Source organism: Bombina bombina, chromosome 5, assembly GCF_027579735.1.
Source record: "Bombina bombina isolate aBomBom1 chromosome 5, aBomBom1.pri, whole genome shotgun sequence".
NCBI classification, from domain to species: Eukaryota; Metazoa; Chordata; class Amphibia; order Anura; family Bombinatoridae; genus Bombina; species Bombina bombina.
Window position 1 is genome coordinate 431,824,022 of NC_069503.1, and position 576,716 is coordinate 432,400,737.

General features: G+C 38.3%; 2 protein-coding genes across 4 annotated transcripts in view; one reads left to right on the top strand and one right to left on the bottom strand.

Moving 5' to 3' along the window:
• Window positions 1-134,444: 134,444 nt before the first annotated feature.
• LOC128660438 (collagen alpha-1(VI) chain-like) lies at window positions 134,445-438,184 on the bottom strand. Of its 3 annotated transcripts, XR_008402529.1 has the most exons (31): window positions 438,157-438,178; window positions 436,292-436,339; window positions 398,130-398,247; window positions 376,967-377,096; window positions 330,119-330,319; window positions 317,338-317,497; window positions 312,793-312,903; window positions 300,428-300,448; window positions 300,321-300,341; window positions 300,177-300,221; window positions 299,394-299,447; window positions 299,211-299,255; window positions 290,501-290,527; window positions 280,715-280,741; window positions 280,582-280,626; window positions 228,215-228,268; window positions 209,062-209,124; window positions 207,653-207,715; window positions 206,952-207,005; window positions 204,613-204,648; window positions 190,349-190,411; window positions 188,172-188,234; window positions 188,031-188,093; window positions 187,241-187,303; window positions 181,348-181,398; window positions 174,687-174,722; window positions 172,990-173,052; window positions 169,147-169,212; window positions 166,459-166,494; window positions 135,944-136,077; window positions 134,445-134,551 (listed from the first exon to the last, which is right to left on the bottom strand). XR_008402529.1 is itself a non-coding variant. In XM_053714284.1 (30 exons), exons 3-30 carry the CDS (start codon window positions 398,215-398,217, stop codon window positions 160,324-160,326), a joined length of 1,929 nt encoding a protein of 642 aa, XP_053570259.1. In that variant the 5' UTR covers window positions 398,218-398,247; window positions 436,292-436,339; window positions 438,157-438,184; the 3' UTR covers window positions 160,309-160,323. The 3 variants fall into 3 exon arrangements, 2 of the variants coding, with proteins under 2 accessions (XP_053570259.1, XP_053570260.1); XM_053714284.1 differs by lacking the exons at window positions 134,445-134,551; window positions 135,944-136,077 and adding an exon at window positions 160,309-160,503 and having other exon boundaries at window positions 438,157-438,184; XM_053714285.1 differs by lacking the exons at window positions 134,445-134,551; window positions 135,944-136,077; window positions 438,157-438,178 and adding an exon at window positions 160,309-160,503 and having other exon boundaries at window positions 398,130-398,244; window positions 436,292-436,320.
• Window positions 438,185-562,161: 123,977 nt separating this feature from the next.
• LOC128660439 (collagen alpha-6(VI) chain-like) overlaps window positions 562,162-576,716 on the top strand; it is a 534,497-nt gene continuing 519,942 nt past the window's right edge. Inside the window, exons 1-2 of the mRNA XM_053714286.1 lie at window positions 562,162-562,237; window positions 562,686-562,784. The gene's annotated coding sequence lies outside the window, so the exon portion shown is untranslated. The remainder of the gene's footprint in view (window positions 562,238-562,685; window positions 562,785-576,716) is intronic.

Sequence of the window (576,716 nt, forward strand, 5' to 3'; positions counted from 1 at the left end):
AAGCAGATATAGGTGCTTAAAAGGCTTTGAAATTCAATAGCTTCAAGTTCACATGACCTAGGATGTTCAAATCAGTAAAGTATCCTTCAGATGGATGGGCCACACATTGCACAGCCTTTAGTTTTGATTACAACTGATGCACATTTTATTAATAAGCAGATATAGGTGCTAAAAAGGCTTTGAAATTCAATAGCTTCAAAGTCACATGACCTAGATACTTCTAATCAAAATTGTATCTTTCAGATGGATGGGACACACATTGCACAGCCTTTAGAATTACAAAAAACTGATACACATTTTATTAATAAGCTAATATAGGTGCTAAAAAGGCTTTGAAATTCAATAGCTTCAAAGTCACATGACCTAGATAGTTCAAATCAAATCTGTATCTTTCAGATGGATGGGACACACATTGCACAGCCTTTAGAATTACAAAAAACTGATGCACATTTTATTAATAAGCAGATATAGGTGCTAAAAAGGCTTTGAAATTCAATAGCGTCAAGGTCACATGACCTAGGATGTTCAAATCAGTCCATATCCTTCAGATGGATGGGCCACACATTGCACAGCCTTTAGTTTAGAATAAAACTGATGCACATTGTATTAATAAGCAGATATAGGTGCTAAAAAGGCTTTGAAATTCAATAGCTTCAAGTTCACATGACCTAGGATGTTCAAATCAGTAAAGTATCCTTCAGATGGATGGGCCACACATTGCACAGCCTTTAGTTTTGATTACAACTGATGCACATTTTATTAATAAGCAGATATAGGTGCTAAAAAGGCTTTGCAATTCAATAGCTTCAAAGTCACATGACCTAGATACTTCTAATCAAAATTGTATCCTTCAGATGAATTGGACACACATTACACAGCCTTTAGAATTACAAAAAACTGATACACATGTTATTAATAAGCAAATATAGGTGCTAAAAAGGCTTTGAAATTCAATAGCTTCAAAGTCACATGACCTAGATAGTTCAGATCAAATCTGTATTTTTCAGATGGATGGGCCACACATTGCTCAGCCTTTAGAATTACAAAAAACTGATACACATTTTATTAATAAGCAGATATAGGTGCTAAAAAGGCTTTGAAATTCAATAGCTTCAAAGTCACATGACCTAGATAGTTCTAATCAATATTGTATCCTTCAGATGGATGGGACACACATTGCACAGCCTTTAGAATTATAAAAAACTGATACACATGTTATTAATAAGCTAATATAGGTGCTAAAAAGGCTTTGAAATTCAATAGCTTCAAAGTCACATGACCTAGATAGTTCAAATCAAATCTGTATTTTTCAGATGGATGGGACACACATTGCACAGCCTTTAGAATTACAAAAAACTGATTCACATTTTATTAATAAGCAGATATAGGTGCTAAAAAGGCTTTGAAATTCAATAGCTTCAAAGTCACATGACTTAGATAGTTCTAATCAAAATTGTATCCTTCAGATGGATAGGACACACATTGCACAGCCTTTAGAATTACAAAAAACTGATACACATGTCATTAATAAGCTAATATAGGTGCTAAAAAGGCTTTGAAATTCAATAGCTTCAAAGTCACATGACCTAGATAGTTCAAATCAAATCTGTATTTTTCAGATGGATGGGACACACATTGCACAGCCTTTAGAATTACAAAAAAACTGATGCACATTTTATTAATAAGCAGATATAGGTGCTAAAAAGGCTTTGAAATTCAATAGCTTCAAGGTCACATGACCTAGGATGTTCAAATCAGTACAATATCCTTCAGATGGATGGGCCACACATTGCACAGCCTTTAGTTTTGATTACAACTGATGCACATTCTATTAATAAGATGATATACGTGCTAAAAAGGCTTTGAAATTCAATAGCTTCAAAGTGACATGACCTAGATAGTTCTAATCAAAATTGTATCCTTCAGATGAATTGGACACACATTGCACAGCTTTTAGAATTACAAAAAACTGATACACATGTTATTAATAAGCTAATATAGGTGCTAAAAAGGCTTTGAAATTCAATAGCTTCAAAGTCACATGACCTAGTTTGGTCAAATCAGTATCCTTCAGATGGATGGGACACACATTGCAGAGCCTTTAGAATTACAAAAAACTGATGCACATTTTATTAATAAGCAGATATAGGTGCTAAAAAGGCTTTGAAATTCAATAGCTTCAAGTTCACATGACCTAGGATGTTCAAATCAGTACAGTATCCTTCAGATGAATTGGACACACATTGCACAGCCTTTAGAATTACAAAAAACTGATACACATGTTATTACAACTGATGCACATTCTATTAATAAGCTGATATAGGTGCTAAAAATGCTTTGAAATTCAATAGCTTCAAAGTGACATGACCTAGATAGTTCTAATTAAAATTCTATCATTCAGATGAATTGGACACACATTGCACAGCCTTTAGAATTAAAAAAACTGATACACATGTTATTAATAAGCTAATATAGGTGCTAAAAAGGCTTTGAAATTCAATAGCTTCAAAGTCACATGACCTAGTTTGGTCAAATCAGTACAGTATCCTTCAGATGGATGGGACACACATTGCACAGCCTTTAGAATTACAAAAAACTGAGGCACATTCTATTAATAAGCTGATATAGGTGCTAAAAAGGCTTTGAAATTCAATAGCTTCAAAGTCACATGACCTAGATAGTTCTAATCAAAATTGTATCCTTCAGATGAATTGGACACACATTGCACAGCCTATAGAATTACAAAAAACTGATACACATGTTATTAATAAGCTAATATAGGTGCTAAAAAGTCTTTGAAATTCAATAGCTTCAAAGTCACATGACCTAGATAGTTCAAATCAAATCTTTATTTTTCAGATGGATGGGACAAACATTGCACAGCCTTTAGAATTACAAAAAAACTGATGCACATTTTATTAATAAGCAGATATAGGTGCTAAAAAGGCTTTGAAATTCAATAGCTTCAAAGTCACATGACTTAGATAGTTCTAATCAAAATTGTATCCTTCAGATGGATGGGACACACATTGCACAGGCTTTAGAATTACAAAAAACTGATACACATGTTATTAATAAGCTAATATAGGTGCTAAAAAGGCTTTGAAATTCAATAGCTTCAAAGTCACATGACCTAGATAGTTCAAATCAAATCTGTATTTTTCAGATGGATGGGACACACATTGCACAGCCTTTAGAATTACAAAAAACTGATGCACTTTTTATTAATAAGCAGATATAGGTGCTAAAAAGGCTTTGAAATTCAATAGCTTCAAGGTCACATGACCTAGGATGTTCAAATCAGTACAGTATCCTTCAGATGGATGGTCCACACATTGCACAGCCTTTAGTTTTCATTACAACTGATGCACATTTTATCAATAGGCTGATATAGGTGCTAAAAAGGCTTTGAAATTCAATAGCTTCAAAGTCACATGACCTAGATAATTCTAATCAAAATTGTATCCTTCAGATGGATGGGACACACATTGCACAGACTTTAGAATTACAAAAAACTGATACACATTTTATTAATAAGCTGATATAGGTGCTAAAAAGGCTTTGAAATTCAATAGCTTCAAAGTCACATGACCTAGGTTGGTCAAATCAGTACAGTATCCTTCAGATGGATGGGATACACATTGCACAGCCTTTAGAATTACAAAAAACTGATACACATTTTATTAATTAGCTAATATAGGTGCTAAAAAGGCTTTGAAATTCAATAGCTTCAATGTCACATGACCTAGATAGTTCAAATCAAATCTGTATCTTTCAGATGGATGGGACACACATTGCACAGCCTTTAGAATTACAAAAAACTGATGCACGTTTTATTAATAAGCTGATATAGGTGCTAAAAAGGCTTTGAAATTCAATAGCTTCAAAGTCACATGACCTAGATAGTTCAAATCAAATCTGTATCTTTCAGATGGATGGGACACACATTGCACAGCCTTTAGAATTACAAAAAACTGATGCACGTTTTATTAATAAGCAGATATATGTGCTAAAAAGGCTTTGAAATTCAATAGCTTCAAAGTCACATGACCTAGATTGGTCAAATCAGTACAGTATCCTTCAGATGGATGGGATACACATTGCACAGTCTTTAGAATTACAAAAAACTGATGCACATTTTATTAATAAGCAGATATATGTGCTATAAAGGCTTTGAAATTCAATAGCTTCAAGTTCACATGACCTAGAATGTTCAAATCAGTACAGTATCCTTCAGATGGATGGGCTACACATTGCACAGCCTTTAGTTTTGATTACAACTGATGCACATTTTATTAATAAGCAGATATAGGTGCTAAAAAGACTTTGAAATTCAATAGCTTCAAGGTCACATGACCTAGGATGTTCAAATCAGTACAGTATCCTTCAGATGGATGGGCCACACATTGCACAACCTTTAGTTTTGATTACAACTGATGCACATTTTATTAATAAGCTGATATAGGTGCTAAAAAGGCTTTGAAATTCAATAGCTTCAAAGTCACATGACCTAGATACTTCTAATCAAAATTGTATCCTTCAGATGAATTGGACACACATTGCACAGCCTTTAGAATTACAAAAAAATTGATACACATTTTATTAATAAGCTAATATAGGTGCTAAAAAGGCTTTGAAATTCAATAGCTTCAAAGTCACATGACCTAGATAGTTCAAATAAAATCTGTATTTTTCTGATGGATGGGACACACATTGCACAGCCTTTAGAATTACACAAAACTGATGCACATTTTATTAATAAGCAGATATAGGTGCTAAAAAGGCTTTGAAATTCAATAGCTTCAAGGTCACATGACCTAAGATGTTCAAATCAGTACAGTATCCTTCAGATGGATGGGCCACACATTGCACACCCTTTAGTTTTGATTACAACTGATGCACATTTTATTGATAAGCAGATATAGGTGCTAAAAATGCTTTGAAATTCAATAGCTTCAAAGTCACATGACCTAGATAGTTCTAATCAAAATTGTATCCTTCAGATGGATGAGACACACATTGCACAGACTTTAGAATTACAAAAAAACTGATACACATTTTATTAATAAGCTAATATAGGTGCTAAAAAGGCTTTGAAATTCAATAGCTTCAAAGTCACATGACCTAGATAGATCTAATCAAAATTGTATCCTTCAGATGGATTGGACACACAGTGCACAGCCTTTAGAATTACAAAAAACTGATGCACATTTTTATTAATAAGCAGATATAGGTGCTAAAAAGGCTTTGAAATTCAATAGCTTCATGGTCACATGACCTAGGTTGTTCAAATCCATGTACTATTCTTCTGAGGGATGGGCCACACATTGCACAGGCTTTAGTTTTGCAAAAAACTGATGCACATTTTATTACCAAGCTGATTTAGGTGTTAAAAAGGTTTTGAAATTCAATAGCTTCAAAGTCACATGACCTAGGTTGGTTAAATAACAATTTGATAATTTTGAGGAATGGGCCACACATTGCACAATTTTTAGTTTAGCAAAAAAATAATGCACATTTTATTAATAAGCTGATATAGGTGCTAAAAAGGCTTTGAAATTCAATAGCTTCAAGGTCACATGACCTAGGTTGGTCGAATCAGTACAGTATCCTTCAGATGGATGAGCCACACATTGCACAGCCTGTAGTTTTGAACAAAACTGATGCACATTTTATTAATAAGCTGATATAGGTGCTAAAAAGGCTTTGAAAATCAATAGCTTCAAGGTCACATGACCTAGGTTGGTCAAATCAGTACAGTATCCTTTAGATGGATGGGCCACACATTGCACAGCCTCTAGTTTTGAATAAAACTGATGCACATTTTATTAATAAGCTGATATAGGTGCTAAAAAGGCTTTGAAATTCAATAGCTTCAAGGTCACGTGACCTAGGTTGGTCAAATAACAATTTGGGGCGCAATCCGATATATGACGCAGGTTTCGGCGCAAGCGTGGAAACCTGCGCCGCCCGTAGTTTCACCTCGCACATCGAGCTATCACATATACGGCGCCGTGCCATTTCTAAAGTGCCGTAAGTCAGACAAACTAGCGATATTCCAGAAATAAGTACAAATTTCTGCAGTCGCCAGTGACTTACGGCACTTTAGAAACTGCCGCCACCAAAAAACTAACTAAAGTATAAAATCTCCCGTTACTGTCTAACACGCCTCCCAAAAATAGCCTGACATGTATACCCCTATATCCGCAATCCCCCCTCTCACTCCTAACAATAAATGTATTATCCCCTAAACTGCCGCTCCCAGACCCCGCTGCTACCTATTTTATATGTAATACCCCCTAATCTGACCTCCCTACACTGCCACCACCTATATTATATGTATTACCCCCTAATCTGAGCCCCCTACACTGCCGCCACCTATATTAACTATATTACCCCCTAAACCTAAGTCGAACCCTAACACCCCCTAACTTAATTATTTTTTAAATAAATCTAAATAATTTTAATATTATTAACTAAATTATTCCTATTTAAAACTAAATACTTACCTATAAAATAAACCCTAAGATAGCTACAATACAATTAATAATTACATTGTAGCTATTTTAGGGTTTATATTTATTTTACAGGTAACTTTGTATTTATTTTAACTAGGTACAATAGCTATTAAATAGTTAATAACTATTTAATAGCTACCTAGTTAAAATAATTACAAAATTACCTGTAAAATAAATCCTAACCTAAGTTACCATTACACCTATCACTACACTATCAATAAATTAATTAATTAAATAAACTACAATTATCTAAACTAAAATACAATTAAATACACTAAACTATATTACAAAAAACAAACAAAAACTAAATTACAAAAAATAAAAAAATATTACAAAAATTTTAGGCTAATTACACCTAATCTAAGCCCCCTAATAAAATAAAAAAGCCCCCCAAAATAATAAAATTTCCCTACCCTAAACTAAATTACAAAAGTAATCAGCTCTATTAACAGCCCTTTAAAGGGCCTTTTGCGGGGCATTGCCCCAAAGTAATCAGCTCTTTTACCTGTAAAAAAAAGCACAATCCCCCCATTACAACCCACCACCCACACACCCCTACTCTAAAACCCACCCGATCCCCCCTTAAAAAAACCTAAGTCTAACCCCCAAGTGGTCCTTACCTGTCCTGAAGACCGGCGGAGAAGGTCCTGTTCCAGGCGGTGACGTCTTCTGTCAAGCGGCGACCTCTTCTTCGTCCAGATGGACGGTCTTCAGCTCCACGGCCATCGGTCTTCAACTCCTCCGCTCCGCGCCGGCTGGGTCCTGGAAGAAGAAGAGGTCGCCTCCGGGAACAGGACCTTCTCCGCCGGTCTTCAGGACAGGTAAGGAGCACTTGGGGGTTAAACTTAGTTTTTTTTTAAGGGGGGATTGGGTGGGTTAGAATAGGGGTATGTGGGTGGTGGGTTTTTAATGGGGGGGTGTTGTTTTTTTACAGGCAAAAGAGCTGATTTCTTTGGGGCATGCCCCACAAAAGGACCTTTTAAGGGCTGGCAATAGAGCTGTTATCTTTTGTAATTTAGATTAGGGTAGGGAAATGTTTTTATTTTGGGGGCTTTGTTATTTTATTAGGGGGCTTAGAATAGGTGTAATTAGCTTAAAATTCTTGTAATCTTTTTTTTTATTTTTTGTAATTTAGTGTTTTGTTTTGTTTTTGTAATTTAGTTTAGTGTATTTAATTGTAGTTTAGTTTAGATATTTGTAGTTTATTTAATTTATTGATAGTGTAGGTGTATTTGTAACTTAGGTTAGGATTTATTTTACAGGTAAATTGGTAATTATTTTAACTAGGTAGCTATTAAATAGTTATTAACTATTTAATAGCTATTGTACCTAGTTAAAATAAATACCAAGTTACCTGTAAAATAAATATAAACCCTAAAATAGCTACAATGTAATTATTAATTACATTGTAGCTATCTTAGGGTTTATTTTATAGGTAAGTATTTAGATTTAAATAGGAATATTTTAATTAATAATATTAATATTAATTAGATTTATTTTAATAAGAATTTAGTTAGGGATGTTAGAGATAGACAGGGTTATTATATATAATATAATAACGATATTAACTATATTAACCCTAATATAATTAGGGTTAATATAGTTAAAGGGACAGTATACTGTAAAATAGTTTTTCCCTTGATGTGTTTACAATTGCTTTTTTTACCAACTGCAGAGTAAAAAATGTATGAAAATTAGCTTTTTAAGGTTTATTTCTGTATATTAAAGCTCTGATTTTGTGTTTTGAAGCCACAGCCTAATAAAATAGGTTGAGCTTGTAGGTATAATCAGATCTCATTACTGTATCACACTGTGCACATATACCTGCTTCTTTATCTTATATCTGTCCTTAAAACAATCACCAATACTTTGAGAGAACAATGGAAAATCAACATTTTATTACCTTATCTCTGCTTTATCACACTGGGAGTGTAATTTCTTCTGCTGGCTGTGTTTACAAAGCTCATCTATAGCTGGTATGCGCGGCCACAAACTTTCAGAATAGGTGGGGATACCACATGCTAAATTAACAATTTCAAATGCCAATATAAGGGTAAAGGAGCTACTTGTAAACAATTTAATACACTCCAGCAGGTAAAGTGGACCATTGGGAACAAATTAAAGGGGAGAACATTTTTGAGTAAACTGTCCCTTTAATATATATAATATAATAACTATATTAACCATAATATAATTAAGGGGGATTAGATTAGGGGTTAATCTATTTAATATAGGTGGCGGCGGTGTAGGGGGATTAGATTAGGGGGTAATACATTTATTATAGGTGGCGGCGGTATAGGCGGATTTAGATTAGATGCAAAAGAGCTGATTACTTTGTGACAATGCCCCACAAAAAGCCATTTTAAGGGCTGGTAAAAGAGCTGATTTCTTTGGGGCATGACCCGCAAAAAGCCCTTTTAAGGGCTGGCAATAGAGCTGTTACTTTGGGGCAATGTCACGCAAAAGGCCCTTTTAAGGGCTGGTAATAGAGGTGATTATTTTAGGGGGATTAGATTAGGGGTTAATGTATTTAATATAGCTGGCGGCGGTGTAGGGGGATTAGATTAGGGGTTAATACATTTAATATAGCTGGCGGCGGTGTAGGAGCTCATATTAGGGGGTAGTTTAATGTAGCTGGTGGCGGGGTAGGAGCTCACATTAGGGGGTAGTTTAATGTAGCTAGCGGGGGATTATGGGGCTCACATTAGGGGTAGTTTAATGTAGCTGGCGGCGGTGTAAGGGGCTCACATTAGGAGGTAGGTAATATAGATGGCGGCGGTGTAAGGGGCTCACATTAGGGGGTAGGTAATATAGATGGCGGCGGTGTAGGAGCTCACATTAGGGGGTAATATAGATAAAATAGGTAGCGGCGGTGTAGGGGGCTCACATTAGGGGGTAATATAGATAAAATAGGCAGTGGCGGTGTAGGGGGCTCACATTAGGGGGTAATATAGATAATGTAGGTGGCGGTGGGTCCGGGAGTGGCGGTTTAGGGGTTAATAACTTTATTAGGTGCGGCGGGGTCCGGGAGCGGCGGATAGGGGTTAATACATTTATTATTATTATTAGGAGAGTGAGGGGGGATAGCGGAAAGAGGGTTAGACGTGTCGGGCTATGTTTAGGAGGCGTGTTAGACAGTACGGGTGATTTAATAACTTAGTCAGGTTTTTTATGCAGCAGCAGTTTCTAAAAGGCCGTAAGTCACTGGCGACTCCAGAAATTTGTACTTACGCAGATTTCTGGACACCGCTGGTTTGTGAGACTTACTAAATTCAATAGCTTCAAATTCACATGACCTAGATAGTTCAAATCAAAATTGTATCCTTCAGATGGATGGGACACACATTGCACTTTAGCCTCTGACCGCGCCGTATATGGGATAGCTCGAGTTGCAAGCTGAAACTACGGGCGGTACAGGTTTCCACGCTTGCGCCGAAACCTGCGCCGTATATCGGATCACGTCCACAATGTGCATCAGTTTTATTCAAAACTAGAGGCTGTGCAATGTGTGGCTCATCCATCTGAAGGATACTGTACTGATTTGAACATCCTAGGTCATGTGACCTTGAAGCTATCGAATTTCAAAGCCTTTTTAGCACCTATATCAGCTTATTAATAAAATGTGCATTATTTTTTTGCTAAACTAAAAATTGTGCAATGTGTGGCCCATCCCTCAAAAGGATCAAATTGTTATTTAACCAACTTAGGTCATGTGACTTTGAAGCTATTGAATTTCAAAGCCTTTTTAGCACCTATATTAGCTTATTAATAAAATGTGTATCCATTTTTTGTAATTCTAAAGGCTGTGCAATGTGTGTCCAAATCATCTGAAGGATACAATTTTGATTAGAAGTATCTAGGTCATGTGACTTTGAAGCTATTGAATTTCAAAGCCTTTTTAGCACCTATATCAGCTGATTAATAAAATGTGCATCAGTTGTAATCAAAACTAAAGGCTGTGCAATGTGTGGCCCATCCATCTGAAGGATACTGTACTGATTTGAACATCATAGGTCATGTGACCTTAAAGCTATTGAATTTCAAAGCCTTTTTAGCACCTATATCTGCTTATTAATAAAATGTGCATCAGTTTTTTGTAATTCTAAAGGCTGTGCAATGTGTGTCCCATCCATCTTAAAGATACAGATTTGATTTGAACTATCTAGGTCATGTGACTTTGAAGCTATTGAATTTCAAAGCCTTTTTAGCACCTATATTAGCTTATTAATAAAATGTGTATCCATTTTTTGTAATTCTAATCAAAACTAAAGGCTGTGCAATGTGTGGCCCATCCATCTGAAGGCTACTGTACTGATTTGAACATCCTAGGTCATATGACTTTGAAGCTATTGAATTTCAAAGCCTTTTTAGCACCTATATTAGCTTATTAATAAAATGTGTATCCATTTTTTGTAATTCTAATAAAAACTAAAGGCTGTGCAATGTGTGGCCCATCCATCTGAAGGCTACTGTACTGATTTGAACATCCTAGGTCATGTGACATTGAAGCTATTGAATTTCAAAGCCTTTTTAGCACCTATATCAGCTTATCAATAAAATGTGCATCAGTTGTAATCAAAACTAAAGGCTGTGCAATGTGTGGCCCATCCTTCTGAAGGATACTGTACTGATTTGAACATCATAGGTCATGTGACCTTGAAGCTATTGAATTTCAAAGCCTTTTTAGCACCTATATCTGCTTATTAATAAAATGTGCATCAGTTTTTTGTAATTCTAAAGGCTGTGCAATGTGTGTCCCATCCATCTGAAGGATACTGTACTGAATTGACCAAACTAGGTCATGTGAATTTGAAGCTATTGAATTTCAAAGCCTTTTTAGCACCTATATTAGCTTATTAATAAAATGTGTATCAGTTTTTTGTAATTCTAAAGTCTGTGTAATGTGTGTCCCATCCATCTGAAGGATACAATTTTGATTAGAACTATCTAGGTCATGTGACTTTGAAGCTATTGAATTTCAAAGCCTTTTTAGCACCTATATTAGCTTATTAATAAAATGTGTATTAGTTTTTTGTAATTCTAAAGTCTGTGTAATGTGTGTCTCATCCATCTGAAGGATACAATTTTGATTAGAATTATCTAGGTCATGTGACGTTGAAGCTATTGAATTTCAAAGCCTTTTTAGCACATATATCTGCTTATTAATAAAATGTGCATCAGTTGTAATCAAAACTAAAGGCTGTGCAATGTGTGACCCATCCATCTGAAGGATACTGTACTGATTTGAACATCCTAGGTCATGTGACCTTGAAGCTATTGAATTTCAAAGCCTTTTTAGCACCTATATCTGCTTATTAATAAAATGTGCATCAGTTTTTTGTAATTCTAAAGGCTGTGCAATGTGTCCCATCCATCTGAAAAATACAGATTTGAATTGAACTATCTAGGTCATGTGACTTTGAAGCTATTGAATTTCAAAGCCTTTTTAGCACCTATATTAGCTTATTAATAAAATGTGTATCCATTTTTTGTAATTCTAAAGGCTGTGCAATGTGTGTCCAAATCATCTGAAGGATACAATTTTGATTAGAAGTATCTAGGTCATGTGACTTTGAAGCTATTGAATTTCAAAGCCTTTTTAGCACCTATATCAGCTGATTAATAAAATGTGCATCAGTTGTAATCAAAACTAAAGGCTGTGCAATGTGTGGCCCATCCATCTGAAGGATACTGTACTGATTTGAACATCATAGGTCATGTGACCTTAAAGCTATTGAATTTCAAAGCCTTTTTAGCACCTATATCTGCTTATTAATAAAATGTGCATCAGTTTTTTGTAATTCTAAAGGCTGTGCAATGTGTGTCCCATCCATCTTAAAGATACAGATTTGATTTGAACTATCTAGGTCATGTGACTTTGAAGCTATTGAATTTCAAAGCCTTTTTAGCACCTATATTAGCTTATTAATAAAATGTGTATCCATTTTTTGTAATTCTAAAGGCTGTGCAATGTGTGTCCAAATCATCTGAAGGATACAATTTTGATTAGAAGTATCTAGGTCATGTGACTTTGAAGCTATTGAATTTCAAAGCCTTTTTAGCACCTATATCAGCTTATCAATAAAATGTGCATCAGTTGTAATCAAAACTAAAGGCTGTGCAATGTGTGGCCCATCCATCTGAAGAATACTGTACTGATTTGAACATCATAGGTCATGTGACCTTGAAGCTATTGAATTTCAAAGCCTTTTTAGCACCTATATCTGCTTATTAATAAAATGTGCATCAGTTTTTTGTAATTCTAAAGGCTGTGCAATGTGTGTCCCATCCATCTTAAAGATACAGATTTGATTTGAACTATCTAGGTCATGTGACTTTGAAGCTATTGAATTTCAAAGCCTTTTAATCACCTATATTAGCTTATTAATAAAATGTGTATCCATTTTTTGTAATTCTAAAGGCTGTGCAATGTGTGTCCAATTCATCTGAAGGATACAATTTTGATTAGAAGTATCTAGGTCATGTGACTTTGAAGCTATTGAATTTCAAAGCCTTTTTAGCACCTATATCAGCTTATCAATAAAATGTGCATCAGTTGTAATCAAAACTAAAGGCTGTGCAATGTGTGGCCCATCCTTCTGAAGGATACTGTACTGATTTGAACATCATAGGTCATGTGACCTTGAAGCTATTGAATTTCAAAGCCTTTTTAGCACCTATATCTGCTTATTAATAAAATGTGCATCAGTTTTTTGTAATTCTAAAGGCTGTGCAATGTGTGTCCCATCCATCTGAAAGATACAGATTTGATTTGAACTATCTAGGTCATGTGACTTTGAAGCTATTGAATTTCAAAGCCTTTTTAGCACCTATATTAGCTTATTAATAAAATGTGTATCCATTTTTTGTAATTCTAATCAAAACTAAAGGCTGTGCAATGTGTGGCCCATCCATCTGAAGGCTACTGTACTGATTTGAACATCCTAGGTCATGTGACTTTGAAGCTATTGAATTTCAAAGCCTTTTTAGCACCTATATTAGCTTATTAATAAAATGTGTATCCATTTTTTGTAATTCTAATAAAAACTAAAGGCTGTGCAATGTGTGGCCCATCCATCTGAAGGCTACTGTACTGATTTGAACATCCTAGGTCATGTGACATTGAAGCTATTGAATTTCAAAGCCTTTTTAGCACCTATATCAGCTTATCAATAAAATGTGCATCAGTTGTAATCAAAACTAAAGGCTGTGCAATGTGTGGCCCATCCTTCTGAAGGATACTGTACTGATTTGAACATCATAGGTCATGTGACCTTGAAGCTATTGAATTTCAAAGCCTTTTTAGCACCTATATCTGCTTATTAATAAAATGTGCATCAGTTTTTTGTAATTCTAAAGGCTGTGCAATGTGTGTCCCATCCATCTGAAGGATACTGTACTGAATTGACCAAACTAGGTCATGTGAATTTGAAGCTATTGAATTTCAAAGCCTTTTTAGCACCTATATTAGCTTATTAATAAAATGTGTATCAGTTTTTTGTAATTCTAAAGTCTGTGTAATGTGTGTCCCATCCATCTGAAGGATACAATTTTGATTAGAACTATCTAGGTCATGTGACTTTGAAGCTATTGAATTTCAAAGCCTTTTTAGCACCTATATTAGCTTATTAATAAAATGTGTATTAGTTTTTTGTAATTCTAAAGTCTGTGTAATGTGTGTCTCATCCATCTGAAGGATACAATTTTGATTAGAATTATCTAGGTCATGTGACGTTGAAGCTATTGAATTTCAAAGCCTTTTTAGCACATATATCTGCTTATTAATAAAATGTGCATCAGTTGTAATCAAAACTAAAGGCTGTGCAATGTGTGACCCATCCATCTGAAGGATACTGTACTGATTTGAACATCCTAGGTCATGTGACCTTGAAGCTATTGAATTTCAAAGCCTTTTTAGCACCTATATCTGCTTATTAATAAAATGTGCATCAGTTTTTTGTAATTCTAAAGGCTGTGCAATGTGTGTCCCATCCATCTGAAAAATACAGATTTGAATTGAACTATCTAGGTCATGTGACTTTGAAGCTATTGAATTTCAAAGCCTTTTTAGCACCTATATTAGCTTATTAATAAAATGTGTATCCATTTTTTGTAATTCTAAAGGCTGTGCAATGTGTGTCCAAATCATCTGAAGGATACAATTTTGATTAGAAGTATCTAGGTCATGTGACTTTGAAGCTATTGAATTTCAAAGCCTTTTTAGCACCTATATCAGCTGATTAATAAAATGTGCATCAGTTGTAATCAAAACTAAAGGCTGTGCAATGTGTGGCCCATCCATCTGAAGGATACTGTACTGATTTGAACATCATAGGTCATGTGACCTTAAAGCTATTGAATTTCAAAGCCTTTTTAGCACCTATATCTGCTTATTAATAAAATGTGCATCAGTTTTTTGTAATTCTAAAGGCTGTGCAATGTGTGTCCCATCCATCTTAAAGATACAGATTTGATTTGAACTATCTAGGTCATGTGACTTTGAAGCTATTGAATTTCAAAGCCTTTTTAGCACCTATATTAGCTTATTAATAAAATGTGTATCCATTTTTTGTAATTCTAAAGGCTGTGCAATGTGTATCCCATCCATCTGAAGGATACTGTACTGATTTGACCAACCTAGGTCATGTGACTTTGAAGCTATTGAATTTCAAAGCCTTTTTAGCACCTATATCAGCTTATCAATAAAATGTGCATCAGTTGTAATCAAAACTAAAGGCTGTGCAATGTGTGGCCCATCCATCTGAAGAATACTGTACTGATTTGAACATCATAGGTCATGTGACCTTGAAGCTATTGAATTTCAAAGCCTTTTTAGCACCTATATCTGCTTATTAATAAAATGTGCATCAGTTTTTTGTAATTCTAAAGGCTGTGCAATGTGTGTCCCATCCATCTTAAAGATACAGATTTGATTTGAACTATCTAGGTCATGTGACTTTGAAGCTATTGAATTTCAAAGCCTTTTAATCACCTATATTAGCTTATTAATAAAATGTGTATCCATTTTTTGTAATTCTAAAGGCTGTGCAATGTGTGTCCAATTCATCTGAAGGATACAATTTTGATTAGAAGTATCTAGGTCATGTGACTTTGAAGCTATTGAATTTCAAAGCCTTTTTAGCACCTATATCAGCTTATCAATAAAATGTGCATCAGTTGTAATCAAAACTAAAGGCTGTGCAATGTGTGGCCCATCCATCTGAAGGATACTTTACTGATTTGAACATCATAGGTCATGTGACCTTGAAGCTATTGAATTTCAAAGCCTTTTTAGCACCTATATCTGCTTATTAATAAAATGTGCATCAGTTTTTTGTAATTCTAAAGGCTGTGCAATGTGTGTTCCATCCATCTGAAAGATACAGATTTGATTTGAACTATCTAGGTCATGTGACTTTGAAGCTATTGAATTTCAAAGCCTTTTTAGCACCTATATTAGCTTATTAATAAAATGTGCATCATTTTTTTGATAAACTAAATGCTGTGCAATGTGTGGCCAGCTCTCTAAAACATACTACATTAATTTGAAGTTTCTAGGTCATGTGATCAGGGAGCTTTTGAATTTATAAACTGTGCCCAAAAATGTAGTGATGCGCTTTGTTGACGGTCCCTTGCAACTTCCATTGACTGTGCAGATATTGTACACAATCTTGAGAATAAAATATGGTGCCATTGTTTATTTTTTGTGGGAGTCAGGAAAATAAGACCTGTGCAGTGTTGTACACATTTTTTCTTTCAAAACTAGACTAACACAAGGTTTCTAGCTGTTATCGTTGAGGTGCTATTGAGCTTTGAATGTTCGAAAATCTGTCAAATATCGAACATCAAACCAACTTTACCACTGTTTCTCTGTGAACTAGGGGAGTAGTATGTTGGGATTTGGTTGGTAAATCTAAATATGGGTTTTCAGATAAGAGCAACCAATAATACAGATCTGTTTGTGTTTCCAGGAACAATAAGGGGAACCATATTTTGTAAAATTAGCCAAGTCTAAACATTTTTAAAACAAATTAACATCCTTTTTTCTGCAATTATTTTTCAGTAGCCAAATTCCACCCACCATTTGCCTTGGAGGAGCCAAGCTGGGCTTTAGTCAGCAGACTACTAGGCTAGCCACAGTCATAAGGTTAGTATAAAATGCATTAGGGACATATGTAGCAGAGTTATAGCCTTGATAAGTTAGCAGGGTGCATTTCAAGTTTTGAGTATTAGAAATCAGAAACAGAAGTACATTAAAAAGTTGTTTAAAATTGTATTCTCTATCTGAATCTTGAAATCATTTTTGTGCGTTTCATGTCCCTTTAAAGCAGCCCTTCCAGTACCAACTGCACAGGTACACACTGCTGACACACAGCGCAGCCTTAAAGGTGCAAACTCATCAAACGCTCACGCAGTCTTAAAGGGATACTAAACCCACATTTTTTTCTTTAATGATTCAGATAGTGGATGCAATTTTAAACAACTTTCTAATTTACATACATTAAAAGAGAGACGCTCTAATTCTGGGAACGAACAATAGCATAATAGCTTGTTCTATGACTAGTTACTACCCAAGAAGCAGCCTCTTTTTGCTCAACATGTGCCTTTCACAGAGAAGAACTTCCCTGAAGCATATCAGTCTGATCCTAACTTCACAGTACAGTCCAGCCCCGAAATACCAGGCAATCCCTCTCTGAGACGTGGACCCGTTGCTCAGTGTGCCTAGAGAAATTTGGCTGCACCTCACTGACGAGGCCCACAATAGGCTGAAATGTATTTCTGGGGTTTTGCTGTTTCTCTCGTTCAGAGAGAGATTGCCTGGTATTTCGGGGCTAAACTGTACTGTTAAGTCAGGATCAGACTGATATGCTTCAGGAAAGTTCTTCTCTGTGAAAGGCACATGTTGAGCAAAAAGAGGCAGCTTCTTGGGTGGTAACTAGCCATAGAGCAAGCTATTACGCTATTGTTCGTTCCCAGGTTGAACGCTTCTCTCTTTTTACTTATGCAAACTTTCTAATTTACTCCTATTAGCAATTTTTCTTCCTTCTCTTGCTATCTTTATTTAAAAAGCAGGAATGTGAAGCTTAGAAGCCAGCCCATTTTAGGTTCAGAACCGTGGATAACGCTTGCTTATTGGTGGCTACTTTAAGCCAACAATAAGCAAGAGTAACCCAGGTCCAAAAATAGGATGGCTTCTAAGCTTCACATTCCTGCTTTTTAAATTAAGAACGCAAGAGAACGAACAGGCACACGCAATCCATATAACCTTTAAAAGGACAACTAACATCACATACAGTCTTAAAGGGACAGATCACAGTATATGCACACACACACAACCTTGCATGTCCCCAAAGTCTTAACGGAACAGGCACATACAATAAAAAAAGCCTTAAAGGGATGCTCAGTCTTAAAAGGACAGACGGACACTTACAAAACGCAAGTACAACTCACTGTACAGTCACAGTCTTAAAAGGACAAGCACATACTCACCACACAGCCTTTAAAGGGACTACTTACAACACACACTCATAGTCTTAATGTGACAGGTCACAGTATGTGCACACACACACAACCTTGCATGCTCCCAAAGTCTTAAAGGGACAGACAATGCACACAGTCATTAAAGGCACACTCAGTCTTAAAGGTGCAGGCCCACAGACACAATGCACACAGCCTTTAATTAAACAAACATGCCATTTTTCTCTGCACGTCCATTGAAGCATAACTAAATATTCAATCTCAGTGTATCATCATTTTAAATGCTGAAGTTGATCAGAAAGCCAGTGGGGCTTCTATCATGTCAGCATGGATTCATATTCAGCCATAACCAGATGATGCAAGCACCTTAGGCTCTCTGTCTAAGTGCTGTGTTTAAAATGCTAGTGCACATGCATATTGCAAAAATGCTTCTATTTAAAACAGAAATGCATCCATGTCCATTACAATTTTGACTGAAATGTCCCTTTCAAGCAAAAGATCACAGTATGTGCACACACACTACCTTGTACAATCCCAAAGTCTTAAAGGAAGAGACAATACATACAGCCTTTAAAAGCATAATCAGTCTTAAAGGGACAGGCGCACACACATAATGCACACAGCCTTTAAAGGGACAACTTACACCACACACACAGTCTTAACAAGATCGGTCACATTATATGCAAACACACAACCTTGCACACTCTCAAAGTCATAAAGGGACAGGCACATACAATGTACAATGCGTCTTAAAGAGACACTCAGTCTTCAATGGACAGAGGTGCACACTCACACAATGCACACACCTTTTAAAGGGTAGCTTACCATGTACAGAATCTTAATGGTGCAGGCACACAAATACTCAAGGCACACATCCTTAAAAGAACAGCTGACACCATGCACAGTCTTTAAGGAATTTGCACACCATTTTATAAGCGCACAGGGGCGCACAGGCACACCCACAATGCACGCAGCCTTTAAATAAACCACACACAGCCTTAAAGAACAGCACACATCATTCATACACAGCCTCACATGACTTAAAGGAATGTTTCATGGTACACTCACCCTTAAAGAGACTACCCAAGGTATTCATACACAGTCTTAAAGAGATAGCTTATGGCATTCACACCCAACTGTAAGCTGTCCCTTTAATAAGTCTCTGTGTGTGATTGCCACTTTAAGTAGGCACTTTAAGGCTGTGTGTATATGTGTTTGTGTATTATGAGTTGTTCTTTTAAGACCTAGGGCCTAATGATGAAAAGCTTGCTGGCATGGAGAGAAATGTTTTTTTTAGCAATATATTGTAATGTAGGTGTCTCTCCTTCAGATGCAGGATCCTGCCTAGATGATTCAGATAGAGCATGCCGTTTTAAGCAACTTTCTAATTTACTCCTATTATCATTTTTTCTTTGTTCTCTTGGTATCTTTATTTGAAAAAGCAGAATTGTAAACTTAGGAGCCGGCCCATTTTTGTTTCAGAACATGGGTCTGCTCTTGCTGATTGGTGGCTACATTTAGCACCAATCATCAAGCGCTACCCAGGTTCTGAACTAAAAATGGGCTGGCTCCTAAGCTTATATTCCTGCTTTTTAGATAAAGATAAAAAGAAAAATAAGAAAATTGATAATAGGAGCAAATTAGAAAGTTGCTTAAAATTGCATGCTCTACCTGAATCATGAAAGAAACATTTTGGATTTCATATCCCTTTAAGTCTCTGCGTACAATGTACAGTAAACAGTTACAAATATATAAAAAAATGCAGAAATGTATACAAATATGTAGGCTGATGGTTTCATTCAATGTATCGTAGGTGAGCAGAGCCCATGTGTAAGTACTGACTGGGGAAAGTCTATTGAGAAATAAACACTATAATAAAAAATCATGTAAGCAGAAAGGGCGAGTGCGCAGCTAGTATGCATTGTTGTCAGCAGTACAGATTCTGACTGGCTGCGCGGCTCGGCTTAAAGATAAAGGAAAAAGTTATTCTGCTGCTGTGTGGCTGTCGCCTAAGGTAACCATCCACACGGGGGATAAGTACAATGTAATGGTAGCATAATATAGCAGTTTCCTTATTAGATTGTATTACACCACATAACCAAGGGGTTAATTACAATCTATTATTTTATAACAATCTGCATAACGGCTGCAGAGGAACTATTTTTAATGTTAACAAGATCACAAGGAGAATTATTTTTTTTAACATTATCAGTTTTTGCAAAAAATGTCCTGTTTGTTCTAATCACCATCCAAATTCTCATTATTAATCAACAGATTTTCAGAGCCATTTTTTGCATAATGTAAATATGCAGTGCGTCTACATGACACAACTATGGCAAACAAAATGAAACACCACATTGCTTCTTTGCATTTTCCTGAGACTGCACTCACTACATTTATGCAGTAATAGCATTGGGTTGGTACGAGTCACCAAGGTGCTTAATTAACACGAGGTAACTCATATTTACACCCCACATTTTTACATCATAGTCACAGTTGACTTAATATGAGCATAAATATTAGGCATGAGTAGAGTTTATTCTGCATTTGATGGCCACAGGCAGTGACAAACGGTTATGTTTGGTGACGGATTTATTTGTGTAATAGTACGACACACATATCTGGATTAGCACAGATATTTGTGTGTTGTACTATTACACAACCAAATCCGGCCCGAAAATAGATAAATGCAACTGCCTGTGCCCATATTCAGCATTTGTTTAATAACCAAATGCGAATAATTAAATTCTACCCATGCCTAATAAATATATACACCACTTTAGCCAGATGCTTGATTAAAGGGACAGTAAAGTCATAATTATACATTTTTAAATAGAACATAAAATTGTAAACAACTTTCCAATTTGCTACTATTATTTAATTTGCTTCCTTCTCTTGTTATCCTTTGCTGAAAGGTTTATCTAGGTAAGCCCAGGAGCAGCAAAGAACCTAGGTTCTAGCTGCTGATTGGTGGCTGGATATATATACCGATTGTCATTGGCTCACCCATGTGTTCAGTTAGAAACCAGTAGTGCATCGCTGCTCCTTCAACAAATGATACCAAGAGAATGAAACAAATATGATAATAGAAGTAAACTGGAAAGTTGTTTAAAATTGTATGTATTTTGATTTGACTGTCCCTTTAAGAGAAGTGCTTTATAAATTTGCTCTACAGTGACATCTTGTGGCTCCTGCATAGTTGAAAAAAGAAAAAAGATTTCCAGGTCATCTTACATCTAACCTGGTCATTAAATGTAATTATCTTGGGAAACAAGAGATTAGCAGACGTAAGAATAGCACATCTTCATCCCAGTAACCCTTTCTGATTTCTTCCTTGCTTGCAAATATTTTTATGCTGAACAATCTGAGGTATTTCCTTTATTTTCATTTATTACTAAAAAGTGACATTTTCACCCATGTTTTTTGCACAAGGACGGCACTTACCCATACAAAATTATTTAAATTGTAATAATAGAATATTATAAAATATTCTGTATGTTTATTATATAGTTATAATTAGAAAGCACGTAATGCAACTACTTCTGAATGTGTTTGCGTGTAATACACGCGCTGAAAGGAGATAGATCTTAGGGGGTTTTGCTGACTTCATTAAAACATGCATGTAAATCAGTTCCCATAATTTCACTGATTTATACATGTAGGTAAAAAGGAAAAAAAGGTTGGTACTCCAGGGTGTTTTTTTTTCTCAATACCAAAATGGCACAATTTGTTATTAAGGAAAATATATTTCCCCTATTAGTTCTATCTTCAATGGAGAAATGTAATCTTTTGATTTCTGTCAGCTATTACCTGACTGACTATTGAGTATGGTTTCTTATATCAGCCCTTCTTAAACTGTGGGTCACGACCCCATATGGGGTCACGTAACCCTAATGTGGGGGTCGCGGGCTGTGTGTTTTAAAAAAAAAATATTTGTTTCCCTTTCAGGCATGTTTTCTGTAAGGTGCGTGGCAGCGCGGCCACGCACTTTCCCTCCCGCTATAGGCCAGGCAGAATGTCAGGGTTTGCAACACCAGAGGGATGGGGAAAGTGAAAGTGAGGCCCTGTGCTATGGGCAGAGACCGTTGCTATTACTGTACAGGCTGCGTACTGGACCAGATATGGTTGCCTGGGTTGCACTTAGGATAGTGATGTGAAAAGGCTGACTGCAATGTCACTTGTAGGCATGACTAGGCCTTGCATTTGCTTCTGATCGGCTTAGTGGGGACTGTAAATTGACTGAGTGTGGCATTTTTTAGTGTTAGCTATGCCTAGACCCTTTTCAGAATCCATTAAGAAGAGGGCATGCAGGTACCTGCTGCAGAGGTACATGGGACACTTCTTGCAGGAGAAGCTGAGTTTGGAGCAGCTCACACTGGACTTGTATCAAGGGACTGGCTCCCTGTCAAAGGTCCCCCTGGATAAATGGGTATGTAGTTCTCATAGATGTTTGCATTAAAGCACTTGCAGTATTTCTTTAATAGACCTGGTGTTTTATAATATATTACAAGATCTCTTTAATCGGCCAGGTTCTGAGCCAGACATTGGCAGACTATGTTATGTGCCTGACGCTCATGTGCTAGGTGCTGGATGATGGTTTGTCTGACAGTGCCAGATCCCTATTTCTAAAGTTGGCTGACTGCTTGCCAGGTGCTGGCTGAACATGCTGGCTGACGGATGGGGGGTATAAGTATGGGAGGGAGGGTATGAGAATGGAAGGGGGGTATGAATATGAAGGGGGAGTATATAAGGAGCAGGGGAGTGAGCATGGAAGGGGCAGTAAGCATGGAAAGGGGGAAGTATGAGCATGGAAAGGGAGAGTATGAGTATGGAAGGGGGAGTATGAGTATGGAAGGGGGTATGAATATGAAGGGAGTATGAAAGGTGCAGGGGAGTGAGCATGGAAGGGGGGAGTATGAGTGTGAAAGAGGAGTGAGCATGGAAGGGGCAGTGAGCATGGAAGGGGGGATTATGAGTGTGAAAGAGGAGTGAGCATGGAAGAGGCAGTGAGCATGGAAGAGGGGAGTATGAGCATTGAAGGGGGGGAGTATAAGTGTGAACAGGGAATATGAAGGTGCAGGGGAGTGAGCATGGAAGGGGCAGTGAGCATGGAATAGGGGAGTATGAGTGTGAAAGAGGAGTGAGCATGGAAGGGGCAGTGAGCATGGAAGAGGGGAGTATGAGCATTGAAGGGGGGGAGTATAAGTGTGAACAGGGAATATGAAGTGGCAGGGGAGTGAGCATGGAAGGGGGGAGTATGGAAGGGGCATGGGGTGAGCATGGAGGGGGGGGAGTATGAGTATGAAGGGGCGAGTATGAGTATGATTTATTATCAGTAAATGTTTTATTTGTATACCTATTTTATATACCCGGGGTCACGTACAAATTTCTTGCGCGAAAAGGGGTCGCAAGTGGAAAAAGTTTAAGAAGCTCTGTCTTATATGGCCCCTGAAAACAGAATAACAAACTTAATGATCGTTTAAAGGACAAACTTGTGTTTCGGGATCTTCCGGAATCCCTAGAAGACCTAATAATCTCTGCATCAGACTTGATGCCAGATATAGTGAACAACAACAAGAAAGGGACAGAAACCGAAAACCTATGTCCAGGACGTCTTTCCGTCTTGCTCCCCGCTTCTCCAATCCTGTTTCTGGAACAAGTAGAACTTATAGAAGTTGCTACTATTAAATTGACAGAGACTAAACGCCTTATAAGATGGACTCTTGGTCTGCGTTTATATTGTGGCTTAAAAGGCCATTTGTTTAGAGCGTGTCCTACTAGACCAGTAAAAGCCAGGGCTTAACTCCTGTTCGAGGGACTGAGTTAAGCCAAAAAGAACTCCCTTTCCTCACTAATAAACTCATTGTACCTGTAACCATCCATCTGGGAAATCACAAAATGAATTCCAGAGGCCTTATTGGTTCAGGGGCAGGCTGTGTTTTCATTGATTCCTCGTTTGCATCATCCCAAGGTATACCTCTCCGTTCCAAAGTCCATTCTGTCAAATTTACTACTATCAGCGGTGATCCGTTGGGCTCCTGACTCATTTCATTCTCCACTAAACCCTTAAGTTTCTCTGTAGGAGTATTGCACACCAAATTGATTAGCTTTGATTTGTTATCAGCTCCACAGTTTCCCATAATCATTGGCCTTCCCTGGCTTCAGTTACACAACCCAGCATTCTCTTGTACTCAAGGTGAACTTTCTTCCTGGGGCTCCACTTGTTTTGACCACTGCCTGCAATGTCCTACCTAACCACCTGTTACCACAGACGCTGCATTAAACATACCTGAATCATTGCCAGTACCTTACCAGGGATACTTAGATGTGTTTTCTAAAAAGGAGGCTGAACGCCTTCCCCCCACATCAAGCCTTCAATTGTCCTATAGACCTTCTTCCTGGGGCACCTTTACCCCGTAGAAAGACCTACCCTCTGTCTAGACCAGAAAATCTTGCCTTGTAGGAATACATCAATGTAACACATGCCTTCCTGATTTCACTGTCCCTTTTAAGACTGCCTTCCCTGCTACTGACAATCATACTGTTTGGGCAGTATCTGCATTCAACTTACCTGCCAAATAATTAATCATTCATGCACCTGATTCCCTCAGCCTCTTTTTAAATCTTCTCAGGCCTAATGTGCATTGCATTAGCTTTAAAGTTTTGTTCCAGAATAACAGAGGGCTGTGACTGTTCCAGCATGGATTTTACCAGCATATTCAAACTACAGCCTTTCCTTTTAGCTATGCTTAAAATCATCTAATTGCAAGTATCCATATAAATCTATTTTGTTTCCTGGATACTGCTACTTAAATTCTGAACTTATTCTAAATTACATGTATGCATTTGGTTATAATCACTATCTGATTACTACAATAGCATCTTACTCAGAACTTTGTAACTATTTTCTGCTACAAGTTGTCATAGCTGAAATATCCTGCTCCAAATAAGTTAATATATTCAGAACTCTGCATCTATGTGTTCAGTTAAACAACTTTCCTGTGATTCTCCAATATATGCACATACAGTATTTAATGCCTTATACTTGCAACTTGTCTATCACCTGTGCTGCTCTGCTTATTACTGACAAGCTATGTACTGTGAACCTGCAACAAACCTTTGCATCTATGAGTCAATCTTATTCCTGTTTACTCTGAAGCCTGAACATCTTACATTGCTATATTTTTCACTCTTGAATCCTGCAGCTACTCCTATTAACTATGTCACAGTATCAATTTATGTTTCCATTGAAGCCAGAATATATTGTATACATATGTTTCACTCTCCATTAATTCTACAATAACTTCTTGCAACTATGAAACACAGAATATCATCTATCCACGTCCAGGATACTTTTCCCCGGTCAGTGGTCGGTGTCTCCAATTCCTTACCACTGCCCAGAGGGTCTGTGTCCTGAGCGCATATACACCGGAACATGACAATCAAGGACAATCTGGCTAGATGTTTCATACGTCCCTCTTCTTCCCCAGTTGGTGCTGGATTCTTTTTTGTGGAAAAGGACGGTGGCCTTCGTTCCTGTTTAGACTATAGGGGTTTGAACCAGATAACAGTCAAAAATAGTTATCCCTTTCCGCTTATTCCAGAGCTTTTTACCTTCAAGGTGCTTCTATATTCACCAAATTGGAACTGCAGGGTGCATATAATCTCATCAGAATACGCAAAGGAAATGAATGGAAGACAGCTTTCAATACTCAATTCGGACATTACGAATATCTGGTATCTGCAACACCCCCACAGTATTCCAACATTTTGTGAACGAAATATTTTGTAACTACTTAAACAATTTAGTTATCATCTATCTGGATGACATCCTCATCTTCTCCCAGTCTCTTCAGGATCACATATTACATGTCATAATGTTTTTTCAACGGCTCAGAGATAATCACCTGTTCGCCAAAATAGAGAAATGTTCTTTTCATCAGGATTATGTTCCCTTCTTAGGCTACATAATTTCCAAGTCTGGTTTTGAAATGGATGCCACTAAACTATCAGCTATTATCGAATGGCCCAGGCCAACCTCCCTTAAAGCACTCCAAAGGTTCCTCAGTTTCGCTAATTACTATCAGAAGTTTATAAAAGGTTTCGCCACTATTTCTTTACCTCTTACTTCCTTAAAGGGCCATAATACCCAAATGTTTAAATACTTGAAAGTGATGCAGTATAGCTGTAAAAAGCTGACTAGAAAATATCACCTGAATATCTCTATGTAAAAAAGAAAGCTATTTTACCTCAAAAGTTTCTCTGTATCCACATCCCATTGTAAAGGACTTCTAAGCAGCAAATCAGTATGTCTGTCCTGGGACAGCGGAAGGAGTGAGCTTTCGTGCACACTCATCATATTTCCCTATTCAATGTAAGGAAGTTTACAATGAAATCTCATGAGAGTTAAGTGAAATCTCATGAGATCACAGTAAAAGAGTTCATGACCTCCGCACTGTTGATGCTGATTGGCTGCTGTTCATTTCTTAATTATTTTTTTTTTTACCTGCAGCTGGGCTGCAGCTGAGTATAACTTTTTACACAGAATTTACTCTGCTGAGCTGAGGAAATTTTACATAGAGATGCTCAGGTGATATTTTCCTGTCAGCTTTTTAGAGTTATACGGCATCAGTTTCCAGTGCTTTAGTATATTAGTATTATGTCCCTTTAACTAAAAAAGGACAGAACTGTAAAGACTGGCCTGCTGTATCCATTGAGGCCGTTGACACTCTCAAAGCAGAATTCTCTTCTGCTCCTATCCTATGACATCCCAAACCTGACCTTCAATTTATCTTGGAGGTCGATGCATCCTCTGTAGCCACAGGAGCGGTTCTTTCTCAACATAACCCTGAATCTGGTAAGATCCATCCTGTGGGTTTCTTCTCTAAAAGATTCACTCCATCTGAGTTAATTTACGATGTAGGAAATAAGGAGTTGTTAGCTATTAAGATGGCTTTGGACGAGTGGGGGCATTGGTTAGAAAAATAATTTCAGGATAGGAAAAAGGAAGGGGGATAAGAAGGGATTAATGAGCACTCATTCCTAATACATTATTGTAAATATGCTGTATGGAATCAGATATATGATATGTGAATTATAGTTTAAAAACAAACTTTATTCATTATGTTTTAAAAATGGAGGTGAGAACCTTGTCACCAATAACTACCACCACCTATAAAAAACTCAAAATACTGAACTAAAAACAGAACCGCTGTGGCCTACCCCCCTGTGTTCCTGGCTGATAGCTGGAATTGTCAGCTTCAGATGCCAGGGGTAGCTGAACACAACGTTCTGGGATAAAATAAAGAGAACTGAATCAAAATATTATTGCACAAAGCGTTTCGGACGTTACACCTTGGCCTTTCTCAATGTGGTTCAAGTGATTTTTGACAAGCCGAATGCCGGAGACTTGCCTCTTTTTAAACTCATTGCCAATTTTTGGCCAATAGAAAGTCATTTTCTATATACGCCTCCATACTAGCCAATCATTGCCATTATTCTCCACTAACGTGTCATTCAACCTAAGTACTGAGTGATTGGATCACGTAGCAGTCCTCTGCAGCCAATCAAACTCAGCTATGTGACACACACCTTTACGCTGACCCGTTGCAATTGGCCACAGCCCTCTTCACACTGCTTCTCAGGAAATGCGTGTATTTGTTATGACAGTTATAGGCCAATGAGTTAGAGGATTATTAAAAGATCCAAATATGGATAATGTAATACCAACGAGACAATGTAATGTATACTTTTCAACAGTGAAAATGAAGGTGAAAAAAGTTTATGCGTATATATTTATAATGCTATTGCACATTATTGTTGGGGGATCTGATATATATACATTGTTTCTATTAACCCTCTATTTTATGTGCTGCATTAAATTTGACAAATAGATCCTTAAACTATTAACCAACTCTGGGTGCACATCTATGTATGGGTTTCTTGCAGATATTATGTGTTCCAATGCAGATATATACATAGATGTTTACTGCCTTATGATTCAGGTATAAATTGATAATATCTACATTAATTTCCACTTAAGCATATAATTATTTTTAAAACTTCTATGCCCTTAGAATAATTTATATACCTCTTATGTGCTATTTATATTAGCTGTGTATTCAATCCTACATCAGGTTTAGATAAAATAGCTATTAAATAGGCTATACACCATTAGTACCCGGATATCTCATAAGAAAACCCAAAAGTTATTGTTTTCATTCATGCCATGGGGCATGACAGTGTTCAATCTAAAAATCCATCTGGCTTTTTTTTTTTAATAAAGCCTGTTCAATGTCTCCCCCTCTAATACCAGGTCTCAAGGTTTCCAGTACCCAACATTTGAAGTGTTGCCAGACATTTTTTACTATACCATGATGGCAACACTAATGCCTTTAAATGTTGGGGACTGGAAACCTTGAGACCTGGTATTAGAGGGGGAATACACAGCTAATATAAATAGCACATAAGAGGTATATAAATTATTTTAAGGGCATAGAATTTTTAAAAATAATTATATGCCTAAGTGGAAATGAATGTAGATATTATCAATTTATAAGGCAGTAAACATCTGTGTATATATCTGCTTTGGAACACATAATATCTGCAAGAAACCCATACTTAGATGTGCACCCAGAGTGGGTGAATAGTCTAAGGCCCATATTTATCAAGCTCCATACGGAGCTTGAAGGGCCGTGTTTCTGGCAAGTCTTCAGACTCGCCAGAAACAGCAGTTATGAAGCAGCGGTCTAAAGAACGCTGCTCCATAACCCTGTCCGCCTGCTCTGAGCAGGCGGACAGACATCGCCGGAAATCAACCCGATCGAATACGATCGGGTTGATTGACACCTCCCTGCTGGCGGCCGATTGGCCGCGAGTCTGCAGGGGGCGGCGTTGCACCAGCAGCTCTTGTGAGCTGCTGGTGCAATGTTAAATGCGGAGAGCGTATTGCTCTCCGCATTTAGCGAGGTCTTGCGGACCTGATCCGCAGTGTCGGATCAGGTCCGCAAGACCTTTGATAAATTGGGGCCTAAGGGTCTATTTGTCAAATTTAATGCAGCACATAAAATAGAGGGTTAATAGAAACAAAGTATATATATCAGATACATGTGCAACAATAATGTGCAACAGCATTATAAATATATACGCATAGACTTTTTTCACCTTAACTTTTAACTTTGTGGAATAGTATACATTACATTGTCTCATTTGTATTAAATTATCCATATTTGGATCTAAATATACTCAGGCAAATATCCGTAATACAATGTAAAACAGTGAATGGTTAAATCTCATGATGTGCATGTCTAAAAACCTTTGTTATTGTGTCATACTTTTAATAATCCTCTTTAACTCATTGGCCTATAACTGTCATAACAAATACACGCATTCCCTGAGAAGCAGTGTGAAGAGGGCAGCAGCCAATCGCAACTGGTCAGCGTAAAGGTGTGTGTCATATAGCTGAGTTTGATTGGCTGCAGAGGACTGCTACGTGATCCAATCACTCAGTACTTATGTTGAATGACACGTTAGTGGAGGATAATGGCAATGATTGGCTAGTATGGAGGTGAATATAGAAAATGATTTTCTATTTGCCAAATATCGTTAATAATGAGTTTAAGAAGAGGCGAGTCTCCGGCATTTGGCTTGTCAAAAATCACTTGAACCACATTGAGAAAGGCTGAGGTGCAACGGCCGAAACGCGTTTGTGCAATAATATTGAGATTCAGTTTTCTTTATTTTATCCAAGAACGTTGTGTTCAGCTACCCCTAGCACCTGAAGCCAACGATTACAGCTATCTGCCAGGAACACAGGGGGGTAGCCCACAGTGGTTCTGGTTTTAGTTCAGTTTTTTTTAATTTTGTATAGGTGATGGTAGTTATTGGTGACAAGGTTCTCACCTCCATTTTTAAAACATAATGAATAAAGTTTGTTTTTAAACTATAATTCACATATCATATAGCTGATTCAATACAGCATATTTACAATAATGTATTATGAATGAGTGCTCATTAATCCCTTCTTATCCCCCTTCCTTTTCTCTGTCCTGAAATTATTTAGTTATATTTAAAGGGCAGCACCGAGGTTATCAAACCTTAATTTCCTATAGCAACTTGATCACAATCCCAATATTTACTTTCTCTTTTTTTGTAAGGCATTGGTTAGAAGGAACGACTCAACCCTTTTTGATTCTGACTGATCACAAAAATTTGCTCTACCTCCAAACTGCTAAATGTCTAAACTCCCTCCAGGCCAGGTGGTCACTGTATTTTTCCAGATTTCACTATGTCCTTTCCTACATCCCTGGTACAAAAAATATCAAAGCTGATGCTCTTTCCAGACAGCTTCTACCAGTTGATTCAATACAACATGAATCAGGTACCATCCTTCATCCTCATAAGATAATAGCTCAATTCTCAGACTGTACTCTCCAAGAGTTACAGAAGGCTCAAGTACTTCTTCCCTCCACTTGTAAACCAGCCACTGGCCTCCTCTTTGTTCCTGAACGTCTCCACTTTAAACTGCTGAATTGGGCACATAATGTCCTTTCTGGACATCCAGGAATCTACAATACCTTGTGGAAATTGAGATGACATTTCTGGTGGCCTTCTTTAGCAAAGGATGTTAAGGAGTATGTGTCTGCCTTTACAGTTTGTGCTTCCAATAAAGCATCTCATCACCTTCCTACTGGTCTGCTTCAACCTTTTTCCATTCCTCATCAACCCTTAACCTAATGAGGCCCCTGTATGCACAAGTTTGTTTGTGGGGTGAAACATGTGTTGGCATGATTTGCACTTCTTTTACCTTCACTGTTGGAGCTGTAATAGTGTTGGTTTTCTACTGAGGACTTTCCGTACTTTCCGCTGCATTAAAAAAGAAGAACTGTTTCTTTAAGAAGGTTTGGTACAAGGTATGAAATATCTGCGGTGCCGAGGTATGGCCCCTAGATGCACAAAATAATGTATGGGGCTCTAGAAAGGATAAGTTTAATCTACTGACCAAAGATTACCTTCATATTGACTCTCCCTGAGGTGGCAAGTGTAATTTGCGATAATTGGATACTCTGACATTGTACAGAAAAAAAAAATCGTGCTTTGGAAACAATTGTGGTGTTTTTCAACCACTGGACTATGCCGGTCTACCCTGAGGCTACTCGCTCCTGAAAGTTTGTGGATGATAATTACTTTAAAACGGACAACCAATCAGCATCTGGGAGTTGTTTGTCTTCACCAATAACAAGCTCTCTACAGCACAATGTCTTTCCATCTACTTACCCAAGGCTAGCCCATCCTCCTCTGTGATGTCACAGTATTATGTGATTCGACCTCACCGGGAGTAGTGTCTCTCTGACAGAAATCCTGGACGTATGGGATACGTGAGTAATTGACCTAATGTGCAGCTGCTGGCTGAGGTCGTTAGCTGTCCAGGACTTGAACTCTGAGACTTTGTTAGTCATTTGGGATGCGCACAGCACCTGATTTGCCATAGTTTGGTCTGTTGGTCAGACTATTTACACTTTTCTGTACATAGTAAATGCATGTATTGAGTATGTGTTTGCAAGATTTATAGTGACAGCGATTATGTTATGTCCTCTATTTTAAACAGGTTATATGTCTGGTGAATGTATGCTCACAGGAGTTTGCATGTGTCTAAGGATAAATAAAAGGTGTTTTTGATTCAATTTTATGAGTGCTGTATATCCTCTTTCAAAGAATAGTAATGTATGTCCTTTGACTTTCTCTTGTAATTTTTATTTCATTCATTTTTTGAGGTTTGCACCGTAAATTAATTTTGAAATAGTAGTATTTACACCTCTCTCCCCTCCCCATATTTATATATTTGATTCCAGAAAAAGGATATCTCCTCCTCCTCTGGTGATTGATGGACAACCAGAGTTTGAGGTAAGCCATATCTTGGATTCCAGGCTTCGTGGCAAGAACTTGTATTATCTCATCCATTGGAAAGGCTATCCCATCACCGAGAGGTCCTGGGAACTGGTCCCACCCAGGTCCATGCTCCTGCATTGGTTAGGGACTTCAATATGGCTCAACCGTCCAAACCTGGTCCTGTTCCCCAGTGGGGACATTGAGGAGGGGGCACTGTCACGATTCACCACTTTCAACCATGCTGCTGCAGCTCTCAGATCTGTTTTCCTACTTCCTGTGTCATGTTGCCTAGCAACTTGATGCAGTCTCTCTGTGCTGGCCCGTTCTGATGATGTCAGGTGGGTCTTTAAATTTCCTGCATCTTAGATACTCACTGCCCGTTTGTTGGATTCATCTGTATCCTGGGTATGTTCTATGTTATCTTGTGCCTGCCTGAACTGTAATTTGACCTCTGCTTTGTCTGACAATTCTTTAGATTCACCTGTGCCTGCCTGAATTATAACTTGACCTCTGCTTTGCCTGACAACTCCTTTGGATTAACCTGTGCCTGCCTGAACTGTAATTTGACCTCTGCTTTGCCTGACAATTCTTTTGGATTAACCCGTGCCTGCCTGAATTGTATCTGACCTCTGCTTTGTTTATACAACACTTTTGGATTTATATATTGCTGCCTGAATATATTACTGATCTCTGCTTACCTGATCATTCTCCTGGACACTCCTTTACCTACCTTTAAGCCAACCTGACCTTGGCTCTGCATCCAGTATGCAGCTCCTCTTTGTAAGTAATTTATTCTTTTTATCCTGCACTATTCACAGAGCAGAATATGTTCTATTTATTCATAAATACATATTTCTATATTTATCTGATGGTATTTTGGTACAATATATATCTATACATGATTATATATACATACATACACACACGCGCGCACACACACACACACACATATATATATATATATATATATATATATATATATATATATATATATATATAGAGAGAGAGAGAGGAATATCTATTTATAAATACATAGAACATATTTTGCTATGTGCATAACATTGGAATGTGAAATAATTACAGTAAATACACAGCATTAAATATAGATATTGCATAAATATGCTTTTTCATGTTTTCATCTACTTGATTGTAAAGGGCTCCAATGCACTTATATACTGTATATATATTTCTATATATGTATACATATGTATTTATGTGTATACATGTCTGTAAATACTTAATGCGGTAAGTATTCTAGCGTATTCTAGCTATTGTACTCACATATTTACTTTCAACTTGTAATACAGGCGATAAACACGACGCGTGCAAACACCAGGGATAAACCCCTTTTCGCTTACAGGTAACTATTATCGTGCCACTCGTAATCTAGCCCTTGAATGGACACTAAACCCAATTTTTTTCTTTCATGATTCAGATAGAGCATGCAATTTTAAGCAACTTTCTAATTTACTCATATCAATTTTTCTTCGTTCTCTTTGTATATTTATTGGAAAAAGCAGGAATGTAAGCTTACCAGCTGGCCCATCTTTGGTTCAGCACCTGGGTAGCGCTTGCTGATTGGTGGCTAAATTAGCGTGAGCGATAAGAGGTTTATTGCGGCTGTTTGTGCATGTTGGGTTTTCCGCTGGTATTACAAGTTGAAAGTAAATGCAATCGCTTGAGCACAATCGCAATTTACACTATTGATTACCCGGTTCTCAAATCTCTGGTTAATTGTTTCGCAAAACAAAAAACTCTCACAAAACACATCAGTTACACTCATAATAACACTATCTAATACAATTATTTAAAAAAAATAATTGCATACAAAAGGACTCAAAGATAACAGGTCTCAGGTGTTTAGAAAAAAAAACGCAGGCTAAGGGCTTTAACATAAAGATATATACTTTTACATGTCTAAAGTATATGTATGTATGTATGTGTGTGTGTGTGTGTGTGTGTGTATATATATATATATATATATATATGTGTGTGTGTGTGTACATATGTATTTAAATGTGTTTATCTGTATGTACAGACATATATACACATATAAACACATACATACATATGTATACATATATAGACATATATAAGTGCATTGGAACCCCTTTGCAGTTAAGTAGGAGAAAACATATAAAAACTAAATTTATGCTTATCTGATACATTTCTTTCTTTCTGGGCATGGAGAGTCCACAATTTAATTCCAATTACTAGTGGGATATTCAACTGCTGGCCAGCAGGAGGAGGCAAAGAGCACCCCAGCAAAGCTGTTAAGTGTAACTTCCCTTACCCTTAATCCCCAGTCATTTAGCTGAAGGAAAATGGAAAAGAAGAAACACAGGGGTATAGAGGTGCCTGAGGTTTACTCAAAAAAACCTGACAAATTTTAAAAATACAAAGAGGTCAGGGTCATGGACTCTCTATGCCCAGAAAGAAATTTATCAGGTAAGGATACATTTTGTTTTCTTTCCTATGGCATGGAGAGTCCACAACTTAATTCCAATTACTAGTGGGAACCAATACCTAAGCTAGAGGACACAGAATGAAAAGGGAGGGAGAACAAGGCAGGCAGACCTAAACAGAAGGCACCACCTCTTGAAGAACCTCAGCCGAGGCAAAAGGATCAAATTTGTAGAATTTGGAAAAAGTATGCAAGGAGGACCATGTTGCCGCCTTGCAAATCTGCTCCACAGAAGCTTCATTTTTTGAAAGCCCATGATGAGGAAACAGCCCTAGCTGAATGAGCCGCAATTCTCCCAGGAGGCTGCTGACCAACTGTCTCATAAGCTAAATGGATAACACTTCTTAACCAGAGTGAAAGAGTAGTAGAAGTGGCCTTCTGACCTTTACGCTTGCCAGAGAAAACCACAAACATGGCAGAAGATTGCCGAAAGTCTTTAGTAGCTTGAAAGTAAAATTTTAGAGCATGCACAACATGCAGGTTATGCAAAAGACGTTCCTTATGGGAAGAAGGATTGGGAGAAAAGGAAGGAACAACAATTTCCTTATTAATGTTTCGATCTGACACAACCTTAGGGTGAAGCCCTAACTTAGTACGAAGGACCGCCTTATCTGCATGAAAAATAAGGTACAGGGAATCACATTGCAGAGCCGAAAGCTCAGACACTCTGCGAGCAGAAGAAATAGCAAGAAGAAACAAAACCTTCCAAGATAACAATTTAATATCAACAGAATGCATCGTCTCAAACGGAGCCTGCTGCAAAACTTTAAGAACAAGGTTAAGACTCCAAGGAGGAGCAACAGGTTTAAACACAGGTACTGATTATAACCAGGGCCTGAACAAAAGCTTGAACATCTGGCAAATCCGCCAGGCGTTTGTGCAAAAGAATAGACAGTGCAGATATCTGACCCTTTAGAGTACTAACTGACAACACTTTCTCCAGACCATCCCGAAGAAAGGATAGAATCTGGGGAATCCTCACCCAGCTCCAGGAAAAATCCTTAGATTCTCACCAATAAAGGTATTTACGCCATACGTTATGGTAAATCCTGCGAGTAATAGGTTTACGAGCCTGGAGCATCAATGACCGGCTCAGAAAAAACACGCTTAGACAAAACTAGGCGTTCAATCTCCAAGCAGTCAGTTTCAGAGAATTGAGATTTGGATAGAGGAATGGACCCTGAATTTGAAGGTCCTTCCTCAGATGTAACCTCCAAGGTGGAAGAGAATACATCCTCACCAGATCCGCAAACCAGATCCTGCGAGGCCATGCAGGAGCTATTAGAATTACAGATGCTCTCTCCTGTTTGATACGAGCAATGACTCGTGGAAGGAGAGCACACAGAGAAAACAGGTATGCCAGGGAGAAGATCTAAGGAACCGCTAGCGCGTCTATCAGAGTGGCCTGAGGATCTCTTGACCTTGAACCGTATTTTGGAAGCTTGGCGTTTTGACGAGACGCCATCAAATCCAACTCCGGAACCCCCCACCTGAGGGATATCATTAAGAACACGTCCGGATGGAGAGCCCACTCCCCAGGATGACAAGTCTGTCTGCTCAGAAAATCCGCCTTCCAGTTTTCCACTCCTGGAATGTGGATGGCAGAAAGGAGACAATCGTGAACTTCTGCCCACTGCAGAATGTGAGTCCCCTCTTTCATGGCCAAGGAACTCAGAGTTCCTCCCTGGTGGTTGATGTAAGCTAATCAGCTGATGTTGTGCGACTGGAATATGATAAATCGGACTAAAGACAATTGAGGCCAAATTGTCAAGGCATTGAAGATTGCTCTTAACTCCAAGATGTTTATGGGAAGAGAAGACTCCTCCCGAGACCACAGGCCCTGAGCTTTTAGAGAGCCCCAAACTGCTCCCCAGCCTAACAGGCTGGCATCCGTAGTCACAATCACCCAGGAAGGTCTCAGGAAGCAAGTTCCTTGAGACAGATGTTCCTGTGAAATCCACCATGAAAAAGAGTCTCTTTTTAGGGGATCTAGATCTAAACTCTGCAATAAATCTGAATGTCTCCGTTCCATTGACTGAGCATGCAAAGTTGCAGAGGTCGCAGATAGAACCGAGCAAAAGGAATGATGTCCATGGAAGCAACCATCAGACCTATCACCTCCATGCATTGAGCCACTGATGGACGAATAGCAGACTAAAGAGAAAGGCAAGTTGTCTGGATTTTCTGACATCCGTCAGGAAAATCTTCATGGACAGGGAATCTATGATTGTCCCTAGGAAACACACTCTTATAGCTGGAACTAGAGAACTCTTTTCCAGATTCACTTTCTCTGTATGAGATCTTGCTAGTTGAAAAGATGACGCCTGAACCAAGATGTCGTCTAGATAAGGAGCCACTGCAATTCCCTGGGATCTGACCACCGCCAATAGAGCCCCCAGAACCTTTGTGAATATTCTGGGAACCGTGGCAAGGCCAAATAGAAGTGCAACAAACTGGAAATGCTTGTCCAGAAAGGCAAACCTTAGAAGTTGGTGATGATACTTGTCAATGGGAACATGTAGATACGCATCCTTCAGGTCTATGATCGTCATGAACTGACCTTTCTGAACCAACGGCAGAATGGAATGAATAGTTTCCATCTTGAAAGGCGGAACCCTGAGGAATTTGTTGAGGCACTTTAAGTCTAGTATGGGATGGAAAGTTCCCTCCTTTTTGGGAACCACAAAGAGATTTGAATAGAAACCTTGTCCCTGTTCCTCTAGAGGAACTGGAACAATAACTCCCAGGGAGAAAAGGTCCTTTACGCAGTTTAAGAAGGCCTTCCTCTTTACTTAGTTTGTGGATAGTCTTGATAGGAGAAATCTGCCCCTTGGCGGGCAAGACTTGAATCCTATTCTGTAACCCTGGGATACTATGTCCACAGCCCACGGATCTGGGACATTGCGTACCCAAGCATGTCAAATAATAGAAAGCCTGCCCCCCACTTGATCCAATATTGGATTGGTGGTCCCTTCATGCTGATTTAGAGTCAGCGGAAGGCTTTTTGTTTTGCTTCCCCTTATTTCAAGGCTGACTAGACCGCCAAGAGGTCTTGGCTTACTCTGGTTTGGAAGAAGTGGAGGAAGATTTTGGTACTTTAAAGTTACAAAAGGAGAAAAAATTAGAATTATGGCAACCCTCAAGTCTATTCTTCTTGTCCTGAGGAAGGAAGGAACCCTTTCCACCTGTAATTTCAGATATAATCTCCGCCAGACCAGGCCCAAATAAAGTCTTACCCTTATAAGGCAAAGACAAAAGCTTGGCCTTTGAACTTACATCAGCCAACCATGATTTAACCACAGAGCTCTGCGAGCTAGAACAGTGAAGCTAGACATCTTAGCTCCCAGTCTAATTACCTGCATGTTAGCATCGTCAAGAGCTTTGATCTTATCTTGGATCTCCTCTATCATAGTCTCTTTAGATATCAGATCAGACAAGTCATTGCACCAGTAAGATGCTACTCCCACAACCGTAGCAATACTTGTTCTAGTTCTTTTAGCTAGAGTAGAGATAGCTCCTTCTACTTTAGGCACAGTGCACCATGAGTCATGAATTGAGTCAGCTACAGGAAACATATTTTTAAAGCCAGGGGAAGGGGAAAAAGGAACCCCTGGCTTATCCCATTTCTGACATCTGGGAGAGGTTGACCTGCACATATTTAGAGTGGTCAGAAAGTTTACTAGCATAAATATGTCTAGATTTCCTCTTACGCTTACCCGAAGAAGGAAAAGCAGATAAAGCTGCAGACACCGCAGAGGTTATCTGAGCAGCAAAATCTCCTTGCAAATAAACACCCCAGGAGTTTGAGAGGAACCGCGGGGCACTACATGTGAAACCATTAAGGCTTGGGACGTTTGAGGAGAAAGCTGTGGCATATCTTGAATGGCATTATCCTGAGAGACAATTGGCTCAGAAGGGAGTCATTTATCTTTAAATTTGGAGTCTTAATTAAATATGAGGAACAAAATTGCATAGGCAAAACAATTTGGGCCTCTAAACATAATAAACATTTATCTAGAGAAACAGAATCTTGGTCAGTGTCCATAGCTTAAATGGTCCCCAATAATAAGTTAAAAATAAAAAGGAACTGTTATGTCACTTTAAGAAAAAAAGAGAAAACCTCAAACAACGTGCAAAGTATGCTAAACCAATCCAAATCAAGTCCCTTACACCTCTATACCTCAGACTAGCTGAGGAGATTTTACCGCACCGGGACCAGAGTTTACACTAGTGAAGAAGACTCTCACATGCTGCAGATCCTCTGTCAGGGATGGCTGCCAGCCCTGGAAAGCTGTGATCCGGAGCGATAAACAATTAGTATAACCCCAACATGCAATCTTTTAAAAAGCAGAGTTTTAAAATGCATGCACTGGCTATTCACTCTGCTCTCAATGATATACAAGCGGAAGAGCAAAGGTCACGTGATCGGACTTAGAAAAGAAACTGCACCACTGTAAAAGCGAGCGTTTCTGTCCTACAGATAAAACACTAATGACAGAGCTTAAAACACCTCCTATCGTAGTCTCAGTTCTCTGCACTATTAGCCGAATCTAATTAAAAAAGTTCTCACACTCCATAGTGACATTGTACTAAAGACCCTAATTAATCCTTCAGCCAGTCTCTCTAATAAAAAAGGGGGAAAATTAACCCCTTAATGTTTCATTAAATCAGTGATTGCCAGACTGCCCAACTTTAAACCCCAAAGTTCATAACATGTCCCATATGATGATCCACTAGAGGAATTAATCTCCAAAGTGCTATCCTTCAGTACCTAGAAGGCAAATGCACTTACCTGTGGATCCAGCTGCAGGGCAGGGACAGCTTCTTAGGTGTGATAGTCTCTCCACTCTTTATCAGGTACCTGAAGAAAAAGAAAGAACAGAGTAACCAACCCTGGCTTTCTATGAAGGGGTAGCAATAATGTTAGAAATAAAGCAAATACCACCTTGCTGCTTTCTAACTGCTAATAGCCACCATTACTCTTACTAAAGAGATTGACATGGACACAGCATAGCATAGAAAAGTACCCATAAAAAGATTAAATATCTTCAGACACCATCTTTGCACATCCTCCATTGACAAAGGCAAAGGGAATGACTGGGGATTATGGGTAAGGGAAGTTGCACTTAACAGATTTGCTGGGATGCTCCTTGCCTCCTCCTGCTGGTCAGGAGTTGAATATCCCACTAGTAATTTAAATGAAGTTGTGGACTCTCCATGCAATAGGAAAGAAAATATATTTATGCAAAATTAATTTTAAATAAAGTGTTATACTGTGTATTTACTGTAAATATTATAATACTAATGTTCTGCACATAACAGAATATGTTTAAAGTATTTTTAAATAGATATTCCTATATACAGGCGAAAAATTAGAATATTGTGCAAAAGTTAATTTATTTCACTAATGCAACTTAAAAGGTGAAACTAATATATGAGATAGACTCATTACGTGCAAAACAAGATTGTTTAAGCTGTGATTTGTCATAATTGTGATGATTATGGCTTACAGCTAATAAATACCCCAAATCCAAAATCTCATAACATTAATAGAAGTTATGTGGAAGGGAAAAGTGTGGAAGAAAAAGGTGCACAAGCAGCAGGGATGACTGCAGCCTGGAGAGGATTGTCAGGAAAAGGCCATTCAAAAGTGTTGGGGGCTTTCACAAGGAGAGGACTGAGGCTGGAGTCAGTGCATCAAGAGCCACCACACACAGACGGATCTTGGACATGGGCTTCAAATGTCGTATTCCTCTTGTCAAGCCACTCCTGAACAACAAACAACGTCAGAAGCGTCTTACCTGGGCTAAAGAAAAACAGACCTGGTCTGTTGCTCAGTGGTCCAAAGTCCTCTTTTCTGATGAGAGCAAATTTTGCATCTCATTTGGAAACCAAGGACCCAGAGTATGGAGGAAGAATGGAGAGGCACACACTGCAAGATGCTTGAAGTCCAGTGTGAAGTTTCCACAGTCTGTGTGAATTTGGGGAGCCATGTCATCTGCTGGTTTTGGTCCACTGTGCTTCATTAAGTCCAGGGTCAACGCAGCCGTCTACCAGGAGATTTTGGAGCACTTCATGCTTCCTTCCGCAGACGAGCTCTATGTGGATGCTGACTTCATTTTTCAGCAGGACTTAGCACCTGCCCACACTGCCAAAAGCACCAACACCTGGTTCAATGACCGTGGGATTACTGTGCTTGATTGGCCAGCAAACTTGCCTGACCTGAACCCCATAGAGAATTTATGGTGCATTGCCAAGAGAAAGATTAGAGACACGAGACCGAACAATGCAGAAGAGCTGAAGGCCGCTATTGAAGCATCCTGGTCTTCCATAACACCTCAGCAGTGCCACAGGCTGATAGCTTCCATGCCACACTGCTTTGAGGCAGTAATTGCTGCAAAAGGAACCCAAACCAAGTACTGAGTACATACAGTATGCATGATTATACTTTACAGAGGTCCGATATTGTTCTATGTACAATCCTTATTTTATTGATTGCATGCAATATTCTAATTTTCTGAGATTGTGGATTTGGGGTTTTCATGAGCTGTAAGCCATAATCATCACAAATATGACAAATCACGGCTTGAACTACCTTGCTTTGCATGTAATGAGTCTATCTCATATATTAGTTTCACCTTTTAAGTTGCATTAGTGAAATAAATGAACTTTTGCACAATATTCTAATTTTTCGAGTTTCACCTGTATTTCTGTATATATCTATACCTAAATTTAATATTTATATAGTTATATATTTTCTAGAGTACAGCCAATAGGATTTTTTCAACCTTAATTCCGATTGGCTGATAGAATTCTATCAGCCAATCGGAATCAAAGGGACGCCATCTTGGATGATGTCATTTAAAGGAACCTTCATTCGTCGGTAGTCGTCGTCAGAAGAGGATGCTCCGTGTCGGATGTCTTGAAGATGGAGCCGCTCCGCGCCGGATGAATGAAGATAGAAGATGCCGTCTGGATGAAGACTTCTGCGGGCTTGGATGAAGACTTTGGCTGCTTTGTTGAGGACTTCTCCCGGCTTCTTGGAGGATGGATGTCTGATCTTCAAAACTGTAAGTAAATCTTCTGGGGTTAGTGTTAGGATTTTTTAAGGGTTTATTGGGTGGGTTTTAGTTTTAAATTAGGACTTGGGCTGCAATAGAGCTAAATGCCCTTTTAAGGGCAATGCCCATCCAAATGCCCCTTTTCAGGGCAATGGGGAGCTTAGGTTTTTTTATTTAGCTTTTTATTTGGGGGGTTGGTTGTGTGGGTGGTGGGTTTTACTGTTGGGGGGTATTTGTATTTTTTTTACAGGTAAAAGAGCTGATTACGTAGGGGCAATGCCCCGCAAAAGGCCCTTTTAAGGGCTATTTGTAGTTTATTGTAGGCTAGGGTTTTTTTTATTTTGGGGGGGCTTTTTTATTTTCTTAGGGCCCTTAGATTAGGTGTAATTAGTTTAAAGCTTTGATAATTTCTTTTCTCCTACATTGGTGTATCCGGTCCACGGCTTCATCCTTACTTGTGGGATATTCTCAATCCCTACAGGAAGTGGCAAAGAGAGCACACAGCAGAGCTGTCCATATAGCTCCCCTCAGTCTCCGCCCCCCAGTCATTCTCTTTGCCGCTCTAACTAGTAGCATCTCCACGGGGTTGGTAAAGAGTATGTGGTGTTAGTTGTAGTTTTTTATTTCTTCTATCAAGAGTTTGTTATTTTAAAATAGTGCCGGCTTGTACTATTTACTCTGAAGCAGAAAGTGATGAAGATTTCTGCTGAGAGGAATATGATTTTAGTACCAGTAACTAAAATCCATTGCTGTTCCCACTCAGGACTGTTGAATACCAGAGAACATCAGTTGGGGGGAACAGTTTGCAGGCTTAACTGCTTCAGGTATGATCAGTCATTTTTCTAACAAGACCATGTAATGCTAAAAGACTGTCAGAAATTCCCTCAGGGATAGGTAAGCCATTTTTCTTAGACTCTGTATAAAATGATGGCTTATATTAAAGGGCTCTATGCTGGTTGACACTATTGTGGGCTTAATCGATTGCTTTTTAGCATGTTTTCACTATAAATAAGGTGTTTTTTCAGACTTTAAAACACTTATGGGGTTTAATTTGCGCCTGGCACTTATTTGGACACCTAATCTAGTCAGAAAGGCCCCTCCACTCTGGAATGAAGAGGGAGGAGGCCTCATTTTCGCGCCTTAATTCTCAGTTATTTTGACTAGGCAGTTCATGCAGCTTCACGTGGGGAGTCCAGAGGCATCAGAAAGGACTTCAGAGAGGCTTATTTCCTACTTAAATAATCCCTAAGGAAGGTAAAAGCCACAGTAGAGGCTGTGGCATTGTACTGTAGTGTTTTTAACCGGTTAACTGCTGTTATTAGCTCCGGTTTGGGCATTAAGGGGTTAATTGGTTTGAAAATTTGTGTGCAATCTTTTCAAAGCATTAAGACACTGTGGTGAAAATTTCATTAAAATCGGATGTTTATTTGATGGTTTTTTGATGTTTCAGTAATAAAGTGTGCACTTTTATTATTTAAAGACACAGTAACGTTTTTGTCAAAAATAATTTTTATTGCATTGAAGTTCTGTTAAGTCTGTCAAACATGTCTGACCTTTCAGATAGCCTATGTTCTGTATGTTCAAAGGCCAAGGTGGTTCCCCCATTAAATTTATGTGTGAAGTGTGCCATAGCGTCCAAACAGCTTAAGGACCGTACAATCACGCTTAAAGATATAGCCCAAGATGATTCTTTAGCTGAAGGTAGTGAGGATAGCCCGCTATCCCCTCCTTCTGTGTCAACACCAGCTATGCCCGCGCAAGCTATGCCCAGTACATCTAGTGCAACAATTACTATTACTATGCAACAGTTAGCAGCAGTAATGGATAATTCTCTCGCAGCATTTTTATCCAAACTGCCAGCTTTTCCAAGGAAGCGTGATTGCTCAGTTTTAAATACAGAAAAAACTACTAAAAACTGGAAACTCTGTGACAGTGTGTCACAGATAACCTATAGGAGGCGCTATTTAACAGATGGTGTGGGTGACCCTAGTGTAAATATTTATAAAAAACCCATAAAAAGTTATGGTGAGAGCAAAACTAAAATACAGGATTAATAAATAAATTATTATAAATAAAATAAAATGCAGACTTAATTAAAAGAATTATTATGATTAATATAAAAAAGTATATATGTGTATATACACACGTTGCACTGGGTGGTGTCCAGTATAGACGGTGTAAATGTACAGTCCCAAAAAAAGTCCGTATGAGAAAGGAATAAATGAAGAAGGCAGCTCTCGGTCTTCACTTCACAAGTGATGTAATTTCTTAGATGGACAACTGTAAAAAACAGAAACAGAGGCGCCACATGTGTAGATCAATGGATACCACAAACACCAAACTGGACAAGATACAGGGTACTCACAAACATGAAGGCACTCTCGTGTGCCTATTAGAGGCAGGCTGGTATTCTTAACAGCAAACCAGCTGGCTGTGTGAACGAATCCCTGTCGTGGTGTCCTGAAGCAGTGGATCTCCTTAAGTCTACTTGGGGATCTGTCCCTTTAGTAGCTATGGACACCTGTGTGATTAGCTTGTAAAAAGGTGTATGTGTATCTATAGGAACAATGTTGAAGAAGCTGCACATAAATAATTATTCAAATGGCACTTGAATGCCATTTGAATAATTATTTATGTGCAGCTTCTTCAACATTGTTCCTATAGATACACAGAATTCACGCCCTGTTGGCTAATTCTTTCATTACAGATGCCGCTTTGCAGTTAGCTAAATTAGTGGTGAAAAATTCTGGTTTCGCAATCGTGGCGCGCAGAGCGCTTTGGTTAAAATCTTGGTCGGCGGATGTGTCGTCCAAAACAAAATTGCTTAATATTCCTTTCAAGGGTAAGACCCTATTCGGGCCGGAGTTGAAAGAAATTATTTCAGATATCACTGGGGGAAAGGGCCATGCCCTTCCACAGGATAGACCTTTCAAAGCTAAAAATAAGTCTAATTTTCGTTCCTTTCGCAATTTCAGGAACGGACCGGCTTCTACCTCTACAGCCACTAGGCAAGAGGGTAACGCATCCCAGCCCAAACCAGCATGGAAACCATTGCAAGGCTGGAACAAGGGTAAACAGGCCGAGAAGCCTGCTGCTGCTACCAAGACAGCATGAAGGGGTAGCCCCCCTTCTCTCTTTGCTCAGGCTTGGGCAAGAGATGTTCCGGACCCCTGGGCACTAGAAATTGTCTCTCAGGGGTACCTTCTAGAATTCAAGGAGCTTCCTCCAAGGGGAAGGTTCCACATGTCTCGCTTATCTTTAGACCAGACAGGCATTCTTACATTGCGTAGAAGACCTGTTAAAAATGGGAGTGATACACCCAGTTCCAACAGCAGAACAAGGACTGGGATTTTACTCAAACCTGTTTGTAGTTCCCAAAAAGGAAGGAACTTTCAGGCCAATTCTGGATTTAAAAATCCTAAACAAATTCCTCAGAGTTCCATCATTCAAAATGGAAACCATTTGGACAATTTTACCAATGATCCAGGAGGGTCAATATGACTACCGTGGAATTAAAAATAGACTCGGTAGAAATGAAAATCTTTCTGACAGAGGTCAGGAAGTTAAAACTTTTGAACAATTGTCGAGTTCTTCAATCCATTCCTCAATCCTCCATAGCTCAGTGCATGGAGGTAATAGGTCTAATTGTTGCGGCAATGGACGTGGTTCCCTTTGCTCAAATTCATTTAAGACCATTGCAACTGTGCATGCTCAAACAGTGGAATGGGGATTATGCAGATTTGTCTCCCCAGATACAAATGGACCAGAAAACCAGAGACTCACTCCTCTGGTGGTTGTCTCAGGATCACCTGTCTCAGGGAATGAGTTTCCGCAGACCGGAGTGGACCATTGTCACGACCGACGCCAGCCTCTTAGGCTGGGGTGCGGTCTGGGAGTCCCTGAAAGCTCAGGGTCTATGGTCTCGGGAAGAATCTCTTCTCCCGATAAACATTTTAGAATTGAGAGCGATATTCAATGCGCTCCAGGCATGGCCTCAACTAGCGGAGGCCAAATTCATCAGATTTCAGTCGGACAACATGACGACTGTAGCGTACATCAATCATCAGGGGGGAACAAAGAGTTCCCTGGCGATGAGGGAGGTATCCAAGATCATCAAATGGGCAGAGGATCACTCCTGCCATCTATCAGCAATTCACATCCCAGGAGTGGACAACTGGGAAGCGGATTATCTGAGTCGTCAGACTTTCCATCCAGGGGAGTGAGAACTTCACCCGGAGGTTTTTGCCCAGTTAACTCAACTATGGGGCATTCCAGATCTGGATCTGATGGCGTCACGTCAGAACTCCAAAGTTCCACGTTACGGGTCCAGGTCCAGGGATCCCAAGGCGACATTGGTAGATGCCTTAGTAGCGCCTTGGTCGTTCAATCTAGCTTGTGTCTTTCCACCGTTTCCTCTTCTCCCCCGGCTAGTAGCCAGGATCAAACAGGAGAAGGCTTCGGTAATTCTGATAGCTCCTGCGTGGCCATGCAGGACTTGGTATGCAGACCTGGTGAATATGTCATCGGCTCCACCATGGAAGCTACCTTTGAGGCAGGACCTTCTAATTCAAGGTCCATTCGAACATCCAAACCTAGTTTCTCTGCAACTGACTGCTTGGAGATTGAACGCTTGATTCTAGCTAAGCGTGGGTTTTCGGAATCAGTTATAAATACTCTGATCCAGGCTAGAAAGCCTGTCACCAGGAAAATTTACCATAAGATATGGCGGAAATATCTTTGCTGGTGCGAATCCAAGGGTTACTCATGGAGTAAGATTAGGATTCCAAGGATACTATCTTTTCTCCAAGAAGGATTGGAGAAAGGTCTGTCAGCTAGTTCCTTAAAAGGACAGATATCTGCTCTGTCTGTTTTGTTACACAAGCGTCTGGCAGCCATGCCAGATGTTCAGGCGTTTGTACAGGCTTTAGTCAGAATCAAGCCTGTCTACAGACCTGTGGCTCCTCCATGGAGTCTAAATTTAGTTCTTCAAGGGGTTCCGTTTGAACCTCTACATTCCATAGATATTAAGTTACTATCTTGGAAAGTTTTGTTTTTGGTAGCTATTTCTTCTGCTAGAAGAGTTTCTGAATTGTCTGCTTTGCAGTGTAATTCACCCTATCTGGTGTTTCATACAGATAAGTTCGTTTTACGTACCAAACCTGGTTTTCTTCCAAAAGTGGTTTCCAATAAGAATATTAACCAGGAAATAGTTGTTCCTTCTCTGTGTCCTAATCCAGTTTCTAGCAAGGAACGTCTGTTACACAACCTTGATGTGGTTCGTGCTTTGAAGTTTTATCTAAAAGCAACTAAAGACTTCAGACAAACATCGTCCTTGTTTGTCGTCTATTCTGGCAAGAGGAGAGGTCAAAAGGCGACTGCGACCTCTCTGTCTTTCTGGCTGAAAAGCATCATCCGGTTGGCTTATGAGACTGCTGGAAGGCAGCCTCCTGAACGAATTACAGCTCACTCTACTAGAGCTGTGGCTTCCACATGGGCTTTCAAGAATGAGGCTTCTGTTAAACAGATCTGTAAGGCAGCGACTTGGTCTTCACTGCATACATTTGCCAAATTTTACAAATTCGATACTTTTGCTTCTTCGGAGGCTATTTTTGACAGAAAGGTTTTACAAGCAGTGGTGCCTTCCGTTTAGGTTACCTGACTTGTTCCCTCCCTTCATCCGTGTCCTAAAGCTTTGGTATTGGTTCCCACAAGTAAGGATGAAGCCGTGGACCGGATACACCAATGTAGGAGAAAACAGAATTTATGTTTACCTGATAAATTTCTTTCTCCTACGGTGTATCCGGTCCATGGCCCACCCTGGCATTTGGTCAGGTTTAAATTTATTTTTGTAAACTACAGTCACCACTGCACCCTATGGTTCTCCTTTTCTTTCATGTAATTAGCAAGAGTCCATGAGCTAGTGACGTATGGGATATACATTCCTACCAGGAGGGGCAAAGTTTCCCAAACCTCAAAATGCCTACAAATACACCCCTCACCACACCCACAATTCAGTTTTACAAACTTTGCCTCCGATGGAGGTGGTGAAGTAAGTTTGTGCTAGATTCTACGTTGATATGCGCTCCGCAGCAAGTTGGAGCCCGGTTTTCCTCTCAGCGTGCAGTGAATGTCAGAGGGATGTGAGGAGTATTGCCTATTTGAATGCAGTGATCTCCTTCTAAGGGGTCTATTTCATAGGTTCTCTGTTATCGGTCGTAGAGATTCATCTCTTACCTCCCTTTTCAGATCGACGATATACTCTTATATATACCATTACCTCTGCTGATTCTCGTTTCAGTACTGGTTTGGCTATCTACTATATGTAGATGAGTGTCCTGGGGTAAGTAAATCTTATTTTTTGTGACACTCCTAGCTATGGTTGGGCACTTTGTTTATAAAGTTCTAAATATATGTATTCAAACATTTATTTGCCTTGACTCAGAATGTTCAACTTTCCTTATTTTTCAGACAGTCAGTTTCATATTTGGGATAATGCATTTTAATTTAACTTTTTTTCTTACCTTAAATTTGACTTTTTCCCTGTGGGCTGTTAGGCTCGCGGGGGCTGAAAATGCTTCATTTTATTGCGTCATTCTTGGCGCGGACTTTTTTGGCGCAAAAATTCTATTTCCGTTTCCGGCGTCATACGTGTCGCCGGAAGTTGCGTCATTTTTTTGACGTTATTTTGCGCCAAAAATGTCGGCGTTCCGGATGTGGCGTCATTTTTGGCGCCAAAAAGCATTTAGGCGCCAAATAATGTGGGCGTCTTATTTGGCGCGAAAAAATATGGGCGTCACTCTTTGTCTCCACATTATTTAAGTCTCATTTTTTATTGCTTCTGGTTGCTAGAAGCTTGTTCTTTGGCATTTTTTCCCATTCCTGAAACTGTCATTTAAGGAATTTGATCAATTTTGCTTTATATATATGTTGTTTTTTCTCTTACATATTGCAAGATGTCTCACGTTGCATCTGAGTCAGAAGATACTACAGGAAAATCGCTGTCAAGTGCTGAATCTACCAAAGCTAAGTGTATCTGCTGTAAACTTTTGGTAGCTATTTCTCCAGCTGTTGTTTGTATTGATTGTCATGACAAACTTGTTAAAGCAGATAATATTTCCTTTAGTAAAGTACCATTGCCTGTTGCAGTTCCTTCAACATCTAAGGTGCAGAATGTTCCTGATAATATAAGAGATTTTGTTTCTGAATCCATAAAGAAGGCTATGTCTGTTATTTCTCCTTCTAGTAAACATAAAAAATCTTTTAAAACTTCTCTCCCTACAGATGAATTTTTAACTGAACATCATCATTCTGATTCTGATGATTCCTCTGGTTCAGAGGATTCTGTCTCAGAGGTTGATGCTGATAAATCTTCATATTTATTTAAAATGCAATTTATTAGTTCTTTGCTTAAAGAAGTCCTAATTGCTTTAGAAATAGAGGATTCTGGTCCTCTTGATACTAAATCTAAACGTTTAAATAAGGTTTTTAAAACTCCTGTAGTTATTCCAGAAGTTTTTCCTGTCCCTGATGCTATTTCTGCAGTAATTTCCAAAGAATGGGATAATTTGGGTAATTCATTTACTCCTTCTAAACGTTTTAAGCAATTATATCCTGTGCCGCCTGACAGATTAGAATTTTGGGACAAGATCCCTAAAGTTGATGGGGCTATTTCTACCCTTGCTAAACGTACTACTATTCCTACGTCAGATGGTACTTCGTTTAAGGATCCTCTAGATAGGAAAATGGAGTCCTTTCTAAGAAAAGCTTATCTGTGTTCAGGTAATCTTCTTAGACCTGCTATATCTTTGGCTGATGTTGCTGCAGCTTCAACTTTTTGGTTGGAAACTTTAGCGCAACAAGTAACACATTGTGATTCTCATGATATTATTATTCTTCTTCAGCATGCTAATAATTTTATCTGTGATGCCATTTTTGATATTATCAGAGTTGATGTCAGGTTTATGTCTCTAGCTATTTTAGCTAGAAGAGCTTTATGGCTTAAAACTTGGAATGCTGATATGGCTTCTAAATCAACTTTACTTTCCATTTCTTTCCAGGGTAACAAATTATTTGGTTCTCAGTTGGATTCCATTATTTCAACTGTTACTGGTGGGAAAGGAACTTTTTTACCACAGGATAAAAAATCTAAAGGTAAAAACAGGGCTAATAATCGTTTTCGTTCCTTTCGTTTCAACAAAGAACAAAAGCCTGATCCTTCATCCTCAGGAGCAGTTTCAGTTTGGAGACCATCTCCAGTCTGGAATAAATCCAAGCCAGCTAGAAAGGCAAAGCCTGCTTCTAAGTCCACATGAAGGTGCGGCCCTCATTCCAGCTCAGCTGGTAGGGGGCAGGTTACGTTTTTTCAAGGAAATTTGGATCAATTCTGTTCACAATCTTTGGATTCAGAGCATTGTTTCAGAAGGGTACAGAATTGGTTTCAAGTTGAGACCTCCTGCAAAGAGATTTTTTCTTTCCCGTGTCCCAGCAAATCCAGTAAAAGCTCAAGCATTTCTGAAATGTGTTTCAGATCTAGAGTTGACTGGAGTAATTATGCCAGTTCCAGAACAGGGGATGGGGTTTTATTCAAATCTCTTCATTGTACCAAAGAAGGAGAATTCCTTCAGACCAGTTCTGGATCTAAAAATATTGAATCGTTATGTAAGGATACCAACGTTCAAGATGGTAACTGTAAGGACTATCTTACCTTTTGTTCAGCAAGGGAATTATATGTCCACAATAGATTTACAGGATGCATATCTGCATATTCCGATTCATCCAGATCACTATCAGTTTCTGAGATTCTCTTTCCTAGACAAGCATTACCAGTTTGTGGCTCTGCCGTTTGGCCTAGCTACAGCTCCAAGAATTTTTACAAAGGTTCTCGGTGCCCTGCTGTCTGTAATCAGAGAACAGGGTATTGTGGTATTTCCTTATTTGGACGATATCTTGGTACTTGCTCAGTCTTTACATTTAGCAGAATCTCATACGAATCGACTTGTGTTGTTTCTTCAAGATCATGGTTGGAGGATCAATTTACCAAAAAGTTCTTTGATTCCTCAGACAAAGGTAACCTTTCTGGGTTTCCAGATGGATTCAGTGTCCATGACTCTGTCTTTAACAGACAAGAGACGTTTAAAATTGATTACAGCTTGTCGAAACCTTCAGTCACAATCATTCCCTTCGGTAGCCTTATGCATGGAAATTCTAGGTCTTATGACTGCTGCATCGGACGCGATCCCCTTTGCTCGTTTTCACATGCGACCTCTTCAGCTCTGTATGCTGAAGCAATGGTGCAAGGATTACACGAAGATATCTCAATTAATATCTTTAAAACCGATTGTTCGACACTCTCTAACATGGTGGACAGATCACCATCGTTTAATTCAGGGGGCTTCTTTTGTGCTTCCGACCTGGACTGTAATTTCAACAGATGCAAGTCTCACAGGTTGGGGAGCTGTGTGGGGATCTCTGACGGCACAAGGAGTTTGGGAATCTCAGGAGGTGAGATTACCGATCAATATTTTGGAACTCCGTGCAATTTTCAGAGCTCTTCAGTTTTGGCCTCTTCTGAAGAGAGAATCGTTCATTTGTTTTCAGACAGACAATGTCACAACTGTGGCATACATCAATCATCAAGGAGGGACTCACAGTCCTCTGGCTATGAAAGAAGTATCTCGAATTTTGGTTTGGGCGGAATCCAGCTCCTGTCTAATCTCTGCGGTTCATATTCCAGGTGTAGACAATTGGGAAGCGGATTATCTCAGTCACCAAACGTTGCATCCGGGCGAATGGTCTCTTCACCCAGAGGTATTTCTTCAGATTGTTCAAATGTGGGAACTTCCAGAAATAGATCTGATGGCGTCCCATCTAAACAAGAAACTTCCCAGGTATCTGTCCAGATCCCGGGATCCTCAGGCGGAGGCAGTGGATGCATTATCACTTCCTTGGAAGTATCATCCTGCCTATATCTTTCCGCCTCTAGTTCTTCTTCCAAGAGTAATCTCCAAGATTCTGAAGGAATGCTCGTTTGTTCTGCTGGTAGCTCCGGCATGGCCTCACAGGTTTTGGTATGCGGATCTTGTCCGGATGGCCTCTTGCCAACCGTGGACTCTTCCGTTAAGACCAGACCTTCTGTCACAAGGTCCTTTTTTCCATCAGGATCTGAAATCCTTAAATTTAAAGGTATGGAGATTGAACGCTTGATTCTTCGTCAAAGAGGTTTCTCTGACTCTGTGATTAATACTATGTTACAGGCTCGTAAATCTGTATCTCGAGAGATATATTATAGAGTCTGGAAGACTTATATTTCTTGGTGTCTTTCTCATCATTTTTCCTGGCATTCTTTTAGAATACCGAGAATTTTACTGTTCCTTCAGGATGGTTTAGATAAGGGTTTGTCCGCAAGTTCTTTAAAAGGACAAATCTCTGCTCTTTCTGTTCTTTTTCACAGAAAGATTGCTATTCTTCCTGATATTCATTGTTTTGTACAAGCTTTGGTTCGTATAAAACCTGTCATTAAGTCAATTTCTCCTCCTTGGAGTTTGAATTTGGTTCTGGGAGCTCTTCAAGCTCCTCCGTTTGAACCTATGCATTCATTGGACATTAAATTACTTTCTTGGAAAGTTTTGTTCCTTTTGGCCATCTCTTCTGCCAGAAGAGTTTCGGAATTATCTGCTCTTTCTTGTGAGTCTCCTTTTCTGATTTTTCATCAGGATAAGGCGGTGTTGCGAACTTCTTTTGAATTTTTACCTAAAGTTGTGAATTCCAACATTATTAGTAGAGAAATTGTGGTTCCTTCATTATGTCCTAATCCTAAGAATTCTAAGGAGAAATTGTTGCATTCTTTGGATGTTGTTAGAGCTTTGAAATATTATGTTGAAGCTACGAAATCTTTTCGTAAGACTTTTAGTCTATTTGTTATCTTTTCCGGTTCTAGAAAAGGCCAGAAAGCTTCTGCCATTTCTTTGGCATCTTGGTTGAAATCTTTAATTCATCTTGCCTATGTTGAGTCGGGTAAAACTCCGCCTCAGAGAATTACAGCTCATTCTACTAGGTCAGTTTCTACTTCCTGGGCGTTTAGGAATGAAGCTTCGGTTGACCAGATCTGCAAAGCAGCAACTTGGTCCTCTTTGCATACTTTTACTAAATTCTACCATTTTGATGTATTTTCTTCTTCTGAAGCAGTTTTTGGTAGAAAAGTACTTCAGGCAGCGGTTTCAGTTTGAATCTTCTGCTTATGTTTTTCGTTAAACTTTATTTTGGGTGTGGATTATTTTCAGCAGGAATTGGCTGTCTTTATTTTATCCCTCCCTCTCTAGTGACTCTTGTGTGGAAAGATCCACTTCTTGGGTAGTCATTATCCCATACGTCACTAGCTCATGGACTCTTGCTAATTACATGAAAGAAAACATAATTTATGTAAGAACTTACCTGATAAATTCATTTCTTTCATATTAGCAAGAGTCCATGAGGCCCGCCCTTTTTTTTGTGGTGGTTATGATTTTGTATAAAGCACAATTATTCCAATTCCTTATTTTATATGCTTTCGCACTTTTTTTCTTATCACCCCACTTCTTGGCTATTCGTTAAACTGAATTGTGGGTGTGGTGAGGGGTGTATTTGTAGGCATTTTGAGGTTTGGGAAACTTTGCCCCTCCTGGTAGGAATGTATATCCCATACGTCACTAGCTCATGGACTCTTGCTAATATGAAAGAAATGAATTTATCAGGTAAGTTCTTACATAAATTATGTTTTTCTCCTAACCGTTGGTCGAATGACTGGGGGGCGGAGCCTGAGGGGAGCTATATGGACAGCTCTGCTGTGTGCTCTCTTTGCCACTTCCTGTAGGGATTGAGAATATCCCACAAGTAAGGATGAAGCCGTGGACCGGATACACCGTAGGAGAAAGAAATTTATCAGGTAAACATAAATTCTGTTTTTTATTTTTTGTAACTTAGTTGTTAGTTTTTGGTAACTTAGTAATTTTTTAGTGTAGATTTAAATTAATTGAGTAGGGTTAGGTGTTTAAATATATAATATAGGAGAAATAAAAAACAGAGGGGCGCCTCATGTGTGGTATAGTCTGATTGAAGACATAAGAAAAAGCAACAGAATAGCCAAATGAGTACTCACATACTCCACGAGCACACTCATGTGCTGGTAGGGGCAGGCTGTAGATTTAGATGGGTGTGACAGCTCACCCTTTCAAGGATACTTCCAATACTGTAGTTCTGCAACAGGTGTAAAACAAATAGAGAGCACTATATGTGCAGACCATTAAGGATGATACATAGAAATGTGCTTTATAGTATAAAGTGGGTACTCACATACTCCCAAAGCACACCAATGTGCTGGTAGATACAGGCTGCAGATTCAGGCAGGTGTGGCAGCTCACCCAAACAAACGATCTTTTGGTATTGATGCAGTGAAAACAAAGGCAGGTTTAATGCTTCTCAGTAGCTGTGCACTTAGTAGTGATTGCAGGCATATGGTAGGAAATGAGATCCACTCCAAAAGTAAAAATTTGCAAATATTTATTAAAAACAAAAATTTAAAAACAACACCAGGGTTGTTATACAAAGTGGATTACAGGGTCACCCAGTTGGCCCCAATGATTGCAACGCGTTTCTCGGTTGGCAAACCGTTTCATCAGGCATATCATAATCATTCCTACCTCTGCCTTTTATACCCTACAAACAAACAATTGTGTCCATTCTAAGAGGTGTGTTCCTAATTGATTCTCACCTGTGTGAGCTATCAGGTGTCTCTGAGGCTAATTGGTTGTTCACTAGAAAAAATATACTTTGCAACTAAAAAATTGACTTTGCAAAATAAAAAATTGAAATGTTCACCCTTTTGTGTATACCAAATTGTGCATTAATGTGTTACATGTAGAAGAAAAGAAAGAAAGAAACAATGTGTAGTAAAATAATAAATATATTCCAGTTATGTTACCAATCAATAATATGGCAATCCCTTTTCTGCTAATGCACACTGAAAAATTGCAAAGGGCAGCTGCATAAAAGGCTGCTGTCTATGTGTGTTTTTTTGGCATTTTTATTTCAATAACAAACTGAATATAAACTTCTTAGTATGTTATAATATTCACCCTTTTGTGTATACCAAGTTGTGCATTCATGTGTTACATATAGAAGAAAAGAAAGAAAGAAAAAATGAGTAGTGAAATAATAAATATATTCCAGTTATGTTACCAATCAATAATATGGCGGTCCATTTTCTGCTAAAGCACACAGAAAAATCGCAAATGGCAGCTGCATAAAAGGCTGCTGTCTATATGTGTTTTTTTGGCATTTTTATTTCAATAACAAACTGAATATAAACTTCTTAGTATGTTATAATATTCACCCTTTTGTGTATACCAAGTTGTGCATTCATGTGTTACATGTAGAAGAAAAGAAAGAAAGAAAAAATGTGTAGTAAAATAATAAATATATTCCAGTTATGTTACCAATCAATAATATGGCAATCCCTTTTCAGCTAATGCACACAGAAAAATCGCAAAGGGCAGCTGCATAAAAGGCTGCTGTCTATATGTGTTTTTTTTTGGCATTTTTATTTCAATAACAAACTGAATATAAACTGCTTAGTATGTTATAATATTTTTAGTAGGTTGGACAGCAAATGACCAATCTTGTCCTATTGTGGGATATAGAATGTGAGCAGTTTAGTCAGAAGTCTTTAAATAGTCACTTGTGCAGCAGTGTGAAAGGAAAAAAAAAAAAAAAAAAAAAAATTATTAAAAAATGTGGAAGTGGAACTGTGATAATACTGTAAGTAGTGTCTTCTGTAGAGTCAGTGCCCTAAAAAGGTGACATTAATATTAATATATGACCATTGATATGGGCCTAAAAGAAAAAAAATAAAATAAATGGAAAGAAAAAAGAAATAAGAGCAAATCCTACGTGTGTGTGTGTGTATATATGTGCTTAACATAGCCAATTTTGCTCAGAACTGCAAAAAAACACAGTTCTACACTACACTACATTCTTTTGAAGATTATAGAATGTAGTGTAATGTAAGTTATGATTACAAAGGCCCTAATGGAGGGTCACTAATATATTAAGACTACTTGATGGATAGAGAATGGTGCTATTTGGATCTAAGGGTGGATAATGTTACGACCCATACTCTTAAGGATAAGATAAGGGGGGATGATATATGACCGGATAGCTGGATAATAGAAGATGGTGGTGCCTTCTAAAAGGCCGCCAAATCTAATACTTCGTTAAGGCCAGAGGGAAACAAAGACTGGAACTTGAAGATCCAGTATGTCTCCCTCTGGCGCAAACGAGTATATCTATTGGTTCCCATTTTGGAAGGGATGAATTCCAGTGGAGTGATGCAAAAAGTATGATGGTGTCCTTGATGCTGAACAGTGCTGTGGCGCGATATGCTATGTTTAAGTGATTGTTTTTTGATGTTTCTTAAATGCTCACTCCATCTGGTACGTATCCTCCTGCAAGTGCGGCCCAAATATTGCAGGCCACATCTGCAGGTGAGGACATAGATAACATACTCAGTACTACAATCAATTCTATTTTTAATGGGAAATATTTCTCCTGTTGTGTGACATTTGACAGAGGTGTGTCCATGAGTAATGAAGCTGCACATATGGCATCTTGACTTATTGCATCTATAAGCTCCTGGTTTTGCTTTCCTATCAATATATGATGTACCATTGTGTATATGGTTTCTTTTAGATATTACTATTTTACTTGGTGCCAGTTTTTGCTTGAGAGTTGGTGCTCTTCGAAACACTACTCGTGGGGTATTTTTGATATTATTCTTTAGAATGGGGTCTTTGAGAAGTATTGGCCAATGTTTATTTAAAGTTTTTTTAATAAGACTATGTTTGGAGTTAAATTGGGTAATAAAAAGAGGGTCTTTAAGGTGAGTATTATCTCGTTTAGAGGGGTCTTCCAATTTTGCAGAGAGGATAGTGCTTCTGTCCTCATTTTTTGCTCTTAAGAAGCTATCTTCTATTAATGTAATAGGATAACCCTTTTCTTTAAACCTATTATAAAGGACTGCTGATTGTTGTTCATAGAGGGTGAGCGTACTACAGTTTCTTCTTATACGTCTAAATTGACTATAGGGGATGTTGGTCTTCCAGCTATTAAGATGATTGCTTGCAAAATGTAAAAAATTATTGCTATCTACTTCTTTAAAATAGGTGGAAGACACAACATCCCCCATCTCATTCCATCCTAGACAGATGTCCAAAAACTCAATCTGTTCCATCTGTAGGTTGTGTGAAAATGATAAACCCAAATTATTGGAATTTAAATGATTAATGAAAAGGATGGCCTCATCTCTTGTTCCCTCCCAGATGAAGATGAGGTCGTCTATATACCGGCCATAGAATACCAGGTTTGCCTCCCAGTTTGTGTTATAGATGTATTGTTCCTCAAACATACCCATGAAGAGGTTGGCAAAACTGGGGGCAAACCTGGTACCCATGGCCGTACCCTTGACTTGTAGATAGTAATCATCGAGAAATTGAAAGTAATTGTGTTTTAAAATATGTGTTATGCAAATAAGAATGAACTCTTGTTGTGGGAGGGGAAGATAGATGTCATTATCTAGATAACTTCGTATAGCATTTAATCCTAATGTATGGTCAATGTTGGAGTACAGTGCCCCAACATCACAGGTGAGCCAGAATGATGTTTTACCTCTTTTGACATTCTGTAATTTATTAAGTAGATCTGTTGTGTCTTTTATATAAGAAGACAACTTAGTTACATACTTTTGTAATAATAAATCAATATATTCTGATAGTCGATCAGTAAGACTATTGATCCCTGAAATTATAGGTCTACCTGGGGGTTGGGTCTGATTTTTATGGATTTTAGGTAAGTGATAGTAAAACGGGATGCTGGGATGATCTGGTAAGAGGTATTGTTTCTCTTTTTTGTTTAGAATTCCTTTGTGGAAACCATCTAATATTAAATTTTTAAGAGTTATACTAAATTTTGTTGTTGGATCATTATCTAATTTTTTATAGTATTCGGTGTCTAATACTATATGTTTAGCTTCGGCAATATAATCCGGATAGTCCTGTAGTACTATTCCTCCGCCTTTGTCTGCTTGGCGTATGATCAAGTTTTTATTAGCCATTAAATTGTTTAAAGCTTTTTGTTCATTAGGCCACATTCTGATGTGTTGTGAATTAGTTCTATTTTGTTTTAGATTTCTGTTTCTTGTCTGGAATAATTTATTAAAATCATCTAACACTAACTGCTGGAAGAGATCTATGTAAGACCCCTCTTCCCTAGGAGGATTGAATGTAGATGGTGGTGCAAGATTGGTGTGTGTAATCTGTTCAAATAGGTCATTTGTTAGATCTGAAGGATCTGCATAGATGGTTTGAGTTAGGTTTCTAGGATTCATTTCGTCTGTTAGTATCGGCGTACCATCTAATTTGTGTTTTCTTAGTTGTTTGACAGCAAAATATCTTTGTAGAGAAAGCTTTCTAGTAAAAGAGTTAATATCTACAAACAAATTAAATATGTTGGGTTGATTGGGGGGACAGAATGACAAACCTCTACCTAAAATTCTAATTTCATCATCTGACAATGTGTGAGATGAGAGATTAAAAATCCCTTCTTTTAGTTTCTGTAGTTTTGTTTTTTTGAGGGTGTTCCCTCTCCCTCTCCTCCCTCGTTTGGAAATGACCTTTTTTTGTGGTTTGTTTGTACTTTCGTTTTGTCCCACAGAGGGGCCAGTGGTCTCTCCCCTAAAAAATGGTTACCAGCTGAGGTGGATGGTCTTTCTTGTCGTATATGGGACTGGTCAGTTTGTCTATTAGTTGGATTATCGTTGTCATTAGATAATACATGAAATCTGTTTTGTATAGGGGTTTCATAATAAACTGGGGAAGTCTCAGTGTGTCTTTTATTGTGTTCCCACTGATTGTCATTATCTTGTCCAAAATTGGTTCTGGTAGGGTGTCTATTGTGATATTCTGAATGTTGGTATTCGTTTTGTCTGGTTGATGGTGTATGATATGTCCCATTATTATGGTTATAATTATGTGACATTCTATTTTCATGTTGGTGAGTTCTTGTTTTCCAGTGTTGTTGTACTGTCTGTTTATTGTAATGTGTATTATTAGAGAGATATTCCTGTTGTCCCCAATTATTATTTCTATGGCCAGGACTATCATTGTTCCCATAGTGATTTGGTGTCTGATATCTGTTACAGTTTTGTCTATTCGGAAAATATTGATTCTGATGGGAATTACCTAAATTCTTAGGGGTCCAATTCTGACCATTGGTCATTTGGTTTTTTCTCCTGTTGTTTTTTTTCTGTACTATTTTCCAATCAGAATCCTTATTATCCGTAGTTACTATGTCATTTTTCTTATTGTATGTATACACAATACCTTTATTGTAATCTTCCTCGTCTCTGGCTAGTTTGGAATTTTTCCTCTCAATCAGTTCCCTCTGGTAGTCATCAGATGATTTTATCGTTTGACTGTTGAGTCTAGAGTATTCAGAATGTCCCTTTAATTTATCAAGCTCATTTTGGACTTTTTCAATTTCTTTAGCTGTGTCATCTACCAATTGTTGTCTGTGACTAATCAGAAGGTCAATGAGTTGAAAGGAACAATTATCCAAAATAGAGAACCATTTACTTAAAAGTGTGTCATCATTCTTAAAGGAACAATTTTTGAACACCCTTAAGCCTCTAGGGATCTGTTTCTTATCTTTGTATTTTTTAAGGGTATCTAAGTCCCACCAATGTCTATTCTCGGTTTTTAGTAACCCTTCTAATGTTGAAAAAAGACCTTCTATAGAGGTGTCTGTAGATGGTAAATCAGAAGTCTGATTGTAGCTGTTTTCCTGAGATGTCCTTCTAGTGGACCTTTCTAGTACTGATAACATAATGGAAGAAAAATGCAACTCCCCTCTATATCTAAATGAGACACAACAAAAAATCTAATACGTGATAAAATCACAGTGGAGGGGGCGCAGAATGGTATACAATTCAGATGGTAGTTATTGATAACCCTTAAAGACAATTTGAAACTTAAACAAACTAATGTTATCTTATGAGGTGAAAAATATATCAATATAAGGTTATATAAATCCCTTTTGGAGTAAACAGGAAAGAAAATGTCTCTTTTTACAAATAAGTTGATAGCTGAGCGGCGGCTGCCTCCTCTCAACCGGATGATCCAGGCAAGAACTAGGAGAAATAAAAAACAGAGGGGCGCCTCATGTGTGGTATAGTCTGATTGAAGACATAAGAAAAAGCAACAGAATAGCCAAATGAGTACTCACATACTCCACGAGCACACTCATGTGCTGGTAGGGGCAGGCTGTAGATTTAGATGGGTGTGACAGCTCACCCTTTCAAGGATACTTCCAATACTGTAGTTCTGCAACAGGTGTAAAACAAATAGAGAGCACTATATGTGCAGACCATTAAGGATGATACATAGAAATGTGCTTTATAGTATAAAGTGGGTACTCACATACTCCCAAAGCACACCAATGTGCTGGTAGATACAGGCTGCAGATTCAGGCAGGTGTGGCAGCTCACCCAAACAAACGATCTTTTGGTATTGATGCAGTGAAAACAAAGGCAGGTTTAATGCTTCTCAGTAGCTGTGCACTTAATAGTGATTGCAGGCAGATGGTAGGAAATGAGATCCACTCCAAAAGTAAAAATTTGCAAATATTTATTAAAAACAAAAATTTAAAAACAACACCAGGGTTGTTATACAAAGTGGATTACAGGGTCACCCAGTTGGCCCCAATGATTGCAACGCGTTTCTCGGTTGGCAAACCGTTTCATCAGGCATATCATAATCATTCCTACCTCTGCCTTTTATACCCTACAAACAAACAATTGTGTCCATTCTAAGAGGTGTGTTCCTAATTGATTCTCACCTGTGTGAGCTATCAGGTGTCTCTGAGGCTAATTGGTTGTTCACTAGAAAAAATATACTTTGCAACTAAAAAATTGACTTTGCAAAATAAAAAATTGAAATGTTCACCCTTTTGTGTATACCAAATTGTGCATTAATGTGTTACATGTAGAAGAAAAGAAAGAAAGAAACAATGTGTAGTAAAATAATAAATATATTCCAGTTATGTTACCAATCAATAATATGGCGGTCCCTTTTCTGCTAATGCACACTGAAAAATTGCAAAGGGCAGCTGCATAAAAGGCTGCTGTCTATATGTGTTTTTTTGGCATTTTTATTTCAATAACAAACTGAATATAAACTTCTTAGTATGTTATAATATTCACCCTTTTGTGTATACCAAGTTGTGCATTCATGTGTTACATATAGAAGAAAAGAAAGAAAGAAAAAATGTGTAGTAAAATAATAAATATATTCCAGTTATGTTACCAATCAATAATATGGCAATCCCTTTTCAGCTAATGCACACAGAAAAATCGCAAAGGGCAGCTGCATAAAAGGCTGCTGTCTATATGTGTTTTTTTTGGCATTTTTATTTCAATAACAAACTGAATATAAACTGCTTAGTATGTTATAATATTTTTAGTAGGTTGGACAGCAAATGACCAATCTTGTCCTATTGTGGGATATAGAATGTGAGCAGTTTAGTCAGAACTGGAATATATTTATTAACATAACTGGAATATATTTATTATTTCACTACTCATTTTTTCTTTCTTTCTTTTCTTCTATATGTAACACATGAATGCACAACTTGGTATACACAAAAGGGTGAATATTATAACATACTAAGAAGTTTATATTCAGTTTGTTATTGAAATAAAAATGCCAAAAAAACACATATAGACAGCAGCCTTTTATGCAGCTGCCCTTTGCAATTTTTCAGTGTGCATTAGCAGAAAAGGGATTGCCATATTATTGATTGGTAACATAACTGGAATATATTTATTATTTTACTACACATTGTTTCTTTCTTTCTTTTCTTCTACATGTAACACATTAATGCACAATTTGGTATACACAAAAGGGTGAACATTTCAATTTTTTATTTTGCAAAGTCAATTTTTTAGTTGCAAAGTATATTTTTTCTAGTGAACAACCAATTAGCCTCAGAGACACCTGATAGCTCACACAGGTGAGAATCAATTAGGAACACACCTCTTAGAATGGACACAATTGTTTGTTTGTAGGGTATAAAAGGCAGAGGTAGGAATGATTATGATATGCCTGATGAAACGGTTTGCCAACCGAGAAACGCGTTGCAATCATTGGGGCCAACTGGGTGACCCTGTAATCCACTTTGTATAACAACCCTGGTGTTGTTTTTAAATTTTTGTTTTTAATAAATATTTGCAAATTTTTACTTTTGGAGTGGATCTCATTTCCTACCATCTGCCTGCAATCACTATTAAGTGCACAGCTACTGAGAAGCATTAAACCTGCCTTTGTTTTCACTGCATCAATACCAAAAGATCGTTTGTTTGGGTGAGCTGCCACACCTGCCTGAATCTGCAGCCTGTATCTACCAGCACATTGGTGTGCTTTGGGAGTATGTGAGTACCCACTTTATACTATAAAGCACATTTTTATGTATCATCCTTAATGGTCTGCACATATAGTGCTCTCTGTTTGTTTTACACCTGTTGCAGAACTACAGTATTGGAAGTATCCTTGAACGGGTGAGCTGTCACACCCATCTAAATCTACAGCCTGCCCCTACCAGCACATGAGTGTGCTCGTGGAGTATGTGAGTACTCATTTGGCTATTCTGTTGCTTTTTCTTATGTCTTCAATCAGACTATACCACACATGAGGCGCCCCTCTGTTTTTTATTTCTCCTAGTTCTTGCCTGGATCATCCGGTTGAGAGGAGGCAGCCGCCGCTCAGCTATCAACTTATTTGTAAAAAGAGACATTTTCTTTCCTGTTTACTCCAAAAGGGATTTATATAACCTTATATTGATATATTTTTCACCTCATAAGATAACATTAGTTTGTTTAAGTTTCAAATTGTCTTTAAGGGTTATCAATAACTACCATCTGAATTGTATACCATTCTGCGCCCCCTCCACTGTGATTTTATCACGTATTAGATTAAATATATAATATAGTTATTTTAATTTGTAGTTTTATGTAATTTTAGTATAAAAGTTAGGTTAGATTAATTATTAATTTAAGATAGTTTAATGTAATTTTATTATAATAGGGTAGGTTAATTAGTAGTTTAATATAGTTTAATTTAAATCTAAAGGTAAGTTTAAATTTATTATAAGATAGGGATGAGTTAATATTTAATATAAAGTTAGCGAGTTGTTAGGTTTAGGGGTTAATAGGTTAATTTAGTTTATGGCGATGTGGGGGGCTGGCGGTTTAGGGGTTATTACATTTATTTAGTTGCGGTGGGCTCCGGGAGCGGCAGGATAGGGGTTAATAACTTTATGTAGGTGGCGGCGGTGTAGGGGCGGCAGATTAGGGGTTAATAAGTATAATGTAGGTGGCGTGGGCTCTAGGAGTGGAGGAATAGGGGTTAATAAGTTTATTAGAGTGGCAGTGGGCTCCGGGAGCAGCGGTTTAGGGGTTAATAAATTTATTTAGTTGCGACAGGGTCCGGGAGCGGCGGTATAGGGGTTAAACAGTTTAGTATAGTGTGGGTGTTTAGTGACAGTATACAAATATAGCTGTAATAAAGCCGAAGAGCAGCGAGATCGATGACTGTTAGTTAAGAACAGTCCGCTTCTCATCGCCCCGTACTTGGTGCGCGGCTTTTTGACAGCTTTTTTGGTAACTATGGAGAGCGTATTCAGGTCTGCGGCCGCGATGTTAGACGATGTTAGGCGAGCGTATTGGTGCCGGCGAATGCAGCACAGTTGATGGCTTGATAAGTAGGCCTCATGGTCTCCACAACTATTCACAATATTAAATAGTAAACTGTAAAGTGGCATAAGAACCTTGCTATTTCTGCTACTAATACCTCTCCCAATGCAACCAAGTATTCTACTGGTCATACTGGCTTCATTACTGCATTGTTTACCAGATTTTTTATCATTTAAAGTAACAATAATCAAGTCCTGCTCCTCTTTAGTTACCACTGAGACTGCAACTGTCTTTTGAGTTTTTGGATCCTATATACATCAGTTTGGTAATATTAAGTTGTAGATCCATTTATTTTCTCAGTTCTCCAGTTTTTAATATCACTGGTCATTTGATCCATTCTTTCTGGACCATCAACTCTGTTGCAAAGTTGTAAATCATCAGCAAACAAGCACATCTTCCCCTGAAGCCCATTAACAATATCACTGATGAACAGGTTAAACAAAACAGGCCCAATGATTGACCCTTGGGGAACATCGCTTGCAGCTGACTTCTCATTTAAATGTACTTCAATTAATTGAAACCCTATGTCGTCTATCCTTAAGCCAGAATTCTACCCACTTAATCTTAGCATCTACTCTAAGGCAATATATTTTGTAAAAAAGTTTGTTGTGTGAGACAGTGACCAATGCTTTTCTAAAGTCTAGATACGCTACATCCACGGCTTGTTCCTGGTCTATTAATTTAGTTATATGGTCAAATAAAAGTATATCTGATTCCCTTATATGTTCTATGTGGTGCCTTCTTATCTTTATAGTTTGAAGCTATATAGAAGCTTATACTTATGTTTCAATTAATAGAATTTTAAAAAATGTGTTCATCATCATTTGTCATGATATTGAAAAATATATTCCACTATAGTATGAAATGGTTGGATATCCTTTAGCTGAAGCAACATAACAGTTTATTGTCTTTGTAAATTCCTTTGAAAAACGTAATTACATTTCAAGCATTAAAATACTTTATAAAATATGGCTACCTCCACTCAAATATGCACCAGCCTATTATGTGCAGGGTACATACACAAACGTGCATATCTACTCAATAGTTTGAAATAGATACCAACAAAGGCTCCCTGGACAGTGGAAATACTATTTATAACTGAATTTTATAACAATGTGATATTAATAAAAAAAATAATTGCATTCTATTTTTACTAAAAAAGCCATTATCAGCTTGTGATTTTTACTAGGAGGCTTTGCAATATGACTCTCTTTGACAGATCTCTGTATTGTGGAACTCGTAACAATCTGTTTTCTATGTTGGGGAAGTTGAAGTTCTTTTCCTTGCCACTTAACAACTGACAAATACCAAGTTCATTGAAGTTACCCACAGTTATTGCAAACAATTCTGTTTTAGAATCTAAAGCTGCTGCTGCTTGAGATGCAATTTGTTTTTGGGCAGCTCCTGAAGATCTCCCATCTGAGAATATAACAATCTTTCTTTTGATTCTAGGTCGCCCATTGTTCTTTAAAAAGTTAATGAGATACTTTAATGCAGCAGGCAAATCCGTGGACTCGTCCATATACAAGATCCCTGACAAACGAGATACAGCATCATTTATGTTGTCAGTGAAAGGGACCTCAAGCTTCTGCAGGTTGTTACTGCTGTACTGAATCACGGACAACCTCAGCATATTATTAATGTTCATTTTTTCAGAGAGGATAAGTTCAGTTGTTTTCTTAATGAATTCCTTAACTTTCTCAAAGTTTTCATAACCAACGCTGCTTGAACCATCCATAAGGAACACAATGTCTGTAGGTTCATCAAACTCAACTGCAAAAACAAATATATAGATATATATTCAAAGATGGAATATACAGGTGCTAAATTATCCCTACTTAAATGGATATAAAATACGTATACATTTTAGGAGAATATCTTAAAATAATTTTTGAACTTATGATCATGTCTATAAACAATGATCTTTGAATTACAGAACAGACAGAACACAGCTATTATCGAACATTGTGTGCAACATTCCAGGAAAGAAATAGGTTTTTCTTTCATACAGGTGGGGAGAGTCCACCATCCATTACTCATGGGAATTACCTTCCCTACCACTTGGAGGAGGCAAAGATTCCCAAGCCCTAAGGGCTTTATATAACCCCTCCCACCTCACACAACCACATTTATTTTCTTCCGCTGGAGGTGGTTGAAGAATAAAGATATGCATAAGTTTCTTCAGAGAGATGGGTTTTCAGTGTATTTTGAGGCCCATTTTCCCATCAGTGTGCAGTGCTTGCCAGGGATGTATTTTGGGTATTGGATTATTTTAATCACCTCATGGAAATTTCTTCATAAACTTTCCATAATAATTTGTAGGAGTTATATGTTGTCTCCCTTTATGGATCTGCAATATACTCCTATTCCATAACCTCTACTGATATGTTTTACTACTGGTTTGGCTGTCTGCTACTTAGATGTTGGACTAGTGTCTACTGGTAAGTATTATTTTTTATTGTTATCTAAGACACTCTATGTCTATTTTATGGGCAACTGTGTTATAGTTAGATATAAATTATCCTTTATATATGGCCCTAGAACAAAATCATTCTTGCTATTCCCCTTATAGTTAGTTTGCATGCAGCAGTTTTTTGGATGCCTACTTTTGATTTTCACTCTTTGGCCTTTGCGTCCACGTGCGTCCGGTTTGCATCCATTGGGTTTAGGGCACGCTTCATAGTTTTCTTAGGGATATTTTTCGCTGTCACTCTTTGGTTAGCGCACACTTGTCAGTTTTGCACACTGTGGGTTAGCGCATTCTCCATAATTTCTATTAGCAGTATTTTTCGCTGTCTCTAGTTGAGTTAGTGCATGCTTGTCTGTTATGTACACGTCTGCTTTTTACGTAACTTTTTCCCTTTTAACAGTCTATTGTTTTTCTGCGCGTTCGTCTTAGTCGGATCGGATGTTGTATGCCTTCTGTCTCTTTCTTGACAGTTCCATTTTGCACGCATTAGTACTTAAGCTGCTTAGGAGGGGTAGCTTTTTCCATCCCTCAAGAGCTTATTTTAAAGGGGTTATAGTACTTTATGCATTATTTTATGCTATGATGGAGCCTTCTGATTCTGTTCCTACTTCTTAACCAGAAACTGAGTCCCCTGATCACCTTTCTACCAATAGGTGTGCTTACTGTAAGAAAGCAGAAGTACCTTCCTCAGCTCATTTATGTGATGTATAAGTTTGTTAATGCAATCAGACCAATCTTATGTTGTTTCTGTGGGTAATAATGCTCCTTCTGTTTCTTCATTACAGGAGTAAGCTGAGGAACTTTCAACTAAATTGAGAATGTTAATTACAGCAGCAGTATCTGAAGCTATGGCTGCAAACCAGCGTTTAAGGTCAGTACAGGTTTCTCCTTCTACTAGTACTATGTGCCCTGGGGCTAGGGGTACTGCTATGTTTTCAGAAGGTGAAGTTTATTCTGCTTATGAGGAATCGTCATCTGATGTTTAGCCTCATATTTCCTCTTGTTTGTTTTAAGTTGAACATTTGTTCTCTTTATCATGAGGTCTTAATTACTTAAGGGATTAAAAATCCTAAAGCTTCTGATGACAAACCTTGTAATCATTTAAATTCAGTTTTTAAGACTTGTTAAACTTCCTGAAGTTTTTCCTATTCCTGATGCTGTCTCTGACATGATTTGTAAGGAATGGTCTAAGCCTGGAAATTAATTTATCCCTTCTGCAGGGTTTAATAAACTATATCATTTGCCAACTTCTTATATTGAATTATGGGAAACAGTTCCTCAGGTTGATGGGGCTATTTCCACTTTGGCTAAGTGTACTACTATTCTTTTGGAAGATAGTACTTATTTTAAAGATCCTCTAGACAGAAAGTTAGTCTTTTCATAGAAAGGCTTTTTTACAAGCAGGTTACTTACTTAGGCTAGTAATTTATATAGCTGATGTGACTGCTGCTTCAATTTATTGGTTATCCAGTTTTTCTGAACAACGTTTTGAGGATCCTGTTTGTGACAATCTTTTAAGTTTAATTAAGAATGCTAATTCTTTTATTTTTTAATGCTGTTTTTGATATAATGAAAACTAATGTCAAAAGTATGTCTTTGGCAGTTCTTGGCAGGAGAGCTTTATGGCTTAAATCCTGGTCTGCTGATATGATGTCTAAATCTAGATTGTTATTTCTTTCCTTTCAGGGTAAGAAATTGTTTGGTTTAGATTTTGATTTTATTATTTCTACTGTTACTAGGGGTAAAGGGGCCTTTCTACCTCAGGATAAATAATATAAGGGTAAATATAAGGCCTTTAATTATTTATGTTCCTTTTGCCAAAATAAGGAACAAATGAGTGAAGTTTCCTCTCGTAAAAAACAAAGTTCTTCAGGTTCAGTTTGGAGACTGAGGGGAAGATTTATCATAGTGCGAGCGGACATGATATGATGTAGCGTATCATGTCCGCTGCACATCGATAAATGCCAACAGCATACGCTGTCAGCATTTATCATTGCACCAGCAGTTCTTGTGAACTGCTGGTGCAATGCCACCCCCTGTAGATTAGCCGCTAGCAGGGGGTGTCAATCAACCTGATCGTATTCGATAGGGTTGATTTCTGTCCACGGCCTCAGTGCAGGCGGACAAGTTAATGAGCAGTGGTCTTTAGACCGCTGCTTCATAACTTCTAATTCCGGCAAGCCATTCAGAGCTTGATAATTCGGCCCCTATGTCTAAGCAGGTTAAGAAAACTACTGCTACTAAAAATGCATGAAGGTGCGGCCCCAATCCAGTATTTCTGGTAGGGGGCAGATTAAGTCTCCTTTTTAGAGGCTTAGTTTCAGTCAGTACTAATTATCTGGCTTCTGCTCAAGTTTCTTTAGGAACATCAGATAGAATTCAGAAAAGAGACTCTTGGAGAGAAGTTTCTTCTATTCTATGTGTGTCACGCCACGCCGTTGCTAGGGGTGCGGCATCTTCCCCATGCTTGTTGCCGTTGCCTAGGGCTGTGTCGGCTCCTGATGTGTCGGCTCCTGATGCTGGCCGGTCCTGTGGCGCCAATCCTCTGGCTATTTAAACAGGCAGCAGATGATCTGTCACTGCCCAAGTATAGTTACTACTTCTTGTACTCCTGGGAGTGACAGATCGTCTGCTGAACTGATCTTTTGTTGCTGAATCCTTGCCTGTCTTACTACGCTACTTGGTTAACCCCTAAACTGCTGCACTGATACTTTGTTGCTGAAACCTTGCCTGTCTTACTATGCTACCTGGTTAACCCCTAAACTGCTGGACTGATACTTTGTTGCTGAAACTTTGCCTGTCTTACTACTCTAACTGGTTAACCCCTTATCTCCTGGACTGATCCTTGTTACTGAACCCTGCCTGTCTCACTACGCTACTTGGTTACTCCCTAACTTGCTGGACTGACTCCTTGTTGTTGAACCCTGCCTGTCTCACTTCGCCACCGTGTTAACCCCTTGATTACTGGCTTGACTCTGTTGCCGGATCCTGTCTGCCTATTTGCCTTGTGCTGTCCAGCCTGTGGTGAGTGCCGCTCTCCTTATTTGCCTGATACTCTCTGCTCTGGGTTATTCCCTATCTTTCTGGCCGGGATAACAAGACTACTGGCCGAGTTCGGTCTGATAGAGGAGTATCCCACGAGTCTTACATTATTCTTGGGCCATGGAACCAGAGGAGGTGGCACGAGCTGTTTATCTCCAAGGACAGATGTTTGGAACCCATACTACACAACTTCAGAATATGGATTCCAAGCTGGAGGCTATTACCGCTCAACTCTCCTTACTAGTCACATCAAGGAATACTGCTCCTGTTGTTTCACCGCCAGTCCCTGCTCCCAGTACTGTGGCTTCTCCCTCTGCTTCTGGAAGCATACCCCGGATTCCTTTGCCTGACAAGTATGAAGGTACTATGAAATGCAGGGGTTTCCTTAACCAATGTAGGCTGCACTTCCGTAATGATCCTCACACCTTTCAGTCTCCCCAGTCAAGGGTCACCTTTATCATTTCCTTGCTGAAAGACAAGGCCCTAGTCTGGGTCTATCCTCTTCTGTAACAGGACTCTCCTCTCCTGCATGATGCTGATGATTTTGTTTCTGCTTTTTCTGCTGTGTTTGGGGCTTCTGGTCGTACGTCTGCTGCAAAATATTCCCTCCTGTATCTTCGCCAGGGAAACAGAACCGTGGCTCAATTTGCAGTTGAGTTTCGCACCATGGCACTTGAAACCACTTGGGATGGCAGTGCTTTCAAGGCGGCCTTTAGGAGGGGTCTGCATGAATGCATCAAAGATGAACTCACTTATCGTGATATCTCTTCTTCTTTGGATGACTTTATAGCACTTTGTATCAGCCTGAGAGAGACCGAACTAGGAGGGTCCTCCCTTCCCGCCCCCTGTTCATCCAGTTCTGGCAACATCCTCTACCCCTTCAGCAGCTCCAGTTGCCTCAGTGGAGGAACCCATGGATCTCTCCTCCTTCAAACCTTCAGAGTCCGAAAGACAGAGAAGAATGAGACTGAGACTATGCTTTTATTGTGGCTCTAACTCCCACCAACTAAAGGACTGTGACATTCGGCAGGGAAAAGCCAATGCTTAGAGGATAACACAGGGGTACCTCTAAGCATGATCTCTACCAAACCCCCTCACTCCTCTCGGATCCTGGTACCTGTTACCCTTACCTTCCTTCAGAATACTGTCCACACTCAAGCCTTCATCGATTCAGGAGCAGCTGGCAACTTCCTGGATCACTGTTTTATGATGCAAGCTGGTCTACCTCTTCTACAGAAAAGACATTGTCTCAAGATAACTACCCTGGATGGCACTCCCCTTGGTTCTGGTTTGATCCATTTTGAGTCAGCACCCCTGACCCTGACCATCAATGTTCTTCATACCGAACAGCTCCAGTTCGAGGTCATTCATTCCCCAGCTCAGCCTGTCATCCTTGGTCTACCTTGGCTTCGCTTACATAATCCACAGTTCGACTGGGCTGAGGGACAACTGGCTTCTTGGGGTGCCTCCTGTTTCCACTCCTGCCTTGCTAAAGTTACTCCTCTGCTCCGCATTCCCATAGCCAGCATCCAGACTCCCTCCATCCTTCCTTCAGTATATGCAGACTTTGTTGATGTGTTTGAGAAAAAAGCAGCCAATGTGCTGCCACCCCACCGTCCCTATGACTGTAAGATCGACCTCCTTCCCGGAGCCCCACTTCCTAAAGGCAGGACGTATCCACTCTCCAAGGCAGAAACCAAATCCATGGAGGAGTACATTCAAGAAAACCTAGCCAAAGGTTTCATTCGCCCTTCTTCCTCTCCTTCTGGGGCTGGTTTCTTTTTTGTTGGCAAGAAGGATGGTGGGCTTAGACCCTGCATAGCCTACAGGGCCTTGAACAACATAACCATCAAGAATCGCTATCCCATACCACTGATCACTGAACTGTATGACTCACTCCAGGATGCTCGCTTCATCACTAAATTCGACTTACGTGGAGCATATCATTTGATTCGTATCTCTCCAGGCCACGAATGGAAGACCGCCTTCAACACAAGATCAGGCATTACGAATACCTTGTAATGCCCTTTGGGTTGTGTAATGCCCCTGCAGTCTTCCAGGCATTTGTCAACGACGTCTTCCGTGACCTCCTCAATCGTACTGTCATCGTTTACCTGGATGATATCCTTGTTTTCTCTTCCACTTTACAGGAGCATCACAGGCATGTGAGACAGGTGCTTCTTCGTCTCAGGGATAACTCTTTGTAGCCAAGATAGTGTGAGTTTGAACAAGTCCGGATCCAATTCCTTGGATATGTCATCTCGAAGGAGGGTTTTGCCATGGATCCTGCTAAACTCACCGCTGTACTAGAATGGCCTCAACCTACTTCTTTAAAGGAATTACAGAGGTTCTTCGGGTTCTCCAATTATTACCGCAAGTTCATAAAGAACTTTTCTCAAACAGTTGCTCCTCTCACTGAATTGACTAGACGGAACAAGGACTGTAAACATTGGCCTCTTGCGGCCATAAATGCCTTTTCTTGTCTGAAAAAGGCTTTCTGTTCAGCTCCTGTGCTCCGCCATCCTGACCCTAACCTACAGTTCACCTTAGAGGTTGATGCCTCCGAGATAGGGGCTGGAGCAGTTCTTACCCAAAGTGACCCTCTGACTTCCAAATCACACCCTGTAGCCTTCTTTTCTAAACGTTTCACTCCTGCTGAGAGGAACTATTATGTAGGTAATCGTGAACTCTTAGCCATTAAAATGGCCTTAACTGAATGGCGGCACTGGCTAGAGGGCACCGTCAACCCTATCCAGATCCTCACCGACCATAAGAATCTGACTTACTTAGAAACTGCTCATCGACTCAATCCTCGTCAGGCCAGGTGGGCCTTGTTCTTTTCCCGTTTTCACTTTGTGGTTTCCTACCTTCCTGGAACTAAGAACAAGAAGGCGGACGCCCTTTTTCGTCAGTTCCCTCACTCAAGTGATTTCTCTGAAGCTCCTATTGAACACATCATACCCCCCTCCTGTGTGATCACTCAACTCAATACCACTCTTCTGCAAAGATTACAATGTGCTCCGTCTAATAAACCTCCTGGTGCCCCCATGACCTCTGATATCCGCTTTGTACCTCGGAACCTCCGTATCCCTCTGCTAGCCTGGGCTCATGATGGCAAACTCTCAGGACATCCTGGTTCGACTAGGACCTTTCAAGCGTCTTTGCCAACTATGAAGTCTGACGCTCAGGACTATGTGAAAGCCTGCACAATTTGTGCTGCCAACAAGGCTCCCCGATCCTTGCCTCCTGGTCTGCTCCAACCATTGTCCATTCCCAAACGACCCTGGACACACATAACGATGGACTTCATTGTTGATCTTCCCTCTTCCGACCACCTTACTGTTATCTGGGTTGTGGTGGATCGCTTCTCCAGACTGGCTCACTTCGTACCCCTAGCCAAACTACCTTCTGCTCAGGAATTGTCGTCCCTTTTTCTCTTGCATGTGGTACGACTTCATGGCATTCCTGTGAATATCGTCTCCGACAGGGGTTCACAGTTCATCTCTGCCTTCTGGAAAGCCTTTTGTAAGTTAATTGGAACCACTGTATCCTTGTCGTCTGGCTACCATCCTCAGACCAATGGACTAACTGAGAGAGCAAACCAGGATCTTGAAGCCTACCTCAGAGCCTTTGTCAACACTTGCCCTACCAACTGGTCTGCATTACTACCCTTAGCTGAGCTGACAAGAAACACCCATTGGCACTCATCTCTTCAGTGCTCTCCATTCCAAGCTGCAGCAAGTTATCAACCTCATATATTCCCTCTTTCAGCTCGGTCCACTGGGGTACCTGCCGCAGACCGTCATGTCACTGATCTCACCACTCATTGGCAGCGGATTCGCTCTCAGCTCCGTTCAGCTGTCTCTAGATGTAAGAGGTTTGCTGATCATCACAGGGCTTCTGTACGTGCCATTCCAGTGGGTGAACATGTTTGGGTCTCCACTCGACATATCCTTCTACGTCAACCCTGTCACAAATTGGGGCCTAGGTTTATCGGTCCTTACAAGGTCCTAAAAAGACTGTCTCCTGTTGCCTACAAAGTGGCCTTGCCAAGAACCCTAGGCATACATCCAGTCTTCCACATCTCACTACTCAAGCCATACATCAAGAATAGATATTCCCAGCCTCAAACTCCTCCTCCGCTCTTTATCATGGTAACCCCCGAATATGAAGTGGCTAAGATTCTGGACTCCAGATACAGGCGCAGACAATTGCAGTTTCTGATACATTGGAAGGGTTACTCTGTTGCAGACCGTTCCTGGGTTCCTGCCCGTGATGTGCATGCTCCATCTCTGGTCACGCCGCGGGGCGCAGCGTCTTCCCCATGCTCGTTGCCTAGGGATATGTCGGCTCTGGATGCATGCGGCGCTGACATCATCGCCGCACACTCCTGATGCTGGCCGGTCCTGTGGCGCCAATCCTCTGCCTATTTAAATGGGCATCAGACGATCTGTCACTGCCCAAGTATAGTTACTACTTCTTGTACTCCTGGGAGTGACAGATCGTCTGCTGAACTGATATTTTGTTGCTAAATCCTTGCCTGTCTTACTACGCTACTTGGTTAACCCCTAAACTGCTGAACTGATACTTTGTTGCTGAAACCTTGCCTGTATTACTACGCTACTTGGTTAACCCCTAAACTGCTGGACTGATACTTTGTTTCTAAAACCTTGCCTGTCGTACTACTCTAACTGGTTAACCCCTTATCTCCTGGACTGATCCTTGTTACTGAACCCTGCCTGTCTCACTATGCTACTTGGTTAGTCCCTAACTTGCTGGACTGACTCCTTGTTGCTGAACCCTGCTTGTCTCACTTCACCACCTGGTTAACCCCTTGATTACTGGCCTGACTTTCTGTTGCCGGATCCTGTCTGCCTATTTGCCTTGTGCTGTCCAGCCTGTGGTGAGTGCCGCTCTCCTCATTTGCCTGATACTCTCTGCTCTGGGTTATTCCCTATCTTTCCGGCTCGACGCAGAGATAACAAGACTACTGGCCGAGTTCGGTCTGATAGAGGAGTATCCCACGAGTCTTACAATGTGCTAAGTTTTCTTTTATAGGTTCAAGTTCTGTTCCAGTCTTTCCTGAAACTGGGAATCAAGATTTTGCTTCTAAAGATCTTGTCAATTGTATGGAGGTTTCTAAGAGTACAATGGGTCTGATTTCCTTGGGAGGCGAGGTTTCCAAGGTAGATTCTGAGGCCTCTAGTTATCAAGCCGTCAACCTCAAATACGCTGGAATTCCGCAGCGTATTTGTGGCGAGGCTGATTCGCCTAAGTTATCAAGCCCTGCTGCCCGGCAAAAGTAGAATTTTGTGACGTAAGCTTCGATCCACCGGACTCCGTCCGACACAGATCGATTCTTACGTCACTCCAGATGTTCCAAACACAAGTTTGGCACAATCTGACTACTTTTGCTAGTTTTCAAAAAACTAGCAGGTACGCTCGGCACTTTTCCGGCCCAGCGTACCTGGTTTTCAAACCGCCGCCCTGGGGGCGGCGGATCCCATAGGAATCAATGGGAGTCTGACCATAGCGAAAGTTCATGTTCGCTGCTGCCCGACATCCCATTGATTCCTATGGGAGATGTCTGCACCTAACATGTACCCCGAGTCTAAACACCCCTAATCTGTCCCCCCCCTACACCGCCGCAACTAAATACATTTATTACCCCCTAAACCGCCGCTCCCGGACCCGCCGCAACCTACATTATACATATTAACCCCTAATCTGCCGCCCCCTACACTGCCACAACTAAATAAAGTTATTCCCCCCTAAACCGCCGCTCCCGGACCCCACCGCAACTATAATAAATATGTTAACCCCTAAACCGCCGCTCCCGGACCCCGCTACCACCTACATAATACCTATTAACCCCTATCCTGCCCCCCCTACACCGCCGCCACCTATAATACATTTATTAACCCCTATCCTGCCCCCCTACACCGCCGCCACCTATAATACATTTATTAACCCCTATCCTGCCCCCCTACACCGCCGCCACCTATAATACATTTATTAACCCCTATCCTGCCCCCCTACACCGCCGCCACCTATAATACATTTATTAACCCCTATCCTGCCCCCCCCTACACCGCCGCCACCTATAATACATTTATTAACCCCTATCCTGCCCCCCCTACACCGCCGCCACTATAATAAAATTAATAACCCCTTAACCTAAGTCTAACCCTAACCCTAACACCCCCTAACTTAAATATTAATTAAATACATCTAAATATTATAACTCTTATTAACTAAATTAATCCTATTTAAAACTAAATACTTGTAAATACCTGTAAAATAAACCCTAATATAGCTACAATATAAATAATAATTATATTGTAGCTATCTTAGGATTTATTTTTATTTTACAGGCAAATTTCAATTTATTTTAACTAGGTACAATAGCTATTAAATAGTTATTAACTATTTAATAGCTACCTAGTTAAAATAAAGAGAAATTTACCTGTAAAATAAAAACTAACCTAAGTTACAATTACACCTAACGCTACACTATCATAAAATAATTTATTCCTATTTAAAACTAAATACTTACCTGTAAAATAAACCCTAAGATAGCTACAATGTAATTAATAATTACATTGTACCTATTTTAGGATTTATATTTATTTTACAGGGAACGTTGTATTTATTTTAGCTAGTTAGAATAGTTATTAAATAGTTATTAACTATTTAATAACTACCTAGCTAAAAGAAATACAAAATTACCTGTAAAATAAATCCTAACCTAAGTTAAAATTAAACCTAACACTACACTATCATTAAATTAATTAAATAAATTACCTACAAATACCTACATTTAAATACAATTAAATAAACTAACTAAAGTACAAAAAATAAAAATAAACTAAGTTACAAAAAATAAAAAAAATAAGTGACGTCATCCAAGATGGCGTCCCTCGAATTCCGATTGGCTGATAGGATTCTATCAGTCAATCGGAATTAAGGTAGGAAAAATCTGATTAGCTGATTTAATCAGCCAATCAAATTGAGCTTGCATTCTATTGGCTGTTCCGATCAGCCAATAGAATGCGAGCTCAATCTGATTGGCTGATTGGATCAGCCAATCGGATTGAACTTCAATCTGATTGGCTGATTAAATCAGCCAATCAGATTTTTCCTACCTTAATTCCAGCCAATCGGAAATTCGAGGGATGCCATCTTGGATGACATCACTTAAAGGAACCGTCATTTGTCGGGAAGTCGTCGGTGGAAGAAGATGGCTCCGCGTCGACTCGTCTGAAGATGGCTCCGCTCCGGATGGATGAAGATTGAAGACGCCGCCTGGATGATGACTTCAATCGGATGGAAGACTTCTTCAGCGCCCCTTGGATGATGACTTCAATCGGATGGAAGACTTCTTCAGCGCCCCTTGGATGATGACTTCAATCGGATGGAAGACTTCTTTAGCGCCCCTTGGATGATGACTTCAATCGGATGGAAGACTTCTTTAGCGCCCCTTGGATGATGACTTCAATCAGATGGAAGACTTCTTCAGCGCCCCTTGGATAATGACTTCGGCCGCTGCGGATGTCCTCTTCTGTTCCATCGGTGGTCGGCTGGCTGAAGATGGCTAAAGGTAGGATGATCTTCAGGGGGGGTAGTGTTAGGTTTATTTAAGGGGGTTTAGGTTAGAGTAGGGGTATGTGGGTGGTGGGTTTTAATGTCGGGGGGGGTTGTATTTTTATTTTACAGGCAAAAGAGCTGATTTCTTTGGGGCATGCCCCGCAAAAGGCCCTTTTAAGGGCTGGTAAGGTAATAGAGCTGTTAACTTTTTAATGTAGAATAGGGTAGGGCATTTTTTTTATTTTGGGGGGCTTTGTTATTTTATTAGGGGGCTTAGATTAGGTGTAAGTAGCTTAAAATTGTTGTAATATTTTTGAAATGTTTGTAACTTATTTTTTTTATTTTTTGTAACTTAGTTTTTTTATTTTTTGTACTTTAGTTAGTTTATTTAATTGTATTTAATTGTAGGTATTTGTAGGTAATTTATTTAATTAATTTAATGATAGTGTAGTGTTGGTTTAATTGTAACTTAGGTTAGGATTTATGTTACAGGTAATTTTGTATTTCTTTTAGCTAGGTAGTTATTAAATAGTTAATAACTATTTAATAACTATTCTAACTAGCTAAAATAAATACAAGGTTACCTGTAAAATAAATATAAATCCTAAAATAGCTACAATGTAATTATTAATTACATGGTAGCTATCTTAGGGTTTATTTTACAGGTAAGTATTTAGTTTTAAATAGGAATAATTTATTTAATGATAGTGTAGTGATAGGTGTAATTGTAACTTAGGTTAGTTTTTATTTTACAGGTAAAGTTCTCTTTATTTTAACTAGGTAGCTATTAAATAGTTAATAACTATTTAATAGCTATTGTACCTAGTTAAAATAAATTGAAATTTGCCTGTAAAATAAAAATAAATCCTAAGATAGCTACAATATAATTATTATTTATATTGTAGCTATATTAGGGTTAATTTTAAAGGTAAGTATTTAGTTTTAAATAGGATTAATTTAGTTAATAAGAGTTATAATATTTAGATGTATTTAATTAATATTTAAGTTAGGGGGGTGTTAGGGTTAGGGTTAGACTTAGGTTTAGGGGTTAATAATTTTATTATAGGTGGCGACGGTGTAGGGGGGGCAGATTAGGGGTTAATAAGTTTAATATAGGTGGCGACGGTGTAGGGGGGGCAGATTAGGGGTTAATAAGTTTAATATAGGTGGCGACGGTGTAGGGGGGGGCAGATTAGGGGTTAATAAGTTTAATATAGGTGGCGGCAGGGTCCGGGAGCGGCGGATTAGGGGTTAAACAATTTATTTAGTTGCAGCGGGGTCCGGGATCGGCAGGATAGGGGTTAATAAATTTATTATAGGTGGCGGCGGTATAGGGGGGGCAGGATAGGGGTTACTAGGTATAATGTAGGTGGCGGTGGGCTCCGGGAGCGGCGGTTTAGGGGTTAATACATTTATTATAGTTGCGGCGGGTTCTAGGAGCGACGGTTTAGGGGTTAATAACTTTATTTAGTTGCGGGGGGCTCCGGGGGCACCGGTATAGGGGGTAGAACAGTGTAGTTTAGTGTGGGTGCTTAGTGACAGCTTATCAATAAAGCTGGGAAAAAGCCGAAGAGCAGCGAGATCGGATGAGTGATAACTATCACAGTCCGCTGCTCATCGCCCCGTACTTGGTGCGCGGCTTTTTAACAGCTTTATTGATAATTTTGGCGATCGTATTCAGGTCCGCGGCGGCTATGGTAGGCGAGCTTAGGCGGGTGTATTGGGGCTGGCGATGGCAGGTAAGTAGACACGTTGATAACTAGAGGCCCAAGTCTCTGTGCCACCTTCAAGGCTCTTTAGGTTTAGCCTCAGTTGAAAAAGAAAGTTTATTTTCCTCTTGCAGTAAGACAGGGTCACAGTAGTGACTTATGTCATCCATCTAAGGGGAAATCTTAGTATTCTGGTGACAAGGGTAATGTTTTGAATCCCTTCCTAGCTGAAGAACAATTGTTGTCTAGCTTTGGTAATCTTCATTCCAGAGATGATCATCTCAGTAATTAATTTTTACAGCGCTCAGTTTTCTCACCTAGACGAGTGGTTTTTACTTGTGTTCAAACAGGTATTGAACAAACTTATCAGGCGCTTGGTAAGGTTCAGGGTTCCTTACATAGTATTAGTAGTTGTTCTACTACTTCTCTTGTTGTTTGCTGTGTATCTGTTGGTATGTCTACTCAGAATAGTTTTCAAACCGAGCCTAGGAAGAACATAAATGATCTCGGTAATCCTACTGTGGTTTTACAGGCTTTGGTATCCAAATCTAGTACAGAGGTTCAGTTGCCTTCTCTTTTCTCTGTCACTGGGGCAAGGCCTTCTATTCATAAATTTGATTTCCATTTTGTTCGCAAGTGTCTAAACTTTATAGCATGGAAATTGAACGTTTAGGTCTAAGGCACAGGGGTTTCTCTGATTCCGTGATTGAAACCTTAATTCAGGCTTTTCTTGGCATTCTTTTAGTATTTCTAGGATTCTACAGGTTTTTACAGGATGGTTTGGATAAGGGTTTAACTGCCAATTCCCTGAAAGGATAGATTTCTGCTCTTTCAGCTTTGTTTCATAGGAAAATTGCTAATCTTCCTGATATTCATGGTTTTGTCCAGGCTTTGGTTTGTTTCAAACCTGTCATTAAGCCAATTTCTCCTCCTTGGAATCTTAACTTAGTATTAAGAGTTTGAAAAGCTCCTCTCGGACCTATGCATAAGATTGTCATTAAGCTACTTTCTTGGAAAGTGGTTTTTTTTTTTAATTTTAGCTATTTCATCTGCAAGAGTTTCTGAATTATCTGCTTTTTCTTCTTATCCTCCTCATCTGATTTTTCATCAGGTTAAGTCAGTCTTAAGAAATACTTTTGATTTTTTGCTAAAGGTTATTTTTTCTTCTTACCTCAGCAGATAAACTGTTGTTCCTTCTTTGTGACCTAATCCCAAGCCTGCTTCAGAAAGATCTTTGCATAATTTGGATGTTGTTAGGGCATTAAAGTATTAAACTGACACTACTAAGGCCTTTAGACAAACTTATAGTTTGTTCATTAATTTTTTCTGGCTCTAAGAAAGGACAGAAGGCTTCTGTCATTTCTTTGGCTTCTTGGTTGAAACTTTTGATTCACAGGGCTTATTTGGAGGCAGGTCAGCCTTTACCGCAACAGATTACTGCTCATTCTACCAGGTTGGTTGCCACTTCATGGGCTTTTAAGAATGAGGCCTCAGTTGATCAAATTTGTAAAGCAGCTACTTGATCTTCTTTGCATACTTTTATGAAATTCTACCATTTTTATGTTTTTGCTTCCTCTAATGCAGCTTTTGTTAGAAAGGTGCTTCAAGCAGTAGTTTCAGTTTGATTTTTGCCTGTTTAATTTTTTTAAGTGCTTTTGAAAAATACCATTTTTTTTATTGGAGTTGTGGATTTATTCTCTCAGTTAAAAAGATGTTTTTATAAATTCCTCCCTTTATGTTATTACTCGTGGACTCCACAGCTTGGGTATTTGTTCCCATGAGTAATGGATTGTGAACTCTCATCACCAGTATGAAAGAAAACATAATTTATGACTACCTGATTAATTCATTTATTTCATGGTGGTGAAAGTCCACAAGACCCCACCCTTTATTTTTTAAGGGTTTTGTTATTTATTAAGCATATCTTTTTCCCTGCTCTATTTTTTGGCTCTTGCTCTTTTTATTGCCTCACTTGTGTTTGGGTACCTACCCACACCCATAATTTTTATAATCAACTTGAATAAATGTAAATGGATGAAACAAAGACATCTATAGAGCAAGATTGAATAACATGAAAAATAACTGGGAGAAATTTCACTAAGGTAAGTTCTTGTCTAAGGCCACCTCACCTAAAACTTTACACTCAGTGCTCTATGTTCATTTGTTTCTGCAAGATAGCTTGTCAAAGACCTCACTAGACAGTATTTACTGAATTCATTAAGAAAATAGGCAGAACCAGGAAGTTTCTACAATCTACAAGATCGACCTAAAAGAAACAAGGTCTCTAGAAGTCAGAATCTCACATGAGCTGTAAGGTTTAACAAGACAGCACTGTTAAAATCTCTGTTATTAAAAAATACAAATATAGTATAGTTGTGGATATATAGCTTTCTGCCATTTGGAGCTATAGAGAATATGGCAGCATGAATTGTGGCTCTGCTCCAGCCTGTAAAAAAGCTTGTAAGAAAGAAGACTATGACCCTTGCCAGCATGGACTCCTCATGCTGTAAGAGACTGACCACTTCCTGAACTCTTTCAGAGCTACCTGTGGCCAGATGCATCCCTACAAGAAGCACTGGGGTGACAATTTAATATACTTTTAAAATGTTGATTTTGTTTGCAGATATTTTGCAAGTTAATTGTGGATATTTACTATTAAGGTGGATATTAAGAATGTGGCAGGATATTTCCAGTTGATTATTCACAAGTTTATTTAACTTCCCCCCCCCCCTCATACTAATGGCCCAATTATGAAAAACTTGCTGTAATAGAGAGAAATCACCCCAAAAAAATACCATTATATTGTAAAGTATGTTTCTCTCCTTCACATCCAGAACACTGCACAGAGAGATAAACAGCTCTCAGGGTATAATTTGCCTTTCTAAAATTCTTTGAGGGACCTTGTAGAACTTATGAGACCTCTTAGATAATCTCACCAGCCCAGAGAGCTTTAGGGAATTGGGTCCTATGTTTTGTTGAACTTAGATACTATATAAAACAATTGAATTAAACAGTACTATTTATTGAGTTTAACTATCTAATTAAGAATATATTTCATGTTATATTGTAGAAGGTTTTCATAAAAAAAGTAAAAAAAAAAATGTAAACAAAAAAGTTGTCTTACCTTGACAGGTGAAATCTGGACACCGTGAATCTGAAAATAAAAAAATAGAAAACCATAAACAAAACAGCGTAAAATCTATATGAAAACAGTCATATTTCAATTAATTTCATAGTATTTGAAGGATTTATGATGTATTGGCCCATTCTAGTAGTTCTCTTACACCTGTTTACATATTAATTGTATCGCTAACTCCTTTTTTCAAAACGACTAATCTCCAACGACCCATGTACAGAATGACGGTTCTCAAGTGATTATCCATCTCCCCTATAGATGTATCTCTCTAGACTTTACTTATCTGTAAATATATCTCTGTATATTATGAAGCCCTCACCTTTACAAATGTAATTAGTGACGTTTTCAAAGACTGATTCTTCCAGTAGCTCATGGTATTCAGTTAGCAACATGTACATTCCTTGAGTCCTGGTGCCATGACAGGTGATATCCTGCAGCCCCTTCGCATGTGGAGTCTTTTTGTATATGTCGCCTATACCAATTCCAATGACCTTTTTGCAAAAGTGAAATAGTTTATTGTAATTATGAATAATCTTTAACCTTTTTATTGTTATTTTTGCTTACATTGCTTATTAAAAATGATCTAAAACAAACTGCAAATATCAAGAATATATCCATAAATTAATTTAATATTACTCTTTGTAGCATATGGAGATCAGTAGAACAGATTATAGATGATAATTCATTTATTTTCTAAATCTATACCATTAAGAGCTGGCATATACAGATATATATTTAATTTAATATGAATACAGGCATAAATAGTACTAAATAACTTTTTTTAAAGGGACACTGTACTCAAATATTCTACTCAAATATTCTATCATTCTAATTTCAATTTAAATAGTTTACATGTTTTCAAGAAAAAAATGTTTAAATGCTGGTCTTTTAAACAGATAATGGTTTTTCTTAGCATGATTTCCTTTAACCTCTACACTTTTGAGCCATTTCACATCCCTGTTTTGAGCTGTTCGGGAGCTTTTTTTATTCGGAGCTTACATACTGGAAGCCATTTTTCAGTGAGACCAAGCAGATTCAAACTATATCATTATTTTAGGTATATAGCATGACATGTAGTCACCAAAATTGTGTGTGTGTGTGTGTGGGGGGGGTTAATTAAAAAATGAATAAGAATAATTTTTAGTCAGTAGCATGTAAGTTTTCTTAATATATCTAAATGGAGAATAATTTGACATTTTCTATAGAGATAAGCAATTGAAAATAAAAAAAAAGAAAGAAAAATAAGCATTGATGCTGCATCCTGCAGCTGTGGGGGTGTTTCTATCTTAATCCAGACAGGGTTTTTTGGAGACCTCTTGCACTTTTGATGTAAACGTAGGGGATCACCCTGTCCACCTATACACCTGGTCAAATACATTTCCAGTTAGATAAACACTGTGACCACAGGGCTCACCTGACAATAATGCCCTCAACAGTACCTAACTTTCAAAGTTATATAAAAAAAGGACATTTGGCTATATTTATATAACTTTAACCTTCACTTAGATGCTTCCATGAGCACATTTTATTTATGTCAGGTGATCATCTATATATATATATATTGGACAAGAAGAGAAAATACAAAGGCGCAATATAGGGGCAACAAAAGTATATATACTGAGTCGCAGGCTCCCTTTTAGCAAGTAAATAGAAATATTAGCTGCTATTCCTTTGAAGAGGGTATATTAAAAAATAAACTATTCCCCAAAAAATACCTTCTATGAGATATGTAACTGAAAGAGGACAAGAAGGAACTATATAGCGCTATTTCTATCTATTGTCAGCGATATTCTAATAATAAATGGATATGTACTGATTTATATATCTTAAAAAATATTTGATACTAATAGATGCTGTTATTAAATGGTAAAGGCAATCATTATTCAAAGCAAAATTAATATAAAATATATATATAATGTATGTAAGTCCATAAATCACAAATATGAAGAATGCATAAAATGCCAGAACGAAACTACTTCTGAAATTCCTACTTACAGAAAAAAAAACTCAATCATATGAGGTAAGGTAGTAACACTGCAGAGGAGCGCTTTTACTGTTCACTGATCAGTGCAGTATCTGAAGTTTTTGTGCTTTCCCTGACCTTGTTGAAAACAAGGTCAGGGAAAGCAAAAAAACTTTGGATACTGCACTGATCAGTTTAACTTGAATCTGTGTATTTTCCAGTTCTGAGAATTAGAAGTGCACACTGCAGACTTCCTGGGCGTGATCCGATATACGGTCGCAGGTTTCGGCGCAAGCGTGGGAACCTGCGCCACCCGTAATTTCACCTCGCACATTGGGGTATTACATATACCCCGCCAGCAGTTCCTAAAGTGCCGTAAGTCTGATAAACTAGCGATGTCCAAAAATGAGCGTAAATACAAATTTCTGGAGTCGCTAGTAATTTACGGCACTTTAGAAACTTTACTTTACTAAGAAAAGTAAAGGAAATATCAAATTTCCTGTAAAAGTCTAACCTGCCTCCCAAAAATAGCCGACACGTAAAAACCCCTATATGCGCAATCCCCCCTCTCACTACTACTAATAAATATATTAACCCCTAGAACGACAATCCCCACAACACAATAAGCCTAATTATTAACCCCTAAACCGCCATAGCCCACACCGCAAGTAATAACTAAATTATTAACCCCTAAGCCATAGCCCACACCGCAATAAACCTATTCTAGTGTTAACCCCTAAACCACCGTAGCCTACATAGACTATTAAATGTATTAACTCCTAATCTGCTGCCGCCAACGTCGCCACCACTATAATAAAGTTATTAACCCTTAAACCTAAGCCTAACCCTAATACCCCCCCCCAACTTAAATATTATTTAAATAAATCTAAATCAATTTACTATTATTAACTAAATTATTCCTATTTAAAACTAAGTACTTACCTATAAAATAAATAGTTATTAACTATTTAATAGCTACCTAGTTAAAATAATTACAAATTTACCTGTAAAATAAAACCTAACCTAAGTTACAATTACACCTAACAATACACTATCATTAAATTAATTAAATAAATTAACTACAATTACCTAAAATTAAATACAATAAAATAAACTATAGTACAAAAACAAACAAACACTAAATTACAGAAAATAAAAAAATTACAAGAAGTTTAAACTAATTACACCTCATCTAAGCCCCCTAATAAAATAAAAAAGCCCCCCAAAATAATAAAATGCCCTACCCTATACTAAATTACATTGCCCCAAAGTAATCAGCTCTTTTACCTGTAAAAAAAGAAATAACCCCCCCAACATTACAACCCACCACCCAAACCCAACCTTACTCTAAAACCCACCCAATCCCCCCTTAAAAAAACCTAACACTACCCCATTGAAGATCACTCTACCTTGAGCCGTCTTCACCCAGCCGGGCAGAAGTCTTCATCCAATCCGGGCACAAGTGGTCCTCCAGCCGGGCAGAAGTCTTCATCCGATCCAGGCGGAAGTCTTCATCCAAGCGGCATCTTCTATCTTCTTGCATCCAACGAGGAGCGAGTCCATCTTGAAGACATCCGGCGCGGAGCATCCTTCCTGGCCGACGGACTAACGACGAATGAAGGTTCCTTTAAATGACGTCATCCAAGATGGCGTCCCTTGAATTCCGATTGGCTGATAGGATTCTATCAGCCAATCGGAATTAAGGTAGGAAAAATCCTATTGGCTGATGCAATCAGCCAATCGGATTTAAGTTCGATCAGATTGGCTGATCCAATCAGCCAATAGAATAGAATCCGATTGGCTGATCTTCAATGGTAGGGTGATCTTCAATGGGGTAGTGTTAGTTTTTTTAAGGGGGTATTGGGTGGGTTTTAGAGTAAGGTTGGGTGTGGGTGGTGGGTTATAATGTTGGGGGGGTGTATTTCCTTTTTTACAGGTAAAAGAGCTGATTATTTTGGGGGGCTTTTTTATTTTATTAGGGGGCTTAGATTAGGTGTAATTAGTTTAAACTTCTTGTAATTATTTTTTATTTTCTGTAATTTAGTGTTTGTTTTTTTTGTACTATAGTTTATTTTATTTTATTGTATTTAATTTTAGGTAATTGTAGTTCATTTATTTAATTAATTTAATGATAGTGTAGAGTTAGGTGTAATTGTAACTTAGGTTTTATTTTACAGGTAAATTTGTAATTATTTAACTAGGTAGCTATTAAATAGTTAATAACTATTTAATAGCTATTGTACCTAGTTAAAATAAATACAAAGTTGCCTGTAAAATAAAAATAAATCCTAAAATAGCTACAATGTAATTATTAATTATATTGTAGCTATCTTAGGGTTTAGTTTATAGGTAAGGATTTAGTTTTAAATAGGAATAATTTAGTTAATAATAGTAATATTATTTAGATTTATTTAAATAATTTTTAAGTTAGGGGGGTGTTAGGGTTAGACTTAGGTTTAGGGGTTAATAACTTTATTATAGTGGTGGCGATGTTGGCGGCCGCAGATTAGGGGTTAATACATTTAATAGGCTATGTGGGCTACGGCGGTTTAGGGGTTAATACTAGAATAGGTTAATTGCTGTGTGGGCTATGGCGGTTTAGGGGTTAATACTAGAATAGGTTTATTGCAGTGTGGGCTATGTCGGTTTCGGGGTTAATACAGTTTATTAGTTATTGCAGTGGGGGATTGCGGTTGACAGGTAGATAGACATTGCGCATGCGTTAGGTGTTAGTTTATTTTTGCAGGCATTTTAGGGAGTTACGGTGCTCCCATACTCAGCGCAAGGCCTGCCACGCCTGCTTTTTATGGCGAGGTAAAAATGGAATAAGATTTCTCTATTTTCGCCACATAAGGCCTTGCGCTGGATATTGGATACCGATTTATGACGCAGTCCCATGTTAGCTTATGGGAGTAAAAATTGCGAGCGACGGGTGAAATATACGTGCCACATTTATATGCGGCGCTGTATATAGGATACCAAAAAAAAGTCGCCGGCTTTTGCGGGCGACGCTCTATATGTAATGGAGGCCCATAAGCCTAACTCTGCTATTTATCTGCCTCTAATTGGCCTCAGAAAAGCTGATTAACCTTTACTAACAAAATTAATGTGGATAGTTTTATCTACTAGTAACAAGTCCGGATTAGCTTCTCCAAACAAGATGTTCCTATCAACTCCTGTGAGAGAACCTTTGAAGATTACCATACTACCAGAGAGCACATATCAGAAATCTCAGAGAGACATATCAGGAGGTTTACTATACAATCTATTTGGGACAAGGGTAATTCTACACTCACCCTGAATGAAAGTTCTGGCGGCACAAAGGGGATAGGAACTACAAGATATAGTCTGATCCTAACAGTGCACAGTAAAAGTGCTCCCCTGTACTCATATGATTGAAGTTTTTTTCTGTAAGTAGGAATTTCAGAAATTGTTTCATTCTGGAATATTATGCATTCTTCATATTTGTGATTTAAGGACTTACATACATTATATATATTTTATATTAATTTTGCTTTGAATAATTATTGCATTTACCATTTAATAACGGCATCTATTAGTTTTATATAGGAAACCTATCTCATCCAATGCAATTCTTCATGCCCGTAGCAATCACCCGCCCCATACGGGCTTTGGGATTGCAAAGGGGCAATTCATTCGCATTAAGCGTAATTGCTCCAACAATTCTGATTTTGAAAGAGAAAGTAACGAACTAAAAACACTTTTAAAGGATAGAGGTTATAAAAATAAAGTCATAGAAAGAGCTTATCTTGAAGTGACTAGGATGCCACGGAGGGAAATTTTACTAGAAACAGGACCAAACAAGGATCGTAATAGATTTGACCCTTCTAAACCTGTGTTTAAAACTACATACAGTTCCCAATACAGGGAAATTTGTGATATAGTGACTAAACATCTACCGATCCTAACAGCGGAAGATGCACTCAAAAATTATGTGTCGAACGGTTGCCAATTTGTGGGAAAAAGGGGCTGCACTTTGGGCAATACCCTATCCCCGAGCATGCTGAAATCTGAACCTAAAAATAATAGTTGGCTTACCATAAAAGGACATTACAAATGTAATTTTTCTAATTGTATAGCCTGTAGCCATAGTCTAACCTCTCGTACATTCCAATCTAAGACTACACAAAGGGTTTATAACCTTTTGGATCTTACGAATTGTAGAACTACACATATTGTGTACCTGATAGAGTGCACCCTATGTCAGAAACAGTATGTGGGGTGCTCAACAAGGGAGGCCAGATCACGCATAAGAGAACACCTAAATAACATAGAGAACAAGAATGAGTGCTCTGATCTGGCACGCCACTTTATACAGGTAAACAACCAAAATGTAAATAGTTTTAAATGGCAGGTTATAGAATGGATTAGACCCCTAGTAAGAGGTGGAGATAGAGCAAACAGATTGCAATACAGGGAAGCTTTCTGGATCTTCCAATTAAAGACCAGAAGACCATATGGTTTTAACATTGAAGGAGACATCATTAATTTTTGGCAGAGGTATTAAATAGGACTCAAATTGGATTATTCTTTTCCTTTTTTCTTTTTCCGTTTATATTCACTTGATGTTTGATGCCAGTGCAGCACATCAAATGAATATAAAACATCTATCATCCAGAGTAGCATATATTTAAAACCTTGTTCTATACCGATAAACAAGAAATGAGAGGGAGCGTTCGATTTTTATGTAGCCACATCATGGTCCTAAAACTAGCTTTATCAAATATGAGACAGCAGAACATTGAATGTGGGGGAATAAAATTTGATCCCTTAATTAAAATAAACTATACATAATAAATATGCTACCACATGCTAACTTTAATTTTACTTAAACCATTACTAAACAGAAATGTTAACTTTATTAATGCACCTCTCAAATAATTTTAGGTATATACATGCAAAGGTTCTCTCTTGAAGTGTCAATGGAGGGGTTAACTCTAAGAAATTATCCAGTCATCTTTGATTAGTTAATTGGCTTGGGGCTATATTAGCCAGGGCAGAGTTCCTAAACATTGTGTCTATGAGTAAGGCTAAGATGTACAGCCGAAACGCGTAAGACAGCAGCTGGGTCTTTTGCTTTTAAATGTTTTTTTAACGCTCATGTAATTCTAAATAAAGTATGTGTTTTTTTATGTCTGGAGGCTGGCCGGAGTCTTTTTCCTGGTTTTTCTAGGCATCTATTAGTATCGAACATTTTTTATGATATATAAATCAGTACATATCCATTTATTATTAGAATATTGCTGACAAGAGATAGAAATAGCGCTATATAGTTCCTTCTTGTCCTCTTTCAGTTCTATATTAATATATATGTACTGTATGTGTGTAAAATAAACGTTTTTTGCAAGCTGGCGACTCCCAAGACCCCTTGTTTTAAAAAACAGAAACCTCTCTCTCTCACACTCTCTCTCTCTCTCTCTCTTACAACAAATCACTTGCACTGGAGCATTGGCATGTTTTGGCCAGGGGACCAGTACAACTCACACTTATTTTGGACAAGTTTCACTGTATATTGATAACACTTAACATTTACACACTAATAAGCACAACACTCTGCAATAAATAATAATAAAATACATCTATACACACCTAGTCTGCCTCTATTGTGAACCAGCGCTGAATAAAACCTTCAATCTCAACTGACTTAAGACCCACAAAACCCACAACACAGACCTTTTGAAAGGGGGAAAAATAAGACTCTTTAAAAAAATAAAAATAAATATATATATATATATATATATATATATATATATATATATATATGAAAAATGGTGGAGTGGTGCACCAGCTCAAATAATAAGCACAACACTCTGCAATAAATAATAATAAAATACATCTATACACACCTAGTCTGCCTCTATTGTGAACCAGCGCTGAATAAAACCTTCAATCTCAACTGACTTAAGACCCACAAAACCCACAACACAGACCTTTTGAAAGGGGGAAAAATAAGACTCTTTAAAAAAATAAAAATAAATATATATATATATATATATATATATATATGAAAAATGGTGGAGTGGTGCACCAGCTCAAATCCAAAACTAATGGTCAAATGTTTAACTCTAGATATCCAAAGTAATGTATCCAGGGGTGCTAGGGGGCATAGTAATATTAAATATAAAAATATACTGAAAAAAGGGGATAGAAAATGTCAAAGAGGGGAAAAAGTATGCCCTGTGACAGCATTAGCCATCAAAAGGAAAAATGCAAAGGGGATGAATCCATCGGCGCTGGGTGTAAGAACCACTGGTCTAAGGGATGCAGGCCCCTCTCCCATAAACATCAAAATGCTAATAGATCAATTACAAAAGAACACTTACGGCTAGATTACGAGTTTTGCGCTAGGCTTAAAAAGCAGCGTTGGCCGGTCCCAACGCTGCTTTTTAACGCCCGCTGGTATTACGAGCCTTGCAGGTACAGGTGTACCGCTCACTTTTTTGGCCAGACTCGGAAATACCGCAAATCCACTTACGTCAATTGCGTATCCTATATTTTCAATGGGACTTGCATAGCGCCGGTCTTATGAGTCTGCCAAAAAGTGAGCTGTAGACCCTCTCCTGTCAAGCCTGATACCGCATTTTAAAGTCAGTAGTTAAGAGTTTTACACTACAATGCCGTAGTATAAAACTCTTAACTAAAGTGCTAAAAAGTACACTAACACAAATAAACTACCTATTAACCCCTAAACCGAGGCCCCCCCCCCCCACATCGCAAACACTAAAATAACATTTTAACCCCTAATCTGCCGAACCGGACATCGCCGCCACTATAATAAATATATTAACCCCTAAACTGCCGCACTCCCGCATCGCAAACACTAGATACATTTTATTAACCTCTAATCTGCCGTTCCTAACATCGCCGCAACCTACCTACATTTATTAACCCCTAATCTGCCGCCCCCAACGTCGCCGCCACTATATTAAATTTATTAACCCCTAAATCTAAGTCTAACCCTAACACCCCCTAACTTAAATATAATTTAAATAAATCAAGATAAAATTACTATTATTACCTAAATAATTCCTATTTAAAACTAAATACTTACCTATAAAATAAACCCTAAGCTAGCTACAATATAACTAATAGTTACATTGTATCTATCTTAGGGTTTATTTTTATTTTACAGGCAAGTTTGTATTTATTTTAACTAGGTAGAATAATTACTAAATAGTTATTAACTATTTAATAACTACCTAGTTAAAATAAATACAAAAGTACCTGTAAAATAAAACCTAACTTAAGTTACAATTACACCTAACACTACACTACAATTAAATACAATTAAATAAAATTATCTAAAGTACAACCCCCCCACTAAATTACAGAAAATAATAAACAAATTACAAGAATTTTAAACTAATTACACCTAATCTAAGCCCCCAAAATAAAAAAGACCTACCCTACACTAAATTACAAATAGCCCTTAAAAGGGCCTTTTTGTGGGGCATTGCCCCAAAGTAATCAGCTCTTTTACCTGTAAAAAAAAGTACAAATCCCCTCCCCAACATTAAAACCCACCACCCACACAACCAACCCTACTCTAAAACCCACCCAATACCCCCTTAAAAGAACCTAACACTATCCCCTTAAAGATCACCTTACCGGGAGACGTCTTCACCCAACCAGGCCAAAGTCCTCAACGAAGCCAGGAGAAGTCTTCATCCAAGCCGGGCGAAGTGGTCCTCCAGATGGGCAGAAGTCTTCATCCAGATGGCATCTTCTATCTTCATCCATCCGGCGCGGAGCGGGTCCATCTTCAAGACATCCGACGCAGAGCATCCTCTTCCTTCCGACGGCTAACACTGTATGAAGGTTCCTTGAATGACGTCCCTTCAATCAGCCAATCGAAATTAAGGTAGAAAAAATCCTATTGGCTGATGCAATCAGCCAATAGGATTGAAGTTCAATCCTATTGGCTGATCCAATCTAATGACGTCATTTAAAGGAACCTTCATTCAGTGTTAGTCGTCGGAAGAAGAGGATGCTCCGCGTTGGATGTCTTGAAGATGGACCCGCTCCGTGCCGGATGGATGAAGATAGAAGATGCCATCTGGATGAAGACTTCTGCCCGTCTGGAGGACCACCTCGTCCGGCTTGGATGAAGACTTCTCCCGGCTTCGTTGAGGACTTTATTAAAAAACTAGTTTTTTTTAAGGGGGTATTGGGTGGGTTTTAGAGTAGGGTTAGTTGTGTGGGTGGTGGGTTTTAATGTTGGGGGGGATTTGTAATTTTTTTTACAGGTAAAAGAGCTGATTACTTTGGGGCAATGCCCCGCAAAAGGCCCTATTAAGGGCTATTTGTAATTTAGTGTAGGGTAGGGCTATTTTTTATTTTGGGGGGGCTTTTTATTTTGTTAGGGGGATTAGATTAGGTGTAATTAGCTTAAAATTCTTGTAATTTGTTTATTATTTTCTGTAATTTAGTGTTTGTTTTTGTACTTTAGATAATTTTATTTAATTGTATTTAATTTATTTATTTAATTATAGTGTAGTGTTAGGTGTAATTGTAACTTAGGTTTTATTTTACAGGTTCTTTTGTATTTATTTTAACTAGGTAGTTATTAAATAGTTAATAACTATTTAGTAACTATTCTACCTAGTTAAAATAAATACAAACTTGCCTGTAAAATAAAAATAAACCCTAAGATAGATACAATGTAACTATTAGTTATATTGTAGCTATTTTAGGGTTTATTTTATAGGTAAGTATTTAGTTTTAAATAGGAATTATTTAGTTAATGATAGTTATATTTATTTAGATTTATTTTAATTATCTTTAAGTTAGGGGGTGTTAGGGTTAGGGTTAGACTTAGATTTAGGGGTTAATATGTTAATGATAGTTGCAGCAACGTTGGTGCGGCAGATTAGGGGTTAATAAATGTAGGTAGGTGTTGGCGATGTTAGGGATGGAAGATTAGGGGTTAATAATATTTGCGATGTGGGAGTGTGGCGGTTTAGGGGTTAATATATTTATTATAGTGGCGGCTGTGTCCGAAGCGGCAGATTAGGGGTTAATAATATAATGTAGGTGTCGGCAATGTCGGGGGCGGCAGATTAGGGGTTAATAAGTGTAAGATTAGGGGTGTTTAGACTCGAGGTTCATGTTGGGGTGTTAGGTGTAGACATAAATGTATTTTCCCCATAGGAATCAATGGGGCTGCGTTATGAGCTTTACGCTGCTTTTTTGCAGGTGTTAGGTTTTTTCAGCCGACTTTCCCCCATTGATTCCTATGGGGAAATCTTGCACGAGCATGGTTAGCCAGCTCACCGCTAACGTAAGCAGCGCTGGTATTGAGGTGAGATGTGGGGCTAAATTTTGCTCTACGCTCACTTTTTTGCAGTTAACTCCGGGTTTGTAAAAACCTGTAATACCAGCGATGTCTGTAAGTGAGCGGTGAGCATAAACTGCTCGTTAGCACCGCACCCCTGTTAACGCAAAACTCGTAATCTACCCGTTAGTTTATTAAACAGTTACTTATATAGTATAAAATGAGTCATAAAATGCCTAAGTCTAAAAACAGTACTTATCTACCAATGGCCATTGGGGAGAGAACATAGTCCTCTTTCTAAAGTATGAGCTCATATAAAAATGGTAAAAAAAATGGTCAAGAAAAAAAGAGAGTTAAGAAATGTCCTATTTTCTTAGTATTCACAACTGGACACACATGTGCTCATGCAATAATCCTATGTTTAAAAATTAACAACAACTTAAAACCACACACATAGATATCCAAACAGGGAGCAAAGGTACATGTCAGTGGCAATGTAGTCTGAAGAGATGTTAGTGGCTAAATAGCAATTCATGCAGCACATATAAACAACACATATAGGCAGAGAAGCGGTAAAGCAGCATGTGGATGTAGCCGTGTGTCTATATATCAGGTGTAGATCCCCAGCAAATAGCCACAAGATACTCATCAACAGGGTACAACCTACTGAGGGATATACCCTTAGATCTCACCCCTCCTCGTCGTAATTTAGTTTCCCTCATGCAGCAATTATGATGATCCGGAAACGGCTCTCTGTATAGTAGATGCCTGAAATCTGCTTCCCTTATGTGTTTTCTGTGTGCTCTGGAACGTGCTGTATCTTTGACTAACCCTTTGGCATTTTTTTACTCATTTTATACTATATACTCTCACCGCTCACTTACCTGCAGCACTGGTATTACGGGTTTTTACAAACCCGGCATTAAAATGCAAGAAGTGAGCGTAGAGCAAAATTTTGCTACTTATCGCACTCCAATACCAGCGCTGCTTAAGTCAGCGGTGGACTGGTTATACCTGCTCGTGCATGATTTCCCCATAGACATCAATGGGGAGAGCTGGCTAAAAAAAAATCTAACACCTGCAAGAAAGCAGCTTAAAACTCAGTAACGCAGCCCCATTGATTCCTATGGGGAAACTAAAGTTATGTTTACACCTAACACCCTAACATGAACTTACACTTATTAACCTCTAATCTGCCGCCCCCGACATCGCCAACACCTACATTATACTTATTAACCCTTAATCTGCCACTCCGGACATCGCCACCACCTACATTATATTTATTAACCCCTAATCTTCTGCCCCCAACATCGCCGACACCTACATTATATTTATTAACCCCTAATCTGCCGCCCCCAATGTCGCCGCAACCTACCTACACCTATTAACCCCTACAGATCTTTAAACTAATTATACCTGATCTAATAGCCCCAACTTCGCCGCCACTATATTAAATGTATTAACCCCTAAATCTAAGTCTAACCCTAACCCTAACACCCCCTAACTTAAATATAATTTTAATAAATCAAAAAAAAAATTCTATAATTAACTAAATTATTCCTATTTAAAACTAAATACTTACCTATAAAATAAACCCTAAGCTAGCTACAATATAACTAATAGTTACATTGTAGCTAGCTTAGGGTTTATTTTTATTTTAAAGGCAAGTTTGTATATATTTTAACTAGGCAGAATAGTTACTAAATAGTTATTAACTATTTAATAACTACCTAGCTAAAATAAATACAAATTGACCTGTAAAATAAAACCTAACCTAAGTTACAATAACACCTAACACAACACTACAATTAAATAATTTCACTAAATTAAATACAATTAAATAAATTAAATTAGCTAAATCACACACCCCCCCCCCACTAAATTACAGATCTTTAAACTAATTACACCTAATCTATCAAAATAAAAAAAATCCCCCCCCCAAAAAAAAAAAAAATCCCTAGCCTAAACTTGCCCCAAAGTAATCAGCTCTTTTACCTGTAAAAAAAAAATACAAACAACCCCCCCAACAGTAAAACCCACCACCCACACAACCAACCCCCAAATAAAATACTAACTAAAAAAAACTAAGCTCCCAATTGCCCTGAAAAGGGCATTTGGATGGGTATTGCCCTTAAAAGGGCATTTAGCTCTTTTGCAGGCCCAAAGCCCTAACCTGAATTTCAATCCTATTGGCTGATCCAATCAGCCAATAGCATTGAGCTTGCATTCTATTGGCTGATTAGAACAGCCAGTAGAATGCCAGCTCAATCCTATTGGCTGATTGCATCAGCCAATAGGTTTTTTCTACCTTAATTCCGATTGGCTGATAGAATTCTATCAGCCAATCGGAATCTAAGGGACGCCATTTTGGATGACGTCACTTAAAGAGATATTCATTGCGAAGAAGCCGTCGTTTGAAGAGGATGCTCCGCGTCAGATGTCTTGAAGATGGACCCGCTCTGCGCCGGAAGGATGAACATAGAAGATGCCGTCTGGATGAAGATTTCTTCCCGTCTGGAGGACCACTTCTGCCAACTTCGTTGAGGACACCTTGCCGCTTGGATGAAGACTTCTCCCGGTAAGTGAATCTTCGGGGGTTAGTGTTAGGATTTTTTTAAGGGTGTATTGGGTGGGTTTATTTTTTAGGTTAGGGCTTTGGGCCTGCAAAAGAGCTAAATGCCCTTTTAAGGTCAATGCCCATCCAAATGCCCTTTTCAGGGCAATGGGGAGCTTAGGTTTTTTTAGTTAGTATTTTATTTAGGGGATTAGTTGTGTGAGTGGTGGGTTTTACTGTTGGGGGGGTTGTTTGTATTTTTTTTACAGGTAAAAGAGCTGATTACTTTGGGGCAATGTCCCGCAAAAAGGCCCTTTTAAGGGCTATTTGTAATTTAGTGTAGGGTAGGGCTTTTTTTTATTTTGGGGGGCTTAGATTAGGTGTAATTAGTTTAAAATTCTTGTAATTTGTTTATTATTTTCTGTAATTTAGTGTGTGTGTGTGTGTGTGTAGGGGGGGGGGGGCGTTCCGAGGACTGGATTCTGATTTGAGAGAATCGTGCATTTTTCTGAAAAAGTGAAGAGTACTAATACTTTTGTCCATACATGTGTGTATATATGTGTGTATATATATATATATATATATATATATATACACACACAGTATATGTATATATATATATATATATATATATATATGTATATATATTTATACTATATATATATATAAATAATAGCCTTGGGTGCAGCAAAGTACCAGTATATACTTAGAGAAAAAGCGCACCCCGAAAACGTTCACAATAAAGTGACCACGTTGTTTGTTGAAAGACCTTTGGAGTGAGCTTTTTTTCTAATATATATATATATATATATATATATATATTTTTTTTTTAAGAGTCTTAGTTTTTTTTCCTCCTAATACAAATTATTTGAAAGAGCAGCCAGTTGCCTTTCAAATGGTCTGTGTTTTGGGTTTTGTGGGCCTTAAGTCAGTTGAGATTGAAGGTTTTATTCAGGGCTGGTGCACAATAGAGGCAGACTAGGTGTGTATAGATGTCTTGCATTATTATATATTGCAGAGTGTTGTGCTTATTAGTGTGTAAATGTTAAGTGTCATCAATATACAGTGAAACTTGTCCAAAATAAGTGTGAGTTTTACTGGTGTAAGGCTTGAAAAATGTATACTATGGAGAAATATACCAAGATTCACAACTTCTAAGTTCAGGCTTGCAACCACAAATTTAAGAAGCAGTCTATGCTTCTTATCCTATGTGGCAGAGATAAATCACATAAAACTCACTTGTTCTGGGTGTTTAACAGGCCAAGCTCTTACTCAGTCTGTTGCCCAAGAGCAAAGGCAGGATTGAACAACAGAGCTGTTCTGCAGTTTTAAATTGTGCCAAGTAGCAATTGTAGGTGGACAGGTTATCTGCTTCAGAACTTTTCTGCCTACAGCTTTATACATTTTCCTGGTAGACATACTAGTATCAGTCTAGGTATAATGGTGAAAAAGAGAAGAGATCACCCTGCCTCCGGGTTCATGTGTTTTATATAATGTCATCACTTTTTCAGGAAAGGTTAGTGTACATCATACTCAACTATTTTCTGTCTTCCTACGCTATCGATACCCATGGCAATCTGGTTTTACCCTACTCCTCTTCTCTGAAACAGCACTTACAAATGCATCTAATGACCTTAGCATTGCTGAAACCAAAGGCCACTTCTCTATATGTGTCTTGATTAGGGTTGCTACCTTGACAATGTTCTATTGGACACATGGGGGCCGAATAATCAAGCTCCGAATGGAGCTTGATGCCCCTGTTTCCTCGCAAACCTTCAGGCTCACCGGAAACAGCAGTTATGAAGACCGCTGCTCCATAACTGGTCTGCCTGCTCTGAGGCTGTGGAAATCAATCCGCCCGATCCTATACGATTGGGCTGATTGACACCCCCTGCTAGCGTCCGATTGGCTGTGAATCTGCAGGGGGCGGTATAAGTTCACCAGAACTGCTTGTGCAATGATAAATACCAACAGCGTATGCTGTCAGCATTTATTGATGTGCAGCAGACATGATACGCTACATCCAATCATGCCCGCTCGCACTTTAATAAATGGGTCCAATGGTATATTCTGAGCAGGGAAGAACATGAACAGTGCAGTGCAGCATTCATCATCTTCCTCCCAGCATACCCTGCTCTGCAGCATGTATATCTTATATATGTCAAGGTAAACATGGCCGTGGTTGCAACGCTACCTTAAAATCCTTAGCTTTTTGGTCTTTGTGCTGCAGGCTCATTTCTCTAAGCAGCTCAATAAAGTATTCTTGCATAGGATTCAGTATTATTATCTAGGTTGATGAAACCTACATCTAAAAACTAGACCTGTCACTTTCTGTGTTGTGCCATGTGAGCAAATGTTTATCTTCCATCACCACATGAATGGTAGTCCATCACTATTAACAAAAAGCACCAATACATAGAATATTGTATAAGTACATGTGAGATATTTGTATATCAATGGTATGGGAGCTGTTACACTGGTATAATGCAGCATTCTTGTATAGTTAAATACTGTACCTATATGATTTAACTTTATTTTTCTAAAATATTCGGGAAAAAAAGGACATAAGTAATAGAGCTGTCAACTTTAAAAAAATATGTTATCTTTTTCACACACTTTGCCTTTATTTTATAAAAAAATATATATATTAAAAGAAATACTGTTAGATGCAAATACATTGCAGGTGCAGCTGTGTACATGTGTCAGTGGTAATTATTTAAGGCCACTGCTATTTTTATAATAGCAAAAAGAAAATAAATTGCAGATCTAGCATTTGTTCTCAATCTCAAAAACATTTACTTGATATATCTTTTAAAGTAAAATGTATCCAAAATAATAAAAAGTGTGACTAAAGAAGAAGTTGCCTGGTATGTTAATCTGTTACAAGGTAACGGAATTTATTTTAATTACAGGGTGTTTCCAAGACAAATAGGTTAATTTAATTTTGTATCTAAACCATATGGCCTACATTACAAGTAGAGTGTAAATATATTAACGCTATTGTGTGCTACCACTGCTCAAATTAAATCAATTGTGCTTTTATTTTTGGACTTATATTACAAATTCAAAGTAATATGTTCTAGATCAAGCAAACGTCTAGGGCTCTACTAACATTTGGATGTTGGGTATCACAAGTGCGCTAAATCTCTCACATAGATTTACAGGGAGTGCAGAATTATTAGGCAAATGAGTATTTTGACCACATCATCCTCTTTATGCATGTTGTCTTACTCCAAGCTGTATAGGCTCGAAAGCCTACTACCAATTAAGCATATTAGGTGATGTGCATCTCTGTAATGAGAAGGGGTGTGGTCTAATGACATCAACACCCTATATCAGGTGTGCATAATTATTAGGCAACTTCCTTTCCTTTGGCAAAATGGGTCGAAAGAAGGACTTGACAGGCTCAGAAAAGTAAAAAATAGTGAGATATCTTGCAGAGGGATGCAGCACTCTTAAAATTGCAAAGCTTCTGAAGCGTGATCATCGAACAATCAAGCGTTTCATTCAAAATAGTCAACAGGGTCGCAAGAAGTGTGTGGAAAAACCAAGGCGCAAAATAACTGCCCATGAACTGAGAAAAGTCAAGCGTGCAGCTGCCAAGATGCCACTTGCCACCAGTTTGGCCATATTTCAGAGCTGCAACATCACTGGAGTGCCCAAAAGCACAAGGTGTGCAATACTCAGAGACATGGCCAAGGTAAGAAAGGCTGAAAGACGACCACCACTGAACAAGACACACAAGCTGAAACGTCAAGACTGGGCCAAGAAATATCTCAAGACTGATTTTTCTAAGGTTTTATGGACTGATGAAATGAGAGTGAGTCTTGATGGGCCAGATGGATGGGCCCGTGGCTGGATTGGTAAAGGGCAGAGAGCTCCAGTCCGACTCAGACGCCAGCAAGGTGGAGGTGGAGTACTGGTTTGGGCTGGTATCATCAAAGATGAGCTTGTGGGGCCTTTTCGGGTTGAGGATGGAGTCAAGCTCAACTCCCAGTCCTACTGCCAGTTTCTGGAAGACACCTTCTTCAAGCAGTGGTACAGGAAGAAGTCTGCATCCTTCAAGAAAAACATGATTTTCATGCAGGACAATGCTCTATCACACGCGTCCAAGTACTCCACAGCGTGGCTGGCAAGAAAGGGTATAGAAGAAGAAAATCTAATGACATGGCCTCCTTGTTCACCTGATCTGAACCCCATTGAGAACCTGTGGTGCATCATCAAATGTGAGATTTACAAGGAGGAAAAACAGTACACCTCTCTGAACAGTGTCTGGGAGGCTGTGGTTGCTGCTGCACGCAATGTTGATGGTGAACAGATCAAAACACTGACAGAATCCATGGATGGCAGGCTTTTGAGTGTCCTTGCAAAGAAAGGTGGCTATATTGGTCACTGATTTGTTTTTGTTTTGTTTTTGAATGTCAGAAATGTATATTTGTGAATGTTGAGATGTTATATTGGTTTCACTGGTAAAAATAAATAATTGAAATGGGTATATATTTGTTTTTTGTTAAGTTGCCTAATAATTATGCACAGTAATAGTCACCTGTACACACAGATATCCCCCTAAAATAGCTATAACGAAAACAACCTAAAAACTACTTCCAAAACTATTCAGCTTTGATATTAATGAGTTTTTTGGGTTCATTGAGAACATGGTTGTTGTTCAATAATAAAATTAATCCTCAAAAATACAACTTGCCTAATAATTCTGCACTCCCTGTATATGGGGGTGTGCTGGAAAATGCATCTTTGCTATCTCAAGAGCGCTAATCCAAAGACGCGGTAAGCATAAGGTGCAAACCGAAGGTCAAATAGTTCTTCACTAATATTTAAACTATGCTTAAAGGGATATTAAACCCATTTTTTTTCTTTCATAATTCAGATAGAGCATGCAATTTTTTTTTTTTTGGTTAAGCACCCTGGGTAGCGTTTGCTGATTGGTGGCTACATGGGCAGGATCCTAAGTTTACATTCCTGCTTTTTCAAATAAAGATACCAAGAGAACAATAAAATTAAAAATGATAATAGGAGCAAAATAGAAAATTGCTTAAAAATGCATGCTCTATGTAAATCATGATAGAAAAAAATGGGTTTAATATCCCTTTTAAATACATGTTTTAACAGTGATTTAAAGCAAAATGGTATAGTTGGCCTGGGAAGGGCTCAATATATATATACACATATACATATGTGAAATACTTTATTTTAATATATTACACATGTAAACAACAATACTAGATAGTGGGCACCCTCCAATAATAAATACAATATTGAATACAATGAGGCCTACTTATCAAGCTGTCAACTTTCTTGCATTCAACGGCACCAATACGCTCGCCTGACATCGCCTAACATCGCGGCCGCGGACCTGAATACGCTCTCCATATTTATATAAAAAGCTGTCAAAAAGCCGCGCACCAAGTACGGGGCGATGAGCAGCGGACTGTTGTTAACTAACAGTCATCGATCTCGCTGCTATTCGGCTTTTTCCCAGCTTTATTTATACCCTGTCACTAAACACCGCCACTATACTAAAATGTTTAACCCCTATCCCGTCGCTCCTGGACCCCGCCGCTACTGAATAAAGTTATTAACCCCTATCCCGCCGCTCCCAGAGTCCAGCGCAACTCTAATAAACTTATTAACCCCTATTCCGCCGCTCACCAACACCGATGCAACTAACTAAATGTATTAAACCCTATCCCTGTGCTCCCGGAGCCCACCGCAACTAAATAAATGTATTAACCCCTAAACCCCTGGCCTTTCACATCACTACCACTTACTAAACCTATTAACCCCTAAACCGCCAGCCCCCCACATCGCCATAAACTAAATTAACCTATTAACCCCTAAACCTAACAACCCGCTAACTGTACATTAAAATTACATCATCCCTATCTGATAATAAATTAAAAATTACCTTTAGAATTAAATTAAACTATATTAAACTATTAATTAACCTACCCTGTTATACTAAAATTACAATAAATTATTAATTAATCTACCCTAACTATTATACTAAAATACATTAAACTACAAATTAAATGAAATATATTATATAGTTATAAACCTAACCCTACTCAAATAATTTAAATCTACTAATAAAAATTACAAAGTTACAAAAAACTAACAACTAAGTTACACAAAATAAATAAACACTAACGGCTAGATTACGAGTTTTTGTCGGTAATGGTGTGCGGTGCTAATGAGCCTTTTTTTCTCACCGCTCACTTAAGACAACGCTGGTATCACAAGTTTTCTGCAAGCTGGCGTTGGCCTCAAAAAAGTGAGCGTAGAGCAGAATTTAGCTCCACATCTCACCTCAATACCAGCGTTGCTTAAGTCAGCGGTAAGCTGGCTGAACGTGCTTGTGCACGATTTCCCCATAGGAAACAATGGGGCAGAATCGGCTGAAAAAAAACCTAACACCTGCAAAAAAGCAGCGTTCAGCTCCTAACGCAGCCCCATTGTTTCCTATGGGGAAAGGAATTTTATGTCTAAACCTAACACCCTAACATGAACCCCGAGTCTAAACACCCCTAATCTTACACTTATTAACCCCTAATCTGCCACCCCCGACATCGCCGACACCTGCATTATATTATTAACCCCTAATCTTCCGCTCCGGACACCGTCGCCACCTACATTATACTTATGAACCCCTAATCTGCTGCTCCAACATCGCCGACATCTACATTATATTTATTAACCCCTAATCTGATGCCCCCCACATCGCCAAACCCTACATTTTATTTATTAACCCCTAATCTGCCCCCCCAATGTCGCCGCAACTATATTAAATGTATTAACCCCTAATCTGCCGCCGCCAACGTCGCCGCCACTATAATAAATTTATTAACCCCTAAACCTAAGTCTAACCCTAAACCTAACACCCCCCCTAACTTAAATATAATTTAAATACATCTAATTAAATTTACTATCATTAACTAAATTATTCCTATTTAAAACTAAATACTTACCTGTAAAATAAACCCTAAGATAGCTACAATATAACTAATAGTTACATTGTAGCCATTTTAGGATACATTTTTATTTTACAGGCAACTTTGTATTTATTTTAACTAGGTAGAATAGTTATTAAATAGTTATTGACTATTTAATAGCTACCTAGTTAAAATAAGTACAAATGTACCTGTAAAATAAATCCTAACCTAAATTACAATTACACCTAACACTACACTCATTAAATTAATTACATAAATTACATACAATTAAATACAATTAAATTAAATAAACTAAAGTAAGAAAAACAACAAACACTAAATTACAGAAAATAAAAAAATAATTACAAGTTTTTTAAACTAATTACACCTACTCTTATCCCCCTAATAAAATAAAAAAGCCCCTCAAAATAATAAAATTCCCTACCCTATACTAAATTACAAATTTCCCTTAAAAGGGCCTTTTGCGGGGCATTGCCCCAAAGTAATCAGCTCTTTTACCTGTAAAAAAAAAAACAATACTCCCCCAACATTAAAACCCACCACCCACACACCCAACCCTACTCTAAAACCCACCCAATCCCCCCTTAATAAAACCTAACACTACCCCCTTGAAGATCTCCCTACCTTGAGACGTCTTCACCCAGCCGGGGACAAGTGGACCTCCAGAGGGGCAGAAGTCTTCATCCGATCCGGCCAGAAGAGGACATCCAGACTGGCAGAAGTCTTCATCCAGGCGGCATCTTCTATCTTCTTCCATCCGGAGCGGAGCGGATCCATCTTGAAGACATCCGACGCGGAGCATCCTCTTCCATCCGACGGCGACTGAAGAATGAAGGTTCCTTTAAGTGACGTCATCCAAGATGGCGTCCCTTTAATTCCGATTGGCTGATAGAATCCTATCAGTCAATCGGAATTAAGGTAGGAAAAATCCTATTGGCTGATTTAATCAGCCAATAGAATTGAAGTTCAATCCTATTGGCTGATCCAATCAGCCAATAGGATTGAGCTCACATTCTATTGGCTGTTCCAATCAGCCAAGAGAATGCAAGCTCAATTCTATTGGCTGATTGCATCAGCCAATAGGATTTTTCCTACCTTAATTCTGATTGGCTGATAGGATTCTATCAGCCAATCGGAATTGAAGGGACACCATCTTGGATGACATCACTTAAAGGAACCTTCATTCTTCAGTCGCCGTCGGATGGATGAGGATGCTCCGCGTCGGATGTCTTCAAGATGGACCCGCTCTGCTCCAGATGGAAGAAGATAGAAGATGCCGCCTGGATGAAGACTTCTGCCGGTCTGGATGTCCTCTTCTGGCCAGATCGGATGAAGAATTCTGCCCCTCTGGAGGTCCACTTGTACCCAGCTGGGTGAAGACGTCTCAAGGTAGGGAGATCTTCAAGGGGGTAGTGTTAGGTTTTATTAAGGGGAGATTGGGTGGGTTTTAGAGTAGGGTTGGGTGTGTGGGTGGTGGGTTCTAATGTTGGGGGGGTATTGTTTTTTTTTTTTTACAGGTAAAAGAGCTGATTACTTTGGGGAAATGCCCTGCAAAAGTAATTGTAATTTAGGTTAGGATTTATTGTACAGGTACATTTGTTTTTATTTTAACTAGGTAGCTATTAAATAGTTAATAACTATTTAATAACTATTGTAACTAGTTAAAATAAATGCAAAGTTGCCTGTAAAATAAATATAAATCCTAAGATGGCTACAATGTAACTATTAGTTATATTGTAGATAGCTTAGCATTTATTTTACAGGTAAGTATTTAGTTTTAAATAGGAATAATTTAATTAATTATAGAAATTTATTTAGATGTATTTAAATGAAATTTAAGTTAGGGGGTGTTAGACTTAGGGTTAGATTTAGGGGTTAATACATTTAATATAGTAGCGGCGACGTTGGGGGCAGCAGATTAGGGGTTAATAAATGTAGGTAGGTGGCGGCGATGTTAGGGCCGGCAGATTAGGGGTTAATAAAATTTAACTAGTGTTTGCGAGGTGGGAGTGCAGCGGTTTAGGGGTTAATATATTTAATAAAGTGGCGGCGATGTCCGGTCGGCAGATTAGGGGTTAAAACATTTATTTAAGTGTTTGAGATGTGCGGGGGCCTCGGTTTAGGGGTTAATAGGTAGTTTATGGGTGTTAGTGTACTTTTTAGCACTTTAGTTAAGAGTTTTATATTACGGCGTTAGCCCATAAAACTCTTAACTAATGACTTTTAAATGCGGTAGGAGTCTGGACAGGAGAGGCTGTACCGCTCACTTTTTCCTGCAATCGTAATACCAGCGTTACGCAAATCCCATTAAAAAGATAGGATACGCAATTGACGTAAGGGGATTTGCGGTATGCGAAAATCGCAGAAAAAAAGTGAGCGGTACACCTGTACCTGCCAGACTCGTAATACCAGCGGGCGTTAAAAAGCAGCGTTGGGACCCCTCAATGCTGCTTTTTAAGGCTAACGCAAGACTCGTAATCTAGGCGTAAGTTACACAAAATAAAAATTAAATGATCAAATATTTAAACTAATTACACCTAATCTAAGAGTCCTATGAAAATAAAAAAGCCCCCCAAAATAACCCCCCCCAGCATATAATAGACTACAAATGGCCCTTAAAAGGGCCTTTTGCTGGGCATTGCCCCAAAGAAATCAGCTCTTTTACCTGTAAATAAAAATACAAATACCCCCCAACAGTAAAACCCACCACCCACACAACTAACCCCCAAATAAAATTCTATCTAAAAAAACCTAAGCTACCCATTGCCCTGAAAAGGGCATTTGTATGGGCATTGCCTTTAAAAGGGCATTTAGCTCTTTATATCGCTGTAGCGATCATGTCCCCAGACATCGATAAATGCAGACAGCATATGCTGTCGGCATTTATCATTGCACAAGCAGTTCTGGTGAACTGCTTGTGCAATGGCGCCCCCTGCAGATTCATGGCCAATCGGCCGCTAGCAAGAGGCGTCAATCAACCCGATCGTATTCCATCAGGCAGACTGCTGTCCGCCGCCTCAGAAGAGGCGTACGACTTAAGGACTCAGGAGCAGCGGTCTTAAGACTGGCGCGGAAATGGGTATACGGCCCCATTCAGGCCGTGATAAATCAGCCCCTCTATCTGAATAATGAAAGAAAACATTTGCTTTCAGGATCCCTTTAAAGGGACAGTGAATTCCAAAATAAATTTTTTTTGTTGTTGTTTTTTTTTGTTTCAAAAGAGCTTTATTAGGTAAATCACAGGTATACAATAGTCACATTAACACGTACGTTTCATCAGAGAATTCTCTTGCCATTGTGTATTCCTGTGTAGACATATTTACAATGCTCTCTTTTTCTTTTTAAGTTTATACAATTTTTTTTACTATTTCCACAAAATAAAGTTTTCAAGTACTTTTGTTTTCATAAATAAAGTATTTAACAATATAAACAATATTAACTTAGCTACGGTCTCAGTTGACTTACTCATAAAAACCTTTGAGGAGAGGATAAAGAGACTTAAGAGACCCAGAGGGGTGAGAAGAAGCCAGAGAGTATGGGGTGGGGGAAAAGAAGGATAGATAGAGAGAGAAGACAAACAAAGAGAAAAAAAGGGGGGGGGGGGCTCATATTATATGGTACCATTCCAGATAGCCAGGATCATCTCATGTACGTCTAGTTGATCTATTTTAAGGTAGTGATATCTCTCAAGAGCAATAAGTTCCGAAACTTCCCTCCTCCACTCCTCTACTGTTGGAACTGTTTGGGTTTTCCATTTTTTAGGGATAAGTTTTTTTGCTCCTGTGATCATGATCAACAGGAGGGCTAGTTTAGCTGGTTCTTTGATTATAGGCAGAGAGCAAAACAGGATGCTCCCTAGAGAGTTGAGTAAGTTAATGTTCAATAAACTTGATATGATGGAGAAGATGTTTGCCCAGTAGGTACTTAGCTTAGGGCATGACCACCATATGTGAGAAAGAGAACCCTCTCCTCCACAACCCCTCCAGCAGTTGTTACTCAAAGTTGGAAATATCTTGTGGAGTCTGACAGGCGTGAGATACCACCTGCTTGTGAGTTTGAAGTGTGTTTCTTGTATGTTTGAGGAAACAGAAGAGCGCTTTGCTAGTTCAAAAGCTTTCAGCCATGCGTCTATCCCGATTTCTTGGGGTAACTCTTTATTCCAAGCGAAAGTATACGAGGGAAGGGAAGCCCTATCCTCAGAGGAAGTCATTTTATATAAAAGGGATATAAGATGCCTGGGTGTTTTCGGGAGGATGCAGAGTTCCTCAAAAGGTGTGAGTCCTCGACCCAACTCGGACCTGTTTTTATGATGGGAGATATAATGGAGCAGTTGGTTCAAGTTGAGCCAAGAAGAAAAGATTTCCCTATGGGTCTCGGCCAATTGGGCCTGTGTTTTAGTGATGTTATTTTCCTTAAGGAATTGCATGGATCCTACCCTTAGGCTATAAAGTTGGTTGCTGCGGGACCCTAATTTCCAATATGGGAGATCAGGGTTTTCAATTATCGGAGTGAGAGGAGAATGCCTAGACGATATATGAGTGCTAGTTGCCTGTGTTTTATCCCATTCTGTTAAAGTTTCTGTCGTTATAATGTACCTGTGTAGGTGTTTCGGTCTACGTGCTGGGGGTAACCATGCTAGAGTGCCCATGTTGTTTAGTGTACATATTTGTCTGTCTAGTTGCAGCCATGCTTTGTCTGAATTGTTGTGTGACCACTCTGTTACTCTTTGTAGAAAGATCGCTCTTCTATATGCAGTTAAGTTTGGTAATCCAAGCCCCCCTCTGTCCCTTGGCATGTACATTGTTTTCTTCGGGACCCTAGGTCTAGTGTTTGCCCAAATGTAACGCTCTATTATGGATTGCAACTGTTTAATGTATCCCTCCTGTAGAGGAATAGGTAGTGCCTGCAGAAAGTAAAGAATTCTAGGGAGGATATTCATCTTAAATACCCCTATCCTCCCCAACCAGGAAAGAGGTTTGTTCTTCCATCTAGATAGGTCCCTGACAATATCGTTTTTTAAGGGGATGTAGTTGTATTTAAAGAGATCTTGTACACATGGTGTTAAGTGTATTCCTAGGTACTTGAGTTTCTGCTGAGCTAGCGGTATATGATATGTTTCGTGTAGAGAGGTTATGTGGTGTAGGGGGGTGTTGATGTTCATTAACTCAGATTTATTTAAGTTGAGGAGGAAATTGGATACGGCACCATAAGAATCTAGTTCCTTCAGCAGTTCTGGTACCGAGGTCTCGGCTTTGGTTAGTGTGAAGAGCACGTCATCTGCGTACAACGCTTGTTTACTCTCTAAATTTCCCACTTTGATACCTGTAATTTTATCGTTTGACCTGATTTTATGAGCTAGGACCTCTATAGAGATAGCAAACAATAAGGGTGATAGTGGACAGCCCTGCCTTGTCCCGTTGCTGATGTGAAATGTGTCAGAGAGCGTCCCGTTAACCCGAACCCTCGCATTCGGAGCCGAATATAATGCCATTGTCCTATTTAAGAAGGCTTGTGGTATTCCCATTTCCCTCATTGCCCTCTGCAAGAAAGGCCAACCCACCCTATCGAAGGCCTTCTCCGCGTCTGTTGTGAACAGGACCATAGGGGTACCCGTTACCTTCGCATGATTAATTAATTAGATGACTTTGGTGATATTGTCTCTCGCCTCTCTGCCGGGGATAAATCCCACTTGGTCCCTATCAATCAAGTCTGGGAGAATTTTGTTTAGTCTGTTTGCTAAGATCTTGGCCAGAATTTTCATGTCTGTATTGATTAATGAGATGGGCCGAAAATTACCTGGGTTTGTGGCCTGTCTCCCTGGTTTGGTTAAAACTGTTATGTGAGCTTCTAATAGTGTTCTGGTCAATACAAGGTCTTCTTTAAGTTTATTGAATAGCTGCAGCATGTGTGGGGCTAGTACTCCCTCGCATCTTTTAAAATAAGCGGAAGTAAGTCCATCTGGGCCGGGACTCTTCCCAGATGGGATATCTTTTATGGCTTGTTGGAGTTCCTCTATAGATATATTGGCAGATAAAGAGTCAGCTGTTTGTTTGTCAACTGAGGGGAGATGCACATTTTGGAAGTATTGATCTAAACTATTTTCGGAAGTAGGGATGTCTCGTGAATCCCGGCTCCCTAGATTGTAGAGTTTGTTATAGTAATTTCGGAAAGTATTAGCGATCATAGGATTATCTTTCACCGTTTTACCCTCTGGGGTAACTAATGAATGCACGTAGGTGCTCAGTTGCTTCCTTTTTAAATTTCTGGCTAGGATTTTGCCTGGTTTGTTTCCTCCTTCGTAATAATATTGCTTAAGATATAGCGCCTTGCGCTGATATATTTCTGTCAAGTGGTGCTTAAGCGATAGTCTATTGTCTGTAAGGTCGGAAAAGATTTGCTCGTTGGAGGGGTCTTGTTTGTGGGCTGTCTCTAGTGAGCTAATTGTTTGTAAGAGTTTAGTATGTTTGTCCCTAGATAGTCGGTTCAGTTTAGATTTTTGTTTTATTAGTATACCTCTGATCACAGATTTGTGTGCCTCCCATTCTAATTGGCGAGAGGAGGAAGTTTGGAGGTTTAGAGTGAAATAGTTGGTGATTTCTTTTTGGACTAAGTCAAGGAATAGTGTGTCATTCAATAAAGAGTCCTCCAGTCTCCACACTTTGTGAGAAACTGGAATATTAGGCTAGAGTACTCTGCAAGTCACTGGGGTGTGATCCGACCAAGTTATGGAGTCGATGGTACAGTCCCCTGTGATGGAAAGGCCTTGCGAGTCAGTGTATATGTGGTCGATCCGTGTGTAGCAGTTGTGAGGATTAGAATAAAAGGTATAATCCCTGTCTGAGGGGTGTAGAGTCCTCCATATGTCATGGAGTGTGAGGTTATGAAGTATGTTTTTGATCGCTCTTAATTTTCTAGCTGTTATACATGAAGTCCCTCTTGAGGAATCTATTTGAGGTTCTAAAGCGAGATTGAAATCTCCTGCTAAGAAAACTATGCCTTGTGAGTGGTCTAGGATTAAATTGGCTATTTTTAAAAAAAATCTGATTTGTGTTTGATTTGGGGCATAAACGTTAATAATTGTAATTGAATGGCCATACAAGAGGCCCTTCAACAAAATGTATCTGCCTGTAGCGTCTCTTTAGATGTGGAGAATTTGTATGGGTAGAGATCTGTGAAATAGGACACCTACTCCGGCTCTCTTATTGGGGCCAGAGGCAAAATATGTGGTGGGGTACTGTTTATTATACCATTTAGGTTCTTTACCCTTTTGAAAGTGGGTTTCCTGGATCATGAGTATATGGCTTTTAATTTTATTCAATTCTCGGAAGGCTATAGACCTCTTCCCAGGCTTATTTAGTCCCTTAGCATTAATTGTGGTAATCTGTAATGTATGGTCTTGGAATTTACTGAACCTAGGCTGCATGTTGGTACAGGGGACAAAAAAAAAAACAAAAAAAAAAAAAAAGGGTTTGAGAAGAGATGAGGTAATAGGTAACAAGGAAGAGAAGAGAGGTGAGAGAGAAAAAAGGCTAAGATGCAGTGGATGAATTGAGGAGTAATAGGGTATAGATAGAGAGGCTAAGGCTTCTTCACTCTAGCTTAGACTGAATAGGTTTAACTTTGTAAGTTTTCAAAGCTTATTGAAGTAGTTCAACAACTTTTTAACGGAGCGTAAGTCTGAAAGAGTAAATAATGTAGCCTCTATAGCTAATTCAACAAATATGTCAATTTATAACAAAAACAATAACAATTGGGGGTAGTACACCAATGCACAGCAAACAATACACATTATTATATCTTAAGTTGCAAAGCAAAAACCCTCTTGTTTATAGGGTGAAGAGGTAGGCCGGAGGGAGGCAGGGAGGAATATAAAGGTGGAAGAACAACGGGCCGCTAGAGGAGGGGAAGTAAAAGAGAAGGTAGTGTGAGGAGTCGTGAAGGAGGGGAAGAAAGAAAGGAGAGGAGGAAAAGGGGGAAGAAAGGAGGAAAGAGGGGTGGGAGGGAGGAAACTCCATAGAAGAAAAAAAAAAAGAAAGGGGGGGGGAGAGAAAAAGAGAATATGAAGCTAGGCGGTGTTTAGTGAACAACGCATATCTGGATTAGTTAATAGCTGATTACACTGCACAACCTCAATGTGGATGCATCCAGAGCATCCCTATAGCTATAGCATATTTCCGGATGAACAATCATTTTCCTTATTAACCCAACCCTCCCCTCGACATTTGGAGTTTGCATTTATATAAGAATATACATGACATCTTGGACTTTAATACGGTAATGAGACCTCAGAGATTCTGGGGGAAGGGGGTAGATAATGAGAAGGGAGAAGGTTGTAGGAGTGTATAGTAGGATAGGGGAAGAGGAGTAAGAGGAGTAAGGGAGGAAAGAAAAAAAGGGAGGGTGGGGGTGGGGGAGGAGATGGGTGAGGAGGGAGGAGGGGGAAGGGTTAACAGGGGAAAAGGGGGTAAGTGGATAGGAGGGATATAGGAAGGGAGGAGGAAATAAAGGGGAAGGAGAGGAGGGGGAAGAAGGGAAGGAAAGGGAATAGGGGGAATAAGGGGGGAAAGGGGGAAGAAGGAAAGGGAGGGGGAGGGAGATAGAGAAAAGGGGAGAAGAAAAGAGAATGAGGGAGGATGAGATAAGAAAGAGTGGAAAGTGGAGGGGGAACCATAAGGGGAAAGGGGGAAGTGAGAAGGGAGGGAATGGGGGAGGGAAGGAAGGGGGAGGGAGGGAGGGGAAAGGGGGAAGGGAAAAGGGGGGGAGGGGAAGGGAAGTGAGGGGGGAGGGGGATGAAGAGAAAAGGAAGATGGAAGGGAGGGGAAAAGGGAGGAAAAAGGGGGGAAGGGAAGAAACATGTGCAGCTGGAGAATAGGAAAAGGGAGGGGATCATGTAATAATTGTTAGGCTTCACATTGCAATAGTTGAACAAAAATTAATAACAGTGATAACAATATGTTAAGAGATAGAAAAAAACAATTTTGATATAAGGTGATTAGCAGTGGGACATCATCTTGGATACAACATAGTCCATCAGTAAATCTGCTCGTCCCTCCTAAAGGAGGTAGGAGCAGCAGCAACCTCTTAAAGTGTGAGATATATAAAGGATATGTTTAAGTATGATTTATATAAGCATGTCTCTATTTAGTCCTGTATGTAATGTGAGGTATTATTGTGAGAAATAAAATAAACAGTTTCTTATGAAGCAATGTGTCCCAACTGAATCAGACTCAAGCTATCTGTATACACATTCTCCAACTCATAGGTACAAAAACAGAACTTAACTACTCATCTGAGGTGGATTTATCCATGGGCATGACGGATCTGGATGTTTCTCCTCTTGGTTATGATGTGGAGCTATATCAATGCTCCCCGACAGGTCCAGCTCCTTGTAGAATAGTTGGGGGTTAGTACCCGGCCTGTAAATATCTGCTTTGTTATTATGAGTCACGATGATGGATACTGGGAAGCCCCAGCGGTACTGTATTTTGTTCTTGCGGAGGTGAGAGGTTATATGCGAGAGTTCCCAGCGTTTCTGTAATGTGACCGGAGACAGAACTGTGAAAATCTGGATTTCCTCCCCCAAATGTAGAATGGGGTATTTTGCTGTTGCGCTTTTGAGGATATCTTCTTTATCTTTGAAATTTAAAAATTTCACTATGATATCTCTGGGTGGAGCCTTTGGGGGTGGCTTGGGCCGAAGAGCCCTGTGGGCCCTTTCAATTGGTATTTTATTAGCTGTAGGAGCATCTTTTATCACCCTAAAGAGAGCCTGCAAATATCCCTCTATTGCGGGGAGGTGGACTGACTCCGAAATACCCCTAAACCTGAGGTTGTTGCGTCTGCAACGATTGTCCAAGTCCTCCATTTTGTCTGTTAAATAAAAGATTTGTTCTGATTGACTCCGCAAATCTTCCGTGTTGTGATGGAACTATGCTGTTCCTCCATCTTCAGAAATCTGTGGTCTAGGGCACTTATATCTTTTCTCAGGTCTCCAAAAAGTGATCTCATTTCCTTGAGTACTCCCTGTATGTCTTCTTTTGAAGACAGGTGTTGTATATCCATTCTTGTAATATAAGATGTCTGATAGGCGTCAGCTTGATTGCCCTGGGCTGGTGTGATATCTTGCTTGCTAGCCATGATTTCTCTGCTAGTATCTGACTTGTATTCGACAGGTTTAAGATATTGGTTAAGGGAGTTAGTAGGCCCAGATTTCCCTGACTACCTCTATCTCTTGCAAGGCATCACATATAGCAGAAGCACTTGGGAAGAGCAATAAAGTGTTTTGCTTAAAGTTGTGTACTGTTTCTGCTGTGTATTATTTCCAGGGAGAGGAAAGAAAAAAAAAAAAAAGATGATATATTTCAGTTCCCTTTTGTTAAAAAACTTGAGGTGGCACTGATAAAGATATAAAATGACTGAGTGCCTTTGATTCTAAAAGGGAGATTGTAGACTGCTCAGCAAAGTTGGAACTCAGGAGCCCACGTGTATGTACAGTCTGAGATGCGGTTCCCTTAACTGTTTTGAGGCCTAGCGGGTCCACCCTGTCTCTTTAGCCTGATCCGGATCTGTATGTGTACTTTGAGGCAGCTGGGCCGGTTATAGGGGCTTTGTGAGTGTTTTCCCCTTAATCGCAGACCCCTAGACCCTCTCTGAAAGCCAGTCAGCAGGGTGTTTTATTATTGGGATGTGGAGCTGTATTTACCTCATGTGCGCTCCCTCTTCAGTTAAGGTGCGGTCGCGAGTGACCCCCTGCTGGATGTGCTCAATCTGACTCTCTGATCCCGGTAGCTTCCAGTCCAGAGGAAAAGTGGATCCGGTCTACAGATGATCCTGTCGTGGTCTTTGTGAGGTGCGTTGATCTCAGGCAAACAGCTGCGCCCTTCCCCGCTTGCGGCCTCCGGGGTGTGCAGGAGATGAGTGATCACCTAATACATATAAGTCGCGCCCCCACTTTTTTAAGACTCGGGTGTTATGCCCTGGTCTCCTCTCGGTCCGGCTCTTGTTTTAAATAGTGGTAGCTAGGGTTTTTACGATGGTTAGGCAGTTTTTGCTGGCAAAGGAGATAGGAGCCCTTTCAGTGTGCGGCCATCTCCCTGCGTGGCCCGGCTCTGCCCCCCCCCCCCAAAATAAACTTTTATTCAAATAGGGCATGTCATTTTTAACAACTTTCCAATTTACTTTTAACACCAATTTTGCTTTGTTCTCCTGGTATTCTTAGTTGAAAGCTGAACCTAGGTAGGCTCACATGCTAATTTCTTAGACCTTGAAAGGCCGCCTCTTATGTGAATGCATTTTGACAGTTTTTCACTACTAGAGGGCATACGTTCATGTGTGTCATATAGATAACATTGAGCTCACGCACGTGAAGTTACCTATTAGGAGTAAGCACTGATTGGCTAAAATGCAAGTCTGTCAAAAAGCTGAATTAAGGGGGCAGTGTGCAGATGCTTAGATATAAGGTAATCGCAGAGGTAAAAAGTGTATTATAGCTGTATTGGTTATGCAAAACTGGGGAATGGGAAATAAAGGGGTTATCTATCTTTTTAAACAACAAAAATTCTGTTGTTGACTGACCCTTTAAGTATTTGGGTTTCTTTTAAATGATTATTTACAAGAATTTTTTTAGTGTGCGCTTTGACAAGGATTGACATTATACTGGTTACTGAAAACAAAGCAAATTATCAAAAATAAAAACACATTTATGTTTATTAGATGTTTGCTCATTTTTTATGTTAAAATTGTTTTGCTATCAGAATTGTTAAATACCAGTTCACTCTGTCCCCACCTATCTTTAGCACATTTTAGTTTATGCAGCTGTTTCCCAGGTGTGCATGTGAAGTCATTAAAGGTATGAGATTAAGGCTTCGCTTGCTAAATTTGAGCTGAATATACATTTTATAACAGCATATTTGAGCCTAATTTATTACATTTTTTGTTGAGGCTTTTTAGACCATTAGTGGAAAAATATCTCAAACAGGCTGCATTTGTAAGATTTAGAAAAATGTTGCAGTAGTACATATTTCCAGATAGACTTAACCATTTAAATGTATAAGGGAGCCTATTATGGCTTACCCTTGTAGCATCCACCAAAATACTGGGGACCAGCCAGAATACTCAAAATATAAAACTAACTTTCAGGTGGGTATAGAACTCCTTCCCAACTTTCGATCTACCATTTTTCTGGTCTTTTCCTTGCATCAAGCAGGCACATGCATTATTTTATTGGATTTATGATCAGGCTGAAAAGGCAAGTGCTTTAATTTGGAAGCAAATGTAGGCATCTGGATCACTACATAGCAGGAAATAGTGCTGCCCTCTAGTGCTCCGATAACATTATTTTTAACATTTCTTTTTTGGCCACCAGTGTTGCAAGTAATTGTAATCTGATTATTTTAGCTACGGTATTTTCTAGTTTTATATCTTTAAATAAACGACTTTACTTTTTATATTCTGTATTACCTTGAAAGGTTTGGATCACTCTGCTATGTCTGGTGCCACTCTTCAGAACCTGTGTGACAGGATTTTTTTGTTTGTTTGTTTCAAGGTCCACATTGTGTAATGTCATTCTTTATAATTAAAACAATGAGTAGCAAAACAAAGTGCAGTCCCCAGCTGAACAGCATTTGTCATTAGCTTTGCCATTCTTGAAGTGTTTGAAGTAGATGCTTTACTCTGGGTTACATTTCATCCATTTCCTCTCATACCATGAGCTTTTAAAAAACTTGGTTATTGATTAATTTTAATATGGATATTCTGGTTTATCTCTGCTCAGTTTTAGAATGGGGTTAAGGTTTGGTCTCACACGTCTTTATCTCATCCGGATGTAAAAGTACAGATCTGAGCTGACATTAAAGAAAAAGTCCAGATCTTGGTCTGTCACTAATTATGCCTCATTTTTAGGCATCAGGTTTTCTACTGTTTAATAATTTCATATATGTTATGACAGGTCCTCCAGAGATCATACACTACACACACAATAGCAAGGGCACTATAAAGGCAAGCTCCTCTAATATGTTTATTTTATAAGATACTTTATATATCAGTATCAATTATTATTCCCTCGTAAGGAGTGGTGCTAGCATTTGGTTTGAAACTCTGTAAACAAATGGGATTGGATTCCCTGGAAAGAAATGCTTGTATAGCACTCTTTGCCCAAACTGATCATAGAGGCAATTTTTTTTAAAATTTAAAATGTAACTTTTTTTGAACACTTAAAAGATGGGTGAACACAAACAATTTAAAATTACTCTATCCTGAGTTGCTAGGATATAAGAGTAAACAATGAGACCCGCTTGATACTGGTTGGCCTTTATCACATGAAAATCATATCAGGATTCACTAATAGTTAGTAAACAATCTCCACTTATTGGGGTAGCAAGTAACAGGTAGGCTATGCGTGTTAATTATATCTTATCAGCCTCTAGTATGTTAGAATTATATCATATTTTCCCTTCCTTTGTATAGAGTTAAATTATTCTTAATTAATACTCCCTAAGTACAAGGAAGGATAGTTGATACACATAAACCAACCAAAGGTAAATTGGGTTTATATCTACTTGGGATGGGTGAGGATAATCATATAAAAATAATTTGATATTGTATTTAGTTGTATGGTCCACTATTCGTCTTGCTGTTTATTACTAAACAGTAATAAGTATTAGGTAACACCGCAATTAGTTTACATATATTTCATTAGGTTTAACAATAATGCAGCTGATTCTACGTTTTTTACCCCCCTGTGTAATTCAGTTGCATTAATGTTGCACTTATTTCTTGATATATTGTGTATACATTGGTAGGTTGTAAATACTTGTACTGCAGAGTAGCGCTTTATTTGAGCGATAAATGCATATGAATAAGTTTGACAGTTGTGAGGCGTTGTGGTTAACAATCACTGGTATCAATGTGGTTGTACTTTATTTCTTGTTGCATATTGTATATATTGGTGTCACTATTGTCGTACTCTATTCCTGATATATTGTGTATACATTTACTGATTGTAAATACTAGTGCTACGGGTTGGCGCTTGTTTGATACATTTTGGTAAGTAGACAATTATTTGATCTTGCAATTAACACTTGCTGGTATCGATATACCTTGCATATACCTGGGGCGTGATCCGATATACGGCGCAGGTTTCAGCGCAAACGTGGAAACCTGCGCCGCCCGTAGTTTGACCTCGCACATTGAGTAATCACATATACGGCGCCAGCAGTTGCTAAAGTGCCGTAAGTCGGACAAACTAGCGATGTCGAGAAATAAGCGTAAGTACAAATTTCTGGAGTCGCCAGTGACTTACGGCACTTTAGAAACTGCCGCCGCCTATAAAAACTAACTAAAGTATAAAATATCCCGTAACTGTCTAACACGCCTCCCAAAAATAGCTATTGGCTATTCAAATCAGCCAATAGAATTACAGTAGCTCTCATCCGATTGGCTGATTTGAATTTGAAGGCTCAAATCAGCCAATAGGAATTCAAGGGACGCCATTTTTAATCGCGTACCTTGAATTCCTATTCAGTGTACAGCGGAGATCGTATGAAGAGGATCCTCCATGCTCCATGGCTCCGGTCTTCAGTTCCAGCGTCGCCGATCTTCAGTTCCAGCATCGCCGGTCTTCAGTTCCAGAGTGGACGGTCTTCAGCTCTGCGGTCATCGGTCTTCAACTCCTCCGCTCCGCGCCGGCTGGTTCCTGGAAGAAGAAGAGGTCGCCGCTTGGAAGAAGACTTCTCCGCCTGGAACAGGACCTTCTCCGCCGGTCTTCAGGAGAGGTAAGGACCACTTGGGGGTTAGACTTAGGTTTTTTTAAGGGGGGATCGGGTGGGTTTTAGAGTAGGGGTGTGTGGGTGGTGGGTTGTAATGGGGGGGTTGTTCTTTTTTTTACAAGTAAAAGAGCCCCGCAAAAGGCCCTTTTAAAGGGACACTCAGGTTTTATTAAATTTTCATGATTCAGATACAGCATGTAATTTTAAACAACTTTCCAATTTACTTCCATTAAAAAAATGCGCAGAGTCTTTTATATTTTCACTTTTTGAGTCACCAGCTCCTACTGAGCATGTGCAAGAACTCACAGACTATACGTATATGCATTTGTGATTGGCTGATTGTTGTCACATGGTACAGGGGGAGTGGAAATTTACATAACTTTGAAATGTATTATAAAAGAATCTACTACTTATTTGAAAATCAGAGTAAATGCTTTTGTATTGTCTTGTTATCTTGCATTTGTTGATTATGCAAATCTACTGTGTTTACTGGTCCTTTAAGGGCTGGTAATAGAGCTGATTACTTTTGTAATTTAGTTTAGGGTAGGGAAATTTTATTATTTTGGGGGCTTAGATTAGGTGTAATTAGCTTAAAATTCTTGTAATCTTTTTTTATTTTTTGTAATTTAGAGTTTTGTTTTTTTTGTAATATAGTTTAGTGTATTTAATTGTATTTTAGTTGAGATAATTGTAGTTTATTTAATTAATTTATTGATAGTGAAGTGTTAGGTGTAATGGTAACTTAGGTTAGGATTTATTTTACAGGTAATTTGGTAATTATTTTAACTAGGTAGCTATTAAATAGTTATTAACTATTTAATAGCTATTGTACCTAGTTAACCCCTTAATGACCGGACCATTTTTCAATTTTCTTACCCTTAATGACAATGGCTATTTTTACATTTCTGTGGTGTTTGTGTTCAGCTGTAATTTTCCTCTTACTCATTTACTGTACCCACACATATTATATACCGTTTTTCTCGCCATTAAATGGACTTTCTAAAGATACCATTATTTTCATTATATCTTATAATTTACTATAAAATTTTTTATAAAATATGAGGAAAAAATGGAAAAAACACACTTTTTCTAACTTTGACCCCCAAAATCTGTTACACATCTACAACCACTAAAAAACACCTATGCTAAATAGTTTCTAAATTTTGTCCTGAGTTTAGAAATACCCAATGTTTACATGTTCTTTGCTTTTTTTGTAAGTTATAGGGCCATAAATACAAGTAGCACTTCGCTATTTCCAAACCACTTTTTTTTCAAAATTAGCGCTAGTTACATTGGAACACTGATATCTGTAAGGAATACCTGAATATCCATTGACATGTATATATTTTTTTAGAAGACATCCCAAAGTATTGATCTAGGCCCATTTTGGTATATTTCATGCCACCGTTTCACCGCCAAATGCGATCAAATTAAAAAAAATGTTCACTTTTTCACACATTTTGTCACAAACTTTAGGTTTCCCACTGAAATTATTTACAAACAGCTTCTGCAATTATGGCACAAATGGTTGTAAATGCTTCTCTGGGATCGCCTTTGTTCAGAAATAGCAGACTTATATGGCTTTGGGGTTGCTTTTTGGTAATTAGAAGGCCGCTAAATGCCGCTGCGCACCACACGTGTTTTATGCCCAGCAGTGAAGGGGTTAATTAGGGAGCATGTAGGGAGCTTGTAGGGTTAATTTTAGCTTTAGTTTAGTGTAGTAGACAACTCCAAGTATTGATCTAGGCCAATTTTGGTATATTTCATGCCACCATTTCACCGCCAAATGCGAGCAAATAAAAAAAACCTTTAAATTTTTCACAATTTTAGGTTTCTCACTGAAATTATTTACAAACAGTTTGTGCAATTATGGCACAAATGGTTGTAAAAGCTTCTCTGGGATCCCCTTTGTTCAGAAATAGCAGACATATATGGCTTTGGCGTTGCTTTTTGTTAATTAGAAGGCCGCTAAATGCTGCTGCGCACAACACGTGAATTATGCCCAGCAGTGAAGGAGTTAATTAGGTAGCTTGTAGGGCGCTGGCAGGGTTAATTTTAGCTTTAGTGTAGAGATCAGCCTCCCACCTGACACATCCCACCCCCTGATCCCTCCCAAACAGCTCTCTTCCCTCCCCCACCCCACAATTGTCCCCGCCATCTTAAGTACTGGCAGAAAGTCTGCCAGTACTAAATAAAAGGAGTTTTTTTTATTTTATTTTTTTTAAAAATGTATTCTGCTGTAATGGAGCCCTGCCTTAGCCCCCAACCTCCCTGATCCCCCACCAAACAGCTCTATAACCCTCCCTGCTACTTAATTGCCGCCATCTTGGGTACTGGCAGCTGTCTGCCAGTACCCAATTTGCCCCCAAAAATATTTATAAATTTTGCCCCCAAAAATATTTATAAATTTTGCCCCCAAAAATATTTATAAACTTTTCTGTAGTGTAGCAGCCCCCCCTCAATACCCCCAACCCCCCCCCCCAGATCCTTTTATATATATATATATTTTTTTTTTATGTTTTGAACTTTTTTTTTTCATTGGTGTCAGTGGCTAATATGCGCGCGCGCCCCACGTGCACGCGCGCGGGCCCCACGTGCACGCGCGCCCCCCACGTGCACACGTGCGCGCCCCACGTGCACGCGCGCGCCCGCACGCTGCCGCCTCTTTGCTTCCCTTCCCCCCGGAACACTGCACCATTGATACCGGTGCAGAGAGGGCCACAGAGTGGCTCTCTCTGCATCGGAGGCTTGTTAAAAGGTATTGCAGGATGCCTCCATATCGAGGCATCACTGCAATACCCTGAGAGCTGCTGGAAGCAATTGCGATCGCTTCCAGCACTCTCTTAAACAACTGACGTACCAGGTACGTCCATTGTCACTAACTGCTAGTTTTTGCAGGACGTACCTGGTACGTCAGTGGTCATTAAGGGGTTAAAATAAAAACAAATTTACCTGTAAAATAAATATAAACCCTAAAATAGCTACAATGTAATTATTAATTATATTGTAGCTATCTTATGGTTTATTTTATAGGTATTTAGTTTTAAATAGAAATTATTTAGTGAATACTATTAATATTATTTAGATTTATTTAAATAATAATTAATTTAGGGGGTGTTAGGGTTAGACTTAGGTTTAGGAGGTAATATAGTTAATATAGGTGGCGGCGGTGTAGGGGGATCATATTAGGTGTTAATAGAGTTAATGTAGGTGGCGGCGGTGTAGGGGGATCATATTAGGGGTTAATAGAGTTAATGTAGGTGGCGGCGGTGTAGGGGGATCAGATTAGGGGGTAATACATATAATATAGGTGGCGGCGGTGTAGGGGGGTCAGATTAGGGGTTAATATAGTTATTATAGGTGGCGGCAGTGTAGGGGGGTCAGATTAGGGGTTAATAAATTGAAGATAGGTGGCGGCGGTGTAGGGGGTCAGATTAGGGGGTAATACATATAATATAGGTGGCGGCGGGGTCCGGGAGCGACGGTTTAGAGGTTAAATACTTTATTAGATATGTCAGTGGGGGATTGCGGTTGACAGGTAGACATTGTGCATGCGTTAGGTGTTAGGTTCTATTTTGCAGGCAGTTTAGGGAGTTACGGGGCTCCAATACTCAGCGTAAGGCTTACTACGCCTGCATTTTGTGGCGAGGTGAAAATGGAGTAAGATTTCTCAATTTTTGCCACGTAAGTCCTTACGCTGTATATTGGATACCAAACTGCGCAGGTTTGGTATATCACTCTATGGGCCAAGAAACTACGGCCGAAGGATGAAATATACGAGCGTAACTTCTAGGTTACGCCGTATATAGGATACCAAACCAGTGCAATATTTGGTGTCGCCGTCTTTTGCGGGCGACGCTGCATATCGGATCGGGCCCCTGCTGTGTTATATGTAATTGCGCTCCACCGTTCACTTACTTTACATTATAAGATAACTTGTGTATGTTTAAAATACCGTTTATACAAACATGGTGATTCAAACATGGTGATTCAATATTATGTAGGAGATATATATTTAACTATTCACATTCATGTCATTACTGGTATTTGGGTATGCAGTGTATTGGTATTAAATTAACTAAGTACTTGTGCAGTTATTGTTACCACATATTAATCTAAGTGGTTGGATCCTTCTATGTAACACTCCAAACCGGAGGTTCTGCGATAGATATAACTGTTAACGCTTCACTAAATCAGTGGTTCCACCCCAATGCAAGGAGACTGATTCTCTTATATAACGTAAATTATCATTATAGTTCATTTTCCATTCAACTTGGATAGATTAGTTAAAAATACAACAACATATGGGACCCCATCGTTGTTGTATTTTTAACCAGGGGGGTTGTGTGGGACGATGGTGTCCCATATGTTGTTGTATTTTTAACTAATCTATCCGAGTTGAATGGAAAATGAACTATAATGATAATTTACGATATATAAGAGAATCAGTCTCCTTGCATTAGGGTGGAACCACTGATTTAGTGAAGCGTTAACAGTTATATCTATCGCAGAACCTCCGGTTTGGAGTGTTACATAGAAGGAGGGTATAGAAGAATCCAACCACTTAGATTAATATGTGGTAACAATAATTGCACAAGTACTTAGTTAATTTAATACCAATACACTGCATACCCAAATACCGGTAATGACATGAATGTGAATAGTTAAATATATATCTCCTACATAATATTGAATCACCATGTTTGTATAAACTGTATTTTAAACATACACAAGTTATCTTATAATGTAAAGTAAGTGAACGGTGGAGCGCAATTACATTTAACACAGCAGGTATATGCAAGCTTTCAACATTGACGAGATTAATCAGAAATCAGTTGTTCACATCGAATGAAACTCTGCTATATAGATTGTACAATCCATTATTCTCTATACTAGTAGGTTAATTGTCCAATAGTACCCTGCAGGACAAGTATTTGCAACCTACTAAATACAAGAATGGGGATATTGTTTACTATCGATATTAGCAATTGTTAATTGCAAGATCCAATAATTGTCTACTCACCAAAAGGACAAGTATTTGCAACTTACTAAATACAAGAATGGGGATATTGTTTACTATCGACACCAGCAATTGTTAATTGCAAGATCAAATAATTGTCTACTTACCAAAATGTATCAAACAAGCGCCAACCCGTAGCACTAGTATTTACAATTAGTAAATGTATACACATTATATCAGGAATAGAGTACGACAATAGTGACACCAATATATACAATATGCAACAAGAAATAAAGTGCAACCACATTGATACCAGTGATTGTTAACCACAACGTCTAACAACTGTCAAACTTATTCATATGCATTTACCGCTCAAATAAAGCGCTACTCCGTAGTACAAGTATTTACAACCTACCAATGTATACACAATATATCAAGAAATAAGTGCAACATTAATGCAACTGAATTACACAGGGGGAGAAAAAAAACGTAGAATCAGCTGCATCATTGTTAAACCCAATGAAATATATGTAAACTAATTGCGGTGTTACCTAATACTTATTACTGTTTAGTAATAAACAGCAAGACGAATAGTGGACCATACAACTAAATATAATATCAAATTATTTTTATATGATTATCCTCACCCATCCCAAGTAGATATAAACCCAATTTACCTTTAGTTGGTTTATGTGTATCAATTATCCTTCCTTGTACTTAGGGAGTATTCATTAAGAATAATTTAACTCTATACAACACAAAGGAAGGGAAAAACAGAATTTATGCTTACCTGATAAATTACTTTCTCCAACGGTGTGTCCGGTCCACGGCGTCATCCTTACTTGTGGGATATTCTCTTCTCCAACAGGAAATGGCAAAGAGTCCCAGCAAAGCTGGTCACATGGTCCCTCCTAGGCTCCGCCCACCCCAGTCATTCGACCGACGGACAGGAGGAATATATATAGGAGAAACCATATGGTACCGTGGTGACTGTAGTTAGAGAAAATAATTCATCAAACCTGATTAAAAAACCAGGGCGGGCCGTGGACCGGACACACCGTTGGAGAAAGTAATTTATCAGGTAAGCATAAATTCTGTTTTCTCCAACATTGGTGTGTCCGGTCCACGGCGTCATCCTTACTTGTGGGAACCAATACCAAAGCTTTAGGACACGGATGAAGGGAGGGAGCAAATCAGGTTACCTAAAGGGAAGGCACCACAGCTTGCAAAACCTTTCTCCCAAAAATAGCCCCCGAAGAAGCAAAAGTATCAAATTTATAAAATTTGGCAAAAGTGTGCAGTGAAGACCAAGTCGCTGCCTTACATATCTGGTCAACAGAAGCCTCATTCTTGAAGGCCCATGTGGAAGCCACAGCCCTAGTGGAGTGAGCTGTGATTCTTTCAGGAGGCTGCCGTCCGGCAGTCTCATAAGCCAATCGGATAATGCTTTTAAGCCAAAAGGAAAGAGAGGTAGAAGTCGCTTTTTGACCTCTCCTTTTACCAGAATAAACAACAAACAAGGAAGATGTTTGTCTGAAATCTTTAGTAGCCTCTAAATAGAACTTTAGAGCACGGAAAACGTCCAAATTGTGTAACAAACTTTCCTTCTTTGAAACTGGATTCGGACACAAAGAAGGTACAACTATCTCCTGGTTAATATTTTTGTTAGAAACAACTTTAGGAAGAAAACCAGGCTTAGTACGTAAAACCACCTTATCTGCATGGAACACCAGATAAGGAGGAGAACACTGCAGAGCAGATAACTCTGAAACTCTTCTAGCAGAAGAAATTGCAACCAAAAACAAAACTTTCCAAGATAGTAACTTAATAGCTATGGAATGTAAAGGTTCAAACGGAACCCCTTGAAGAACTGAAAGAACTAGATTAAGACTCCAGGGAGGAGTCAAAGGTCTGTAAACAGGCTTGATCCTAACCAGAGCCTGAACAAATGCTTGAACATCTGGCACAGCTGCCAGTCTTTTGTGTAGTAAGACAGATAAAGCAGAGATCTGTCCCTTTAAAGAACTTGCAGATAATCCTTTCTCCAAACCTTCTTGTAGAAAGGAGAGAATCTTAGGAATTTTTATCTTATTCCATGGGAATCCTTTGGATTCACACCAACAGATATATTTTTTCCATATTTTATGGTAAATCTTTCTAGTTACAGGTTTTCTGGCCTGAACCAGAGTATCTATCACAGAATCTGAAAACCCACGCTTTGATAGAATCAAGCGTTCAATCTCCAATCCGTCAGTTGGAGGGAAACCAGATTTGGATGTTCGAATGGACCCTGAACAAGAAGGTCCTGTCTCAAAGGTAGCTTCCATGGTGGAGCCGATGACATATTCACCAGGTCTGCATACCAAGTCCTGCGTGGCCACGCAGGAGCTATCAAGATCACCTGAGGCCCTCTCCTGATTGATCCTGGCTACCAGCCTGGGAATGAGAGGAAACGGTGGGAATACGTAAGCTAGGTTGAAAGTCCAAGGTGCTACTAGTGCATCTACTAGAGTCGCCTTGGGATCCCTGGATCTGGACCCGTAGCAAGGAACCTTGAAGTTCTGACGAGACGCCATCAGATCCATGTCTGGAATGCCCCATAATTGAGTTATTTGGGCAAAGATTTCCGGATGGAGTTCCCACTCCCCCGGATGAAATGTCTGACGACTCAGAAAATCCGCTTCCCAATTTTCCACTCCTGGGATGTGGATCGCAGACAAGTGGCAGGAGTGATCCTCCGCCCATTGAATTATTTTGGTCACTTCTTTCATCGCCAGGGAACTCTTTGTTCCCCCCTGATGATTGATATATGCAATCATCATGTTGTCTGATTGGAACCTTATGAATTTGGCCTTTGCTAGTTGAGGCCAAGCTCTGAGAGCATTGAATATCGCTCTCAGTTCCAGAATGTTTATCGGGAGAAGAGACTCTTCCCGAGACCATAGACCCTGAGCTTTCAGGGATTCCCAGACCGCACCCCAGCCCACTAGACTGGCGTCGGTCGTGACAATGACCCACTCTGGCCTGCGGAAGCTCATTCCCTGGGACAGATGGTCCAGGATCAGCCACCAACGGAGTGAATCTCTGGTCTTTTGATCTACTTGAATCATTGGAGACAAGTCTGTATAATCCCCATTCCACTGTTTGAGCATGCACAGTTGTAATGGTCTTAGATGAATTCGTGCAAAAGGAACTATGTCCATTGTTGCAACCATCAATCCTACTACTTCCATGCACTGCGCTATGGAAGGACGAGGAACAGAATGAAGCACTTGACAAGAGCTTAGAAGTTTTGATTTTCTGACCTCTGTCAGAAAAATCCTCATTTCTAAGGAATCTATTATTGTTCCCAAGAAGGTAACTCTTGTTGACGGGGACAGAGAACTCTTTTCTTTGTTCACCTTCCATCCGTGAGATGTGAGAAAGGCTAGAACGATGTCCGTATGAGCCTTTGCTTTTGACAGGGACGACGCTTGTATTAGAATGTCGTCCAAGTAAGGTACTACTGCAATGCCCCTTGGTCTTAGAACCGCTAGAAGGGACCCTAGCACCTTTGTGAAAATCCTTGGAGCAGTGACTAATCCGAATGGGAGAGCCACAAACTGGTAATGTTTGTCCAGAAAAGCGAACCTTAGGAACTGATGATGTTCTATGTGGATAGGAATATGTAGGTACGCATCCTTTAGGTCAACGGTAGTCATAAATTGACTTTCCTGGATGGTAGGTAGAATCGTTCGAATAGTTTCCATTTTGAACGATGGTACCCTGAGAAATTTGTTTAGGATCTTCAAATCCAAAATTGGTCTGAACGTTCCCTCTTTTTTTGGGAACTACGAACAGATTGGAATAAAATCCCATTCCTTGTTCCTTTATTGGAACTGGTTGTATCACTCCCATCTTTAACAGGTCTTCTACACAATGTAAGAATGCCTGTCTCTTTATTTGGTTTGAGGATAAGTGAGACTTGTGGAACCTTCCCCTTGGGGGTAGTTCCTTGAATTCCAGGAGATAACCTTAAGAAACTATTTCTAGCGCCCAAGGATCCTGAACATCTCTTGCCCAAGCCTGTGCAAAGAGAGAGAGTCTGCCCCCCACCAGATCCGGTCCCGGATCGGGGGCTACTCCTTCATGCTGTTTTGTTAGCAGTGGCAGGCTTCTTGGCCTGCTTACCCTTGTTCCAGCCTTGCATTGGTTTCCAGGCTGGTTTGGGTTGTGAGGCATTACCCTCTTGTTTAGAGGATGCAGAATTAGAGACTGGTCCATTTCTGCGAAAGGGACGAAAATTAGGCTTATTTTTAGCCTTAAAAGACCTATCCTGTGGAAGGGCGTGGCCCTTTCCCCCAGTGATGTCTGAAATAATCTCTTTCAAATCAGGTCCAAATAAAGTTGTACCTTTGAAAGGGATGTTAAGCAATTTTGTCTTGGATGACACATCCGCTGACCAAGACTTTAGCCAAAGCGCTCTGCGCGCCACGATAGCAAACCCTGAATTTTTTGCCGCTAATCTTGCTAATTGCAAAGCGGCATCTAAAATAAAAGAGTTAGCCAATTTAAGTGCGTGAACTCTGTCCATAACCTCCTCATATGGAGTTTCTCTACTGAGCGACTTTTCTAGTTCCTCGAACCAGAACCACGCTGCTGTAGTGACAGGAACAATGCATGAAAATGGTTGTAGAAGGTAGCCTTGCTGTACAAAAATCTTTTTAAGCAAACCTTCCAATTTTTTTATCCATAGGATCTTTGAAAGCACAACTATCTTCAATAGGAATAGTAGTGCGTTTGTTTAGAGTAGAAACTGCCCCCTCGACCTTGGGGACTGTCTGCCATAAGTCCTTTCTGGGGTCACCATAGGAAATAATTTCTTAAATATAGGGGGAGGAACAAAAGGTATGCCGGGTTTTTCCCACTCCTTATTTACTATGTCCGCCACCCGCTTGGGTATAGGAAAAGCGTCGGGGGGCACCGGAACCTCTAGGAACCTGTCCATCTTGCATAATTTCTCTGGAATGACCAAATTGTCACAATCATCCAGAGTAGATAACACCTCCTTAAGCAGTGCACGGTGTCATGAGATGCAGGACATATGCAGGACACAGCAATGATGGTACAACTCTATTTTATTACAGAGCATAGCAATACACATCCAGACAGGTTGATTGTACTAAACTAACTGCGACACAGACACCGGACCTAAGCCCCGCCCACATGCTAGTGACATCACATCCTGCTATCATCACATCTTCCCCTTTTTCAAAGGCAAAGCATACATTCGCATATATTAAATAACAAGGTACACCAACAGGGTATACAACAACATTTTGTTTTAGAACATTATAAGAACAGATGGATTAGAAAACATGAACAAATAAATTACATCCTGACTTGGACATCGGGGTAGACTACCCTAGTCCACAGTGACCATGGGATTATTCTGCCCATACTTCCGGTCACTGTTCTAGCTAAAGTCAGTCCCTGTATCGGGCCGGAAGCCTCACCACTCTTCCGCTTGATGTAACTTTGCATGAACTGTCCTCTGATACAGAAGATGGTGAACAAGAGTCTGCTGGAGGCAAAGATATATCCCCGCTATGATCTTGCTGAGGGGAAGGCACCTCTCTTAGAACAGGAGATCCCACCGGCGGTGGTACTGAGGTATCCGGTTCCAGACTCTCAGGTACAGGCTGAAGATGTCTTCGGTTACGGCGTGTAACCGTCCCTCCCTCTGTAAGGACTGTGTAAGACCTTGGTTCTGGAGAGCGGCCCACTACCGTAGCAGGCGTCTTCCATTTCTTCTCATCATCCAGTTTAATTCTGACACTTTGGCCCGCTTTCAGTTCCTGTAAAGGCCTGACAGAATGTCTCCTGTCGTAGAAGAAACGATAACCCTTTTTGGCCTCTTCATCCCTCCTAAGGACTTCGTCCCGAGGAACAGGGCCAGGCGGCTTGAAGACACCCACTGAGGGTAAAGTGGTGCGAATCTGGCGTCCTAGCATCAGCTGTGCCGGGCTAAACCCGGTGGCTTGAATGGGCGTCGCCCTGTATGACAAGAGGGCTAGGTACGGTTCAGATTGCTTTAGGATGAATTTTGTTGTTTGAACTGCCCTTTCAGCCATTCCGTTGGCCTGCGGATAATGTGGACTTGACGTGGAATGTACAAAATCATATTCCCTGCTGAAAGCACTGAACTCTGTAGAAGCAAACTGCATGCCATTATCACTCACCAGCTCCATTGGAATGCCCCAGCGGGCGAACAAGCTCTTCAGGCGAATGATAACGGCCTGACTTGTGATATCATTCAGGGGTGCTATTTCCAAATACCTGGAATAGTAGTCGATAACAACAAGAAACTTTTTTCCGTGCAGTTCGCACAAATCAGCAGCTATTTTCTGCCACGGCCCCGCAGGCAGCGGAGTAGACATTAAGGGCTCCCTTCTCTGAGTAGGCCGGCGTTCCCGGCAAAAGGCACATTTAGACACGTGATTTGCAATGTCGGAGCTGATCCCAGGCCACCACACAGCTGTAGCTGCTCTTTCTCTGCACTTTGTAATGCCTAAGTGGCCATCGTGAATCCTGTTTAACATCTCCTTCCTCATGCTGACAGGAATTACAATACGGTCTTGGAACAGCACCAACCCCTCCAGCTCCGTGAGCTGTGACCTCTCTGGCTGGTAAGCATTTAAAGACATCCAGGCTGCCCGGCTCTCGGGCCAGCCATCTCTTATGTACCTTATAACTTCTTGCAGATCTGTGTCCAAATATGTCTCTTTCTTTATCTCTTCCAGTTTCCTTGAAGAAATGGACTTAGAGGCCAGAACTGAATCAACATACACTTTTACATCCGACTCTGTGGAGGATTCTTCAGCAGCAGCCAGCGGGAGCCTGGACAGTGTATCTGCCACAACCAGCTGCTTCCCCGGCACATGCACTGCCTGAACACTGAACCTGAGTAGTCTCATTAAAAGTTTCTGGCATCTCAAGGGTGTTTTGTCGATGTCATAAGAATTGATAAGAGGGACTAGCGGTTTGTGGTCAGTTTCCAGACTAAATTTCTCCAAACCCACTAGATAACGCTGAAAGCGCTCACAGGCCCAAACTGCAGCCAGGCACTCTTTCTCAATTTGAGCGTATTTTGACTCCGCAGCCGTCAGTGTGCGGGAACAGTAGGCGATGGGCTGTAGTTTGTTGTCATTCAGTTGCAGGAGTGCAGCCCCCAACCCATAACTGCTTGCATCAGCACTAACCACAGTCTTTTTTGAAGGGTCGTAGAACCCCAGCACTGGGGCAGACCCCAGCAGGGACTTAGCATGCAGGAACGCTTTTTCTTGTGAGGGTCCCCAGACCCAGGCAACATCTTTCTTAAGCAACTCTGTGATAGGGTGCAAAACTGTAGATAAATCTGGAAGAAACTTGCCCACATAATTTACAAGGCCCAATATCTGTCTCAGCTCATGTACATCCGAAGGGCTTTTCATCTGTTCGATAGCCCGAATTTTCTCGGGGTCCGGCTTGATGCCATCCCCGTTGATGATATGCCCAAAGTAGCATAATTCAGTTTTCCTAAAATGACATTTTTCTTTATTCAGCTTCAGCCCAGACTCTTTGATAGCCTGCAGCACACAACTCAAACGCTGATCATGCTCCTCCACTGTAGACCCATACACTAGAATGTCATCCATGACGACTGCTGTGCCCACGTGGCCACTCAGGAGAGAACTCATTTCCCTCTGAAAGATCTCAGGAGCGGAGGATATCCCAAAAGGAAGTCTGCAGAAACAGAACCGACCTACCGGAGTGATAAAGGTAGTCAGTTTGCGGCACTTTGGATCCAGGGGGATCTGCCAAAAGCCGCTAGAAGCGTCTAATGTGGAAAAGAACTTCGCCCCAGCCAACTTCGGGGCTATATCTTCCAGTGTCGGCAGCACAAATCTCTCCCTCTTCACTGCCTCATTCAACCTTTTCAGGTCCACACAGATGCGCACCTTTCCATTTTTCTTTGCAACTGGAACAATGGGGGCACACCAATCAGTTGCTTCAACAACCTCTTCAATAACCCCCATAGACTTCATGCGCATGAGCTCTTTCTCCACTTGAGGCATGAGCGGGAACGGAATTCTACGAGGAGTAGAAATACTGTACGGGACTGCGTCACTTTTAAGTGCTATACGGACAGGTTTGCAGCTCAGTAGGCCCAACTCGCCAAACATATCTTCAGAGATCTCATTCACTCTGGCCACGAGGCCCAAGTCACAGGCTGCTTTTCTGCTCAATAAACTGTTAACACACTGACCTCGGATCACATGCACCCACATGGTGAACTTCCTTTGTTTGTACTCACAGCTGGCAAGAAATTTCCCCACACAATCAATGCGGCCACCAGGACTATGAACATTTGTAGTAACCTTCGCCAGCTGGGGCTGTCGAGGCAGTTTCATAAATTCAGCAAAAGACATTACAGTGATATCAGCTCCTGTGTCAATCTTAAAATCAACCTTGGCTCCCATTACAGTAAAGGTAACTTTCCAATCTTCCTCTGAGCTTGTCCGTTCCACAACAGACCCCACAAAAGACACTTCCTGACCCTCCTGGTCACTGTCCACTTGCATCTCCTTAATGTATTCAGTTTTACACACCACTTCAAAATGGCCTATTCTGTTACATTTTCTGCATCTTTTATCTCTGGCCGGGCATATAGCACTCTGATCATGAGCCCGGTAGCACCGTGTGCATCGGCCATGTTGCGCCCATCCACTTCTAGGCCTTTCCAGTACTTTAGATCTACCGCTCACACTGTGCCTTTCACTAGTAATTTTCCTAGACTGTTGCACTTCATCCACAATACTCTCAGACCTCAGATCAGCACTTTGCTTTTTCACCAGTTCACTCTGGCGGGCCATCCTAATAGCCCCGTCTAACGTTAAATCAGGCTCTAACTGCAGCTTCAGGGAGACTTCAGCATCTGCAATTCCAATAACTATTCTGTCTCTGATTTGCTCTTCTTTAGCAACACCAAACTCACAGAATTCAGCTAATTCATACAGGCTGCGCACAAATGACTCCACAGATTCTCCCACACGCTGATTACGTTTGTGAAAACAAGCTCTCTCATGAATCACATTTCTTTTGGGCACAAAGTGGGCACTGAGTTTATCCATAACTATATCAAAGTTAACTTCGTCCCCTTCTTGGAAAGTAAAAGCATTGAACACTGGCTCTACATCTTTCCCCATAGAATATAAAAGAGAATTAACTTGTACTTCACCACTCTCCTTGTTCAGTTTGGATGCAATCCTGAAGCGCTGAAACCGCTGACGCCATGTGGGCCAAGCTGCAGGCTGAGAAAAGTCAAAAGGCTCAGGTGGGGTAAACTTTGACATCGTCATCATCAGAAACAGAAGCGTAGTCCAGAACTTCTGACACCATGTCATGAGATGCAGGACATATGCAGGACACAGCAATGATGGTACAACTCTATTTTATTACAGAGCATAGCAATACACATCCAGACAGGTTGATTGTACTAAACTAACTGCGACACAGACACCGGACCTAAGCCCCGCCCACATGCTAGTGACATCACATCCTGCTATCATCACACACGGAGATGTTCTAATTTAAATTTAAATGTCACAACATCAGGTTCAGCTTGATGAGAAATTTTTCCTGAATCTGAAATTTCTCCATCAGACAAAACCTCCCTCATGGCCCCTTCAGATTGGTGTGAGGGTATGACAGAACAATTATCATCAGCGTCCTCTTGCTCTTCAGTGTTTAAAACAGAGCAATCGCGCTTTCTCTGATAAGTAGGCATTTAGGATAAAAGATTTGCTATGGAGTTATCCATTACAGACGTTAATTGTTGCATGGTAATAAGTATTGGCGCACTAGATGTACTAGGGGCCTCCTGCATGGGCAAAACTGGTGTAGACACAGTAGGAGATGATGTAGTATCATGTTTACTCCCCTCATTTGAGGAATCATCTTGGGCAATATCATTATCTGTGGCAGTACTGTCCTTACTTTGTTTGGACGCTATGGCACAATTATCACATAAATTTAAATGGGGAGACACATTGGCTTTCATACATATAGTACATAGCTTATCTGAAGGTACAGACATGTTAAACAGGCTTAAACTTGTCAACAAAGCACAAAAAACGTTTTAAAATAAAACCGTTACTGTCACTTTAAATTTCAAACAGAAAACACTTTATTACTGAATATGTGAAAAAGTATGAAGGAATTGTTCAAAAATTACCAAAATTTCACCACAGTGTCTTAAAGCCTTAAAAGTATTGCACACCAAATTTCAGAGCTTTAACCCTTAAAATAACGGAACCGGAGCCGTTTTTCAATTTAACCCCTATACAGTCCCAGCTATAGTCTTTGCTAAGACCCAACCAAGCCCTGAGGGGAATACGATACCAAATGACGCCTTCTAAAAGCTAAAAGATTCTTAGATCCTCACACATGCATCTGCATGCCCTGCTCTCAAAAAACAACTGCGCATTAATGGCGCGAAAATGAGGCTCAGTCTATAACTAGAAAGGCCCCCTGACTGAAAAAGGTGTCCAATACAGTGCCTGCCATTTTATAAGCGTTCCCCAAGATTATAAATGTCAAATGTTAGCCTAAATCTGAATAATATGCACAAATAAAGCAATCGATTTAGCCCATAAAAATGTCTGCCAGTTTTTTAGCCCATAATAAGCCCTTTATTCTGTTTGTTTGACTAAGAAAATGGCTTACCGGTCCCCATGAGGGGAAATGACAGCCTTCCAGCATTACACAGTCTTGTTAGAAATATGGCTAGTCATACCTTAAGCAGAAAAGTCTGCTAACTGTTTCCCCCAACTGAAGTTACTTCATCTCAACAGTCCTATGTGGAAACAGCAATCGATTTTAGTTACTGTCTGCTAAAATCATCTTCCTCTTACAAACAGAAATCTTCATCCTTTTCTGTTTCAGAGTAAATAGTACATACCAGCACTATTTTAAAATAACAAACACTTGATAGAAGAATAAAAACTACATTTAAACACCAAAAAAAAAAACTCTTAACCATCTCCGTGGAGATGTTGCCTGTGCAACGGCAAAGAGAATGACTGGGGTGGGCGGAGCCTAGGAGGGACCATGTGACCAGCTTTGCTGGGACTCTTTGCCATTTCCTGTTGGGGAAGAGAATATCCCACAAGTAAGGATGACGCCGTGGACCGGAAACACCAATGTTGGAGAAATATGATATAATTCTAACACACTAGAGGCTGATAAGATATAATTAACACGCATAGCCTACCTGTTACTTGCTACCCCAATAAGTGGAGATTGTTTACTAACTATTAGTGAATCCTGATATGATTTTCATGTGATAAAGGCCAACCAGTATCAAGCAGGTCTCATTGTTTACTCTTTTAAAATGTTTGTGTTCACCCATCTTTTAAGTGCTCAATAAAAGATACATTTTAAATACAAAAAAATGTTTTGCCTCTATGATCAGTCTGGGCAAAGAGTGCTATACAAGCATTTCTTTCCAGGGAATCCAATCCCATTTGTTTACAGACCTCCAGAGATCATGTCTGCAACATACCTTCATATTTGGAATTGTGCACAGGGAAGCCAGAGATTTGCGATCCCGTGTATCAGACCTTCCATCGGTCAGCACCACAGCCACTTTATGGGTAAGTATGGACTCCTCCAATGTTTGTTTGGCGAAATCTAATGCCTCACCAGTGTATGTCCCACCCGCCATCCAATTCATCTTCTTTACAGCACTAAAAATAAGGTAATATTAAGATATTTTTTAAAAGCGAAACTAAAATAAATCCAGAAATTGTTCATGTTTGATTGCTGTGAAGTATTCGTCAGTTTAAGTATGTTAATTACAAAGTGATTCAAAATGATGAGATTATTAACTGTTAACTTATGAATTAATATTATTGGTTAATTTGAAAAAACAAACAAACTGCATTCAAACATATTAGGCAGTCATGTTAATTGTGCAAGCTAAACTGAATTCCATGGGGCATATTTATCAAACTCTGTATGGAGCTTGAGGCCCCTTGTTTCAGTTCAGCCTTCAGGCTCACCGGAAACAGAAGTTATGAAGCAGCGGTCTAAAGACCGCTGCTCCATAACTTGTCCGCCTGCTCTGAGGCGGCGGACAGAAAGCAACCCGATCGAATACGAACGGGTTGATCGACACCCCCTGCTAGTGGCCGATTGGCTGCGAATCTGCAGGGGGCGGCATTGCACCAGCAGTTCACAAAAACTGCTGTTGCAATGATAAATGCCGACAGCGTATGCTGTCGGCATTTATCTATGTGTAGCGATGTGCAGCGGCCATGATACGCTGCTTCGTATCATGTCCGATCGCACATTGATACATATGCCCCCATGACACAACAATATCAGAGATCTGTGAATGTGCACCATTTCTGTCACATTGTACATTAATACCTAAATTCCAAGATGGCAGCACCCAGTATGAAGGTAAATAGATTCACTAACCAGCACTTGGGAAGTACTACAATAAGAGAATGACTTTGAAGAGAGCTGCAGGCACAGGAGGAAAAAACAGTAGTGTGGTGAATAGTAACCATACTACTGTAGGTGGACAAAACAGTTAAATGTTCCTTTAAGGCAATTTGGAAATCTAGGTTACATATTTTGCTCTTTGGTCTCTCAACGGAGTGTGGGACAAAGCACAATGTTTCACAAACAAGAGAGGTTTAATGTTGTTTAAGATCTACAAACCTCACCTCTTAAACTGAGCCAGAGTTTTAATGTTTGGGTCATCCATAGAAAGCAGTTCCTGTTTCCCTCCATGGCTGTATTGAATGATAGCCACACGTGTGCCAACCATTTCCTTATTTGGGTGATTTAATAAAAACAAAATTAAAAAACAAAACAAAAAAACCCCACAGAAATAAATAACATACCTGCAGGTGTATGAACAAGGAAAAGCTGTAAGTCTGATTACATAACAAGGAGCACTAAGCACTTCCTAAAAGAGAGATCTCAAAATTTTCTAAGCAGGAATAGCTTTAGCAATAAATCTGGCACTAGACAATCCATGTTTCAACAAATATCTTCACAATAAGTGAAAGCATATGGTTAGGTTATCAATAAGTGCACTGTATTATGTGTCAGCAAACTTGTAGGGGTAGAATTCACTGCATCACTGCTATAAGTTCCAGACAAAGAAAAACAGTAAAAAGGGGCATTGAGGGGGAAACTACTCTAAATTGATGCATTATAGTTTACATTTTTTTTTTTAACTTGGTAGTATTCATAGTATTTTTAATGTAAAAAAGAGTTGCTAAGATCCATTGAACACCATAGTAAATATTAAGGTGAACTTGGACAGTTGTAGGAACTAAAATCAAGTTTATTTAGATAGGTAGAAATCAGATAAACTTAGTTACTTTTGATCAAGACAATGAACTGAAACTCTTAATTGTGTGCTAGAAGAAATGTGTATTTCATTGCTGGTTCTATAACATAATTCACTATGACTTTTTCAGTGAAAGAAAATGATGTAAAAGTGACCATATAAAAAAAAAATATGACAAGTATCTTCTTTTCCTGGCATTGGTGGACATCTAGTGGCTAAAGGCAGTACTGGTTGCTTGTCTCAGAAGCCAACATACAGTAAATTGCTTATAATACACATTTTAAATGTGATTGATTAGAACAGGAGGGAAAAGATGGCTGATTGGATGCATCTGGTTGGTATATATTTGAATGTACATGATTGCAAATGGCATATGATGGATGCCTGGAAATAAATGTTAATGTTTGCTGTCCTTTCTGGGAGGCTGGAGGAAGTTTCACTTTATCATGCAACTTAAATATTTATTTCATTAAAATGTATGTTTAGGCACCCCATCATATGTAATTTGTACTCATGTACATTCAAATATATTCCAGCCAGATGAATCCAATCAGCCATCCTTTCCCTCCTGTTCTAACCAATCAAATTTAAAATGTGTATTATAAGCAATTTACTGTGTGTTGGCTTCCGAGACAAGCAAGCAGTACCACCTTTAGCCACTAGATGTCCACCAATGCCATGAAAAGAAGATACTTGTCACTTGAACATTATTCTCTTTCTCTGAAGTAGTCATAGTGAATTTCATTTTTACCTCAACCCATTTCATTCTAATACTCATATTTTAAATGCTTCTTTTAAACAGTGTTATTAAACCACCAAACAGATTTTATTTTGCATATTATGGTTATATAATATGGATATTACCTTATTTCCACCTTTCTTGGTGATCTTGCTAATCACACGAATAATAAATTCCTTCTCCAGAGTGAAGTTCTGAAGCCCAACGCTTTCTGAACTGTCCAGGACAAAGAACAGCATTACCGGGCCACATGGACACTCTAAAAGGGAAATGAACAGTTACGTATCCAAGAAGAAAATTATAATAGAGAACCGGTGTATTGTCACCACACAACTAACTGCTGTAATCTGCTTGAAACCTCAATAACGTAAGGCCCAAACCATTGTAAAGTGCACACCATGCCTTTATATTATATTCAGTAATCGTAACACTTGAGAGTTCTCAGTGAAATAGTTATGCTTAGCTTATTATTAAAAAAGGCCATTAAACACCTCTTTTATTTGTGTAAAAAAATGTGCTTGACCCAAGCTCCCTTGAAAGGCCAAAAAGCAAAATCTGTAACTTGCAAATGCTGCAAATCAAATGGCTGGTTTAAGATATTATACATGTTTTGTTTTGCATATATTCAAACACTAGCACTTAACACTTAAAGGGCCACTAAACCCAAAATCTTTCTTTCATGATCCAGATAGAACATACAAATTTAAACAACATTATAATTTACTTCTATTATTTATTTTGCTTCATTTTTTAGATATCCTTATTTGAAGAAAAAGCAATGCACATGGGTGAGCCAATCACATGAGGCTTCTATGTGCAGCAACCAATCAGCAGCTACTGAGCATATCTAGATATGCTTTTCAGCAATGAATATCAAGAGAATAAAACAAATTAGATAATAGAAGTAAATTAGAAAGATGTTTAAAAATGCATTCTCTTTCTAAATCATGAAAGAAAAAATGTGGGTATCATGGCCCTTTAATTCACCTCTTGTAATATGTACGATAATAGCGCAGCCTGCTGTCCATTCAAAGTACAGGGCTTGCTAAAAAAAAGTCAATATTCTCTGGTAACCCTTTTACCCCCATTCACTTGTAATAACAGATTATGCACTATTCTTAGCACATGGTCACGATAAGGATAATGGACCCTGCACTTTAGGTTGTGCTTTACTTGTAATCTGTATATTTGCGCCACTTTTGTAAACGTTGACATTAAATTCCTGTCATATACATTTATAATGACTTGATTACACAACTATTTTTATTTTCTTCCTTTTTTCACCTTTGTGTCCTTTTACTGGACAGAAATATAAAAAATATAATGCATGAGTGATTGGGCTATTGAAATTTGACTGCTTGTTTTTCTGCAGCATACACACATATGCTGTGAAAGCTTGTGCATCAGTATTCAAACACAGCACCACAGAGAGTCAGCACAAATGACATATTCACAGAGCAATATACACCACCTCTAGCTTTTTGAGCAGGCATAGGAGTAGATTTATAACAGGTCGAGCAGACATGATTCGATGTAGCGAATCATGTCCACTCGACCTCGCTAAATGCCGATAACATTACACAAGCATTTCTTGTGAAATGCTTGTGTAATGCCCCCCCTGCACACTCATGGCCAATCGTCCGCTAGCAGGGGGTGTCAATCATCCCGATCGGATCAGATCGAGATGATTTACGTGGCGGAGAAGTTAAGGAGCAGCTTAATTTCCATTTCAGGCAAGTCTGAAACAAAAAGTCTTAATCTACCCCATAGTGTTTGAATACACGTGCATGGCCATCACAGAATATGTGTGTATGCCACTGAAAAACAGTAATCATTTTTACTAAAAGCATTTTTGCTAACTGAAGTATATTGCAAAAATGCTTCTATTTCAAATTGAAATGCGCCCATGCACATTTCAATTTGACCTTTATATCCTAAATGGCTTCACAAACCAGAACTGAAAAACATCTGAGGCAAACATCAGTGTAAGTATGATATAAAGCTATTTTACATCATTTAGACCACCAACACACATGTTTTTGTAGTATCAATAAACACATCTTAAAGGGACATGAAACCCAAATTTTCTTTTATGATTTAGGTAGAACATACAATATTAAACAACTTTCCAGTTTACTTCTATTATCAAATTTGTTTCATTCTCTTGGCATCATTTGTTGAAGGAGCAGCAATGCACTACTGGTTTCTAACTAAACACATGGGTGAGCTAATGACAATTGGTATATGAATGCAGCCACCAATCAGCAGCTAGAACCTAGTTTCTTTGCTGCTCCTGAACTTACCTTGATAAACCTTTCAGAAAAGGATAACAAGAGAAGGAAGCACATTAAATAATAGAATAATATAATTGTATGCTCTGTCTAAATCATGACTGTCTAATTATGACTTTACTGTACCTTTAAGAAAAAGATAATTGGTTGTTTAATGCTGTAAGGGAAAGCTATGCAAATAAATTCTAGTTTGTTATTTTGACTGATAACTGTTCAGCAAGTGTTTGAGATTGTTGAAATACAAATATTTTTAAGGGTTAAAACATATAGGACTAGGTTACAAGTGGCCCGCTATTTTATGCTCCCACTCGAGTGTAAACATCGCTAGAAGTTATCTTTTTGCAAGTTGTATTACAAGTTGAAAGTAAAACTTTTGCATGTGAGCGAAATTCGACACTCTCTAACCAAAGGATTTTGGATTTCGTGACTAAATTATCCTCCCCATAGACATCAAGGGCGCGATCCAATATACGGCATAGTTTTTGGCGCAAGCGAGGTAACCCGCGCCGCCCGTAATTTCACTTCGCAACTCGACCTATTCAATATACTGTGCCATCAGATGCTAAACTGGTGTAAGTAGGAAAAACCTGCGATCCACTAAAATGTGCGCAAATACACATTTTAGTCGTCGCAAGTACTTACGCCAGTATTTTGTTCACGTAAAGTCTCAATAAAGTGTAGTTTTATGCAAATTAGGCTACGAATCATAAAAAACAACGGCCAATTCTAAAAGATGTGACACGTAATTACGCCATTCAAAATTCATACATAAACCCATGCACAGCGGCCATTTTCTTTAGTGTGTTTGGTTGGTTCTTGGAGCTACAGCACAATACAGTGAGTAGAGATTAGTGGTAAGAGTAGTGAGAGAGGAGCATTTCATTAAGTTAGTTAGGTCGGACTGTTGGATTGGTAAGCCTGTACATTTACTTACACTTTTTTTTACATATTGCACACATTTTCAATACACACATATACAAAATACACAACACTTTTTTTTTTCTAACACCTCACACATTTTATTTATATTTTACAGTGTGATAGGCTGAGTGTTTGGTTGTGATTGTGTGTGATTGAAGTGGGAGTGAGTGTGAGTGTGCGAGTGTGTGTAGTTTGAGGATGACAGGGAGAGCTAGGGCGGGGGTGAGGAGGGAAGGGGAGTTGCAGGGAGAGGATTATGGACAGGAGGAGCAGCAGGGTCCCCGTCAGGGAGTGAGTGGAGGCGGGAGAGTTAGAAGGGAGGATGGGAGTGGGGTCAGGCACACTCAGAAGAGGGACAGAGGGTGCACATGGGGATAGAAGGGGGGAGGAGGGAGAGGATAGGGAGGAACCCACACCAGGCGGGAGCCAGGCGGCCCAGGACGAGGAGCGCATGAGGTGCCCCAACTTATCTTTTGCAGAAAACCTTGCACTAGTCCAGGCCGTCCTGGAGAACCACACCGCCCTCTTTGGCCAAGAGAAGGGCAAAGGAGTTGCCCGAAGGCGCAAAAATGCTTGGCTGAGGGTCGAGGAGGTAGTCAACGAGGTGGCCCAGCAGAGGAGGAATGTGGATGGGCTCAAGAAAAGGTGGAATGAATGCAAGAGGCGGGTCAAGGAGAAAATGGGCCAAGAAGCCATGCAGCAGAGGGGAACAGGCGGTGGTCCTCACCAGGAGCAGGGTCGGCTCCAGAACGAATGAAATGGGGGGCCTTTTTTTTCACGAGGGGGCACGCATTTAAAAAACATGTATGAGAGTCAAAATAAGAGCAGTCCTACTGTGGCAGTCCAGGGGTTACATTTATCAGATCTCTGGCTGTGCAGGAGTTAGATTTGTTTATATTTCTGGAAGTGCAGCGGTTACATGTGTCATATCTCAAGGAGTATAGGGGTTACATTTATAAGATGTCTGGCAGTGCCGCAGCAGTTACATTTACTAGATTTATGGCAGTGCAGGGGTTACATTTGTCATATCTCAGGAATGTCTCCCACATATGACACAGCCAGTGGACACTGTTTGCATGTGTAGCTCTACCAATGACCCTACTAATGATCAAATAAGCTTTTACGTGACAATAAGTTTGAGTGCCAAGCAGTACATTACTTGTACAGATATTATTAATGATATTTACCAGCACACACACAGTATATATAGTATGTATATACACACAAATTATATATATATATATATATATATATATATATATATATACACACATACATATACACACACACATATATATATAAATATATACACACATAAACACACACAGTATATATATATATATATATATATATATATATACATACTCACACACACACTGTGTGTGTGTATATATATATATATATATACACACACACATACACACAGTATATATGTATATACACACATATATATATATATATATATATATATATATATATATATATATATACACACAAACAATATATATATATATACACACAGTGTGTGTATTGTGTGTATGTATGTATGTATGTGTGTGTGTATATATATATATATATATATATATATAATAAAACAACCTTGGGGACAAATAGGAGATGTTTTGAAACATGTAAGTAATAAACATAAGGCTATTTCACTCATTGTCCTACAGCTACATTTGAATTGTGTGTATTTGAGCACCTATAATCTGACACACATTTTACACTGATCACTGCAGATAAAGCAGGCACAATGCACACATCTGTGGCTGCCAGGATATAAGGCACAATAGGGAAGGGATACTACTCTCACACACACATTGGTTATACGGCTGTGTTTTCACAAAATTACTTCTGCCTTCCCTCTCACTGACTGTTAGCTTCTCCCAGCACTTCCTGCAGAGGTCTGTAGAAAGTGGGCTAGCAGGAGGAGGGACATTGCAAGCCCTAGGTTAACTGTGAGAGCACCAGCAGGGAAATGCAACTTTATTTGCATTACTTCTGCCTTCCCTCTCACTGACTGTTAGCTTCTCCCAGCACTTCCTGCAGAGGTCTGTAGAAAGTGGGCTAGCAGGAGGAGGGGCATTGCAAGCCCTAGGTTAACTGTGAGAGCACCAGCAGGGAAATGCAACTTTATTTGTTATCTGGTTGTAAATAGAGGAGAGTAAAGAGATTAGCTAGGCCCTCCAGTGGCTGCAAATGGTTGATGCAACATTTGGGACCCTGGATGTTCCGTCACTTTTAAAATTTAAATTTTTTTTTTTTTAAATCACTTCTTTTGCCCTGGGGGCACAGCATTCCATTTGGGGGGGCATTGCCCCCCAATGCCCCCCCTTAGAGCCGACCCTGACCAGGAGGCGGAATATAATGAGTGGCAGGAGCTCATTCGCATGTCCCTGAGCGTCACAGCAGTCCGTGGACTTCCAGGGGCTCGTGACTTAGGGACTGCAACATCAGCACAGCATGCTGGTGAGTAACATCCCACACACCAGTATTATATGTATTTGAGATATAACATCCTTTAATGTCACACATTCATGTACACAATGAGGAGCGTGGTATTTGGCCTACTAACAAAAACATCTACAATTATATTTCACATTAAAGGGACATTAAACCAAAGCTTTTTATGTCATTATTCAGATAGAGAATACAGTTTTAAACAACATCCCAATTAACTTCTATTATGTAATGTGCTTCATTATTTTGTTATTCTTTGTTTATTAAATATCAATGCACATGGGTGAGCCAATCACATGAGGCATTGATGTGCAGCCACCAATCAGCAGCTTCTGAGCCTATCTAGATATGCTTTTCAGCTAAGAATATCAAGAGAATGAAGCAAATTAGGTAATGGAAGTAAATTACAAAGTTGTTTAAAATTGCATGCTCTAGCTGAATCATGAAAGAATAAAAATGGGTTTAATGTCCATTTAATGCTACTTAACACATTGAAATTCATGATATGAGGTGGAATAGTGAAATACTAACATGTCTCGGAGTAACACAGGCCACAAGCCACATGTAGAGCTTTCAGTAAATGGACACTATAGCCATCACAATACTTTTATCTCAAGAAAGCACGTTATGTGCCTACATCAGGCTAAAGGAAATTGTGTGACCATAGTGTCACTTAAAGAACACATTTTCTCCATCACTGACATGTACACAGAACTATTGTATGAAACACATACATGTATATTTTGCATATTAAAATCCCTCAAATCACAAATCACAATGTGCACATGCATGTTATAGAGTTTGACATGAGAATGAGTATAGGCCCTAGCATGTATCAATGTACATTGTATGCCCACATGGATATATATATGATTGTACTAATACCTATCATCATTTGACTCCTCCACAGAACCTCCTGTCACCAGGGTGCAAACGGCCATGCATCCACCGCAACCAGCAGGCCAGAGGATGGCTCCAGCACAACCAGCAGGCCAGAGGATGGCTCCAGCACAACCAGCAGGCCAGAGGATGGCTCCACCACTACCACCAGGCCAGAGAATCCCTCAACAGTATGCTCCCAGGCATGAGGTGGGTTGGATTGCCTCTTTTGAGGACCCATATGTCATGCCCCCAAGATTTGAAGAGGAGCCCTGGCCGGAGGACTATTCTTTTTGTTATGAGGGGCAACCAAGGCATCCCCAAAGGGTAGATGTCTTTACCCCCCCTCCCAATATCAGGCCAGTCAGGACTTTTACCACCAGGACATACAAACTGGTTAGGCTGAGTAGTCGCACACCAGTCTTCAATGGGACTACCAGTCCACCCGGAGAGCTCCACCATCCGCTTCCCTTGGAAGAGCTCAAGCATATGAAGAGGAGCATATAGCTGTGGTAGTTCCTCCAGAGGCACCAGCCAGCATTGTTCCTGCTGAGGCACCAGCCAGCATTGTTCCTGCTGAGGCACCAGCCAGCATTGTTCCTGCTGAGGCACCAGCCAGCATTGTTCCTCCAGAGGCACCAGCCAGCATTGTTCCTCTAGAGGCACCAGCCAGCATTGTTCCTCCAGAGGCACCAGCCAGCATTGTTCCTCCAGAGGCACCAGCCAGCATTGTTCCTCCAGAGGCACCAGCCAGCATTGTTCCAGATGCAACAGCAGCTAGAGGTGAACCTGCGCCTAGAATCCCTGCTGGTGAAGAGCCTTTAGATCCTCTGACTTCGGCGACGAATACATTGCCCTCCAGAGGAGGCAAACATCAACCTGTGAGAGGCAAACATCAACCTGCGAGAGAATGCAGAGAGACCAACGCAGGTTTTACAGGAGCCAACAGACTTTACTACAGCGTTCCATTGAGCTGCAACGGGACATGGCAGCATCTTTAAGTGGTATCGTCCAGAACCAATCTCAGATGCAGAGATTTATTTCGGACATGCAGATGCAGAGTGACAACAGATGGCGGGAACAAAACCAACTGTTGGGTGTGTTGGTGGAGCATTTCACACACCAGCAGGACATTGCCTCCAGCTTCTCATCTGTGGCCAGCACTCCTGCAGAATCCTCTGAATCCACACAACCCAGGAGAGGCAGGAGAGCCACTCCAGGCACCTCAGCCCCCTCATCTAAGAAGCCTAAAAAAAAAAATATTGTTATATTTCATCCTAAATCTTGTCCTCTGTTATTTACCATATAATTGTCATCCACATCCATGTGAGGGGTGTTTTAGTACACTGATATTTTTGAAAAATATAATAAGGCCTGTGTGGAAATGGCCCAGAAAAGGAAGGTAATATCATCATGTTTATGACATATTCATGTTCTCTAAAGCACATCACATAGTTGTGTATAAAGGGTACATATAGTGATATTCACTTTTAAGATGTAAATCAAGGTTTCTCACATCCAATAGAAATTGACCCATGTGCAGGGACAGGCACGAGCCAAGGCTGTGGCGGACATTTTCTAAGGTAAAGACTTTTAGTGAAGGACACCTTGCCTATCCCTGCACATGGGTATATATATCTAAATAATAATGTTTTTACAGAAGGTGTGAACATAAGGTATAAACATCCATTTTTATTCCTCAAAATGATAGTCAATAAATCATAGTGACCAAAACATGAATTGAACTAATGATATATTTTCAGTAATTAGGGTGGTTAAGGGAATGGGGGTGGGATGTAGTAGTTTCACTTACATGCAGTGGAACTCCGCAGTATGTAATTCAATGACCAGCTGCAGCAGGGGCAACACCATCACCATGGACCTCAGCAGCAACTATAGAATCAGCATGTGTAGACAGAACAACAGGGGATTGTAGGGCTTCCAGCACCCCTTGTGCCCCATGATGACCCCTTGTGCCCCATGATGACCCCTTGTGCCCCATGATGACCCCTTGTGCCCCATGATTGACCCCTTGTGCCCCATGATGACCCTTGTGCCCCATGATGACCCCTTGTGCCCCATGATTGACCCCTTTGTGATTGGTTTGACAAACTTGCAGGGGCAGGAATAATAAATGCTTTGAAGAGGTTAACTATTTGTGATCAAGCTGCTGATATGTATGTTGTTAAGCATGCACTTGTTAGGCCTTCAGAGAGTTACGTTGGTTTCTAAGTCAGTGCAAGGGTTGCAGCGCCTTCAATTTGTGGCAAGATGAGAATGGAGTAGATTTTCTGAAATCTGCGCACGTAAGTCCTTACGCCTTATATTGGATACCAAACTGCGCGTGTTTTGTATGTCAGTCTATGGGCCAAAAAACGACGGGCGAAGGCAGAAATATACGCGCGTAACTTCTAAGTTACGCCGTATATAGCATACCAAACCCGCGCAAATATTGGCGTCGCCGGCTTTTGCGGGCGACGATTTATATCGGATCGAGGCCCAATTGAGAGTGCAGGAGTAAAAAACACTTATTACTTGTGCACTAACCCGACAGGAGTTATTAATATTTCCCATTCCAATGTTCTTCAAATACAGGAATATATATATATATATATATATTGTATATATATATATACAGTATATATATATATATATATATATATATATATATATATTTCACATTAACATTATATATACTGTATATATATATATATATATATATATATATATATAAATAAATAAAAATTCTGGGATATAAAATATGTCTGTTTTTCGGGCTGTGCAGTGTAAGTGTAACGTTGTGTCAGGTTAGTGCAGATGAAGAATTAGTTATCTTAAGGTTAGTTATGGAAATATTAAATATGACATATTGTAAAAAATAATAATAATTATTAATAATTATTAATAATTATTATAGATACTGTAAAATATACATATATATTCTATAGATTATTTATATATTTTTTAGTACATCTATAATGAGTATTTGCATTACTTATTAATATTTTAAAATACTTTATATTTAATATATACATAACACACCTTACAATAACTCATGTTGGGTTAGCTCACATGAAGAATTAATGTACTCCTGTCGGGTTGTATGCACATTAATTCATCATGTGCCCTAACCTGACATGAGTTATCTTAAGGTGCGTTATGTATGTATTTATCCTGTATGTCGCTAGTCTTTCAATGGGATTTGCTTTTTTAATAGTGTAGCTCTAGCCGACATCAGCGAGACTGCACTATTCTAGGAGGCCTGCTGGAGCGTGGGAGGTTGTAATAGTGTAGTCTTGCTGCTGGTCGCGAGACCCATGCTATTACAGGCCTCAAAAACCCTTAACAACCAGTTACGTACAGGGTATATCTGACCATTAAGGAGTTAAATATAAAATATAGAAAAATATTATTCATTAAATTAAATAATTATTATAGATGTACTAAAAAATGATAAATAATCCATATAATATATATGTATATTTTACAGTATCTACAATACGGCTAGATTACGAGTTTTGTGTTAAGCTGAAAAAGCAGCGTTAACAGGTCCTAACGCTGCTTTTTCACTACCGCTGCTATTACTAATCTTGCAGGTTTAGGGACACCGCACACTTCTTTGGCCTTACTGCAAAACGACTTACGTAAACTTCGTAAACCTTTTTTCTATGGGACTTCCATAGCGCTGGTATTACGAGTCTGTCCTGGTAGGCCAAAAAGTGAGCGGTACACCCTCTACCTCCAAGATTCCTAACGCATTCTAAAGTCAGTAGTTATGAGTTTTACACTACAACGCTGTAGCATAAAACTAATAACTAAAGTGCTAAAAAGTACACTAACACCCATAAACTACCTATTAACCCCTAAACCAAGGCTCTCCCACATCGCAAACACTATAATAAAATTTTAAACCCCTAATCTGCCGCTCCGGACATCACCGCCACTATAATAAACATATTAACCCCTAAACCGCCGCACTCCTGCCTTGCAAACACTTGTTAAATATTATTAACCCCTAATCTGCCGCCCCTAACATCGCTGCCACCTACATTATACTTAATAAGATCCTAATCTGCCGTCCTCAACGTCGCCGCCACTATATTAAATGTATTAACCCCTAAATCTAAGTCTAACCCTAACACCCCCTAACAAATATAATTTAAATAAATCTAAAGAAAATTACTATAATTAACTAAATTATTCCTATTTAAAACTAAATACTTACCTATAAAATAAACCCTAAGCTAGCTACAATATAACTAATAGTTACATTGTAGCTAGCTTAGGGTTTATTTTTATTTTACAGGCAAGTTTGTATTTATTTTAACTAGGTAGAATAGTTATTAAATAGTTATTAACTATTTAATAACTACCTAGCTAAAATAAATACAAATTGACCTGTAAAATAAAACCTAACTTAAGTTACACTAACACCTAACACTACAGTACAATTAAATAAATTAAATACAATTAAATAAATTAAATTAAATTAGGTAAATCACAACCCCCCCCCCCCACTAAATTACAGAAAATAAAAAACAAATTACAGATCTTTAAACTAATTACACCTAATCTAATAGCCCTATCAAAATAAAAAAAGTCCCCCCCCAAAGTAAAAAAACCATAGCCTAAACTAAACTATCAATAGCCCTTAAAAGGGCCTTTTGCGGGGCATTGCCCCAATGTAATCAGCTCCAAGATGGTGTCCCTTAGATTCCGATTGGCTGATAGAATTCTAGCAGCCAATCGGAATTAAGGTAGAAAAAATCCTATTGGCTGATGCAATCAGCCAATAGGATTGAGCTGGCATTCTATTGGCTGTTCCAATCAGCCAATAGAATGCAAGCTCAATCCTATCAGCCAATAGGATTTTTTCTACCTTAATCCCGATTGGCCAATAGGATTTTTTCTACCTTAATTCCGATTGGCTGATAGAATTCTATCAGCCAATCGGAATCTAAGTGACACCATCTTGGATGACGTCACTTAAAGAGATATTCATTACGAAGAAGCCGTCGTTTGAAGAGGATGCTCTGCGTCGGATGGATGAAGATAGAAGATGCCGTCTGGATGAAGACTTCTGCCCGTCTGGAGGACCACTTCTGCCCATCTGGAGGACCACTTCTGCCAGCTTCGTTGAGGACGTCTTGCCGCTTGGATGAAGGTTTCTCCCGGTAAGTGAATCTTCGGGGGTTAGTGTTAGGATTTTTTTAAGGGTGTATTGGGTGGGTTTATTTTTTTAAGTTAGGGCTTTGCACCTGCAAAAGAGCTAAATGCCCTTTTAAGGGCAATGCCCATCCAAATGCCCTTTTCAGGGCAATGGGGAGCATAGGTTTTTTTAGTTAGTATTTTATTTAGGGGGTTGGTTGTGTGGGTGGTGGGTTTTACTGTTGGGGGAGTTGTTTGTATTTTTTCTTTACAGGTAGAAGAGCTGATTACTTTGGGGCAATGCCCCGCAAAAGGCCCTTTTTTTTTTTAATAACTTTATTTTTGAAATTTTTCTCAGGGTAAACCCGATCAGCATCACATAGCATTACACAATTATATTCATCATTTGACACAACAGTGTATAACACCGTATAGACTTTTCAATGCGGCTGGGTCTGTTCTAAGTTCATAAAGTATTTTCTTGAGCCATGCGAGGCGGTCAGGCCCCTTTTTGTACTTAAAACAGTTATAACAAAACATAACCTCAATAACAAGAAGAAAAAAAAAAAAAAGAAAATAACTAAGAATAAAATAAATAATGAAAATAAAATAATAATAAGAATAAGATAAATAATTAGGTAAGAGATAATGGCAATCAGCATCAAAGAGATCAGTGACATTGTAAGATTATACATTTCGAGGTATATTAGAAATTTACTCCTAGGCACTAACCGCACATTGGTGAATACCTCATCAATACCCATGTAAGTCAGGTCTGTTACATAGTTTGTAAATATTGAAAAACCTTGAACATCCCTAAAATCAGATGCAGTATTGCCAATAATTAACACCAGATACAAAACATGAGACATAAAACCATCTAGGTACCTTCGCTATGTAAGTGTAATTATATTCAGGCTTCTGCTACGGCGGATGGCTGTGGTCCCCATCCATGGGTCTCCTTACTTGACCAAGGGTCCTTCAAGTCAGTCAGTCATGGTCAGTTTAAGAGTCAGAGTCAGATTCTGAGGTGTACCAGCGTCTACGCAAGTTTTCAGTCAGCATAAACACAGAGTGTTCAAAGGGACGTAATACTTTTTTCCTGAGGCCCTTCGGTAGGTACATAATGTATGCATCCCACTTGTTCATAAATGATTAATTCTAGCATCTTGGTCACTTTGCATGTCTGCAAGTTCTGCCAGGAATTGCTGGTATATTGCGTGAATTAGTTTTTTGAAGGGGGGTTCCCTATTTTTAACCCAGTATTGCAGGATCAATCTCCTAGCCATGAGCACCACGAGGTTTAAGAACCTCTGGTGGTTGGGAGATGGAGAGGTGTCTTGAAAGAGGAATATATTAGCTACCGTTATAGTTATATCTGTAGTGAGTACTTTTGACAGCCAAAATCTGGTCTTGCCCCAAAATCTCCGCAGTTTCGGGCAGTCCCATACCAGGTGTACCAAGTCTGGGGTATGAGCTGAGCACTTAGGGCACTCATCTACAGCATCTTGAACCCATTTGGATCGGATGTGGGGTGTTATATATGCATGGTGCAAGAATTTAGTTTGCGTTTCTCGTAGGCTCTCTGAAAGGGTGGCTACTCTGACCCTAGTTATGCTCTGTGTGATATGTTCTTCCGTGACTTCAGGGATCCTCTGCTCTTGCCACTTAGTAGTGATGTCATGCATTGTTTGTGGTTCGTGATGTGCGACTATCAGTTTGTAAATGGGGGATATGGAGTGTTGTCCTTGAGCTGCCATGTTGTAGAGGGAAGCAATCTTGGTTATGTCTAGGGAAGCCAATCCCTCTGTCAGTAGGCTTTGCACATAGTGTCTACTCTGGAAATAAGCGAATCTGTGTGTGATAGGGAGGGCGTACTGCGTTCGTAGGTCGTTGAAGGGGTGCATCTGGTGTGTCAGGGGGTTAATCAGTTATGCTACCGTGGTCAAACCCTTTTGTTCCCAGTGTTAAAAGACAGTTGTGGTATACCCTGGAATGAAGTTAGGGTTCTCTTGGAGCGGTAAGTATTTGCTAAGTGTGAACTTTTTCCCCCATGTTTTGCATAGTTTGGCCCAGGCTCTCAGCGGGTCTCTGAAAAGTATGTTTTGCTTTATGTGTGGGGGAAGTGTCGCCATCGATGTGTGTGGCAGAAAGGCCGGGTGTATGGATGTTAGGAGTTCTCTTTCCACAGGAGGAGAGAAGTAATCTGATTGGGTCAGCCACCCCACCACTATCTTAGATAGAGATGCCCAATTGTACCATTGAAGATTAGGGAGACCAAGTCCACCCGCCCTAACTGGCATTGCCAGATGAAGTCTATTAATTCTCGGTTTTCTATGTTGCCAGACAAATTTGCCAAACAGAGCCGACAAGGTGCTAAGATCTCGTTTGGTCAGTAAGAGAGGTAGCATCTGTAGGGGATAAAGTAATTTCGGTAGTATAATCATTTTCAGGAGTTGGGTTCTAACCGTGAGTGATAAAGGTAGATTCCTCCAGCCTGTCATCTGATTTTGAATGTGAGTTATTGTTCTGCCTATATTTAGGTGGTACAATTTGTTCACATCGATATGGAGATGTATTCCCAGGTATGTGAAGGTGCCCTTAGTTACTTTAAAGTCAATGCCCTGCAGTTGTGTTTTATTTGTATTACGTAGCCATGTTAATTCGGATTTGTCTATGTTGATTTTATAACCGGAAACATTACTGAATAGTTCTAAGATGCGTAATATTTTGGGTAGGTTAGTGTGTGGATTGGGGACATATAATAGGAGGTCATCAGCATATAAAGATAAGTGTACAGTCTGTCTGTGAATTTTTAGGCCCTCACTATGTTGGCGGATGTAGCATGCCAGGGGCTCAATTGCCAGATTGAAGAGTAGTGGCGACAGGGGGCATCCCTGTCTGGTTCCTCTTTCTAGGCGGAATGAGGGGGATATTTGACCATTAATGAGTATGGAAGCTGAGGGTGAAGTGTATAGTTGTTGGAGTGCTTGAAGGAAGTGCCCATGTATGCCAAACTGTTCTAGAGAGGTATAGAGGTGGTCCCATTCTATTCTATCGAACGCTTTTTCGGCCTCGATGGCGAGTAAACATGCATCTACATTGGGTTTTTGATGTTCTGTATAATATGAGTTGCAGTAGTGAGCTATGACAGCAAGTGTTTTCCTAATGTTAATTACTGAGGATCTATTCTTAATGAAGCCAGTTTGGTCTGGGTGCACCAGATCTGGCAGTATGTTTGCCAACCTGCTTGCCAAGATTTTGGTATATAATTTATAATCGCTGTTGAGCAAAGATATCAGTCTATATGAGGAGGTCAGTGTATGGTCTCTGTTTGGCTTTGGTAGAATACAGATGTTAGCGTTGGTAAATCTTGCATCTGGGGTAGATTTTCCTAATAAATAGCTAGTGTAGGTGGAAGCTAGCACTGGGGCTATATCGGTGCTAAGGATCTTGTAATATTCAATAGGAAGGGAGTCTGGTCCTGCAGCTTTTCCTATTTTTGAGGTACCAATGGCCTTCAGCACCTCCTGTATATGTATGGGCGAGTTAAGATTATCTCTCTGTGTTTCAGTTAGTTGGGGTATGGTAACTTTACTCCAAAATGTGTGCTTGTCTTCTGATTTTGTATTTTGACTAGTGTATAGTGATTTGTAGTATGTTGTGAATTCCTTCCTTATATCTTTGGTGTCTGTCTTAAGGTGTGTCCCAGATTTGATTGCAGTTATGATGGATTTAGGTGTGTGCAGTTTCACCAAGTTTGCCAGAAGTCTGCCAGCCTTATTCCCATGTCTGTAAAAACTCCCCTGTCGGTGTATATTAAACTTATGGTCTAGGATCTGCAGGTGTGAGTCTCTCTCTTTCTTGGCATCGTAGTATCTCTGACGATTCAGTGTTGTAGGGTTAGTTAGGTATGTATTGTATGCCTCAGTCAAGTTACAGAGGAGTTGTGTGGTAACTTTAGTTTGTGACTTGGTGTGATTTGACGTGTAAGCTGTGATTCTTCCCCTAATAACCGCCTTGGAGGCATGCCAGAACAAGTCAGGGTTGGCTCTGTGTTGGTTATTGTCAGAGGTGTATTCTAGCCAGAAGGCCTTCAGATTTTGGCGAAAATCTGCATTAGTGTATAGATATGAAGGGAACCTCCAAGCCCTTTGGAAAGGAGGCATTTTGCATGACTGTAATGTTAGTTTTATGGGAGCATGGTCTGATATTGTGATTGGGAGGATAGAGCTGTCTAGTATATTAGGAGCAAGTTGAGGAGATGTGAGGAAGTAGTCAATGCGTGAGAAAGTGTGATGAGTCTTAGAGACACAGGTATAATCCCTGTAGTCTGGGTGTCGGGACCTCCAAAGGTCATGTAGTCCCAGCCCCTCTCTGAACGTCGATATTATTTGTATTTCTTTTTTGTGTTTGGGGTGTGATCTTTGCTGTGTAAGAGGAAGTGTTGGGTCCGGGAATCTATCTAATGGAAGTGCTTGCGCCATGTTAAAATCCCCTCCCACTATCACTGGGGAATCTAAGTGTAGGGCAATGAGTGATTGAAGAGACGCCCAGAACATCTGGTCAGAATGATTGGGGCCATATACATTACATAACTGATACTTATTTGCGTCAACATGAACGGTAGTGAATATGTATCTTCCTTTGTTATCTATTTTTGTATTGGAAAAGGTTACTGGCAAGTTTTTGCGTACTAAGATGGCCACCCCACATTTCCTTCCCTCCGAAGGGGAGTAAAAAATGCGCCCTACCCACCTTATTTTTAATTTTTCGTGTTCCTCAGCCGTGAGATGCGTTTCTTGCAATAGAGCAATATCAGCATGTAATGAGTTAAGAAATTGGATGATTTTGCTCCTCTTGGCTGGGGAAGTTATGCCCCCCACCATTCCAAGATACTACCTTAAGGTTTGTGGTCATAGAAGGGGTTGATGGGATATTTGGGGTGACGCATCTGTGTGGAGGTAAAAAAGGCAAACAGTGCTAGAAATTGGGGCTGCAACCAAGGTGTGAATAGCATCATGAGGGAAAGAGTGAGGGAGTGTAATGATATCTTATTAGTGACCTGTTGTGTGGTATAGAAGAGGAGAGGACTCACATACATTATCGATGAAAAGTGATCAGTCAGTGTGTTCGTCATTGGTCGGAATCTCCGTTTGCAGTTAGCCCATCCGCCAAGCTCAGCCCATAAGTATTCCACTAGAGTAGAGGGAAAAATAAAGTTAAAGTATACAATGGTATGTATTTTATAAGCGAAGGATGATATCGGTACAGCATATTATGAGGGCTACCCAGAATACAATGGGAGATGGCAAGGTAATTTGGCTTGATGGCATCAGGGCCAAACATATGAACAGTGTGTAGATTACCCAAAAATGGAGAGAGGTATGCAAAAGGAATAAAATAAAACATTAAAAAAACAAGAACAACAACAATAACAACAACAACTTGTAATAACTTATTTTCTAATGAGGTAGGGGCTCCAGGAGTGTATAGAGCAGCTCTCATTAGGGACCACTCCTGTGTCCATTTCCAAGGTGTGACCACACCAGCAAGTGGAGGATCTTCAGCTTGAAGAACCTCTTGTGTCATGTAACATGTGCGGTCATGAACCATCATCTTGAAAAAGAAAAAGAAAAACCAGGCAGTAAAGTTGTATATGATCAAGTTCATGGATCCGCTTGCTGTTTCTCCATTTCTAGAAAAGCTTTCAGTTCTTTGGGAGATCGGAAGAACTTGGCACCCCTAGGGGTCTGTAGCCTGAGTTTGGCAGGATAGAGAAGCGCCACTTGTCTGCCCTCCTCGTATAGTTTAGAGCAATAGGGGGCAAATTCCTTGTGTAGCTTAGTTACTTCTGCTGAGAAGTCCTGAAACAGTAGGAGTTTTTTCCCTTCAAAAATAACATCAGCCTCATGCAGCCTATAAGCCCGCAGTAAAGCAAGCTTTTCTTGGTAGTTCAGGCATTTAAATATAACCTGGCGAGGTCTGGTTGCTGAAGTAGTAGAGAGGCCGTTGTCTGGGCCTATACGGTGGGCTCTTTCCACGTCCAGAGGGAGACGATCCGGATCTACGCCTAGCAGTTTTGGAAACGTGAGGGCTGTAAATTCCAGCAGATCTTTACTCTTGATGCTTTCTGGAACTCCAATTATGCAGAGGTTGTTTCGCCTGCTACGGTTTTCAAGATCTTCGACCTTGTCCTGTAGTGCCTGGTTTTGCTGTAGTAATTGTTTGATGGAGGTAGAGGTGCTGTTCTGTCTATCCTCTACATCTGAGATCCTCTGCTCTGCCTGATTCATGCGTGTGGAAAATTGGCGCACCTCATTGGTTAAAGTGTCCATGCCTGTTTGAAGGGATTCCATTTTAGGCAAAAAAAAAAGGATTTTAATTCTTGTAGCAGATTTGTTGATTCAGTAATCGCTGGCTGAGAGGAGCCTGGGGAAGGGGGATTTTCAGTCTGTGATTCTGTGACATGCCTCTGCCTCCTGTCGGTTTGCTTTGATTTTGAGGTCATCCTGCCTTCTAATGTGTTGGTGATAGGTTTGAAGTATTTATCAACCTTCATGTGGGGTGTATAAGGCACTGATATTATGATAATACAGTTCAAATAAAAATAGAGCTTGATGTGCTTGTGCCACTAGATGTCACTGTTGTTTTAGAAATGGTGGATAGCAGGAGATACATGTGAGAGAATTTGCAAGGACCTTTTTATATCTTGTGGCCGCAATAAACTTTCTTTCAAGTCTCTGGCCCAGTCCATATATGTACTACAGCACTCTTTTAAAATGAAGAAATTTTGGTTACCATGTGTTTGCTAGTTGTTGTGACACTCAGGTATCCCCAGCATTAAAATGTGAAATCGTGTAGTATTCAGTTAGTTTGTGCAGGAACAAAGTTTGGTTACCATGTGCTTGCTAGTTGTTGTAACACTCAGGCATCCTCAGCATTAAGATGTGAAATCATTTAGGATTCAATTAGTTTGTGCAGGAACAAAGTTTGGTTACCATGTGCTTGCTAGTTGTTGTAACACTCAGGCATCCTCAGCATTGATATGTGAAATTGTTTAGGGTTCAGTTAATTTGTGCAGGAACAAATTTTGGTTACCATGTGCTTGCTAGCTGTTGTAACACTCATGTATCCTCAACATTAAGATGTGAAATCTTTTAGGATTCAGTTAATTTGTGCAGGAATATTGTATTAAGATGGAGTTGGCAAATAAAGTACAGTCTGTGTTATTGTATGTTTTTCTTGTGTTGCTTAACCTGGGCCTGTCTGAATTTTTGACTCTCACACTGATACCTCAAGTGCAGCACTGCTGCTGTGTCCGTCTCCCAGCTGGGCTCCTTGAAGCAGGCCTTTCTGTTATCGCTTGTGCTCAGTCTGATATGCGAGTCCTCTGGATTTGGATGTAGACAGTCCTCCAGCAAGTATGATTGTGTAGCCAGGATGCCAGGGGTCTATTCCAGCATGTTGAATGTGGCCCGGTCCCCTTGTTTGCCTTTCTGCCTTGTCTCTTGGTGGGTATTGTCTCTCCGTTACTTGTGTGCCATCCGGCACTGAGGTTGTCTGTGTCTCGGTACCTGCTACTGCTCCGCAGGCTCCGTTGTGCGATCTGTGGCCTGAGGGTCTTCCCCAATATGGCGCTCAGCAGTTGCGGTGTATCTGCGCGATGATGCGCAACAGGCTCGTTCCGAGGGCAAGGGCGATGTAGGGCCCTTCACTAAAGGCAGCCAGTCCGGGCTTGTTATTGCCCAACAAGGCTAGTGTGTGGGAAGACGGTAGACAGCAGAATCAATGGAGCGCAAAAGGCCCTTTTAAGGGCTATTGATAGTTTAGTTTAGGCTAGGTTTTTTTTTTTATTGGGGGGGCTTTTTTTATTTTTATAGGGCTATTAGATTAGGTGTAATTAGTTTAAAGATCTGTAATTTGCCTTTTATTTTCTGTAATTTAGTGGGGGGTTTTGTGATTTAGCTAATTTAATTTATTTAATTGTATTTAATTTAGTTAATTTATTTAATTGTAGTGTAGTGTTAGGTGTTATTGTAACTTAGGTTAGGTTTTATTTTACAGGTCAATTTGTATTTATTTTAGCTAGGTAGTTATTAAATAGTTAATAACTATTTAATAACTATTCTACCTAGTTAAAATAAATACAAACTTGTTTGTAAAATAAAAATTAACCTAAGCTAGCTACAATGTAACTATTAGTTATATTGTATCTAGATTTGGGTTTATTTTATAGGTAAGTATTTAGTTTTAAATAAGAATAATTTAGTTAATGATAGAAATTTTATTTAGATTTATTTTAATTATATTTCAATTAGGGGGTGTTAGAGTTAGGGTTAGACTTAGGTTTAGGGGTTAATACATTTAATATAGTGGCGGTGAAGTTGGGGGCGGCAGATTAGGGGTTAAAAAGTGTAGGTAGGTTGCGGCGACATTGGGGGCGGCAGATTAGGGGTTAATAAATATAATGTAGGTGGCGGCGGTGTCTGGAGCGGCAGATTAGGGGTTAATAAGAATAATGTAGGTGCCGGCAATGTCGGGGGCGGCAGAATAGGGGTTAATAAGTGTAAGATTAGGGGTGTTTAGACTCGGGGTTCATGTTCATGTTCATGACTTTTTCTCAGCCGGCTCTCCCCATTGATGCCTATGGGGAAATCGTGCACGAGCACGTACGACCAGCTCACCGCTGACTTAAGCAGTGCTGGTATTGGAGTGCGGTATGGAGCTCAATTTTGCTCTACGCTCACTTCTTGCCTTTTAACGCCGGGTTTAGAAAAACCTGTAATACCAGTGCTGCAGGTAAGTGAGCGGTGAGAGAAAACTGCTCGTTAGCACCGTATAGCTCCTAACGCAAAACACGTAATCTGGCCGATAGTTATTATTTGTTACAATATTTCATATTTAATATTTTCATAACTCACTTTAAGATAACTGATTCTTCATGTGCGCTAGTCTGGGACCGCGTTAGACCTAAACACGCAACCTGAAGAGCGTTATGCATATTTTACATTCCAACGTTTTTCATGTAGAAAAATATATGATTTTTATTTTAAAATATATATTTCTATAAATACGTGATAAATACGTGATATTGTTAATGTAAAATATATCTATAGATTTATACCTAAATATCTATAGTCATATATACAGGTATAGATATATACAGATATATATACATATATATATATATATATATATATATATATATACACACACACACACATATATATATATATATATATATATATATAAATGTCTATTTAAAATAAAAATAACATTTCCCCTATATAAAGAATTGGAATGTTAAATATTTATAGTATACCCAATAAAACACATTTTTAAATATTATTATTTAGAAATATATACAGTATATATATTTTTAGCAACTTTCTAATTTACTCCTATTAGCTATTTTTCTTCATTCTCTTGGTATCTTTATTTGAAATGCAAGAATGTAAGTTTAGATGCCGGCCCATTTTTGTTGAACAACCTGGGTTGTTCTTGCTGATTGGTAGATAAATTTATCCACCAATAAAAAAGTACTGTCCAGAGTTCTGAACCCCAAAAAAATCTTAGATGACTTCTTTTTCAAATAAAGATAGCAAGAGAACGAAGAAAAAGTGATAATAGGAGTAAATTAGAAAGTTGCTTAAAATTGCATGCACTATCTGAATCATGAAAGAAAAAAATTGGGTTCAGTGTCCCTTTAAGATTGATTGTGCTCAAGCGATCATGTTTACTTTCAACTTGTTGTAATATGCGTGCAAATTAACGAACCCTCAATATTCTTAAATCGCTTGCACACAAACATTAGCGTGTTATTTTTAATCTAGCCCATATTTTCTTAACAATAGATGATTTACAAGTAACATTCTCACAAGTCACGTTTGTTGTACTTACCACAGCAAGCTAAGAAATGGGAAAAAAACAACAAAAAAAAAAAATTGATATTAAATGTGCTAATTATAGTACATAAACATTCAGGTAATATCTATTTAGGGACTGTGCTGTCCTGGGCACGGATTTTTTCTCATTTATAATTCTCACATCTAATTATAATTACCAGTTATTAATTCCTTACTGCTAGTTACACACACAGAGCACAGTGCTGAATATATTTATGTCACACAGAGCAGAAAGTAACCCTATTTCCACCAGTAACACACATTGATATTTAACATTCTAATTGCCAGTTAGAGTAGGAATTTAACCCCTTAACGACCGAGGACGTGTAGGGTACGTCCTCAAAAAAAAAGCAGTTAACGCCTGAGGACGTACCCTGCACGTCCTCGGTGTGGAAAGCAGCTGGAAGCGATCTTGCTCGCTTCCAGCTGCTTTCCGGTTATTGCAGTGATGCCTCGATATGGAGGCATCCTGCAATAACTCTAGATGGCCATCCGATGCAGAGAGAGCCACTCTGTGGCCCTCTCTGCACCGGACATCGATGGCCGGTATCGTTGGTGAGTGGGAGCCGACTTGGGAGGCGGGTGGGCGGCCATCGATGGGCCGGGTAATGTAGAGGGGGGCGGGATCGGGCGCGTGCACGGGGCAGGAGCGGGTGGGAACCGCTACATTACAGAAAAGACTGTGCTAAAAGTGTCAGAAAAAAGTTTTTATTTAAAAAAAAAACAATCAACGGTATCTAGGAGGGGGTGGGGGTTTGTTCTTTGGTGGGGGGGGGAGCTACACTACAGAAAATGGGGAAAAAATAAAAAAGCAACTAAGTACCCAAGATGGCGGCCATTAAGGCAGAGGGGGAGGGTTAGAGAGCTGTTTGGTGGGGGATCAGTCAGGTTGGGGGCTAAGGGGGGCTCCTACGCAGCAGCATATGTAAATATGCTTAAAAAAACCCCCCCAAAAAGCCTAAATATATCTTTTATTTTAGTACTGGCAGAGTTGCTGCCAGTACTTAAGATGGCGGGGACAATTGTGGGGCGGGGGAGGGAAGAGAGCTGTTTGGGAGGGATCAGGGGGTCTGATATTTCAGGTGGGAGGCTGAGCTCTACACTAAAGCTAAAATTAACCCTGCAAGCTCCCTACAAGCTACCTAATTAACCCCTTCACCGCTAGCCATAATACACGTGTGATGCGCAGCGGCATTTAGCAGCCTTCTAAGTACCAAAAAGCAACTCCAAAGCCATATATGTCTGCTATTTCTTAACAAAGGGGATCCCAGAGAAGCATTTACAACAATTTGTGCCATAATTGCACAAGCTGTTTGTAAATGATTTCAGTGAGAAACCTAAAATTGTGAAAAATTTAACTTTTTTTTTAATTTGATCGCAATTGGCTGTGAAATGGTGGCATGAAATATACCAAAATGGGCCTAGATCATTACTTGGGGTTGTCTACTACACTACACTAAAGCTAAAATTACCCCAAAAAGCTCCCTACATGCTCCCTAATTAACCCCTTTACTGCTGGGCATAATACACGTGTGGTGCACAGTGGCATTTAGCAGCCTTCTAATTACCAAAAAGCAACGCCAAAGCCATATATGTCTGCTATTTCTGAACAAAGGGGATCCCAAAGAAACATTTACAATCATTTATGCCATAATTGCACAAGCTGTTTGTAAATAATTTCAGTGAGAAACCAAAAGTTTGTGAAAAAAATTGTGAAAAAGTGAACGATTTTTTGTATTTGATCGCATTTGGCGGTGAAATGGTGGCATGAAATATACCAAAATTGGCCTAGATCAATACTTTGGGATGTCTTCTAAAAAAAAAATATGTACATGTCAATGGATATTCAGGGATTCCTGAAAGATATTAGTGTTCTAATGTAACTAGCGCTAATCTTGAAAAAAAAATGGTTTGGAAATAGCAAAGTGCTACTTGTATTTATTGCCCTATAACTTGCAAAAAAAGCAAAGAACATGTAAACATTGTGTATTTCTAAACTCAGGACAAAATTTAGAAACTATTTAGCATGGGTGTTTTTTGGTGGTTGTAGATGTGTAACAGATTTTGGGGGTCAAAGTTAGAAAAAGTGTATTTTTTTCCTTTTTTTTCTCATATTTTATAATTTTTCTATAGTAAATTATAAGATATGATGAAAATAATGGTATCTTTGGAAAGTCCATTTAATGGCGAGAAAAACGGTATATAATATGTGTGGGTACAGTAAATGAGTAAGAGGAAAATTACAGCTAAACACAAAGACCGCAAAAATGTAAAAATAGCTTTGGTCCCAAATGGACAGAAAATGGAAAAGTGCTGTGGTCATTAAAGGGTTAAACCCTTACTGCCAGTATTATGCAGAGCAAAATGTAACCCCCATATTGCCAAAACACTGAGGAGGAGTTTAACCCATTTTTCTCTATAAACACACACTGTATAGGGGTTTAATGATTATCTTCATGTGCCCCTCCCCAAAAACAATATTGCATTCTATTCTCTGTCATGCATTACCAATATTTTTTTTTACCATAATATAATTTATTGTAATGTTTTAATTTAATACATACAATTTTTATACTGTAATACGATTATTGTACTTCAACTTACTATCAGTATTTGAAATAATGTATACCAGTGGGTTTAGTTTTATTTTTTCTTCAATTTAACCTTTTTGCTGCCAGCAAATATAAAGCATACTGACACCAGTGGGTTTAGTTTTTTTCTTTTCTTTCTTCAATTTAACCACTTTGCTACCATCACAAAGATGTACTAAAAGCATACTGACACCAGTGGGTTAAGCTTTTTTTTCCTCTTCAATTTAACCACTTTACTCTCAGCACAAAGATGTACTAAAAGCATACTGGCACCAATGGGTTTATTTTTTTTTTTTTTTTCTTCAACCTACTTTGCTGCCAGCACAAAGATGTACTGAAAGCATACTGACACCAGTGGGTCAATAATGATACAATTTACTGGTAAGTTAATTATTTGTAATATATGATGGGTAAAAAGTAAGTAGCTTTCATAGAAAAAGAAACACTTACAGCTTAGTTTTTGGATAATGTCAAGTATTTCACACTCCTGTAAAATATAAGATAATACTGAGAGAACAGCATCTCAAATTGTACAATGTAATTTGCAGAAAATGATACTCCAAACACACAACATAATTACTGAACTAAGCATAGATTAATAACCAATTTATACACACAGTTATCACCAAATAATGGGCCAGATTAGGAGTGGTGCGTTAACAGTTACAAGCGCGCGATAAGGGGTTTATCGCGGATGTTTGTGCGCGTCAGGTTTTTGCTTGAATTACAAGTTGAAAGTAAACGTGATCACTTGAGCGCAAGGGTAACTGTTTCACTAAACAAAAAAGTCTCACAAAACATATCAAAAATATTATTAAAAAAAATATTGCACAAAAATGTTATAAGGGCTCAAGGATATGAGGTCTCGAGTGTTAGAAAAAAAAGTATTGATAAATAGATTTATATATATATATATATATATATATATAAACAGAGAGCGGAGAGAGGTGTAAATACTGTTAAATAGTTCCAATATATATCATGGTGCAGCCCTCAAATTTAAATATATCAATAATAATGGAGAGAAGACTCAAAGGGTATCCAATACTATGCTTTGAAAGAAAGGAAAACAGCACTCGTAACTGAACAAAAAGATATATTTATTCTGCCCTCTGACAAAAGCAAATACCAATGAGCATACGAACACTTATCATATCAACCTGTTAAAAAATGTAAATGACTAAACGGTACCACTGCCAGTATAAGATGTAACAAACATTATACATTGTAAATACAAAGTTGTGTGTACAACGATACAGTGTATACATTTTCCAAAAAACACACTCTCAACGTAACACATAGAGAACCAGTACTAGAGCATAGCTAAAACAGTAGCAGTCCAGAACATAAGTCCCAGAGTGATTATGACCGCAGCGGGAAGCTGCACACTAGGTCAGTTACTCACATTCCACGGAGCGTTCTGCTTTGTTTATGAACAGCGGAACTCACAGTGTAGCCTGATCTTGTGACATCACTCAAAAGGATGGGCTAAATTCCAAGTAATATCCTCCAAGCAAGTGTGTTGGGGAATACTTGCCATAGGTTTAAACTGCCACCTTCCTTCTGCTGATTGAGTCTCCACTACAGAAGAGACTTGTGTAGAAACTTCACAAAGAGACACCAAAAAAAAGTGTAAGTGGCAGAGTCATCATCAGACATCAGGGAAAATTAATTCACAAGCGGATTGCTTCATCTGTATTGTGTATCCCAAAGAAATTTTCCAGCAGCATCGGTTTACACTGAACCCACTTTAGAAGAGCATGGAACACAAAAACCATAGGGTTAGCCGGTTTCCATACGAAACTTATCCTTCCTAGAGCCACATATATTAAAGACACTGCGTACACCTATGGGCCATACATCGGCACCTGGGATGTTTCATGGCTAATACCGAGGGTGTATTCAAAGTAGCAGCAGTAGTTCACCTGTGGGTAGTTCAGCGGTAGAAGGTAAAGTCCTTTACAAAAGCAAGACACTGTCCAGTGTCTGTCTTGTGAATACAACAGTGCACATCATGCCAACGCATGTTTCACCCCACCAACAACTTGTGCATACCGGAGCTTCATCAGGGCATAACCTCTAACCAGAAGGCTCCACGTTTTATAGCACCTTGATGAGATTACAGGTTAATTGGAAACCTGCTGAATAAGGTGGACAATATCACCTTTAGTATAATCTATACATTCATAAGCATTAACTTCCAATCGGCTAGATTACGAGTTTTGCGTTATGAGGGGTGCGGTGCTAACTTGCACGTTATTGTCACCGCTCACTTACCTACAGCGCTGGTATTACAGGTTTTACTAAACCCGGCATTATTAGGCAAGAAGTAAGCGTAGAGCAAAATTGAGCTCCATATCGCACTCCAATACCAGCGCTGCTTATGTCAGCGGTGAGCTGGTTGTACGTGCTCGTGCACGATTTCCCCATAGACATCCCTGAAAAGGGCATTTGGATGGGCATTGCCCTTAAAAGGGCATTTAGCTCTATTGCTGCCCAAACTCTAACCTAAAAATAAAACCCACCCAATAAACCCTTAAAAAACCTAATACTAACCCCCTGAAGATCCACTTACAGTTTTGAAGACCGGACATCCATCCCCAACGAAGCCGGGAGAAGTCTTCATCCAAGCCGGCAGAAGTGGTCCTCCAGACGGGCAGAAGTCTTCATCCAGACGGCATCTTCTATCTTCATCCATGTGGAGCGGGTCCATCTTCAAGACATCCAGCACGGAGCATCCTTTTCTTCCGACGTCTAATGAAGAATGAAGGTTCCTTTAAATGACGTCATCCAAGATGGCGTCCCTTTTACTTCCGATTGGCTGATAGAATTCTATCAGCCAATCGGAATTAAAGGTGAAAAATTCCTATTGGCTGATGCAATCAGCCAATAGGATTGTGCTCTCATTCTATTGGCTGTTCCAATCAGCCAATAGGAATTCTATCAACCAATCGGAATTCAAGGGACGCCATCTTGGATGACGTCATTTAAAGGAACCTTCATTCTTTGTTAGACGTTGGAAGAAGAGGATGCTCCACGCTGGATGTCTTGAAGATGGACCCGCTCCACGCCGGATGGATGAAGATAGAAGATGCCGTCTGGATGACCACTTCTCCTGGCTTGGATGAAGACTTCTCCCGGCTTCGTTGAGGACTTCTTGCTGCTTTGATGAGGACTTCTCCCGGCTTCGTTGAGGATGTATGTCTGGTCTTCAAAACTATAAGTGGATCTTCTGGGGTCAATGTTAGTTTTTTTAAGGGTTTATTGGGTGGGTTTTATTTTTAGTTTAGGGTTTGGGCAGCAATAGAGCTAAATGCCCTTTTATGGGCAATTCCCATCCAAATGCCCTTTTCAGGGCAATGGGGAGCTTAGTTTTTTTTAGTTAGATTTTTATTTGGGAGGTTTGGTTGTGTGGGTGATGGGTTTTACTGTTGGGGGGTGTTTGTATTTTTTTTACAGGTAAAAGAGCTGATTTCTTTGGGACAATGCCCAGCAAAAGGCCCTCTTAAGGGCTATTGGTAGTTTAGTTTAGGCTATGGGTTTTTTTATTTACTGTTTGTTTTTTTTTGTAATTTAGGTAATTGTATTTAATTTAGGTAATTTATTTAATTATAGTGTAAGGTTAGGTGTTAGTGTAAGACAGGTTAGGTTTTATTTTACAGGTCAATTTGTATTTATTTTAGCTAGGTAGTTAGTAAATAGTTGATAACTATTTAATAACTATTCTACCTATTCTACAAACTTGCCTGTAAAATAAAAATAAACCCTAAGCTAGATACAATGTAACTATTAGTTATATTGTAGCTAGCTTAGGGTTTATTTTATAGGTAAGTATTTAGTTTTAAATAGGAATTATTTAGGTAATGATAGTAGGTTTTATTTAGATTTATTTTAATTATATTTAAGTTAGGTGGTGTTAGGTTTAGAGTTAGACTTAGGTTTAGGGGTTAAAAAATTTAGTATAGTGGTGCAACATTGGGGGCGGCAGATTAGGGGTTAATAAATGTAGATAGGTGGCGGAGATGTTAGGGGCGGCAGATTAAGGGTTAATAATATTTAACTAGTGTTTACGATGCGTGAGTGCGGCGGTTTAGGGGTTAATATGTTTATTATAGTGGCGGCGATGTCGGGAGCGGCAGATTAGGAGTTAATAATTTTATTTTAGTGTTTGCGATGCGGGAGGGCCTCGGTTTAGGGGTTAATAGGTAGTTTATGGGTGTTAGTGTACTTTTTAGCACTTTAGTTATGAGTTTTATGCTACAGCTTTGTAGCGTAAAACTCATAACTACTGACTTTAGAATGCATTACGAATCTTGCGGGATAGGCTGTACCGCTCACTTTTTGGCCTCCAGAAAAAAGCTTGTAATATCGGCGCTATGGAAGTCCCATTGAAAAAAGACTTTACGCAAATTGCGTAAGCTAATTTGCAGTACAGCCAAGAAAGTGTGTGGGAGTGCTGTACCTACAAGACTTGTAATAGCAGCGGTAGTGAAAAAGCAGTGTTATAAGCCATAACGCTGCTTTTTTACTTATAACACAAAACTCGTAATCTAGCCGAATATCTTTTACATTAAGTTTACAGGAGACTGGCAAAATCACCCTACATTTGTATATGACCTATGCTTTATTCCTATAGATACAAAGTACCTCTAGTTTAATTTTCAAATTTGAACAATAATTATTTACGTACTGTAGCCATTTCAGTATATACATGGAGGAAGAAAACCTAGTTAAAAAAAGATGCAAATACAAACTTGTCATTTAAACCCTTAGGAAATCTACTGAGCCTAAAAAGCCATCTTAATTCCTTTTGTTATAAGATTCTATAATTATTATCACCACCTCTACCTGAAGTAATGCCTTTATCAATCGCTATGAATTTTAAGGATCATACCTCACTATTGTGACAATTAGCAAAATGTCTGGCAACATTAGTGTCTCTTGTATTTAGAATGTCATCCCTATGTTCCTGGATTCTATCCTTTATAACTCTCTTGGTTTTACCAACATAAAAGTTCAGGCAGGAACAACGCAATAGGTAAATGACCCCTTCTGATTGACAATTAAAGAAAAACCTTATGTCATAAGATTTAAACCCATCAACTGAAAAACTTGTTGTACTATCCATAAAAGGGCAATACACACAGTGGCCACAAGGGAAACTGCCTTTAATTCCCTTGTTTTTTCTCAGCCAATCTACTTCAGACGGTCCTTTAATAAATTGACTTTTTACTAATTTATCCTTCAAATGTTGAGCTTTTCTAGCAACCATTTGAGGCCTATTACCTACGGCCTGTTTAATACATTCATCCATGGTCAGAAAATGGCAATTTCTATTCAGAATCATGCATAATTCATTCCATTGGCTACTAAAAGTTGAGATAAATCTAATCGGTCCTTTCTCTTTTTCCCTTCTTTTATCATACAAAATTATATCTCTGGGCATACCTCTTGCTCTGTATAATGCCCTTTTGATACACCTATTTGAATATGCATGATTCTGAATAGAAATATTGGCATATGTATTTATGTGTTTATATGTGTATATATGTCTTTAAATACATATATACACATATAAATACATAAATACATATGTACACATACATATATAGACATTTTTTTGCCTGCCTTTTTTTTTCTAATACCTGAGATCTCATATCTTTGAGCCCTTATAACTTTTTTGTGCAATATTTATTTTAAAATAATATTTATTAGATGGTGTTATTATGAGTATAAGTGTACTTTTGTGATGTATTTTTTATGTGTTTTGTGATACTTTTTTGTTTGTGAAACAGTTAACCACAGCTCTGAGGTAGTGGTAATCAATTCTAGCATAAATCGCAATTGTGCTCAAGCCATTGCATTTACTTTCAACTTGTAATACCAGCGCAATTTAACCTGCGTGCAAATAATTGCGGAAACCTGATATCGCTTGCGCGCAAACGTTTGCGCTCCATTTTATTCTGGTCTTCAGTGAGCTAATATGTTTTAATTCATCTGATCTTCTATAGAGCTCATTAATTACTGGTGTAAAGCTCCGCAGATGTTAAATAGTTGAACCCAGACCACAGACCATTTGTACAGAGGAGTATGCATTGCTGCACAAAACATTTCCCTTTTAAATGTAACTTTATTTTGCAAATATTTGAATTAAGAAGATTATATCTTTTAAACAACCAACCTTAAGCTGTGACCAATGACAGTGACATAATTCTGTCCCTCGCTCCCCTTATTTATATTTGTTTGTCATTCCTTATTCCTCTATTATTCTCTGTTACCCATCACCACCCCTTACCCCCATCAGAGTCTCTGACTGGCTGCTGAGAACTTCTACTGTAAAGTATATTACTGTCATTGTTAATACAGTTAAACAAGCAGTTTATCTTTTCCCACATTCAGAGCTTGTGTATATTTTGCTTCCCCTCACAGGAACATTACATACATTTGGTCCTGGGAGTCCGGGCATACCAGGAGGACCCTGTGAATCAGACAGTTAGAGTCAACAATGCATCCAAGAGTTATAATGTCAACGTGCATACAGAGTAAATACAGGCAGTCCCTGGGTTACAGACATCCGACTTAAGTACAACTTGTACTTACAAATGGAGATAATAGATCTATATCACCAATCTTTCTTTCCAGGATAGCCCCAAAATACTTAAAATCCAATTGTCACAAGGACAGAAAGTGATGTGAAATTTTCTGAATAGGGGCACAGATAGCAAAACTAACTCCCCCCTATGCTATCCGAAACAAAAAAAAAAATGTTTGGCTAGAGTTTCACCTAAAAAAAGTGCCTGTTCCAACTTACATACAAATTCAACTTAAAGTGAATGTAAAGTTAGCTATATAAACAAAAGTGAAATGATAGTATTGAAAAAATGAATGAGAGTTTCATTCATGAAATCGTTAGTAGATCTTCAGAGATATTTATCTATAAATGCTACACGGCTAATAGCTGAATCTCCAGTTGGCCTTTTCAGAATTTATTTGACAGATGAACCATCGGCAATCAACAATTAGTTGATTGCAGATGGTTCATCTGTCAATCAAATTCTGAAAATGGCGACTGGAGCTTCAGCTATTAGCCGTGTAGTGTTTATAGGGAAATATCTCTGAAGATAAGTATCTACTAACGATTTCATGAATGAAACTCTCATTCATTTTTTCAATACTATCATTTCACTTTTGCTTATATAGCTAACTTTACATTCTCTTTAGGAACAAACCTACAGAACCTATCTTGTTTGTAAGCTGGGGACTGCCTGTTGAGGTAAAAAAACAGCTAAGTTTCTTTCTCTCTCCATCATTTAGACCAAGGTAAAATGTATTGAACTAATAAATTGAGAAATAAAATGCATGTACTGTAGTTATAAAGACAATGTAGGCAAAAAATATGCTGCAAATAATAGGTGTGAATTATACATTAAATTATTTTGTTTGAACATCTAACTATTCATTGCTCATTTCCTTAAGTTATGTTAAAGGACAGGGAAAAGCTTAAAGAGATATGAGAAGAACAGGTGGATTTTATTCAACACAGTAAGATCTAGTAAAACTGTAATGTAATTTGGATCACACTCTTTTAAATGGAGAAAAGGAAACACTGTATAACAATAGACTCACAAAGTGAAATTAAACAATTATGACTCACCTAACACCATATTTATAGCAGTTTATAGACTACCCAAGTCAGGACTTGACAAATCCCAGGAGCAAGAGAGTGATGGCCCTAAAGATTTTATTTGTGGCTCATAATTGTATTTCTTTGTCTGTCTGTCTGTCTATCAATATGAACCTTTATCTGGCTCCTAAAAAAATTAAATAGCTGGCACCTTGATATTCTTGCTGGTTCCTAAATGTAAAAGACATTTGTCCTCACCAAATTTAGGGAAAATAAAAATTTTAAAATTTTAAAACCATGCTTTATTTTCCAAAAAACATTCATGAAGTTTAATTTTGTTGAAAAAAATGTATTTATGCAGCTGAGACACAGTTAGGGATTATCATGGCTTGGGGTTAAATGTAGCCTGGAAGAGTTAAATGTTGAATTGTAAAATGAATTGTGCATTTTGATTGGTGGACACATTTGGGGGAGAGGTTGTTATGTGAAAGATGTGATCACATGTTTAGCCTTCATGCAATCATTGGGGTACTGAGAAATAAATACAATTTGTTTTGGTATATGGTTTCTTTCATGGCTTTTTTTTTTTCTTTTCAAGATTTAACGAATTAGTTAGAACTGTGGGTATTCATGGCCCCTATAACAGTCATAATTTTCTCTATCTGCATTTCAATAAGATGTTCCTAGGTGAGGAAACAAAGAAATAAATCCCTTACAAACCGTGCTATTTGTTTGATAGATATGTAGATTTCTATATGGTTATGTAATATATATGTATTCTTTATTATCCACCCGGAGCTTGATAAATGGGCCTCTAAGTGTAGGTTTAGTAACCTTCTATCTTCGTGTAAATCACATCAAAGTGATTATTATTCCTCATGTATAGGAACACAAGCAAATTGTATTAATTGTTGAAAAAAAACAAATTGATAGTAGCTGATGTGCACGAGTCACATGAAAAGGAAACATTTCAGAATACAAAGCAATGTTTCCATTTATGAAGCACATTAAAAGACATCTTAGTGATCATAGCACACATGATATAGTTAAAGGGACAGTATACACTCATTTTCATATAACTGCATGTAATAGACACTACTATAAAGAATAAGATGCACAGATACTGATATAAAAATCCAGTATAAAATGGTTTAAAAACTTACTTAGAAGCTTTCAGTTGAAAAGGCAGTTGGAAAGCCCACTGCAAGTGGGAAATAAGACACTCCCCCCTCCCCCTTCTTTTGCATATGAAAAGACCCTTTACACAAACAGGAGCAAGCTGGAGAAGGTAGCTTACGGTATTCAAATAAAACTTTGGGGCTTGGTTAGGAGTCTGAAAATCAGAGCAATGTTCTTTAAAAATAAGCAAAATTATAAATTTTTAAAAAAAACAAACTTTATGGGCTTTATAAATAGATCATCTACAAAACATTTATGCAAAGAAAAAATGAGTGTATAATGGCCCTTTAACATTTTCCATCAAACATTTGTACTGCAAATTTGTACCTGTTCCCCTGGAGGACCAGCATATCCCTTTTGGCCTTTTTCTCCTTCTTTTCCAGTACGATTATCCTTCAATTAAAACAAATATTAAAAGGACCACTAGTAGAGATGAATAAGTGGCAAATACATAATTAAAAGACAATGTAATAGCACTTAAAGGGACATTCTAGTCAAAATTGAATTGCATATAGATGAATTACATCTTTGAACAGAAACATATTTGCAATATACATGTATTGACAAAAATGTTTCTAGTAAGAGTTATCACTGTTTTAGCGTTAGCATTTTGCTCTGCATGTGCATGTGAAACATAGCTACATATTCTCAGTGCACCAACATTTTCAATATTGTAGCTGCTTAGAGCACCAGTGGGGCTTGCATCATGTCAGCTTTTAACAAATTGAGTCATTAACAGATAGTACAAGCACCTTAGGCTCTCTGAGCAAGTGTTGTGTTTAAAATGCTGGTGCACAGTGCATACTTAAATACAAATTTTAAACAACAATATTTTTTCAGAAGCATTTTTGCTAATACATGTATATTACAAAAAAGCTTCTGTTCTAAACTGAAATGCATCCATGGGTATTCCATTTTTGGCTGGAATGTCCCTTTAAATTTGTCCCTTTAAAGTAGTAGAATATTTTCTGGCAAATTTCAATGTTAATCCAATTCTCCCTCTCCCTGTATCATGTGACCACCATCAGCCAATCATAAAATGTATATACGTTAATACTGTGCACTTTTGCACATGCTCATTAGAAGCTGGAGCCTCATAAACTGTATATAAATGTAGAATGTGCACATTTTGATAATGGAAGTATATTGGAACATTTTTTTAATGCATGCCTTATCTGAATCATGAAACTTAATTTTGACTTTAGTGGCCCTTTAACATAAGTAGACATTTTAAAACGTTATATGGACATTCATCTATGATTTATATGAACATTCATCAAGATAAAGATATGTTATTTTGTAGGAGTATTGCTTTAAAACAACAATAAAAAACTGAACATTGTATTAGCTGTTTTACTTAATAGGAACGGGAAATACACAAGTTATAAAACAATTAGAAAAATACCAATGAAAAAGAGAAGATATCTCTGCTTTTGAGAATAACAGGCTTACAGAAATAAGTGTGCACACAGAGGTTCAAGGGCTAAACTACAAGGGGTGCAGGGGTCGCAATTGACCTGCCACTGCCTGCACTGATATCATGTGAGTGTGGCATGATGCTTCACTAGTGTCTCTGACTACAGGGGTTAGTGTTTATGTGTGTGTATGTATGTATGTATGTATATGACTGTGTGTGTATTTATGTATGTATGTGTGTGTATGTGTGTGTATGTATGTATATGACTGTGTGTGTATTTATGCATGTATGTGTGTGTATGTGTGTGTATGTATGTATGTATGTGACTGTGTGTGTATTTATGTATATATGTGTGTGTGTATGTATGTTTGTGACTGTGTGTGTATTTATGTATGTGTGTGTGTGTATGTATGTATGTGACTGTGTATGTATGTGTGTATGTATGTGACTATGTGTGTACTTATGTATGTATGTATGTGTGTGTGTATGTATGTATGTGACTGTGTGTGTATTTATGTATGTATGTGTGTATGTATGTATGTGACTGTGTGTGTATTTATGTATATATGTGTGTGTATGTATGTTTGTGACTGTGTGTGTATTTATGTATGTGTGTGTGTGTATGTATGTATGTGACTGTGTATGTATGTGTGTATGTATGTGACTATGTGTGTACTTATGTATGTATGTATGTGTGTGTGTGTGTATGTATGTATGTGACTGTGTGTGTATTTATGTATGTATGTGTGTATGTATGTATGTGACTGTGTGTGTATTTATGTATGTGACTGTGTGTGTATGTATGTATGTGACTGTGTGTGTATTTATGTATGTATGTGACTGTGTGTGTATTTATGTATGTATGTGTGTGTATGTATATATGTGACTGTGTGTGTATTTATGTATGTATGTGTGTGTGTATGTATGTGACTGTGTGTGTATTTATGTATGTATGTGTGTGTGTGTATGTATGTATGTGACTGTGTGTGTATTTATGTATATGACTGTGTGTGTATTTATGTATGTGTGTGTGTATGTATATATGTGACTGTGTGTGTATATATGTAAGTATGTGTGTGTGTGTATGTATGTATGTGACTGTGTGTGTATTTATGCATGTATATGTGTGTGTGTGTGTGTTTGTGGAACGAGCAAATTACAGACCTTGTTACTACAGCATGGGGAGAGGGGGTAAACAGTGTCCCTATATAGTACCACTATATACAGAACGGGGGGCTGGACTATGTCACAGACTACTGTGGTCACTTTATAAAGTACTGGGGCGGGTAGGGTCAGGCCAGCCATCTCACCGGCAGATTACAGACTGTGTCACTGACTCACTATATACAGTATTGGTGGGTTAAACAGTGTCACTATATACAGTAATAGGGGGTCAGATCATCTCACAGACTGTGGGCACAGGGTACCTCCTTTTGCAGACATGTAATCTGATTCACATTTTTTTTCTGTGTTAAATGTTAAAAAAAAAAAGAAGATTAGTATCAAATTCACTTTTTTTTTGGGGGGGGGGGTGGGGGCCCTTCTTAGATTCTTGCACCTGGGCCCTGTGGTTTCTAGTTACGCCTCTGCAGAGGTTCTTTCATGCTGCATCCAATAGTCTTTGCAGGATGATAGCAGTGCCTTGAAAATGTCACTAAGATGGTGAAATGATCATCAGACTAAGACAGGGATGTCACAGCATGGAGTGAGCCTGCTCTAAATGGCTGGGAGGTACTGTAGCAACAAGGAGGAAAGTGTGATGTTCCTGAATCATAGTAATTATATTTACACAAGCAAGAAAATGGTTTTACTCTATAGGTCCTTTTTAAGTTTGTACCCATAGTGACTTTTTGATGGATGCTTAGCAATAAAGTGAAGATTATTCTGAACCGGAAGTGGATAACTTTGAGTTTTAGAGCTATGCTTTATAAGCACATGCCTGGCTTTATAAGCACATGAGATGTGAATCCAACTATTGGGAGGAGAAGTTGAATACTCTGAGACATACGTATGCACCACATGCTGTATACTGAACTTCCAGCAATTGACCAAATGGATACATATCCTTTTAACAGGTTTTTAAAGTGACACTGTACTGTTAATGTGAGGGTAAACCACAAGAGCTTTGTCACAGATGTTGAACATATAAAGAATAAAGTGAGTTATCACTGTAATGAAAATTGGCATGTCTCATTATTCTAGGAGACTGGGCTTAAGTACTTGACCTGCATCACATCACAAGGGTAGATCATATTCATTATTTTAAAGACTTTTATTACAAACTGCACAATAAATATGCTTATACAGGCATTCAGACTTCTTTTAATATTTCAGAATTGATCTAGTTTAGAGAGAGATAAATAGATCTGTTAAATAAACCCTCTTAAACAGAATTGTTTTGGAGTAATAAGTTCTCCCTAAAAACAGAACCGGAATAACCACAAGCCCTCATTGGCATTTGCCTAGAGATAAATGCAAGGCTCTTCCATATGGTTATGGAACTCTAGTTGAGTTGAAAATGAGTTCAAATCAGAACAGCTGTGTTATCCCATCATGCAGATTAGTAACTCAGACCTATTGTATACGCATATCTGAGTGGAGAATATACATTTGTGGTTGAGACAATTTACTGGTGACTGTAATTTCTCCAAATGTAGTGGATTTACATGCATTAGCTCCATAGAAAAAATATAAATGAAAAAGTCACCACATGCTTGGGAGAATCCAAAGTGACATTTTCATGCTGTACTTACATCATCTCCTGTGTCTCCAGGGGTTCCTTGGTCTCCTTTCATTCCTGGGTATCCTTTGATTCCCTGTTTCACAGAATCAGTCGTTTTATATATTTAGCGTTTTATTTATATATTATAAATATAATATAGTTTGGTTTAGCCGTATTAGTCGTGTACCTTTTTTATTGGACTAACCTTTTTTATTGGACTAACATAATATTTAAAAAGACGCTTTCAGGAGATTTACTCACTTTCTCAAGTCAAGCAAAATATCATATATAGAAATTAAGAGGCCACTGCAAAATTATCGGTTTCTCTGGTTGTACTATGTATAGGTAAATGTTTGAGTAAATGATTATTTTTGTTTTATTCTATAAACTATTGACACCATTTCTTTTAAATTACAAATACAAATATTGTCATTTTAGAGCATTCATTTGCAGAAACCAATGCAATACCTGTTAATTATAAAATGTACCATGTGTGACATTATATAGCATAGCAACAGTGATATTTAAAGTTAAAATGACACTTTCATGATTCAGATAGAGCATGCTAATTTAAAAAAAATCCAATTTGCTTGGATTATCTAATTAGTTTTGTTCTCCTTCCTTGAAAAGCACACCTAGGTAAATTCAAGAGCAGCAATTCACTACTGCACTACCAAGATGCTTTAAACTAGCTCCCAGTAGTGCATTCCCGCTCCTTCAAAAAAGGATACCAAGAGAATAAAGCAAATTGTATAACAGAAGCAAAATAGAAAGTTGTTTAAAAAAATATTTTCTATCTGAATCATGAAATAATTTTTTTTGGGCTTACGCCACTTTAATAAATCATGTTATTCACAAGTCAAAACATTAGGAAGTTATGTGATAGCAATGCTTATTTGGTAAAACATGTCTGAGAGAGGCTGAAGGTTTTGTACTTTGAGGAACTAAGTTCCTTCTGGACAGAGAACAGAAACACTTCAGTAAACATGGCTGCTGCTGCTGGTGGGAGGAGCTGAAGCACAGTCGGGTTAGAGGGATAGTGAGATCCTCTAGTAATGGGCAGTAACACTTCCTACAATACACTAAATGCAAGCCTGTCAGCAGTCATGCTGTGTGATCACCCCGCAATATGTATAACACATACTGCTTACATTTCTTTGTGACTATTGCACCTTAAGTGGGTGAGACTCTGTGACAGAGGAGGATTCTTAGGCCCAAAGGCAACCATTCAACCGTTCACTGGATTTAATTTGCTTTTATTAACCAAAGTCTATAGATTATATACATATAAATACAGTGAGTGTGTGTATAAAACAATATAAATTGTGAGGGGGGGGGGTTGGAAGTCTTGGTGAGTTCCCACAGTTTTATTTGAAGGACTTGACCCCTGGGAAAGTGCCTATGTCTATCTATAGTTTATAACATCTTTACATATATCTTAGCTTTAGTTTTGTTCAGCTTGATATTTGCCATCTTGAAAATAGCTGCAAGGAGGGCCTGTAATGATATTTTCTTACAAGATCATCGCTATGAATTGATAAACAAACTTAAAAATGACAAGTGCTTCAAATACAGATAAACATTTAAATTTGTCCTAAACACATATGATGATGGTCATGCTGTTAATATGTAATGCAAGTTTGTATTTGAATCCAAGTGATGAGTTCATTAACTTAAATATTATACTTTAGATTACATATATTTATTCTTTGCAAAGTGAAAACTTACCTTTGAACCATCCGGACCTCTTAAACCAGGAAATCCCTGAAACAAAAAAGAGGTTAAAAAAGAGGTTGAATGAGGGATGAGCTGAATATGCCACAAGATGTTAGTTCCCAGAAATTGGCTTAAATTCACAGACGGTTGATGCTGACTAAGACAGAGGACTGCAAAGTGTGGTTGCCATCTTTGTTGGAAAAAATTATGTCCCATATAATTTGCGGAATTAAAGTGATTGTAAACTTTAATGAATTAAAGCCCAGGATAAAAAAAAAATCTTAAAAACAGGGGCACTTTTACGCATTACAGTTTACAAAGACTTTTATTTTTAAAAATACGTACCTTTGCGTTATGTTAACATAACACCAATCCTCTGCCTGCAGCTCCTGCTTTCTTTAGCGTATGTATGATAAATCCGGCTTCCTCCAATCGTTGCATGCCTTAAGAGCTGTCTATCCATTCAAAAATCAACTCCCTTCAAACTTACAAAAGGCACTAACAGGTTTTTTTATAAATTAATTATGTCCCGTGTCAGTGATATATCAATTGGTGGCAAAGTATCATCAAAGGCAGATGCTTTTCTCATTAAAAATATCATGACGTTTTTATCTTTCCCTACTCATTAACATTATGACATAGCTGGTCAATGACACTATGAATTTCACATAACTAGACTCATACAAATTATTATACATACTGTAAACAATTTATATATATTCTATGGAATATTTAGAAATGTTACAGTATGCATAATTATTTGTTATAATTATTATTATTATTATTAATATGTTTTTTAGACCTAAAGCACGAAACACGAAGCACGTTACACATGTTCTTCGCATAGAATTTATTTTTTTTATTATTAAATATATATTTCTATACATATCTGATAATGCTAATGTAAAATATATATCTATACCTATATTTATAGGAATATATATGGGTATAGTTATATACAGATATATATATATACACACAAAAATATATTTACAATACAAATAACATTGAGGAACATTGGAATGGGAAATATTAGTAACTCCTGTCCGGATAGTGCTTGAGCAATAAGTATGGTTATAGGGAGTTGGGTTTCCCTCACTTGAAAACCTTTTACTTTCAACTTGTAATACTTTCGCTACCCGATGAGAGCAAAAAGCTTACTTCTAGCAAAGTTTACACTCCAGTGAAAGCAGTAAATAACACGCCATTTGTAATCTGGCTCTAAATGTTTTATGGGTGTTTTGTTCACTTATCCTGCAATGTAATTCACAAAATTGGGGTTTTCACACTGGCCCAGAGAGACTGGAATATGTTTTTCAGAATAGAAAACCTGCAACATTCTACACAGTTCACTATCAATTAAAGTGATGGCTATACATTAATACAGCCATCTACAATGATAAAGAATCAACAATATAATGTGTTAAATATACACATAAGTTTATTATGTTAAAAAATGAAAACTAACAGAAATAACTATGAAGTGAAGATCAAGGGTTATATTTATCGATAAATGCTGAGAGCATATGCTGTCAGCATTTATCATTGCACCAATGCAATGAACTGCTGGTGCAATGCCGCCCCCTGCAGATTCGTGGCCAATCGGCCGCTAGCAGGGGGTGTCAATCAACCCGATCATATTTGATCGGGTTGATTTCTGTCCGCGGTCTCAGAGCAGGCGGACAAGTTATGGAGCAGCGGTCTTTAGACCGCTGCTTCATAACTTCTGTTTCCACGCTAGCCTTCATACGGAGCTTGATAAATCGCCCCCAAGTGTATTGCACAAGTAAACCTACAAATACAAATAAATTACAATTGATAGTGTTTTGAGGCAAGAGTGCTACTAATAAGTAACAAAAAAGTGAGGGGGCGCCCTATTTACATAAACTAAAACAATGTGATAAATATAGACCAATAATGGCTAAGAATAATTTTTCTTGATGTGTCAAGAGTTATAGATAAAAATATAATAGTATAATAAATAAGTGAATATATAAATGATATTAATTAATGGTAATATCAAATGTGGATAAACAATCACAAACTAGTCACAATGGTGAGATCAATACTCAGCGTCTGTATGCATATACATATATATATACACACATACATACACCCATGCAATTAACCACAATAGTAAACAATATGTATCTTAATAGCAAATGTGTAATGAAAATAATAACAATAGATAATTGAAATAAATAACAATGGTTAAATAAATATTATGGTGTATCAAAAAGCCTTAGGTAAAGAGGCAATATAGTTGCATTAAAGTCTCTGGAGAGGAATATAGGCAGCTATCTGTGAAGATCCAGGCCAGGATCCAGGAAACAGCAATCTAAAAAAAGAAAAAACAGAAGCGCCACATGGCCCAATATTGTTTGGTCCAAAATTGTAGATCTTAAGATAGACAAACAGACTCACATTTAGGAGAGCACCTCAGTTAGTGCTAATAGGGGCAGTCTGGGATCTATTCGGTCACCCAGAAGACCAACTTCCAGCACAGGAACTGAACTCTATATGGACAGAGAAGAGACACAAGTGCCTATATGGCCTAGTATTGTCGGTGCAAGTAAATAAAGCCAGATATTAATAGGAGTGGTACTCACAATGTATCAAGCACCTCTTTTGATGCTAAGGGAGCATGGAGGGATCAATCAAGGTAGGAAATTTGACTTTATAACTTTAGTTTATGATATTATGTATAGACCTTATGAGGTTTTATTTGAATGACATAAACTAGTGAGCTGTGGATGATTTTTTTATATGTGTTGTATGTTTTATGTACATTGTATAACTCTATGACATTCTGTATTATCCGATTGGCTATGAAGTCAAATCACATTTTGTATTATCTGATTGGTTATGAGGGTATGAACAATTAAGCTAACCCCTCCCATTACCATCTGTACATCATCACCCTAATTGATTTTAAGGTATATCTAGCAAGTGTTCAGTAAACATTTTATGAAGCCTGATGAAACAGCCATTGGCTGAGAAACGCGTTGCCTGTTATTTTAACTTATTTTAATAAAGCCTGTTTTAGAATTTGAACACTTGCTGCTCTCTCTTATTTGGAATTTTCTCCACCTGCCTTATCTGAGGACATTTATTACTTTGACCATCCTGGGAACCATCATCTCTCTCCTGGATACCCTGCCATAAGTCTGTTGGGTGACCATATTGATCCCTCCATGCTCCCTTAGCATCAAAAGAGGTGCTTGATACATTGTGAGTACCACTCCTATTAATATCTGGCTTTATTTACTTGCACCGACAATACTAGGCCATATAGGCACTTGTGTCTCTTCTCTGTCCATATAGAGTTCAGTTCCTGTGCTGGAAGTTGGTCTTCTGGGTGACCGAATAGATCCCAGACTGCCCCTATTAGCACTAACTGAGGTGCTCTCCTAAATGTGAGTCTGTTTGTCTATCTTAAGATCTACAATTTTGGACCAAACAATATTGGGCCATGTGGCGCTTCTGTTTTTTCTTTTTTTAGATTGCTACTAATAAGTACTATGTTTTCTCTTTTTTTATTTAACATTTGTATTTTTACTTAAGCATCGGTCTATATTGGACTTTTTGCCCACACAAAATACCTGTGTCTTGAATAATTATAAAATTTTCTATTTAACATTCTACACAGTGACTGCTTTTTAGTTTCAGAGATAATGTATATCTGTTCTCAACTAGCCACGGCAAATGACATGAGTAAGACAATTCTTAAAATAATGTAATGTAATATGTGTCAAGTGAAAGACTATAAGAACTCTTTTATTTTTTTAAATTATTTTTCCTGTAGATATTGGCATTAAAACCACAGCTGTTTCCCTTTGTTAGCCTACTCATCTGTAAGAGCACTTTTTTCCTAAGGACACATCATGCGGTGGTATGGCCAACCATTGGCCAAATTGCCCTCACCATTCACTGTAAAGAAGTGCTTCCTCACATGATAAAGGCATTGACTAAAAAGAAGGGTCGCACATGAACTGGATGAATACATACACCCATTTTCTCCATAATAACATTTAAAACTGCACCTTTCATTTAAAAAGGGCAGTTATTGTCACCTTAACTAGATTCACTATTTGTGGTGACCATTGTGGATATACCTATATTCCAAGAAGAATAAGCAGTGCCCATGGCATAGACTATTAGGTTTGTAACATTTTTATCATGCAAACAAATAAATAAATAGTTTGTGCAGATATGCTATACAATAATCTCTCTGCCATTTTCGGAATCCACCGGGATGCAGCAAAGGCAAACGGAGCATTACAAAAAAATAAATAAAAAATAACCTCCGCAATAATTATTAAAGAAAAATAACCGTCTGCATTAAGTAATAAAAAAAAACCTAACCGTCTGCAATAAGTAATAAGAATATAAAAACCACCCACACAAAGTATTAAGAAAAAAAATACCCAATAAAATAATTAACCCCTAAATCCGCCAACTACAACATCGCAAACTACCTAATACATCTATTAATTCCTAATCCGCCAACCCCCCACAACGCATTAAACCTAATTTACCTATTAACTCCTAAAGCGCCAACCCCCACAACACAAAAAATAATTTAATGACTAAGCCCCCTAACCTAACACCCTATAAATTAACCCCTTAATTACATAAAAAATACTACATTACATTTAAAATTTAAAAACATTACATTACATTAATCTAACATTACAGAAAATAAAAAAGGATAACATTACAAAAATAATAAACAACACTATCCAAAATAAAAAATTAAACCTAATCCCTATAAAAATAAAAAAGACCCCCCAAAAGAAAAATAACCCCTAATCTAGGAATAAACTACCAAAAAACCTTACATTACATTACAAAGTCCCCCCAACAGTAAAACCACCCAGCCACCAAACCCCCCAAAATAAAAAAAAATAACACTAATAAACCTAAACTACCCAGTGCCCCTAAAGGGGCATTTGTATGGGCATTGCCCTTAAAAGGACATTCAGTTTTTTTCCACTGCCCTTAAAAGGGCATTCAGCTCTTTAGCAAATTGCCCAATAAACCCTAATCTAAAAAAACAACCCCCCCCAAAAAAACAAAAAAAACTAACACTAAAGCCCCAAATAGGTACTCATGGTTTCAGAATTCCGGCGGAGAAGGTCTTCTTCCAGGCGGTCCATCATCTTCATCCACAGCGAAGGCGGCATGGAGCAGAGGTCTGGAGCGGTCTTCCTAGATGTGTGCGGAGCGAAGGTGGCGTAGAGCGGAGGTCCAGAGTGGTCTTCTCAGATGTGGCGATCCTAAGCGGCGGTCATCGGCGGTCCTCGGCGAAGGCTTGGAGGTTCCTCTTTATGCGATCGTTCGCCGCACACTAAAGATTGAATTCAAGGTACCCCATATTTATACTGATTTATACTGATTTGAACAGCCAATAGGATTTCAGTAGCTCTAATTCAATTGGCTGTTTTGAAAAATTCAGCCAATAAGAATGCAAGGTACCCCAAATTGATTGCGGTACCTTGCATTCAATATTCAGTATACGACAGACATCGGATGAAGATGAGCCTCCATGCTGCCAAGGACCACCGCCGCCGCGAGGACCGCTGCTGCCGCCACAGATGACCACCGCCTATGATCGCCACATCTGGGAAGACCGATCCGGACCTCCGCTCCGCGCCGCCTTCGCTGTGGATGAAAATGATAGACCCGCCTGGAAGAAGACCTCCACCGGACTTCTAAAACCGTGAGTACCTATTTAGGGCTTTAGTGTTAGTTGTTTTGTTTTTTAATAGATTAGGGTTTTTTGGGCAATTTCCAAAAGAGCTGAATGCCCTTTTAAGGTCAGTGAAAAAGAGCTGATTGCCCTTTTAAGGGAAATGCCCATACAAATTCCCCTTTAGGGGCAATGTGTAGTTTAGGTTTATTAGTGTTAGGTTTTTTATTTTGGGGGGTTTGGTGGGTGGGGTTTTTTACTGTTAGGGGGGGGACCTTGTTTATTTTTAATGTAAAAGAGCTGATTTCTTTAGGGCAATGCCCTATAAAAAGCCCTTTTAAGGGTTATTGGTAGTTTAGTATTAGATTAGGGGGTGTTTTTATTTTGGGGGGATTTTTTTTATTAGGGGTATTAGTTTAGGTTTAATTTTATTATTTTGGATAGCTTTGTTTATTTTTTTCTGTGTTTTTACTTTTTTATTTTTTGCAGCTTGGGGGTTGCATTTTTAACAAATAAACTGCCCTCTGGACAGGCTTATCAACTAGTTACCTATAATTAAACAAATGCAAGACATTGGATTTTTAGTGTAATCATTACTTGACAGGAACATTAAAAAACGTGGATAATGTTGAACTGTGATAGGATTCAATATAATATAAATGACAAAATATAGTTTAAGAATTTTTTAAATCTATTTTTTAAAACAATACAATTCAGTTGTTCGCTCTATTTGAAATGTGATTATTATTTTTTTTACGGATGGAAAACTAACACTTAAAAAATATATTGCTAAATGTAGATTTTAACATAGTAAGACTGTTCATTGGACATTTGATAACACCTGATAATTTTCCATTCAATTTTTGTTCTTTTAGGTTAGCTTCCTACAGCATATTTATTTTTCCTTATATTTCAATACACAAAAAGTTGCATTACAGTGTTTTTTTCTCATATGATTAAAGGTATATGCTCCATCCTTACCTGAAATCCAATTGATCCAGCTATTCCCTGGCCTGGTTCACCTTCTTCACCCTATCAGAAAGGAAATATGTTTTTTTTTAATTGGACACAGTTCATTAGCAGCAGATTTATCTCTCTCTCTACTTTTCTGTATTTCTTAACATTAAAATTAAGCAACTGAACCTACAAAAAAGCCTCTGCAACAATTTATATATACAATTTGTCATGGAGATTTCTTCTATTGTGTTTTTCATGTTGATCATGTTCAGTAGAAGTAAACAGCTGGAAAAAAAAAAAAGTGAAGGCTTGCTCAGTAGCAGGGCTGGACTGTAAAACTAGAACGGCCCTGGAAATATTAGAAGACCAGCCCTCCCCAGCGCCCCCCCTCCCGGTCCCCGCCCCCCTACCTTGGGAGCCACTTTTAAGCTCGCTCCTTAGCAGTATCCTTATCCAGCTCACTGACACACAGAGTCAGGAGAATATATATATCCCTCACCTCACCTGACCTGCTCACATACCTGAATGAGTGGCTGAGCCAGCCTGTTAGTTGCTATTTGCTTCACTTGCTGGCGGCTCTGCCACTGCGCTGCTCTCCACACACTGCAGCTGCGCCTGTCGGCCCACCGGGATTTTTCCCGGTATCCTGGCGGCCCAATCCGGCCCTGCTCAGTAGTAGGGATGGGCTAATAGAATATTACATTTAAAGAAAGCATCAGAAATCCTATTACATTAAATGTATGCTAGAAGGTTGTATAAACATTCGAAATTCAAAACGAACGAACGTGTTAAAATTAGTTTCGAATGTTGCAAAACTTTAGCCCATCCATACACAGTAGTCATTTGGCAAGAAAGATTTGCACTTAATGTGACATGATTTAGTGTTAGATTAATGGCTCCTGCACCTTCAAAGGTGATATCTTAGACCTGTGCCTTGTTGGACCATCCCTAAGTCTGAATACCGGGATGATGTGAAAGTTGTAGCATATTTGTTAATAATAATTAATATTGACATCATTTAATTATTCTAATAAAATGCTGAATGTTTGCTTTCTCATTTATCAAATTACATTCAAGTATTGAATGTTATATTTGAATATCCAAATTCTAACATTTGAATGCTGAATTTATTGTAAGACTATGGGAATTGATATTCAAATGGTAAATTTGAATATTGTATTAAACTATTTAATGTTTATGTTATTCAGATGTCAACATTTGTTCCATAGAAACATTTGAATGGTAAAACAAATGTCCAGGAGAACATTTGTTGCACCATTCAACATTTATCCCTACCGAATACACCCTAAGAGCCCTTAGTTGTCCCTTATTCTGCAACATTGCCACAGCCTAGAAGGTCTGCCAGCTGGCCACCAGCTTCCAAGTCCATTATGAAAAGCCTGATGTTCTAAAAACAGAATTGTCATGCCCCTTTATCCCAATTCACCATCCAACCCCTCCTCTTAAATGCTGTGGCTCCTCCCCAGATTGCTTCAACTCTCAGTGACTGAGCCACCACCCTTTTCATCCCAGATAGTTTCATGGAAAATTAAGAAATTTACCTCAGCAGATGTGTCTTCATAAATACCTGGCCAAACATCACTGTTAGTCATGAAGCGTTGCAAAACTACGTATCTAAACCTTGCTTACATAGACAGAATAATTCAGAAAAGAATAGAGTCAGAAATGTGAGTTTCTGGCTCCAAAAACGGAATGCATTTATTAGCACTTACTGTCCCCTACATTAGGTATCAAATCTTGAAAAGGAAGAAAATGTGGGTGGAACAGCGTGTATCTATGATTAAAACCTAACTTTTATTTCAACACTTAAAAAAAGAATTGTGACATACAATTTAAAAACACAAATTCGCGTAGAACTTGGGAATTGGGGTTAGATTGTACACTTTATTTAGTACTTCTGGGGAAGTCCAAAAATGAAAAAAGGTATCAATGTTCAGATACTATAATACTTAATTACGGTGATCTGAAGAACTAATATATGTGTGGATTCTCTTGTCTCTCTAACAACTACGTTGCTGTATCAAATTATTAATGTGCATACATATGATGTTACTCTGGATATTATGTCTCTCTAGTAAGATTCAATAACGTACACCTCCTCTATTAGGCTTATATCTCAGATTGAGGTGATATTGTATCGTATTAAATCGTATTAGTAAGAGAATAAACTTTTATGATTTTGGATTTTGGTGTGGTGTACACGTGCAAAGATGATTCTACTGTATATGGTGGGGTTCGAGTATTAAGAAAAAATATATATATCTAGCCAAAATAAGCTGCAGGGATACCTGCCTTCAGATAATGCTTATATAGCAAATTTTCTCTTAGTCCTTAGGAGAATAATGGGAGCATTCCCCTTATTTCTGGGGCACTGTACTCTGTACACAAGCTATTGTATCTTTTCTCTTAATCTTATTTAAGTAAATATACCTGAAGAATCGAATCATGCATATAAACACATACACACGCATGCAGTTTGTTGTTTAGATCATTGGTACAGATATTTTATATTGATAGTTGGAGATTATATAGGTTGATACTTGTGAACGATATCTAAGTGTGGCAATGTAACTTAGTTACTATTCTGCTTCTTTTTGAACGTATCTTTTTTATTTTGTATGGATACTTGCTAAGTGCTGAGATTACAAACTGCAAACAAGTTTGTTATTGGTTCTGTTTTTTATGGAATCAAATCGATATTGGGCTGATTAATCCTTCCCCTTATAATAAATATATTGACTTTGACTTAAGTACAGTTTTGTGTGATTCAATTTGTTATATATCTCTGTATATTTTTCTTAATTTTTGTTGGAAGTCAGTGCACTTGACCTTATGTATTGTTTCTTTAATTGCTGAAGTTTGTGTATATGTTTGATGCATACAGTAATATATCCTACTTTCTAGTGTAGTATTTATTCACAATGTTATTTGCGAATTATTGCAGTTCACTTATATTCTTAAGTAATGCTGCTGACTGTATAATACCGTGATGATTTTATATATCTAGATCTAAATAGCTTGCTTAGATAATCTCACTCATATTATTATAGAGCTCTTGATAGTTATAATGTTGAGTGGACTATATAAATATAGGTCTCAGTTTGTTAAATGTAACATCTGAGCTAAGTTGTAATTGTCTTTTGTTTTCAAGCGGTATTGCTTGGGAGCCGGTATATTTTTTAGTATAGCAGTCTTGTGATCTTTGTAATATTGACTAGCGTCTAATATACTATAGTGAAATCAGGTCAGGTAATACTGATACTTCTATAGCAGCGGTTACTCGGTAAAGTTCAGAGCCACACTTTTTTACATTCACACCGTATTGTTGTTTGGTTATCCTTGCATTCACACCGTATTGTTATATTACTAAATGTAAAAGCATTCACTTCGGACTTTCCCAACTTATTTTAAATTATTTCCCAATACTATTTCATGCATTCATTTTTATAGTCTACGTTCTACGTTCTTTTGCTGATTAAAAAAACACTAAATAGGTTGAAATAGAGATGTCAACCTCTCCCTAATAGACAGAATAAACTTGGCAACTATAAAGTCATATGATTTGGTGTCTAGACGGGGTCATTTTTCCGTGTCAGTGAAGGAAGAAAAGCCAAAAACTGGGTGGTCAGTAATTAAATGCTAAACCTTACCACAAGATTACAACTATTTATTTTGTTACAAAAATCATATCTTTATTTTTAGCTTTGATGGTTGTTCAAAATACAATATTGTGAGCAATCAGCAATGGACACAAATTGTTTTGCAATCCAATCACATGTTAATCAATATTGCTATTATTAATATTATTTATAAAGCACTGACATTATCTGCATCACTGTATTTACAGAAATTAAACATTGTAAGAGCCCTGTGTCTAAGATATCCACCATAGATTGTGTTGCTCTTAAATTCAAGTTGATAACTATTGCTTAAGCAGAAAAAGGTTAATTATATACAAAAGGGTTAGTCCTAATTTATTCATAACACGTGCTATAGGAATTCTGTTTGCTCTGTATTGTAAATTAAAGCTATAGGGGTAGATTTACCAATGTCTGTCCGACATAATACGCTGTAGCGTATCATGTCCGACAGACATCGCTGAATGCAAACAGCATACGTTGTTGGCATTTATCATTGCACAAGTAGTTCACCAGAACTGCTTGTGCAATGCTAGCTAGCAGGGGGTGTCATTCAGCCGGATCATTTAGGATCGGGCGGATTGAAGACTGCAGCCTCAGAGGCAGCGGACAAGTTATGGAGCCGCGGTCTTTAGAATATAGAATACATAAAGTTATGTATACAATTTGGAAAGTATTATCTTCAAAATCCTCTTCTGTTTATTTACATTTTGTTTAAATACACAATTAGGATTATCAGGAATGACACTGTTGCTAGAAGAAATCTAGGGCTGGATGCTCAAAGGATCGTCATAATATTGCTATGTTGTAAAGGTATCTGCATCGCAAATAGAAAGTGCATATGAAATGTTCTAAAGTGATTGAATGCTTGTTTGAAAGTAGTCTCACAAAAAGAGGGTTAATACACTATGTTATGTGCGGGTGCCTGCTAGTAGCAAAATATTCTATACTGCAGCAACTGTTAGGTTTGATCTGTTAGGTTTTGCCATTGTGAAGAAAACTGGATATTGGAATGAAACAAACACAATGGACATTTGTTATATTCTATTAAAGTTGTTTGGATTGATCCCTTTGCACACTGTGTAAAGATAGACTTTTGATAATTAAAATTAACCATTTAATTTCCAAAATTATAGGCCAAGTAGGTAATGTAATAGTTTTCCCTTTGATCTGGTCTAGTATGGTTATAAAGTTCATGTTTGTAGGGCGTGTTATTTATATGAATTATACTGTCAAACTGCTTAACTAAATAGGGGTGTTAAAATCAGAATGTTCCTGTTTACCATTGTGAGCTTTAAAACCTTTACGCACCGTAAATCGCGTTTGACTTGTTATACCAGCAGCATGGATAAACTGTATGAGAAATTTCTTTTGTATGTTTATTTTTGTATATGAAATAGTGTTTTCTTGTTCATTGAAACCCCAACCCATTAAAATGAGTTGAGCTTGCAGGGGACTCAGATCTCCTTATTTTATCACTTTCTTATCTTTTATCTTTCTATACACCAAAGCCTAATACATAGAGATAACAATTGAAAATTAGCATTTTATTACTCTTTATTACTCTCTCCCAACTCCCACTGGGAGTGTAATTTCATATGCTGTATATGTTTAAACATATTTTCTATACTCAGTACTTAAGTATTAAAATTTTGAGTTGAGATGGGAATACCACAGGCAAAATCAGCTATTTGTGAGCAATCAAATACACTCCAGCAGGTAAACTAGATCACCATGGAAACAAATTAAAGGGAAGACAAAATAAGGGCATGCTGTCACTAACTGCATTCATGTCTAATAAATTCAGGCTAATGTCCTATATTTCTTTGGACACTTAAAGGGACATTGTACTGCAAAAGTGGTTTCCTGTTAATGTGTTTCCATTGACTTGTCATACAAGCTGCAAAGTTTAAACAGTATGGAGAATTGATCCTTTAGGTTCATTTTTTTTGTATATAATGTATTTTTGTATATAAAATAGCTTTTTCTGCTAATTGAACCCACAACTCAATCAAACGGCCTGAATTTGAAGGGAGATAAGATATTCAACAAGCAAAAGCAGCAATTTTGTATGATTAGATAAATGCAAAGGAGCTGTTTGTAAACTATTTAATATACTCCAGCAGATAAAATTAAAAATTAAGAACACATTAAGAAGAATTAAAGGGGAGAAAAGTAATCACAGTACACTGTCCCTTTAATAGACTTTTTGTCATGGGCAAGACTCATAATACAGGTACCATCAATTTGTTACACACCCTGTAACCTGGTGCTCCTGTGTCTCCTGGGGGACCTTTTAATCCTCTTGCACCTTTGATTCCCTTTAAGACATAAAAAAAATACATTTGCGGAATTATTTAAAGGAGTAAATGTGTATATTTTGAGGCAACACTAAATAACCTCAGAATCACTGTACCTGACACTTGTTGTAAATGTGACTTTTCTGTGTATAGGAAATACCATATAACCAGGGGAAGTAAAATAGTTAACCAGGAAAAAAAGGTACTAGTTTTCTCATTAGTAAATATAGTTAAATTACTTTTATTTGTCTGCTGTAATTTGTTATTAACCCTCTACTAGTGGACAAGAGGTCATTTCAAGATCTACAAATAACATTAGAAAAATATGTACAAGTAACCCTCCCATAATGCCCCCTCATTATATTATGGAAATATATATCTAGAGCTTCCCATGCAAACTACCCTTAGTATTCACAGACACTCAAAAACAAGTTCAATTAATCTACATAATGATTACAGGAATGAGCTAATTGTAGGCACAAATAATGTTCTGTGTGTTGAGGAGAGAAGAGCAATAGAGCTTGATTGATGGCTGCACATAGATGTCTGTCTATCTTTATGCCTATGAGCTCAAAATAAAAATGCTCAGTTGAGTTAATTCCTGGTTAACAGAAACCCTGATGTACGTTTCCTCAGGTCAGTATATGTATAAGTATACCCTAAATGCCTCATAGTTTTTGCCATATAGTCATTTATTTTAATCCATTTTAACATTGCCAAGTGACAGTATAAAAACCATTTGTATTACCTCAAGGCCTGCAGGGCCTGGTTCTCCCTTGTAGCCATTTATACCGATTTCTCCAGCGACTCCCTTTTAAAAGCACACAAACAAAGTCAGTTTTTGACGCAAATATTTACATGACAATGGAGAATATAGGTGTTTCCTCACCGTACAACCATTTTCTCCATTAATGCCTTCATGTCCTTGCGGTCCTAGAGGTCCTGTTTTACCCTGCAATACAAAATGTGTTATTTGTGAAGTAAAAACTGCTAATAAAACACAAAACAATGCAGAGCTATCGTCTGAAAACACAATACAGTTCACTGCCAGATTTAGTCAGCATTTTTTCCCATGTAATATAGGAGGTAACTATTGGATGAATCTCTTTCATTGTTCAACTATAAAAAAATAACTACATCATATCACAGCCAAATATAACTTTACTAAATTAGTTTTTAAGCTCTTCATGACTGCAGAATATTTAAGGTCCAATATAAATTTCCTTTTCAAATATAATTTTTTTTGTAACACCAAGTAGAACTATTTGAGTGAAGCTCATTTCATTAGTCAGTGATAATTCCAGAACTGAATGATACCTGCAAATATGGCTTTTGAATAGTCAAAATGACTTTTGAATTATATGTATTCAAAGATCCATATTGCAAAGCCAATGTAAAGTAAAATCTGATTGATAAAACTCCTGTCTTTATTTGCTGCTAATATGATTATCAACCAAGAACAACCACCATGTTTTAACTAGAAAAAAGAAATCGGTCTCATGTTATTTTATTTATGCTCTTCAGTACAAGAAGGAAATGTTAATTGGCAAATCATTTTACATGAATTATTTTGTTTGCTGCAGATTGTCTTCTTTTCTGGACATCTGCTTGGATACCAGATTGCCAAATTAAAGGACTACTGATGTCAAAATAAAATTTTCATGATTCAGATAGAGCACACAATTTGGGGTCAATGTATCAAAGTGCGAGTGGACATGATATGATGTATCATGTAAATGTCGACAGCATTATAATTATACAAGCAGTTCTTGTGAACGGCTTGTGCAATGCCGCCCCCTGCAGATTCGCGGCCAATCGTCCGCTAGCAGGGGGTGTCAATCAGCTCGATCGTATATGATCGGGTGGATTGAAGACCGCAGTCTCAGAGGCAGTGGACCAGTTATGGAGCAGCGTACTTTAGACCACTGCTTCATAACTGCTGTTTCCGGGGGGCCTGAAGGCTCGCGCGGAAACAGGAGCATCAAGCTCCATTCGGAGCTTGATAATTCGGCCCCTTTCAAACATCCAGTTCACATCTATTATCTAAATATGCACAATCTTTTATATGTACACTTTATGAGGCACCACTTCCTACTGAGCATTTGCAAGATTGACTGTATATTTATATTGTAATTTGTGATTGGCTGAAGGCTGTCACGTGATGCAGTGGGAAGGAATATAAAACTAACTTTAAAATTTGTCAGACAAATCTACTACTTATGTGAAATTCAAACTAAGGGCTTTTGCACTGCACCGTCTATTTATTATGTATTTATTAAATATGCTACTAAATATGCTATTCTACTTTGTTAAGTGGTCCTTAACCATAAATTATGATGTGTAATAAAGTGAGCACACTGTAGATTTAGTCACATTTTAAAAAAATCTATTGTTGGTTATTTGCTTAAAATTATTTTCAATGGTAAAAAATTCAGCAATCATGGAATCTTAGGGGCCGATTTATCAATGTCTGGCAGACATGATCTGCTGTAGTGAATCATGTCTGCCAGACATCGCTGAATGCCGACAGCATACGCTGTCGGCATTTAACATTTCACAAGCAGTTCTGGTGAACTGCTTGTGCAATGCCACCCCCTGCAGATTCACGGCTAATCGGCCACAAGCAGGGGGTGTCAATCAACTCGATCATACGCGATCGGGCGGATTGCAGACCGCAGCCTCAGAGGAAGCGTATGAGTTAAGAGGCAGCGGTCTTAAGACCGCTGCTTCTTAACTCCTTTTTCCGGCGAGCCTGAAGGCTAGCGCAGAAACAGGGTGATTAAGGGCCATTCGGCCGTTGTTAAATCGGCCCATAAATCTATATGATTTTATTTTATAATTCTGCTAGGTTCCTGCTATCTAATAGTAACATGAATTTTAATTAAAGAAGATAAAATGTCAGCAAGAGTATGAACTGTTCACTTCTGTTCTATAATACCTATTTAAGTTAGTTTCTTCACAAAAAAATGACTTTCATGTTTTTGTAGGACACTTTCCTAAATAACTTAAATCTAATATATATTAATGCTCTCATAAATAAATAAATTATCTTGAATAAATAGTTACCTTGTCTCCTCGAAGTCCACGGACACCAGGAGGGCCTCTTATTCCCTGTTCACCCTTTTCACCCTAAAAAAACAACACCGTTATGTCCTTAATTGACATTCTAGAATTCATCATTTGATTCTCTATGTACTTATGTAAATTCATATATATATGAAGGTGCAGATTAGACAAACATTATTTTTTTTCCTGCATATTTCATGGTGTAAGACTGATATTTCTAATATCCCTTAGATTACTACATTTATTTCTGTGCCTTCACCCTCTAACAAGTGAATGATCTAGTAGAGCAGAAATTTCACAAACTGATTTGTGGCAAAGGTGCCATTTAAAGTTGAAATGAGGTACCGACAAACTGGAGCAGCAGATGAAAAGTAAAACTTAACTTTTAATATGTCCATTAAAAAGTTCAGTAAAATCACAAAGGAAAGCTGACTTTGGAGTCCTATGCATTTTGTGCCTAGCTTGGCACTTTGGCAGGGAAAGCATAGGCCCTTTATTGACATATTTTTATACAGACATAAATTAACCCTTCATCTGCTTTTCTTCATTACAATATGTCTAATCACAAGTGGGATGTGAAAATATTTTCATAAAATCATATATTGATTTTAAATGAAAAAACAAACAAACAACAGCAAGAAATGATTAAACATCTTCTAACAGCATTATTATACTTAGAGCCTAAAACCTACAGGGATGTAATCATTTCAAAGAACCCTATTATGAACACTTAAGATAAATGGAGATGGATCAATTATTCTAATTTATATTGTGGTAATTATAAAATATGCATCAGTATTCAAATATATATTGGTGATTTATGTATTAGTATACATTTATATCGTAATTGGTACATAATAATACATACATGATACACAATGAAAATCATTAATACCACATTGGATAAAGCCGCAGGTGCACTGACAAGCACAGTGACATCTCTGTGAAGTGATCCCTGACATTGTACAACTGGTCACACAGGGACTGGAGGTCTATACGGTTGGACCCACTCGACAGGAAGGGTGAACAATCATTGAATATATGCAGTCTTGCAGTTACTGTTTACTAACATTGCTAAGGGTTAAGCTGTGTGATATATAAATGTATCAGTTTGTAATATAAATATATATTATGCCATTTGAAGTCGCTGAATTTTTCAGTATGGTTCATCCTATTGTCAATGTTTGTGTATGGAGGTTTCATGGCTATGTGCTGGACCTTTCATCTGAATTCAACTAGTAGTGGTGTCCACAAAGTTTTGGCCATATACTGTATTGTATGCATCTTTGTTTTCCTCTTTCAATTATATTTTAGTTTAACCTACTGTTAGTTGCATCTCATTTATACCAGGGAACAATGAAATTCCACAAGGCTCATTTTTACCAAGTTAGGTGAGGAGATGGAAGAGATGTGTGGCCCATATGGAATTTAATTGGCTATCTTGTCCTCACTTCCATGATAATTTGAATCAAGACCTTAACTTGTGAGTTATATAGCTATTGTTAACGATAAATGGGCGGGTGTTCTGGAATGTTGCTGTTTACAATGAGAGGTAACATTTTAACTTTGGTGTGCTACCCGCCATCATTCTCATAGCTGGTTGTTAAAGCTAATATACAGAAAAACAAAATTTATGCTTACCTGATAAATTTCTTCCTCTTGTGGTGTATTCAGTCCACGGGTTCATCCATTACTTGTGGGATATTCTCCTTCCCAACAGGAAGTTGCAAGAGGACACCCACAGCAGAGCTGTCTATATAGCTCCTCCCCTAACTGCCACCCCCAGTCATTCGACCGAAGACAAGCAAGAAAAAAGGAGAAACTATATGGTGCAGTGGTGACTGTAGTTTAAAAATAAAAAACACCTGCCTTAAAGGGACAGGGCGGGCCGTGGACTGGATACACCACAAGAGAAAGAAATTTATCAGGTAAGCATAAATTTTGTTTTCTCTTGTAAGGTGTATCCAGTTCACGGGTTCATCCATTACTTGTGGGATACCAATACCAAAGCTTTAGGACACGGATGAAGGGAGGGACAAGGCAGGTACTTAAACGGAAGGCATCACTGCCTGTAAGACCTTTCTCCCAAAAATAGCCTCCGAAGAAGCAAAAGTATCAAATTTGGAAAATTTGGAAAAAGTATGAAGCGAAGACCAAGTTGCCGCCTTACAAATCTGTTCAACAGAGGCCTCATTTTTAAAAGCCCATGTGGAAGCTACCGCTCTAGTGGAATGCGCTGTAATTCTTTCAGGAGGCTGCTGGCCAGCAGTCTCATAAGCTAAACGGATTATGCTTCTCAGCCAAAAAGAAAGAGAAGATGCCGAAGCCTTTTGGCCTCTCCTCTGTCCAGAGTAGATGACAAACAATGCAGATGTTTGACGAAAATCCTCAGTTGCTTGTAAATAAAACTTTAAAGCACGAACCACGTCAAGATTGTGTAATAGACGTTCCTTCTTTGAAGAAGGATTAGGACACAGTGAAGGAACAACAATTTCCTGATTGATATTCCTATTTGATACTACCATAGGAAGAAACCCAGGATTGGTACGTAAAACTACTTTATCTGCATGGAAGATCAGATAAGGGGAATCACACTGCAAGGCAGATAACTCTGAAACTCTTCGAGCCGAAGAGATAGCTACTAAAAACAGAACTTTCCAAGATAACAGCTTGATATCTATGGAATACAAGGGTTCAAACGGAACCCCTTGAAGAACCTTAAGAACCAAATTTAAACTCCATGGTGGAGCAACAGGTTTAAACACAGGCCTGATTCTAACCAAAGCCTGACAAAACGCCTGAACGTCTGGAACATCAGCCAGGCCCTTGTGAAAAAGAATAGACAGAGCAGAAATCTGTCCCTTTAAGGAACTAGCCGATAATCCCTTTTCCAATCCATCTTGGAGAAAAGATAGTATCCTAGGAATCCTGACTTTACTCCACGAGTAACCCTTGGATTCACACCAATGAAGATATTTACACCATATCTTATGATAAATTTTCCTGGTGACAGACTTTCGAGCCTGAATCAAGGTATCAATGACCGACTCGGAGAAACCACGCTTTGATAAAATCAAGCGTTCAATCTCCAAGCAGTCAGACGCAGAGAAAATAGATTTGGATGTTTGAATGGACCTTGGAGTAGAAGGTCCTGCCTCAGCGGCAGAGTCCATGGTGGGAAGGATGACATGTCCACCAGATCTGCATACCAAGTCCTGCGTGGCCACGCAGGTGCTATCAAAATCACCGAAGCTCTCTCCTGCTTGATCTTGGCAATCAGACGAGGGAGGAGAGGAAATGGTGGAAACACATAAGCCAGGCTGAAGGACCAGGGCACTGCTAGAGCATCTATAAGCGTTGCCTGGGGATCCCTTGACCTGGACCTGTAACGAGGAAGCTTGGCATTCTGACGAGACGCCATCAGATCCAGTTCTGGTTTGCCCCATAGATGAATCAGCTGGGCAAATACTTCCGGATGGAGCTCCCACTCCCCCGGATGAAAAGTCTGCCGACTTTGAAATTCCGCCTCCCATTTCTTTACTCCTGGGATATGGATAGCTGAGAGATGGCAAGAGTGAATCTCTGCCCATAGAATTATCTTGGAAACCTCCATCATGGCCAGGGGACTCCTTGTTCCCCCCTGATGGTTGATATAGGCTACAGTCGTGATATTGTCCGACTGAAATATGATGAACTTGGCCGCTGCTAGTTGAGGCCAAGCCTGAAGAGCATTGAATATCGCTCTTAGTTCCAGAATGTTTATCGGAAGGAGGGCTTCCTCCTGAGTCCACGAACCCTGAGCCTTCAGGGAGTTCCAGACTGCACCCCAGCCCAGAAGGCTGGCATCTGTCGTCACTATAGTCCACTCTGGCCTGTGGAAACTCATTCCCTTGGACAGATGGACCCGAGATAACCACCAGAGAAGAGAATCCCTGGTCTCTTGATCCAGATCTAACAGAGGAGACAAATCTGTGTAGTCCCCATTCCACTGGTTGAGCATGCAAAGTTGCAGTGGTCTGAGATGTAGGCGGGCAAACAGAACTATGTCCATTGCCGCTACCATTAGGCCGATCATTTCCATACACTGAGCCACTGATGGCCGAGGAGTGGAATGAAGAGCACGGCAAGAAGTTAGAAGCTTTGATATCCTGACTTCTGTCAGAAAATTTTTCATTTCTACTGAATCTATTAGAGTTCCTAGGAAGGAAACTCTTGTGAGAGGAGAGAGAGAACTCTTTTCTATGTTCACTTTCCACCCATGAGACCTCAGAAAGGCCAGAACAATGTCCGTATGGGACTTGGCGATTTGAAGAGTAGACGCCTGAATCAGAATGTCGTCTAGGTAAGGGGCTACCGCTATGCCCCTCGGCCTTAGAACCGCCAGAAGGGACCCTAGAACCTTCGTAAAGATTCTTGGTGCCGTGGCTAACCCGAAGGGGAGAGCCACAAACTGGTAATGCCTGTCTACGAAGGCGAACCTGAGGAACTGATGATGATCTCTGTGAATCGGAATGTGGAGATAAGCATCCTTTAAGTCCACTGTAGTCATATATTGACCCTCCTGGATCATAGGGAGGATGGTTCGGATTGTCTCCATCTTGAAGGATGGGACCCTGAGAAATGTGTTTAGGATCTTGAGATCCAATATAGGTCTGAAAGTTCCCTCTTTTTTGGGAACTATAAACAGGTTTGAATAGAAACCCAGCCCCTGTTCCTCTCTTGGAACTGGGTGGATCAATCCCATAACCAGTAGGTCTTGAACGCAACGTAAGAATGCCTCTCTTTTAATCTGGTTTACAGATAGTTGTGAGAGATGAAATCTCCCTTTTGGAGATGACCCATTGAATTCCAGAAGATATCCCTGGGAAACAATCTCTAGCGCCCAGGGATCCTGGACGTCTCTTGCCCAAGCCTGGGTGAAGAGAGAAAGTCTGCCCCCCACTAGATGCGGTCTCGGATTGGGGGCTACTCCTTCATGCTGTCTTAGAGGCAGCCGCAGGTTTCTTGGCCTGCTTCCCCTTGTTCCAAGCCTGGTTAGGTCTCCAGACTGGTTTGGACTGGGCAAAATTTCCCTCTTGTTTTGCATTAGAGGAAGTTGAAGCTGCGCCACTCTTGAAGTTTCGAAAAGAACGAAAATTATTCTGTTTGCTCCTTAACTTATTGGACCTATCCTGAGGAAGGGCGTGAACTTTTCCTCCAGTAATGTCAGAAATTATCTCCTTCAGACCAGGCCCGAATAGGGTCTGTCCCTTGAAGGGGATGTTAAGAAGTTTAGACTTTGAAGTAACGTCTGCTGACCAGGACTTAAGCCATAGCGCCCTACACGCCAAAATGGCAAAACCTGAATTCTTAGCCGTTAGTTTGGTTAACTGAAAAACGGCGTCAGAAATAAAGGAATTAGCTAACTTAAGAGCTTTAATCCTGTCTAAAATATCGTCTAACGGGGTCTCTACCTGCAGAGCCTCCTCAAGAGACTCGAACCAAAAAGCCACTGCAGCAGTAACTGGGGCTATGCATGCAAGAGGCTGGAGGATAAAACCTTGATGTATAAAAATTTTCTTAAGGAGGCCCTCCAATTTTTTATCCATAGGATCTAGGAAAGCATAACTATCCTCAACGGGGATAGTTGTACGCTTAGCTAGGGTAGAGACTGCTCCCTCCACCTTAGGGACCGTCTGCCACGAGTCCCGCATGGCGGCATCTATGGGAAACATCTTTTTAAAAGCAGGAGGGGGAGAGAACGGCACACCTGGTCTATCCCATTCCTTAGTAATAATTTCCGAAAACCTCTTTGGGACTGGAAAAACATCAGTGTAAACAGGCACTGCAATGTATTTGTCCATTTTACACAATTTCTCTGGAACCACAATGGGGTCACAGTCATCCAGAGTCGCTAAAACCTCCATAAGCAATAAGCAGAGGTGTTCAAGCTTAAATTTAAACGCTGTCATTTCAGAATCAAACTGAAGTAACGCCTTCCCTGAGTCTGAAATGTCACCCACAGATAGAAGCTCACCTGCCTCTGCTTCTGAGTATTGTGAGAGAATATCGGACACAGGCATTAAAGCGTCAGAAAGCTCTGTATTAGTTCTAGCCCCAGAGCTGTCTCGCTTTCCTTGTAACCCTGGCAGTTTGGAAAATACCTCTGTGAGGGTATTATTCATAACTGCCGCCATGTCCTGCAAGGTAAACGAATTAGACGCGCTAGATGTACTTTGCGTCACTTGAGCGGGAGTTATAAGTTCTGACACATGGGGAGAGTTAGATGGCATAATCTCCCTTTTTTAGTCAGAGAATCCCCTGGAGATAAATCTTTAAGCGCCATAATATGGTCTTTATAGTTTATAGAAATTTCAGTACATTTGGTACACATTCTAAGAGGGGGTTCCACCATGGCGTCTAAACATATTGAACAAGTAATTTCCTCTATGTCAGACATGTTTAAAGGGACACTGAACCCAAATTTTTTCTTTTGTTATTCAGAAAGAGCATGCAATTTTAAGCAACTTTCTAATTTACTCCTATTTTCAATCTTTCTTCGTTCTCTTGCTATCATTATTTGAAAAAGAAGGCATCTAAGCTTTTTTTTGGTTTCAGGACTCTGGACAGCACTTTTTTATTGGTGGATGAATTTATCCACCAATCAGCAAGGACAACCCAGGTTGTTCACCAAAAATGGGCCGGCATCTAAACTTACATTCTTGCATTTCAAATAAAGATACCAAGAGAATGAAGAAAATTTGATAATAGGAGTAAATTAGAAAGTTGCTTAAAATTTCATGCTCAATCTTAATCACGAAAGAAAATTTTTGGTTACAGTGTCCCTTTAACAGACTAGTAATGAGACAAGCAAGCTTGGAAAACACTTTAATAAAGGTAAAACAGCAATTAAACAAAAACGTTACTGTGCCTTTAAGAGAAAAAAACTAACACTTAAACTGCAAAACAGTGAAAAAATATAGCAAATTCTTTGAAATTTTTACAGTGTGTGTAAGGGACTAAAGCAGCATTGCACCCACTTGCAAATGGATGATTAACCCCTTAGGCCCCAAACCGGATTGAAAAACGTTAAAAAATGTTAAAAGACAGTTGAGCACCCTACCACAGCTCTGCTGAGGCTCCTACCTGCCCTTAAATACGATTCTGTGCAGAAATAAACCCCTTGTAATGGTCCTCAGGTGTCAGAGGACTAATCTAGGGAAGCTGGATGTCTCAGTCTGAATAAAAACTGTGCATTTAGAGCGCTAAAATAGGCCCCTCCCACCATGTACTGGATGCCAGAGGGGCCTTAAGAAAGTACTCCTAGGAGTATCTGATTAGCCATGTGGAAACAAGGCCCCAAATTGAGGCCTAGATTTGGAGTTTTGCGGCCAAAGGGGTGCGTTAGCTACGCATGCTTTTTTTTGGCCGCACCTTTTAAATACCGCTGGTATTTAGAGTTCACAGAAGGGCTGCGTTAGGCTCCAAAAAAGGAGCGTATAGCATATTTACCGCCACTGCAACTCTCAATACCAGCGGTGCTTACGGACGCGGCCAGCTTAAAAAACGTGCTCGTGCACGATTCCCCCATAGGAAACAATGGGGCAGTTTGAGCTGAAAAAAAACCTAACACCTGCAAAAAAGCAGCGTTCAGCTCCTAAAGCGGCCCCATTGTTTCCTATGGGGAAACACTTCCTAAGTCTGCACCTAACACCCTAACATGTACCCCGAGTCTAAACACCCCTAACCTTACACTTATTAACCCCTAATCTGCCGCCCCCACTATCGCTGACCCCTGCATATTATTATTAACCCCTAATCTGCCGCTCCGTACACCGCCGACCCCTATATTATATTTATTAACCCCTAATCTGCCCCCCACAACGTCGCCGCCACCTATCTACAATTATTAACCCCTAATCTGCCGACCGGACCTCACCGCTACTATAATAAATGTATTAACCCCTAATCCGCCTCACTCCCGCCTCTCTAACCCTATAATAAATAGTATTAACCCCTAATCTGCCCTACCTAACATCACCGACACCTAACTTCAAGTATTAACTCCTAATCTGCCGACCGTACCTCACCGCTACTCTAATAAATGTATTAACCCCTATAGCTAAGTCTAAACCTAACACTAACACCCCCCTAAGTTAAATATAATTTAATTCTAACGAAATAAATTAACTCTTATTAAATAAATTATTCCTATTTAAAGCTAAATACTTACCTGTAAAATAAACCCTAATATAGCTACAATATAACGAATAATTATATTGTAGCTATTTTAGGATTTATATTTATTTTACAGGCAACTTTGTATTTATTTTAACCAGGTACAATAGCTATTAAATAGTTAAGAACTATTTAATAGCTACCTAGTTAAAATAATTACAAAATTACCTGTAAAATAAATCCTAAGTTACAATTAAACCTAACACTACACTATCAATAAATTAATTAAATAAATAAAATACCTACAATTATCTACAATTAAACCTAACACTACACTATCAATAAATTAATTCAATACAATACCTACAAATAAATACAATTAAATAAACTAACTAAAGTACAAAAAATAAAAAAGAACTAAGTTACAAAAAATAAAAGACATATTTACAGACATTAGAAAAATATTATAACAATTTTAAGCTAATTACACCTACTCTAAGCCCCCTAATAAAATAACAAAGCCCCCCAAAATAAAAAAATGCCCTACCCTATTCTAAAATAAAAAAGTTCAAAGCTCTTTTACCTTACCAGCCCTTAAAAGGGCTTTTTGCGGGGCATGCCCCAAAGAATTCAGCTCTTTTGCCTGTAAAAAGAAAACATACAATACCCCCCCCAACATTACAACCCACCACCCACATACCCCTAATCTAACCCAAACCCCCCTTAAATAAACCTAACACTAAGCCCCTGAAGATCTCCCTACCTTGTATTCACCACGCCGGGTTCACCGATCCGTCCTTGCTCCGACGTCTTCATCCAAGCCCAAGCGGGGGCTGAAGATGTCCATGATCTGGTTGAAGTCTTCATCCAAGTGGGAGCTGAAGAGGTCCATGATCCGGTTGAAGTCTTCATCCAAGCGGGAGCTGAAGAGGTCCATGATCCGGCTGAAGTCTTCTATCAAGCGGGAGCTGAAGAGGTCCATGATCCGGCTGAAGTCTTCTATCAAGCGGCATCTTCAATCTTCTTTCTTCCGGATCCATGTTCATCCCGCCGACGCGGAACATCCATCTTCACCGACGACTTCCCGACGAATGACGGTTCCTTTAAGGGACGTCATCCAAGATGGCGTCCCTCGAATTTCGATTGGCTGATAGGATTCTATCAGCCAATCGGAATTAAGGTAGGAAAATTCTGATTGGCTGATGGAATCAGCCAATCAGATTCAAGTTCAATCCGATTGGCTGATCCAATCAGCCAATCAGATTGAGCTCGCATTCTATTGGCTGATCGGAACAGCCAATAGAATGCGAGCTCAATCTGATTGGCTTATTCCATCAGCCAATCAGAATTTTCCTACCTTAATTCCGATTGGCTGATAGAATCCTATCAGCCAATCGGAATTCGAGGGACGCCATCTTGGATGACGTCCCTTAAAGGAACCGTCATTCGTCGGGAAGTCGTCGGAGAAGATGGATGTTCCGCGTCGGCGGGATGAACATGGATCCGGAAGAAAGAAGATTGAAGATGCCGCTTGATAGAAGACTTCAGCCGGATCATGGACCTCTTCAGCTCCCGCTTGATAGAAGACTTCAGCCGGATCATGGACCTCTTCAGCTCCCACTTGGATGAAGACTTCAGCCGGATCATGGACCTCTTCAGCTCCCGCTTGGATGAAGACTTCAGCCGGATCATGGACATCTTCAGCCCCCGCTTGGGCTTGGATGAAGACGTCGGAGCAAGGACGGATCGGTGAACCCGGCGTGGTGAATACAAGGTAGGGAGATCTTCAGGGGCTTAGTGTTAGGTTTATTTAAGGGGGGTTTGGGTTAGATTAGGGGTATGTGGGTGGTGGGTTTTAATGTTGGGGGGGTTGTATTTTTTTTTTACAGGCAAAAGAGCAGTTTTCTTTGGGGCATGCCCCGCTAAAGGCCCTTTTAAGGGCTGGTAAGGTAAAAGAGCTTTGAACTTTTTTAATTTAGAATAGGGTAGGGCATTTTTTTATTTTGGGGGTCATTGTTATTTTATTAGGGGGCTTAGAGTAGGTGTAATTAGCTTAAAATTGTTATAATATTTTTCTAATGTCTGTAAATATTTTTTTATTTTTTGTAACTTAGTTATTTTTTATTTTTTGTACTTTAGTTAGTTTATTTAATTGTATTTATTTGTACGTATTGTATTGAATTTATTTATTGATAGTGTAGTGTTAGGTTTAATTGTAGGTATTTTATTTAATTAATTTATTGATAGTGTAGTGTTAGGTTTAATTGTAACTTAGGTTAGGATTTATTTTACAGGTAATTTTGTAATTATTTTAACTAGGTAGCTATTAAATAGTTCTTAACTATTTAATAGCTATTGTACCTGGTTAAAATAAATACAAAGTTGCCTGTAAAATAAATATTAATCCTAAAATAGCTACAATATAATTATTTATTATATTAGGGTTTATTTTACAGGTAAGTATTTAGCTTTAAATAGGAATAATTTATTTAATAAGAGTTAATTTATTTCGTTAGATTTAAATTATATTTAATTTAGGGGGGTGTTAGGGTTAAGGTTAGACTTAGCTTTAGGGGTTAATACATTTATTAGAGTAGCGGTGAGGTCCGGTCGGCAGATTAGGGGCTAATACTTGAAGTTAGGTGTCGGCGATGTTAGGGAGGGCAGATTAGGGGTTAATACTATTTATTATAGGGTTATTGAGGCGGGAGTGAGGCAGATTAGGGGTTAATACATTTATTATAGTAGCGGTGAGGTCCGGTCGGCAGATTAGGGGTTAATAATTGTAGGTAGGTGGAGGCGACATTGGGGGCAGCAGATTAGGGGTTAATAAATATAATATAGGGGTCGGCGGTGTTAGGGGCAGCAGATTAGGGGTTCATAGGGATAATGTAGGTGGCGGCGATGTGCGGTCGGCAGATTAGGGGTTAAAAAATGTATTATAGTGGCGGCGATGTGGGGGGATCTCGGTTTATGGGTACATAGGTAGTTTATGGGTGTTAGTGTACTTTAGAGCACAGGAGTTAAGAGCTTTATGAACCGGCGTTAGCCCAGAAAGCTCTTAACTCCTGACTTTTTTCTGCGGCTGGAGTTTTGTCGTTAGATTTCTAACGCTCACTTCAGCCAAGACTCCAAATACCGGCGTTAGAAAGATCCCATTGAAAAGATAAGATACGCAAATGGCGTAGGGGGATCTGCGGTATGGAAAAGTCGCGGCTGCAAAGTGAGCGTTAGACCCTTTAATGACTGACTCCAAATACCAGCGGGCGGTAAAAACCAGCATTAGGAGCCTCTAACGCTGGTTTTGACGGCTAACACAAAACTCCAAATCTAGGCCAAAGAGTTATCTCCCTCAGAGATCATGTAAACGTTTTGTCCCTAAGTAATATAAGTATTAACATGAGTATTACCCTGTTCTGTAAGCATGATCCCAGTTGCTGTTAAATCACTGCATCAGGCTTACCTCAGTACACAAGGCTCTGTCAGCATTTTCTAGAACTCATATCATCTCTCTAGAAATAAAAATACTGAACATACCTCAAACCAGGTAATCTGCAGGCCGTTCCCCCAACTGAAGTTGTCCCATATTCTTCAGTTATGTGTGAGAACAGCACTGGACCTTAGTTACAAACCGCTAAGATCATCAAATCTCCAGGCAGAACTCTTCTTCTAATTTCTGCCTGAGAGTAAAACAGTACAACGCCGGTACCGTTTAAAATAAACAAACTCTTGATTGAAGGTAAAACTTACACTAAGTCACCACATATCTCTTGATACTTCCTTTCTTGTCGAGAGTTGCAAGAGAATGACTGGGGGTGGCAGTTAGGGGAGGAGCTATATAGACAGCTCTGCTGTGGGTGTCCTCTTGCAACTTCCTGTTGGGAAGCAGAATATCCCACAAGTAATGGATGAACCCGTGGACTGGATACACCTTACAAGAGAAATATTAGTATTTAATGTTAATCTCATATACTTCATATGGTCTCCTGGGGATAATCAGATCCCACAGTATACATTTAAACAACTGACAGCTAGCGTATAGGTACCTATAAAGATTATACATACTCATACCACATGAGTATTTTATGTAGAGTGTTTAATTAATAAAGCAAGGAATCCTTACTCAGGGCCTGATGATCTAAAGCTCTCTATTCAGTCTCGGAGTCGTCAGTACTATGAGGTCCCTTAAATAATTATATAAAGGCAAATTTTAGTAGATGTGCATTTGTTTCATTACAAATGCATATTCGTTAAAGAAAAACACAGATAATTGTCTTGTTTTCAGGAAACGAATATCCAAACAAATGCAGTACAACATTTAAAGAAAATAAATGAATAATGATGAATTTGTCAGAATTCATTAGGTTCCTTTAAATACTTATAATTACTTTAGCATACTGGAGAGCCTTGTTACCCCCTCCTCTTCTTCAGAGATCACGGCCAGGCTAATAGCAGGCTTAGTGTGGTGGCTCCCCGGCCAGGCTAATAGCAGGCATAGTGCGGTGGCTCCCCGGCCAGGCTAATAGCATGCTAAATGCAATTGCTCCCAGAGTGTGCACTAAAGGAGGAGGCCTTTATTAATTAATTTTGAGAGTATGGAATGTTTTACATTTTAAATGGCTACTTCCAGGTCTGTGGAAACAGCTCTTCTACATCAGGAAGTTAATCAGAGTATATTAGGAGGAATATTGCACCAAGAGTGTAACGTGCAAAGCAAGCAGACTGGATTCTCCCAGTCATCCAGCACACTGATCTCCCGCAATACACTAGCAGAACAGTCAGCAATTTGCTGGTGGATTCACTCATGGGGGAGAATGATGATAAATGTGTAGCAAGTGTAAAATCAAAACTACATTTATTAAAACCAATAAAAAAAACAAGCAACGCATTTCTCAGCTCTAATGGCTGTTTCATCAGGCTTGTTGTGTATCCTGATTGGCTGGAACTGGGCCTGCAAACAATTCATAACCTTTCTGGCATGTTCAGACACTGTGAAGGGAACACCTTCACTAGTATGTGCTTTTACTTTTAAGAAATTAAGAACATTTGTATTTTATATTGTGCTTTCAGACTTTACAACTTTTTGCAGCATAATTGTATGCACATATTTTAAAAAATGTGTTGTTTTCTTTGTTATGAATGTACAAAGTTTCCTGTCACCCCAGGTGAGCTCCCAGCTTCCTGTATTTTGTAAGATTATCATGGGTTGGTGGCTTTATCATTTTACCCCTTTCTATAAAACAATCAAACCCAGCCTAGATATGTAAAACCATACAAATTGGCACCCACAGCTCCTGACAAATTCCACCCTTGGACCACATGTACTCTGCCCTGAGCCACTGATCTTGAAATTAAAGGGGACAAGTGTCAAAATTAAATACATGTCAAAACGAATATAGCCTTGCTCTACAGGTAGCATCAGCAAAGATCATGGATGTAACTTCACAGGAGATGACAGGAGAGAACTTCCTTCCATAGCACTGAATGGGTCTTACACCCTTCACCCCAGTGGTGGATCTACAGAGGTACATGGGATGCAAACCCCCCACAATCTTTCAGACTGCACCCTCATTGTGCTGATGAGGAGGGAAAGTAATAGCCCTTCTTCTTGGTTCATCTGTAGTTTTCATATGCACATAGTATATTCAGATATTGTTACCACTGTGCAAATCAATGGCCTGTAAGTTTTTAAAGTCACTGAATAAATGTGAAGTTTGAACTTTTCTATTATTTGCTCAGTGGTAACTATGTCTGCATTTACAGTGCATTTCACTTTAACCTGCAAGAAAACTCTTAATGCGCCCAGGGAACACCATGTTCCACCTCCTCGCCAGCTCTGCGAGTTTTCCTAACTACTGTATTCACAAATAAAATATAAATTGCCATTATAAAGTAATTTAAATTTGCATAACAATATTTTAAATAAAGTTTTTAATAAACATCCAATATTTTTTTATACCATTTATATTGTTTATAAATAGTTATTTGTGAATACAAAATGAACTTTTTTTATATATACACAGCCATGGTAAGATTAAATGCAAGATACACAGTACCAAAATAATTAATAATCTATTCATTAGCATATGCATTATAATAAAACATACCCTTTTCCCCGTAGAGCCACGTTTTCCAATTTCTCCCTGTGAAATGTAGTGGTTAATACACATTATTAAAAAAAAAACTTTCCATTAATCAAATTAAATAATAAAAGTACTGCATTTAATGAGAGATAAAATACTCAGGGATTATCCTCTAAAATATTTGTATTATCGAAAAACGTGTCTAATTTCCACACCTTCTAAATACTATATTTCAACAGGGCCGGTGTTCTGTGAAGGGACCGAACTTTGTAAAACAGCGAACCATGTCACTTCCTGTGACGTTTCATCAGCGGTTGCTCTCAGTTTCAGCCTAATACGCATGCGTGGCAGATTCTTCACATTCCTGGGCACATACGTAACGGTAAAAATATTTACAATTGTGAAATTCTGAAACCATTGTATAGCGCATGCGTGGGATTTTCTATCACAAATGGGGGTGTTTTATTGAACGATGTTTATTGAACACTGTATGCGCATTATGCTGTGAAACAGAAATAAATGTATAGTTATTTATAAATATATATTTATATATAAGTTAAAAACATACAAACATTCAAAGCACTAACATGGAAAGATGTTTATTCCTCCCTGCATGACAAACAGCCACTCGGATATCGCCACTGCATATCGTATTTCACAGTAAACATAAAGTCAAGTGCTTTGAATGTTTGTATGTTTTTTAACTTATATATAAATAAATATTTATAAATAACTATACATTTATTTCTGTTTCACAGCATAATGCGCATACAGTGTTCAATAAACATCGCTCAATAAAACACCCCCATTTGTCATAGAAAAGCCTACGCATGCGCTACACAAAGGTTTCATAATTTCACAATTGTAAAGAGTTTTACCGTTACGTATGCGCCCAGGAATGTGAAGAATCTGCCACGCATGCGTATTAGGCTGAAACTGAGAGCAACAGCTGATGAAATGTCACAGGAAGTGACATGGTTCGCTGTTTTACAAAGTTAGGTCCCTTCACAGAACACCAGATTTATAATTAGGCATGTGCCTAATAAAGGGGTGCCTGTCTCTGCCTATTATAAATACTTGTCAGCTTAAAATTGCCTTCCTGAAACCACCATGGTGAGAGCTGCAAAAAAAGGAACAGCTAGTTCCCGTTCAGCTAAAGGACCTCTGATGTCAAAGCTAGCTGCTTCCTGCACTTTCTATCATTTGTTAACTGCAGTCACATGCCTACTCTTTCCTCATAGGTGAATGGGAACTAGCTGCTACACGCAAAATGGTGGCTTCATGTAGGTAACTATAGACACATTATTATGTATAATAAATAATAAAATAATTTGTTATAATAGGGTTTGAAGCTGTGTTTCTAGTTGGTAATGTGTCTGTATAATTTTATGTATACAAATAATTTATAATCTAATAGGGTCTGCACCATATTATTGATGCTATTATCTGTTAAAGAATATTATATGATTTTTGTAGCCCCCACAAATAGAAGTCTGTAACTGTAAACACAGCTGTGTTTGTAGTTGGCAATGTGTTTGTATAATTTAATATATCTGTATTCTTCATAAACTAAATACAGATTTACAGTGCACCTTCCCATACCCTTACCCATGATAATAGTATGGGGCCTGGAAAGGTGCTATTATTTCACTGCCGGCGGCCATCTTACTTAAAGGGACATAGTACTCATATGCTAAATCACTTGAAACTAATGCAGTATAACTGTAAAAAGCTGACAGGAAAATATCACCTGAGCATCTCTATGTAAAAAAGGAAGATATTTTACCTCACAACTTCCTCAGCTCAGCAGAGTAAGTTCTGTGTAAAAAGTTATTCTCAGCTGTTCCCAGCTGCAGGTAAAAAAAAAAAAAGAAAAGAAATGAACAGCAGCCAATCAGCATCAGCAGTGCTTAGGTCAGGAACTCTAACTGTGATCTCATGAGATTTGACTTAACTCTCATGAGATTTCATAGTAAGCTTCCTTTACCTGATTGGTGAAATAATATGAGAGTTCACGAGGCTCATCCTTTCAGCTGTCCCAGGACAGACATACTAATATGCTGCTTAGAAATCCTTTACAATGGGAGGTGGCTACTGAGGAACTTTTGAGGTAAAATATCTTTCTTTTTTACATAGAGATGTTCAGGTGATATTTTCTAGTCAGCTTTTTACAGCTATGCTGCATCACTTTCAAGTGTTTAAACATTTGGGTATTATGGCCCTTTAAAGTCACTGGCACAACGGTGAACGGGGAGTGTGGGGAGCTTCAGATTTTGGTGCCTATTTTTTGTTTTATAAATTCTTAACAATATTTATTAATACCTTTCTAACAAAACCCCTAAAAATGTATATGATTGAGTTACCTCATCTCCACGTTCCCCCTTGTTTCCTTTTTGTCCAATAGGCCCTTTTTCTCCCTGGGTGATGTGAAGCAAAATAACATATTTTTTAAGAAATCAATGCAATTCTGAGATTTTTTAAAATCAGTTTTACTTTACTTTCCGAAGTTTTGTATAAATGAGTAAGTCATGAGAAATTCGTAGCAGAAGAGTAATAAATCAACAGTCATGAAAATGCCACTGACAATGTTAAATTCCATGACTGTTAAGCAGGAAAGTTCGGTTTAATTCCAGTATCTAATACTTATGGCCTTACCGATATTATTTTATCTGCTTGGGCACACAAATAAATTATGTTTTCAGCACACGGTCTCATTTTTTTAGCATTCTTGGTCACAGTCCTTCTTACAGGTAAGCCAAACCTGCTATATATTATATTTTGTCAGCCCAAATTTACTATCAAAATCCATATATTAATTTTTTTTCAGTGATGGGGATGAAATGAAATGTCCCAAATATAATATCTGTTGCACCGTGTACTGAAAGTTACTTGTTGTACATGTGTACATTATTAGAAAAAGGTAGCTCATCAGTATCAAAAGAATGACTCAAGTGGATGTTTATTCTTTGATATCTGGAGCAAAACTGCAGAGGGGGTATTTGCTCCCTCTTTCCCCCCCATCCAGACAACTATGGACTATGGTTGTTTAGATTTTTGCTGTTACCTTTGCACCGGTGTCTCCTGGCACGCCAGATATTCCCTGTGTTCCAAGTGTACCTCTTATACCCTAAAACACAGTGTTAATATTTTTTAAACTACAGATGTTCCTTTTCTCTAGGCAGTAAGGCACAGAGATCTTGTTCTTTAAGATCCAAGGTTCATAGAAAATACAAACTAAGAATGTAAATGGACATTAACTGCTGGTATAGTAAGAAGTATAACTGAAGTATAAAAATATACCTTTCTGTTTAATTCTACTAAAACATACACACGTACGCACGAGCTCGTACGCACTCACATACCTGTGTGTGTGTGTATATATATATATATATATACAGACACACATACATATATATGTATATATATATATATATATATATAAATAAATGTATGTGAACACATATATATATTTATATACACACACACGTGAATATATATATATATATATATATATATATATATATATGTGTGTGAGTGTGTGTATGCTTTACTACTCACCATGCTATTGTTTTTTCCTTCTATACCCAGAGCTCTCTCTGAACACTCTCTCTTATTTTTACCCATTACAGGAGCCATTTGGCAAAGCCCTGCCTCTTTACACTGGGTGCCGCCATCTTGTTGCATCCTGTGATAAAAGCAGTGCACTTTCACAGACCAGTGATGTTCCAGCTTTGTGACAGCTGCACTTTGGATAATCTCACACAATAGAAAGCAGAAGCTTTACATATCTCCAGTTTGATTTTGTTATTTTACCACAGTTTAGAAGTTAAATAACAAATATAAAAAATCTCTAAGGAATAATATTGAGAAATGTAGCCACTGAACAAATGTACAGCTCCTGTTCTGTATTGTGCACTCTAAAATGAAGTGCACAGTAATACTTGTGAAAGACAACGCTATCTCAGACCTGTGAATGCACGTCTGTCACAGTTTGCACGAATACTTAAAATCCAAGATGGCAGCGGCCAGTGTGAAGATGCAGAGCTTTACTAACCAGCACTTGTAATGGGTTAAAATAAAAGAATAGCTTTAATGAGAGCAACAGGAAGAAGAGGAGAAACAATAACATGATGAGTAGTAACCAAAGTAAAGTAGTTGTGCCCAGCAGTTTAATGTTCCTTCAAGCAAAGACAAAGAAAAGAATAATGTGAACATATTAGCATGTAGATAGGTAATAAACAAAATATATATTTTATTTCTGCTTAATAATCTATTTTGGATTCAGTTATGAAATTAGAAAATGCAAAAGATATGTATCTAATAAAATGTTCTACAGTATTGGCTGGCTGTTTTAATAATAGTTTTATTTAAATTTAAAATAATTCTTTTTTTTTTTTTTTAAATTTAGTAGATATGATGCAACATTTTAATATCAGAATAACAACAATATCAGGTGGTTATAAAATAACTTACCTTTTCCCCCTTCATACCCAAAGGGCCCGAATCTCCTTTTTGCCCTAGAGGGCCTGGCAAACCCTACAAAAATGTAAATAATTCATCAAAAGACCATTAAAAAAGTTGAATTTGATAATCCACAAATACACATAAAAAGACAATGCAATAGCACTTACTTTAAATTTCAAATTGCCAGTAGATTTTGTCCTTAGTAGGGATGGGAGAATATTTTGAAACATTCAAAATTTAAAACTAATTTCAATGCAATCATTTGTTCTAATTGAATTTTGAATGTTCATACAACATTCTAACATTCTTTTTTCGAATGTTTGTTTTTGAATTTTAAAGAACATTCGAAAATATTTGTTTAAATAATCAAATGTTTAGCTCTAAATTTTACTTCAAATTTTAAAATATTACTAAAATTTGATTTCAAATTCTTTTTATGCAAATCAAAATTTTAATATTCAATTTCGATTTCGAAATAGTAGTTCTTATATACAGCTATCTTTTATAAATGTAATATTCAAACGAAATAGTATTGCTAATCTACATTTTTCTTTTATAAATGTAATATTCAAATTCTAAACCAACATTCGAAATCGAAACCAAAATTTAAAATCAAAAGTTATATTCAAAATCAAATCCAAAATTCAAAATGGAAAGTTACATTTGAAAATCGAAAATAACATTAGATTTCTGAATTTTAAAGAATATTCGTTCTTCAGCATTCGATTTTCCAAATTCAATTTCGACAACAAAATTTGTTCTACCATTCAAATTTTAATTTATACACATTCGTCCATCCCTAGTCCCAAGAGACTGCTTCTATATCTCAGCCCACTGTATCATGTGACAGCCATCAGCCAATTACAGACTCATATACGTACCCTGTGAACTCTTGCACATGCTTAGTAGGAGCTGCTGTCTTAGAAAGTGTGCATATATAAAGAATTGATCATTAAGGTAAATTAGAAAGTTTTTTTTTATTGTATGTTTCATCGGAATAATCAAAGTTTGATTTTGACTTTAGTGACCCTTTAATTAATTAGATAGTATTTTCATAAAAGAGACTTGGCTAACATATTACACTTTGTTTGGTTAAAAGGGATTAGTAATCTGAAATTAAATGTGTTCATACGAGAGCTTTTTCATGAAAGAATCAATTTGTAAATCTAGCCATAAACTGCCAAAGTATATCAGCTGAAAGCATATTTGGTCACTTATGGAAAGTGATAATCTAAATTCTAATTCCCCCAAAATATGCAGCTATTCTAGTAAAAGTGTGCCATATTCCAAACAAGAATGTCACAAAGTCTGTATTTTACCATCATCTAGTCAAATTCAAAATAGCATTAAATGAAAGATTTATAACATATGTTTTTGTTCACCATAATAAAGGTAATTTCAGTTTTAATTAATTTGTCTGTATTTTTTCTAATATGTTTACTTGGACAAGAACATACTTGATATGATAAATGCAAAGCACAGGCCCAAAATTTTGACTGCATAACTGTGGTTAGAGGCACATTAAACAAGCTTTGGATTAATCCTTTTGTAGCCCTGCATTGTACTGCTATTATAGCATTATGTACAGCCTTTGGATTATCCAAATATAAATTACTATTAATATATGGCTTGCCAAACTTGCTACCATGACCAATAACTGGAGTGTTTTATACCCAATACACATATTAATAAGATACTCTTCTTCCTTCAAAAACTGGGATGGTAATAGACCAAACAAGAAGTACAGTATAATGCAATATCATTTAATTTGGTTTATATTTATTTATATGTATCATGTGTCTTGATTTGACCCCTTTCATGATTATTTCCAATTATGTGTTCCAGAGAGAATCTGTCATATGTCCCTAAAATAATTTTCCAGAGTCTGCGGTACAGTCAGATAGGAGGTAAAGGCTCAGTTTTCTATCTGGCAGTTAATTGGTGTAACTCTCAGTTTCAAGAGAAGGAAACAGAGCCAACACTTCACCCACATCTTTCAAGGAGTTCCAAATGTTATAAATATGGGAATAAGTAGAAAAGTCCTACACATAACATTTGAGTTTGAATTGTGCTAAATGAAGACATACAGAATAGGGATATCAATGACAATAGAAAAATACAGAAATATGCAAATATCTTATTATATGAAATCACAAGGCTTTTGATTCTTTAGTTATTATTATGATGAACAAGAGTACAGGAAGGAACTTACAAATAAGGCAATCAATAAAAAATAATAATCCCTCTTTAAGAATAAAAAAGTATAAGAAACGTTTTATCACATTACATCTCGAAGTAATCAAAATATAACAAAATAAAGGAGTATGCTTAAAGCAGATATATATAAATCACAACATTTATTTTGAAAAAACAGTATCTTGGGTAATATACAACAGAAAATACCAAACAGTAATATCCACCCTTGTTTTAAAAAGTTAAAAAAACTTATGGCTAGATTACAAGTGAGGCTCTAATTTATTGCGCACCTGCAAATGGGCTAATCCGCCCGTTTACGGATACAAGATAAATAACCAGCCATTACAAATACAAAACTGGGGAATAGGTTATAAAGGAATTATCTATCTTTTTAAACAATAACAATTTTCGGAGTTGACTGTCCCTTTAATGTTAAAGATAGTAAAAAAAGGCATATTTTCTACCACCAATTTCTTAGTCTTCAGGGAATAGTGGAAAACCTTTTCTCATTCTTCTGAAATCTTACCATCTAATCAACCAGATGATAAGAATCTCAGACATTCCAAAGCAGACCATTAATACAGCCACCTCTAATAAAACATACCATGGGAAACGCTACAAAAGATTAAACTTTTTATAAATAGACTTCTAAAACCACAAAATAGCGCTATTCTCTTTAAAGGATTTTGGCTTATTAGACAACACTACAGGAAACTGTTTTATTGCTCACTTTAATACGTTTGGAAATTACAACTGCTTTCAATACACTAATGAATTTTCATGTTGCAGTATTTCTTCATAAATACAGTTTAGTGGTCTGTGTTTAAATGTTTTGCCATACATGGTGGGTCTGATTTCTTGATCTTGTTTTCTATTCATCTTCCTTTGAATAGACCTTTCACAATGTTGTAAATGATCCATGGAACTCTTTTTAAGTACTGTTTTTTATTCTTTTTTTTTTTTTTTTTTTTTAAATAATTCCTATAAAAACAACAGTAGCTTGCCAAGTAAACTTCAATGCAATGTGAATAAAGATATATCAAAGTCAGATAAATATAACTTTAAATATCTGTTTAAGTTTTATTTCAGACATTTAGAGGAGTAAATGTAATCTAAACTTTTATTTATCTTGGCTATAACTGATCATGCTTAAAACTTTACATTTTATTTAGAAAAAATAAATTATTTGAAGCTCAATTAGTGTCTGTAAACTTGCACATAAATTGTGCTACCCAGATCACTTCATGGTATAAAGCAGACTTGCCCAAGGGGATTTACCCAGCCCAAGGGGATTTACCCAGCCAGTGGACTGTGACAAGAAAGAAGGCAGAGCAGTTTGGGTGCTGCGCCACATCTTCCTATGGTGCACACTAACACTGTCCTGTCTTGCCTGGCTGCCATATCAGCGTGGGAGCATTTTTCAGAGTACTCTCTTCTCTTGCACATCCTCGTTCCCTGTGAAGGGACACTGTACTGTAAACTTTTGTTACTTTTAATGTGTTTACAATGATCCATTTCACCTGCTGTGGTGTATTATATTGTTTTACAACTAGATCCTTTGCCTTTATTTTGTGATTTGAAATAGCTATGCTGCCTGTTTAAACCACTTTTACTGAAAATACAAATACTTCAATAGTCATTATACAAAAGATCTGTAAAACATCAACCTCCCCATTGGGTGTCAGGAGGAACCCATTAAGGGCCAGATTACAAGTGGAGCGTTACTTAAAGGACCAGTAAACACAGTAGATTTGCATAATCAACAAATGCATGATAAAAAGATTAGGGTTCGATTTATGAAGCAGCGGATGCTGCTTCCGACCCACTCCGCTTTAGGTCCGCCTGAAGCGGAAGTTAAGAAGCAGCGGCTGCTCCTTAACTTGTCCGCCACCTCTGAGGCGGAGCACCGCAATGATCCTGATCAGATACGATTGGGATAATTTGCAACAAAAGGTTGTGGATACAGAGAAACCCACAAAAAGAATTCAAATACAGCATTCTGTGCCCAGACTACAAGGCGAGGAGGTTTCCAGTTTGCAGTTAAAATATAACTTTTAATATGTTGATTAAAACACAATTACGAAAACACACAAAAAAGGAATTTAAAATCAACACTGTGAGGTTAAATAATGATATTGTGCCTTATATATTAGGGTATCAAAAAACCCACATAACCTATTGGGAAATAACAGAGCCTGTCTCCCTCTAGAAAGTGAGTCAAATAACAGAGGTGGCGTTTCTCACGGGCGAAATGCGTCAGAAGCTAATCCGGGGACGCTTTTTAATTAAACTCTGTTGAGGCTCATCCATAGAGCCGACCTCTGCAAGTAGATTTAATGACAAAGCGCAATTAGCTTTGCAGAGTGGGATGCCTATTACAGGTGTTACTAGTAAGATCATAGCCTTCTACTTATTATAAATGCGTTTGTATAGAAACTATATTTAATTTAGACTTTATTAAGCTAATACTTTACTCAACACGAAGCAAATTCTTTAATGGTAGAAGCAGGATACTTTGTGATTATGGTACACCATATTTACGTCAGCCTGTCAGAGCGCACAGCTGACATCTATATAGCCAATATTGATAATACGACTCTGGGGAAATACGGCAACATAGTTGCACTAATTACATAGCATTCATTTTTTTCCCTTTGGGACCTTATGTGGTCATTTGGATAACACAGTTAAGGCTGATCTCATTCAAACTTGGGCAAATGGCAATATAATAATACTAACAGTTGGATAGTATTTAATTTTTGGCTTATGTTACACAGTAAATTATTACAAACAATGATATATAGATAGTCATTATCCAACCAGGCTGTCCTGACTATAAGAGTTAAAAACTTCATGTGTACAAGCATAACACATTGTTGCATAATATATATGATAATTATTTCATTAAAGTGTGGTCTTAATAATAAAACTCTTTAGTTACTAGACAGTAACTGCTGACAAACCGGTTCGATAAACCCGACTGCAACACAGGATTTCTATACTGATAGCTATCGTCCATCCTGTTGTTATCAGTTATGTTGTCATGTGTGTAAGCACAACACGTCGCAAACATGGTTGCAACATATAAATGATTACCATTCCACACAAGTGTGGTCCCTATAATAATTAATTTTAGGTACCAGATAGTAACTGTTGTCACATAGATTGATAATTTGATTGCTACACAGGACTTCCAGACTGATTTTATCTATCCCTGTTGTTTCCTACTATTTATTCTAGCCCTATAGGCATTTATTAGCTGCACCTCATGGTGTGATCATCAGTGGGACCACTATAACCCCACTTTGATCTTTGTATTTAACCCACCTCTGTTATTTGACTCCCTTTCTGTTATTTCCCAATAGGCTATGTGGTTATTTTTGATACCCTAATACATAAGGCACAATAGCATTATTAATCAGCACATTTATACTCTCTTTGGATGTAACCTTACAGTGTTGATTTTAAATTCCTTTTTTTTGTGTGTTTTCTTATTGTGTTTTAATCAACATATTAAAAGTTATATTTTAACTGCAAACTGGAAACCTGGAAACCTCCTCGCGTTGTAGTCTGGGCACAGAGTGCTGTATTTGCAACCTTTTTGTGGATTTCTCTGTATCCACACCCTTTAGTTGCAATTTATCTTTTTTATCGGACAGTGGCCTCTAGTTATCAAGCTCCATAAGGAGCTTGATGGCCCCTGTTTCTGGCGAGTCTTCAGCAGTTATGAAGCAGCGGTCACAAAGACTGCTGCTCCATAACCTGTCCACCTGCTCTCAGCAGGCGGACAGACATCGCCGGAAATCAACCCGATCGAGTACGATCAGGTTGATTGACACCCCCCTGCTGGTTGCCGATTGGCCGCGAGTCTGCAGGGGGCGGCGTTGCACCAGCAGCTCTTGTGACAGACCTTGATAACTAGAGGCTTTTTGTGTCTGAAAACGTTCACAGTAAAGTGTTCTTTGCAATCAAGTCCCGTGGAGTGCTCTCTCGTTTTTTGCTACACATATTTCTGCTGCACCCGGGGCCTCATTATAACAGTCAGGAGTGCAGTCTGTATTTATTTTTTATATAATATATATATATATATATATGTTTATATATATATATATATATATGTATATATATATATATATATATATATATATACTGTATATATATATATATATATATATATATATATATATGGCTTGGTATTTATCACATGCCCCTAGGGGCACGCAATAAACTAGCATTCTACTTGTAATCTAGACCAAAATAGGAAGGCATACGAGTTATACAATAGACAACCTTTGGGCCAAAAACATAACTGTATTGACAGCCAGTATTCCAACGTCAGGTTTTTCAGTCAAATTAAATAAAACTATATATAAAAAATAGATTTAGCTAATTTTTAGATGAAATGCTTGAGCATGTTTAGACACTACACATCATTGTAGCTCCATATTAATTAAATAATTATAGTAAAGTTCAGTAAAATTTAGAATTTAGCAAAATGGCAACCAAAAATAATAGTACAATCTGGTCTACTGAAGAAGAGAAATAGATGGCTATATTTTGTTATGAAATTGTTTGAGGTACTCTCCTTTACAGCCTCATATTTGTAAATTGAATTGGGAAATGTAATGCTTCATACTCCTCTTTTTGTATGCCCACCGAAAGAAAAAGTGGTTCTCATTGAACAAAAGGCAAATCTTATATGGCTGTGTTTAAAAGCTAAAACCTAAGTGAAATCATGCTAAAGGCAATTATAACTGTAGCAGAAAACATAAACAGCAATAATAATAAATATCAATACACTAAAGCAGCAATATATGATATATGTAATAATTCCAAGATAGCTTGACATTTCAGATTTGAGTAGGTTTAAGTTGACTGAATTGTTATGATTAATTAATTGTACATATAGGTTCATGTGTCCCAAAAACTAAATACACAGCAACTGAGATTTTGAAACTATGAGCAGCAGGCAGGAAAGAAATAATAGAACATACCCAAAAGGTGATCTAGCAAAAAAATGCATTTATAGTAAACAATTATAATCGCGGGGATCTCAGATGATCCTTCCTTAGGCAAAAATGTGCATTTTAACCATATTTCATATTTCCAGTCTATGTTTATGAAAGATTTCACATAACTGTATATATATACATACACATACAGTGTACTTTCATTTTCACATGACTGTATAAATACATAAACATACAGTGTACATTCTTTTTCACATGACTGTGTATATATATATATATATATATATATATATATATACATACACATACAGTGTACTTTCTTTTTCACATGACTGTATATATACATACACATACAGTGTACTTTCTTTCTCCAACATTGGTGTGTCCGGTCCACGGCTTCATCCTTACTTGTGGGATATTCTCTTCCCCTACAGGAAATGGCACAGAGAGCACCCAGCAAGAGCTGTCCATATAGCCCCCCCTCTGGCTCCGCCCCCCAGTCATTCTCTTTGCCGCTCTGAACAAGTAGCATCTCCACAGGGATGGTAAAGAGTATGTGGTGTTAGTTGTAGTTTTTTATTTCTTCTATCAAGAGTTTGTTATTTTAAAATAGTGCTGGTTTGTACTATTTACTCTACAACAGAAAATGAAGAAGATTTCTGTTAAAGAGGAATATGATTTTAGCAGTAGTAACTAAAATCTATTGCTGTTCCCACGCAGGGCTTATCTGCTGCAGAATACTACTAGGGTAATGGAACCCAATAGGGGGCGCTATAGTATGTAATATGTAGTTAGCAGTTGTACTTCAATAAACAATTGCAATCTAATTGCTAGGTACAATACATAGAAGTATATATAAACACACCTATATATATATTATTATAATTGCCTATAATAATCAGCCATTGATGTATTAAACCATTAATAAGGCACATATATCAAAGTCCCAAACCGTAGATGGATCACACCCAGATGGAAAACAGTCCAATATGATCCTGTAGTGTGTGTTCTAAAAAAAACCTTGAGGCCGCACTCTAACTTCACCCTCCACAGGTCAGCAAATCTAGGATAAAAAACAAGGAAAGAGGCGCCGTATGTGTGAATCCATAACCACAAGCATCAAAGAAAGGACAAGTGCAGGGTACTCACAATATAGGAAGGCACTCAGATGTGCCTGTAGAGGCAGGCTGGTATTCACAGCACACCAGCTGGCTGTATAAGGCACTCCAGGGGATCGTGTGGTAGAAATCAGATGGTCAGTCCAGCAGTATAAGGCTCAGGAGCTGAGTGCAGAGAAAACAAAAGGGCGCACAAACTGTGTGAATCTGTAAGGACCCAATAGTCAGTTAACAACCAGTGCAGGGTACTCACATTCTGTAGAGACACTCAAGTGTGTCAATAGAGGCAGGCTGGCTTTCACAGCAAACCAGCTGGCTGTGTCAGATATGCAGCAGGATTGATCCCCAGCAGACAGGATACGGGATAAACAGGTAGCTCAGATAATGTAATAATCAGATAGAAATGAGGATATATGATAAAAATAGGTTTAATAATGATAAAAACAGTTTTAAAATAACATATATCACTCATCTATTATGAGTAACAGCATGCAACGCGTTTCTCGGCATACACCATGAGATGTGTCCAGGTGCTACAACTTTTGAGCAATTAAACAAAGGGCTTATGCGATTGGCTCTTATGGTTCTGTGGGGGGGGAGGGGGAGTTACAGGTAGCTCAGGTCTATTTAAGATGTATGTTTAGAACAGAATACATGCCTGATGAAACGGTGTATGCCGAGAAACGCGTTGCATGCTGTTACTCATAATAGATGAGTGATATATGTTATTTTAAAACTGTTTTTATCATTATTAAACCTATTTTTATCATATATCCTCATTTCTATCTGATTATTACATTATCTGAGCTACCTGTTTATCCCGTATCCTGTCTGCTGGGGATCAATCCTGCTGCATATCTGACACAGCCAGCTGGTTTGCTGTGAAAGCCAGCCTGCCTCTATTGACACACTTGAGTGTCTCTACAGAATGTGAGTACCCTGCACTGGTTGTTAACTGACTATTGGGTCCTTACAGATTCACACAGTTTGTGCGCCCTTTTGTTTTCTCTGCACTCAGCTCCTGAGCCTTATACTGCTGGACTGACCATCTGATTGCTACCACACGATCCCCTGGAGTGCCTTATACAGCCAGCTGGTGTGCTGTGAATACCAGCCTGCCTCTACAGGCACATCTGAGTGCCTTCCTATATTGTGAGTACCCTGCACTTGTCCTTTCTTTGATGCTTGTGGTTATGGATTCACACATACGGCGCCTCTTTCCTTGTTTCTTATCTGCTGCAGGTATGATCAGTCATATTTCTAACAAGACATGTTAATGCTAGAAGACTGTCAGTTTTCCCTTATGGGGTAAGTAAGCCATTTTCTTAGACTCATAACAGATTAAGGCTTATTAATGGGCTCTATACTGGTTGACACTATTGTGGGCTAAATCGAATGATTTATTTCATACTTAGATGGCTTTTAGAGTGTTTTGTGTAATTAAAAGCACTTTTGGGAACGTTTTTATTCGCCTGGCATTTAGTTAGACTACTATTTCAGTCAGAAAGGCCCCTTCACTCTGGTATGCAGAGGAAGGAGGCCCCGTTTTTGTGCCTCAATTGCGCAGTTTACTTCCATGGCAGTGCATGCAGCTTCATGTGAGGGGTCCTGTGGCTACAAAAACGGACTCAGGAAGGTTTATTTCAGTGCTGAATAACTCTCAGGGAAGGTAAAAAGCCGCAGTAAGGCTGTGGCAGTGATTGTAGTGTACTAAAATTATTGAATTGAACAAATAGCTCCGGTTTGCTCATTTTAAGGGTTAAAGTCTTGAAACTTGGTGTGCAATACTTTCAAGGCATTAGGACTCTGGGGTAAAATTTGCCTTCATTGTTTTTCAAAATATCAGAAATAAAGTGTGCCTGTTTATTATTTAAAGGGACAGTAACGCTTTTATTGCATTATTAGCCTGCCAAATTCTGTCTAACATGTCTATACCTTCAGATGGCTTATGTTCTGTGTGTATGAAAGCCAAGGTGGTTCCCCCTATTAATGTATGCGCAAATTGTGTCATAGCGTCCAAACAAAGTATGGACAGTACTGTCACATTGAATAAGATTGCCCAAGATGATTCTTCTAATGAAGGTAGTGGTGATAGTTCTTCATCCTCTCCTTCTGTGTCAACACCAGTTTTGCCCGCGCAGGCGATACCTAGTACATCTAGCGTGCCAATGCTTGTTACTATGCAGCAATTAACAGCAGTAATGGATAATTCTATAGCAAATCTGTTATCCAAACTGCCATCCTACCCTAGAAAGCGTGATAGCTGTTTTAAATACAGAAGATAAGCAGGTTGGCGCTGAGGACAATTTATCAGTTATACCCTCACATCAATCTGAATTGACAGTGAGGGAGGGTCTGTCTGAGGGGGAAATTTCTGATTCAGGATCTAAACGCTTGTCAAGTTCTTCACTCTATTCTTCAGCCTTCCATAGCTCAGTGCATGGAAGTAGTAGGATTAATGGTTGCAGCAATGGACATAGTTCCTTTTGCTCGAATTCATCTAAGACCATTACAACTGTGCATGCTCAATCAGTGGAAGGTAACCAGGGATTCTCTCCGCTGGTGGTTGTCTCACGATCACCTGTCTCAGGGAATGAGTTTCCGCAGACCAGAGTGGGTCATTGTCACGACCGACGCCAGTCTCTTAGGCTGGGGTGCAGTCTGGGACTCTCTGAAAGCTCAAGGTCTATGGTCTCGAGAAGAGTCTCTTCTTCCGATAAACATTTTAGAACTGAGAGCGATATTCAATGCGCTCCTGGTGTGGCCTCACCTAGCAAAGGCCAAATTCATAAGGTTCCAGTCGGACAACATGACGACTGTAGCGTACATCAATCATCAGGGGGGAACAAAGAGTTCCTTAGCGATGAGAGAGGTATCCAAGATCATCAAATGGGCGGAGGATCACTCCTGCCACCTATCTGCAATTCACATCCCAGGAGTGGACAACTGGGAGGCGGATTATTTGAGTCGTCAGACTTTTCATTCGGGGGAGTGGGTACTCCACCCGGAGGTTTTTGCCCAGTTAACTCAACTATGGGGCATTTCAGATATGGATCTGATGGCGTCTCGCCAGAACGCCATGGTTCCTCGATACGGATCCAGATCCAGGGATCCCAAGGCGACACTGGTGGATGCATTAGTGGCGCCTTGGTCGTTCAACCTAGCTTATGTGTTTCCACTGTTCCCTCTCCTTCCCAGGCTTGTAGCCAGGATCAAACAGGAGCAGGCCTCGGTGATTCTAATAGCCCCTGCGTGGCCACGCAGGACTTGGTATGCAGACCTGGTGAATATGTCATCGGCTCCACCATGGAAGCTACCTTTGAGGCAGGATCTTCTAGTACAAGGTCCGTTCGAACATCCAAATCTAGTCTCTCTCCAACTGACTGCTTGGAAATTGAACGCTTGAGTCTATCTAAGCGTGGGTTTTCATATTCAGTCATAGATACTCTGGATAAAGGTTTGTCAGCTAGTTCCTTAAAATGACAGATATCTGCTCTGTCTGTTTTGTTACACAAACGTCTGGCAGCAGTGCCAGATGTACAGGCGTTTGTACAGGCGTTAGTTAGAATCAAGCCTGTCTACAGACCCATGACTCCTCCTTGGAGTCTAAATTTAGTTCTTTCAGTTCTTCAGGGGGTTCCGTTTGAACCCATGCATTCCATAGATATTAAGTTACTATCTTGGAAAGTTCTGTTTTTGGTTGCTATTTCTTCTGCTAGAAGAGTTTCTGAATTATCTGCTTTGCAGTGTACTTCTCCCTATCTGGTATTCCATACAGATAAGGTAGTTTTACGTACCAAGCCTGGTTTTCTTCCAAAGGTCGTTTCCAACAGGAATATTAAAGGGATAGTATACACTCATTTTCATATAACTGCATGTAATAGACACTACTATAAAGAATAAGATGCACAGATACTGATATAAAAATCCAGTATAAAAATGTTTAAAAACTTACTTAGAAGCTGTCAGTTTGGCTCTGTTGAAAAGGTAGTTGGAAAGCCCACTGCAAGTGGCAAATAAGACACTCCCCCCTCCCCCTTCTTTTGCATATGAAAAGACCCTTTACACAAACAGGAGCAAGCTGGAGAAGGTAGCTGACAGTATTCTCATAAAACTTTGGGGCTTGGTTAGGAGTCTGAAAATCAGAGCAATGTTATTTAAAAATAAGCAAAACTATACATTTATTTTAAAAAAAAAACTTCATGGGCTATATAAATAGATCATCTACAAAACATTTATGCAAAGAAAAAATGAGTGTATAATGTCCCTTTAACCAGGAAATTGTTGTTCCTTCTCTGTGTCCGAATCCAGTTTCAAAGAACGTTTGTTACACAATCTAGATGTGGTCCGTGCTTTAAAGTTCTATTTAGAAGCAACAAAGGATTTCAGACAGACATCATCCTTGTTTGTTGTGTATTCTGGTAAGAGGAGAGGGCAGAAAGCTACTGCTACCTCTCTTTCTTTTTGGCTGAAAAGCATCATCCGATTGGCTTATGAGACTGCCGGACGGCAGCCTCCTGAACGAATTACAGCTCATTCTACTAGAGCTGTGGCTTCCACATGGGCCTTCAAGAACGAGGCTTCTGTTGATCAGATCTGTAAGGCAGCGACTTGGTCTTCTCTGCATACTTTTGCCAAATTTTACAAATTCGATACTTATGCTTCTTCGGAGGCTATTTTTGGGAGAAAGGTTTTGCAAGCCGTGGTGCCTTCCGTTTAGGTAACCTGGTTTGCTCCCTCCCTTCATCCGTGTCCTAAAGCTTTGGTATTGGTTTCCACAAGTAAGGATGAAGCCGTGGACCGGACACACCAATGTTGGAGAAAACAGAATTTATGTTTACCTGATAAATTTCTTTCTCCAACGGTGTGTCCGGTCCACTGCCCGCCCTGGTTTTTAATCAGGTTTGAAAAATGTCTTTCTTTATACACTACAGTCACCACGGCACCCTATAGTTTCTCCTTTTTCTCCTAACCGTTGGTCGAATGACTGGGGGCGGAGCCAGAGGGGGGGCTATATGGACAGCTCTTGCTGGGTGCTCTCTTTGCCATTTCCTGTAGGGGAAGAGAATATCCCACAAGTAAGGATGAAGCCGTAGACCGGACACACCGTTGGAGAAAGAAATTTATCAGGTAAACATAAATTCTGTTTTTTCACATGACTGTATATATACATACACATACAGTGTACTTTCTTTTTCACATGACTGTATATATATACATACACATACAGTGTACTTTCTTTTTCACATGACTGTATATATACATACACATACAGTGTACTTTATTTTTCACATGACTGTATATATACATACACATACAGTGCACTTTCTTTTTCACATGACTGTATATATATATATACATACACATACAGTGTACTTTCTTTTTCACATGACTGTATATATATACATACACATACAGTGTACTTTCTTTTTCACATGACTGTATATATACATACAGTGTACTTTCTTTTTTCACATGACTGTATATATACATACACATACAGTGTACTTTCTTTTTCACATGACTGTATATATATACACATACACATACAGTGTACTTTCTTTTTCTGTGACTGTATATATACATACACATACAGTGTACTTTCTTTTTCACATGACTGTATATATACATACACATACAGTGTACTTTCTTTTTCACATGACTGTATATATACATACACATACAGTGTACTTTCTTTTTCACATGACTGTATATATACATACACATACAGTGTGTTTTCTTTTTCACATGACTGTATATATACATACAGTGTACTTTCTTTTTCACATGACTGTATATATACATAAACATACAGTGTACTTTCTTTTTCACATGACTGTATATATACATACATACACATACAGTGTACTTTCTTTTTCACATGACTGTATATATACATACACATACAATGTACTTTCTTTTTCACATGACTGTATATATACATTTAGATACAGTGTACTTTCTTTTTCATATGATTGTATATATACATACACATACAGTGTACTTTCTTTTTCACATGACTATATATATACATACACATACAGTGTACTTTCTTTTTCACATGACTGTATATATACACACACATACAGTGTACTTTATTTTTCACATGACTGTATATATATACATAAATATACAGTGTACTTTCTTTTTCACATGACTGTATATATACATACACATACAGTGTACTTTCTTTTTCACATGACTGTATATATACACACACATACAGTGTACTTTATTTTTCACATGACTGTATATATATACATACACATACAGTGTACTTTCTTTTTCACATTACTGTATATATACATACACATACAGTGTACTTACTTTTTCACATGACTGTATATATACATACAGTGTACTTTCTTTTTCACATTACTGTATATATACATACACATACAGTGTACTTTCTTTTTCACATGACTGTATATATACATACAGTGTACTTTCTTTTTCACATGACTATATATACATACACATACAGTGTACTTTCTTTTTCACATGACTGTATATATACATACACATACAGTGTACTTTCTTTTTCACATGACTGTATATATACATACAGTGTACTTTCTTTTTCACATGACTATATATACATACACACACAGTGTACTTTCTTTTTCACATGACTGTATATATACATACAGTGTACTTTCTTTTTCACATGACTATATATACATACACATACAGTGTACTTTCTTTTTCACATGACTGTATATATACATACACATACAGTGTACTTTCTTTTTCACATGACTGTATATATACACACACATACAGTGTACTTTCTTTTTCACATGACTGTATATATAACCACACATACAGTGTACTTTTGCACATTCTAAGTAGGTGGTGGTGCTTTACAAAGTGTGAATATAAAAATTACTGTACATTCTGAAGATGGAAGTAAATTGGAAAGTTTGTTAAAACTGCAAGTTCTAGCTGAATCATGAAAGTTTAATTTTGACTTTGGTGTCCCTTAAAAAAAAACAACTTTTGTAATATCATTGCAAAGTCATTTATATTTTGTATAACAGAATAGGAGGCTTTTGCATGAAATCTTTACTAATTTACCAGCAAATAACTTAAAAGGACATCAAATTACAATGATAAAATTATCTAATCTCTTATTTGGTTGAACACAATCTATTAGATTTGCTCCCAAAATCCTTTCCTTGGTTACCAACCTAATTGGTCATCGAGTGATCACAATACAAAATGTATTTGTTTGTCTGAAGCTCATTCACATCTCTTGAGGTTACAGTAAATGTTTATTTCACTCAGGAAGACAAAAAGTAATTTACATGTGTGACATTAACCAATCCGATTCCATCCTCAACACTGATTAACTATATAAATGCCATAAATATCTTGGCATGATTGGCATACTTCAATAGTCACATCACGTCACTAACATTTACTCCCATTGTCATGTTTTCTGTTCCTTTAAGAAAATAAACTTTTTAAGAAACACAAAACCAGTAAGAAATAAGCGGAAGGAATAACTGCAAATAGCCAAGCCCCATCATCCTCTTTTCTTTGCTACCTTACAGGCAGCCGGCAATGTAAAGTTTGTCTCTTCATTGGGGCCCATTTAACAAGCTCTGTAGGGAACTTGTGGGCCGTGTTTCTGGCGAGTCTTCAAACTCGCCAGAAACACAAGTTATGGAGCTGCGGTCTAAATTATATACTAGTTTATTTATTTTATCAACTTTGTTTCATTCTCTTGGTATACTTTGTTGGAGTAGCTATGCATTACTGGGAGCTAGCTGAGCACATCAGGTGAGCCAATGACAAGATGCATTTATGTGCAGCCACCAGTCAGCAGCTATCTCCCAGCAGTGCATTGATGCTCCTGAGCCTACCTAGGTATGCTTTTCAACAAACGACTCCAAGACAATGAAATAAACTAAATAACAGTCGTAAACTGGAAAGTTCTTTAAACTTGCATGCTCTATCTGAATACTGAAAGAATTTGGGTTTCATGTCTCTTTAATGGGCCTTTAAACAGCAACCATCACAATTCATAAAGTAAATTAAGTAATATTTACTTAAAAGACAAACTTTAGATTAAATGTATATAGTTTATATATTTATTGGTAATTAAAATAACTAAACATATACTGTATATTGATGTCAAACTAATTTATAGGGATGTGTATTTGGATTAGTCACTAAAATCTGTGCAAACCCAGATCTAAATGTGTTGAACGTTCACAAGAATAAATCCGAAAAAAGCTGACTAGGATGAGCGGATGAATGCACAACCCTAACAAAGGATACGAATGCACGTCCCTACTAATGTACATTTATTATTGGCAATACTAAAACTCAAGTTTCCACAAACATCAAACACACCCTAGGAATGCCTTATGCAGTCCACCCACTAACACTACAGGACTGAAGAAAAGACATTTAAATTGTAGGTAATAACATTTGCATTATATACAGTGCTATACAAAAATCAAAGTATAAGGGGCCGAATTACTAAGCTCGGATGCAGCTGTTTCTGCACGAACCTTCAGGCTCGCCGAAAACATAAGCTAAGAAGCAGCGGTCATAAGACCGCTGATCCTTAACTCATCCGCCACCTCTGAGGCGGCGACAGCAATCATCCTGATCCAATACGATCAGCATAATTGACATCCCCTGCTAGCAGCTGATTGGCCGCAAATCTGCAGGGGGCAGCATTGCACAAGCATTTCACAAGGAATGCTTGTGCAATGATAAATGCCAACAGCTATAGCGGATCATGTCTGCCCCACATTGATAAATCGGCCCCCATGAGTACACGAAAATACTTTAGTCTTTGTGTCTTATCTGTGTTATATATTAATATACATTTAAATAGTTAAAGGGACAGTCTACTAAAGAATTTTTATTATTTAAAAAGATAGATAATCCTTTTATTACCCCTTCCCCCAGTTTTGCATAACTAACACTGTTATATTAATATACTTTTTACCTCTGTGATTACCTTGTATCTAAGGCTCTGCAGACTACCCCCTTATTTCAGTTCTTTTGACAGACTTGCATTTTATTCAATCAGTGCTGACTCATAAATAACTCAACAGGAGTGAGCACAATGTTATCTATATGGCACACATAATCTAGCACTGTCTAACTGTGAGAAAACTGTCAAAATGCACTGAGATAAGAGGCAGACTTTAAGGGCTTAGAAATTAGCATGTGAGCCTACCTATGTTTTCAAAAAAGAATACAAAAATAACAAAGCAACTTTGATGATAAAAGTACATTGGAAATGCCCTATCTGAATCATGAAAGTTTAATTTTGACTAGACTGTCCCTTTAAATGTAGTTAGTTACACTTTAAAAACACATTGTTTACTAGGTAACATACAAAATACATAATGTAAAATACATACAAATGACATGATCTGAAAATTCATGGTGCTGTGTTTGCTGGGCCCTGTCATTCAGAAATGTAATGAAGCCCCTAAGCAATAGACGATTCTTTGGAAGTTTCAACTTTTATGAATTCTGGAATAAACTATGCAGACCCGATGGAACTCACAGTAGCAGCTTAAAAAAAAACAAGATTTATGGAACTTAGCCCACAGTGATTATTTCTCACAGACTATGGCCTCGCTTCCATTGAGTCGTAATTCAGTTTGCGTGCACTCGCAAACCGTTAAATATGCTGTCGAAAGCAATAGCGTTTAACGACTGTTTCCAATGGCGCGTTATACCTCAATATCGGCTGCCGGACTTCGGCTGCCGAAAAGATTTTCGCGTCCCATAGAAAGTAATAGAAGCCGTTAATCGATAAATTATACCAGGTTTCCATTGAAAGCGCTAACCGTTAATACATTGTCGGAGGCTGTCGATACATTGAGATATATTACCCCCAGCTCAACTAGGTGTAAAAGAGGAAAATTGTGCTCTTTGAGACCTATTTTCTATTGAAATTATAAAACTTGCAAATAATGCAAGTGTTTTAATGTAGAAATAAATTGTTATAAGTAATATTTATTGTTGTCTCATGTATAGAAATAGTTGAACTTATATTCTAATAGAAATATCAGTATATATTTAAATATAATAATATATGCAAGAACATATCTACAGAATGCAAACTAGACCTATGCCTAGGGCAGCAAGAAATATTACTTATATTTATGAAGTGTTAAATATAATTATATTAGAAAATAGTATTTGATTATTAAAAATATGGATAAGTGTTTTTTTATTTTTCTTGAGAGGCGATCACAGGTAATAAGCACGGACGTTAAACGTAAATTCTATAGCGTAAGGTCGGGTTACCTTAGCAACTAATTGATTTTCAAGAAATCCGACGTCAGATGGAAGCGTTAACACAACGTTAACTTACAGCTACACGAAAAGAGCGACTGCACGCAACACGCTAATCTTTTCAATGGAAACCTGGTACTAAAATGCAGCCGTAAATTACTTTTAGCTGTCGGCCGCTTCGGTAGCTTACGGCTCCATTTTTAACGACTCAATGGAAGCGAGGCCTATATCGGCAGCTTTCATGTTTATTAATACATATTTTCTTAGTCTCAGACCATTCTTTTTTAGGTGAAAAACACAATCTCTCCCGCCCCCACTGGGAGTGTAATAAAGTCTGCTGTTTTACATACCTCATTACCCCAGCTCTGACATTTCTAGTAAAGGTGGTGTTTAAGAAGGCAAAAGTAGATATTTAAAATAACAAAATAAAGGTAAACATGTATTAAATATCTAATACATTCTGGCAAATAAAATAAATCACTAGAAACACAAAAACAGGTAGACCACTTTACAGTAAACTGTCCCTTTAAGTTGCTAGAATGATGAAGTAGACTGTAAATACAAAGTATACCACACCTGGGTGTTGCATGATTATATACTTACGTCTGGTCCAGCGTCCCCTTTACAGCCGGGTAACCCCGGTATGCCAGGCTCACCCTAAAATTGGAAAGAATTCATTATTATGGAAAAGTGTATGGAAAATGAACAGTAAATTCCTGTATTACCAATGTTTATACATATATATGTATTAGACTTTAGTAGTTATTATTAAGCTATCACATACCTATATTTGCTCCATTTTAAGTATATGAAAATATAGCAAAGTTGATAAAAGAACTAATGGTCTATTCTTCATTGGGGCCCATTTAACAAGCTCTGTTTGCTGAAAAAAGGGTTTTACCAGTCACATGCCAGGAATAAAAAGGCAGAGGCTTAAGGATGTGGCAATTCTAAATGAAGGCTCAGAGCCTTTGGATAGATACTGGATACACTGAGGAAATGTTGCAATTAAACAAACTAAGATTTTTTTTATGTACAGCAAGGCCTAGATTACGAATGGAGTTGTAGTTTGCGCTTGTGTTCAAATGTTAACACAGAATTATTTTTGCTCTGTGATTCAAGCTCATATTATGAGTTGACAGTAAAAAGTTTGTGCTCTTGCATTCGCAAAGATGCGGTAACAAATAGACCTTGAGAAGTTGGAAAAAATAAAAACACCCACAGGTCACGCAAGATTGAGGTTATTTAAAAGTGCAACATATATACACACACACATACACATCAATATACATATATATATATATATATATATATATATATATATATATATATATATATAATAAACAGGCAATGGGAAGGCACTCACCGTTAAAAATAAATCACTTTATTGTTTGTTAACGTTTTCGGGGTTACCCCTGTCCTCAGACCAACAGAACAACCACCAAACTCACCTATTTACAAGAAAACCCATCACTGTGTCATGACAATCAGCTGTGTCCCTGCACGTCTGCCAAGCACTAATGCGCAAGTGTAAACCTGCTACGGAACGCAGCTGAGGACAAACATAGTAAATACAGTAACCGTCACCATGGAAACACCACAACATAACTGTGCATAACCTAAGGATTACAAAATAACATAGTCACAATTTAAGCGTTTGAAGAATCATGATAAGCAATATAGGAAGCAAAGCATTAAATAAGAAACCACAGAGAATTGGTTTTGGGGATGTCAGGTTTTTTCCTTTGGCGATTAGGGTGTTAGATAGCTTTGCGGATGGTGTATGAGTTGATTGGGTGTATATGGAGTTGGTTTGATAGTGGTGCATAACGCTCAGCTTTTTATGGTATCTAAGTACTGTGGTTCCCGGTTTTGATTTCTCTGGTGTTTAGAAGGCTCCAATTGCGCTATTGAGAAGATTTTTGGTATATGTGAATTAACCCTGGAGATACGCTATGAGGTGTGACTGATTAGGCTGCTGTGACTGAGAGTGGTACGTGTTCGGCTGATATGGTTGTGGCTGGAGGTATGGTTTTGATATGTAGTGAATGTGATGGTATGTTTAGTGACTTGTTGCCCGGGTGACATTTGTGTATGAGTTGGTGTTATTTGGGTGGCTGTGTATATGATTTCGATTATACTGACATTTGTGTGATCGGTATGTTTGCATATAGAGTTGATGTAAGAGTTAAGCTGTCTCCGGTGCCCGTGAGATTAGGGTTGGCCTCACTGTATGATTGGGTCTGATGTGAACATGGGCTGTGTCTATGTCTTCTCAGATACGATGATGATGTTAGCCCGGTTATGGGGCGGTATGTTGAAGTGCTCTGTCCGGGTCTAGTGCTACTGTGGGCATGTCAGACACTGTGGTTAGCTGGTTGCTTGGCAACAGGATACGATCTGTTTTATGTTTTCGATCTGTTAAGTTGATCAACCAATTCTCTGTGGTTTCTTATTTAATACTTTGCTGCCTATATTGCTTATCATGATTCTTCATATGCTTAAATTGTGGCTATGTTATTTTGTAATCTTTATGCATGATCTAATGAAAACCCTCTGAAGAAGAAGGAAAAAGGACAACCTTTGAAACGCGTAAGGGACTTTATAATACTCCGTTTGGAGGACTCTATTCTCACTAAGACATTGTGAACTTTGCAAAACATTATCTTATTTGCAATCCTTGAACTAAAAGTATTTTACTTTATACCAACTGGTTTGTGTAATCACTGAATACTGACCTGGTGCCAGGGAGAACGCTCTCGTCTTATTGAGATGCAGCACCTACAGTTCTCCAACTACAGAGTTTGTGATCCACAGACTATTCTTGAGTGTTTTATGCATGCCTCATATGTTTGAGGACTTTTAATGTGAGTGGCCATTTGTCTGTTTTTATTATTTTTTTATTTATAAATAAACAGTATTACACTATGTTTTCTCTCTCTGCCTCTCACTCTGCATAACCTGCTGGAATCTGCTGGAATACGGGGAGAAACTGCAATCAGTCTCTACCAGGATCCACACTCCATACTCTAAGAGGAGAAGGATACACTCATACGGCCAACAACTACTGTCACTCTAGATCTTCGGAAGTTTCCCATTTGCAGAGGCGAAAACTTACCTCATATGATTGAGGTTTGTTCTAATAAGTGCAATAACTACCGGATATTTGAAGTGTGATTGTTTCTCTATCATTTTATTTACATATTTTTGATGGCCTTATCAGCTATCATTTTACCTAAGATTTATAATTTATTACTGACTCACGAGATGCACTTTGGTGAATATATACTATCTTGTTAAGACTGTACCCTTATATTTATATATATGGTTTGGTGAAACTAAAAAATTATCTACAAATCAGAATCAATAGGCTAATTAATATATATATATATATATATATATATATTTATTTATAAGACTACTAACATTGAGTACAATTCTGGGATTAGATCCTTGAAGAAGAGCTTTTCTCTATTCCCTCTTCTCCATATATATGTATATATATATATATATATATATATATATATTCATCTGAAGGTTTCCTAAGTAACTATTAGAAACAATCTCAAGAGTTCCTTTAGACAGTTCAACATTGGCCACAAGCAATGATTGAAGCAATGAGAAGGGCTAACCGGCAATGTAAGTGTTACGTGAGGGATATTATGCAATAAGAAGTGCTAACCGGCAATGTAAGTGTTATGTGAGGGATATTATGCTATAAGAAGGGTTAACCTGCAATGTAAGTGTTATGTGAGGGATATTATGCTATAAGAAGAGATAACCGGCAATGTAAGTGTTACGTGAGGGATATTATGCTATAAGAAGAGCTAACCGGCAATGTAAGTGTTACGTGAGGGATATTATGCAATAGGAAGGGCTAACCGGCAATGTAAGTGTTACGTGACGGATATTATGCAATAAGAAGGGCTAACCGGCAATGTAAGTGTTACGTAAGGGATATTATGCAATAAGAAGGGCTAACCGGCAATGTAAGTGTTACGTGAGGGATATTATGCAATAGGAAGGGCTAACCTGCAATGTAAGTGTTACGTGAGGGAATTTATGCAATAGGAAGGGCTAACCGGCAATGTAAGTGTTACGTAAGGGATATTATGCAATAAGAAGGGCTAACCGGCAATGTAAGTGTTACGTGAGGGATATTATGCAATAAGAAGGGCTAACCTGCAATTTAAGTGTTACGTGAGGGATATTATGCAATAGGAAGGGCTAACCGGCAATGTAAGTGTTACGTGAGGGATATTATGCAATAAGAAGAGCTAACCGGCAATGTAAGTGTTACGTGAGGGATATTATGCAATTAGAAGGGCTAACCTGCAATGTAAGTGTTACGTGAGGGATATTATGCAATAAGAAGGGCTAACCTGCAATGTAAGCGTTACGTGAGGGATATTATGCTATAAGAAGGGCTAACCTGCAATGTAAGTGTTACGTGAGGGATATTATGCAATAAGAAGGGCTAAACTGCAATGTAAGTGTTACGTGAGGGATATTATGCTATAAGAAGGGCTAACCGGCAATGTAAGTGTTATGTGAGGGATATTATGCTATAAGAAGGGCTAACCGGCAATGTAAGTGTTAGGTTAGGGATATTATGCAATAGGAAGGGCTAACCAGCAATGTAAGTGTTACGTGAGGGATATTATGCAATGAGAAGGGCTAACCGGTAATGTAAGTGTTACGTTAGGGATATTATGCAATGAGAAGGGCTAACCGGCAATGTAAGTGTTACGTGAGGGATATTATGCTATAAGAATGGCTAACCGGCAATATAAGTGTTACGTGAGGGATATTATGCTATAAGAAGGGCTAACCTGCAATGTAAGTGTTACGTGAGGGATATTATGCTATAAGAAGGGTTAACCAGCAATGTAAGTGTTACATGAGGGATATTATGCAATAAAAAGGGCTAACCTGCAATGTAAGTGTTACGTGAGGGATATTATGCAATAAGAAGGGCTAACCTGCAATGTAAGTGTTACGTTAGGGATATTATGCAATGAGAAAATAATAAAAAGGGCTAACCTGCAATGTAAGTGTTACGTGAGGGATATTATGCTATAAGAAGGGCTAACCGGCAATGTAAGTGTTACGTGAGGGATATTATGCTATAAGAAGGGCTAACCTGCAATGTAAGTGTTACGTGAGGGATATTATGCTATAAGAAGGGTTAACCGGCAATGTAAGTGTTATGTGAGGGATATTATGCTATAAGAAGGGCTAACCTGCAATGTAAGTGTTATGTGAGGGATATTATGCAATAAGAAGGGCTAACCTGCAATGTAAGTGTTACGTTAGGGATATTATGCTACAAGAAGGGCTAACCGGCAATGTAAGTGTTACGTGAGGGATATTATGCTATAAGAAGGGCTAACCTGCAATGTAAGTGTTACGTGAGGGATATTATGCAATAGGAAGGGCTAACCGGCAATGTAAGTGTTACGTGAGGGATATTATGCAATGAGTAGGGCTAACCTGCAATGTAAGTGTTACGTGAGGGATATTATGCTATAAGAAGGGCTAACCGGCAATGTAAGTGTTACGTGAGGGATATTATGCTATAAGAAGGGCTAACAGGCAATGTAAGTGTTACGTGAGGGATATTATGCTATAAGAAGAGCTAACCGGCAATGTAAGTGTTACGTGAGGGATATTATGCTATAAGAAGGGCTAAACGACAATGTAAGTGTTACGTGAGGGATATTATGCAATAAGAAGGGCTAACCTGCAATGTAAGTGTTACGTGAGGGATATTATGCTATAAGAAGGGCTAATCGGCAATGTAAGTGTTATGTGAGGGATATTATGCAATAAGAAGGGCTAACCTGCAATGTAATTGTTACATGAGCGATATTATGCTATGAGAAGGGCTAACCGGCAATGCAAGTGTTACGTGAGGGATATCATGCAATAGGAAGGGCTAGCCGGCAATGTAAGAGTTACGTGAGGGATATTATGCTATAAGAAGGGCTAACCTGCAATGTAAGTGTTACGTGAGGGATATTATGCTATAAGAAGGGCTAACCGGCAATGTAAGTGTTACGTGAGGGATATTATGCTATAAGAAGAGCTAACCGGCAATGTAAGTGTTACGTGAGGGATATTATGCTATAAGAAGAGCTAACCGGCAATGTAAGTGTTACGTGAGGGATATTATGCTATAAGAAGAGCTAAACGACAATGTAAGTGTTACGTGAGGGATATTATGCAATAAGAAGGGCTAACCTGCAATGTAAGTGTTACGTGAGGGATATTATGCTATAAGAAGGGCTAATCGGCAATGTAAGTGTTATGTGAGGGATATTATGCAATAAGAAGGGCTAACCTGCAATGTAATTGTTACGTGAGCGATATTATGCTATGAGAAGGGCTAACCGGCAATGCAAGTGTTACGTGAGGGATATCATGCAATAGGAAGGGCTAACCGGCAATGTAAGAGTTACGTGAGGGATATTATGCCATAAGAAGGGCTAACCTGCAATGTAAGTGTTACGTGAGGGATATTATGCTATAAGAAGGGCTAACCGGCAATGTAAGCGTTACGTGAGGGATATTATGATATAAGAAGGGCTAACCTGCAATGTAAGTGTTACGTGAGGGATATTATGCAATAAGAAGGGCTAACCTGCAATGTAAGTGTTACGTGAGGGATATTATGCTATAAGAAGGGCTAACCGGCAATGTAAGCGTTACATGAGGGATATTATGCAATAAGAAGGGCTAACCTGCAATAAGAAGAGCTAACCGGCAATGTAAGTGTTACGTGAGGGATATTATGCAATAGGAAGGGCTAACCGGCAATGTAAGTGTTACGTGACGGATATTATGCAATAAGAAGGGCTAACCGGCAATGTAAGTGTTACGTAAGGGATATTATGCAATAAGAAGGGCTAACCGGCAATGTAAGTGTTACGTGAGGGATATTATGCAATAGGAAGGGCTAACCTGCAATGTAAGTGTTACGTGAGGGAATTTATGCAATAGGAGGGCTAACCGGCAATGTAAGTGTTACGTAAGGGATATTATGCAATAAGAAGGGCTAACCGGCAATGTAAGTGTTACGTGAGGGATATTATGCAATAAGAAGGGCTAACCTGCAATTTAAGTGTTACGTGAGGGATATTATGCTATAAGAAGGGCTAACCTGCAATGTAAGTGTTACGTGAGGGATATTATGCAATAAGAAGGGCTAAACTGCAATGTAAGTGTTACGTGAGGGATATTATGCTATAAGAAGGGCTAACCGGCAATGTAAGTGTTATGTGAGGGATATTATGCTATAAGAAGGGCTAACCGGCAATGTAAGTGTTAGGTTAGGGATATTATGCAATAGGAAGGGCTAACCAGCAATGTAAGTGTTACGTGAGGGATATTATGCAATGAGAAGGGCTAACCGGTAATGTAAGTGTTACGTTAGGGATATTATGCAATGAGAAGGGCTAACCGGCAATGTAAGTGTTACGTGAGGGATATTATGCTATAAGAAGGGCTAACCGGCAATATAAGTGTTACGTGAGGGATATTATGCTATAAGAAGGGCTAACCTGCAATGTAAGTGTTACGTGAGGGATATTATGCTATAAGAAGGGTTAACCAGCAATGTAAGTGTTACATGAGGGATATTATGCAATAAAAAGGGCTAACCTGCAATGTAAGTGTTACGTGAGGGATATTATGCAATAAGAAGGGCTAACCTGCAATGTAAGTGTTACGTTAGGGATATTATGCAATAAGAAGGGCTAACCGGCAATGTAAGTGTTACGTGAGGGATATTATGCTATAAGAAGGGCTAACCGGCAATGTAAGTGTTACGTGAGGGATATTATGCTATAAGAAGGGCTAACCTGCAATGTAAGTGTTACGTGAGGGATATTATGCTATAAGAAGGGCTAACCGGCAATGTAAGTGTTATGTGAGGGATATTATGCTATAAGAAGGGCTAACCTGCAATGTAAGTGTTATGTGAGGGATATTATGCAATAAGAAGGGCTAACCTGCAATGTAAGTGTTACGTTAGGGATATTATGCTACAAGAAGGGCTAACCGGCAATGTAAGTGTTACGTGAGGGATATTATGCTATAAGAAGGGCTAACCTGCAATGTAAGTGTTACGTGAGGGATATTATGCAATAGGAAGGGCTAACCGGCAATGTAAGTGTTACGTGAGGGATATTATGCAATGAGTAGGGCTAACCTGCAATGTAAGTGTTACGTGAGGGATATTATGCTATAAGAAGGGCTAACCGGCAATGTAAGTGTTACGTGAGGGATATTATGCTATAAGAAGGGCTAACCGGCAATGTAAGTGTTACGTGAGGGATATTATGCTATAAGAAGGGCTAACCGGCAATGTAAGTGTTACGTGAGGGATATTATGCTATAAGAAGGGCTAAACGACAATGTAAGTGTTACGTGAGGGATATTATGCAATAAGAAGGGCTAACCTGCAATGTAAGTGTTACGTGAGGGATATTATGCTATAAGAAGGGCTAATCGGCAATGTAAGTGTTATGTGAGGGATATTATGCAATAAGAAGGGCTAACCTGCAATGTAATTGTTACATGAGCGATATTATGCTATGAGAAGGGCTAACCGGCAATGCAAGTGTTACGTGAGGGATATCATGCAATAGGAAGGGCTAACCGGCAATGTAAGAGTTACGTAAGGGATATTATGCTATAAGAAGGGCTAACCTGCAATGTAAGTGTTACGTGAGGGATATTATGCTATAAGAAGGGCTAACCGGCAATGTAAGTGTTACGTGAGGGATATTATGCTATAAGAAGAGCTAACCGGCAATGTAAGTGTTACGTGAGGGATATTATGTTATAAGAAGAGCTAACCGGCAATGTAAGTGTTACGTGAGGGATATTATGCTATAAGAAGAGCTAAACGACAATGTAAGTGTTACGTGAGGGATATTATGCAATAAGAAGGGCTAACCTGCAATGTAAGTGTTACGTGAGGGATATTATGCTATAAGAAGGGCTAATCGGCAATGTAAGTGTTATGTGAGGGATATTATGCAATAAGAAGGGCTAACCTGCAATGTAATTGTTACGTGAGCGATATTATGCTATGAGAAGGGCTAACCGGCAATGCAAGTGTTACGTGAGGGATATCATGCAATAGGAAGGGCTAACCGGCAATGTAAGAGTTACGTGAGGGATATTATGCCATAAGAAGGGCTAACCTGCAATGTAAGTGTTACGTGAGGGATATTATGCTATAAGAAGGGCTAACCGGCAATGTAAGCGTTACGTGAGGGATATTATGATATAAGAAGGGCTAACCTGCAATGTAAGTGTTACGTGAGGGATATTATGCAATAAGAAGGGCTAACCTGCAATGTAAGTGTTACGTGAGGGATATTATGCTATAAGAAGGGCTAACCGGCAATGTAAGCGTTACATGAGGGATATTATGCAATAAGAAGGGCTAACCTGCAATATAAGTGTTACGTGAGGGATATTATGCAAAAGGAAGGGCTAACCTGCAATGTAAGTGTTACGTGAGGGATTATGCTATAAGAAGGGCTAACCGGCAATTTAAGTGTTACGTGAGGGATATTATGCAATAAAAAGGGCTAACCTGCAATGTAAGTGTTACGTGAGGGATTTTATGCAATAAGAAGGGCTAACCTGCAATGTAAGTGTTACGTGAGGGATTATGCTATAAGAAGGGATAACCAGCAATTTAAGTGTTACGTGAGGGATATTATGCAATAAAAATGGCTAACCTGCAATGTAAGTGTTACGTGAGGGATATTATGCAATAAGAAGGGCTAACCTGCAATGTAAGTGTTACGTGAGGGATATTATGCTATAAGAAGGGATAACCGGCACTGTAAGTGTTACGTGAGGGATATTATGCAATGAGAAGGGCTAACCAGCAATGTAAGTGTTACGTGAGGGATATTATGCTATAAGAAGGGCTATCCGGCAATGTAAGTGTTACGTGAGGGATATTATGCTATAAGAAGGGATAACCGGCACTGTAAGTGTTACGTGAGGGATATTATGCAATGAGAAGGGCTAACCAGCAATGTAAGTGTTACGTGAGGGATATTATGCTATAAGAAGGGCTATCCGGCAATGTAAGTGTTACGTGAGGGATATTATGCAATAAGAAGGGCTAACCGGCAATGTAAGTGTTACGTGAGGGATATTATGCAATAAGAAGGGCTAACCTGCAATTTAAGTGTTACGTGAGGGATATTATGCTATAAGAAGGGCTAACCTGCAATGTAAGTGTTACGTGAGGGATATTATGCAATAAGAAGGGCTAAACTGCAATGTAAGTGTTACGTGAGGGATATTATGCTATAAGAAGGGCTAACCGGCAATGTAAGTGTTATGTGAGGGATATTATGCTATAAGAAGGGCTAACCGGCAATGTAAGTGTTAGGTTAGGGATATTATGCAATAGGAAGGGCTAACCAGCAATGTAAGTGTTACGTGAGGGATATTATGCAATGAGAAGGGCTAACCGGTAATGTAAGTGTTACGTTAGGGATATTATGCAATGAGAAGGGCTAACCGGCAATGTAAGTGTTACGTGAGGGATATTATGCTATAAGAAGGGCTAACCGGCAATATAAGTGTTACGTGAGGGATATTATGCTATAAGAAGGGCTAACCTGCAATGTAAGTGTTACGTGAGGGATATTATGCTATAAGAAGGGTTAACCAGCAATGTAAGTGTTACATGAGGGATATTATGCAATAAAAAGGGCTAACCTGCAATGTAAGTGTTACGTGAGGGATATTATGCAATAAGAAGGGCTAACCTGCAATGTAAGTGTTACGTTAGGGATATTATGCAATGAGAAGGGCTAACCGGCAATGTAAGTGTTACGTGAGGGATATTATGCTATAAGAAGGGCTAACCGGCAATGTAAGTGTTACGTGAGGGATATTATGCTATAAGAAGGGCTAACCTGCAATGTAAGTGTTACGTGAGGGATATTATGCTATAAGAAGGGTTAACCGGCAATGTAAGTGTTATGTGAGGGATATTATGCTATAAGAAGGGCTAACCTGCAATGTAAGTGTTATGTGAGGGATATTATGCAATAAGAAGGGCTAACCTGCAATGTAAGTGTTACGTTAGGGATATTATGCTATAAGAAGGGCTAACCGGCAATGTAAGTGTTACGTGAGGGATATTATGCTATAAGAAGGGCTAACCTGCAATGTAAGTGTTACGTGAGGGATATTATGCAATAAGAAGGGCTAACCGGCAATGTAAGTGTTACGTGAGGGATATTATGCAATGAGTAGGGCTAACCTGCAATGTAAGTGTTACGTGAGGGATATTATGCTATAAGAAGGGCTAACCGGCAATGTAAGTGTTACGTGAGGGATATTATGCTATAAGAAGGGCTAACCGGCAATGTAAGTGTTACGTGAGGGATATTATGCTATAAGAAGGGCTAACCGGCAATGTAAGTGTTACGTGAGGGATATTATGCTATAAGAAGGGCTAAACGACAATGTAAGTGTTACGTGAGGGATATTATGCAATAAGAAGGGCTAACCTGCAATGTAAGTGTTACGTGAGGGATATTATGCTATAAGAAGGGCTAATCGGCAATGTAAGTGTTATGTGAGGGATATTATGCAATAAGAAGGGCTAACCTGCAATGTAATTGTTACATGAGCGATATTATGCTATGAGAAGGGCTAACCGGCAATGCAAGTGTTACGTGAGGGATATCATGCAATAGGAAGGGCTAACCGGCAATGTAAGAGTTACGTAAGGGATATTATGCTATAAGAAGGGCTAACCTGCAATGTAAGTGTTACGTGAGGGATATTATGCTATAAGAAGGGCTAACCGGCAATGTAAGTGTTACGTGAGGGATATTATGCTATAAGAAGAGCTAACCGGCAATGTAAGTGTTACGTGAGGGATATTATGTTATAAGAAGAGCTAACCGGCAATGTAAGTGTTACGTGAGGGATATTATGCTATAAGAAGAGCTAAACGACAATGTAAGTGTTACGTGAGGGATATTATGCAATAAGAAGGGCTAACCTGCAATGTAAGTGTTACGTGAGGGATATTATGCTATAAGAAGGGCTAATCGGCAATGTAAGTGTTATGTGAGGGATATTATGCAATAAGAAGGGCTAACCTGCAATGTAATTGTTACGTGAGCGATATTATGCTATGAGAAGGGCTAACCGGCAATGCAAGTGTTACGTGAGGGATATCATGCAATAGGAAGGGCTAACCGGCAATGTAAGAGTTACGTGAGGGATATTATGCCATAAGAAGGGCTAACCTGCAATGTAAGTGTTACGTGAGGGATATTATGCTATAAGAAGGGCTAACCGGCAATGTAAGTGTTACGTGAGGGATATTATGATATAAGAAGGGCTAACCTGCAATGTAAGTGTTACGTGAGGGATATTATGCAATAAGAAGGGCTAACCTGCAATGTAAGTGTTACGTGAGGGATATTATGCTATAAGAAGGGCTAACCGGCAATGTAAGCGTTACATGAGGGATATTATGCAATAAGAAGGGCTAACCTGCAATATAAGTGTTACGTGAGGGATATTATGCAAAAGGAAGGGCTAACCTGCAATGTAAGTGTTACGTGAGGGATTATGCTATAAGAAGGGCTAACCGGCAATTTAAGTGTTACGTGAGGGATATTATGCAATAAAAAGGGCTAACCTGCAATGTAAGTGTTACGTGAGGGATTTTATGCAATAAGAAGGGCTAACCTGCAATGTAAGTGTTACGTGAGGGATTATGCTATAAGAAGGGATAACCAGCAATTTAAGTGTTACGTGAGGGATATTATGCAATAAAAATGGCTAACCTGCAATGTAAGTGTTACGTGAGGGATATTATGCAATAAGAAGGGCTAACCTGCAATGTAAGTGTTACGTGAGGGATATTATGCTATAAGAAGGGATAACCGGCACTGTAAGTGTTACGTGAGGGATATTATGCAATGAGAAGGGCTAACCAGCAATGTAAGTGTTACGTGAGGGATATTATGCTATAAGAAGGGCTATCCGGCAATGTAAGTGTTACGTGAGGGATATTATGCTATAAGAAGGGATAACCGGCACTGTAAGTGTTACGTGAGGGATATTATGCAATGAGAAGGGCTAACCAGCAATGTAAGTGTTACGTGAGGGATATTATGCTATAAGAAGGGCTATCCGGCAATGTAAGTGTTACGTGAGGGATATTATGCAATAAGAAGGGCTAACCGGCAATGTAAGTGTTACGTGAGGGATATTATGCTATAAGAAGGGCTAACCGGCAATGTAAGTGTTATGTGAGGGATATTATGCAATAAGAAGGGCTAACCTGCAATTTAAGTGTTACGTGAGGGATATTATGCAATAAGAAGGGCTAACCTGCAATGTAAGTGTTACGTGAGGGATATTATGCTATAAGAAGGGCTAATCGGCAATGTAAGTGTTATGTGAGGGATATTATGCAATAAGAAGGGCTAACCTCTAATGTAATTGTTACGTGAGCGATATTATGCTATGAGAAGGGCTAACCGGCAATGCAAGTGTTACGTGAGGGATATCATGCAATAGGAAGGGCTAACCGGCAATGTAAGAGTTACGTGAGGGATATTATGCTATAAGAAGGGCTAACCTGCAATGTAAGTGTTACGTGAGGGATATTATGCTATAAGAAGGGCTAACCGGCAATGTAAGCGTTACGTGAGGGATATTATGCAATAAGAAGGGCTAACCTGCAATGTAAGTGTTACGTGAGGGATATTATGCAATAAGAAGGGCTAACCTGCAATGTAAGTGTTACGTGAGGGATATTATGCTATAAGAAGGGCTAACCGGCAATGTAAGCGTTACATGAGGGATATTATGCAATAAGAAGGGCTAACCTGCAATATAAGTGTTACGTGAGGGATATTATGCAATAAGAAGGGCTAACCGGCAATGTAAGTGTTACGTGAGGGATATTATGCTATAAGAAGGGCTAACCGGCAATGTAAGTGTTACGTGAGGGATATTATGCAAAAGGAAGGGCTAACCTGCAATGTAAGTGTTACGTGAGGGATTATGCTATAAGAAGGGCTAACCGGCAATTTAAGTGTTACGTGAGGGATATTATGCAATAAAAAGGGCTAACCTGCAATGTAAGTGTTACGTGAGGGATATTATGCAATAAGAAGGGCTAACCTGCAATGTAAGTGTTACGTGAGGGATTATGCTATAAGAAGGGCTAACCAGCAATTTAAGTGTTACGTGAGGGATATTATGCAATAAAAATGGCTAACCTGCAATGTAAGTGTTACGTGAGGGATATTATGCAATAAGAAGTGCTAACCTGCAATGTAAGTGTTACGTGAGGGATATTATGCTATAAGAAGGGATAACCGGCACTGTAAGTGTTACGTGAGGGATATTATGCAATGAGAAGGGCTAACCAGCAATGTAAGTGTTACGTGAGGGATATTATGCTATAAGAAGGGCTATCCGGCAATGTAAGTGTTACGTGAGGGATATTATGCTATAAGAAGGGATAACCGGCACTGTAAGTGTTACGTGAGGGATATTATGCAATGAGAAGGGCTAACCAGCAATGTAAGTGTTACGTGAGGGATATTATGCTATAAGAAGGGCTATCCGGCAATGTAAGTGTTACGTGAGAGATATTATGCAAAAAGAAGGGCTAACCGGCAATGTAAGTGTTACGTAAGGGATATTATGCTATAAGAAGGGCTAACCGGCAATGTAAGTGTTATGTGAGGGATATTATGCAATAAGAAGGGCTAACCTGCAATTTAAGTGTTACGTGAGGGATATTATGCAATAAGAAGGGCTAACCGGCAATGTAAGTGTTATGTGAGGGATATTATGCAATAAGAAGGGCTAACCGGCAATATAAGTGTTACGTGAGGGATATTATGCAATTAGAAGGGCTAACCGGCAATGTAAGTGTTACGTGAGGGATATTATGCAATAAGAAGGGCTAACCTGCAATGTAAGTGTTACATGAGGGATATTATGCAATAAGAAGGGCTAACCGGCAATGTAAGTGTTATGTGAGGGATATTATGCAATAAGAAGGGCTAACCTGCAATGTAAGTATTACGTGAGGGATATTATGCAATAAGAAGGGTTAACCGGCAATGTAAGTATTACGTGAGGGATATTATGCAATAAGAAGGGTTAACCGGCAATGTAAGTTTTACGTGAGGGATATTATGCAATAGGAAGGGTTAACCTGCAATGTAAGTGTTACGTGAGGGATATTCTGCAATAAGAACTGCTAACCTGCAATGTAAGTGTTATGTGAGGGATATTATGCTATAAGAAGGGCTAACCGGCAATGTAAGTGTTACGTGAGGGATATTATGCAATAAGAAGGGCTAACCTGCAATGTAAGTGTTACGTGAGGGATATTATGCAATAAGAAGGGCTAACCTGCAATGTAAGTGTTACGTGAGGGATATTATGCTATAAGAAGGGCTAACCGGCAATGTAAGTGTTACGTGAGGGATATTATGCGATAAGAAGGGCTAACCTGCAATGTAAGTGTTATGTGAGGGATATTATGCAATAAGAAGGGCTAACCGGCAATGTAAGTGTTATGTGAGGGATATTATGCTATAAGAAGGAATAACCTGCAATGTAAGTGTTACGTGAGGGATATTATGCAATAAGAAGGGCTAACCGGCAATGTAAGTGTTACGTGAGGGATGTTATGCTATAAGAAGGGCTAACCGGCAATGTAAGTGTTATGTGAGGGATATTATGCAATAATTCGGGCTAACCGGCAATGTAAGTATTACGTGAGGGATATTATGCTATAAGAAGGGCTAACCGGCAATGTAAGTGTTACGTGAGGGATATTATGCAATAAGAAGGGCTAACCGGTAATGTAAGTGTTATGTGAGGGATATTATACAATAAGAAGGGCTAACCTGCAATGTAAGTGTTATGTGAGGGATATTATGCAATAAGAAGGGCTAACCGGCAATGTAAGTGTTACGTGAGTGATATTATGCAATGAGAAGGGCTAACCGGCAATGTAAGTGTTACGTGAGGGATATTATGCTATACGAAGGGCTAACCGGCAATGTAAGTGTTACGTAAGTGATATTTTGCAATAAGAAGGGCTAACCTGCAATGTAAGTGTTACGTGAGTGATATTATGAAATAAGAAGGGCTAACCTGCAATGTAAGTGTTATGTGAGGGATATTATGCAATGAGAAGGGCTAACCTGCAATGTAAGTGTTACGTGATGGATATTATGCAATAAGAAGGGTTAACCGGCAATGTAAGTGTTACGTGAGGGATATTATGCAATACGAAGGGTTAACCGGCAATATAAGTGTTACGTCAGTGATATTATGCAATAAGAAGGGCTAACCGGCAATGTAAGTGTTACGTGATGGATATTATGCAATAAGAAGGGTTAACCGGCAATGTAAGTGTTAAGTGAGGGATATTATGCAATAAGAAGGGCTAACCAACAATGTAAGTGTTACGTGAGGGATATTATGCAATAGGAAGGGTTAACCTGCAATGTAAGTGTTACGTGAGGGATATTATGCAATAAGAAGGGCTAACCGACAATGTAAGTGTTACGTGATGGATATTATGCAATAAGAAGGGTTAACCGGCAATGTAAGTGTTACGTGAGGGATATTATGCAATAAGAAGGGCTAACCGACAATGTAAGTGTTACGTGAGGGATATTATGCAATAGGAAGGGTTAACCTGCAATGTAAGTGTTACGTGAGGGATATTCTGCAATAAGAATGGCTATCCTGCAATGTAAGTGTTACGTGAGGGATATTATGCTGTAAGAAGGGCTAACATGCAATGTAAGTGTTACGTTAGGGATATTATGCAAAAAGAAGGGCTAACCTGCAATGTAAGTGTTACGTGAGGGATATTCTGCAATAAGAAGTGCTAATCTGAAATGTAATTGTTACGTGAGGGATATTCTGCAATAAGAAGGGCTAACCGGCAATGTAAGTGTTACGTGATGGATATTATGCAATAGGAAGGGCTAACCGGCAATGTAAGTGTTACGTGAGGGATATTATGCTATAAGAAGGGCTAACCGGCAATGTAAGTGTTATGTGAGGGATATTATGCTATAAGAAGGGCTAACCGGCAATGTAAGTGTTACGTGAGGGATATTCTGCAATAAGAAGGGCTAAACGGCAATGTAAGTGTTACGTGATGGATATTATGAAATAGGAGGAGTAACCGGCAATGTAAGTGTTACGTGAGGGATATTATGCTATAAGAAGGGCTAATCGGCAATGCAAGTGTTACGTGAGGGATATTATGCAATAGGAAGGGCTAACCGGCAATTTAAGTGTTACGTGAGGGATATTATGCAATAAGAAGAGCTACCCGGCAATGTAAATGTTACGTGAGGGATATTATGCAATAGGAAGGGCTAACCGGCAATGTAAGTGTTACGTGAGGGATATTATGCAATAGGAAGGGCTAACTGGCAATATAAGTGTTACGTGAGGGATATTATGCAATAGGAAGGGCTAACCGGCAATGTAAGTGTTACGTGAGGGATATTATGCTATAAGAAGGGCTAACCGGCAATGTAAGTGTTACGTGAGGGATATTATGCTATAAGAAGGGCTAACCTGCAATGTAAGTGTTATGTGAGGGATATTATGCAATAAGAAGGGCTAACCGGCAATGTAAGTGTTATGTGAGGGATATTATGCTATAAGAAGGAATAACCTGCAATGTAAGTGTTACGTGAGGGATATTATGCAATAAGAAGAGCTAACCGGCAATGTAAGTGTTACGTGAGGGATATTATGCTATAAGAAGGGCTAACCGGCAATGTAAGTGTTATGTGAGGGATATTATGCAATAATTCGGGCTAACCGGCAATGTAAGTATTACGTGAGGGATATTATGCTATAAGAAGGGCTAACCGGCAATGTAAGTGTTACGTGAGGGATATTATGCAATAAGAAGGGCTAACCGGTAATGTAAGTGTTATGTGAGGGATATTATACAATAAGAAGGGCTAACCTGCAATGTAAGTGTTATGTGAGGGATATTATGCAATAAGAAGGGCTAACCGGCAATGTAAGTGTTACGTGAGTGATATTATGCAATGAGAAGGGCTAACCGGCAATGTAAGTGTTACGTGAGGGATATTTTGCTATACGAAGGGCTTACCGGCAATGTAAGTGTTACGTGAGTGATATTTTGCAATAAGAAGGGCTAACCTGCAATGTAAGTGTTACGTGAGTGATATTATGAAGTAAGAAGGGCTAACCTGCAATGTAAGTGTTATGTGAGGGATATTATGCAATGAGAAGGGCTAACCTGCAATGTAAGTGTTACGTGATGGATATTATGCAATAAGAAGGGTTAACCGGCAATGTAAGTGTTACGTGAGGGATATTATGCAATACGAAGGGTTAACCGGCAATATAAGTGTTACGTCAGTGATATTATGCAATAAGAAGGGCTAACCGGCAATGTAAGTGTTACGTGATGGATATTATGCAATAAGAAGGGTTAACCGGCAATGTAAGTGTTAAGTGAGGGATATTATCCAATAAGAAGGGCTAACCGACAATGTAAGTGTTACGTGAGGGATATTATGCAATAGGAAGGGTTAACCGGCAATGTAAGTGTTACGTGAGGGATATTATGCAATAAGAAGGGCTAACCGACAATGTAAGTGTTACGTGATGGATATTATGCAATGAGAAGGGTTAACCGGCAATGTAAGTGTTACGTGAGGGATATTATGCAATAAAAAGGGCTAACCGACAATGTAAGTGTTACGTGAGGGATATTATGCAATAGGAAGGGTTAACCTGCAATGTAAGTGTTACGTGAGGGATATTCTGCAATAAGAATGGCTATCCTGCAATGTAAGTGTTACGTGAGGGATATTATGCTGTAAGAAGGGCTAACATGGAATGTAAGTGTTACGTTAGGGATATTATGCAAAAAGAAGGGCTAACCTGCAATGTAAGTGTTACGTGAGGGATATTCTGCAATAAGAAGTGCTAATCTGAAATGTAATTGTTACGTGAGGGATATTCTGCAATAAGAAGGGCTAACCTGCAATGTAAGTGTTACGTGAGGGATATTCTGCAATAAGAAGGTCTAACCGGCAATGTAAGTGTTACGTGATGGATATTATGCAATAGGAAGGGCTAACCGGCAATGTAAGTGTTACGTGAGGGATATTATGCTATAAGAAGGGCTAACCGGCAATGTAAGTGTTATGTGAGGGATATTATGCAATAGGAAGGGCTAACCGGCAATGTAAGTGTTACGTGAGGGATATTCTGCAATAAGAAGGGCTAAACGGCAATGTAAGTGTTACGTGATGGATATTATGAAATAAGAATAGCTACCCGGCAATGTAAATGTTACGTGAGGGATATTATGCAATAGGAAGGGCTACCCGGCAATATAAGTGTTACGTGAGGGATATTATGCAATAGGAAGGGCTAACTGGCAATATAAGTGTTACGTGAGGGATATTATGCAATAGGAAGGGCTAACCGGCAATGTAAGTGTTACGTGAGGGATATTATGCTATAAGAAGGGCTAACCGGCAATGTAAGTGTTACGTGAGTGATATTATGCAATAAGAAGGGCTAACCTGCAATGTAAGTGTTATGTGAGGGATATTATGCAATGAGAAGGGCTAACCTGCAATGTAAGTGTTACGTGAGGGATATTATGCAATAAGAAGGGCTAACCTGCAATGTAAGTGTTACATAAGGGATATTATGCAATAAGAAGGGCTAACCGGCAATGTAAGTGTTGTGTGAGGGATATTATGCAATAAGAAGGGCTAACCTACAATGTAAGTATTACGTGAGGGATATTATGCAATAAGAAGGGTTAACCGGCAATGTAAGTATTACGTGAGGGATATTATGCAATAAGAAGGGTTAACCGGCAATGTAAGTTTTACGTGAGGGATATTATGCAATAGGAAGGGTTAACCTGCAATGTAAGTGTTACGTGAGGGATATTCTGCAATAAGAACTGCTAACCTGCAATGTAAGTGTTATGTGAGGGATATTATGCTATAAGAAGGGCTAACCGGCAATGTAAGTGTTACGTGAGGGATATTATGCAATAAGAAGGGCTAACCTGCAATGTAAGTGTTACGTGAGGGATATTATGCAATAAGAAGGGCTAACCTGCAATGTAAGTGTTACGTGAGGGATATTATACTATAAGAAGGGCTAACCGGCAATGTAAGTGTTACGTGAGGGATATTATGCGATAAGAAGTGCTAACCTGCAATGTAAGTGTTATGTGAGGGATATTATGCAATAAGAAGGGCTAACCGGCAATGTAAGTGTTATGTGAGGGATATTATGCTATAAGAAGGAATAACCTGCAATGTAAGTGTTACGTGAGGGATATTATGCAATAAGAAGGGCTAACCGGCAATGTAAGTGTTACGTGAGGGATATTATGCTATAAGAAGGGCTAACCGGCAATGTAAGTGTTATGTGAGGGATATTATGCAATAATTCGGGCTTACCGGCAATGTAAGTATTACGTGAGGGATATTATGCTATAAGAAGGGCTAACCGGCAATGTAAGTGTTACGTGAGGGATATTATGCAATAAGAAGGGCTAACCGGTAATGTAAGTGTTATGTGAGGGATATTATACAATAAGAAGGGCTAACCTGCAATGTAAGTGTTATGTGAGGGATATTATGCAATAAGAAGGGCTAACCGGCAATGTAAGTGTTACGTGAGTGATATTATGCAATGAGAAGGGCTAACCGGCAATGTAAGTGTTACGTGAGGGATATTATGCTATACGAAGGGCTAACCGGCAATGTAAGTGTTACGTGAGTGATATTTTGCAATAAGAAGGGCTAACCTGCAATGTAAGTGTTACGTGAGTGATATTATGAAATAAGAGGGGCTAACCTGCAATGTAAGTGTTATGTGAGGGATATTATGCAATGAGAAGGGCTAACCTGCAATGTAAGTGTTACGTGATGGATATTATGCAATAAGAAGGGTTAACCGGCAATGTAAGTGTTACGTGAGGGATATTATGCAATACGAAGGGTTAACCGGCAATATAAGTGTTACGTCAGTGATATTATGCAATAAGAAGGGTTAACCGGCAATGTAAGTGTTAAGTGAGGGATATTATGCAATAAGAAGGGCTAACCGACAATGTAAGTGTTACGTGAGGGATATTATGCAATAGGAAGGGTTAACCGGCAATGTAAGTGTTACGTGAGGGATATTATGCAATAAGAAGGGCTAACCGACAATGTAAGTGTTACGTGATAGATATTATGCAATAAGAAGGGTTAACCGGCAATGTAAGTGTTACGTGAGGGATATTATGCAATAAGAAGGGCTAACCGACAATGTAAGTGTTACGTGAGGGATATTATGCAATAGGAAGGGTTAACCTGCAATGTAAGTGTTACGTGAGGGATATTCTGCAATAAGAATGGCTATCCTGCAATGTAAGTGTTACGTGAGGGATATTATGCTGTAAGAAGGGCTAACATGCAATGTAAGTGTTACGTTAGGGATATTATGCAAAAAGAAGGGCTAACCTGCAATGTAAGTGTTACGTGAGGGATATTCTGCCATAAGAAGTGCTAATCTGAAATGTAATTGTTACGTGAGGGATATTCTGCAATAAGAAGGGCTAACCGGCAATGTAAGTGTTACGTGATGGATATTATGCAATAGGAAGGGCTAACCGGCAATGTAAGTGTTACGTGAGGGATATTATGCTATAAGAAGGGCTAACCGGCAATGTAAGTGTTATGTGAGGGATATTATGCAATAGGAAGGGCTAACCGGCAATGTAAGTGTTACGTGAGGGATATTCTGCAATAAGAAGGGCTAAACGGCAATGTAAGTGTTACGTGATGGATATTATGAAATAGGAGGAGTAACCGGCAATGTAAGTGTTACGTGAGGGATATTATGCTATAAGAAGGGCTAATCGGCAATGCAAGTGTTACGTGAGGGATATTATGCAATAGGAAGGGCTAACCGGCAATTTAAGTGTTACGTGAGGGATATTATGCAATAGGAAGGGCTAACCGGCAATGTAAGTGTTACGTGAGGGATATTATGCTATAAGAAGGGCTAACCGGCAATGTAAGTGTTACGTGAGTGATATTATGCAATAAGAAGGGCTAACCTGCAATGTAAGTGTTATGTGAGTGATATTATGCAATGAGAAGGGCTAACCTGCAATGTAAGTGTTATGTGAGGGATATTATGCAATAAGAAGAGCTACCCGGCAATGTAAATGTTACGTGAGGGATATTATGCAAAAGGAAGGGCTAACCGGCAATGTAAGTGTTACGTGAGGGATATTATGCAATAGGAAGGGCTAACCGGCAATGTAAGTGTTACGTGAGGGATATTATGCAATAGGAAGGGCTAACCGGCAATGTAAGTGTTACGTGAGGGATATTATGCAATAATAAGAGCTACCCGGCAATGTAAATGTTACGTGAGAGATATTATGCAATAGGAAGGGCTAACCGGCAATGTAAGTGTTACGTGAGGGATATTATGCAATAGGAAGGGCTAACTGGCAATATAAGTGTTACGTGAGGGATATTATGCAATAGGAAGGGCTAACCGGCAATGTAAGTGTTACGTGAGGGATATTATGCAAAAAGAAGGGCTAACCTGCAATGTAAGTGTTACGTGAGGGATATTCTGCTATAAGAAGTGCTAACCTGAAATGTAATTGTTACGTGAGGGATATTCTGCAATAAGAAGGGCTAACCTGCAATGAAAGTGTTACGTGAGGGATATTCTGCAATAAGAAGGGCTAACCGGCAATGTAAGTGTTACGTGATGGATATTATGCAATAGGAAGGGCTAACCGGCAATGTAAGTGTTACGTGAGGGATATTATGCTATAAGAAGGGCTAACCGGCAATGTAAGTGTTATGTGAGGGATATTATGCAATAGGAAGGGCTAACCGGCAATGTAAGTGTTACGTGAGGGATATTCTGCAATAAGAAGGGCTAAACGGCAATGTAAGTGTTACGTGATGGATATTATGAAATAGGAGGAGTAACCGGCAATGTAAGTGTTACGTGAGGGATATTATGCTATAAGAAGGGCTAATCGGCAATGCAAGTGTTACGTGAGGGATATTATGCAATAGGAAGGGCTAACCGGCAATTTAAGTGTTACGTGAGGGATATTATGCAATAAGAAGAGCTACCCGGCAATGTAAATGTTACGTGAGGGATATTATGCATTAGGAAGGGCTAACCGGCAATGTAAGTGTTACGTGAGGGATATTATGCAATAGGAAGGGCTAACCGGCAATGTAAGTGTTACGTGAGGGATATTATGAAATAAGAATAGCTACCCGGCAATGTAAATGTTACGTGAGGGATATTATGCAATAGGAAGGGCTAACCGGCAATTTAAGTGTTACGTCAGTGATATTATGCAATAAGAAGGGCTAACCGGCAATGTAAGTGTTACGTGATGGATATTATGCAATAAGAAGGGTTAACCGGCAATGTAAGTGTTAAGTGAGGGATATTATGCAATAAGAAGGGCTAACCGACAATGTAAGTGTTACGTGAGGGATATTATGCAATAGGAAGGGTTAACCGGCAATGTAAGTGTTACGTGAGGGATATTATGCAATAAGAAGGGCTAACCGACAATGTAAGTGTTACGTGATGGATATTATGCAATAAGAAGGGTTAACCGGCAATGTAAGTGTTACGTGAGGGATATTATGCAATAAGAAGGGCTAACCGACAATGTAAGTGTTACGTGAGGGATATTATGCAATAGGAAGGGTTAACCTGCAATGTAAGTGTTACGTGAGGGATATTCTGCAATAAGAATGGCTATCCTGCAATGTAAGTGTTACGTGAGGGATATTATGCTGTAAGAAGGGCTAACATGGAATGTAAGTGTTACGTTAGGGATATTATGCAAAAAGAAGGGCTAACATGGAATGTAAGTGTTACGTGAGGGATATTCTGCAATAAGAAGTGCTAATCTGAAATGTAATTGTTACGTGAGGGATATTCTGCAATAAGAAGGGCTAACCTGCAATGTAAGTGTTACATGAGGGATATTCTGCAATAAGAAGGGCTAACCGGCAATGTAAGTGTTACGTGATGGATATTATGCAATAGGAAGGGCTAACCGGCAATGTAAGTGTTACGTGAGGGATATTATGCTATAAGAAGGGCTAACCGGCAATGTAAGTGTTATGTGAGGGATATTATGCAATAGGAAGGGCTAACCGGCAATGTAAGTGTTACGTGAGGGATATTCTGCAATAAGAAGGGCTAAACGGCAATGTAAGTGTTACGTGATGGATATTATGAAATAAGAATAGCTACCCGGCAATGTAAATGTTACGTGAGGGATATTATGCAATAGGAAGGGCTACCCGGCAATATAAGTGTTACGTGAGGGATATTATGCAATAGGAAGGGCTAACTGGCAATATAAGTGTTACGTGAGGGATGTTATGCAATAGGAAGGGCTAACCGGCAATGTAAGTGTTACGTGAGGGATATTATGCTATAAGAAGGGCTAACCGGCAATGTAAGTGTTACGTGAGTGATATTATGCAATAAGAAGGGCTAACCTGCAATGTAAGTGTTATGTGAGGGATATTATGCAATGAGAAGGGCTAACCTGCAATGTAAGTGTTACGTGAGGGATATTATGCAATAAGAAGGGCTAACCTGCAATGTAAGTGTTACATGAGGGATATTATGCAATAAGAAGGGCTAACCGGCAATGTAAGTGTTGTGTGAGGGATATTATGCAATAAGAAGGGCTAACCTACAATGTAAGTATTACGTGAGGGATATTATGCAATAAGAAGGGTTAACCGGCAATGTAAGTATTACGTGAGGGATATTATGCAATAAGAAGGGTTAACCGGCAATGTAAGTTTTACGTGAGGGATATTATGCAATAGGAAGGGTTAACCTGCAATGTAAGTGTTACGTGAGGGATATTCTGCAATAAGAACTGCTGTAAGTGTTATGTGAGGGATATTATGCTATAAGAAGGGCTAACCGGCAATGTAAGTGTTACGTGAGGGATATTATGCAATAAGAAGGGCTAACCTGCAATGTAAGTGTTACGTGAGGGATATTATGCAATAAGAAGGGCTAACCTGCAATGTAAGTGTTACGTGAGGGATATTATGCTATAAGAAGGGCTAACCGGCAATGTAAGTGTTACGTGAGGGATATTATGCGATAAGAAGTGCTAACCTGCAATGTAAGTGTTATGTGAGGGATATTATGCAATAAGAAGGGCTAACCGGCAATGTAAGTGTTATGTGAGGGATATTATGCTATAAGAAGGAATAACCTGCAATGTAAGTGTTACGTGAGGGATATTATGCAATAAGAAGGGCTAACCGGCAATGTAAGTGTTACGTGAGGGATATTATGCTATAAGAAGGGCTAACCGGCAATGTAAGTGTTATGTGAGGGATATTATGCAATAATTCGGGCTAACCGGCAATGTAAGTATTACGTGAGGGATATTATGCTATAAGAAGGGCTAACCGGCAATGTAAGTGTTACGTGAGGGATATTATGCAATAAGAAGGGCTAACCGGTAATGTAAGTGTTATGTGAGGGATATTATACAATAAGAAGGGCTAACCTACAATGTAAGTGTTATGTGAGGGATATTATGCAAAAAGAAGGGCTAACCGGCAATGTAAGTGTTACGTGAGTGATATTATGCAATGAGAAGGGCTAACCGGCAATGTAAGTGTTACGTGAGGGATATTATGCTATACGAAGGGCTAACCGGCAATGTAAGTGTTACGTGAGTGATATTTTGCAATAAGAAGGGCTAACCTGCAATGTAAGTGTTACGTGAGTGATTTTATGAAATAAGAAGGGCTAACCTGCAATGTAAGTGTTATGTGAGGGATATTATGCAATGAGAAGGGCTAACCTGCAATGTAAGTGTTACGTGATGGATATTATGCAATAAGAAGGGTTAACCGGCAATGTAAGTGTTACGTGAGGGATATTATGCAATACGAAGGGTTAACCGGCAATATAAGTGTTACGTCAGTGATATTTTGCAATAAGAAGGGCTAACCGGCAATGTAAGTGTTACGTGATGGATATTATGCAATAAGAAGGGTTAACCGGCAATGTAAGTGTTAAGTGAGGGATATTATGCAATAAGAAGGGCTAACCGACAATGTAAGTGTTACGTGAGGGATATTATGCAATAGGAAGGGTTAACCGGCAATGTAAGTGTTACGTGAGGGATATTATGCAATAAGAAGGGCTATCCGACAATGTAAGTGTTACGTGATGGATATTATGCAATAAGAAGGGTTAACCGGCAATGTAAGTGTTACGTGAGGGATATTATGCAATAAGAAGGGCAAACCGACAATGTAAGTGTTACGTGAGGGATATTATGCAATAGGAAGGGTTAACCTGCAATGTAAGTGTTACGTGAGGGATATTCTGCAATAAGAATGGCTATCCTGCAATGTAAGTGTTACGTGAGGGATATTATGCTGTAAGAAGGGCTAACATGCAATGTAAGTGTTACGTTAGGGATATTATGCAAAAAGAAGGGCTAACCTGCAATGTAAGTGTTACGTGAGGGATATTCTGCAATAAGAAGTGCTAATCTGAAATGTAATTGTTACGTGAGGGATATTCTGCAATAAGAAGGGCTAACCTGCAATGTAAGTGTTACGTGAGGGATATTCTGCAATAAGAAGGGCTAACCGGCAATGTAAGTGTTACGTGATGGATATTATGCAATAGGAAGGGCTAACCGGCAATGTAAGTGTTACGTGAGGGATATTATGCTATAAGAAGGGCTAACCGGCAATGTAAGTGTTATGTGAGGGATATTATGCAATAGGAAGGGCTAACCGGCAATGTAAGTGTTACGTGAGGGATATTCTGCAATAAGAAGGGCTAAACGGCAATGTAAGTGTTACGTGATGGATATTATGAAATAGGAGGAGTAACCGGCAATGTAAGTGTTACGTGAGGGATATTATGCTATAAGAAGGGCTAATCGGCAATGCAAGTGTTACGTGAGGGATATTATGCAATAGGAAGGGCTAACCGGCAATTTAAGTGTTACGTGAGGGATATTATGCAATAGGAAGGGCTAACCGGCAATGTAAGTGTTACGTGAGGGATATTATGCTATAAGAAGGGCTAACCGGCAATGTAAGTGTTACGTGAGTGATATTATGCAATAAGAAGGGCTAACCTGCAATGTAAGTGTTATGTGAGTGATATTATGCAATGAGAAGGGCTAACCTGCAATGTAAGTGTTATGTGAGGGATATTATGCAATAAGAAGAGCTACCCGGCAATGTAAATGTTACGTGAGGGATATTATGCAAAAGGAAGGGCTAACCGGCAATGTAAGTGTTACGTGAGGGATATTATGCAATAGGAAGGGCTAACCGGCAATGTAAGTGTTACGTGAGGGATATTATGCAATAGGAAGGGCTAACCGGCAATGTAAGTGTTACGTGAGGGATATTATGCAATAATAAGAGCTACCCGGCAATGTAAATGTTACGTGAGGGATATTATGCAATAGGAAGGGCTAACCGGCAATGTAAGTGTTACGTGAGGGATATTATGCAATAGGAAGGGCTAACTGGCAATATAAGTGTTACGTGAGGGATATTATGCAATAGGAAGGGCTAACCGGCAATGTAAGTGTTACGTGAGGGATATTATGCAAAAAGAAGGGCTAACCTGCAATGTAAGTGTTACGTGAGGGATATTCTGCTATAAGAAGTGCTAACCTGAAATGTAATTGTTACGTGAGGGATATTCTGCAATAAGAAGGGCTAACCTGCAATGAAAGTGTTACGTGAGGGATATTCTGCAATAAGAAGGGCTAACCGGCAATGTAAGTGTTACGTGATGGATATTATGCAATAGGAAGGGCTAACCGGCAATGTAAGTGTTACGTGAGGGATATTATGCTATAAGAAGGGCTAACCGGCAATGTAAGTGTTATGTGAGGGATATTATGCAATAGGAAGGGCTAACCGGCAATGTAAGTGTTACGTGAGGGATATTCTGCAATAAGAAGGGCTAAACGGCAATGTAAGTGTTACGTGATGGATATTATGAAATAGGAGGAGTAACCGGCAATGTAAGTGTTACGTGAGGGATATTATGCTATAAGAAGGGCTAATCGGCAATGCAAGTGTTACGTGAGGGATATTATGCAATAGGAAGGGCTAACCGGCAATTTAAGTGTTACGTGAGGGATATTATGCAATAAGAAGAGCTACCCGGCAATGTAAATGTTACGTGAGGGATATTATGCATTAGGAAGGGCTAACCGGCAATGTAAGTGTTACGTGAGGGATATTATGCAATAGGAAGGGCTAACCGGCAATGTAAGTGTTACGTGAGGGATATTATGAAATAAGAATAGCTACCCGGCAATGTAAATGTTACGTGAGGGATATTATGCAATAGCAAGGGCTACCCGGCAATATAAGTGTTACGTGAGGGATATTATGCAATAGGAAGGGCTAACCGGCAATGTAAGTGTTACGTGAGGGATATTATGCTATAAGAAGGGCTAACCGGCAATGTAAGTGTTATGTGAGGGATATTATGCAATAGGAAGGGCTAACCGGCAATGTAAGTGTTACGTGAGGGATATTCTGCAATAAGAAGGGCTAAACGGCAATGTAAGTGTTACGTGATGGATATTATGAAATAAGAATAGCTACCCGGCAATGTAAATGTTACGTGAGGGATATTATGCAATAGGAAGGGCTACCCGGCAATATAAGTGTTACGTGAGGGATATTATGCAATAGGAAGGGCTAACTGGCAATATAAGTGTTACGTGAGGGATATTATGCAATAGGAAGGGCTAACCGGCAATGTAAGTGTTACGTGAGGGATATTATGCTATAAGAAGGGCTAACCGGCAATGTAAGTGTTACGTGAGTGATATTATGCAATAAGAAGGGCTAACCTGCAATGTAAGTGTTATGTGAGGGATATTATGCAATGAGAAGGGCTAACCTGCAATGTAAGTGTTACGTGAGGGATATTATGCAATAAGAAGGGCTAACCTGCAATGTAAGTGTTACATGAGGGATATTATGCAATAAGAAGGGCTAACCGGCAATGTAAGTGTTGTGTGAGGGATATTATGCAATAAGAAGGGCTAACCTACAATGTAAGTATTACGTGAGGGATATTATGCAATAAGAAGGGTTAACCGGCAATGTAAGTATTACGTGAGGGATATTATGCAATAGGAAGGGTTAACCTGCAATGTAAGTGTTACGTGAGGGATATTCTGCAATAAGAACTGCTAACCTGCAATGTAAGTGTTATGTGAGGGATATTATGCTATAAGAAGGGCTAACCGGCAATGTAAGTGTTACGTGAGGGATATTATGCAATAAGAAGGGCTAACCTGCAATGTAAGTGTTACGTGAGGGATATTATGCAATAAGAAGGGCTAACCTGCAATGTAAGTGTTACGTGAGGGATATTATGCTATAAGAAGGGCTAACCGGCAATGTAAGTGTTACGTGAGGGATATTATGCGATAAGAAGTGCTAACCTGCAATGTAAGTGTTATGTGAGGGATATTATGCAATAAGAAGGGCTAACCGGCAATGTAAGTGTTATGTGAGGGATATTATGCTATAAGAAGGAATAACCTGCAATGTAAGTGTTACGTGAGGGATATTATGCAATAGGAAGGGCTAACCGGCAATGTAAGTGTTACGTGAGGGATATTATGCTATAAGAAGGGCTAACCGGCAATGTAAGTGTTATGTGAGGGATATTATGCAATAATTCGGGCTAACCGGCAATGTAAGTATTACGTGAGGGATATTATGCTATAAGAAGGGCTAACCGGCAATGTAAGTGTTACGTGAGGGATATTATGCAATAAGAAGGGCTAACCGGTAATGTAAGTGTTATGTGAGGGATATTATACAATAAGAAGGGCTAACCTGCAATGTAAGTGTTATGTGAGGGATATTATGCAATAAGAAGGGCTAACCGGCAATGTAAGTGTTACGTGAGTGATATTATGCAATGAGAAGGGCTAACCGGCAATGTAAGTGTTACGTGAGGGATATTATGCTATACGAAGGGCTAACCGGCAATGTAAGTGTTACGTGAGTGATATTTTGCAATAAGAAGGGCTAACCTGCAATGTAAGTGTTACGTGAGTGATATTATGAAATAAGAAGGGCTAACCTGCAATGTAAGTGTTATGTGAGGGATATTATGCAATGAAAAGGGCTAACCTGCAATGTAAGTGTTACGTGATGGATATTATGCAATAAGAAGGGTTAACTGGCAATGTAAGTGTTACGTGAGGGATATTATGCAATACGAAGGGTTAACCGGCAATATAAGTGTTACGTCAGTGATATTATGCAATAAGAAGGGCTAACCGGCAATGTAAGTGTTACGTGATGGATATTATGCAATAAGAAGGGTTAACCGGCAATGTAAGTGTTAAGTGAGGGATATTATGCAATAAGAAGGGCTAACCGACAATGTAAGTGTTACGTGAGGGATATTATGCAATAGGAAGGGTTAACCGGCAATGTAAGTGTTACGTGAGGGATATTATGCTATAAGAAGGGCTAATCGGCAATGCAAGTGTTACGTGAGGGATATTATGCAATAGGAAGGGCTAACCGGCAATTTAAGTGTTACGTGAGGGATATTATGCAATAAGAAGAGCTACCCGGCAATGTAAATGTTACGTGAGGGATATTATGCATTAGGAAGGGCTAACCGGCAATGTAAGTGTTACGTGAGGGATATTATGCAATAGGAAGGGCTAACCGGCAATGTAAGTGTTACGTGAGGGATATTATGAAATAAGAATAGCTACCCGGCAATGTAAATGTTACGTGAGGGATATTATGCAATAGCAAGGGCTACCCGGCAATATAAGTGTTACGTGAGGGATATTATGCAATAGGAAGGGCTAACCGGCAATGTAAGTGTTACGTGAGGGATATTATGCTATAAGAAGGGCTAACCGGCAATGTAAGTGTTATGTGAGGGATATTATGCAATAGGAAGGGCTAACCGGCAATGTAAGTGTTACGTGAGGGATATTCTGCAATAAGAAGGGCTAAACGGCAATGTAAGTGTTACGTGATGGATATTATGAAATAAGAATAGCTACCCGGCAATGTAAATGTTACGTGAGGGATATTATGCAATAGGAAGGGCTACCCGGCAATATAAGTGTTACGTGAGGGATATTATGCAATAGGAAGGGCTAACTGGCAATATAAGTGTTACGTGAGGGATATTATGCAATAGGAAGGGCTAACCGGCAATGTAAGTGTTACGTGAGGGATATTATGCTATAAGAAGGGCTAACCGGCAATGTAAGTGTTACGTGAGTGATATTATGCAATAAGAAGGGCTAACCTGCAATGTAAGTGTTATGTGAGGGATATTATGCAATGAGAAGGGCTAACCTGCAATGTAAGTGTTACGTGAGGGATATTATGCAATAAGAAGGGCTAACCTGCAATGTAAGTGTTACATGAGGGATATTATGCAATAAGAAGGGCTAACCGGCAATGTAAGTGTTACGTGAGGGATATTATGCAATAGGAAGGGCTAACCTGCAATGTAAGTGTTACGTGAGGGATATTATGAAATAAGAATAGCTAACCGGCAATGTAAATGTTACGTGAGGGATATTATGCAATAGGAAGGGCTACCCAGCAATATAAGTGTTACGTGAGGGATATTATGCAATAGGAAGGGCTAACTGACAATATAAGTGTTACGTGAGGGATATTATGCAATAGGAAGGGCTAACCGGCAATGTAAGTGTTACGTGAGGGATATTATGCTATAAGAAGGGCTAACCGGCAATGTAAGTGTTACGTGAGTGATATTATGCAATAAGAAGGGCTAACCTGCAATGTAAGTGTTATGTGAGGGATATTATGCAATGAGAAGGGCTAACCTGCAATGTAAGTGTTACGTGAGGGATATTATGCAATAAGAAGAGCAACCCGGCAATGTAAATGTTACGTGAGGGATATTATGCAAAAGGAAGGGCTAACCGGCAATGTAAGTGTTACGTGAGGGATATTATGCAATACGAAGGGCTAACCGGCAATGTAAGTGTTACGTGAGGGATATTATGCAATAAGAAGAGCTACCGGCAATGTAAATGTTACGTGAGGGATATTATGCAATAGGAAGGGCTACCCGGCAATGTAAATGTTACGTGAGGGATATTATGCAATAGGAAGGGCTAACCGGCAATGTAAATGTTACGTGAGAGATATTATGCAATAAGAAGAGCTACCCGGCAATGTATATGTTACGTGAGGGATATTATGCAATAGGAAGGGCTACCCGGCAATGTAAGTGTTACGTGAGGGATATTATGCAATAGGAAGGGCTAACTGGCAATATAAGTGTTACGTGAGGGATATTATGCAATTGGAAGGGCTAACCGGCAATGTAAGTGTTACGTGAGGGATATTATGCAATAAGAAGAGCTACCGGCAATGTAAATGTTACGTGAGGGATATTATGCAATAGGAAGGGCTACCCGGCAATGTAAATGTTACGTGAGGGATATTATGCAATAGGAAGGGCTAACCGGCAATGTAAATGTTACGTGAGAGATATTATGCAATAAGAAGAGCTACCCGGCAATGTATATGTTACGTGAGGGATATTATGCAATAGGAAGGGCTACCCGGCAATGTAAGTGTTACGTGAGGGATATTATGCAATAGGAAGGGCTAACTGGCAATATAAGTGTTACGTGAGGGATATTATGCAATAGGAAGGGCTAACCGGCAATGTAAGTGTTACGTGAGGGATATTATGCTATAAGAAGGGCTAACCAGCAATGTAAGTGTTACGTGAGGGATATTATGCAATAGGAAGGGCTAACCGGCAATGCAAGTGTTACGTGAGGGATATTATGCTATAAGAAGGGCTAACCGGCAATGTAAGTGTTACGTGAGGGATATTATGCAATAGGAAGGGTTAACCGGCAATGTAAGTTTTAAGTGAGGGATATTATGCAATAAGAAGGGCTAACCGACAATGTAAGTGTTACGTGAGGGATATTATGCAATAGGAAGGGTTAACCGGCAATGTAAGTTTTACGTGAGGGATATTATGCAATAAGAAGGGCTAACCGACAATGTAAGTGTTACGTGATGGATATTATGCAATAAGAAGGGTTAACCGGCAATGTAAGTGTTACGTGAGGGATATTATGCAATAAGAAGGGCTAACCGACAATGTAAGTGTTACGTGAGGGATATTATGCAATAGGAAGGGCTAACCGGCAATGTAAGTGTTACGTGAGGGATATTATGCAATAAGAAGAGCTACCGGCAATGTAAATGTTACGTGAGGGATATTATGCAATAGGAAGGGCTACCCGGCAATGTAAATGTTACGTGAGGGATATTATGCAATAGGAAGGGCTAACCGGCAATGTAAATGTTACGTGAGAGATATTATGCAATAAGAAGAGCTACCCGGCAATGTATATGTTACGTGAGGGATATTATGCAATAGGAAGGGCTACCCGGCAATGTAAGTGTTACGTGAGGGATATTATGCAATAGGAAGGGCTAACTGGCAATATAAGTGTTACGTGAGGGATATTATGCAATAGGAAGGGCTAACCGGCTATGTAAGTGTTACGTGAGGGATATTATGCTATAAGAAGGGCTAACCGGCAATGTAAGTGTTACGTGAGGGATATTATGCAATAGGAAGGGCTAACCGGCAATGCAAGTGTTACGTGAGGGATATTATGCTATAAGAAGGGCTAACCGGCAATGTAAGTGTTACGTGAGGGATATTATGCAATAGGAAGGGTTAACCGGCAATGTAAGTGTTAAGTGAGGGATATTATGCAATAAGAAGGGCTAACCGACAATGTAAGTGTTACGTGAGGGATATTATGCAATAGGAAGAGTTAACCGGCAATGTAAGTGTTACGTGAGGGATATTATGCAATAAGAAGGGTTAACCGGCAATGTAAGTGTTACGTGAGGGATATTAAGCAATAAGAAGGGCTAACCGACAATGTAAGTGTTACGTGAGGGATATTATGCAATAGGAAGGGTTAACCTGCAATGTAAGTGTTACGTGAGGGATATTCTGCAATAAGAATGGCTATCCTGCAATGTAAGTGTTACGTGAGGGATATAATGCTGTAAGAAGGGCTAAAATGCAATGTAAGTGTTACGTTAGGGATATTATGCAAAAAGAAGGGCTAACCTGCAATGTAAGTGTTACGTGAGGGATATTCTGCAATAAGAAGTGCTAATCTGAAATGTAATTGTTACGTGAGGGATATTCTGCAATAAGAAGGGCTAACCTGCAATGTAAGTGTTACGTGAGGTATATTCTGCAATAAGAAGGGCTAACCGGCAATGTAAGTGTTACGTGATGGATATTATGCAATAGGAAGGGCTAACCGGCAATGTAAGTGTTACGTGAGGGATATTATGCTATAAGAAGGGCTAACCGGCAATGTAAGTGTTATGTGAGGGATATTATGCAATAGGAAGGGCTAACCGGCAATGTAAGTGTTACGTGAGGGATATTCTGCAATAAGAAGGGCTAAACGGCAATGTAAGTGTTACATGATGGATATTATGAAATAGGTGGAGTAACCGGCAATGTAAGTGTTACGTGAGGGATATTATGCTATAAGAAGGGCTTATCGGCAATGCAAGTGTTACGTGAGGGATATTATGCAATAGGAAGGGCTAACCGGCAATTTAAGTGTTACGTGAGGGATATTATGCAATAAGAAGAGCTACCCGGCAATGTAAATGTTACGTGAGGGATATTATGCTATAAGAAGGGCTGATCGGCAATGCAAGTGTTACGTGAGGGATATTATGCAATAGGAAGGGCTAACCGGCAATTTAAGTGTTACGTGAGGGATATTATGCAATAAGAAGAGCTACCCGGCAATGTAAATGTTACGTGAGGGATATTATGCAATAGGAAGGGCTAACCGGCAATGTAAGTGTTACGTGAGGGATATTATGCAATAGGAAGGGCTAACTGGCAATATAAGTGTTACGTGAGGGATATTATGCAATAGGAAGGGCTAACCGGCAATGTAAGTGTTACGTGAGGGATATTATGCAAAAAGAAGGGCTAACCTGCAATGTAAGTGTTACGTGAGGGATATTCTGCTATAAGAAGTGCTAACCGGCAATGTAAGTGTTACGTGATGGATATTATGCAATAGGAAGGGCTAACCGGCAATGTAAGTGTTACGTGAGGGATATTATGCTATAAGAAGGGCTAACCGGCAATGTAAGTGTTATGTGAGGGATATTATGCAATAGGAAGGGCTAACCGGCAATGTAAGTGTTATGTGAGGGATATTCTGCAATAAGAAGGGCTAAATGGCAATGTAAGTGTTACGTGATGGATATTATGAAATAGGAGGAGTAACCGGCAATGTAAGTGTTACGTGAGGGATATTATGCTATAAGAAGGGCTAATCGGCAATGCAAGTGTTACGTGAGGGATATTATGCAATAGGAAGGGCTAACCGGCAATTTAAGTGTTACGTGAGGGATATTATGCAATAAGAAGAGCTACCCGGCAATGTAAATGTTACGTGAGGGATATTATGCAATAGGAAGGGCTAACCGGCAATGTAAGTGTTACGTGAGGGATATTATGCAATAGGAAGGGCTAACCGGCAATGTAAGTGTTACGTGAGGGATATTATGAAATAAGAATAGCTACCCGGCAATGTAAATGTTACGTGAGGGATATTATGCAATAGGAAGGGCTACCCGGCAATATAAGTGTTACGTGAGGGATATTATGCAATAGGAAGGGCTAACTGACAATATAAGTGTTACGTGAGGGATATTATGCAATAGGAAGGGCTAACCGGCAATGTAAGTGTTACGTGAGGGATATTATGCTATAAGAAGGGCTAACCGGCAATGTAAGTGTTACGTGAGTGATATTATGCAATAAGAAGGGCTAACCTGCAATGTAAGTGTTATGTGAGGGATATTATGCAATGAGAAGGGCTAACCTGCAATGTAAGTGTTACGTGAGGGATATTATGCAATAAGAAGAGCAACCCGGCAATGTAAATGTTACGTGAGGGATATTATGCAAAAGGAAGGGCTAACCGGCAATGTAAGTGTTACGTGAGGGATATTATGCAATACGAAGGGCTAACCGGCAATGTAAGTGTTACGTGAGGGATATTATGCAATAGGAAGGGCTAACCGGCAATGTAAGTGTTACGTGAGGGATATTATGCAATAAGAAGAGCTACCCGGCAATGTAAATGTTACGTGAGGGATATTATGCAATAGGAAGGGCTAACCGGCAATGTAAGTGTTACGTGAGGGATATTATGCAATAGGAAGGGCTAACCGGCAATGTAAGTGTTACGTGAGGGATATTATGCAATAAGAAGAGCTACCGGCAATGTAAATTTTACGTGAGGGATATTATGCAATAGGAAGGGCTACCCGGCAATGTAAATGTTACGTGAGGGATATTATGCAATAGGAAGGGCTAACCGGCAATGTAAATGTTACGTGAGAGATATTATGCAATAAGAAGAGCTACCCGGCAATGTATATGTTACGTGAGGGATATTATGCAATAGGAAGGGCTACCCGGCAATGTAAGTGTTACGTGAGGGATATTATGCAATAGGAAGGGCTAACTGGCAATATAAGTGTTACGTGAGGGATATTATGCAATAGGAAGGGCTAACCGGCAATGTAAGTGTTACGTGAGGGATATTATGCTATAAGAAGGGCTAACCGGCAATGTAAGTGTTACGTGAGGGATATTATGCAATAGGAAGGGCTAACCGGCAATGCAAGTGTTACGTGAGGGATATTATGCTATAAGAAGGGCTAACCGGCAATGTAAGTGTTACGTGAGGGGTATTATGCAATAGGAAGGGTTAACCGGCAATGTAAGTGTTAAGTGAGGGATATTATGCAATAAGAAGGGCTAACCGACAATGTAAGTGTTACGTGAGGGATATTATGCAATAGGAAGGGTTAACCGGCAATGTAAGTGTTACGTGAGGGATATTATGCAATAAGAAGGGCTAACCGACAATGTAAGTGTTACGTGATGGATATTATGCAATAAGAAGGGTTAACCGGCAATGTAAGTGTTACGTGAGGGATATTATGCAATAAGAAGGGCTAACCGACAATGTAAGTGTTACGTGAGGGATATTATGCAATAGGAAGGGTTAACCTGCAATGTAAGTGTTACGTGAGGGATATTCTGCAATAAGAATGGCTATCCTGCAATGTAAGTGTTACGTGAGGGATATTATGCTGTAAGAAGGGCTAACATGCAATGTAAGTGTTACGTTAGGGATATTATGCAAAAAGAAGGGCTAACCTGCAATGTAAGTGTTACGTGAGGGATATTCTGCAATAAGAAGTGCTAATCTGAAATGTAATTGTTACGTGAGGGATATTCTGCAATAAGAAGGGCTAACCTGCAATGTAAGTGTTACGTGAGGGATATTCTGCAATAAGAAGGGCTAACCGGCAATGTAAGTGTTACGTGATGGATATTATGCAATAGGAAGGGCTAACCGGCAATGTAAGTGTTACGTGAGGGATATTATGCTATAAGAAGGGCTAACCGGCAATGTAAGTGTTACGTGAGGGATATTATGCAATAGGAAGGGCTAACCGGCAATGTAAGTGTTACGTGAGGGATATTCTGCAATAAGAAGGGCTAAACGGCAATGTAAGTGTTACGTGATGGATATTATGAAATAGGAGGAGTAACCGGCAATGTAAGTGTTACGTGAGGGATATTATGCTATAAGAAGAGCTAATCGGCAATGCAAGTGTTACGTGAGGGATATTATGCAATAGGAAGGGCTAACCGGCAATTTAAGTGTTACGTGAGGGATATTATGCAATAAGAAGAGCTACCCGGCAATGTAAATGTTACGTGAGGGATATTATGCAATAGGAAGGGCTAACCGGCAATGTAAGTGTTACGTGAGGGATATTATGCAATAGGAAGGGCTAACCGGCAATGTAAGTGTTACGTGAGGGATATTATGAAATAAGAATAGCTACCCGGCAATGTAAATGTTACGTGAGGGATATTATGCAATAGGAAGGGCTACCCGGCAATATAAGTGTTACGTGAGGGATATTATGCAATAGGAAGGGCTAACTGGCAATATAAGTGTTACGTGAGGGATATTATGCAATAGGAAGGGCTAACCGGCAATGTAAGTGTTACGTGAGGGATATTATGCTATAAGAAGGGCTAACCGGCAATGTAAGTGTTACGTGAGTGATATTATGCAATAAGAAGGGCTAACCTGCAATGTAAGTGTTATGTGAGGGATATTATGCAATGAGAAGGGCTAACCTGCAATGTAAGTGTTATGTGAGGGATATTATGCAATAAGAAGAGCTACCCGGCAATGTAAATGTTACGTGAGGGATATTATGCAAAAGGAAGGGCTAACCGGCAATGTAAGTGTTACGTGAGGGATATTATGCAATAGGAAGGGCTAACCGGCAATGTAAGTGTTACGTGAGGGATATTATGCAATAGGAAGGGCTAACCGGCAATGTAAGTGTTACGTGAGGGATATTATGCAATAAGAAGAGCTACCCGGCAATGTAAATGTTACGTGAGGGATATTATGCAATAGGAAGGGCTAACCGGCAATGTAAGTGTTACGTGAGGGATATTATGCAATAGGAAGGGCTAACTGGCAATATAAGTGTTACGTGAGGGATATTATGCAATAGGAAGGGCTAACCGGCAATGTAAGTGTTACGTGAGGGATATTATGCAAAAAGAAGGGCTAACCTGCAATGTAAGTGTTACGTGAGGGATATTCTGCTATAAGAAGTGCTAACCTGAAATGTAATTGTTACGTGAGGGATATTCTGCAATAAGAAGGGCTAACCTGCAATGTAAGTGTTACGTGAGGGATATTCTGCAATAAGAAGGGCTAACCGGCAATGTAAGTGTTACGTGATGGATATTATGCAATAGGAAGGGCTAACCGGCAATGTAAGTGTTACGTGAGGGATATTATGCTATAAGAAGGGCTAACCGGCAATGTAAGTGTTATGTGAGGGATATTATGCAATAGGAAGGGCTAACCGGCAATGTAAGTGTTACGTGAGGGATATTCTGCAATAAGAAGGGCTAAACGGCAATGTAAGTGTTACGTGATGGATATTATGAAATAGGAGGAGTAACCGGCAATGAAAGTGTTACGTGAGGGATATTATGCTATAAGAAGGGCTAATCGGCAATGCAAGTGTTACGTGAGGGATATTATGCAATAGGAAGGGCTAAACGGCAATTTAAGTGTTACGTGAGGGATATTATGCAATAAGAAGAGCTACCCGGCAATGTAAATGTTACGTGAGGGATATTATGCAATAGGAAGGGCTAACCGGCAATGTAAGTGTTACGTGAGGGATATTATGCAATAGGAAGGGCTAACCGGCAATGTAAGTGTTACGTGAGGGATATTATGAAATAAGAATAGCTACCCGGCAATGTAAATGTTACGTGAGGGATATTATGCAATAGGAAGGGCTACCCGGCAATGTAAGTGTTACGTGAGGGATATTATGCAATAGGAAGGGCTAACTGGCAATATAAGTGTTACGTGAGGGATATTATGCTATAAGAAGGGCTAACCGGCAATGTAAGTGTTACGTGGGTGATATTATGCAATAAGAAGGGCTAACCTGCAATGTAAGTGTTATGTGAGGGATATTATGCAATGAGAAGGGCTAACCTGCAATGTAAGTGTTACGTGAGGGATATTATGCAATAAGAAGAGCTACCCGGCAATGTAAATGTTACGTGAGGGATATTATGCAAAAGGAAGGGCTAACCGGCAATGTAAGTGTTACGTGAGGGATATTATGCAATACGAAGGGCTAACCGGCAATGTAAGTGTTACGTGAGGGATATTATGCAATAGGAAGGGCTAACCGGCAATGTAAGTGTTACGTGAGGGATATTATGCAATAAGAAGAGCTACCCGGCAATGTAAATGTTACGTGAGGGATATTATGCAATAGGAAGGGCTAACCGGCAATGTAAGTGTTACGTGAGGGATATTATGCAATAGGAAGGGCTAACTGGCAATATAAGTGTTACGTGAGGGATATTATGCAATAGGAAGGGCTAACCGGCAATGTAAGTGTTACGTGAGGGATATTATGCAATAAGAAGAGCTACCGGCAATGTAAATGTTACGTGAGGGATATTATGCAATAGGAAGGGCTACCCTTCAATGTAAATGTTACGTGAGGGATATTATGCAATAGGAAGGGCTAACCGGCAATGTAAATGTTACGTGAGAGATATTATGCAATAAGAAGAGCTACCCGGCAATGTATATGTTACGTGAGGGATATTATGCAATAGGAAGGGCTACCCGGCAATGTAAGTGTTACGTGAGGGATATTATGCAATAGGAAGGGCTAACTGGCAATATAAGTGTTACGTGAGGGATATTATGCAATAGGAAGGGCTAACCGGCAATGTAAGTGTTACGTGAGGGATATTATGCTATAAGAAGGGCTAACCGGCAATGTAAGTGTTACGTGAGGGATATTATGCAATAGGAAGGGCTAACCGGCAATGCAAGTGTTACGTGAGGGATATTATGCTATAAGAAGGGCTAACCGGCAATGTAAGTGTTACGTGAGGGATATTATGCAATGAGAAGGGCTAACCGGCAATGCAAGTGTTACGTGAGGGATATTCTGGAATGTGACATGTCCGTTAGGTGAGGCATAAACGGGAATGTGAGATTTCACGGATCATCTGAGTGTTTCCTATGCAAATGGGTTTTTTAGAAACAAGCATGCGTGGCAAAATGTAACTATGCGCTCTGAATTTTGGAGTTAGTTTGTATGTGGGAAGCTACAAAGAACTTGGGTTCCGGTGCACGCGCTTCTCTGCAATAGCGCATGCGGATTAGAGAAAATAGTTATATTGCATAGAATTGAATAAAATGATTTGATAGGTCACAGGGCGGGTAAAGAGAGTTTTGTAAGCACAACCCTTTTATCTGGGTGTTCCAGTGTCGTCAAGCTTCAACACAAAGAAGCTGATTAAAAAGGTAAAAATAATATATATATTACAAAGAACATAATTATTTAGTGTTCTCCGTTCCTTTACTTGCTAATGCAATATTGCTGATAATGAGCTTTTGTACTTTGAGTGAACTGGTCCTTTAACCTGAGCTCTAAAATCTCGGTAATCGTTCTAGTGTAAATAGCATTTGTGCTCACATGTTCGCATTTACTTTTAATGTGGGATACGGCAGATTTTAACTTGCGTTAAAAACTACCTTGAAAACCCAATGTCACTTGTGTGCAAACAATTGCGCTCCACTCATAATCTAGCCCTATAAGTTTTTTGATCTAGAATGATTATGATAATGTATAAAAATAAGCTATGTCGTATAGCAGGCAGATGTAGAAAAAGCACTTGCTCTCACCAGTTTCTTTTTTAGTAATACTTAGCTGTATGTATATATAGTTGTTTCACAAAACATGACGCCTTGCACATCAAATGAGAACTTTTATAAGGACAAGGAAAGACCTTAATTACAACTGCAACACTTTGGAAACACCTAAATTACCTAAATGTTTAAAGTATTCTCACTGGATAAAATGAATGGTGTCTTGAAGAGGCAGATGATTTTTTTGTGATGCCAGCGGAACTTATTTTATTCCCTGAGGGGTGAACAGTAACAAATCGGACCCCGGATAAATGCCTATGTGAGGAGGGGCCAATGACCTCACTCTAGGCTTAGGGGCGTGGTTCAGTGAGCCGTTGCTCACTTGTTTTCTGCAGCGTTTGAAGGAAGACCTGTGAAGAGAAGCGTTCTCTATTATAGTCACGATGTCGGACATCCAGGCGATCATCAGTACCGTTCAGGAACTGCTGAAGTCGAAGGGCGTCGAGTGGATTCAGAAGAGGCTGGCTGCTGAAGAGGACATCGTTGCGGGAGGTGCGGTCACAGTGGGCGGTGAAGCTTCCGGGCCAGTTCGTAGGTCCCGCCCGCCATAGAGGCTCAGTCCGTCCGGTGGAAGAAGACAGGAGTCCGGGAGCAAGAAGAAGAGATCGGTGAAGGCTCCGGTAGCAGGCAGTGGATCCATCCAATGGGCGCTGCAGGTCGGCATCGTGTCAGAGAAGATGGGAGGAGTTGGCAGCCGTCGGACCGAGACCGGAAACATCAGCGGGCAGGACGAGTCACGGTTGCCTCTTGAGGTGCCAGGAGCAGGTAATCTTTTTTCTCTTCCAGGTACCAGCGGTGTGTCCGGAACCGTTTTAGAGGGGGTTGAGGCGGCTATGGGGACTATAGAGGAGGTTTCAGACGAGGAGGCCTCAGTCTGCGTTTTGGCGCCATTTCAGGAAAAGGTGACAGCCTTTTCAGGCCTGGGAGACTCATCTTATCTGGTTAGAGGTACGGCCTCTGGGCCTGGGGCGCTACATACAGGGGTTAATATGGTCCACAGTGAGGATATTATGAGGGTCAATGAGGATATCAACTTTAGGGAGACGCTAACGGTCACTAGGCCGGGAATCAATTTTGAACATAGGTCCTCAGGAGGCATTAGTCCTGGTTTAGGGGGACCTGGTAGGAAAGCAATGGCAAAAAGAAAACACTGCAATGAGGGATATGGAGCTGCACACATGGAGACTATGTATGCTAGAGTAGGTGAGGTAGCAAGGGGAGAAAATGTTAGTGAAAGCTACAGAACAAGAAGGGGAGTTAGGAAGGCTTACAGAGGTAACATTAGGCTAAGTAATAGTGGTAATAAGGAATGCAGGGGGGCTGCCTCTAGGCAGGTTAATGTGTCTTTTTCCCCAGAACTTTTGCAGGCTAGGTACCCCGCAGCAGGATGGAGCAATGCCACTTTTTCTAAAAGTGTGCAGGAAGATGGCGACTCTTTATGGCTCGAGGAACATTACAGTGATTTCAGTGAGGAGGAGGAGCAGCAAGCGTCTACATCAGGACCAGTGTAAACGGAACAGGTAGGGGGTTTGGATGTTTTAACACAATTGCTTAGGGCTTTAGTTCCTGAGGGTAGTACTCTTAAGGGTAATGTCTTAGAAAATAGGCCTGTTGTAGAAGCTGGGGATAGGGAGTGGTTTGTTAGAGCTAGCCTAGATAGGGGTTTTAAAGACGATAGCTTAGCTGATAATATTAGAGGATTAGCTAACAGGGATTATGCATCCTCTCAGTCTCAGGAGATTCAAGGTGAAAGGAAAAGGCAGGAAGGCAGATCCAGGATACCGATGGCACGGCGTCGGGTAAGATCCCGCTCGCCCATTAATTACAGAAAGAGTCAGGAATCAGGAGAATCTTCAGTGTGGGGAACTCTGGATAGACAGTCAAGGGAAAAAGGGAGATCCAGAAGGTCTAGAACCAGTGAGAAAAGGAGATACAAGGAAAGAGAGTGTCTGAGGCAGGGCAGTGAGTCAGTACGCCTGGACATAAGGAGTGAAACGGTCACATCAAGGGAGACCTCTAAAGTTCCTATTAATGCAGGTGAGAGTAGCAGTGTCGTTTCTTTGCCTAATGTGAGTGTTTCTGATGCTAGGTGTGACGTGATGCTGAAAGGTTTAAAAGAACTGGTTTCTCAGCTGGAAAGTAGTTATCAATCCAGCGTTGGTGGCCCTTCGGGTCCCGTTGGTGTGTGGGTAGCCCAGAATGTGGCTTCTGGGGGTGGTCCCCTGGAGCAAGCTAGTTCTGTGGTGTCCGGTAGCTCAAGTGTGGTCAGTCAGTTTAGGGTATCTAATCAAGCTTTTAGGCGTCCATGTTTGTGTTCGGTTGGCCCTTTGGGCATTCATTTAGCTAAGGATGTTAAAGAAAAGATTTGGAAGCGGAAGTTCATTGAAATATTTTCACTTCTTCCTGTTGATCAAATTTTTGATATTAAGGATGATTCCAAGAGTGAATCGGTGAAAAAAAGAGAATGAGCGCAGGAGGAGGTTTAGGAAATTGCCGAAAACGTTGTCTAATTGGTCAAAAGCTTTTTGCATTTTGGCTAATGTAATTGGAGAAAAGAACCCAGAACTGTTTTTTTCTTTATTTTGCTATCTGGATGAGATTGCTGGCTCCTGCCGTACATATGGCGGCCTAGCCTGGTGGAAATATGATGAGCAGTTCTGTCAGCGGATGTCGGTTCGGCCCGAAATGAGATGGGATGACAGGGACATGGGCATATAGTTGGAGCTCATGACTCCTTTGAGGTCTGGTCAGCGCTTTCGGGGGCCAGGGGGTGGTATCAATGCCCCATCTTCAACATCCTCAGCAGTAGCCTTCAGAAAAGGGCTTTGCTTTCAGTTCAATGAAGGGGTCTGTAAATTTGGGTCAGCTTGTAAATACAAGCATGAATGTTCCTTCTGTGGAGGAATCCATTCAAGTTCCAAGTGCTTTAAGAAAGCTAAATCCTTCTCAAAGGGTGACAGCGTTGTTCAAGGCCAAGACGCCGGTGAGAGTAGGAAGGATTGCTCCTTGGTTAAGATTGTACGGTAGGAGAAGGGGTAAGGCTGTTGATGCGGAGATTCTGTACAAGGGTTTTAGTGACGGTTTTTGTATTCCTTTTATTGAAGGTATCGAATCTGTTTTTGCAGGTAATTTAAAGTCTGCCAGGGATTTTCCTGGCGTGGTGGTGGAAAAAATATAAAAAGAGGTCTCTTTGGGCAGAATGGCGGGTCCTTTTTCAGTCCCTCTGTTTGAGAATTTAAGAGTGTCCCCTTTGGGTGTTGTTCCTAAGATGGTTCCGAATCAGTATAGATTAATTCATCATTTGTCTTTTCCGAAAGAACTTTCGGTAAATGATGGTATTGATCCTGAGTTTTCTGTGGTAAGATATGCTTCTTTTGATAAGGCATTGGACTTGGTAAGGGAAGCTGGTCATAATGCCTTGTTGGCGAAAGTGGATACTGAGTCGGCTTTCAGGCTTTTGCCTGTTCATCCTTCTTGCCATCATTTGTTGGGTTGTTTCGTGGAAGGTTCATATTTTGTGGACTTATGTTTACCTATGGGCTGCTCCATTTCTTGTTTGTTGTTTGAGAAATTTAGTTGTTTCTTGGAATGGGTAGTCAAACAGATTTCAGGGCTATCATTGGTCATCCATTATTTGGATGATTTCCTTTTTGTGGGCCCTTCAAGACAGAATTCGTGTCAAATTCTTTTGAATTCTTTTCTTTCGGTTGCTATGGATTTTGGTATCCCTATAGCTTGTGAAAAAATGGAAGGTCCTTCTTCAGTGATTCGTTTTTTGGGTATTTGCATTGATGCTGTATCTATGGAATGTAAGCTTCCCGAGGATAAGGTTCGGGATTTGGTTTGTTCGATCTATGTGGCTCTTATGAGGAAGAAGCTTTCCTTAAGAGAGATTCAGTCTTTGGTTGGTAAGCTAAACTTTGCCTGTAAGATAATTCCTGTTGGCAGAATTTTCTGCAGAAGGCTGTCATTTGCGACTGTTGGGGTTAAAATTCCTCATTTTAGGATCCGTTTATCGGTTCAAGTTAAGGAAGATTTGCGAGTGTGGAACGCCTTTTTTAAGGATTTCAATGGTAGATCCTTAATTCAGTCTTCCGAGATTTTGAACAGTGAGCTTCATTTATTCACTGATGCTTCGGGGGCACATGGTTTTGGTGCCCTGTTCGGAAGTAAATGGTGTGCTGGTTCATGGCCTGAGTCTTGGGCGGTGTCTGGTTTAACAAAAAATCTTGTCTTTCTGGAGTTATTTCCACTAGTGGTAGCTTTAAAAATTTGTGGTGTTGAATTTGAAAACAGAAAGGTGGTTTTTCATTCGGATAATATAGGGGTTGTTTTTGCTATCAACCGTCTGTCATCCAGTTCTAAACCAGTGATTGGGTTGATCAGAATGTTTGTTTTCGAAAGTCTGAAGCATAATGTGTATTTTAGAGCTGTTCATGTACCTGGAAAGGAGAATTCCAGGTGTTTCAGTGGCAGAGATTCCAGGAAGCAGTACCGAATGCAGAAAGGATCGGTTCTCCTTGCACGGAGGAAATGTGGTATCTGAGTTTCCTAGAATGTTGAGGTTGGTGAGGGGAGCTTTAGCTCCGAGTACTTGGAAAGCCTATTTGACAGTATGGGTTCATTGGCTTAATAAGCTAGTTTTGATGAATAAGGAGGTTAATGATATTGGTTTGCTATTGGATTGGATTGAATGGAGAGAGAAAAAGATGTCTAAATCTATGGTTCATCGTAATATGGCTGCTTTATCTTTTTTGTTTAAGCTTCTGGGTTGGGTTGATTTGTCATAAAAAATTTGCGTTCGCATGGCAGTGAGAAGTTTGGTAAGGGGTAGGGTTTTGGTAGATAAAAGACGGCCTTTGGTTTTCTCTATTTTGGAAAGATTGGTTAAAGCGCTACCTATGGTTTGTTTTTCCCAATTTGAGGTGTTGTTATTGAGAGTGGCATTTTTGCTAGCGTTTTGGGGGCTTTTAGGATATCGGAATTGGTTTCTGCAAATCGATGGAGTCAGGGAGGTTTAGATTATCGGGATGTGGTATTGAATCCCCATGAGGTTCTGTTATGGTTGAAAAAATCGAAAACTGACCAGGTGGGTAAGGGTATTTTGATTAGTTTAAGTGAGATTGGGGATGAGTGCTGCCCAGTTACGGCAGTTAGGGAATTTTTATCTTTTAGGGGTGGTATTGTTGGTAGCCCGCTATTGATTCACGAGGATGGGTCTTCTCTATCTTGTTTTCAGTTTGAATTGGTGATGAAAAAATCTTTAGAGGTGATCGGTGTGGATGGAAGAGATTTTGGCTGCCATTCTTTCAGAATTGGTGCAGAAATGGAAGCAAGCATTTTGGGTTTGAATGATGGTGAGGTGAAGAAGCTTGGGAGGTGGAAATCTGAATGTTTTAAGTTATATGTTAGGCCAGATTTAGTGTGATAGAAAAAAAGGAATGGGATGAGTCCCATTCTAGAATACACTTATAGGACTCATGGTAGGCATAGAGTTCAAATAATACTTGAAATTTTAAATGATCAACAAATAGAATCGCAAGATCTCTAGCGTGAATAAAACATAACTTTTAATTTTTTAACACATAAAAAATGGAGTTAAAATTAAGGGATGTGCAATTTAAAAACAATTGCTCACAATAGGATAATATGTTACAAATATTATGTCTCAAATTGTGATTCAATAGGTTCAGATGTATATAAAATGTGTTATTTATATATGTGAGAAATCTTGGATCTAATACAATGTTAAATCCAAATCACATAATAAACTTCACTTGTATTGGAAGATAATAATACTTATGAACCTAATAGATTGTGAGAGTATAATAATTCCCCTTTGAGAAAGCCGTGAGAACGGCGAAACATGTTAGTGCACTGGTGAGGAGTCAGGGAGCTCCTGTGTATGTTAGGGCTTGCTCAATTTAGGATTCTTTTGATTTAGTTCAATCCTACCGGACACCTCAGATGGTATCCATGATCAGTATAGGACACTATTTGGTATTAATGTGGTATTAATAGCTTTATATAACTTGCGGTCACACGAATTAACAATATACGTTGGGTCTACTACCTTAGCTAATTTACTTCACTCTAAGACTGGCATGCTATGCAATAACGGCCCCAAGGCTCAAGGACACTTATACACCTGAATATACTTTAGGGGTTAATGTAAGGGCCAGGGAATATATTGGCTCATACAGATCTAAAGACTGGTGTTGAAATTAGCCATACTAAGTGTTTATTCTCTGGTGTGCGTGCAGCTAACATTGTTTTTAGATGCAGCTGGCTAAAACTTTGTAGCTAATTTAATAATTCAAGCGAACCTGTAAGCACACACTGCTGGGGTGATGCTGCTGCTTAAATCTTGCAGTTAATCTAAGGATACAAGTGAACCTCTAACCACACACTGTGGCAGTGTCTAATACAGGTCTTAACTGCTGCCGGATAAGATATATTAAGTCGAATGAATCGACTAGACATACATATAATGACAGCTCTGTTGAGACCTTTAATTGTCTTTATTTAATTAGAACTGCACTAAACATCCTTGCGCAAATGTGTAAGGGCTGCACAATTTATTTTGCGCACTAATATTATATTCTTATAAATTACACTTACTCTCATGCAGGATTTAGCAATCCATTATTGACAAACTCACCCAACAATCTAGGGAATTATTAACCCTTCCTAGTATTGACAGAGTATGTGTTAAAACTATTTATATAAGAATGGTATATAAGGGCTAAGATAAATATGATTAAATCTGTGTTGGAGTAACCACATATAATACCAGCCAATTGGGGTATTATCCTGCTAACTCTACCGATTGTAGAAAATATTAGCAAATTCAGCTACGAGTCTTACAAATAACCAGAATGACTGGAGAATACTGAAACATTACAAACTGTATTAATCACATCGACATTGATACCCAAGTGTAATACTGGTTTTAGTACTGGAACGGTGGAGTGGAATTAATCCACGAATTCAGCTACTAGCACCACAGGTGACCTTATTGTGAGGCAAGCTATAAATACCACAGTATGCATAAAATCCATTGATATTTGATACAATTTAGCTGTCAGCCTCACTAATAACTTGATTTCTTGGGAAAATGCTGAAATATCACAGTATGCACTAATCACACTGATATCTGATACCCAAGTATAATTGTATTCTCACTTTGTGAAGAGTGTAGTGGAATGAACCCATAAACTTAGCTACCAGCATCAAAAGTGCCCTTATTGTTAGGCAATCCTGGAATACCCAAGTATGCATAAACGCACTGATATGTGACATCCAAGTATATATTAACATATTGACCACTGCCAATTTTTTGGATACTCAAGTATGCAATACATATACTGATCTATAACTCCTTGTAATGAACTAATCTTATTGATATTAGTTATTTGTACAAATAGTTATTATACTCTCACAATCTATTAGGTTCATAAGTATTATTATCTTCCAATACAAGTGAAGTTTATTATGTGATTTGGATTTAACATTGTATTAGATCCAAGATTTCTCACATATATAAATAACACATTTTATATACATCTGAACCTATTGAATCACAATTTGAGACATAATATTTGTAACATATTAACCTATTGTGAGCAATTGTTTTTAAATTGCACATCCCTTAATTTTAACTCCATTTTTTATGTGTTAAAAAATTAAAAGTTATGTTTTATTCACGCTAGAGATCTTGCGATTCTATTTGTTGATCATTTCAAATTTCAAGTATTATTTGAACTCTATGCCTACCATGAGTGCTATAAGTGTATTCTAGAATGGGACTCATCCCATTCCTTTTTTTGTCTCTAATATTTATCCAATACACAGCACCACTGACCCCAATTTGTATTTCAGCACACAAGCTGCTTAATAAAATGAGGGTATAGTCATAGCGAATAACGTCATACGGTAGTGCCATTGATACCCCCCCTTTTTTTCAAAAACAGATTTAGTGTGATAGCTTTTTGTTTTAGCAGGTCCTCCTCACTGTTGGATCGTGGGCCACTCATATATATACTGAGCAAGAAATGCGGCTTCAGTCAAAGAATCAGGGACTCAACTCAGTTGTTCTGCTGAGCAAGTGTTAATTAAATGGTTTGGTATTAGAGGTATGAAATGGGATCAGATTTTAGGGCAAGTTATTAGTTGGGCTAGGCTTTTTCATCCACATGATATTTTAATTGTTCATGCGGGGGGTAATGACCTAGGTTTTATGGCACAGAAGAGTTTGATTGATATGATAAAGCGTGATGTCATTAGATTTATTAGAGTTATTAGAGTTATTTCCTCGCATCATTATAGTCTGGTCTGACATTGAGTGTAGGTTTTGCTGGAGATCAGCATGGGATGAAAAAAGATTGGATTCATCTAGAAAGAAGGTCAATAGGACGATAACTAGTTTTGTGTCCAGATTGGGTGGTTGTGCTATTCGGCATGTGGAATTTGAAGGCGAATCTTGTAGATGCTTCTTCTTAAAAGACGGTGTGCACCTTAATGAAATTGGACTCCATCTCTTTAACTTTAATATTAGCGAAGGAGTGAAAAAAGCCTTAGCCCTGTGGGTTGGTGCTCGAATGTAATTCGAGCAGTGGCGGGGTGCTAGCCTGAAAGTTTAAATAATTATTGTGGGTACCTCCTCATGTATGGGGAGAGGTTATGGCTGGGGGCGTGCCTGGCGGACAGCCAGTGGAAAGCACGTTATGTGGTTTAGGGCAAGCACCTTTAAGTGAAGTATGGTTAATTTTAATAAAGTTTAACTTCATTTAATTTAAATAATAAATGCGGGCTGCGGCCTTTTTTCACCCATTACTGTGTCCGTGTCTTTTGTTTATTTATTTATTTTATTATATGGTACAATGCCTAGATGTGTGGTCAGATGGATGCTGCTCCATTGATTGTAATGGAGAGAAACTCACAACTTGATGAACCGCAGGTACAACATTTTTATGAATTCCATAATGTTGAAGTTGCAATGTGTTTTTATTAAACCTACCATTGAGCACATTTAATAGTTGGAAACTGAAAAATAAGTAAGAGGAGAGAACAAAAACGCTTAAAGGGGCATAATACTCATATGCTAAATCACTTGAAACTGATGTAGTATAACTGTAAAAAGCTGACAGGAAAATATCACCTGAGCATCTCTATGTAAAAAAGGAAGATATTTTACCTCACAATTTCCTCATCTCAGCAGAGTAAGTTCTGTGTAAAAAGTTATACTCAGCTGCAGGTAAAAAAAAATAAAAAATGAAGAAATGAACAGCAGCCAATCAGCATCAACAGTGCTGAGGTCATGAACTCTTTTACTGTGATCTCGTGAGATTTCACTTAACTCTCAAGAGATTTCATTGTAAACTTCCTTACACTGAATAGGGAAATAAGATGAGTGTGTACAAAAGCTCGCTGCTTCTGCTGTCCCTGGACAGACATATTTTATATGCTGCTTATAAGTCCTTTACAATGGGATGTGGCTACTGAGGAATTTTTGAGGTAAAATGTCTTTCTTTTTTACATAGAGATGTTCAGGTGATATTTTCTTGTCAGCTTTTTACAGCTATACTGCATCACTTTCAAGTGTTTCAACATTTGGGTATCATGGCCCTTCAACTCTAGATTAACAAGTACCTGCTTAATGTTGCATAGAGACCTTAAAAAGCAAAAAATAATTCTTCAAGACCTGCTTAAACTTTTCCTGGGGAACACTTAGCATTTGAAATATAATTTGCAGGACAATTTTGAGAACCATTCTTTAAAATGCAAAATTAATTAGGAAATTATTTATACATTTAAAGGGCCATTATAGTAAAAATGGACATACTCGAATCAGAGATCCAATCAGCAGCACTAGTTCCACATCTGAGTCATGTGACAAGCGCTGCTGATTGGATCAGCTGCATTTTCTGCTCAGGACCAGCAGTGCTTTGCAAGTCCAAAACAATATTTCTACTGTGTGTTTAAGCCCTTTACTGGGGTTAAAGACACAGAAGTCTATGGTCGATACTATAGTCTTAAAACCACATATTCTAACGTATTAATTATTATGACCCTTTAAGCATTTTGATAATTAAGTTGATCTAAAAAACATAAAAGAGACAGATGCGCCACATGGCCCAATATTGTTTGTTCAACAGAGTAAATGTGATCTATTGGTGCCAATATAAACTCACAATTTAGGAAGCACTCCAATTAGTGCAACAGAAGCAGTCTGGGATCAATCACAGTCACCCAGCAGACCGTCCTCTTGGGCAGAGTAGTGTGTTTCTGTGATGGAGATACAAGCAGACACAGAGGTAAGCCTGACGAAACAGCCTGTGTGCTGAGAAACGCGTCGCTTGTTTTTACTGTATTACCAAGAAAAGTTTTTACCTTTTATATGAACACTTGCTATTGTGTATCAATTGGACCTATTTTTGGTCTCCTGGAATAATTGCTGATTGCCTGCTGTGAGAACTTGCCATAGTCTGTTGGGTGACTGTATTGATCCCTTCCTGCTTGATTAGCATCAATGAAGATGCTTCACCAAATGGGAGTATATTTTCAAATATATACAACATCACCTTCTAGTTCAAAACTGTACTAGGCCATATAGGCACCTCTGTGTCTGCTTGTATCTCCACTACTCTGCTCAAGAGGACGGTCTGCTGGGTGACTGTGATTGATCCCAGACTGCTTCTGTTGCACTAATTGGAGTGCTTCCTAAATTGTGACTTTATATTGGCACCAATAGATCACATTTACTCTGTTGAACAAACAATATTGGGCCATGTGGCGCATCTGTCTCTTTTATGTTTTTTAGATCATCTTCTTAGGATCCTGGCCGGATTCTCTACAGATTGCTGCCTTGATACTATCTATCTACATCTCAGTGACTTTTTATGAATTATACTTGATACTATCTATCTACATCTCAGTGACTTTTTTTTGAATCATTTGAATTGCTCTTACCACTTGTATTAATTGCTTTAAATTTGTTGCACTAATGTTTTAAATTTGTTGCACCAATCAATTATTTATTTATTTTTATTGTTGGTTTAATATTTACATTTTTGTGACCACTTCATATATTTTTTTATATTACCCAATCTTTAATACTTATTTTCTGATTGTTATGATCTGACCATTTGCAAATTGTACTCAATATAATTAATTCAACATAATTAATTCACCTTATAGTTAACTTTAAGAATCTAGGGCGCCCCCTATCTTACAGAAGAAGGTTGATAATTAAGTTACCTTTATTAATATATAAAGTAACTATAATTTACAATTTTTTCTTCTGTGTGACAAATTAAATAATTTAAGTGCTAACAGCTACCATACCTACCTTAGATCCATCTTTTCCATCAATACCATTTCTGCCCCTAGATCCCTGTAAAAAATAAATAAATACATTTTATGATTATAAATTTTGAAAACTAAAGAAAACACTTTATATTATGAAACCAAAAATATCAAACCTTTGGTCCTTTTTGTCCTTTAAAACCCTGTGGAAGTAATAAAAGAATGAATCTGTTAGAGAGTTTAGAAGACTTTAAAATGAAATATTGGCAGACTATATGGACATTCTGGTTCTTACCTATTGTCAAAACCTTTGTTTTAATAAAATCAACAAAGGTTTTTCATTTCAACAGTAACCAAAATTAAAACCTTTGCTTGTTTAGTTGGTTTTATTAAAGTTGACAAATCTGATCCTTTACATATTCTAATTCAGTGGAGAATTGAACAATAAAATACACATTTGTACTCACAACATTATATAAGGTTAAAAACAAATAATGAGGATCTATGGTATGGTGGAGCGGGATAGAAAAAGAATATATGATGAATTGAGGGGTGATTTAATTGGGGATCTGGATATTAGTATCGTGAGCTAGTTCAGTAGAAAAAAGAAATAACACATTTTGCCAAAAAGAGATTGATGAGATTAAAATTGGGGTTTATGTTTCCCCTTCTACATACTGTGTCCAAATGTTGGTGACTTTGAAAATGTTGTTATATTGGTATACTACTAGATTAGCTTATACTGATAATTGTTAGAAGACTCCCATTAATATAAAGAAAAACCCATCATAGGTTTTTCTCACATCTTTTCAAGCATGTTTGTAGGCAGTTATGGAACAAAATTCCAGGAAGCCAATGGACAATAACAGCATCTTCAAAAATATGTTGTACCCTAAAAAAGGCTGGATTAACAGCCTGAATTGTAACTGCATTGAGCGGATAAGACAAAACATTGTAGTTTTAGAAAAAAATAAAGTGTTTTTCCCTTTAAAATAATGCACACTAAACTACATTGCACTGCTTTCTTGGGTGCTTACATTCATGGTGGTGACAAGGGCTAATAAAAACAAAAGAACGATTCCTTGTTTTAGTGTGTTAAAGGGACATAAAACAAGTTGGGATAAAGACACAATATTATAACATGTACTTTAATTACTTTACCTGCAAATTTATACTGTATTGCCTCACCACTACACCTGTCTTTTAAGTTTCCGAAGTGGTGTAAGCGTTTCTTATCAAGCTTAGGAATAAACTTAAAGGATGTGATTTGTGGACCTGGTGGGGATGTCATCATCCCCTCCATGGAGTTTACCTTGTCGCAGGGATCTGCTGGAACAGTGTCCCTTTGTTCATCAAAATCTAGATTCTCTGAGGCTGACTGCCTGGAGATTGAACACCTAGTCCTAGCCAAGAGAGGTTTTTCTGAAAGGGTGATTGATACTCTCATTTAAGCTAGAAAGCCGGTCACCCGTCGCATCTATCATAAGGTGTGGAGGACCTACTTATTCTGGTTTGAAGAACATGGATTCCCCTGGCATAAGGTCAAGGTATCCAGGATTCTTTCCTTTCTCCAAGACAGCTTGGAGAAGGAACTTGCTGCTAGGGACAGATTTTGGCGCTGTATTATTGCACAAGAGGCTTGCTGAGCTTCCTGATATTCAGTCTTTTGTTCAGGCTCTGTCCAGAATTAGGCCTGTGTTTAGACATTCCGTTAGTCCTTGGCGTTTAAATTTGGTTCTTAAGGTTTTGCAGAGAGCTCTGTTTCAGCCCATGCATTCAGTTGACATTAAGTTACTGCCTTGTAAGGTTCTTTTTTTACTGGCTATTGCTTCGGCACGCAGAGTCTCTGAGATTACCTAGTTTTTCATGCTGATAAGGCTCTTCTTTGCACTGGGTTGGGTTTTCTCCCTAAGGTGGTCTCTGATCGCAACATCAATCAGGAGATCGTGGTTCCTTCCTTGTGTCCTAATCCTTCTTCTTCTAAGGAATGATTACTTCATAATTTGGATGTGGTTCGAGCTTTGAAATTCTTTCTTCGGGCTACGAAAGATTTTAGACAGACATCGGCATTGTTTGTTGTCTATTCTGGGAAGCGCAGAGGGCAGAAGGCTTCTCCCACTTCCCTATCTTTTTGGTTGAGGAGCATTATCCGCATTAACCACTTAGCATATGAAACAGCGGGACATAAGCCTCCTCAAAGGATTACGGCTCATTCAACTAGATCTGTGGCTTCTTCTTGTGCCTTCAAAAATGAGGCCTCTATGGAGCAGATTTGTAGAGCGGCTACCTGGTCCTCCTTACATATTTTTTCAAAGTTTTACAAATTTGACGTGTTTGCTTTGGCTGAAGCAGCTTTTGGGAGAAATGTTTTGCAGGCTGTGGTGCCCTCAGAATAGGGTCCGGCTCTCTCTGACCCTCCCGTTTTCATTCAGTGTTCTCTAGAGCTTGGGTATACGTTTCCCACAAGTAAGGAATAAAGCTGTGAACTCTCCTCATATTAAGATAGAAAACATAAATTATGCTTACCTGATAATTTCCTTTCCATCTGTATAAGGAGAGTCCACGGCCCCTGCCCATTTTCTCTGTTGGGCGGACCTAAATTTTTGTTTTGTTCTTCTGGCACCATTTATACCCTTATATTTCTCCTACTGTTCCTTGTTCCCTCGGCAGAATGACTGGGGGATGAGGGGAGTTGGGGAGGTATTTAAGCCTTTGGCTGGAGTTTGTTTGCCTCCTTCTGGTGCCAGGTTCTGTATTCCCACAAGTATGGAATGAAGCCATGGACTCTCCTCATACAGATGGAAAGGAAATTATCAGGTAAGCATATTTTATGTTATCATTTTTAAGTATACATGCCTATATATATATATATATATATATATATATATATATATTTATTTATATATATATATATATATATATATATATATATATATACTGTATATTCATCAAAAAGTGACCAGAAATTTAATGTAGTTTGTGACGTTTCGGGACAACAACAGTCCCTTCCTCTGACAAATAAACACTGAACAAAAGCTGCCTTAAATAGGCTCCCAAATACACTCCCCTCAGGTTCAGCCAATCAGGCTGAATAATTACACACACCCATAAAGTGACCAATGAAAAAACATAATCCAAATTGTGCATGTGACTGTTATGACGTTATTGAAAAAATGCTTTAAAAACAAATTCCCTTTGGACCCCAATGCTAGTAGTCATGCCCTCTAGTTACAATAAACATCATATGTGGTTATCAATCGTCTAAATAAATGCAAAAGATCATAAAGTCGTCTATTATTGAACATCCAATCAAACATTGGATTACAAAAACTCAACTTGTAATAGGTTCCAATTCGTCATTCCTCTAACTCCTGATCCGCCCCTTGTTGCCAGGGACGCGATCAGCTGTACGTCTATAGCCATCAAACAAAGTTACCGATCAGCCCCTGATTACTAGGGACACAGACCTCGGTACAACTCTAACCCTCAAAACAGATACGCATCACCACACACAATAGCGCATATACTGCTAAGTTCCTTATTGCCTGCGCCTTTCTAGATACTCTGTAGCCGATCACCTTGTAAAAAACTAACAAACATGTCAACAAACAATCGTCCAATGGCAAAGTGCCATGTAGAAGAATGGGCGTGTATATAGGAGCGTGCATGCCTCAGTAGTAGATATGCTAATGTCTAATACACCACAATCCAAAAAGCCAATGGCAAGAAGCCACGACGAAAATAGGCGTACACATAAAGGCTTGCCTGTCTCAATCGTAAATACACTGACATCCGATATACCGCAATCAAAAACACAAGCAAAAACCAAAATAAAAATAAAAATAAAAAAATAAAAACTATAACCACAACGCCACAAAATACACCAATGTACAAGCCAATATAAGCACATTGTTCCAATCCCTCTGTGCACCGGCAGCCGTATCATATATAGCGAAATCGCCATGTATAAATTGTCAAGATGCACATAAAGAAAAGAACAGCTATATCCAGTGTATCATACCCTTGGGTGCACATAACTAAACTTATAACAAGGATTTACTTCTAGAACACCTATTTGGTGTCCAGCATGTTTGATATATTTTCTTAAAAATTGCCATCTATAAATCAGTAAAGCAAATTTAGCCAATCGCTAAATGTCTGGCCCCAATGGGCGTGTTATTAACTCATAGTGCATAAAAAATGAGCCTATTGCTCAAATCCTAACGTGAATCAACACTTAAAAATTATCACTTAAAGATTATACAATCCCCGTCTGTGAAAAAAGAGGACTGAGAAAATTTCCGAAAAATATATTTAAAGAATATTAACACATGTGTCTAAATGAGTGAAACTAAAATTATCACCTAAAAAGTGCATAAACGTAAAAACATATATCCACACATGTTAACCACACCATGTCTTTGCCCCGATCTCGGGCATCTAACTATACCCCCAAGGGGAAACAAGGGGGGGGGAAGGGGATGACAAAAAAAGAGGCTACATCATATAGGGCATGACAAAACTGCAGAAGGATCCAATAGGAATCGTGTAACCACTCCTTGGAGTGATACACCACACGAACAGTACAATTAAAATGAAACAGTTCTTTTTTGCTTTTCTATCATACACCGTACAGCACCCTGGTAGTTGTTGAACGTTGGTGAGAGTGCGCATACACCAATTTTTTGCCTATATATACTGTATATATATATATAATGAAAGGGAGCTGCCCCAAAACATCACTTAATTAAAGCTGTTGTTGCTTCGATTAAGACCAGTGAGTGCTGTCTTCTATTACCTATATATAGGTATATATATATATTTTTTTTTTTGTGCAGCTGGTCTAATGTGGTGCCAGGTAACGTGCAAGCGATAAGTGTTATATTACAAGTGGTGCGCTAATTTATCCTGCAGCTGTAAACAGGCAAATTCACTCAGGTGTTTGATGAATAACTAGCTATTACAAGTAATGGCTTGTTGTTGTTACTGCAAACTTACAGTAGCAATTATCACTTTGAAAATTAACCAGAGATCAGATATCTTGCTAATTTTCTAAAAGTGCCCCAATTGCCCCGAAAATAAAGTATATAACAACTGCACTAGGCTAAAGTTGGTGGGAGTGGGGAAAAAAAAAACGGCACTGAAAAGTACCTTTGCGGGGAACTGTGTGTTCCCTGTAAATATATATATATAAATGCTTATATACATATTTATCTATGTTTTAATATGTGTATATAGTATATATACATATAAACAGATACATATATATGTATATATATTTATAATCATATATATTTAAATTTGCTGCCTATAGCTGCGCTAGGTTCTCATGCCGTGTCTCACGGCATAAGAGCAAGGCTCCTATTAGATCCTATGGAAGCATGCTCTCGTGAATGCCATTGCATTGCACCTAACAGTAACTTGTAATAACAGCGCACAATTGTGTGCGCTAATATTACGAGTGGAGCGCAAATATCGTTTTTGTGAAAGCGATATTTGGTGCTCCACTTATAATCTAGCCCAACTGTTTACTGGTCTCATTATCCCTAAAACATTATACATGTCTTTGGTAACTTTGAATGTTGCTGGCAACTTTGAAAGTTTTACTGGTTAAATCGTCTTTAACTGGTAACAGCAACATTTCATCAGAAACATACCAAACTTAAGCTGTTGAATGTGATTCTGACACAATAATATGTTCATAAGAATCTAACATACGCAATAAATTTTACTTGCTGGTTTCATGAGAATTCAGATGGTCAGTGAAGAAAAAAGATAAACATGATTCTTATCTGCTAAGATACAGTCTATAAATTATATTTAATATGCTAGTTACTTGGCAGAATTTAGGCAGACTAGCATTCATTTTGTGCCAAAAGAAAATCCTGAAAATTTAATATTTCAGAGAATTATCTCAGTTCCCAAGTCTGAAATGAACATGCTATTTAACTGGCTCAATCAGACTCTTTCGAAACCTAAAATTCCTTAAAATCCCATCTTTTTGTTGCAGCACATATAAATCACTCTTCCATGATCCTAAACTCCATTTTTTAGCCAAATGTTCTGTCTTTGTACAGCCCAATTATTTCAATTCAAGTTTCTAAATAAAAAAGAGATACATGTGTAAATGTGTTGCCTGGAAATGCATATCTAAATATGCTATATGTTTATATTGTCCTGCACTGAAGATTTGTGACAAACATGATGACAATTCTATATATATTGCATTATATCACAACCACAGACTACCACACCTTTTCCCTCATTTGGATTACAATATGCACAACTTAAAGATCTCACCCAATTAATCACATTATCTGCACAATCTTGCACACATATACAATCCACATTGGATATGAGATTTAATTTCAAAGATTAATCATACTTTTATCCGATACATAGTAGAGACCAAACTATTGATATGTATTAGAGAGCCATTGAAAGAGATCTTATGTCTCTAAATAAACAAATTCAGTCTGATACGACTAAACATAGAGATAACCTTACTAAATCTGAGAGAAAGGCTTTAAATGAACTAAGGAACAATCAGGACATCATTATTGCCCAGGCAGACAAAGGAAAGGCAGTTGTTATATTGGATAAGGAAAAATACCATAACGAAGTTATGTCACAGCTCAATAATGAAGAGTTGTATATAAGATTGTCTTACAACCCCATTGTGTCTTTCAGACAAATAATGATGTCCTTATTAGATAAAACCACCACCAATCCACCGGGTAGACCGATAGTGACTAGTAATGGCTCCCTTTGTGAAAGATTGAGCGAATGGCTTGATCATGTACTCCAACCCATAGTTCTGGCTTTGCCAGGATATATCAGAGATAGTTCACATCTTATTCAACAACTTACAGATATACAATGGAGTGAACAATATAAATGGTTGACTATTGACTATCACAGCACTATATTATAATATACCACACCAACTAGGACTTGATGTTCTCTTCAATATGTTATACAGATATACTGAATATGATAATCATTTTATAACATTCATAACAACAATTACAGAGTTTTTACTTTAACATAATTATTTTGTTTATGAAGGGGAATATTATCTACAAAAAAGTGCACTGCTATGGGGGCAAAATTTGCCCCAGCATTTGCCGTAATTTATATAGGCTGGTTTGAATATTGTCTTATTTTTTAAGATAGTTGCCCTTTCTCTGATAATATAATACTATATGGCAGATTCATTGACGATCTGATACTCATATGGAAAGATGATGGTATATATAACATAGAACAATTTCTTCAATATATGAATTCTAACAAGTACAATTTAAACTTTACTAGTCAGCTAAATAAAACAGAAATAGACTATTTAGATATACATCTAGAGATTGGACCTAACAATAAAATAATTACATCTATATATAGAAGACCATTGGCTAAAAATACTATTCTGCATGCAGAATCATGTTATATTCCACATGTTAAAAAGGTATCCCTAAGGGACAATATCTCAGAATACGTAGAAATTGCTCAAATATTGCAATATATTTTAAACAAGCAAGAGAGCTCACAGAGAGACTAACTCTTAGGGGTTATAAAAAAATCCCTTTACAGATGGAATATAATGTTTCCAAAATAGATAGGGCTACACTATTTGCAAAAAGATAAGATTCAAAAACCAAAATTCAGTATGATACTATTCTCTTCATAACAAAATATAGTCAACAATTTACAGAGATATGTAATATTTTAAGACAAAAATATACCTATTTTACATATGGATGAGGTACTTAGGTCAATAAGCAATAAGAGCAAAAATTAACTATATAGCCAGAAGAGCTCAAACATTTGGACACATTACTAGAACTGACCTTTCTGAAATTTTTTTTTCAATCAAATGGTTAAATCCAATTAATGGATTCTTCAAATGTGGACATATATCCTGTAAGAGCTGTTCATTTGCTTAAAAGAATAAAACATTCAAGTCTACTGTTACGGGCAAAATATATGACAGGAGTAGAATTAATTGCACTACACAATTTGTTATAAATCTAATTACTTGCCAATGCTGTCTCTTCCAGTATATTGGGATCACTACTAGAGCTTTGAAAAAAAGAATAAGACAACATAGAAAAGGAAGCTAAAACCCTGGTGGCAAAACATTTTAGACAACATGGAAAGGGTACTAAATATTTCTCTTTCATAGGCATAGATAGTATACCTAAAACGGCTAGAGGAGGCAATAGAACTAATTTATTACTAAAAAGGGAAGTTTTTTGGATTATTGAAATAAATACTAGGGCACCAGAGGGCATCAATAAAAGACTAGATGTAGATTTATTTATTAGATAAATGTTAACATCAAAATTATCTATTATAAAGTATAATTAAAGGGCCAGTAAACCTAGAAAATAATGTTATATAATTCTGCACATAGTGCAGAATTATACAACATTATATTAGTGCTAGCTTTATGCAACATAATATTGCGGTTACATTTTTATTAAAAAAGAGGGTTTTCCAGACCCGCCCTCTGTGATCTACTGAGCGGGTCTGTTTTTTTCACTGAGCGCATCTGGGCAGCTGTCTAGTCACAGCCTGGCCCGATCACACCATTACACTCAATGTAGCTCGCTTCCGCTGTCAGACAGAACAGGAGCGAGCTACATTGAGTGTAATGGTGTGATCGGGCCAGGCTGTGACTAGACAGCTGCCCAGATGCGCTCAGTGAAAAAAAACAGACCCGCTCAGTAGATCACAGAGGGCGGGTCTGAAAAACCCTCTTTTTTAAATAAAAATGTAACCGCAATATTATGTTGCATAAAGCTAGCACTAATATAATGTTATATAATTATGCACTATGTGTAGAATTATATAACATTCTTTTCTAGGTTTACTGGCCATTTAATTTCTGATACTGTACAGGATTTTCTTGCCACCTTTTCCACCTTCCTCCTCTAACCCTACCATTCATTAAGGTTAAGTGTAGATGTATTATACTGAGCTATTAGATCTTCCCAATTAGGGTTTATAACAATATATATTAAAATATCTCTCCTTCTCTGGAGTAATATCCATGCCATTATGTTTTTTGTAAAATATAAAGTTTAGGTACTATATATTAATATGGTCCATAGTATTAAACATGGTGGCATGGATAGAAACAAACTTTGGAGACCTTATGTCTTTGGTTTGTTTTGGGTTAATGTTTTCTTCCTCATATTAATGTTATGCATATAATGTGCTGTGTTTTTATTTTTTGATCCATTTTTTATATTTATATGTATCAAATTTGAATTTGATAATATATATATATATATATATATTACCAATAACATGATTATTGAGGGATATTGCCATCATTTGAATATATACCTATGAATCACTCAGCCAACATCATTTCTAAATTCAAAATTTTAATTTCAGTATTATATTTATACTTTTATATTTACACTTCTTTACTTTGTATTTTGTATTATCTTTTAATTGTAACCGTTTGGTCCCATTGTACACAAATTGTTTTTATTTATTATTATTTTTTTATTTTTAAGTTCTTTACATTTTTAGTTACATATATTTATGTTCAGTTATGAGATACTAGGTTAATAGATTCATTTGGATCATGTTTAAATCTGTCTCCCCCTCCCTTCCTCCAAACGGTGTGGATAACAATTATTGACAAATGTTAATACACTAAATGGTTACGAATGAGTTAAGAGAGGATAAGAGGACGAGTACACTTTCTTGAATTTCTATTGGTCAACACAGCCAATAAATTGTTATACCTGTTCTGAGTTTATCACCTCTGATGAAGCGCAGGTATGCATGCGCGAAACATGTCAGGTGTTTTCATGTCTGCAATGTCCCTTTGATTGTGGATGAATAAACCGTCACCTGATTTACAGCACTGATATTGTGGCCTGCAGTTATTTTCTTCTGGTTATATATATATATATATGTATATTATAAAATGTGTTTATTCATACCTTTGTACCAGCTTGTCCTCTGTTACCCTGTAAGAAATATAACACAGACAATTACATTAACATATTTGTGAACACATACATGACTACCATGCAATAGCGCATGTTGCAAATATTTGTTACATTTCTAACACAAAAGACAAACACAGCATTACTAGTTAAAGGGACAGTCTACTCCAGAATAGTAATTGTTTAAAAAGATAGATAAGCCTCTGCATACTGCCCCCTTATTTCAGTTATTTTGACAGACTTGCATTTTAGCCAGTCATTGCCCTCTCATAAGTAACTCCACGGGTTGAGCACAATGTTATCTATATGTTACACATGTACTAATGCCCTCAAGCTGTAAAAAAAGTCAAATGCATTCAGATAAGAGAGGGCCTTCAAGGGCTTAGAAATTAGCCTATGAGCCTACCTAGGGTTAGCCTTTAACAAAAAATACCAAGAGAATAAAGCAGATTTGATGATAAAAGTAACTTGGAAAGTTGTTTAACCGCTTAGTGACCAGACCACTTTTCAATTTGTTGACCATCTGGGACCAAGGCTATTTTTGCATTTCTGCTGTGTTTGTGTTTAGCTGTAATTTTCCTCTTACTCATTTACTGCACCCACACATATTATATACAGTTTTTCTCACCATTAAATGGACTTTCAAAAGATACCATTATTTTCATCATCCTATTATATAAAAAACCAAGTGTGTTTGTCCGAAGCTGTCATTCGCAGTAGAGACAGCACAAGGACAAACACACCTGGCCTTTGAGATCACTACCTGATCTGCAGCAGAGGTGGGCATGGCCGGACGTGATTGGGGCGTGGCCAGATGTGAAGGGGCGCGGCCGGGCGTGAAGGGCCGTGAAGGGGGCGTCAGTTGCGAGATAGAGAGGGGAGAGAGATAGAGAGCAGGGGAGAGAGGGGAGGGGAGAGCGAGAGGGGGAGAGAGGACGGGAGAGAGAGAGGAGGGGAGAGAGAGAAGAGAGGGGGAGAGAGGGGGGGGAGAGAGAGAGAGAGAGGGGGGAGAGAGAGAGAGAGAGAGGGGGAGAGAGAGCAAAAGAGATGGGGAGAGAGAGAGCAAAAGAGAGGGGGGAGAGAGCGCGAAGAGAGGGGGGAGAGAGCGCAAAGGAGAGGGGGAGAGAGCGCAAAGGAGAGGGGGAGAGAGAGAGCAAAAGAGGGGGGAGAGAGAGAGCACAAAAGAGAGGGGGGAGAGAGAGCAAAAGAGAGGGGGGAGAGAGTACAAAAGAGAGGGGGAGAGAGCGCAAAAGAGAGGGGGAGAGAGAGAGCACAAAAGAGAGGGGGGAGGAGAGAGAGAAAGCAAAAGAGGAGGAGAGAGAGCACAAAAGAGAGGGGGGAGAGAGGGGAGAGGGGGAGAGAGGAGAGAGAGAGAGGAGGGGATATAGAGAGAGGAGGGGAGAGAGAGAGGAGGGGAGAGAGAGAGGAGAGGGGGGAGATAGAGAGAGAAGGGGGGAGAGAGAGGAGGGGGGAGAGAGAGAGAGGAGGGGGGAGAGAGAGGAGAGGGAGAGAGAGAGGAGGGGGGAGAGAGAGAGGGGAGGGAGAGAGAGAGCGGAAGGAGAGAGAGAGGGGGAGAGAGAGAGCTCAAAAGAGAGGGGGAGAGAGAGCGCAAAAGAGATGGGGGAGAGAGAGAGCGCAAAAGAGAGGGGGAGAGAGAGCACAAAAGAGAGGGGGGAGAGAGAGAGCAAAAGAGAGGGGTGAGAGAGAGCGCAAAAGAGAGGGGGAGAGAGAGCACAAAAGAGGGGAGAGAGAGAGAGCACAAAAGAGGGGGGAGAGCGAGAGCGCAAAAGAGAGGGGGAGAGAGAGGGGGGGAGAGAGCGCAAAAGAAAGGGGGGAGAGAGAGCTCAAAAGAGAGGGGAGAGAGAGAGCACAAAAGAGAGGGGGAGACAGAGAGCGCAAAAGAGAAGGGGGAGAGAGAGCGCAAAAGAGATGGGGGAGAAAGAGAGCGCAAAAGAGAGGGGGAGAGAGCGCAAAAGAGAGGGGGAGAGAGAGTGCAAAAGAGAGGGGGGAGAGAGAGAGCGCAAAAGAGAGGGGGGAGAGAGAGCGCAAAAGAGGGGAGAGAGAGCACAAAAGAGGGGTGAGAGAGCACAAAAGAGGGGGGAGAGAGAGAGCGCAAAAGAGAGGAGGGAGAGAGAGGGGGAGAGAGCGCAAAAGAGAGGGGGGAGAGAGAGCACAAAAGAGAGGGGGAGACAGAGAGCGCAAAAGAGAGGGGGGAGAGAGAGCGCAAAAGAGATGGGGGAGAAAGAGAGCGCAAAAGAGAGGGGGAGAGAGCGCAAAAGAGAGGGGGAGAGAGAGTGCAAAAGAGAGGGGGGGAAAGAGAGAGAGGAGGGGGGAGAGAGAGAGAGGAGGGGGGAGAGAGAGGAGGGGAGAGAGAGAGGAGGGGGGAGAGAGAGAGGGGAGGGAGAGAGAGAGAGAGAGGGGAAGGAGAGAGAGAGGGGGAGAGAGAGAGCTCAAAAGAGAGGGGGAGAGAGAGCGCAAAAGAGATGGGGGAGAGAGAGAGCTCAAAAGAGAGGGGGAGAGAGAGCGCAAAAGAGATGGGGGAGAGAGAGAGCGCAAAAGAGATGGGAGAGAGAGAGAGCAAAAGAGGGGGGGAGAGAGAGAGAGAGCGCAAAAGAGAGGGGGGAGAGAGAGCACAAAAGAGAGGGGGGAGAGAGCGAGCAAAAGAGAGGGGTGAGAGCGCAAAAGAGAGGGGGGAGAGAGAGCGCAAAAGAGGGGAGAGAGAGAGAGAGCACAAAAGAGGGGGGAGAGAGCGCAAAAGAGAGGGGGGAGAGAGAGGGGGGAGAGAGCGCAAAAGAGAGGGGGGAGAGAGAGCTCAAAAGAGAGGGGAGAGAGCTCAAAAGAGAGGGGAGAGAGAGAGAGCACAAAAGAGAGGGGGAGACAGAGAGCGCCAAAGAGAGGGGGGAGAGAGAGAGCGCAAAAGATAGGGGGAGAGAGCGCAAAAGAGAGGGGGAGAGAGAGTTCAAAAGAGAGGAGGGAGAGGGAGGGGGGGAGAGAGCGCAAAAGAGAGGGGGGAGAGAGAGCTCAAAAGAGAGGGGAGAGAGAGAGAGCACAAAAGAGAGGGGGAGACAGAGAGCGCAAAAGAGAGGGGGGAGAGAGAGCGCAAAAGAGATGGGGGAGAAAGAGAGCGCAAAAGAGAGGGGGAGAGAGCGCAAAAGAGGGGAGAGAAAGCACAAAAGAGGGGTGAGAGAGCACAAAAGAGGTGGGAGAGAGAGAGCGCAAAAGAGAGGGGAGAGAGAGAGGGGGAGTGTTTGTCCGAAGCTGTCATTCGCAGTAGAGACAGCACAAGGACAAACACACCTGACCTTTGAGATCACTACCTGATCTGCAGCAGAGGTGGGCATGGCCGGACGTGATTGGGGCGTGGCCAGATGTGAAGGGGCGCGGCCGGGCGTGAAGGGCCGTGAAGGGGGCGTGGCCAGTTGCGAGATAGAGAGGGGAGAGAGATAGAGAGCAGGGGAGAGAGAGGAGGGGAGAGAGAGGGGAGGGGAGAGCGAGAGGGGGAGAGAGGACGGGAGAGAGAGAGGAGGGGAGAGAGAGAAGAGAGGGGGAGAGAGGGGGGGGAGAGAGAGGGGGGAGAGAGAGAGCTCAAAAGAGAGGGGGAGAGAGAGCAAAAGAGATGGGGAGAGAGAGAGCAAAAGAGAGGGGGGAGAGAGCGCGAAGAGAGGGGGGAGAGAGCGCAAAGGAGAGGGGGGAGAGAGCGCAAAGGAGAGGGGGAGAGAGAGGGGAGAGAGAGAGAGCACAAAAGAGAGGGGGAGACAGAGAGCGCAAAAGAGAGGGGGGGAGAGAGAGCGCAAAAGAGATGGGGGAGAAAGAGAGCGCAAAAGAGAGGGGGAGAGAGCGCAAAAGAGGGGAGAGAGAGCACAAAAGAGGGGTGAGAGAGCACAAAAGAGGGGGGAGAGAGAGAGCGCAAAAGAGAGGGGGGAGAGAGAGGGGGGGGAGAGAGCGCAAAAGAGAGGGGGGAGAGAGAGCTCAAAAGAGAGGGGAGAGAGAGAGAGCACAAAAGAGAGGGGGAGACAGAGAGCGCAAAAGAGAGGGGGGAGAGAGAGCGCAAAAGAGATGGGGGAGAAAGAGAGCGCAAAAGAGAGGGGGAGAGAGTGCAAAAGAGAGGGGGAGAGAGAGTGCAAAAGAGAGGGGGGAAAGAGAGAGAGGAGGGGGGAGAGAGAGTGAGGAGGGGGGAGAGAGAGGAGGGGAGAGAGAGAGGAGGGGGGGAGAGAGAGAGGGGAGGGAGAGAGAGAGAGAGAGGGGAAGGAGAGAGAGAGGGGGAGAGAGAGAGCTCAAAAGAGAGGGGGAGAGAGAGCGCAAAAGAGATGGGGGAGAGAGAGAGCTCAAAAGAGAGGGGGAGAGAGCGCAAAAGAGATGGGAGAGAGAGAGGGCAAAAGAGGGGGGAGAGAGAGAGAGCACAAAAGAGAGGGGGGAGAGAGCGAGCAAAAGAGAGGGGTGAGAGAGAGCGCAAAAGAGAGGGGGGAGACAGAGCGCAAAAGAGGGGAGAGAGAGAGCACAAAAGAGGGGGAGAGAGCGCAAAAGAGAGGGGGGAGAGAGAGGGGGGGGAGAGAGCGCAAAAGAGAGGGGGGAGAGAGAGCTCAAAAGAGAGGGGAGAGAGCTCAAAAGAGAGGGGAGAGAGAGAGAGCACAAAAGAGAGGGGGAGACAGAGAGCGCCAAAGAGAGGGGGAGAGAGAGTTCAAAAGAGAGGAGGGAGAGAGAGAGCGCAAAAGAGAGGGGGGAGAGAGAGAGCTCAAAAGAGAGGGGGGAGAGAGAGCTCAATAGAGAGGGGGAGAGAGAGCGCAAAAGAGAGGGGGGAGAGAGAGAGCAAAAGAGAGGGAGAGAGCGCAAGGGGTGGGACTGCTGTACTGCAAAAAATGGCCCGTGTGAACGGGCTTTAGGACTAGTATCTTATAATTTGCTATTAAAAAAAAAAATATGAGGAAAAATGGAAAAAAACACACTTTTTCTAACTTTGACCCCCTAAAATCTGTTACACATCTACAACCACCAATAAACACCCATGCTAAATAGTTTCTAAATTTTGTCCTGAGTTTAGAAATATCCAATATTGCTTTTTTGCAAGTTATAGGGCAATAAATACAAGTAGCACTTAACTATTTCCAAACCACTTTTTTTCAAAATTAGCGCTAGTTACATTGGAATACTGATATCTTTCAGGAATCCCTGAATATCCCTTGACATGTATATATATTTTTTTATTTTCACAAACTTTAGGTTTCTCACTGAAATTATTTACAAAAAACTTTTGCAATTATGGCATAAATGGTTGTAAATGCTTCTCTGGGATCCCCTCTGTTCATAAATAGCAGGCATATATGGCTTTGGCTTTGCTTTTTGGTAATTAGAAGGCTGCTAAATGCCACTGCTCACCACACGTGTATTATGCCCAGCAGTGAAGGGGTTAATAAAGGAGAATGTAGGGAGCTTCTAGGGTTAATTTTAGCTTTAGTGTAGTGTAGTAGACAACACCAAGTATTGATCTAGGCCCATTTTGGTATATTTCATGCCACCATTTCACCGCCAAATGCGATCAAATTAAAAAAAAAGTAACATTTTTCACAATTTTAGGTTTCTCACTGAAATTATTTACAAACAGCTTGTGCAATTATGGCACAAATGGTTGTAAATGTTTCTCTGGGATCCCCTTTGTTCAGAAATAGCAGACATATATGGCTTTGGCATTGCTTTTTGGTAATTAGAAGGCCACTAAATGCTGCTGCGCATCACACGTGTATTATGGCTAGCAGTGAAGGGGTTAATTATGTAGTTTGTAGGGAGCTTGAAGGGTTAATTTTAGCTTTAGTGTAGAGATCAGCCACCCACCTGACACATCACACACCCTGATCCCTCCCAAACAGCTCCCTTCCCTCCCCCACTCCACAATTGTCCCTGCCATCTTACGTACTGGCAGAAAGTCTGCCAGTACTAAAATAAAAGGTATCTTTGAATTTTTTTGAATATTTTTTTAGCATATTTACATATGCTGCTGTGTAGGATCCCCCTTAGCCCCCAACCTCCCTGATCCCCCCAAAACAGCTCTCTAACCCTCCCCCTCTGCCTTATTGGGGGCCATCTTGGGTCTGCCAGTACCCAGTTTGCAAAAAAAAGTGTTTTTTATTTTTATTTTTTTTCTGTAGTGTAGACCAACCCCCACCCCCTGACTGCTATTTTTTCCCCAATCAATTGCCCCCTTTTCCCCACTTTTAATACTAATTTTTCTGTAGTGTAGCGGTTCCCACATGCTCCCTCCCCGTGCACGCGGCCCCCGGCCATCCCCGCCCATGATCCCGCCCCCTTCCACATCACAAGGAACATCGATGGCCGCCACCCGCCTCCCACACTGGCTCCCACCCACCAACGATACTGGCCATCGATGTCCGGTGCAGAGAGCGCCACAGAGTTGCTCTCTGCATCGGATGGCTAAAAAGTGTTATTGCAGGATGCCTTTCGATGTCCTCAGGCGTTAACTGTCTTTTTTTTGAGAACGTACCCTGCACGTCCTCGGTCATTAAGGGGTTAAAATTGCATGCCCTATCTGAATCACAAATGTTTAATTTGGACTAAACTGTTCCTTTAATTTTTTTTTAAAAATTAAGTATAATCATTTCTGATCATGGACATTAAATATTATGCAGTGGGGCAAATGTATTTTCATTTATTCTAAAGGGCATCTACATCATTTATCCTATTACAGATGTGAAATTGCAAGGTATGGGTATACGTTTGTAGCGGAAGGCTTATGCTATATAAACTATTCAGAGGCAAGTTCTGAGAATTTAATGTATTTGTGTCACCTTTGCAAGACATGTTACAGTATATATAAAATTTATGGACTATTAATTGAAAAAAAAAAATACATTTTAACAAACTAGTTTATAATTGTTTATCATCATTCTTACAGGAAAATGTCCCTTGAGTGTATGAACCAACATATACCTTGTGGTTGTATTGCCTTCATCGTGCAAAAGGTTCAGACAAAGGGTTATTGCATTTTAAGAGCAAATGAGCTCTTAATTAAAGTCCTTAGATTCATACATTGGTGGGTAGGTGTTATTTCTTATTTTCTAGAAATAATGGCATATTTAAGGTTTCTCAGTAACATGGATTATTTATGCTGAGGTAAGGTTGATTTTTTTTACTGACCATGAAGCTTCCACAGGGTATTCTGATATTATTTTACAAAATTAGTGGTAAAAGAGGCAGATAATGGCCTGAAACATTAGCGAAATGATCTGTATGACAGTGTTTTAATACATGTACAAGGGCGGTAATGATATACCCTATATCTCCCAAAATATACAGAAAAATGTGAGGCTCCATTTGAGAAACCAGGGGGTCTACACTATTATGCTTCTTATACTCTTGTATTTGATAAATAATTGCAATACCCTACCTCACAAATAAACAGCATGCACCACACATACATATACTTCAAACTTATATAAAATAAGTTATTTCCCTTTTTCAAATGAAGAGTCACATACTCCACTAGATCTCTGTTAGCTAATTTTAGTACTTTTGGGCCCAGCCATAATAGTTCAGCAGTAGCTGATACTTAATTAATCCTTTGGACATTAACAAACCTAATGAATCCTTTGCAGTTTGATTCTTCTTTATAAAGAATGAAGTCTTGTCTATTGATGAAGGGTTCAAAAAATGTAAAGTTAAATTATGGTCACCATGAACAGCAATCACATGACAGTAGCATAAGTGTTCCAGGACATAGGTTAGAAGGGGGGGGGGGGGGGGGGCTATACCTTTCATCCCACATTGCATAATGGGGCAATTTAAAAATAAGCAACTAACATTTTTCATATGAAGGCTATGGTATCACTCTATAATTTAATTTATTTTTTACTGTTTAAAAAGATAGATAATCCCTTTATTACCCATTCCCCAGTTTTGCACAACCAACCTTGTTACCACTGTGATTACCTTGTATCTAAGCCCCTGCAGATTGCCCCCTTATTTCAGTTCTTTTGACAGACTTGTATTTTAGCCAATCAGTGCCCTCTCATAAGTAACTCCACAGGTGTGAGCACAATGTTATCTATATGGCACACATGAACTAATGCCCCCTAGCTGTGAAAAAACCTGTCAAATGCATTCAGATAAGAAGCGGCCTTTAAGGGTTTAAAAATTAGCATATGAGCATACCTAGACTTAGTTTTCAAATAAGAATACCAAGAGAACAAAGCAATTTGATGATAAAAGTGAAATGGAAAGTTGTTTAAAATTGCATGCCCTATCTGAATCATGAAAGTTTAATTTTGAATAGACTGTCCCTTTAATCATATGTTCATCAGTTTCACAATAATGATAATTAACTTACCGACTTTTAAGTATTTTGGGGGTTGAGGGAACTAAAGAATACTCCCCAAAACATGGAAATATGTTATGATATCCTTATTTGGGAATGGTGATATCTACCACACATTTGGGTTTTATATCCATTTAGAGGTCATGTGAACTTTATGAAAATAATAATCTCTAAGCACCTTCTATATATTTTTTAGTTTTGTTATTATCATGACTCATTGATTTGGGTTTTCTATAAGGAAATATAGACACATGATCTCCTGACAGAATTATGTGTGTAAAATAGGTGCAGAAAATTGTTATTTTTCCACTCTCTCCAAGATCAGTAAAAAACAAAACAAACAAACAGAAAACATAATTTGTTTACTATGGTATTTTTTACCTTGATCCCTGCGTGACCAGGAGGACCAGGGTCACCGCCAGATCCCTATATTTAAGATAAAAATTGTATTTAATGAAAATAAAAACAAATGTTCCTTATATACACAAAGATTCAAATCTTAACTCACTTAAGGTAGATGAATACAATTCTAATCAAATATATATATAAAGAAAGAAATCTTACCTTTGGTCCTTGACCACCTGGTTTCCCTGATGGGCCTCTCCTTCCTTCACTGCCCTACAATATTAAAAGAAAGATTTATATAGTTTCAGGTGTTAGTCAACATGAGCCTTGGTAAATGTGTACTGATTTCCATGAAGAAGACAAAGAACTGAAGATGACTTTGCATATCTGTCTTTCTGACTCACAGTACCACATTGCCAGGATTTATATCATTGCTTGCTCAAGCCAAAACAATGGCTTATGTCTAGCTCAGTATAGCTAGACTGAACGTTATTATGACACATAACTGTCTTCATTAATGTAAGGACAGGTTACCTGCCTGGTTGCCATTTACAAGGTGACTTACTAAGTAAGCAGGCTCTTGTTACATATCTGCACTGCTTTGAAATAAAAATGTATTCAGTTTACACACTAAAAATCCTCTGTAATGATTTACCAAAAGCAATTGCCAAGAACAATGACTAGTTTAATAACCACATTACGAAAATAACAGAAATATAATTTTTCCTGATCTTTACATTTGGGGATTTCCACAGATAAATCAACTGAGTAATATCATTTTGTAAGAATTTTTTTTCTTGGAGTACTAAGATCTTATTTAAAAGTCAGAATTTGGTTTGTTCAACTGTTTTCTCACAATCTGTTAAAGTAATATTCAAAATAGAATAAAAAAACAACTGACAAAGGGTTTTTCTTTTTTAACACAATGGGTAATATTAATATAACAGTCTATCATAGAATGAACTTACAATATGATGACCAAAGTAATACTTTCAAACTTACTTGGTCTCCAGGGCTACCAGGTGGTCCAGGTGACCCTCTTAGTCCCTGTTGATTGAAAAAAATAAAATAAACATTGCAAATTAGAATGTGTATGTTGTTTATAATGGACATCTGTAAAACGGAAACAATTTAGTTAGATCTTACCTCACAATCATAGACACAGCACTTAAAAAAAAAAGAAAATCCATGTAAGAAACTAAATTGTAAATGAGATATATTTGTAAAAAGTCAGACATCTTAATATATCTTACCACGGATTGTGAATCTTCCACCTTAAAAAAGAGAGGAAAAAGAAATCCATATTAGCACAATTTTTTTTAATGACCTCTGGTAATAACACAATATATACAATTTATAAGCAAATGCAAATCAGTTAACTCACAAAGATGATCTTTTTCCATGTTATATTGTTTTCCCTGCGTAAACAATAAATACCAGACCAAGGGTTTTTGGTATTAAGTCACTTGTGGTTCCCTGAAAATCTATGATCAGCGATAAATAATACTGAGCAGTGAGAAACAAATTAGGAGATGCTTCTTCTGCTTTGTAACTTATTAAAATTACTTTGTGGAAGACTGCCCAGATGCCTGTCTCCTCCAACCATTACACCAATACAATTGCTCCTCAGGGACCCTTGAGAGACTTTTTTTGAACAAAAATGGTGGCTAAAGAGAGATCCACAGAAAGAATGCAGTCTAGCACTCTATGCCCAGAGTAAAAAGCAAGGAGGTTTCTGGTGGCAATTAAAATGTAACTTTTATTGAGTTAATTAAAATAAAATAATCGTATTATTACGCCATCTGCCCCATATAAAAAATTGTCTGTATTCAGCTATCCAGATGACTTTACAACTATGTACCGTTTCACCGGGAAGATTAGATACTTTGTAGTATAATTGTGGCTATATAGCCAATTAATCCCTGTGTGATAGTGTTAATGTAAATAAACGACCTGTGAGGCTAGCACACAGTTAGTTTGTCAAGTTATCCAAATATCTGTGATAATGTATCACTAATGTGATGCTGATCTCTATTAGGCACTAGTGAGGCTATAAAGGATTGCATCAGTCATTAAGAGATTCCAATGTTTCTTAATGATTTCAATTATTTGAGGTGTTTATGTGCTATAGGTGAAGATTAGTCTTGGAGCTTTGGAGTCAGCTTTAATCTTTTTGCATAATAGTTCTTTTTAGGGATGTCGCGAATAGTTCGCCGGCGAACATAGCTTGTTCGCGTTCGCCGCGGCGGGCGAACATATGCAATGTTCGGTCCACCCCCTATTCGTCATCATTGGAGTAAACTTTGACCCTATACCTCACAGTAAGCAGACACATTCCAGCCAATCAGCAGCAGACCCTCCCTCCCAGACCCTCCCACCTCCTGGACAGCATCCATTTTAGATTAATTCGGAAGCTGCATTCTTAGTGAGAGGAGGGACAGTGTAGCTGCTGCTGATTTAATAGGGAAATCGATAGCTAGGCTAGTGTATTCAGTGTCCACTACAGTCCTGAAGAGAATGAGAAATAGGATGTGTGTGTGAGAAAGTGAGAATATATTTGAGAGAAACTGTGTGACAGAGTGTTTAAAAGTATGTGTGAGTTTTATTTGTAAGAGTGTGTGAGAGTAAGTTTGTGTGAGTGTGTAAGATAAAGCTTGTGTGAGAGAGTGTTTGTGTGTATCTGTGATTGTGTGTGTGCGTATATATCCAAGTGTATGTATCCCTGGCTATATATCTACAGGGAGTGCAGAATTATTTGGCAAGTTGTATTTTTGAGGATTAATTTTATTATTGAACAACAACCATGTTCTCAATGAACCCAAAAAACTCATTAATATCAAAGCTAAATATTTTTGGAAGTAGTTTTTAGTTTGTTTTTAGTTATAGCTATTTTAGGGGGATATCTGTGTGTGCAGGTGACTATTACTGTGCATAATTATTAAGCAACTTAACAAAAAACAAATATATACCCATTTCAATTATTTATTTTTACCAGTGAAACCAATATAACATCTCAACATTCACAAATACATTTCTGACATTCAAAAACAAAACAAAAACAAATCAGTGACCAATATAGCCACCTTTCTTTGCAAGGACACTCAAAAGCCTGCCATCCATGGATTCTGTCAGTGTTTTGATCTGTTCACCATCAACATTGCGTGCAGCAGCAACCACAGCCTCCCAGACACTGTTCAGAGAGGTGTACTGTTTTCCCTCCTTGTAAATCTCACATTTGATGATGGACCACAGGTTCTCAATGGGGTTCAGATCAGGTGAACAAGGAGGCCATGTCATTAGATTTTCTTCTTTTATACCCTTTCTTGCCAGCCACGCTGTGGAGTACTTGGACGCGTGTGATGGAGCATTGTCCTGCATGAAAATCATGTTTTTCTTGAAAGATGCAGACTTCTTCCTGTACCACTGTTTGAAGAAGGTGTCTTCCAGAAACTGGCAGTAGGACTGGGAGTTGAGCTTGACTCCATCCTCAACCCGAAAAGGCCCCACAAGCTCATCTTTGATGATACCAGCCCAAACCAGTACTCCACCTCCACCTTGCTGGCGTCTGAGTCGGACTGGAGCTCTCTGCCCTTTACCAATCCAGCCACGGGCCCATCCATCTGGCCCATCAAGACTCACTCTCATTTCATCAGTCCATAAAACCTTAGAAAAATCAGTCTTGAGATATTTCTTGGCCCAGTCTTGACGTTTCAGCTTGTGTGTCTTGTTCAGTGGTGGTCGTCTTTCAGCCTTTCTTACCTTGGCCATGTCTCTGAGTATTGCACACCTTGTGCTTTTGGGCACTCCAGTGATGTTGCAGCTCTGAAATATGGCCAAACTGGTGGCAAGTGGCATCTTGGTAGCTGCACGCTTGACTTTTCTCAGTTCATGGGCAGTTATTTTGCGCCTTGGTTTTTCCACACGCTTCTTGCGACCCTGTTGACTATTTTGAATGAAACGCTTGATTGTTCGATGATCACGCTTCAGAAGCCTTGCAATTTTAAGAGTGCTGCATCCCTCTGCAAGATATCTCACTATTTTTGACTTTTCTGAGCCTGTCAAGTCCTTCTTTTGACCCATTTTGCCAAAGGAAAGGAAGTTGCCTAATAATTATGCACACCTGATATAGGGTGTTGATGTCATTAGACCACACCCCTTCTCATTACAAAGATGCACATCACCTAATATGCTTAATTGGTAGTAGGCTTTCGAGCCTATACAGCTTGGAGTAAGACAACATGCATAAAGAGGATGATGTGGTCAAAATACTCATTTGCCTAATAATTCTGCACACAGTGTATGTGTGCATTTATTCCTGCCTCAGCTTACTGCCATGTGAACAAGAATATTCTTTTTTTAGGTATGAGAATACGTTTAAAATATGTATTAGTATATAATTGTATACATAGAGTGTTTAATTCTTAAAGGGACACTTAACCCCTGCTTAAGATTTTCTGAACTAACTGTTTCTGAGGAATCAAAATAAACTAATACACTGTTCTCAATGCTGCATGTTCATCTTACTACAAACTCTTCATGAAGACTCCTCATATTTTCTATGCTTATACACAGCTTGTGTTTTCCTATGTAGGGTGCCATCTTGTAACGCACGTTTCAGGCACTGCAGTCACGTGACACGTGTGCACAGCAGCTTCTCTCACTGATGTTATAGAAGGCAGGCAATGCTAATTCACAGTAATGCAAAGCGTGCATTACAGTGTATGAGGACAAAGATCTATTTTATATTTGTAATACAGTAATTGCATCTTCTTTTATCAAACATATTTTAAAGGTTTTATGTACTGAACATATCCACAGTCTGTGTGTTTCACTGTTCCCTGTTAACTAAGTTCAGTTTCAATCGCCCACCCGATGTTCAGAGGCAGAGGGGGAGAGTCTAGAAAGCCGTATTTTTAACTCACTGTTATTCAGTTCTCTGCCATATCTGAGGAGAATTTTCTCTCTGTGTGCTCCAGGAATTTACTTTTGTTTTCATAAAATTCCTGGAACACACAGAGAGAAATGTTTCCTTAGATATTGCAGAGAACTGAATAACAGTGAGTTAAAAAAAGACGGCTTCTAGACTCTCCCCCTCCCTCCTCCCCCCTCCCCTCTGCCTCTGAACATTCGGCTGGCAATTAAAACTGAACTTAGTTATAGCAGTGAACAGTGAAACACACAGACTGTCGATCTGTTCAGTACATAGAATGTTTAAAATATGCTTGATAAAAGAAGATGCAATTACTGTATTACAAATATGAAATAGATCTTTGTCCTCATATACTGCAATGCACGCTTTGCATTACAGTGAATTAGCATTGACAATTTGCCTGCCTTCTATAACATCAGTGAGAGAATCTGCCGTGCGCATCACATGACTTGCTTGCACACATGTTACAAGATGGCACCCTACATAGGAAAACACAAGCTGTGTATAAGCATACAAAATATGAAGAGTTTTCATGACGAGTTTGTAGTAAGATGAACATAAAGCATTGAGAACAGTCTATTAGTTTATTTTGATTCCTCAGAAAAAGTTTAGAAAATTTTCAGCAGGTGTTAAGTGTCCCTTTAATACAAATGTATATTAAAAGCGTATAACGGCGTTATGTAGGACATTGTGAAAATTTGGAGTTGAAAAAGTGGGACCACTAAGAAATTTCATGGGACCACTAGCTCTTGAGCAACTTTTTCAACCCCTGTATATACGTAAATATACATATTCTGTATATATGTAAATACAATATATATATATATATATATATATATATACAGTCATGTTTTGGGGTTGCTTTGCTGCTTCAGGCACTGGATGTATTGACTCTGTACATGGCATTATGAAATCTAAAGACTACCAAAGAATTCTGTGGTGCAATGTAGGGCCCAGTGTCAGAAAGTTGGGTCTCTGTCAAAGCAAGGCCATGGGTCTTACAGCAGGACAATGACCCAAATACATATTGTGATATGCATAATCAGTGTCTTTTTGTTATGCTGGTCTTATGAAAAAGACACTGATAACACACTAATTACGCATATCAAAATATGTATTTGTTTTTTTGTAATACACACTATTGTATGAGTAACAGTACTCCTTAAATAATGATTTCTATACCAATGTATTTGAATAATAATTTTATGTCACTGATATCACTAAGGAAAGTTTGTATATACACTATGAGGATCGACATGACAACTATTTTGTGCAATTTGCACTCGCTGGGGGTGGGGCTTATGATATTTAAACCCATTTGTTTGCTGTGTTGGTTTGTCTGAGGACGGGGAGTGTCCCCCCGAAACGTTACACTTAATAAGCTTCACAGATTATAAAAGGAACAGAGAGTGCTTCCATTGTATTAATAAATATATATATATACACTTTTTTTTCTCTTACACCTGAGACCTCATATCTTTGAGTCCTTATAACTTTTTAATGCAATTTTTAAAAATAACTTTTATTAGACAGTGTTAATATGAATGTAACTGTACTTTCACATTAATTCTTGATGTGTTTTGTACCACTTCTTTGACTAGCGTAACAGTTAACCAGAGGTCTGAAGTTGCACATTAAATTAAGTTGTCCTCGAGAGAATGCGTTTAATTTCAACCTGTAATACCCGTACTACTTCGGAAGCACGCAAAGAGCAGTGATAAACCACTTATCCCTTGTGTGCAACAGTTGGTGCGCCATTTATAATCTAGCACAATATGTTTAGTATCTATTTCAGCAATAAAAAAAATTGTATTTATTTTCAAGTTTTTACTTTTCAACAGACAGGACAGAAAATGTCCACTGTTGTTTTCATAGTACTTGAAAGATGACATATGAGCTGATTTATAAGGTGCCATATTTTTCTATTTATATTTTTACTTTGATCCAACTGAAGTCGTTCCCATGCAAAGTCTCTTTTTCAAATTTTGTGGTAGGAACACATTTTACTTTAAAAGAAGAAGACAGAGTTCAAAGAAATGTCATTGTTTTGAACTTGATTTTGGATCTAAATGGCCATTCCTTGGAAGCACAAAGTGGGACAAAATATACTGCAAATGTACCAGCCTCTCCACAAAGAAATATACAAATGATCCATAATTCCTGTTGGAAAGTTCAGCATAAATTGTTTTCACAAATTTAACAGTATGGAGATAATCCACAATATTGTTGGTTTCAAAATACGGCCAAATAAGATGTGACATATTGTGCAATTTAAAAGGACTAGAAACCCCAACATTTTCTTTCATGATTTGGATAGAACATACTATTTTAAACAACTTTCCAATTTATTCTATTATCAATTTTGCTTCGTTATCTTGCTATCCGTTGCTGAAGGAACAGCATTGCACTACTGGCAGCTAGATGAACACAACTAGCTAGCCAATCACAAGAGACACATGTGTGCAGGCACCAATCAGCAGCTAGCTCCCACTAGTGTCGGATATGTGCGTATTCTTTTTCAACAAACTGATGATCATGTTATTAAGGGCCGATGATCAAAAAATTGCCAATATTGACAGAAACCACACAACATTTTTGGGATATTTTTTAAACCTTATTTTGTAACGTAGGAGTCTCTCCTTCACATAAAAAAACAACATTATATAGCAATAAATACATCTGTCAAGATAAAATTGTTATTTCTACATTTTGTGAGGGACTTTGCCATACTGACAATGCTTCTTAGATCATATTGCCTTAGCTTAGTTCTGTTTTAAAGCTCCCATTTGTCTTCATGATTTTACAAAATAAATAAATACATAGAAGGAATGCTTATGCTGGTCAATTAACTCAGGGAAACAAACAACAGCAACTAAATTATTGTAGTTATTTACCTAGATGTTTAAGGGCCATGCTAGTCAGTTTTGAAAAAAAATGATTAAAGGGACACTCAAGTCAAAATAAACTTTCAAGATTCAGATAGAACATGCCGTTTTAAGACACATTCCAATTTACTTTCATTATCAAATGTTGCACAGTCTTCTTATATACACACTTTCTGGGGAACAAGATCCTACTGAGCATGTGCACAATCTCACAGGGTATACATATAATAGTCTGTGATTGGCTGATGTCTGTCACATGATACAGAGGGACGGAAAAATTGGGGAAAAAATAAATTTGTCAGAAAAAAATCTACTGCTCATCTGAAATTAAGAGGCATTAAATCATTGTCTTTTTATTATGCACTTGTTAATTATGCAGTTCTACTGCATTGCGTGACCCTTTAATAGGATTGTAAACCCCCCGAATATTTTTAAGGTTCAGCCCAATGTAGATAATAAGCAACACATAAATAAAACTCTGTTATGGTGAAACTTCTAAGTCTATGGCCCACCGCCACTCTAATAAAATGATTAACCCCTAAACCGCCGCTCCCGGAGCCCACAGCAAGCTATAATAAATATGTTAACCCCTAAACCGCCGCTCCCTGACCCCGCCGCAACTATAATATATGTATTAACCCCTAAACCGCCGCTCCCTGACCCCGCCGCAACTATAATATATGTATTAACCCCAAAATCGCCTCTCCCTGACCCCGCCGCAACTATAATATATGTATTAACCCCTAAACCTAAGTCTAACCCTAACCCTAACACCCCCCCTAACTTAAATATTAATTAAATACATCTAAATAATATTTCTATTATTAACTAAATTAATCCTATTTAAAACTAAATACTTACCTTTAAAATAAACCCTAATATAGCTACAATATAAATAATAATTATATTGTAGCTATCTTAGGATTTATTTTTATTTTACAGGTAACTTTCAATTTATTTTAACTAGGTAGAATAGCTATTAAATAGTTATTAACTATTTAATAGCTTACCTAGCTAAAATAAAGAGAAATTTACCTGTAAAATAAAAACTAACCTAAGTTACAATTACACCTAACACTACACTATACTTTAATAAATTATTTCTATTTAAAACTAAATACTTACCTGTAAAATAAACCCTAAGATAGCTACAATGTAATTAATAATTACATTGTAGCTATTTTAGGATTTATATTTATTTTACAGGTAACTTTGTATTTATTTTAGCTAGTTAGAATAGTTATTAAATAGTTATTAACTATTTAATAACTACCTAGCTAAAAGAAATACAAAATTACCTGTAAAATAAATCCTAACCTAAGTTACAATTAAACCTAACACTACACTATCATTAAATTAAGTAAATAAATTAAATACAAATAACTACTATTAAATACAATTACATAAACTAACTAAAGTACAAAAAATAAAAAAAGCTAAGTTACAAAAAAATAAAAAAAATAAGTTACAAACATTTAAAAAATATTATAACAATTTTAAGCTAATTACACCTAATCTAAGGCCCCTAATAAAATAACAAAGCCCCCAAAATAAAAAAAATGCTCTTTTGCCTGTAAAAGAAAAATACAACCCCACCCAACATTAAAACCCACCACCCACATACCCCTAATCTAACCCAAACCCCAATTAAAAAAAACCTAACACTACCCCGCTGAAGATCATCCTACCTTGAGTTGTCTTCAGCCAGCCGACCCACCGATGGTACCGAAGAGGAGATCTGGAGCGGCAGAAGTGATCCTCCAAGGGGCGCTGAAGAAATCTTCCATCCGATGAAGTCATCATCCAGGCTGCGCTGAAGAAGTCTTCCATCCGGGCGATGTCATCTTCCAAGCGGCGCTGAAGAAGTATTCCATCCGGGTGATGTCATCTTCCAAGCAGGGTCTTCAATCTTCTTTCTTCAGGATCCATCTTCATCCCGCCGACGCGGAACATCCTTCTTCCCCGAAGGACTAACGACGAATGAAGGCTCCTTTAAGGGACGTCATCCAAGATGGCGTCCCTTCAATTCCGATTGGCTGATAGGATTCTATCAGCCAATCGGAATTAAGGTAGGAAAAATCTGATTGGCTGATTGAATCAGCCAATCAGATTGAGCTTGCATTCTATTGGCTGATCGGAACAGCCAATAGAATGCGAGCTCAATCTGATTGGCTGATTGGATCAGCCAATCGGATTGAAGTTCAATCCGATTGGCTGATTCAATCAGCCAATCAGATTTTTCCTACCTTAATTCCGATTGGCTGATAGAATCCTATCAGCCAATCGGAATTGAAGGGACGCCATCTTGGATGACGTCCCTTAAAGGAGCCTTCATTCGTCGTTAGTCCGTCGGGGAAGAAGGATGTTCCGCGTCGGCGGGATGAAGATGGATCCTGAAGAAAGAAGATTGAAGACCCCGCTTGGAAGATGACATCGCCCGGATGGAAGACTTCTTCAGAGCCGCCTGGATGATGACTTCATCGGATGGAAGATTTCTTCAGCGCCCCTTGGAGGATCACTTCTGCCGCTCCGGATCTCCTCTTCGGTACCATCGGTGGGTCGGCTGGCTGAAGACAACTCAAGGTAGGATGATCTTCAGGGGGGTAGTGTTAGGTTTTTTTAAGGGGGGTTTGGGTTAGATTAGGGGTATGTGGGTGGTGGGTTTTAATGTTGGGGGGGTTGTATTTTTCTTTTACAGGCAAAAGAGCAGTTTTCTTTGGGGCATGCCCCGCAAAAGGCCCTTTTAAGGGCTGGTAAGGTAAAAGAGCTTTGAACTTTTTTAATGTAGAATAGGGTAGGGCATTTTTTTATTTTGGGGGGCTTTGTTATTTTATTAGGGGGCTTAGATTAGGTGTAATTAGCTTAAAATTGTTGTAATATTTTTTAAATGTTTGTAACTTATTTTTTTTATTTTTTGTAACTTAGCTTTTTTTATTTTTTGTACTTTAGTTAGTTTATGTAATTGTATTTAATTGTAGTTATTTGTATTTAATTTATTTAATTAATTTAATGATAGTGTAGTGTTAGGTTTAATTGTAACTTAGGTTAGGATTTATTTTACAGGTAATTTTGTATTTCTTTTAGCTAGGTAGTTATTAAATAGTTAATAACTATTTAATAACTATTCTAACTAGCTAAAATAAATACAAAGTTACTTGTAAAATAAATATAAATCCTAAAATAGCTACAATGTAATTATTAATTACATTGTAGCTATCTTAGGGTTTATTTTACAGGTAAGTATTTATTTTTAAATAGGAATAATTTATTTAATGATAGTGTAGTGTTAGGTGTAATTGTAACTTAGGTTAGTTTTTATTTTACAGGTAAATTTCTCTTTATTTTAGCTAGGTAAGCTATTAAATAGTTAATAACTGGGGTGAGCTACAGGCCAAGATCTCCCTGTACGCGGCAGGCATTTATAGAATTTCCCCATTATATCTTCTCATAAATCAGAAAGCGTCAAAGACACAGGTGAGCGACATGGTTACAATGTGGGGCACGTATTTCCCAGATATAAACGAACAAAGCATTACTTGGAGCTTCAAAATAATTCAACAAAGTTGGGTTCCGACCTCCTGGAGAGAGTCACAGATAAAAATTGGTCTTAAAATATATCTCACTCCTGCTGCTCTCTCCAAATGGTACAAAACACGGGTCCTTTGCTCTAGATGTTCGTCATTAGGTGCAGATCTATTTCATTGTATATGGAGTTGCCCCAAAATATGCCAATACTGGAAGAAAATATCCTATTGGATGACAGTAGTCCTGAAATTGGATCATAAATTATCTCCAATGGAGATTTTCTTTTTGGTGAAATTTCAGGGAATAACCAAGAACTATAGTTTGATAAACACTATAATCCTAACGGCTCGTAATCTTATTTTTACATTTTGGAAAGCTTCTTCCGCGCCCACAATGACACAATTTAAAAGGGCTATGATCAACCATTTTATAACTGAGCAATTTAATATTCCCTATCCACAAGATAAATATCTGTCTGTATTCTTCAGAAAATGGGAAACATTTGTGAGATCTCTTCCCCTTGTACTCCAAAAATATGTTATGGTAAATATTCTAGCAGGCCACTTCCCTGGAGAATGGTTGATAGATGCCGGGTGAGGTGATAGGGGGGGGGGGGGGGGGGCGGGGAGATGAGAGAGTTGGGTACCCAATTTTTCCTTTTTTTTTTTTTTCTGTCTGTTTGTATGTTTGGGAGTGTTATTATTTGTGGAAAACAAGTAAAGGAGAAGAATGATTACAAATAAGTCACAAGTGTAGTAGGGTATCTGGAATCGGTATATATATGGCTAATTTTGGTGTGTTTTCTATTTTTTGTATAGTTTTTTTATCATGTTATATACTAATGTAAGGGGGATTTTCAACCCCTACCTTGACACTGTGTGTTATGTCTTAAATTTTATATGGAAGAATTTGTTCACTGTGATGCATTATTTTTATACTTGATTATTGTAATATGTCTTCTTTGCTATAAATAAAAGTTTAAATTTTTTTTTTTTTTTTAAAATAGTTAATAACTATTTAATAGCTATTGTACCTAGTTAAAATAAATTGAAAGTTACCTGTAAAATAAAAATAAATCCTAAGATAGCTACAATATAATTATTATTTATATTGTAGCTATATTAGGGTTTATTTTATAGGTAAGTATTTAGTTTTAAATAGGATTAATTTAGTTAATAATAGAAATATTATTTAGATGTATTTAATTAATATTTATGTTAGGGGGGTGTTAGGGTTAGGGTTAGACTTAGGTTTAGGGGTTAATAATTTTATTACAGTGGCGGCGGTGTAGGGGGGAGCAGGATAGGGGTTAATAAATTTATTATAGGTGGCGACGGTGTAAGGGGGCAGATTAGGGGTTAATAAATTTAATATAGGTTGCGGCGGGGTCCGGGAGCGGCGGTTTAGGGGTTAAACTATTTATTTAGTTGCGGCGAGGTCCGGGATCAGCAGGATAGGGGTTAATAACTTTATTATAGGTGGCGACGGTATAGGGGGGGCAGGATAGGGGTTACTAGGTATAATGTAGGTGGCGGCGGTGTCCGGGAGCGGCGGTTTAGGGGTTAATACATTTATAAGAGTTGCAGCGGGGTCTAGGAGCGGCGGTTTAGGGGTTAATAACTTTATTTAGTTGCGGGGGGCTCCGGGGGCGCCGGTATAGGGGGCAGAACAGTGTAGTTTAGTGTGAGTGTTTAGTGACAGGCTAGCAATAAAGCTGTCAAAAAGCCGAAGAGCAGCGAGATCGGATGAGTGATAACTCTCACAGTCCGCTGCTCATCGCCCCGTACTTGGTGCGCTGCTTTTTGACAGATTTATTGATAACTTAGGCGAAATTTTGCAGGTCTGCGGCGGCGATGGTAGGCGAGCTTAGGCGGGCGTATTGGGCCGGCGAAGGCAGGAAAGTTGACACGTTGATAACTAGGCCTCTATGTGTGAATCTAATTTGAAATAAATTAGCATTTTAACTTAATCCTCACAGCTTTAGTGTTTGTGTAATGTTGCATAAATATTTTTTTAAAGTTTAGACTAATTAGTATTTGGCAGCAACTCCACTTAAATGCCACCACGTTCCTTTATATATTTAATAGCAAAAAATAAATTCTCTTGAGTGCCCTCTTTCTAAAACAGCAGGTTAAATATTTATTTTTATAGCTAAACCACACATAAAACTTAAAACCATAAAATTCACAAATATTATTTTATGGGTTCTGTTTAATTCTAATATTAGCAGTTAATAATGACAATATTAACACAGATTCCATGACAAATGTTTACTCACTATTTGGTTTGTGATGGAATTTATTGTATTTTGAAGTGCAGCAGGATCATTGGTGGCTGAAAGGTTGTAGATATATCTAGAATCAGTTGCAGTTGATCCCAATAGGTCAACCTGTGGGAGAAAAGTAATTCATGAAAACTTATTAATTAATTAACTTCAGGAAATTAATTATTACGTTAGGACAATTGCCAGTTTGGACATATAAGAAATAGAATATTTATTGAAGAATGTTTTACACATTCAATTTAAACATATATAACAATTCAAATATTCAGAAAAATAATATCAAACTTTTTAACTATGTTTATTATAAATGCAATAGACACTTTTATTTATGCCTACTTTTCAGCAGAACTAATTTGAAACTAGCTTCTGCTGTAATCAAACATTTCTAGATATCCATAAAAATATTTTTAATTTGAGTTTCTTTGTAAAATGTGTTTTATACAGCTAAAGTACTTTATAAAAGAATACATTTTGTAGTACATTTTAACAACGATAAACATTTTTAAGAGTGCTTTCTAATGATAATAAATAATAAATAAGCTAATAAACACTACGTCCTAGATTACAAATGAAGTGCTATTGATTACACAGGCTATGCTATCAAGATTGCAGGACCACCCAAACTTTAAAACACAACCTTGTATTGAGGCCTGATTGATGTAAAGTGTTAGGGGTAGAATAAAAGTATAGCAAAAGCACATGTAAAACATATTAAAATAAAGTATTATATATATATATATATATTTATATATTAAATGAAATATATAGGTTTATTATTGCAAAACGTTTTTTATAGGCACATAGTATATGTAAAGATGTTTGATAGGGAAGGGCTCAAATGTTTTAATATGTACAGTATATAAATAAATATAGTAGTCGGGAGATACAGCACTCTTACTATCCTTGAAAGTTAATAGTATCAGGGTGCAAAAATACTATATAGAGATATGAAGAAAATTGCACTCTGGATTTAAAGCATCACAACTTTACATATATAAATGTGTGTATGTATGTATGTATATATGTGTATATGTGTGTGATTATGTATGTATGCATATATGTGTATATGTGTGTGTGTGTATGTATGTATATATGTGTATATGTGATTGTGTATGTATTTATGCATATATGTGATTGTGTATGTATGTATGCATATATGTGTATATGTGTGTGTGTGTGTGTACGTATGTATATATGTGTATATGTGTGTGTGTGTGTGTGCATGTATGTATATATGTGATTGTGTATGTATGTATGCATATATGTGTATATGTGTGTGTGTGTATATGTATGTATATATGTGTATATGTGATTGTGTATGTATGTATGCATATATGTGTATATGTGTGTGTATGTATGTATGTATATATGTGTATATGTGTGTGTATGTATGTATGTATGTATGTATGTATGTATGTATGTATGTATATATGTGTATATGTGATTGTGTATGTATGTATGCATATATGTGTATATGTGTGTATGTATGTATGTATGTATATATGTGTATATGTGTGTGTGTGTGTGTGTGTGTGTGTATGTGTATGTATTTATGTGTATATGTGTGTGTGTGTGTATGTATTTATGTATATATGTGTATATGTGTGTGTATATGTGTGTGTGTATGTATGTATGTATGTATATATGTGTATATGTGTGTATGTATGTATGTATATATGTGTATATGTGTGTGTGTGTATGTATTTATGTGTATATGTGTGTGTGTGTGTATGTATTTATGTATATATGTGTATATGTGTGTATGTATGTATATATGTGTATATGTGTGTGTATGTATTTATGTGTATATGTGTGTGTGTATGTATGTATGTATATATGTGTATATGTGTGTATGTATGTATATATGTGTGTGTGTGTGTGTGTGTGTGTGTGTATGTATGTATTTATGTGTATATGTGTGTGTGTGTATGTATTTATGTATAAATGTGTATATGTGTGTATGTATTTATGTATAAATGTGTATATGTGTGTATGTATTTATGTATAAATGTGTATATGTGTGTATGTATTTATGTATAAATGTGAATATGTGTGTATGTATTTATGTATAAATGTGTATATGTGTGTATGTATTTATGTATAAATGTGTATATGTGTGTATGTATTTATGTATATATGTGTATATGTGTGTGTACATAAGTATGAAGCATGAAATAAGGAGCTATCTCAGATTGCATAAACATGAGCAGCCACTCTAAGAGAATAAAGCCACAGTTTTTTTATTTTTTTATTTCACCAGTATGTAACTGCCACTGAACTGTATAATACTAATGTTACAAGGAAAAACATGTCCTTAATATTCCAATAATATGTATATTTTAGGTATTATCTTAACTTACTTTAAATATGTTTTGGGGCAATGTAAGCTTTAGATTGACTGCTACCAAGAAAATGTTGTTGTTTTTTTTAATAGTCCTGCAATAGCAAAACTATATAGATTTGTATGTCCTGAGCATATAAGTGGAAATGGAACCTAAATGGGATGATGCTTTTTTAAGGGACAAATAATAGATTAAGGGGTGCAGGGACCTAAGGTTGAGCCTTGGACAGTGGCAGAGGTGGTGAAGGAAAACAACAAAAAGGATTCACTGAAAGATCTGTCTGGGAGATTTAATTCAAATCATGATGAAAGCCAATAAAGTAGAGAATATTTAGAAGGATATGGAGGAGACTATCAAAATGAGACGAAAGGTCAATTTGAAGAAGCAGTGAGAATTGCACATTGAATTTAGCAGTGTACAATTAATTTAGTCATTTATTGAGGGCTGCTTTTGTTGACTTTATTGGTTAAAACTATATACTGTATATGGTGGGCTCCATTTATGAATCTGCTGGTGCTTGTACAATTTTAAATTCAAACGGAGAATGCTGCATTGCTGTCCGCGAACACAGATGGCAACATTTTCTGCCTGGCAATATTGTCTGCCCACAAATACATAAATGTGGGAAAATGTAGTAATGGTAATAAAAGGTTTTGGACAATATAAAAAGGTGCCTGTAAATGTTGAGAGGCAAGAGGAAGTAAGAAGGAGGGAGTCTGCGCAGTAGTTAGAGAGAGATAGGTTGGATGATGGAAAGAGTAGGAAAGAGGGAAGGATTAACTTGTGATGAAACAAGAGAAAGCAGATTGTGAGGTGACGGGAATACAGAAGAACAGACACCTCTGATACTGTTACATTTGTGCAGCAAGGGACTGTGTGTGTTAGGAAGGAGGCTGACGAGGAATGATTGCTGTATGTTGCAGGTACTTATTTCATGAATTTGGCTGAAAGTAGCAAGGCCATTGATCATAAGTCTGCTTAAAATAAAGGTAGAGAAATAAAATGGTAATATGGATTTGTAGTTGAGGAAGTCTGCTTTAAGGGACAGTCCACTCCAAATGTTTTATTGTTTAAAAATATAGATAATCCCTTTATTACCCATTCCCTGGTTTTGCACAACCAATATGGTTATATTAATATACTTTTTACCTCTGTGGTTAACCGGGTTGAGGAATGGAATGTTGTAAGAATGGTTTGGGATGGTCTCAGAGGATGGAATATTAAAGCTATACACAGAGAGAAAGTAAATTAAAGGTATAAAGCTTGAACTTCTAGGTAGCTAAAAGTGAGAGGAGTAGAGATTCTGCTCAGGAAGGTACAGTGTGGTGGAAGTAGTATCCTAAATTAACTTCGCTTTTGGATCTGGCTCCAGGGATGTAAAGTGAAGGCCTCAAAAAAGTGCAGCAGGAGAAACAGTCAGCGAGCAAGTTCTTAATGACAGCAAAAAGTTTAATGAATTTAAAATGGCAGGGATCATGAATAGGTGTAAGTGAGCTTCTCATACAGCAAAGGATAAAGGGGTTATGGGAATGGATTGATCGATGCTATGAGTGTCTTATGGCATTGTAGGCAAGGTTGGGAACATATTGTTATGGCTGTAGGACCATGTGTAAAAGAGAGAGACTTCTAGACGGATTCCTTAGATTAATTAAATATCAATACTGATATCAGGAGAAGGCGTAATGTGTATTTGCAACATGGTATAGATAACGGAGCAGCCAATCTTTAAAAGGACATTTGACTAAATTGATGTATTATCACAAAAAATATCTAAGCTTATCTCTGCAATTCCACATCATGCTAATATATATCTACCCAACATAACAACATGAAATGGTAGATATGTCCAATGGATTATTCTTGAGAATCTAAAAGATTATACATTAAACCAGCCATTTTAAAAACAAAAATTTTGGTTAAAAATGCTATTGTACTTTTATTGGTTTGCTTTAAAACATGTCTCTAGCATATGACCAGTTTTAAAGTTCTCTAAATGAAATTAACCCATCTGGGTGATTATTTAACATTTTGACATTTATCCAACATGTGTTCAATTTTGTTAATTTTGCTTTTTTTTGTCCTTGATTAAATTTTTGTACTAATGTTGACACCAAAGTGAATAACTGTTTATACTCATGTCCCTAAGTATCTTTGATTCTGCAAAAAAGTTAAATATTTTTTTTTCAGACAAATTTACCATGTTACTTGGAGTGATCCCAACCCAAAACAATCTGATGTTGGCAACTTTTGCTTCGTTCACTGCATAGGCTACACCACCACATGGCTCCTTGTGTCCCTCATTGGGATATCCGTCTGTGACTATTACCATAAACTTATTTCCCTTCCGATAGCTTCCACTATGCAAAATGATAGAAAGAAGGAAAAACATTATGAAATCCAGTACATAGACATAACATGTGAATAAAGGGTAATCTCTTATTCCGTACCTGAAAAAAATACATTTAAGTTTGTTTTCCAAAGCAAATGTTAGTCTTCTGTATCTTTTTAAAAAGTATTTCATTCTCTTTAGCTGACACACACTCACTGAAACATATACCAACAGATACCAAGAAACATATCTGCCCAGATTATAAGTGGAGTGCAAGTGGAGTGCATATACACATTTGAACCCTTCCCAGTCCACACCTTGTCATATACCATATCCCTTTATAAGCATGTTAACACTACTTTTTATTATTTTTGATCATTTTTATTTTTTTTGTTTGAAGATAAAAAAATTTCTGAGGCAATTAGATACATAAACGTAAAGAAAAAAAACCATAATCACAGTTGACATATATCATAATAACCAATCTCTGAAAACTTAGATACAAGGAAAGATATAAATAAAATCTGTACAGTTGTAGAGATAATAAAATCTGTACAGTTGTAGAGATATCCAAAGCTTAGTAGCCTTAGCTTGGAGTATGTTTCCTATGTATATGTTATGAGGCCTCATTTTCTATATAAATTATGTAAGATTCACAGGTTTTGGACAATTGATCTGGATAATTGTATATATGGCCAATTATAATAAGGGGAAAGTTTAAACTATTAAGAGACCATTGGACCTAGAAGATTGTATGGATAGAAGTTTTTATAACTTCTAGGTAGGAAAATCAGTGGGCAAGAGCCTCTCTCTGGGGAAGGGGGCGTTAAAGTGTAGTAAGGGATACTAATGCTATTATGAGTTGATGGAAACATTTTTGGTAAAAGAGGAGCTATATATATGCAAAACAACTGAAGGATAGGATGGTGGGACCAAATACGTTATCTGAATGCGATTTAGAAATAATAAAGGGGGACTAGAAATTTGTGTAAACTTACGGCTATAAGACGTCAACATAATTGCGGATTTCCATAAAAGTGTGATGGATTATAAATAAGCTCTATCAAGGTGTCTTGTATTTACTTGTATGCCAAGTAGTTAACTAGTTCCATGGACTGGTGAAGGAGAGGCGAGATACTGTTTATGTCGCTCATGTAGTGTAAGACAACTATACACAGATAAGATACCATGAAATCTCGAAATGTTAAAACAAACCTCAGTCTACCTGATTGTCTAAAATACCACGTCAAAAAATTCTAAATGTGCTTTCCATACGAGCTAAATAATAGTATATAGATATTTCAGCCTAAGAGTATGACTGTTTATGAGAGCATGTCATACTAAAAACCATAGTATAATAGCAAGTGTGTGCAAAGTAAGCAATACCAGCTCTACTCAGGTATGAGCTGTACAAATCCTTGATATTATCACTGGTAGGCTATTTACGCTTACATGGGGGCTTAAAGATAAACAGTATAAACATTTCTCATACCGTTAGAGAAGCGAGTTCTGAAATGCTGTACAGGTTACTCATACAGTCCAAGGCAGTAAGACTCAGAGATGACGTAATAGAGGTTTGGGATAATTGTCTATATCTTATACTATCTAACTATATGTTATATCACTACCAAGTACTGGGAATAAGAGTCATAACTGATTTTGCTATTTAAACAAATGATAACCCAAACTGTGCAGCTGCTCATCAATATAAACTATCCAGAAGTAGTGATGCAGAGGTTATCGAGCATATAAATATTTGGTTGGACAGTATGCCAGGCAGTATATGCAGGGCTTCTTAAATGATTATATCAACATCAGGTTGAACAGGTTCAGTAAGTACACATAAAAGATGACTAACCAGTGTGGTTAAGAATATTAAGGTAGTTGAAGAAGGAGATTCAGGGGTTAGTTAGCTAGTGAAACACTATGCAAATACATTGTACAATAATCCCTAATCGATCCTGCATCATGCATAAATCCCCCCAGGAAGTGTGGTTGATTGTGAATACACACTACGCAAGGACCATGAAAATGAACAGGTGTACCAATAATTATTTGTCCCATAAATGAGGTTATTCTACCTACATTTCGCAAGAAGGGTTAATAAAGTTAGTAGTTCTAAACAGAATCATGTATTAACAGAACACATCACTGATATGGTCACAGGTATACCAAGTAAGCCTACATAAAAACCTAAAGAAAAACAGTTGTGGTATCTCTAGTGCTGTTAAGAAAGCAAACTCTAAAGTTAATTGTTCACGTTTAGTCCTCATACCGGCTCCACAGACTTAGGCTCGGTCTGCATCATAAAGAACTAGCTTCAAGCCAGGGATAAACCGGCAAAGAGTCCTGGACAGCAACAAAGTCAGGAACAAGCTAGGACCCAGACCTAAGTGTATAGATGAGGAGATCTCAGCTATTGAGTAGCGACTGTCTTTAGCCTACCCCTGTTCTGTAGACAAACAGAACACAACGGTAGGCATCTGGTTCATGCGGTAAAGTAGAGTGGGTCACCCATGTTAGCAGATCCAGATGATTACCCCACTTGGGAGAAAGTAAAAGCCTAGCCGTCAATCCTCTCACCTTCCGCTCCATTTTTCCCCCATATAAGAAGGAAGTAGACCTTGGAGTTTCAGGTTATTCAGGGGTAAGTTATCAGGCTTCAAGATATTTCGGGAGCATGGGTTGGGAGGGAGTAAGCCCAGCATGTGTCGCCAATACTTAATTAATCTAGACCTCATGGTGCAGGGGGTGTCCTCCCGTGGCGGGGTGGCAATGCAGGGTAGTTCCACAGTATCCTCCGCTTTGTCATCCATATAGTATATCCCTCTGGGATATTAAGAACTGCTGTGTGGAGAATGAGTCCTCCATTAGCTTAGAAGTTTCAGTATCAGAGCTTGGTTGTTGTCCCACGCCACCTTGTATATGTGGATCGCGGATTGTAGTCATAAGATCATCGAATTGTCTATCGATCTGGCAATCTAGCTCCTCGAACAAAGTGGACACAGTTGTATAGAACCCCTCCATCTCAGATTAAATAGTTAAATAGCTTTAACTGGCTAGTTGTCAAGATGGGAGGGAGGTTGGGTAAAAGTGTTACTTAGGCCGTTAGCACATATCTCAGTCAGAATGGACCTTTTGACAACAGGATCCTAGTGGAAAAAGTATCATCTGGTTCCAAATCCTCTTATCAGTTGATAGACAACATCATGTTGAAGTATGGCATGTGAGAAGGAAGATCATCATTACATTGTTTGCATTGCCTTGGGAGCTACTGAATTTCCTGACTAGTCATGGCTGCGGCTTGGACACCCCCCCGTTAACACTACTTTTTAATTTCAAAAATATAGTTTTAATAGTATTTGTTAGCAGTAAATAATGTTATTTAAAAAAAAAAAAATTATTATATTTGGTAAGCTTAGTGTATTATATTTTTCATAATTTAGTGTTGATTATTTTTTGTAATTTTAGATTTTTTAATTTTATTCGTAGTATTAGGTTTTTTTAAATTTGTAATTTAGATTTTTTAATTGGTACGGTAGTGTTTTTTTTATTTTATTAGAATAGTTATGTTAGGTTAGTTAGTTAAAACTTAGTTTTTTTTATATTACCGGTAAGTTTTTATTTATTTTAAGATAGTTACATTGTAATTTAAATTTAAAGCTAGGGGGTGTTAGATTTAGGGGTTAATAGTTTAATTTAGTGTTTTGCAATGTGGGGGGGGCGGCGGTTTAGGGGTTAATAGGTTTATTTTGTGTTGGCGATGTGGGAGGCCGGCGGTTTAGGGGTTAATAGGTTTATTTAGTGGTGGTGATATGGGAGGCTGGAGGTTTAGGGGTTAATAGGTTTATTTAGTGGCGGTGTTGTGGGAGGCCGGAGGTTTAGGGGTTAATAACTTTATTATAGTGGCGGCGATGTTGAGGAGCGGCGGATTAGGGTTTAATAGCTTTTATTAGTGTCAGCAATGTCGGGGAGCGACGGTTTAGGGGTTAATCATTTTATCTAGTGGTGTTGATGTCAGGGAGCGGCGAATTAGGGGTTAATAGCTTTTATTAGTGTCAGCGATGTCGGGAGTGGCGGATTAGGGGTGTTTAGACTTGGGGTTTATGTTAGGGTGTTAGGTTTAAACGTAACTTTTTTTCCCCATAGCCATCAATGGGGTGGTGTTACGGAGATTTTTCATTCCACACTTCAGTTGTTAGTTTTGTTTCTAACACTCTCTACCCATTGATGTCTAAGCAGCCCTTAGATTTTGTGTGGTATGGAGCTTAATGCCACTATATCGCACGCACAAGGAGGCTTTTCAGTAACTCGTAATGGCAGCGATATGGAGAGTGAAATAATGCAACATTTTTGGCGTTAGTTTCACACCCTGTTTAGCGCAAAACTCATAATCTACACGTATGTTTTATATTAGGCAAAGAAAAGCGTTTTCAAGATCTAAAAGAAAAGGAGAAAAAAAAAAGCATAAAAACTAAACAAATCAAAAATATCTAACATTATTTTATTTGAAACTGCCACAGGCAGTGCATTCCTGAGAACACAGCTGCAAGACAAGAAGAAATCCTGACAATATATAACAATAGACATGTTTCCACTCTTTCTAACTTTCTTTATATACAAAATAGCTGGATAATCTCTTTACTGTAACATTCATTGCTCAAAGCTCTCTAGGGGAATAGAGATGGCTCTCAGCAAGGAAACAGTTAAATGTGACTTTCCTCTAAGGAGGTATGATAAACATCTGAAATGTTTACATTTCTGTAAAACAAATAATGATTCACTGTTTCAAGAGGATTAGGCTACAAATATACAAACATATTTAGGAACAAATGTAGGTATTTGGCTAGTTTACCTAAATAGGGATAATATTAAAACACATCTCTATTACTCTCAAGGGGCGAGAATACATATGCGGCGTTGCCCGCAAAAGACGGCGTTGTCGGTTTCTAGTCGGGAATTGCTATTACATATACGGCGCAGCATATAAATGCGGCCTGTATATTTCACCCATCGCCCGCGGTTTTTACTCCCATAAACTAACATATAACTGCGTCGCAAATCAGTATCACATATTCAGCGCAAGGACTTATGCGGTGAAAACGGAGAAATCTTACTACATTTTCACCTCGCCACACATAGGCAAGCGCAGCAAGCTTTTGCTCTGAGTATGTGAGCACCATAACTCCCTAACTAACACCTAACGCATGCGCAATATCTACCTGTCAACCGCTATCTCACCCACCGAAATAACTATTAAAATATATTAACCCCTAATCTGCCAACCCCCACATTGCAAACTACCTAATTAACGGCTAGATTACGAGTTTTTGTCGGTAAGGCTGTGCGGTGCTATCGAGCCTTTTTTTTCTTACAGCTCACTTAAGACAACGCTGGTATTACAGGTTTTCTTCAAGCCGGCGTTAGCCTCAGAAAAGTGAGCATTGAGTAAAATTTAGCTCCACATCTCACTGTAATACCAGCGCTGCTTACGGTAGTGGTAAGCTGGTAAAACGTGCTCGTGCACGATTTCCCCATAGGAAACAATGGGGCTGAGCTGGCTGAAAAAAAACCTAACACCTGCAAAAAAGCAGCGTTCAGCTCCTAACGCAGCCCCATTGTTTCCTATGGGGAAATGAATTTTATGTCTGCACCTAACACCCTAACATAAACCCCGAGTCTAAACACCCCTAATCTTATACTTATTAACCCCTAATCTGCCACCACGTCGCCACTATAATAAATTTATTAACCCTAACCTTAACACCCCCCTAACTTAAATATAATTTAAATACATCTAAATAAATTTACTACAATTAAATAAATTAATCCTATTTAAAACTAAATACTTACCGATAAAATAAACCCTAAGCTAGCTACAATATAACTAATAGTTACATTGTAGCTAGTTTAGGATTTATATTTATTTTACAGGCAACTTTGTATTTATTTTAACTAGGTAGAATAGTTATTAAAAAGTTATTAACTATTTAATAACTTCCTAGTTATAATAAGTACAAATTTTCCTGTAAAATAAATCCTAACCTAAATTACAATTACACCTAACACTACACTATCATTAAATTAATTAAATAAATTACCTAAAATTACCTACAATTAACTAAAATTAAATTAAATAAACTAAAGAACAAAAAACAAACAAACACTAAATTACAGAAAATAAAAAAAGAATTACAATTTTTTTAAGATAATTACACCTAATCTAATCCCCCTAATAAAATAAAAAGCCCCCCAAAATAATAAAATTCCCTACCCATACTAAATTACAAATAGCCCTTAAAAGGGCCTTTTGTGGGGCATTGCCCCAAAGTAATCAGCTCTTTTACCTGGAAAAAAAAATACAATACCCCCCCATCAGCCAATAGGATTGATCTCGCATTCTATTGGCTGTTCCAATCAGCCAATAGAATGCAAGCTCAATCCTATTGGCTAATTGGATTAGCCAGTAGGATTGAACTTCAATCCTATTGGCTGATTCATCAGCCAATAGGATTTTTCCTACCTTAATTCCGATTGGCTGATATGATTCTATCAGCCAATCGGAATTGAAGGGATGCCATCTTGGATGACGTCACTTAAAGGAACCGTCATTCTTCAGTCGCTGTCGGATGGAAGAGGATGCTCCGCGTCGGATGTCTTCAAGATGGACCCGCTCCGCTCCGGATGGAAGAAGATAGAAGATGCCGCCTGGATGAAGACTTCTGTCGGTCTGGAGGTCCTCTTCTGGCCGGATCAGATGAAGACTTCTGCCCCTCTGGACGTCCACTTGTGCCTGGCTGGGTGAAGACGGCTCAAGGTAGGGTGATCTTCAAGGGGGTAGTGTTAGGTTTTATTAAGGGGGGATTGGGTGGGTTTTAGAGTAAGGTTGGGTGTGTGGGTGGTGGGTTTTAATGTTGGGGGGGTATTGTATTTTTTTTCCAGGTAAAAGAGCTGATTACTTTGGGGCAATGCCCCGCAAAAGGCCCTTTTAAGGGCTATTTGTAATTTAGTATAGGTTAGGGAATTTTATTATTTTGGGGGGCTTTTTTATTTTATTAGGGGGATTAGATTAGGTGTAATTAGCTTTAAAAAATTGTAATTCTTTTTTTATTTTCTGCAGCATTCCGGAGGGGGATCCATGGCAAAACTCCCATGGAAAATTACATAGTTGATGCAGAGTCTGGCTTTAAGCCATAAAGGGCATAAATCACCTAACATTCCTAAATTGCTTGGAATAACGTGCTTTAAAACATCAGGTATGATGTTGTATCGATCAGGTAGTGTAAGGGTTATGCCTGCTTTACAGTGACAGACCAAACTCCCCGTTTAAAGGGACAGTCTACACCAGAATTTTTATTGTTTTAAAAGATTTAACTAACACATTTATAATAATATACTTTTAACCTCTGTGATTATTTTGTATCTAAGCCTCTGCAAACTGCCCCTTTTTTCAGTTCTTTTGACAGACTTGCAGTCTAGCCAATCAGTGCCTGCTCCCAGATAACTTCTCGTGCATGAGCACAGTGTTATCTATATGAAATACGTGAACTAACACCCTCTAGTGGTGAAAAACTGTTAAAATGCTATCTGAAAGAGGTGGGCTTCAAGGTCTAAGAAATTAGCATATGAACCTCCTAGGTTAAGCTTTAAACTAAGAATACCAAGAGAACAGAGCAAAATTGGTGATAAAAGTAAATTGGAAAATTGTTTAAAATTACATGCTCTATCTGAATCATTAAAGTTTATTTTGGCCTAGACTGTCCCTTTAATGCACCGCAAACAACCGCAAACAGTCCATTTGCACAACCGCAAACTCCCCATTTGCACAAGTTTGGATACCAAGCTAGCCATGTCCCGTTCCTTGTCCTCACTGATGTCATTGAAGGTCTCTTCCTCCACCCAGCCACATACAACACCAAGGGTCCCCGAAAGGTGACAACAAGCCCCCTGGGACGCCTGCTGTGTTTGGTCTTCCAACTCCTCAAAAGCCACCTTCCTCCTCTGACTCCTCTTCTTCAGACTCCTCTCTCTGCATTGCCTCTCTCTGCGTTACTATAAGGTGTGTTAAGTAGTACTATTCCTATCAGTTTAATCCCTGTTACGTCCCCTATCAGGGGACGTGTATATGGCATCGATTTTAGGAACCGGGAGATGGAAAAAGATGCTTGGTCGGTCCTCCTACTTCAAATTTGGGGCACTGCGCGTGCAATCTAATGTGCCACCAGATAGGAGTGGTGTGTTAAGTAGTACTATTCTTATCAGTTTAATCCCTGTTACGTCCCCTATCAGGGGACGTGTATATGGCATTGATTTTAGGAACCGGGAGATGGAAAAAGATGCTTGGTCGGTCCTCCTACTTCAAATTTGGGGCACTGCACGTGCAATCTAATGTGCCACCAGATAGGAGTGGTGTGTTAAGTAGTTCTATTCTTATGAGTTTAATCCCTGTTACGTCCATGTGTGTAATGCTGCCTGACTGAGACATATCCCTGTTATCTACATCCTCTGGCAATAATGGTTGCGCATCACTGTCACTCATTTCTTCCAACTGATGTGTAAATAACTCCTCTGACAGATCAAGTGAAGCGGCTGTGGTGCTAGTGTTGGTGGTGGCGGCAGGCGGGCGAGTGGTAACTTGAGAAGTGCCCGAAGCTAAGCTGGAGGAGGATGGTGCGTCAAGGTTCCGAGCGGAAGCTGTAGAAGATTGGGTGTCCTGTGTTAGCCAGTCAACTATGTCCTCAGAACTGTTCGATTTCGGGGTACGTGGCCTCTGAACACTGGGCATTATTCTAGGGCCAAAGGGAATCACAGCACCATGAACACGACGGCCCCTGCGGGGTGGCCTGCCTCTGCCTGTCATTTTTTTTTCCGATTAGTGGTACTATGCGTGCAAGCTACTGTGACAACAGATATGAGTGGCACTGTGCACTGGCAGAAGTTGGCAGAGTAGACGCTGTAGGCCTGACACACACACTTGCAGACAACTAACTGCTATTCAATCTATTACAGTCAAAATTGTATTTTTTTTTTTAAATGTACACTACTGTTACACCAGATATGAGTTGCACTGGTGTGACACTGTGCCCTGGCAGGCACTGAAACGCACACGTTTGAAGGAAACTGACACTGCTATTATTTCACAGTCAAAAAAGTGTTTTTTTTTTTTTTAAATGTACACTACTGTTACACCAGATATGAGTTGCACTGGGGTGACACTGTGCCCTGGCAGGCACTGAAACGCACACGTGTGAAGGAAACTGACTGCTATTATTTCACAGTCAAAAAAGTGTTGTTTTTTTTTTTTAAATGTACACTACTGTTACACCAGATATGAGTTGCACTGGGGTGACACTGTGCCCTGGCAGGCACTGAAACGCACACGTGTGAAGGAAACTGACTGCTATTATTTCACAGTCAAAAAAGTGTTGTTTTTTTTAAATGTACACTACTGTTACACCAGATATGAGTTGCACTGGGGTGACACTGTGCCCTGGCAGGCACTGAAACGCACACATGTGAAGGAAACTGACTGCTATTATTTCACAGTCAAAAAAGTTTTTTTTTTTTTTTTAAATGTACACTACTGTTACACCAGATATGAGTTGCACTGGGGTGACACTGTGCCCTGGCAGGCAGGCACTGAAACGCACACGTGTGAAGGAAACTGACTGCTATTATTTAACACAGTCAAAAAAGTGTTTTTTTTTTTTTTTTTAAATCTACACTACTGTTACACCAGATATGAGTTGCACTGGGGTGACACTGTGCCCTGGCAGGCAGGCACTGAAACGCACACGTGTGAAGGAAACTGACTGCTATTATTTAACACAGTCAAAAAAGTGTTGTTTTTTTTTTTTAAATCTACACTACTGTTACACCAGATATGAGTTGCACTGGGGTGACACTGTGCCCTCGCAGGCAGGCCCTGAAACGCACATGTGTGAAGGAAACTGACTGCTATTATTTAACACAGTCAAAAAAGTGTTTTTTTTTTTAAAATCTACACTACTGTTACACCAGATACGAGTTGCACTGGGGTGACACTGTGCCCTGGCAGGCACTGAAACGCACACGTGTGAAGAAAACTGACTGCTATTATTTAACACAGTCAAAAAAGTGTTTTTTTTTAAATCTACACTACTGTTACACCAGATATGAGTTGCATTGGGGTGACACTGTGCCCTGGCAGGCAGGCACTGAAACGCACACGTGTGAAGGAAACTGACTGCTATTATTTAACACAGTCAAAAAAGTGTTGTTTTTTTAAATCTACACTACTGTTACACCAGATATGAGTTGCACTGGGGTGACACTGTGCCCTGGCAGGCAGGCACTGAAACGCACAGGTGTGAAGGAAACTGACTGCTATTATTTAACACAGTCAAAAAAGTGTTGTTTTTTTAAATCTACACTACTGTTACACCAGATATCAGTGGTGGCACTGGGCAAGTGGGCACAGTATACGCTGTGAGCCTGACACACACGCTGGCAGGCAGGCAACTGCAATTAGATTACACAGGAAAAAAAAAGCAGCCCTAAAAAGGGCTTTTTGGGGTGTTGTCCTTACAGCAGAGATCAGGTGAGTCCTTCAGGACTGTAGTGGACACTGAATACACTAGCCTAGCTATCGATTTCCCTATTAATCAGCAGCAGCTGTACACTACTGTTACACCAGATATGAGTTGCACTGGGGTGACACTGTGCCCTGGCAGGCAGGCACTGAAACGCACACGTGTGAAGGAAACTGACTGCTATTATTTAACACAGTCAAAAAAGTGTTTTGTTTTTTTTTTAAATCTACACTACTGTTACACCAGATATGAGTTGCACTGGGGTGACACTGTGCCCTGGCAGGCAGGCACTGAAACGCACACGTGTGAAGGAAACTGACTGCTATTATTTAACACAGTCAAAAAAGTGTTGTTTTTTTTTTTTAAATCTACACTACTGTTACACCAGATATGAGTTGCACTGGGGTGACACTGTGCCCTCGCAGGCAGGCCCTGAAACGCACATGTGTGAAGGAAACTGACTGCTATTATTTAACACAGTCAAAAAAGTGTTTTTTTTTTTAAAATCTACACTACTGTTACACCAGATACGAGTTGCACTGGGGTGACACTGTGCCCTGGCAGGCACTGAAACGCACACGTGTGAAGAAAACTGACTGCTATTATTTAACACAGTCAAAAAAGTGTTTTTTTTTTAAATCTACACTACTGTTACACCAGATATGAGTTGCATTGGGGTGACACTGTGCCCTGGCAGGCAGGCACTGAAACGCACACGTGTGAAGGAAACTGACTGCTATTATTTAACACAGTCAAAAAAGTGTTGTTTTTTTAAATCTACACTACTGTTACACCAGATATGAGTTGCACTGGGGTGACACTGTGCCCTGGCAGGCAGGCACTGAAACGCACAGGTGTGAAGGAAACTGACTGCTATTATTTAACACAGTCAAAAAAGTGTTGTTTTTTTAAATCTACACTACTGTTACACCAGATATCAGTGGTGGCACTGGGCAAGTGGGCACAGTATACGCTGTGAGCCTGACACACACGCTGGCAGGCAGGCAACTGCAATTAGATTACACAGGAAAAAAAAAGCAGCCCTAAAAAGGGCTTTTTGGGGTGTTGTCCTTACAGCAGAGATCAGGTGAGTCCTTCAGGACTGTAGTGGACACTGAATACACTAGCCTAGCTATCGATTTCCCTATTAATCAGCAGCAGCTACACTCTCCCTCCTCTCACTAAGAATGCAGCTTCCGAATTAATCTAAAATGGAAGCTGTCCAGGAGGTAGGAGGGTCTGGGAGGGAGGGTCTGCTGCTGATTGGCTGGAATGTGCCTGCTGACTGTGAGGTACAGGGTCAAAGTATTACTCAATGATGACGAATAGGGGGCGGATCGAACATCGCATATGTTTGCCCGCCGCGGGGAACGCGAACATGCTATGTTCGCCGGGAACTATTCGCCGGCGAACTATTCGTGACATCACTAATCATGGATTATGGGGATGTAGTATATACAACTTAATACATTGTATAACTAATTCTGCCGCTTTGTGCTACAATGTAACTACAGGACCCACCATTGTGACATGCTAAAAGAACTAAACTGGCTGTCGCTGGAATCCAGACGCACCCTCCATCTTTCCAGCCTTGTGTTTAAGAGCTTTTCTGGGAAACTCCCACCCTACCTGAGCAGAATGCTCTCCCCGGCTGTTCCCACCTCCTAAATCCTCCAATCCAGTACCAGCACATTATTTAGCGTGCCTCAATACAAAAAGAAAGCAGCTCAATCCTCTTTTTCCTACAGAGCACCACAATTATGGAACGACCTCCCGCACACTTTCAAACCTTCCACAAGCCTAATATCCTTTAAGAGATCCCTCTCTACATATCTCAAAACAGAATGCACCTATCATGGTTGATTTTATATTTCCTACCTGTTCTGTATTCAATTTTTCATATATTTTGTATTAATATTGTTTTTGTATTTTATTGTACCCTATTGTATCAATGAAATGTTTTGTGAACCCAGGACATACTTGAAAACGAGAGAAATCTCAATGTATCCTTCTTGGTAAAATATTTTATAACTAAATAAATAAATAAATATAAAATGACTATGCTATTTGCCTCTCACCCACTCAGAAGCTGCCCAGTAGCTGCAGTGATAGCACAATCTGTGTAGGTTCCTTTTCCAAGATATTTCACCTCTTCGATGGCTGACTTCAGCTGTGCCTTATTGGTCTCCATGCTGACAAGCTCACTGATTACCTTCACTTCATCACTATAGTGTAGAACCCCAGCGTTCCAAGTCAGTAGCCTATCACATCTGTGGTACCTGCACAAGAAAGAATAGTTTACTCTAGAGTGCAGTTTCAAATGTCTTACAATTAAAATAAATATTCTGCACTTCTATTTTAGAATAGTACTAACTTTTGCAAAGTTTTCAATCAAATTAACACATTTATGCTAAAGTTGCATTTCTTCAGATGTTTGTGACATTGAGAGAGCATTAATTATGAAGGCCTAGATTATGAGTGGCGCGCTAACAGTTATGCATGAGCAAAAGGGTTTTATCGCGGCTTCGGATGTAATGCTCGTATTACAAATTGAAAGTAAATGCAATTGCTTGAGCGCAATTGAAGTTAAGGTGTGTTGAGATATTGCGTTCTCAGAGCTCTGGTTAAATGTTTTGCAAAACAAAAAAATGTCACAAAACACATTAAAAATAAATTTAAAAGTACAGTTAAACTCATAATAACATCATCTAATAAAAACCATTAAAAAAATATTGCACAAAAAAGTTAAAAGGGCTCAAAGATATAAGGTCTCAGGTGTTAGAAAAAAGGCAGGCAAAGAGCTTTGACATAGAGATACATACATATACATGTCTAAATATGTATATGTATGTATGTATATATGTTTATATGTGTGTACATAAATAGAAGTGCATAGGGGCCATTTGCAGGCAAGTAGGTGAAAACATGTAAAAGTATATTTATGCAATATTCACATTTAATTAAGTGTAATACTGTATTTACTGTAAATATTTCACATTCCAATGTTCTGTACATAGCAGATTATGTTATATGTATTTTTAAACAGATATTCCTATATATATCTGTATATATCTCTACCTATATATAATCATCTATGTATAAAGGTAAAGATATATTGTACCAAAATACCATCAGAAATATGTAGAAATATGTATTTATGAATAAATTGAATGCGTTAACACATTTGTGACATTCTAACTTCGCACTTAACATGCGAGTGAAAACTTTTTACTACCCAACGCAGGCAAAAAATTTAGATCTACTGGAGTTAGCGCGCGAACAGGAGTGTTTAATATCGCTCCAGCCGTAATCTGGTCCTTTATATATATTAAAATTTCAAGTGCTAAGCTACTAGCCAGACCAAAGTGTTGCTCCCCACTTCTGATCCCCCATTCACCTGCACACACTACACCCACTACCTGCCCACACCTCTCTCACCAACTCACCCTCTCTATGCATATGTTTAGCCATTGTAAAACACTTTATTTTGCAGCAATTTTTAATATTTTTTATTTTAAACTATAAGAAATGAAGTCCTTTAAATACAAATATAAAAAATATATACATTTGCCGGCCATTTAGACAGCAGGCAGTATATATCCTTCTCATATGATGCAAAATGATGTAAACCAGAGAAGGTTTAATCCAAGGCAACAGGGACATGAAACAAAACTATTTAGTGTCCAGTTTGCAAATCTGTTTAATTTGCATGGGTAGTAACCTGGACAGATAACCATGGGTTGACATGGCTTGTCTGCTGAAACTGCCACCTATACTGATCTTGTCAATACTGCAGTATTTGTAATAGCATGTAAAAGAAAAAGAAACAGAAGCGCACCAGGGCACGATTCAAGTGAAGATTTATTGATTAAAACACACACGCAACTGATAATGTTGCACTTACAAGATTAAAAAACAATATGAGCCTGTAGATTTAAAAGGTCTTTGAGTGCGCTGGAACAGAGATGACAAACAGTTCCTATCAGCCGGTCTCGGTAAGTACAAGGCGTCCGGACTGCCCTTCTGTACTACCGCGATGACTGTCCACACACAAAGAGACCAGGAACAATGTCCTTTATTCCTCGACGCGTTTCCCCCGAACCTCGGTCGGGCTTTATCAAGAGGTGAATGAGTACTGTTCATTTTGGCGCTCTTCAACTTTTTAAATGTTCATGTTAGTTAAACACACCCCTTTCAGGGCCTGCCGCGGGTGTGGGTAAAAGCCTTAAGAATATATTGGCACCCAGCAAATTAAGAGAGATTAAACAACAGAGAGGTGTCAACATCTCTACCACTGAGAATTGGTTGACCACTTGGCAAGGCACGTTTAAATGTGGTAAAGCGAGGTGCAACATGTGTGCACATGTAGACAAATCTCCCACTTTTTCTAATTCAGAATTAACAGAAACTTTTAATATTACAGGTAGGAAAAATTGTGACTGTACCTATGTAGTCTATTTACTGCATTGTAGGTGTGGCCTACTTTATGTAGGCCGCACCAAAAGGAAAATCAGACGTAGAATAAATGAGCACATTTATAATATCAAAGAGAAGTTGCTGACACATAGTATACCAAAACATTTCCTTGAACATCATGGTAGTAATCCAAAGTACAGGTGATAGATTGGGTCCCACCAAATAAACCAAATAGATTACTTGATTTAAGATGGTTGGAAACTAAATGGATCTACAAGTTGAAAACATTACAACCATTAGGGTTGAATATCGATATAGATATAGCTGCATACGTGTAGTTTTTAATGGATATGATAAGAATGAACTAATTATATATTTGGTTTTGTCCTGTTTTGTTATACTATTTTAAAGATCCATTGCTAGTGTTATGGCCTAATATGGAGATTCCATGAAAAAATGTAGGGTATTTTATTTATTTATTCATATGTCATTTTTAACTATATATTTTATAAATATGTGTTTTTATCTTTTTGATATATATTCATTAATTCATATGTATCTTATTAATTTTATTATTTTGTACTATCTTGATCAAATTTTATGAATATTTGTAATATAGGGTTATTTATTGCTTGAAATTGGAGTTAGAACATTTTAAGTTTTAATATACGGGTACAGCAGCCTAACTATGCTAGCGTGATGCACATGAGAGTTATTTTCCGTGCATTGTTTGGGATAACCCTTTTCAATTCACATGAGAAATCAGTTTTTCACAGATAGACTATAGGGAATCCATATATATATATAGTGAAGTCCCAGCCTTCAAGATAATCACAGTTAGCAAATAGAATAAGATTATGACTGTTGGTTCTAGGGAATGCAGTCCCACTGAATCATGCTTTTCTTTTTCTATTATTATTACTCTTAATGTTCAAATTAAGGACGCACAAATAGCGATAAGATAAATTATACCCCTATGATGTTAGTTTGCTTTGTAATAGAATACTCTGTATAAGAAATATTTACTACTGTTTCTTTTTTCTGCCACGGACTTTCCACCAATCAAACGGGTAGGATATGACACACCCACGGCAGGCCCTGAAAGGGGTGTGTTTAACTAACATGAACATTTAAAAAGTTGAAGAGCGCCAAAATGAACAGTACTCATTCACCTCTTGATAAAGCCCGACCGAGGTTCGGGGGAAACGCGTCGAGGAATAAAGGACATTGTTTCTGGTCTCTTTGTGTGTGGACAGTCATCGCGGTAGTACAGAAGGGCAGTCCGGATGCCTTGTACTTACCGAGACCGGCTGATAGGAACTGTTTGTCATCTCTGTTCCAGCGCACTCAAAGACCTTTTAAATCTAAAGGCTCATATTGTTTTTTAATCTTGTAAGTGCAACATTATCAGTTGCGTGTGTGTTTTAATCAATAAATCTTCAATTGAATCGTGCCCTGGTGCGCTTCTGTTTCTTTTTCTTTTACATGGTAATACAACGAGTCAAACAAGGATCCTTTTGACTAATCCGAAGCTGCACCGGGGGAAACCAGCCCCACAAGCGGGGAAAAGCATTTTCCAGCTGACAAAAGCAAATGAATCATTAAAATACATAGCAGACACATTTGAAAGGTACTGTTGTCAATTTTAAAGGATATCTTGGAAATCCGTTACCCTAACGGACTATCACCTTTCACTGCACAAAGGTGAAGCGTGTTTTATATTTCATCAGAAGTATTAATAGTACTATGTATTAACAGATTAGCATATTTCTGCACTGTATTTATTGTTACAGAGTTCTCGTTTTGAATAATTGTTACATTTTGAAATTTTATTAGACCTGCTTTTTCTTCTTTGTACCAGCCGCTGCTTAGTGGAAACATCTCTAAGGAAAAACATATATTGATTCAGGCACAGATAGTTAAGCGCAATATCATCTTTTCTTTAGTCTTGAGTATTTGTAATAGAAAAGCTATGTAATCAATATGCAATGGCAGTGGGGGTAGTAGAAAGAGCCCAGCCCATTTGAAAACGTGTCCCTGTAGTTACTTTGAATAATAAAAAAAGTATAGCAGTTGCTTGCCTGAGTACATTATCCCTTTCAGGGAAGAGCATTTCTTATTTCCCCACAATAAAGCATTTTCTATTTACACATGCCACCAAATAAACCACTACTTCCACCACATAAGCTGCACTTCTGCTGATGACTCCTCTCCTGCTGCATCTCTCCATGATGCCATTGTTTCTGAGCACCTCCATACTGATCCAACAGTGCTCCGCCTTCATGGCAAAGCTCCACCTTCAAGCCAGCACTCCATCTTCCATGTGGCATATTTTTGCTGTGCCTACACGCCCAGCAACAACATTCAATTGGAAATTTTTAGCTATTTATATATATATATATATATATATATATATATAAAACAATTTTTGTTTAAAACCAGAGAGTGCATTTGCCCTTGCTTTGGACTATATTCACTGGCTGCACCCTGGTAAAAAAAGTTTTTGTTTGTGACAGCTCAATACTTTGGATGGCTTTTTTATATATATATATTGATGCTTAAATGCCTTCTTTTTTAAATAAAGATAGCAAGATAACGAAGAACAATTGATAATAGGAGTAAATTACAAAGTTGCTTAAAATTGCATGCTCTATCCAAATCATAAAATAAAAAAATATAGGTTCAGTGTCCCTTTAAGCCCTGGAGAATTCAAGAAAGTTTACTGATTTTTTCTGATCACACAGAAGTAGCATTAGGTCCCCAACTGATTAATCTTGAGGAAACTAGCCAGATACCGATAGGAGAGAACCTCTCTAAAGAACAGAGGAATTAATTGCTTAATATGTTGGGTGAATTTGGTGATGTGTTTTCCCAATTTCCTGGAACAACTGATCTTATTGCTCACCATATTGAGATGCAACCAGGGTTGAAGGTTAAACAGAGACCTTATCATTTGCCAGAAACAATGAAGAAAGTGGTGCAGTTAGAAGTGGAAAAGATGATTGAGCTAGGGAGTCCCAAAGTGAATGGTGTAGCCCCATTGTATTGGTTCCTAAACCTGATATATCTGCTAGGTTTTGTATTGATCTTAGAAAAGTCAATATGATCTCTAAATTTGATGCTTATCCAATGACTATAATAGAAGATCTGTTGGAATGATTGGGCAAGGCTAGGTACTTAAACACCTTTGATTTGACCAAAGGATATTGGCAGATAACATTTACTCCAGAGCACAAGGAAAAAAACTGCTTTCTCTACTCCGTTTGGTCTTTTCAACTTCCTAATGCTCCCTTTTGGGTTGCATGGGGCTCCAGCAACGTTTTTGAGGCTAATGGATATGGTTTTATTACCCCATAGGGAATATGCAGCAGCTTGCCTAGATGATGTAGCTGTCTATAGTGAGGACTGGGAAGATCATTTGGAAAAACTTAAGGCAGTGTTGGTGTCATTAAGGAGGGCTTGCTTAACTGCAAATCCATTAAAGTGCTCATTTGGGAATACAGAAACTAAATATATAGGATATGTGTTGGGTGGAGGTCAGGTAAAACCCTTAGTGAATAAGGTAGAAGCACTAATGAATATTCCAACTCCTAAAACTAAAAAAACATGTGAGAGCATTCCTGGGGTTTGCAGGGTATTACAGAAAGTTTATTCCCCACTTTGCAAAAATAGCCGCACCTTTAACTGACCTTACTAAGAAAACTACTCCAGAAAAGGATACAAGTGGATACAAGTGTCTGATAATTAGTTAAAACTACTTAAGCCAGCAGCCTTGCTCTCAGGTTACCACAGACAGGGAGAGATAGTGAACCTGCAGGACATGTGACTGGGAGCTATACGCTACCTTGTCTCTGAATGAAAGAGTACTGTTTTGTGGAAAATTACAAATTAAAGGAATTTTGATTCACTTAAAACTCTGTCCTGTCCTTCTGAAATAAACCCTGCAGTGGCACACTATTACAGATGGTAACATAAAATGATAAATTGTATATATATATATATATATATATATATATATATATATATATATATATAAAAACTCTGCAATATACTTTTATTATTTATTTTTCCCCTTTTCTTGTAATTCCATTCTGAAATGATGAGCGTTTTAGTTCCTCTTAGAAATAGAAGTGCAGAACATTGTTATATTCCACACAGCCATTGGCTGCACACTCTAGTGACCTATTTATAACTGTCCCTAATTGGCCAAAGCAGAGAAGGTAACCTAAGTTAAAACATTGCAACTCACATTTTATAGACTCTAAGGGGCCAATTTATCAAAGCATCAATCGCGGTGCATTCGCTGGAGTCAATACGCTTGCCAGACATCGCCAGACATCGCTGCCGCAAATCCATATACAACACCCTTATTTATTAAAAAGTCTGTCAAAAACATGCACGTCAAGTACAGAGCGATGAGCATCGGACTGATGATAAATAAGAGTCATTGATGATCTGTTTTTTCCGACTTTATTTATACCATATAATTACTGTCCATGAACAAGCACATTTCTCTAAAGCTAATCTTTTATTTTTCATCTGTTAATGTCCAAGAAATAGCTAGATTTATACCTGAACAAACAATAATTTATCATAGAAAGTTATTTTTATGTTTTATTTATTTGTTATACAAAAAAATCTGATATATGATATTTTCACATAAATTTATGTGTATTTGCATTTCTAGAAATCATGATATGACTATTTCATGTTTTTTTCTTTTTTTAAAATGATTATTAATGCTAGAATTTGTACATATATCTTTGTACATACTTTTATATATATATGTGTTATGTCAGAAATCTTTTCCAAACCTATTTACATGTCCCTAAATTTTATTTTGTTCTATCAATGTTGTCTTTCATAGCTCTGTGTTTATTTATACCACTATATGTATATAGTGTAAATATATTATTATTCTGAGGAAGAAAAAATGTGAATATAACATGTAATCAGGGTAAAATAGGTATTTATTTGCAAACAATGGATATTTTTAGAGCTGGGCCAGTTTTCTCTCTGCACCTGTGTAACCCTTCCTGATTGCAGTGTAGTTTTAAATACCACCCCTACACAGGTGTTATAAATTGGGCTGGCATATACAATGACATTTCTTAATAAAAATGAATTTCAAGAGATGGAAGAAAAACACTGAAAATAGCATGACAGTAAAGAGGTGATTTGAATTTCTGCTGTATCTGAATCATGACAGTTTAATATTAGGTAAACTATCCCTTTGAGCTATCATCTTAAGATTATATTGAATCAAATATCATTTGGATTTTAAAATCATTGTTTAAAATATTACACTGTGTGTTCTAATGTCATCATCAATGTTTAAAGGGACACTGTACCCAAAAATTTTCTTTCGTGATTCAGATAGAGCATGGAATTATAAGCAACTTTATAACTTACTCCTATTATAAAATTTTCTTCATTCTCTTGGTATATTTATTTGAAATGCAAGAATGTAAGTTTAGATGCCGGCCCATTCTTGGTGAACAACCTGGGTTGTCCTTGCTGATTGGTGGATAAATCCATCCACCAATAAAAAAGTGCTGTCCAGAGTACTGAAACAAAAAAAAGCTTAGATGCCTTCTTTTTCAAATAATGATAGCAAGAGAACAAAGAAAAAATGATAATAGGAGTAAATGAGAAAGTTGCTTAAAATTGCATGCTCTTTCTGAATTACAAAAGAAAAAATTTGGGTACAGTGTCCCTTTAACTTTAATACTGATTTCACATATACATACTTTCAAAGTATAATACACTATGTAACAAATGGCACTTACAAGTTCTGATGAGTGGTCAATGGCACAAGTATAGAGCAATTTGATTTGTTAGTGATAGTATAAAATGTATATTTAAATCATGTGATTATGCATTTCCCAATCAAAGGGGGTGGAAAATGTCACTAGTTTGTAGGTTGTTTGAGTATTGCGTCCAATTTGGTGCAAAGTATTGCGTTAAATTTGGTGCGAAATGCAGTGGGACTTGTATTACATACGTTAAACATGGTGAAATTAAATTGATCAAAAAAAGGAAGTTAGCTATAGTATGTAATGTATTCAGGGTTAGGCACAGACAAAGGCTGTGACTGACATTTTCCAAAGTACAGACCTTAGTGAAGGACACCAAGGTAAATTTGAAATGAAAAACATTATTTTATAGTGCTTGGTGTTATTATACTGATGCCACTGATCTTATAACCAGCCCTCCTCTGGCTATACCCATGAGCCAGTGTCACTACTGTGTCATTATATAGTGCTTGGTGTTATTATACTGATGCAGATACCACTGATCTTATAACCAGCCCTCCTCTGGCTATACCCATGAGCCAGTGTCACTACTGTGTCATTATATAGTGCTTGGTGTTATTATACTGATGCAGATACCACTGATCATATAACCAGCCCTCCTCTGGCTATACCCATGTGCCAGTGTCACTACTGTGTCATTATATAGTGCTGGGTGTTATACTGATGCAGATACCACTGATCCTATAACCAGACCTCCTCTGGCTAAACCCATGTGCCAGTCTCACTACTGTGTCATTATATAGTGCTGGGTGTTATTATACTGATGCAGAAACCACTGATCCTATAACCAGCCCTCCTCTGGCTATACCCATGTGCCAGTGTCACTGCTGTGCCATTATATAGCGCTGGATGTTATTATACTGATGCAGATATCACTGACCCTATAACCAGCCCTTGTCTGGCTATACCCATGAGCCAGCGTCACTACTGTGTCATTATATAGTGCTGGATGTTATTATACTGATGCAGATACCACTGATAATATAACCAGCCCTCCTATGGCTATACCCATGTACCAGTGTCACTACTGTGTCATTATATAGTGCTGGGTGTTATTATACAGATGCAGATACCACTGATCATATAATCAGCCCTCCTCTGGCTATACCCGTGGGCCAGTGTCACTACTGTGTCATTATATAGTGCTGGGTGTTATACTGATGCAGATACCACTGACCCTATAACCAGCCCTTGTCTGGCTATACCCATGTGCTAGTGTCACTATATAGTGCTGGGTGTTATTATACTGATGCAGATACCACTGATCCTATAACCAGCCCTTGTCTGGCTATACCCATGTGCCAGTGTCACTACTGTGTCATTATATAGTGCTGGGTGTTATTATACTGATGTAGATACCACTGACCCTATAACCAGCCCTTGTCTGGCTATACCCATGTGCCAGTGGCACTAAAGTGTCTTTGTATAGAGCTGGGTGTTATACAGATGCAGATACACATTCAGTATTTCACTCAGGCTTTATTTATTCCATTATTTATCACCCAATATCGCTAGCAGTCACTTGACAAGCCACTAACTTTATTCACGCTACATTTTTTAAAAATTCCTATTATTTAATCAGAAAGAAAAGATATACTAAGGTTGTGGTGGACACTGCAAGGGCTAGTCACGGACACCAGTGTCCGTGTACGGACACCTTGCCTATCACTGAATGTATTTATTTTATTTGTATCCCTATATCTACTAGTCCTGCTGCCAGACAGACATTACCTGTCATTAAAACTACTTTTGAAATGATTCTGTCCCTTGAAATTACATGTGATTATAATATTATTATTTAACATTTTATTTAGATACTGGACATGCGTCTTTGTTGTCTGTGTGATTTAGAAAGAGTATACAATTGTAATAAACTTTCTAATTTACATAAATATGTAATAAGCTTCATTCTCTTGCAGCATCTAACATAACCTTTCTGGGTTTTCAGATTCCCGTTGATTTCTATGGCATTCGCGGCCTCAAGGGTGGCGGTTTAAATGATAGGTACGCTGCAGCAGAAAAGATGCAAGCATACCTGTTGAATGTTTGATCAATTGGGAAGATGGTCAAATAGAGTTGAATGTGAATTAGAAAAAATCTGGAATGACGCGAGCATTAATCTGCTACGGATTGAGATCTCGGGAGTGTACATTACCTCACACAATTCAACATTTTGATGATATTGATGCTTTGTTAATCATGGCAGATTCAATTTGCGTTGAATATGACGCAACATTCAAGCGGATTCCATCGTATTATCAGTTGAAGCTTTGATAAATCGGCCCCTAAAACTTTACAATTATTTTGTCAATATTTAAACAGCTAATGAAACTTAAAAAAATACATCTACAAGTTATTTTAAGACTAATCTTTTCTTTAAATGCATCATTCTATCTAGCATTTATTTAGTGTTTAATATCCCTTTAATAAAAATGTTATTTATTGTTATTTCAAACATTCACTTTATGTCCAAAAGTATGTGGACACCCCTACTTATTATTGAGTTCAGGTGGTTCAAAACACCAATTGCTAACAGGTGCATAAAATAAAGCATATAGTCATGAAATCTCTCCGTAGACAAACAGTGGCAGTACAATGGGTCATACAGAAGAGCTCAATGACTTTAAACGTGGCACTGTCATAGGATGCCATATAAAAAGCAACAATGTCCTCCAGCTCCTCAAATATAAAAAAATGACCATTATTATTTCATCATGGGTCTAAAAACAGACAGCGACATTTTGGAGCTAGCTCAGTCTTTCATGATGCATGATGAAGAGCTGAGCAAGGTCCGAAGCGTTGCTGTCTGTTTTTGGACCCATGATGAAATAATAATGGTCATTTTTTAAATTTGAGGAGCTGGAGGACTTTGTTGCTTTTTATGTGGCTGTTTGAGACTTGGTAAGTCTCCTCCATGCACTCCCATAACAGGTGCTGTCTCCATTTGTGATTTTTGTGAATAGGATGCCATATGTCAGTTCATTACATTTCTGCCATACTAGATCTACCCCATTGAACTGTAAGTGCTATTATTGGATAGTGAAAGCATCTAATAGCAACAACAGTCCAGCCACAAATTAGTAGACCACACAAAAGAAAAGAAAGGTCAAAACTGAAATGTGCATAAGTGCATTTCAATTTTAAATAGAAGCATTTTTGCAATAATACTTCTAGTAGAGGTTATTACTTTTTTCAGTGGCATACGCACATATGCTGTGTGGGCCCGTGCAACATCATTCAAGTTCAGAAAGCTGTGCCTCTGAAGACTTCATTTGTGTCATACAAGCCACTGCTGACTTTGAGAAGGTGTGGTGTTTACACATGGGTGCACAGCATATGTGTGTATTCTGCTAAAAAATATTAATAACTTTAGTAGCAATTTTGCTAATGAAAGTATAATGCAAAAATGCTTCCATTTAAAATTAAAATGCAGCCTTGCACAATTATATTTCGACTATCCTATCCATAGCATGTTAAAATCACCTAAATCACAAGAACTGTGCATCAGGAGCTTCATGAAATGGGCTTCCATAGAAAAGCAGCTGTACATAGACCTCACATCAACATGTGCAATGCCAAAATCCGCTGGAGTTGTTTAAATCTCATGGCCACTAGACTCGGGAGCAGTGGAAACGTTACCTGGCAGTCTGATGGAAGAATTTTGGTGTGGCAAATTCCAGGCGAACTCTACCTACCGGAATGCATAGTGCCTACTGTAAAGTTTGGTGGATGTATAATGGTTTAGGGCTGTTTTTCAGGAAATGGCTGCTTCCAACTTTGTGGCAACAGTTTGGGGAAGGCCTTGTCTTGTTGAAGCATGACTTTGCCCCTGTGCACAAAGCGAGTTCTATGAAGACATGGTTTTACAAATTTGGTATGAAGAAACTAACACAGAACTCTGATCTCAACCCCATTAAACACCATTTGGATGTTCTTTTGGCTGAATGGGCACACATTTTCACAGACACACTCCAAAATCATGTGGAAAGCCTCCCATACGTGTTGTGGCTGTTATAGCTGCAAAAGCTGTGGGGCCAACTCCATATTCATGCCCATAGTTTTGAAATGGGACATCCAACAAGCTGATATAGCTGTGATGGCCAGGTGTCCACATACTTTTGATCAAATAGTGTATATGGGAGTCATCACAAACAGGGAATTCATTATATGTCATAGCATTTACTTCAAAAAAGAACTTTGAAAATCCTTGTGAAAACCTACTTGAAAATCCTGCAATACTTCTGATTCTCATAGTTTTTATCTTGTTTTTAATATATTTATTTGTAATATTTTGGAAATCAATAATATGCACCCAAACTGCTTTCCAGTATTTCTTGGTGAGTTTGTAAAGATTAGATTTTAGACCAATCTCCTCCTTTATTGTATGTATTCTAAATGAATATAAAAGTATAATAATTAAAAAACTTCTCTAATTTTCATATTGTACAATTGAGTGTATATAGTTATGTGTAACCTATGTAAGTTAAACATATAGTTTATGTCAACTTTTTGTAAACAATTCTCTGCACTCCAAAATAATGCATTCCATTTATAGTTTTAATTCCACAAAGAAAATACATGGATATCACAGTAAATAATACCCAACTTTCTCCTCATTCATACAATCCATCCATCCCCAGGGAGAGCCAGATGCCATCAACTTTAAAAAAATTACCAACAAAATTGTTATTGTTAAATGTCCAAAGTATCAAAAGGATCAGGACAGCATTCCTTTAAACCTGTATAAGATGATCCAGTGGCGTAGCGTGGCTTCTCAGCGCCCAGGGCAAGGCAAGAATTGCGCCCCCCTAATCCATTAGCACTGACTGAGTCTCTTCCACCAGTACAGGTGGGATTGGCAAATTTGCTTTGAATCTAGGAGACAGCTCAACAACTTAGGAGACAGGTTTTTGTTTTAAAACAAACAAAGCTTTATTTTAACAACAAAAATATATACTATATATATATATATATATATATATATATATATATATATATATATAATTCTAAACTCTACATTCATCCTTAAAAATTAGGATTCAATATGGTTGCAGGCAGCCATTACTTTATTATATACATTAAGTAAGTACATTATATAACTTAACAATTACATTTTTTATGGTTTAATATTTAAACATGAGATTTCATTTTTAAATACATCTGAGCCAGCATGCCAGAGTGTGAGAGTGATTTATGCTGCTTTAAAGTGAAAGCCAGTTATTATTTTAAATTCATTTTTAACCTGGGTAAAACATACAAGATGTAGAAATGTAAAAATGAATTTGAAATAAAATAACCAGCTTTCACTTTAAAGCAGCATAGATCACTCTCACACTCTGGCATGCTGGCTGGCTCAGACTCTGGGTCCTTTGGAAGTTGGAATTTGGCTGGCTGGCTCAGAATGACTCTGGGTCCTTTGGAACTTGGCTGGCTGGCCCTGCGACGTCACCTGGGTGACGGTAGAGGCTAAGCTGTATTTTGCGTGCGTTGCCATTTCCAATCCCTATTCCCTAGGGCCCAGGCAAAAACAGGGGCTATAATAATTTCATTATAATTCTGGCTGGCAGTGGCACTGGTGGTCTGGTTCTGATACGGACCCGGTGATGAGTTTGGTAATTTCTGTTGACACTACTTACCTTATCATTGCGGGCGCGGCGTGCTAGTCAGTCTGACTCCTCTCTGGCTCTGCTGCTCTGACTTCTTCCTCCCTCCTGACATGTGCGCTGGGAGTGGGAGTGGACCGTGCTAACTAGTGGCGTAAACACTAGTCTAGCAGCAGGTAACAGTCGGATAGGATTACACTCATAAAATTATGATAATTAAATCATTACACAGCACGTCTTGACTTCAGAGTAGTAGACAGTTCACTTGAGAGACAGAACGGCTGGGCACAAGCGCCTGTCAGATTTTTTAGCCTCCCTGTAGCGCCACTGGGAGTGGGACTATGACTGTCTACTGTCTTGAGATGGTGGGGACTGGGGAGGCTGGGAGCCAAGCATTTTGCGCCCCTCAGAAATTTGCGCCCGGGGCAACCGCCCCTGTGGCCCCCCCCACGCTACGCCACTGAGATGATCCAAACTCATCCCTTAAGGTTAGTACCCATGTAATAGTCCTTCTCTGGAATATTCTTTTAACCTTTAGAGAGAATCACATATAATTACATCATCAATAGTAGACTAAAAGAAATAATGCCAGGTCTATGGTCACACTATATTGATATAATGATTCTGGCCCCTTAATAAGTAGCAACTCAATCCGTTTTAAGTAGCAAACTCCTTTTGATATAAGCACCATCTTGCATAATGGTCTGTACAGCCCTTTATCCAAAGAACTGTCTGCCTCTTGTAGTATTCTGCATACATATTTATACAAGATACACGATACATAGACAAGCTTTCACATATATGAATTGTCTTTTTGTACAGAACAAGTTCCACATATAAGGTTGTTATTATAGCCCCATGTGTATTATACAGTCCTTGACAAATTGACTCAAGTTATATGTATACTTGCGATTACATTCAGCGATGTCTTCATACCAGACCATTCTGGCAAGCATTGATTCCCCAATACATACTTGTGGGATCCTCCGCATACACAGTAAACAACCTTAATCAGCCGTACAGACCACAAGGTGATTCCGGTATCGGTTGCAACTCAGTTAGCATCCTGGACCAAGTGACCAAATGATGTATGAAGGCATTAGCATTACACTCTTATGTGCGTTTCAGTACTTCTCCCTTTATTAAGGATACTCATATCGGAGTGTAATGCTGATTTCTTCATACATCATTTGGTCTCATGGTCTGGTACACTAACTGAGTTTTGAAGTGGATGGCTAGAACGCGGTGTATTAGAATGGTACGGCTAGATTAAAAAGTAAGTTACAGTGTATCTTCATTAAAAGTGAGCAATTAAAGTTCATCTAAAATATCGCTTAGATTCCGGACCTGATTTTAAAACATGTAAAAACATTTAAAGGGATGGTAAACTTTACATGTTTTAAAATCAGGTCTGGAAACTAAGTGATATTTTACATATACTTTGAGTACAAATAAAAGTTTTAATGGGCTGAACATGGGCGTTCCATGAACGTGTATGAAATTGTATCTCAAATCACAGCCAAATTATCTAAACATGTCTGCCCTTCAAATCTCACTGTTTCTTTCAACTTAAAAGGGGGTGAGTTTTTATTAAAATACTCAAAACACTCATTACTGAAAGCAAAACCTATGCATACATAAATAACAGTAAATATAAGGTACAGTGCACTGAAAACAGCATATATTTAATTTGTATTAGGAATAATATTAACGTTTAAACATATGCCTTGTTCTTCATGTGTACTTTGTCCTGTAAACATTGAGATCTGTAGGGATTAGAAATGTTTAGATAATTTGGGTGGGATTTGAGAGACAATTTCATGCACGTCTTGGAAAGCCCATGTTCAGCCCATTTTACGATAAAACAAAAATTACGCTTTGTATTTTGTACTCAAAAGTACTTATGTATATTTTCACATCCAGTGCACTTAAATTACGATTTACATTGTGCATATTTTATAAGATTTATTCCTATGTAATTTACATGCAAATTTAATGTTTTTGATAAAATACGATTTTTGGTGAACAATTTTGTTACGATTTTTGATTTACCTTAACAATATATTTTTTTCCTGTGTATTTTTGAGTGAATAGATTAATTGTTCCTTTTGTATGATAATTAGAATTAGGATTATAATTGTGCACTTTTCTAATATATATGTCTCCTTCCCATATGAAACTGCAGTATAAGCCCCATGGCGAGATACCATGTTTTCAGGGTAAAAAGTGACTTTAGATCATTCTATCAGGTAAATAGAAGTAGTAGCGAGCATTCTTAAATAAGAGACCTTTAGATCATTGGGCCCTAAATCTTCACTGACACAATTAACACCATCAGCAGCTTGTGGTGACATAACTTACTGACCTAGCTGTTATTAAAATCACTTCCCCCCAGATACACCTTTCTCACTGAACTAAAGACACTCCCAATAGCCTTTGACTGGCATTTGATAAACCACTCCCTATTGAATTAGTGTATAAAAAACTGGAACACTCTCTATCTCCCCCTCTTTCGTTTTCTTCTCCTGTTCCTGAAAGGATGTCTGATTTTGAAAACACTAGAGAATGTGGCTAAGTATATTCCTTGGATAAAATCCTGTGATTATTTTAGCAGTGTTGTAAAAATTGTAGTATTGTAGTAAAGTTGCCATGTCTTAATTATTTGGACTGTTATGCTGTAAAATAGATGTGTATATATACCTGTAAATCTTTCTCTTATTATTAACATATATTGATTTCAAATAAACTGTTTGGAAACAATGGAGACCCTCTCATAGAGTTTATTTCACAACTAACAACTAATTAATAACCACATTTTGGCGACCATGAAGTTGTAGACAAATCCATATGCCAGCTAGTTTTGCAGGAATTAAATAATATGTTGATTAATTTTAAAATATTGCAGGATATATCTTTTTGGGTTTGGGAAACCTGTATTTCAGGTGGAATTGTCTATATAAATTTGCATTTCCATAGAGTTCCTTGGGTGATGGATGGAAAATGTAGCCTCAGTCAAAGAAAATTTCTCATTTTAGAGCAAATAATACAATTGTGTGTTACTGCAAAATGTTTAAATTTAACTGCAGTAAACGTAGATTTGGTGTTTTATACAAAGTTTTTGTATGTAGTACTGTATTTAAAAAGAGCACATAATGGTTGGTTTCAGCAGGCCTGTTGTATAAGATATTAGTTTTTTTTATGGTTACTAGCGGCTAGATTACGAGTTTTGTGTTATGAGGGGTGCAGTATTAACTTGCGCATTATTGTCGCTCACTTACCTACAGCACTGGTATTACAGGTTTTTTTAAACCTGGTGTTAAAAGGCAAGAAGTGAGTGTAGAGCAAAATTGTGCTCCATACCGCTCTCCAATACCAGCGCTGCTTAAGTCAGCGGTGAGCTGGTTGTACGTGCTCGTGCACAATTTCCCCATAGACATCAATGGGGAGAGCTAGCTGAAAAAAAGCCTAATACTTGCAATAAAGCAGCGTAAAGCTCTGTAATGCAGCCCCAATGATTCCTATGGGGAAACTAAATTTATGTTTACAACTAACACCCTAACATGAATCCCGAGTCTAAACACCCCTAATCTTACACTTATTAACCCCTAATCTGCCGCCCCCGACATCGTCGACACCTACATTATACTTATTAACCCCTAATCTGCTGCTCTGGACATCGCCGCCACTATAATAAACATATTAACTCCTAAACCGCTGCACACCCACTAACTTAAATATAATTAAAATAAATCTAAAGAAAACCTACTATCATTACCTAAATAATTCCTATTTAAAACTAAATACCTAAAAAAAAAAAAAATAATCTAGCTACAATATTACTAATAGTTACATTGTATCTAGCTTAGGGTTTATTTTTATTTTACAGGCAAGTATGTATTTATTTTAACTAGGTAGACTAGTTAGTAAATAGTTATTAACTATTTACTAACTACCTAGCTAAAATAAATACAAATTTACCTGTAAAATAAAACCTAACCTTAGTTACACTAACACCTAACCTTACACTACAATTAAATAAATTACCTAAATTAAATACAATAAACTAAATTAAATACAAATACCTAAATTACAAAAAAACAAACACTAAATTACACAAAATAAAAAACAAATTACAAAATATTTAAACTAATTACACCTAATCTAATAGCCCTATCAAAATCAAAAAAGCCCCCCCAAAATAAAAAAACCCTAGCCTAAAATAAACTACCAATAGCCCTTAAAGGGCCTTTTGCAGGGCATTGCCCCAAAAAAATTAGCTCTTTTACCTGTAAAAAACAAACAAACAACCCCCCAACAGTAAAACCCACCACCCACACAACCAACCTCCCAAATAAAACCCTAACTAAAAAAACCTAAACTCCCCATTGCCCTGAAAAGGTCATTTGGATGGGCATTGCCCTTAAAAGGGCATTTAGCTCTATTGCTGCCCAAACCCTAATCTAAAACTAAAACCTACCCAATAAACCCTTTAAAAAACCTAACACTAACCCGAAGATCCACTTACAGTTTTGAAGACCAGACATCCATTGTCAACGAAGCCGGGAGAAGTCCTCAACGAAGCCAGGAGAAGTCTTCATCCAAGCCGGGAGAAGTGGTCCTCCAGATGGGAAGAAGTCTTCATCCAGACGGCATCTTCTATCTTCATCCATCCGGTGTGGAGCAGGTCCATCTTCAAGACATCCTCTTCTTACGACGACTCCCGACGAATGAAGGTTCCTTTAAGTGACGTCATCCAAGATGGCGTCCCTTAGATTCCAATTGAACTTCAATCCTATTGGCTGATCCATTCAGCCAGTAGGATTGAGCTTGCATTCTATTGGCTGTTCCAATCAGCCAATAGAATGAAAGCTCAATCCTATTGCATTAGCCAATAGGATTTTTTCAACATTAACTCAGATTGGCTGATAGAATTCTATCAGCCAATCAGAATCTAAGGGCCGCCATCTTGGATGACATCACTTAAAGGAACCTTCATTCGTCGGGAGCCATCGTAAGAAGAGGATGCTCCGTGCCGGATGTCTTGAAGATGGACCTGCTCCGCACTGGATGGATGAAGATAGAAGAAGGACCACTTCTCCCGGCTTGGATGAAGACTTCTCCCGGCTTTGTTGAGGACTTCTCCCGGCTTCGTTGACGATGGATGTCCGGTCTTCAAAACTGTAAGTGGATCTTCAGGGGTTAGTGTTAGGTTTTTTTTAAGGGTTTATTGGGTGGGTTTTAGTTTTAGATTAGGGTTTGGGCAGCAATAGAGCTAAATGCCATTTTAAGGGCAATGCCCATCCAAATGACCTTTTCAGGGCAACGGGGAGCTTAGGTTTTTTTAGTTAGGGTTTTATTTGGGGGGTTGGTTGTGTGGGTGGTGGGTTTTACTGTTGGGGGTTGTTTGTATTTTTTTTTCAGGTAAAAGAGCTGATTTCTTTGGGGCAATGCCCCGCAAAAGGCCCTTTTAAGGGCTATTGGTAGTTTAGTTTAGGCTAGGGTTTTTTTTTATTTTGGAGGGGGCTTTTTTTATTTTGAAAGGGTTATTAGATTAGGTGTAATTCATTTAAATATCTTGTAATTTGTTTTTTTATTTTGTGTAATTTAGTGTTGTTTTTTTTGTAATTTAGGTATTTGTATTTAATTTAGTTAATTGTATTTTATTTATGTAATTTATTTAACTGTATAATGTTAGCCGTTAGTGTAACTCAGGTTAGGTTTTATTTTACAGGTAAATTTGTATTTATTTTAACTAGGTAGTTAGTAAATAGTTAATAACTATTTAGTAACTAGTCTACCTAGTTAAAATAAATACAAACTTGCCTGTAAAATAAAACTAAACCCTAAGCTAGATATAATGTAACTATTAGTTATATTGTAGCTAGCTTAGGGTTTATTTTATAGGTAAGTATTTAGTTTTAAAAAGGAATTATTTAGTTAATGATAGGAATTTTTAGTTAGATTTATTTTAATTATATTTAAGTTAGGGGGTGTTAGGGTTAGGGTTAGACTTAGGTTTAGGGATTAATAAATTTAATATAGTGGCGGCGACGTTGGGGACGACAGATTAGGGGTTAATAAATTAAGGTAGGTGGTGGCGATGTTAGGGGCAGCAGATTAGAGGTTAATAATATTTAACTAGTGTTTGCGAGGTGGGAGTGCGGCGGTTTAGGGGTTAATATGTTTATTCTAGTGGTGGCGATGTCGGGCGTGGCAGATTAGGGTTAATAATTTTATTTTAGTGTTTGCGATGCGGGAGGGTCTCGGTTTAGGGGTTAATAGGTAGTTTATAGATGATAGTGTACTTTTAAGCACTTTAGTTATGAGTTTTATGCTACGGCTTCGTAGTGTAAAACTCATAGCTACTGACTTTAGAATGCGTTACGCTTGTAATATCGGCGCAATGGATGTCCCTTTGAAAAAAGACTTTACGAAAATTGCGTAAGTTAATTTGCGGTACGGCAGAAAAAGTGTGCAGGACAGCTGTACCTACAAGACTCGTAATAGTAGCAGTAGTGAAAAAGTAGTGTTATGAGCTTTAACGCTGCTTTTTTACTCATAACGCAAAACTCGTAATCTAGCCGTAGGTTTGGTAAACTTTGTTTATTTTTACTGATGGGATTTATAAATTGTCTGTAGCTTGGAATTAGAATTTACATTTGACCTGCATTTTATTTGAGAGTAAATATTTTTGAATTTTGTTTTCTGTAAAAAATCTAATGAATTTTAGAGACATATTTTGGGCTAGATTTATTAAAACTGAGGTGTAAAGGGGCACGTATATGCACCCCTGTACGCCTCAGCTCGCCTGTGGCAGGGCAAAAATACCCGCAGGTATTCGGCATTGCACACGAGCGCAATTTTGCGCTCGTGTGCAATGCCGCCTCCTGCCCACGCACAGCCGATCATGCTCGGGCAGGAGCTGTCAATCTCCTCGGTCTGACTAGACCGAGGAGATTGAATTTCGACACATTAGAGGTGGCGAAGAGGCTAGGGAAGCAGCGGTCTGGTGACCACTGCTTGATAAATGATGGCGAGCAAGTTCTTGTGAGACCTTGCAGCCGTAGGGCGTTAATAAATCTAGCCCTTACTTGTTGTCTTGGTCCCATCTAAATGTTTTTTTGTTTTTTTTACAAACAAAAGCTTTACAGTACTTTGTTTTCTTACAAAGAAGATGGTTGTTTGCTGAGTGGACCAGCATTTAATAGCTGCTATAATTAGGTTAAAGTGATTGACTTCTGCTCCTTTATAAATGGAATATAATGTTCCTTTTATAAAGATTGTAATTTTTTTGCACATTTTTATTTTTTATTTTTTACAAAGGATTCATTTCTGTGAATGTGTTACACCTAGAACTGTAGTTTTCCCTATACATATGTTAATGTAAATTCCTTTATGTTGGGGGAAGGTGCAGGAGGTAGATGGCAAGGTATATTGTGAGTGTGTGACAAACTACTTGGATTTAAAAGCACAATTTTTTTTTAACATTTTTCACTGTTTAAACTAAAAACATCTGAAGGGTGTTTAATTTAGCCTGCATTTTCAATTTGGTCTATATTTTAGAACTACAAATGTTTTTTTTTTTTTTTTTTTTAAATGCTTGGGGCTCGATCCGATATACGGCGTAGTTTTCAGCGTAAGCGAGGGAACCTGCGCCACCTGGAATTTCACCTTGCACATCGGGCTATCCAATATATGGCGCAGTCAGATGCTAAAGTGGCATAAGTAGGACAAACTGGCGTTGTTCCGAAAAGTGCGCAAATACACATTTTAGTCGTTGCAAGTACTTACGCCAGTCTTTTGTTCACGTAAAGTCCCAATAAAAATAAAAAGTAAAAAGATATACAGAGGGCGACTCCTAGTGTGGAATTAGTAAGCAGAGTGTGAACCCACCAGCTTTACCCTTCAGAGATATACTCACAAAGTATAGAGCACACTGTAGTGCTAATGAAGCAAGCTGGGTATATTAAAAGTGGCCCAGCGCACATACCACTCCGGTGAAAGATGGTCCAATGTATTCAAAATGTTCAGATAAAAAATCCAGGAGACTCCAGATATATATAAAAAACACTTTATATAAAGATATAACAGTGTACAATAAAAATCAGTAGAATTCGCTACGCGTTTCTCAGAGCTACCACTCTGTTTCCTCAGGCAAGTTATACTGATCTAAAACTGAAGTCTCCTATTTATACATCCTCAAATAAATTAAAACATTGGTCACACCCAATCTACCAATTACTTATGCAAATGTTGCTATGGTGACCTTCACAATACAAACTGACTTTTCTTGATACCAGTATGTGAATATATAACCCATTGTATGCATGTACTTTAACATATACAGCTAGTATCAAAACAAGTATGTGGCAGATATTACAATATATCTCATAAACATTTCGGAAGAAAACATATATAGTATGCACAATAGTGTTTCAGCAAAAAAACAAATACAGCACTCATATAGTTGGTTCATTAAATTTTCAGCAATCTCTCTTTATGAAAGTAAATGCACTATTTATTTATATTTTATATGGTTAATAACTTCTTTATTTCCTGAGGATTTCTTTCCTCCCCTTTGTTCATAATAGCAAGTCTAATTTATTTATTAATTAAAAGCATCAGCTAGTTTGTTTGTATCATATATAAAGCTGTCAGCTTGTGGGTGTGTGTCATTAGCCTATCTCACACTTCCATATGTGTGGGTAATGGCTAGTGGGCGTGTATCATTTATCGCCGGTCTTTAAATACAATTCCTCAACTTTCTTCCTAATATATTCTTACCCCTTTTGACATGATCTCCTACAATAAACTGTTTAAATGTTATCTGAATTGTTGTATTGTGCATATCGTAAGCTGATTTTATGAAGGGCTATGTCTATTTGTTTAAAGCTCCCTCTCTGATTTCACAATGTCCAATGTGTGGGTGATAATCCATGGGCGTGTAGCATAAACCAATCGCGCGTCACTATGTGTATGAATCCCAGCTTATAGGCGTGTGTTTTCTATCGTTAAAAAAATAAATAAATAAACTATTGTCTATTTGTTTAGGCTCCCTCTCTGATTTTACAATGTCAAATGTGTGGGGGGTGGTTCGTGGGCGTGTAGCGTGAACCAATCACGCATCACTATGTGTGTGAGTCACAGCTTGTAGGCGTGTGTTTTCTATCGCCAAAATGTAAAAAATAAATAATACATATACCATCTCAACTCTGTTGAGAAATCCAATTCCCGATTCTTCACTACAACTCCTCAAACTAACATAAGCTGCCTACCATAATCAGTTGTGGTATTTGGTGGTTGCACGTCTAAGATTTCACATGTCCGCAACTCATAAATGAAATGTATTATTATTTTTTTGGGGTATGAACTGCTTTGCTATTATGATGTATTTATATATAACCCTATGGCTATGTTCGAGATAGCATCAGCCAATTTGTGTAGCCCTATGGTATTACTGCTCTGTGAAAGCATATCCTATCCTCACAGTATTCGTCAATTTTTACTGAATCATAACATTCAAAATAATGCCAGTCTCGTAATCATTGCGCTTCAATCGAATAGATGCATATACTAATATATTTTTATATATTGGTAACCTGTATAATGTATATAAATAAAACTTTATATATATAAAAAAATATGAATTATAGTCTTCCATTTTTTGTGTGTGCTTTCTGTGCCCTAGTGAATAAATTAATAAATTGTTCTATATGAAAAGACATGTGAAAAAACATATAGAGGAAAATTATGGTTACTATATGCTATAAATAGTGATAATTAGTGAATTCTATGTGTGACTAGTGTTAAGTACTCTAACTATATCTTATTTTATGTAAATAAATATATATAAATAGATGTGCTATTGTAAAAACCTATGTGACTAGAGTAATAATATATAAATAATATAACTATAATAATATTATGTGTATGACCATGAATATATCAATTCCTATGTGACTCATATGATTATATGTGTATAGTGTGACAATGTTAAGTGTTTATAATTAATATAATAAATTCTCTATGTGTATGAATATAGACAAAGTGTATGTTTATAGTATTCTAAATATGCATATCTCCATTAATGTGATTAAATGTGTTTTATAGTGATATGATGCTTGAATGATTGTAAGATGGATAGTAAATACTGAATATATTTTCAAGATGAAACATTACTGGTATATTAAGATATTTACTGGGTGGTGACCTCAGGTGATCTATACTTACATTCCTTCTAAATAATATATATCAATATCAATGAGGATATGATCCATTATATACACATTAATATTAAGTAAACTACTAATGTGAGAGAACAGATATAAAGCTTGTATAACAGAACCCTTAAATTAAAAGATAGAATGAACTGAATGTTTGTACTGGATTGATCTAAAAGGCTGCTGTATCAATTACTTCATTGAGGCCTTCTGGATGTAAAGATGAAAATCTATAGATCCAGAAGGTCTCCCTTTGACGAAGTTTAATCATTCTATTTTGGGAATTACTAGCAGTCACTACCTCAAGTGGGGTTATCTTCATAAGGCATTTGTTAGTGCCATGTGATGCTGTATGATGTCTAGAAGTACTGTATTTATCTAATCCTTTCACAATGCATCTGAGATGTTCAGACCATCTCTGTCTTATCATCCTGCAGGTGCGGCCTATATAATGTAGGCCACAGATGCAGGTGATACAATAGACCACATAAGTAGAACTGCATGTTATTTTTTGTGTTAATGTAAAAGTTTCCCCTGTGTTATTTACTTTGATACTCTTTTGTCCATTGATGGTATATTTACACATACTGCATCTATATTCAGTATTTACTATCCATCTTACAATCATTCAAGCATCATATCACTATAAAACACATTTAATCACATTAATGGAGATATGCATATTTAGAATACTATAAACATACACTTTGTCTATATTCATACACATAGAGAATTTATTATATTAATTATAAACACTTAACATTGTCACACTATACACATATAATCATATGAGTCACATAGGAATTGATATATTCATGGTCATACACATAATATTATTATAGTTATATTATTTATATATTATTACTCTAGTCACATAGGTTTTTACAATAGCACATCTATTTATATATATTTATTTACATAAAATAAGATATAGTTAGAGTACTTAACACTAGTCACACATAGAATTCACTAATTATCACTATTTATAGCATATAGTAACCATATTTTTCCTCTATATGTTTTTTCACATGTCTTTTCATATAGAACAATTTATTAATTTATTCACTAGGGCACAGAAAGCACACACAAAAAATGGAAGACTATAATTCATATTTTTTTATATATATAAAGTTTTATTTATATACATTATACAGGTTACCAATATATAAAAAATATATTAGTATATGCATCTATTCGATTGAAGCGCAATGATTACGAGACTGGCATTATTTTGAATGTTATGATTCAGTAAAAATTGACGAATACTGTGAGGATAGGATATGCTTTCACAGAGCAGTAATACCATAGGGCTACACAAATTGGCTGATGCTATCTCGAACATAGCCATAGGGTTATATATAAATACATCATAATAGCAAAGCAGTTCATACCCCAAAAAAATAATAATACATTTCATTTATGAGTTGCGGACATGTGAAATCTTAGACGTGCAACCACCAAATACCACAACTGATTATGGTAGGCAGCTTATGTTAGTTTGAGGAGTTGTAGTGAAGAATCGGGAATTGGATTTCTCAACAGAGTTGAGATGGTATATGTATTATTTATTTTTTACATTTTGGCGATAGAAAACACACGCCTACAAGCTGTGACTCACACACATAGTGATGCGTGATTGGTTCACGCTACACGCCCACGAACCACCCCCCACACATTTGACATTGTAAAATCAGAGAGGGAGCCTAAACAAATAGACAATAGTTTATTTATTTATTTTTTTAACGATAGAAAACACACGCCTATAAGCTGGGATTCATACACATAGTGACGCGCGATTGGTTTATGCTACACGCCCATGGATTATCACCCACACATTGGACATTGTGAAATCAGAGAGGGAGCTTTAAACAAATAGACATAGCCCTTCATAAAATCAGCTTACGATATGCACAATACAACAATTCAGATAACATTTTAAACAGTTTATTGTAGGAGATCATGTCAAAAGGGGTAAGAATATATTAGGAAGAAAGTTGAGGAATTGTATTTAAAGACCGGCGATAAATGATACACGCCCACTAGCCATTACCCACACATATGGAAGTGTGAGATAGGCTAATGACACACACCCACAAGCTGACAGCTTTATATATGATACAAACAAACTAGCTGATGCTTTTAATTAATAAATAAATTAGACTTGCTATTATGAACAAAGGGGAGGAAAGAAATCCTCAGGAAATAAAGAAGTTATTAACCATATAAAATATAAATAAATAGTGCATTTACTTTCATAAAGAGAGATTGCTGAAAATTTAATGAACCAACTATATGAGTGCTGTATTTGTTTTTTTGCTGAAACACTATTGTGCATACTATATATGTTTTCTTCCGAAATGTTTATGAGATATATTGTAATATCTGCCACATACTTGTTTTGATACTAGCTGTATATGTTAAAGTACATGCATACAATGGGTTATATATTCACATACTGGTATCAAGAAAAGTCAGTTTGTATTGTGAAGGTCACCATAGCAACATTTGCATAAGTAATTGGTAGATTGGGTGTGACCAATGTTTTAATTTATTTGAGGATGTATAAATAGGAGACTTCAGTTTTAGATCAGTATAACTTGCCTGAGGAAACAGAGTGGTAGCTCTGAGAAACGCGTAGCGAATTCTACTGATTTTTATTGTACACTGTTATATCTTTATATAAAGTGTTTTTTATATATATCTGGAGTCTCCTGGATTTTTTATCTGAACATTTTGAATACATTGGACCATCTTTCACCGGAGTGGTATGTGCGCTGGGCCACTTTTAATATACCCAGCTTGCTTCATTAGCACTACAGTGTGCTCTATACTTTGTGAGTATATCTCTGAAGGGTAAAGCTGGTGGGTTCACACTCTGCTTACTAATTCCACACTAGGAGTCGCCCTCTGTATATCTTTTTACTTTTCAGATGATTTTTGAAATCTACTAAGAGGAGCTGCCCTAGCATTCTAATGTACAGTCAACTGGGACACTGATAAGTTTCCAGACTGCTTATCTAGGCATTACCTTTGCCTTCACTACATGTGAGTACAAAATCTATATCTCATTCTATTTATCCTTATATATACTGGCTACACTAGGAGGCGCCCTTTCTTTTTTTGTTTCAAAAGTCCCAATAAAGTGTAGTTTTATGAAAATTTGGCTAAGACTCGTAAAAATTACCCGATACTCCATCTTAAACTGCGCAACGTAATTACGCTATTCAAAAGTCATATATAAACCCATGTGCAGCGGCCATTTTCTTCAGTGTGTTTGGCTGGTTCGTTGAGCTACAGCACACTACAGTGAGTTTAGGATTAGTAAGAGTAGTGAGAGAGGCGCAGCATAATAGTTAGTTAAGTCGGATTTTTGTTTGGGTAAGCTTGTACATTTACTTACACTTATTTTTACATATTGCACACATATTGCATACATACATATACAAAATACACAACACTTTTTTTTTCTAACACCTCACACATTTTATTTCAATTTTACAGTGTGATAGGCTGAGTGTTTGGTTGTGATTGTGTGTGATTGAACTGGGAGTGAGTGTGTGAGTGTGTGTAGTTTGAGGATGGCAGGGAGAGGTAGGGCGGAGGGGAGAAGGGGAGCGGAGTTGCAGGGAGAGGAGTATTGTAGCGGACAGGAGGAGCAGCGGGGTCTCCGTCAGGCAGTTAGTGGAGTGGGGAGAGGGAGAGTTAGAAGGGATGATGGGAGGGGAGATGCCCAGAGACCAGGCACACTTAAAAGAGGGACAGAGGGTGCACATGGGGACAGAAGGGGGAGGAGGGAGAGGATAGGGAGGAACCCACATCAGGGACATCCCAGGGAGGAAGCCAGGTGGCCACAGAGGAGGAGCGCATGAGATGATGCCCAAACTTCTCATTTGATGAGAATGTTGCGCTAGTCCAGGCCATCATGGACAACCACAGTGCCCTCTTTGGCCAGGAGAAGGGCAAAGGCATTGCCCGAAGGCGTAAGGAAGCATGGTTGGCGGTAGAGGATGCTGTAAACAGTGTGGCCCCGCAGAGGAGGACTGTCGAGGGACTTAAAAAAAGGTGGAACGATTGCAAAAAGCAGGTGAAAGAGAAGATGGGCCAGGAAGCCATGCACCAGAGAGGAACAGGCGGTGGTCCACCCTTGGAAGCAGAATGCAACGTCTGGCAGGAGATGATACGCAGGTCCCTGAGTATCACAGCAGTCCGTGGACTTCCAGGGGCTCGTGACTCAGGGGTTGCAACCACAGCACCTCATGCTGGTGAGTAACATCCCACACACCAGTATGATATGTATTTGAGATATAACATCCTTTATTGTCACATATTCATGTACACAATGAGGAACATGGTATTTGGCCTACTAACAAAAACATCTACAATTATATTTGACATTAATGCTACTTAACACAATGCAATTCATGATATGAGGTGGAATAGTGCAATACTAACATGTCTCAGAGTAACACAGGCCACAAGCCACATGTTGAGTTTTCAGTAAATGGACACTATAGCCATCACAATACTTTTAGCTCAGAAAGCAGGTTCTGTGCCTACATCAGGCTAAAGTAAATTGTGTGAGCATAGTGTCACTTAAAGAACACATTTTCTCCATCACTGACATGTACACATAACTATTGTATGAAACACATACCTGTATACTGTGCATATTAAAATCCCTCATATCACAAATCACATTGTGCACATGCATGTTATACAGTTTGACATGAGAATGAGTATTGTCCCTAGCATGTATCAATGTATATTGTATGCCCACATGGACATATATATGACTGTACTAATCCCTATCATCATTTGACTCCTCAGAACCTCCTGTCACCAGGCTGCAAACAGGCATGCCGCCACCTCCACCACCAGTCACAGGCATGCAGCCACCTCCACCACCAGTCACAGCCATGCAGCCACCTCCACCACCAGTCTTCAGGCAGCAACATGGACAGTATGCTCCCAGGCATCAGCAGGGTTGGATTGCCTCCGTTGAGGACCCAGAAGTGATGCCACCACCATTGGCATACGACCCCTGGCAAAATACCTGGCCTGAGGAATATCCTTTTGGCTTTGAGGGGGAGCCAAGTCAGCCACGAAGGGTCCATGTCTTTACCCCCCCAACACAATATCAGGCCAGTCATGGCTTTTCCACACAGGGGATGTCGCAAGATATGCACACTGGACAGGCTGAGTGGTCACACACTAGTCGTCAATGTGACTACCAATACAGCCTGAGAGCTCCACCATCCGCTTCCCTTGGGAGAGCTCCACCATCCGCTTCCCTTGGGAGAGCTCCACCATCCGCTTCCCTTGGGAAAGCTCCATCATCCTCAGATGAGCATATAGCTGAGGTTGTCCCTGAAGCACCAGCAGCTGAAGTTGTCCCTGAAGCACCAGCAGCTGAAGTTATCCATGAAGCAGATGCAGCTGAAGTTTTCCATGAAGCAGATGCAGCTGAAGTTGTCCATTATGCACCAGCAGCTGAAGTTGTCCCTGAAGCACCAGCAGCTGAAGTTGTCCATGATGCACCAGCAGATAGAGCAGAACCTGCACCTAGAATCACTGCTGCTCAAGAGCCTGTAGATCCACTGTATTCTCCCCTGGGCGAGGAATACATTTCACTCCAGAGGAGGCTCATAACAAGCTGCGAGAGCATTCAAAGAGGCCAACAGAGGTTTCATAGGAGCCAAGAGAGGTTACTGAAGCGTAGCATCGAGCTGCAGAGGGACATTGCAGCCTCATTTAATGGAATTGTACAAAATCAGTCTCAGATGATGAGAATCCAGTCTGATATGCAGATGCAGATGGACAATAGATGGCGGGAACAAAACTAACTCTTGGATGTGTTGGTTGAGCACTTCACACACCAGCAGGACACTGCCTCCAGCCTTTCATCTGTGGCCAATGGCCAGCACTCCAGCAGAATCATCTGAAGCTTCCCAAACCAGGAGAACCAGGAAATCCACTCCAGTCACCTCTGCCCCCTCACCCAAGAAGCCGAAAAAAAAAAAAATATTCTTATAGTTCACCATAAATCTTGTCCTCTGTTATTTACCATATAATTGTCATCCACATCCATGTGAGGGGTGTTTTAGTACACTAATATTGTTAAAACATATAATAAGGCCTGTGTGGAAATGGCCCAAAAAAGGTAATATTATCCTGTTTCTGACATATTCTTGTACTATAACTCCCATCCACAATAGTTGTTTCTGAAGGGTACATATAGTAATATTCACTTGTAAGATGTAAATCAATGTATCTCACATCCAATATAAATTGACCCATTGGTATATATAGTATTGATGCTACTGATAGGGTGGGCATTATCAGGTGTTTTAAGTCTGCAGGTGAGAGGTTGTGGTGTGTTGTGATTGGTTTGACACAATTGCAAAGAGACAGCCTTCAAGAAGGTGTTAGAAATGATCATATGAGCCATCCTAGGTTTTGCTTTCAACTAAGAATACCAAGAGAACAAAGCAAGTGTTCTAATTAAATCTGAAAGTAGTTTGAAATAACATGCCCTATTTAAAAGAAGAAGGTTTTCTTTGGACTTGACTGTCCCTTTATATATTTTGGCATCAGTGCCAAGCTGTGTTAGCATTAGAATACATTACACTCCAGTGGGTTCTAAAGAAATGAAGGGAACCCAATTGAAAGTAAATAAGCAAGTATATGTCCACAATGTGATAAAGTACCTAGAACTCAATCCATTTGATTATGTTGTGGCTACAAACCTATTTCAAATACACAAATAAACCTTAAAAAAAGCAATATCATAGTATACTGTCCCTTTAAACCTAGAGATGCTGCCTTAAATGTATGTGTTTGTTAAGGCTTCCACGAGTTACGTTGGTTTTTTTAGTCACTGCAAGGGCTCCCTGCGCCTGCAATTTGTGGCAAGATGAGAATGAAGTAGATTTTCTGAAATCTGCGCGCGTAAGTACTTACGCTGTATATTGGATACCAAACTGCGCGTGTTTTGTATGTCAGTCTATGGGTAAAAATAATACGGGCGAAGGCAGAAATATACGCGCGTAAGTTGTATGCTACGCCGTATATGTGATACCAAACCCGAGCAAAATTTGGCGTTGCCGGCTTTTGCGGGCGACGCTGCATATCGGATAAATTGCTTAACTTCTGTTTAGTTCTGGTGTTTCATTGCCTATAGATATGATAATTCCCTTGCATTGGGGCAGGTAAAATAGTCTGGCAAACTATGCTGCGAGAGACACACTATTCAAAGTCTGTTCCACAGATTTAAAATAAAGAATATTGAGCGGTGGTTAGGAAAACTAAATTTAACTATATTACCAACCCTGTGCTGGAATGCTGACCTGCTTATAAACAGATCTAATTACTACCTCTTCTAGGTGGCTTAACTGCTATGTCCCTTTGTTGTGTAAAATTAGCATCTCAATGGTACCCTTGTACATACTGTAAAAACATTTAAAAAAAACAAAAAAACTACTATGCTGTGAGAGACACACTATTCAGAGTCTGTTCCCCAGATTACATTCAGTGGTTAGGAAAATATTGATTCTAGTATATTTTTATATATAATATATATATATATATATATATATATTTATTATTTTATTATTTTAGTTCTAACGTCTATCTGCTAAAAATGTCTGGGAAAAACTATATTTCACAGGAAATCTGTGATTATTTAACAATTATATTCATAAATACAATGGTCCATTCCTCATCCCAGAAGCTAAAAACCCCAAATGTGAAAAGTGTTTTACTTTTTAGAGATACTAACACCGGGTAGTAACTCTTAAAAAGATTAATAATAATAAAAGAAAATGTATGATAGCGCAGGCAGTGATGTCAACGATAAGAGGACTAACCAAACCATTATTGGAGACTTGACAGAGCAAAAATACAGATCTTAAATTAAAATTAAATAAAACACAGTCTGACAGAGATTGTATTAAGTTTTCTGCTTTAACTAACACCATACTGATAGGTAAATACAAAGTCAATTAAAATTAACAGAACACAGCAGAAACGAATACTCAAATAAAATTACTGAGTTTACATATGAAAATAAAACAAGAAGAAAAAAAGAATTAGTGATATTTCTGGGAACAATGAGGATTGTGATCACTTACTGTCACAAAGAGAGACAAAACAAGTGAAAAAACAAGATAATATGCCACTGGGTCCCACTAAAAACCCAAGTTCTGTTCCAATTGCCCCTGTATTTTAACACCCCAAAAGTTCCTACAGGTTTTTCAAATCAGACTAGGCCAATGACTGTAGCAGATAAATACATTTTTCAGAATGGTGGGGCACAATCCCCACAAACAGCTTTAATAACTTTTCACATGGGTTTTACAGGGGGTCTTAAAAAGCCATAATATTAGGTATGAGCATGCAGGAATGGACAGAATTGCTTCAAGATGCCATGGGCCCCTATGCTAACAGGTTATTAGGATTCACCTCAAGCATATCTGATCAGGCTGGGAGAATATTTAAAACCTTTTTCAATTTCACTAGTCTAGAAAAAGAGATTAGTGAAATTACCATGAGACCTCTAGATGGGCCATTTGAAGAAGCAAAAATAGTTTTATTCTGGTGTGTGCTGTCCCAGCCACAGACCCAAATGGTCTGGGGGTCACCAGCTCACATACAGAGGGTACTTGAAGCTCTCCACAGAAAATGTCAGGAGTTTGTAAAGCTTTATGATCCAAACTCCACAAACTTAGATATGGTGCTCACTAGAGCTGAGAAGCGGTGGAATTATCACCCATACACTATTAAGGCAATTTCTGCATTGAAGCAGTCAATGGAGAATAATCTGAATATTCACAGGCAGGAATCAGAGAGGGGTGACAGAAGGAATGTTTGTGGATATCAGAATAGTAGAGGATCAAATACAGGAAACTGGAGAGACAGGAATTTAAATGGCAATATTAACAGAGGAGAAAATAAGTATAAAAAGTGGAGGCTGAGGCCAAATGAGATAAGCAATAAGGCCAACTTAAGTTATTGGGAACTCAAAAAACAAAACAGGAGAATGAGAGATAAAATTTGGGTTCTAAAGAAACAGCTGACAGAATTGGAGTGCTCAAATTAAATCATTATTTTTTTTGTTTATAAGCATATTTGTTTGCATTGCATTTGTATCACGTAATGTGTACTTTAGTTTTAAGTTCAATTAATAATTTTAAGTGTTTTCATTATTAAGTTTGAAATATGCCAATATTAAAAATGCATAGTTAATTGATGCATTCTCTTTCTAAAAACCAATAACAGATACCTCCATTGTAATTACTTTTGGGATGCCACATGCAAGAAACTGTCTAAAGTCTTATCTTGCAGGAAGAAAACCAATGAAGACAGAAGGCTTCTCACCTTTCCTTCCAGCTTTCCCCAATAACACATATTATAGATTGTTGTTTTTCAGGTGTCTTCAGTACTGATCTTACAATGAAGCTATGATGGTGGAGTTGAACAAATTAAATAAGTATAACATGTATCACAATGGAGATGTAAAATGGGGCAGTAGGCCAAAATAATATATGGCATAAAGGGGTAAATAATCATATAAGTCAAGCAACATAAGTTTAAGTAAGGGTGCAAGTGGGATGATGCAATGATAGAGGCACATCCCAACTTGAAGTTAATAACTGTGAATGTGGTTTCTACTGCAGATGGAGTGTTGTAGTGCGAAGTAAATATATGCCTGGTTTGAATCTCTTTTCATTCCTTTGAGGGTCTTGTAAAAAACAAAGTGGTTCAAAGAGAGAGACAATCGGTAAAGCAAAAGCAAGGACCAGATGCCAAAAGATGACAACAAAGAACTCCAGTGAACCATTATAACATTTGTTTTACAGGCACAATTCACACTTTATTAATAAAGATTTTACTACACGCATACCCATCTAGTGTACCCACACTCATGCACTCATACATGAACTTTTAATTTTTCCCAATTTTAAGACCATTGTATAAATGTTGCTAATGGGATTTAGCATAGGATTTTGTGTTTCTATGTATAATTTTAAATGAATTTTTTAAATGAATTGTATAAAGTTAGACTAGGAATTGATAGTCCAAGGAAAGTACAGAAGAGCTCATATTGCAGAGGGAATGATATTTCTAAGGGATGGTGGGAGAATATTCCCTGTAAGGTTTTCACTCCCACTGTGTTCTTCTGTACTAGTGGGTATAACTAGAAAATGGGACAACGTAGGAGAAGAAAAAGTGAGGGAATGTGGTGACATAGCTTACTGACCTAACTGTTATTAAAATCCCTTCCTCCCAGATACACATTTCTCTCTGAACAAAAGACACTCCCAATAGCCTTTGACTGGCACTTGATAAACCACTCCCTATCAGGGATAGGCACGCACCAAGACTGTGGTGGACATTTTCCAAAGTACAGATCTTAGTGAAGGACACTAAGGTATATTTCAAATTAAAAACATAAAAAAACACTCTCTTTTTACCGAAAGGGCAGTGGATGCATTGTGGAAAAGCCATCCAGCAGATGTGGTAGACACAGTGAAGGAGTTTAAACATGCATGGGATAGGTATACACTATGCTAGATCAGTCTCTCACACACACACTCGATTGCACACTCGGTATCACACACACCCTCATAGTCTCACACCCACACCCGCTTACACACTATCACACACATACCTTCATAGTCTATCATCTCACACACATATTCGATTGCACACTATAAATTTGCACACTATCACCCAAACACACAGCCTCACAGTCTCATACACACACCCACACTCCTACACATACCTTTAGTCACACACATACACTTTTGCAGTCTCACACTGTCACACACCAGTGATGTGCAGTCACTAGAGGCAGGTGAGGCAGTGCTTCACCTATCATATGGGCAAAAATAAATATTTTTTTTTTATTGGCTTTAAAAAAATAAAAAAATTGCTATTTTTTCCCCCAGCATTTTTTTCCCCACAGCTACATGTTGTGCAATGGAGAGGCACAAGCAGGTCTGCCCACCATTACACAACATGCTGCGCCATCTACTGGATGAAAGTGGTTAAGATCATTGCATGGCCCATTATCTGCTTATTTGAGGCAGTCCCATTTGGGCTGACCCAATCCAGTGAGAGGCATTAGTAAGTGGAATTTAGGGTTGGGGCTGGATGTTAAATCATATAAAACAAAACAAAAACGGAAAAAAAACAACTTTCATTTATTTTGTTGCTGTCCTGTGAAGCTGACAGCTTTGCTAAAGTGAAAAAGAGAGTTCTGTTCTTCCCCTCTAAGTGCAGTGGAATGTTCCACTGTCACTTCCTGAATCCTTACAGATCAGGAAAGGGAGAGAGGCAGAGAGAGCAGTGTTTCAGCCACATTTTATTGTAGTAAGTGCTGCAGCCGTAGATTTTACTGAAATGGATTCTGTTAGTGAAAATGATAATTTAATGAATGTGGTTTAGTGGTTTTTGTTGAATTGTGTTCAGATACAGCTCATTAACAGGGGGGACAGTAAGTGAGCATAACCCAATACTTACAGGAAGTCAAAGGGTCAATTCAAATTTAAATCCATAATTCAAAACCCAGAGTTTGAAGTTAAGTGTGCAGTGTCCACATTATTTAAATTAAAGTTTTTGACATTAAATATTGCTAAGCCTCCCTTTTTCATGGTTATTTGATTTAATTAGGTACAAACTCCATATATCTGATGTCTGTTCAGTCAGAGGATGCAGTATCTATTTTTATTTTTCTCTGTGTCTCCATTTATTTAAAGACTGCTGTTAACTTGTAATTCACAAATCAATTGAAAGCTGTTGCATTGTGTTTTTAATATGTGCTGCTTTTATACAAGTTTATATTAATAAAAGGAGATAATGAGTCATTTAAAAAATATATGTAATTATTGCAGTTAAATGTTTTTAGAAATAATGCCACTGTAAAGTAAATGGTTAAACACATAGTCAAAGGGAGACATTTAAAATTAAACTTTCATGATTGAGGTAGAGCATGCTATTTTAATAGACGTTTCTAGTTATTTATATTTTGAGAATTAGCATCAACTGTTACTGGCCCCATGTCAGCAAATCAAATTAGTTTTTTAAAGGAACATGAAAGTCATAATTACATTTCCATCATTCAGATAGAAATTGCACACAAAAAAAACCTTTCTATTTTACTTTTATTATTATGTACTTCATTCTTTTGGTATCCTTTGGTGTCCTTTGTTGAAGAGCATACCTAAGTGGGATGTGCATGTGCATATGAACACCATATTGCAGCAGCTGTGTTGGCAGTATTGATAACTTTGTGTAAAACTTGTATGGTAAATTATTTCTATTTTTACAATACAGTAGTGAGTAGAGAAGAGATTGTGTCTCATTCTAATTGCTTAGTAACTGGCACTGTGCCACAGAATTGTGTGAATGTGTATGTCAGCAGAGTGTGTGTGGGTGTCAGTGAGCAGAGTATGTGTGCTTTATTCTCCAGGTAATCAATACATTTTCGATGAGCTGGTGCTTTAGTGCAGTGTTTCTCAACAATGGTCCTCAAGTACCCCCAACAGGCCAGGTTTTCATTATAGCCAAATCAGTGCAAGGGTGAAGTAATCAGCTGATCAGTAACTCATTGGTTACTAACTTGCTCTCACCCATCACCTGATTATGTCACCTGTGCACTGGTTCAGCTATCATTTAAACCTGCCCTGTTGGGGGGTACTTGGGGCCCTCTGTACATGTGTTTCTCCGGCGTATCATATCTAGTGCCTCACCAGCCTCTGACCTCACTGCACATCACTGGTCACACACATACTCTCACAGTCTCTCACCATGTCTCACTCTTTTGCACACTGTCCCACACACTGTCTCACAGCCTCAGCCTTTCACACACACTCTTGCACACTGTCACACACACTCACAGTCTCACACTGTGTTCTACCTCCACTCCTCAAAACGGTTGGCGGACACTGCAAGGGCCAGTCACAGACACCAGTGTACGGATACCTTGCCTATCCCTGCTCCCTATTGAATTAGTGTATAAAAAACTGGAACACTCTCTATCTCCCCCTCTTTCTTTTTCTTATCCTGTTCCTGAAATGATGACTGATTTTGGACACACTGGAGAATGTGGCTAAGTATATTCCTTGGATAAAATCCTGTGATTTTTTTAGCAGTGTTGCAGAAATTGTAGTATTGTAGTAAAGTTGCCCTGTCTTAATTATTTGGACTGTTTTGCTGTAAAATAGATGTGTATAGATACCTGTAAATCTTTCTCTTAATATTAACATATATTGATTCCAAATAAACTGTTTGGAAACAATGGAGACCCTCTCATAGAGTTTATTTCACAACTAACAAATAATTAATAACCACAGGCATTGTGTTTGAATACTGATGCATGCATTGTGTTTGAATACTGATGCAGGCCCTCACAGGATATGTCTTAAATGGACATGAAACCCAAAATAAAACTTTCATTATTCAGAAAGAGGAAGCAATATTAAACAAACTTTTTATTCTGTTATAAAATGTTCTTTATTATTTTGGCCTCTGGGAGCACTATCTGGTTCACTATATAGTAACAATTTTGCAACAACCTCCCAACGTTTCCTGAAGGCTTTCCAGAATTAAAAAGGTTAAAAAAAGCCTGTTGGCATCAGGGGTCAAATCCTACAAAAAAAATATATGGGAGCTCACTAAGACTTCCACCCCCCTCACAATTAATATATTAATATTGTTTTATATATATATATATATATATATAATATATATATATATATATATATATATATATATATATATATATATATACACACACACACACGCATACACTGTATTTGTATGTATATAATCTATGCAATTTGGTTAATGAAAACAAATTAAATCCAATGAAGGGTTGAATGGTTGCCTTTGGGCCTGAGAATCATCCTCCATCACAGTCTCACCCACTTAAGGTGCAAAAGTCCTATTTCTGCTGAGGGGAGCAAAATAACCCCAGAGCAAGCTATACAGAAATGTAAGCACCATGTGTTACACACATTGTAGGTTGATCAAACAGCAGGACTGCTGACAGGATTGCATTTAGTGTATTGTAGGAAGTGTTACTGCCCATTACTAGAGGATCTCACTATCCCTCTAACCACACTGTGCTTCAGTTCTTCCCACCAGCAGTGTTTACTGAAGTGTTTCTGTTCTCTGTCAAGAGGGAACTTTGTTCCTCTGGCAAAAATAGTGCAGGAACTCCGTTCCCATGCGTTCCCGCTCGACTTGACCCCTGGTTGGCATTCTGTGGGTGGTTTTGTTGAGGAATCTTGGGCAGGTCGCAGTCAAACCATGGGTGTGTCTAGGTGGGCTGTGAGTGTGGCTAATAGAGTCAATAAATTTCAGGACAATCATGGGGGTGGGTAGCAGGCCAGACCTCCCAATTTTTGACAATCAAGCAAAATGAGCGGCGGGTAGGGAGGTAACAACAATGTTTGGCACCTTGCAGGATTGGGGTACTACAGTAATAAATGGGGGTGTCTATCCCCCCCTGCACAACTAGAACAACCATCTTTATGCAAAAATCCCTTGAAAAGCCTTTTAAATATGTTTATTTTATCTCCTCATTGGAGTTAATTAGGGGCAGATGTAGGTGAACTTTTTTACTGCTGACAAACTTCCACTGTGTAGCATGTCACAGGGTCACAGATCCTGCTCAATACATTCATGAATCTCTAATACAGAGGTAAATTAGAAGAAAAACTGGTTAAATACATTATCACTTTTTTTTCATTTCAATTTAATATTAGCATAAATAGTAAAAAAAGGGGGAGGAAGCAAACATATGCTACACATACTTGTGATTCTTACATTTAACATAGCTTCCTTCATCAGTCAGTTCAATTCAAGTTTATGTTAACCTCTTTCATGAGCATATTTCACAATTAAGCACTACAGAAATCCATATGCTTTCAACTGCAATTTATTAGTAAATCTAAATTTTACCGGAAAAACAAAGCTATTAGACAGCTAAGAATAATTATCACCATATGTGATGATAAGTATTCTTCCTATCATAAATAATTAAATAAACTTCTAAGTGGCACACGATCAAATCTTTATTTTTAAAGCTAACTTTAACAGTATATTAATTAAGCTTCAAATAAATTAGCATCTGCTTTTTTTTTATAAACATTTCTATGTGTCTCTTTAAATTGTTTAAATGTGTTAACATGGAACTTTGACCAACACATGGGCTTTTAATTTTTTATTAAAGGGATAGTCACACCAGAATTTTTGTTGTTTAAAAAGAAAGATAATCCCTTTATTACTCATTCCCCAGTTTTGCATAACCAACACTGTTATAGAAATACACTTTTTACCTCTGTGATTACTTTGTATCTAAGCCTCTGCAAACTGCTCCCTTATTTCAGTTATGACAGACTTGCATGTTAGCCAATCAGTGCTCACTCCAGGGTAACTTCAGGTGCATGAGCTCTAGTGGTCAAAATGCATTCAAATTAGAGACAGTCTTTAAGGTCTAAGAAATTAGCATTAGTGATGTCGCAAACAGTTCTGCCGCAAATAGTTTGCAGCGAACATAGCATGTTCGCGTTCGCAGCGGACGGCGAACATATGCGATGTTCGATTCGCCCCCTATTCGTCATCATTGAGTAAACTTTTACCCTGTAGCTCACAGTCACAAGACACATTCCAGCCAATCAACAGCAGACACTACCTCCTAGACCCTCCCACCTCCTGGACAGCATCCATTTTAGATTCATTCGGAGCCTGCATTCTTAGTGAGAGGAGGGACAGTGTAGCTGCTGCTGATTTAATAGGGAAATCGATAGCTAGGCTAGTGTATTCAGTGTCCACTACAGTCCTGAAGGACTCATCTGATCTCTGCTGTAAGGACAGCACCCCAAAAAGCCCTTTTTAGGGCTAGAACATCAGTCTGCTTTTATTTTTATTTTTTTCCCTGTGTAATCTAATTGCAGCCTGCCTGCCAGCTCAGGCTCACAGCGTATACTGTGCCCACTTGCCCAGTGCCATCACTCATATCTGGTGTAACAGTAGTGTACATTTAAAAAAAAAAAAAAAAATTTTAATTTGAAATAATAGCAGTCAGTTTCCTTCACACGTGTGCGTTTCAGGTCCTGCCAGGGCACAGTGTGACACCAGTGCAAGTCATATCTGCTAAAACAGTAGTGTACATTAAAAAAAAAAAAAAAAACTTTTTTTTAATTTGAAATAATAGCAGTCAGTTTCCCTCACACGTGTGCGCTCCAGGTCCTGCCAGGGCACAGTGTCACACCAGTGCAAGTCATATCTACTAAAACAGTAGTGTACATACATTTAAAAAAAACCCAACTTTTTTTACTGTGAAATAATAGCAGTCAGTTTCCCTCACACGTGTGCATTCCAGGTCCTGCCAGGGCACAGTGTCACACCAGTGCAAGTCAAATCTGCTAAAACAGTAGTGTACATACATTTCACAAAAAAAACAAAACTTTTTTATTGTGAAATAATAGCAGTCAGTTTCCCTCACATGTGTGCGCTCCAGGTCCTGCCAGGGCACAGTGTCACATCAGTGCAAGTCATATCTACTAAAACAGTAGTGTACATACATTTAAAAAAAAACAAAAACTTTTCCATGGGAGTTTGCCATGGATCCCCCTCCGGCATACCACAGTCCAGGTGTTAGTCCCCTTGAAACAACTTTTCCATCACTTTGGTGGCCAGAAAGAGTCCCTGTGGGTTTTAAAATTCGCCTGCCTAATGAAGTCTATGGCGGTTCGCCCGGTTAGCCGGTTCGCAAACTTTTGCGGAAGTTTGCGTTCGCCGTTTGCGAACGCAAAATTTTAGGTTCACGACATCACTAATTAGCATATGAACCTTCTAGGTTTAGCTTTCAACTAAGAGAGCAAAGCAAAATTGGTGATAAAAGTAAATTAGAAAGTTGTTTAAAATTACATTCCCTATTGAAATCATGAAAGTTTTTTTTTGCACTTGACTCTCCCTTTAAGATGCAAACTTTTTGTTGTTTAAATGTAACATAATCAAATGTGAGTATTGTTGGTGCGTTTAAAGGCCCAGCATAGTTAAAGTGTTTTAAAACCAGGTCCAGAATCTAAGCAATATTTTAGATGGACTAATTAATCACTTCTAATGATGATGCGTTGTAACTTACTTTTTAATCTAATCGAATTATCTAAACATTTCCCCCTACAAATCTCACAGTTTTTTCTTGCAACTTAAAAAGTTGTGAGCTTTTATCAAAATTCTCAAAACACTAATTACTCTGAAAAGAAAACCTATTTAAACAAACATAACAGCAAATATAAGGTACATTGCACTGAAAACAGTGTATTTTGATTTGTATTAGACGTCATATTAAAGTTTAAACATACCCAGGTACTTCATGTGTACTTCGTTCTCCATCACAAACTTTTAGATAGCAGAGAGCTCTTAATTTTTCTATGGGATAATTCTCGCCACTCACAAACCCTGCAAGGCTAAACCTGTTTTTTTTTACATTTGTGTTTGCAAACTTTCATCAGGCCCTAAATTTGTGTCATACAAGCCACTACTGGCTCGCTAAGAAGGTGTGGTGTTTCAATACTGGTGCGCAGGCCCTCACAGTATATATGCATATGCCGCAGATAAACAGTCATAACTGTTGCTAGAAACATTGTTGCTAATGGAAGTATGTTACAAAAATGCTTCTATTTCAAATTGAAATGCAACCATTTACATTTCATTGTTTACCTTTCTAGCATTTCAAGTCTGTAATTGGCTTTATATTTATGCTGCTCTGATTTAAATCTTGATCTTCCCCTCTACTGGTAAACTTACGGCTAGATTTAGAGTTTGGCGGAACAGCCAATAGAATGCGAGCTCAATCTGATTGGCTGATCCAATCAGCCAATCGGATTGAACTTGAATCTGATTGGTTGACTCCATCAGCCAATCAGAATTTTCCTACCTTAATTCCGATTGGCTGATAGAATCCTATCAGCCAATCGGAATTCGAGGGACGCCATCTTGGATGACGTCCCTTAAAGGAACCTTCATTCTTCATTTGGACGTCGGAAGAAGAGGATGGATCCGCGTCGGAGGTCTTCAAGATGGAGCCGTTCGTCATCGGATGAAGATAGAAGATGCCGCTTGGATCAAGATGGTTGCCGGTCCGGATCTACTCTTCTTCCTGGATAGGATGAAGACTTTGGAGCCTCTTCTGGACCTCTTCAGCCGCCGCTTGATAGAAGACTTCAGCCGGATTATGGATCGCCAGCCCCCTCTTGGGCTTGGATCAAGACTTCAGAGGACGGATCGGTGAACCTGGTATGGTGAAGATAAGGTAGGAAGATCTTCAGGGGGCTTAGTGTTAGGTTTATTGCAGGGGGGTTTGGGTTAGATTAGGGGTATGTGGGTGGTGGGTTGTAATGTTGGGGGGGGTATTGTATGTTTTTTTTTACAGGCAAAAGAGCTGAATTATTTGGGGCATGCCCCGCAAATGGCCCTTTTCAGGGCTGGTAAGGTAAAAGAGCTTTGAACTTTTTTAATTTAGAATAGGGTAGGGCATTTTTTTATTTTGGGGGTCTTTGTTATTTTATTAGGGGGCTTAGAATAGGTGTAATTAGTTTAAACTTGTTGTAATATTTTTCTAATGTTTGTAAATATTTTTATTTTTTGTAACTTAGTTCTTTTTTATTTTTTGTACTTTAGTTAGTTTATTTAATTGTAGTTATTTGTAGGTATTGTATTTAATTAGTTTATTGATAGTGTAGTGTTAGGTTTAATTGTAACTTAGGTTAGGATTTATTTTACAGGTAATTTTGTAATTATTTTAACTATTTTAGCTATTAAATAGTTATTAACTATCTAATAGCTATTGTACCTGGTTAAAATAAATACAAAGTTGCCTGTAAAATAAATATTAATCCTAAAATAGCTACAATATAATTATTCGTTATATTGTAGCTATATTAGGGTTTATTTTACAGGTAAGTATTTAGCTTTAAATAGGAATAATTTATTTAATAAGAGTTAATTTTTTTCGTTAGATTTAAATTATATTTAATTTAGGGGGGTGTTAGGGTTGGGTTAGACTTAGCTTTAGGGGTTAATCCATTTATTATAGTAGCGGTGAGGTGCGATCGGCAGATTAGGGGTTAATAATTGAAGTTAGGTGTCGGTGATGTTAGGGAGGGCAGATTAGGGGTTAATACTATTTCTTATAGGGTGAGTGAGGCGGATTAGGGGTTAATAACTTTATTATAATAGCGGTGAGGTGCGATCGGCAGATTAGGGGTTAATTATTGTAGATAGCTTGCGGCAACGTTGTGGGGGGCAGATTAGGGGTTAATAAATATAATATAGGGGTCGGCGGTGTTAGGGGCAGCAGATTAGGGGTACATAGGGATAATGTAGGTGGCGGCGGTGTACGGAGCGGCAGATTAGGGGTTAAAAATAATATGCAGGGGTCAGCGATAGCGGGGGCGGCAGATTAGGGGTTAATAAGTGTAAGGTTAGGGGTGTTTAGACTCGGGGTACATGTTATGGTGTTAGGTGCAGACGTAGGAAGTGTTTCCCCATAGGAAACAATGGGGCCGCGTTAGGAGCTGAACGCTGCTTTTTTGCAGGTGTTAGGTTTTTTTTCAGCTCAAACGGCCCCATTGTTTCCTATGGGGGAATCGTGCACGAGCACGTTTTTGAAGCTGGCCGCGTCCGTAAGCACCGCTGGTATTGAGAGTTGAAGTTGCGGTAAATATGCTCTACGCTCCTTTTTTGGAGCCTAACGCAGCCATTCTGTGAACTCTAAATACCAGCGGTATTTAAAAGGTGCGGCCAGAAAAAAGCCAGCGTAGCTAACGCACCCCTTTGGCCGCAAAACTCCAAATCTAGGCCTTAGTTTGGGGAAAATTGATCCTGAATGCTTCTTGTGAAATGGGAAGGTGGTTTATCAATCCTGCCAAACAGGGTCAGTCCATGTTTAGCTCTTTCTGCCCAAAGTGATATTAATATTTAGGAATATTTTGAGATGATTTGGCTTTTTAAAATAAAGTTATTTTGGTACCAGCATACCTTTACAATGAAATGTATGGTATATCTCTTACCTATTTTACACCAATAACCAACAAGATTGTAAGTTCCAGTGTGAGTAAGACCACATTATTTGTATTATTATTATCATCATTATAATAAATATTATGGCCTAGGCTTAACTGTGCACTATGCTTTTTGATGGACAGGTTCCTTTGTCAATAGGAACATCAAATACAAAATCGTGTGGAGCACTATGTGGCAATGTGCTATCCATTTGCAAGAACACTAGATGGCAGCACAATTTCCTGCCATGTAATGCTCCAGACACTCTTCAACAGAATCTCTTTAACAAAGAATAACAAGAAAATAAAGTAAAATGAAAACTTTTTTTAAATTGTATGTTTTGTCTGAATCACAAATATGTTTTTGTGTGTTTCATATCCTTTTAAGTGCCATAATTAACAGTCACAGGGCTAGCAGCATAACTTTATTGCATTGTACTTTGCTTGCACTTTAGTAGCTTGTGACCAACCCTGCACCAGGAAACTATTTCCCTGCATGCTGAGCTCAATAGGAGAGGGATAGAATGCTATGTGACTAGAAGGAGAACAATGTTCAGCACTTCTAGTTGCAAGACAAATGTGCAACGTGCACACCATGCGTCTTTTGGAGCAGGTTAGAAGTGGATTAAAATAGCAAACACTAAGGACTGAACATTTGTGGAGCAGGAAGCAGAGGTCAGACAAATTAAATTTTTGGACTTGACTGTCCCTTTAAGATTAAATCATTTTCTCCTTCCCCATAATACCTGATTGCCCAGGCTTGCATTATCTAAGATTAAACTTCTATATACTGTATATTTCAAAGAATGCTGATGCAGCAAAGCTACTTGGCATCATTGTGAGGTGTGCAATGGTTTAAGACCCTGCAACTCTTTTTTATTTAGTTTTCCCAAGGAAAAAATATATCTGAAATGCGCATACTTACATTACTTATAGGGTGCACTTGCCAGAGGCCTACTGATGCATTTGTGGGCAGGGTCATGACAGGGGCAGGGTTGGGCAGAGCTTTGTGGAATCTTGGCGAAGTTGTGGGGCACCCATTATACTGAGGGGGCAGTGCCCCAACCTCGCTCCATTCTGGTGACCCCACTGATATCTACTAGTAAGATTTAAGGTAGGGTGAAATTCATCACTATATTTCTTAAAGGAACATAAGTAAATTGGAAAGTTGTTTAAAATTGCATTCTCAATTTTTGGGTTTCATGGCCCTTTATGTAGTTTGCATATCTCCCACATCCTGCAGTATTGTCATGGGTTGGGAAGTATGCACTTCCTGCCCACAGTTCCTAAGTGTCCTGGTTTTAGGGAACTGACTAAGCACCTGTCCAAGCCCCACCCAGACATGCCAACAGACCTCTGGATACATTCACAGATATTCTATAACCAGGCCCTCTTAATGCAACCCGCTCCTTCCACATATGGCTCTGCCCAATTACTGGTGGGCCATTGCCCACAAGCTTTTAGCCTCCCACATCCTAGATACCATCCGGCAGATGTTTGGAGGTAAGAATTTAAGAGTTTTTTTTGTTTAAGCTTTTAAGTGCAGATGATTACACGTAGTTGTCTTTCACACTATGGGGCCTATGTATCAAAGGTCTTGCGGACCTGATCCGACAGTGCGGATCAGGTCCGCAAGACCTTGCTGAATGCGGAGAGCAATATGCTCTCCGCATTCAGCATTGCACCAGCAGCTCTTGTGAGCTGCTGGTGCAACGCCGCCCCCTGCAGACTCGCGGCCAATCGTCCGCCAGCAGGGGTGTCAATCAACCCGATCGTACTCGATCGGGTTGAATTGTGGTGATTCCTGTCCGCCTGCTCGGAGCAGGTGGACAGGGTTATGGAGCAGAGGTCTTTAGACCGCTGCTTCATAACTGCTGTTTCTGGCGAGCCTGAAGACTTGCCAGAAACACGGGCCCACAAGCTCCATACAGAGCTTGATAAATGGGCCTCTATGTCTGCCACTATATTTTAAAGGCAAATCCTTACACTTTCCTTAAACGTCTGAGACCCCTGTACTTACACCGATGCTTCCAGTAGTGCTCATATGTGAGCAGCGTCTTAAAGCTCCAAACCTCAGCACAGGGTGTGAAATGGTTCAGCAGTCAAGAATTAATATCTAGACATCCTGTGGATTTAAAGTAAAGTAAAGTAGACTGACATTTTCTGCATCATCATCAAAATACATTTCTGTTGTGTTTGTTCCTTTAAAAGTCTGAGAAAAAAACTTGATCCTAGATCAATTCAGTTATAGACTGCACGCTTACATTTTGAGTGCTTTCAAATGTCCAATTGATTCCTTTTAAAATATGGTCAGCCTAATTTAGTGTTGGCGAGGAAATGAAGGCATTTTTCTATGGTATGATATTGTGCCAATCCTAAGCACTCAATGTGCTTTATTTTTTTATTTTTTGAGGGGATGCAGCTGATTTCATAGTTCCTAGAGCTGCATACAAACTAAATGTATTCTGAAGGCAACATCATTTAAGAAACACCCATCCACTCCAAAAATGAACAAAACATCTGATAACATTGATACACCAGCACATTATTAGCGTAAGAAGAAGGTACACTAGTGCAATGGGAATTTTGCTTTAACTGTAGTGGAGGAACAGCAGAAACCCAAAACAGACCAGCTTCAAGACAAAACCACGTTTTTCAACACATCTTACTTTGAAGCTGACTCTGTGACATGTGTCATAAATATGACACATATTGTCTTCAGATACCTGGAATGCAAAAAATTCATACTTCAGCAAGGAACAACTTGTCTCAAGACATAATTGGAGCAGCTGTTACCTACTGTTCAGATGATCCACTAAACCTGCTGCAAATGCCTTTATTTTCTCTACTAGGGATCCGTAGGGTTGTGCTCTGAGGGCGACACTTTCAGATGTATCCAGAGCAATGTACACATCAGTCGGACAGTCTGCAGTGAAACATAAGTATTAATGTAATGTGCTTAATAAAACACATAATACAGTCAAGGAATTAGCCCGCTTATTATTGTTCAGCTCTATAAGAAATTCATTAGATAAACACAATGTATTAATAAAGAGTCACCATTATTATTGGTTTCTTCTTGTGAGGGGGACAATACTTTGGAACGCACACAAAATATTTGCACTTGATGTTACACAGGATGCACAAGGAAAGAGATTCACATATGAGAAGCACATGCTCTCATGAACGTTCTGTCCAGAACCTGTAACTCTAGCGAGAACCTGTTATATTATGGGACATAGATTCTGATATTTTTCAGACATGCAAACTCTAAATGCTGTGTTGTGCTGTAGAAGAAAAGTAACAACACCATAGATGAATGCAGCTGTGTGTGGTGTACTGGACTTGCCAAAAGGTATTTTCTAGACAGTTTTGCTTATTTGTCTGCTTCTTTTGGTCATCCTCAGAATGTGTGTTTTGTGCTGGTGTCAGGGGTTTGTGTTGTGTGAACTAAAATCAATGAGTGATAGTAAAGTATTCTGATATGATAGAGAGTTTTAGTATTGCAGTACTGCTTGAACAGAACTATGTTTAACCCTCACAATGGGGTTAAACACATGGTTAAAGTCAGCTCCAGACTGGAAACGCACTACAGGTCCAGAGCTGAACAAGACCACTGAGGCAATCAGGGTTTAACATGTATGTAGTCACCAATAACTGTTCAACTCAGGACTGACTGAGCTTTAACTATGTATTTAATCCCACGAGGGAGGGGTTAAACGAATAAGGGAAGGTCAAAATCCTTTTAAAAAATCCCCTAGTTATAGACACACAATAGTGTAATACTAACATACAATTAAATATTAGAGCATCTTATTGCTCCTTTATGTTCCTTTAACTGAGTGTTATTGACCAGCAACTACATAACTAAATATTTACCAATAGGCAACTGCTGGTTCATATTTTGTTATTCAGTGACGGCATGCATATATTGTCGATGGCATAAATTATTTTATATCAATTAAAAATGTTAGCATCCTTTGTTGAATTAGATGCAAAAGCAATTTTTTAATTTGGCACACTTCATCCTATTTTTAAATGACAATGAATTAATTATTTACTCAGATCCCCAGTTGCAAGCTTCTTTACGTCTATTAAAGGGACACTAAATACTAAACACATTTCATGCACCTCCCTCTAATCATGAGCGCCACCATTTCGGAACCTAGGTTACATTGCAGGTATCTGAAGGAGAGTTACTGCACATGTGCAAACACATCAGCACTGGAATGCAGTGAAAGATGGATTTCAATATGGCGGCACTTATGACAAGAGGGAGGCAGGGAATAATCTCAATACTAAGCTTATAAAATGTATTTAGTGTTTAATGTCCCTTTAATACATGCTGCTTAGTAAAATCTACCAGCATACAATGGGATATAGCTGCTAAGGAAATTCTGAGGTAAAATATCTTCCTTTTCAGCATAGAGATGCTCATGTTATATTTCCTAGTCATCTAACTACACTTATACTACATCACTTTCAATAGATTCAGCATTTGGATAACATGTTGCGTTAAAGAAGTGAGCATCTCACTCATAGTCAAATACTTTGCTTTCTGCCAGTGGTTTGCTGATGATCTCATACACCATTTTACAAATGACATCATCAGGGACATAACAATTAAATCAAATAGAACAAAATAAATTACATCACCAAGAGTTTTTTTTTTATTAAATTCAAAACTAAAAAAAAAGTATCTTCTAAACTAGAACGTTTTTTACAAATGTAAAACAAACTGTTAACTAAAGTAACATGATTGCCACATTATTATTATTATTATTCACCAAGATTACAAGTTGTGCTCTAAACCCGGTGTGTAAATAATGCTAAATATTTAGCGGTATCGCACTTTCCATAGCGCTGCCATTACAAGTTACAGAAAAACCTTCTTTTGTTGTGCGATATGGTGCGTTAAGCTCCATACGGTACAAAAGCCAAGGCCTGACTTGACGTGCTCGTGCACATTTTCCCCCATAGACATCAATGGAGAGAAAGTGTTTTGTAAAAACTAACACCTTCGTTTGCGGAATGGCGATCGCATAAAGCAATGTGTTGCGATGTGGGGGAGCGGCGGTTTAGGGGTTAATAGGTTTAGTTTATTAATAGTGATGTGGGGGTCTGCGGTTTAGAGGTTAATAGTTTTAATTAGTGAGTTGCGATGTGGGGGGCCAGCGGTTTAGGGGTTAATAGGTTTAGTTTAGTAATTGCTATGTGGGGGGGTTGCGGTTTAAGGGTTAATAGGTTTATTGTAGTGTTGGTGATGTGAAGGGCCGGTGGTTTAGGGGTTAATATGTTTATTTAGTGTTGGCGATGTGGGGGGTTGGCAGTTTAGGGTGTCAGAGTATATGAATATTATGATGAATATTACATATGTGTACATATATATATATATATATATATGTATATTTTATACACTGTATATGTTAGATGAGACCTCAGGATTAATTGAACATGAGTTTGTTGAACACAGCTTCTAATACACGTCTATCAGGATTGACGATCAGTAGAGCCTTTTTGAAGCACGACCCCTGTAGTGTAAAACACACAAACATTTCTTTTCTAAAGGAAATAGCTCAGTGACCCTATTCATTTGACTATATATGCAGATTTTTATAACTTCAGAACATTTGGTGAGGTGAGAAAAGAATGTGTTCAAGGACCCCTTTGGAATTTGACACGTGTGATACAACAGTTCTATCTCACTGAATCTCTATTTGAAGACGTACTGCAAAACCCCCATCTTGGGGGAAGGTGACACAAATAAAATTAAATACATTTTGCAAGGGGAACAATGCCAGTTTTCCATGTATGTTTAGAATGGTTCATGATATATATATTGAAATTAAGCACATTGTATTAAATAGATAATTGCTGCAGGGGATATTTATATAGGAAATAAATTCAGATATACATAGAAATGATATATATGTTTTGAAAACATAAAAGATCTTACTTAGCCTCTGTGTTTTTAAGAATATAAATAAATACTTATGGACCATACACATATTAATGCTTGGATCATCTCTAATAATTATTTCTATTTTTATTGCAGACAACCATTGGTCATGAGCATCAATCTATGCACTTAGAAAGAGACGGAATGCCGCATGAAATGAATTAAGTCATATCATACAAACGTGCAAATAAATGTTTATAAAGTTTCACATACATCTTTTAAAATATAGTGAGATGAAAATATGGAAGTTACTTTGATGTGATATGACTATGAGATATATATTTGATGTGATATAACTATGAAATATAAGTTATTTTAATATAATGCTAGATGTATTTGATGTTTCATATCAAAATTATCAGAAAATTAATTAAGATATAACTTATCCAAAACAAATATTGTGAATAGTTGTTGCAGTAAATTATGATAAAATGAATAACCATTTCATAGAAATAGTGATTTAAGTTGTTTCAAATGTTGCTGTGTCTGTTTGTGATGCCACCCGGTGTTGCCACGAGAGAACTACAGCCAGAAAGATTTTTGGCTGTTGGAAATGGGATATCCAGTTATCCAATAGAGGGACAAGGTTTCGAAGGGCCACCCATATTTCACACCAATGATTACAATATATAGTGTATACAGAAGGAAAAAAGGGACTGGCTACAGTTTTTGAACTGACTGAAACTGTTTTGCGTGGGACACAGTCAAACTACAAAAACAAAGTGGGCCATATTTCTCCTATTCCATTGAAATTACACTTATTTTATATGAGGTGTGAATTGGATCTGTTGCAAAACATTGGGAACTGGATTGCTGTTTATTTGGGTGATGTATACAAGTTTTTTTTTTTTTGTAAGATAAGTCATAAGCATAGCCACTACAGTAAAATTACAATTTTTGAATTGGAAAGAACAAATTGGGCTTTTAGATTGTATTATATAACCTTAAATAGCTCTTAGCCTGCCTGTTTGTATGCAAGCATTTAAAGTAAACATTTATTATTGCTGTACTTAGCAGAGTTAAGGAAATATTTCAAGTTAGCATTTCATAGCCTATGTATTGTTATACTAATCCCAATCCTAAATTGTTTATCTATGCAAATATATAATAATAATTCAGAAGTGTATATTGTATTTCAAATTGCTAGTCACAGCCTATATATTGTATTGTTGTTTAAATCTACGTCTGAGTGACCAAGTAACTCATCTATGCAAGTTCTGATATTGTCAGTTAATTTTATATTAGGATAAATTGCAGTTAAATAGCAGAATATATATATTATCCTATTGTTTTATAAACCCTGTTTAGAATTGTATTGCTTGGATGTTAAAGGTTTTTAGTCCCATTGTGTTAAATAAATAAAAGGCTGAATTGTGAAGGTATATCTTTCTGGGTTTTGTAAGAAGGATAGCATATCTTAAGAGTTGGTTTTAACGCATATAAATTTTGTTTCATTTCCTTTTATTGCGAATATACTTCAATATGTTTATGGATATTAACTAAATAAAAGAATTCAGATATTTATATTAATTGTGTGGTCTAGTAGATGCATGGTTGATTAGGGTTTCAATTTTTAAGGAAAATTATTTTAAGATTGCGTTTATAACCCTGCCATAAACTTATATATTATTTGGATAGCACTACTAAGATTTTCATAAATATACTGACATAATAATTGGAGGCACTGTTCTGAAATTTAATAATATCCATCATAATTGATATAATATATTTGTAAGTAAATAGAAATTATTATAAAAGAGAAAAAAAAAAAATAAAAAAAAATTCATATTTCGATATTAATATTTTGAAGATATAATTTTTTTGAAGGGTTGAAATATTAATTTTCATATTTCGAGATTGACATTAATATCTTGAAATATTATTAAAGATTAATTTTGAAAAATTAATAAAAATATTAATTTTTCATATTTCAAAATTAATAAAAAATATTGATTTTTCATATTTTCAAAGTTAATCAAAAATATTAATTTTTCATATTTCGGAATATTAATTTTTCATATTTCAAAATTAATAATATTTTTTTTTGAAATATAAAATTTTTCCTTCTCTCTTTTTATTGGCAAAAATTGTATTAGCGTTTTAGTTTAACTAAGTACTAAACCAATATAATAATGTCTGTAGCCAGAAGTGACTCATTTAATTCTATACATAGCAATGAAATTGGTCCCATAACCATACCTATTACTAAAGGTCAGGTCCTTAAGAAAGATATCTTAAGTTACCTTAAAGGGAAGTTTAATATTGCGGGTGAATTAAATGATTTTATGGATACGCTTGAAACTAGGGCTAAAAATATTACCGTTAATAATAATATGTGGAATGAAGAGAATGAATTCTTCCAGGAATTATTAATGATTAATCAATGCAAAGCTCCCATAAAGCGAGACGAACTAATACTAAAATCCTGGCCCCTTTTAATATGCATAATTGACGAAATGTCGTTTTGTGTCACAGACAAACTATTGCAAATACAGGAGCTAGAAAATAGTATTCGTTCCTCGCGCAGACGCGAAGAGGGTTTAAAAATAGCCAAAAATAAAATGGATGAATTTGCCCAAAACCTAACAGCCTTAGATAAGCAGAATACAGACTTAATCGCACAGATACAAGATTTAAATAAACAGCTTGCGCAAAGCCAGAGAGAATTAAGCGATTTAAAAAGGTCATATCGCCATAATGAAAACCCCTATATTAGCAATGAGAATAATACAGATAATGCTAACTCCTTTAGCGAACGCGTCAGGGACGAGGTACGAAAATATATAGAACAACATAGACAAATGACCCCTAACGGGTCAGAAGTAGATTTCCCAAATAGACAATCCCCTCAGGATGTAAATCCAGAGGACAGCTGTAGCGCAGCTGATGCGGGGGAGGGAAATCTAACAGAGAATCCCAAAATAAGTCTGATAAAGTCTATGATTCCCATAAAATAATCACCTTCGTACAACGCGCAGTACCCATATTCTCCAATAAGGGAACAACATCTGTAATTGATCATTTACAGGCTTTTGAAAATGCGTTAGCTATAATGAATGTTACAAGTGAGAAATTGAAAATTGAATTTCTGCCTTGGGTATTTGACAGTAAGCATCACAAATTCTTTGCTTCACTAAAGGATATGAATATTCATTCCTGGAATGGGGTAAAATGACAATGCAGAAAAGAATTCGGGCAATATCGCACTAAAACTGCTGCGAAAATAGCGGTATATGGTTTAAAGTGTCGTGCGAATCAGAGTCCAATCGAATTCCTTTCTGTATTGAAAAATGCGTACAGTATGGCTGAAGATAATCCCAGATTTGATGGCTCAGAATTTGTAAATTTATTTTTTGAAGCATTGCCTACACCCATCAAAATCAACTTAGCTAGAGATTTTGATGAGGACTGCTCATTGGAATGGCTGATCAAAGAGAGTACGAAGTTATACTTTATTCAGCAGTCCAGTGAGCAGGGGGTTAAAAAGGAGTCAAAACCCAAAATTGTGGCAGAAACTAGGGTGTTACCTAGCCCCCTCAATTTGGAGTCTAACAAGAGGACTTATGCAGAGGTGGCCAGTCAAAACAGGCCATCTCCACAGAGGTTTAATTCTGCCCCTCCCCCTACACAGGTTGAGGCGCAGGGAGACTATAACCAAAGTGGGGGACATAATCAGGTGAATAATTACTCACAAAGAGAATACTCACCAAATAATTGGTATCCGCGCAAGGGTAGATACAATAGACGGCGAAGATATTCTCAGGGTAACCAGACACCCCAGGTATATAATGCTCCCCAAAGTACTAATGCTGAACAAGCTGAACCCCAGGGGCAACCACGCCAGAATAGAAATAGTGGCCCTGATTCTGAGGGAACCCAATGGTCCAGGAATCAGTACAATGGGGCACCAAGAGATAGGCCCAGGGGTAGAGGTAACTTGTACAATCAGGTAGATATGCTGTTTACCCAATTAAATCGGTTGAGCGAACAAATCGCTAATATGAGTCAAAAATCTACGGCTCAGCAACCGAACAATACTTTTTTTAGGGGTACAGCCAGTGGTCAGCAGTGGACCACAGGCACAGTCATAAATACTGCAGTATCACCTGAAGGGGAGGGGAGAGATATACAAAATGTAGTAATAAATATTAATGATACTAATCATGTTATCTCCCCACAGACCGGAAACGGACAAATTAGCTGTGACAATGAGCGACATCAGCCGGGAAAAATTAACCAAACTTTTCCTCTGCAGTGTTCTCTTAACATTATTTCCACAGATGCAGTACACAAGAACCCAGCTGACCTTGCCATAGGGGAAACAGGTAGGTATGAAGATTCCTCTGCATCGAATGACACGGCGAATTCAGGTAACACGCGGCGAAGCCCACAGATGTGTGACAATGCCAATTTTATGTGTGAAATGGTAGAAACTGCAGGAAGATATTATGTATTAGTTGAGCTGCAAGATTCAGTCTCCAACCCTATCAGGGGATTAATTGACACTGGGTCACAGGCGACTATCTTATCCCACAGGTTCTACACACAGCTAAATGAGCTAACACCCCACAAACCTGAAATAAGAGTATTTGACGGTTCTCTAATAGGTGTTGGGGGTGACTCCCTAAAAGTTTACGGTACTGCATGGTTAAAATTTAAATTGGGGAACAGGGTCATAAGACACCCTGTCATTATAGTGGATCTGCCAACTGATCGTTTAATTATTGGTAGTGATCTCCTGAAGCGATTAAGCACCATAATTGATTGCATAAATAATATAATTTGGTCACAAGTTAAACGGCCTATCAATTATGAAAAATCTGGTATATCTCGCGCCCGACATAGCTGTCACGTGGTAGAAGAGAAACCAGATGCTGTGGAGATTCATTTCAGGAATAACTCTGTACCTGAAATCACTATCCTACAAATAGATGATCAGACTCCTTTTAGTGGCTCTGATGGTAATACTTTTAAAATATCGCCTGGAAAGATAGCGAATATTTCCCTAGATGGCGATGTATTAACCATAGCACTCCACAAGGGGGATCATAAAATCCCTAAGGGGGGAGGCCACACTCAATACCTCACAGGGATTGAGAGAGTTAAAGAGGATCTATTTATCCCTATACAAGTACATGACCTTGGTAAAACCAAGTATGCTAAAATAAACTTAAAACAGGAAGCTAGCTATATAAGCGAAGGTTTATTAGCGCAAATAGCTGAACCTAAAGTGATTAAATATCTTTCTCCCCAAGACCACAGTGTCAACGGCCTGGATGACAGGTCTGAAAGCTATAACATCACAGCTAAGTGCTTATTATCTATCTCTATCGGTAATAAGTCAGTGAAGCACCTGTTTTTAGTTTTAAATACTCCCCATAATCAAATATACATTGGCAATGATATCTTACATAGATATGCCATACAAATAGATTTGATTAATTCTTGCCTCTGGAGCAGGTTAAAGGGGGACCCTGAAGTATTTCAGGATGAAAATGCAGCCCTGAAATCAAACCAGCAATTGCCATATGCTGTGAATATGCAGGTATCTAGCGATGTTATAATTCCTGCTGGGGCTGATAAATTTCTTTTACCCTTACAGGTAAAGAGAGGTCAGAAATTAAAAACTTCTGAAACACTGATTTGCCTCTCCCATAGAATACAAAATCTGGGTGTCACAGTAACCTACACTCCTATGGTGAATATTGGAACTGTTCCAATACATATTGTTGTGCATAACATGACCCCACAGGATATAACATTATCCAAGGGAACTACCATAGGATATGCACTGGAATCAAGTTATTACACTTTTGGATTTCAGAATAATGTAATTGGGCTAATACCTGAAGGATACTTAACTGAAGAACAATTAATAGAACAATCCTTTGCATCTATGCCAGAGGGTCTATTTAATATTCAGCAATATAACAGCAAGATTACCCCAATACCCAGAGTCATGGGAGCAATGTAAACTATAATCAAGGGGATCTCACCTCTAGGTTGGAAGAAGCCTATGAAATAGGACAGCCTGAAATCTTTCCAGGATTTCAGCAAATAGTCGAAGAGCAAATATCCTTAGCTAATGGCTGTTCCAGCGATGATGAACGCCAACAGCTGCGAGAACTCCTAATGGAATACAAGGATATTTTCGCTAAGGATTCTTATGACTGTGGTACTACAGACTTGCACATTGCAAGGATACAAACAGATCCTAATGCGCCACCTGTATTTGTCAAACAATACAGACTTCCCTTAGCCTCATATGATTCTCTTGCAGAGATCATAAGGCATTTGGAAGAAAGAGGTATTATCAGACAGGTGCACAGCTCTTATAATAATCCTATTCTAGGTGTCCTTAAGCCCAATGGACAATGGCGTTTGTGTGCTGACTTAAGACAGCTAAACAAACGAGTATACATGTCTGGCTGGCCTGTACCATACATTGACCAATGCCTAGCACAAATGCAGGGATCCAAAATATTCACTGCCATTGATTGTGCACAGGGATATTGGACCATAAAGGTACATGAAGAGGACCAATATAAGCTAGCATTCTCCTTCCAAAAGGTTCAGTATGCATTCCAGAGACTTCCATTTGGATACATAAATTCTGGACATGAATTTGCTGTATTCATGCATAAGGCCATGCCTGACGCACTGGAAAGGGGGACCTTATCTTATGTTGATGATGTTTTAATCAAAAGCACAGATTTTGAAAAACACATCGCAGAGCTTAAACACGTCCTCAGCCAACTTAAAAGGGCAGGTGTCAAATTATCCCTGCAAAAAGCTCAATGGTGCCGTACTCGTGTAAACTTCTTGGGACATGAAGTTACCTCTGACGGACTAAATCCCCAAAAGAAAAAGGTGGAAGCTATAGTGAATTCTAAAAACCCAACTAACTTAAAGGAATTGAGATAATTCCTGGGTATGACAAATTATTCTCGCAAATTCATTGATAATTATGCGGAATTAGCTAAACCACTACTACTTCTTCTAAAGAAAGATGTGAAATGGCACTGGAGTGAGTCTCAAGAGACAGCCATCAGAGAGCTGAAGAGAAAACTCACTCAAGCACCTTGCTTAGCGTACCCTGAAGGTGGTAAACCTTTCTTCTTAGAGACGGGTTACACAGATATAAGCATGAGTGCTGTTTTATACCAAAAGCATGATAATTTGAACAAAGCCATTGCTTATGCGAGCAAAAATCTATCCCCAGTAGAAATAAAGTTTAACGATTGCGAAAAAGCCCTCTTATCTACTGTATGGGCTCTACAAAATTTCCGCAGCTATATACAGGGCGAGAAAATTATTGTAGAAACGGCCCACCAGCCTTTGCTATATTTGCAAAGTGAGAGAATAAGAGATGGGAATTTATCTAATAGCCGCATAACAGCGTGGACTCTTTCCTTGCAAGGCCGGCCATTAGAAATTCGCTACAAGCAGAATAAAAAGAACCCAGTCGCACAGGGGCTTGCTGAGCTCCACGACTGTACTGCTAGAGATCCTGGGGAAGGATTATCAGAAGATGATTTTCTGGAAGAACAATTGCTTTCCCCATATAAAATGTACAATGAGGACCATTGTCAAACATTACCTTGGGTATATGTTGATGGTTGTTCTTACCATGCCACTATTGATAATGAGCGCAGATTAGTCGCTGGCATTGGTATAACGGGGGCAAATGGATTCCCAAATATATCTATAGGTTTCAACATTGGACCAAGATCCAGTCAAGTTGCAGAACTCACTGCTGTTTTCAAAACCATTGAAATGGCTATTGAACATGGTATTCATGAATTTGTGATCATAACTGACTCAAATTATGTGCGTGACAGTTTTGTTGAATACCTGCCAACTTGGAAAAGAAATGGCATGCAGAAAAGCAATAACAAACCAGTCAAGCATGGCAAGTTGTTCTGCGAGATTGATAATCTGGTAGTATCCAATGACTTAACCATACACTGGAAAAAGACCAAGGGTCATTCCAGAGTTCTAGGTCCTGATAAGGAAGGCAATGACCTTGAGGATTCACTAGCCAAACAAGGAGCCATAACTGGAGACCTCATTAATATTGACCACTTAATGGGTGCAATTCAGGTAGAAGCCATTACCAGAAACCAGGCAAAACAGCAGAGTGAGCCTAACTTGGTACAATGGAGTCAGGATTCTCCTAGTGAGGACCTGATCACTAGTCAAAAAGAAGACCCCATTGTAGGCATCTTCTATAAACACATAGAAGATCCTGAAAGCAACCCCATCTCAAAAGATGATTGTATTGGCAAAGAAGATCTGAGAATCTTAATAAAATCTAAATCACAATTCAAATTACAGGATGGTTTGTTAATTAGAACCTCCAAAACTGGCATCCAGCAGTGGGTAGTACCCACCAAGTTCAGAGGTCTAATGCTTCAACATGCCCATGATGCTCCCACATCTGGTCATCGCGGTGCCAAACTCACGTATGAAATATTGCGTGATTATGCTTTTTGGCCACACATGTTGAAAGATGTTCAAACCTACTGTCAAGGGTGTTTAATCTGCCCACAGTTCCAACCCACTGCACCAACGCATAGAGCGCCATTGCAGAAAAGGGGGATGGTAATGCCATGGTCAGATATACAAATTGATTTTATTGGCCCGGTAACAAGATCATCAAGAGGTAACAAATACATGTTAACGTAACATGCCTGTTCACTAAATGGGTAGAGTGCATTAGTGCACCTAACAATAGTGCTGAAACATGTGCAGCGTTGCTCATCAACCATGTATTTTCCAGATTTGGTTTGCCCCAAAGAATTGAATCAGATCGGGGGACCCACTTCACTAGCGAAGTAATGACAAAAATGTGGAAAATACTAGGGGTTAAAAGAAAGCTCCATATTGCTTATAGAGCTGCCTCAAGTGGTGGTGTAGAGCGTTACAACCAGTCTATTGTTAAAATCCTCAAAAAGTTTGTGAGTGAAACAGGTAAAGACTGGGATGTAAAACTACCTCTAGTCTTAATGGCATTAAGAGCAACTCCAAGTAGTGCTACCAAGATGTCACCTTTTGAACTGATGACTGGTAGAAGAATGGTTCTACCTCAGCATCTGCTGTACCGTACATCAGACCAAAACTTGATAAATGCTGCCAATACACATCAATATGTGGAAAACCTAAGAAAGCACCTGCAATATGCCTTTGCATTTGCTCAAAGGAATTTAGAAAGAGCCGCAACTGCCACTAAAACCTATTATGATCTCAAAACATCCAAAAAGGAATATGAAATAAATGATAACGTTTATCTTTATAACTTTGGAAGAGATCAGGTTAGGGAGAAGAAATTTCTTCCCTCATGGAAAGGTCCTTTTGTCATTACTGACAAAATATCTCCAGTGGCCTATAAAATACGGATCCCCAAAAATGAAGGTTTCATAGATAAATGGGTACATATCAATCAATTGCGGGCATGTCATCCCAGATCCCAACTACAAGTCATAGAGGGAGAATGAAGTGTCATATCCCCAAATGCACTAAAGACATACTGTAATTTAAAGATGCCTAACTGATAAACATGAAAGCTCAAAATAACAAACTTTCTTCATAAGAGACTGTCTATGAGGTATACGGTTGATCCTCATCAAATACCACTGACTTTAAGCCAATTCAAATACATGTGTCCTACATCTATTTGAAGTTGGAAGGGGGATTTATGTCAGAGTATATGAATATTATGATGAATATTACATATGTGTACATATATATATATATATATATATATATATGTATATTTTATACACTGTATATGTTAGATGAGACCTCAGGATTAATTGAACATGAGTTTGTTGAACACAGCTTCTAATACACGTCTATCAGGATTGACGATCAGTAGAGCCTTTTTGAAGCACGACCCCTGTAGTGTAAAACACACAAACATTTCTTTTCTAAAGGAAATAGCTCAGTGACCCTATTCATTTGACTATATATGCAGATTTTTATAACTTCAGAACATTTGGTGAGGTGAGAAAAGAATGTGTTCAAGGACCCCTTTGGAATTTGACACGTGTGATACAACAGTTCTATCTCACTGAATCTCTATTTGAAGACGTACTGCAAAACCCCCATCTTGGGGGAAGGTGACACAAATAAAATTAAATACATTTTGCAAGGGGAACAATGCCAGTTTTCCATGTATGTTTAGAATGGTTCATGATATATATATTGAAATTAAGCACATTGTATTAAATAGATAATTGCTGCAGGGGATATTTATATAGGAAATAAATTCAGATATACATAGAAATGATATATATGTTTTGAAAACATAAAAGATCTTACTTAGCCTCTGTGTTTTTAAGAATATAAATAAATACTTATGGACCATACACATATTAATGCTTGGATCATCTCTAATAATTATTTCTATTTTTATTGCAGACAACCATTGGTCATGAGCATCAATCTATGCACTTAGAAAGAGACGGAATGCCGCATGAAATGAATTAAGTCATATCATACAAACGTGCAAATAAATGTTTATAAAGTTTCACATACATCTTTTAAAATATAGTGAGATGAAAATATGGAAGTTACTTTGATGTGATATGACTATGAGATATATATTTGATGTGATATAACTATGAAATATAAGTTATTTTAATATAATGCTAGATGTATTTGATGTTTCATATCAAAATGATCAGAAAATTAATTAAGATATAACTTATCCAAAACAAATATTGTGAATAGTTGTTGCAGTAAATTATGATAAAATGAATAACCATTTCATAGAAATAGTGATTTAAGTTGTTTCAAATGTTGCTGTGTCTGTTTGTGATGCCACCCGGTGTTGCCACGAGAGAACTACAGCCAGAAAGATTTTTGGCTGTTGGAAATGGGATATCCAGTTATCCAATAGAGGGACAAGGTTTTGAAGGGCCACCCATATTTCACACCAATGATTACAATATATAGTGTATACAGAAGGAAAAAAAGGGACTGGCTACAGTTTTTGAACTGACTGAAACTGTTTTGCGTGGGACACAGTCAAACTACAAAAACAAAGTGGGCCATATTTCTCCTATTCCATTGAAATTACACTTATTTTATATGAGGTGTGAATTGGATCTGTTGCAAAACATTGGGAACTGGATTGCTGTTTATTTGGGTGATGTATACAAGTTTTTTTTTTTTTGTAAGATAAGTCATAAGCATAGCCACTACAGTAAAATTACAATTTTTGAATTGGAAAGAACAAATTGGGCTTTTAGATTGTATTATATAACCTTAAATAGCTCTTAGCCTGCCTGTTTGTATGCAAGCATTTAAAGTAAACATTTATTATTGCTGTACTTAGCAGAGTTAAGGAAATATTTCAAGTTAGCATTTCATAGCCTATGTATTGTTATACTAATCCCAATCCTAAATTGTTTATCTATGCAAATATATAATAATAATTCAGAAGTGTATATTGTATTTCAAATTGCTAGTCACAGCCTATATATTGTATTGTTGTTTAAATCTACGTCTGAGTGACCAAGTAACTCATCTATGCAAGTTCTGATATTGTCAGTTAATTTTATATTAGGATAAATTGCAGTTAAATAGCAGAATATATATATTATCCTATTGTTTTATAAACCCTGTTTAGAATTGTATTGCTTGGATGTTAAAGGTTTTTAGTCCCATTGTGTTAAATAAATAAAAGGCTGAATTGTGAAGGTATATCTTTCTGGGTTTTGTAAGAAGGATAGCATATCTTAAGAGTTGGTTTTAACGCATATAAATTTTGTTTCATTTCCTTTTATTGCGAATATACTTCAATATGTTTATGGATATTAACTAAATAAAAGAATTCAGATATTTATATTAATTGTATGGTCTAGTAGATGCATGGTTGATTAGGGTTTCAATTTTTAAGGAAAATTATTTTAAGATTGCGTTTATAACCCTGCCATAAACTTATATATTATTTGGATAGCACTACTAAGATTTTCATAAATATACTGACAAGGGGTAAATAATTTAATTTAGTGTTGGTGATGTGGGTGGGTGGCGGATTAGGGGTTAATAGGTTTATTATATAATAGGTAGTTTATGGGTGTTTGTGTACTTTGTAACACTTTTGTTATGAGTTTTGTGAAACATTTTTGTTTCACAAAATCCATAACTACTGGTTTTTGATCGCAGAATGGATCATTGCAGTATAAGCCATAACTCTAGCGTAATAGCCGGACCGCACAACCTGTAATACGGGTGACCTGAAAATTCCACACTCAAAAGCCATATATTGAGCGTGGAATGGAGAGTTGCAGTACAGGCTAAAACACTAGCGTTATAGCCGTATTTGCGCAACTTGTAATACGGGAGACCTGCCACTCCATACGCAAAGGCCAATTTTTTAGCGGTATAGCTGTACCGCAAAACTTGTAATTTTGCCCATTATTATTAATTATTTGTGTACTATAGGAGTCCTCATACCTCTCATATGAAAGATTATCTATTACATTTTTATTTCATTTTTTAGCCGGAACTTTCAACAATGTCTGAAAGGATGGGAAATGAGAAATATGTTAGACTCTTTTCCCCTATCTCTTGTGCTTTATAAACCTGTATTACATAAAAATATGAACTTTTTATAAGTATTAAAACCCAGTTTCACTATATATTATGGGTTAGAAAATGACTGGAGTGCTATTTATTGCTCCTGTTCACTTCGCTTGAAATTAAAGTTTTTTTTATTTTGAGTACTGTGCGTATTGCAAGTTGAAATTAAAACCTTTTCAATTTTGCGCTAAACTAACACTCGCAAAAATACGAAGTTTGAACATCGTGACTGCATTAACATATTCCCCCACAGAAGTCAAAAGTGGAAAAAACCCTAACACTTTACTCGCATTTTCTCAAGTGCACTAACCCGAAAATATTAATATTTCAAATCCCAATGTTGAGAAACACAGCAGAATATTTTATATTTATTCATAAATACATATTTTTACATATATCTGATTGTATTTTGGTACAATATATATCTATACCTATATATACATAATTATTTATAGGTATAAATATATACAGATATACAAAGGAATATCTACGTATAAACATATTGCCACCTGTAAAGAACATTGGAATGTGAAATATTTACCGTAAATACATAGTTAAACACTTTATTAAATATGAATATTACAGAAATATATTCAGAATATGATTTTTCATGTTTTCAGCTACTTGACTGCAAAGGTCTCCAGTGCACTTATATATATGTCTAGATATGTATATACAGTATGTCTGCAAATACATATCAACACATATAAATACATAAAACATGTATACACACACACACACACACACACATATATATATATATATATATATATATATATATATATATATATATATATATATACAGGGAGTGCAGAATTATTAGGCAAATGAGTATTTTGACCACATCATCCTCTTTATGCATGTTGTCTTACTCCAAGCTGTATAGGCTCGAAAGCCTACTACCAATTAAGCATATTAGGTGATGTGCATCTCTGTAATGAGAAGGGGTGTGGTCTAATGACATCAACACCCTATATCAGGTGTGCATAATTATTAGGCAACTTCCTTTCCTTTGGCAAAATGGGTCAAAAGAAGGACTTTACAGGCTCAGAAAAGTCAAAAATAGTGAGATATCTTGCAGAGGGATGCAGCACTCTTAAAATTGCAAAGCTTCTGAAGCGTGATAATCGAACAATCAAGCGTTTCATTCAAAATAGTCAACAGGGTCGCAAGAAGCGTGTGGAAAAACCAAGGCGCAAAATAACTGCCCATGAACTGAGAAAAGTCAAGCGTGCAGCTGCCAAGATGCCACTTGCCACTAGTTTGGCCATATTTCAGAGCTGCAACATCACTGGAGTGCCCAAAAGCACAAGGTGTGCAATACTCAGAGACATGGCCAAGGTAAGAAAGGCTGAAAGACGACCACCACTGAAAAAGACACACAAGCTGAAACGTCAAGACTGGGCCAAGAAATATCTCAAGACTGATTTTTCTAAGGTTTTATGGACTGATGAAATGAGAGTGAGTCTTGATGGGCCAGATGGATGGGCCCGTGGCTGGATTGGTAAAGGGCAGAGAGCTCCAGTCCGACTCAGACGCCAGCAAGGTGGAGGTGGAGTACTGGTTTGGGCTGGTATCATCAAAGATGAGCTTGTGGGGCCTTTTCGGGTTGAGGATGGAGTCAAGCTCAACTCCCAGTCCTACTGCCAGTTTCTGGAAGACACCTTCTTCAAGCAGTGGTACAGGAAGAAGTCTGCATCCTTCAAGAAAAACATGATTTTCATGCAGGACAATGCTCCATCACACGCGTCCAAGTACTCCACAGCGTGGCTGGCAAGAAAGGGTATAAAAGAAGAAAATCTAATGACATGGCCTCATTGTTCACCTGATCTGAACCCCATTGAGAACCAGTGGTCCATCATCAAATGTGAGATTTACAAGGAGGGAAAACAGTACACCTCTCTGAACAGTGTCTGGGAGGCTGTGGTTGCTGCTGCACGCAATGTTGATGGTGAACAGATCAAAACACTGACAGAATCCATGGATGGCAGGCTTTTGAGTGTCCTTGCAAAGAAAGGTGGCTATATTGGTCACTGATTTGTTTTTGTTTTGTTTTTGAATGTCAGAAATGTATATTTGTGAATGTTGAGATGTTATATTGGTTTCACAGGTAAAAATAAATAATTGAAATGGGTATATATTTGTTTTTTGTTAAGTTGCCTAATAATTATGCACAGTAATAGTCACCTGCACACACAGATATCCCCCTAAAATAGCTATAACTAAAAACAAACTAAAAACTACTTCCAAAACTATTCAGCTTTGATATTAATGAGTTTTTTGGGTTAATTGAGAACATGGTTGTTGTTCAATAATAAAATTAATCCTCAAAAATACAACTTGCCTAATAATTCTGCACTCACTGTATATATATATATATATATATATATATATATATATATATATATATATATATATATGGGCCCTTATAGCTTTTTATGTATTTAATTATTATTATTTTTTAATAAGATTGTGTTATTATGAATGTAACTGTACTTTAACTGTTTAAACTGTACTTTTTTAAGTGTGTGATGTAATTGTTAGACAGAGCTATGTAGAAAGAGTCTGATGAATAGTGTGCAGAAGCAGTTTGTACAAATTCAGCCTTAGCCAGATAGCTTTTACTTTTCCCAAACAGATTTTATGTCAAAAAGGTGGGTAGTAATTAGTAACTGAGAAGTTATGTTGTATACTGAAATGGAATGTACTGGGGGATATTTTTACTTAGAAAAATACTTTATTCTCTATATCAAATCACTAATGAGAGTTTTTTTCAATACTCTGATTTCCAGTAAATGCTCTGGATTTAATATATGTCAGCTGTTACTCTGCCTGAGCTGCCTCCCGGAAATGAGATTTCAAATGGAAACTGCAATATTTCTGCTACAATAGCACTGCTCTAATTTATTTGTTTTTTATTATATTAGATGAAGCATAAAAATAATACAAATAATACTAATAATAATAATACTAATAATACTAATAATAATAATAATAATAATAAAAAAGGTATGTGTGCATCATCTTGCACTTCATTGTCAATTGAAAATGGTGACTTCACACACAGATGATGAAAATATTACAAAATGAAGACATTGATGTTGCTGTTGGAGCTAAAGTTAAAGTAATAAAAACTCTTATAAAGTTTGCCTCCTTGAGATTACTCTATAGAGGTGAACTTCTGTATACATTACCACTGGTTTAAAATGTCTTCTAAGTTGCAAATTATTTCTGATGAGTTCAATTATTATAAAGTATTATATTATAGGTTACTTAAAAGCCCTTTTGCTTGTTTGTTCAGACTCTGTTATGTGTACTGTCTCCGTGAAACACACACTGGCAGGTAAGGCACACATGCCCCATGTACAAACCAACTCTGTGATGAACATTCTATCAAGCAAACTCTATAAGACTGGGTGTTCTCTCAATCATATCTATGCTTCCTGTAAGGCACACATTGTATGATGCATTCTCCCTAGGCAAGGCACAAGTTGCATGATGCATTCTCGCACTGTTAGGCACACACTGGCAGGAACAAATTATGCCAACCTCCCACTCTCTACAATGGACATGTTGACAGGCACACACTCTTTGTATAGCAAACACACACCAAGGAAATGTTGCCATGCACACACCCTCAGCAAAGCACAAATGCTGTTTGGCACACACTTTTGGCTACATTATGAGTGGTGCGCTAACTGTTCCGCGCAAGCAAAAAGGGGTTGGCACAAAACACATAAAAAATAAAGTTGAAAAAGATATAAGGTCTCAGATGTAAAAAAAAGGACTTTAACCAGGGGCGAAACTACAGGGGGTGCAGAGGTCGCAATTGCGACTGGGCCCCCAAGGGTGGGGGCGCAGCTTAAGAAAAAATATTTTTTTTTAATAAAAAAAGTTGACCTACCACTGCCTGAACTGATATCATGTGAGTGTGACATGATGCTTCACTAGTGTCTCTGACTATATATATATATATATGTGTGTGTGTGTGTGTGTGTGTGCACTGGAGCCCTTTGCAGTCAAGTAGCTGTAAACATGTAAAACCATATTTATGCAATATTCATATTTAATAAAGTATTTAACTATGTATTTAATGTAAATATGTTCTAAGTATTTTTAAATAGATATTTCTATATATTTATATATACAGTATATCAGTATATAGCTATACCTATATATAATCATCCATATATATAAATATATATATATATATATATATATATATATATATATATATATACCGGCTGATGTGGCCTGTCTGACGGGAGTGCAGCTGTGATGCCGCTATAGAGATGTTCGCAAATAGCATTAAGGGGCCGATTTATCAATGTCTGTCCGACATGATACGCTGTAGTGTATCATGTCAGACAGACATAGCTGAATGCCAACAGCGTATTCTGATGAACTGCTTGCACAATGCCGCCCCCTGCAGATTCGCGGCCATTTGCCCACTAGCAGGGGTGTCAATCAACCCAATCGTATAGGATCGGCGGATTTATGTCCGCAGTCTCAAAGGCATATAGATATATATTTTACCAAAATATATATGTATTTCAGAGTAAATAGAACATAAATAGAACATTCTTCTATGACATGTATGGGGGAATTCGTTAACAGGGTGATAATATTTGAAGTTAGTCTTTTTGTAGGTGTCGGTTTAGTATGCGAGTGAAATTGTAATACGTGTGCAACCCAATGCACAAAAGCCGAAGTCTAGCGGGGATATGCATGAGCAGAAGCACATACAGTCACATACTTTCTATACTACGCATAGACTGGCAAGTGCACATTTTCTCTATAAGGTACAAACAATTTCTCATTAAGACACACATGTTGAAAAGTGCAGGTTCTCAGTAATATGTTTTTTTTCATAAGACACACAAACCATCAGTGTAAAGTTGTTCACCCATACTTTTACATATAGGTGTCAGTAGGAGAGGCATGAGCAGACATATAACCCCCAAACATTTTGCTCTATATATTAAAGCATAAGCACCTACATGGTCACTCTTTTCATACCCGCTGCTGGTTTCCACTGATATTTTGTTTGCAATGTTTTATATATTTTTTGCCCCCCCCCAAAAAAAATGTTTTATGCAGATGCCCATGCTTTTCAAACTGTTCTTTGAAATTCTATGAAAAAGAGACTCATGCATCTACTTTTGACAGCATGATTATGCAAAGGATTTGGGTTGACTGGCTTCTCCAGATAGGGTGACAGCAATTACCATAGGTTTTTGCCAGCACAGTAAATGATGTAAGACTCTGTTATGTGATCAAAAGAATGTTAAATTCACTGAAATGGCAAATCATATGTGTTTGTCACATTTGCTTTAAGCCTGTATGGTAATGTTTCTCTGGTGGCCACATGTGGGATTTCTCAACAAATGCATCTGTACAATTTCTTACCGTGTAGCTTTGTCCTGTTGGATTGAGGAATGGAATTAGTCTGCTCCAAAATCATAAAAAGAAGAACTAGCTTTAAATATTGATTCATTGTAGTGCCATGAAGTAGTCTTACCACCTGCTGCAACAAAACAGGGTTGTTAGTGATTAATAACGTTGTATTAACTTTAAATCACAAATGATATCATATGCATATGTTTAGGAAATAAAAAGAGAGAAAGACATTTTAAGAGCATATCATTTTTTACTATTATAGGCTCCCCCCCCCCCTGATTTAAAGGGATATGAAACCCAAAACCTTTCTTTTGTGATTTAGACAGAACATACTAAGTTTCCAGTTTACTTATATTATCAAATTTACTTTGTTGTCATGATATTCTGTGTTGAAGAGATACCTAGGTAGGCATCTGGAGCACTACAATGCATCTACTGCTCTTGCAAATGGATAACCTGCTGCTATACAGTGCTCCAGAAATGGGCCGGAAATTAAAGGGACATTAAACCCAAAAAATTTCTTTCATTATTTATGTAGAACATACAATTTTAAACAACTTTCCAGTTTACTTCTATTATGAAATTTGCTTAAAGGACCAGTAAACACAGCAGATTTGCATAATCAACAAATGCAAGATAACAAGACAATACAATAGCATTTACTCTGAATTTCAAATGAGTAGTAGATTCTTTTCTAACACATTTCAAAGTTATGTATATTTCCACCCCCCCCCTGTACCATGTGATAGCAATCAGCCAATCACAAATGCATATACGTATAGTCCGAGTTCTTGCACATGCTCAGTAGGAGTTGGTGACTCAAAAAAAGTGTAAATATAAAAGACTGTGCACATTTTTTTTAATGGAAGTAAATTGGAAAGTTGTTTAAAATTACATGCTGTATCTGAATCATGAACATTTAATAAAACCTGAGTGTCCCTTTAATTCTCTGGGTGTCATTTCTTGAAAGAGCAGCAATGCACTACTGGTTTCTAACTGAACACATGGGTGAGCCAATGACAATAGGTATATTTATGCAGCCACCAATCAGCAGCTAGAACCTATGTTCTTTGCTGCTCCTGAGCTTACCTTGATAAACCATTCAGCAAAGACCCTTATGGGTGAATAGCCGCGCTTTACAAGAACCCAATAGATAGATAGATAGATAGATAGATAGATAGAAGGATAACAAGAGACGGAAGCAAATTAAATAATAGAAGTAAATTGGAAAGTTGCTTAAAATTGTATGCTCTGTCTAAATCACAGATGTCTTTACTGTCCCTTTAAGCATACGCCCTATAGAAAACTAAGAAAAAATTATAATAGAAGTATATCTTAGTATAAAAGTTCTTTAAAATTGCATTCTCTATTTAAATCATGAATGAAAATGTTTGGTCCATATCCCTTTAAACTCCATATTTTCAAATTAAAACTAATGCAAAACAAAAATCTTTAAAAGATTCTAAGGGGTCAATTTATTAAAGACTGAGTGGACATGATTCGCTGTAGCGAATCATGTGCGCTCGGCATTGCTAAATACTGTCGGCATTACATTGCACAAGTATTTCACATTGAAGCTCAATCCTATTGGCTGATTGCATCAGCCAATAGGATTTTTTACCCTTTAATTCCGATTGGCTAATAGAATTCTATCAGCCAATCGGAATTCAAAGGACACCATCTTGGATGACGTCATTTAAAGGAAACTCCATTCTTGAATAGCCAGCGAAAGAAGAGGATGCTCCGCGCCGGATGTCTTGAAGATGGAGTCTCTCCGCATCGGAAGGATGAAGATAGAAGATGCCGTCTGGATGAAGACTTCTGCCTGCCTTGAGGACCACTTCTTGCCGCTTGGATGAAGACTTCTCCCGGCTTCGTTGAAGACTTCTGCCCGCTTGAATGAAGACTTCTCCCAGCTTAATGAGGATGGATGTCCGGTCTTCAAAAACTGTAAGTGGAACTTCGGGGGTTAGTGTTAGGTTTTATTAAGGATTTATTGGGTGGGTTTTATTTTTAGATTAGGGTTTTGGGCACAGAAAAAGAGCTAAATAACCTTTTAAGGACAATGCCCATCCAAATGCCCTTTTCAGGGCACTGGGGAGCTTAGGTTTTTGTTTTTTGGGGGGTTGGTTGTGTGGGTGGTGGGTTTTACTGTTGGGGGGTTGTATTTTATTTTTACAGGTAAAAGAGCTGATTTCTTTGGGGCAATGCCCCACAAAAGGCCCTTTTAAGGGGTATTGGCATTTTAGTGTAGGCTAGGGGTTTTTTATTTGGGGGGGGGGGGCTTTTTTATTTTGATAGGGCTATTAGATTAGGTGTAATTAGTTTAAATATTTGATAATTTGTTTTTTATATTGTGTAATTTAGTGTTTATTTTTTTTGTAATTTAGTTAATTTTATTAAATTAATGTAATTTATTTAATTTTAGTGTAATGTTAGGTGTTAGTGTAACTTAGGTTAGGTTTTATTTTACAGGTACATTTTTATTTATTTTAACTAGATAGTTAGTAAATAGTTAATAACTATTTACTAACTAGTCTACCTAACTTAGCTGTGAAATAAAAATAAAACCTAAGATAGTTACAATGTAACTATTAGTTATATTGTAGCTAGCTTAGGGTTTATTTTATAGGTAAGTATTTAGTTTTAAATAGGAATTATTTAGGTAAGAATAGTAAGTTTTATTTTAATTTATTTTAGTTATATTAAAGTTAGGGGTGTTAGGGTTAGGGGTTAATATATTTATTTAGTGTTATTGATGTGGGAGGCCAGAGGTTTAGGGGTTAATAACTTTAGTATAGTGGTGGCGGCGTTGTTGGGGTGGCAGATTAGGGGTTAAAAAATGTATGTTGGTGACAACGACATTGGGGGCAGCAGATTAGGGGTTAATAATATTTAACTAGTGTTTGCAATGTGGGAGTGCAGCGGTTTAGGGGTTAATATGTTTATTATAGTGGCGGCAATGTCCGGAGTGGCAGATTAGGGGTTAATAATTTTATTTTAGTTTTTGCGATGTGGGAGGGCCTCAGTTTAGGGGTTAATAGGTAGTTTATGGGTGTTAGTGTACTTTGTAACACTTTAGTTATGAGTTTTATGCTACAGCTTTGTAGCATGAAACTCATAACTACTGACTTTAGATGGCGGTACGGATCTTGTCGGCATAGAGTTTACTGCTCACTTTTTGGCCTCCCAGGCAAAACTCGTATTACCGGCGCTATGGAAGTCCCATTGAAATAGGACTTTTTGAAAGGTGCGGTAATTACGTTGCGTTACGGCCAAAAAGGTGTGCGGTACAGCTATACCTACAACACCTGTAATAGCAGCGGTAGTGAAACAGCAGCGTTATGAGCCATAACGCAAAACTCATAATCTAGCTGAATGTGTAGGGCACTAATAAATGCTCATATAAGGCATTACAAAATAATATATATATATATATGCATATGTATAAATATATATATTGATATGTTAAATAAATGATGAACTAAATCACATTCCAGTTGCAATAATATTAAAGGGGCATAAAACACTTCTTAGCTTTGTGTAACAATTGTGCTATGTCTCATGTTCCCTAGAGAGGACAAAAAGCAAATTCTGTATCCTTGGTTTTGAAAATGCTGCATATTGCTTAAGCCAGCTATTTGAATTGCAGGATTTTGAAAACATAGGTTATATAATTTGCTTTTTGGCTGGTCCATTGGGGCAGTTCTTACTGTTTTTTCTTGCCAGTTAAAAAGTGATGAGTTTTCACCAAAATACTCAAAACACTAATTATTTGAAAGGAAAACCTGTGCATATGAAAATTACAACACATTAAAGGTACAGTGCATGGAAAACAATGTAATTTGCTTTGTATTGAGCGTAATATTTTTTAAAACACCCTCCATTGAGAACTTTTATCTAGCAGAGAGCTCACATTCACCTAAATTACAAGTTTTGCGGTACGGTTATATGGCTGAAAAATTGGTATTTGCAAGTGGAATATTCATCTCACCCATATTACAAGTCGCGACGGTATGGCTATACCTCTAGCATTTTAGCATATACCGCAACTCTCCATTCCGCACTCAAAAATTGGCTTTTGAGTGTGGAATTTTCAGGTCACTCGTATTACAGGTTGTGCAGTCCGGCTATTACGCTATGTTACATCTTATACCACCATGATCCATTCTGCTAAAAAAGACCAGTAGTTATGGATTTTGCAAAACAAAAATGTTACAAAGTACACTAACACCGATAAACTACCTATTAACCCCTAAACCACCATCCCTACATCACAAATGCTATAATTAACCTATTAACCCATAATCCGCCGCCCACCCACATCGTCAACACTAAAATAAAGTATTAACCCCTAATCCGCTGACCCCCCACATCGCCAACACGAAATAATCCTATTAACCCCTAATCTGACATCCCCACATCGCAAATACTATAATAAACCTATTAACCCCTAAACCCCCATCCCCTCACATCACGACACACTAAATTAAACTATTAACCCCTAAACCTAACCCCCTAACTTTAAATTAAACTAGGAGGAGGAATAAAGAGCTCTCCTGTTTGGGTTGGAAGCCTTTTACCGATACCCTCCCGACCCCCAAGTACACTGAGGAGCCGACAAAAGGAGACGGAACATATGCTGAGGTGGCGAGTTACATGCTGAGCTGGTGAGTCAAACAGCTATATGCTGAACAGCGTATGACGCTGACATCTGAAAGGTGTAAGAGCTCTAGACTTTGGAGCTGCGCAGCTACTAGCTGCTGAGTGTATAGCGCTATTGACTGTTTCTTACTATTAGCTTCCACTCTCATGTATCTCATGTATTCCACTGCTCAGTAAGGAGAACTGTATATAAGACTCTGTTTATGAGGGGTGATTGTCTTGTCCGGGACTGGATGCATGAATATCTATGTATGCACAAGTGCACTTAAATGAACTGCTCATGGTTTATGTAAGCCTTGGTATAGTTTACTAGTGTGTTCCACTGTTCTACTTTTATCTCTAATATTGTGCAACCTGGCAGCACAGTTTACACTAGTAACTATTTGAGTTCTGATCAAAATGGAGGTTACCAGCAATTACTACTATTCACTTATGCCTGCTACAGAAAGAGAAAATGGAGTCTCAGATATGGACTTGATCTTTTCTAAAGACATTACTAACTATACTCTAGGAGGACTTTTTGATGACATGAAACGCTTGCTGCTGAAAGAACATAGGTTACAGTTTGATATATGGACCTTTGAACAATACATTAAATTGAAAATTATTCCAAGGGGACTTAGAGTCAAAAAGTTCCCCACTTTTGAGGTCTCTGATTTAGAGTTTATTGAATCATGGAACGCAATTCTAACAGATTGTTCTTTAAGATTAATGCAATTACTTATTTGTTTTAAGACAGGATTGTTAAAGATAATCAGAGATGAAATTCAAATTATACAAATTGAGTTGAATAATAGACAGAATGAGATAGATTATCCTAGATTTGACAAAATGCTTAAAGCAACACTCATAAAGTCCAAAAATGCTATCCTTAACACCAAACATACCAAATATATAAGGGACCAAAATGATTATAATAATAAAACGGTCTATATTTGGAATCACACACAAGGAAACACAAATTGATGGAACCCTAGCTCCAGGGGTAGGTCACGTAGCAAAAATAGAAGGAGAAGTGGGGGGCGAAGGTCACAAAGTAACAATTCAGGATCAGGTGAATCCAAAGTGGCATTAAATACAACAGGGAACCACATTAACACAACTGGTATTTTAAAACCAGCTAAACAAGTAACACTCACTGTAAATACTGAAACACATGCCACTAGGCCTAAGAAAACTGCTCATATACAGAAGTCTACACCAAAAAGTATACAAGGATCCAAATATATCAGCAGTAATAGGGATCCTATTATAACAGATGTGAGTTCAAACACTAATACAAATATTACAAACACTGTTGAGGATAAAAATGCATTTGAACAGGTTTTTTTTTACAAACCCCCGGACAAAGTAGGGATAGGGACAGAGACACAAGACAGGTACCCCTTGAGGGGTCAAAAGACCTCCTCCAAATACCAGTAGACAGTAATGTTATAAATCTGTCCAGTGTCCAGCTGACAACTTTACAACATAAAGTGCTCAGCCTTGGCTTAAATTATGCACAAACATGCAGATTTAACTTGTTTAATACAATGATTGACATTAATAAATTGATAAGGAATATAACCCTACAAAAGCATTTTTATGATAATGTGGATCAATTGAATGCTGATTTTGGAACCTGTACTGAGTATAATACCATAAATACATCTGATACACCCCTTGATTTTAAAGAATCTTGTGATGTACAGAGTTTGAATTCTTTGGCTATAGACCCTTCACAGATAGATCCTCAGACTATGATTAATAATTTTAATGGCTTTAAGAAAAGTTCGGAATTCTACCCAATACAGAGCAGGGGCCCAATCTTGGAGACTTTCTATGGGAAAGTTGAGAGAGGCTTAACACAGCTATCTGTCTCAAAAGATAACACACACAATATGACATATAAAGAGAAACAGGCAGTTCAAGAACTAAAAGACAATAAAAACATTGTGATACAAAAAGCTGATAAGGGAGCATCGGTAGTAGTACTAGACAGAAAAATATATGTACAATTAAACAATGCTGACAACTATCTACATTTGACTTCTGACCCCACAAAGCCATATCATAGGTAAATTAAATCCCTTCTTGATTATGGCCTTGAAGAAGGGTATTTTGATTTTGCCACATATGAGTATCTATTGGTTGAGTATCCAGTGGTCCCTATCTTTCATTTGTTTCTAAAGGTGCATAAATCCATTGCTAATGTACAAGGATGGCCAATTGTGAGTGGGATAGGTTCTATGTTTGAACACCTCTCGCAATGGCTTGATGCCATATTGAATCCCTTTGTTGTATCACTACTCAGTTATTTGAGGGATACAAAATGTGATTAAACTAATGGAAGTTACTGCTCTATATTCGTCAATCCCCCATAATGAGGGATTGAAAGCTGTTGAGTTTTTTCTAAATAATTGTTCAAACTACAGCAAAGGTTTTAGAGATTTTGTGTTTAGAGCAGTGGGGTTCATGCTCACCCACAACTATTTTAAATTTGAAGGTGAGTTTTACCTCCAGAGATGTGGGACAGCAATGGGGGCAAAATTTGCCCCCTCCTACGCCAACCTATTCATGGGTTGGTGGGAGCTGTCCCACATCTATGGAGAGGAGAATCCATTCAAAGAGAGTATAGCGTTTTTTAAACGCTATATGGACGATTTGATATTAATATGGAAAGGAACAGATTTGTATTTCTCTATTTTCCTATAACACCTTAATGCTAATGATGTGGGACTTAAATTTACATCGGATACACATAAAGAGCAAATACATTTCCTTGATTTAACATTGAGTGTTAATGATGAGGGAAGAATTCTATGTGACATATATAGGAAACCAATTATGAAAAACTCCCTTCTCCATGCCACTAGTTGCCACCCGAAACACGTTCCTTTCACTGTAGCGAAGGGTCAACTAATAAGGGTCAAAAGAAATTGTACACTTGATAGTACCTATAAAGAACAAAGTAAAGCTATGAGGCCAAGATTACAACAAAGAGGTTACCCCAAGCACGCCATAGACAGAGCACAACGACAGGTTGATCAAATAGACAGGGATTCACTCCTAGCCAATAAAACTAGAGATAATAGCAAAACTTCAAAGGTGACCTTTGTAATTGATTACAGTACAGGCTATAATGCAATATGCAACATTGTGAAGAAACACTTTAGGTTACTAGCAGCAGATACTAAGCTGGACCAATGCGTAAATAATGGATTACGGTGCTCTTATAGAAAGTGCCAGACATTGGGGAATATTTTATCACCCTCTGAATTACCCACCGACTCTTCTAAAAACAAAAGCACTTGGCTTTCACATAAAGGGATGTATAGGTGCGGATGCACCAAATGCAGGCCCTGCGATTTTGGAATTTTCTCAGATACATTTAAATAATCTGTAACTGGTGACAGTTACCGTATAGAAACATGTGTTAACTGTACATCCACATATATCATTTATGTCATTACGTGCATTGAATGTCACCTGCAATACGTAGGGTTAACGACAAATGATGCCAACACACGCATGAGAAACCACTTGTCTACTATCACTAAAGGTGAGGTTAGTACTCCACTTGTCAGACACTTTAACAGAGTACATCAGAAAAAGATTGACACTCTAAGATGGCAAATTATTGAGCAAGTCAGACTACCCCCTAGAGGTGGAGACAAAATAAAATTCTAGGAAAGAGAGAGATGTTTTGGATCTTTAAATTAAAAACAAGAGTGCCGACAGGATTAAACTCAGAATATGATTTGATCAATTATTGGAAGTAATAATACCTGGGACATTCTCTCTTTTTCATGGACACTAGAATGACTTTAGCTTATTATATCGCATCTTGTACTTTTTATATCACATCTTGTTCTTTATGTAAGGCTATGAAAACTAAAAGATAGTCCACTACATTTCCTCCAGCTATGTATATAAAGGCATATATTAACATTAAACATGAGATTTACTTTTTCTTCACTATGTATAAAATATAATAAACATTTTAGACATTCCAGCTAGGAGCATCTCGAGCCTCTTGGATTCTAATTTAATCTAATACTAGAGAGATTGCCCCCATCACAGTTTGATAATAATATTACATACTACATGTCCTTCTTTTATGTTCTTTAGATGGTCAATGAATCCATCTGGTTAGATTCTTTAGATGGTCAATGAATCAGTGCAAATATTATATGATATCCACCAATAGGGAATATGTACCATTGAAGGGAAGGTTAAGATATATTAACTATATTTAATAATGAGAAATCAGGATTAAATTCGTGGGGACAAAGTTCCTTTAGCACAAATTTATTACCCATTATTCTCTACTGTGTACATTTGCATAAAATGATCTGAAGAATAATTTATTCGCTTATCTATATCTATAAATATTTAATATGTGTGATATCTCCAGATTCTCTTACTGTATAAACTATATATGTATATTTAATGGTATGTGTACAATGTTTACACATTACAGATAGCAAGCACAGGAATATGGTAGTTTAGCATCTATTATTATAAGAAAGAGATGAACAGGTTAAATTGTCCATTTATATATAGACCTTAACACACCCCACATTCAGTACATCTGATTGGATAATGTATTAAAAACACAAAAGTCAGCACACCCAGCCCAAAAGAGAGAAGTAGGCACCAGGAACTGAATGAAAGTAGTTTATTGTAATGTTAAATAACACACATTACAAGGCATATTAAGTGAAATGGCTGGCAACACCAGGCAAAATAACAACAGGTCAGACGCGTTTCCTAATGTGTGAAGCATATAATCCTCAGTGACCTAGCATAACACCCACCATTCAGGACAATTTATTCATACAGGAAATCCTCCCACTTAATTGATGGTCCAATGAAAAGGACCTAGTCATGGCCAAAATGATGGGTGTATGGCTGGGGGAATAATTAGCGCCCTTTACTTTTGCAACTGCATAAAAATAACAGACAATTGAAATACACTTAAAATGAATATAGTGTCAAACAAGCAAATACTATGCACAAATGCTTAATAAATATATTGTCACATATTGCTGTATTGCAAAAGTAAAAAATAAAAAATAAATGGCTATTTTAATAAATGAAAGAAAAGAAAAAGAAATATAGTTTGCCATATAAGTTTGAAGTGACAGCTGTGGAATAAACATTAAATATCCTACCTCCTCTACAAATGAAAGTGATCTGCCGTCTAACTCAGGCACACACTGCACCAACTTAACTGCCAAGTCTGTCTCACACTGTGCATAGTGGTTTAGTGCACAGTCCTCTTAAATGTTAATGCTTTACTCCCTGTAATAACATTTCCCACGCTCAGTAGCACTCTGCTGTAGTACCCTTTGGTAGCTGCCAAAATTAAAAAAAAAATGTGTTTTTTAAATAATAGTTGTTCTTTCCTTATGGGGCCCCCTGGCCCATTGGGCCCCTGACAGAATTCACCCCTGTCACCCCCTGATGGCGGCCTTGGCTGAATGACTCAAATAACTCCTTTGTCCATTAATGGAAGAGGAGCACCTGAACAGCAGCTTAGTGTTGTTCAGTGCTACTGCTACCATCCAGCAACAGCACAAAATCTTTATTTTATTTTAAATATTTAAGACCACATTATGGGGTCTATTTATGAAGGTCCGAATGGAGCTTGATGCCCCGTGTAGGCTCACCAGAAACACAAGTTATGAAGCAGCGGTCTAAAGACCGCTGCTCCATAACCTGTCCGCCTATTCTGAGGCGGCAGACAGACATCGCCAATTGCCGGGTTGATTAACATCTTCAAGACATCCGACGCGGAGCATCCTCTTCACCCGGAGTCTTCTTACTGAATGACGGTTCCTTTAAATTACATCATCCAAGATGGCGTCCCTTAGATTCCGATTGGCTGATAGAATTCTATCAGCCAATCAGAATTATGGTAGAAAAAATCCTATTGGCTGATTGGATCAGCCAATAGGATTGAGCTCGCATTCCATTGGCTGATTGGAACAGCCAATAGAATGCGAGCTCAATCCTATTGGCTGATTGGATCAGCCATCGGCATCTAAGGGACGCCATCTTGGATGACGTCATTTAAAGGAACCGTCATTCAGTAAGAAGACTCCGGATGAAGAGGATGCTCCGCATCGGATGTCTTGAAGATGGACCCGCTCCACGTCGGATGGATGAAGATAGAAGATGCCGTCTGGATGAAGACTTCTGCCCATCTGGAGGACCACTTTGCCCGGCTTGGATGAAGACTTCTCCCGGCTTCGTTGATAGTGATGTCCCGAACTGTTCGCCCGCGAACGGTTCACAGTGAACATAGGTTGTTCGCGTTCGCATTTGTGGGCGAACACATGGCGATGTTCGATCCGCCCCTATGTGTCATCATTGTGGAAACTTTGACCCTTTATGTCACGGCCGCCTGACACATTAGAGCCAATCAACATCAGACACTCCCTCACAGACACTCCCAGCTACTCGGAATCCGCCATTTTAGACTCATAACGACCTTGCTTTTTTAATGAGAGGACGTGTTGTGTTTTTGCTCCTGACATTAATAGGAAAAACATAGCTAGGCTAGTGTATTTACAGTCCAGAAGGACTCCACTCATCTCTGCTGCAAGCACTGTGTGTTTAAGGCTCACAGCATATGCTGTGACTCCTGCCACCACTGATATCTCCCTAACAACATTAGTTTAAATTTAACTAACCCAAAAATATAATTATTTTTCTTGTGTAATTTTTTTTCATTTTCTATCAGGCCAGTGTCACACAGCATATACTCTGGTTCATTGCTCTGTGCCAGCCAGCAGCCAGCAGTGTTAATATCCGTTTATAACATTATTTTTAATTTAAAAAAAAAACACAAAAAAATATTTTTCTAGTGTAATCTAATTACATTTACTATCATGCCTGTGTCTGTCAGGCTCACTCAGCATTAATATACCTCTTTTTTTTCAGTCTTTTGGTTAATTGGTCTGTGCCAGGCAGCCACCCAGCACTCATATCTATTTTTCTTTCACCTTAATTTTAATATAAAAAAAAAAAAAAGTTTAAATTTGTTTGCTAGTGTAATCTAATATAATTTTCTATCCGGCCTGTGTGTTTTGCTGACATAGAGAGCCTACTGTGTTTACTTGCTGCCCTCCCTAGTCTATGAGCCACGACTCATATGTGTTTAACCTTTTTTTAATTCCCCCCCCAAAAAAAATAATTTCAATCATTTTTCTAGTGATTATTAGAATTTATTAGGGTAATTATATATCTAACAAATCTATCTATTTCTCTTCTATCAATTCTATCTAACTATCAATCTATGTATATCTATCTATCCTATCTATCACTATCAATCTATCTTCTGTCCGGGATGTTTTGAGACAGCCACTTTGGGAATGTTAGTTGATTTAGACCCATTATGGCTTAAAAGCAGACTCTGCATCAACTATGTAATTTTCCATGGGAGTTTTGCCAGGGATCCCCCTCCAGCATGCAACAGTCCAGGTGTTAGTACCCTTGAAACAACTTTTCCATCACTATTGTGGCCAGAAAGAGTCCTTGTAGGTTTTAAAGTTTGCCTGCCTATTGAATTCAATGGCGGTTCGCGCGTTCGCGAACAATACCAGAAGTTTGAGTCCGCGGTTCGCGAACCGAAAATTTTAGGTTCGCGACATCACTATTCGTTGAGGACTTCTGCCCGGTTGGATGAATCTTCAGGGGGTTAGTGTTAGGTTTTGTAAGGGTATATTGGGTGGGTTTATTTTTTAGGTTAGGGATTTGGGCTGCAATAGAGCTAAATGCTCTTTTAAGGGTAATGCCCATCCAAATGCCCTTTTCAGGGCAATGGGGAGTTTAGGTTTTTTTAGTTAGTATTTTATTTGGGGGGTTGGTTGTGTGGGTGGTGGGTTTTACTGTTGGGGGGGTTGGTTGTATTTTTTTTTTACAGGTAAAAGAGCTGATTACTTTGGGACAATACCCCACAAAAGGCCCTTTTAAGGTCTATTGGTAGTTTACTTTAGGCTAGGGATTTTTTATTTTGGGGGGCTTTTTTATTTTGATAGGGCTATTAGATTAGGTGTAATTAGTTTAAAGATCTGTAATTGTTTTTTTATTTTCCGTAATTTAGTGTTTTTTTTTTTGTACTTTAGCTGATTGTATTTAATTTATTTAATGGTATTTAATTTAGGTAATTTATTTAATTGTAGTGTATTGTTAGGTTTTAGTGTAACTTAGGTTAGGTTTTATTTTACAGGTACTTTTTTATTTATTTTAGCTAGGTAGCTATTAAATAGTTAATTACTATTTAGTAACTATTCTACCTAGTCAAAATAAATACAAACTTGCCTGTAAAATAAAAATAAACCCTAAGATAGCTACAATGTAACTATTAGTTATATTGTAGCTAGCTTAGGGTTTATTTTATAGGTAAGTATATAGTTTTAAATAGGAATTATTAAGGTAATAATATTAATATTTATTTAGATTTATTTAAATTATATTTAAGTTAGGGTGTGTTAGGGTTAGACTTAGGTTTAGGGGTTAATACATTTAGTATAGTGGCGGCGACGTTGGGGGCGGCAGATTAGGGGTTAATAAATGTAGGTAGGTGGCGGCGATGTTAGGGATGGCAGATTAGGGGTTAATAATATTTAAATAGTGTTTGCGAGATGGGAGTGCGGTGGTTTAGGGGTTAATATGTTTATTATAGTGGCGGAGATGTTGGGGTGGCAGATTAGTTAGGGTGTGTTAGGGTTAGGGTTAGACTTAGGTTTAGGGGTTAATACATTTAGTATAGTGGCAGCGACGTTGGGGGCGGCAGATTAGGGGTTAATAAATGTAGGTAGGTGGCGGCGATGTTAGGGATGGCAGATTAGGGGTTAATAATATTTAAATAGTGTTTGCGAGACGGGAGTGCGGTGGTTTAGGGGTTAATATGTTTATTATAGTGGCGGAGATGTTGGGGTGGCAGATTAGGGGTTAATAATTGTAGGTAGGTCGCGGCAACATTGGGGGAGGGAGATTAGGGGTTAATAAATATAATGTAGGTGTCGGCGATGTTGGGGGCAGCAGATTAGGGGTTAATAAGTATAATGTAGGTGGCGTCGACGTCTGGAGCGGTAGATTAGGAGTTAATAAATATAATGTAAGTGGTGACAATGTCGGGGGCGGCAGATTAGGGGTTAATAAGTATAAGATTAGGGGTGTTTAGACTCGGGGTCCATGTTAGGGTGTTAGGTGTAAACATAACTTTTATTTCCCCTATAGGAATCAATGGGGCTGCGTTACTGAGTTTTACGCTGCTTTTTTGCAGGTGTTAGACTTTTTCTCAGCCGGCTCTCCCCGTTGAATCCTATGGGGAAATCATGCACGAGCACGTATGACCAGCTCACCGCTGACTTAAGCAGCGCTGGTATTGAAGTGCGGTTAGGAGCTCAATTTTGCTTAACGTTCACTTCTTGCCTTTTAACACCGGGTTTGAAAACACCTGTAATACCAATGAAGAAAAAGATGAAGGACTGTCTGGTATTTCTTGTTTAAAACAGGTACAATAAGTGCAGCAATTCACCGTATGCAATACATGGAGCAGCAGCACAGGATGGTGGTCACTAATGCTGACGCGTTTCGGCTTCCCACACCGTAGTCATAGCATAATTAGCAACCATCATCCAAAGTTTAAAAAGGTGTCACTCACACCCTATTGGTTAAACCCTAACACACCTCCTTTGCTGCCTTACACCAAAATTATTACGGTTCAATCGGCTCTTAGACTATGTCACTTAGCATAACGTGACTGGCAGGGATGCACCCTGTGCTACCTTAATCTCTTATGTCATCTTAAATGTATGTGTGTTACTATGAATAAAACCTCATGTAAATTTGTGAGTATGTGTGTGCAAGACTCAGTAACCGGATTATCTAAATCCTAAAATATGTATTAACTAGGAGTCCATAGACTGCTTGTATGTGCCAATAAATATATTGTTTGATATTATCTCTTGTTTTTTCTCACATATAATACCAGATATACTGTGTGACATACACTTTAACTTCTTGCTTTCTCTTCGCTTATTCATTTGATGATAAAATAAGTACATAGATAAATAAGTAGAAGGAGTATAGATTATATATTAAAAATCAATTCTCACATATATTCCAGGAATATGCTGTATATCATACAGTCCATCTTATCCCTACATAGCTTGTTCCTTACATGGATAAATACTTGTACAAATCAGTGAAGGGAGTACAGATATTGCATCATGAAACATAGATAACAAAACATACTTTGGGCTCACTTTCTAATGCCAAAAGTTGATGAGGTCAAATTCACTGTTTAGACCTGATGTTTTTCGGGTCTTTAGTTTCAAGATCCAAAAGACCTCCTCTCTGGCTAGTAGTAGGTACCTGTCACCTCCTCGCAATTGTCCAATTTAAAGAACACAAGCTCTTATTGTGGACATGGATAAAGTGTGTAATCAGGGGTGTCGTGAGGGTGCCCGCTTTGATGTTATTGATGTGCTCACGAATTCTGGATCTGACTTCTCGCGAGGTCATACCCACGTATTGTAAATTGCATTGTGAGCACGTTAATAAATAAATTAGATACGTGACTCTGCAGTTGAAACATCTTTCATGTAGAAATGCCTCTCCAGTGGTGGAACTTGTGAAACCATTGCCAACTGATAAATGTTTGCAGGCTATGCAGTCTGAGTAATGGCATTTAAATACCCCCTTGGTGCTCAGCCAAGAGCTTGTAGTGTTCTTGTCCCTTGATCTGAGTGTAGTGGGTGCTACCATGTTTCCTATTGTGGCACCTCTTCTATAAGCAAAACGACAACCTTTCCTGACTACGTCAGCTAAATCTCCATCAGCCTGAAGGAGCGGATAGTGTTTAGAAATTATGTTACAAATCTCCCTGTACTGGTCACTGTAGGTGGTCAAGAATGTGGTCTTGTGTGTATGTTCTTTACTTTGATTTCTATTCATGTTCTTATATATTAGTAGCGAGTCTCTACTTCTCTTACTTACATCTTTTTTGATGCCTAATACCATCTTTTTTGGATAATCTCTGGAGACCAATCTGTCAGTGAGTTCACTTGCCTGTATCTCAAATATTGTCTTATTTGAACAATTTCTCAGTGTTCTAACAAATTGACCTTTGGCAATTGCCTTAAAAACTTTGTTCAGATGATTGCTTTTGGCAGGCAAAATTGTGTTTTTGGCTGTGGGTTTGCGATATACACTCATGGTTATATGGCCTTTTTCCCCTCCTATTGTTCCTATCAAGGATACATCTAAATAGTTAATTTCGGTGGGGTTGGTTCTTTGTGTTTTAACCTGTAATACCAGCACTGCAGGGAAGTGAGCGGTGAGTAAAAACTGCTCGTTAGCACCGCATAGCTCCTAACTCAAAACTCGTAATCTGGCAGATAGTTTGCATTAACATTATCATATATATATAAATATATTATCAAATATATATTATATAAATATATATTTAAAAATAACATTTTCTTTTATGTGAAGAACATTGGAATGTAAAATATGCGTATCACGCTTTGGGTTTCGTTCTGTAGGTCTAATGCAGTGCTGTGTTAGCACATGAAGAATTAGTTATCGTAAGGCACTTTATGTAAATATTACATATAACATTAAAAAAATATTAATAATATATATTCATAAATAGTGATGTCGCGAATTGTTCGCCGGCGAATAGTTCCCGGAGAACATAGTATGTTCGCGTTCGCCTCGGCGGGCGAACATATGCGATGTTCGATCCGCCCCTATTCGTCATCATTGAGTAAACTTTGACCCTGTACCTCACAGTCAGAATACACATTACAGCCAATCAGCAGACCCTCCCACCTCCTGGACAGCATCCATTTTAGATTCATTTGGAAGCTGCATTCTTAGCTAGAGGAGGGACAGTGTAGCTGCTGCTGATTTAATAGGGAAATTGATAGCTAGGCTAGTGTATTCCGTGTCCACTACAGTCCTGAAGGACTCATCTGATCTCTGCTGTAAGGACAGCACCCCAAAAAGCCCTTTTTAGGGCTAGAACATCAGTCTGCTTTTTTTTTTTTTTCCCTGTGTAATCTAATTGCAGTTGCCTGCCTGCCAGCGTGTGTGTTAGGCTCACAGCGTATACTGTGCCCACTTGCCCAGTGCCACCACTCATATCTGGTGTAACAGTAGTGTACATTTAAAAAAAACAAAAAACTTTTTTGACTGTGATATAATAGCAGACAGCTGCCAGTATCCAAGATGGCCACCAATAAGGCAGATGGGGAGGGTTAGAGAGCTGTTTTGGGGGGGATCAGGGAGGTTGGGGGCTAAGGGGGGATGCTACACCACAGCATATGTAAATATGCTAAAAAAAATTTTTAAAAAATATTTAAAAACCTTTTATTTTAGTACTGGCAGACTTTCTGCCAGTACTTAAGATGGCGGGGACAATTATGGGGTGGGGAGGGAAGGGAGCTGTTTGGGAGGGATCAGGGGGTCTGATGTGTTAGGTGGGAGGCTGATATCTACACTAAAACTAAAATTAACCCTGCAAGCTCCCTACAAACTACCTAATTAACCCCTTCACTGCTAGCCATAATACACGTGTGATGCGCAGCAGCATTTAGCGGCCTTCTAATTACCAGAAAGCAACGCCAAAGTCATATATGTCTGCTATTTCTGAACAAAGGGGATCCCAGAGAAGCATTTACAACCATTTGTGCCATAATTGCACAGTGAGAAACCTAAAATTGCGAAAAAATTTAAGTTTTTTTTTAATTTGATCGCATTTGGCGGTGAAATGGTGGCATGAAATATACCAAAATGGGCCTAGATCAATACTTTGGGTTGTCTACTACACTACACTTAAGCTAAAATTAACTCTACAAGCTGCCTACATGCTCCCTAATTAACCCCTTCACTGCTGGGCATAAAACACGTGTGGTGCGCAGTGGCATTTAGCAGCCTTCTAATTACCAAAAAGCAACGCCAAAGCCATATAAGTCTGCTATTTCTGAACAAAGGGGATCCCAGAGAAGCATTTACAACCATTTATGCCATAATTGCATAAGTTGTTTGTAAATAATTTCTGTGAGAAACCTAAAGTTTGTGAAAAAGTGAACAATTTTTTTTTATTTGATCGCATTTGGCGGTGAAATGGTGGCATTAAATATACCAAAATGGGCCTAGATCAATACTTTGGGTTGTCTACTACACTACACTTAAGCTAAAATTAACTCTACAAGCTGCCTACATGCTCCCTAATTAACCCCTTCACTGCTGGGCATAAAACACGTGTGGTGCGCAGTGGCATTTAGCAGCCTTCTAATTACCAAAAAGCAACGCCAAAGCCATATAAGTCTGCTATAATGACATGTCTGGCACACAGTGTTGGGGCAAGGGTCCACCTGACCACTGATACCTGGTCTGCAAAGCATGGTCAGGGCAGGTATATCACCTACACTGCGCACTGTGAAGCGGGCGTAACCCTTACACGTAACCCTTACACTACCTGATCGATACAACATCATACCTGATGTTTTAAAGCACGTTATTCCAAACAATTTAGGAATGTTAGCTGATTTATGCCCTTTATGGATTAAAACCAGACTCTGCATCAACTATGTAATTTTCCATGGGAGTTTTGCCATGGATCCCCCTCCGGCATGCCACAGTCCAGGTGTTAGTGCCCTTGAAACAACTTTTCCATCACTATTGTGGCCAGAAAGAGTCCCTGTGGGTTTTAAAATTCACCTGCCTATTGAAGTCTATGGCAGTTCGCCCGGTTCGCCGGTTCGCAAACTTTTGTGGAAGTTCGAGTTCTCCGTTCGCGAACCCAAATTTTTAGGTTTGCGACATTACTATTCATAAATATTATAGTTATTGTAAAAAAAATACATATATATTAAAATAATGTTTTAGAACATACATCTATAATAATTATTTGAATTAATTATTTATTTTTTCAATATTTTATATATGATAAATACATAACTCACCTTAATATAACTTATGTTGGGTTAGTGCACATGAAGAATTAGTGTACTCCTGTTGTGCACAAGAACATGAAGGCCCCAATGACTTTAGGAACAGCAACCTATTTTTTTTTTTTATTATGTTTTGTATTTTAAAGTAATATTTTAAATTTAATCATAGGGGTTAGGAGTTCAACAAGAAGAGATGTTACCAATGAGGAGGAAGGGCATGTAAGCTTGTTACATTTAATGAAAAAGTACTTGTGATGGGGGGTTGGGTTGTTTGGGGAGGGTGTTCATCATGGGTGGGTGGGTGAGTTAATGTGGATTGCATTAGGAAAGTCATAGTTACATTTAAGTGTATTGGTGAGGTTTGGGTCACCCTTATAACTAATGGCTGAGGGGTTCGAGGTAGCTACAACCATGGCTTTTGGGTTATTTACTTTAATTAATGGATGAGGGATTAGCTTCCAGTTAGGGTATTTTTTGTGGTGATTTGGGACAGCGGGATTAGGAAATTTTGCAGTGTGGACTGGTTGTGGTTAGGTTTATTTCTAATGGGAGGTTCAGATTAGCGGCCTCTGTACCTGTACCCCCTTCTTATTTAACACTATGACCTCTTCCCAATGCATTAACCCTACTTACCACCTCCCCTAACACTTATACCTAACAAATTACCTGATTTACCATAATGCTACCCTAACTTCAACCCTCCACAGCAAATGCCCTTAATGACTAACCCATTCCCTCACCACAATTAACTGCAACCTCCCCACATCTCAAGTAAATCTAATGGTTGACCAATTCACCCAACACTACCATCCTAACGATGACCTCAGCCACAATAAATCAGCCTAATTGTTGACCTGATCCTGTCAACCATAGCCATCAGGGTGAGGAGTTAGGATTACTTTTGGATTTTGGGTGTATCAGGACATCATAGCTAGGTTTATTTGCATTAGGGGAGGTTGTCTACAGTATGTAGATGTATTTTTTTTTAATTTTATCAGTTGCTTAAAGGATATAAAACAGTCTGTTTTATTGTTGTAACAAAAAGCACTGAGCTGTGGGTTATACTTAAAAAGAAATCATTGCAATATGTATTATCCATCATATTAAAAGGATTTTACCTTTTATTTATTTATTTTTAACTTCATTTGAGCACTGCCCATTACTTCCTGTCACAGACTTGCAAAGGGGCTTGGTCTCTATAGTAAGGCATATCTAGCTTGATGTCATAAATCTTCTAGTGTAACATGAGTTGGCTTAGGGCTAGATTACAAGTGGAGTGCTATCATTTGCAAGCGAGCAAAATCGGTTTTGTTTGTGCGCAAGTTAAATTGTGCTTTTATTACAATTTGAAAGCAAATGCGTGATTGCAATCACAATTTACACTAGAATGATTACCACAACCTCAGAACTCTGGTTATCTGTTTCGCAAAACTAAAACGTTGCACAAAACACATCAAAAATACATTACAAAGTACAGTTATACGGAACTATTTATCAAGCCATCAACCGCAAATACGCAAAAATTCCGCAGCGTAATTGTGGAGAGCTTGATTCGCCTTATTTATCAAAGGCTACAGACCGGCAAAAGTAGAATTTTGAGACATAACATACGATCCGCCAGTCTCAGTCCGACACAGATCGATGCTTACGTCACCACAGATGTTCGAATGCAAATTCGGCACTATCTGACTACTTTTGCTAGTTATCAAAAATCTACCAGATACGCTCACCACTATTCCGGCCCAGCATACCTGGTTTTCAATTCGCCGCACTGGAGGCGGCGGATGCCATAGGAATCAATGGGAATCTGAAAGTAGCGAAAGCTTATGTTCGCTGCTGCCCGATATCTCATTGATTCCTATGGGAGAATAAAAGTTACCTTTACACCTAACACCCTAACATAAGCCCCAAGTCTAAACACCCCTAATCTGCCGCCCCTACACCGCCGCCACCTACATTATACTTATTAACCACTAATCTGCCGTCTGACACTGCCGCCACCTACATAAAGTTATTAAACCCTATCCCGCTGCTCCCGGAGCCCACCGCAACTAAATAAAGTTATTAACCCCTAAACCCCTGGCCTCCCACATCACTACCACTTACTAAACCTATTAACCCCTAAACCGCCAGCCCCCCACATCGCCATAAACTAAATTAAACTATTAACCCCTAAACCTAACAACCCGCTAACCTTACATTAAATATTAACTCATCCCTATTTTATAATAAATTTAAACTTAATTTTAGATTTAAATTAAACTATATTAAACTAATAATTAATCTACCCTAACTGTTATACTAAAACTATATTAAACTATATTAAACTAATTAATTTAATCTACCTTAACTGTTATACTAAAATTATATTAAACTAATTAATTTAATCTACCCTAACTGTTATACTAAAATTACATTAAACTACATTAAACTTACAAATTAAATTAATTATATTATATATTTAAATACCTAACACTACTGAAATAATTTAAATCTACACTAAAAGATTACAAAGTTACAAAAAACTAACTAAGTTACAAAAGATAACAAACACTAAATTACACAAAAAAATAAACACTAAGTTACAAAAAATAAAAAATAAATTATCAAAGCTTTAAACTAATTACACCTAATCTAAGGGCCCTATGAAAATAAAAAGTCCCCCCAAAATAATAAAAAAAACCCTAATCTACAATAAACTACAAATAGCCCTTAAAAGGGCCTTTTGCGGGGCATAGCCCCAAAGTAATCAGCTCTTTTACCTGTAAAAAAAAATACAAATACCCCCCCAACAGTAAAACCCACCAACCACACAACCAACCCCCCAAATAAAAAGCTAATCTAAAAAAACCTAAACCTTAAAAGGACATTTAGCTCTATTGCAGCCCAAGAACTAATCTAAAACTAAAACCCAACCAATAAACCCTTAAAAAATCCTAACACTAACCCCAGAAGATTTACTTACAGTTTTGAAGATCCGACATTCATCCTCCAAGAAGCCAGGAGAAGTCCTAAACAAAGCGGCCGAAGTCTTCATCCAAGCCCGCAGAAGTCTTCCCCCAGATGGCATCTTCTATCTTCATCCATCCGGCGTGGAGCGGCTCCATCTTCAAGACATCCGACGCAGAGCATCCTCTTCTGACGATGACTACCGACGAATGAAGGTTCCTTTAAATGATGTCATCCAAGATGGCGTCCCTTAGATTCCATTTGGCTGATAGAATTCTATCAGCCAATCGGAATTAAGGTTGGAAAAATCCTATTGGCTGTTGAATTCAGCCAATAGGATTGAGCTTTCATCCTATTGGCTGATCCAATCAGCCAATAGAATTCAAGCTCAATCTTATTGGCTGATTGGATCAGCCAATAGGATGAACGCTCAATCCTATTGGCTGATTTCAACAGCCAATAGGATTTTTTCAACCTTAATTCCGATTGGCTGATAGAATTCTATCAGCCAATCGGAATCTAAGGGATGCCATGTTGGATGACGTCATTTAATGGAACCTTCATTCGTCAGTAGTCGTCGGAAAGAAGAGGATGTCTTGAAGATGGACCGCTGCGCGCCGGATGAAGATAGAAGATGCCGTCTGGGTGAAGACTTCTGCAGGCTTGGATGAAGACTTCGGCCGCTTCGTTGAGGACTTTTCCCGGCTTCTTGGAGGATGGATGTCGGATCTTCAAAACTGTAAGTAAATCTTCTGGGGTTAGTGTTAGGATTTTTTAAGGGTTTATTGGGTGGGTTTTAGTTTTAGATTAGGTCTTGGGCTGCAATAGAGCTAAAAACCTTTTTAAGGGCAATGCCCATCCAAATGCCCTTTTCAGGGCAATGGGGAGCTTAGGTTTTTTTAGATTAGCTTTTTATTTGGGGGGCTGGTTGTGTGGGTGGTGGGTTTTACTGTTGGGGGGGTATTTGATTACTTTGGGACAATGCCCCGCAAAAGGTCCTTTTAAGGGCTATTTGTAGTTTATTGTAGGCTAGGTTTTTTTTTATTTTGGGGGGGCTTTTTTAATTTTCATAGGGCCCTTAGATTAGATGTAATTAGTTTAAAGCTTTGATAATTTCTTTTTTATTTTTTGTAACTTAGTGTTTATTTTTTTGTGTAACTTAGGCCTCTATTTATAAAGCTGTCTACTTACCTGCATTCGACGGCCCCAATACGCTCGCCTAAGATCGCCTAACATCACCGCCGCGGACCTGAATACGTTCGCCAAATTTATCAAGAAAGCTGTCAAAAATTAGCGCACCAAGTATGGTGCAATGAGCAGCAGACTGTTGTTAACTAACAGTCATCGATCTCGCTGCTCTTCGGCTTATTTGCAGCTTTCTTGCTATACTGTCACTAAGCACCCACACTATACTATACTGTTTAACCCCTAAACTGCCGCTCCCGGAGTCCCTCGCAACTAAATAAACGTATTAACCCCTAAACCGCCGCTCCCGGACCCTGCCGCAACTATAATAAATATATTAACCCCTAAACCGCCGCTCCCGGACCCCGCCGCAACTATAATAAATCTATGAACCCCAAAAAAGGGTGCTCCCGGCCCCCGCCGCCACCTAAATTATACCTATAAACCCCTAATCTGCCGCCCCCTATACCGCCGCCACCTACATAAAGTTATTAACCCCTATCCTGCAGATCCTAGACCCCGCCGCAACTAAATAAATGGTTTGACCCCTAAGCCCGCCGCCACCTACATTATACATATTAACCCCTATCCTGCCCCCCTACACTAAAGTACAAAAAAAAAAAAAACTAAATTACAGAAAATAAAAAAATTACAAGAATTTTAAACTAATTACACCTAATCTAAGCCCCCTAATAAAATAAAAAAGCCCCCCAAAATAATAAAATTCCCTACCCTATACTAAATTACAAATAGCCCTTAAAAGGGCCTTTTGCGGGGCATTGCCCCAAAGTAATCAGCTTTTTTACCTGTAAAAAAAGAAATACAACCCCCCAACATTAAAACCCACCGCCCACACACCCAACCCTACTCTAAAACCCACCAATCAGAATTCTATCTTGGATGACGTCATTTAAAGGAACCTTCATTCTTCTTTAGGACGTCGATGGAAGAGGATGCTCCACGCCGGCTGGATTGAAGATGGACCTGCTCCGGATGGATGAAGATAGAAGATGCCGCCCGGATGAAGTCTTCTGCCGGTCTGGATGTCCTCTTCTGCTCGGATCGGATGATGACTTCTGCCCCTCTGGAGGTCCACTTGTGCCCGACTGGGTGAAGACGGCTCAAGGTAGGGTGATCTTCAAGGGGTTAGTGTTAGGTTTTTTAAGGGGGGTTTAGGTGGGTTTTAGAGTAGGGTTGGGTGTGTGGGTGGTGGGTTTTAATGTTGGGGGGTTTGTATTTCTTTTTTTGCAGGCAAAAGAGCTGATTACTTTGGGGCAATGCCCCGCAAATGGCCCTTTTAAGGGCTATTTGTAATTTAGTATAGGGTAGGGAATTTTATTATTTTTGGGGGCTTTTTTTTATCAGGAGGCTTAGATTAGGTGTAATTAGTTTAATTAGTGTAATTAGTTTAAAATTCTAGTTTTTTTATTTTCTGTAATTTAGTGTTTGTTTCTTTTTGTACTTTAGTTAATTTTATTTAATTGTACTTTAGTTAATTTTATTTAATTGTAATTAGTTTTATTTAATTTAAGTTAATTTATGTAATTATTTTAATGATAGTGTAGTGTTAGGTGTAATTGTAACTTAGGTTAGGATTTATTTTACAGGTAATTTTGTATTTATTTTAGCTAGGTAGTTATTAAATAGTTAATAACTATTTAATAACTATTGTACCTAGTTAAAATAAATACAAACTTGCCTGTAAAATAAAAATAAATCCTAAAATAGCTACAATGTAATTATTAATTATATTGTAGCTAGCTTAGGGTTTATTTTACAGGTAAGTATTTAGTTTTAAATAGGAATAATTTAGTTAATAATAGTAATATTTATTTAGATTTATTTAAATTATATTTAAGTTAGGGGGTGTTAGGGTAAGACTTAGGTTTAGGGGTTAATAACTTTATTATGGTGTAGGGGGGGCAGGAAAGGGGTTAATATGTATAATGTAGGTGGCGGCGGGCTCCGGGAGTGGCGGTTTAGGGGTTAATATATTTATTATAGTAGCGGCGGTTTAGGGGTTAAACATTTTATTTAGTTGCGGTGGGCTCCGGGAGCGGCGGTTTAGGGGTTAATAAGTATAATGTAGGTTGCGGCGGTGTAGGGAGGGCAGATTAGGGGTGTTTAGACTCGGGGTACATGTTAGGGTTTTAGGTGTAGACATTTCCCATAGGAATCAATGGGATATCGGGCAGCAGCGAACATGAGCTTTCGCTGCTGTCAGACTCCCATTGATTCCTATGGCATCCTCCACCTCCACGGCGGTGGATTGAAAACCAGGTACGCTGGGCCGAAAAAGTGCCGAGCGTACCAGCTAGGATCTTGATAACTTCCAAAAGTAGTCAGATTGTGCCGAACTTGTGTTTGGAACATCTGGAGTGACGTAACCATCGATCTGTGTCGGACTGAGTCCGGCGGATCGTACGTTACGTCACTATATTCTACTTTTGCCGCTCTCTAGCCTTTTGACAGCTTGATAAATAGAGGCCTTAGTGTTTGTTATTTTTTGTAACTTAGTTTTTTGTAACTTTGTAATTTTTTAGTGTAGATTTAAATTATTTGAGTAGGGTTAGGTGTTTAAATATATAATATATTTAATTTCATTTGTATTTTTATGTAATTTTTGTATAAAAGTTAGGTTAGATTAATTTTTCTTTTAATATAGTTTAATGTAATCTTAAAAGTTTAAAAGTTAGGTTGGATTAATCATAAATGTAATATAGTTTAATGTAATTTTATTATAATAGTTAGAATAGGTTGATTAATAGTTTAATATAGTTTAATTAAATTCTAAAGGTAAGTTTAAATTTATTATAAGATAGGGATGAGTTAATATTTAAAATAAAGTTAGCGGGTTGTTAGGTTTAGGGGTTAAAAGGTTAATTTAGTTTATGGTGATGTGGGGGGCTGGTGGTTTAGGGGTTAATACATTTATTTAGTTGTGGTGGGCTCCGGGAGCGGCAGGATAGGGGTTAATAACTTTATGTAGGTGGCGGCGGTGTAGGGGGCGGCAGATTAAGGGTTAATAAGTATAATGTAGGTGGCGGTGGGCTCCGGGAAAGGAGGAATAGGAGTTAAATAGTTTAGTGTGGGTGTTTAGTAACAGTATACAAATAAAGCTGTGAAAAAGCCGAAAAGCAGCAAGATCGATGACTGTTAGTTAACAACAGTCCGCTGCTCATCATCCCGTACTTGGTGCGCGTCTTTTTGTCAGCTTTTTTGCTAAATATGGAGAGCGTATTCAGGTCAGCGAAGTTAAGCGATGTCAGGCGAGCGTATTGGTGCCAGCAAATGCAGCACAGTTGATGGCTTCATAAGTAGGCCCCCTACCATAAGAACACCATCTAATTAAACATATTCAATAAAAGTATTTCACAAAAAAGTTATAAGGGCTCAAAGATATGAGATCTCAGGCTTTAACATAGAGGTAAAAAAGATGTATATGTATGTATGTGTATGTGTGTATATATATATATATATATATATATATAAAACAATGTCTATATATGTATACATATGAATATATGTATTTTATCTGTATATATGTATTTACAGACATATAGTATATACACATATAAACACATAAATACATATGAACATATAAATAGACATTTATAGAAGTGTGTTGGAGCCCTTTGCTGTCAAGTAGATGAAAACATGTAAAACCATATTTCTGCAGTAATCATTTTTAATAAAGTGTTATACTGGATATTCATTGTAAATATTTCACATTCCACTGTTCTGCACATAGCAGAATATGTTCTATGTATTTTTTTAAATAGAAATTCCTAATTATATCTGTATATATATCTATAGCTATATATAATCATATATACAGTGTATATACAGTATATATATATATATATATATATATATATATATATATATATATATATATAAATATATAACAAAATACCATCAGATATATAATGAAATATGTATTTATGAATACATAGAACATATTCTGCTATATGAAGAACATTGCAATGTAAAATATTTATATTTTTATGTTGAGTTAGCGCACATGAGAATATGGGGCCGATTTATGAAAGTGCGGATGGACATGATCCGCTGTGGCGATCATGTCCGCCGCACATCTATAAATGCCGACAGCATATGCTGTCAGCATTTATTATTGCACAAGCAGTTCTGGTGAACTGCTTGTGCAATGCCGCCCCCTGCAGATTTGCGTGCAATCTAGACGTTTTTTAAGACCGCTGCTTCTTAACTCCTGTTTCTGGTGAACCTGAAGGCTTGCGCAGAAGCAGTTGCATCAAGTTCCATTTGAGCTTGATGAATCATCCCTATGTGTTTGGGTTAGCGCAATAGTGGGGTGTGAGTTAGTGAGGTTTTTTCCCACTTTGTTTTCTCCATTGATTTATATGGGGGAATAGGTTATCGCTTTTTGTGCGCAATCTGACGGTTGCAGTTTACTTCTAGGACAGTTAATGATCGAGCGGGAGCGTTAAATAGCTCTCCACCTGTAATCTGGCCCTTATTATTTAAAGCATGCAAGAGAAACAGGTCTGTTTTTCCATGCTCAAAAGAGGACACAATACAGCTTAAAGGGATATGAAACCCAAACACTATGGGGTATATTTATTAATATGATACAAGGGGGAGGAAAAATGGAAGTAACTAAAGAACTCAATTTAACAATTTCTTTGGTAACATCTTTGCCCCTGTCCACATCAGGGCTAGTGGGCAGCAATACGGTGCTTGTGCAATGCCACCCCCTGCTAATGCACAACCAATAGAGCTTGCAGCTGAAGGTGCTTCAAAACTGCATTTGCCGCTTCTTAAATGGAGCTCTTATTGTATTGACTTTGGCCCATATTTATCAAGGTCTGTCGGACCTGATCCGACAGTGCGGATTAGGTCCGACAGACCTCGCTGAATGCGGAGAGCAATACGATGTCTGTCCATCTGCTCAGAGCAGGCGGACAGGGTTATGGAGCAGCGGTCTTTAGACCACTGCTTCATAACTGCTGTTTCTGGCGAGCCTGCAGCCTCGCCAGAAACACGGGCCCTGAAGCTCCATCCGGAGATTGATAAATGGACCCCTTTCTGTAGGGATTCGGACAGAGCATACAATTTTAAAATATGTTTCCAATTTACTTAAATTGTCAAATTTGCTTCGTTCCCATGATATTCTTTGTTGAAGAGATACCTAGTTAGGTGTTTGGAGGAGTACATGGTAGTGCTGCCATCTATTGCTCTTGCAACAGATAACATTCTTGCAAAATTGCTGCCATATAGTGCTCCAGAAATGAGCATGCGTCTAAGCTTACATCCATGCTTTCCAGGAAAAGGGAATGAAGAAAAATTGAGAATAAAAGTAAATTAGAAAGTTGTTTAAAATTGCATGAAAGAAAAGATGTGGGTTTCATATCCCTGTAAGTAACCAGCATGTCCGCTCTCTCATCTCCCTGAGGGCAGGGGCTACAGTGAGAATTTCTAAGTGCTCATTTTGCAAGACAACAAGTCAATTCATTGTTTGATGATTTTTTACACAATCTGTTTCTTTTTATGTTTACTTTGATTTAGCATATTTGTTATTAACTAAAGGAGCGCTGTTTCACATCCCTTTACAGGGACATTAAACATATTTTTTTTCTTTCGTGATTCAGAGAAAGCATGCAATTTTAAACAGCTTTCAAATTTGTTTCATTCTCTTGGTATCCTTTGTTGAGGAACATATCTATATAAGATAAGGAGCTGATGATTGGTGGCTGCACATATATGCTTCATGATATTTCTTCAACAAAAGATACTAAGAGAATGAAGCAAAATAGATAATAGAAGTAAATTGGAAAGTTGTTTAAAATCGTATTCTCTATCTAAATCACGAACGAAAAAATGGGGCATCATGTGACTTTGAATATTATGGGCTAGATTGCAATTGGAGCGCTAAATTATTGTGTGCCCGTTTGCGGGAGCGCAATAAATAACCAGCCATTACAAGTGTCTGGTTATTGCTACCACGAGCTTGCAGTAGCAATTAGCGCTCAGAAAATTAGCCAGAGATCAGACCACTGATTCATTTTCTAAACATCCCCCAATTGCCCCCAAACCTAATAGCTTTTATTTATTTATTTATTTTTTTAAAAAAGAAAACTGCACCTAGCAGTTTTTGGGGGCTAAAGTCTGTGACTGTGGGTTGTTAGAAAAAAAAATGCCACTGAAAAGTATCTGTACATTTTTGTCTATGGGAACTGTGTTTTTCCATGTAAATATACAGTATATGTATATACTTAAGCAGATATACATATACATTTACATTTGCTTCCCATCGCTGTGCGACTTACCCCCTTCGTTGCACTAGTTCTTATGCCGTATCTAACAGCATGAGAATGAGGCTCCCATTGGAGCCTATGGAAGGGCATTCTCATGAGTGCAATGCTTCTGTGCATTTGCGTGCGCTGGCGTATTTTGCGTTCCACTTATATTTTAGCCCTTAAGCAATAAAGTCAAAGTTTTAGATTCTACAAAGTACTATAAAGATGAAATAAACAGTTACACCATGTTAAAACCTAGGTTTACTTTATATAATTTCTTCTGCTGAGGACAATTAGGATCATAGAAGGTATGCAGTCAATGACTGTGTGCAATGTTGAAGTAACTCTTTAACAGGGTTTCAAGTCCCTTTACTATTTCTATATTTCACACAGCCACAGTTTATCTATCGCTAATTGCAGCACACATTACTTTATAGAAGCTCAGTGAAATGGAAAGTAAAAGGGGACAGAATAAGTAATGAAAGTGTATTGCAATTTTTAGTTTACTACATTTTATATTACAATCTCAAAAATTATACAAGGGGGAGGAGAAATGGAAGTAACTAAAGAACTCAATTTAACAATTTCTTTGGTAACATCTTTGCCCCTGTCCACATCAGGGCTAGCGGGCAGCAATACGGTGCTTGTGCAATGCCACCCCCTGCTCATGCACAACCAATAGAGCTTGCAGCTGAAGGTGCTTCAAAACTGCATTTGCCGCTTCTTAAATGGAGCTCTTATTGTATTGACTTTGGCCCATATTTATCAAGGTCTGTCGGACCTGATCCTACAGTGCGGATCAGGTCCGACAGACCTCGCTGAATACGGAGAGCAATACGCTCGCCATATTCAGCATTGTACCAGCAGCTCACAAGCGCTGCTGGTGCAACGCTGCCCCCTGCAGACTCGCGGCCAATAGGCCACCAGCAGGGGGGTGTCAATCAACCTGATCGTACTCGATCGGGTTGATTTCCGGCGATGTTTGTCCGCCTGCTCAGAGCAGGCGAACAGGTTATGGAGCAGCGGTCTTTCTGACCGCTGCTGCATAACTGCTGTTTCTGGCGAGCCTGCAGAAACACGGGGCATCAAGCTCCATTTGGAGCTTGATAAATATGCCCCTTTTTATTATGCATTTGTTCATTATACAAATCTACTGTATTTAATGATCATTTAATGTCCCTTTCATTGCAGTGGAACCATTGAGGCAGCACGATTAGGGTGTGCAGGGTACAACTGCTTTTAGTCACCACATAAATAGGTCTGTGAGAGAATTACTGGCTGCTACATGATGTTCCTTTATGTTCTAGCTGCTCCCATATGGGGCTGGTGTCTGTTTTCAGGAAGAGCTTGTTCTCTCACAAGATGTGGTGTGGCTGTTACTATTATTAGTGGCTCACATAGGATCAAGCAATTAATGCTGTATACTACAGTCCTTTGTGGAAATAAAGCACCAGAGCTGAAAAGATTAAAGAGTAAAATGCACACACATTGCTTTATTGCCTTGCAGTTCTGACCACAATTTTCTTTTGTGCACTCCGATTTGATGAGAAGGATGGTAAAAAAGTTCAAAATGACTTCTCCCTGCCCCTGTCCTTATAGGCAGGTCTCATCCCACAAATGCCTAACAACCCCACCCCAGACCAGCTGGATCTGCCCTCAGAACACCTGCAACTCCACCTCTCCCTGCCTTGATGCTGCCCATGAAAAAGGACCAGACCCGGACCAAAAATAGGCCTAGGCATTTAAAGGCAGAGCAGCCCATATCAGTTAGACATCTGTCAGCTAGGTAGCCATACTAGACCTGAACTGTAATCCTGCAGAACCTCTGCTAAACAGCCACACTGCTTTATAAAATAGGCAGACTGTAACAGCTTTCCTATTGTTACCCCTATCAGGAGAGGTTGGGGCTTCTACTTGATTTACTTGATTTCAGCATCTATGAGTAAGCTCTTCACGGCGCGAAACATGTAAGTTAGCTGGAACCCTCTTTTTGGCGTGTTGTATTTTTCTTGTTTTACTGGAATAAAGCATCTATGTTTTTTGGAACTGTTGCTCAGTAGTCTTCTGTTCTGTTGGGGCTTCTATATAGCAGCAAGGCCCACATTAGAGCCCGGCCCACCAGACATTTGCCTTATATGCCCTATGGTCAGTCTGGGCCTGACATTAAACACCCTTAATTATGTCCTCACTTAACCTATCCCCTCCCATGGAACATGGCACCCATAATTATGCCATCACTCAACCTGTCCTTTCTCAAGCAACACCAATGACTAAACCCAGGATTGTTTATCCCCATAATGAGGTTTCTGGAACTAACACTGGTTGTGACTTTAGCCACCACAGTCCTTTAAATGGCACCTATGAGACCAAGGTTTATTCAAGTATTATCTAATACTATAGCATGCGAAACAGACATTATCTATGATACTTAAAGGGACATTAAACTGCTGGGTACAATTACAGTAGGATAATTACTACTTGCTGTACTATATTTTTTCCTCTTGTATCTGCAGCTGTCTTTAAAGCCATTTTCTTGTTTTAACCCATTACAGAAGCCAGTTGGTAAAGCTCTGTATCTTTATACTGGGGGGCGCCATATTGGTATGCAATGCATATATTGTTGAATCCTGTGACAGAAGCAGTGTACTTTCATGGATCATGTTGCTGGCTTTTTAACAGCTGTACCTTGCATTTTGGATTAGCTCACCCAAAGAAAGCTGAAGATTTAAATGTTTGCTGTTTTTTTACACAGTTTAAAAGTAACATAACAAATTTAATAAATCCCTAAGGAATATTATACAGAAATGCAGCCATTGGAAACATTTACACCTAGATTTAGAGTTTTGTCGGTAACGACCCGCGTAGCTAACGCTGGATTTTTTCTGGCCGCACCTTTAAAATAACTCTGGTATTGAGAGTCCACAGAATGGCTGCGTTAGGCTCCAAAAAGGGAGCGTACAGGCATATTTAACGCCACTGCAACTCTCGATACCAGAGTTGCTTACGGACGCGGCCAGCCTCAAAAACGTGCTTGTGCACGATTCCCCCATAGGAAAGAATGGGGCTGTTTCAGCTGAAAAAAAACCGCGTTCAGCTCCTAACGCAGCCCCATTGTTGTCTATGGGGAAACACTTCCTACGTCTGCACCTAACACCCTAACATGTACCCCGAGTCTAAACACCCCTAACCTTACACTTATTAACCCCTAATTAGCCGCCCCCGCTATCGCTGACCCCTGCATATTATTATTAACCCCTAATCTGCCGCTCCGTAAATGGCCGCTACTTACATTATCCCTATGTACCCCTAATCTGCTGCCCCTAACACCGCCGACCCCTATATTATATTTATTAACCCCTAATCTGCCCCCCACCACGTCGCCTCCACCTGCCTACACTTATTAACCCCTAATCTGCCGACCGGACCGCACCGATATTATAATAAAGTTATTAACCCCTAATACGCCTCACTACCCTATAATAAATAGTATTAACCCCTAATCTGCCCTCCCTAACATCGCCGACACCTAACTTCAAACATTAACCCCTAATCTGCCGACTGGAGCTCACCGCTATTCTAATAAATGTATTAACCCCTAAAGCTAAGTCTAACCCTAACACTAACACCCCCCTAAGTTAAATATAATTTAAATCTAACGAAATAAATTAACTCTTATTATATAACTTATTCCTATTTAAAGCTAAATACTTACCTGTAAAAAAAACCCTAATATAGCTACAATATAAATAATAATTACATTGTAGCTATTTTAGGATTCATATTTATTTTACAGGCAACTTTGTAATTATTTTAACCATGTACAATAGCTTTTAAATAGTTAAGAACTATTTAATAGTTACCTTGTTAAAATAATAACAAAATTACCTGTAAAATAAATCCTAACCTAAGTTACAATTAAACCTAACACTACACTATCATTAAATTAATTAAATAAAATACCTACAATTATCTACAATTAAACCTAACACTACACTATCAATAAATTAATTAAATACAATTCCTACAAATAAATACAATTAAATAAACTAACTAAGGACTAAGTTACAAAAAATAAAAAAATATTTACAAACATTAGAAAAAATTACAACAATTTTAAACTAATTACACCTACTCTAAGCCCCCTAATAAAATAACAAAGACCCCCAAAATAAAAAAATGGCCTACCCTATTCTAAATTACTAAAGTTCAAAGCTCTTTTACCTTACCAGCCCTGAACAGGGCCCTTTGCGGGGCATGCCCCAAATAATTCAGCTCTTTTGTCTGTAAAAAAAAACACATACAATACCCCCCCAACATTACAACCCACCACCCACATACCCCTAATCTAACCCAAACCCCCCTTTAATAAACCTAACACTAAGCCCCTGAAGATCTTCCTACCTTGTGTTCACCTCGCCGGGTTCACCGATCGGTCCAGAGTCTTGATCCAAGCCCAAGCGGGGGGCTGAAGAGTGATGTCCATCCTCGGGCTGAAGTCTGGATCCAAGTGGCGGCTGAAGAAATCCATCATCGGGCTGAAGTCGGAAGTCCATCATCGGGATGAAGTCTTTTATCAAGCCGCATCTTCAATCTTCTTTCTTCTGGAGCGGAGCGGAGCCATCTTCTTCCAAGCCGACGTGGAACATCCTCTTCAACCGACGACTAGACGACGAATGACGGTTCCTTTAAGGGACGTCATCCAAGATGGCGACCCTCGAACTCCGATTGGCTGATAGGATTCTATCAGCCAATCGGAATTAAGGTAGGAATATTCTGATTGGCTGATGGAATCAGCCAATCAGAATCAAGTTCAATCAGATTGAGCTCGCATTCTATTGGCTGATCGGAACAGCCAATAGAATGCAAGCTCAATCTGATTGGCTGATCGGATCAGCCAATTGGATTGAACTTGATTCTGATTGGCTGATTCCATCAGCCAATCAGAATATTCCTACCTTAATTCCGATTGGCTGATAGAATCCTATCAGCCAATCGGAATTCGAGGGACGCCATCTTGGATGACGTCCCTTAAAGTAACCGTCATTCGTCGTCTAGTCGTCGGTTGAAGAGGATGTTCCGCGTCGGCTTGGAAGAAGATGGCTCCGCTCCGCTCCAGAAGAAAGAAGATTGAAGATGCGGCTTGATAGAAGACTTCATCCCGATGATGGACTTCCGACTTCAGCCCAATGATGGATTTCTTCAGCCGCCGCTTGGATCCAGACTTCAGCCCGAGGATGGACATCACTCTTCATCCCCCCGCTTGGGCTTGGATCAAGACTCTGGACCGATCGGTGAACCCGGCGAGGTGAACACAAGGTAGGAAGATCTTCAGGGGCTTAGTGTTAGGTTTATTTAAGGGGGGGTTGGGTTAGATTAGGGGTATGTGGGTGGTGGGTTGTAATGTTGGGGGGGGTATTGTATATGTTTTTTTTACAGGCAAAAGAGCTGAATTATTTGGGGCATGCCCCGCAAAGGGCCCTGTTCAGGGCTGGTAAGGTAAAAGAGCTTTGAACTTTAGTAATTTAGAATAGGGTAGGGCATTTTTTTTATTTTGGGGGTCTTTGTTATTTTATTAGGGGGCTTAGAGTAGGTGTAATTAGTTTAAAATTGTTGTAATTTTTTCTAATGTTTGTAAATACTTTTTTATTTTTTGTAACTTAGTTCTTTTTTATTTTTTGTACTTTAGTTAGTTTATTTAATTGTATTTATTTGTAGGAATTGTATTTAATTAATTTATTGATAGTGTAGTGTTAGGTTTAATTGTAGATAATTGTAGGTATTTTATTTAATTAATTTAATGATAGTGTAGTGTTAGGTTTAATTGTATCTTAGGTTAGGATTTATTTTACAGGTAATTTTGTTATTATTTTAATTAGGTAACTATTAAATAGTTCTTAACTATTTAAATAGCTATTGTACCTGGTTAAAATAATTACAAAGTTGCCTGTAAAATAAATATTAATCCTAAAATAGCTACAATGTAATTATTATTTATATTGTAGCTATATTAGGGTTTATTTTACAGGTAAGTATTTAGCTTTAAATAGGAATAAGTTATTTAATAAGAGTTAATTTATTTAGTTAGAATAAAATTATATTTAACTTAGGGGGTGTTAGGGTTACGGTTAGAATTAGCTTTAGGGGTTAAAAAATTTATTAGAATAGCGGTGAGCTCCGGTCGGCAGATTAGGGGTTAATTATTGTAGGTAGCTGGCGGCAACGTTGTGGGGGGAAGATTAGAGGTTAATAAATATAATATAGGGGTCGGCGGTGTTAGGGGCAGCAGATTAGGGGTACATAAGGATAACGTAGGTGGCGGCGCTTTGCGGTCGGCAGATTAGGGGTTAATTATTGTAGGTAGCTGTCGGCGACGTTGTGGGGGGCAGATTAGAGGTTAATAAATATAATATAGGGGTCGGCGGTGTTAGGGGCAGCAGATTAGGGGTACATAAGGATAACGTAGGTGGCGGCGCTTTGCGGTCGGCAGATTAGGGGTTAATTATTGTAGGTAGCTGGCGGCGACGTTGTGGGGGGCAGATTAGAGGTTAATAAATATAATATAGGGGTCGGCGGTGTTAGGGGCAGCAGATTAGGGGTACATAAGGATAACGTAGGTGGCGGTCGGCAGATTAGGGGTTAAAAATATTTAATCGAGTGGCGGCGATGTGGGGGGACCTCAGTTTAGGGGTACATAGGTAGTTTATGGGTGTTAGTGTACTTTAGAGCACAGTAGTTAAGAGCTTTATGAACCGGCGTTAGCCGAGAAAGCTCTTAACTACTGACTTTTTTCTGCGGCTGGAGTTTTGTCGTTAGATTTCTAACGCTCACTTCAGACACGACTCTAAATACCGGAGTTAGAAAGATCCCATTGAAAAGATAGGATACGCAATTGACGTAAGGGGATCTGCGGTATGGAAAAGTCGCGGAAAAGTGAGCGTTAGACCCTTTTTTGACTGACTCCAAATACCGGCGGTAGCCTAAAACCAGCGTTAGGAGCCTCTAACGCTGGTTTTCACGGCTACCGCCAAACTCTAAATCTAGGCCTTAGAGTTCCCACTCTGTATTGTGCACACAATATGACTTGTCGAGAAAACAACAATATACTGATTTGTGAATGGGCACAACCTTTGTCACATGGTACAAGAAGTCTTAATTTTAAGGGACAGTGTACACCTATTTTCATATAACTGTATGTAATATACACTGCTATACAGATGAATAGGCACAGATAACGATCTAAAAATCCAGTATAAAACCATTTAAAAACTTACTTAGAAGCCCCTAGTTTAGCACTGTTGATAAGGTTAGGCTGGGACATCCAGTGAAAGGGGCTGAGAAAGCAGAAAAAGCAGGCACAAACAATAGCAGCAAGAATCTGTAGACCTGGGTCTGATTTGATACTTTGGGGCTTGGTTAAGATTCTGAAAATCAGCAAACGGTTACCAAAAAATAAGCAAAACTATATTGTTACAAAAAGATTTCCAGATGGGCTATATAAATGGATCAACTTCAAAACATTTATGCAAAGAAAAACCTAGTGTACAATGTCCCTTTAAACTCCAAGATGGTGTTGCCCAGTGTGACGATGCAGAGCTTAAAGGGATAGTAAACCCACATTTTTTCTTTCATGATTCGGATACAGCATGCAATTTTTAAGTAACTTTCTAATTTACTCATATTATCATTTTTTCTTCGTTCTCTTGCTATCTTTATTTGAAAAGGCAGGAATGAAAGCTTTGGAGCCGGCCTATTTTGTGTTCAGTACCCTGAATAGGGCTTGCTGATTGGTGCCTGCATTTAGCCATCCAATCAGCAAGCGAAACCCAGGTTCTCAACCTAAAATGGGCCAGCTCCAAAGCTTTTATTCCTGCTTTTTCAAATAAAGATAGCAAGAGAACGAATAAAAAATGATAATAGAATTAAATTAGAAAGCTGCTTAAAATTGCATGCTCTATCCGAATCATGAAAGAAAAAAATTGGGTTTAGTACCCCTTTGAGAACCAGGGTTAAATTAAGAAAATGGTTGTGATGAAAGCAGCAGGCACAGGTAGAGTTGCCACCTTTCTTGGAAGAAAATACCGGCCATGTTAATTAACATAAATTTGCATAAATAATTAAACAGCATAACTCAAAAACTAAAGCACAGGAGGAAAACAATAGTGTGATCAGCAGTAAGCAGCTACTCTAGTTGTACCCAGCAGTTTAATGTTTAAAGTAAAAAATAATTGTATAGAGACATCCTTTGCATATATCACTACCCAAAGACAAATGTATATGACTAGCTGAAACATTTATATTATTAATATAATATGAAACACAAGCCCACAGCATGTGATCATTTAGTGTTTCACACTTTTTGTCCTGCCTCAATGTCAATGTAGTTTTTGATCCTCAGTAAATCTCACATAGTTTATCTTGATTGTTGTGATTTATTTGATTGTATGTTCATAAACCATTATATATACATATTTCCATGTCAAAAGACAGAACATTTGTCTATGGCTATTTTAATATATGTTTCTTTAGCTAGGCAAAGTATTCAAATATAAGAAGAAAAATAAATATACCATTACATTACATTTCACTGTAACCATATTTATTATCTGTTATTATTTAATTATGACTTCTAAAATAATAAATTCATAGGTTAAGTAGATTATTTTCTAGTCACCTTATTAAGCATAATATTAACAACTGAATTAATTTATTACACTGTTTTGTATCTTGTAATGACAATAGGTTTAATAAGAACTGTTTCAGAATTATATTTCATGTAGCATTTTAACAGAATTTATCCTCAAACTACACTAAATTTAGTAGATGTATTTATATGTGTGATTAAAGTATTAAAAAGAATTAAAAGTCTCTGTTTATTGTTCCTTATAAGCAGTACATGATATATTTTTTATTTCTTAAAATATCAACTATATAATCTTGTGCAGTTACATTTATGGAATAGGTTTTAGCTTAATATCACAAAATTATATTAGTAATTTCTAACTCTAACACAAGTTGGATTCTTTGCATTGAAGACACTAAATACAGAAGTAAAAAGTACTCATATGCGTTTTACTTTAAAATCATTATTTACTGTTGGGTCAGTAAATTTTTAAATTGTTAAGAAAACCGTGCTTACCTTCTGAATGGGAGTCCAGGTGATCTACACGTATGATGGAATCCAAACCTGGGATAGAGAAAGCTAAGGTGTAAGGTATTTTCTACCTTAGGCTATGTAATATATTTGTGACTCCACCTCTAATACAACATGTGCACTGTACAATATAGTAGAAACTGTGTTTTACTGAGACACACAAGAATACACATACCTAGAAACAGACACACATACAAAAACAGACACACATGCACACATACAAAAACAGACACAAATGCACTCAAACAAAAACAGACACACATGCAGACATACAAAAACAGACACACATCCACACAGACACACATGCACTCAAAAATAGACACACATACACATACAAAAACAGACAAGCTTGCACATACACACGTGCAAAAACAGACACACATACACAGACAAAAACCGACCCACATGCAAACATACAAAAACAGACACAGATGCACACATACAAAAACAGACACACATGCAAACATACAAAAACAGACACACATTCACACAGACAAAAACAGACACAAATGCACTCAAACAAAAACAGACACACATGCACACAGACAAAAACAGACACACATGCACTCAAAAATAGACACACATACAAAAACAGACAAGCATGCACACATACAAAAACAGAAACACATGCACACAGACAAAAACAGACACAAATGCACACAGACAAAAACAGACGCACATACACTCAGACAAAAACCGGCACACATGCAAACATACAAAAACAGACACACATGCACACATACAAAAAACAGACACACATGCAAACATAAAAAACAGACTCACATGCACACATACAAAAACAGACATACATGCACACAAACAAAAACAAACACACATGCACACATACAAAAACAGACATACATACACACATAGAAAAACAGACACACATGCACACATACAAAAACAGGCAAACATACAAAAACAGACACACATGCACACATACAAAAACAGACACACATGCAAACATACAAAAACAGACACACATGGACACATACAAAAACAGACACACATGCACACATACAAAAACAGGCGTACATGCACACATACAAAAACAGGCACTGAGACAAAAACAGACACATATGCACGCATTCAAAAACAGACACATGCATGCATACAAAAATACATTTATATATACAAAAACAGACACACATGCACACATACAAAAACACATTTACATATACAAAAATAGACACACATGCATTTAGACAAAAACAGACACACATGCACACAGATACAAAACAGAATCACACTCTACATACACACAGCAAATACACACAGACAAAAACAGACATACATGTGTTAAGACACTTGCACATACAAACAGATATGTATAGACACATAAAAACAGTCACATGCATACAGACATAGACACATAGAAAATAGCAGACACACTAACAAATACTAACAGGCACACACACAAAAAAGCAGACACATATAAACACAGACACATAGTACAACAGACACACATAAAAACAGACACATTACTACAGACATAGATACATAGAAAAACAGAACACATATACATAAGTAGACAGATACACATGCACACAGACGTAAGGAAGAACACACTGACAGACAGAAATACACACAAAGGCACAGACACATAAAACAAAGACACATACACAGAGAAAAATGCATAAACCAATGCATAGGACATCAATTGTTGTTTTTTATTAGTATTAATTTGCAAAAAGAAAAAACAAACTGTTGGGGTTGATTCACTTAGTAAAAAAATGTTTAATGAATGTGATCTGTTTTGTTTTATAAAGTACTCATATGCATTTTACTTTAAAATCAATATTTACTGTTGGGTCAGTAAATTTTTAAATTGTTAAGAAAATCGTGCTTACCTTCTGAATGGCAGTTCAGGTGATCTACACGTATGATGGAATCCAAACCTGGGATAGAGAAAGCTAAGGTGAAAAGTATTTTCTACCTTAGGCTATGTAATATATTTGTGACTCCACCTCTAATACAACATGTGCACTGTACAATATAGTAGAAAGTGTGTTTTACTGAGACACACAAGAATACACATACCTAGAAAAAAACACACATACAAAAACAGACACACTTGCACACAGACAAAAACAGACACAAATGCACTCAAACAAAAACAGACACACATGCACACAGACAAAAACAGACACATGCTCACATACAAAAACAGACACACATGCACACCTACAAAAACAGACACACATGCACACAGACAAAACAGACACAAATGCACTCAAACAAAAACAGACACACATGCACACAGACAAAAACAGACACACATGCACTCAAAAATAGACACACATACAAAAACAGACTAGCATGCACACATACAAAAACAGAAACACATGCACACAGACAAAAACAGACACAAATGCACACAGACAAAAACAGACGCACATACACTCAGACAAAAACCGGCACACATGCAAACATACAAAAACAGACACACATGCACACATACAAAAAACAGACATACATGCAAACATAAAAAACAGACACACATGCACACATACAAAAAGAGACATACATGCACACAAACAAAAACAAACATACATGCACACATACAAAAACAGACATACATACACACATAGAAAAACAGACACACATGCACACATACAAAAACAGGCAAACATACAAAAACAGACACACATGCACACATACAAAAACAGACACACATGCAAACATACAAAAACAGACACACATGGACACATACAAAAACAGACACACATGCACACATACAAAAACAGGTGTACATGCACACATACAAAAACAGGCACTGAGACAAAAACAGACACATATGCACGCATTCAAAAACAGACACATGCACGCATACAAAAAATACATTTACATATACAAAAACAGACACACATGCACACATACAAAAACACATTTACATATACAAAATAGACACACATGCATTTAGACAAAAACAGACACACATGCACACAGACACATACAAAACAGAATCACACTCTACATACACACAGCAAATACACACAGACAAAAACAGACATACATGTGTTAAGACACTTGCACATACAAACAGATATGTATACACACATAAAAACAGTCACATGCATACAGACATAGACACATAGAAAATAGAAAACACACTAACAAATACTAACAGGCACACACACAAAAAAGCAGACACATATAAACACAGACACATAGTACAACAGACACACATAAAAACAGACACATTACTACAGACATAGATACATAGAAAAACAGAACATATATACATAAGTAGACAGATACACATGCACACAGACGTAAGGAAGAACACACTGACAGACAGAGATACACACAAAGGCACAGACACATAAAACAAAGACACATACACAGAGAAAAATGCATAAACCAATGCATAGGACATCCATTGTTGTTTTTTATTATTATTAATTTGCAAAAAGAAAAAACAAACTGTTGGGGTTGATTCACTTAGTAAAAATTTTTTAATGAATGTGATCTGTTTTGTTTTATAAAGTACTCATATGCATTTTACTTTAAAATCAATATTTACTGTTGGGTCAGTAAATTTTTAAATTGTTAAGAAAATCGTGCTTACCTTCTGAATGGCAGTTCAGGTGATCTACACGTATGATGGAATCCAAACCTGGGATAGAGAAAGCTAAGGTGAAAGGTATTTTCTACCTTAGGCTATGTAATATATTTGTGACTCCACCTCTAATACAACATGTGCACTGTTCAATATAGTAGAAACGGTCACCTAGATTACGAGTTTTGCGTTAACAGGGGTGCGGTGTTAACAAGCAGTTTTCCCTCACCGCTCACCTGCAGACAACGCTGGTATTACAGGTTTTTTTAAACCCGGCGTTAGCCACAAAAAAGTGAGCGGAGAACAAAATTTAGCTGCAGGAAAAAGAAGAAATGCAGGCACTGCTGAGGATATCTTAAAACGGTAAATCTTTATTTGAGTAGCAATTAAAAAGTGAACAGCTACAACCGCTGTAAAGATAGCAGGAAAAGGTACAAAACCGGCAAAAGGCAAGGCTGGGGAGAAAAATAGACACAGAAAAATGTGTCTATTTTTCTCCCCAGCCTTGCCTTTTGCCGGTTTTGTACCTTTTCCTGCTATCTTTACAGCGGTTGTAGCTGTTCACTTTTTAATTGCTACTCAAATAAAGATTTACCGTTTTAAGATATCCTCAGCAGTGCCTGCATTTCTTCTTTTTCCTGCACCTACATAGTGGCTTGGTTTCGCCACTGCTACGGCACTCTGTTGGCTCCCTATGGAAAGACTACACTGAAACCGGCGTCACTTCCGGTTGTCTTGCCGAGTCCGCAGACGCTGCCAGGAACGCCGCAATCTCGTGTCTTTCATCTCTCAACAAAATTTAGCTCCACATCTCACCTCAATACCAGCGTTGCTTACGGTAGCGGTGAGCTGGCCAAACGTGCTTGTGCACGATTTCCCCATAGGAATCAATGGGGGAGAATCGGCTGAAAAAAACCTAACACCTGCAAAAAAGCAGCGTTCAGCTTCTAACGCAGCCCCATTGATTCCTATGGGAAAATACTTTTATGTCTACACCTAACACCCTAACATGAACCCCGAGCCTAAACACCCCTAATATTACACTTATTAACCCCTAATCTGACGCCCCCGACATCGCCGACACCTGCATTTTATTATTATCCCCTAATCTGCCGCTCCGGACACCGCCGCCACCTACATTATCCCTATGAACCCCTAATCTGCTGCCCCCAACATCGCCGACACCTACTTTTTATTTATTAACCCCTAATCTGCCGCCGCCACTATAATAAAGTTATTAACCCCTAAATCTAAGTCTAACAGTAAAACCCCCCTAACTTAAATATAATTTAAATACATCTAAATAAATTTTTTATCATTAACTAAATTATTCCTATTTAAAACTAAATACTTACCTATAAAATAAACCCTAAGATAGCTACAATATAACTAATAGTTACATTGTAGCCATTTTAGGATTTATTTTTATTTTACAGGCAAGTTTGTATTTATTTAAACTAGGTAGAATAGTTATTAAATAGTTATTAACTATTTAATAACTACCTAGTTAAAATAAATACAAATTTACCTGTAAAATAAACCCTAACCTAAGTTACAATTACACCTAACACTACACTACAACACACTAAATTACAGAAAATAATAAAATAATTACAAGAATTTTAAACTAATTACACCTAATCTAATCCCCCTAATAAAATAAAAAAGTCCCCCAAAATAATAAAAAGTCCTACCCTATACTAAATTACAAATAGCCCTTAAAATGGCCTTTTGCGGGGCATTGCCAAAAAGTAATCAGCACTTTTATCCGGAAAAAAAAATACAATACCCCCCCAACATTAAAACCCACCACCCACACACCCAATCCTACTCTAAAACCCACCCAATCCCCCCTTAATAAAACCTAACACTAACCCCTTGAAGATCACCCTACCTTGAGACGTCTTCACCCAACCAGGCAGAAGTGGTCCTCCAGACGGCCAGAAGTCTTCATCCAATCCGGGCAGAAGAGGACCTCCAGACGGGCAGAAGTCTTCATCCAGGCGGCATCTTCTATCTTCATCCATCCGGAGCGGAGCGGGTCCATCCTTAAGCCATCCGACTCTTCCATCTGACGACTAACACTAAATGACGATACCTTTAAGTGACGTCATCCAAGATGGCGTCCCTTCAATTCCGATTGGCTGATAGAATTCCGAATTCCGATTGGCTGATTGGATCAGCCAATAGGATTGAGCTCGCATTCTATTGGCTGTTCCAATCAGCCAATAGAATGCAAGCTCAATCCTATTGGCTGATTGGATCAGCCAATAGGATTGAACTTCAATCCTATTGGCTGATTGCATCAGCCAATAGGATTTTTTCTACCTTAATTCCGATTGGCTGATAGAATTCTATCAGCCAATCAGAATTGAAGGGATGCCATCTTGGATGACGTCACTTAAAGGTACAGTCATTTAGTGTTAGTCGTAGGATGGAAGAGGATGCTCCGCGTCGGATGGCTTGAAGATGGACCCGCTCCGCTCCGGATGTATGAAGATAGAAGATGCCGTCTGGATGAAGACTTCTGCCCGTCTGGAGGTCCTCTTCTGCCCGGATCGGATGAAGACTTCTGGCCGTCTGGAGGACCACTTCTGCCCGGTTGGGTGAAGACGTCTCAAGGTAGGATGATCTTCAAGGGGTTAGTGTTAGGTTTTATTAAGGGGGGATTGGGTGAGTTTTAGAGTAGGGTTGGGTGTGTGGGTGGTGGGTTTTAATGTTGGGGGGGGTATTGTATTTTTTTTTACAGGTAAAAGAGCTGATTACTTTGGGGCCATGCCCAGCAAAAGGCCCTTTTAAGGGCTATTTGTAATTTAGTATAGGGTATGGCTTTTTATTATTTTTGGGGGCTTTTTTATTTTATTAGGGGAATTAGATTAGGTGTTATTAGTTTAAAATTCTTGCAATTATTTTATTATTTTCTGTAATTTAGTGTTTGTTTTTTTCGTACTTTAGTTTATTTAATTTAATTGTAATTAATTGTAGTTAGTTTAGGTAATTAATTTAATTGTGGTGTAGTGTTAGGTGTAATTGTAATTTAGGTTAGGGTTATTTTATAGGTAAATTTGTACTTATTTTAACTAGGTAGCTATTAAATAGTTAATAACTATTTAATAACTATTCTACCTAGTTAAAATTAATACAAACATGCCTGTAAAATAAAATAAATCCTAAAATGGCTACAATGTAACTATTAGTTATATTGTAGCTATCTTAGGGTTTATTTTATAGGTAAGTATTTAGTTTTAAATAGGAATAATTTAGTAAATGATAAAAAATTTATTTAGATGTATTTAAATTATATTTAAGTTGGGGGGTGTTAGGGTTAGACTTAGATTTTGGGGTTAATAAATTTAATATAGTTGCGGCAACGTTGGGGGCGGCAGATTAGGGGTTAATAAATGTAGGTAGGTGTCGGCGATGTTAGGGACGGCAGATTAGGGGTTAATAAAATGTATCTAATGTTTGTGAGGTGGGAGTGCGGCAGTTTAGGGGTTAACATATTTATTGAAGTGGCGGCGATGTCCGGTCGGCAGATTAGGGGTTAAAAAATGTATTAAAGTGTTTGCGATGTGGGGGGGGGGGGCTCGGTTTAGGGGTTATTAGGTAGTTTATGGGTGTTAGTGTACTTTTTAGCACTTTAGTTAAGAGTTTTATGTTACAGCGTTAGCCCATAAAACTCTTAACTACTGACTTTTAAATGCGGTAGGAGTCTTGACAGGAGAGGGTGTACCGCTCACTTTTTTCAAGACTCGTAATACCGGCGTTAGGCAAATCCCATTAAAAAGATAGGATACGCAATTGACGTAAGTGGATTTGCGGTATGCTCGAGTCGCGGAAAAAAAGTGACTCGTAATACCAGCGGGCGTTAAAAAGCAGCGTTAGGACCTCTCAACGCTGCTTTTTAAGGCTAACGCTAGACTCATAATCTAGCAGTGTATTTTACTTAGACACACAAGAATACACTTACCTAGAAACACACACACATACAAAAACAAACACACTTGCACACACAAAAAAACAGACACAAATGCACTCAAACGAAAACAGACACACATGCACACAGACACACATGCACTCAAAAATAGACACACATGCTCACAGACACACATGCACTCAAAAATAGACACACATGCACACAGACACACATGCACTCAAACATAGACACAGACAAAAACAGACACACATGCACACAGACAAAAACAGACGCACATACACAAATGCAAAAACAGACACACATACACTCAGACAAAAACCAACACACATGCAAACATACAAAAACAGACACACATGCACACATACAAAAACAGACACATATGTACACATACAAAAACAGACACACATGCACACATACAAAAACAGACACACATGAACACAGACAAAAACAGACGCACATGCACACATACAAAAACAGACAAACGTGCACACATAAAAAAACAGACACACATGCACACATACAAAAACAGACACACATGCAAACATACAAAAACAGACACACATTCACACATACAAAACAGAAACACATGCACACATACAAAAACAGACGCACATGCAAACATACAAAAACAGACACACATGCACACATACAAAAACAGACGCACATGCAAACATACAAAAACAGACACACATGCACACATGCACACATACAAAAACAGACGCACATGCAAACATACAAAAACAGACACACATGCACACATACAAAAACAGACGTACAGGCACTAAGACATAAACAGACACACATGCACGCATACAAAAAAAACACATTTACATATACAAAAACATACAAAAACAGACACACATGCACTCAGAAAAAAATAGACACATGCACACAGACACATACGAAACAGGATCACACTCTACATACACACAGCAAACACACACACACACAGACAAAATCAGACATACATCTGTTCAAACAGACACTTGCACACACAAACAAATATGTATGCACACATAAAAACAGTCACATGCATACAAACATAGACACATAGAAAATAGCAGACACACTAACAAATACTAACAGGCACACACACACACAAATGCAGATACATATAAACACAGACACACATAAAAACAGACACATTACTACAGACATAGACACATAGAAAAACAGAGCACATATACATAAGTAGACAGATACACATGCACACAGACGTAAGGAAGAACACACTGACAGACAGAAATACACACAAAGGCACAGAGGCCCATTTATTAAGCTCCGTATGGAGTTTGTGGGCCCGTGTTTCTGGCGAGTCTTCAGACTTGCCAGAAACAGCAGTTATGAAGCAGCGGTCTAAAGACCGCTGCTCCATAACCCTGTCCGCCTGCTCTGAGCAGGCGGACAGGAATCGCCACAATTCAACCCGATCAAGTACGATCGGGTTGACTGACACCTCCCTGCTGGCGGCTGATTGGTCGCGAGTCTGCAGGGGGCGGCGCTGTACCAGCAGCTCTATTGAGCTGCTGGTGCAATGCTGAATACGGAGAGCGTATTCCTCTCCGCATTCAGTGAGGTCTTGCGGACCTGATCCGCAATGTCGGATCAGGTCCGCAAGACCTTTGATACATAGGCCTCACAGACACAAAAAAAAAGGCAGATACACAGAGAAAATGCATAAACCAATGCAAAAGACACCCATTGTTGTTTTTTTTTTATATTAATTTGCAAAAAGAAAAAACAAACTGTTGGGGTTGATTCACTTAGCAACATTAGCAAAAAAATGTTTAATGAATGTGATCTGTCTTGTTTTATAAAGTACTCAAATGCATTTTACTTTAAAGTGAAAGTAAATCCTAGCTTTTTTACAAACACTAGGATTGACTATTGAAACAAATAAAGGGGACTTTCATTCATGAAGTACAAGGTACTTCATGTAGAAAGCTCCTTTATTTGTTTCAATCGATCACCTCTTAGCCAATAGCTGTGCGGTAAATCCGTCTCTCATGGGTACCATGCCGGATTTACCGCACGGCTATTGGCTAAGAGGTGAAAATGTCACCTCTTAGCAAAAAAATTTTTTAGCCGTGGGCTGCTGTAGCAGCTAAAAACGGCGATCGATTGAAACAAATAGAGGAGCTTTCTTCCTATACTTCATGAATGAAAGTCCCCTTTATTTGTTTCAATAGTCAGTCCTAGCATTTGTAAAACGCTAGGATTTACTTTCACTTTAAAATCAATATTTACTGTTGGGTCATTGTTAAGAAAATCGTGCTTACCTTCTGAATGGGAGTCCAGGTGATCTAAACGTATGATGGAATCCAAACCTGGGATAGGTAAAGCTTAGGTGGAAGGTATTTTTTTACCTTAGGTTATGTAATATATTTGTGACTCCACCTCTAATACAACATGTGCACTGTACAATATAGTAGAAAGTGTGTTTTACTGAGACACACAAGACCTAGAATACCTAGAAACAGACACACATACAAAAACAGACACACTTGCACACAGACAAAAACAGACACAAATGCACTCAAACAAAAACAGACACACATGCACACAGACAAAAACAGACACACATGCTCACATACAAAAACAGACACACATGCACACCTACAAAAACAGACACATATGCACACATACAAACACAGACACACATGTACACATTCAAAAACAGACACACATGCACACAGACAAAAACAGACAGACATGCACACAGACAAAAACAGACACACATGCACACATAGAAAAACAGACACACATGCACACATACAAACCAGACACACATTCACATATACAAAAACAGACTCACATGCACTTAGACAAAAACAGACACACATGCACACAGACACATACGGAATAGAATCACACTCTGCATACACACTGCAAACACACACAGACAAAAACAGACATACATGTGTTCAAACAGACACTTGCACACACAAACAGATATGTATGCATACATAAAAAACAGTCACATGCATACGAACATAGACACATAGAAAATAGCAGACACACTAACAAATACTAACAGACACACACACAAATGCAGACACATATAAGCACATAGTACAACCAGTGGCGACTCTAGGAACAATATATAGGGGGGCACATAAGATACCACAGTCAAAACGGGGGGGGGGGGGCACTAATAATTTTCACGACTAAATCATACCACTTAAAATAAACTAAATACATATTTATAAATAAGATTCCAAAATACCAGAGTAATGCGGTATGCAATGATACCTTTTTATTGTACTAACCTAATACTTAAAAGAAAAGCTGTTGAGAGTTGTCCTTTCTTCCTCAGGTATAGCTTCAGACCTGAGACAGAGAGGAAAACTCTCAAAAGCTTTTCTTTATAGTTTAAAGCAAGTTCAGCAAATACCAGGGCTCTGTAAATAATCCCCTATGTTAAATTTGTCACTAATGAAGACCAATGAACTCAGTGAGCCAAATTCTCCCCCAGTCTCTCTGATAGACAGCAAGCCAAATTCTCTCCCAGTCTCTCTGACAGACAGTGAGCCAAATTCTCTCCTAGTCTCTCTGACAGTGAGCCAAATTCTCTCCCAGTCTCTCTGACAGACAGTGAGCCAAATTCTCTCCTAGTCTCTCTGACAGACAGTGAGACAAATTCTCTCCCAGTCTCTCTGATAGACAGTGAGCCAAATTCTCTACCAGTCTCTCTGACAGACATTGAGACAAATTTTCTCCCAGTCTCTCTGACAGAAAGTGAGCCAAATTCTCTCCCAGTCTCTCTGATAGAAAGTGAGCCAAATTCTCTCCCAGTCTATCTAATAGACAGTAAGCCAAATTCTCTCCCAGTCTATCTGACAGACAGTGAGCCAACTTCTCTCCTAGTCTCTCTGACAGACAGTGAGCCAAATTCTCTACCAGTCTCTCTGATAGACAGTGAGCCAAATTCTCTACCAGTCTCTCTGACAGACATTTAGACAAATTCTCTCCCAGTCTCTCTGACAGACAGTGAGCCAAATTCCCTCCAAGTCTCTCTGACAGACAGTGAGCCAAATTCTCTCCCAGTCTATCTGACAGACAGTGAGCCAAATTCCCTCCCAGTCTCTCTGACAGTGAGCCAAATTCTCTCCCAGTCTCTCTGATAGACAGTGAGCCAAATTCTCACCCAGTCTCTCTGACACACAGTGAGCCAAATTCTCTTACAGTCTCTCTGACAGACAGTGAGCCAAATTCTCTCCCTGTCTATCTAACAGACAGTAAGCCAAATTCTCTCCAAGTCTATCTGACAGACAGTGAGCCAAATTCCCTCCCAGTCTCTCTGACAGACAGTGAGCCAAATTCTCCCCCACTTTCTCTCTGACTGACAGTGAGCCAAATTCCTTCCCAGTCTCTCTGACAAACAGTGAGCCAAATTCTCCCCCACTCTCTCTGACTGACAGCGAGGCAAATTCTCTCCCAGTCTCTCTGACAGACAGTGAGACAAATTCTCTCCCAGTCTCTCTGATATTGAGTCGTGTGGCCCGTGTCTAGTAGTAATCATAATTTATTAGTATCCAGTTATTGGACAGGAAAGAGGGATGAACTTCCATTGGATTTATTTCCATTTGAGGTTTTTCTGAGGATAGTGATATTTGCTCTTTTCGTGAATATTTAAAGACTATGGGGCCTATCTATCAAGCTCTGAATGGAGCTTGATGCCCCGTGTTTCTGGCGAGCCTGCAGGCTCGCCAGAAACAGCAGTCAAGCATCAAGCAGCGGTCACAAAGACCGCTGCTCCATAACCTGTCCGCCTGCTCTGAGCTGGCGGACACACATCGCCGGAAATCAACCCGATCGAGTACGATCGGGTTGATTGACACCCCCCTGCTGGCGGCCCATTGGCCGCGAGTCTGCAGGGGTCGGCATTGCACCAGCAGCTCTTGTGAGTTGCTGGTGCAATGCTGAATACGGCGAGCGTATTGCTCGCCGTATTCAGCAAGGTCTGGTGGACCTGATCCGCACTGTCGGATCAGGTCCGCCAGACTATGATAAATAGAGGTTTATAACTCTTATGGGTGTGTGTCTAAAATATTAATGCTTTTATAGTAGTAAATGTTATGTTTTATAGGAGCCAGATTGTGCACCAAAAACAATTTTTTCACCTTTTTTTGTTGTAGTTATTTGAGAGTTTGTAGCACCTGGTGAATTTTGTCTGTTTTGTCCCATTCTACTTACCATACACCATGTATAAATATAGGTTTTGTAGTGCCAAGTAATCCATTGTTTTTTTAATAATATGCATCATAAATCATTTGACTATGTTCAACAGATGGATTGAAATAGGTGTTTTTGTGGCCCAATTTTAAATGTGTCATATAATCAATACTAAAAATGCACTTATCTGACTCATTGTAAAAGTAAAAATATATTCCTAAATATGACTAATGTTAAGCCTATATAATGTATTGAAAAGTAGATAATTGTATTTAATTCCAGTGCATGTCTCTAGTACATCCTCTCTGCAGAGTATTTAATTAATAATTTTCCCTGCATATACTCACATCAATTTGTGGTACTATATGAGCATTACACAAAGGTTAATACCACATTAGGGTAAAATTATCCATAAGTAAAAAAAAAATCTATCTTCTCAAGGACCACATGTCCCATCTGTTATATTTAAAATATGCATATCCGGGGGGGCGGAGCTGTCTGCCAACTAAGATGGTCGCATGATTTGGGAGCTCCGTATATGTACTTTTCAAGAGAGCCCTATTAACAACAGGAACCCTAAAAATAAATATTGTATCTGAAGGACCATAATACAGAGAGAAGCCTAGACCATGCTGATTGCTCACCGGTGACTTTGGGATTAACATTGAGCCGAACAGCCGCTTCGGAGCTACCTGCCATACATCTGAGCGCCATTTTGGCGGAATAGCATACTCATCAGGGAGAATCACTGCAGCGTTCAAAAACACTTAATAACCCTCCAGGCCTCTGCCCAACATGAAGAGCCAAGTACCTTACACTGTTCTCAGAGACCTGTTGGAGGAGCATGGGAGGAGGCTATGTGGGAAGCTGGATGCCCTTATAGACACAATGCAGGCGGCTCGTAGGCATGGCGACACTGCCGCAGAGGAACATAGAGAAATAAAGGAATCGCAAAATAGCATAATACCCGCGGATCTTCAGACGTGCTCTCTGTCACTGGCGTTGGCGGAGACAGGCCCTGAGATGGAGCTTAGCTCTTCCTGTGCCGCTGGCGGCAGATCGCACACATGTGGAGGAGTGCAGTGCGGCTGCTCGCACACAGGAACAAACACCACAGAGCGTTGCGGTGCTCTCGCAGCTCCTAACATGCTCCTCACTGCCCTTAGCTCTGTAAGCTCAACACAAATCCCTTGCACAGAAAGCCATCAGACCCTGCGGATACATCAGGTTATGTGTAATTTCCCCTTGTGGGAGTTATGGGACAACATACGAACCGCACTTGGGCTGATGCGGTCATTCAGAGTGGGAATCGGTTAGGGGAGTGCATGGAGAGAGGCGATTTTGGGCGTACTTTGACCATCGGGAATGCCTAGCGCCTTGAGGGCTCCCCTCCGCTACACTCTCTGCAGCGCATAAAACGGATGTTATGCTTCTCCCTGCTCCGGATTACATATACACATGTGTTGATTTCATTATTCAATAAGCCGTAGCTGGCAGTGGTGAGGCTTTGAATTTATATTGAGTCCCTGGTTCACCTAGAGTAAGATACTCTCCTCTACTTACCAGCCATGGCACGCTTTAAAACTGGGGGAACACTGTTCAGATTCGCACAACTATAGGATATTACACTTTTCTCTATTGTGAACACTTTTGGCTTCTTGATGCCAGCATGAATGCCGGATCTGGGTGCTGTGTCTCTTCTAGTGGGGGATTGCAGCGCTTAGATACCCATAAGCTCCTAATTCACCTTAGTTACCAGACTCCCTGAATAGTTTTGCTATAATTGAACTGAGGACTCTATACTCATGAAGGCTAATCTCAGATACTGTATTGATCTTGTGACTGCATCATCTTGATGTCTCTACAGGGGACCTTTGGGTGCTCCATTGCCTGATAAAGCTTGCTACTCTTAATATGTACCCTAATGTCTTATCCTACAATGTTAACTGTTTTGTCCTTTAGACATACTTATCATGGTGGGAAGTATCTCATGCTAATATAATATTTTGTTAGGCTTTCTTACTGTCCAGAGGTAAATAATTGAGACTCTAAGGTCAAACCCCTGTATACCTGAGTATATTTAATGTAAATTTTAGACCTATGGCAACTTAATAAGTATTAAGAAGTTCTACATACTTATTCGCATTTTGATCAGTGATGATGATCTAGGTATCAGCAGTTCTTACTGAATGATTGCGTGCTGGCTGCCAGCATATGCTATAATTTTCTAACTAGATAGATAAACTAATCTTTGCTGATGCCAGCTCTCTGATCACTACCTACATTACTGATCTACACCAGTAATTTGACGTTGAGTACAGATCTAAAAGAGATTTATGAAATAGAGTTTGTAACTTCATGTTTAGCTACCTAATGTAAATTGTATTATACAACCTTTGACTTCCATGCCGTAGGATATTTTACAATATGTTTTCGCTTTATAACTGTATAAGATTGCTCAGGTCTGTTCAATTTAAACTTCTGAATTTACCATTTACATTTATTGTCTTCAGCTGATTCGTAACTAAGTGATATGCAGTGTACTTTCCCAATTGACCCTTATGCTAATTGCACAGTATACATAGTTGATTTCCTGAATGTGGATATTATAAAAATGTAGAGAAAACACTTGTTAGCGCTTAGATGCTTATACACTGTGTTGTGCTACTGTTTGTTCCTGCCTCTAACTATGCTCCCAATGTAGAAAGTTATTTACTCCTCATATATACATATGCCTCATGGAAATGTTCATGGCGTAGGTCAGATGTTAGTGAGCACACCACCGCTGTTGCCCATTACTCCGCCCCCCCCTTCCTCCCTTCCTCCCCTCCCCTTCCTCCCCCCCCCTTCCTCCCCCCCCCCCTTCCTCCCCCCCCTCCTCCTCCCCCCCCTCCTCCTTCCCCCCTCCTCCCCCCCCCTCCTCCTCCCCCCCTCCTCCTTCCCCTTCTCTTCCCCCCTCCTCCTCCTCCCCCCCCTCCTCCCTTCCCCCCCTCCTACTTCCCCCTCCTCCCTCTATGCAGTAGGGGGTGAGTAACTTTCCCCTGTACTCCTACTCCCACTCCTTAAGTGTATGGTAGGGGATCACTGACCATCCCTCCATACCTACTATTTGACAGAGTTTAGTAGTCTCTGTCCTGTCCGTAGAGCCCTTGTTATGGTATGTTCCTGTATGTATGTATGAATAGCTCTCCGGATCTCACTATTGGAGGATGTACTAGGATTACTGTTATGTACTTCGAAAAAACCGCAATCTGTTTATCTACGCACTTTTGTATTGATATTGGCCTAGGTCTATAAGTGCTATATGAGTTTATTAGCTGGAAGGACGCTCTAAAGATAAGGGGGTAGGGGCAACTAGCTTTAATGTTTTCTATGTTCTTTGTAACCTAGAGCCCCAAGGAGATATACATAAAAAGATAAAGTGGTATTGAACTCCTTACCTAGTACCTGGATGCACACGGTCCCTAAGGGGTGAAATATTTGCTCCTGCCCCAGTATTATATGACTTAATTTGCTCATGATTGACTATATCCTTTCAATTATTATTACCTAGCCACAGTGTCAATTAATGCATCCCTATATCTCTGATATAATACCTTATGTGTACATCTCCAATATTGTTCTATTTCAGATTGCATTCTCCTTTAATCTTACTTCTAGTTTCCCGGACCCTTTTGGGGTCCTAGCAGCCATATGAAGGAGCGAGTTGGTATAGACCTCGAAAGGGCCTATATCATTTAATAACCCTCTGATTTGTGACGTAATTCTATTGGGGTCCAAAAGTGGCCTCAGGTGCCTTTGGGGGAAAAAAGAGGGCGCTTGTGAGTTTGCTCCTCAATTCCTAATCATTTGAACTTCGTTTTGTCTAGGACATGTTACTCAATAGCCAGGTTAGAGGTCTTACCCCTATATTTTCTTATGTATTTCACATGTCCTTGTTAACTGTTTGTATGTTTACTACTGTCCTTCGTTTGTTGGAGCAAGCGGTTTGATGTCTTTGTATATGTTATTCCCTCAATAAAAACTTTCAAACAAAAAAAAAAAAAAAATATGCATATCCCCAGTATTTCATACATTTTTGCAGGTCTTGGTGTAAGGGGGCAGAATCTACACAGCCAGGGCAGAGACAGAACAGGTCACAGTTGGAGCTGTAGGTAATAAACTCACAGTCACAAAGGCATGTTCCACTTTACAAGTTGGTAATTAAAGTACCTTGTTGTGACACTAGTGACTTACCCCAGATGATCTTTGTCTTTACTTTGCTGCCACTGAGTGCCAGACAGTGCTTGCTGGTGCTGCTCCTTCCCACGCTCTCTACTCTAAGTTGTCCTGCACTGCACACTGGCTCAGCACCTGGCTGGCACCTCCCTCTTCCTCTCCTCCAGTCTCCGGACATGTTCCTTCTGCTGTGTAGGAAAGTGACCTCAGCCTGTCTGACTGGAGGAGCAAATAGCCCCAGCATCCAAATGGGGTATTGGAGTGCCTCAGTGCTGTGGTGCTGCATGTAGAGCCGGCACGAGGCACGTGTCTGTGGTGGGTGGGGGAGAACTGAACACATGGTGGATTTGCGCATGGCGCGCTGCTGCGCATATTATTTACTCACTCTGTCTCATTAAAACACTGGCCCAGAGTAAAACAACAGTTGTTTACAATAAAAAAAAATAATCTATCAGAGTTCACTATCACAGCACACTATTATCAGTAGCGCTGCCGCATTATGGAAGCACAGGGGCTGGCGGCCGGGGGGAAAGCAATAATAATAGGGGGGCAAATGCCCCCTCTCATCCCCCAGTAGCGATGCCACTGAGTACAACAGACACACATAAAAACAGACACATTACTACAGACATAGACACATAGAAAAACAGAGCACATATACATAAGTAGACAGATACACATGCACACAGACATAAGTAAGAACACATTGACAGACAGAGATACACACAAAGGCACAGACACATAAAACAAAGGCACATACACAGAGAAAAATGCATAAACCACTGCATAGGACATCCATTGTTGTTGGTTTTGTTTATTAATTTGCAAAAAGAAAAAACAAACTGTTGGGGTTGATTCACTTAGCAACATTAGCAAAAAAATGTTTAATGAATGTGATCTGTCTTGTTTTGTAACTATCTTTAATGGGACATGGAATAGATCATTATGTTTAAAGGGATATTAAAGTCAAAATTAAAATTTCATGACTCAGATGGAACATGCAATTGTAAACAACTTTCCACTTTACTTCTTTTATCAAATGTGTTTTGTTCCCTTGGAATCCTTTGTTGAAAAACATACATAGGTAGGCTCAGGAGCAGCAATGCACTACTGGGAGCTATCTGGTGATTGGTGGCTGAACATATATGACTACTGTCATTGGCTCACCAGATGTTTTCAGCTAGGTTCTAGTAGTGCATTGCTGCACCTTCAACAAAGGATACAAGAGAAGAATGAAGCAAATTGGATAATAGAAGTAAATTGGAAAGTTATTTAAAATTTTATTCTCTATCTGAAACATGAAACACAAATTTGGGTTTTATGTCCCTTTATTATATCTTTTCTAGCCCCTTTATTAAAGCGTATTTCAAATTGTCATTAAAAATATGCATGGGCTGCTCATTCAAAATGCTCCCACACTTGGAGATAAAGATTCTACTAACAGTAGCACAATAATTTTACATTATAGTATTACATTGAAAGATTAGTGTTAAATGTGAAAATATCCTAATACCAATAGAGCCTTTTTAGAATATCTACCTATTCAATGAGATGCTAATTTTATAGCTGGATATACATCACAACATTTCCAAGTACGGAAACAAAGATTGTGCAGATAAAAGTTACTAGATACTAATGGAAACATAAAGATATTGCCTATTTTCAGATCAAACATTGTATAAGAAACATATTAGATAAATCATAGTTGGAGCACAATTTGGGAGGAATGGATCCTGGCAATATGGAAATTAGGAACAAGTAAACTGGTGGTTTTTATTCTGTCTGATTATAAATAAACAGATGAATCTGAGAAATCTGTAAACTCAGAATGTATTATCAAATGAAGTAAAAAAAAAACGGCCTCCACATTGCGGTCAATGGGAACTGTGTGTTCCCAGTAAAAAAAATAAAAATAAATATATATATATATATATATATATATATATATGTATATGCTTTTATACATATATATGTACAGTGTGTGTTAATATGTGTATATACACATACAAACACATAAATATATATGTATATCAGTATATACATATATATTTATACTTGCTGCCATTGCTACACGACTTAGCCCCTTCACTGACGCAAAAGTTCTGATGAGCCCTGCTTGCAGTGTGCATTGTCACCTCCAGTGGTCTGTTATAGAAAGCCCTGTCTGCAGTGTACATTGTCACCTCTAGTAATGTTAAATATAGACAATATGTACAGCTAGAACAAGTCACAGAAAGGTATGTGCAGGTTAGTAGTGCATCTTATGCATTCCCAAATATAAAGAGGTATGAGAAGCTATTTGGTTTGCTGTTTTTTATGTTTAGCTTATATCAATACTAACTTATGGCCTACTTCTTCCCAGAGAGGTGCCTCCTCTATTTATTCTATCTGGTGGCATCACTACATGCCTGTTTCATAGGGCAGTAGATGTTTACCTCTTCTTAAGGTTGTTTGGTGTTTCACAAGCTTCTAGATTTGCATGTTGTTTAGACTAGATTATATAACATGCTACTTGCTTATTGCCTGATCTTTATAGTTCATAATTAACCATAAGAGCTGCCTGATTGGCTATTGAGCTGCTACATTTTCCCCTTCTTTTACATTAACTGTTGATCTTTTAGTATGATATTTTAATCTACAGTATTAATATTGTATTACTTTTATAGAGAAATTAATGGTAATGGTTAATATTTCTTTCTCTTTTCTCTTTTTTCTCTTTTCTTTCTTCTCTTTTCTATCTTCTCTTTTCTTTTTTCTTTCTCTTTTCTTTCTTCTCTTTTTCTGTTCTCTTTTCTCTTTTCTTTCTGTTCTCTTTTTTCTTTACTCTTTTCTTTTTTCTCTTTTCTTTCTTCTCTTTTTCTCTTTTCTTTTTTCTTCTTTTTTCCATTTTCTCTTTCTTTCTTCTCTTTTCTTTCTTCTATTTTTTCTTTCTTTCTTCTGTTTTTTTCTTCTCTTTTATCTAAATTTCTTCACTTTCCTCTTTTTTCTTCTCTTTTCTTCTCTTTTTTTTCTTTCTTCTCTTTTCTATTTCTTTCTTCTCATCTCTTTTCTATTTCTTTTTTTCTCTTTTCTTTCTTCTCTTTTCTCTTTTTTTTCAATTCTTCTCTTTTCTTTCTTCTCTTTCTTCTCTTTTCTCCTTTCTTTCTTCTCTTTTCTCCTTTCTCTTTTCTTTCTTCGCTTTTCTCTTTTCTTCTTTTCTTTTCTCTTTCTTTCTTCTCTGTTCCCCTTCTTTCTTCTCTGTTCTCTTTCTTCTCTTTTATATTACTTTCTTCTCTATTCTCTTTCTTCTCTTTTCTTTTCTTTCTTCTCTTTTCTCTTTTCCTCTTCTCTTTTCTCTTTCTTTCTTCTCTGTTCTCCTTCTTTCTTCTCTGTTCGCTTTCTTCTCTTTTATCTTACTTTCTTCTCTATTCTCTTTCTTCTCTTTTCTTTCTTCTCTTTCTTCTTTTTTCTTTCTTCTCTTTTCTCTTTATTTCTTCTCTTTTCTTTCTTCTCTTCTCTCTTTCTTTCTTCTCTTTTCTCTTTTCTTTCTTCTCTTTTCTCTTTTTTTTTCCTTTCTTTTCTTCCTTCTTTCTTCTCTTTTCTTTCTTCTTTCTTCTCTTTTCTTTCTTCTCTTTTCTCTTTCTTTTTCTCCTCTTCTCATAGGAGAAATATCACCCTCAGTTGATGCATAATGAGATAATGAGTAAAAAAAAACATGCTCATGTGCTAAAAGGAATCTAGATTGGACAATGTGATCATAAAGACACCAGGGAACCATACAGTAAGAGGAAGAGCAATCAAGGAGTCTACGTGCAGATATTTCGGGTTTCCCTTGAGTGACACCTTGTCAAAGTATGATATTCTCAAGCACATATAATTAATAAAAAAGAACTCACATCTTTGAAAAGTAGACAATTTTAAATAACTTTGAAAGTTAATTAATATTATCAGTGCTGCCTATTTTTTCCTCTAAATTCTGTAGCATAATCAATCATATGTTGTATTTTTTTTTAAGGAAAATATTGTATATTCATGTTTTTGTTAATAATCTATTCATACTAAACATCTTTTGTTTTTAATACTGGACCATCCATTTGAGGACAGTTTATCTAGTTTTGGTCACTAGAATACTGTATTTAGGGCAAAATGTAATTATCTGATGCCTTACACATGGATATTTCACTGTGATAATGGGATTACAGTGCATTTTTTTCGTAGTTTGCTAATTAATTAAACATTGAAATATGTATTCAATATTTATTTTTCTTACTATTTTGGTAAGTCAAATTCTTAAGCCTAAGTATGCTTTAAAATACTTCAAAATTGTGTGAACCAGCTACATGTTATCTCACTTAACTGCAGCCTTAAATGGACAGTTTACACCGATTTTCATATAACTGCATGTAATAGACACTACTATAAAAAAGAATATGCACAGATACTGATCTAAAAATCCTGTATAAAACCTTTAAAAACTTACTTAGAAGCTCCTAGTTTAGCACTGTTGATGAGGTTATGCTGGGACACCCACTGAAAAGGGAACGAGAAAGCAGGAAGAGCAGAACCTCTCCTGCATATGAGAAGACCCATTACAGAAACAGGAGCAAGCAGGAATCTGTAGACTTCAGTCTACATCTGATACTTTAGGGCTTGGTTATGAGTCTGAAAATCAGCACACTGTTAAAAAAATAAACAAAACTATACATTGCTACAAAAACACTCCTAGATGGGCTATATATATGGATAATCTACAAAACATTTATGCAAAGACAAAACTAGTGCACAATGTCCCTTTAATTGTTGCCAATTATGAGTAACATAAGACTTTATGCACTGCTCTAAACAATCTCTGTGCTGCGTGTAGCTGGTTCTGGCAAATTTGCAGCACAAAATTGACTTTGAGCTTCTCTAGGGAGTGTGAAAAAAAAGCAAATTTTTAAGGGTAAAAAAGCATTTTTCAGCAAAATCAAGAAAAAGAACTAAATATTAATTGTAGTGTTTACCTTTTATTAATTAATTTATTGAGAATTACATTTTGAGTTTAATTTTTAAGATGTAAAATTAACAAATGTACATACACACACAGTGTACTGGGAATATCTTTAATATTATATCCAAATTAATGTTCTTTATTGTTTTTCCCCAGACACAAATACCACGTGTCAGAATCTCAGAAAGGTATTTAGCCCCAGGAATGGTTCATTGTGTCCACTGGGGCTTAAATACCATAACATGTCCAAAAGTAAGAAATTCTGTATGAACATGCCATTTGCTTTAAGTATACCTACTAGTGCTGCAGAGAAAATCACTCTCCTTATTATATCATATAGCTACTGAAACATGTTGCATGTTTGGGAGAAACAAAAATAGCCACTTGCTAATGTAGCAGTTCATTTTTTTTACATAAAGGGACAGTCTAGGCCAAAATAAACTTTCATGATTCAGATAGAGCATGTAATTTTAAACAATTTTCCAATTTACTTTTATCACCAATTTTGCTTTGTTCTCTTGGTATTCTTAGTTGAAAGCTTAACCTAAGAGGTTCATATGCTAATTTCTTAGACCTTGAAGCCCACCTCGTTCAGATTGCATTTTAACAGTTTTTCACCACTAGAGGGTGTTAGTTCACGTATTTCATATAGATAACACTGTGCTAGTGCACGAGAAGTTATCTGGGAGCAGGCACTGATTGGCTAAACTGCAAGTCTGTGAAAAGAACTGAAATAAAGGAGCAGTGTGCAGAGGCTTCGATACAAGATAATCACAGAGGTTAAAATTATATTATTATAACTGTGTTGGTTATGCAAAACTGGGAAATGGGTAATAAAGGGATTATCTATCTTTTAAAACAATAAAAATTCTGGTGTAGACTGTCCCTTTAAATCAACTTTTTAAAAATCACCAAAATAAATTATTATTTTAACCCCTTTGATGCGCATGACAAGGCTTTCTCATCATACAAGGGGATCGCTGATCAAATGCTGTTTTCAGTAATCCCCCTCACTACAGGCCGGGGATCGTTGGTGTACTAGTGGGCGGCACTCACAGGCTTCATGGGAATTCTGGTGACATCACCACAAATGCACATGGTGGTGTCACAAAGGGGGCAGAATTAGGAGGCTCAGTGTAGCTGCTAGGGAGCTGGATGGAAGGAAGTTCTTCAAAACCCTCGATCTCAGCTCCCATAGCAGCTACAAACCTCCAAGACCCCTCATTTGAAAGTGAATCCCCTGCTCTTTCAAAGGATTGGAACAGTATAACAAAAAATCTTTTAAAATAAAAGTAGAAAAAACAAATGAGGGTTTGCTTGGGAATGGCTCATTATGGGCTAGATTACAAGTAAGTTGCAAACGTTTTTGTGCAAGTGATATTGTGTTTCCGTGAGCATTTTTAATTGCGCTGATATTACTAGTTGAGCGAAATCGAGATTGCGCTAGTGCAATCGTGATTTAAGCTTCAATGCTTTACGCAATATCAAAAACATATTACAAGGTTCACTTACACTCATAATAACACTGTCTAATAAAAATTATGGTAAAAAAAAAATTGCATTAAAAAGTAATAAGGGCTCAAAAATATGAGATCTTTGGTGTTAGAAAAATAAGGCAGCCAAAGTGCTTTAACATAGATACATACAGATACATACAGATACATGTCTAAACATTAATTTATTTCATTTTAACCCCAGCCATGTCTGGATGTAAAGCCCATAGGGAAAATTGCAAAACAAACATTTTAACACAACACATAGAAAGTCTGGCACTTTCTTGCAAGCACACAGCTAGATTAAAAGCAAATTGTAAGAGCTAATTACAGCATTTTGGCCAAATGGTGATAGGTTTAGAAACACATGAAGGTCTCTGCCCCCCTGGTTCCATAACCTAAATCCACCCAATGCGTTTAACCAAACACACTGAGATACAAACAAGGCTGACACAGGCCCTTTGTAATTTCCCTAGACACATACAATACAGATACATTCAGCATGCTTCTTGTACTTCTGAGTTAGGTAACACACATTTTAAAGTTTTATGTGTTACAGATCAGTGGCGTCACTAGGGGGTGCGGGGGGTGTGGACCGCATCCGGGTGACACCCACAGGGGGGTGACACCACTAGACAGGCAGGGACATACTCAGGTCCGCCATGCAGCAGTATTTAACTTTTTGGCTTTTGCGCAATAGAATGCGCTGTGCACGGCAAACGCCCATATATATGATATATATATATATAAATGCCCTGTATGCAGCAAATACAAAGTACAAAGGCCTGTGTGTATGTAACTCTGTGTGTGCCTGTGTATGTATGTGCCTCTGTGTGTGTATTTGTGTGCCGGTGTATGTGTATAACTCTGTATGTGTATAACTATGTGTGTGCATATTTGTGTATGTGCCCGGCAGCATATGGCTTCCAGTCGCAAAAGTCTCATTTTGGATTCAACAGACTGTCAATGCTATACACCAGAGTGCTTAGATGCAGCCCAGATTGTGATGTCATCAGTGGCCAGAAACAATATTCATTTGAAAATAACTGTTTTACCATTCCTGCTGCATGATATAGAAAGCGGTGCAGGAGGCTAGTTGCAGCTTAGCCTAAGGTAAGACTTTAAGATGACTAAGGTGTAGACCGTTCCTTTAAAGGGACAGTCTACACCAAAATTTTTCTTATTTAAAAAGATAGATAATCCCTTTATTACCCATTCCCTGTTTTTGCATAACCTACACAGTTATATTAATATACTTTATACCTCTGTGATTACCTTCTATCTAAGCCTTTGCAGACAGCCTCCTTATCTAAGTGCTTTTGAAAGACATGCAGTGTAGTCAATCAGTGAAGACTCCTAAATAACTTCATGGGAGTGAGCACAATGTTATCTATATGACACACATGAACTAACACTGTCTAACTGTGAAAAACTTTCAAAATGCTCTGAGCTAAGAGGCAGTTTTCAACGGTTTAGAAATCAGTTTGAGCCTAGCTAGGTTTAGCTTTTCAAAAATACCACCAAGGGAACAAAGCAAATTTGATGATAAAAGTAAATTGGAAAGTTGTTTAAAATTGCATGCCCTATCTGAATCATGAAAGTTTAGTTTTGAATTTACTGTCCCTTTAAGCTAATGCCACTGCATTGCACACAGTCTGTCACTATACTGTTCTCATTTTTTTTTTGTAGTTACAAAGGTTGATATTAAAACTCCTGTTAAAAGAAAAAAACACTCCCTATAACCAATGGTTTAGAATAGACATTGTACACTGAGTAGTATGCAGGTAACTAATGTTTAAATTGTCATACGCATATAGTTGTATTGACATATGTGTTTCTACACTAGGGTCTATTATTTTTTGTGTGCACTGGATCGATAGGTTTTAAACTGTATGCTTTTTCTTTGGAATTGTTAATGAGTAAAACCAGATTGACATATGGGAAACAGTTTCAGCAGACAGGGACAAAATCCAAAACCACAGACAGTCTTTGAAACTGCAAATGTATCTTTCCTCAAGGTAATCAATTTTAAAGAGTTCCACTATTTTAATGTTAATATGTTAATCATATGTGGGATAGCTTCTATGAGATCAAATATCCAGCCCACTAGATTCAAACTTCTTCAGACCTTACAGATGTTGTTATAAACAGCTTTTCAAATATTGGGAAATGTTATCATCTCCAGACAAAGCATGCAACATTGATAAATGCATTAAAATAATAATTATGACTCATGTGATTAGTGGTGGTAATTTTGGTGAGTTGGCCAATATGATGTTTGAAAGTTAAATGGACTTATTATTTAAAAAAGTAGATAATCTCCAAGTTTTGCATAACCAGAACTTATATTAATAAACATTTTACTTCTGTGATTACCTTGTTCCTAAGCCTTTGAACACTGTCCTCTTATCTCAGTGCTTTTTACAAACTTGCATTTCAGCCAATTAGTGCTGACCCATGCATAATTACAATGGAGTGAGCACAATGTTACCTATTTGGCACACATGAACTAGCACCGTCTAGCTGCAAAAAGCAAATAAAATGCACCGAGAGAAGAGGTGGCTTTCAATGGCTTAGAAATCAGCCTATGAGCCTACCTAGGTTTAGCCTTCAACAAAGAATACCAAGAGAACAAAGCAAATTGTATTATAAAAGTAAATTGGAAAGTTTTTTACAATTGCATGCCCTATCTAAACCATGAAAGTTCAACTTTGGCTTTGCTGTTCCTTTAAAGACCATTAAAAAGAAGGTTATTACAGAGATCACAGTTTAGAGAAAGTGCATGGTCTTGCCTTAACAATATATGACAGAGTGTGCTGCACAGAAACACCTACCACCATGTTTGTACATGAAGACTGTACAAATGCTTACACTAACTAAGGTTGAAGGCTAACTTCCATTTATAGAGAAGAAGCTCCTCTTTTTACTATGTGGCTGCTGATTACAAACAGCCAGAAAATGCGCTCCTAAAATGGAAGGCCCTACCACAGCCTTTGCCCTGGGGCCCAGCAAGGTCTAGTCATATAACCCTGTGAAGACCCTTGAAATAAAGGGATATTAAACAGTGCTCCTTTGGTAAATGCAAATATGTTAAATCAAAGTAAACCTCAAAAGAAACATATTGTGTAAAAAACAGCAAACACCATTCTTGCCTTTTTGCAAAATCAGCACTTGCAAATTTTCAGTGTAGCCCCTGTCCCCAGTGTGATATGGGAGCTGACATCTTTGAAACTTAGGTTATATTCTAACTTATCTAGGCATAAGCAAGTCTGACTCCCTGTTATCTAGTCTATTTGCTTAATAGTAACCAGCCTTGAAGTTCCTTGTAAAACTGTGACTGAAAGTAAAGGAGAAGATTTGTGATACTGTGCTCAGGACAAATGGGGGAGGGCATAGACAGTAGGTATTCAATATATACCGGTGCCAGGGGTGAAACTACAGGAGGTGCAGAGGTCACAATTGCTACTGGGCCCCCAAGGGTGGGGGCCCAGCTTAAATATATATATATATATTTTTTTTAATAAAAAACATTGACCTGCCACTGCCTGCACTGATATCATGTGAGTGTGACATGATGCTTCACTAGTGTCTCTGACTACAGGGGTTAGTCTTTCTGTTTTACCCATTGGTGTTTATGTATGTGTGTGTGTGTGTGTGTGTGTGTGTGTGTGTGTATGTGTGTATGTATGTATGTGACTGTGTGTGTATTTATGCATGCATGTGTGTGTGTGTATGTTTGTGGAACCAGCAAATTACAGACCTTCGGCTAGATTTAGAGTTTTGTCGGTAAAGACCCGCGTAGCTAACGTTGCTTTTTTCCCCAACGCACCCTTAAGACAATGCTGGTATTTAGAGGGGCTGCGTTAGGCTCAAAAAAGGGTGCGTTGAGCCTAACTTAGCTCCACTTCAACCCTCAATACCAGCGTTGCTTACGGTAGCGGTAAGCAGCTAAAACGTGCTCATGCACGATATCCCCATAGGAAACAATGGGGCAGTTTGGGCTGAAAAAAAACTTAACACCTGCAAAAAAGCAGCGTTCAGCTCCTAACGCAGCCCCATTGTTTCCTATGGGGAAACACTCTCTAAGTCTACACCTAACACCCTAACATGAACCCGAGTCTAAACACCCCTAACCTTACACTTATTAACCCCTAATCTGCAGACCCCGCTATCGCTGACTCCTGCATTATACTAATAACCCCTAATCTGCCGCAACCTACATTATCCCTATGAACCCCTAATCTGCTGCCCCTAAAACCGCCGACCCCTATATTATAATTATTAACCCCTAATCTGCCCCCCCCCCCACGTTGCCGCCACCTTCCCTACACTTATTAACCCCTAATCTGCCGACCGGACATCGCCGCCACTATAATAAATGTATTAACCCCTAAACCGCCACACTCCCACCTCGAAAACACTATAATAAATAGTATTAACCCTTAATCTGCCCTCCCTAACATCGCCGCCACCTACCTACAATTATTAACCCCTAATCTCCTGCCCGCACCGTCGCCGCTACTATAATAAATTTATTAACCCCTAAACCTAACTCTAACCCTAACCCTAACACCCCCCTAACATAAATATAATTTAAATTAAACGAAATAATAATCCTAAAATTAAATAAAATAATCCTATTTAAAACTAAATACTTACCTAGAAAATAAACCCTAATATAGCTACAATATAACTAATAATTACATTGTAGCTATTTTAGGATTTAAATTTATTTTACAGGCAAATTTGTATTTATTTTAACTAGATACAATAGCTATTAAATAGTTAATAACTATTTAATAGCTACCTAGTTAAAATAAATACAAAATTACCTGTAAAATAAATCCTAGCCTAAATTACAAATACACCTAGCACTACACTATCATTAAATTAATTAAATAAATTACATACAATTAGCTAAAATAAAATACAATAAAATATACTATAATACAAAAAACAAACAAACACTAAATTACAAAAAATAAAAAAGAATTACAAGCAGTTTAAACTAATTACACCTAATCTAAGCCCCCTAATAAAATAAAAAAGCCCCCCAAAATAAAAAATTCCCTACCCTATTTTAAAATACAAAAGTAATCAGCTCTTTTACCAGCCCTTAAAAGGGCTTTTTGCGGGGCATGCCCCAAAGTAATCAGCTTTTTTACCTGAAAAGAAAAATACAATACCCCCCCCACATTACAACCCACCACCCACACACTCCTACTCTAACCCACCCAAACCCCAATCAGCCAATAGAATGCGAGTTCAATATGAATAGCTGATTGGATCAGCCAATCGGATTGAACTTCAATCTGATTGGCTGATTACATCAGCCAATCAGATTTTTTCTACCTTAATTCCGATTGGCTGATAGAATTCTATCAGCCAATCGGAATTGAAGGGATGCCATTTTGGATGACGTCCCTTAAAGGAACCTTTATTCGTCGTTAGTCCGTCGGTTGAAGAGGATGGCTCCGCGTTGGCTCCATTGAAGATGGCTCCGCTCTGCTCCGGATGGATGAAGATTGAAGACGCCACCTGGATGAACACTTCTACCGGATGGAGGACCTCTTCTTTGCCGCTTGGATGAAGACTTCTACCGGTTCAAGGACCTCCTCTGCGCACCTTGGATGAAGAATTCGGCTCGGCTGGGTGAAGACGGCTCAAGGTAGGATGATCTTCAGGGGGTTAGCGATAGGTTTATTTAAGGGGGGTTTGGGTGGGTTACAGTAGGGGTGTGTGGGTGGTGGGTTGTAATGTTGGGGGGGAGTATTGTATTTTTCTTTTCAGGTAAAAGAGCTGATTACTTTGGGGCAATGCCCCGCAAAAAGCCCTTTTAAGGGCTGGTAAACGAGCTGATTACTTTTGTATTTTAGAATAGGGTAGGGAATTTTTTATTTTGGGGGGCTTTTTTATTTTATTAGGGGGCTTAGATTAGGTGTAATTAGTTTAAACTGCTTGTAATTCTTTTTTATTTTTTGTAATTTAGTGTTTTTTTTGTATTATAGTATAGTTTATTTTATTGTATTTTATTTTAGCTAATTGTATGTAATTTATTTAATTAATTTAATGATAGTGTAGTGTTAGGTGTATTTGTAACTTAGGTTAGGATTTATTTTACAGGTAATTTTGTATTTATTATAACTAGGTAGCTATTAAATAGTTATTAACTATTTAATAGCTATTGCATCTAGTTAAAATAAATACAAAGTTGCCTGTAAAATAAATATAAATCCTAAAATAGCTACAATGTAATTATTATTTATATTGTAGCTATATTAGGGTTTATTTTATAGGTAAGTATTTAGTTTTAAATAGGATTAATTTAGTTAATTTTAGGAATATTATTTCGTTTAATTTAAATTATATTTATGTTAGGGGGGTGTTAGGGTTAGGGTTAGAGTTAGGTTTAGGGGTTAATAACTTTATTATAGTAGCGGCGACGTTGCGGGTGGGAGATTAGGGGTTAATCAAATTTATTCTAGTGTTTGCGAGGCATGTGAAGGTGCGACGGAGGGGTAAATTTATTTCAGCGCAGACCTCCTGTTGAATTTGACATCCACATGGGAGCCCCATTACAGTGAGTAGCTATTGGGTGCATAGAACCTTGCTAGTGACGCACAGTTTATCTAAAGGTAACATGGCTCTAAGCAGCAGTGTGTAAAGTCAATGAATCGACACATATATTTCATACTATGTGATAGTCAGTGCTAGAACCAACGCCATTTTTACTGCTTTATTGTATACTCGGGGGGGGGGGGGGTGAGTGTTTACAGAGACATTAAGTAATATCATTACATACAAATCCAGGACACATGTAAACAACTGGGCAGCTTCACTGATATAGAACCTTTACAAGGTGCTATATACTCCTTTTTACCACTTCTAACACACACAATATCTTTCAATTATACTGCAGCTCCATTTCAGGACATTGTATTATACAAATAATATCAGTTATTAGACCTCTGGAATGCGTAACCCTCCCCCCTTTCCTGCTGCCTATCATAGCAGCAGGTTATACCCCCTATTCCATTTTCCGTGATCGCCCTGTGAGGGTAAGCTCCCCGGGGGTTACAATGTTCCTGGAGCACGTATAATAGGCATATCCAAGGAGCCATCATCAAATAACCTTTGTTCCACCACTTGTTTGCTGCCTATTCTACAATATGTCACAAAGGAGGGCCTCAAAGAATAAAAAACTGCAAAGACCACCACAAAAGAGCACTGTTAACACTTTCTTTAAGCACACGGAACAGACAAGAAATAAAAGGGACTCTGGAGCTCAGCAGGCGCATAATGAGGATAGTCAATATGAGCTGACTGATAATTCCAACTGCCCATCTCCTTCAACACAAGAAAACAGAGATGACACTCCAATCACCTATAAGGCTATGGAAGCACTCATAGAACAGGTTAAATCCTGCATTAAAGACGAATGTGCAGACTTAAAGAAAGAGATAAATGACCTTGGACATAGGGTTGATTCTCTTGAGGAACATGAATTTGTTATGTCACAAAAAATTGCGAGCCTGGCATCTAGACAATCTCAACAAAGTCAACATGTGATGGATCTAGAAGACAAGCTAGACGATTTGGAAAATCGCTCTAGGCGAGGTAATCTCCGATTCAGAGGAGTCCCGGAGACTGTACTAAACAACAAAATCCATGATTATTTACAGGCCCTCTTTGCAGAGATGATGGAAAGACATACAGAAGACAGCCTTACAATACCACTTGACAGAGCTCATAGAGCACTACGTCCTAAGCCGCCAGAGGACTCTCCACCGAGAGACATTATTGTGCATTTTCAAAACTACAGACAAAAAGAAGAACTATATATCATTGCTAGGAAACAACAAGCATTGTTTTTTCGTGGACATCGGATTCAGATCTATCAAGATTTATCTTTAAGAACTCTTCAAAAAAGGAGAGACTTTGTGATTCTGACTACTCATTTGCACACATTGAATATCCCTTATAGATGGGGATTCCCTACATCAATAATCACCACGAAAAATGGAAAAAAAATTGAATGCACATCTATGTCTGACATAGGCAAAGTTTGCAACCTGATGAACATTTCACCACCCAATAAAGAAGATCCACAACCCTCCCATAAACAACTGAGCGGGCAAAACAACTCTAGGTCTCAAAGACGCCTAGGCCCAGAGCTGTCGACTATGCCACACAAACGTAGACAACCCTCCCTGCCCATCTCGGAGGAAATCGACACAGAACACCCATGCTGAATAATTGGAACTGTTTGTTCTTCATTACTTCTTTAACGTCAATGGGGCGCTTTGACATGGCCCTGAGATCGATGTCTACCTGAATAAACTTACTATAGAGACTACATGTTGATAATTAACTTGTTTTTTTTACAGGTTCCTGTTAATTCCTGAGAAACCGACTCTACCTTCAGTTTAACAGGAGGGTAACATTCTAATTACAATATAAGTTTATAGTTAGATTTGAGTATTAGTAATCAGCCTAGTTGGTACTTTTTCCTGAAATGTATTGAATGCTTTCGGCATTAGTTGTATAAGTACACTTTTCCACTGTCTTTAACAGTTACATGTTTTATTACACAACATTAAGGCGAGATTAGTTTCGGGGTTATACCTGAAGCTAACCTGAGCATGGGCTTTTACACCTTTTTACATAACGCTGCCTGGCTAGACCCACTCACTTTGTACAGTAGCATGTTGTGTAGGCCATGCGCTCAGTCTAAGTACATTTTATTGCTTGTACTTTTTTATACTATGGTCTGATATACTATTGTGTTCTAATAATGTTATGCACTCCTGTTTGTGTTTTAGACGTTAGCAAAACCTAGCGGCTGATCGAGATATATTTACTTTGGGTTAATATTAAAGTTTTTATCTTAGGTTAATATGCTTAATACTTTTATATTCTAGAAGCAATGTATACTGTACTCAATGTTATTTTAGAAAATAAGGCCTATCTCTGATTAAGATATCAATGTTAAAAATTGAACAATTCTATACACTGAACTCAATTGGTTCCACAGTACTAACCGCATGGACCAAATGATATTTACCTTACCTTCCCCATCACAGATTTATAAATACTATATGACTCATTGTGTAACACCCCAAAGATCAGAGGTTTGCCACCTTAAGCGGCTAAATAAGTATTTAATCTAAGGTTTTAGAGATACATAGACACCCGGCTTGTAACAAAGCTCCCAAATCCATTCTTAAATAACCAGGATCTGGGCGGTTTTTGTACTGTCACAGCCCCTGAAACAATTCATCCTAAATAATCTCCCCTTTATTATCCACACCAATCTATCACTTTTTCTTTATCTTTTTACCCCTAAATACTTAGTTGACCTGATATCCTATCCCTCTCCATCTGATAAGCTTGCCCACCTTCATAAGAGTTTCTAGTCTATTACAGATATGTCAACACACAAAGGAACAGGTACATTGCTTATAGCGACTCAAAATGTCAAAGGCTTCTTATCAGCTGAAACAAGATCCATAGCTTACTAAGATTTTTATAAAAAAAAGTTAGACGTTGTTATGCTCCAAGAAACCCACTTCAAAAAACACACTGCACCCACGCTTTCTACAAGGTATTACGACAAACACTTCTGTAGTTCAGGTCCCCACAGGAAAAATGGAGTATGCATTTCCCTCAAGCGCAACACTCCCTTTGAGCTTTTGCAAAAACACACTGATAAAGAGGGCAGAATCTTGATCCTGGTTGGACTCTGCTATGGAAACCCGGTCACTTTGGCCAACGTAAATGCTCCAAATAGACCTACCCCCAACTTTTTCAGATCCCTGGCCAATATATTACTAGACATCTCCAAGGGCCCGATTATCGTGGGAGGGGACCTCAATTTTCCTATGAACCCTATAATTGACACGTCCACTGGGAAGTCATACCTCCGTAATAACTTGCTGAAAAATAATTGTGCAGCTCTCCAATCTATAAATCTATTTGATACATGGAGAATAACCCACACAAATAAGAGGGATTATACCTTCTTCTCCCATCCACAGCACTCTTATTGTAGATTAGATTATATTCTCTGCAACCAGGCACTCTTGACAAACCTTATTCATTCCAAAATATCCCACACACCCTGGTCAGACCACAGCATGGTCGTTACCAAATTCAGCTGGCATAACAAGTCTTATAATACATTTAATTGGAGACTCAACGACTCCATTCTCACAAACCAAAAAACTGTAGACGAAATTTGAAAACTCTCTGATGAATACTTCTCCATCAATAAACCCGAGGACACGTCGGCCGCAAATAACTGGGAGGCATATAAATGTTACATACGTGGGGTGTTAATAAAACATAATGCTAAACAGCGTATACTTAGGTCAACCCAGTTCACCTTATTGACAGATAACCTAACTACGCAAGAAACTATTCATAAATTAGACCCAACATCCACCTCAAAACTTTCTAACCTCACTGAAGCAAGGGATAATCTTAATAATTTCCTTATACGGAATGTGCATATGAGAGCCCTAACTACTAAATCAATTTTTTTGTAGAGAGTAATAAGGCAGGCCGTCTACTAGCTAGGTCTCTTAAAAATCAAAAATATGCTACTTTCATTAGATCTATCACACAACCCTCCGGCAAGACTGTTAGCAAAAATGATGACATTGCAAGTTCTTTTATTTCTTACTACTCAAATTTATACAATCTAAGAAATTCTACAATTCCTGATAGAACACGAACAATAGATTCATATCTAGCAACTATAGACACCCCTTCTATAACAGACGAGGACAAACAATTTTTAGATTCTCCAATAACACTGCGAGAAATCAATTCCACAATAAATGCATTACCCAATGGCAAGTCCCCTGGACCTGATGGTCTTACAGCAAAATTCTATGAGCTTCTTCAGGAGCAGATAAGTCCGCATCTCTATACACTTTTTACTGCCATTGACCAAGGTATAGTTTTTCCAAAATGCCTACTAGAAGTGCTAATTACTGTCATCCCAAAACCAGGCAAAGCAAAAGACCATGTAGGTAATTATAGACCAATATCACTTATTAACATAGACATGAAAATTTTTGCTAAGATCCTCGCAAACAGGTGAAATGTAATTTTACCAAAAATTATCCACCCAGACCAGGTGGGTTTTATTAAGGGACGAGAGGCAAAAGATAATACCATCAGACTATTACATTCCTTACAAAATGCTCACGACCATCACATCCCACTCGTCCTACTCTCCACCGATGCAGAGAAAGCTTTCGACAGGGTGGACTGGCAGTTTATGTGGAAAGTCCTGTCGAAGTTTGGCTTCTCTGACACGTTTACCACCAGGATTCAAGCCTTATATCACAGACCTAGTGCAAAAGTCAAAATAAACAATACTATATCGCAATCATTCTCCATTTCTAACGGCACACGTCAAGGCTGCCCCCTTTCACCCTTGCTATTCGCCCTCACAGTAGAAATTTTAGCAATACAGATCAGAAATAACGCAGATATATGAGGCATAGAGTTTGGCAGCATTACTCAAAAATGCCTTTTGTTTGCAGACGATGTGATCCTCACTTTGCAATCCCAAAGATGACACTACCAGCATTAATTAAGACATTAGAAGATTATAAACAAGTCTCTAACTTTTCTGCTAACATGGAAAAATCCGGTCTAATGCCCATTAATATATCGCCACAGGAAATAGAAGCCATTACACAATATACGAAATTCACTATCACAGATAAACTTAAATATTTGGGTCTATTGATCCCAAGGGATACCCACAAACTATTCTCGGACAATTTCACTTCCCTCCAATTGAGTGTTAGAAACCTGTTGGATTCCTGGCATAGGCAGGGTCATCTATCCTGGTTGGGCACGATCAACACGGTCAAAATTATGATAATACCTAAATATTTATATCTTTTTCATACTTTACCGATGGCCCTGCCCAACACTTATCAGAGGACTCAACAGAGATTAATAAATTAGTTTATCTGGTCTTATAAAAGACCCAGAATAGCTAAAAAAACTTTATATCTCAACAAAGAAGATGGGGGCCTTAATATCCCTAATATTACTAATAATTATAGAGCAGCACATTTTACAAGAGTAATCTCTTGGGATCATTCCCCTTCGGACAAACTATGGATACAGATAGAGAGCCACCTGTCCCAAGTTACAAATATGAGAGATATAGCTTGGCTTCCAAAACATTCCAGACCCAAGACACTACAAGGTAACAGATATACCAAAGCCACTCTTGAGACTTGGGATCATGTTATTGCTCATATTAGAGGAGTGTCCACTTCAATATCCCCTCTAACTCCGCTGCTAGGTAACCACCTGTTTTTGCAACATAACCTCTTTACTCATACCAATACAAATAAACTTCTACAGAATCTTCCAATATATCTACTCACAGACTCAACCAGAGTCAGAGAGAGAACTCTACTTATAGAAGAGCTAGGGTCTCCTTTTCACAACTGGTATGCATATTTTCAAATAAGACATGCCATTCACAACAGTCTTTATAAACAAGATATACAGAGACCACTGACACATTTTGAGCAACTGTGTATCAACCCTAATATTAAAAAAGCACACCTTTCTAGGGCATATAAACTTTTAAGAGGTTCCTTTCCAGAACAACGACATGCATACTTGGCAAGATGGAATGAGGAAATACTGAATGATTTAGACGACGAGGATTGGAAACGTTGTTTCCATGTCACTCACTCCTCTTCTACCTCTCTAATTATGGCTGAAGTGAACTATAAAATTATAGCCCATTGGTACTTAACACCTCAGCATCTACGAGTTATCTACCCTACTGCTTCTTCTATATAACATATATGAGGATAATTAAAAAAAAAAAAAATAGAAAACAATATTCTGTACAACAGAAAGAAAACACCTATGTAGGTTTTACCTTACTTAAGGCTTCTTCCGGGTGTGTATAAATTCAAATGTATTCCTCCTCCTTATAAAGGGTTGGTGATAATTTGTCCTCCGCAAATGAGTGCTGGTGAATATTAGTTACCACTTTAAACTGAGAATGTTATCAAACTAACTGTCCACTTATAATTAAGAAAACGGTCTAGTGTTATGTACAAAATATTTACAAGGTATGGTTACTACACAATAACTAATTTGGCAGCTAATTTATACACATATTTGCATTATTTGCAGACTTATATGTATAATAATAGTACAGTACACTTTCTCAATAAAGAGATAGGTTTAAAGCATTATGGCAAAGTTTTAGACAGTGTTTGATACAATTAGTACATAGAAAACATTATAGCAAAATGTTAAACTATGTTTAATACAGTAAAGTTATACATTGAACCTTACTGAGAAAACATGCTGAATAAAAATTAAGACATTGTTATAGCATTGCACATGAAGGGATATGTTTTTCTAATGTACAGTGTCAGTTTGGTATTATAAGAAATTACCAAGATTTAATTCTTCATTAAAGAGACACTGAACCCAAACCTTTTCTTTTGTGATTCAGATAGAGCATGCAATTTTAAGCAACTTTCTAATTTACTCCTATTATCAAATTGTCTTCATTCTCTTGGTATCTTTATTTGAAATGCAAGAATGTAAGTTTAGATGCCGGCCCATTTTTGGTGAACAAACTGGGTTGTTCTTGCTGATTGGTGGATAAATTCACCCACCAATAAACAAGTGCTTTCCATGGTTCTAAAAAAAAAAAAAAAAATAGCTTAGATATCTTCTATTTCAAATAAAGAAAGCAAGAGAACGAAGAAAAAATAATATTAGGAGTAAATTAGAAAGTTGCTTAAAATTGCATGCTCTATCTGAATCACAAAATAATTTTTTTTGGGTTCAGTGTCTCTTTAAGGCAATAGGGTACAAGAGTGTCTAGATTAAAAATCCACCTACTCTCATATTGGTGGATGATCCTATCCAGGTTACCGCCCCTTATACCAAGGTTTACCTTATCAATACCAATTAATTTGAAGTCTTTTATTTGGGAGTTATGTGCTAGCTGAAAGTGACTTGCTATACTAGAGTCCTTGTCCTCTTCAATATCCCGAAGATGCTCAAGGACCCTATCTTATAGGGGATGTGTGGTTTTGCCTACGTAGAATAGGGGGCAGCTACATTTCGCTAGATATACTATCCCCTCTGTTCTGCATGTTATTTTATTAATACATTTTGTCAATCTTTCCATTCCTAGATGCAAAATATTTTGCTCTCTCTATGTGGTTGTATGCTTTACATAACCTACACGGATAACATCCTGGCTCAAAAGACCATTTTTGTAGCCAGTTTGTTGTTTCTGGTGGTCGGACAAAGTGACTGTGAACAAGTCTGTCACGTAGGTTGAGTGCTCTACGTGCTGTCAGTTGGGGTTGGGATGTCAGTATTGGACATATTCTGTCATCCATAATCGATTGATGCCAGTGACGTTGCATTATTTTTCTCAGGTCCTCCCAACATGCATTATATTGTGTTATATACCTAACTGTGTTGCCCTGTATTTGCGTATTCTTATTTTTTTGGTATATTAAATAGGCTCTCTTGCTGGGACTGACGTATATTCTGACAGCTCTCACTAATGATTTTTTTTGTGTGATATCCTTTATTTAAAAATCTTTGTGTAAGATCTTGGGACTCTTTTCTAAAGTTGATATCAGTTGTGCAGTTTTTACGTGCTCTAATAAATTGAGATATAGGAATCCCTTTAATTTGGGCACTAGGATGAAAACTGTCTGCTAGTAATAGACTATTTGTTGAGGTAGGTTTACGGTAGATCTTAGTTCCTAGACCAATATTTGTTTTGATAATTGTAAGGTCAACAAAGTTAATTTCTGATGGGCTATAAATTACAGTAAACTTCCGATTGCATTCTTTGTTTTTCAAGTTCGCAGCATGCTTTTTAAGTGCAGATTCATTACCACACCATAACAGCAACACATCGTCGATGTAGTGCAGCCACAATAGGATGTGTGTTGCTGTTAATTCCATGTTTAGTACCACATCATGTTCCCAGAATCCAAGATAGAGGCAAGCATAGGAAGGGGCAAATGTTGCCCCCATTGCTGTGCCTCTAAGTTGAATATAATATTTATTGTTAAACACAAAAAAATGATGTGTTAAGGCAAAAAGTAGAAGTTCACACACAAAATTGGTGTGGGACTGAAGTGACATTCCTCTTTGTTGGAAGTAGAATCTAGTAGCCTGTATTCTACTGGCATGAGGAATACAAGAATACAATGATTCCACATCAATGGTTGCTAATCTTGTATCTTTATCTAATACTAATCCATTAATCTTCCTAAGAAGGTCAGGAGTAGGTAACCCACAAAGGGTTTAAAAAAAATGGTCAATATATTCTCCAATACATTCCAGGGGTTCACCTATTCCAGCTATAATGGGCCTGCCGGGAGGATATGCTGAGCCTACTTTGTGGACCTTTGGAATGGTGTAGAATGTGGGAATTATAGGGTGGCTAAGTAATAAGAAATCAAATTCTTTTTTAGTGATAATACGGTCTTGTATTGCTTGTAATACAAGGTTTCCCAAATCCTTCATTGTGCATGCAAGGGGATTCTCTGTCACCTTTCTATATTGAGAATCGTCATTAAGCTGTTGATTACATGACTCCATGTGGCTGTCCTGTATAACAGCGTTCCTTCCCTTATCTGACGGCTTGATCAAAATATTGTTGTTAGAATGCAAATCAAACAAGGCATGTCTCTCAACAGTGGTCAAGTTGTCAGAATTTGGGGGAATGTTATTAATGATTTTGATATCAGCCTCGACTAGTTTGACAAATGCATTAACCAGAGGGGCTTTACTTAGATTTGGCATAAAAGAAGAGCGTGATTTAAGCCCTCTACACAGAGTGTTATTTTGAGTAGCAGCTCCTGATTCATCTGATTCATTAGCCAGCGATTCTAGTGTGTCAATTACTGTTTCTATAGGTATATCAGGCTCTCCTTCTTCACTACTTTAAAATAGTTTATGACAGACCAGTTTTCTAGCAAATAAATGCAGGTCCTTTACTGCTTCAAATTTATCAAGTGTTTTGGTAGGTGAAAATGATAAACCATTTTTATGGACTGATATCTGGTCGTCAGTCAAGCTAGTTGAGGAAAGATTGATAACCAGACGATCATCTACATTTTGTCTCTCAGTGTATATCAATTGCGCATCTGAGTTCCTTTCTTGGGCCCTTTTTCTTCCTCCCCTTCTTGTTTTTTTATGTTGGTTTCCTTTTCTTGTGGCTTCTCTAAAGGGGACTGTCTACGGTTTCTACTATTTTTCCCTTTTCTATTTTTGTTTGCTTTAACCCCACTCTCATCAGGATAACTATCAGAGTCTCTCTTGTTTTTATTAAAGATGTAAACTTGGTCAATTGATAATCTTTACCATCCCTGATAAATTTATTTTTCTTTATAATTTTAATTTCTGATTGCGTCCTAAGGATTTCTTTTTTCATTTTGTCATTAAGTTCTTTAAATTCACTATTATCCTTCCATTTAATAAACTTTTCTGTCATCTCCGTCAGGTCTTTATTAATTTTCTCTAATTTGACATTGTCTTCCTTCAAAATTAGTGTCACTAATCACGAAAATATGGGATTATAGTCTCTTGTAAATTGGTACCTGGTAATTTAAGAAACCTAAGTACCCTGGGAATCATATCTGGGGTGCGATCAAATATACGGCGCAGGTTTCGCCGCAAGTGTGGGAACCTGCGCCGGCCATAATTTAACCTTGCAAATCGGGGTATTACATATACTGCGCCGTTAGATGCTAAACTGGCGTAAGTAGGACAAACTGGCGATCTTCTGAAACGTGCGCAAATACACATTTTAGTCATCGCAAGTAACTTACGCCAGTATTTTGTCCACGGAAAGTGTCACGAAAGAGTAGTTTTATGCAAATTAGGCTAACACTTGTAAAAATGAACCGCGATTTGATATAAAAATGCGACACGTAATTACGCTATTCAGAATTCATATATAAACCCATATTTAAAGAGATGAAGGTAATACAATTATGATTTCCCATTGTTCTCTCCTCCAAGTATTGTTGATTGTTCTGAGAAGAAATTTAAAGTAAATAAGCAAGTATATTTCCACAATGTGATAAAGTACCTACAAGCTCAATCCATTTGATTGTGTTGTGGCTTCAAACTATTTCAAATACACAATTAAACCTTAAAAAAACAATATCATAGTATACTGTCCCTTTAACCTTGAGATGCTGCGGCTTCCAGGGAGTTACGTTGCTTTTTTGTCAGCGAGATGAGAATGGAGTAGATTTTCTGAATTCTGCGCGCGTAAGTCCTTACGCTGTATATTGGATACCAAATTGCTCACCTGTTCTATGTTAGTCTATGGTTAAAAAAAAATAAGTCAGAAGGGTGAAATATACGCACGTAACTTGTATGCTACGCTGTATATGTAATACCAAAATCACGTAAAATCTGGCGTCGCCGGCTTTTGCGGGCGACGCTGCATATGTAATGGAGGCCCAGATGTCTGATAATTGGTTAAACTCGATACCTCCAATATACATATAACTCTGCAAATAATGCAAATATGTGTATAAATTAGCTGCTGAATTAGTTAATGTGTAGTAACCATACCTTGTAAAAATTCTGTACATAACACTAGACTGTTCTCTTAATTATAACTGGACAGTAAGGCCTAGATTTAGAGTTCGGCGGTAGCCGTCAAAACCAGCGTTAGAGGCTCCTAACGCTGGTTTTGGCCGCCCGCTGGTATTTGGAGTCAGTGATTAAAGGGTCTAACGCTCACTTTTCAGCCACGACTTTTCAATACCGCAGATCCCCCTACGCCATTTGCGTAGCCTATCTTTTCAATGGGATCTTTCTAACGCTGGTATTTAGAGTCGTTTCTGCAGTGAGCGTTAGAGCTCTAACGACAAGATTCCAGCCGCCTGAAAAAAGCAGGAGTTAAGAGCTTTCTGGCTAACGCCGGTTTATAAAGCTCTTAACTACTGTACCCTAAAGTACACTAACACCCATAAACTACCTATGTACCCCTAAACCGAGCTCCCCCCACATCGCCGCCACTCGATTAAAAATTTTAACCCCTAATCTTCCGACCGCCACCTACGTTATACTTATGTACCCCTAATCTGCTGCCCCTAACCCCGCCGACCCCTATATTACATTTATTAACCCCTAATCTGCCCCCCACAACATCGCCGCCAGCTACTTACAATAATTAACCCCTAATCTTCCGACCGCAAAGCGCCGCCACCTACGTTATCCCTATGTACCCCTAATCTGCTGCCCCTAACACCGCCGACCCCTATATTATATTTATTAACCCCTAATCTGCCCCCCTCAACGTCGCCGACACCTACCTACACTTATTAACCCCTAATCTGCCGAGCGGACCTGAGCGCTACTATAATAAAGTTATTAACCCCGAATCCGCCTCACTAACCCTATCATAAATAGTATTAACCCCTAATCTGCCCTCCCTAACATCGCCGACACCTACCTTCAATTATTAACCCCTAATCTGACGACCGGAGCTCACCGCTATTCTAATAAATGTATTAACCCCTAAAGCTAAGTCTAACCCTAACACTAACACCCCCCTAACTTAAATATAATTTTAATCTAACGAAATAAATTAACTCTTATTAAATAAATTAATCCTATTTAAAGCTAAATACTTACCTGTAAAATAAACCCTAATATAGCTACAATATAAATTATAATTATATTATAGCTATTTTAGGATTAATATTTATTTTACAGGCAACTTGGTATTTATTTTAACTAGGTACAATAGCTATTAAATAGTTAAGAACTATTTAATAGTTACCTAGTTAAAATAATAACAAATTTACCTGTAAAATAAATCCTAACCTAAGATATAATTAAACCTAACACTACCCTATCAATAAAATAATTAAATAAACTACCTACAATTACCTACAATTAACCTAACACTACACTATCAATAAATTAAATAAACACAATTGCTACAAATAAATACAATTAAATAAACTAGCTAAAGTACAAAAAATAAAAAAGAACTAAGTTACAGAAAATAATAAAATATTTACAAACATAAGAATAATATTACAACAATTTTAAACTAATTACACCTACTCTAAGCCCCCTAATAAAATAACAAAGCCCCCCAAAATAATAAATTCCCTACCCTATTCTAAATTAAAAAAGTTACAAGCTCTTTTACCTTAACAGCCCTGAACAGGGCCCTTTGCGGGGCATGCCCCAAGAAGTTCAGCTCTTTTGCCTGTAAAAAAAAACATACAATACCCCCCCCCCCAACATTACAACCCACCACCCACATACCCCTAATCTAACCCAAACCCCCCTTAAATAAACCTAACACTAATCCCCTGAAGATCTTCCTACCTTGTCTTCACCATCCAGGTATCACCGATCCGTCCTGGCTCCAAGATCTTCATCCAACCCAAGCGGGGGTTGGCGATCCATAATCCGGTGCTGAAGAGGTCCAGAAGAGGCTCCAAAGTCTTCATCCTATCCGGCAAGAAGAGGACATCCGGACCGGCAACCATCTTGATCCAAGCGGCATCTTCTATCTTCATCCGATGACGACCGGCTCCATCCTGAAGACCTCCACCGCGGACCCATCTTCTTCCGGCGACGTCCAACTGCAGAATGACGGTTCCTTTAAGGGACGTCATCCAAGATGGCGTCCCTCGAATTCCGATTGGCTGATAGGATTCTATCAGCCAATCGGAATTAAGGTAGGAATATTCTGATTGGCTGATGGAATCAGCCAATCAGAATCAAGTTCAATCCGATTGGCTGATCCAATCAGCCAATCAGATTGAGCTCGCATTCTATTGGCTGTTCCGATCAGCCAATAGAATGCGAGCTCAATCTGATTGGCTGATTGGATCAGCCAATCGGATTGAACTTGATTCTGATTGGCTGATTCCATCAGCCAATCAGAATATTCCTACCTTAATTCCGATTGGCTGATAGAATCCTATCAGCCAATCGGAATTCGAGGGACGCCATCTTGGATGACGTCCCTTAAAGGAACCGTCATTCTGCAGTTGGACGTCGCCGGAAGAAGATGGGTCCGCGGTGGAGGTCTTCAGGATGGAGCCGGTCGTCATCGGATGAAGATAGAAGATGCCGCTTGGATCAAGATGGTTGCCGGTCCGGATGTCCTCTTCTTGCCGGATAGGATGAAGACTTTGGAGCCTCTTCTGGACCTCTTCAGCACCGGATTATGGATCGCCAACCCCCGCTTGGGTTGGATGAAGATCTTGGAGCCAGGACGGATCGGTGATACCTGGATGGTGAAGACAAGGTAGGAAGATCTTCAGGGGATTAGTGTTAGGTTTATTTAAGGGGGGTTTGGGTTAGATTAGGGGTATGTGGGTGGTGGGTTGTAATGTTGGGGGGGGGGTATTGTATGTTTTTTTTTACAGGCAAAAGAGCTGAACTTCTTGGGGCATGCCCCGCAAAGGGCCCTGTTCAGGGCTGGTAAGGTAAAAGAGCTTGTAACTTTTTTAATTTAGAATAGGGTAGGGAATTTATTATTTTGGGGGGCTTTGTTATTTTATTAGGGGGCTTAGAGTAGGTGTAATTAGTTTAAAATTGTTGTAATATTATTCTTATGTTTGTAAATATTTTATTATTTTCTGTAACTTAGTTCTTTTTTATTTTTTGTACTTTAGCTAGTTTATTTAATTGTATTTATTTGTAGCAATTGTGTTTATTTAATTTATTGATAGTGTAGTGTTAGGTTAATTGTAGGTAATTGTAGGTAGTTTATTTAATTATTTTATTGATAGGGTAGTGTTAGGTTTAATTATATCTTAGGTTAGGATTTATTTTACAGGTAAATTTGTTATTATTTTAACTAGGTAACTATTAAATAGTTCTTAACTATTTAATAGCTATTGTACCTGGTTAAAATAAATACCAAGTTGCCTGTAAAATAAATATTAATCCTAAAATAGCTATAATATAATTATAATTTATATTGTAGCTATATTAGGGTTTATTTTACAGGTAAGTATTTAGCTTTAAATAGGAATAATTTATTTAATAAGAGTTAATTTATTTCGTTAGATTAAAATTATATTTAAGTTAGGGGGGTGTTAGTGTTAGGGTTAGACTTAGCTTTAGGGGTTAATACATTTATTAGAATAGCGGTGAGCTCCGGTCGTCAGATTAGGGGTTAATAATTGAAGGTAGGTGTCGGCGATGTTAGGGAGGGCAGATTAGGGGTTAATACTATTTATGATAGGGTTAGTGAGGCGGATTCGGGGTTAATAACTTTATTATAGTAGCGCTCAGGTCCGCTCGGCAGATTAGGGGTTAATAAGTGTAGGTAGGTGTCGGCGACGTTGTGGGGGGCAGATTAGGGGTTAATAAATATAACATAGGGGTCGGCGATGTTAGGGCAGCAGATTAGGGGTACATAGGGATAACGTAGGTTGCGGCGGTTTACGGAGCGGAAGATTAGGGGTTAATAATAATATGCAGGGGTCAGCGATAGCGGGAGTGGCAGATTAGGGGTTAATAAGTGTAAGGTTAGGGGTGCTTAGACTCGGGGTACATGTTAGAGTGTTAGGTGCAGACGTAGGAAGTGTTTCCCCATAGGAAACAATGGGGCTGCGTTAGGAGCTGAACGCTGCTTTTTTGCAGGTGTTAGGTTTTTTTTCAGCTCAAACAGTCCCATTGTTTCCTATGGGGGAATCGTGCACGAGCACGTTTTTGATGCCGGCCGCGTCCGTAAGCAACTCTGGTATCGAGAGTTGCATTTGCGGTAAAAATGCCCTACGCTCCTTTTTTGGAGCCTAACGCAGCATTTGTTTTAACTCTCGATACCAGAGTTAAATTTATGGTGCGGCCAGAAAAAAGCCCGCGGAGCGTTAACAGCCCTTTTACCGCCGAACTCTAAATCTAGGCCTTAGTTTGATAACGTTCTCAGATTAAAGGGAAAACTAATATTTATCAGCACTCATTTCCGGACGACAAATTATCACCAACCCTTTATAAGGAGAAGGAATACATTTGAATTTATACACGCCTGGAAGAAGCCTTAAGTAAGGTGCAACCTACGTAGGTGTTTTCTTTCTGTTGTACAGAATATTGTTTTCTATTTTTGTAAATTATCCTCATATATGTTAATGTTTTAGTGTTCAATTTTGAGAGGATTATGTTTCCTCTGGTGATTAAATTGGCATTATATTTGACAAGAGTGCTTATGTGATATTTCTTTTTCTTCTCTAAACCATTTTATTTATTGGAAGTAAAGGACACTGCACAAATTTAGGGTAAAAAAAAAAGAAGGTAAAATCCAATTAAAATAATGAATAATAATATTGCAATGATTGCTATTAAGTACAAGTGTTTTTTTATTACAACAATGAGACTGACTGTTTAACATCCCTTAAAGGGACAGTCTACCCCAGAATTGTTATGCAGTTTTGCATAACCAACACAGTTATTTAATATACTTTTAATCTCTATGATTACCTTGTTTCTAAGCCTCACCTGACAGCCCCCTGATCACATTACTTTTATTTATTATCCATTGACTTGCATTTTAGCCAATTAGCAATCTCCTGTTGTGAAAAGCAAATAAAAAAGCATGTGATAAGAGGCTGTCTGTAGTGGCTTAGAAACAGGCAGAAATTTAGAGGTTTAAATGTTATGCAGTATATTAATATAACCATGTTGGTCTTGCAAAGCTGGGGAATGGGTAGTAAAAGTGTTGTCTATCTTTTTAAACAATAACAATTGTGGTGTTGACTGTCCCTTTAAAATATACTGTACTAATGCATTTTATGAGGCAGAATAATGCATAGAGCATGTTTATAACTAACATGCTAAAGATATTTGAACATGCTAAAGATATTTGAACATGCTAAAGATATTTGAACATGCTAAAGATATTTGAACATGCTAAAGATATTTGAGAGAATAAATAAAACAAAAATAATCAACTTAGGGGCCCAGTTTGCTAAAATTCACATAACAGTAAAGTATGTTTCATTTTTATTTTTGTCTGTAATGGTTTTAAATGCTTATTTCAGCAGTCTTTAAAAACTGATCCAACATTCAACAATTGCAGTATTTATACCACATTGGCTCTCAAACAAATATATTTACATATACTGAAAATATAATGGGCCAGATTATGAGTGGATAGCAAAATTGTGCTTTATATATTTGTGCTCCATTCATAATACCAGTGCACGCAATTGTGCGCTGGTATTAGAGGTGAGGCCCAATGTGACGAGATCTTACATTCGCATTGCAGTGAAGCTTTGCCTCGTTTTCATGCCATAAGACACGTCAGAGAACCTAGCACAGCAAAGGGGGTAAGTCATGCAACGATGGGCAGCAAATTTAAAAAATGCAGTATATGTATTTGAATATATAAATATATATTTATGTGTTTGTGTATAAACACATATTAACCCTTAAAGGGACAGTTTGCACCGGATTTTTTATTGTTTAAAAAGATAGATAATCCCTTTATTACCCATTCCCTAGTTTTGCATAACCAACAAAGTTATATAAATGCACTTTTTACCTCTGTTATTACCCTGTATCTAAGCCTCTGCAAACTGCCCCATTATTTGAGTTCTTTTGGCAGACATCCGTTTTAACCAATTAGAGCTGGCTTACTGGAACTCCACGTGCATGAGCACAGTGTTATCTATATAACACACATGAACTAATACCCTCTAGTGGTGAAAAACTGTCAAAATGCCCTGAGAGAAGAAGCGGCCTTCAAGGGCTTATAAATTAGCATATAAACCGCCTAGGTTTAGCTTTCAGTTTACTTTGGACTAGACTGTCCCTTTAAATATATATGTATATAAGCATATACATATATATTTGCAGTTTTAACAGAGTCCCCATAGACCGCAATGTAAAGGCACTTTTCAGTGCCGTTTTTTTTTTCTAGCACCCCAGACCCACTCACTTTAACCCCTAAAAACTGCTTTGCCCAGTTATTTGAAAAAATAGAAGCTAATATCATTTATTTTAATAAAGTGACTACACAGTTTACTTTGGGGGCAATCTGGGGACATTTTTAAAATTAATCTGTGGTTCATTTTTGGAAAGCACTAATGGTTACCGCAAGCTTGCGGTAGCAATAGCCAGTCATTTGTAATGGCTGGTTATTTATCGTGCACCCGTAAATGAGCGAATTTTTCCGTTTATGGACGTGCGATAAATTAGTGCTCCACTTGTAATCTAGCCCAATCTCTTTAACTTCCTGAAGGTACTTTAATTTATACAAAGTTTTAAAATGTGCTATAATGTGATTTAAAACCAAGACTTTAATTAAAAGTATTCAGCATCAAGAGAAAGTGCCATCAGCTCTGCTTGGATACTTATATAATTAGATACTTTGAAACAAACAAGGATATACAAGGCCATACCATTAACTGGGTTATCTCTACAGGCTGTCAGGAAAAAACTCGATAATAATATTAAGGTAAATAAAACTGGAATACACCCAGTGGTTTTACAGGAAATTAGCAATGTTCTAGCCAAACCTCTACTCTAAATTTTTCAAGACTCATTATCCTCAGGCATAGTACCACAGGACTGATGTGGTTCTCTTTTTTTAAAAGGGAAGTAAGGCTGGTCCAGGAAGCTATAGACCAGTTAGTCTGACATCAATAGTGGGGAAGATAGTTGAAGGGATTATATTGATGAGTATATTCTTGTAAATAAGATTTTTAGTTTAAAGCAGCATGGTTTTATGAGAAATACATCATGTCACACTATAGATAAGGGGGCATCAGTTGATGTGCAAAGGCGTTTGATACAGTGCCACATGAGAGATTAATGTACAAAATGAAGGGACTGGGAATAGATGTAAATGTTAGCTCATGGATATGTTATGAATATTACCTTTATCTATAAAAGTATATTATGTGATAGGAGAAATGCGTGTAATTTTAATGACACACTTTCTTATAACTTATTAAAGATAATAAGAAAAACCTGAATCCTTTTGGTTGCTATCAGTCTATTAATTATACCGACACCAGATGAATAACAAAAATTAGCTTTATTAAAAGATTTCGGTTGGAAAAATAATTAGCATTTAATAGTAACTTAAGCAATCAAAATACAACAGAGAAATAAACTACAGTTCTATAATAATCAACTAAAGCGATAACATAATAACTCCAACAAGCAAGGAAAACAGAATAATGCAGAGATTAAACTATAAAGATAATTAAATCATATTTTCAAAATAACACAAAAATTGGTTTGATGATAGGATAAAATATTTGGTTATAAACCGTCTAAGGTAATTGCAGAGAATCAGGTAAATTAATAATTATGACAAACCGTCAGATACTAATTTATCACAATTCCTGATTCACCCGGTGTTATTGTCGACAAATAAGACCAGATGGTAGGAATTTTTAAAAGGAAAACACAAAGTTATAAAACAATTAATTAATTTACCTGATAAAATAGGCAAAGATATTTTACATAAATGTAAGGTGTAAATCTTAATGATATTAACATTTAAGGTGACTTAATTTCATACATCACCAAAGTAAATACATTTCCCCTTTGCAAACAGGAATCAAGCTGTCAGGTTGTAGGTCTGTCCGAGTAGGCTAAACTAGCCTCAGCAGTTATAATCCAATAATCTCGGACCTCTGTAGTTGATTAGCAAATTACCAACTCCATATATGATGTGACCAGTTCCAAAATACAGGAAAAACGATGCCCTCCTATTGGGGTAGACCCTATATATTCACATTCTCTCATCTAGGAGGAGTCATTAATTATAATATTTTAATCATTAATTAACATAAAATTAATTAGATTAAATATTATTGTTCTAACAGTAGATGGCTCCCGCATATAGGGTAAAAATTCAAGGAAAATACTTATTTTATTTATGTTTACCCCAATATTCCTAAACTACAGTCAAGGTTATAAATTGCACTTATTTACAGAAATAAGTGACTAGCTGGGGCCTAAGCAAGTAAACTACCTTGAATCATGGAAAACATATTAATATAAAACTTCTCAGTCAGCAAGACTGAGGAAAACAAAATTCAATGTTATAATAGATGAGCCCTGGTTAGGCTTAAATAAAAAAAAAAAACATGGAGTCTGTTGTGTCATGAAAAATTCATGACATATTCACCTCATCTAGACTATCTTACCCCGACTAGGATGGATGAGATTAGTCTAAATCACTGTCTTATATGGGCGATCGTTATGGTCAACCATCCAAAGACCATCCAAAGAGGAGGAGGGTATTTTCCCCTCTTGAAATTCTTATACCATAGAATCATTAACCCACAATTCCAAATTACAATGAATATATCAAAAATGGACATTATTGCCTCAATCTTCTGGTTCCAAATGTTAAGAGGAGACATCCAGCCACTAAATGAAGGATACATAAAATCAGAAATAGATAAATCATCTTTGCGGATGTTCATCTTTGTGATTAGGTTTATGATTAAGAAGATACATTAACTCAGCATCTATAGGAATCTCACGACCTTGAAAGGCATCTACCTCTTCTACTTCACCTTCTAATACTGAAGCCTTAATATAAAAAAGAGTAACATCACCTATGGTAACAAGGTGATCTTTAGGTACCTGAATGAGCATCACATTATAGGGTATTGGTATTGTATAAACCCCACCATGCATTATGTAGGTAACAGTCATATTCTTTAGATTTGTACTCACTAACCATTTATCTTTTACCAACACAGCTCTAGTTTGGGCAAAGTCATCGGTCTTGGTCATAGTCACTTCACATTGTTCCTGAACCTGTGACATAAACCTGACACCACATAGTGCTTTTGAAGCATCATTTAAGAAAGGTTTGAAAAAATTTGAAGAATCAGATGGTAAATGGAAGATGAGATTATGGGGCTGAATTATCAAGCTCCGAATGGAAACAGAAGTTATGAAGCAGCGGTCTAAAGACTGCTGCTCCATAATTTGTCCACCTGCTCAGAGGCGGTTGGACAGAAATCAACCCGAACGAATATGATTGGGTTGATTGACACCCCCTGCTAGCGGCCGATTGGTCGTAATCTGCAGGGGGTGGTATTGCACAAGCAGTTCTGGGGAACTGCTTGTGCAATGGTAAATGCAGACAGCATATGCTGTCAGCATTTATCGATGTGCAGCAGACATGATACGCTACATTGTATCATGTCCGCTCGCACTTTGATAAATATGCCCCTTAATACTGGAAAACGTAAGATTCTACATTGTAAAAGTAAAAATAAGCAAGCAACCTATTATTTAAATGGGACTAGACTTGGCAAAACAGAGGGGGAAAGGGCTTTGGGAGTAGTAATATATAACAAGCTAAAGATGGGTGCACAATGCAGGGCAGCGGCTTCTATGGCTAATAATATACTAGCATGTATTAAAAGAGGCATTGATGCAAGGGAGGACAGCATAATTCTGTCACTATATAAATCCCTGGTAAGACCCCACCTTGAGTATGGAGTGCAGTTCTGGGGACCAATCTAAAAAACAGGCATTGCAGATTTAGAAAAAGTTGAGAAAAGGGCCCCAAAACTCATAAGGGGAATAGAGAATTTAAGCTATGAGGAGAGGTTAGCCAAAATGGGTCTGTTCTCTCTAGAAAAAAAGGCGCTTGAGACATGATTATTTTATATAAATATATTCAAGGCCCTTATACAGAGGTGGTAGAAGCTCTGTTTATTCAAAGAACATTGTTTATGGCAAGAGGTCACAATTTAAGGCTGAAGGAAAGGAGATTTAATTTCCAGCAACGTAATTTTTTTTTACTGTAAGAGCAATAACATTGTGGAGGTAGTAAATGCCAATATCTTAGATCAGAGCTTTCCAAACTTTTCATGTCGGTGACACACTTTTTAGACCTACATCATTTCGCGACACAGTAATTCAGTTGTACTAGCAAACAGGAGGTTAAACTAACTTGTTTTAAGACATACAGACACATACATAAATTATATAATAAAGAAATGTATTTACAAGTCACAGTATGTATGTGCAAGAGTTAAAAAAAAAAGTTTAACAACACCAATAGCTACTTACTATTTTAATGGGATGTATGAGGTTGATGGGATGAACACAGTTTATCAATATTTGGTGGAATATTAGACACTCACATTTTTAAGCTTCCCCTTCCTATCCATATATCAAGAGCAGGAACAGCAATGCACTAGTGGGAGCTAGCTGCAAAAAAAACTCCACTGACTTCTGACTTCAGCTCAGCGTTTAAGCTGCCGTCCTCAGAGCTCAGTGAGTCCTATTGAGTACTGCCCACGCTGCAAACACACTGCTGTCCCACTCACTGACTACACATGCAGTCATGAGCCAATGTGCCGCCAAAGCCACCAATGGGAATAGTTTCAGTTCCCACTGAGCTGAGCCAATAGGTTAAGATGATCTGTGACCCCCTAGGTATTAATCACGTGTCAACCATGTGATATGTGTAGCAGGCAGGCAGAAAGTCAGAAACCAAAAAAAAAAATTTAAAAAAATTGTGCTAAAGCAGGGACACACCTACACACTGCTGCCGACACACTAGTGTGTCCCGACACACAGTTTGGAAAGCACTGTCTTAGATACATTTTGATATATTTCTGGCTAGAAACAGAATTCATTTATATGATTGCTTGTGTTAAATGGGTAACCTTTTTACTTTAATTAATATATGCTCAACTGGAGCTTTTATTGTAAATAAATTAAGATTTGTATCCGTTGAACTTGATGGACTATGTGACTATGTTTCTATGTAAAACATGTACACAAATTTCTTTTCTAAAAATAACAAAATATTTAATGATTAGAAACTAAATATTGGATCATATTATGTTAATGTTATGCACTAAACAAATATGTCATGTATTTAAACTGAGCAATTGAATTTGTTTATATGTTTAAACATTTTTTTAAAATTAAACATTAAAAACTTAATGGTAAAGCTTTTATTATGATTTAGACACAGTGGTCTAGAACAGGGGTCTGTCTCAAACTCAACTTACCTTGGGGCCACTGGTCAAGTTTTCTTCTTCCATGGGGGCCTCTTACTAAATTTCGAACAAAATTAAACTATATATATATATATATATATATATATATATATGTAATCATTACATACACACCCAGACCTGCACACACACATACAGACAGACCGACACACACACACACATACAGACCCACACATACACTCAGGCCTACACACACACACACACACACACATACAGACTCACACAAACACACAGACCTACACACACACACACACAGACACACATACACAGACCCACACACACATACACAGATCTGCACACAGGCTCAAACACACACAGACCCTTACACACACACATACAGACCCACACATACAACAGACCTACACACAAACACATACAGACCCACACATACACTCAGGCCTACACACACACATACAGACCCACACAAACACACAGACCTACACACAGACCCACACAAACATACACACAGACCCACACACACATACACAGACCCACACACACATACACAGACCCGCACACACAGAACCACACACACACACAGACACTTGCACACACACATACAGACCCACACATACACACAGACCTACACACACATACACACAGACCCACGCACACATACACAGATCCACACACACATACACAGATCCACACACACAGACCCCCACACGCAGACTCTTACACACACACAGACCCACACACATACACACACACTGACCCACACACATACACACAAACAAACACATGAACACACAGACCCACACACTTACACAGACCCACACATACACACACAGACTCACAAATACACACACAAAGACCCACACACACATACACAGAACCCCCCCACACAGACCCCCTACACACCTAGACCCCCACACAAAAACACAGACCCACACACTCACACAAACCCACACATACACACACAGTCCCACACACTCACACAGACACACAGACACACACCCACACACACAGACCCACACATACAAAGACCCACACATACACAGACCCCCCCCCCCCACACACAGACCCTCGCACAAACAGACCCTCACATAGACCCACACATACACACACAGACCCACACACATACAGACACAACACCACACACACACCAACACAGACCCACACATACACACACCGACCCACACAAACACACACAGACCCACATACACACACAAAGACTCACACATATACAGACACAGACACAGACTCGCACATACACACACACCTACACACACACAGACCCACACAAACACACACCCACACAGACCCCCCAGACACACACCCAGACTTACACATACACTTACAAACCCCCACACACACACAGACCCGCACCCACATACACAGACTCCCCCACACACACACAACCAGACACACACACAGACCCACACACAAACTCACACATACACACACGGACCCACACATACACACATGGACCCACACATATACACACACATAGACCCACACATACACATACACACACAGACCCACACACTTCCGCACAAACAAACACAGAGACCCACGCACACAAACACACACACAGACCCACACAGACCCCCCCCCCCCACACACAGACTCACACACAGAACCACACACACACACAGACCCTCACACACAGACTCTCTCACACACACAGACCCCCCCCCACACACACAGACCGCCCCAACAGAGACCCCCACACACATATACCCCCACACACACAGACCCCACACCCCCATACACAGACCCCCCACAGACCCCCACACACACAGACCCACACACACACACAGAGACCCCCACAAACCCACCCACACACAGACCCCCTCACAGACAGAATTCCTCACACACAGACCACCCAACACACAGACCCCATACACATAAACCCCCCCCCCCCAGCCCCACACACACAGACCCCTACACACAGAGACCCCCACAAACACAGACCCCCCACAGACCCCCCCACACACAAAGACCCAAACACAGAGACCCACGCACACAGAGACCCCCACACACATACAAGTTATGGCATGATACAGTATTTTTTTTATAATACAGGGCTGGACATTTTAGCCCTGAACCGAGACTATATTTTTTATATATTTTTATACACAAACACATACAGGGGTAGGAAAATATCAGTTTACTAGGCAGGGGAAGAACGTTATCAGTCCAGAATCTTAGCTATGCAGTGTGTAGCCATTTTGTTAGTAGAATGTGCTCTTTTAGTTTGTTTTAATAATAAAAGCAAACTACACTACAGACATACATTTTATACACACAAAAAAAATCTATAAGTATAAGATCAAGCACATACCTTGATCAACCTCTTCTGCTACTGCTCCTGCCTGCTTATGCTCAGATCATCACACAGTCCAACTGACAGTGACACTACACCCCCAGGCCAAAGAAACAAACCACTCGTCTACTGTTCACTCACTCCTCTACTGCCACACCCTGCTGCTATGGTGCCAATTCTATCTCACTGCGCACTCAGGGGTTTAACTAGGATTGCAGCTCCGCCCCACCTACCCCCACATGATGTCACCATCCTCTGTCTACTTACAGCTCCAAACCCCTCACCACCACCACGTGATGTCGCCATACTCACTTGACAAAAAAAAATAAGCAATAAATAATTTTTTTAAATTTTTTTTTTATAAACAGTTCTATTCTGGTATATCATTGGCGGGCTGTATTGTATCTGGTTCTTGGGCCGGAATTGGCCTGCGAGACAGTACTTTGAGACCCCTGGTCTAGAAGCTTACTGACTGATAATGAAAACTGACACATCCTTATTGGACAGAAAGAAGAACACATTTTTCTTTCTATTTTACAGAATGTCCTGCTTTCTGCCTATGATGCAGGTGGCATGTCTATTAATTTGCTATATCACACATCAGTTCATGTTGAATACCTAGGGACAGCTGAGGGTGTTTATAGAAAAATGAACCATTGGGGTTTAAAATACATATTTGTATTGTTCTTTGTTAACTGCTAATAACTTAATATGGACTATAAATTAAGATTAGTGTTCCTTTAACCAATCAAGATTGTTTAAAGTTATATAAACAGAGGAGGAACCCTTAGTCAATTCAAACTGTTGATGATGGGTGGAAATGCCTGAACATTTTAGTAAGTTTTTTGTAGAAATTATTTTTATTATTATATTTTTGGAGGCTTAGGTTTAGCTTAAAAGTTGTTGATGGGGGGTTGCAATAAAGCAATACCATTAAAGAAATAGAGGAGGAACCCTTAAAAAACTCATACTTGTGATGTTGTAGGGGATTTTTTTTTTACTAGGGTGTTACTGATGGGGTTGCTGTAAAGTTGGGGGTTAAATTTAGTGATAAGAGGTTTGTGATGGTCTACAGTAGGGTTTGCAATTATGTGTGGTTGAAATCGGGGAGGTTACATATATATATATATATATATATCAATATATACAGTACATCATGACCCCGTCCCACATCTCTAAAGGAATACAATATGGCTGGTGTGTTAGGGCAAAATCTGGAAATATCAGTAATTTCACGAATGGACATTGTGACATCAGTAAGACCTTGAAACCTGGAAGTGCCGAGCTGCTGCACTAACAGATGAGAGCTGAGTTGAGGTACTTCTAAAAAAACCTTAATCCCAACTCTGTTTAGTCATACATCCCCAAAAACCCACAGTTTGAAAGATAATTTTGTTGGAGTATAATGTTAATTTACAAATGCAAAAAATAATAATAATAATAATAATAATAATAAATATTTTTTATGAATTGGGTCTCTAGGTGCTAATAATAGGTGATCAAAAAGCCATACGGCTAGATTTGGAGTTTTGTCGGTAACGACCCGAAAAACTAACGCCGGCTTTTTTCTGGCCGCACCATAAAAATAACTCTGGTATTGAGAGACCACATAAAGGCTGCGTTAGGCTCCAAAAAAGGAGCGTAGAACATTTTTAACGCAGCTTCAACTCTCGATACCAGAGTTGCTTACAGACACGGCCAGCCTCAAAAACGTGCTCGTGCACGATTCCCCCATAGGAAACAATGGGGCTGTTTGAGCTGAAAAAAAAACAAACACCTGCAAAAAAGCCGTGTTCAGCTCCTAACGCAGCCCCATTGTTTGCTATGCGGTAACCCTTCCTACGTCTGCACTTAACACTCTAACATGTACCCCGAGTCTAAACACCCCTAACCTTACACTTATTAACCCCTAATCTGCCGCCCCCGCTATTGCTGACCCCTGCATATTATTATTAACCCCTAATCTGCCGCTCCGTAAACCGCCGCTACTTACATTATCCTTATGTACCCCTAATCTGCTGCCCTAACATCGCAGACCCCTATATTATATTTATTAACCCCTAATCTGCCCCCCACAACGTCGCCTCCACCTGCCTACACTTATTAACCCCTAATCTGCCGACCGGACCTGAGCGCTACTATAATAAAGTTATTAACCCCTAATCCGCCTCACTAACCCTATCATAAATAGTATTAACCCCTAATCTGCCCTCCCTAACATCGCCGACACCTAACTTCAAACATTAACCCCTAATCTGCCGACTGGAGCTCACCGCTATTCTAATAAATGTATTAACCCCTAAAGCTAAGTCTAACCCTAACACTAACACCCCCCTAAGTTAAATATAATTTAAATCTAACGAAATTAATTAACTCTTATTAAATAAATGATTCCTATTTAAAGCTAAATACTTACCTGTAAAATAAATCCTAATATAGCTACAATATAAATTATAATTATATTATAGCTATTTTAGGATTTATATTTATTTTACAGGTAACTTTGTATTTATTTTAACCAGGTACAATAGCTATTAAATAGTTAAGAACTATTTAATAGCTAAAATAGTTAAAATAATTACAAATTTACCTGTAAAAGAAATCCTAACCTAAGTTACAATTAAACCTAACACTAGACTATCAATAAATTAATTAAATAAACTACCTACAATTATCTACAATTAACCTAACACTACACTATCAATAAATTAATTAAATACAATTGCTACAAATAAATACAATTAAATAAACTAGCTAAAGTACAAAAAATAAAAAAGAACTAAGTTACAAAAAATAAAAAAATATTTACAAACATAAGAAAAATATTACAACAATTTTAAACTAATTACACCTACTCTAAGCCCCCTAATAAAATAACAAAGCCCCCCAAAATAAAAAAATGCCCTACCCTATTCTAAATTACTAAAGTTCAAAGCTCTTTTACCTTACCAGCCCTGAACAGGGCCCTTTGCGGGGCATGCCCCAAGAAATACAGCTCTTTTGCCTGTAAAAAAAAACATACAATACCCAAGCCCCCCAACATTACAACCCACCACCCACATACCCCTAATCTAACCCAAACCCCCCTTAAATAAACCTAACACTAAGCCCCTGAAGATCATCCTACCTTGTCTTCACCTCACCGGGTATCACACCGATCCGTCCAGAAGAGCTCCTCCGATGTTCTGATCCAAGCCCAAGCGGGGGGCTGAAGAGGTCCATGATCCGGCTGAAGTCTTCATCCAAGCGGGGCAGAAGAGGTCTTCCATCCGATTGAAGTCTTCATCCAAGCGGCATCCATCCGGAGCGAAGCGACAGCATCCTGAAGACCTCCACCGCGGAACATCCATCCTGGCCGACGACTGAACGACGAATGACGGTTCCTTTAAATGACGTCATCCAAGATGGCGTCCCTCGAATTCCGATTGGCTGATAGGATTCTATCAGCCAATCGGAATTAAGGTAGGAATATTCTGATTGGCTGATGGAATCAGCCAATCAGAATCAAGTTCAATCCGATTGGCTGATCCAATCAGCCAATCAGATTGAGCTTGCATTCTATTGGCTGATCGGAACAGCCAATAGAATGCGAGCTCAATCTGAGCTCAATTTTTTGTACTTTAGCTAGTTTATTTAATTGTATTTATTTGTAGCAATTGTATTTAATTAATTTATTGATAGTGTAGTGTTAGGTTAATTGTAATTGTAATTTACAGGTAAATTTGTAATTATTTTAACAATTTTAGCTATTAAATAGTTCTTAACTATTTAATAGCTATTGTACCTGGTTAAAATAAATACAAAGTTACCTGTAAAATAAATATAAATCCTAAAATAGCTATAATATAATTATAATTTATATTGTAGCTATATTAGGATTTATTTTACAGGTAAGTATTTAGCTTTAAATAGGAATAATTTATTTAATAAGAGTTAATTAATTTCGTTAGATTTAAATTATATTTAATTTAGGGGGGTGTTAGTGTTAGGGTTAGACTTAGCTTTAGGGGTTAATACATTTATTAGAATAGCGGTGAGCTCCGGTCGGCAGATTAGGGGTTAATGTTTGAAGTTAGGTGTCGGCGATGTTAGGGAGGGCAGATTAGCGGTTAATACTATTTATTATAGGGTTAGTGAGGCGGATTAGGGGTTAATAACTTTATTATAGTAGCGCTCAGGTCCGGTCGGCAGATTAGGGGTTAATAAGTGTAGGCAGGTGGAGGCGACGTTGTGGGGGGCAGATTAGGGGTTAATAAATATAATATAGGGGTCGGCGATGTTAGGGCAGCAGATTAGGGGTACATAAGGATAATGTAAGTAGCGGCGGTTTACGGAGCGGCAGATTAGGGGTTAATAACGTAGGCAGGTGGAGGCGACGTTGAGGGGGGCAGATTAGGGGTTAATAAATATAATATAGGGGTCGGCGGTGTTAGGGGCAGCAGATTAGGGGTACATAAGGATAACGTAGGTGGCGGCGCTTTGCGGTCGGCAGATTAGGGGTTAATAAGTGTAGGTAGGTGGAGGCGACGTTGTGGGGGGCAGGTTAGGGGTTAATAAATATAATACAGGGGTCGGCGGTGTTAGGGGCAGCAGATTAGGGGTACATAAGGATAACGTAGGTGGCGGTCGGCAGATTAGGGGTTAAAAAAATTATTCGAGTGTCGGCGATGTGGGGGGACCTCGGTTTAGGGGTACATAGGTAGTTTATGGGTGTTAGTGTACTTTAGAGTACAGTAGTTAAGAGTTTTATAAACCGGCGTTATCCCAGAAAGCTCTTAACTACTGACTTTTTTCCTGCGGCTGGAGTTTTGTCGTTAGATGTCTAACGCTCACTTCAGAAACGACTCTAAATACCGGAGTTAGAAAGATCCCATTGAAAAGATAGGATACGCAATTGACGTAAGGGGATCTGCGGTATGTAAAAGTCGCGGATGAAAAGTGAGCGTTAGACCCTATTTTGAGTGACTCCAAATACCGGCGGTAGCCTAAAACCAGCGTTAGGAGCCTCTAACGCTGGTTTTCACGGCTAACGCCAAACTCCAAATCTAGGTCATAGAGACCAAGATCTCATATTTGTTTCCATTACCAGAAGCCCCCCTTTTTAGGGTTGTATAGTCGGTAATAGTGATCACCTGGCTGAATTAAATTTATTTGGGTAGAGGCTTATTTTCTTTAAATCTGGGGACTATTGAGGGCATTATAGTCAAGTGATGACTGAGGGAAAGCGACCCTCAAACCTTCTTGCCTGGATTTGGATAAGCCCTCCTGGTTGCAGGACACAGCATACATTTTTTTTTTTAAATCTTCTATATCTTCTCACTTTTTGCATGAAATGTATAAAAAAAATATAGTGCTTATATTTATAGAAAAAATAAATTATTCTCCACTTATTTTAGAAAGCTTACCTAATACAATTATAGAACCACAAAAGACTATAGACTTTAGAAATAAAATTCAGACACTGTTATTTGCAACATTGTTTATTAAATTAAATGTAATAAAATATGTAAGTCATAATACTGTATATACATAGAATAATTCTATACTTTCAATCTGCTTGGTCTCTTGAAAAAAGCAAACAATGTACGTTAATTTACTGGCAATCAGTTTACTACCTCCTTTGTTAAAAAACATTCGGCTAGATTACGAGTTGTGCGTTAGCCTTAAAAAGCAGCGTTGGCCGATCCCAAGGCTGCTTTTTAACGCCCGCTGGTATTACGAGTCTTGCAGGTACAGGTGTACCGCTCACTTTTTTGGCCAGACTCGGAAATACCGCAAATCCACTTACGTCAAATGCATATACTATATTTTCAATGGGACTTGCATAGCGCGCCGGTATTACAAGTCTGACCAAAAGTGAGCGGTAAAGCCTCTCCTGTCAAGACTGGTACCGCATTTAAAAGTCAGTAGTTAAGAGTTTTACACTACAACGCCGTAGCATAAAACTCTTAACTAAAGTGCTAAAAAGTACACTAACACCCATAAACTACCTATTAACGCCTAAACCGAGGCCCCCCCACATCGCAAACACTAAAATAAATTTTTTAACCCCTAATCTGCCGGACCGGACATCGCCGCCACTATAATAAACATATTAACCCCTAAACCGCCGCACTCCCGCATCGCAAACACTAGTTAAATATTATTAACCCCTAATCTGCCGGCCCTAACATCGCAGACACCTACCTACATTTATTAACCCCTAATCTGCCGCCCCCTACGTCGTCGCCACTATAATAAAGTTATTAACCCCTAAACCTAAGTCTAACCCTAACCCTAACACCCCCTAACTTAAATATAATTTAAATAAATCTAAATAAAATTACTAAAATTAACTAAATAATTCCTATTTAAAATGAAATACTTACCTATAAAATAAACCCTAACGCCTAGATTTAGAGTTCTGCGTTAGCCGTCTAGTCCTGTGTTAGCCGTTAGCCGAGGTCCCCCCACATCGCCGTCACTATAATAAATATTTTTAACCCCTAATCTGCCGACCGCACATCGCCGCCACCTACATTATCCCTATGTACCCCTAATCTGCTGCCCCAAACATCGCCGACACCTATATTATATTTATTAACCCCTAATCTGCCCCCCCCAACGTCGCCGCTACCTTACCTACACTTATTAACCCCTAATCTGGCCGATCGGAACAGCCAATAGAATGCAAGCTCAATACGCATCAGCCAATCCGATTTTTTCTACCTTAATTCCGATTGGCTGATAGAATCCTATCAGCCAATCGGAATTGGAGGGACGCCATCTTGGATGACGTCCTTAAAGGAACCTTCATTTGTCGGGAAGTCGTTGGTTGAAGAGGATGGCTCCGGGTCGGTTCTTTTGAAGATGGCTCCGCTCCGGATGGATGAAGATTGAAGACGCCACCTGGATGAACACTTCTACCGGATGGAGGACCTCTTCTTGCCCCGCTTGGATGAAGACTTCTACCGGATGAAGGACCTCCTCTGCGCACCTTGGATGAGGAATTCGGCTCGGCTGGGTGAAGATGACTCAAGGTAGGATGATCTTCAGGGGGTTAGCGATAGGTTTTTTAAGGGGGATTTGAGTGGGTTAGAGTAGGGGTATGTGGGTGGTGGGTTGTAATGTTGGGGGGGTATTGTATTTTTATTTTCAGGTAAAAGAGCTGATTACTTTGCGGCAATGCCCCGCAAAAAGCCCTATAAGGGCTGGTAAAAGAGCTGATTACTTTGGTAGTTTAGAATAGGGTAGGGCATTTTTTTATTTTGGGGGGATTTTTTATTTTATTAGGGGGCTTAGATTAGGTGTAATTAGTTTAAACATCTTGTAATTCTTTTTTATTTTTTGTAATTTAGTGGGGGGTTTTTATAGAATAGTTTATTTTATTGTATTTTAAGTTAGCTAATTGTAGGTAATTTATTTTTGTTAGGTGTATTTGTAACTTAGGTTAGGATTTATTTTACAGGTAATTTTGTACTTATTTTAACTAGGTAGCTATTAAATAGTTATTAACTATTTAATAGCTATTGTACCTAGTTAAAATAAATACAAAGTTGCCTGTAAAATAAATATTAATCCTAAAATAGCTACAATGTAATTATTAATTATATTGTAGCTATATTAGGTTTTATTTTATAGGAAAGTATTTAGTTTTAAATAGGATTATTTTATTTAATTTTAGGAATAAGCAGCGTTAGGACCCCTTAACGCTGCTTTTGACGGCTAACGCCAAACTCTAAATCTAGGTGTATGTTAGCTACAATGTAACTATTAGGTTTATTTTATAGGTAAGTATTTAGTTTTAAATAGGAATTATTTAGTTAATTGTAGTAATTTTATTTAGATTTATTTAAATAATATTTAAGATTAAGGTGTTAGGGTTAGGGTAAGACTTAGGTTTATCGGTTAATAACTTTATTATAGTGGCGGCGACATTGGGGGCGGCAGATTAGGGGTTAATAAATGTAGTTAGGTTGCGGCGACATAGGGGGTGGCAGATTAGGGGTTAATAAATAAAATGTAGGTGTCGGCGATGTTGGGGGCAGCAGATTAGGGGTTAATAAGTGTAAGATTAGGGGTGTTTAGACTCGGGGTTCATGTTAGGGTGTTAGGCGTCGACATAACTTTTATTTCCCCATAGGAATCAATGGGGCTGCGTTAGGAGCTTTACGCTGCTTTTTTGCAGGTGTTATTTTTTTTTTCAGCCGGCTCTCCCCTATTGACTCCTATGGGGAAATCGTGCACAAGCACGTTTTACCTGCTCACCGCTAACGTAAGTAGCGCTGGTATTGAGGAGAGATGTGGAGCAAAATGTTGCTCTTCGCTCACTTTTTTGCGGGTAATGCCGGGTTTGTAAAAACCCGTAATACCAGCATTGTCTGTAAGTGAGCAGTGAGCAGTGAGCATAAACTGCTTGTTAGCACCGCACAGCCTCTAACGCAAAACTTGTAATCTAGGTGATTGTTCCTACACAGTAAAATAGAAGAGTTGGAAATAAAGATACATGAATAAAAACTAAAAATAAACATTCAATAGCAAAAGAAGACATCCGGTTAGGTGAATGGTAACATCGTTACAGTGTCAGAACATTTCCATCTGTATGTATTTTCACTGCCAATTTGTCTATCTAAATTTATTATACTGAACAAAAATTTTAGCACAAGGGATTACTTCTTTCCAAAAAATTGTGTCTCCTTATTCCAGGTATCTTTTCTATGATTTCATCTTTCACCATATTCTCTATTATTAAAGGGACAGTTTACTAAAAAATGTTCTCCCCTTTAATTTGTTCTCAATGATCCACTTTACCTGCTGGAGTGTATTAAATTGTTTACAAGTATTTCCATTACCCTTATATTGACATTTGAAATAGTTTATTTAGCCATTGGTATCCCCACCCATCCTGAAAGTTTTTGGCCTCAAGGCCAAGCTGTGCAAACACAGCCAGTAGAAGAAATTACACTCCCAGTGGGTTATAGAAGAAATAAGGTAATAAAATGTTAATTTTCCATTGTTCTCTCCAAGTATTAGTGATTGGTTTATGGACAGATATAAGATAAAGAAGCAGGTATATTTACACAATGTTATAAAGTAATGATATCTGATTATACCTACAAATTTAACCCATTTTATTAGGTTGTTGCTTCAAAACACAAAATCAGCTAATTCATAAAAAACACCTAGATTACAAGTTTTGAGTAATGGCTGTGGGCAAATAGCGCATGCGTAAAGTTCATTGCGCACTCTTCATAACGTAGGTATTACAAGTCTGAAAACAACGTTGTTATGCATCATTTTATCATGAATACCGCGTTTATTTCACTTGCATAATCACAGACGCGTAATGGATTTCCCCATAGAGATCAAAGCAAACTGAAAAATAAACTGATTTTTTATCTAACACTCAATATCGCGAGAACTACACAGTGCTCTGTCACATTACACATACAACATAATGGACACAAAGAATAATCATGTCAAATGTACAAACAACAATCGCTCACACAACATAGCACATCCGCATTCAACATTCACAATCGTTTACAACAAATACTACATAACATTTACACTAAACAAGGATTCTGAAAATACGTTTGGATCTGCATCACGGAACAAAAGAAAAAGAAAAAAGAATTACACACTGATACACAAACAAAACATTCGCATTGGCAATTATGGAAAGATTATTAAAAATAAACATTTAGAACAGTTAACAAATACGATACGATCAGAAATCATCAGTTGGATTTTGCTATACTAAATTATGATAATGTTATGCAAAACGATCAGTATGACATCATCACATTATACACATTCCCTAAAAACATATGTTGATTTAGAAACTCAATAGGAGCATGCACAATTTAAAACAACTACTCCACATTGCACACATACAAATCTTCACTAAAGCACGCATGGACCTCATTTACTTTGCAAACCAGTACATCATTAAGCATTTACATAGGGTATATAAGCACGCTCTAAACATGGCTTCCTTGACTGTATTGCTTTTTCGAGACAGGTACTGGTCTAGGCGTCAGAGGTTAGATATAGTCAGAGATAGAGAGTGAGTTAGTGAGAGAGAGAGTTAGTGAGAGGGAGAGTTAGAGAGAGAGTTAGTGAGATAGAGTAAGGGAAAGAGAGAGTTAGTGAGAGAGAGAGTTAGTGAGAGAAAGAGTTAGTGAGAGAAAGAGTTAGTGAGAGAGAGTTTGTGTACTAATTTGTCTGGGTGAGTGTGCGAGTGCTGCTTTGTTTTCCATTACTTACACATAGTTAAACATATTTACTTTCATTTACACGCAAACACATTCAATACCTACATACACATAACAGTAACACTACATATACACACTTACACTCCATACCCCATTTACTTTAAACCTATACCCATACCATAGTTATATTTTGTTCTTTTTAGACCAACTTATTGTTTACATACCCTCATTTAGTCCTTTTTTTTATATGTTTGTCTGTTTATTACTACCCCTTATCCTATTTTATAAATCCCATTTACACTTTGAGAACTTTTTACTTTTATTTCATTATTTTGACCCCCTTTCATTTGTGCACTTTCACCTTCTGAAAGGGTATGGCGGGAAGGAGGACTAGGGAAGAGCAGAGGCAGGAGATTAGTGAGGAGATGAGGGAGGAGATTAGGCAGCAGATTGGGGACGAGATGAGGCAGGAGATTTAGGAGATTAGGGAGGTGATGAGGCAGGAGAGTGAGAGAGGAAGGGGGAGAGGAATAAGGAGAGGAACTTGAGAGGAAGGGGGAGATGAAGGGGGAGAGGTCAGGATGGGTGGGCACAGCCACATTGTTGAAGATGAACAAGTGGCTGGGCCCAGTGGGGCAGGTCAGGAGCATAGATAGGGCGCATTACAGTCTGGAGAACAGAGGCTCACATCACATTGGAAGCCCAGGCAGAGGGAGGAGAGGTATACCATGGAGGAGAAGGAAGCCTTTATAGCGGCCTATATGGAGAGGGCTAGGAGGCTGCAGGCATCGAAGGCCACCCCTTCATTGAAGAAAAAGTTGTGGCTGGAGATAAGGGATGCTGTCAATGCAGTAAGGGAGTTCAACCTACTTTAAAGTCAACCTACTTTAAAAAGAGGCTGCTAAGCAGCCATTGGATAGACAATCAGTGATAGTGTCAGCACCCAATTAAAAGATCAAAGCCCAATGAAAGATGACAACCTAGGAAAATATTCTCAGTAATGGAAAAAGGCACATGAAAGCTATAAAGAATAAACAAACAGTTCCATAGAAATAAATTCTAGAACACATTTTAGTTTTACACCATTAAAAAGTTATTTATGCAGATCTTGAAAGAATGTGATACTCTTCCCCTTAATGGGAATATGCAGCAATTTTCATACAGTCAATAATGCGACAGCAAATAACAGTGCTTAAGTGAGTATGTTAAATGTGCCCATAGCTTAAGAGTAATATGGAACACAAATACCATTCCTGACCTGAAATCCAATGAAAATAAACAATAAGAAATGGTGCATCTTGATAAACAGCTAGATTGCTTGGGACTAGTTAATTGATAATCATGTGGTTACAAAGTGTTGTGTTGGTATAGAATTGTTCATTTGCTGATTGGAAAAAGAAGTCTAATAGCAATATAGGCTATCTAAAAACAAAATTACGTCAGTGGATGAAAAGCTGATAAATCTATTGTAATTTAGCCCCAGATAAACATTCAGGAGACCCACTACTGTTAAATAGGATCCACTAGAGTAAATGGGTGGATATCGTATGTATCTTTAACTGGTATCTTTAGTTGTTCAAGCCAGAAGAGGGGAAGTGCCCTCGAAGAGGGGAAGTGCCCTTGAAGAGGGGATGTGCTGAAATAGTGGAATATTAGTATGTATTATTATTCCCAAAAATTAATGATGGCATACTCAGAATTAAATCCTTTGAGTACTTGTGTGTCTAGTTTAAAGATCCAATAAATTTCTTGTTTGGAGAGTAGTCTATCTCTGATGCCACCTCTACTTGGATTTCTAACATGTTCTATAGCCGTCCATCTAAAGGTACCAGTGTTTTGATGATGTACATCAAGAAAATGTCTAGATAGAACTGAACACCTTTTGTCATTAGTAATGTAACCCTGGTGCTCTCTAATACGGGTTCTCACATCTCGACTGGTCATTCCTACGTTTTGTAATTTATGTTCAGTGCATTCTATTAGATAAATTACATAAGAAGTAGAACAAATGACACAGCCCTTAGTTTGAAATATTTGACCTGTGACACAGGAATAAAATTATTTTCCTGCTGTGAGATAGTCACAGGACTTGCAACATGGATGACCACACCGATATGTACCATTGACAGATAACCTTGAGCTATCTCTGTTGGGGGACTTCAAATTACTAGGACAAAGAATGTTTCCCATAGTGAGATTCCTTGAGAACACGCATTTACAGCCGTTTTCTACTACCGCTTTTCAATGGGAAATACTTCTTGATATTAGTACAAACCTCTGGAAATTCAGAGGAATATTTGGTGATAAAAAGCGGCTGTTTAGTCTGCATCTTCTTTGGCTTGTTAGAAAAAGTGTCTTGTCTGTTTAGAATGCCTATCTCACTAGAGATTTTATTAACTTGATTAGTGCAATAACCTCTGTTCTTAAACCTCCTTTTAAGTTCAGTGCTTTGTATACAATAGTCAGTACTATCAGAGCATATTCTCTTTGCTCTAATGAACTGGCTCTTGATAATCCCCTTAAACACATGCTTGGGATGCGCACTTTTAGCGTAAAAGGGAGTTACCTGCAATCTTTTTGTGGTAAAGATTTGTTTTTACTTTGCCTGTCAAAAAAGACCCTGAGAGTTCGATGTCTAGAAAGAAGATTTTTTCTTTATTCCATTCATGTGTGAACATGGCTCCTGTGTTCTGTTCATTAATATACTGAACAAATAGTTCAGCTTCTTCTTTCCCTGATCTCCAGATGATCAAGAGATCATCTATAAAGCGTTTATAAAATATAATGCTCTCTCTCTTCTGGTTAATAGCTGAATACACAAATTTAGACTCAAGCCAGCCCATAAAAATATTTGCATACAAGGGGGCAAACTTAGCCCCCATCGCTGTACCACGTAGTTGCAAATAATAAACGCCCTCGAACATAAAAAAGTTGTGTTCAAGTAAAAAGCGTGTTACACGCAAAACATATTCTTTTTGAACATGGATCATGTCATTGTCCAAATCCAAGAAAATCTCAATGGCTAGAAGCCCCTTATCGTGGGGTATGCTTAAATACAGGGACACAACATCAATTGTGATCCAACTGTAATCTTTCAGCCATTGAAAATCCTTGTGGAGGGACAAAACGTGGGTGGTATCCCTCAAGTAACTGTGGATCCTCTGCACTGTTCTCTGTAGAATGGTATCGAGCCATTCAGACAAGGGGCTGAGCAGAGACCCAATGCCCGAGACGATAGGACGTCCCTTCACATTCTCAAGACTATGGACCTTTGGCAGATGATGGAATATGGGGACAACAGGGAGCTCCACTACCAAGAATTTGGAAGTCTCCCTGTCTATAATCCCAAGACTAACTCCATCATCTACCAAAGACCTGAGTTTTGTTTGATAATAGGAACTGGGATTCCTCTAGAGAGTTTTATACGCGATGGGATCCCTCAATTGGCGATGGGCTTCCATTATGTAGCCATTACGGTTCATCACCACTGTGCTCCCTCCCTTATCAGATTGGCGAATTACACGATGTTCATTATTGCTGAGTGATTGGACTGCCTGATTCTCTTTTAATATTAAATTACTCTTAGACTGTGTGGTTTTAAAATGTAGATTAGTCAAATCTTCCCCAACTCTCTTATGATATAATTCGAGGGCACTTCCCCTACTTTGTAGGGGGTAAAAATTTGAGTCTGGCTTGAATTTGGGATATGCTCTATCTTGATATTGTTTGACAGTGTTAAGGGATTCTCTTTCTAGCTCTTCAAGCATAACTACATCACAAGCATCTTGAAAGGTGTGTTCAGGATATGTTCGAGCAGGATAATACTGTTCTGACTCACTACTCTCTGAGAAGTGCTTCCTGAGTGTAAGTTTCCTGATGAATTTATTAACAACAAGTATGGTGTTAAACAGGTTAAAGCCACGGGTTGGACAAAAGCCCAAGCCGTAGCTTAAAACCCTTTTTTTAATGTCAGTCAATGTATATGTTGAAAGATTGATGACATTTGTGGTAATGCCTAAATCTCTGTCTTGTCTCTCAGTGCATATCTGTGATTTACTCGTGTCTTTGGAGGAAAACCTCCTCCTTCTGATTGTTTCAGGGCAGGCTGAAAAACCTGTGTCTTTGCTGTGGATTGTTGGCTTATGTTAGTATGAGGTAATGGCACTATCTTTGACAATTCTGTTTTATTCAATACTTTATTCTTATCCTTAGGTCTTGCCCCTTGATCAATGGGCACAACAGATATGACATTATCTAGTGGAATAATAGAAGAAAAAGGGGATGTGGGTAGATCCTCTGATTCAAAATCTGTAGCTGATGCTTCTTCACCAGAAGTAGAAAAAATCTGAGATGAAAATTCCTCATCAGTTACTTCTGGATCAGAGAAAGATACCCTTTTTTGATAATTACCCCTTCTGCGTCTATGTTTCCTTTGTGGTTTACCTACACCACTAATTTCCACTACACCATCAGTTGTGTTTGTTGCATTTGTGTTAACATTTTTATTTTTATTCTTGTTGGCATTATTTTGGTTTCATGACCAGTTTTTTTGTAATTTAGGTTTCTGCCATAGAAAAATCTTATCTGTACTGTAATCTTTCTGGTCACGTAAAAATTTAACATGTTTAGTTTGAATAATCTGTTGTTTCAACTATCCCCTGTAACATTTTGTCAAAATCACTGTATTCAGTGGCATCTTTGCATTTGTTAAGGTCAATCTGTAAGGTTACAATTTCATTCCTAACCATTAACAATTGGTCAGACTTGTATTTGATGAGCATAGACATTAATCTTAAAGAACATTCCGAGAGAATCTGATTCCACTCGTTAATAAAGGTAGAGTCTGTGACCACAAACGTGGGAAATTTTCTGACCCTTAAACCCCTAGGTATCATACTCAAGTCCAGATATTTCTTTAGTATCTAAGTATCCAGTTTCAGTTTAATTTCTTTTAAACTTAATAGTTCCATATTGTTGAACATATCCCCAGGTATTCAGTAGTGAAAAAGTCATCCAGATTTATACCCTCTAAGTCATCATTATCTAAAGTGAGCAGTGAATAAAATGGGTGTTATCCTGTATTTCTTCCATCTCATCAAAAGGAGATATAGTGAAGCTATGTGAACTCGATAATAATATAACTGATGAGTGAAGTCAGTTTATAATGCTTAAAACAGTTCCTAATATGAGGGTAAACAGGGCAGTCACCAGAATATGAGAAAATATTGCCAAGCAAATCTATATAGCACCGCTACCGGGACTGCAAAAGTGAGCTCAAGAAAAAAATGTTGAGGGAGAGGGGCAATACAATGCCGGGACCGGTGACGGGAAGGAGCAGACATTCATCTACACAGCCACTGAGAGGAAATGCTGCGTCCGAACATCTCCGAGGTGGCCCTAGTCGGGATCAAAGGAAGAATCGATACCGGGAACCTGCACTTCTCATCTGCTGGTAAGCTCATTTACTAATCTCTTTCCATCCACCTCATAACCCATTCACATGCAAAATAAATTATGGATATGACTAACGAAATTACGCTTTTTTAAACATTATTCCGAAAACGCATTCAGAATTACCTTGAGAAAATTGGATTTGAAGAAAAGCTATCACATTAGTATCTGGTCTACAGATTATGTGTTTATTTAAACATATTTAAGACGCACACAAAAATACATTAATATTTACCATCTAGATATCCAAAAGATGGGTTTGCAAATACGTAAATCGTATTGATTGCTTTTGGTTAAAATTGAATTACTAAGGCAGCCTCATTAATACACTTTCAAATATAACATTTACATCTTTATTTTGAACTGTGCTAATATCTCTTATTTCTTTAATTTTCAAATTTACAAAGTCTGAGGCAGGTGAAGAGGAAACACAGCAGGAACATGCTCCTCCTTCACCCAGGCATGGGAGTGGTGCAGTTTTTATGCCACCTCGGGGAGAACTGGAGGATAACCTTGTAGAAGATAACCCTGAAGAAGATATCCCTGCACCACCATCCCATGCAGCAGCAGCCCCCTGCAGAAGATATCCCTGCACCAGCCCCCCGTGCAATATCAGCCCCCCTTGCAGAAGATATCCCTGCAGCATCCCCCTGTGCAGTAGCCCCCCGTGCAGCAGCAGCTCTCCATGCAGCAGCCCCCCGTGCAGCAGCTCCCCCTGAGGAGAACATCCCCTGCAAAATCCCCAAAGTGGAGCCGACAAGGGTCTTCCTGGAGGAAATGCAGACCTCCTGGAGGGCACAACAGACACACACACTGTTTATGACCAATGCAGTGAACAGCCTGATAGAAGGACAAACAAATAATGTCAATGTTCTAAATAATATATTTCAGGTCCTCCGGGAGGTAGCAAGCAGACCATATCCAGAAATGGGAAGACCACAAGAGCCTGGACCATCAGCTCCTGGACCATCAGATCCTGGACCATCATCTCCTGTGCCTCCACCATCTCCTACTCTGCCTGGTCAATCCCCAATCAATCACAGTACTCCTCCTCCCCTTCTTCCACAACCATCTCCAAAGAGGACATGTAGGAGGGGGCATTTGGCCACCCCAGAGCCTCAGTCTCGTGGGAAGAAGGGAAGGAGGAAGAAGTAATTATGTTTAGTGTTTTTAATTTTTAGTTTATGTGATGATGTTGTCTTCTAACACTTGTGGAGCACACTCTGTATGTAATAGGCTTCTATGGAACCGGATCCAAGGAGGCAGATTGTTTGCAGAGTGTGTTTTACAAGTGTGTTAAGACAACATCATAACATGCTGTCCTTGATGATTAGATTGATTGGCTTTTGTGATGTGATGTCCAAACGTGTTCTAATACAAGCCAACAAACATTACAATTATACATAATGGCATATAACTGTGTTGATGCTAGCAACATAGCTGAAACAAGAACATATGCTAACTTATACAAATCCTTATGGCTCATTGGTATATCTACATGTGCTTGTTAAATAAAGCAATTATATATTTTTCTTTTTTTTTTAAATATCTTTATTTTTGTGTGCCACATACAGGAAGATCAAAACATCACATAAAAGCAATTATATTTTTAATAAGCCTGTACGCCATATTTCTCTTGATGTGTTGACACTATGAGGGGTAGTTATCAACGTGTCTACCTCAAACACGCTGGAATTCCGCAGCGTATTTGAGGCGAGGATGATTCGCCATAGTTATCAAGCCCTAGACACCGGCAAAAGTAGAATTTTGTGACATAAGCTTCGATCCGCCGGACTCAGTCCGACACAGATCGATTCTTACGTCACTCCAGATGTTCCGCACACAAGTGCGGCACAATCTGACTACTTTTGCTAGTTAACAAAAACTAGCAGGTACGCTCGGCACTTTTCCGGCCCAGCGTACCTGGTTTTCAAACCGCCGCCCTGGAGGCGGCGGATCCCATAGGAATCAATGGGAGTCTGACCATAGCGAAAGTTCATGTTCGCTGCTGCCAGACATCCCATTCATTCCTATGGGAGATGTCTGCACCTAACACCCTAACATGTACCCCGAGTCTAAACACCCCTAATCTGCCCCCCTACACCGCCGCAACTAAATAAATGTATTACCCCTAAACCGCCGCTCCCGGAGCCCGCTGCAACTATATTAAACATGTTAACCCCCTATACCGGCGCCCCCGGAGCCCCCCGCAACTAAATAAAGTTAGTAACCCCTAAACCGCCGCTCCTAGACCCCGCCGCAACTCTTATAAATGTATTAACCCCTAAACCGCCACTCCCGGACACCGCCGCCACCTACATTATACCTACTAACCCCTATCCTGCCCCCCCATACCGCCGCCACCTAGAATAAATTTATTAACCCCTATCCTGCCGATCCCGTACCCCGCCGCAACTAAATAAATAGTTTAACCCCTAAACCGCCACTCCCAGACCCCGCTGCAACCTATCTTAAACTTATTAACCCATAATCTGCCCCCCTACACCGTCGCCACCTATAATAAATTTATTAACCCCTATCCTGCCCCCCCACACCACCGCCACTGTAATAAAATTATTAACCCCTATCCTGCCACCCCCTACACCGCCGCAACTCTAATAAAATTATTAACCCCTAAACCTAAGTCTAACACTAACCCTAACACCCCCCCCTAACTTAAATATTAATTAAATACATCTAAATAATATTTATCTTATTAACTAAATTAATCCTATTTAAAACTAAATACTTACCTTTAAAATAAACCCTAATATAGCTACAATATAGATAATAATTATATTGTAGCTATCTTAGGATTTATTTTTATTTTACAGGTAACTTTGTATTTATTTTAACTAGGTACAATAGCTATTAAATAGTTATTAACTATTTAATAGCTACCTAGATAAAATAAAGAGAAATTTACCTGTAAAATAAAAACTAACCTAAGTTACAATTACACCTAACACTACACTATACTTTAATAAATTATTCCTATTTAAAACTAAATACTTACCTGTAAAATAAACCCTAAGATAGCTACAATGTAATTAATAATTACATTGTAGCTATTTTAGGATTTAAATTTATTTTACAGGTAACTTTGTATTTATTTTAGCTAGTTAGAATAGTTATTAAATAGTTATTAACTATTTAATAACTACCTAGCTAAAAGAAATACAAAATTACCTGTAAAATAAATCATAACCTAAGTTACAATTAAACCGAACACCACACTATCATTAAATTAATTAAATTAATTACCTACAAATAACTACAATTAAATACAATTAAATAAACTAACTAAAGTACAAAAAATAAAAAAAGCTGTTACAAAAAATAAGTTACAAACATTTAAAAAATATTACAATTTTAAGCTACTTACACCTAATCTAAGCCCCCTAATAAAATAACAAAGCCCCCAAAATAAAAAAAATTCCCTACCCTATTCTACATTAAAAAGTAAACAGCTCTTTTGCCTTACCAGCCCTTAAAAGGGCCTTTCGCGGGGCATGCCTCAAATAAAACAGCTCTTTTGCCTGTAAAAGAAAAATACAAACCCCCCCCAACATTAAAACCCACCACCCACATACCCCTAATCTAACCCAAACCCCCCTTAAATAAACCTAACACTACCCCCCTGAAGATCATCCTACCTTGAGTCGTGTTCAGCCAGCCGACCACCGATGGAACAGAAGAGGAGATCCGGAGCGGCAGAAGTCATCATCCAAGGGGCGCTGAAGAAATCTTCCATCCGATGAAGTCATCATCCAGGCGGCGCTGAAGAGGTCTTCGATCCGATAGAAGTCATCATCCAGGCGGCGTCTTCAATCTTCATCCATCCGGAGCGGAGCGGAGCCATCTTCAGAAGAGCCTACGCGGATCCATCCTCTTCTTCCCGACGACTAACGACGAATGACGGTACCTTTAAGTGACGTCATCCAAGATGGCGTCACTCGAATTCCGATTGGCTGATAGGATTCTATCAGCCAATCAGATTCAAGTTCAATCTGATTGGCTGATTGAACTTGAATCTGATTGGCTGATTCTATCAGCCAATCAGATTTTTCTACCTTAATTCCGATTGGCTGATAGAATCCTATCAGCCAATCGGAATTCGAGGGACGCCATCTTGGATGACGTCACTTAAAGGTACCGTCATTCGTCGTTAGTCGTCAGGAAGAAGAGGATGGATCCGCGTAGGCTCTTCTGAAGATGGCTCCGCTCCTAATGGATGAAGATTGAAGACGCCGCCTGGATGATGACTTCTATCGGATCGAAGACCTCTTCAGCGCCGCCTGGATGATGACTTCATCGGATGTAAGATTTCTTCAGCGCCCCTTGGATGATGACTTCTGCCGCTCCGGATCTCCTCTTCGGTTCCATCTGTGGTCGGCTGGCTGAACACGACTCAAGGTAGGATGATCTTCAGGGGGGTAGTGTTAGGTTTATTTAAGGGGGGTTTGGGTTAGATTAGGGGTATGTGGGTGGTGGGTTTTAATGTTGGGGGGGTTGTATTTTTCTTTTACAGGCAAAAGAGCTGTTTTATTTGGGGCATGCCCCGCAAAAGGCCCTTTTAAGGGCTGGTAAGGCAAAAGAGCTGTTTAGTTTTTAATGTAGAATAGGGTAGGGAATTTTTTTTATTTTGGGGGGCTTTGTTATTTTATTAGGGGGCTTAGATTAGGTGTAAGTAGCTTAAAATTGTTGTAATATTTTTTAAATGTTTGTAACTTATTTTTTTTATTTTTTGTAACTTAGCAGAAAATTCTCTTACATGATTTTGACAGAGCATAACATTTTAAACAACACTCACGTTTACTCATATTATTTGATTCATTATCTTGTTATCCTTTGCTGAAAGGTTTATCTAGGAAAGCTCAGGAGCAGTAAAGAACCTAGCTTCGATCTGCAGATTGGTGGCTGCATATATATACCGATTGTCATTGCCTCACCCATGTGTTCACTTAAAAACTAGTAGTGTATTGAAGCACATTTGAGAATAGAAGTTAATTGGAAACTTGTTTAAAATTGTATGTTCAACATAACTAATGAAAGATAAAATTTAGGGTTTCATGCCCCTTTAAGAGTTACATTTGAAATTCATGCTCACACTACTATATATGGATAACAACAATGTTGAATCGATACATGATATTGAACATTTACATTAAGAATAAATATCAGGACATAACATCTATAAAAAGTATACATCTCATTTATATATCATATGATATAGGTGAATGCATATTGAGAAATGACTTCAAATACAAATGCGCATGTTTAGGAAATTACAATGTAGACAATTAAACACAACTCATAAATGAATGAGAAAATATTGTTGACAAACATATTAAACATGGATAAGCACTTGCCTCAAAATATATTCGGGATCAACAACACATTGCCTTCATTCGTTTCTTCCACGAGACAGCCATCAATAGATATTTTTTTTGCTCTTTATCATCTATGTTTCAACAATGTAGAAGATTGACACAATCTATAAACCTAGAAAATCATGGTTTTAAACTTGTGTTCGAATTTGTAAACATGGCGCTTGTGATGTCTTAAGCAACATGGCACATCCAATATCGCAAAACAACATAATCCAATCAAATGACGGATTTTACACTTTTGCGTGTGATGTCGTATGCAACATGGCGCATCCAATATCGCGTAACAACGTAACCCAATAAAATTAAGTATTTTACACCTTTGCATGTCAATAACAAATTTATTTCTATTTCAAAAACTAGCATGTGCTATATTGTTAACTAGCAAGCATGTTTGTTTTATGTAATGCACATCTTCACATAATGCAACTCTAGATAACATAATACTGTAATATGTGAAATATAATCCATTGTTGTTAATAAATATATATTTGATTAGAATAGTAGGAATCGGAAATATTTAGGAAGCATCAAGGTTTAACAAAGCAATATATCATTTGATAATGAAATATATTAAAAAACAATAGAAAGAGATTAATTATCTAAAATGTGTGCATTAAACACAGTGATTTCTTATGTTACTTCTTACTACTACAATAAGATTTAATGAAAATTGGAATATATTAATAAATAGTTATAGTCTGTTTTAAATATATTATATGTGTATGTTGATTTTCAAAGCAAACATATTAAAAAGTACATTATGAATGCATATCCATAAATTAATAACTGTTGTCAGCATCACTTAAAGGGACATGAAACTCAAAAAATTTCTTCCATGATTCAGATAAAGAATACAATTTTAAACAACTTTACAATTTACTTCTATTATTTTATTTGCTTCATTCTCTTGTTATCCTTTGCTGAAATGTTTATTTAGGCACGCTCAAGAGCAGCAGATAACCTAGGTTCTAGCTGTTGATTGGTGGCTGCATATATATATTGATTGTTATTGGATAACCCATGTGTACAGCTAGAAACCAGTAGTGCATTGCTGTTCGTTCAACATAGATACCAAGAGAATGAAACAGATTAGATAATAGAAGTAAATTTTAAAGTTGTTTAAAAGTGTATTCTTTATCTGAATCATGAAAGAACATTTTTTGGTTTCATGTCCCTTTAAGGATTTTCAACATAACATCACTTTTATTAGAAATGACATTAATAAATAAAGAAGAAATATAACATTTTAATTACATTATTCTTTTTATTATGATAAATATGATTTATGAAGGTCATTAAACATAAATAAATAAGATAATAGGACAAATAAGTCAGAATGATAACAGAGCCCCTTTGGAGCAATCTGGCAAGGTGACATAGTGCATCACAGTCCTTTCATGGCGTTGACTGGGGTAAGCAAAGGCCAACATAGCCCCATTTGGAGCCATCTGACAAGGTGGCATAGTGCATCACAGTCCTTTCAGGGAGTTCACAAGGGTAAACAAAGGCCAACATAGCCCTTTTGGAGCCATCTGACAAGGTGACATAGTGCATCACAGTCCTTTTAGGGAGTTGACAAGGGTAAACAAAGGCCAACATAGCCCATTAGAGCCATCTGACAAGGTGACATAGTACATCACAGTCCATTCAGGAAGTTGGCAAGGGTAAACAAAGGCCAACATAGCCCCTTTGGAGCCATCTGACAAGGTGACATATAAAAAATAAGTCAACGGGCAACAAAACAAACATTTTATATGGATGGAGGAGTTATTCCCACTGCCTTGAGTCATCTCCGGACCCTCCACTTCCTGGGGCATCCTCCTCACCTTCCTCGGTCTGAGGTTCTGCAGCTGCGGGTTGCTGCTTTGCATCCATACGGATGAGGTGGGTAAGCATGAGGCGATTAAGCTGCATGCTGCAGAACCATGGAGTCCTGCATCCATGCCAGCAACTGATGGCAACCCAGCATGGTTCTCCATGCTGAATCACAACCTAAACACAAATAAATAATTCAAAATTAATATTAATTACAGAACAGAATCAAAATATAGCAAAGGGACATTGCACTAATTTAAATACAAATCAGGATTAAAATAGCATGCTATATAGAAGAATAATTACACATGAAATATGTTCTTCATAGATAAACCATTAAGATATGAAATAAAATTAAAACCCTATCAACAAATCATTATTTATTTGGTTTATGACACGAAGGGAAATGGGTTGTGATTTTAAAAAAAAATCATAAATAAGCATATTTACATAATTGATATCCAACATCTAGGCAATATCATTTAGATCATAAAAAATGAGGATGATAATTTAAAAGAATGTAAACATTAAACATTTACATTCATAAAATAAAGAAAATCGTTATAAATAACATTTTATATTCAATATTAATTCATTTATAATAAGATCAGTATGAAGCAGGCCTTTGCGCTAAAACAATATTATTACACTTATGGGAACAAATCCGGCCAGCTTCTCACAAGGACTCTGCGTCGCAAGCGCCTAAAGTCCTACATTCACTCTATGCAAGACAAACTAGGCAACATTAATTCGGACAGCCCAGCTATTGCAGAGATTTTCTGAACTTACTATGAATCCTTATACAATCTTTACCCTCCGACTGGTCCTGGCGGATCGGGTAGAAATAGTGTTGACTCTCCGGAGTCATACAGTTACCTATCTAAACTAGACTTACCACATATACCATATATTCGACTCTACAGCGCTAGACAACCCCATTACAATAGAGGAACTCCTTCTAGCCATTAAAAACACCCCTTCAGGGAAAAGCCCGGGCCCAGATGGCTTTGGGATCAAATACTACAAGACATTTACAGCACTTCTGACCCCCAATCTTGTACAACTATTTAACAACATAGAAGATAATGGAGGTTTCTCTAGACATATGTTAGAAGCTTACATCACGGTTCTTACCAAGCCGGGGAAACCTCCTATAAAACCTGAGAATTTTAGGCCCATCTCCTTGTTAAATGTAGATGTTAAGCTGTACGCCAAGATTTTGACGGATAGACTTAACAGAGTCCTTACCAAATTGATTGCCCCTGACCAAGTAGGCTTTGTCCCAGGAAGGGAGGCAAAGGATAATACCCTTAGAATTCTACAACTTACCTCATATGCACGTACTAACAACATCCCTATGATTTTAGTCTCTACAGATGCCGAAAAGGCTTTCGATAGGGTGAGTTGGGGGTTTCTTGGCTCGGTTCTGAGACAAATGAACATCAGTGAGGGAATTATCTCTAGAGTGTTCGCCTTATACTCCAATCCCACTGCTAGAATAAGGGTTAACGACATTCTGTCTGACTCATTTGTCATCACGAACGGAACGAGACAGGGGTGCCCCCTGTCCCCTATCCTTTTTGCCCTATCAATTGAGGCCCTGGCCCAAAAGATTAGACTTAACCCTCAAATTTCAGGCATTAAAATTAAGAATACAGAACACAAATTAGCTCTATACGCTGATGATGATATTTTCTCCCTAACCGATCCTTCTCAATCACTGGCAGTCCTCCTGAACGAATTTAGTGAGTATGGGGCCCTCTCCAACTTCCACCTTAATATCTCCAAGTCGGAAATTTTAAACATCAAGCTACCACAAGAAACTATGGCCTCCCTGAGGGCTTCCACCTCCTTGATGGTTCAGCCCTTCAGGATGAAATACCTTGGTATATACCTTACTGCAGACCCGTAAGACTTATTTCAAACCAATTACAAGCCCCTTAAAGTTAGCATTTTCAATGACTTGTCCAGCTGGAGTAACAAACAGATCTCCTGGGTTGGTAGAACACAGGTTGTTAAGATGAACGTCCTTCCAAGGATCCTTTACTTATTCCAGACCCTTCCCATACCCCTCCCCAGACATTATATACCTAGTCTCCAGACCATCATAGGACAATACATATGGCAAAAAACAAAACCCCGTATTCCGAGATCCACTTTGCATCTCCCTAGACTCAGAGGAGGCCTTGGAGTACCTAACGTTGAACTCTATAGGCGGGCCACAATCCTACAACACCTGATCGAATGGTGCCATAACTCGCTAGATAAGAAATGGGTTCAATTAGACAGAGCAATACTTCACATAGACAATATGGGCACACTGGCATGGATGTCACCAAAGGACAGACCTATAAAGATATCCTCATATCCCCTCTGGACAGAGTTCTTTGCAGTGTGGGATGGGATTTTAAAGACTTCTTCTCAAATATCTTCTCAATTCGCACCCATGACCCCTTATAGATCCAACCCGGGGTGGCTTTCTGGTACTCACTCTCACGCACATAACCCTTCCCAACATATTAAATCGCTGACGGTGGGTAACATGCTAGGTGGGACAAAACTTCTACCAAAGGAGGAGATAGAGGAGAGGTGTGGGGGGCGCTTCACAACCTGGTTCGATTATACACGACTGGCCCATTACATACAATCACACAAGAACAGAAGTGACTTTGCCCGACCACTTACGGTTTTTGAAAGCTTATGTGCACAACAAACACCACCTAGACATACCATTTCAAAGATCAATTCCATTCTCACTACTAACGCAGGGATGGCGTACCCGTCATTCATACACAGATGGACAGCGGACTTTGATAGACAGATTGACCCTCAGGATTGGGACAGAGCCTTTTAAGCATTTGAAGGAGGCATCTATCTCTTCAAGCATTATAGAAATTAATTACAAACTAATGGCCAGATGGTACTTAACCCCCGCTAGAATTTGTCGGATCTACGGGAGGGGAGGGGGGAGATGTTGGAGAGGAAGCTGATATGTTGCATATCTGGTGGTCCTGCGAGACGCTGGGCTCTCTGTGGTCGGATGTGTTAACAGAAATAAATGAAAAACTAGGACTACAGGTCCCGGATGATCCGGGTATATTGGTCTTCCTGGGTCTACCCAGGGTAAAGAGTAAACCTAAAAGGTCCCTACTATACCTTATGTTAAATAATGCCAAATCCCTCATTCCGAGAAGATGGAAGACTAGGGATGTCCCCTCACTAATAAAATGCAGGGCTCAGGTTTCCTCACTACTAGGACTCGAGAGATACCATTACCTGAAAAATGGGAACTTAGATGTCCATGATGCTATGCTGGAATTGTGTAACCCACCTACTGAGGGTCAGATTAGCCCCTAGCGGGGGAGTCCTATCCTTGATTCTTGTCAGTTCCGCCCCACTCTTGCCCTTCCCTCTCTCCTTTCCGCTGCCCTTCCCCCTCCTCCCCCGCCCCTTTTTTTTTCCCCCAACCTTCACTCCTCACTTTCTCTTTTCTCTGTTTCTTCTTCTTAAACCCTTATCTTGCCTGCTTTATATATATTTCTTTTCCGTACAACATATTTTCATATCATTTTATATATTTGCTGAAAAGAACTTTGCTGTTGTTGCAGGTCCCCTGTTGGGACTTCTTTTGTTGAACTAAGATTTATTATAAAAACGAGCATTACTTCACTTATATAGACCTACAAATTGGACTGTTCTATACCCTAATGTTGGGAGCATTAACTCCTTATATTATAATACCAATGTAGGCCTTGGTATCACTGTTTCTGTTAAGTACATGTATAAACCATACTTTTATGTAACAATGTGAAAACCTATTGTATACATTTGTTTGATGCTCAATAAAAATCTTTAAATATAAAAAAATATAATAAGATCAGTATAATGTCCCTTTAAGAATGTATGTTCTTATGTTGATTTGTAATGATACTTACATCGGTGGCTGGGAAGAAGCACAGGAAACCCAGGCCAAGGAAGGTGGGGATCAGTCAAAGGGCGTGGTTGGGGAGGAGGGATGTGGCAAGGTGGGGTATGTGTGACCCGTGCAGGTGGGGAAGCTGGGGCCTGCTCAGGTGGGGAAGGTGGCTCATGGGTTCCTGCTCCAGTGGGGCCTGCTCAGGTTGGGAGGGTGGGGTAGGTGGGGCCTGGGCAGTAGGTTCCTGTGTAGGTGGAGCAGGACAGACAAGATGGGGAGAACGGTGCGGGGGGGCATGGGTGTGGGTTTGGGAAGGTGCAGGACGGGAATGACGGGAAGAGCAGCGAGGGGGGTCGGGGGGGAGTTTGAGAAGTTGTGGCAGGGTGATTCCAAAAGTGGAAGGTCCATCTGAAAAAAATAATACAATTGTTTAAATACATATATTATATGAAAAAAATTGTATTTAAATATAAAATTAATATTCAGTATCATTTAAAATCTGTACATTTTGATGCTTTAGAATATTTAGTTAGATATTCACAATAATGACTATGTTTAAAGGTATTAATTGATTTGAAGCAAGTCTAATTTTGAATCTTTTTTTATTGATTCTTGAAACTCTGTTTGCTCACTGGTATTTGTTATGGAATGTTTGATAAATACATTAAAAACCATGTTTCAAAGTCAACATTATATGCTAATCTTTATGATTTTACAATATGACATTTCTCTTTTTGATAATATATCAGTACACATGGATGCATTTGATATTGAAAATACATAAAGGTCCATCTCTTATGTGATGTACTTGTCATTGGATCACATCTTGAGTGCATTATTAAATGTGAACAACATAGAGTTCTTTTAGACACATGCCTGTGGATTGACTTTGGAGAGTCCACCAATTGGATAATATGGGAGTGTGTAATATGAGTTAATATAAATGGATACTCCACATAGGCTTTGAAAAAAGGTAATCACTGATGTCTAAATAGATTAAGATGATTGCCTTGGTAATCTTAAATATATTTTTTAAAATCATAACGGTTCAATTAATTACTATTCAAAATATATACACGGTAGATACTACCTTTCACATAAACTATTAAGAATAGAATGGTATCTGACATTACTTTTTCAGAGTATGTTTTATGAATCTATTTTTTACATTAGTATTAAATATATGTCATCACAATGTTAACTAGAGGAATATTAATGTTTGTCTGAGTAAAATGGACAATCTACACATAAATCATGTTAAAATCCCCTTACAGATCATACATCATGAAATTAAATTGTGGAATTTCAACATGATTATGTTCTATGTATACTTAGAAATGGCTGATAAGCTCAGAACAATGATGACATAACGAGATGGTCTGCATCTAGGCACTCAGATGATTAGCAATGACTGTCTGTACAATTATAAAATGACTATTTTGTGGTTGGAAGTAATATGCATGTGATATCATGCTGTAATTCATTACAATTTATACATAAATAAGCAAATATATTCTTAATGTCTATGTTCATGCTGCATGAAATAGAAAAGGGGACAGTAGTGTATTGAAAACTTAATGGGATAATATTTTTGAACAGGACCAAGCTGTAGACTTTCTTTGTATTCCAAAATATGATTTTGAACAAATACACATTATATACATGTTGTTATATATATTTGACTCACCATCAGACTCCAAAGGAACATCATTCTCCTTCGTCACACATATAACATCCAGATCTGTAAAACATAATATGTTGTGTACACGTTAAAATAAAATCTTAAAACATGTGTTACTGGTGCTCAAGGACACACATCAATGTTGCATTAAAGAGATACTGAACAAAAATAATGCATTTCATAATTTATATGGAGCATGCAATTGAAATCAAATATAGATTTCTCGATGATTAAGATTTAAATGTAATTGTCAGAATTTTGTATATCATGAAAAAACCATAGTACATGGAACATTTAATGCTTATCATGTCGTGTATCGCTTGATGGTTGTTGTCTACATTTATACAAAATATCACCATGTGCTATCCATGTTCTGAAGAACAAAGGTGTAGACTAAGAAGCTTTGAGATTTTAATATTAAACTAATAAAAATATATTTATAATTAGAGGAGTACATTATAAGGTTTATTCAAATGGAATGCTCCATCATAATCATGATCTGAAAAATGTTTGTTAATACACCTTTAATGACGTATGAATGAGTAATTGGACTTACCATCATCCTGCAAAGGCAGGTCTGGATTGGTGATGGATCCCTCCTATTAATGATATAAATAAAAACTTATGTAACACAATTTGTACATCTGCTTTAAAAAAACATATTTGGCATGAATAAAAACGTATTCTAAACAATTTAAAATAATATCCTTCCAAATGTGAAGAGTAGACCACTAATATGAAAATTCTATTCATTAGTTCATTAAGATGAGTGGAAAGAAAATTAAGTATTTTACAGATGTACTATTTCTTAAAAGATTAGACATCCAATTCTTATAATATTCATCTATTGCAAATCTGAAAATATCTATTGGTCCCTGTTTCAAAAAGAAAATCTAGACTGACAATTAACACTTTGAATAACAACTGGTGACAACTAGAGCATAATACATGTGGCACATATAGATAAGTTTGTGCAATGTACAGTAATGTGGTTTCTGACACAACACATATTGATCACAATGCAAGACATAAGATATATTAAAAAATATGTCATCATGGTGCTGTTAGAATATGCTTATATATAAAGGTAATCCTAGAGGGAAAGATGTTATTTAAAGCACAGTATTGTTTTATCAAAACAGTGTAATGGGTAAGACAGATATTTTGTATATTTAGATAAATACAATATCAATATTTGAGACTGTTCCTCTAAAGGAATAGTCTATTCCATATGTTAATGTAATGAATCGGATAGGGCATGCAATTTCAATCTAATATATAATTTTGCCCTATCATAATGAATATTTAATTCTCCTTCTATCTTAATTATAAGAATATCTAAGCATATAAGATGTTTCTTTTGATATTCAGCACCTGTGTAAATAATTTTTATTGTTGTCTAAATGTAGCCACCAACTGTCGAGCACTACACAGGTGCTAAATCCAAACTGTGCCAGACCATAAGATTACATTCAATTATAGATAGTAAGATTCTGAGGAATATTTTCAAATACAATTAAATTTAATTACAATGGAATTAGATCTCTGAATCATGAATTTTCTTTTTAAATACACTGTAGGGCATATTTATAAAGCTCTGTATGGAGCTTGATGCCCCGTGTTTCTGGCGAGCCTTCAGGCTCGCCAAGAACAGAAGTTATAAAGCAGCAGTCTAAACACCGCTGCTCCATAAACTGTCTGCCTGCTCTGAGGCGGCGGACAGACATCGCCGGAAATCAACCCGATAGAATACGATCGGGTTGATGGCCACGAATCTGCAGGGGGCGGTATTGCACCAGCAGTTCACAAGATAGTGTATGCTGTCGGCATTAATCAATGTGCAGCGGCCATGATCCTCAATATCAGATCATGTCCGCTCACATCATGATAAATAGGCCCCTTTGAATTTAATTAGAGGATCCATTGTAATATAGATCAATGGGAATGTATTAGGCAATGTTATATCCAAATTTGAACAAGATAGCTGAGGGGCGCTTACATTCCTGGAGACTGTCCGGTGTGTGGGGAAGCTGGTTGCTCTCTTGAGCCGGAAATAAAACCACAGAAGTAGCGTGTTACAGTTGAAGTGGAAATCTCCTTCCTGTGTCGCTGTGGTGGTGGACGCTGCCTGTAATGAAAGGGTGTGTGTTCTCCAAACACATCCAGGAGAGGACAAGCTGTAAGTAGAAAGCAGAGACAGGCACAGCCCGATTCAAGTGTAGTAGATTTTATTAGACGTAAGTGCACACATACAAATGGCTACTTGCAAGATAAAAATGATAAAACAGCATATAAAGAGGTCTTTACATCCAGACTGTGCTTCACTTGTGTGATAGAAGATGTCCTCTGTACAGACTGATGGCCCAACTGTTAGCAGGAACCAATAATGGCAATAGGCTACCCGTTTGACCGGATAGACCCTAGTGTTATAACTGGAGTGTTAAACCAGCAATGTTAGAGTCTCTACGCGTTTCGTCTGAGGACGCTCAGACTTTTTCAAGAGAAAAATTGAAGGTGGCAAAAGAGGGGCTCCTACCGGCTTTTTAAAAGGAACCAATAATTGCAAAGTTAGGTTATCAGCCAATCAGTGCCTAGGTGAACTTAATTGTTGAATTAACTTTAAACAAGTGTTTGTCTGATTACTAAGACCTAGATTTGGAGTTTGGCGTTAGCCGTGAAAACCAGCGTTAGAGGCTCCTAACGCTGGTTTTAGGCTACCGCCGGTATTTGGAGTCACTCAAAATAGGGTCTAACGTTCACTTTTCAGCCGCGACTTTTCCATACCGCAGATCCCCTTACGTAAATTGCGTATCCTATCTTTTCAATGGGATCTTTCTAACTCCGGTATTTAGAGTCGTTTCTGGAGTGAGCGTTAGACATCTAACGACAAAACTCCAGCCGCAGGAAAAAAGTCAGTAGTTAAGAGCTTTCTGGGCTAACGCCGGTTTCTAAAGCTCTTAACTACTGTACTCTAAAGTACACTAACACCCATAAACTACCTATGTACCCCTAAACTGAGGTCCCCCCACATCGCCGACACTCGAATAATTTTTTTAACCCCTAATCTGCCGACCGCCACCTACGTTATCCTTATGTACCCCTAATCTGCTGCCCCTAACACCGCCGACCCCTGTATTATATTTATTAACCCCTAACCTGCCCTCCACAACGTCGCCTCCACCTACCTACACTTATTAACCCCTAATCTGCCGACCGCAAAGCGCCGCCACCTACGTTATCCTTATGTACCCCTAATCTGCTGCCCCTAACACCGCCGACCCCTATATTATATTTATTAACCCCTAATCTGCCCCCCTCAATGTCGCCTCCACCTGCCTACACTTATTAACCCCTAATCTGCCGACCGGACCTGAGCGATACTATAATAAAGTTATTAACCCCTAATCCGCCTCACTAACCCTATAATAAATAGTATTAACCCCTAATCTTCCCTCCCTAACATCGCCGACACCTAACTTCAATTATTAACCCCTAATCTGCCGACCGGAGCTCACCGCTATTCTAATAAATGTATTAACCCCTAAAGCTAAGTCTAACCCTAACACTAACACCCCCCTAAGTTAAATATAATTTAAATCTAACGAAATTAATTAACTCTTATTAAATAAATTATTCCTATTTAAAGCTAAATACTTACCTGTAAAATAAATCCTAATATAGCTACAATATAAATTATAATTATATTATAGCTATTTTAGGATTTATATTTATTTTACAGGTAACTTTGTATTTATTTTAACCAGGTACAATAGCTATTAAATAGTTAAGAACTATTTAATAGCTAAAATAGTTAAAATAATTACAAATTTACCTGTAAAAGAAATCCTAACCTAAGTTACAATTAAACCTAACACTAGACTATCAATAAATTAATTAAATAAACTACCTACAATAATCTACAATTAACCTAACACTACACTATCAATAAATTAATTAAATACAATTGCTACAAATAAATACAATTAAATAAACTAGCTAAAGTACAAAAAATAAAAAAATATTTATAAACATAAGAAAAATATTACAACAATTTTAAACTAATTACACCTACTCTAAGCCCCCTAATAAAATAACAAAGCCCCCCAAAATAAAAAATGCCCTACCCTATTCTAAATTACTAAAGTTCAAAGCTCTTTTACCTTACCAGCCCTGAACAGGGCCCTTTGCGGGGCATGCCCCAAGAAATACAGCTCTTTTGCCTGTAAAAAAAAACATACAATACCCAAGCTCCCCAACATTACAACCCACCACCCACATACCCCTAATCTAACCCAAACCCCCCTTAAATAAACCTAACACTAAGCCCCTGAAGATCATCCTACCTTGTCTTCACCTCACCGGGTATCACACCGATCCGTCCAGAAGAGCTCCTCCGATGTCCTGATCCAAGCCCAAGCGGGGGGCTGAAGAGGTCCATGATCCGGCTGAAGTCTTCATCCAAACGGGGCAGAAGAGGTCTTCCATCCGATTGAAGTCTTCATCCAAACGGCATCCATCCTGAAGACCTCCACCGCGGAACATCCATCCTGGCCGACGACTGAACGACGAATGACGGTTCCTTTAAATGACGTCATCCAAGATGGCGTCCCTCGAATTCCGATTGGCTGATAGGATTCTATCAGCCAATCGGAATTAAGGTAGGAATATTCTGATTGGCTGATGGAATCAGCCAATCAGAATCAAGTTCAATCCGATTGGCTGATCCGATCAGCCAATCAGATTGAGCTTGCATTCTATTGGCTGTTCCGATCAGCCAATAGAATGCAAGCTCAATCTGATTGGCTGATTGGATCAGCCAATCGGATTGAACTTGATTCTGATTGGCTGATTCCATCAGCCAATCAGAATATTCCTACCTTAATTCCGATTGGCTGATAGAATCCTATCAGCCAATCGGAATTCGAGGGACGCCATCTTGGATGACGTCATTTAAAGGAACCGTCATTCGTCGTTCAGTCGTCGGCCAGGATGAATGTTCCGCGGTGGAGGTCTTCAGGATGCTGCCGCTTCGCTCCGGATGGATGCCGCTTGGATGAAGACTTCAATCGGATGGAAGACCTCTTCTGCCCCGCTTGGATGAAGACTTCAGCCGGATCATGGACCTCTTCAGCCCCCCGCTTGGGCTTGGATCAGGACATCGGAGGAGCTCTTCTGGACGGATCGGTGTGATACCCGGTGAGGTGAAGACAAGGTAGGATGATCTTCAGGGGCTTAGTGTTAGGTTTATTTAAGGGGGGTTTGGGTTAGATTAGGGGTATGTGGGTGGTGGGTTGTAATGTTGGGGGGCTTGGGTATTGTATGGTTTTTTTTACAGGCAAAAGAGCTGTATTTCTTGGGGCATGCCCCGCAAAGGGCCCTGTTCAGGGCTGGTAAGGTAAAAGAGCTTTGAACTTTAGTAATTTAGAATAGGGTAGGGCATTTTTTTATTTTGGGGGGCTTTGTTATTTTATTAGGGGGCTTAGAGTAGGTGTAATTAGTTTAAAATTGTTGTAATATTTTTCTTATGTTTGTAAATATTTTTTTATTTTTTGTAACTTAGTTCTTTTTTATTTTTTGTACTTTAGCTAGTTTATTTAATTGTATTTATTTGTAGCAATTGTATTTAATTAATTTATTGATAGTGTAGTGTTAGGTTAATTGTAGGTAATTGTAGGTACTTTATTTAATTAATTTATTGATAGTCTAGTGTTAGGTTTAATTGTAACTTAGGTTAGGATTTCTTTTACAGGTAAATTTGTAATTATTTTAACTATTTTAGCTATTAAATAGTTCTTAACTATTTAATAGCTATTGTACCTGGTTAAAATAAATACAAAGTTACCTGTAAAATAAATATAAATCCTAAAATAGCTATAATATAATTATAATTTATATTGTAGCTATATTAGGATTTATTTTACATGTAAGTATTTAGCTTTAAATAGGAATAATTTATTTAATAAGAGTTAATTAATTTCATTAGATTTAAATTATATTTAATTTAGGGGGGTGTTAGTGTTAGGGTTAGACTTAGCTTTAGGGGTTAATACATTTATTAGAATAGCGGTGAGCTCCAGTCGGCAGATTAGGGGTTAATGTTTGAAGTTAGGTGTCGGCGATGTTAGGGAGGGCAGATTAGGGGTTAATACTATTTATGATAGGGTTAGTGAGGCGGATTAGGGGTTAATAACTTTATTATAGTAGCGCTCAGGTCCGGTCGGCAGATTAGGGGTTAATAAGTGTAGGCAGGTGGAGGCAACGTTGTGGGGGGCAGATTAGGGGTTAATAAATATAATATAGGGGTCGGCGGTGTTAGGGGCAGCAGATTAGGGGTACATAAGGATAATGTAAGTAGCGACGGTTTACGGAGCGGCAGATTAGGGGTTAATAATAATATGTAGGGGTCAGCGATAGCGGGGACGGCAGATTAGGGGTTAAAAAGTGTAAGGTTAGGGGTGTTTAGACTCGGGGTACATGTTAGAGTGTTAAGTGCAGACGTAGGAAGGGTTACCGCATAGCAAACAATGGGGCTGCGTTAGCAGCTGAACGCGGCTTTTTTGCAGGTGTTTGGTTTTTTTTCAGCTCAAACAGCCCCATTGTTTCCTATGGGGGAATCGTGCACGAGCACGTTTTTGAGGCTGGCCGCGTCCGTAAGCAACTCTGGTATCGAGAGTTGAAGCTGCGTTAAAAATGCTCTACGCTCCTTTTTTGGAGCCTAACGCAGCCTTTATGTGGACTCTCAATACCAGAGTTATTTTTATGGTGCGGCCAGAAAAAAGCCGGCGTTAGTTTTTCGGGTCGTTACCGACAAAACTCCAAATCCAGCCGATAGTTTCTTAGCACTATGAGATACCTCATATGTTAGTTTACTCAGCACAATAACCTCATAAACAAACCACAGTATGAACATATGCAAACTATTATTAAATGAACAAAGCTGAATAAAACATTGAAATTGTATTAAAAACATTAAATATTGCTTTAAAATATTAAAAATTCAAGTGTGTGTATATTTTTGTATACCATAGATCATAGTTTAGGTACCAAACAAAGCGAGATTTGAAAATAAAAACAGCAAATTCGCTAAAAAATATTATTTAAAAAGTGCAGATTTATACCAATTGTGTAGAATACTATATATTTGCTAACACAATGAACTACATAAATGCTTGTAAATCAAGTTCTAAATTTAAACCTGACGGTTGCATGGTATTCAATTGGTAAATCCACCTTGATTCTCTACGTCTAAGTGTTAAAAGCCTGTTTGAGAATTTATTAGGGGGTATCCAGTCTATGACTTGGATTTTGAGACTTGAGGGATTGGAGTTATGATGTAGTTTAAAATGTTCTGGCACACTATGTGTGATTAGGCCATTTTTAATATTATTAACATGTTCTCCTAATCTGGTACGTATATTCCTTTTAGTTCTTCCTATATAGATTAAATTGCAGCTGCAGCTCAGCAAGTATATTATGTAAGTGGTGCTGCAATTACTCTTATATTTTTGCTTGAATGTTTTGTCTCCCCCTGAATTGGTGAAAGTGGCCTCCCTGTTTACATATTGGCACATGCCACATCTAGATACCCCACATTTATAGGTGCCAGGTTTTTGTTGTAAACAGTGTATTTTATCTTTGGTATTTCGTTGTTTATTAGTGTCTCACAGTCTGGTGGGTGCTAGAATATTTTTGAAATCAATGTTCTTTCTGAAAGTGACCAAAAGTTGGTCTGGTAAACTACCGCCCAGTACAGGATCTGCCTTTAAGACCCCCCAATGCTTCTTTAGAATGTTTTGTATTTCCCTTGAGCCCTGACTATAAGTCGTGATGAATCTAACATTATTTTGTGTCTTCTGTTGTCTTTTTGGTTTTTGTTTTTCAGTAGGTAGTAAAAGGGATTTTCTATCCATTAATGAAACCTTTTCTTTTGCCTGTTCTAATGTTTTAACTTGGTAACCTTTCTCAATAAATCTAGAATCTAATATTGCAGTTTCTTGCTTATAATCGCTTAGTTTGGTGCAGTTCCTTTTTACCCTCTGGTATTGGCCCAGGGGGATGTTGGTCTTCCACCTGGGTAAATGACCCCTACTTGCATTAAGGAACCCATTCTTGTCGGTTGGCTTTCTAAAAATTTTTACTGCTACTTTATTTTGTTCATCTACGTATAAGATTAAATCAAGAAACTCAATCTGTTTATTGTCTATTTTGGATGTGAATTTCAAATTATAATGATTTTTGTTCATATACTCAATGAATTATTTGCTTGATGTTTCGGTTCCTCGCCAGATGATGATCGCGTCATCAATATATCTAAAATAACGAATTACATGATTATGATATGGGTTATTGGACCAAATGTGATTCTCTTCAAAGTGGTGCATGTAAAGATTTGCATACGATGGGGCAAATGTGGTCCTCATCGCAGTGCCCTGTACTTGTCTATAAAACTGCTTCTCAAATGTGAAATAATTATGTGAAAGTATGAAATTTATACCTGTTAAAATAAACTCAAGGTGTTGTTGTGATAGAGAATCTTTAGTTAGTATTTCCTTAATTGCTCTAATTCCTTGATCATGCGGAATGCATGTATATAGCGACGATACATCGCAAGAAACCCACAAAAACTCATTAGACCAATCTAAACCTTCAAAGGTATTAATTTTGTGAATGGTGTCCCTGAGATACGCCTTATTGGATTTTACTACGGGCTGCAAATAGTGATCAATGTATACTGACAGATTATTAGTTAATGATCCGATCCCAGAAATTATGGGCCTACCGGGTGGGGATACTAGGGTCTTGTGCACCTTAGGTAGGTGGTAAAAGGTGGGTATGGTGGGGTGGTTTTCTGTTAAAAAATGAAATTCATTGTTATTTAGAATGTTGTTGTTTTTTGCTTCTTTCAGAATGATGTTAAGTTCCTTTTTAAACTTTAGAGTGGGGTCAAAGTTAAGTTTCTTATATGTACTTTGATCATTTAAGATGTTAAAGGCCTCTGTTAAGTAATCATCCCGATTCTGTATCACCACCCCACCACCCTTATCCGCTGCCCTGATAATGATATTGTGATTGTTTTGTAAATCTTTTAAGGTTTTTCTTTCGCTTATTGTTAAATTATCATTATATTTGTGTATCCAATTATCTCATTTCCTTTCCCAAAGTTTAGTGAGATCATCACATATAAGTTTATTGAAAGTGTTTACAAATTGGCCCTGGGCTGTATATGGGTAAAAACTAGATTTACGTTTGAAGTCACTATGTTTGATGATATCCTCGGGGTCATGGATGCTGAGATTTGACAGATCGGATTGGTTTTGAGATGATATATTAATGTTAGCCTCGCCCGTATCTAACTCCTTAAGTATTTCCAAAGTTGGCTGATCTGCATGGTCTAAAGTGATAGACGGTGTTAATATGGTTCTAGGTGTATTTTTCAAGAAGTACCTTTTCAAGGTCAAATTTCTAATGTATTTTTGCACATCAATGTATGTCTGAAATTTATTTGGGGCCTTTTTTGGGGCAAAATTGAGGCCTTTATCTAAAAGATTAATTTCTTTGTTACCCAATGTTGTTACCCAATGTTATTCCTTCAAACAGGGGTCTTGGAGGAATAGGAATAATTCTAGTTGTTTCACTCCACCATATTTAAAAGAACCTAGATTTAATATTCCAACCACTAACAGGTTTGATACCCTGGAGAACTTAGAAAATGGAGATTTAAGTATAGTCCCACAGCAAAATTGGCAAATACAGGGGGCAAAACCTAAGATCACACATTCAACACATAATAAAATGGATCAGGGTAACAGAAGTCACCAGCTGCATTTTTTAGATCTCGCTACCTCCCCAACAGGGAGATTTCGAAATCCATTAGAATCACAAGAAAATATAATAGAAAATATAAGAATCCTGCCAGGCAAAAGAAGAAGAGCAAGCGGGGATGTAGAGGGGGGAGAAAGATTCAATTACTCAAATACAAAAAGAATGGAGGTAGAAAAAAACAAAGCCAACATATTCAATTTATCCACCACAACATTGGGTAACAAAGAAATAAATCTTTTAGCTAAAGGCCTCAATTTTGCACCAAAAAAGGCCCCAAATAAATTTCAGACATACATTGATGTGCAAAAATACATTAGAAATTTGACCTTGAAAAGGTACTTCTTGAAAAATACACCTAGAACCATATTAACACCGTCTATCACTTTAGACCATGCAGATCAGCCAACTTTGGAAATACTTAAGGAGTTAGATACGGGCGAGGCTAACATTAATATATCATCTCAACCCAATCCAATCTGTCAAATCTTAGCATCCATGACCCCGAGGATATCATCAAACATAGTGACTTCAAACGTAAATCTAGTTTTTACCCATATACAGCCCAGGGCCAATTTGTAAACACTTTCAATAAACTTATATGTGATGATCTCACTAAACTTTGGGAAAGGAAAGGCGATAATTGGATACACAAATATAATGATAATAAGCGAAAGAAAAACCTTAAAAGATTTACAAAACAATCACAATATCATTATCAGGGCAGCGGATAAGGGTGGTGGGGTGGTGATACAGAATCAGGATGATTACTTAACAGAGGCCTTTAACATCTTAAATGATCAAAGTACATATAAGAAACTTAACTTTGACCCCACTCTAAAGTTTAAAAAGGAATTTGACATCATTCTGAAAGAAGCAAAAAACAACAACATTCTAAATAACGATGAATTTCATTTTTTAACAGAAAACCACCCCACCATACCCACCTTTTACCACCTACCTAAGGTGCACAAGGCCCTAGTATCCCCACCCGGTAGGCCCATAATTTCTGGGATCGGATCATTAACTAATAATCTGTCAGCATACATTGATCACTATTTGCAGCCCGTAGTACAATCCACTAAGGCGTATCTCAGGGACACAATTCACACAATCAATACCTTTGAAGGTTTAGATTGGTCTAATGAGTTTTTGTGGGTTTCTTGTGATGTATCGTCGCTATATACATGCATTCCGCATGATCAAGGAATTAGAGCAATTAAGGAAATACTAACTAAAGATTCTCTATCACAACAACACCTTGAGTTTATTTTAACAGGTATAAATTTCATACTTTCACATAATTATTTCACATTTGAGAAGCAGTTTTATAGACAGGTACAGGGCACTGCGATGGGGACCACATTTGCCCCATTGTATGCAAATCTTTACATGCACCACTTTGAGGAGAATCACATTTGGTCCAATAAACCATATCATAATCATGTAATTCGTTATTTTAGATACATTGATGACGCGATCATCATCTGGCGAGGAACCGAAACATCAAGCAAAGAATTCATTGAGTATATGAACAAAAATAATTATAATTTGAAATTCACATCCAAAATAGACAATAAACAGATTGAGTTTCTTGTTTTAATCTTATACGTCGATGAACAATATAAAGTAGCAGTAAAAAATTTTAGAAAGCCAACTGACAAGAGTGGGTTCCTTAATGCAAGTAGTGGTCATTTACCCAGGTGGAAGACCAACATCCCCCTGGGCCAATACCAGAGGGTAAAAAGGAACTGCACCAAACTAAGCGATTATAAGCAAGAAACTGCAATATTAGATTCTAGATTTATTGAGAAAGGTTACCAAGTTAAAACATTAGAACAGGCAAAAAAAAAGGTTTCATTAATGGATAGAAAATCCCTTTTACTACCTACTGAAAAACAAAAACCAAAAAGACAACAGAAGACACAAAATAGGCCCATAATTTCTGGGATCGGATCATTAACTAATAATCTGTCAGCATACATTGATCACTATTTGCAGCCCATAGTACAATCCACTAAGGCGTATCTCAGGGACACAATTCACACAATCAATACCTTTTTACAGCCCAGGGCCAATTTGTAAACACTTTCAATAAACTTATATGTGATGATCTCACTAAAGTTTGGGAAAGGAAAGGAGATAATTGGATACACAAATATAATGATAATTTAACAATAAGCGAAAGAAAAACCTTAAAAGATTTACAAAACAATCACAATATCATTATCAGGGCAGCGGATAAGGGTGGTGGGGTGGTGATACAGAATCGGGATGATTACTTAACAGAGGCCTTTAACATCTTAAATGATCAAAGTACATATAAGAAACTTAACTTTGACCCCACTCTAAAGTTTAAAAAGGAACTTAACATCATTCTGAAAGAAGCAAAAAACAACAACATTCTAAATAACAATGAATTTCATTTTTTAACAGAAAACCACCCCACCATACCCACCTTTTACCACCTACCTAAGGTGCACAAGACCCTAGTATCCCCACCCGGTAGGCCCATAATTTCTGGGATCGGATCATTAACTAATAATCTGTCAGTATACATTGATCACTATTTGCAGCCCGTAGTACAATCCAATAAGGCGTATCTCAGGGACACAATTCACAAAATTAATACCTTTGAAGGTTTAGATTGGTCTAATGAGTTTTTGTGGGTTTCTTGCGATGTATCGTCGCTATATACATGCATTCCGCATGATCAAGGAATTAGAGCAATTAAGGAAATACTAACTAAAGATTCTCTATCACAACAACACCTTGAGTTTATTTTAACAGGTATAAATTTCATACTTTCACATAATTATTTCACATTTGAGAAGCAGTTTTATAGACAAGTACAGGGCACTGCGATGGGGACCACATTTGCCCCATTGTATGCAAATCTTTACATGCACCACTTTGAGGAGAATCACATTTGGTCCAATAAACCATATCATAATCATATAATTCGTTATTTTAGATACATTGATGACGCGATCATCATCTGGCGAGGAACCGAAACATCAAGCAAAGAATTCATTGAGTATATGAACAAAAATAATTATAATTTGAAATTCACATCCAAAATAGACAATAAACAGATTGAGTTTCTTGATTTAATCTTATACGTAGATGAACAAAATAAAGTAGCAGTAAAAAATTTTAGAAAGCCAACCGACAAGAATGGGTTCCTTAATGCAAGTAGTGGTCATTTACCCAGGTGGAAGACCAACATCCCCCTGGGCCAATACCAGAGGGTAAAAAGGAACTGCACCAAACTAAGCGATTATAAGCAAGAAACTGCAATATTAGATTCTAGATTTATTGAGAAAGGTTACCAAGTTAAAACATTAGAACAGGCAAAAGAAAAGGTTTCATTAATGGATAGAAAATCCCTTTTACTACCTACTGAAAAACAAAAACCAAAAAGACAACAGAAGACACAAAATAATGTTAGATTCATCACGACTTATAGTCAGGGCTCAAGGGAAATACAAAACATTTTAAAGAAGCATTGGGGGGTCTTAAAGGCAGATCCTGTACTGGGCGGTAGTTTACCAGACCAACCTTTGGTCACTTTCAGAAAGAACATTGATTTCAAAAATATTCTAGCACCCACCAGACTGCGAGACACTAATAAAAAACGAAATACCAAAGATAAAATACACTGTTTACAACAAAAACCTGGCACCTATAAATGTGGGGTATCTAGATGTGGCATGTGCCAATATGTAAACAGGGAGGCCACTTTCACCAATTCATGGGGAGACAAAACATTCAAGCAAAAATATAAGAGTAATTGCAACACCACTTACATAATATACTTGCTGAGCTGCAGCTGCAATTTAATCTATATAGGAAGAACTAAAAGGAATATACGTACCAGATTAGGAGAACATGTTAATAATATTAAAAATGGCCTAATCACACATAGTGTGCCAGAACATTTTAAACTACATCATAACTCCAATCCCTCAAGTCTCAAAATCCAAGTCATAGACTGGATACCCCCTAATAAATTCTCAAACAGGCTTTTAACACTTAGACGTAGAGAATCATGGTGGATTTACCAATTGAATACCATGCAACCGTCAGGTTTAAATTTAGAACTTGATTTACAAGCATTTATGTAGTTCATTGTGTTAGCAAATATATAGTATTCTACACAATTGGTATAAATCTGCACTTTTTAAATATACACACGCTTGAATTTTTAATATTTTAAAGCAATATTTAATGTTTTTAATACAATTTCAATGTTTTATTCAGCTTTGTTCATTTAATAATAGTTTGCATATGTTCATACTGTGGTTTGTTTATGAGGTTATTGTGCTGAGTAAACTAACATATGCTCTTGAGGTATCTCATAGTGCTAAGAAACTATGTAATCAGACAAACACTTGTTTAAAGTTAATTCAACAATTAAGTTCACCTAGGCACTGATTGGCTTATAACCTAACTTTGCAATTATTGGTTCCTTTCAAAAAGCCGGTAGGAGCCCCTCTTTTGCCACCTTCAATTTTTCTCTTGAAAAAGTCTGAGCGTCCTCAGACGAAACGCGTAGAGACTCTAACATTGCTGGTTTAACACTCCAGTTATAACACTAGTGTCTATCCGGTCAAACGGGTAGCCTATTGCCACTATTGGTTCCTGCTAACAGTTGGGCCATCAGTCTGTACAGAGGACATCTTCTATCACACAACTGAAGCACAGTCTGGATGTAAAGACCTCTTTATATGCTGTTTTATCATTTTTATCTTTGTAAGTAGCCATTTGTATGTGTGCACTTACGTCTAATAAAATCTACTACACTTGAATCGGGCTGCGTCTGTCTCTGCTTTCTACTTACAGATTATATCCAAATTTCTAAGCCAAAAAGTACAATGAGACATACCAGACTGGGACAAACCCGAGCTTGAGGGTCCAGCACCAACATCCATATCTGTAAAATATTAAATCAGGATTGGATATCATTATTAAAAATCATAACCTGTACACGAACAATCATACATTGTTTTTGAATTTGACAAAGTAAAACATATTTTAATTATTCACGTGAGTTCATTGTTTTTTAAAACATATTTATAAATAAAGAGATCATGTATGTTTATTTTAAAGCTTTTATGTTGTTGACTGTCCCTATGAGTCATATTATGTATTCTTGCACTGTCATCAATTGTTATACATTGATCTTTCATTTAAAAATTTATATTGATAGTTTAGTCTTTTTTTTATAATATTGAAAATCATGATACTGTATTCTTAACATTTATACAAATTAATGTATACATTCGACCAAAATGTCTAAAGTAATGCCACTGTAACAGCAAACCCATGTTAACGTCTCTGCGCAATTATATCTTCCATGAGTATTGCGCAATAATTAAAAGCATATCCATGATTATGAATTTATTTTCATCTAGTAGTGTGATGAGTATATTTTTTAAAATCTTTCAAATATATTTACAATTGTGTGTATCATGAAATCCAAATATGATAATTGTAAATATTTAATGATACAAATTAATATTTCAAAGTTTTGTATGAATCGATATTCAATGTATAAAATGGCGGAGGATAGGGATTTCACGGATGCACACTTCCATTTTAGCTATGTGACTCATATTCGTGATTGTGCAAAAAATAGCATTATTCCTATTTGATGTCTGACGAATCTAAATTCAGATGTCTACCATCCTAGTAACGTCTGTTGTGAAATCTATATATGACTATATACACATTGCTTAAATATATACTCAAATATTAAAATATTATATGAAGTCTGATCTTTACCTGGTACAGCCTCTCTCCCGCTTCCTCTCAGGTCACTGATTGGAGCTGCACTGGCCTCCGGGTCAGGAGTTTCATGGCCAGTAGCTGGGGACTGGGAGGGGGTCGAGGACTGGGGGCTTGCAAATCTCCGGGGGAAAAGGAGATTGAGGAGCATGCATAAAGCCTCCTCATGGGGTTTGATTACAAGTTTTCCGTGGGGGTGGGCCCAGATCTGCACCGCTACAATGGGCACGAGTCCACTGCCTCATGGGGTGGACTTTATTCCACAGCCGCAACCTCATATCCCTGAATCTCCGGATCATTTGCTCGGGGGTCCTCTGGACACCTGCCACCCCATTAACAGAGAGGGCGACAGACACCCAGATGGCCTTTTTAAACAGTCCAGTCATCAACCTCCTCTCAGCCCCATAAAGCTGTGGATAAAACTCCTTGACCGCGTACACCAGTGCATCACTTTCCTTTGGTGAACCTGGGAGTAGACATCCTGACTTCAGGCATTAGAGAACTGTCAAAAAAGGCTAAGTTTAATGGACTTTTATATGGGGAAGTAAACATGAGATGCACCATGGAACATGGTATCTGTACATCTTATTGGATAAAATACTGTAATTTTGTTAGCATGTCTGTGAGACCATACTGACTCAAGTCATGTTTGTGTGATGAACTCTGATTGGCCGTTAATTAATGGTTCATGAATTCATATTTTTGTAACCTCCATACACATACCTACTAGGGGTGCTGTTACTACATTTGGCATGTAGACTTTTATTTGAAAATGCTGGAAATGTAATGCGTATGTTTCGCATATATAATATACGTAATCCATTAAATATTAATCTATTATGTTGACATTTGAACTATATATTTTTTTTTATCACAATAGTAAATATAATCCTGACACATTATTAATTGTTTATGAAACATTTCAAAGTTTAATATTGATCAATAGATGTGTAACATTGTTTAAGTTTTTTAAATATATGTTTATAATATTTTCGAATTCATAATGTTAATATTGTATGTATTCCTTCTTCAATGAATATTGTGACTCATTGTGAAGTATTGACAGTGTTTCTTTTTAAATGTACTTACAATCCCAACAATGCACATCGAATGTGTGCTAAGTGACAGTGTGAAATTATATTTGACTTTTCATAAATACGAATCTCGTGTTGAAAGATACGTTTACCACGCTATATTTCAATAATGGTAAAATGCATTATTTGTATTTATAATGGACGTTACTTTGAGAAAATAAAGGGACATATTTTTTTATATAAAATAAACTTATGTTCCTTATTTTCAAAAAATCAAATAGAGCATGTATTTGTCTGAAATATTCACATACAATTCATTTTTAAATTTCATTCTCATGGTGTATTTATTGTTAAGGAGCAGATATACAAAACTGTGAAGTATCTAAAGACATCTGGCTAACCATTGCAACTATGCATTGTTGCCCACCCACAAATAAGCAGATAACTCCCAGTTATGCTTTGCTGCTCATAAGCCTATGTATATTGTTCTTTAAAATTAGGATAACAAGAGAATGAACCATATGTGATTATCAAAGTAAAATAAAATATGCTCTGTCTGAATTATGGAAGATTAACTTTGGGTTGCATTTCCCTTTCACTACAAATGAAATAGCCATCATTAATAACAACTAGTTGACATATTTACTTTTCCAATATTGCTCTTATCATTGATGAATGCATATAATACACACTATTCTAATAGTATATATGTACCGTAATGGTAATGTTTTTTTTTTAAAAACAAACATTTAGATGCAGGCATGTCTAAATATAATAATACATTTAAATAGATGAGTGTTTACCCCGTGAAAAGTTATATACATCTAAAGGAACAGTCAACAAAAAATAGATATTTACTTTAATACCCATTCCACATTTTGGCATACTTGACCCTGTTATATGAATATACATTTGACCTGTGTGAGGACCTTGTATGTAAGCCGATGTAAACTGGCCACTTATCTCCATCCTTTGATGGAGCTTTTTTAATGAATCAGTGCAGACTCTTAAAGGAACAGTATACTATAATATTTGGTTCACTTAATGTGTTTACAATTCCTTATTATTTAATTAGCAGCAGAGTATATAATGTATGAAATTCTATTTTTACCGTTTGTATATGAATACTTATTTTGTGTTTTGAAGCCACAACCAAATAACATTTTTGTAGCTTGTCCGATCTCCTAACCTTATCACATTGTGTACATATACATGCTTCTTCATCTTATATATGTGTGTAAACCAATCAACAAACAATTAAACATTTTATTACCTTATCTCTTGTATGCCCCACTGGGAGTGTAATTTCTTATGATGGCTGTGTTTACACAGCTTGGCCTTAAGGCCAAAAACCTTGAATGAATAGTTTGAGATGCCACAAGAGAAAAAAACTATTTTAAAATAAAAAATAAGGATAACCGTAAAACTTGTAAACAATTTTTAACACTACAGCAGGTAAAGTGTACAGGGAGTGCAGAATTATTAGGCAAGTTGTATTTTTGAGGATTCATTTTATTATTGAACAACAACCATGTTCTCAATGAACCCAAAAAACTCATTAATATCAAAGCTGAATATTTTTGGAAGTAGTTTTTAGTTTGTTTTTAGTTATAGCTATTTTAGGGGGATATCTGTGTGTGCAGGTGACTATTACTGTGCATAATTATTAGGCAACTTAACAAAAAACAAATATATACCCATTTCAATTATTTATTTTTACCAGTGAAACCAATATAACATCTCAACATTCACAAATATACATTTCTGACATTCAAAAACAAAACAAAAACAAATCAGTGACCAATATAGCCACCTTTCTTTGCAAGGACACTCAAAAGCCTGCCATCCATGGATTCTGTCAGTGTTTTGATCTGTTCACCATCAACATTGTGTGCAGCAGCAACCACAGCCTCCCAGACACTGTTCAGAGAGGTGTACTGTTTTCCCTCCTTGTAAATCTCACATTTGATGATGGACCACAGGTTCTCAATGGGGTTCAGATCAGGTGAACAAGGAGGCCATGTCATTAGATTTTCTTCTTTTATACCCTTTCTTGCCAGCCACGCTGTGGAGTACTTGGACGCGTGTGATGGAGCATTGTCCTGCATGAAAATCATGTTTTTCTTGAAGGATGCAGACTTCTTCCTGTACCACTGCTTGAAGAAGGTGTCTTCCAGAAACTGGCAGTAGGACTGGGAGTTTAGCTTGACTCCATCCTCAACCCAAAAAGGCCCCACAAGCTCATCTTTGATGATACCAGCCCAAACCAGTACTCCACCTCCACCTTGCTGGTGTCTGAGTCGGACTGGAGCTCTCTGCCCTTTACCAATCCAGCCACGGGCCCATCCATCTGGCCCATCAAGACTCACTCTCATTTCATCAGTCCATAAAACCTTAGAAAAATCAGTCTTGAGATATTTCTTGGCCCAGTCTTGACGTTTCAGCTTGTGTGTCTTGTTCAGTGGTGGTCGTCTTTCAGCCTTTCTTACCTTGGCCATGTCTCTGAGTATTGCACACCTTGTGCTTTTGGGCACTCAAGTGATGTTGCAGCTCTGAAATATGGCCAAACTGGTGGCAAGTGGCATCTTGGCAGCTGCACGCTTGACTTTTCTCAGTTCATGGGCAGTTATTTTGCGCCTTGGTTTTTCCACACGCTTCTTGCGACCCTGTTGACTATTTTGAATGAAACGCTTGATTGTTCGATGATCACGCTTCAGAAGCTTTGCAATTTTAAGAGTGCTGCATCCCTCTGCAAGATATCTCACTATTTTTGACTTTTCTGAGCCTGTCAAGTCCTTCTTTTGACCCATTTTGCCAAAGGAAAGGAAGTTGCCTAATAATTATGCACACCTGATATAGGGTGTTGATGTCATTAGACCACACCCCTTCTCATTACAGAGATGCACATCACCTAATATGCTTAATTGGTAGTAGGCTTTCGAGCCTATACAGCTTGGAGTAAGACAACATGCATAAAGAGGATGATGTGGTCAAAATACTCATTTGCCTAATAATTCTGCTCTCCCTGTATAATTGATGCGTTATGGGCCATAACGATACAATTTGAATCATAACGCACAACTTGTAATCTAGCTGATACACAAATAAGCCTTAAAAAAGTGAATCTCATCCATTTTATATTCTGCAGCTGGTAAAAAAAGTAATTCAAACACATTAAGGAAAAAACTATTTTATAGTATACTGTCCCTTTAAGTTAAAACAAAACAACAACAAATAAAAAAAAACATATTACAGAATTGCAATCAAGTAGGATATATGAATAATAAATGGTAAGTTATGTGTTTTATGTTACCTGACCCAGGGGTTGGACAGAGTTAGTGCTGGGGGACAAGGTGGTGTAGGGGTGTGGCTGATTATTTCTGGACAGGGGGTTATACAAGTGAGAGCTTTTGGAGGGACAGTGGGATTGAGTTCCAAACAGGACTACTGTTTGGGAAGGTCCAAAGCTCTTTGTTATTTAATTTTGCAATATAGAAAACATAATTACTGCTAATTATAAATGTGTGAAGACTGATATAAAAAAGGCAAATATTCATATGTTACACACAGGCCTGGACTAAGCATACAACATACAGGGCCAGTTACATGCTGGGGCTGGTTGCTTTAGCCCTTCCCTGTCACCAGCATTATTATCTGTACATGATACTGCATCAGAACTGCCTCACCTTACTGCCTTGCACTGTCTGTGATCCAGCTCAGGGCCACTGCCGACCCCACCCCATTTTTGGTGAGGCAGCTCAGAGCTGGTCTCACCCCTCAGAATTACATCAAAATGATCTCCTCACAATGTCTTTAAGATGCTAAATGGCTTACTGAAGAGTTGTGTCCTCTGGTGGATTTGCATCCAGTGCAGGATTGGTCAGTGGTAGCTTCACACCTGGGAAGGTAAGGATCATACATAGTTTATTGCTGCACATCTACTAATAGCACTTGGGGTCTGCATGTGTCTTGTCACCTCTTCTGGTTGTCAGTCATCTAGTAAATACTTGTTTACTGCCCCCTTTGTGTTCTCACCTTGTGTATATCTGTAACCCGTAATTTGGGGTTTACCTGTGTCCTGCTCCTTGGGCAGGGGCCTAACTACAGGGGTCTCAGAGGGTTCCAAATAACCACTACAGTGTTGTACTTAAAACCCTACCCCCATATCTCTACCAGAAAGCTTGTTAATTAATATTCTCTGGTGTGGATTAACCAAGGAAGTATGACAGTCAGAGAGAAGCAGCTACTCTTGATGGTGCGTGTTGATGTCTGTGGGTAACTGTTATTGTGTTTTTGTGGTGGTCTGGGGTGCTTTTGTATATGCAGTTGGGTACCTGTGGATGTCTGTGTGTCATTTCTCTCTGTTTTGCTTTCAATGTTACTGTGCCCCCATGCCTCATGCTTCCTCTGCCAGTGTTACTTGCTTCACATTTACTTGGTGTATGTTTTAATGGTAAAAGAAAATGACACTCAGACATCTTGTGACCATAATTTTAATTTAAATCACATTATCATTGTTTTTTACTGCAGAGTTAGTGCACACATAACCTCATCAATATTATGATATCAGATGTTTACATTAGAGAGCCTTACACATCATGAGCTCCAGGGAATAACATCTCCTAATATTTTACTAAGGCTCTTAGCTTTTTGGATTATTCAACATCATCTATATACAAATAACCCTTCATGTGTTCTAAAAGGTGTTTGTCTACCTTCTTAGTACTCAGTATCAGTTAAACACTAAGGGGCCTATCTATCAAGCTGTTAACCGCAAATACACCGGAATTCCGCATCGTAATTGTTATGAGATTGATCCGACCTAGTTATCAAAGCCTCAAGACCGGCAAAAATTGAAATTTGTGACATAGCATACGATCCCGCGATCTCAATCCGACGCAGATCGATGCTTACGTCATTACAGATGTTCCGAATACACATTCGGCTCTATTTGACACTTTTTCCAATTTATCAAATAGTTAACAGGTATGCTCACATCTTTTTCGACACAGCATGCCTGGTTTTCAATTTGCCACCCTTGAGGCCGCGGATGCCATAGAAATCAATGGGAGTCTGAAAGCACCGAAAGCTTATGTTCAATGCTGCCAGAGAATGAAGCATACCCCATTGATTTCTATGGTAGAAAACAAGTGACATTTACACCTAACACCCTAACATAAACCCCGAGTCTAAACACCACTAATCTGCCGCTCCCGACATCGCCGCAACCTAAATAAGATGTATTAACCCCTATTCCGCCGCTCCCCACCACTGCCGCCACTAAATAAACTTATTAACCCCTAAATCTCTGGTCTCCCACATCACCACCACTAACTAAACCTATTAACCCCTACACCTTCAGACCCCACATCGCAAAAAACTAATGCCTAGATTACGAGTTTTGTCGGTAAAAACTTGCAGAGCTAACGCTACTTTTTTTTCCGGCGCTTACTTTAAACAACGCTGGTATTAAAAGTTTTCTGAATGGCTGCGTTAGCCTCAGATAAGTGAGCATTGAGCAAATTTAGCTCCACTTTTACCTGTAATACCAGCTTTGCTTAAAGTAGCGGTAAGCTGGCAAAACGTGCTCGTGCATGATTTCCCCATAGGATACAATGAGGCTGAGCTGACTTAAAAAAACCTAACACCTGCAAAAAAGCAGCGTTCAGCTCCTAACGCAGCCCCATTGTTTCCTATGGAAAAACACTTTCTAAGTCTACACCTAACACCCTAACATGAACCCTGAGTCTAAACACCCCTAACCTTACACTTATTAACCTCTAATCTGCCGCCCCCAACATCGTCGCCACCTGCATTATACTATTAACCCCTAATTTGCCGCTCTGGACACTGCCGCCACCTACATTATCACTATGAACCCCTAATCTGCTGCCCCTAACATCGCCGACACCTATATTATATTTATTAACCCCTAATCTGCCGCCCCCAACGTCGCCGCAACCTACCTACACTTATTAACCCCTAATCTGCCGACCGGACATCGCTGCCACTATAATAAATGTATTAACCCCTAAACAGCCACACTCCCGCCTCGCAAACACTATAATAAATTGTATTAACCCCTAATCTGCCGTCCCTAACATCGCCGCCACCTACCTACAATTATTAACCCCTAATCTGCCGCCCCCAACGTCGCCGCTACTATAATAAAGGTATTAACCCCTAAACCTAAGTCTAACCCTAACCCTAACACCCCCCTAAGTTAAATATAATTTAAAGAAATCTAACTATAATTACTATAATTAAATAAATTATTCCTATTTAAAACTAAATACGTACCTATAAAATAAACTATAAGATAGCTACAATAACTAATAGTTACATTGTAGCTATTTTAGGATTTATATTTATTTTACAGGCAACTTTGTATTTATTTTAACTAGGTACAATAGCTATTAAATAGTTAATAACTATTTAATAGCTACCTAGTTAAAATAATTTGAATCAGCCAATAGGAATTAGGGCTGCTAAAATCCTATTGGCTATTCAAATCAGCCAATAGGATTTAAGCAGCTTTCATTCTATTGGCTAATTCAAATTAATGCCCATACAAATGCTCTTTTCAGGGCAATGAGTAGCTTAGCTTATTTTTAGCGTTAGGGTTTTTATTTGGGGGGTTGGTTTGGTGGTGGGTTTTACTGTTGGGGGGGTGTTTGTATTTTTTTTTACAGGTAAAAGAGCTGATATCTTTGGGGCAATGCCCCACAAAAGGTGGTTTATTGTAGTTTATTGTAGGCTAGGATTTTTTTTATTTTGGGGGGGGGGGGGGGTATTTTGATAGGGCTATTAGATTAGGTGTAAAAAAAAATATTTTTGATAATTTGGTTTGTTTTTTTCCGTTATTTAGTGTTTGGTTTTTTTTGTAACTTAGTGGGTTTCTTTTTTGTGATTTAGTACTTTTAATAATGTTTAATAGTATATTTAAATAATTTTAGTAGGGTTAGGTTTTTTTAATATGTAATTTAGTTTATTTAATTGGTAGTTTAATGACAGCTTTTTTTTTATAAATATGGAGATCGTATTGAGATCCGCGGCCGTGATGTTTGGGGATGTAAGGCGAGTGTATTGACAGCTTGATAAATAACCCTCTAAATTACAAATAAAAATTTCACCCCAGCATGTAAATTTTTTAACAAAGAATAACAAGACAACAAAGACAATTTGATAATAGAAGTATACTTGGAAAGTTGTTTAAAATTGTATGCTCTATCTGATTCATGAAAGAATAATGTGGGGTTTTATGTCCCTTTAAATAACAAAAGGGGTGAGGAAGAGTGGGTTGTTCTGCCTTAAAATGCCTGGGCCTACATTTGGTCCCAGTCTGGCACTGGTTACATAATACACAGGGGTCAAGTCCTACAAGAAAAAGTGTGGGAACTTGCCAAGGCTTCCACCCCCTCACAATTAATATTGTTTTATACACAGAGAGAGAGAGAGATAATTTTGTCCAGTCCATTTTTGGAGTTTTGCATGGAATGTCTCAGTTTTTGCTTTTTTTTCTCCACCTTTTTGTGTCATACCAATACAAACAAAAGAAATATAGAATGTCTAAAGAATTGTAATTGAAACAATTTTCCGGGCAAAGTGTTGCATTATCTGACAGAAATGCAGGGGTGCCAATATTTTGGCCATGACTGTATGTGTATATATATATATATATATAATAAAGGTAAAGTCCAGCACCAATTTCTCCCTTAGTTGATGGGTGCAAGCTGCCTCTGTCCCACCAAGACAGATAAATATAGAAATATTGAATAAGCTGCAGCACTCCAAGTTTCTTTTTAGTGTGATTTTATTACAAGCAGTAAGACATAGGCAACGGTTCGTGCTTTCGTCCTTTCTCAAGTCAAGTGATTAAACACATAGTTAAGGCCTACTTTTTATAGGCTAGGGGTGTAGCAAAAACACAGGTGCAGAACATGCCAGTGATTAAATTTTAAAGAGACTGTATTATCTGTAGCATTCAATACTTTCATACTTTCTTTATATAACATTGATGCAACAATGTAACATTTTCTTTGTGCAAGATTTAAAAAAACAGTGTAACAATATATGTATACATCCCAATACGTGAATACTGTGTTTTTATTTATTATTTATTTATATATTATTTAAAAAATATATTTCTTTATCATATTTTTATTTAACCAATTGTGTACAATTATTTGTTAGTGCATAAAGTAATATATGTATAGAAATATTATTTTAAAATTATCTAATTTGGTTAATTTAAACCAACAAATAATTATTAATCATTTAAGAAGTGTTTATCTTTTTTGATGGATGTTAAGGAGAGCTAACAAGCATCTAAAGCTAATGTGGACATAAATCAGATGAATTTATATATAAAATACCAATGTTAATCTTGAAGTAATGAATTTGTCCCAAATTACTAAGGTTAACAGAAAAAATTGTTTTTTTTTTTAGGAAAATATCCATTTTTAATTAAATGTTATTTTTGTAACCTGATTGTGCATAAACAATTAAATTTGTAGAATATTAGCTTCCAGTCGCCTAGATTTAGAGTTTTGTCGGTAAAGACCTGCTGTGCTAACGAGCCTTTTTTTTCCAGCGCACCCTTAAGACAATGCTGGTATCACGAGTTGTATGAATGGCTGCGTTAGCCTCAGAAAAGGGAGCGTTGAGCATAATTTAGCTCCACTTCAACCCTCAATAGCAACGTTGCTTACGTTAGCGGTAAGCTGGAAAAACTTGCTTGTGCACGATATCCCCATAGGGCTGGCTGCAAAAAAGCCTAACACCTGCAAAAAAGCAACGTTCAGCTCCTAACGCAGCCCCATTGTTTCCTATGGGGAAACACTCTCTAAGTCTACACCTAACACCCTAACATGAACCCCGAGTCTAAACACCCCTAATCTTACACTTATTAACCTCTAATCTGCCGCCCCCGCTATCGCTGACACCTACATTATATTATTAACCCCTAATCTGCTGCTCCGTACACCGCCGCTACCACATTATAGCTATGAACCCCTAATCTGCTGTCCCTAACATCGCCGACACCTATATTATATTTATTACCCCTAATCTGCCCCCCCCAACGTCGCCGCCACCTACCTACACTTATTTTTTTTTATTTATTTATTTATAGTTCAACAGCATAACAAAATTGTCAAAAAACAATAACACCAAAAGTAATCATTGTAGCAATAGTTTACAACGAAATCAGATTTTTCTATTCACTTATCCTCATGGTATTGTTTGAAAGAAATAATACAAAAAATGTTCTCTTAACAACATTACTAATACATGACTCAATTCCTCCAATCTCGTCTTGTTGGATTCTTATACTGTTGACTGTTTTATTGATTTTTATACCACCACACAAAACATACACACACACACACAGGACAAAAAAAACAAAACAGTAAGAGTGTCCCCTTCCGCCTCAATTTCTCGTATTGTTTACTTCTTTATCAAGGGAATAGGTTATTTGTAATTGCTGTTTCGAAACAAGTAGTCCCCCTGAATGGTGCCATAAACTGCCTCTGATTTTCTTCTGGCAGGTCAGAAATAATGTTTTTCCATTTAAAAAAAAATCTATTTATAAGGGCTTCAGAGTTGGTCAACATATCAAAAATTGTTCCATTATAGCTTGGTTATATAATTTTTGTTTAAATTCTCTCAGGCTAGGGGCTTTATTGGACTTCCAATATTTTAGGATTAGCAACCTGCCTGTAATAATTATACTATTTAACTGACATACATTCTCAAACCGAGATCCTACCTTAGAAAAATGAAGATTATTTCTTCTGAAATTTGTAAATTAGTCAGGTTGATCTTATTAAACCAGGCATTAACCTTAAGCCAGAATTTTTTGATCTTGGGACATTCCCAAAAAGAGTGATATAAATTTGTTCTTGACCTCTTACATTTGAGACAGAATATTCCTATTTCTGACCATCTAGCCTTTACGGCCGGGGTAATGTAGGCTTTATTAATAAGTTTTGTATGAGTTTCTCTCCACGAGATAGATATTGTTGCTAGGTCTAGAGCCTTAAAACTTTCTTTAATTTTTTCTGGATTAGTTTGCCAGCTAATCGCTAAGAAATGTAAATTTCTTATACCCAGTGACGACATAACTGTCTTATAAAACAGAGAGATTGCGTATTTTCCATCCCTAAATAAATTTAATAGCAGTTCTAGGGTATCAGACATTACTTCAATCGAATTATTAGAGATTAGTTGTTGTAGGTAATGACGCACTTGTAAATACGCATGAAATTCATTGTTTATTAGTCCAAATTCCTGTTTTAAGCTATCGAAACTTTTACAACTTTTTGTAGTGAGGTCCAACAACTGGTGTACATTTTTAAGCCCTTTCACTGACCATTCATTAAATACCTTAGAGTTTAATGCTGGTATAAAACAAGGATTACCTACCAAAGGTAGATATTCTTAGTATAAAAGGTCTGAGTCCAAGAGCTTGATTAGTTTTTTCCAGGCTACTATAACATTGTGTATTATTTTTAATTGTTTTATTTTTGCTGGTGATTTATCTGCATGGGAATGTAATAAGGCTATCAGAGAATAGGGGAAGCACAATATTTCTTCTATTGCTATAGGGGAATAGTAATTTACTTGTGTTATCCAATCTATTGCTATTTTACCAATACAAATTAGATTATATATCTCTATATTTGGCATAGCAAGGCCTCCATTGATTCTATTAAGACATAATTTTTTAAAAGAGATAGCTCTTCTTTTCCCACCCCATAGAAATTTAGTCACCATTTGATTATATAACTTTAAATCTTTTCTTTTAATAAAAATAGGAAGATTTTGCATAAGGTATAAGAGTTTCAGAAATAGTAGCATTTTTATTAAATTGATTTTACCCGTAAGGGATAGTTTAAATTTTGACCATTTTTCCAGGTCATGCTTAATTTTTAGGAAAACGGGAGGATAATTCAAGTCATACCACTCTTCCCAATTTATGGAGAATTTAATACCAAGATAAGTAAATGAATCTTTGGTCTCCTTAAATGGGATAGAATTTAGAGAATCATTGTTTTTATTGAGCCAAAAAATTTCAGTTTTCTGTGTATTTGTCTTGTAACCCGAGAAGCTACCAAACTCCTGTAAGATCTGTGACAAAAGAGGGATTTTTTTTTAGTATCAGAAAGTAAAACTAATAGGTCATCTGCATAAAGAAGTGTTATTACCTTTTTCTTACCTAATTTTATCCCATCTAGCTCTTTTCTAAGCAAAATCGCTAGCTGTTCAAGTGATAGATTAAAAAGGTAGGGTGAAAGAGGGCAACCTTGCCTAGAACCTCTTTGAAGGGGGAAAGAGTCTGAGAGAATATCATTTATAATAACGGATGCCGTGGAATTTTTATATATTTGAGAGATCGACTGTAGAAAAGACCTACCTACACTTATTAACCCCTAATCTGCCGACCAGACATCGCCGCCACTATAATAAGTGTATTAACCCCTAAACCGTCTCACTTCCACCTCGCAAACACTATAATAAATTGTATTAACCCCTAATCTGCCCTCCCTAACATCGCCGCCACCTACCTGCAATTATTAACCCCTAATCTCCCGCCCCAACGTCACCGCTACTATAATAAAGTTATTAACCCCTAAACCTAAGACTAACCCTAACCCTAACACCCCCCTAAGTTAAACATAATTTAAATAAAACTAAATAAATTTACTATAATTAAATAAATTATTCCTATTTAAAACTAAATACTTACCTATAAAATAAACCCTAATATATCTACAATATAACTAATAGTTACATTGTAGCTATTTTAGGATTTATATTTATTTTACAGGCAACTTTGTATTTATTTTAACTAGGTACAATAGCTATTAAATAGTTATTAACTATTTAATAGCTACCTAGTTAAAATAATTACAAAATAACCTGTAAAATAAATCCTAACCTAAGTTACAAATACACCTAACACTTCACTATCATTAAACTAATTAAATAAATTACCTACAATTATCTAAACTAAAATACAATTAAATAAACTAAACTATAATACAAAAAAACAAACACTAAATTACAGAAAATAAAACAATGCAAGAAGTTTAAACTAATTACACCTAATCTAAGCCCCCTAATAAAATAAAAAAGCCCCCCAAAATAATAAAATGCCCTACCCTATCCTAAATTACAAAGTAATCAGCTCTTTTACTAGCCCTTAAAAGGGCTTTTTGCAGGGCATTGCCCCAAAGTAATCAGCTCTTTTACCTGTAAATAAAAATACAATACCCCCCCAACATTACAACCCACCACCCACATACCCCTACTCTAAACCCACCCAAGCCCCCTTAAAAAAAAACTAACACTAACCCCCTGAAAAACTCCCTACCTTGAGTCCTCTTCACTCAGCCGAGCCGAATTCTTCATCCAAGCGGGGCAGAAGAGGTCTTCCATCCGATTGAAGTGTTCATCCAAGCGGCATCTTCTATCTTCATCCATCCAGAGCGGAGCGGCAGCATCCTGAAGACCTCCGACACGGAACATCCATCCTGGCCAAAGACTTCCTGACGAATGACGGTTCCTTTAAATTACGTCATCCAAGATGGCGTCCTCGAATTCCAATTGGCTGATAGGATTCTATCAGCCAATCGGAATTAAGGTAGGAAAATTCTGATTGGCTGATTCAATCAGCCAATCAGATTGAAGTTCAATCCGATTGGCTGATTGGATCAGCCAATCAGATTTTTCCTACCTTAATTCCGATTGGCTGATAGAATCCTATCAGCCAATCGGAATTCGAGGGACGCCATCTTGGATGACGTCATTTAAAGGAACCGTCATTCGTCGGGAAGTTGTCGGCCAGGATGGATGTTCCGCGTCGGAGGTCTTCAGGATGCTGCCGCTCCGCTCCGGATGGATGATGATAGAAGATGCCGCTTGGATGAACACTTTAATCGGATGGAAGACCTCTTCTGCCCCGCTTGGATGAAGACTTCAATCGGATGGAAGACCTCTTCTGCCCGCTTGGATGAAGACTTCAATTGGATGGAGGACCTCTTCTGCCCCGCTTGGATGAATAATTCGGCTCGGCTGAGTTAAGACGACTCAAGGTAGCGAGATCTTCAGGGGTTAGTGTTAGGTTTTTTAAGGGGGGTTTGGGTGGGTTTAGAGTAGGGGTGTGTGGGTGGTGGGTTGTAATGTTGGGGGTGTTGTATTTTTATTTACAGGTAAAAGAGCTGATTACTTTGGGCAATGCCCAGCAAAAGCCCTTTTAAGGGCTGGTAAAAGAGCTGATTACTTTGTAATTTAGGATAGGGTATGGCATTTTATTATTTTGGGGGGCTTTTTTATTTTATTAGGGGGGCTTAGATTAGGTGTAATTAGTTTAAACTTCTTGTAATTTTTTATTATTTTCTGTAATTTAGTGTTTGGTTTTTTTGTACTATAGTTTAGTTTATTTAATTGTATTTAATGTTAGCTAATTGTAGTTCATTTTTTAATTAATTTATTGATAGTGTAGTGTTAGGTGTATTTGTAACTTAGGTTAGGATTTATTTTACAGGTAATTTTGTAATTATTTTAACTAGGTAGCTATTAAATAGTTACTAACTATTTAATAGCTATTGTACCTAGTTAAAATAAATGCAAAGTTGCCTGTAAATAAATATAAATCCTAAAATAGCTACAATGTAACTATTAGTTATATTGTAGCTATATTAGGGTTTATTTTATAGGTAAGTATTTAGTTTTAAATAGGAATAATTTATTTAATGATAGTAAATTTAGTTAATTTTATTTAAATTATATTTAAGTTAGGGGAGTGTTAGGGTTAGACTTAGGTTTAGGGGTTAATAACTTTATTATAGTAGCTGCGACGTTGGGGGCGGGAGATTAGGGGTTAATAATTGTAGGTAGGTGGCGGCGATGTTAGGGAGGGCAGATTAGGGGTTAATATAATTTATTATAGTATTTGCGAGGCGGTCGGCAGATTAGGAGTTAATAAGTGTAGGTAGGTGGCGGCGATGTTGGGGGGGCAGATTAGGGGGTAATAAATATAATATAGGTGTCGCTGATGTTAGGGACAGCAGATTAGGGGTTCATAGCTATAATGTAGGTTGCGACGGTGTCCGGAGCGGCATATTAGGGGTTAAAAAAAAATATTATAGGGTTTGTGATGTGGGGGGCCTAGGTTTAGGGGTTCATAGGTAGTTTATGGGTGTTAGTGTAATTTATAGCACTGTAGTTAAGAGCTTTATGTTCCGGCGTTAGCCCATAAAACTCTTTTAACTACTGACTTTTTTTTGCGGTTAGAGTCTTGTCAGTAGAGGCTCTACCGCTCACTTCTTCCAAGACTCGTAATACTAGCATTTGGCAAATCCCATAGAAAAGATAGGATACGCAATTGACGTAAGGGGATTTGCAGTAGCCTCGAGTCGCCGAAAGAAAGTGAGTGGTAGACCCTTTCCTGCCTAACTCTAAATATCAGCGGGCGTTAAAAAGCAGCATTAGGACCCCTTAACGCTGCTTTTTAACCATAACGCAGAACTCTAAATCTAGGCGTTTGTTTCTTATTTATTATGTAAATCTTGATCTAAATTGGTAGAAAGAAAGAGAAAGACAAATAGATTATTATATCTAAGACACTGGTTAAAGGAACAAAAATAGATTATAGTCTTTGTTCAATCCCTTAGGGTGCATACTGTCTTTATTGATCCTATTCTGACCCCTTCTCTGTATTGGAATCTGTTCTAATATTTGAAATCGTAATTGGTTTACATTATGATTTTTTTCTTTAAAATGTGCAGAGACTGGTAAGTCTAGTATGCCCTTACGTATGGGTATATTTAGATTGAGTAAGTCTATCCTTTATTTTTTACCTGTTTCCCCTATATAAATTAATCCACATGGACTTTTTAATAAATTTATCACATAGTCAATTTGGCAAGTATATAGTCCATTTATATTGTACCGTTTTCCCGTATAAGGGTGTGTCACTTTATCCCCTCTTATAACACTATTACAGTGTGAGCAATTGTAACATGGAAAGGTGCATTTTTTGCTTGATGTTAGCATCTTAGTTTTATTACTACCTATATCTGTTTTCACTATGTTATAAATAGTGTTTCTACTCAAAGTGCCAACTAACACCTGAAGGCCTGGAGAAGGTGAAACCTAGCTATCACCAGAAACGAACTACAGAAAATGGGAATCCCAGGCGCCAACTGACGGAGGCTAGGAGTGAATAAAAGGGGTATTTATTTGTATGAATCAACTCTTACATATATGAGTAAAAAAGCACAATAAGCTATGATATATACAATACAGTCTCATGGATCCATGGATATCAAATAGCAGTACAGTTGTACTTACGGATAAAAAACAGTAGGTTTAAATGGACAATATAAAAACAATATAAAAACAATATAAAGACAATCTAAAAGCAATAGGCAAATATTAAGCACAACAAATGCGATCTGGGATGTCAGTACTGCGTGAAGGCAAAGTGTTCACGAAGCAATGTCCTAAAAAAATGTTCATCAAAAGTTGATTATCCACTCGGGTGGAAAAATAGTGAAATGCAATCCAAATAGCAAACTTCAAATTAAGTGGCAAAATATGTGTGTCCTAGGTGAAAAAAATCACAGTGATCCATTTCCAACAGGTGGGGAGTGTTATAAACTGAAAAAAGTATATATGATGCTGAAAAAATGTGATGCTGAAAAAAATATATGGTGCTGAAAAAAATAATAAAAATTGAATATGTGCTGAAAAAAAATATAGTAAAAAAGGATATTTTTGTTAAAAAATCCAAATGTGCGAAAAAATGACAATGAGATGGTGTTAAAAATAAGGTTAAAATAAAATAAATAGTAGAAAGTCTATGCACAAAGTTAGTGTAGTGTGCAAAAAAAACAAAGTACTCCAAATGATAAGTGTCCAACGTAATGTGAGGATTGAGACAAATGTCTCCTTGGTGTGGGGGATTCACTTCAGATATGAAAAAATCGCAAACAATACCTGTGAAAAAAACAAAACAAAACACAATGTGTAGCAGGTCTACAAATATCAGCCTCAAATGAAATCAGACTCACCAGTACAAGGTCTACGCATTTCGGCCCTACTAGGCCTTTATCAAGACTCGTTTTGACTATGTTGTCATATAGATTCCTAGGTCGTTTATAGGACAATAATGGTGGATTTTGAAACTCTTTGATATCTTTATAGCTGTTTTTAAGAATGTGCCAATGTTTTTTAATGACTCCAGTTATTTGTCTACTATTAGTATTATATGTACTGATGAAGGGGATTCTATCCATCTGTACTGTTTTCTGTTTTTTTAGTTAATAATTCATTATGTTCAATACTATTGATCTTTCCCAATTCATTATCCAATATTCTTTTGGGATACCCCCTTTGGGTGAATTTTTGACTCATTTCTTGAAGTCTCATGTCACAGAATTTTTTATCACTTACAATTCGTTTTACCCTTATATATTGGGATTTTGGCAAGGATTTTATAGTACTTTCCGCATGACAGCTATTGTAAGACAATAACATATTCTTATCAGTTTCTTTTACAAAGATATCTGTTTTAAATGTATTATTTTCTACATAAATTGTAACATCAAGAAAATTAATCAGTTTATGATCATCTTGCATAGTAAATTCAATATTCTCCGTATTGTCATTGATTTGTGAAAGAAAGAAATTCAAAGTTTCTTTATCCCCTAGCCACACCATAAAGACATCGTCTATATAGCGCCACCATACGCTGGCATATTTTTTAAATAAATCATTCGAATATATATGTTTTTGATCATACATTCCCATGTATAAGCCAGCATATGGTGGCGCCATGTTGGCACCCATAGCGGTGACACTTTTTTGTCTATAAAAGACATCGCCAAACAGAAAATAATTGTTGTTCAAAACTAGAGTTAATAATTCAATAATTAATTCAATTTGTAAGTCAGTGTAAATGTTTTCTGCTATAAGTGCTTGCCTGGCTGACTCTATTCCACCTAAATGAGGAATACTGGTATATATTTTTTTTACATCTAATGTAACCAATATATGATGCAAATTTGTTTGATATGTAATCATGTTTAATTTATTTAGAAAATCAGTTCAATCTTCTATGTATGATGGTAATTTAGATACTATGGGTTTGAAAATACGGTCTAAAAGGGTAGCTACATTTGAAAGGACAGAGTCAACACTGGCAACTATGGGGTGGCCAGGAGGGTTAGGAATATTTTTATGAATTTTTGGTAATACATAAATGAGGGGAGTGATACATTCTTTCCTAATGAGATATTTTTGCAATTGGTGGTCAATAATTTTGTTTTCTAAGGCTTTTTTAACAGTGTTGGTAAGTTCTAATTGTATTTGTTTGAGTGGATTTTCATCCAATTTTACATAGACTTCATTATTTCTTGTATGTTAATTTTTTCTATATAATTTACTTTGTCCATAATTACAATTGCCCCGCCCTTGTCGGCCTCCTTTATAATTATATTTGGGTTATTTGTTATATCCATTAAAGATTTTTTTTCTCAGCTGTCAAGTTATACTTAACTGATTCCCCTTTATGTGTGTTAATATTATGCTTCAGTTGTTCTATATCTTTGTTAACCAATGAAACATATTTTCTATTGGGTGATAGCTGGTAGGTGGAATAAATTCAGATTTTATACCCAAATTATAATCAATTTAAGAAATTTTTTGTTATTAACATTGCTAGAAGAAATATTGTCAGACATTCTAGAAAAATGTGCTTTAAGACGTAGGTTTCTAAAAAACCTGTATAATTCAATGTCCAAGTCCAGGAAATTAATCGTATTACTTGGGCAAAAACCCAAGCCCCTATTAAGTAAGTTCATATCAATCTCTGAAAGCGGTGTTTGTGATATGTTTATCACCAGATTGCTTACCGTTTCATCCGACGTCCTCTCGGCGGCCGACTTTCGACTCCACTGGTATTTGTGACCGCCCCATCTCCTCCGTCTTGTCTTGCCACCTGTAGGGAAAAAGAAGACTGGGACTGTGGTGTTGTCCCCGCTGAGTTGCTCCGAGATGTGTTGCTTGCATCTGATCGTGTGAAGCGATCTCTCCCGCGATGGCTTTGGCGTCTGACGTCACCTCTCTACCCTCTCATCTCGTGGGATTCCCATCTGTACACGTGACCATTCAGGTAGTCGTCTGCATCTCTGGAGAATTTGTTCCGCTTCTTTTCCTCATTAGTTTTTCGAAATTCTTCCATCTTTGTATCAATCTCCTCTTTCAAGGTAGTAAAGTCAGAAAGAGAAAGTTTATCCTGTAAACTTGTTTCCAATGCTTGTATCTTTTGTTGGTTCATTTGTATCTCCCTCTGTATACGTTGTATAGTCAATATCATTAGATCAAAGGAACATTTATTTAAAAAAAATTCAAAAGTGGAGCAATATTCCTTATCATCCATAAATAGTGTCGGTCTTAATGACACTCTGAGGTCTTTTGGAATTCGACGTAGTTTATAATACTCTGCCAGTGTAGAGGAGTGCAGCTCCCAATTTATTTATTTTTTCTTTTCTCTCTTCCACTGCTTTGAACTTATTTCCGTATCAGGAACAGCCAGAAAGTCCCTGGGGCCTCTTACCAGAGTAGTGATAGCGGCAGCCTCCACATCAGTAAAAGTAAACACATCTTGTTGAACCTCCATTGCTTGTTATTTTTTAAAGTTGAAACTGTGCTCAGAATGGTGACAACACATATAGTAAAGGTAAAGTCCAGCACCAATTTCTCCCTTAGTTGATGGGTGCAAGCTGCCTCTGTCCCACCAAGACAGATAAATATAGAAATATTGAATAAGCTGCAGCACTCCAAGTTTCTTTATAGTGTGATTTTATTACAAGCAGTAAGACATATATATATAATCCTTTTAAGATATGCTTTAATGATTGCCACGGTGATGACAATTTTGGAATAAATACTATGGATTATATATCTACAAGTCCGTTGAGTGCTTTGGCTAATAATAGCAAAAGGGTTGAATGGTTGCCTTTGGTCCTGAGAATCCTCCTCTGTCACAGAGTCTCACCCACTTAAGGTGCAATAATCCTATTTCTGCTGAGGGGAGCTAAATAACCCCAGAGCAAGCCACACAGATATGTAAGCACAGTGCAAGGTTATCACACAGCAGGACCGTTGAAAGACTTGTATTTAGTGTATTATAGGACTAGGAAGTGTTACTGCCTGTTATTAGAGGATCTCACTATCCCTCTAACCAGATTGTTCCAGAGGGTAGGTGCTGCACGACAGAAGTTCTGCAGTCTAGCATGAGAGGAGGTGATAGTCGCAGGTGCAAGGAGCAGGTCATTGTTGGATCTTAGTGGGCGGGCTGGATGTGGCATATTTTATTGTAAATGTCACTGAAATATTAAAAATATGGCTGTTTTTGTTAAACAAAGTCAGGATTATATGATCATTGACCCTTTTTTCCCTACAACCTCCCTGACAGCAGACTTTCTTAAAGTGAAGGTAAACTTTGATGAATGAAAGCCCGTTTTTAAAAAATACTATTAAAAACAGGGGCACTTTCATTCATCAAAGTTTACAAAGCAACCGTTTTGTTAAAAAAATTACCTTTTTTTCTTTTCACAGTTAGAGCAGCTTCCCCCATCAAGAGATTCTCTATTCACATATAATCCTGCTTCCTCCAATCACAGCATGGCCTCAGGCAATGACTACCCTGGGGGGAAAGCTGTGATTGGAGGAAGCAAGATTAGTCATTGCTGACGTGTGAGTAGAGGAATTCTAGGTGGGGGAAGCTGCTCTAGCTGTGAAAAGAAAAAAAGGTAATTTTTTTAACAAAACGGCTGCTTTGTAAACTTTGATGAATGAAAGTGCCCCTGTTTTTATTAGTATTTTTTTAAAAACGGGCTTCCATTCACCAAAGTTATTAGGTGTTTGGACTGCTGCAGTGTTTATGAGAAAACCCTGGGAAAGGTACATTTTACAAGGATGTTCTTAATATGCTACAATTATTGCTACTATCTTTGCATTGCATATTTGCTGTGTAGCTGATATCCTCACACAAAAATCAAAGTTCTGTGGAAATATTATACATCCCATATTCAGAACTTTCAGTTAGCGTCTTAAAGGGATATGAAACCCACATTTTTTGTTTCATGATTCAGATAGAGCATTCAATTTTAAGCAACTTTCTAATTTAATCCTTTTATCAATTTTTCTTCGTTCATTGATATCTTTATTTGAAAAAACAGGAATGTAGGATTATGAGCCACCAATCAGAAAGCACTACCTACATGCTGAACTAAAAAATGGGCCAGCTCCTAAGCTTACATTCCTGCCTTTACAAATAAATATACCAAGAGAATAAAAAAATGATAATAGGAATAAATTAGAAAGTTGCTTAAAATTGCATGCTCTATATGAATCATGAAAGAAAAAAAAATTGGGTTTCATATCCCTTTCAATGCTTTACTGATGACATTGGGCTAGATTACGAGTGGAGCGATATCGTTTGCATGCAAGTAATATTGGGTTTTTCTGGTGTATGTGCACGCCCCATTTGAAAGTAAATGTAAACACATGAGCACAAATGTGATTTTCACTGGAGTGATTACCGAGACCTCAGAGCTCCGGTTAACTGTTTCGCTCGAGAAAAAAGTGTCACAAAACACAAAACTCAAAGTATAGTTACACTCATAATAACACTATTTAATAAAAAAGTAATGAATAAAAGTATTGCATAAAAAAGTTATAGGGGCCCAAATATATGAGGTCTCGGGTGTTAGAGAAAAAGAAAAGAACTGCAAAGGTCTTTAACATTGGGATACATACATATACCTGTCTAAATAAATATATAAATATATATATAATATATATATATATGTGTGTGTGTGTGTGTGTGTGTACGTGTACATATTTACTTTTTATTTATATGTGTATTTACATACATATATGCCCATATAAACACATAAATGCATATGTACACATATATAGACATATATATATATATATATATATATATATATTCTGTGTATTTTTTTTTTTTGATTTTCAAAGAGCTTTATTGAGAAAAAATGTAATAGTTTACAGCAAATATTAAATTTAGCAATTCAAACAAAATGTAGATACATATAAATATACTGCAAGTTGCTTCATCTGTAAATAAATCAAGTCCCTTTTCCTGTGATTTCACTCATTCAACTGTTCATATCCAAAAGCAGGACATATGGTCTGTATTTGCTGGGTGTTCTTTCCATACCCCAGTTGTAGAGACCTCTTTTGGATCTCGCAAAATAAGGAAGTTAAAGTTGATATTATAGGGGTAGCTGACTGATTGTTAGAAAATTGCAGTCTTTATAAGTATTTCTAAGATAAGGTCAAACTTGATATAGATAAATAATACAAAGAGAAAAAACATACAAAAAGAAAAATACTACAAACAACCAGAACTTGATTAAGTGACGTGAAGTAAGGCCACATCTTTAACATAACAGGCAATTACTTATTTCAACCTTCAGATATACTAATATTTGCTGCCCCATCTTTTGCATCCTATGTAAGTGGTAACTTAAACCTAAAGGTAGCTGAAGCTGGGCTCCCCTGAATGGGTATGTTGGCTCCTCTTGATAAATTAGCAGCCATGTCTGTTGGATTTATGCATATATTTGTCCCACACTGCCTCGGCCACAGGCAGTGCAAGATGAGAGTGAGCTACTCTATGTGACATGTAGTTTATAACTATAATTGGATAAAGGAATACCACTGACATGTTTGTGTGTAAAGTATTTAGGGCAATTCAAAGACTAACGACTTGTTATGCAGCATTACTAGAAAAACAAAACTCATTATAAGGCTCTAGCCCAAACAATACCTTGATAAACATGGTTTTCATATTGTGAACAGTGTGGGGAAGTTGCAAAACATTCTATTGCCTATAGACTAGGTATGTCAAACACAATGAGCATGCCTAGAATTAGGGGCCCAAAAGGGCAACGCACCTACTGTTTCAGAATTCAACTGTTAGACAAAAATTAGGCATAATAAACTATACTTAGTGGCGTGCTTGACACCTTTGAGTGCCATGATGTATCGAATGGTACAGGGGAAATGTTCCAAGTCTCTATGGGACCTTGCAAGGTAAGCAGCAATCTGATCACAGTCTTGTTTGTACAGAGCATTGAAGTCACGGCTCGCCGAGACCCCCCCCAGACCCTGGGGCACCCGACCAGACCCGGCCTCCGATAAGGGTGAAGTAAGTGATTTTGCTATGTCAGGGGGTCCCATTGGGGGTGACATCTCAAGAGTATGTACCAGCATACCTTTATTGTTGGTAAGATCATGGTTTGTTTTATGGCGTGGGTCGCGGGAGTGAGTTGCACGGATGCTAAGCCAGAGATGAGGGTAAGCCTGTTGTGCCTTAGGATGTCCGGCGATGAGTGAGATGGCTTCTTTGTGATTCTTTCTCCCCCAGCAGTCTCCGCCGCTTCGCAGTCTCCGTGTTGCATTGCCGGCATGTAAGAGTGCACATTGAGAGGATCTGTCTGCAAGCAGCCCAGTGTCAGCTGTGTGTTTAGTTGCGCAGCCCTCCCAGGCCCCAAGGGCAGGCCGCACTCCGGGGTCTTTAGTTGTAGTAACACTGGATGCTTCGGTAATTTCGGTGGGATTTTCTGCATCAGGTGGAGCAGTTCCTGCTCCGATGGAGCCTTATCTATTAATTTCTAAAACAGCAACTCTAATTTAAGCAATGTGCAATCTGTTGATGCTAGGGTTGTGCCATTCCTCGTGTCTACTGCAGTGGACGCCATTTTTACACCTTTCCCTTCCTTTCTTTTTCTTGTTATATGGCGTGTACGGATGGCCGATTCAGCCGGGACAATCAAAAAAAATGTTGAGAAGGCTGCAGTATGATAAGATGGGTTTATCTTAGGTTTGTTTCTGGTGAAACACCCCGGACAGCCGGGGGGGAAGCGCTGCCTGTGTGATCGCCGCTAGTACAGGCCACAATTGTCCGTTTCCACCTCTGGGATTATTCGTACAGCTGAGAGTTATTGAAACGATCTGTATAGTGCTTAGGAGCACAAATTAACTTGTATTTTTGTTGAAAGCTGTATTTGTGAGTTAATATTGAGCGGCTTATAACCCACTCACCCAGAGCTCCAGAAAATGCGGCTGATTAGAGCCGCTGCTTGGACACGCCCCCCGTTCTGTGTATTTTTAAAATAGATATTCCTATATATATATATATATATATATATGGATTCTGTATATATCTTTACCTATATATCATCATGTATATATAGATATAAATATACATTTGTGCAAAAATCCATCAGATATGTATTTAAATATCATTTAAGAATAAATAGAACATATTCTGCTATTGCAGAACATTGGATTATGAAATATGCAATATTATCTTATGTTGCGCTTTTAAGTAACTGCGATTGTGTTTGTTCTACTTGTGGGGATTATTTTTTTTTTTTTTTTACTTTTTCAGTTCCTTTGAAGTCTAGGGGAGGAATCCGATTTTGCATTCATGACATCTCAAAGGTCTGTTATCGTGACATTGCGAGAGTGCAAACTTTTACTTTCAACTCGTAATATGAGCATGAATCTCAGAGAGCAAAAAAAAAAAAATTACTTCTACTGGTTTTAAACGCTTGAACATGAGCTCAAAATACTGCTCCACTCGAAATCAAGCCCATTGTAGGATTTCTTTTGAAGCTGTGCATATCACTAAAAATGTTGTCATATGTGATTCTGATTAAAATTAAACAACATTTTATAATTATTTTCTGTCCAGTTGTGGTGTTTCAGGTTCCTGGGATCTTTATGTGTTATTTAGTAACTTTTGCCCAGGGGATTAATCTGGAATTATTCAGAGCATATTTCCTGGAATACACAAAACACAAATTTAGGTAACAAAAATAACATTTGAATATATTTTCCTGTGAATAGTATAGTAAAAGGGACAGTCTACTATAAAACTGGTTTCTACTTAATGCGTTTACAATAAACTTGTTATGCCAGCTGCAGTGTTTAAAATGTGTGGGAAATGCAACTTTAGGTATATTTTGAACATGTGATAGCTGTTTCTGCTAATTGAAACCACAGCCCAATAAATGGGCTGACCATGGAGGGAGAGCAGATCGAATTATCTGTTTAATTATTTAGACAAAGTGTTCAAACAGCAACAAACAAAAGCACAGTAGCTTGCTCTATGGCAATTTACCACCTGGGAGCAGCCTTATTTAGACCAATTGTGCTTCTCACAGAGAAGGACGTTCCTGAAGTATATCAGTCCTTATCCCGCCTAACAAGAAACGTGGCAACTCCAGATGATCATTTCAGCCTTCTTGGGGCCTCATCAGTGACCCGCAGCAGCCATATTCCTATGATCACAATGGGCAAAAAGTCTAAACCCTTGAAACACACAGCTTCTACTCTACAAAGAGCCTAATAAAGCGCTTGCTTCAAATCTGCAAAAAACACTCAGGAAAAACACGGCTTCAGCTAATGTATATACTGCATTGGGGATAGAGACTCCATTAAAAACAACATAAATATGCCCAATATACCTCACATGAAATAAGGGTTTGCCTTCTATCAAATGAGGGGTCTCCTGCCCCATGAATTGCCGTCACCTGATGAAGTTAAGGGGTTGTGGCCTCTAAATTACCTTAGCACTAAAAGGGATCAAAGGTCCCCTCTTTCAAAGTATAAGCCACATGCTCTGGGCAGCTGTCACTTGATAGAACCATATGCATATGCAGCAAAATTAGGAGGTGCAGAGTTTCTCCCACAATACATAGAGAGACATGACACCCCTTAAATGAAAGCAGTAATCCTACTCTTTCAAATGAGTTAGTCTGTAATCAGTTAGCCACCAGGTGAGTTATAACAAAAACAAATACCTCACAGCATTAGTCTTTTTGAAGGTTTATAAACTCTAAAGACGCTCTTCCTCATTACATAACTATTTTCTAAGAGCTACCATTTGAAATATGCTTTCCCATGATTCAAATAAGTGTGCTTATGTCCTCATAGCTGTCAAGAGTTTGTGAAAGTAATAATGATAATATGGCAGCAACCGATAGCCTAAGTAGTGTCTATATAAGGGCACAAAATAGATTATATTTTGTGAAAGTCTATCTATATGTGATGCTATCTAAAGGAATTATTTTATGTTTGGTATCTTTTAAAATAATATTTACAACACTGAATCAATTTAGATGTGGGGGCTGGCACAAATTAGCTGTTATTCTTCTTTGAAATCAGAATGTCATTGTGTATTCCTCTTTATTCACATAATTATTATATATTTGCCAAATAAGACCTTTTCAAATGTAAAATATGTTATATTAATCAAAACAACACTAGATCAATAACTTTTTAGCATGACTCCCCAGTTACAATATATTCAAATGTTTAACACTAAGGCTTAGTAACATTTTGTTATAAGATTACAGTATTATAAGTATCAGTAAATGCAAAAATATATAGGAACATGAAATATATAAATGTGTTTGCTAATAAAAAACAACTGAATCATGAATGCAGTTGTATCATCTCCTTATCTAGAACATTAGCAGGTTAGAAGAATGTATCATGTAAACAATTAGCTCAAATATAGTAAAGAGAGGGAAAAAATTGTAGTATATTACAGTACTTGTTTTTCTGACATTTTTTGATGTCACCATATTAGCAAATTTATTCATTCACACTGTGATTTTTTTTTAAGTTAGCAGCTAGAAAAGAGATCAAACTAAATACTAACTTAAAAAATCTGTACATAAGGAAACGTATGCTATGTAATGGAATGGCACAGCCTGAAACTTACCAAAGAGCAATATAGTAAAAAATACGCTATAGAAATAATATATGAAAACACCAAATTTAAACAGAGTTTGAACGCTGCAAGACACAGCTTTTGCATTACAGACCTTGAACAACATACAGATGAGCTGGAGGCTGTGGTAGACTGCTTCCCGCTGTGATTGGACCGTGTACCTGTGCCTCTGATTGGATGGTCCAGTCCCCTATACTTCGCTGTTTGCAGTTTCTATTCTTGCTCCCCGGTCTCTGCCTAGCCGGGATCTCATGTACACTGCTGTGCTGCACCTCTGTAATAAGGGACCGATGCACATCTCAAACGGAGCCAGGTTGGTTTATCAATGTTCATTTGTAACACCTAAGCAGTCGTTAATATTTACTATTGCAGAGTTATCGACTAAATCTATCATCTATTTACTTACCCAAAATATTAATGGGTAGTTAAGTTAATGAATGGGTTAATATACATTTAGCCATTGTAAGTGAACTTATATGGGTGTAAATAATAAGTTTCATTCTAACAGTTAAGTATTCTGTTTTACCTTGTTATATGAGGATGAAGAAGACCGAGCTTGACACATACATAGCTGATGTGCATTCCTTACTTTCCTCAGTCAGTATAAAGCCCCAGGGGTTAGTCCTCTTTTCTCCCCTGTAAAACTACTTACCTGGCACAGCGTCACAGCTGCACAGGAATCAGGTGCTATCCTCAGGCTGTTATCTGAAAACTGAAGCTAGGTTTTCCACTCAACTAATCTGTGTGTATTTTATGCACAGCTCCTACAACTGAACCAGTTCTATTTACCCTTCATTGAGGATGTGCACAGTGCGTTAAATTCAATATATTCAAGTTATTCAATCAAGTAGAATCCAAAGGTAAGGAGGGATCTTGCCCACATTTATTTTACCTTACTTAAAGTTTTTTAAAGTTGAATTTAAAATTGGTTGCACATGTCATTAATGATCAGTATTGCACTGAATAAATATGAATGAATGCAGAGCTGCTGAATAGTGGAATTAAATGTCCTTTGTGGATAAAAGACAAGTTTGAATTCATTATTATTGAACTGAACTTTTTGGTTCATTGTTGTCAAATTATTGCTTTAATTTTTCTTGGATTTACCTCTTTTTCCAATAGGAATAATTTTGATTTCATATACTGGTATACTGTAATAACAATGACACATTGTACACTCTGCCTCTTATAATTGTTAGGTATAAATTGTATATTTGGGATGTAGTTTGCTCAGTTTTTTGACAGTGAAGTCCATCATTGTACATAGTGACACACTATTTGGAGCTTTTCCTTCAGATCACACTATGACATTAAGTTAAAATAGTAACTTACATACATTTCTTCATATATAATCAAACATCAACTACTTCTGATATGGCTGTAGGTCACATGGTTTGATTGCCACTGTGAGGTCATGCCTGCAGGCCCTAAGTAGTAGATGGGTGTACACAGTCTATAGTGATATCCATATATCTATTGCTATAGTAATTATAATGAATAAGTAGAACATTTTTTTTTAAAGAAACATATTTCAGCTAGTACTAACTGTAATGCACTACACTGTATTTCAACTACCACTATATGATTTGTGTTTGTTAAGTAATAAATGCCCATAGAATATATATATATATATATATATATATATATATATATATATATATTTAGTGCAACTCTTGACAGGGCCCTCTACCCATCTGATCCCTTTAATTGTTTTGTTGTACTCCCCTTTGTTTATAGCGCTGCGGAATCTGTTGGCACTCTACAAATAACCGATAATATATATAAAATACATATAGAAAACCCTGCACTCACCAGCAAGCTCACAGTAAAGATTTAAAATAAAAAATGGAAGGGTTAGTTACCGCATCTGGCCAAATGGGACAAGCTCAGGTACCACGTCAAGGTTCTTTCCAATACCTGAGTCCCTAGCACAGCCACACAATGCAAGCTCTGAAATCCAAACAAAACTGGGGACAAGGGGAGGGGGTGCACAGGCATATGTAATCACCCAGAAATATACAAAACACGGAAGGGGAGCTGCACTCGCAAGACCGGACCGGTACACATCCCATGACCCAGCAACATGCTCAGCCCTGGGTGCTCAGTGGCACTCACAAAAAGCTGTGCTGTTCACGAGGGTCACAGGCAGTTAACCCCAGACAGAGTGGGTGTAAGAACCATAGGGAAATTACAAAACAATTAATACAACACATTGAGAAAACCCTGCACTCACCAGCAAGCTCACAGTAAAGAGTATATATATATATATATATATATATATATATATATATACTGTATGTTATTGCCATCTCTATTTAACATGATATGTTGGCAAGATGGCAATGGATAATTGCCATTTACTTTGATTATACTATCTTGTTTTTTCAGCAGAGGAAGTGCTTTTTAGAAATTAAATCTAATCTCCATCCAACAATGAAAAAACACACTTACAGATTATATATATATATTTGTCATTTTCTATAGCTTTCATGGCAATCAGCTACATGGAAGGTCCATTATTTCCTCTATTTTTTAAACATATTATGGTTCCACCATTTAGCATTCAATTCAACATTGCTAACTGGAAACTAGAAGATATGTTGTCCCTTTTTAAAGTTTAATGCTAAAAGATAGACGAAGAATAAAATATCTAATAATAATTATTGGATAAACAAATCACATTTGCGTTTATCTAATTTCACATAGATTCCCCACACCCATCTATGCCTTGTCAGAAATTAATGGTTTTGTTCTCTCTGCATGTGGTTCTATCAGGTGATTACTTTTGATACAGAAATAGCACATGTAAAGCCTCTCCACTTTCAGAACAGTGGTCACCTGCCCCATTCTAATACTTATCTATTGAGGTGCCGGGGTCCATATAAAGCACTGAACGTCCTAAAAATCAATTAGAGGACAGTAATTGCTACTTTCACCAAAGGCCGATTGGCCTACCAGGACACCAGGTGATTGCATGGTGGGCTGCAGCAGCGGGGGCTGGACAGCTACTATTGGAGCTGGAGCTGCTGGTGAAGTGATGCAGCTGTATCACATCTCTGCTTTGTTCTTCTGAGCTATACATATTAAAGGGATAGAAAGGTCAACATTGAAATGTGCATGGGGTGCATTACAGTTTGAAGTACAAGCATTTTTGCTCCTATAATTCCATTATCAAAAAATGCTTCTAGTAAACATTATCACTGTTTTTCCGTAGCATACGCACATATCCTGTGAGGACCTGTGCACCAGTATTCAGACACTTTACATCTTCAAAGCAATACTCACCACTGCCAGCTCTCTGATAAGGTGTGGTGTTTGAATATTGGTGCACGGGCTTCACAGGATATGTACATATGCTGGCCGAAAACAGTAATAATTATTACTAGGAGCATTTTTGCTAATGGAATATAATTGCAAAAATGCTTATATTTAAAATTGAAATGCACCCATGAACATTTTAATTTTTGACTTTTCTATCTTAAGGTCACACAGTATTTCTTTGTAAGTTTTATTATCTAGGCCATGTAGCTAGACAGAGTGACACACAGTTTTGGAGTGTCTTCTCTAGATCACAGTATGGATAATCATTTTCCCACTGTGAAAGGGAATCATGGATGGAATTGGGTTGTATCATGCATATATAAGCAGCAGTCTGGTATTTTTGCTTATTTCTGAATAAAATAAATATTGGGGGAGGTGTAGCCCCAATAATCCCCTTGAGAAAAATGGGGGCTAGTGCATTCTACGGACTCAATAAAAAAATAGGGCTGGTCTTCAAATTTTCAAGGGTTACTTTTTATTCCCAGTCCAGCCCTGAATTTCAGTGACATGATTTGCTACCTTTAGGGACATAAAACCTACATTTGTACAAGAGCAATCCAGTCTTTCATATGTGGGATATTGGTGAATGTGCTGACTGTAAATACATTAGGAAGTTACATTTTTATTAAACTACTAATGAAAGGGATATGAGACCATACATGAAAAGACAGGGGTTGATAGGGGTTGCTAATTATCATAATTTATTTGTATTTATTTGTATAGCGTTGGAAAATTCCGTTGCGCTGGGTACAGAAATAGGGTATACAATGATAAGATACAAAAGCATAACAGACTAAACAAATCTAGTATAGGAGGAGAGCTCACAGTCTACAGGGTTGAGGGTGCAGAGACATAAGGTTTGGGGGTAGCTTGTCACATGACTTTGGCAGTTCAAGAATTATTTTGGTTAGGATGAAATATGGAGGAGACATGCTAAACCTCTCTGAATATATGGATTTCAAGGAGCGCCTGAAGCTATACAGAGGTTGGAGACAGTCTTATGGAGTGGAATTGAGAGTTCCAGAGGACAAGAGCAACATGTGAGAAGTCTTGGAGACGGGAGTGGGACATAGATATAATAGGAGTGGAGAGACCTAGGTCAGAGGTTGACCAAAGAGGACAGGATGGTGAATATTTGGAAATGAGAGAGGAAATATAGTTTGGGAGTGAGCCTGTTGAGTGCTTTGTAAGTTTAGGGTTAATACTAATCAAAGGTGATAGAGATTTTAAACAAAACCTGTTCCCCATAGCAAATATTACCATGGTGAACACCGGCAAATCAGAGAGACACATGGCCCCCTCATTTAAAAGAGGGACATATCTATTTTTAAAGTGCCATTTAGTAAAAAATAAATTCTCTAATCTGATAGATGTCATTTTAAGACATCATCCCTAGACTACTGTTGGTTTAACTACCAAAAAGGGGTTAAACACACAGTAGAAATATTGCTCAGTACTCGCAGAGCACTGCTGATCCCATTAGCAGCGCTAGTTGGATGACTCAGATGCAGCATTTTCCACTCAGGATCAGCAGTTCTCTGCAAATTCCAAGCAGTATTTTCTACCATGTGTTTAACCCCATTGCAGGAGATAAACACACAGTAGTCTAGGGTTAATAGTCTTAAAGTTACGTGCACTAACAGAATAGAACATGTCTTTTTTTTTTACTATAATGGCCTTTTAAATACGGTTGTCTCATTTTCCTCATGAAATTAGAAAGTGAAGGTAGGTTACTTTCTCATTCCATGTGACTTATGCCATCACACACAGCATAGTGACATCACAATCCTGGATGACTTAGCTAGCTTGGCCTGAATGGTAGAGGTTTCACAACGAAGGATAGATAATGGGAGAGGGGATTGCACATTGTGGCTCTTAGAACACATTGGGGTCATTCGCATTTTGTGTGTATAATGGACAACAATAAGCTGTCATTTGTATTTAAAGGGTTAAGATGATTTTTCAGTGATAACAGCAACAGTGGGTGAATTAGGTTACAGAAGGTGTAGAGGGGATTCACAAATATTTGTGCAGGAATTTGTTTCATTCAGTTTACTACAGAACACGATTTCAGTTGTTGAGAAGCACAGATCAGGTACAGATAATATAGATATGTTTAAAATGGATTGTTTCAAAGTACCTAAGGGTATCATTAGTAATATCTTTACCATGTCAGATGACCAGACAAAAAGACAGGAAACAGGGATAATTAAAGCTGTATCTAAGAAACAAAAATATTACAGTTCTCATACCATTTACTCACCTACTATTAAATATTTGACAGTACATGTGAAAGCTGTAATTATCTTGTATAATTTTTAAATGTACATGCAAAATATTTGTCTTAAAAAAAGGACCAACGAACATTTGTTTAAAAAAGCATTTTGAATCATTAAACATGTGCAAGTTATGTATTTTAAAGATATTTCTCATTTTAACTGTAATATATTTGCTTTGACATATTCTACTTTATATAAAGATATAATTTCTTCTATAAAGCTTTTAATAAATTATATAAAGATAACTAACTAGTGTTTTCAATGAGCAGTCCTTATCAGTTGTTGAGGACTGGCTATAATCAGAGCTCATGTTTTTAGTGATATCCCAGTTTAAGAAGAATGTGTTAGAGGTTAATAAGTCTGCTGAACACCTATTGTTGTATTAGTGGCAGCAAGTCACATGTACAGTTAAATGTATCACAAATCTGTGATATCATTTATACTACGCATTTTTGCTAATAGCAGTCACATGACTGGAAAAAAAGGTTGTTATTCTGAAACGGTGTAAATTGAACCGTTGTAAAACGAGGGCCACCTGTACATATATATATTGCAAAATTATTATTATTATTATTATTATTATCAGTTATTTGTAGAGCGCCAACAGGTTCCGGAGCACTAAAGACATGGGTCTAATATGGCAAGGTGACAGTTATGAGAGACAAAGGGAGAGAGGGACAACTAGCAAACTAATTGTAAAAAAGGTTTACAATAGAGTGTAAGAAGTCTAGCTCTGCAAAAAGGAGGAAAAATATATGAAACTCTGCAAAACTAGTGGAAAATAAATGGGTATATCATTCCATTACATTCACACTGTTAAAGTTTATTGAGGGATAAAAAACACCCACGAATGATCATTCATACACAACAACATTAGGGCTAAATTTAAAAACACTTAAACCAGAGGGTGATCATAATATGTCTCTTGAAAAATATTGTAGTGCCAGTGGATCAGCCAACAGGTGAAATATTAACTATATAATAAGCCCTTACAATCCGAGGGCTAAATTAACATTTACTTTTAAATATAATACTGCTGAGCTGAATTGGCAAATATAATTATGCTAGAGAATTAAGTTAGACCATGGTAAGCAAAATTAAAACACAAAGGAGAGGCAGAGCTACTCCTAAGGACCCCTGACGCGCGTTTCACAAAGAATGCTAAAGGGAGAGAGGGCCCTGCCAAGAGTTTCACTGTTGTAATTCATCTCTCATGACAGTGATCTACAAAGCAGCTAGGCTTGTAGGCTTACATTCTAAGGTGATTCAAGGGGCATCCCTAAACAGTAGAGTCTTTAAGGAGTGCTTGAAAGTTTTAAAACTAGGGGAGTGTCGTGTAGGGTGAGGCAGAGTGTTCCACAAAATAGGGGTCAGTCTGCAGAAGTCTTGTAGCTGGGAATGTGAGGAGGTAACAAGAGAGTAGGAGAGCAGAGCAAAGGGAATGGGAGGGCGAGTATCTGGAGACTAGGTCGGAGGTATAGTGGCCTATTTATGATTGTGCGAGCGTACAGGTTATGGAGCAGCAGTCTTTATAACTTCATAACTTCATAACTTTTGTTTCCGGTGAGCCCTACACAAGGCATCAAGCTCCGTACGGAGCTTGATAAATATGCCCCATAGGGTGGAGCAGTGTTATTGATAGCTTTAAAAGAGCCCATAATGTTCATGTGTTTCTATTCACATTCCCCTGGATGTAATTCACTTGCTCTTCAGTACTGAGGTCCTCTAATGTTATCCGGCATGGAATTAATTAACTAACCAACCATCTCATGGATAGATGTCACTCAGTTCTCTTTAACAAAAGATGCCTCCCATAGAAAGTATTGAACCTCACTGGAATAGAGAGGTTCACAGGAGAGTGGGAATGTATAACAGGGGAATGTAATAGGGAAAACCCACCACTGATAATAACATTTTTTGAAGCAATTACAAATTAAATTTTGGTGTTTTCATCATACTCTACATTGTATCCCCTTCTAATTTCACATACATGTCTTATTCTATCAGTGCAATAAGCACATTGAATATTTTTAGATAAACTCGCTAGCATACATGTGGCGAGGTAAAACAGTGAGAGCTACAGGTGCTATATATACATACATATATATCTTAAGACATTTATTTATATGTAGCTATCTCTATGTTAAAGCCCTTTGCCTTTTTCTAACACATGATACCTCATATCTTTAAACCTTTATAACTTTTGTGTGCAATATTTTTTTTTAAAATAATTTTATTAGATTGTGTTATTATGAGTGTAACTTTACTTTGTAATGTATTTTTATGTATTTTGTGACACTTTTATGTTTCACATAACAGTTAACCAGAGCTCTAAAGTCATGGTATTCACTCTAGTGTAAATTGCGATAGTACTCAAGCGATTATATTTAATTTTAACTCACAATATGAGCGGTAAGCCCAATGAACGCAAACGCCTTTGATAAACCCCTTATTGCTCAGACGCAAACGTTTGTGCTCCACTTTTAATCTAGCCCAAAATGTTCACATTTATGGTAAAACTAGTAGGTAAATCATACATCTACAAATATGAAAACAACAAGTTGTTTTTATCAAGAAAGGAAGTATATTTACCTAAAAAAATCATGTAAAACCCTTTACTTTCCTTTAGTTTTAAGGTGAAAAAAGTGTGTTTTGTTGTTGTTGTTGCTTTGGTCAATTTAAAGCAGTTTCTATGATTGTACAACTTATGGACTTGAAAGCCAACTCCATTGGAAGGAAGTAAGAGCATTTTATGAATCATCCTTATATTTGATAATGATTTCATGCATGTATTTCAAGCTTTGACAACCTATCATTGATTTGCTGTTTCCTGTGGAAGCAAAGAGTAAAAAATACCTAATAAACAAGCATCTCTTGGTCTGCTAGCATGAATATAAAATGTGGAATTCATTAACTATAGTTGGATCAATTTTCCAAGCTATTGTTATATGTACAGTATAAACAGAAAATACATCTGCATTTTTAAACTTTGGAGATCATGGAAGGATGTAAACTTCTTAGCCTCAACAAAAGAAAACATGATTGCACTTCCAAATGTGGATTTTTTATCATCTGTAGTTCCCCCTCCCCTATGAATTATACTTTTCTCATTGTTAATTGACTCTATTATACACACAATTTACACCACTTACCCTGGAGATAAGCAATACTACAGAATATCTCCTTCAGTTTTGTGTTCAACGGAACATACAATGTTTTTATTTTAATAATAATAATTACACCTTACATATAATATGGAGTGTCCTTCTTTTCTGAAATGTGTCCTGGTAATACTCTTTTTGAATATCATTGCTCACAGTGGCCAAGATTCCTAAATAGAATGATGTGTATTAGTACAGGGGTAGCACTGTAAATGAGATGTACTGGGTTTTGGTTTTTAGATATATATTTGTTGTTTTTCACTGTACCTGTTTATATTTTTTTAAATTGAGTTAAGTGTGGGCAAATGTGTGGGCAATTTTTGCCTGATATAAGGACAGACTGTGTACATGTTCATTATGTCTCTGTTGAAGGGCCACTAGAGGGAGGGAAACGCGTCAGTCACCTTTTTTGCTGTGTTTGTTTAATTTGTCTTCATGCAATAAATTTGCAAATCTTGAAATTTTAACTTAGTGCGGCTCCTCCATTCCTAAAGTTTTTATTTTCTGTTTCATCTAAAAGAGGCTATTTTAAAAAATAAAAAACAAACATATTTTCTCATACTTATTAAACTACGTTTGTTTTTCACGCTAATTGAGGGTGTGTCTTTGTTATCCACAGAACTAAGAGGATTGTTCTCATTAGACAGACAACTGATACCTGGGGAACAGTTAACAGATATAGTTCCTGGTTGTTTCAAAATAAGTTTAAGCGGCTGTAACTTAAAGGGGACACAAAACCCCAAATTTGTCTTTCATGATTCAGATAGAACATACATTTAAAACAACTTTCAATTTACTTATATTATCAAATTTGCTTCATTTCTTGGTAGGACAAGTGAATCATTACTGGAATCTAGCTGAACATATGAGCTAATGACAGAAGGCATATATGTGCAGCCACCAATCAGAAGCTGGCTCCACTAGTTTCATTTCTGCTCTCGAGTCTACCTAGATATGCTTTTCAACAAAGGATACCAAGAGAAATAAAGATAATTATATAACTAACTCAGAGGACTACTTAGGTTTTGTCTGCCCTAGGCACTCAAAATTCTGCTGCCCCCCCCCCCCCCAGGTTTTAGGGTGCAATGTGACCTTTATTTTTAATTTTGTGGCATTTCCAAAGTAAATGTTAATGTTCAAGTGTGCTTGTCTGTGTGTGTGTGTATATGTGTTTTGTGTGTGTGTATATAAGTTGAGTGTGTGTAGTGTGAGTGCATCTTGTGCAGTGCATGTGGTAGTGCAGTGTGTGTAGTGAGACTCCAAGTACTGCCCCCCCCATCAGCCCTCCATAAGCAAGTGCCATTGTTTGCTAGGCCAAATATGCCCCTGATCTAAGTAAATTGGATATTTATTTAAAACTAAAATGCTCTATCTGTATCATGAAATATTTTTTTTTTACTTTATGTCCCTTTAAACCATTGCAATACAAAAAATAATTAAACATTTCATTGCTCATCTTTTATATGATAAAATAGTGTTGTAGACTAGGCATTATTTGTCTGAAAGGAAATAATATCTAGTTGGATGAAATTATGAACCCTTTTAATATCCTACATTGAAAAGTTCACCAGCTTATTCATAATGCCTACAAATGCATTTCCAATAAAGTATTTTGTTGATGTTTTTTTTTGTTTCTGCATGATTGACCCTTAGCTTAAATGTCCATAAATGTACCTCCCACTCCTTTAACACACTCTTGCTGGCCCATCATTAACCTAATATATCTCTCTCCTCAGCTTGATTTCAAACACATCCGCTCCCCAGAAACTCAGAGAAAATACACAGACTTTACACTCAGCGTGCTCCAAACTGCCTCTAACTTACAACAGGTAGCCTTCTGGAAAACAGCTTTCCCCTTTCTCTGTACGTGTTGCAGTCATATAACCGACCCCCTGGCTCCTCAACTCAATTTCTAGATCACTTGGCTGCCTGGCTACCCTATTTCCTTTCCTCAGACACCCCTGCCCTCATTCTTGGTGACTTTAACATCCCCCTTAACAATCCCACTGCCTCATCTGCTAAACAACTTCTGCAACTCACTTCCTCTTTCGGTCTGTCACAATGGACTGATTCTCCCACTCACAAAGACGGTCACTCTCTTGACCTGATCTTTAGCTATCTCTCAAACTTCTCAAACTCCCCTTTTTCTCTTTCTGACCACCATCTCCTTACTTGCAACATATCATCCCTTCCTACAACTCTTCCTCCTTCTACTCCTCACACCAAACTTCACAGAAGCATTATGTCTTTTGATCAGCAACAACTTGCTAATTCCCTTAAACCGCTCCTCTCATCCTTCTCCTCCTTTTCCTGCCCTGAACAATCTATCTGCCACTATAATTCCACCCTTATATCCATCCTTGACAATCTCGCCCCTCTTACTATTGCTCGGAAATCACACACTCATCCCCAGCCCTGGCATACTCCTCTGACACGATACCTACGCAGATGTTCCCGTACTGCTGAACGGCATTATTATTATTCTTTATAAAGCGCCAACAGATTCCGCAGCGCTGTTCATAGGTAACAAAGATAAAAGGACAGTACAATATGAGACACCAGACAACATTTAACAAACAAATACAGGAGGAATTGGGAGCCCTGTTCCCGTGGGAACTTACAATCTAAATGGGTAGGAGGGTGAGAAACAGGAGGTGGGGACTGCAAAGGTGGGAGTGATGTTAGTGTGAAGTTAGATGAGGGCATCTATTAGGCAAGTGGAATTCATTAGTTACTGATTTGGTTATAGGCTTCCCTGAACAAGAAGGTCTTTAGGGAGCGTTTAAAGGAGGAGAGGTTGGGGTAAAGTCTGACAGCACGAGGAAGTGCGCTCCAGAGGGTTGGTGCAGCACGAGAGAAGTCCTGTAGTCTAGCATGAGAGGAGGTGATGGTAGAAGAGGCAAGGAGTAGATCGTTTTTGGATCTTAGGGGACGGGCTGGAGTTTATTTGTTGAGGAGTGAGGACAGATATGGGGGGCTGCATTGGTAAGGGCTTTGTAGGTCAGAGTGAGAATTTTGAAATTTGTGAATGGGGAGCCAGTGAAGGGACTCACAGAGGGGTGCGGCAGATACAGAGCATCGGGAGAGGTGGATTAGCCTAGCATAAGCATTTAGGATGGATTGAAGGGGGGAGAGGCGGGAGAGAGGAAGGCCAGTTAGTAGGTTGTTACAGTAGTCAAGCCGGGAAATTACTAGGGAATGAATTAGCTGTTTAGTAGTTTCAGCACTCAGAAAAGGACACATTTTGGAGATATTGCGTAGGTGGTTGCGACAGGATGAAGAGAGCGATTGGATGTGGGGTATGAAGGACAGATTGGAGTCGAGTGTAACTCCAAGGCAGCAGACTTGGGGTGATGGGGAGATGGTGTCACCGACAGTGATAGTAAAGTTAGAAACTGGAGTAGAATTAGTTGGGGGGATTAGAAGAAGCTCAGTCTTGGACATGTTGATTTTTAGGTGGTGAGAGGCCATCCAGGAAGAAATGCCAGATAAGCAGTCGCTGATGTGGGAAAGGACAGAAGGAGAGAGTGCAGGGGTGGATAGGTAGATCTGAGTATCATCAGCATAGAGGTGACAGTTGAAGCCATAGCTTCTAATAAGTTTACCCAGTGAGGAAGTATAAATAGAGAAGAGTAGAGAGCCTAGAACAGAGCCTTGAGGTACTCCAACAGACAGAGGCAATGGAGAGGATGAGTCGCCAGCAAATGAGACAGAAAAGGACCTATTGGAGAGATAAGAGTGGATCCAGGAGAGGGCAATGTCACAGAGCCCAAGGGAGCTGAGAATCCATAGGAGGAGGGGATGGTCAACAGTGTCAAAGGCAGCAGACAGGTCAAGTAAGATAAGTATAGAATAGTGGCCATTGTTTTTAGCAGAAAGAAGATCGTTAGTAACCTTGGTGAGGACAGTCTCAGTTGAGTGTTGGGGACGGAAGCCAGATTGCAGGGGGTCAAGCAATGAGTTAGAGCATAGGAAGTGTGTTAGGCGATCGAAAACTAGTTTTTCCAGGACTTTAGAAGCTAGCGGAAGTAGTGATATGGGGCGGTAGTTTGCAGGAGAATTGGGGTTGAGGGAGGGTTTTTTGAGGAAGGGGGTGACCTTTGCATGTTTGAAGGATGATGGAAATGAACCAGTAGTAAGGGATCGGTTGAATATGTGAGTAAGGGCTGGGGTGAGGGTAGAGGACAGGTATTAAATGTGAAGAGATAGGGTCAAGGGGGCATGTAGTGAGGTGTGGGGAAGATATTAGTGAACTCACTTCATTCTCAGTGGTTGGGGGGAAGGTACTGAGAGTGTTGGAGGGGGTGACCGGGGGCGGAGATGAAAGGTTGCTTCTGATGGTAAGTGTTTTGTTGAAAAAGTAATCTGCCAAGTCTTGAGCACTAAAGTCAGATGAGGGGGGTGGTGCAGGTGGATAGAGGAGAGTGTTGAAAGTGGAGAAGAGACGTTTAGGGTTTGAGGAGTGAGAAGATATGAGAGAAGAGAAGTAGTTTTGCTAAGTGAAGGGCAGAGGAGTAAGAATAAAGAATGAACTTATAGTAAAGGAAATCGGGTTCAGAGCGGGATTTCCTCCAGTCACATTCAGCAGCACGGGAGCATTTTTGTAGATAGCGTTTTTGCTGAGAGTGCGTGGGGTTTTGCGTATTTGTGGAGGAGCAAGGGTGTCGAGTGCAGAGGAGAGAGTATTGTTATAGTGGGTTGTAGCAAGGTCAGGGCAGGATACCGTTGAAGTGTGGGGAAGGCGTTTTTGAATAAGGTTAGAAAGTTGGAGAGGATCCACAGTGTGCAGATTTCTACTGGTGCGGAGGCTGGGGTAGAAATAGGTTTAGCCTGTACATTGAGATTATAGGTGAGCAGATGGTGATCTGAGATGGGAAATAGGCGACAGGTGACATCAGAAGGGGAGCAGAGGTAGGAGAATACCAGATCAAGAGAGTGTCCGTCACGGTGAGTAGGGAATAGGGTGGATTGTGAAAGAATAAAGGAGTTTGTGAGTGAGAGAAGTTTAGAGGCAGCAGGGGTAGATGGGTTATCAATGGGGAGGTTGAAGTCCCCTAAGATTAGAGTAGGTGTATTTGTAGAGAGAAAGTGAGAAAGCCAGGCAGCAAAGTTGTCAAGGAATTGGGAGGTTGGTCCAGGGGGGCGATAGATAACTGCCACCTTGAGGGAGAGGGGGGAGAAAATGTGGATGCAATGGACTTCAAAGGAGGAGAAGGAGAGAGATGGATGAGGATGGAGGTGCTGATAGGAGCAGGAAGGGGACAGTAAGATTTCAACACCGCCACCATGTCTCTCACCTGGTCTAGGTGTGTGGCTAAAGTGGAGAGCGCCTTGCATTGGAGAGAATCACGGAGTTCAGCTGATTTTCTTCATTACAAATTAATCTTGAACTCCTACTATTCTGCCCTTAATCTCCACAAGCAACACTACTTCTCTACTCTTATCTCTAATCTTTCTTCAAACCCAAAACGTCTATTGTCCACTTTCAATACTCTCCTCCACCCTCCCCCACTTCCTAATACAACTTCTCTGTCAGCTCAAGACTTTGCCAGTCACTTCATTAACAAAATTGACTCCATCAGACATGAAATCAGTTCTCAACATAATTCCATTCTCTCCCCCCCTCAAATGCTCTCACTCAACCACAGCCCTCATAACCTGAAACTTAGTTCATTCTCCCCTGTTACTGAGGAAGAAGTTTTGGCACTTATACTGCACTCTCACCTCACTACCTGTCCCCTTGACCCTATCCCCTCACAGTTACTCCCCTCCCTCTCTGTGACCCTTACCCCTATACTAACACACATTTTCAACCTCTCCCTCAGCACTGGTACATTTCCCTCATCGATGCAACATGCACTGGTCACACCTATCCTCAAAAAACCTTCCCTTGATCCTACCTCCCCATCTAACTACCGCCCTATTTCCCTCCTCCCTCTTGCTTCAAAGCTTCTCGAAAAACTAGTATATGCACGCCTATCCCATTTCCTTACATTAAACTCCCTTCTTGACCCGCTGCAATCTGGATTTC

Bases quoted from the DNA above. Each gene is read 5' to 3' on its own strand.
- LOC128660438 (XM_053714284.1), bottom strand. From the start codon at position 398,217: ATGAATCAATATTTAAAGCTAGTTCTTCTTTTTATGATTTTGGAGCAG. The intron at 299,256-299,393 runs GTAAGATTTCTT...TCTTAAATATAG, and splicing joins CAGGTGGTCAAGGACCAAAG to GGATCTGGCGGTGACCCTGG. The intron at 181,399-187,240 runs GTGTGTAACAAA...CCTTTCTGATAG, and splicing joins CAGGAGCACCAGGTTACAGG to GGTGAAGAAGGTGAACCAGG.